The sequence below is a fragment of the Carassius carassius genome, chromosome 1, assembly GCF_963082965.1.
Source record: "Carassius carassius chromosome 1, fCarCar2.1, whole genome shotgun sequence".
Classification (NCBI taxonomy): domain Eukaryota; kingdom Metazoa; phylum Chordata; class Actinopteri; order Cypriniformes; family Cyprinidae; genus Carassius; species Carassius carassius.
In genome coordinates this window covers 11,633,291-12,085,955 of record NC_081755.1, presented here as the reverse complement: position 1 = coordinate 12,085,955, position 452,665 = coordinate 11,633,291, and the positions used below count along the sequence as shown (strand labels likewise).

The 452,665-nt window shown below is 39.0% G+C and overlaps 5 protein-coding genes, 10 long non-coding RNA genes and 1 pseudogene across 19 annotated transcripts; 11 read left to right on the top strand and 5 right to left on the bottom strand.

Annotated features, from left to right (window-relative positions):
- Positions 1 to 24,410: 24,410 nt before the first annotated feature.
- Positions 24,411 to 31,740, bottom strand: LOC132149947 (uncharacterized). Its single transcript, XM_059559251.1, has 10 exons — positions 31,689 to 31,740; positions 29,078 to 29,094; positions 28,658 to 28,726; positions 28,541 to 28,594; positions 27,957 to 28,025; positions 27,800 to 27,853; positions 26,411 to 26,479; positions 25,973 to 26,032; positions 25,613 to 25,881; positions 24,411 to 24,428 (listed from the first exon to the last, which is right to left on the bottom strand). Exons 3-10 carry the CDS (start codon positions 28,713 to 28,715, stop codon positions 24,411 to 24,413), a joined length of 651 nt encoding a protein of 216 aa, XP_059415234.1. The 5' UTR covers positions 28,716 to 28,726; positions 29,078 to 29,094; positions 31,689 to 31,740.
- Positions 31,741 to 34,784: 3,044 nt separating this feature from the next.
- LOC132152718 (uncharacterized) lies at positions 34,785 to 37,485 on the top strand. Of its 2 annotated transcripts, XR_009436575.1 has the most exons (5): positions 34,785 to 35,064; positions 35,342 to 35,466; positions 35,567 to 35,670; positions 35,756 to 35,905; positions 37,418 to 37,485. It is a non-coding gene; the product is annotated as an uncharacterized LOC132152718 (long non-coding RNA). The 2 variants fall into 2 exon arrangements; XR_009436572.1 differs by lacking the exon at positions 35,567 to 35,670 and having other exon boundaries at positions 34,793 to 35,064.
- A 3,370-nt stretch (positions 37,486 to 40,855) lies between these two features.
- LOC132153098 (uncharacterized) lies at positions 40,856 to 41,361 on the top strand. Its single transcript, XR_009436620.1, has 2 exons — positions 40,856 to 40,927; positions 41,071 to 41,361. It is a non-coding gene; the product is annotated as an uncharacterized LOC132153098 (long non-coding RNA).
- Positions 41,362 to 58,390: 17,029 nt separating this feature from the next.
- Positions 58,391 to 64,112, top strand: LOC132149139 (zinc finger protein 501-like). Its single transcript, XM_059558533.1, has 2 exons — positions 58,391 to 58,457; positions 62,485 to 64,112. The coding sequence occupies exons 1-2, from the start codon at positions 58,391 to 58,393 to the stop codon at positions 63,375 to 63,377; spliced, it is 960 nt and encodes a 319-aa protein (XP_059414516.1). The 3' UTR covers positions 63,378 to 64,112.
- A 7,114-nt stretch (positions 64,113 to 71,226) lies between these two features.
- Positions 71,227 to 73,932, bottom strand: LOC132153031 (uncharacterized). Its single transcript, XR_009436614.1, has 3 exons — positions 73,475 to 73,932; positions 73,237 to 73,322; positions 71,227 to 71,367 (listed from the first exon to the last, which is right to left on the bottom strand). It is a non-coding gene; the product is annotated as an uncharacterized LOC132153031 (long non-coding RNA).
- A 1,844-nt stretch (positions 73,933 to 75,776) lies between these two features.
- Positions 75,777 to 87,838, top strand: LOC132148232 (uncharacterized). Its single transcript, XM_059557337.1, has 15 exons — positions 75,777 to 75,849; positions 76,160 to 76,219; positions 79,854 to 80,087; positions 80,210 to 80,300; positions 81,467 to 81,627; positions 81,701 to 81,757; positions 82,108 to 82,182; positions 84,755 to 84,832; positions 84,929 to 84,982; positions 85,184 to 85,228; positions 85,333 to 85,404; positions 87,162 to 87,233; positions 87,330 to 87,383; positions 87,544 to 87,591; positions 87,681 to 87,838. The coding sequence occupies exons 3-15, from the start codon at positions 79,895 to 79,897 to the stop codon at positions 87,836 to 87,838; spliced, it is 1,158 nt and encodes a 385-aa protein (XP_059413320.1). The 5' UTR covers positions 75,777 to 75,849; positions 76,160 to 76,219; positions 79,854 to 79,894.
- Positions 87,839 to 95,505: 7,667 nt separating this feature from the next.
- LOC132152992 (uncharacterized) lies at positions 95,506 to 96,103 on the top strand. Its single transcript, XR_009436611.1, has 3 exons — positions 95,506 to 95,739; positions 95,821 to 95,868; positions 96,009 to 96,103. It is a non-coding gene; the product is annotated as an uncharacterized LOC132152992 (long non-coding RNA).
- A 19,084-nt stretch (positions 96,104 to 115,187) lies between these two features.
- Positions 115,188 to 421,912, top strand: LOC132146673 (zinc finger protein 501-like; annotated as a pseudogene).
- Positions 162,959 to 168,613, top strand: LOC132154708 (uncharacterized). The gene is made up of 3 exons (XR_009437185.1): positions 162,959 to 163,027; positions 167,666 to 167,778; positions 168,125 to 168,613. It is a non-coding gene; the product is annotated as an uncharacterized LOC132154708 (long non-coding RNA).
- On the top strand, positions 185,271 to 189,578 carry LOC132153136 (uncharacterized). The gene is made up of 5 exons (XR_009436621.1): positions 185,271 to 185,376; positions 186,223 to 186,333; positions 188,533 to 188,618; positions 188,741 to 188,914; positions 189,158 to 189,578. It is a non-coding gene; the product is annotated as an uncharacterized LOC132153136 (long non-coding RNA).
- LOC132148387 (zinc finger protein 883-like) lies at positions 218,310 to 421,341 on the top strand. Of its 4 annotated transcripts, none has more exons than XM_059557208.1 (3): positions 218,310 to 218,658; positions 419,502 to 419,970; positions 420,013 to 421,341. In XM_059557208.1, the coding sequence occupies exons 1-3, from the start codon at positions 218,379 to 218,381 to the stop codon at positions 421,157 to 421,159; spliced, it is 1,896 nt and encodes a 631-aa protein (XP_059413191.1). In that variant the 5' UTR covers positions 218,310 to 218,378; the 3' UTR covers positions 421,160 to 421,341. The 4 variants fall into 4 exon arrangements, with proteins under 4 accessions (XP_059413191.1, XP_059413321.1, XP_059413146.1 ...); XM_059557338.1 differs by having other exon boundaries at positions 419,502 to 420,984; positions 421,069 to 421,341; XM_059557163.1 differs by having other exon boundaries at positions 419,502 to 421,341.
- LOC132153426 (uncharacterized) lies at positions 218,363 to 408,299 on the bottom strand. The gene is made up of 3 exons (XR_009436794.1): positions 408,211 to 408,299; positions 303,157 to 303,297; positions 218,363 to 218,479 (listed from the first exon to the last, which is right to left on the bottom strand). It is a non-coding gene; the product is annotated as an uncharacterized LOC132153426 (long non-coding RNA).
- On the top strand, positions 274,904 to 277,188 carry LOC132153319 (uncharacterized). The gene is made up of 4 exons (XR_009436693.1): positions 274,904 to 275,018; positions 275,505 to 275,559; positions 276,866 to 276,951; positions 277,073 to 277,188. It is a non-coding gene; the product is annotated as an uncharacterized LOC132153319 (long non-coding RNA).
- On the bottom strand, positions 275,597 to 277,199 carry LOC132153637 (uncharacterized). Its single transcript, XR_009436996.1, has 3 exons — positions 277,060 to 277,199; positions 276,847 to 276,937; positions 275,597 to 275,643 (listed from the first exon to the last, which is right to left on the bottom strand). It is a non-coding gene; the product is annotated as an uncharacterized LOC132153637 (long non-coding RNA).
- On the bottom strand, positions 277,912 to 289,513 carry LOC132154282 (uncharacterized). The gene is made up of 3 exons (XR_009437150.1): positions 289,068 to 289,513; positions 278,725 to 278,931; positions 277,912 to 278,616 (listed from the first exon to the last, which is right to left on the bottom strand). It is a non-coding gene; the product is annotated as an uncharacterized LOC132154282 (long non-coding RNA).
- LOC132149016 (zinc finger protein 883-like) lies at positions 302,899 to 327,140 on the top strand. Its single transcript, XM_059557940.1, has 2 exons — positions 302,899 to 303,326; positions 325,223 to 327,140. Exons 1-2 carry the CDS (start codon positions 303,107 to 303,109, stop codon positions 326,734 to 326,736), a joined length of 1,734 nt encoding a protein of 577 aa, XP_059413923.1. The 5' UTR covers positions 302,899 to 303,106; the 3' UTR covers positions 326,737 to 327,140.
- Positions 421,913 to 452,665: the final 30,753 nt, after the last annotated feature.

The window sequence follows — 452,665 nt, the reverse complement described above, 5'->3', positions numbered from 1 at the left end:
GAATGTGGAGGGCCATATATCATGCATACTTGCTCGTAGACGCATGAAACTTGGTACACATATAAAACTCATCAATCCAAACAACGTTCGTATTGCATATCATAGGCTCCACCCAACAGGAAGTTGGCTATTTAGGGTTTAGTATTCATATTTTTCGTCAAAGTTTTGGGGGCTTTTGGGGTCCTTAACATGCTCAAAAACTCTTGAAAATTTGCACACACCTTGGAATCTGTGGCCTTTAGGAGGCCGCAGAGGCTGGGACCCGGGCGTGCCACAGGGGCTCTACAGCGCCCCCTGGAACACAGTCAGAAAGGTTGATGTATAGCTCACACATACTTGCACGTATTAATATGAAACTCAGTACACGTATAGATCTCATTGTGCCGAACAACTTTCGTATTGCATGTCATAGGCTCTGCCCAACAGGAAGTCAGCTATTTAGAGTTATGTAAAAAGCATATGCTCTGGAATTTGATATACTTGTCACAGGTTTTTTACTCGATTGCCACCAAACTTGGTCATTTATGACACATGCATTATAATTATAAAAACAGAAATAAATTTAGCCACTAACATAGAAATATCTTAGGCATTATCCTTTTCTGACAGTTTTAGGGATTTTTAAAAATCCTAAAAAACCTTATTTGTGCTTATTTGTAACTAATTTGATACTGACCTATGACATCCTGTGACATGATATTTATTTGAATTTACATAATCTCATGGATGTAACAGTAAATCTGTTCAGCTCACAGATGAAGACTAAGCTGTAATGCAAGCAGAACTTTCACAAATGCTTGTAGGTCAATAAAATCATTACAAAACACTTATAAACACTATAAGGATTTAATACACTGTAAAATAATGTCTAATTTGTTAACATTAGTAAATGCATTGGTAACACTTTAGTAAAATAGTCAGTTTATGCTTTATAAAGCCTTGTCTTAACATTAATAGTCAATACTAAGCAGTTTATAAATAGCTTGTTCTTGGTTTATAAGCACATTTATTACAAAGGAAAGTAAAAGGTCAGTTATCTTCCTAAGAAAAATTTAAATAAACAAACAACAACACAGATTGATACAGAACTCAGAAATATTTATTTCAATATGCAATAAAAGTAAACTGTACACTTGAATTTTATGTATATATATATATATATATATATATACACACACTTGATAAAAAAAATGAAATATAAACGTATGCAATTTTATATATATATAGTAGGAGACAGTTTGGGGATGGTAAAGGTTTTGTCCACTGGGTGGTGCTGTGGATATGTTTAATTAGAGCACCTAAGCAAGAACTGTGTGTGTTGCAGTGTTGGTAACTGGGAAGCACAGTTTTTGAGCGCATGGCAGATTAGCCCGTAAAGTGGATTCTAGTTGTATGCGGTCCATAAGGTATGGCTTTGTGTGTACATGTGAACAAGGAGAGGCCACAAAAAGTTTGAATTAAGGATTCAAAAGAATTAAGAATTAAAGTGAAGAATTAGGAGTGACACTATCAGGGAGCATTTAGTCTACAGTGCCACCATTTTCCAGAACTGCAACTTTCCTGGAGTCTCAGAATTACTATGTGTCAGGTTCTGAGAGACGATAGTACCACCACTCCTTATATGCAGAGTACGCAGTCTTCGTAGGGCACCAACTCCCAGAGGGGGCACCATCCCAGTTGCTCAAAAAAAAAAATAATATGCGCCATTCTCCCATCCGCGCTCGCGACCGCTCGCACCTCATGTTTGCGGCTGAATGTTCGTAATTGATGGATGGACATCTATGCCTGGGTAAAGGACATCAACAATCAGCCACAGAGAAAAGAAAACTAAAGAAAGTAAAAAAAAAACAGGCATAAAGTTGCCTTGACATTCGAGAGTCTCAAATTTATGGACCGTCTCTAAAGTTACATGTGATATTGTAACTTTACAACATGATCTCAAGACATTGCGGATGAAAAACTGCCAGGGGATTTTTGATATCTCGAACGGTTTGCTCGTGGCGAGGTGTTGAAATTATGGCGAGAAATGAGAAACAGGGCGTGTCTAATAGCATCCACATACATTTCCTGATTTTAATCAAACTTCATCAGATTATTCATTTGTATGATGTCGATCGCATATATGTGACTATTAGGAGTCAAAGTTATAGCGCCACCAACTGGCACAGGTTTTGAGTGATTCTTGAAGGACTCGCATCAACTCCTCTTGTACGATGGTTTGAGGAATATATCTTCCAGATAGTACTGCCGCTCCCTATATGCAGAGTACGCAGTCTTCATAGGTCACCAACTCCCAGAGGGGGCACCATCCCAGTTGCTCAAAAAAAAAAAAAATATGCGCCATTCTCCCATCCGCGCTCGCAACCGCTCGCACCTCATGTTTGCGGCTGAATGTTCGTAATTGATGGATGGACATATATGCCTGGGCAAAGGACATCAGCAATCCAGCACAGATAAAAGAAAACTAAAGAAATTAAAAAAAAAAAAAAAACAGGCATAAAGTTGCCTTGACATTCGAGAGTCTCAAATTTATGGACCGTCTCTAAAGTTACATGTGATATTGTTATACACTTTTCTAACGTCAGTAGCATTTGAAGAGAATGACTTACAGTCATACAAACAACTGTAATTGTTCATCTAGGTGACAGCTATAATGCACAATTAATTTGAATGTTTGATATTTATTACAACAAACTGTAAGTCATATGTAAATTATGCTACTTTTTCACATGGGCTCAAACGCAAATTTGCAGCTCAATAGCATTTGAGGAGAAAGACTTGCAGTCACAAAACAATTGTAATGTGTTCATTTAGGTGTCAGCTACAATGCACACCTTATACATTTTTATATATATTAAAATAAAGTGTTAGTAAAGTTATATATATTGTTCTGTGTATGTGATTTCAAAGTCTAGATGGGTCGGATTAACCCTTTAAGTGCCGTATCCCTTAAAACTTGATTGCCAGAGGGTTACTGTAAATGCTTATGCCCGCTGGGCACAGTTTTCCCGATGCCACCGGGGTGGCATTTGCACTGATGGCTTGAGCCCGCCATCGCTGCTTGCAGCTATATTTAGGGCTCAAGCCGGAAGGAGCGAAGAGCTCTATTGTTCCCCTAAGGATTATTCTTATTAGGGCTCAAGCCTGGAGGGCGAGAGCCCTATTGTTTTCCTTAGGATTATTTTTTATTATTATTATTATTATTTTTTTTTTTAACGTTACAGGGGCTTTTGGGGTCCTTTACATGCTCGAAAACTCTTGAAATTTGGCGCACACACCTTGGAACCTGCGGCCATTAGGGCCGGGCAGAGACTGATACACGGGCGTGGCACAGGGGCTCTACAGCGCCCCCTGGAATACTGAGGGCCATATATCATACATACTTGCACGTAGACACATGAAACTCGGTACACATGTAGAGCTCATCAAACCAAACAACTTTCGTACTGCATGTCATAGGCTCCGCCCAACAGGAAGTTGGCTATTTAGGGTTTAGTATTCATATTTTTCATCAAAGTTGTGGGGGCTTTTGGGGTCCTTAACATACTCAAAAACTCTTGAAAATTTGCGCACACTTTGGAATCTGTGGCCTTTAGGAGCCTGCAGAGGCTGGGAACCGGGCATGGCACAGGGGCTCTACGGCGCCCCCTGGATCACAGTCAGAAATGTTGATGTATAGCTCACACATACTTGCACATATTCATATGAAACTCAGTACACATATAGATCTCATCGTGCCGAACAACTTTCGTATTGCATGTCATAGGCTCCGCCCAACAGGAAGTCAGCTATTTAGAGTTATGTAAAAAGCGCATGCTCTGGAATTTGAAATACTTGTCATAGGTTTTTTTGCCGATTGCCACCAAACTCGGTCAACATGATCTCAAGACATTGGGGATGAAAAACTGCCAGGGGATTTTTGATATCTCGAACGGTTTGCTCGTGGCGAGGTGTTGAAATTATGGCGAGAAATGAGAAACAGGGCGTGTCTAATAGCATCCACATACATTTCCTGATTTTAATCAAACTTCATCAGATTATTCATTGTATGATGTCGATTGCATATATGTGACTATTAGGAGTCAAAGTTATAGCGCCACCAACTGGCAGCAGGAAGTGTGTCATTTTCAAAATGCTTTGAATTCAGCATCTTATTTTTACTCGATTTGCTTCAAACTTCATCAGAATAATGTTAAAACACAGCCGATATAAATCTGCTGGGGGGATATTGATATCTAAAAATATTGTTGCCGTGGCAACATGTCAAACTGGAATACTTCTCAGGTGATTTTGAGGCATATAACATGCTTAGAATTTCACGAACCCCGAAACACATATCAGTATTAATGATAACTAGACACTGGCAAAAGTTCATAAGAGGGCGTGGAAGAGGCACTCTATAGCGCCACCTTTTGTCAAAGGTGGGGGGGTTAGTTTTAGCTACAGACACCAAACTCGGTACATAAATTGTTCTTATCAAGAACATTTAGAATGATCACAAAATTGAAGATATAGGGGCAGAAAATTCACATATTTATATAATTTCATATATTAAATCAAAATCACACAAAGAATGCCATCTTTTCCTCCAAAAATCATCATGAATATATACATACATATATATATAACAGTTCAGTAAACAAGTTAATTAAGAGACATGCGTTTTAGACACCATATTGCCTTCTTTAGCTCTATTTCTACAACAGAAAATAATTCCAAACACAGCCACCAAAGCACAGTTTTGCGTCTCTGAGCAACATAACAGTGTTTCGTTCCTGAATGAATCAACCGTTTAAATGATTCGGTTCAATCGCAATGACTCGCTTATTAACAGTGACTTGCTGACACATACTGGCCATTTTAATTTCACATTTAAAGTATCTTTTGATTTTTTTAAATAATTAATTTCTTATCATTTCAAATGAGTATTCAACATTTTATGTCTTGTATATCAAAACATTATTCATGCATTTGTAACTGCAGGTTAAATGCATTCTTGTCCTGCACTAAACAGTGTAATACATCTAAATGCCACTTCCAATGAATCTTCTGCATTTCCTCTGCATTAAAAGATGAGTTTGTTGATACTGATTTGCCTGGTAACAGCCCAAATGTTTTATTATTCTAAATAACTGATTCATTTAATTAAAAACCACTAGTTTGAGATTAATAGACCTATCACAGGGGTGTCAAACTCAGTTCCTGGAGGACCGTAGCCCTGCAGAGTTTAGTTCTAATCCTGCTCCAGCACACATATCATTTAGTTTTCAAATAAACCTAAATGATTAGATTAGCTGGATCAGGTGTGTTTAATTAGGGTTATATCTAAACTGTGCAGGACTGTGGCCCTCCAGGAACTGAGTTTGACACCCTTGGCCTGTCCCATTTTTGACTCCCTCCCACTGTTAAAATGTAACTTTAAAAGTAATTTTTACTCTGAGTAAATTTTAAATGAGCTACTTTTTACTTTTACTTGAGTAGATTTTTAGACTGGTACTTTTACTTGTACTTAAGTAAAATTTCATTAATGTAATGGTACTTTTACTTGAGTAGAATATTTTTGTACTCTTTCCACCTCTGCATATTGTAAGGGAATGTCATTGCAAGTTATTTTGAGTTAAGACAGCTCACACATGCATTTCAGTCTGGGACTAGCCTTAAGCCTGGTCTGTGAAACCGGGTATATAATAGATATTATTTACTTCACTGCAACAGTTAAACCTTCAAATGTCAATGTCAATTTGTCTAGTTCCTCCAGGGTGTGAGAGGAAAGACATCATCCTCGCTGTCCACCACTGGAGCACTTGAACGGTTGTTTGCTGCAAGGGACTGGACCACTGAAGTCAGATGATTGATCTTCATGTCCAGTTCATTAAGTGCCTCCAGAATTGTCCTCTCAACAGCTGCAACACAGTAGGTTTATCTGGGGGAGTATTTTAATTAAACTATAAGAAGTATAATTTTACAAATTTAGCACTTCAATTTAACGTACGTGTACATTGATTAGTGATGCAGCTCCATCGTCTCACACCAGAAGCACCTGCAAGCACATAAAGCTCTTAAATGTGATTAAACTAACACATCATGAGAAAATATGGCTACATGCTTAAAGCCTTAGGCTGATGATACACATACTTTTTGGGCAACGGTGCTGTCAACAGGCAAAAAAAAATTACAAATGACTTACTATTTGTTCTTGGCTGGTGGGTACTTGAGGATCTCTGTTCAGAGATTGTGTTCTCTGATGGATTGTACAGAAAATGTAATGTTAATAAACCTAGTGTTATTAATTTGCAGTGTATGTGTTTACTGCATGTGTTTATGAATGTTCTTTTACCTTGAAAGTTAGATGGGTGTTCACCCCAAGCATCCTCTTGCTCATTTTCATTGGACAAGCTCACTGGAACAGCTGGAGTTAAGAAAGGTGAAGTTGGTAAGTTGTATTTGCTACAATGACAATGCATGACACTGATACAATATGGGCTAGATTTACTATCAGCTTGCACCAGCCAAACCTTCTTTTGGTGTTAAAGTAGTACTGTCAGGATTTACTAAAGAGGCGCAGTAAAGAATTAATGCTGAAAAGATGTGGACAGTTGTTTTTGCATTTAACTTTGAATATGCATTTGTAGTAGTTTTCCTTTGAGACACAACATTTGTGGGAGGTGAGTATTAAGGTGAATCACGCAATGATTTAATAACATTTGTGCTCTTCAAATTATTTGTATTTGCTAAATTTTTAATACCCAAAAAAGGCATGTCTTAAAGCAGGCGGTAATTTGCGCTGCTCTTGGTAGATTGCACTGGTTATTGTGGGAATGATCTGGCTTCGTCTGTTCTTTAAAGTTTGCATTGTCAGTAAATCACACGCATAATTTTCCCTCCCATTGGCACATTTATGGAATTGCGCTCTAATGCTAATTTGTGATTTCTATTGTTCCTTTTCTTCAGTGTGTTATGTAGGTATTTGTACATGTATAAGATCTGCAGAGTTACAAAGCTTAAAGTCTCCCACTAAAGGATTTATTCTAGGCAGATCCAGACCGTGCTAAACGGCTCATTCAAACACGCCCCCACACATCTAAATCAAGATGTGGAAATATTTGCGTAATGCCGCCCAAATGTTCATGCAACGAAAGAAGGTGTGGTTTTCAGTGTTAAAGCAGTCATGTCAGGGAGACGCTTTGTGTTTCTAGGCAAAAGAAAAAGCACTTTATGTGGCCTTCCGAAAGTAGATGCAATGAAGATTCATTGTTAAGATTTATTTACAACAGAACAACCCAGATGTTCAAATTTGTACAACACATTTAATGGATGACAGTTTTGTGAACCTAGGAGAGTACAAGGCTGGCTGTGCACAAAGGCTATTCCAAAAAAAAAAAAAAAAGGTAAATTCCGACTTTGCTATGACGATCTTTGCAACGATTGTAAAATGCGCTACACAAATAAACTTGAATTGAATCAGCTACTTTAAGTATGTTTTCTTAATTCGCTTGTTAAGTCTGACGTCACGTAGCAGCGCTTCCGTGTCCAAACGCTCTATCAGTTACCACAAGAAAACAACAAAAGGTGCTAATATAAACTCACAATGTTATAGAATATTAACTAAAAAGTTTAACTCCATACCGAGGTCCCAGATAGCCAGACAATGAAAATATAAATATAAAAAAAATATATTAAAATTATTTGTGTTCGGGATGCTGTGAGCACGGAGACTGTAGTGTACACCGTAAGTTTGAAAGCGTTTAGCTTAAATGATTAATATGAATAAACAGTGCTCATAAACGGCTGCTGAGGTCATATTCTCAAGTGAAGCGAGTTGAGGCCTGGACCCGGAAGCAGCGCTTCTTACGTCATCACTTAACAACAGAATAGTTTAAGTGTTTGCTATTGACTGTTCAAATGCGCAGTTTTGCGCAGCGTAGAGTAACGTGTTGTGTGATTACGTGTGTGTGTGAGGGTAACATCACAGCAGAGTAAACAGACTGTCAGAAATCATAGCACATAAGCTATCTTAACCGTGGCTTGTGTACTGCATCATCACTGTGTCTGTCACACGACTCTGTTGCCCTTTCAGGCTTGAACTGATGGTAAAACTAATGACATTATTAACAGTCTTGATATTTACTTTGAAAGATGAAGCTCGCGATTATGGAAAGGGGCGTTGCATTTCCGACGAGTGCTTGCGGTGTTAAGCCGATAACAATGCACTGGGTCAGTTGGCCAATCAGAGCAGCCTGTGCTTGTCAGAAGGAGGGACTTTGTTGAAAACGACGTGTTTGAGAGAGGCGGGACATAGAGGAACTACAATAATGTACAGTATTTGAAAAATAATGTTTTTTGAATATTAAAGTGTCTCAACATATTCTGTTACACCAAATATACAAAATAATGGTCTTTAAAATAGCATATGACCCCTTTTAGTGATACCCCAGTAATTGACTGAAATTGACAGTTTTTTTAATTTTTTTTTTTTTTACTTTGCATTCTTCCTTGTTGTGTGGTTGATGGTCTTTGGTCTTGAGAGAGTCTTAAGGCAGAGAATTTGTTCTCTAATTAGAAAAAGTAAAAAAAATTGTATTAGGTTTTGTTAGGCCATGACTCATTTGCAATTGTGTTTTTGATTTCCTCCATATACTAATTAATGTTTTTTACCTTGAGTGATAGATGGGTGTTCTTCCCAAGTTTCCAGTTGGCGGTCTGCATGAGAGAAGCTCTCTGTTAAATGAGCTTAATTGACATTACAGAAGGTACCCATTCTGCTGCTGCTGAATTGTGCTCTCTATTTCTTTGTATTTTAGCTTATTTAGCTTTACATTTTTGCTTTAAACAAGCACATTTTCTATAGTACACCTACATGAAATCCTACAGTACTTACCAAAAGTGAGTCATACAACTTACGCTGTGTTCTTTCTTGCTTGGAACTTGAAGGTCTCAGCAAAGAAAATGCATTCTCTGATGGATTGTACATAACATGCTGAATTACCTTATGTGTGTACAGTAATTGTCCTTTTTGTTTTCTTTTACCAAATACTAATTGTTTTTTTTTACCTTGAATGTCAGGTGAGTGTTCACCCCAAGCATCTTGTGGCTCATCTGCCTGGGAGAAGCTCATGGGAACATCTGGAGCTGAGAATGATGGAACTGGTAAATTTAAATAAATTTTCATTTTAATGGCTGGTTTTTATTCATTAAAGTGTCTTGCAACTTCTGACATCAGGCAGAATAAGCACATGACTAAACATCTACAGTGTGTGCATAACTATTATGCATGTATATATCTGATAAAAAAAAATCCAAGTATTTTGCCAATTACAAACCATAATAACCCATAACCACAAGCTGAAGTGTCATAAACAAATGAAGACTGATTCTCTAAAAAAAAGTTTTATGGATGGGTTTCATGGATAGGATAAAGATAGGTTAAGAGTGACTCTTGAGGTATCACCACTAGTTCAAGTAAGCTTCAATTTTGCAATTGCTATAGTGTTGCATCTTTCTCCTGGGCATTTAAAGGGGTCATATGACATTGCTAAAAAGAACATTGTTGCATAATTGGTGCAATTCAATGTGTTTATGTGGTTTACATTTTTCACATAATGTACATTATTGTTGCTCCTCGCTGCACACATCTGTATTAAATGGGATGAACTACAACTTAACCACTGATTTCTAGTCATGTCCTCTTTTGGAAGGCCAAACAAATTAGTTTTGCTTTCAAAACAAAACACACAGTGACTCCACAACATGGTAGCGACGGCAACAGCGAGTATGAAAATTATGCCTTCTTTATTTGTGTGAACATTTGGGCGGCGTTATGCAAATCTTCCCACATACAGTCGTGGCCAAAAGTTTTGAGAATTACATAAATATTAGTTTTCAAAAAGTTTGCTGCTAAACTGCTTTTAGATCTTTGTTTCAGTTGTTTCTGTGATGTACTGAAATATAATTACAAGCACTTCATACGTTTCAAAGGCTTTTATCGACAATTACATGACATTTATGCCAAGAGTCAGTATTTCAGTGTTGGCCCTTCTTTTTCAGGACCTCTGCAATACGACTGGGCATGCTCTCAATCAACTTCTGGGCCAAATCCTGACTGATAGCAACCCATTCTTTCATAATCACAAATGTGCCGAAGTAAATAATCCACTTTCCCTATTCATATAGACGCGTTCACTTTGATAGCCGTGACCATTCAGTTATAGCGAGCTGATTTGGGCTGATTTGCACTCAAACAGATGGTAATCATGCAGATACATTCACATTCAACATAAAACACACTCTCACATATATAAAAACTGTCAAAAATAAAAAGAAAGACAGGAATTTGCGATCGCTGTAAGTTCCGCCTCCATCAGCTGACAGGTGCGTCAGAGCGCGCGTCACCAGCTCTGAGGAGAGAGCGCCAAATTCAAATAAACTATTTTCCGCCTATTTTTCATTCATTCTTTTTTCCGGTGGATCGCCTCATTCTGTTTGTGACACTGTACGCTGCAAAACCGTGCCGTGTTTTTACTACCAAGACGCAGTTTCCAACCGTGAGTTAATCCATAACGGACGCAAACAATTCAGTCGCTGAAGAAATGAAATGTAAACAAAGGAATTATGATCCATATTACAACGTTATTGCTTCGTTGGACTAAACGTGCTCCATGAGATGTCGTTCAGTGGACCCTTACCTTTCTAACTAAACCGGGATTTACAGCTGTGGATGTGTTTATGACTCCTTATTACGACGGATCTGGTATGTACAGCGTTTTCATTAATTATTTTTTTTTTATGTGTACTGCTTACACAAATGTAGCAAATACAGTCTTTATAAGCTTTCCATTGAAAAACAGCAATCTGTCGTCGATGCTTGAGGCTTAGATCTTTATAATGATACATAGTTTGTCAAGATTAAATTTGTCCTGTTTCATTTAATCTATTCATAATCACTTGCATGTGCGTGTGGGAGAGGCTTTGAGGACGAGGGCGTTCTGGTGCAGGTTAACAGGTTTTAAAGGTCATAATGTTGACAAGATGGCTGGTGTAATTCACAAGCCGTAGCACCACAGTTGCATGTAGAAATAGTCTGTGAAACACTGGAGGTGGAGGGGAACTTAACCAACCTGCTGTTTGTAAGCTGAGTTTTGGAAAATCACATAAAAAAATATAAAAGCACTGTATCAGACATTTAATACACTTCAAAATAAAGTTTGTTGTTTTTCTTGAAACACACCTGCAATCCACTCACAACTGACACACATTCTTCAACGCATCCCACCAGTTAAGAACCACTAATTTCCATTGCTTCAAATTCACTGTCATCTGAACTCTCATAATAAAATTCTTCATAGTCCTCCAGTATCTCTTCAGGCCCATCCTCCAGCAGAGAAGCCGCATTTGGCCCTAAAGCCTGGCTGTAACTTGAGCATATGACTTGAAACTCCTCCTCCACATCTGCAAGCCTTTTCTGAAGAAGACACAGTAGTCCGCGATGACCTTCTTCACTTAAACTACCTAGAAGAAAAATTAAAGCGAGGCATGTCAGTACTTCCATTGAGTTAGTATTGTTGAACTATTCATCAGCTGACTTTACTGAAGAACTACAGACCATTTTAAGATCCAGCCACAAAGAATCCACAGTATAAAAAGTGGATACACAGTGGATCTCAAAGTGAGTGTGGTTTTATTGTCGTATTTACTATTCTCTGATCATTCAGTTGATCCATGACTTTTTAATCACTAAAGGACAAAGGAAAGAAATTTGATAAACTAATAAAAATCCTGAAACTAACATGTGCTTTATAGAGACTTTTGTAGCCCTAATTATAAAAAACAATTCCAAGTCTCTAGGCCCAGCCATTTAGCCCTTTTTTACTTCTTTGGCCATCTTTTTTTCTCTTTTTGTCAAATTCTGACCCAGAAAAATTTAGATAAAAAATACACATTAATCAAATTGTTACGTTCATAAAAAGGATATATAACAGTGGTTGGGTACGAACCCAGTATCCCCAAAAGCTTCACACAGCAAGGAGGTTAATTTCAAAAAGTTAATTTCTTACCACTGTTTCTGCCAGAAGACATTTCTGATGTTCCCAGCCAGCTTTCTGATGTAGGTGCAGTGCTGTCTCATCTCCCTCATCACAATAATTCTTTCCTCTTCAAGCCGCACTTTTGACATGTACGCATCACAAATCTTCTTCTTGGTAAGGATGTTGCTGGATTCTGAAATCACATAAATAAAATCTCTACAATACAAATTTGACCTGTACATTCTAAACAGCAGGCAAAACAGAAGTAGTGTATGTACCTCCCAAAACCTGGTGTCGGGTGCAAAAATTTAAAAAGTTGGCTTATTAAGGTATAAAACGTTATAAAGACACCCACACACTAAAGATTCTCTCCCTTGTTCTTTATTTCAAGAACTCCTACTAGAATACCTCAGCCATCTCACAAGTAATGTAGGCCTGATGAAGACCTCGTGGTCAAAATGACTTGTCCTAATAAAGATTAAGTGAGTAAATCCTTAGTGTAGCAGTCAGCAAGATAAATTGCTAAATTAAAATAGACAATTTATTTTTTTATAATTTGATTATTTGAAAGTGCAGACCCAAACATCAACGGATATGGGACAATAGGAATATTTTCTCTCAAAACGTCGCTGTACAAAAACTGTAGAAAAAAACTGAAAAAATGTATTCCGATAAATTGGGTGACATGTTTACAGTAGCAAATACAGCATATTAGTTTGCTTAATCTTACACACACACAAATAGACAAATGGTTACATACCTCTGCTGTGCACTTCCCATGGCCATATTAGACTGTCTGCCCCCCCCCCCCCCCACAGAGAGTCCGCTGACCACCTTCTCCTCAGCGATGCGCTCCTCATCTTCCCAATGTCCTTCGACGCAAATGTCGAATTTTGTTGCTGTCTTGATTTCTGAAGGTTATGTTGTTCATCACATCTGGTACCTACCGAAATCTTAAAGCAACAATAATACAAGTAAATGATTATGATGTATTTTAGCCTCTACTTTAAAAGAGTTTCAATACCAATTTTAAGATAATTTAGAACTCCATATCAGTGTTTACAGTCTCAGTGGAGTTCACAAGTTTATAGCAAGCAAAACAGGATGACAAGTCCTTACTTAATTCTCATGCATGGCAAAGATTCTCAGTTATACACATGATTACCACACTGCAATAGTAAACTACTTAGATGACGTTCCATAAAATACTGTACCCTCAGTAGCCCACTGTCTGACATCATGTACCCACTGAAGCACAGTGTTCTGAGGACACCCTAGTTCACTTCTCAAATCCTCAAGTCTCTGAGACTCAGCTTCAGCCTTTTTTAAAGTCTGGTGTAAAAAATAAAAGATGAACCAGGTTTTTACTGTAACTTTGCAATCTTAAAAACGGAAAAAATTATGAAAAGCTTTGTATTCGCATCATACCTTGATGTATCTGCTGGATAATGCAAGATGAAGGCCTTCCCGCTTCCGTCGGTTCCACCCCATAGCATGGATCGTTAGCATGTCATTCCTGGCTTTTAACAACAGAATTATGTGATGGAGAGTAGTCCTATTACATGGTATTTCAGTTCATCCACACATTGACCATTGAGTTTTCATTCAAGAGCGATGTAATGCAGTTTTATTAATGTAATCTCCTTAGAGAGAGCCTTGAGTAGTAGTCCGTGTCTGCAGACAACCACCTCAAGACCCTCTTCATCCAGTTTGCTTGCTCTTCTGGCAGTTTCACGTGCAGCAGACCACTGACTGGCTCCACAGATCCCTCTGCCAGCAGTCTGCATGACAAAATAATTCTGGTTAAAATGAAAAGTTGTGATTTATTTCTAACTAGTAAGTTCCTGTATCAGGATTACAGGTTACATCACACAAATTCACACCATCAATGTAATCCTTTGAGACATTGAAGATTTACTTTCAGACTACTAATAAAGGTTTTGTCAGAGCTCAGGGAGCGACAGAAAGTGCCTCCTCCCCTTTCTCTACTCCAGATACACAAGCTATATGAAAGCAGGGTAACAAACTGCATGCACAGTCACTATCTATTACATAGACCTGCTATTATAAAATGAATGACCAAGTTACTAAACTAATGACTTTGGGTGCCACCACATATACCATGTATCTAATTTCAAACCTCAACACAAGATTGGTTGGAAGACCGCAACATATTGCTTGTAATGTCCGTAACAAACTAAGATACTAGTCTGTATTATACAAGCTTACACTAAGTGGTCTTGAGGGATACATTAACTATTTAATAAAGTAACAATCACACTTTTATAAAAATATTTTACTAACACTTTTCATTTTACTCCTGATCTCATTAACAAAATGGTGTACATCAGTGTCCTTGGCAATGAAGGTGCCATCAAAAAATGGTTCTTCTGACCTAAATATAGATTAAGAAAAAGATTATGAGTGGCATATATTTTATTTTTGTGTTAATTTTACAGTTTAAAGTAAAATACAAGTATAAAACAACTAATCCTTTTGACTGACGAAATCGGTATAGTTTTCTGTTGCCATCTGCACAAAGAGCAAGGGTGTTGGGTGAACATGCCGGGCAGGTGAAGTTCTCTACACTCCTCATTTTCTCACACTGGTACTGGCAGAATGTGTATTCCATAAAGCTTTTTTTGGAATACATCTCCATGCATTTTCCCAGCCTGTATGTTTGATTAGTGAAGAAAAAAAATGAAATAGCTACATTAATATTATTCCATCTATACTTAAGGACAACTTTGATCCACACTGATCTTACCCTTCCAAAGTGACAAGTCCTCCTCTCCAACATCTGCAAAAAACCTTGTCTTGATAAACTGGGTGCAATAGTTTTCATTTCTTCAAATGTCCTAAAGACATCCACTGAAAACAGCGTGTCAGCATTCACAGATGCTGGCCAATACCCACTTCTTATTAGGTCTCTCGTGTCAAGTGACCACTGTTCCAGACATACTTTGCACAACAAATTTGGCAAATGCAAATCATACCGGCCTAAAATTAAAATATAGAACAATATTTGGTTATACTTTAACACACAAAAGAACAAGAACTAATTAAAATATACAAACCATAGGTTCTTACCATTTATGCAAACCAAAATGATTGCTCTGCCAGCTGATTCAGTGGTGTTTACAGGGTCACAAGTACATAAATGGACAGGTCTCACTGTAGGCAATAAACGCACTGAAAAGAAAATTAGTGAGAAAGCATAAAAAATGTCCAATTATGATTGTATTTTAAATAAAAGTAAGAAAAAAAAATTCACCACTTCACCAAAAAGGTTCAGAACACTACCTTGATTGACCAGTGTATATTTCCCATCTTTTTTTACACAGCACTCTGTTGGATCAATGGGCTTGTAAATTCCCTCAATGCAGGGCTCCCTGTTATGAAGGGTGAGTTTTTAGTGTATGTGTATGTCACAGTCCATACACACACACTCTTCTGACATGCAGTCTTTGCAGCCAATGATGGCAGGAGATGTTCTGGAGCCAAACTGCAGGACAGCAAGCAGTTAATGTGATGGGACCTTGCTTTCTGCCACTCCTCTTGGGCTACAGATTGGCGCAAGGACCAAGATTTGGATGTTGAAGGATTCTTGTTTGTGCCTTGAACATTTGCTGAGGTCAGAATGTCCTGCAATTGATGCATCTCACTCTCTGTAAAACAGAAACAACAAAAATAATAATTCCTTTCAGGCTTATTGCTAAGTTGCTTAATTAAAGTAAGATGACATCTTACCAAATAAATGTTCAGAGCCGTTTGATTGGGTAACTGTGGGAACCTCCGTAGCTGACTCAAAAGTAGTAGCATCCTCACTGCCAACTACAGATACTACTAAAAATTTAGTTAGAAATTAAAGAGATAACACTTTTTTTGTCTTATTAACATAATACAGCAGGGGATCTCAACTTTGGCTCCAAGTTTAGCTCCAACCTTGATCAAATTCACCTGCATTCACCTCTCTAGTAATCCTGAAAACCTTGTTCATCTTATTCAGGTGTGTTTGATCATGTTTGGAGCTAAAGGACCAGAGATGAGAAACCCAGTCATACAGTGTTTGTATAGTGACTTTAGTCTATACTACACGTGACTATTTAGCATTTATAACAATTTCATAGTTTTTTCCCCCTCATAATCTGCAAAAATCTGGAAATGTTAGCAGCATTTAATTTACTACCACAAAAGTGAGAGAAAATTGACAGTACTGGAATATTCTTACTGCATGTTTAATGGATCAATAAAGTGAAATGGAGGTTATTCTTCAATCCACTTAACAGAAGAACATGAGAACAATGGGGAACAAAATCCTTGCATCAAATTTTGTATGAACATACCCCACATGAAAAAAAAAACTTATTAATTTATAGTAAATACTACTATACTATATTCACTTATAGTAAATAATAATTTTTGAACCACACTAAAGTTTTTTTGAACCATAATATATTATTAAAGTACTTGAATTAATTTGTTGTGGTAATTATATAGTTAATGTGGTAATATAACAACTATAGTAATATAAACAAAATACTGTACTAGGTTTATATTATACTAGAATACACTACAGTTTAATGAATTAAAAACTAAAGTATACTACAGTATTTATTACAGTTTATCAGTTCACTATAGTTAATACTACAGTAAGCTGTAGCAAAAGTGTTGTGAATACTTTAATATATACAGTATAAGTATAATAAACTTTACTATAGTAGTAGTATTTTTTCCATTTGATACCTTTGGATTTGCTAAGCATTACAGTAGTTGTGCTGAAGTTAACATCTCAGGATGCGTTAACAGTCTTAGTTTGATAACAAATACACATTTAAAAATAGATAAAGCCAATAACATAAGTAAAAGATATACCATAGGGTGTTTCTGATGACACAGTTTAACATGTAATATTTAAATGACAAACTTATTAAAAAGAACATCCTTTTGAGTTACAAAGCTTAAATCAATATATAATAGGCGCAGTTACACTCTGTTAAGAAAGATTGGGTGGTGGGCAGAGGTGGAAAGTAACGAATTACATTTACTCGCGTTACTGTAATTGAGTAGCTTTTTTGTGTACTTCTACTTTTTAAAGTATTTTTTTTAATCTGTAATTTTACTTTTACTTAAGTATATTTTGTTTGAAGTATTGTACTTCGCTACATTTTAAAACACATTAATTACTGAGTAAAAAAAAAAAAATCGCTCCCTGGAAGCTATGTCAGTAAATAATGGGCAGGAGGGCAAACTGGCGCTAAAATCACAAGAAAGATGCAGACGGACAAAACAGGCGTTAGTGGTGGTGCAGACACCGCTGAAAACGAAACCCCGTCATATTCTGAAGTTGAACTCAAGGAAATTAAGTGAACCCCTGGCCATATGTATGCTCTATTATGCTGTGCTTGCCTAGGGAGACCAAACTAGCAGTTTATAAAATCTCGACAAGACATCAACCCCACGTAAGCATATAGAGGTGAGCTAAATAATTGCGTCATTGCATTGGTGGTTAAAATGATGCTTTGACATTTTAGCAAGAGGTTTTGCACAAATTAGCCAAAAAGACTGGTGCGGAGTGTGCGATATATATTGTCTGCGATAATATCATAATTGTTGTTTTAATGATGTACGCGCGCATTTAGAGTGTTCTTTCACTGTGTGATTCAGTCTGTTGAAATGCATTTAGAATGAAATCAATCAAAATCATTTAGAATCAAAATCACACAAAGAATGCTGTCTTGTCCTCTAAAAATCATAATCACACACACACACACACACACACATATATATATATATATATATATATATATATATATATATATAGTTAGATCAGTGGGGATTTCTTTAAGACTGTAAGGGAAGCTCAGCTTCCCCTCTATTGTAAAAAAAAAAAACCCAACGGTCAAATATGTACTATTGTGTATTATGTATTGTGTTAATCAGCTACATGTCGGCTGACTCGATTTTCTTCTCATACATTCCCGTAGCGTCACAGTGCATTTCCCTGTTGAAGCCGAGCGTCCATTGACTTCGATGGGGCTGCTTTGAACAGTTTTTTTCAGTGCTCCGAAGCTAGACGGTCATTGGATAAATGCTGCGATTATGTCCCGCCCACGGACGCTCAGCGTCTCTGGAGGTGAATGAAGACTGGGCTTCCGCGTGATGATTGGAGGATCTGTCGATCTCCTTTTGACTGACAGCGGTCTGCACCATAAGAAGTCGGTGAAGCTGTTTCACGCTCAGTCCCATGATCGCGGATTTCTCAAGTGTATTCGAAAGACAAACTGCGGCAATATTTCTTGATATTTGTAAAATGCAGAACCACCACAAAATTAAATTGGTAACTAAGACAGATTGAAAATCTGCGCGCGCACACACACACACACACACACACACACACACACTATAGCCATCTAGTGGTAAAGTGATTTATTACAATTTTTTAACTGAATTTCCCCAAAAATGGGCAAAAATCTTACATTAAACCTTATAAAATTATCCATGGTATCCCCATGTATGAAAGTTAGAAATCTGGGTCTTTTATGAAGTGAATTTTACCTGAAATGCTTTTTTCTTTTTTTGTAAAAAAAAAAAAGCCTATTTAAATAAATATTTATTTATTTATAGAAATGTAAAAGATTTAAATCCTCCAAAAACTGTACAAAGTTTAGTAAAAACATAAATGAACAGAGTAAAATTATATTTGTAAAAAATTTAAATATTTTACTATTACAAAATGAAATGTTATTGTCTGGGGTCAAAAAGACCCCGAGTGTCACTACAAATGAAGACCATCAGAGGGTTATAATGTAGGCCGAAAATGAGCTTCCCCTCTTTGAAAGACCAGCAGCCGCCACTGATATATATATATATATATATATATATATATATATATTTTTTTTTTTACAACAGGACAGTAAACTAAGAGACTTGCGTTTTAGACACCATATTGCCATTGTTTTTGCTCTATTTCTACAACAAAAATTTATTCCAAACACAGCCACCAAAGCAAAATTTTGCATCTCTGAGCAACATGACAGTGTTTCGTTTCTGAATGAATCAACCGTTTAAATGATTTGGTTCAATCGCAATGACTCACTTATTAACAGTGACTTGCTGACACATACTGGCCATTTTAATTTCACATTTAAAGTATCTTTTGATTTTTTTTTTTTTATAATTAAGTTTTTATAATTTCAAATGAGTATTCAACATTTTATGTCTGGCATATCAAAACATTATTCATGCATTTGTAACTGCAGGTTAAATGCATTCTTGTCCTGCACTAAACAGTGTAATACATCTAAATGCCACGTCCGATGAAGCTTTTGCATTTCCTCTGTATTGAAAAGATGAGTTTGTTGATACTGATTTGCCAGATAACAGCCCAAATGTTTTATTATTCTAAATAACTGATTCCTTTAATTAAAAACAACTAGTTTGAGATTAATAGACCTATCCCAGGGGTGTCAAACTCAGTTCCTGGCCATAGCCCTGCAGAGTTTAGTTCTAACCCTGCTCCAGCACACATATCATGTAGTTTTCAAATAAACCTAAATGATTAGATTAGCTGGATCAGGTGTGTTTAATTAGGGTTAAATCTAAACTGTGCAGGACTGTGGCCCTCCAGGAACTGAGTTTGACACCCTTGGTCTGTCCCATTTTTGACTCCCTCCCACTGTTAAAATGTAACTAAGTAATTTTTACTCTGAGTAAATTTTAAATGAGCTACTTTTTACTTTTACTTGAGTGGATTTTTTAGACTGGTACTTTTACTTGTACTTAAGTAAAATTTCATTAATGTAATGGTACTTTTACTTGAGTAGAATATTTTTGTACTCTTTCCACCTCTGGTGGTGGGTAATCCCAAATAATCTCAGAAGACATGGTCCACCTGTAGCTGAAGCTCGTTTTCGTGTCTCTCCACTTTCTCTGAAGGGCGTCCTTCAGCATCTTTCTCCACCCATCGGACATTAAATTTATTACAAGCGGATGTTGCTTTACCCTTGGCTTCCTTTGCCTTGCATGACAGAAAGAGAGCATTGTATGATAACACTGAAATTATGTGCTCTTTTAATAGTACCACCAAAACTGCAAGATCACTGTCTCAATAAATATACTCACCTTTTTTTGAGCAAGAAGCATGTCTGCGAGGAAAATAGCATCCTCTGGTTTCCCTCTGTTTTGCTGAGCAGACATTTCTATATTGCAAAGGAAGATAAAAAAAATGGATAGACAAAAAGGAGGATTGTGGACGAGGTGTAGGGAGGCTATAGGGAAAGTCAGGAAAAACAAAAAGGCAGGCTGAAAGAGAGTAAGGTGAAAGAAAAATAAAGAACCATAGGACAGTGAAGTTTTGAGAGAGAGAGAGAGAGAGAGAGAGGGGTGGGGTGTGTTACAAGTAGTATAGAAGATGCTCTTAAAAGAGCTGTAGGTTTTCTTGCAAATGGATTCACTAGGTGAAGGTAACACAAGGGAAAAGGTGGTTTGTGAGAACAGGAGCTGTAGGACAAAGGAAAACAAAAACAGTTAACTCTCTTGCAGCAAGGCTTCCTGGATTAGTCACATGCAAAACTGCAACAAAATAAAGAATGTAATTGTGATGCTTGTCAGGGTTCTGTCACTCCAGTCTAGTGTTATTCATGGTTTTGTGACCGAGCCCTGATACTCTCCTCATGTCATTGTTTTCATGTGAGTGCGCGGCTTAGTTTTTACTGGCTGCGTGCCGTCTCGTTTGAACACGCGGTTTATGAGCTTGCTCATTAGCTGCGTGTTTGTGTCTATTCAAGCACATGGCTAGTGATTGGTTTGCTGGCCATGTGCTTGTGTTTTTTTGTTTTGTGTGAGCACATGGCTTTTGTCTTAGTTCCTATGTGCCATGTGCTCTCGTCAATTGTCTTGACCCCATCCATCTTGTTACCTGATTATTGATGTAATTTTCCCCACATGTGTTCCCTCGTTATCCTCCTCATTAGCTCCCTATTTATTGTCCTTGTGTTTGCACACTTGTTGCTAGTTCGTCGTCAAACATTTGTCTGTGCACATCGTGTCTTGCCTTGCCTTGCCTTGCCTTGCCAGTCAAGTTTAGTCTGTTTTCCCCTACGGGGTAGTTTTTGTTTGTTTATTTTATTATTACTACTATTAAAGAGCCCTTCTCTCTGCATCGAGTCCTCGCCTCATCCCTCTACCCAAACCCTGACAGTACGAACTAGCCAGTATGAGGACTCAGCGGAAGAAGGGTTTGCACCGTCCACCAGCCTCCACTCTCTCCAGCCCCCACTACCAGCGCATGCTCCAGTTTAAGACCTTGATCTCGCTCCATCAACAAGGGACTGGTGTGAGGGATTTTGCCCTGGAGTTCAGTGGTACTGCAGAGGGATTGGAGTTTAATGATGCGGCCCTCAAGGACCTCTTCAATTACGCCCTTGATGAGCCTCTCAGCTGGTGGGGAATGAGGGGGCTGGACCACCTGTCGTTTGGGGAATTTGTGGAGTTCGTGGCACGTTCCCCAGCTAAGGAGGCTGCAGTGCTGCCTGTGGTGCCCGTCAAAGCTGCAGTTCCCCCATTGGTTGATGAAGGAGCTGCAGTACCCCCAGAGGTGACTTGTGACATTGCAGAACCCCTAGAGGTGGCCGGAGAGACTGCAGCACCTCACTCTCGTAGGCGGAGGAGGGGAAAGAAGAGGAATGGCTCTGCCCCGCCAATGCCAGAGGTGCCGGATGAGGCTGCAGCGCCCCCAGAGGTGCCGGATGAGGCTGCAGCGCCCCCAGAGGTGCCAGATGAGACTGCAGCACCTCACTCTCGTAGGCGGAGGAGGGGAAAGAAGAGGAATGGCTCTGCCCCGCCAATGCCAGAGGTGCCGGATGAGGCTGCAGTGCCCCCAGAGGTGCCGGATGAGGCTGCAGCGCCCCCAGAGGTGCCAGATGAGACTGCAGCACCTCACTCTCGTAGACGGAGGAGGGGAAAGAAGAGGAATGGCTCTGCCCCGCCAATGCCAGATGTGCCTGATGAGGCTGCAGCGCCCCCAGAGGTGCCTGATGAGGCTGCAGCACCCCCAGATGTGCCTGATGAGGCTGCAGCGCCCCCAGAGGTGCCTGATGAGGCTGCAGCACCCCCAGAGGTGCCTGATGAGGCTGCAGCGCCCCCAGTAGTGGCCGACGACATTGCACTGCCCCAGTATCGGAGACGGAGGGGGAGAAAGGCCCTCCATCCTACATCCCACATGGCCCGGAGGCCATTCAGGAGCCCACTGCTGGCCTGGAGGCCATTCCAGTCATGCCCAAGCCCCTTGCCCTGCCGGCGCCGCCCAAGCCCCTTGCCCTGATGCCGGCTCTGTCTAAGCTCCCTGCCCTGATGCCGGCTCTGCCCTTGATGAGTGCCTTGCCGGTTTTGCCCTTCCTATCTGCTGGGGTTCCTGTTAGGCCGGAGTCTCGCTGGTCTGTTCCTCCTGCATCGCCCTGTTGGTCTGTCGGGGTTTCTGTTAAGCCGGAGTCCTCTTGGTCTCTCCCACTGGTTCTGCCCTGCTGGTCTGCCTGGGTTCCTGTTAGGCCAGATCCTCGCTAGCTCGTTCCTCCGGCTCCGCCCTGGTGGTCTGCCTGGGTTCCTGTTAGGCCAGATCCTCGCTGGCTCATCTCTTCGGCTCCACCCTGGCCCACTGCTGGGACTCCTGGACTGCCTGAGCCTCCTTGGCTCAACCCTCCCGCCCCTCCCTGGTCCCTTTTAATAACTGTTTGGGTTTTCCTGCTAGTTGACTGGGCTCCCTTCCCTCCCTCCCCTATTTTGTCTGTTTTTTGATTTCCATGTCTTGTGTTCTGTTTTGTACCGTGCTTGTGTTGCCATGCCTGTGCTGTCATGTTCCTGTTTTGTTTTTGGGTGTTCCCCCTTTTGAGGGGGGCTAGTGTCAGGGTTCTGTCACTCCAGTCTAGTGTTATTCATGGTTTTGTGACAGAGCCCTGATACTCTCCTCATGTCATTGTTTTCATGTGAGTGCGCGGCTTAGTTTTTACTGGCTGCGTGCCGTCTCGTTTGAACACGCGGTTTATGAGCTTGCTCATTAGCTGCGTGTTTGTGTCTATTTAAGCACATGGCTAGTGATTGGTTTGCTGGCCATGTGCTTGTGTTTTTTTTTTTTTTTGTTTTGTGTGAGCACATGGCTTTTGTCTTAGTTCCTATGTGCCATGTGCTCTCGTCAATTGTCTTGACCCCACCCATCTTGTTACCTGATTATTGATGTAAGTTTCCCCACATGTGTTCCCTCGTTATCCTCCTCATTAGCTCCCTATTTATTGTCCTTGTGTTTGCAGTCTGGTTGCTAGTTCGTCGTCAAACATTTGTCTGTGCACATCGTGTCTTGCCTTGCCTTGCCTTGCCAGTCAAGTTTAGTCTGTTTTCTCCTACGGGGTAGTTTTTGTTTGTTTATTTTATTATTACTACTATTAAAGAGCCCTTCTCTCTGCATCATTGAGTCCTCGCCTCATCCCTCTACCCAAACCCTGACAATGCTGTTATTGCACAATGAATATTTAGCATGCAAACTGCATAAATGGAACAGTTGATCAGAATTCATAGAAATTACTGATATATATCGTTTAGCCCATAGAATAATTATTTAATTACTGCAAGCTTATGACACTTATAAATAGGACTGCATACCAGAACAGAAAGTACACTGGACGCAGAGAAAGGATGTAAATTTAATGCAAGTGCGCATAACATATCAAGCAGCAGGGAAAATGTGCTGGGCAAATAAAAAACTGTAATACTATATAGGATTTTGATTACAGGGCAAAAAATAAAATGTAAAAAATAATAAAAATAATAATAAATGAATAAATAAAATGTGATTATTCATTCACTGCCGCGCTTTATGAACATCGCTAAAACCCGGCAGTGCAAAATAGGTTACTATTTTATTTAATCAGAACACCATAATACTAATAATACTATAATTATTGTTTATTTATTTTGTGTTATTATTGCAAAAAGCTTTAACGTTACAGTCCACACAGGCAAATATGACGTTTGCTAGATGCTATTAATTCAAGATTTATTAAATGACCGCACTCTAAGAAAGAAATATATACGTTAATATGACCCAGCCAGGCTGTGACCGGCTGATTCTGAGGTTGCGTCCAGGCACTGACCTGTCTGTAGCCTAATATGGTGATGTTATATTGCCTAACAAGAAAATGTAGTGTATTTTTGTCTGCCATGGATCTGAGGAATCACACACTCTCGGGGTTTTGTTTCCAGAAGATAGACTTTATTTCAGAGAGAAACAAAGCCAAGATGTTCTCTGCAAGAAGATCTCTCGATTGCTAGGTAGCATCTCATTATATACCCTATACAAATAGTCAGACTTTTCCTTATGCTTGCAATTTTGATACCTCCCTAGGGAGAAGGGGCCCCCTACAAGTGCATGAATAATATGTTGTTTATATTTGAGTTTATATGAATGTCTATGAAAGATTGTTACTGTACTGTGATGAAAGAGTATCACAATGCTGAAAAAGCTTTTTGAATTTTTTTTTTTTTTTTTTTTTTTTTACATGATTTTAAATATAAAATAATGAACAAATGTTGTGCTTGTGGACTAAACAGCCGCGGATCAGTAGCGGACTGCAAACGCGTCCTGTGTGAAAGCACAGTGAGTCGGTGCTGCTTCTGCTCCACACACATAACGCACACGGACTGCATACGCACTGCAGATGGAGTATGTGTGAAACAGGCGGAGACAAGTGGAAAAGGGGAGACCAAATCGTATCGCGGCCATGGCCACAGACATACAGCATCAGTTGCAAGAAAGAATAAAAAGCAGAGTTTTTTTAGCAGATTATAAAGCTATATTTTTTCATTTGCACTTTATTTCTATTTTCATTTACAACTTATTTAGTGGGAAAAATATATTTTTGAATTTATTTTAGCAAAACATTTTATTGTTTTTTTTATTTATTTTTATTTATATATATAAAAAAATTGTAAGTAAAATCTGTCAAATCTTACTGATTTTGTGTGTCAGTATGCCTGACTTGAGCCTTTTAATTTTGTTCTTGATAGAGTTTAAAGCAACACCAAATGGATACTTTTATAACATTTTATGATGGTGGCAGGAAAATAAACTTCAGCAATGTCAGACAGGTAACCTTCAAAGACAATTTTCTAGTTTCTTGAGGTTAACATTGTGATAATCTCATTTATAGGACTTCACTTTATTACTTTAGAAATAGTCATTTGTAAAATTAAGCTGAAATAACCCACTAGTGACATTTGTGATATGTAGGTAGAATTTCAAAAAGTTATGCAAAGTGGAAACGCGGCTAGTGTGTGTGAATTTGCATAACTTTTTGAAATTCTACCTACATATCATATAAGCATATTCTAATGATTTTTTTCATGTGACACTGGAGGCTGGATTAATGAGTATATAAAAATATTTAAAAATAACAGCTCATTATTTTTCATTAATAATTTTATAAATTAGCAAGTAAATGCAGTGCGCATTAGAGACTTTCAGCAACATTTCAACTTAATCATTCCATGATTTTGACTGGTAGTGTGTATAAACATGCACACACACATGTTAGCACACAAACAGTTTGTTTACATTTTGTTAGTAGTTGTAGGTTTGACCGTTTCAGTGATCTTACCATTCTCTGCATAAACCCTCTGTCTGCCAGTCTTTGTTCCAGCCTATCTAGGTCTGCAGTAGATGCTAGAGGAAAGACACCACCCTCTTCCTCTTCAGCCATCTGCATTTGGGGTACAATACGCCTGTTCCCCACTAGAGACTGGACCAGTGAAGTCAGATGGTTGATCCTCATGTCCATTTTCTCTAGTGTTTCCAGAATTGCCCTTTCTACAGCTGCAATACAGAAGATAATTAATTTTTTTATGTAGCTTTGATGAATTAAATTATGCATTTTGCAGCTTATTTAAATTAATAAATAACGTACGTGTACATTGATTTGTTACAGTACTCAAGACTGGATTTTCCTGTCTCCCACAAGAAGTACCTGTAAGTATAAATTTACTGTAAGGTTTTAAATGTTAGATGTAGTGCTACATGCATCTGCCTTGCGGTTGTCAAAAGAATGTCACATTATTTAAGGTAAAATGTTTACCATTTAAAAAAAAAAAATTATCCTGACCCTTATATGCATTTCAGTGTTTTCTGGTTTGCTAAAGAGCCTTACTGGAGCTCAAAAGGGGAGTTGGTAAGTAAAAACTTAAAGAAAGCTAATGATGATAGTTTCAACATCAGAAATGTCTCCGGACAGAAAAGGTGTGCTCTATGGATTGAACACAAAATATTATGTTATTCAGTTTTAGATTGTGCCAAGGGCTGTGAATTAGTGTTTTCTCCTCCTTATTTCTATTTAATGTTCTTTTACCTTGTGTGTCAGGTGGATGAGCACTCCAGCCGTCTCCATGATGCTCTGCCTGAGAGACGCCCACTGGAGCTGAGAAAGATGGAGTGGGTAAGATTAGCTTGTTACCAAAACAAATAAATACACCGTAAAATTAAAACCAAATTTCAGAAAAACATAAAACATATTTGCCTCTTATAATAACTGTAATAAGAGTTTGGTTCAATTATTTTTACATTGACATCGACCAAAAATCTATTTTGGTATTCTGTTGACAGCATGAGGACTCTGATGTGAATTTCACAATGGGAATCAGGGCTCACAAAATAAAAAAAATCCCTGGTAGCCCTTCCGACAAGTACTCTTCAGATTTTGGTAGCCCGAGAATTAATTTAACTAGCCTAAATTAAAAAAAAAAGATTTCTTATACCATATAACGTAATTAAATCTCCAATACTCCAATAACTGACAGTTTATCATAGTTTACAATTATTGTCAAAGTTATAAATAGTGCTGGGTATCGAGTTCGATACTTTTTAGGCACCAACCGAATTGCCACGATACCATCGAATATCGATAAAACCTCGTCGTTCGATACCAAACTTCTTTACCTAAAGGCTCAATCTTGTCAACATCAGTGAGCCAATAAACCTGCAGCACTAGGTGTGTTCGACAAGAAGCGACAACGTGCAGATCGATTGGTGTTGACATCTGGGAGAGCAATTCAAAAACCTCCAAAGCAGTCTGCTGTAACTCTCTTGGTCCTGTGCAGAGCTGTGTCGAGTTGAACACACCTACCGGTACTTGTTTACACTCAGACAGATGTGGCTCATTCGTGAGGCTGTGGCGTGAAAGGATCCCAATATAATCTAAAAATTAATTAGAATTTAATACTTTGGGTTTATTAAATTAAACCTACAATATAGTAATGTGCAACTAACTGGACTATATGTTATTTATGGAATTAGCTGAAATGTTTTATCCATTAAATAATTTTGGTTGTAGTTCATTTAAGAGAGACCAAATTTGTTCAGTAAACCACTGTTTACTAAAGAATGCACTTTTGATTTTTTTTTTTTCTCCTGCTTTACTAAAATCATAGCTACCGTGATTTCTAAACTGATGGTATGTACCAAAGAGTTTTTTATTTATTTTTTTTGTTTAACATGATTAAAATGGACAATAATGCTGTCATGTCCTATTATACCCTTAATTTTTATATAACAATAAATCATGATATTTAATATGATTTGAAATTGTGTGCAGTTTGATTTAGTTCAATTCTACAAAAACGTGCAGATTATTGTACTTTCAGAACAAACAACTTCCTGTGAATGTAGCAGTCCATCATGTCTGTATTCCTGGACATTGTTCATGTTATCAGACACTGTGTTTTTCCCCTTCTTAACTTACTCAGTGTTCTTCCTTGGTGGGCCCCTGAGGGTCTCAGGACAGAAAAGGTGTGCTCTATGGATTAAACAGATCATGCATGTTATATTATCTGGTTTTAAATGCTGTGAATGAAGTTTTTCTCATTTTCATCTCCTTATTCTATTTAATGTTCTTTTACCTTGTGTGTCAGGTGGATGAGCACTCCAGCCGTCTCCATGATGGTCTACCTGAGAGACGCCCACTGGAGCTGAGAAAGATGGAGTGGGTGAGATTTGCTTGTTACTCAGACAAGTAAATGCACATTAAAATTCTAGCTAATTGAATTTCAGAAAATGATAAAAACAAAGAAAAATATGTATTAAAATCTATTTTTAAAGTAAAATCATGGCATCAATGCCATCCAGAAGAAAATAAGTCAGTAAATGGTAACGTACACAATCAGTCAAAGCTTTTTGATCTGTAAGATTTTTAATGTTTTAAAGAATTCTCTTGTGTTCACCAAGCTTGCATTTATTTAAGCCAAAATACAGTAAAAGCACTAATATTGTGAAATATGATCTGTCATGCCACGTTAATGCCACAAAATACACATTTACATTTACTTTTGTGGAAAACTCTTGTGTCTGCAGTATGTATATAGAGTGCCCAAAATGGTAAAAAATAATAATAATGAGCCACTCCTTTTCTTTTAAATAATAGAAGGATCTGTGAAAGGTGTCAAATTAAAAAAATTACTTCAGTGGATTTGTGTAATGAACTTACTCTGGCCTCTTCCTTGGTGGTCCCCTGAGGGTCTCAGGACAGCAAACGTGTGCTCTATGGATTGAACACAATGTGAAATGTGTTTCAGATTTCCTTTATCCCTGATTATGCTTTTACCTTGTGTGTTAGGGTGAGCAACACACCAGCCGTCTCTGTGATAGTCTGGCTGAGACATACGCAGTGGAGCTGAGAAACGTGGAGTAGGTAAATTGAATCAAGCAGTTTAAGTGGAGTAATGACGGTTCATAATCTTAAAGGGACAGTTGCATACATATAAAAAAAAAAATTGTTAATTGTATAAAGCGATTATGAATCTTCAGAAGAGTGGAATTTAGCCACTCATATTGTATCCGTTACTTCTACAATCTCTGTATGGACTATGGAAATGTGGGAACAGAAATCACTGAGTTCATTGAATATTTTAAAAAGTTTTTGGGTTTAGAATGACATGATCTATGATTTAACTTTCCAGTTAATTGCATCAAATGTTGATCTTCATTTATCTTTCCAGCTAGCCAAATACAACTAATTATGTACCTTGGAAGCTGGGGAGACTCTCACACCAGGGGCCTCATGTAAAAGACTTGCGTTGAATTCATACTAAAACATTGCTTACGGTCAAAGCTGTAAATGTGCGTACGCACAAAAAAAATCAGATGTATTAATCTCTGCGTACGCAGCATTCCACATACATTTTCTTTGTACATCCCAATTAACGCGAAATTGAGCGCACATGCACGAGCACAACCCCACACCCTGTCTCCTCCCTCAATTAAATTAATTTAAATATGGTAATTAGTCTAATTTGGCAAAAGAAACCTGCTAGAACATGGCTAAAGCAAGCAAGAAACGAAATTTCACTGAAAATTAATTAGAGGTCCTACTAACAGAGGTAGAAACAAGAAAAAATATTTTATTTGGAACTTTGTCCTCTGGAATTAATAATAAAAGAAAGAAAAAAGAGTGGGAGAGTTTGTCTGATGCCGTCAACGTGGTGGGATCTGAGAGTCGCACCGTAAATGAACTGAAGAAGAAATGGTCTGACATAAAGGTGGAAGTTAAGCGGAGAACTGCTGCGCACCGACAAAGTGTGGGCAGAACAGGCGGTGGTACAGGGGCAGATGAACTCGCACCCTTTGATCAGAGAGTTGCGTCTATTGTAGGAGACACGTTAATCTCTGGAATCATATCCGGTGATGTGGGAGACTCGGATATACTACAGGACTGCCAGCAAGGTGACTAATTTAAAATTTATTTCCTTAACTTTGATACATAGCCTACCAGCCACCATTTAATTTTAAAATGCAATGTAGTAATGTACCCATTAATAAGGAACAGACTCAAATACAGTTAACATGTGCCTGTGTTTATTTGGACTTAGGAACCACAGGAACAACAGCAGAAACGTCCACTGGCACGCACTCAGAGTCCGCACCACCCGAGCAGCCAGAGCCCATTCAGTCCAGCGTCTCCGGTGTCTCTAATGCTCCCCCCAGTGCTGAACCCCGTCCATCTGGTCGCGTCTTGACTCATGCTGTTCTGGAGTCACAGCAACAAATTGTTAGGGCCATTGAAGAAATGAACAGTCACTTAAAAAATTTCACTGACGCACTTACAGAAATAAGCCATTCATTAAAAGAATTGGTCAAAAAATAAACTTTTTGTCTGAGTACCATTTATATTGTCGCAATTACACGTTGACGGGCCTGAATGGCTTGTTGATTGTGCTGCACATATACTGGTCCTGGGTCAGGGTCATCTAGCGGTGCCCGCACCTCACCAAGGTGTATGCCATGCCTGTGCGCAACATTGTGCAGCACTCCACAGGCCAGTATGATGCAGCAAACCTTGTCAGGGCGGTATAACAGCATCCCCCCGGTCCTGTCAAGGCAGCGCCACCGACTTTTCAGCTGCCCAATCGCCCGCTCCACAACTGACCGAGTGCGAGAATGGGCATCATTGTATCTGCGCTCTCGGTCAGTTAGTGGGTTGGTGAGGGGGGTTAACAGCCACGTCTTTAGTGGATAACCACTGTCTCCTGATGGGCAGTTGAATAATTACACACACAAACATTAAACTTTTAGATAGAACCATACATTTAAATGCATAACTTACCAAGTAGCCACCCATCGCGCACCCTGCCAGCTTGGAGTCTCATCCCAACCATGCTGTTTGTGAGGATAAATGAATCATGGGTTGACCCAGGCCACCTTGCCACAATATTTGTTAGGCGCATTTGTGCATCACATATAATCTGCACATTTATTGAATGAAAATGTTTCCGATTCACATATGCAAATTCTTCAGATGGCGCCTTTATAGCAATATGTGTGAAGTCGATCGCTCCGATTACATTATGAAAACCGGCTATCGCTGCAAATTGCGCTTTAATGTTTGGCTGGTCACCTGCATCGTATGGGAACGTTATTTACCAGGTAGACAAGCGGATGATCCCGTCCCATACAGCTGGCATTGCACGGCTCAAACACGACTGGCTTATACCTGAGCGGTCTGCTAGTTCTCTTTGGAAAGAACCAGTTGCCAGGAATCCAAGTGTAGTAAGCACCTGTAAAGGAACGGGTAATGCGTGGCTCCTCACTGTCTCTCTTTCCAAATTCGGACCCAACTCAGCGCAGAGCTCCAAGAGTATAGCCCTTGGAAATCTGAAACGGCTGATAAGCCAGTCATCATCGTGGGCCAGAAAATCATTGTGGTCCCTAAAAACTCGTTCTCTCCGGATTCGTCCATTGAAAATGTCCTCTAATAAAGCCAACACTGCCATTGCTAGACGGGTTGTAGGCTATCAATTTGCACATGCTTTATATATGTTACTTAATTGCATAATTAATAGAATATTTTAATAAGACTCGTGTGACAATAATATGTCAAATAATTTATCAATTACAAATTATAAGCAATCTGACAGCTGGTGGTGCGATAGAACAATTCGTAGTGTAATGTTTGCCACTTCACTTTATTGCCTCTATGAGTCGCCAACGGACAAAAATCTCGACAAATGTACGTACGCCAGGCATGAAGTTTACGTGGAGGAACGCACATTCTTACGTTAATTTCACTGTTAGTACATCTGACCGTGAACGTGAAAGCTGGCGTACGCCGTGTTTTTGTGCGTACGCAGTGTTGATACATGAGGCCCCAGGTCTGTTGTTGGTCTTCCGTGTCCCTTTGTTGTTGATTGACACATGCTGTTGACAATTGATCATTAGTAGGCATTCCAAATGCTAAAATTAAAAACCACCTTTAAAAATGGGTACACTGATAATTCTTAGAATTTATAACCCCCCCCCCCCCCCTACTCTTTTATTTATAGCATTCATTTTTTTTTATTACTATTGTTTTTTATTATTATTATCATTTATTATTTTCTATTTACCTTTTTTGTTAAGTTTTGTAATGGCTGGAGGTTTTAGTGCAGGTGGAACACTTGCTTTGTTTGCAGCTTTTCTTTTTTTAATGGGTGCTTGTTCTGCTGCCTCGTCGTCTGACGAGTATATATGATCTGTACTTGTTTTCTTTCTAGGAAAACAAAGATAAAAAGAACAACTGCACACATTCATTGCCTCTTTGTGTGATGTAGCAAATACTCATAGAAATGTGCTCAATAACTTTTCTGCTGTATTTCTCCTTAAAGGGTTAGTTCAGCCAAAAAATTGAATTATGTCTTTAATTACTCACCCTCATGTTGTTCCAAACCTTTGTTCATCTTCAGAACACAAGTTAAGATATTTTTGATGAAATCCGAGAGCACTCAGATCCTGCATAGACAGCTTTGCAACTACTACCTCAAGGCCCAGAAAAAAATAAGGACTATAGTGGTTCAACCTTAATTATGAAGTGAGGATAATACTTTTTCAACAGTTTTTTTTTTTCTGTGTCAGTCTCTGACATGCATTCATGAGAGGTGCTGATGCAGGAGCCGACATTTTGGCAAAAAAAAAAAAAAGCACTGTTTTAACAATGACTTTAATACCTTCCTGAGATGGTAGTGGCATTGATGTCTATGGGGTATTTTATCAATAATATCTTAATTTTTGTTCCAAAGATGAACGCAGGTCTTGTTGGTTTGGAATGACATGAGGGTGAGACATTTTTGGGTGAATGCTCCCTTTAACGAACGTAGTTCCAGGCAGCTCTCTTGACCACATTACTGTTCCACATCACTTTGCATAGTAAACTGTAATAACAAATTACAGGACTAACAAAAACCAATCAGCCAATCAGATTCAAGCATTCAATGGCCTCGTAGTATTAAACAGATGGAACTTGAAGGCAAATGATGCCATTTTCATTTGTTAAATCATTTCTTTTGTCTTTCTGCGAGGACCTACTTGGGAATCCTTTTTCCAGCAATTTCAGGTTCTGAGTTTATGTCAGAAGTATAGCTGGCCTTCTTCCAATTGTAGGCTACATTCTGAAAAGATGCTGAAAACAAGAAATGCAGGTACGGCTTCATTTTTTAAGCTATGAGATCATGTTTTACAGTGTAAATAAATGATGTGCAAAGATTCTGAAAAATGAAATACAGGGCCCGGTTCCCCAAAACGTTCTTATCGCTAAGTATATCTTCTGTAAGTCACACTTTCATAAGGTTGGTCTGGACCATTCGTAGCTCTCTCTTAGCGTTATTTGAGCTCATGACGCTACTGTACAGCAGTATTTAGAAACCAGCGCAGCGAAGTACAAGTAAAACTATGGTATGTTGACAATTTTGTGGCTCAACAATGATTTTCTGTTATTTTTTAAGACTCATAATAAATTATGTTCGCAATGGATACAGGCCTATTTATGAAGTTGACTTTATGTGGTTACAGAACTAATAAGGTGGTAATTAGCCTAGGCTTTTTCGTAATGTAATTAAAGCGAATTGGCAATAAATTTTTTGATAATTAAAATCTGGCAAACAATTTGGCTCTAAATGGCTAAGATCTTTAAATGGGTAAGCATGGTGGTGTCCAGTAAGCGACCGACTATGGCAGCGATCCAACATGTCCTTGTATTGAATCAACGACGGAGCCGGACACGGAGCCGTTTAGTCCATGTCAGTTTTTTTATTCGGCAAAACTTAAGCCCTTTTGACATTTTGCTTGACGTGGCTGTATTAAAAAAAATCCCCTCCCAAGACAACTCACCTGAGAAGAGATGATGCTGACCCTCAGAGGACCCCAGATGATGCTAACCCAGAGACAACATACAGAACTACCACATTTTGCTATAAGTTTGATTGCATAATTGCTGTTAATATTGTTAATTGTCTGTTTGTTTATGTCTTCTATTGATTTTTCCGATTTTTCTACCGTATGCATAAAGCTACTACTAAATATTTTAGAAACTTAATTTTCTGTAAAGTTGCTTTGCAATGATTTGAATCGTAAAAAGCACTATACAAATAAACTTGAATTGGATTGTGCTCTGGTGCTCTCATTTCTCAGTGCCATCAAAATAAAAGTCCCGCCTCGAACGCATCAGCCAAGCAGAATAGCTGATGCTGATATTTGAAAAATTGGCCTTGGTGATATATTGGTTGACCACTACAGGTAATCTGGGGAAAATCATTGTTTAATTTACAGCATCATTTACTCTTACCAGACTCGTGTAGGATTCTTGCTCTATGTCTGGTCCACCCTTTTTCTGGCTGTGGTGCCTCCATTGTCCTAACACTCTTCAGCAACCTGTCAAGATCTTTATATGGTGGCCACCAGGAGTAGCCATCTGCATACCAGGACAAACTCCAACTCCCTCAAACTCCACGATTAGGTACTTTTTTTTTTTTTTTTTTTGCAAGCCTGAAACCCGTATTTTTTATTAACTCTTAAATGAAACTTAATTTTGAACAATGCATTTGAAATGCATGAACTATGAAGCAAAAAGTGCTGATAAAGAATTACTTCGTATGTAAAAGAGGAATTGAAACGAATTGATTGTGATAGGGGACAAGAAAGATTTTGCTCTCTATTTCCTCAAACTTGCAGAAATCAACTGTTGTTGAGAGGTCATCCACTAAATGAACGCCAAGTGTAGAGGATGGCAGTGGATAGTCAAAAAAGGATTCCTGGTGGTTGAAGGTATTGTAAGCAACATAAATTTCATCCCTTAATGAAATTATGTTTTGCAGCTTAGCAACTTTGCCGCCAATGCAAACGTGACTGTTTGCCTTATCCAATTTCAGAGTGTGTGGGCTTGTTCTCAACTCTTTATATTGTGGAAGGATACAGGAAGAGGACCAGTCGCATGTGGTTTTTTGAGCAGATGTGGCCTGGTTTTGTGAGGTTTTTTGCAGCATCTTTGCATTTCTGAGAGTCTTTTTATCATTTGACTGAGTGGGCATGTTGGTTTCCTCAGAAGTCTTTTGAGTTTGTTTAGGTGATTCTCATACTTGAAAGCACTGAAGTTGTCAAGGACACCATGCTTTTTCCCATCATCTGCAAGATGTACAAGGCAGAGTGCATTGTAGGACAAGAATTGTGGACCATACAGTTGACCAAAGTGAGAGACAAAGAGCACCAGTAAGTCATTGGCATAATCACAGTATTCTTCAATCAAACTGTTGTTGCACACGATGAAGATTCCCACAAAAAGTAGCAAGAAAGTTTTGTACACCTCTGTGTTAAGGAGATCTTTCATCATGACCGGTCCGGTATACAGTAAAAACTGCCTAAACTCGGTTGCCTTCCACCTATCAAATTCTCTCAGTGCCCTTGGTTTCCTTGCAAACTCCATGGGCACACTTCTCCGAGCATTTAACAGTCTTTCTGACAATGTGTTTATTTGAAATCCTGACAGCCTACAAGTCAGAGGACCCATCTTAAGCCACAAGAGAAGAAGCCGTCTCATGATTCCGAGGCACACAAGGTGCATGTAGTCGAGGGGGAAACCAGAGACCATGTTTAGGGATGTTTCTTCAAGAGGTGATGGACCGTGATGATGATCAGCATCTGACTTATTTCTGAAGCTCTCATTAGTTCTTAAAGGCATGTCAGTTCTTGGAAATGGCATTCTGTTTTCTAGGTACAAACCATCCTGTGTGCATTTTTCACATCCGTGATAGCCTGTGTGACCTTTAACATTTTTCAGGAATGCACGGGCAGGTGCATCACAGACCATCGAAGAGAGTATTAAATTGAACATCACTCCATCGAATTCAAATCCACAAAATAACCCTATTGTCACTGGTTCCTCTTGTTTGATGTTTAGCAGTGTCCCTAGGATGGGCCAGAACTGTGTTGCTGAGCTCTTATAGAGAGGCAAACCATCAATGCTGACCTGAAGCTCCAGCATGTGAATGTTGCGCAGAATGTCAACATTCAGATGTAGCACCTCTGCAATTGAATTCAGCACTCCGAAATGGTAATACTGACCACCAGCCTTGTCTTGTATTTCAGGGTTCAAACGCACAGTTCCTAGCAATGTCCTCGAGTCTTTTGGTAGATTTAAACTGTGTAGCCGTAGAATGTTGAGCAATGAATACAATGCCACATGTGTAATTTGGTGTTCAGTAGCCCAGGATGCCAAATCATCATCTAATGAATTTGGATCTGATTCTGATTCTGTATCTGATTCACTGTCATCAGGAACACTTCTGACATCTTCAGTCTCATCAACATGAGAGAGACAGTCCATGAATGTATCGTCATCATCATTTTGACCTTGAACGGTTTTACTGTGCATCCAATCCAATTCTTTCCCCCAAGTTGTTGCCTGTATTGTCTGCAGTTGCTGATCCACCTTGTCCTTTGCTTTTCGTCTCAGTGTCCAATAGGATGGTTCATTTGAAGCCATAGTATTAAGACCTTAATACAAACAAACCCATTTTTGTTGTTGGTTTACTGGCCTACCAAGTCTAATGCATTAACATAATGTGCATACCTTTAGTTGGTTGATGGATGGTAATGGATAACTTTCTGTAGTCAAATTAAACAAAGGACATAGTTAAATGCTGAAATTTAAAATAACTACATAAAAAATAAACAATTACATATCTAAATTTTCAATTGAACTGATGCTTTTTATGGTTATATAAATACTTTACAGTACAATATAGTATATCTGATTTAAATCAGAGATTGACAGTCTTCTGTAATTGAGGTTTAAACATAGATGTAATTCTCTTTTCATCACATTGTGTTCTTTTAAAACACCAGTTGCACCTAAGAGATCTGTTCACATAAAATTATACATTTACACAGACAAAAGTTCGCAACTGGTTAGATGTTCATGTGTTTGAAAGAAATGGTATTAATTAAAGACTGTTTATTTTATGAAAGTAAATTTTCACTGTACATATATTCAATGTAAGTCTTTTCACAATTGTGTGCATCAAATCAGCGTATTAAAATGATTTCCAAAGAATCATGTGATCACAGAAGAATTCTGTTCTGCTCTAAGGTTGTATTTATTTGATCCAAAATACAGAAAAAGGGTAATATTGTGAAATATTATTGGAAATTAAAAATATGGGTGTCTTATTTTAATATACTTTGATATATATATTATTATTATTATTATTTTTTTTTTTTTTTTTCTGTGATGCAAAGCTGGTTTTTCAGCATCATTACTTCAGTATTCAGTGTCACATAATCCTTCAGAAATCCTTCTAATATGATGATTTATTATCAGTGTTGAAAACAGTTGTGCAGCTTAGTATATGTATTTTATGTATTTATTTATTTTCTTTGGAAACCATTTATAATTTTTCAGGATTCTTTGATAAAAAGTTAAAAACAACAGCACTTATTTAAAATAGAAATCATATGCAACAATAACAATAATGGCATGCTTGGTGTCAATCTAATCTTCAGGTGAGAGTTGAATGGCGCTTAGTGTCTCGCGAGATTTTAATTGGGTTTCCTCTGTTTCAAGGCATTCGATTGGCTGGTAGGTGCTGATGTCGCGCTGCAAGAACAACATGGCACGGGTTCAAAGCTTTACTGTCTATGGTTTAAAGCCTTATTCAACTGAAAAATTGATCAGCGTCATGATACAAGCGAAGTCTGAATGGTTTAGTAAGGTAATCTTGAAACGAAATCCCGCAACCGTGAGATTGTTAAACTGTTGTCACTGAACAGGATTTTTGTGATTTCGCGTATGTTTACCTGTTAACTGGCCATCATATATGTTTAGTGCTTGTGTAACTTGATCCGGGCCGCTGTTATTTATATTACGTTAGCTCGGATCCTCTGTTCATGGTTGACTTGCCTTACATTTCTCAGAGCTGGTGGGTCTAAACCAATCCGAGATAGCCCCTTACGACGTCCAATACTACAGCTAACTTGTAGGAATGAATGAAAACCAGTGAGCAATTTCCAAAAGCCGCTGAGTGTAAATCTTACTTGTTATTGCGGTGTAAAATATGAGTGCACTTGATTGCGTCCACTTAGTTTTTGGACCATCACAAATGGGTGTCCCTTGAAAAGTATACTATTTGAGGGTACAGAGTGATGGATTTTAGATTCAGCGCAAGTGCTATGTATAGCAACATTTTAAATTTCTACGTTATATTCCTCAGTACCGATAGGCCTTAGCCAATCAGTATTGAGCAGAGCAGCGCTTCAGATTTGGATTCGCTCAGAATGGCGTTGAAGTGAATTTGATGACGTACATCAGCTGTTTTCGCGAGGGGAAAAAGCGCCCTTAACATTTCTGTATTTAGTTTTAGTTAGTTTGTTTGTATTTAAGTGTATGTGTTTACATGTATAATGATTCTTATCTCGAATATAATTAAACGTAAAGATATCAAAAGGCTGATTAATCCATATAAATGTTACTTACCAACCACTTGATGAACTGACGACAAACTACAAACAAACTTAAAGACGACTAATTAACTTTTAAAACAACAGTAGTAGAAAGACATGGAATGAATGAACAGGAACTTAATATATACAACTGGTTCTATTCACAGGTTATTAATGTGAGGCAAATGATCAAAAAATGTTGAGGGTACAGTAGGCTGAGGAAATCACAACGGTCATCGCATATATGTAGCCTACGGTCACGTGACATTCATTCATATATTTTTTAAATTATTTTATTTTTCCTGAGCTTAATACAGGAAACACAATGTGTTCATGTTTAGAGTTGTTATAAATATTGCTACAGTTTAATATTGCTTAGATCAGGTTTTTTTTTTTTTTTTAGGGTGAGTTAGGGTTACCTCAAGGACATAATGTCAAAGGTTACTTGTTTGCTACCTCTGTTTATTTGTAAATGTAATGGGTGTTTTTTTTTCACCATACGTTGAAGATATTTTAAAATATATTGTTTATTTTATTAGTTATTATATTTATTAGGCATTTTAAATTTAATTTGACAATCAATACTAAAAGAGTATGAAAATATTGAAATGTGTACATTTATCGTTTTCTCTCTGTGTATCACATTACACTTTCCCTGAATATTTCGGTGCCACACAATTTGCCACAGTGGCAACGGTAATTGTTATTAATTTTTTTTTCTCTACATGAAAATGGATATTTGGCAGTAAAGCGCTCAAGTTAAGTTGGGATGCGAATATAAATTTGTTTAAACAACATCTGTGTTAAGTGTAAAAAAAAAAAAATTATATGAAAATATTTAGTATACTGTACACAGTAAGAAAAACAACTTTTCTGGTATTCATATAAGTCTGGTATTCATGAAAAACAGTAACCTGAACACATTTAGTATGGAGATAAATGCAAAAATGACCATAGCTTCATAACAAACAATTGTTATTATATTCTATTATTTCTGTAACAGTTAATACAGGCTTGAGTCCTGTCTTACTGTGGATGTCTGATGGCAAGTTGGATGGAGTAATTTTTACAATGGCAACTCACAGACTCAATGTGGACACCTTGTTGTAAAACACTTTTATTATTATTATTATTAACTGTGTATTATATTTATTCCTTTTGATATATATTTTCTTGTTCTCTAGTTTCCTTGTTTCTGCTGCCTTGGCTGCACAGCTGTGGAAACCTGACCTGGTGAGGACCCTCTCCTCCATCCTCAACTATTGAACCTCTTATATCACTCGGATGAGGTAATAAATTAAAGATTGTGTTGTTGGTCAGTGAATAGTTTGTTTTAAGCTGCAAATAATTGTAATTTTTCTGATCAATTTGATAACCGCTATATATAACCGCTATATTCAGGGTGTCTGCAGGTCCTCAAAAAGTCTTAAAATGTCTTAAATAGTGTTTTCCTAATATAAGGCCTTAAAAAGTCTTTAAATGTCTTAAATTCAGATTAGATAGGTCTTAAATAGATTTGGTCACTTCAGTCTTACGGACCTAATGACTGTTTATAATCATTGGACAGACCGAAGATTTTTTTCTTCCCCTGCGTCATATGGAGAATTGAAGAATACAAGTCTGCGCTGAGGCTCACTCTTTGTGAGAGACTTCAGAACAAATAAAATGGCACACATAAACATGATATAGTAAAGTAATACCTTGACAAGTGAGCTATTTTGAACAATATTCTAACAACAGCATTGAAAACGACTACAGAGTGCATGCATTACGTGTCTGCAGTTAGAATGTGCTCTTTCACTGCATGATTCAGTCTATTAAAATACATTCAGAATGATCACAAATTAAGAGACATGGGGCAGAACATGTGTATATTAATACCACTTAAATATAGTTAATCAATTTTGGTAAATTTCACATGGCAGAGTTCCCTTTTTTTTCCTCAAAAAAATACCATATAAAAATGTAATAGTTTTGTTTTTTTTAACAACAGTTTCATAAACTATACGTTCTATTAAGAGACTTACGTTTTTGCACTATTTCGCCAAAAAAAATAATTCCAAACAAAGCCACAGTGTTGTTTTGCGTCTCTAAGCAACATGACGGCTTTTTGTTCCTGAATGAATCAACTGTTTTAATTACTCACTTATTAACATTTACCTGCTGTCACCTACTGGTGGTTTTTAATGTCACATTTAAAGTATCTTTTTAATTCAATTCAATTCAAGTTTATTTGTATAGCGCTTTTTACGATACAAATCATTACAAAGCAACTTTACAGAAAATTAAGTTTCTACAATATTTAGCAGTAGCTTATCAGTGTTGACTGTCAGTTTATGTGCATATGACAGGATTTTTCAGAAAAATAAAAATCAAAGACGTAGTCAGCCAGACGATGAACATTATTAACTGCAATTATTATACGATGCAGTCACACATGTAGCAATATTTGTAAGTTCTGTATGTTGTCTCTGGGTCAGGATCATCTGGGGTCCTCTGAGGGTCAGCATCATCTCTTCTCATGTGTTCTGGATCCAGACTGGAGCTTGTGTTAATCCTACAGTAGTTACCACGGGATGAAGATCCCAGCAGAAACAGAGAAACAAATAGAGACATCATTAGCATAGCTGCTGATGTTCCAACAAAGTAAAATTAATTAGTTTAACCCAAGCTAAAGAATAAACATGTGTTTTATGTGATGTGATGCTCTTTTTGTGAACATTGTTACATAAAATGCTCTTACTCTGTTTTTTGTCTTCACCCAATAGCTTAGGACAGACCAGCCTGTGATCTCCTAAGACACCCAGATTCAGCCCTGGTCACGATCTGTCCCACACCTGTGTCTCATCACAGTCCATCACCAGTGTCTGCACCCTGCCTACTGCCAATATTAAGGATTTCTGTTCTGGAGAGAGATGCCATTCACAACATAATCTCTACACAATATCAAACTCAAATAATTTAATCTTGCCTAACAGTTTCCCTGATTTGTTACAGTTCACAATGTAGCATGGTCTTGCCTACCTTTGTCCATTCAGTTGTTAAAATGTTTTTAATATTTGAATTGAATAGATCTCAAGTTTATTATTTAAAAGCAACTTCACTTCATCTTTCCCTAGAAGAGATAATAGGTGTGTTAGACTTGAAGCAGTGCTGTGCAGACCGATGGAAGTATGACATCACGGTACCATGAGAGCAATAAGACAGCTTCATATACTTTTGAATCGCTCTCACGCTACTTTGTCATACTTTAAGCGCTGCTGCGCAGACCAATTGAAGTTGAACATATCTGAAGTGTAAACTCTCACGGTCAGTTCTGGGTCTTGTGCAGTTATATGATGAGCAGGTGTTTAGTGTCATCTACTTACATTATTGAAATGCTATATTGACCTGGATTCAGGTTTAAAACTGGGAAAGAAGAAATGAAGTGTCATTAATGTTGTGAAGCTGCATAACATCTGTTCAGATGAACATTTGTGTAGTCCGTTACCTCCTGAGGTTTCTACCTTGTAGAGTTAAATATCTAAAAATGAGTGGCTTTGTAACCATTCTCAATAGATACTGAAAACAAGATACTTAATGGTGCTTTTAAATAAAATATGAAATGTAATATGTGAGGTAAGCCATGGCTGGGTGTACACTCCACATTTTTAATATATGCTGTGGAGGTAAAGAACTACATGAACTGAAGCCATGAATCACCCCTTAATTATAATAATCGGGGTGATCAATTCTGTCAAATTCAACACTGATCCAACAGCCCTGTCTGTAGTTAACCACAAATAGCAGGTTCAGCAGTGTTTGAGAAGGCTTGAAGCTGAACTTTCCAGGAAGTTATATAGTTATGTTGACAGGTAAGTGTTGGTGTGACTAATTATTGAGTAGTCTATTGCTCATAATTAACTTATGGGCAGGATGTACAGTAATTGCATTAAATACTGTATAGACTATTGAACATTTGTCTAAAACAATAGTGAATTTAACAAACATCTCAAGTTTAACATTTACGAGCGTGTAAATAGTACAGTAATGTTATTACATTTGAAGTACAAAATAATCATACTGTAGTTCCTTTATTTGAAGTAACTTGCTCAACATCATATATATATATATATATATATATATATATATTTACATTTAATCGTTAAGTACAATCACTAATCTTGTAATGTTGAACACTTAAAACCTACAAGTAGTCAATGATCTTACACGCGTTTATCTCCATTAACAGAGATAGTTGGACAAACCGATTTAAAAGTGCATGATGGATTATGTGGTTAAAACCCTTTTTTGTGCTTTTGTTCTCGTTTGTTTCCAGTAAAGTATGTCACCCTTTGTCTGATCATTTAGAGCAATATTAATGTTAACGTAAAGCGCACAGTGTCATTCTGTGCACATAAGTAAAGAAAAAGTGTTTGCGTCTCCTTGAAAACATCAATGGAATATAATACATTTAATAATTAAATGCATGTCTACAAAATAATGTGATGTTTGCTTTTAAACATGCTATATACGTTCTTGTAAAAAGAACAAATCACAGAATATGGATTTTAAATAATCGTTATTTCTTCAAGTATTTCCCTTTAAATTAATCAAGTATAGCAGCTTCCCGTTCTCGACGGACATGCCGGCATATTTCGGGTGATAAAGATACCTCGTATAGATGTCATTTAGAGGTAGGGAAGACGTTTCATTTAATAGCTCAAACAGACGATCTACAGACGATCAAAATACGACAAAAAAAAAGGAATCCGATGTTTATCAGATGATGCGCTCTTCAGCAGACGTCTCCGCGACGTACGTGTGCTATCCGGGGTTAAAAATAAATAAATAAAATAGAAATAAGTGTATTTCTGTGTGATTAATTTCCTGATAAATTAAATCATGATCAATGTATCACTTATTCTTAACATCGATGCTTTTGAGTTTGAATATTTAACAAACATGCAAACAAACAGCCGCTTTTATCATGTGCGTGTGTGATTGCACATGTTCCAGTGATTTATTTCTTATTAGTTTTCTGATAACTTCTCTTTGTTGGTGAAATGATGAGGTTGCATGACGTTGTTCATGAGAACATAAAGTGCGTGTTTTAGTGACGTGCAGCAGAGCTTCTGGCCCTGACTGTGGAAACCCAGCGCAATTCTGGCCTCGGTGCTACTGGCCCGAGGAGCCTCGCCCGGCTTTAAAACCTGGCTTGCACTGGCCCGACAGTGGAAATGCGGCTACTGCCTTAGGCAGTGTGACAGTGGTTGGTGGGTGCCACCTCTGGGGACCACTGCAGCTCCGAGATCCCCTGTCGATTAGCCTGGGGCTGTGATATCCCCAGTTACCATGTGCAGCCGCGAGGAGGCCCGACAGGAGTCTTAGTGATGGAGACGCTGTGCACTGGGTTTTCTGGTCTTTAAATAGTCTTAATTCATCCTTGCACAATTTTAAGCCTTAAAAGTCTTACATTTATCAAGGAAACAAATGTACATGCACTGCCAAAAAGTGATGTCTTTGTCCCAAAACAAATATTGAATATAAATATTAAATCAAGATTTATTTGAGAAGCAAAATGAATAAATTGTCTTGTTTATACTTAACAAGAACAATATCTGTCACTGGGGTATGAAAATTATTTTTCTATTGGTATGAAGATTTTCCGAGCCCACAGGCAGATATATGTTCTTGTTTTAATAATAAAAATAATTTTGTTCAATTTCATAGAATCCAAGACTTCTTATATCATAATTTTATATATATATTTGAAAATGTATGTCTGCTCCCTATAAATTTACATTTGGAGGACAAACTGATGAGTTGTGTCCCCTTCAGATCATTTAAAAATAAAATAAATTTACCTTCATAAAACCTGCAGAAACCCTGAAAAACTGCTGCCAGTGGCAGTGAGCAGTAACTATGCACCTCCACTCTCTCTAGATACTGCTACTGCACTTTTTTCGCATCACAACACCCATCCACACACACATAACTATTTACATACTAACCAGCTAACAAGCTTAAACAATGGGAATCTGAGAACATGAACTGATTTGCAGAGTCTTAACCTGTTAAACGCTCTCACAGGTAATCATGCTCATGAAGAGCAGGTGCACAGTTGTATGGTGTGACACAGCTGCAGCCAGATTGTCCCGCACATCCTCTCCTGTGCTGGCTTCTGTGTTATGGGGTTTGGCAGGATCCTCCACAACCTCTGGATCAACAATGCACAGCACGCAACAACATCTGGCACAAAGGAAGGACTCACTTCTAGGGCCTTGAAGAAGATGGAGCGCCAGCGTGTCTACAGCATCCCAAAGGCTCTCTCCACAATGTTACGTGCACGAGCATGCTTGGAGTTGAAGCGAGCCTGTACAGGATTCTGTACTCAAACAGGGATAACCACCATCTCCAAGGATGCATTTTTCCGTTTCGGTACAGGGCTTTCGGTACGGTGCACGTGTGTACCGAATGCAATATTTTGTATGCGGAACGTAAGTACATTTTTGTGTTTCCAAACAAACATATTAAGTGGCGGAAGTCTCCGCGTTCAGCGCAAATCCTGCCCTGCAGCTGATTCTAAGGCCGGTGACACACTGGCAGCGTGGCGTTTCTGCTGCGTGTCAGTTGCGTGACGGCTGCTTCGCGTTTTCTGTGTCTTTACCCCTCTTTCACACCGCAAGCGTGAGCGGCGCGCGAGCAGCGCGTATTTTTTTCGGCGTCCATGTTAATCAATGAGTGCATTCACACCGGGACCAGGAGCAGTGCGTGAGCATCAAGCAGTAGCGTCGTGTGAACAGCAGTGCAGCGGGGGTTTCGGAGTCCGGTCTATTATTGCTGTGCTGCTCACGCTCAATTAAAGTGAAAGCACACTTTTGATGGACAATAAATGTGATTTAACACAAAACGTGCTCAAAATGCACAGAATAAGCATGTCAAGAGTTTTAACAACAATGCCAATGTCTAGTGTTTTCACAATTATGCCAGAAAAAAAATTTAAGTATAACAAATATGTATTTACCCATTTAAACGTTTTACTTAATCGTTTTGGGTGAGAGTATGGTGTATTGTTATAAAAACAAATGTTGAAAGAATTATACCCATTGTTTGAAATGGTTAAACTGAGCCGGTCTAAAAACTGAAACTGTTCATGCTGCACTTTACACTTTGGAAAAGTTATATATATATTTTTAAATCTGAGCAGGTCTACAAGCTGGGATTGGTAATGCTGCACTGTAATCATAGTTATTTATTTATATTTTTCATTATATTTTATTATATGATATTGGTTTGAGACTGAGAGTATTTTATTTAGTGGAGAACTTTGCAGCAGTGTTTTATTTCTTATTCTTTTTATATTTTATATATATTTTATTAAAAAGTAAACAAATTGTTAAAAAAGTTTGTAGTAATAAACAACCTGCAGTTTAATGTTTGCATTTCTTTCCCTTACTGTGCCGAAAATGAACCGAACCGTGACTTTAAAACCGAGGTACATACCGAACTGTGATTTTTGCGTACCGTTACACCCCTAATAAATATATATGTATGCATTAATTCAGGTTTATTTATTTTTTTCTTGTGTCTTGTTTGTCCTGTGTATTTTTAATTATTCATAACAATAAACTACTTAATTTCGTTGATCTAAATCAACCTCTGTCACGGTGTTCATAGACATCTCTTCTTATTCTGAGATAAAATTTGCAAGCTAAATAGGTGATTATACTTACGTTATTTGATAAACATTGTATAAGCTGTCGACGAAAGTGTGATCTACGAGCAGCTGACCTATTCCTCCTCTTGAGCTGTTTATCTTATCAACGTTAAAACGCAGATGAAAGCGGTAACAACTAACGTTACAATAAACATTGCTGATGTTCCCGCAGTCGAGTGGGCTCTTTACATTTTCGTGCTGTTGTGAAGACGCACGTCACGTGACGACACCAACATGGCGGATGTAGTACGTCCGAGTTTCATTCATACTACCCACATTCATACTATATAGAACGTACTGATCTAAATTAAAATGTAGTACGCAGTATGCGATTTCGGACGCACCCATACTGTTTTTCCTTAAGGCATATTAGAACGCAAATTAAGTATATGTACGTCCGAATCTCGCGAGAATTAATGTAATTTTTCGCCTACTCTTTTATGAATACTGATCATTCGAACAAACTCAAATGTAGTACCCAGCAGGTCTTTCTTCCTCTCGTCGTTTCGATCCAGTCCAGCGGGAGGCGCTAAAGACACACGTTTGTTTGACAAACACAATTACGTTAAACCTCAGAGAAAGAAGTGTTTCACCGCGCTCTCTGTTGTTGTTATGTCGGTGTGCTGCCTTAATACAAAAAAGAGAAAAAAATACAGTTTTTGAATCAGTTCAGTAAATACCTGTAATATTATCGTCCTCACAGTCGTGACTCAGTCTTGAAGCGAGCAGGAATATCTGGAGGAATTTATCATCTGAACTGAGATCTGCTGCTGTGAAGATGGAGTTTGTGAAAGAAGAGAGAGAAGAGAACACGAGTGAACCAGAAACCTTCACAATAAAACAAGAGGAACCAGAAATAAAACACGAGGAACCAGAAACTTTGAGAATAAAACAAGAGGAACCAGAAACCAGCACAATAAAACACGAGGAACCAGAAATAAAACACGAGGAACCAGAAACTTTGAGAATAAAACAAGAGGAACCAGAAATAAAACACGAGGGACAAGGAGGTTGGTGTTTTTTTTTTCATTCATCTTTAATGAATGTTTGTGGTACATTAGGCTTACAAAGCTTTTTTTCTGGAGAATTTCTGTGTAGACGTGTGTGTGTGTATAAGCATATTAATAACTTGTGATAACACTGTAATCGGCACAATCTGTGCAACAATAATATGCTGTGCTGCATGGATGTAGCCTACATGTTTGTGTTTTTGAAAAAGCAACATTTATTTAAGGTTAGTGAAAAATGTATTTTTTTAAGTCACTAAAATAAGGCCATGATACACATACAGAACATTTGTTCACAAAACATAATAATATCCTGATCTCATGATAAATGTTATTTTGAATAATGTGTATTACCAGACAGTTGAACAGTATTTTTTCTACTATCAAATGTGCACCAGCTACTGTTTGGTTACCCACATTCTTCAAAATATCTTTTTTCTTTTGTGTTCACCGCAAGAAAGATATTAAAGGGTTAGTTCACCCAAAAATGAAAATTAGGCCATGTTTTACTCACTCTCAAGAACTCTTTAGGTGTATATGACTGATTTATTTCAGATTAATTCAATCTGATTTATATAAATAATTATCCTGGCTCTTCCAAGCGTTAGAATTGGAGTAAGAGGGTGTTTTTGTTCAATAGTCCAAAAATAAAGCATGTGCATCTGTAATAAAAAGTGCCATTCAGTGAATTGATTTGTTTTTGTAAGAAAAGCATCCATATTTTAAATGTTATAAACACTTTTTTTCCTCACTTCTGCTGACTGTCATATATTCAAGCCGTTCTGGGCAGATGACGTAGGACACACATGCACTTGTGATTAGTGACGAACATGGAAGCGTGGATGAGAGACACCAAAACAAATCGCTGGTCACTAACTAGAAGCATCAGCCTAATTAGGAGGATTTCAATCTAAGCCAAGAAGAGACTGGTTTTCCTTTGCTAAAGTAAGGAAACTTTGTTCCTGTAAACAATATTTGTGAGACTCTCATATTTCAGAGGCATGTGCTCGATGCCTACGTCTTAAGTTAACCTCCAGAACAGTTTGCACATATGACAGTAGAGCCGCGTATCCATCGCAGGAACTTTACCCAGGAACTAGGGACTTTGGGCTGTACTTGTACTCGCTGTGTTTCCACCGCAGGAACCAGGAACTAAATAAAGTTCTGGTAAAAAAAACAATTTCCCTCAGAAAGTCTGTGCTGGCGCAGGTAGTACTTTTTCAAAGTTCAGGAACTTTTGGGGGTGGGATTTGAGTGCTAAACATCCTGATTGGTTGAGTTCAGCCACCATTTATGCAGATCATTTTCAAAATATTACTGTTATTGTGTAATGAAATTTATTTTTAAAAGTATTTGAGATGAGAATGTATTTTTTAAAAACTCAAATCTGTGGTTTATTTATAAATGTGTTTCGGAGACAGTCAGCATTTGCTGCTGGCTCTGATGTCTCTTTTGTGGTTAAACATAAAATAAAATTTGTTTTGGGTAAATCTTACAGATAATCTTTGGTCTGTATTCAATGTACCCTATTTTCCGGACTATAAGTCACACTTTTTTTTATAGTTTGACTGGTCCTGCGACTTATAGTCAGGTGCAACTTATCAAAATTAATTTGACATGAACCAAGAGAAATGAAACGATAAAATATTACCGTCTACAGCCGCCAGAGGGCGCTCTATTCTGATCAGTGCTCCTGTATCCTACCAAAGAAAACATAGAGCGCTCTCTCGCGGCTGTAGACGGTCATGTTTTCTCTTGGTTCTTGGTTCTAAATAAATGCAACTTATAGTCATTGCGACTTATATATGTTTTTTTCCTTGTCATGATGTTTTTTTGGACTGGTGCGACTTATACCCAGGTGCGACTTATAGTCCGAAAAATACGGTATCTATATATTAAAATTAAAAGAAAAAGAAGCAATTGATATATTTCGTTTTATTGTAATGGCTGTATACAAGCATACATTTCCCTGAACTTAGTACATTTCTGCTGCCATTATTCTGTTCAAATGAAAACGAAAGGACAGTGGTATTTGATATCCTTTTTCATTGTACTGTTTTTATTGTACAGGTGCTGGTCAAATAATTAGAATATAGTCAAAAAGTTGATTTATTTCACTAATTTCATTCAAAAAGTGAAACTTTTATACTTATTCATTACACACAGACTGATATATTTCAAATGTTTACTTCTTTTAATTTTGATGTTTATAACTGACAACTAAGGAAAATCCCAAATTCAGTATCTCTGAAAATTTGACTCTAGCCACACTCTAGTCAAGTCAAGTCACCTTTATTTATATAGCGCTTTAAACAAAATACATTGCGTCAAAGCAACTGAACAACATTCATTAGGAAAACAGTGTGTCAATAATGCAAAATGATAGTTAAAGGCAGTTCATCATTGAATTCAGTGATGTAATCTCTGTTCAGTTAAATAGTAGGGGATGCACCAAATATTCGGCCACCGAAAATTTTTGGCCGAAAATGGCCCAAAAGTGCATTTTCGGTTTTCGGCCGATAGACTTTTATCACCGAAACAACACGGCCGAAATGTTGTGATGACGCAAACAGAAACCGCGACCTGCACATGCACCTGCATAGCAAAGACCACGAGCTCCCCGCGACATTCACTTCACACCAGTGAGAACATTCTCTCTTTTCTATTTCCTTTATTCGCAGCACTAAAGCGTCTCCTAACAAAGAGATTAAGACGGACCACGAAGTGAAAACAAAGAAAAGTACAGTCTGTTAGCACATGTCTCACTGAGATCTTTTCGGATCCTCTGCACTTCATTGCGAATGTGCTTGATCCGTGTTATAAAGACCATTACTTGGATGCGGAAATAAGGCAGCGCGCACGAGAAATGATCCAGGCCGTGCTGGATGCGGAGAACCCGCGTGGAGACGGAGAAGCGCCAAGCGCAGGAGACCGATCAGAGCGCAGAAAATAAGACTCGTCTCTGCACCAGATGAGGGGCATGCACCCTCGTTGTCTGATGTGTTCAGTGGAATTCTGCAAGAATTTATCTTTTTCTAAGAACGTTTGTTCTGAAAAGAAAAGTTGAGATGTTTTTAACTCGATGCTGTTCGGACGCGCCTGGAAATAACGGGACCGCGTCGCACCGCGTGAGCATCGCAACCGCGTCGCTTCCATTATGGGCGCGCATACCGCGCGCCTACATTGGAAATAACGAACTTGAGCATGCAAAAGACGCGATTATGTGAACGCCCCCCTAAGAGCTGCGGCCTTCTACAGTACTTCAAATATGCCGTGGAGGATCACAGAAAGTGATCCAAGAACATTGTTGCAGCATCTCTCAAGCAACGAATAAACACCGCTAACTTGGAGAAGGCAGTGAAAACTCTTCTCGCGTCTGCCCTAGACCCTCGGCACAAACCTCTCAGGTTTCTCGATGAAAACATGAGAGAAGTAAGAAAAAAAAAACTTTTTTGAACATTATTGGATCATTTCCCTTAATTGCTGCAGGTTGCTTTACGTTTTTTCTTTGTTCACTTTTTTTTTTTTTTTTTTTGCTTTTAATCTGTACTTTTGTTTGTTTGCACGCATTGTTAAAGGTTTTCAGCTACAAAACACAATGTGTAATGTTCAAGCTTATTGTGTGTAAGCTTGTTCAAAATGACGAAAACAAATGTTGCTGAAAAATAACGTCTGACTCATTAAACTTAATTTAAATAAACGAATATTCGAATATTCGTTTTTTGTGAGCTCAAATATTCGAATGTGATATTTGTGGAAAATGCCCATCCCTAATATATATGTGTGTATATATATATGTATATGTATATATATGTATATGTGTATATATATATGTATATGTATATATATGTATATGTATATTTATATGTATATATATGTATATGTATATATATGTATATGTATATGTATATGTGTATATATATGTATTAGGGCTGCAACTAACGACTATTTTAATAGTCGACTAGTCACCGACTATTGAAACGATTAGTCGACTAATCGAATAATTATAATTTTTTTCTAAAATTTAGCATGAGATTGCTTTAATTCTGTGGAAAATGATAGTAAACACAAGAAAGAAGGGGGTACTTCAATGAAAAATGCATATTTTATTGAACTTTGCTGCTGATAGGCCGATTCATACTAAAAGTAAATAAAAATTCCCTGTCTAAAACCAATTAGGCACAGCGCTCGGTCAGTATAGACATAAATGCATAAATAAAGAAACTCTATCATTTTTATAAAGGACAGGCACATTTGTTTTATAAGAAAAAATAAATTAAAATCAAGTAAACATTTTCTTCCTGTAAACCAGGGGCAGGCACATTAGCAGCAATAAAACAGTAAACAAAAATATTAAGTGCATACATTCAGTGGTCAATCTGTTGCAAAAGAACTTTACAACTCGTCTCAACATTATGAAATCTAACGGTTTTAAAATAAGCTTTCAAAGTCGTCTGAATTTAAGTTGTAAACATGGAATGTATGTATATGTATATGTATATATATGTATATGTATATGTGTATGTATATGTATATATGTATATGTATGTATATATATATGTATATATACTATGGCTGCACGATATTGGGAAAAAATGACATTGCGATATTTTATTTTTCTGCGATATATATTGCGATATTTTTTCTTACAAACACAAATGGGGTGAGCACACTTACATTCTCATTTTAAATGATTTAAACATCGACACCATCATGTCAATTGATTAATATGCGCAAGGGAGAGACAGCAAGACAGCGCTCGTGTTGTTTGAAAACGGCTCGCTCTCGCTCAGTCTCTCTCTCTCTCTCTCTCTCTCTCTCTCTCTCTCTCTCTCTCTCTCTCTCTCTCAATTCAATTCATATTGCTTTATTGGCATGACATACAAAGGTACATATTGCCAAAGCATTGTACATAGCAGAATAGAAACAAACAAAACAAAAATACATATATATTCATAAGAAAAAAAAGATTACATGCAAAATAAATCCATATACATTTCTATAAAACATTGATGGTACTTCTAATGTACTCTCTGTCTGTCTCTCTCGCGCACGCTCTCTCTCTCTGTCTCTCTCGCGCGCGCGCGCGCTCTCTCTCTATCTCCGTTTCTCTCGCGCACGCTCTCTCTCCCTGTCTCTCTCGCGCGCGCTCTCTCTCTCTCTCTGTCTCTCTGTCTCTCTCTCTCTCTCTCTCTGTCTCTCTCGCGCGCGCGCTCTCTCTGTCTCTCGCGCGCACGCTCTCTCTCTCTGTCTCTCTCGCGCGCGCGCTCTCTCTCTATCTCCGTTTCTCTCGCGCACGCTCTCTCTCCCTGTCTCTCTCGCGCGCGCTCTCTCTCTCTGTCTCTCTGTCAATTTTTCAATTCAATAAAGCTTTATTGGCATGACAAAAATACATTCGTATTGCCAAAGCATGAAAACAACATATAAAATGATTTTGAACATTTAGTACAGAAAATAATAATAATAATTCAATTAATTAAAAAAAAAAAAAAAAAAAAAATTAATAATAATAATAAATAAAAATAGTCAAACAGTTTATGAACATTTCAAAATTCTGTGAACAACTTAGAATTTAGTGTGTAAGTGTTTGTGTGTTTGTTTTGTGTACGAGCGTGTGAGTGTGTGTGAGTGTGTGTGTGTGTGTGAGCGCATCACTGATTGGTCGTCAACTCTCTCTTTTTGTGACAGGCATCGATGTATCTTGCCGCTAGTGTCATACATTCTCTTTTTTCACCTAATAGGTGTTGGAATTGTGTTTTGTGGTTCAATTTTAGAAAGTTAGGGCAAAGTTTTTCAAATTGTATGTAGAAAGTCCCTCTAATGTCCTCATAGTTGGGACAGCTGGTGAGGAAGTGTTGCTCTGTCTCCACCTCCCCCTGGGCACAGTGCGGGCAGAGGCGTCTCTCTCGGGGCAGCCAGCTCTGCCGGTATCTGCCCGTCTCCACAGTCAGGCTGTGGTTGCTCAGTCTGTACCTCGTCATTCTTCTTCTGAGTGTGCAGTCCTTCACTGCACTCAGGTATTCTGCAGTTGTGTAGTCTCTGTTTAGGGCCAAATAGCATTCTAGTTTACTCTGTTTTTGTGTTGTTTGAGTCCAATAGGTCAGGTAATGCTCTCGTTGAGCTTTTATGATGTGGTTGGGCCGGATTGTGTGGATGAGGGTGTCAGTGTCCTGAGGCTGGTTAGTGTTAGTGGTGTTCATCTGTGTGTGGAGCCTCAGGACCAGCTGAATGAGTGGGCTCTTCTCAGGGCTCATCTCATGGTTCTGAAGGGCTTTATAATGATAAGAGTTGGGGTCACTCATTTTTAGATGTTTCCAGAATTTGATGGCTCGTTTCTCCACATGTATCAGGAGAGGGTATTGGCCTAATTCTGCCCTGCATGCGTTGTTCGCCGTGTTCCTCTGTACTCTCAGGATACTCTTACAGAACTCGGCATGCAGGGTTTCTATCGGATTTTTGTCCCATTTGTCGAATTGGTGATTTAGGAGAGGACCCCAAACTTCACTGCCATATAGTGCAATTGGTTCTATGACTGATTGGAATATTTTGAGCCAGATTCTGATTGGTATTTCAATTTGGATAGATTTTTTGATGGCATAGAAGGCCCTTCTTGCTTTCTCTTTCAGTTCATTCACGGCCAAATTTAGGTTTCCGTTTGCACTTATCTTCAGCCCGAGGTATGTGTAGCTTGAGACATGATCAAGTTTGGTCCTACCAAGGGTGAAGTTTTGTCCCTTTCCCTGACATCTGGGTCTTTTCTGAAATGTTATTATTTTAGTTTTGGTTGGGTTGACGGTCAGGGCCCAGGTCTGACAGAACTGATGCAGGATGTCCAGGTTCTGCTGTAGACCCTCTTCTGTTGGAGACAGCAGGACCAGATCATCCGCATACAGCAGGAGCTTTATAGAGGAGTCGTGAAGTGTGAGGCCAGGAGCTGCCGATTCTTCCAGGAGTTTCGCCAATTCATTAATGTAGATGTTGAAGAGGGTCGGTGATATTGGGCAGCCCTGTCTCACACCCCGCCCTTGAGTGAAGAACTCGGTTCGTTTATGGCCAATTTTAATTGCACATTGATTGTTTGAGTACATCGTTTTTATAATGCTATATGTTTTGCCCCCAATACCTGATTCTAGAAGTTTAGAAAGAAGGCCTTCATGCCAAATCGAATCAAAGGCCTTCTGGAAGTCTACAAAGCAAGCGAAAATTTTGGTTTTGTTTTGGTTGATGTATTTATCGATCAGGGTATGCAGGGTGAATATATGGTCTGATGTTCTAAAATTTGGTAGGAATCCAATCTGGCTTTTGCTCAGGACACTGTGCTCTGAGAGGAAGTGGACGAGTCTCGTGTTGATGATGCTGCAGAACATCTTCCCCAGATTGCTGCTCACACAGATGCCTCTGTAATTGTTGGGGTCTGATGTGTCTCCACTCTTGAATATGGGCGTTATGAGTCCTCTATTCCAGGTGTCAGGGAAATGGCCAACACTCAGAACCAAGTTGAACAGTTTCATGATGGCCAATTTGAATTTGGGGCTTATATTTTTCAGCATCTCGTTAAGGATGCCGTCTGGTCCTCTTGCCTTTTTTGTTGGCAGAGCCTGTATTTTATCCATCAGCTCTTCTTCTGTGATTGGGTAGTCTAGTGGATTTTGGTGTTTGCCAATAATGTTTTCTATATGGTTTAATTTTTCATATATTTGTGTTTGTTTTATATTCATGTCTAATTTGCTATAGAGTTGCTCAAAGTGATTTTTCCAGGTGTCTCCGTCTTGTATTGTAATTTGTTCATGTTTCTTATTGTTTAGGTGATTCCAGTTGTCCCAGAAACTGTTTGATTGGACAGAATCTTCAATAGTTTTGAGCTGATTTTGGATGTACTGTTCTTTCTTCTTTCTGAGTGTATTTTTATATGTTTTAAGCTCCTCACAATAATGAAGACGTAAATCTGAATCGTCTGGTTGTCTGTGTTTTTGGTTTGCAAGCTGTCTTAAATTTTTCTTTATTCTTTTACAATCCGAATCAAACCATTTTTCATTCTTTTGTTTTTGCTTATGGTTTTTCTTAGTGGTTTTAAGGTTAGATATTGTTGCCAGATAATCAAATATGTAATTTATGTTTTCTACAGCCAGATTTACGCCGTCTTCATTATGAGGATAATCGTAATCTGTGAAGTTATCCATGAGTAAGCACACTTGGGGGTGGTCGAGTGCGGTCAGGTATTGTTCAGTGCTGTTTTGAACCCATCTGTAGATGTTTTGGATGTTGTACAGCTTACTGGGTTGTGGGAATATGTTAGTATTTTCTTCCCTTTTTAGATACAGAGTAATTTGGCTGTGATCCGATAGGGGTGTTAGTGGTTTGACCGTGAATGCTCTGAAAGAGAATATATCTAAGTCTGTGATCATGTAGTCAACTGTTGAGCAACCATGAGATGAGCTGTAGGTGTATCTCCCCAGAGAGTCCCCTCTCACCCTGCCGTTGACGAGGTACAGACCGAGGCTTCGACAGAGCTCAAGTAGAAGCCTGCCGGATTTATTCACATGAGCATCCGAGTTAGTCCTTGAAAAGTTAACTATGTTTTGTTGAAAGCTCTGTCCAAATATATAATTATTCCCGTTGTCTGTGGTGTAGTCGGGTAGGGCTCCTGTTCTGGCGTTGAGATCCCCACACATCAGCACACTTCCCTGGGCCTGGAAGTGGTTGATTTGGCTGTGGAGGGTCTCAAAGATGTTCTCGTCATAGTAAGGAGATGCAGAGGGAGGAATATAAAGAGCACATAAGAATATGTCTCGTGTAGTTTGACTGAGCTGTTTATTAATTTTGAGCCAGATATGAGATTCTTCTTTTTTGATTAGTTGGATGTATTTATTAATTTCAAGTTTGTGCCAGATTATGATGCCCCCTGAATCTCTCCCGCGTGTGACTTTTTTGTGTTTTTGGGATGATATGATTATTTCCCGATATCCTGGGGGACAGAGAGTGACCTCATCAGTTCTGCGCCATGTTTCCTGTAAGATTATTATGTCCATATCTAAAACACTTTTCCTAAAATCTAAGGTTTTGATTTTACATCCAAAACTTGATGAGTTAATGCCTTGGATGTTCCAAACTGTGATTGTCAGTGGTTTCATGCGGTCAATAAACAATTTTTACATTCCTCTAGAATAGAACCAACTCAACTTGGACCCGTTTAAAATGTAAACATACATACATTACATATTTGTATTGTTATTGGTAGTGTTTTTTTTTTTTTTTTTTTTTTTTTTTTTTTAATATATGTATACATGTGTATATATACATATACACATGCATATATATATATATATATATATATATATATATATTAATCGGCGCACCTGTTGAATTTGGTGTCTTTTACTCACGCCTAGTCCATCAGCCGTGTGCAGATGAGGTTGAGCATGTCCTTGATCTCCCTCAGGCTGGTGCTGTGTGTGTCGTTCGGGCCTCTCAGGGCTGCGGCGTAGCTCAGCGGCTCCTGCTCGGGTCTGTGGAAGTCTGGCTGTGGGGCTGATGACCTCTGCGCTGTCGAGGTGTTGTTATCCAGCGCCGGGGCTTCTCTGGGTCCTGGCTGTTTCCTCCGCTGGTATGGTGGCCTCGGGTCTTGGCGTTGCTGATGCTGACGGTGGTGTTCGTGTATGGGATGTGGAGGTCGGAAGCGTGGGCGCTGGGGTTCAGGCTGTGGGTACAGCGGGCCGGGGCGATGGAGTCTCCTGGGCTCGGGTGGATGTGGCGGGAAGACGCTGTGTGTTGAGGCTGGGATGAAGCATCTCGTTGGTCGAGGGTTGTTGGATTCTCTCTGACTCTTTGAGGGACTGCCAGGGGTTCGGCCGAGGGCAACATCTTTAAGATTTTTAGCGAACACATTCACACTGTCTCTACGCAGGTGGACGTGGTCATGGAGATGGTGAATGTCCAGTGTAGGGTGATGTGCCAGATGAACATTTGGCAGTCCAGCACATCCGCGTGAGATGTCTGTGTTGACTCTCTGTATAGTGCGGGGGTGGAAATCGGTTCTGGGAAGGATGGTGGAGATGATTATTTTCGATGTTGGGAAATTCTGTGTTGCTTTAATTGCCACCTGTGTAACAGACTGTGCCACTCGCTCCTGTTGTGTTCTCAGGTCGTTTGTTCCCACATGTATGATGATGTGACTGGGGTCACCAAGTGTTTCTTTGTTGAGTTGTTGGAGGGCACTCTCTGTGTTTGGGCACCAAAGTTTTGAGGATTTGTGGTTGGGAAAGAGCTGTTTTTGATTGATAAACCTGCCATTAGAGTCCATTAAGATGACTATTTCTGCATGGATGTGACTAGGTGTGCTTTCTGGATCTTGTGTGTGGGCATCCATCCGTGTTGCTGGCGTGTGGATCTCAGGAGGCGTCAGGACTGGCTGTGCTGTCTGGGTGGCATTCGATTCAGGCTGTATGACGGTTTCTCTCTGCTCTCTCAGACTTTGCATTTCTCTTTCTCTGAAGATCAGCTCCTCTCTGACACTTTTCAGCTCTCTGTTTAGGGTATCTCTGTCCTGCTGCAGATCTTTTATTTCTCCTCTCAGCTCCTCAACATTAGTTTTAAATTCTCTTGTGAGCTGATGGAGTTTGTTTTCTAGGTGTTGTATGCGCTCGCTGGATGTTGTCTGCGAGAGCACCAGTTCTCTGAGCTCCACCAGTTCGACCTCCTGTAGGGACAGGCTGCTCCGTATCTGAGTGACAGACTCCTCCAGCTGTGTGTCACAGTCCAGGGTGGGCTCCTCCTCCTCCTCTAGCTCCGCCCCTGATCTCTGGGGCTCAACATGGCCGCCTGCACTCTCTGTCTGCTTCTCACTCTCTGCCAGTGCTTTGAGGCTGGGAAAGTTGGCCTGGACAGAGCTGAGACATGCTTCATTCCCTTGAAACATTATGGTTCCATTGTGGTATATATTTACAGTCAGAAATGCTTTGCTAGTGTCTCCTCCTTCTTCATGGATTTGAATTTGTCTCCCATTACAGATCCCAAGTTTTTTAAAGTTCTTGTAGTATTTGCAGATGCCTGTGTGCCAAGCACTGCAGTTTTCTGTGTGGAGCAGTAGATTGGTGATAGTGGACTTGTCTCCTTTTAGAAGATAGTCAGCCATTAAAGTCTCTGGGTTTTTCTTTAGTAGATTGTGTTTATATGTTTTCTTGTCTTTAGCTGTCTTTATCTTCTGTGGGTAAGTGATGGTTCGGGGGAGGGGTGTGGCTGTTCCCTCCATTCTCAACTGCCACTGCTGTCACTCACTCACTGCTCTGGTGCTAACTTAGCCTCTAGTCAACAAGTTATTCCTCTCTTTCTTATCTTATTATTTTCTAGAGTTGAAAATAATGTAGTTGAAGGTGTCTTGCCTGTTTCTTGGTTGATGTTGTTGGATGATTTCTGCTCTGTGGTTCTGCTGTCTTCTTTGGTGCTCAGTGTTGCAGCTCAGAGTGCTGCAGATGTTCAAGATGTGTAGAAAATTTGTTGAAATATAAATAAATAACTGATTCACAGTTATCCTGTGATTCCCCCTGTTTTTATCTTCAGTTTGATGTCATTTTTGTCGAGTTTTGTCGAGTTTGGTTCTTTCTAGAGGTGAAAAAATTGTTGAATTTTAAGAGCTAATGTGAAGCATGACCTCTCTGTCTCTCTCTCTCTCTCTCTCTCTGTCTCTCTCGCGCGCGCGCTCTCTCTGTCTCTCTCGCGCGCGCGCTCTCTCTGTCTCTCTCGCGCGCGCTCTCTCTGTCTCTCTCGCGCGCGCTCTCTCTGTCTCTCTCGCGCGCGCTCTCTCTGTCTCTCTCGCGCGCTCTCTCTGTCTCTCTCGCGCGCTCTCTCTCTGTCTCTCCCGCACTCCCTCTCTCTCTGCCCTGTTAAACTTGCATATGGTTTTCAGTCCTGTCAATTATAAACTTTCACTCTATGACGGTTAAGCTGTGCAATTAATCCACGAATCACATTCGTCAAGGGCCGGGCAGCAGCTGGCCTGTACAGTTAATGAATAACGGATCAAGTCGACAGCCTACATCGCACATCCTGCGATGTGACTATCGTGGATTCGTACATCGCGATATCGATGCTTAAACGACACATCGTGCAGCCCTAATATATATACACACACACACACACATATACATACATAATATCAGATTGTAGCCATATTTCTGCTAGATTTTCTGCTAGATTTCTGCTTTAATTTGATAAAAATGTTTATTTATGCCCTGGCCCTATTTAAATACACTCTCTCAAATATTTCTCAAATGTCCGGCAGATGACAAGCTCAACTGCTCAACAGCTAGATGGTTATCTGTCTGAAGTCCCCATCACAAGAAGTGATAACAGTCTTGCCTACTGGAGAAGTAATGCACTTTCTAGTCCTACAGAGAAAAATTTCAAATGCACTTCACCTAAATGCACTTTGTTTTTATGAGAGAACAGTTTATTTAATATACACATGAGTGGGATAAATTTTTAGTTTGATTTTATTTTATACTGTGCATTGTTGCAATGTAATTATTATTTTTATGTTTTATTTTTATAATTTATTTAATTGTAATTATCTTTGAAACTTTAATATTAATTTATGCAATTGCAATGTCTTAATTTTAGTAAAGTTAGTACACGGTCATAGCAATAAATGCAATGGTACTAATAATTGGCATAATTTTTTTCGGTGTTTCGGTTTCGGTTTTCTGCCTTGGTTTTCTCTTTTTCGGTATCGGCCAAGAATTTTCATTTCGGTGCATCCCTATTAAATAGTGTCTGTGCATTTATTTGCAATCAAGTCAACGATATCGCTGTAGATAAAGTGTCCCCAACTAAGCAAGCCAGAGGCAACAGCGGCAAGGAACTGAAACTCCATCTGTGACAGAATGGAGAAAAAAACCTTGGGAGAAACCAGGCTCAGTTGAGGGGCCAGTTCTCCTCTGACCAGATGAAACCAGTAGTTCAATTCCAGGCTGCAGCAAAGTCAGATTGTGCAGAAGAATCATCTGTTTCCTGTGGTCTTGTCCTGGTGGTCCTCTAAGACAAGGTCTTTACAGGGGATCTGTATCTGGGGCTCTAGTTGTCCTGGTCTCCGCTGTCTTTCAGGGATGTAGAGGTCCTTTCTAGGTGCTGATCCACCATCTGGTCTGGATACGTACTGGATCCGGGTGACTGCAGTGACCCTCTGATCTGGATACAGACTGGATCTGGTGGCTACGGTGACCTCGGAACAAGAGAGAAACAGACTAATATTAGCGTAGTTGCCATTCTTCTAATGATGTAGCAAGTACATAGGGTGTTATGGGAAGTGTTTCCGGTTCCGGTTGATCTAATTAATGCAGCCTAAAAATCCTTTAACATAATTGGATATTAAAAGCATATTAGTATGTTATGTGTAAGCCAGGTTAAAGAGATGGGTCTTTAATCTAGATTTAAACTGCAAGAGTGTGTCTGCCTCCCGAACAATGTTAGGTAGGTTATTCCAGAGTTTAGGTGCCAAATAGGAAAAGGATCTGCCGCCCGCAGTTGATTTTGATATTCTAGTTATTATCAAATTGCCTGAGTTTTGAGAACGTAGCGGACGTTGAAGATTATAATGTAAAAGGAGCTAATTCAAATACTGAGGTGCAAAACCATTCAGGGCTTTATAAGTAATAAGCAATATTTTAAAATCTATACGATGTTTGATAGGGAGCCAGTGCAGTGTTGACAGGACCGGGCTAATATGGTCATACTTCCTGGTTCTAGTAAGAACTCTTGCTGCTGCATTTTGGACTAGCTGTAGTTTGTTTACTAAGCGTGCAGAACAACCACCCAATAAACATTACAATAATCTAACCTTGAGGTCATAAATGCATGGATAAACATTTCTGCATTTGACATTGAGAGCATAGGCCGTAATTTAGATATATTTTTGAGATGGAAAAATGCAGTTTTACAAATGCTAGAAACGTGGCTTTCTAAGGAAAGATTGCAATCAAATAGCACACCTAGGTTCCTAACTGATGACAAAGAATTGACAGAGCAACCATCATCATCATTTTTCAGAATTTAGCAGTAAGAAATTACTCGTCATCCAGTTTTTTATATCGACTATACATTCCATTAGTTTTTAAAATTGGTGTGTTTCACCGGGCCACGAAGAAATATAGAGCTGAGTATCATCACTATAACAGTGAAAGCTAACACCATGTTTCCTGATGATATCTCCCAAGGGTAACATATAAAGCGTGAAGAGTAGCGGCACTAGTACTGAGCCTTGAGGTACTCCATACTGCACTTGTGATCGATATGATACATCTTCATTCACTGCTACGAACTGATGGCGGTTATATAAGTACGATTTAAACCATGCTAATGCACTTCCATTAATGCCAACAAAGTGTTCAAGTCTATGCAAAAGAATGTTGTGGTCAATTGTGTCAAACGCAGCACTAAGATCCAATAAAACTAATAGAGAGATACATCCACGATCAGATGATAAGAGCAGATCATTTGTAACTCTAAGGAGAGCAGTCTCAGTACTATTATACGATCTAAATCCTGACTGGAAATCCTCAGATATACCATTTTTCTCTAAGAAGGAATATAAATGTAAGGATACCACCTTTTCTAGTATCTTGGACAGAAAGGGGAGATTCGAGATAATTATAATTAACTAGTTCTTTGGGGTCTGATGAGAGGCTTAATAACAGCCAGTTTGAAGGTTTTGGGGACATATCCTAATGACAATGAGGAATTAATAATAGCCAGAAGAGGATCTATGACTTCTGGAAACACCTCTTTTAGGAGCTTAGATGGTATAGGGTCTAACATACATGTTGTTGGTTTAGATGATTTAACAAGTTTATACAATTCTTCCTCTCCTATAGTAGAGAATGAGTGAAACTGTTCCTCAGGGGGTCTATAGTGCACTGTCTGATGCGATACTCTAGCTGACGGCTGAATGGTTGCAATTTTATCTCTAATAGTATCGATTTTAGAAGTAAAGTAGTTCATAAAGTCATTACTGCTGTGGTGTTGGGAAATGTCAACACTTGTTGAGGCTTTGTTTTTCTTTAATTTAGCCACTGTATTGAATAAATACCTGGGGTTATGTTTGTTTTCTTCTAAAAGAGAAGAAAAGTAATCAGATCTAGCAGTTTTTAATGCTTTTCTGTAGGATAGGTTACTTTCCCACCAAGCAATATGAAATACCTCTAGTTTTGTTTTCCTCCAGCTTCGCTCCATTTTTCGGGCTGCTCTCTTTAGGGTGCGAGTATGCTCATTATACCATGGTGTCAAACTGGTTTCCTTAACCTTCCTTAAGCGTAAAGGAGCAACTGTATTTAAAGTGCTAGAAAAGAGAGAGTTGTTACCACTTTACCACCATCACAGCCCTAGACAAGACCGTAAATCTAAAGCAAGAAAAGTAAATTGTGTATTTGCAGATGTTCTCTCAGCTTTTAACAATATACCAAAAATAAACAATTTTTACTTTTTTTATTTTAGAGTTCATTGAAGAAAAAGAGGAAAATGAAGAATCAAGTGGTGGAAAGAGTTTCACATGTAAATCAAATCTTAAGCATCACATGAGAATTCATACTGGAGAGAAACCATTCACTTGCGATCAGTGCGGGAAGATTTTCACACAATCATCAAACCTTAAGGATCACATGAACATCCACACTGGAGAGAAACCTTACAAGTGTTCACACTGTGACAAGAGATTCATTGTGTCATCAAATCTGAAAACACATGAGAGGATTCACACTGGAGAGAAACCTTATAAGTGTTCACACTGTGACAAGAGATTCAGTCAGTCAGTAGGTCTGAAAAATCATGAGAGGATCCACACTAGAGAGAAACCTTATACGTGTTCACACTGTGACATGAGATTCGGTGTGTCATCCAATCTGAAAACACATGAGAGGATCCACACTGGAGAGAAACCTTATAAGTGTTCACGCTGTGACAAGAGATTCAGTCAGTCAGTATGTCTGAAAAATCATGAGAGGATCCACACTGGAGAGAAACCTTACAAGTGTTCACACTGTGACAAGAGATTCAGTGTTTCATCAAGTCTGAAAACACATGAGAGGATTCACACTGGAGAGAAACCGTATAAGTGTTCACACTGTGAAAAGAGATTCAATAATTTATTAAGTCTGAAAAGACATGAGAGGAGTCACACTGGAGAGAAACCTTACAAGTGTTTAATCTGTGACAGGAAATTCAGGGATTCATCAAATCTGAAAAGACATGAGAGGATTCACACTGGAGAGAAAGCACATCACCGCCATGTACGTGGGAAGCGTACCATTAAGTCATCTGTTATACACAGTCAAACAAAAACCAACCACAGTAAGGCCCTGTGCACGCGGAGACGCATTTATCTGTTTATATAAATATGTTGTATGGTATATGCGTTTCATCTAGACGGATCCGACATTCGGGGAGTGAAAACCCTATTTTTTTTTTTAAACCAGGTCCCAGAGTGGATAAATCTGAAAATGACACCTTTGTGTTTTTGTGTACTGCCAATCCATATGTTTTGTAAAACAATGATGTCATCACCCCAAGTCTCGACCATAGTCAGACACCGCTACGTCATTTAACACCAACAGCAATGGAGGACTACATGTTTGTGCTCATGCTGCAGAAGCTACTGAGCCTGTAAGCTTGACTAAACTTACTAGTAGAGCAGCACGATATTGGAAAACAACTCACATTGCGATAATTTTTCTGATTATTAGGAACACCATACTAATACTGTGTTTGACCCCCTTTCGCCTTCAGAACTGCCTTAATTCTACGTGGCATTGATTCAACAAGGTGCTGAAAGCATTCTTTATAAATGTTGGCCCATATTGATAGGATAGTTGATGAAGATTTGTGGGATGCACATTCAGGACACGAAGCTCCCATTCCACCACATCCCAAAGATGCTCTGTTGGGATGAGATCTGGTGACTGTGGGGGCCATTTTAGGACAGTGAACTCATTTTCAAGTTCAAGAAACCAATTTGAAATGATTTGAGCTTTGTGACATGGTGCATTATCCTGCTGGAAGTAGCCATCAGAGGATGGGTACATGGTGGTCATAAAGGGATGGACATGGTCAGAAACAATGCTCAGGTAGGCCGTGGCATTTAAACGATGCCCAACTGGCACTAAGGGGCCTAAAGTGTGCCAAGAAAACATCCCCCACACCATTACACCACCACCAGCCTGCACAGTGGTAACAAGGCATGATGGATCCATGTTCTCATTCTGTTTACGCCAAATTCTGACTCTACCATCTGAATTCTCAACAGAAATCGAGACTCTTCAGACCAGGCAACATTTTTCCAGTTTTCAACTGTCCAATTTTGATGAACTTGTGCAAATTGTAACACAAATGCTTTGCTGCATACCTCGTTTGTAACGAGTGGTTATTTCAGTCAAAGTTGCTCTTCTATCAGCTTCAATCAGTCGGCCCATTCTCTTCTGACCTCTAGCATCAACAAGTCATTTTCGCCCACAGGACTGCCGCATACTGGATGTTTTTCCCTTTTCACACCATTCTTTGTAAACCCTAGAAATGGTTGTGCATGAAAATTACAGTAACTGAGCAGATTGTGAAATACTCAGACTGGCCCGTCTGGCACCAACAACCATGCCACACTCAAAATTGCTTAAATCACCTTTCTTTCCCATTCTGACATTCAGTTTGGAGTTCAGGAGATTCTCTTGACCAGGACCACACCCCTAAATGCATTGAAGCAACTGCCATATGATTGTGGATTAAAGACTTGCTCCCACTAGACCCGATGCAACAGAGAGCGGCGCTGGACAAGTCTTCTGTGTGTGTGTGTGTTAGGGCTGTCAACGAATATTCTAAATTCGAATATGTATTCGAATAGTTTAAAAAAAACGAATTTCGAAGGTGAAAAATAATATTCGAATTAAAAAAAAAAATGTGGAAAAAAAAGCCCGCGGTAGTAGAGGCGTGTAGAGGTAGTAGAGGTAGTTGTCTGCCTTGCGAGTGGGCGCGCTAGCGCGCCTGAGGGTTCAGGGACAGGTCACAGCCTCACAGGAGTCGCACTGTCTGGCACAGCATCACTGCTGAAAGTTGACGCGTCTTCATGGAAGATGGCAGCAAGTGCAGAGCCCAACTCGACCGCAGCAGAGAAAATGAGGTAAAATTGTTGACCCGCGAGATTAACGTTACTTTGCATCGTACGCCGCAAGCACTTTGTCTGCAACATGACGAGCTCATAACGGATAAAATAATTTCGTTCATTTGTAAGGACATGAGACCGATCCGTATCGCGGATGGGGCACGCTTCGGGGAGTTCTGTCAAGCAATAGATCCGAGGTTTGATTATTTATCGTTTCATGTCAAAGTTCCATGTTTACCACAGCACAGCTCGCTCGGAGCATTCAATGTCAGTTCTATATATGCTGTAAAACTCCAATTAATATTAATATTTGTTTCAATCACTGAATGAAGCCTGCTTTATTTGGGACAACAGTCGCGACCTTAAATTGCTTGCACAAAAATGTGTTTGTTCATTTAAACCATTATGCGCAGAGAATGTGAGGGTGAGAGAGCGTGAGGTCTGCAGTCTTGGCCATTAGTTCCTTGTTTTTGTGTAGGTAATACGTTGTCATATATGTTTATACTTAAATAGACTATCTATACAAGTAGTTATGTCTCTTTGTATTATTTTTGCCTGTTATTGACGTAATGCGTGTCATTGACAACATGCGCAACCAGATGTTCGAATAGTTCGAATATTTGTGTATTTTTTAGAGGGAATATTCGAACGTCAATTTTGAGCAATTTTGACAGCCCTAGTGTGTGTGCAGGATGCAGGAAAATAAAATGATTCATGGGACTCCGCAAAGTAGAAATATCTAACAAAATATCTAAAACAAATAAATTGTTATTCATCTGTTGATCAAAAGCAAAATGAACTCATAAAATATACATGATAAACAGGTGTAAGAGCTTCTATTTAGGCTATAACAGGGATTGATGCCAGATACTGATCCAAAAGCACACCTTTTGTTAAAAAAATGTTTAATTTCTTCCTTTTAATATTCCTTTAATAAAGCGAGTTTGTCGTTATTGTTGCTGTTTTCATTTCAAATAAATAAAGCATTGAACCACAAACTAAGAATTTGTTTTAAAAGAGGGAAAATACCTTATTTATTTTGGTTACAATATCAATTTTATTCATTTTTGTCAAGAAAAGTAAAAAGCCTTTAAATGCCAATAAGAATTTGTACCATTGTACTATTTTATTGCTTATGTGTTTTAATTAATGGGCTAACAATGAACTACAAACTACTATAGTTTTAAAGAAAGGGGAAATCCAAAGTCTTTTAAAAAACATTTTTGTGTTACAATGCGGATAAAACATTTTCCTTATTCATTTTGTTAATAAAAGTTCAAAGTGTAATATAAGAGAATTTGTCATCCCACTGTTTTAGCCTGTTTCTATTAATAATAAAAGGCTAATAATGAGCCACAAACTAAGCATTTGTTTGAAGTAAGGGGAAAATGTAGATTCATTATGCATTTTTTATTGTTGTATTAACAGATTTGTGATATTCGCATGAACTGAGATGTATTTTAGAGATTACAAATGTAGTGCTCTGCTGGCATTCCACCAAACCATATAAACCATGCACACAGCAGCCGCTTGCTTTAGTTAAGAATAACTGTTCTGTGAATGTTGATGCTGTAATAAAAAAAATTTATTAGGAGCATGTGCTGGAATTTCATAAATTTAATGGAGAAAAAAGTAATGTACCGTAGGTAGACAACCAAAATGGGTCATCATTCGTGAAACTACTGCCAGACCTGGAATAGTCTTAGGCTACAGTCTACAGTGTGTGTGTGTGTGTGTGTGTGTGTGTGTGTGTGTGAGTGTGTATATATATATATATATATATATATACATAGTGTTGTCACGGTACCAAAATTTCAGTATTCGGTACCGATACCAGTGAAAATCCATGGTTCTCGGTACCAATTTCGGTACCAAAGCAAAACACAAAAATATGCTAATTAAAAAAAAAATAACTTTTTATCACTAAAAATAAAACCAATGCCATTCTTTATACTTATTTACAATTGTGTTTAAAGTTCCTCTACAAATAATATCATTATGAAAAACAGTAAACAAGTTTCACCCAAATTTGATTTGTCTTTCAATTTATGAAATTTAAACACATTTTATTTTTTGGTAAATAAAGGGGATTTGCTATTAAAATTAAAACATGGAAGAATTATTTTGTGATTAATTTTTAATTAACAGTAGTAGCAGTATCACATACATTTTACAAAATAATAGTAATATTTCTAGCACAATGCCTTTATGTAAAAATGAATTTGTAATGAATGCATATTTGTCATTTATCTGAACTTAAGACTGGTGGTGATGCTTAAGACATTTTTGTTCATTGAGGGTTTCTGTAAAAAAAAAAAAAAAGTAATAGATCATATTATTATTAAAAGATAACAATACTACTAATTCTACTACTAATTCTACTACCATACGAACAATATACAATGCACTATGGATTGATGAGCTGCTGGGTTCATGAATATTAATCACGTTGTCTGCGTTCGGTCGAACTGATTTGCTGAAATCAAAACAGGGATGGTAAAAGATGAGCGCCAGCCAATGAAATTGCCATTTGCGCATTAGCTCCGCCCACTACCGGAGAAACTGGCACATCTTCTGCTTGTTCGAAAATATGAATAATTCTAAATGAACTACATTATTTTGACAGGAGAAGACAACAAAGAATATAGTTTACATGTAGCATGTCGATTCAGCGTGGTAAGACTCTCGCTCTCTCTCTTTGCATGTGTGAGAAACAGAGCTATCAGCAAAGCGACGGCGAGTCGTGCTCCTTCACAGTGGCGGTCTTAACATAGAGGCATAGGTAGGCGGCTGCTTGGGGCCCCCTACCAGCGGTCGTAGAAGGGGGGCCCCCAACAAACCTCAAAAAAAAAAAAAGAAAAGGCCCCTTTTCATCATGAATGCTTCAAAAGCAAGGTACACTTTATTAATATTCTTAAGAAATACGTTGAAACGTTGAAGTAGTGGTTAAAATGTCCAGTTCATGGTTATCTGTCCCTACACATACACCCCCTGTTTTCACAATGAAATGGACTAGTCCATAACGCTGCGCGGCGCGAAAGATAAACACACAGTCAGTGACAGGAGGACTGAGAAATACACAGAGACGACGCAAGGCAAATCAAAACGGGAAAATGAAAAGAAGTTACGAAAGCGGGTCAATTAAAAGAAAAAAGCGAAAAGACGCCAATAAATATTTGGCAACGCTGCCAAAGTTGACACACTTTTTTACGGCTGCTAATACAGACTGGAACAACAACATCCAAAGCGCTAACATTACAGCAGCAGCAGCAGCAGCTAACGTTAGCTGTGAAGTGGCGCTAGGTGAGGAGGAGGATAACGCTGACCAAGACAATGAGGACATCACGTTGTTGCTGCCCGCCGTCACCGACAGAGTTATCGAGGTTGACACAGATGAGGTGGAAGAGTTGTCCAGTGATGGCCATTTTGACACCGATGACGGGGATTTGGTGAGTCAACCGCCTAGCCTAGTTCTACTGTTAGTGTAAAAACGGTGAAATTTACGGTAAAAAAAAAAAAAACGGCAGATGTGGCTGATGTATTTTACACAGACACTCACTCAGAAACTCACAGACACTCACTCACTCACTCAGACACTCACTCAGACACTCACAGACACTCACTCACTCAGACACTCACTCACTCAGACACTCACAGACACTCACTCACTCAGACACTCACAGACACTCACTCACTCAGACACTCACTCAGAAACTCACAGACACTCACTCACTCAGACACTCACAGACACTCACTCACTCACTCACAGACACTCACTCACAGACACTCACAGACACTCACTCACAGACACTCACAGACACTCACTCAGACACTCACAGACACTCACTCAGAAACTCACAGACACTCACTCACTCAGACACTCACACTCACTCACAGACACTCACTCACTCAGACACTCACACTCACTCACAGACACTCACTCACAGACACTCACTCACTCAGACACTCACAGACACTCACTCAGACACTCACACTCACTCACAGACACTCACTCACTCAGACACTCACACTCACTCACAGACACTCACTCACTCAGACACTCACACTCACTCACAGACACTCACTCACTCACTCACTCAGACACTCACACTCACTCACAGACACTCACTCACTCACTCAGACAATGACACACACACACACACACACTTTCTGTCATACCCTGTATCCTGTACATGGGTCTGCTTATGCAATGGCAATTGCAACTTCAGCCCTCTCTCTCTCACACACACACACACACTATCATGTACATAGGTTTGTTTGTAGAATGTTTGAAATGTTCAATCTCAAATGTAATGTCAATTCACTTACAATATCCTGTATCTTGTACATGGGTTTGTTTGTAGAATGCAATATTTGCTAAGTATATGGCTGTTTGTGGGGGTTTACCCTTACTACTTGTCTTGCTGGTTATGTTAATTTGCTCTTATAAAAATAATAAACAGTGCTGGTTTTCCTGGCATTTTGGCAAATTTTGTTATCTGTTATCTGTTGGGTTCAATCGTGACTATTAGTTTGTGTAGTGCTACACTTTGTGTGGTCTCTGCTTTCCATCTTCATTTTGGAGTAAAGAAGTGTATGCAGGGTTCAAAGGGGAAGTTTTTTTTTTCTCCTCTTCAAACTTCACTTCCCCGTAGATTAGCTTTACCTGCCTATCCACAATTCAGTCTTTTTTTTTTTTTCGCTCTTTTTTAAAAATCGGATGGGGGGGCCCCATACATACCTTCGCCTTGGGCCCCCAATTTGCTAAATCCGCCACTGCTCCTTCACACAGAGTTTACAGTTTCGGCAAATACCATAGACAGTAAAAGAGGCAAATACAGGTGTACTGTGCGTCCATTGAGATGAATTGAAAAGTACAGATGGCTTGATGGAGAGAGAACTCTGAACCCAGATAGCACAGGTACGTCGCGGAGACGTCTTTGAAAGATCGTAGCATCTGGTGAACATCGCATTCGATCGAATGTTTTTAGCTGTTAATGAGCCGTCTTCTTTACGTCTATACGATGAATCTTCTACATTTGAAATTACGTGCTGCCACGCAGCGCCGATCGGAGCAAGCAGATAAATGAGGAAAACTAGAGTTTTTGAAGCACTACCATGTCACACAGACGCGACCGTTGTTGCAAAGAGCTATGCCAGAAATATAACGAGGAATCATTTTCCTGACGGGGATTTGTCAATTCGCCCGCTTGTGTGTAGGCGATATCAGTGATTATCTTATTTCGTTGCATCGCGCCTCTCGCGTCCAACTAGACACATGTATTTATAATCAAATACAAATACAACCATAACTATAAACACACGAACTATCTTTTGCAACCCATCATGCACAACCTTTGTTTGCTTGATCCCTCCGTAGACAAAAATACATGCAAAAAATGTCAGCCCAGTTTCTTATTTAAAGTGACTCGTTTCAAGCTAACTGTAATTTTACTTGCGATATCATTGGTTAATATTACTTATCTGTCATCTTGTAGAAAGCACAAATTAAACCTTGTAGCCTACCACACTTGACTGCTGTTTAGAATTTCTAGACAGCAGTCAAGTGTATTTTTAACATTACAAGCTTGATAATTTGAGTAACACTTTAATTTATACCATGTCTGTATGAAGGTCAAAGGTTTGTGTGGTTCTTTGATTCCATGCAATACATTGAAATCCAAAGCCATTTTCATATTCTTATTTTCTTCCAAATAATGATGCTCACAATTTCCAATGAGAAAGTTAAAGGTGACAAAGGCAAAGAAAACCCTTGATGTTTAACTGAATGAGGAAGCCTTCGGATGAAAACCCTATACAAATGTTAATTTGATTCATATTGCCTCAGAATTAATGATACTGACAAAAGTCTCATACTTGATTATGACAGGTAATACAACACTTTATTTTCTAGTGAAAAAAAAAAACTGAGCCTGTAATAAACTTTAAAACAATCTTTAAATAATAAAACATTAAGGACACACTTTAATGTATTAACTGCTGAAAGCATCGGGGGGGGGGGGGGGGGGGGGTTGACTTTATTCACAACATAGAGTACATAATAACAGTCTCAAAAAAATAATAGAAAGATTAGAATAATCCATAACATTTGCAATGGACAAGGTGTAGACCGTGAACTGGTTATGGACTGCACTTAATGAAACTGTTGCAAGATGGATGTGGGAATGATGGAGGGCTATAGGTAGATCTGTGCTAAGGATGTTGTCCTAGGGTGTCTGGTGGAGAAAAGAAGAGGAAAAAAAATGTTAAAGCATTTTATAAGGAAATAATGTTACTGAAAACTTTGTAAACAATAATACAATACTGGGCAGTGAACATCATGTACAATGCGCACAATACTGTCAACAACCTCTGTACTAGATACTACACAGCTGTGCCACTGAAATCAGACTCATGAACATGATTGCCACAATATTTATTTGAATAATGTTTTTGGGTGAACCATCCCTTTAAGGTCCATGTTTGATAGAGATAATTGCTCATTTAGCAGTATTGCTGTGAAAGCTGACAGTAATGAATAAAACTGAACAAAGTTCTGACTACCATACATTAAATAGCAAAGAGCAACAAACCCAAAGCTGAACTGAATATGTGTGCCCAAACTGTGGGCCCCTACATCCTTTCCGATTTTGTCCTCCAAACAATGTGAAAACTGAAGTCAAAGAAAACAAATATAATGAATGTATTTATGTAAGTTGTGCTACACATTAGCCAAAAAAAATGGTTAAAATACAAACATGACATTGTAAAACAAAAAACTCTTTGCTTGCCATTTTAAAACATAAAACATATTAAAAATCCTAAAAACATAACACCCATTAAATGTTCACTGTTATGGGGAACATCTATTCACGTTAATATACACGTATATTCTGAATATAGTAAATTAACATAGCAATTGTTTTGCGAGTAGTAACTGTAGTAATTACATGTATACCCCATTTAATGCTCTCATAAATATAACATAGAATATTAAACCTACATTTAAAATAAATATTTTAGTACAATGTAAATTTTAGTCAGAATCATTGCACTCCTATTCTCTTCAATTATTTCCAAAATGAGACAAGGACTCTACCATCAAATGTAAGTTGTGCTCTGGAGAAACATGACTCAGGTCCACTCACATCTGTCAAAGCATCTGTCAGAGCAAACTGCAAACAATATTTCTTTACTGAAGCATTTTCTTATCAACTGTGATAAGACTTTTAGTTGTATGGATGTCGCCATCTTTGATAATACTTTACTATACTACTTTGCTTTAATTAGAGCAGCGGTTCTCAATTACAGTCCTCGTGCCCAGCTCCACATATTTTTGTAAGTCTCTCTTTTTGATTCAGATAATCAGCTTGTTAGAAGAGAGCTCCGTGCATAACCTGTGTTTCCCATTGACATGGTCCCTACAAAGTGTTCATTGCTCCCTACACCCTGAGCAGGGGATATCTGTTGAAGTTTACCTCACTTCAGAACATTCATTCATGGATTTGCGCTGCACAACATCTTCACAAACACTTCATATACCTCTGTAAATAAATACAATTTAAATACTGCTTGACTTTAGTTACTTGTTCACACAGACAGCAATCGAAACACTATTGTAAGCAGTTGTGTGTAGAGAACATTGAGACTCACATCTGTAAGTAGATGCGGTTGTTACTCCCAAACAGTGAAGGTGTGAACATAGCCTACCTATGAGTAGTAAAAGTTTGTCCTTTTGTTTTCTTTACTTTTTAAAAAAAAAAAAATTAATTAGGTTAAACTGGCTTCTGCTTTTCAACTCCGGACAAACTTTATTTTATAATTTATGTTTTATTTTTTTTCATGGTCTATCACATATCCTACATTCCAAACATATTTGTTCTTCAATTTGCATTCTCTGAAGACTGGAAATGTTGTGGAATAACTTGCCTTTTTAATATATAAAGAAAAAAAAATGTGACATTTTATCAAATTAATCTAAAACATTATTTGATTAAGATAATTGGTTGCAGCCTAAAAATTAACCATTCAAATATAGACAACAGTGTACTAAACAACTGTTTACATATAGGTTTGGTGGTGAACAGTGGGAGAAAGATCCTCACCCAAAGTTTGGCCTGTAATATCCACAGCTGGTGCACCCTGAGGTTCTGGTGAGCTGGCGGCAGAATGAAGGAGATCCGCTCAAAATCTGCTTTACAACATTAAATCTTGGTTATATGAGGTAATTCTTCTTGAGTGGTCTAATGGTACTCAATGGAAGTTTGTCGACACCCCCTAGTTGTTTTGGTATACAAAAATACAGTCAACATTGTTGAAACAACAACAACAAAAAATATATACCTGAAATAGGAGTTTGTGGGAGAAGAGACAACTAGATCTGTATAGATTAGATCATGGTGGTCTCCATAAATAGACCGGTTGCAGAAGAGTGGATGATGGAAGGACTACAGCCAAACATCAGGACAGAAGTCTGCATGAGTCGGGTAAGCAGAATAGATTGCACTGTAAATAAACATCATTAAAACAAATGGTAAAGTCACTAAATTAAATCCCTATAAATCAAAGCAATTTTTAACTAACTATATGACATTATCACACACACAGGTTTTTTAAAGAGCTATATCTTGAGTCTTTTTGTTTATATTTATGCGTGTTATGATGAATCTGGCAATCAAAGATGCAGGATGCTAGTTTTTATTTTTAAATTACAATGTCTTCATTAAGAAATGTTCAAGAAAATGTCCCTTTCATAGCAAAAGGCAATAAATATCATTATTATTATGATTATTCTCTATATTGCACAAGGCTGAGCGAAAAACTTTCTGCATAATGTGCACATGCATGTCTTTAGGTCACAAGGGTTTGGAATTTTATGGATTTATAGTATTGCATACATTTACATTTCTAACAATTATAGAGCATAAAATAATATTTGATTTTTTAAATTTTGCTATGCGTTTAACGTGACGTGTATCGGAGTTGATTTGGGATCAAATGTTATGTTTGTTGCTAACTGAACGTGCACCGCGGTTGGTTGCAAAATGCGTTGCTTCAACATATGATCGGGTAAAACTGTTTAAAATTAGTAAACTATTAAAAATCTTTCAACAATCCCACCAATGGCAAACATACTATCATAAAACTATACATTTCCACCTTTCGTACTTTACCTCTCAACCATCACTCCACCACAACTTGCCCTGACGACTTCTTCATCTCTTGGCTCATTGGCGACTCGCGCGCGTACATCGCCACCTATGGGTTTGCCCAATTATATTTAACAAAGAGGAACTCTCAGACTGGGAGGAAAAGAAAGAATTAAAACAAAACAAAAAATTATATGTCTTATATTTTTGGTAACACCATTGCTTTGAATATAATAGGAAAACACTATTATCATTATTATTATTTTTAATGCAAAGTTAACGCAGTGTGTCATTATATCATTGTACATAAAAAAAAAAAAAAAAAAATATATATATATATATATATATATTTTTTTTTTTTTTTTTTTTTCTTAAAACTTAAATTCTTACTCGCGTGCCAAGCCCGCGAAACCGGGCAGCGGGCTTATATAAGCCGGGGTCTGTGCCCACCGCGCGCACAGCCTGACTCCACTTTGAGTGACATCCCCAGCGGTGCGTTTTCCTGAGGTAAATTACTTTTTACTTAACCTATTTAGTTAAATGACTTTTTAAAAGTATGGACCGACAACAAAAGTAAAGGACATTTAAAACTATGAAGAAAGAAAGTAATACATTTTAATTATAATAACAATCTGTCTGAGGGAACAGTTCGTTTTTCTGAGGGTTATACTACTAAAATAAATAGCAGGGGTTTTCACTCATGAAACCAGTTAAATTGTAATAAAAATATGGACTTAATAGAAATTTTTCTTTTCCGTTAAATGTATCACATTTCACAAAGACGATTTTCCGTCGTTTAATATATCGTTACAGTCCGCTCATCAGCGCCGTTAAACACCGAAATGCCGTTACATCCGTGTGACGTCATTGCTGATAGAGCCAATCCGCTCCGTTTGAGAGACGCTCTTTCATTTTAGAGTTATGTCATGTTAATGTTACTTTAAGAGACCAATCATACAATTATTCTTAATAATATCTTCATTATTCACAATTGTATGGAAAGTAGTGCGTTGTCAGGTTTAACTGCGAGCGCGTAAACCCTCTCTCTAACACGCTGGCGCGTGCACTTAGAGCGAGGGCGAAAGCGAGAGAGAGAAAGAGAGAGAACTCATAAGCCTTGACACCTTTATAGAAATCGGTGATTCTCAAGAATGAAAATGCATTTTTACCGTGGCTTATTTGTTAGTGGGCTGTAAGGTCTCATCAGAAACATCGCTCTGCATTCTTCTTCTTATCATGCTTTATCAAATAATATTATACATATCCATCAGAGACTTTATAAACTTTGGGATTTAATAGAGTAACCTCCAGTGATATTATCTTCTCTCTCTTTTTCAGTGTCGATTGCCGTCTTATTGTTGTAAGTGGAGTCAATGTCATTTCTTATTTGCCAGATTTATCACAACATGTTTAATCAATAATCACTGATGAAAGTGAAAACATTTTAATGTGTACAGACATATCTCACTCGTATGTGTTCTTTTTCTCTCTTTTTTTGTTTGTCTACAGCAGCTACATACACCACAACGGCTCATTTAAGAGCCACATCTTGAGAACGTCTTTGACTTTGTAAGTTAATATTTTAAATGACCACCCATTATTTGGGTTTAGATCAATTACAACAACATCATGCAGCATGTTAGTAATGTCTTAATGAAGACATTAAAGGAATACATAAATAAAGGAATAAAAAATATATATATTAAATGCATGTGTGAATGAAATGGAAACAAAACTATCATCCTGCATCTGATTTGCCAGATTCATCATAACATCCTAATTAATCAATAATCACTGATGAAAGTGAAAACATTTTAATGTGTACAGACATCTCATTTAAACGCATTCTTCATTTTCTCTTTTTTTTGTTTGTCTACAGCAGCTACATACACCACAACGGCTCTTTTAAGAGCCACATCTTGAGAACGTCTTTGACTTTGTAAGTATATATTTTAAATGACCACCCAGTATTTGGGTTTAGATCAATTACAACAACATCATGCAGCAAGTTAGTAAAGAGATTCTTACATACATAAATACTAGCATCCTGCATCTCTGATTTGCCAGTTTCATCATAACAATTGATTTTTGATATCAGGAATTCACATTTTTAAAGGGATAGTTCACCCAAAAATTTTAAATCTGTCATTAATTACTCACCCTCCACGTCATTTCTATTTTCGAAACACATTTAATATTTTTCGATGAAATCTGACAGCTCTTTGACCCTCCCGTAGACAACAACTCAACTGTAATGCAGGTCCAGAAACGCAGTAAAGACATGGGTAAAACAGTCCATGTGGCATCAGTGGCTCAACTTCAGTTTTGCAAAGAAAACAAAAATAACAATGTATTCAACAATTCTTACATACGCACGCTGACACGAATGCTAATTATGCATGTTCATGTGCTGATTACATCGATTACGCTCTTGGGTACTCTCCAAAATGGCAAAAGATGTAACTCGGGAAGAATAGCAGTTGAAATAAATTGTTATTTTTGTTATCTAAGTACACTATAAGTACGTGTTAGTACACGTACTGTAAAAAAAGTGCAACCGTAATACCTATTGGTCTTTATAGTTCTTTTGCACTTTAATCTGTGTAAAACCTTACCTTTATATAGTTTTCTGTATTGCTTTATTGTATTTTTATTTAAATATTCAGTTTTTCTTTTTACGAAAAAAAGTTTTTAAACCTGTTATACTGCATTATAAGAATTTTTTAATACTAAATTTCAATATTGTGATAATACCGTATACCGTGATAAAGCATTAGTAATTAATCGCAACATGAAAATCTGATACCGGTATATCCCTACTCATGTCATTAAATTTTGGGCAGATCAAATTTATATTTTTACTTTCAATATTGACATTTTAGCCATTCTTATGAGTTTAGTTCCAACCCTCATCCAACAATTATCATCTGGTTGGAATTAGAGAAAAATTTTCAACTAGTTGAATTAAATGGATAAACTATCTAAAATAAGTGACCACACATATTTATTAAGCTTTTGCATGCTATTTCTAGGCAAACATTTAGATCCAATACTTTAAACACAACGACAAAACTGACATTACCTGTTATATTGCTTCCCCAATCACAGAAAGTTCTCTACAGTCAACCACACTCACTCAACGATATCCACAGTTCACACTTGATCAAAACCAAGGTATGTGTATTTATTGTGACAGAATTATTAGACATTACGCATTGTCACGCATATTAAACATTGGTTCTGAATTCCAATCTTGGGGACCTATAACACGACACATTCTGGATGTCCGTCTCATCTAGCATGCTCTGTTGGGTTAAGGGGATTCTATTATATGATGAGTTAAACCACATGTAAAAGACATCCAAAATGTGCAATGCAAGGGTCTTCCAAAACTTGAGTTGAGAACCACTGCATTTGGCTTATCAGGTCAGTGCACTGCATTTTCTGTGTGTGTTAATATCACAGTACCATGGATTGCAAAAAACCATCTTACTGGACATTGCGAAGAAAAGCCAAGGCTAAGGTGGGCAAACAACTCCAGTCAATGGAAGCATCACTACCATCATCATGGAACATGGAACAGTATGGTGGCATGAACAGTGACAAAAGCAGCATCGCTGATGACAACAATGACTTTATGGACGGTTTGTCCCATATTGATGAGCCTGAATGTGTCACCATGGCAAGTGCTTCACATAGCAGTGAATCTGACACAGACTCAGACACAGATTCTGAACTGCATCCAAATTCCCTTAATGATGACTTGGCAACCTGGGCAACAGAACATCAAATAACACATGTGGCACTAAATTCATTACTTAATATCCTCCGCAAGCATGATCTGAATCTGCCAAAAGATGCCAGGACACTATTAGGAACAGTGCGTTCAAATAGAACTGAAGTCCAAAACAAGGTGGTGGCCGGTACTATCATTTTGGTCTACTGGAATCCATTTCGGGTGTACTTTACAACAATGTGGACATTTTGCGGAATGTGAGCAATTTGAGGCTCCAGGTGAGCATCGATGGTCTGCCTCTCTACAAGAGTTCAGCAACTCAATTCTGGCCCATTCTTGTAACTGTGCAACATTTGGTGCAGGAGGAACCTGTGACAATAGGTTTATTTTGTGGTGATAGTAAACCAAGCTCACTGGATGAGTATCTTGAGGACTTCATCTGTGAAATAAAAGACTTAAGTCATGGTTTTGAATTTGAAGGACTCAAGTTAACTTTACAGCTTACCTCAATGATTTGCGACGCACCTGCACGTGCATTTCTGAAAAAAGTGAAGGGCCATGCAGGCTACCATGGATGCGAAAAGTGCATTCAGGATGGTGTGCACCTGGAGAACAGGATGACATTCCCTAGAAATGACATGCCTCTTAGAAATAATGACAACTTCAGAAATAAGACTGATCCAGATCACCACCATGGCATCTCACCACTAGAAGAAACATCCTTGGATATGGTCTCTGGATTCCCCCTTGATTACATGCACCTTGTGTGCCTTGGTGTCATGAGGCGGCTTCTCCACTTCTGGCTTCGACTGGGTCCTCTAACTTGCAGGCTGTCAGGATTTCAAGCCACTGTGCTGACAGAAAGGTTGGTTGGTGCCAAAAAAAATGTGCCTATGGAATTTGCGCGCAAACCAAGGGCAGTGAGGGAAATAGATCGATGGAAGGCGACCGAGTTTAGACAGTTTTTATTGTACACAGGCCCTGTTATGCTGAAAGACCTACTCAGCACGGAGGTGTACAAAAACTTCCTGCTGTTTTTTGTGGGAATCTTCATCTTGTGCAATAACAGCCTAATTGGTGATCACATCGACTATGCCAATGATATTCTGTGACTTTTTGTCACACACTTTGGACAGCTATACGGCCCCAAATTCCTGTCCTACAACATCCACTGTCTTGTACATTTTGCAGAAGATGCAAAACACCATGGTGTCCTCGACAACTTCAGTGCTTTCCAGTATGAGGATCACCTTAACAAGCTGAAGAGACTCCTGTGGAAACCTACATGTCCACTGAGTCAAATTGTGAGAAGGTTCTCAGAAATGCAAAGCTGCAGCAAAAAAAAGGAGAAAAACAACCCACCACTGCTCAGAAAACAACACATGGCTGGCCCTCTACCTGAATGTTTTCATGGATCTTCACAGTACAAAGAAATAAAAACCTGCTCTTACACTCTTAAACTGGACCAGGCCAACAGTTTTGTTTACATTGATGGGAAAGTTGCAAAGCTGCAAAATATAATTTCAGCGAGGGATGACATTTACGTGGCCTACACTACCTTCAACAATCATGAACCTTTTTTTGATTATCCCATTCCATCCTCAGAACTTGGTATTCATCTAGTTGATGGCATCTCAGGACCAACACATTTCTGCAAGTTTGAGAACATTGAGGCGAAAGCTTTCTTAGTTCCTTATGACAGTAATTTTGTTTCAGTCCCTCTTTTACACACACACACTAATTTTTTTTGGACTTGCTACTTTTATTTTGGGTAACTGAATCATGCATATGAACAACTGAAATGTAATAAGAATCGTTACACTTTATGGGGCTTTAGGTTGTTCCAGCTAAAATAAACAAAACAACAACAAAAAGAACATGTACCTGATAGTGGAGTTCATCGGAGAAGGGAGTACCGGTCCTGTAGCAAAGTCCTGGTACTCAGATGGCCACTCATGGTGGCCTCCATACAAAGACTTGGACCGGTTACTAAAGAGCGTCAGGTTGATGGAGGCACCACAGCCAGATAAGGGTTGGACCAAGCATCAGGCCAGAATTCTACATGAGTCGGGTAAGCAAGTTAGAATACACTTTAAATAAACATTATTAAAACAGATGACAAAATCACTAATACATGGCATTCCACAGCTTGATGTTTTCATGAATTACGTTCACATACTTTGATAATTTCAGCATCATTTGACAACATTTCCAGAAAATGGAAAAGGGCATGCTACACTTCTGACATCTCAGAATCTGAAAATTCTATAAAAAGAATTCACAAGTAAGTTGTAAAAATACATATTTCACTTTAAAAAGATACTTTGAAAAGTAATTTTAACAAACAGTAATATTCAGTCTTCTGAAACTATACAAAGTTTATGTGAGTAACATAGATAAATTTAAGTTATTTACTTATAATCTTGAATTCAGCCCTACCTTTTCACGTCATTAACAATTAGAAACCAGCTATGTTCAGTTTCTAATGCAGGGCTCGACATTAACGCTTTTCAGCTTGTCCAGGACAAGTGGATTTTGTGAAGGGGCAAGTGAAAGAATTGTACTTGACCGACAGGACAATTAACCTCATTAAAATTTTAATAAACAATAACTAGGGCAGCACGGAAACTTTGGCGAGAATGACTCTGATTAAGGTCACGTCAGTTGAGGCTCGTACAGCCTGTCTGACTCGTGGATCAAATCAAAACTATAAGCGCAACAGCACACACAAAGAAACCAATGTTAACAAACATACTTCGGTAGAAAAAAAGATAAATATTCTAATTCCATCAGGTGCGTGATTTCACACAGAGCAGCTGTTTTTACACAGAGCCGTTGATCACAGAATCCTAGCATATAATGAGCGTGGATTTGTGCAGCTTCTCAGTTAACAACGGCTCTCTGTAGTAACAGCTGCTCTATGTGAAATCACGCACCTGATGGAATTAACCGCTGATTAGAGAACCGGCTTTACTGAAGAGATGTGCATTAATCATCGGCCGATATATATCGTGCATCCCTATTTAACAAAGTCTATACAAAAATTATTTTAGTCCACCAACGTTAAACATTTTTCTCCGGTCTGGTTTAATTGTCGGACTAAAATCACAGATTTTGCGTTATGATTGGTCAGCCTGCCTGTCAATCAAACTTCCTGCAAAGGGTCAATTTTGCCAATTTTTTTTGCCACATTCAAATAAGAAGAGCTTCTTTTTTTTATATTTTGGCCTTTTCCTAACCAACCTGGGTTATTGTACGGTGTCAGAAAACCTGTATATAGAACACAGAAAGTAGTATGCACCCTTTTTGCAAGTTTGAATTGGAAAAGGATATGACACTGTATTTATTGCTTTTTTTGTTTTTGATTTTTTTAAATTGACAAACATGCTAGTTTATTACCTATATAATCCATTTTTGTAAAATAATCTAATTCCCTGATTTTGCTCTTAGAAAGAAAACATTCTCATCAGATGATGAGCTTCATGAAACCCCCAACAAAAAAATAAAAATTAATAGAGACAAAAATCCACCTACACCAAAAATCCAGCCCGCACCAAAAGCCCCGCCTGCACCAAAACCTCCAGCACCTCTAAAATACATCAAGACAAAAGGTAAAAATACAATAAAACAGTTAAATGACTAAGACATAATAGTGTGTGACTGCTGAGTGCTATTTTTTTTCAGGTCCTGTTGTACGACCTCTGCTTACAACAAGCAAAGCAGTGAACTCTTTCAGCAATTGTGAGTTTTAAATTTAGATAACTGATATTTGTGGATGTTTTGTTCCATACTCAAGAATGTTCCTTAGCCATGGTAAGATCAATGTATAGCACAGGCTCTCGTGACTTGTTGGTTTACATCACTTTTCTTTTTCAGCCTTACCCAATTCTGTTGCTATTTTAACAGTTTGGACAGAACTACTATCATTACATTCATAACTTGAGGATTTACATACTAAGGATGATTTAATAATAAACAATTGGTTGCCAATTAGAAGCGATAGCAATTTCAAGTTTTAGTAAGGCTTTGTGTAGTACAAAATCTTGTTTTGTGAGGCAGACATAACATCTACATATCAATTCTTTCAACAGCACTTGTTAATCACCACCAAAGGGCCATGGAGAAGCCACAGCAGGCCCGTTTTGAGACTTTCCCCAGCTGTCAAGGTAACAGGCTCTACATGAGTACTGTAGACACAATGTAAAAGCTGTAAATTCACAGCATTTATGACAACTCAAAAGTCTGACTCCATAACAGGGTGGGTCTTTTACAGGTAAAATTGGCCAAAAAAGAGATTTAACTCACAAGTTTACAATTATTAAAGGGGTCATATGATACGATTTCATTTTTTCCTCTCTCTTTGGAGCGTTACAAGCTCTTGGTGCATAAAGAAGATCTGTAAAGTTGCAAAGTTTCAAATCCAAAGAAAAAGTAAACCACACCCTCCTAAAATGTTCTAACATGCCCCCACGTCTATGTCAGTACAGTCGTGGCCAAAAATTTTGAGAATTACATAAATATTGGAAATTGGAAAAGTTGCTGCTTAAGTTTTTATAATAGCAATTTGCATATACTCCAGAATGTTATGAAGAGTGATCAGATGAATTGCATAGTCCTTTTTTCATGAAAATTAACTTAATCCCAAAAAAACCTTTCCACTGCATTTCATTGCTGTCATTAAAGGACCTGCTGAGATCATTTCAGTAATCGTCTTGTTAATTCAGGTGAGAATGTTGACGAGCACAAGGCTGGAGATCATTATGTCAGGCTGATTGGGTTAGAATGGCAGACTTGACATGTTAAAAGGAGGGTGATGCTTGAAATCATTGTTCTTCCATTGTTAACCATGGTGACCTGCAAAGAAACGCGTGCAGCCATCATTGCGTTGCATAAAAATGGCTTCACAGGCAAGGATATTGTGGCTACTAAGATTGCACCTAAATCAACAATTTATAGAATCATCAAGAACTTCAAGGAAAGAGGTTCAATTCTTGTAAAGAAGGCTTCAGGGCGTCCAAGAAAGTCCAGCAAGCGCCAGGATCGTCTCCTAAAGACGATTCAGATGCGGGATCGGAGTGCCACCAGTGCAGAGCTTGCTCAGGAATGGCAGCAGGCAGGTGTGAGGGCATCTGCACGCACAGTGAGGCGAAGACTTTTGGAAGATGGCCTGGTGTCAAGAAGGGCAGCAAAGAAGCCACTTCTCTCCAAAAAAACTTCAGGGACAGATTGATCTTCTGCAGAAAGTATAGTGAATGGACTGCTGAGGACAGGGGCAAAGTCATATTCTCCGATGAAGCCCCTTTCCGATTGTTTGGGGCATCTGGAAAAAGGCTTGTCCGGAGAAGAAAAGGTGAGCGCTACCATCAGTCCTGTGTCATGCCAACAGTAAAGCATCCTGACAACATTCATGTGTGGGGTTGCTTCTCATCCAAGGGAGTGGGCTCACTCACAATTCTGCCCAAAAACACAGCCATGAATAAAGAATGGTACCAAAACACCCTCCAACAGCAACTTCTTCCAACAATCCAACAACAGTTTGGTGAAGAACAATGCATTATCCAGCACGATGGAGCACCGTGCCATAAGGCAAAAGTGATAACTAAGTGGCTCGGGGACCAGAATGTTGAAATTTTGGGTCCATGGCCTGGAAACTCCCCAGATCTTAATCCCATTGAGAACTTGTGGTCAATCCTCAAGAGGCGGGTGGACAAACAAAAACCCACTAATTCTGACAAACTCCAAGAAGTGATTATGAAAGAATGGGTTGCTATCAGTCAGGATTTGGCCCAGAAGTTGATTGAGAGCATGCCCAGAATTGCAGAGGTCCTGAAAAAGAAGGGCCAACACTGCAAATACTGACTCTTTGCATAAATGTCATGTAATTGTCGATAAAAGCCTTTGAAACGTATGAAGTGCTTGTAATTATATTTCAGTACATCACAGAAACAACTGAAACAAAGATCTAAAAGCAGTTTAGCAGCAAACTTTTTGAAAACTAATATTTATGTAATTCTCAAAACTTTTGGCCACGACTGTATGTGGGAAGATTTGCATAACGCCGCCCAAATGTTCACACAAATAAAGAAGGCATAATTTTCATACTCGCTGTTGCCGTCGCTACCATGTTGTGGAGTCACTGTGTGTTTTGTTTTGAAAGCAAAACTAATTTGTTTGGCCTTCCAAAAGAGGACATGACTAGAAATCAGTGGTTAAGTTGTAGTTCATCCCAAATATACAGATGTGTGCAGCGAGGAGCAACAATAATGTACATTATGTGAAAAATGTAAACCACATAAACACATTGAATTGCACCAATTATGCAACAATGTTCTTTTTAGCAATGTCATATGACCCCTTTAAATGCCCAGGAGAAAGATGCAACACTATAGCAATTGCAAAATTGAAGCTTACTTGAACTAGTGGTGATAACTCAAGAGTCACTCTTAACCTATCTTTATCCTATCCATGAAACCCATCCATAAAACTTTTTTTCTTTTAAATCAGTCTTCATTTATGACACTTCAGCTTGTGGTTATGGGTTATTATGGTTTGTAATTGGCAAAATACTTGGATTTTTTTTTATCAGATATATACATGCATAATAGTTATGCACACACTGTAGATGTTTAGTCATGTGCTTATTCTGCCTGATGTCAGAAGTTGCAAGACACTTTAATGAATAAAAACCAGCCATTAAAATGAAAATTTATTTAAATTTACCAGTTCCATCATTCTCAGCTCCAGATGTTCCCATGAGCTTCTCCCAGGCAGATGAGCCACAAGATGCTTGGGGTGAACACTCACCTGACATTCAAGGTAAAAAAAAACAATTAGTATTTGGTAAAAGAAAACAAAAAGGACAATTACTGTACACACATAAGGTAATTCAGCATGTTATGTACAATCCATCAGAGAATGCATTTTCTTTGCTGAGACCTTCAAGTTCCAAGCAAGAAAGAACACAGCGTAAGTTGTATGACTCACTTTTGGTAAGTACTGTAGGATTTCATGTAGGTGTACTATAGAAAATGTGCTTGTTTAAAGCAAAGATGTAAAGCTAAATAAGCTAAAATACAAAGAAATAGAGAGCACAATTCAGCAGCAGCAGAATGGGTACCTTCTGTAATGTCAATTAAGCTCATTTAACAGAGAGCTTCTCTCATGCAGACCGCCAACTGGAAACTTGGGAAGAACACCCATCTATCACTCAAGGTAAAAAACATTAATTAGTATATGGAGGAAATCAAAAACACAATTGCAAATGAGTCATGGCCTAACAAAACCTAATAAAATTGTTTTTTACTTTTTCTAATTAGAGAACAAATTCTCTGCCTTAAGACTCTCTCAAGACCAAAGACCATCAACCACACAACAAGGAAGAATGCAAAGTAAAAATAAATAAATAAATAAAAATTTCAATTTCAGTCATTACTAGGGTATCACTAAAAGGGGTCATATGCTATTTTAAAGACCATTATTTTGTATATTTGGTGTAACAGAATATGTTGAGATGCTTTAATATTCAAAAAACGTTATTTTTCAAATACTGTACATTATTGTAGTTCCTCTATGTCCCGCCTCTCTCAAAAACGTCATTTTCAACAAAGTCCCTCCTTCTGACAAGCACAGGCTGCTCTGATTGGCCAACTTACCCAATACATTGTTATCGGCCGAACACCGCAAGCACTCGTCGGAAATGCAACGCCCCTTTCCATAATCGCGAGCTTCATCTTTTAAAGTAAATATCAAGACTGTTAATAATGTCATTAGTTTTACCATCAGTTCAAGCCCGAAAGGGCAACAGAGTCGTGTGACAGACACAGTGATGATGCAGTACACAAGCCACGGTTAAGACAGCTTATGTGCTATGATTTCTGACAGTCTGTTTACTCTGCTGTGAAGTGACCCTCACACACACACACGTAATCACACAACACGTTACTCTACGCTGCGCAAAACTGCGCATTTGAACAGTCAATAGCAAACACTTAAACTATTAAGAAAACATACTTAAAAGTAGCGATTCAGAATAAGCACCAGATTCAATTCAAGTTTATTTGTGTAGCGCATTTTACAATACAATCGTTGCAAAGATTGTCATAGCAAAGTCGGAATTTACCTTTTTTTTTTTTTTTTTTTTGGAATAGCCTTTGTGCACAGCCAGCCTTGTACTCTCCTAGGTTCACAAAACTGTCATCCATTAAATGTGTTGTACAAATTTGAACATTTGGGTTGTTCTGTTGTAAATAAATCTTAACAATGAATCTTCATTGCATCTACTTTCGGAAGGCCACATAAAGTGCTTTTGCTTTTGCCTAGAAACACAAAGCGTCTCCCTGACATGACTGCTTTAACACTAACTGCAGTTCCTGAAACCACACCTTTTTTTTGAGTGAACACATCTTGACGTAAATGTGTGGGGGCGTGTTGGAATGAGCCGTTTAGCATGGTATGGATCAGCCTTATCTTTTAGATAGAATAAATCCTTTAGTGGGAGACTTTTAAGCTTTGTAACTCTTTAGATCTTATACATGTACAAATACCTACATAACACACTGAAGAAAAGGAAAAATAGAAATCACATTATATGACCCCTTTAGGAGCCCTTGAGCCAGATTTACTAAACAGACCAAATTAGCATTAGAGCGCAATTCCATAAATGTGCCAATGGGAGGGAAAATTATGCGTGTGATTTACTGACAATGCAAACTTTAAAGAACAGACGAAGCCAGATCATTCCCACAATAACCAGTGCAATCTACCAAGAGCAGCGCAAATTACCGCCTGCTTTAAGACATGCCTTTTTTGGGTATTAAAAATTTATCAAATACAAATAATTTGAAGAGCACAAATGTTATTAAATCAATGCGTGATTCATCTTAATACTCACCTCCCACAAATGTTGTGTCTCAAAGGAAAACTACTACAAATGCATATTCAAAGTTAAATGCAAAAACAACTGTCCACATCTTAATTCAGTAATTCTTTACTGCGCCTCTTTAGTAAATCCTGACAGTACTATTTTAACACCAAAAGAAGGTTTGGCTGGTGCAAGCTGATAGTAAATCTAGCCCATATTGTATCAGTGTCATGCATTGTCATTGTAGCAAATACAACTTACCAACTTCACCTTTCTTAACTCCAGCTGTTCCAGTGAGCTTGTCCAATGAAAATGAGCAAGAGGATGCTTGGGGTGAACACCCATCTAACTTTCAAGGTAAAAGAACATTCATAAACACATGCAGTAAACACATACACTGCAAATTAATAACACTAGGTTTATTAACATTACATTTTCTGTACAATCCATCAGAGAACACAATCTCTGAACAGAGATCCTCAAGTACCCACCAGCCAAGAACAAATAGTAAGTCATTTGTAATTTTTTTTGCCTGTTGACAGCACCGTTGCCCAAAAAGTATGTGTATCATCAGCCTAAGGCTTTAAGCATGTAGCCATATCTTCAGAAAATCAATTTTTCATGATGTGTTAGTTTAATCACATTTAAGAGCTTTATGTGCTTGCAGGTGCTTCTGGTGTGAGACGATGGAGCTGCATCACTAATCAATGTACACGTACGTTAAATTGAAGTGTTAAATTTGTAAAATTATACATCTTATAGTTTAATTAAAATACTCTCCCAGATAAACCTACTGTGTTGCAGCTGTTGAGAGGACAATTCTGAAAGCACTTAATGAACTGGACATGAAGATCAATCATCTGACTTCAGTGGTCCAGTCCCTTGCAGCAAACAACCGTTCCAGTGCTCCAGTGGTGGACAGCGAGGATGATGTCTTTCCTCTCACACCCTGGAGGAACTAGACAAACTGGAAAGACAATTATCAGAAAAAGCAATGATGCAAAATATGGTAAAAATCATTGGCATTTGAAGGTTTAACAGTTGCAGTGAAGTAAATAATATCTATTATATACCCGGTTTCACAGACCAGGCTTAAGGCTAGTCCCAGACTGAAATGCATGTGTGAGCTGTCTTAACTCAAAATAACTTGCAATGACATTCCTTACAATATGTCAGTGCCATTGTTTCATCTCAAGATGCACACATGCACCATTTTTATAAAAGCAAAACTAGGACCTATAGTCCTGATTTAAACTAATCCCTGTTCTGTGCTCAGTAGTAATAGATCACATGTAATCTGGATTACGTAAACAGATTCTAGTAAATAAATAACTTGTATTTATATTAAATTACATTATATAAAACTCATAATCAGACTACAGTTACTTTTTATGGATTACATGATTAAATATTATTTACAATATAGCAATAGATTATTCTGAATTTAATATTTACTTAAAAGTACTCATGAGATTTTAAAATATAGGTTTTTTAATAATTAAGTGTCACATTTCTATGTTCATTGGTTCTGCGACACTGGTTATGGTCACATGACATGCAGGTAAACAAATTAAACGTTTTAATTTTTTTTTTTTTTTTTTAAATGCTTTATTTTAATTTAAAATCTTTTTGTGATTTAAATAATTATTAGCTTTTCATTAATTAAACTCACAAGCCTCCTACAGTTCATTCACAAACACCAGTTTGAGAAAACTTGACATAATATATTATTTAATGCACTTCATGCTTTAAATAACAACAATTAAAATATATTTACTTACTCTTTGTATTTTTATGTCATATGGTACTTTGATTATCCTATTTAAATTTGATAGACTACTTTTAGATTACTTTTGACCAAACTCATCTGATTACATTATTTAAAATGTGTAATGTAATGAATTCATTGCTAACTACAATTGTCTCATGTAATTTGGAATCAGTAACAGATTACAATTTGTGAGTAACTACTCAGCTCTGTCTGTGAAACAGGACCATAATGTTTGGGCATTGTCTATAATGTTTTGAAATGTGTTTTTATTTTTAAGGTGAACAGGTTATCCATCAGTGGAGGACACACACTAAAGAAAACAATATGGAGAATATGCTCCAAGGTGTTTGGTCCTGTAGCCAAACAGCTGAACTGGTGTGGTAGGGGAGAAAAGCGAGGGATCAGGAAAACAAACATAGGAGCACTCCTAATAGGTAAGTTACGTCCAAAATGTTTTCCAATGTACAGTGTACGGGGAACACTTTAAATTAAGGTTCATTAGTTAACATTAGTTGCATGCATCAATGCATTTTTAAAATCATACGTTGTTCGTTAAAGCACGATTACCCCTCGTGAGCTTTTCATACAGATTATTAGGCCTACATAACATAATAAATCAGCTGTTACCGCCACTTGACTAAACCACAGAAACAACTATTCGTCAATATTAAGCTAATACTTATCCGTTTAATTTACTTTATATAAAATCAAACATACACCACACATATTAATGACAATGAATCAAGCTACGTACCTCAGTTTTCCCGCGGCGATCACTTCCACGTGCGCATCGATGTGATGATTTGTAAGCACATGCGCAGTACTGATGAGGAGTCGACTCTAAAAGAGTCGATTCCTTGAATCTGACCAGCCCAGTTTTCGAACTAGACTTAATGTAAAATTATTAATATTCAACTCAGGCTGTGTCTCCACTAATCTGGGAGTCACTCTAAAAGAACCTGAAACCGATAGCAGTTTAAAGTTTTTATGACTGAAGCAGAATTTCAGCACCACTGGAAATGAACAGTGACCAATCAAATAGAAAGCACAGACATGAAACTTCCTACTTCCTACTATGTTATATTACATCACGCTGAGTGACATTAAAAACAGTATACAAGCAATAACTGCACATCAATTATCTATATTAATTAGATTTTATTAAGGCAGGCTAATCATTCTCAGCTAGTAACTCGACTCGGGATCATATGAACAATTAAACAGACATTATTTTGCGCAGTTAATGCATAATTCTTAAATGGATTTGTTTGGATCGGCATGCATTTATCTTACATGACTAATTGAATAATGAATAATTTAACTGATACTGATACAGACATTATAGCTTTAGGGAAGGACGGATGTTGCAATCATTTTTTATACTTTGCTTATCATTGTCTAAATTCATAAGAGCCCAGTTAAAAAAAAAACATATTTTGAGGATTTAATTAAACAATAAGTGAAAAAAGTTTTATTTGTTAAACTTATTTAAGTTTTGCCTTTTAACATGCAGGAGCAGCTATGAAGAATCCCGTGCTTCCGTCGTCAACTGAAGCAGAGGCTGAAAAACACATTAAGGATTATCTCCGCTTGGCCCCAGGGAGAATGCCTTGTTAGTCAACTTGCTTTTTTGTTGTTTGTTTGTTTGGTTCAGGATTAAAATAATAATAATAATAACATCAACGACTGCTTATTTTCATTCACCGTTAATAAAAGGATACAAATCATTCAACAGCATGTTGAGTTCTTTCATTCTGAGTGGAAAATACTTGGGTTTATTTATCATACTTTTCACATATGTGAAGACGCATGCATAATCAGTGTAACTAAAGCTGTGATCAAGAACAGTAAATATGAAGGAACGTATAAAATCGTACAATTAAGAACGACGTCTATGCTATGTAAATCAGATGTCTAATAGACGTAACATTCAAATATTAAACGTCTGTAATACGTCTATCGGAGGTCGCTGGAACGTCGGAAAAGGACGTCTATGCGACGTCTTCCAGATGAGCAAACGCCCTCAAAACGACGTCTCCCAGATGCAAATGCATACATCGCACAGACGTCCCCGCGACGTACCTGTGCTATCTGCTATCTTTATGTAAAAATGAATTTGTAATGAATGCATATTTGTCATTTATCTGAACTTAAGACTGGTGGTGATGCTTAAGACATTTTTGTTCATTGAGGGTTTCTGTAAAAAAAAAAAAAAGTAATAGATCATATTAATTATTATTAAAAGATAACAATACTACTAATTCTACTACTAATTCTACTACCATACTAACAATATACAATGCACTATGGATTGATGAGCTGCTGGGTTCATGAATATTAATCACGTTGTCTGCGTTCGGTCGAACTGATTTGCTGAAATCAAAACAGGGATGGTAAAAGATGAGCGCCAGCCAATGAAATTGCCATTTGCGCATTAGCTCCGCCCACTACCGGAGAAACTGGCACATCTTCTGCTTGTTCGAAAATATGAATAATTCTAAATGAACTACATTATTTTGACAGGAGAAGACAACAAAGAATATAGTTTACATGTAGCATGTCGATTCAGCGTGGTAAGACTCTCGCTCGCTCTCTCTCTTTGCATGTGTGAGAAACAGAGCTATCAGCAACGCGACGGCGAGTCGTGCGCCTTCACACAGAGTTTACAGTTTCGGCAAATACCATAGACAGTAAAAGAGGCAAATACAGGTGTACTGTGCGTCCATTGAGATGAATTGAAAAGTACAGATGGCTTGATGGAGAGAGAACTCTGAAGCGCTCAGAGCTCAGCGAGTGAAAATATATCTGCGCCAATCTTATAATAGCCTCGAACACACACACACTGGCGAGTAAAATCTAAGAATTTATTAGCCAATGGCTAACAATAGACATAATTTACTCATCCTTAGTAAAATGTATTCACATATGCGAGTGATTTACTCGCAATGTAGAGGCTGTTTTGACGGTTTTCCGTGAATAGTTTTACACAAATGGTATAAACTGGTTTTACACAAATGAAACGGTAAAATGCTTGTGAAGTGACTCCGAACTGTTCTGGTGATGTTGTATGTCCTCATTATTGCAAGCGTTATGCGCTTCAGTCTATGTAGTAAACAAACCATTCATTCATTCACACAGAGACGCGCAAAACATGCAGGATGCAGATTTCAACCAACTTTTGCGGCTTAACATTTACAGATACTGGTCCATATGGAGATTTGATTTGATTCATTTATGCTAACCTTGAAAAATTCCGTGACTGTCCATATTAAAATGTAAGTTTCATTTTCATGACTGGATTTTGAGATTCCGTCCGCGTTTTCTGCTTCGCGGAAATCCTAGCGATGTATGCATCCAGAACCGGGTTTGTACGGGACCTCGGTACTACCGGTACTTAAAGAAACCTGGTACCGTGACATTTTAATTTTTTTTGTACCGACTTGGTACCGAAGTAGCCTACCGGGTCTTTTGACAACACTATATATACATATACAAGGATTAAAAGCTAAATGTTTTCATGTTGGTTCATTCTTGGTTTAAAAAAATAATTTAAAAATCTTTAGGTTCCATATGCAGAGCGAAATCAGAACGGTCCAGCATTTAGAAATAATTCGTATTAACTCGGTTATTATTCTTGATTTTTCAAACTGATAACACTTTGCATTTTTTAATTATGTCTTGTGTGACCAAAAATGTAGTAGTTCAGCTGTTTCATCGCGCTAACCTCTTAAGCTTTTGGTTTTATTTTATTATTATTTTAGTTCTCATCAAACACAAAACAAATTGAATCAAATTATAGTTGCAGGAAATGTTCTTTAGATTGTGTTTATATCCATTTAGTTGCATTAAACACCAAGCTGATAGAAGGAAAGTAATTTAAAATAAGCCACAATTAAACAAGAAGTAAATTTTAAGTATATATATATATATATATATATATATAATATTTTTTCATTCATTTAGCAACGGATATAGTGCTGGATGCTGCTCGGATGCGCAGACTACCCTACACCCTTCAGATAACTCACTTAAAGGGCCCTTTGAAGGGAGTAGGGCATAGGGATACTTCCGTTTGGTATTCACCCCAAATGACGTCCTCGCTGCAGCCTGTAGCACGCTGACGTAGCTGGATCAGATCCAACACGTACTGGACGTTGTTACGCGCTTGCGCGGTGGTGTGTTTTGGTGATGTCATAAACGCATGCGCAGTAGAGAGTTGGTAAACGATCGCATGTGCTTTGGTCTTCCGAGAAGAGTCTACAGAAAAACGGTGGATGGTGGAACAGTGATTGTACATCTGTAGGTAATTAATGTTTGTAATCTTTATTTAATCTTTTGTTGTTTCAACATGTATAGTCTTGTATAGTGTTGTGTATCCGAAGCGTTGTAAACGTGTTTAGCTGACATGACTTGTATAATGCTCACAGCGATTCTCATTTTAATCTTATACTTCGATAGACTGCAGTGCTAATGTAAAACTACCCTGATTTTGCTCGGCCAGTGAATACTTATTTGTTATTGCATTGTTCTAGATTAATGTCTTTAAAAAGGGCAATTGTCCAGTAATTTCAAGGTGCTGTAACCAATACCACTGGCCTTTTTGTGAGACGTACAAAACCACATCAAAACTATCCATTGATAACCATGTAGAGAATCATCTAAAACTGGCAGTACATCATGATGGTAAGTATAATTACACCTCTACTAATTTTATTTTGCTTTATAATATTTGATCAGAGTAATGCATGTCATATGTGGGGAACCCGGGGAACCCCCCCCCCCCCCCCCCCCCAGATTTTGTGATTTGTTAATAGTGATGTCCGATTCATGAACGAATCGTTCAATTTAACCGGCTCTTCTTAGTGAACCGGTTGAACTAGTTCACCAAATCGAACTGAATCGTTTGAAACGGTTCACGTCTCCAATAAGCATTAATCCACAAATTACTTAAGATGTTAACTTTTTTAACGTGACTGACACTCCCTCTGAGTCAGAATAAACCAATATCCCGGAGTAATTAATTTACTCAAACAGTACACTGACTGAACTGCTGTGTAGACCGAACTGAAGATGAACGCCGAGCCAGATGACGAACGAACACGCCCTCTGCTGGAGCAGTTCTCGTTCTCGAGTCAAGAGCCGGTTGCATCGGTTTTCGGATCACCAGTACACTGAACTGAGAATCGTTTCTGTCGGATGCGTCCAATTTGAGAACCGATGAGCTGATTCTCGTTCTCGAGTCAAGAACTGGTTGCATCGGTTTTCGGATCACCAGTACACTGAACTGAGAATCGTTTCTGTCGGACGCGGCCGATTTGAGAACCGATGAGCTGATTCTCGTTCTCGAGTCAAGAACTGGTTGCATCGGTTTTCGGATCACCAGTACACTGAACCGAAAACCGTTTCTTTCGGACGCGTCCGATTTGAGAACCGATGAACTGATGCTACTGCGCGTAAAGTATTTCGGAATGTGTGATAAAAGATCTATATACATTTTTATTATTATTATTATTTTTTTTAAGATGAATGTTTCTAATCTGTATATTGTAGATTATGTATAGGCCAGAGGGGGTTTCAGGGAAGTTGGACAATAATTAAGAACTCTAAAGACTCTATGTTTAATAGGAATAAGGGATGATTTATGAAATATGTGTACTGTATTTATAGTTAATAATGACACATTCACAAATTGAGTTTGTAGTAAACAGAACATGAACACGAGTAGAGCCACTGATTATACTGAACTGCAGCACGTGCCGGTTAAAGTGATTCTCGTTCTCGAATCAAGAACCGGTTGCATCGGTTTTCGGATCATCAGTACACTGAACCAAAACCGTTTCTTTCGGTCGTGTCCGTTTTGAGAACAGAGGAGCTGATGATACTGCGCATGCGTGATTCAGCGTGAAGCCGACTGACTCACAGCGTGTCTGAACTGAACTGATTCTTTTGGTATTTGATTCTGAACTGATTCTGTGCTAATGTTATTAACGCGGGTAAACCGAGGGATTGAATGAAGGGGCATTCTGGCGAAACGTAAGTTCATTTACTAACAAATACATCGCAATGGTTTATGTATAGTGGTTTCTGCGCTGATGACACCTAATTTATTTACTTTATAGTAAATATAGTATAATATACTTCAAGATTTAAATCCTCATATGCACACACAACCGTCCGAAAGAACCGGTTCGCGGAAAAGAGTCGAACTTCCCATCACTAATTGTTAAGTGCAATTCACACTGTAGAGAAAATACACATTCCTGCATAGCCCAGCATCCACTTCTCCACTTTCTACTATTTCTTGGGCAAGTCCCTTATGTCAACCTTTGCAACCTGTGACAACGTGCCCTCTTTCTGCATCCACCCAAGTACTTCCATGTCCGACTATTTCCTCTGTCCTTGTATTTCCTGAACATGTTCACGGCATAAGGACACACATTTTTGATGCGCAACATTATTCACCATTATAACATGGCACAGAATAAGAACATGGAGGACAGCCTAAGAAAAGTTGTATCACCAATTGATCAGTTAACCTTCAATGCTTATGGTCAGATAGTACTTGGTAACTTTTTATTTTTTACTTACAGTGACCATTCATTTTTTCATGTATTGTAAAAAAAAATCTCTTTGTCTTGTACTTTATGTGAAGGTACACCTCCACAGTCCCTAAATGATAAAGACACAACTGTGATATTACACAAATAGACCAAGTATACTGTAAGTAATGTCATTATAAACACCACACTTGCAAAATCTGACTTCACTTGATAAATACAGTTGGATCGTAATATTTTGTCTCTTTTCAGACCCCAGCCAGTGGTTGACATGGCAGCCCTACGAAATGTGCAGCCAAACAGGGCATGCTGGATGCATCCACAAAGCAGTGACCAAATGAAGATGGTATGTTGAATTGTTTTGCATTTTTATGCAAAGTGTATAATCACACTTACACTTGTTTTCGTTTTTCTAGATAAAAATGCTTTAAATGAAAAGGAATCACGACAACAATTTTTGGCTCAAGTGGGAGCAACAATTCTGAACAGATCAGATTTTATTACCTTGGGACATCCAAATGATGTTGAAGGCACTGTGAGTATAATCACATGCAATATCATGCTTTTGTTTTGTGGTAAGTGAATATTAAATTTGGTTTCTCTCAAATTATTACAGATTTTGAATGCCTGCCTTTCAATGGTCAGAGATATTGCTGATTTAAATGTAATATTTTATATATATCTTTTCTGTAGAACTGTTTTTTTTTTTGAGTGAGAAAGTGTGCACAAGTGATCCTTTATTAACTGTGTATTTGATATATTAATTGTGTTTATATATATATAATTTTAAACGGTATCTAACAGAACATAAAGGTCCATTGTTTAAGGTCATATGTGACAGTGACATGGTTGCCACTATTGTGTGCAGACCCTTCGGCTAACTTACCTGTAAGTATGACTGACATTTTTAATAGAATAGTTAACTAGGTTCATTTTAAGTGGCATTTAAAAATGTTTCTGTTGTCTGTATAATGACCATAAAGCAGAATGTGACTTCATCTTACTGCCTTCCTGGACATCAAACCATTGGATGATATGTGTAGGGTTGTAACGGTATGAGATTTTCATGGTATAATAATCGTCTCCGAAAATACCACGGTTATACGGTTTCACGGTATACGATATTAAAAAAATCAAAATGGGGTTTGAACAAATGTTTGAAAGTAAGGATGCAAAATATCGATTAATTCCTCAATCGATTGTGGTTTAATCAATTTATCTATTATTCGTTAACCATAATGCTGCAAAATGGATCTATTGCAGGCAGCAGTCACTGGCATGACAGGATGGGCAAAAGCCACACACACACACAAAACGCTTTCTCACTTGAATTAAAGGGGGTTTTAGTCTGAATAAAATGCTAGTGGAAGGATTATAAAATGAATAGATGTGATTAGGATTATTTTATCAAATGAAGAGAGAGCGCCATACATTTGAGATCAATTTACTTTGTTGACTTTCCTATCCCGCACGGAGACCGCTTAACGAGCCTCTTTAAATGGTTTTGTGGTGCTCGTTGTTGTATTTTAAAACACAATTGCAATGTTTTCAACTGACATTATGGCATTTAAAATAAAATGATCCCAAATGTAACTGTGGCGCGCGCGTGTGACTGCGCTATGCATTAAGTGAAGCGCATCCATCGGCACTGCTGCAGCAAAACACACTGTTGCTCACATTAATTTGATCCTGCTGGATTCTGTTCTAGAAAATGTCAGATTTAGAATTTTTGCATTCCGGTAGGCCTAGCCTATTTGTTTTTAAAAATCCAGCATACGCATTAGGTCATGACAGCGCCTGCGTGCGTGCAGACAAGGACGAGCGAGCGCGGCTTTGACTAGATTTATTTGGATTTATTTTATTTATTTATAGATTTATTTAATTCTGCTCATGTCTCATTCGGCACAAATCCAAATGTTTCCATATTCGCAATGTATCTGAATGTTAAACTATTAATTATAATGTAAACTACTTAACACATTTGCACATACACAGAAAAGATGATCCTCTTCATATGAGCAAAAACATCCTTGGAACAGCAGAGAGGAACGGTATACGGTCTATTTAAACTGACCAGTGTAACCTTTTAAATGTTCAGTTGACTGTATTTTATTTTGATAATGAACAGACTGCGATGTAAGTTTGAATTGAGCCTTCCAGGCGAAAACCCACGTAAAACCCATCGTAAACCGGCCTTAATATGTAGCGGAAAAAACACCCAATCTGGCAACGCTTGTTCAAACTCGTTCATCAAAATGAACAAATCTTTTTTCGAGTCATTTCGTTCATTTAAGGGGCTTTAAATGTTACTATTAACTGGCAAATTCCCCGAACACATCAACCTACGCAATCTTGATCATATTCTGAATTAAGAAATCATTATAATGCAGTCAAAAGTCCGTTTTTGCAGTCCGTTTACAGGGAACATAAATAATTACTTCACCTCCAGTCTTTCGTTTATTTGTCTAGTGACAGACGCAATAGCAGCATACAATAGCCGCATTAGCAGTTAGATGCTGTTTGTTACACACAGTAGAGCAATAAAAACACAGTCTTACCGTTTCAATTGCAGGCAATTTTGTTGGAATGGCGCTTTTCCCGAGCTTCGATGCCAACTTCGCCTGATATTGCCCCAAATTTGTGAAGGATTTCGGCGTACAATGTTTAGCACAAACACGTAACGATAATCCAGTGGAAGGGTTGAAGGAACCACGTCATTAAAAATGAATTTAATCCACTGGTCTCTGATAGCTAGGTCCGTTCTTTGTAGAGAAAACACATTTACATGTTGATTCTGGCAGTCAACCACAGAGCAACTCTTTCTCGACTGAATATGAGGGGGAGAGGGGATGGGGCGAGCTTCCTGCTGCGGTGTCCATATATGGTATATCCTGCCCCGTCTTGACGTCAAAACGGGGAAGAAATCAAAATCTCGTATTTGAGTGCGCGTGCACGTGGGCTATTTTACAAACCCTGAGGTAAACAAACGCTTCACTTTTAAATATCGGCTTCCCGGCCAGTGTATAATCGTTAGGCAATCATAACATACATTGATTCTCGTGGAAAAGTGAAAATTGTGGGTCATGACTCCTTTAACGTTAGTTACTACATTTCTATTGCTTTTCATGTTGAAGGACTTTTGTGTTGTTTCTGTTTTAATGTACTTTTAAAGTTTAAATCACATTAAAAGCTTAATTAGTACACTGTGAATGAATGATGATACGGTCAACGTAACTCACAGCCGCTCGCACGTGTTCTGCGCATGAGCCGCACGCAACCCAACATTACATCAGTTAACCTTTATCAGCCTTAATCGATCAATCTCTTATCGACAATTATTTGAATGCATGTTTTTATTCAAATTTCATTAATCAAAAACAAGAAAATTTTACCATTGATTATTTATTAGTTTAATAACTTCTATTTATCATTAATAATTAAATAAAATAATAATTAGCTGGCTACTGTGTCAATTCATTGTCATGACTGGATTCTGTGCTTCACTCCGCATCACAGAAATCATAATGCATTAAACTTAAATTATAAATGGAACATAGCTGTATCTGCACGGGATGATGATGTTCTGAATGGGTATGGGTAAATGATGCGTTTCCTCATTTTGCAGCCGCTTTCCGACCACAGTTTTTGCAAACTGTGTCTACAAATAAGCATTCCTCTTTTCTATACAAAAAGTATTCCCATAGGCCTACTAGTGCCAATTTTAACTCATATTTTGACGTGGGATCGAGATTAGAGATAAAGGCCTCTGTCTCTGATGTTGTCTTCGCTGTATGTGTGGGTGGAGCAAGAGAACAGTTAGTGGCCGTTCACATATCGCGTCCTTTGCGCGCTCAAGTTCGTTATTTCAAATGTAGCAAACCGCTCCTTTTTTCCAGGCACCTCTGCACTGCATCGAGTTAAAAACATCTCAACTTTTCATAATGCCGCAAGTGCACCGCAGGTCATGTAGCTTCCTTACCTTTCCCGTAACAACGTTGAAAGCTCAGCCAAGATGAAGGAACAGCTGATCATAGCTGCATATGGATTGCCATTTTTAAATAATTCAAGTAGCAGAGCTACTGCAAGCAATTTTTAGTGCTGCAAATTAATTTATCCATTGCTGAAATTTACGCGTCTTCATGGAGAGAGCGGGTTATTGTTGCTTAGCAACGGCAGAGCCCCAGGAGCCAAGTGCCCAAAGGCTTTGGGAAAAAAAATCAGAAAGCAGCTCGTCTAATGTTCTCCACGTGTTTTAGGCGCGATATGTGATCGGCCCCTTAGGTGGAACGTTGTTGCCTAGGTGCAGGTGAGATTCTGTGTTTGTTATTTTCTCTCAATATCGTAGATAAGCAAATGTACACGGTAATCGTACATATTTATATCGCGGTATATCGTCATACCGGTATATCGTTACAACCCTAGATATGTGTAAGTCTATTGTGTTTAAATGATCAGTACTCCTTAATGCTAGTAACACTGAGATATTTTGACATAACTTACAGTTGTATCTTCTAAGAATCATTTAATAGAACCAATTTTACAGATCATGAAACCAAAAAGCAGAGAGATGTATTTTCTTGATTCACTGCGCGGCACTGACTTCAGCGATTGTCGTTACATTGATCCCTACAGGTTTTTTCAGAAAAAATATTAAGAGTTCAAAAGAAGTTCAGGATTATGGTAGTTCTGTTTTGTGCCATACATCCTTTTGCATGCATTTTGTTTTTTGGCTCATTTTTCATTGATGCTTAAACTATTTATATCTACTTTATCGCTGGAATTATATTTTATAGTTCAAAGAAAAAATTCTTTAAACAATGATAAATGAGCCAATAATTTGTTTGGGGTTGTTCCAGCCCGGTCTGTTTATTAGTATTTCATTATTATTTTTATTCCATTTTTGTTTTAATTGTTGTTGTTTAAATGCTTTGTAGAGCACTGCACAGAAACTACATCCTGGGCCGTGGAAAGAGTATGGACGTGATGATCTCAACGTAAGTAGTTTTCTTGTTCCCATCACTAAATTCCATTTTAGATATTCAACCACATTGTTTGTTTTTAAATATTTATAACATGTTTATTTCAACAGGGTGCTCCAAGGCAGAATTGGTCAAATAACTGTGGAGTGTTTGTGTTGATGGTAGGAAGAATTGTTTAACAATAAGTAATGTTTATTTTCCTTGATAGCTTTGTCAGATTGCTGTCTTTCATTGTTCATTTATTTTTTAGTTTATGAGCAAAATCAATATCCAACAAACTTAAAGGTGCATTGCGCAACTTTTCATGTTAAAAATACCCGTTTTCTAACCCATACATGCTTAAACAATTGCCTGATGGGCTGAATGAGCCCTTCTCTGATCACTGCGATTGCCTCTATAATCCTGTACAGTAAAATAAATAAGAGGGGTTCGGGTCGGAATCTGAGACTGGGCGTGACGTCATGCGCGTTCACGGCACGCTCATATGTCTGGCAGGTTTGTGTATATGCCGACGCCGCCATTCTCCGTCGAAAATGGATTCTAAGAGACCGGCTAGTAGTTCATTTCAAACACCAACGCAAACTCCACGTAAGATAAAAAAAAGAAAACTTTTGTCTAGTGCAACCAAAAGGTCCAAATTGGAGTCAGACAGGCGTCGGGCTAAGACGAGAGTAACTATGGGATACAGCATTTCTACTGCGTACCAGCTGTAAGGGAGTTTTGGACAGAGAAGAGGGGTGCCATTATCAACCGATTACAGACTAAAGACAGTTTGGTTGCCCTTGGTAAGTAATAAATTGGTTGTACCATATTTGCAAATTCTCAAATAGCTAACATGCATCTGTATTTGTATTTAGCTGACGGACGAATGGACTCCCCAGGTATACATATGTTTGTTATTTTTCTATAAGGACACTCAGCCATGTGTTGCACATACACTACAATGGAGCTGGAGACCCGAGACATCATAAACGTTGTCACTGTTGATAAAAGACATGTTGGTAGGAAGAGCACGTCTATGGAGAAGGATGCCTTCATCAAAACATTTGATGTCCTTTTGAGGGAGTTGAACATCAAAGAAATAGTGACTGACGCACATGTGCAGATTGCTGCCCTCATGCGTAAGAATATTTTTTGGTATTTGAGAAGGTGATGGTGGCTTTTTTTATATAATGTTTGTGTTTCATAACAGATCCAGAAAAGGGGAGATACAAGGAGAAGGGAGTTTTACATTCCCTTGATGTCTGGCATGCTGCAAAGAATCTCACTAAGAGACTTCATGTTGTAAGTGACATGATTTTCATGCTGAGAGTGGCATGCAGTAATGAAACTTGATTTTGAAATTTGAATTCTTTCAACAGGCTGGGATGATGTCGGGTCAAAAACCAATACTTGGATGGATAAAAGATACTGTAAACCACTTTTGCACGTTTGCTTGTCAACATGCAAGTAACAGAGAGGAGTTTATGGTGAGTATGATCATTCAAAGTGTATGAAATAGTATTGTAAAGTACTGTAGTAATAGATGTCAATTTTGCTTATACTATTACATTATAGAGGTTCTTGGGTGTTTCTGTAAAATACATTTGTGTATTTTAGGGTGTGTGGCGAGGTGTACTCCACCATGTCAGTGGAGTACATGAATGGGCCCTTGGCAGATGCCTCCATGGGCCTTTGGGTGATGAAAGAGAGGTCATACCCCCTGGATCTACAGCACATGTGGCTCTGTCACAAATTGTGCTCAACCGCAGATGGCTGAAGGATATTGAGAAGTTTCTCACCTTCCGGTAAGATTGTTTATTTTGTAGGTATGGGCATCAGAATAATTGAATAAAAATTATGTTACTATAAACTGTAATAACAACATTTTTTGGTTGTTCAATATGAATATTCATATCCAGTGCATGTCAACAACAAAGGCCAAGTGTCGTAAGTGATTGCTTTATGACTTTTCAATATAATGCATGTTTAGAGAACTAATGTCATATAATTTGTTCTGCAGGCAAAAACGACTGTGCAGCAAGAAGTCACAGCGCTATCGGGTACAAACCATGAAAGAGGCAAAGGACTATAGTTACATCCCGGACCTGCAGATCAAAATTCTAGGATTACGACTTCAGTCTGCAAGAGGACTCCCAAGAAAGCGAAGCTACAGACCAGATGACCCTCGGTTTCTGGGACCCCTGTCTGGCATTGTGCCCCCTCTTATAGCAGATCTGGTGCAGTCACAAGTCCACAGAGGGCAGGTATGTTGTGTTAAATGTACATTGTAGAACATTGAAAATAGTTTTTTTCTTTTATATACACAAGATATCTATTTTCATTGATTCCTTTAGCCACATTGCTTCAGTGTCAATTTTCTTTTCCATAGTAAACTGTTCTAACAGTTCTAATACCACTTCATGATTTATTTTTCTAGGAGATGCCATCAGCTCCCTGAACAGACTCAAAGTCAAACATAGGCACTGCATATGTCTTTATTTTTGCAAACATGAAGAAAAAAATATTTACAATAAAGCCTTTTCTTCTCTAATTTGTTGCCATATTTTCTGATGTGCTCATTACTTGTTTATTGCCTGAATGGTGCTTCTTTATAACCAACATAATTCCCAAAAGGGTCAGGATATTTTTCTCGGATTCTCGACACACAGCAGGATGGAATGACAACCCGATTTCCTGAGCCGAGCCGGCCATGTTGCCAGATTGTGAATTGCCGGTAGGCCGAGTATCGATACATGCGATTGTCCGCTCCAGGGTCTTGTCTGTCATCCAGCGCAAGGATGTCGTTCCAGGTCTGCCGAGCCAGCCGCAGGATGCCCTCATCCAAAATGTAAAGTTCCATATGTGCACTTCTGCTGACACAGCCAGCTGGATCCTGTCTACAACATCTGCGATTCTAGTGTCCTGGCTGCAGACAGCTGAGCCACACGTTGTCTGTCCTCTTCACTGATCAATCTAGATCTTGATTGTCCTCTGCCCCTTCCCCGGCCTCCTCCCCTGCCCCTGCCACTGCCACTAGCACTAGTAGTTCTGCCTGTCCCCCTTGGTCTCCCTCGTGCTCTGCCCCTTTCACTGCTGTCACTGCTATCCTCAGTGCTTCTCTCCACAGGAACATCAAATTGGTCAGAGCTCGTATTCTAAATGAAAACATAAACCATTTTGATATTGTGATAAAAGAAATGCTTTATTCTGAACATTGCAGGAAGGGAAATACAATGGTAAAGGGGTATTTACTTTACTTTCCTTATACTGTACAGCAGGGTTACTATTTACTGAATCAAATAACTGTATATTCATCTTCATCACAATCAAATTTAATTTATTTTAACTGCATAACTTCTGACTCATGCACTATTTTGCATGGACCATTGAGCTATTTCCCTGTAAATGTCACCTTGCAGTGTGTGAACTAATTACATGTTGTGTATAGTTACCCTTTTTTGTCTTCTAAATGTATGAACTACTGTGACCTTGCCAAATGCCCAGGGACAGCAGTTGAAAAGTATTGACACATTTCACATAAATGTTCATCAGTGTGTATTGTCCCTGGCAAAAATCTACTAAATAAATCAGCACTACATGCACTTTAATGATTTGCTATTCGAGTAAAACAGTTCAAGTATCTTGAGTGTGATATAAAATGCTGATATATAAGTTAGATACTTAGACGCACATTTTTAGCAAATTACTGCTTAATTAGGATGTATTGCTATTGGAATATGCTTAGCTGATCAATAAAACAGGCTAAACCCCCGCGAATCTTCGGCGGATTAGCCTGTTTGGCTTTTATGGTAACGTCATAGTGCCATTTGATTGTTTATTACCTTGAGACATTTGGGTGTACTTTGTTGATCGACTGTGTATGGTATCATGATTACTATTTTGAGCTTTTACAAAGTAATAACTTATATTGTTCATGAACGTGTTTCCATAATAATACAGTCATAAGTGGATACAGTAAACACATAACACAGTTCAACATGGAGATAGATGGAAATAAAAAACGAAGTTTTCTACTACCCCCATTTTGTCCCTCACACATAAGTGTGTAATTTACTCAATTGCCTTTACTTTCACATATTTAAAATGACTTTCAGATTTAAAACTTTATTACCTCTGAAGACATTATGATTGTAAACAAAAGATTTGTGTGGCTGATAGTCCTTGGGTTATGACCAGCTCGTGCTCGTGCAAGCGTGTGTGTGCGTGTGGTCCGTGAGCGTGCACACCTCTGGTTGCAGTTTCGCTTGCCGCCAGAGGGGGCGTAGTTCTGCGAAAACTCAGATTCTTGCGCTATGCACCTTTAAGATATTGATACAGTCAAACCACACCATTTAATTAAAGTTCATTACTATTGTTTATGTATGTTACCATGTAGCTTACTGTTAATGTTACAGTACACACACTTTGGGAAAAAAGTTTATTCTCAAAGGGTGATTGTGATTTACATGAGAATATTTTCCAGTCTGACATGGCTGCAGAAAGGAGATGGTGGTGCTTGCTCCTGCTAACAAATTATCCTGTGAAGTAAGCCTATTTCCAAGTTCTTCCAATAAATAAAACATATTTTTTGTTGTAGTGGGTGATAGAGGAGTAAAAGTAGCAGTTGTTTTATCCTCTCTTTAATAATGTTAATTTGCACAGTATTTGGTTATTATGATTTTTTTTTATCCTGTGTGGAGTAAATACTTTTTTGTTTTTTATTTTTTGTCATATATTTTTTTTTAATGTAATTTAAGATCAGATGCTGAAAGAAAGCTACTCAGAAAAAGACGCAAAGAAATGAAAACAGGTATAACTTTAACTAAAATAGGTTTGTAACAACTAATCTGAGGACTGAAGATAAAATGTTCAAGTTCATTTTTCCATAAATGATATATTGGTGTGAACTCTCTCTTTCTTTCTTTCTTTCTTTCTTTCTTTCTTTAGGAGAATTGGAAAAGGAAGCTGAAGCTGAAGCTGATTACATAAGTAAGGTGGGAGTTTTCCCTATTCCAAATGTTATTTTTAACATTTTAAATGTATGCTGTTATTTGAATAGTATTTTATATTGAATAATATTAACCCATTTTTTTTTCAGCAGATGCCACCTGAGATCCTGAAACATATCCTCATGAATGTGGTCAAAGAAGCTGGAGATGTGGCCTTCTTCAGACTGTCTCTGACGTGCTGGCTTTTCCATGAAGTTGTTTGTGATGCATCATTCAGAAAAGACGCTAATTTTGCCTGGCTTGACAGTAAGTTTTTATTTTATTTTTTTATATTTATACCAGTAGATAGTTCTACATATAAAGTTTAAGCTGCAAATGTATTTAAAACTTTGCTCAGACATTTTTTTTTATTGCTTCAAATCTCTTTCTTACCATAGGTGTTGTCCAGTAACTCCAGTGACTACAAGGAGATGTACCGAGTGCCATATAAAGGGACCAGTTGCCTTTGTTGTGGGGTCTTATTTAAAGACAACCCAGCAGGCTATATTGGAGATGGAAGGAAAGGAAGTTTACTCGACCAAAGTGTTTGAAGGTTACTGCTCCGCAGACTGCTTCATCTGTGATGGCAATCACTATAGCCCTAAGGACAACAATTTATAAAGTTAAATATAAAGTGACAACTGCTTGATCTGACTGCTGTGTTTTTATATTGAACTTAAATTCAGGGTTTGTTTTCTTTTATTAATATTTTTTTTTAATAATAATAATACTATATAACATCAAAATTAAGTTATCAAGCCAATTGCATTGGGTTGCTACAACATAAATATTGGTTTAAACTACTCAACACATATATTTAATGTTTAAATTACATACATTATTAAGTTGATGTAATTATCAACATTATTCTGTCATGACAACTCATTAACCCTTTCATGCATGAATTATGATAGCCTCAGTCAGGATTTTTTTCCTGTGTTTTTATTGCTCTTAGGGCATGAAAAACAAGAGTTGATTTTTATTTTATTTTTTTTTACAAATTTTTCAAAGAGATCTTCAGATGTCCACTTGAGTGGACAGCATGCGGTTGGTTTAAACTGAAGCTATACTGTATTAAATATAAGACAATAATCAAACAGATAAAGTATGTGAATTTAACAAACTAATCAATGCAATTATATCAAATAATGTGAAAATATAAAATATATGCAAAAAATATAAATGCAAAATATTGCAATGGCTTCATACAACTTCATACAAGTTGCACTTCGCGTATCTATGATATCAGAACATGAGGACGTGATTCCATCAGAATTTTCTACAGCCTGTCAAGGTACAACTGTGAAAACTACTCAGATGCTCCCTCCAGTGCACCAGAGTATGGAGATTTACCCTTATTAGCTGATAATTATGATTATGTTCAAGATGGACATGCACATTTCTATCATAGCCCTCCTCTGAGAAAACCTACCGATACGTTTTTTCAATCTCATCTGAAATGATCAGTGTTGGGGGTAACGCATTACAAGTAACATGCATAACCCATTCAGATTACTTTTTTGATGTTACAAGTAATGTGTTACAAGTAACATGCATTACCTAATCAGATTACTTTTTGATCTAACAAGTAATTAACTACAAGTAATGTGCATTACCTAATCAGATTACTTTTTGATGTAACGAGTAAAGAAACGCATTACGTAATCAGATTACTTTTTGAGTTATGAGTAAAAAAACGCATTACAATAACGCACATTACATAATCAGATTACTTTTTGATGTTATGAGAAAGGAAACGCATTACAAGTAACATGCATTATGTAATCAGATTACTTTTTGATGTTATGAGTAAAGAAACGCATTAAAAGTAACATGCATTACATAATCAGATTACTTTTTGATGTTATTAGTAAAAAAACGCATTACAATAACATGCATTATAAAATCAGATTACTTTTTGATCTAACAAGTAAAGTAATGCATTACAAGTGTCATACATTATGTAATCACATGACTTTTTTCGATGTCAATGAAAATTACATTCTAATAATACAAATACATTTATTTACAGTAGAAAAAGTCAATGCATATTAGGTTTTTAAGTATTAAATTAAAAAAAAAATATTCACATTATAATCATGAATTGTAGCTGAAATATAGCCATTGCATGCATGACGTCCACTACAGTGGACATGTGATTAATCAGAGTTTTCTCTCAATCTAAAATCAAAACTTGGAACATTTTACTGTGATATGACTCATTAGATATTGCTTTATGCTGCAATATTTTTTTTACCTACAAGAGTCTCCTAGGATAGAAGGAATGGGTGGATATTCTGGAGCAACTTGGCATGTCTGACTGACCCTTGGCCATCTTGGTTTGGAGGGGGAAAAAATCGAAACACAAAGGCTTGCCACTTGGTTGCAATTTATAGGATGATGCACCAGGGTCCAATGAAGAGATTGATGTGCAACTTTGCCATAAAAACCCGTGCAAATTCAAGAAAATGCTTTTTTAATAGCTGTCCACTGTAGTGACCACTATGCGTGAAAGGGTTAAAATAATGCTGGTAACTTAAAAGGTTTAATCAAATTAACAATTTAGAATTTTTAATTTACAACAATGTATTAAATTATGTAGTGGTAACTGATCCCTTGAATTATTTTTTAGAGTGTACAGCGTGATCTGTCAAAAACAGGTAGAGTGTTACTTTCTAAGGCAGATGGGTTATCTCGGGTTATCTATCCTGCAATGGTACTGGATGTTTCTGTGGAAATCTGTAGAATGCTGGACAAAATTATAGTCGACTTTGTTTGGAATTTTAAAACTCACTTAATTAAAAAAAGTGTTATGTTAGCTGATCGGGCTATTGGGGGGTTTGAGTTAGTGGATTTTTCTACTCTTAATAATTCATTTAAAGTTAAGTGGATAAAAACATTTTTAAACAACCCCCACATCCTGTTGGAATTTTATTCCAAATCATATATTTAATTCTGCTGGAGGTTTACATTTTCTATTGCGCTGCAACTTTGACATCTCTAAAATACCTTTATCTTTATCTTGTTTTCATAAACAGGCTTTAATAAGTTGGTAACTTATATATAATTATAATTTTTCTCCACATAGCTACTTTATTTGGAATAATACAAATATTAGATATAAAAATAAATCTCTTTTTTTTCCACAATTGGTATGATAAAAATATACTTTTAGTCAGCCAACTTTTAGATGATCGTGGTGTTCTTTTTGCTTATGAACATTTATGCAAGAATTCTCTTTTCCAGTCGCCCTAAGAGAATATGCCATTGTGTTTGGTGCAATTCCTGACTGTATTATACCTTTAATAAAATCTGGCCCTAAAGGCTCATTAGACTCCTCTTTTTGACAACACTAACTTATTTGTCGACCAAAGTCTTTTCAATACCATGTCAAACAAAGACATTCATTCAATTATTAATAGATCTCAGATTTCTTTACCTGCTTGTGTGAGTTTTTGGAATAATATATTTAGTGACAGAAAATGGGAAGAATTTTGGCTTCTTCGACAAAAATTCCTCTTACCTAATAAAGTTGTTGGAGTCTCTATTAAAATGATCCATAATTGTTATCCAATAAATTATAAACTTGCTAAATTTAACAATAGTATTTCACCCAATTGCTCCTTTTGTCTTCAGTATGAAGAAACGGTCAACCATTTGTTTTGGAACTGTACTTCCTGTAAAGTCTTCTGGATTGATTTTACCAATTTTGTTAAAAATATTTATATTCAAACTTTTGTTTAACCCCTAAAATTGTGTTTTTTGGTTATTCTTTGAATTTAGACCCTTCTCATTGTAAATTTATTATTAATTTATTTCTTTATCTTGCTAAATTTTACATTCATAAGTGTAAATTTTCAAAGAAAAATCCCTACTTTTTTATTTTCAGGAAAGATTTTGATCTGTATGTAAACTCTTTAAGAAACTCGAATAATTCTATTGCATGTAAGACTCTTTCATGGTGTAAGTTTTATAAGCTAAAATAGCTTGCTTTTGGGATATTGTTTGTAACCCTCATTGTCTTTTGTTCTTACTTTATCTTTGTAATTGTATTTGTTGTTGTTGTTTTTTCTATTGCATAATAAAAAAACAACAACTTGGCAACGTTCTGGTCTTCCTCTCGTCGCTCCAGTCCAGCAGGAGGCGCTAAACACACACGTTTGTTTGACAAACACAATTAAAAGGTTTTTTTTTTTTTTTTTTTTTTTTTTTTAACAAAAAACAACAACATACAAAACTCTCATAGGGGAAAAGAATACACATTCATATATACAAATGTTGTCAATATACAAAAGGTACTAACCAAGCAGAAAAAAAAAAAACTAAACAAAACAACAAGGGGGAGCTACTTTGAAATACACAAGTCACAGGAAAAAAAATCCCATTTGGAGCTGCACACACACACACAAGGGGAGATTAATCACAACAGTAGTTTCGTAGATATATCACTACACATTTTCCTTGCGATTTTAGTAGATTTGACCTTTTTCAGTGAGGTAAAAAACAATTTAAAATCATTTATAAACCAAACAAAGGAAGGCTTAGAGCATCTCCACTTACTGCAATGAATGTGATATTTACCCATAAGAATAATCATATTGACTAAATCTGATACTGATGAATCTACATTATCCATATAAAAGAGGATGTGTGGCAAGGTGAGATTAGGGATATTATCAATCTTAAGTGACAGCCAATTATGTAATTCGGACCAAAAACTATTGGCCACGGGGCAAAAGAAGAACATGTGTTCCAGAGTCTCATCAGCCATCTCACAAAATACACAAGGGTCTACATCAAATTTGAATCTTTTTCTAAGAAAATCAGCAACCGGATATATCTTATAAATTATTTTAAAGTGAGTCTCTTTAACTTTTGGGGAAATAGGCCATTTGATGAATTTAAAATGTGTTTTTTCTATGGACAATGCAACCATATTCGGAACCTGTACACACAATCCTCTGTTATAATCAAAAAACAATTTAGATTTCAAAACATCATTAATATAGGCCTATTTATTATTACATTTAAAGTCAACTAAACTACAATCATTAATGACTAAATTTGGTAAAGTTGGTAAGGGTCTTACTATTGTATATAACAATGTGTTTTGTATTAACTGTAATAATGGTACTGGTATTGCTTTACAGATCTTGCTGTATTCTCTATTAGTACAGTTTAAATTATATTTGTCTAAGAAAGCTTTATATTCATAGAAGTTACCATTATCATCTATAATATCATTCACAAACACAACGCCATTTTCATACCAGTCATACCTGAACAATGATTTCCTATTGATTAGAATGACCCTATTGTTCCATAAGGTGGATCCATGTAGAGAAAAGTTATGGGTGAATATCATTTTCCAATATTGGAGAATTTGTTTGTGGAAGTTTGATAATTTAACTGGAATTTTGGTCACCTCAAAATCACATTGCAGAAGAAAATCAAGCCCTCCTAATTTTTTAAATAGATGTCTAGGAATGTGAAACCACATTGAATCTGGTTGTGATAGATATGTTTTCAACCACTTAATCTTAAAGGTCCCAAACATTGATTCAAAGTCCAAGGCTTTGATACCACCCATATCATACTCTTTAACAAGCTGAGATTTCCTTATATAATGGGTTTTATTTTTCCACAGGAATTGGAAAATAATTGAGTTGACTTTCTTAATATTACTGGAAGAAACATACAGGGAGTGACATGGATAAATTACTTTGGAAATACCTTCTGCTTTAGATAGAGTAACTCTACCAAAGGTAGTGAGGTCTCTGGTAAGCCATCGACTCAAAGATTTCTTCATATCTATTAATCGTTTAGAAAAATTAACATCTTCCCTTCTGATAGCATTTTTAGATAAGACTATTCCTAAATATTTAACTTCAGATTTAACCTCGATTGAAGAGATGACGGAATCCATTGACGAGTGAATGAGAAGTAGCTCACATTTTTTAACATTGAGGGTTAATCCTGAGGCTTTGGAGAAAATTGATACTGAATCAAGAGCAACGTCAACCATGAATTTATTCCTTAAAAGGATTACTGTGTCATCTGCAAATTGACTAATTTTAAATTCCTTGTCAAATATTGAGATCCCATGCAAATCGGGGTTGTGATTAATGAGCATGATAAGTGATTGGGTGGCTAGAATAAACAGTTTGGGAGAAATCAGGCACCCTTGTCTAATACCGCGGAGCACCTCAAACCTAGGAGTCATACCAGGATTCAGGGACACAGAACTATATATGTCAGTATAAAACATCTTAATTATTTTACAAAAATTGTTCCCAAAACCTAAAAAATCTAGGACTTCAAATAAAAAGGCATGTTCAACAGTGTCAAATGCCTTGTAAAAATCGAGAAATAAAATAAAGGCATCAGTATCAATGAGATCTCGATAATCAAGCATGTCTAGAAGCAATCTGGTATGATTATGTATATTTCTACCCCTCATGAAAGCTGATTGACACTCATCAATAATATGTGATAATCCCTCATTCAGACGATTAGCATAGACAAGTGCCAATAATTTATAATCATTACATAACAAGGTAATTGGTCTCCAATTATCCAATAACAGATTATCTTTGTTAGGTTTGGGAATTAGAGTGATGAGACCATGTTTCATAGTGGGAGAAAGATGACCTTTTGAGATACAATCTAAATAGGCATTATAGAGCATTTCTCTGATATCACTCCAAAAGAAAAAGAAAAACTCCACGGTTATCCCATCTATTCCAGGTGACTTCCCCTTAGACATCTGTCGAACTGCTAAGTCTAACTCCTCAATTCTTAGTTCATCTTCCATAGATTGTTTAAATTTATCATCAAATGTCTTTTTAAACCCCTGAATCCTATTTAGGAAAAAGCAGCAATCTTCTTTAGAAAAAAGGGATTTATACAAATTACTATAGAAAGCTTTGATTATTTTCATTTACTTGTTCTTGATTTTCAATAATAACATCATTAATATTTAACTTCCGAATTTTTTTCTTCGTCTGTCTTTGTTTTTCCAGACTAAAAAAATAGGAAGAGTTTTTTTTCCCCCTCTTCGATCCAACGAGCCCTTGAACGAATAAATGCTCCCTTGGCCTTTTCCAAATATATATTATCAAGATGGGACTGTAAATTGTTTAAGTCAGTCTGCTCTTCCAGTGTTAAATCATCTTTACAGCACAACGTATTAATGCGACTAATGATGTCCCTTTGTCTTATCTTTTTACGTGTTGATAATTGCTTACTTTTCTTAATAGCTATCTGTTTAACTTTGAATTTGAACCATTCCCATTTACTCAGAAAACACATTTCCAATTCACCTACTTCTTTAACTAGTTGTTTAACTGCATTACAAAACTCAGTATCTTCCAAGAGGGTATTATTAAATTTCCATATGGGGTTTGAGTTATTCTCTCTTCCACCCGGAGAAAGTGTCAAAAATATTACACAATGATCAGTTAGGGGTGATGCTGAAATTTCACATCTATTTACCTCATTAATTAGATTGTCTGAGATTAGCCAATAATCCAATCTTGAGCATTGGCCATTATTAGATGAGTTAAACCAGGTAAATTGTTTTCTGGTTGGGTTTTTCATTCTCCAATAATCTATTAGATTGGCCTTTGTGATTAATTCAACTATTGTTTCATCAAATGAGTGGCAGTGTCTTTTTGATGGTAGGCGGTCTAACCAAAGATCAGGGGCCAGGTTAAAATCTCCCCCAATTATTACTCTATCCGTTAAAAAAAGCAATTTCCATTCTTCTAAGTACTTAATTAAGGATGAGAAGAGAGTTTTGTTCTGTGCTCTTTTGTTATAACCATACACACATAATAAAATGTAGTTTATACCATTAATTTCAGTTGCAACCATTATCCAATAGCCGGTAGGGTCACTTTTATGGTCAATAATTTTCCCAGGAAATCTATTTAACAAAATCATAACTCCTGCTGAGCGTGACGTTCCATGACTGAAAAAGATAGAGTCTCCCCATTGCGATTTCCAAAAAAATTTGTCAGCCTCAACTGAGTGGGTTTCTTGCAAAAAAACACAATTAGCCCTTTGCTCCTTACAGAAAAGAAAAATAGCCTTACGTTTAACATTATCTTTCAACCCCCTAGTATTTAAAGAAATAAAGGAAAACATTTAGGTGATAAGTAGATTACCTATAAACGGTGCACAAAAGAGTGTTAATGATGCGCAGGAATGAGTCATTAGTCCTAAATCTACATGTTTACTGTAACTAATCCTCTATACACTATAGAGGAAGTAAAGGAAAACTACAAACCGAACAGCTATTTTAACAACGGTCTATTTAAATATGGAATCAACTTCGTCTACTTTGTGTTTTTCTTAATTTTGACAGCCATAAAGCTATTGTTAGTAGACTACCATAGCAACAAAAAACAAACAAATTATGACCAACTTTAAAAAAACATTTAACAGGTAACCAAAGTAAACAATCAGTATCTGCCATATGCTGGCGTGCAAAAAAAAAAGTTTTGTAGTCCTCAACGTATTGACCATGCTCCGATCATAACATCGGCTTATTTAACCCCGAATGCTCAGTGATGCATTAACAAACAAAGTGCGGGTATTGTTGATACTTACATATCGGAACGTTTATGTCAATCAACAATAAAAAATAAATTTCTCAGTCAACCGTGAGTGCAGGCTGAATTTCTACCAGCCATTCAAATGATAGCAAAAACAAGTGATCAATTGGGGTCCACTCTCCGGTTGTCGTTCAGAGCGTATCCTTCCTTTAAGAATGCCCTTTTACCTGTCTTTCTGGCTTCTTGGACCAGTGGCCACAGCTTTGCACGCGCCTCCCGGTCTTCTTTCGAGAAGTCTTCCTTGAAACGTATGTGCATGTCTCTACACACTCTCGCATCCTTCGACTTTTTCCAAACATCATCCCGCACCGTTCTCATCCCGAACTGAATGATGATCGCTCTCGGTGTGTTATTCGAGGTAGCGGCGTCGCCTTTCCTTCCCAGCCGGTGAACGGTGTCTACGGTGTCTCGCAGCCGATCAACAGACATTGGAACAACTCTTGTCAGTATCCCGATGACAACTTCTCTCGTGTCCTCTCCATCCTTTTCAGGGAGACCAATCATTCTCAGATTCCACCTTCTTTTATATCGGGTTTGCTCTGCACATGCTTCTTTTAACAAGCTGTTTTCTCTCTGAAGGCCTCCTATTTTTTTTGAAGCGCGCAAATTTCTTGTCTGTTTTCTTTAGTTGCGGTTGTGTTAGCTTCGATACGTCTGTCGAGAATTTTCAAAAGTTCCGTCTGCTCGTCCATTTTTCTGGTCAGAGCTTGTACTGCATGAAGAATTGCAGCACCAGTATTCACGTCCTCAATTTCACTTTGGTGTCTCTGTTTCTTTGGATTTGGCTGTTTAATCGGCGTATGTTCTTTGTTAATTTTGTCTTCTTTGGATGAATGTTGCTCTGCTTCCATTTCTCCCTCAATGTCAAAATCATCGCATGCCTCGTGGAGAGCAGACAAATCGTACTTGTGGTCGGACATGATTCCAAAAAACTTAAGAAAATGCTGACACTACGTTACATATCTATTTCACAGAGGGGATGTTACACTAGTTTATCACATTACAAGGACTAAAAATAAACTTTTTACCGGAGCCTGCAAAAGTGCTACCACTCACTTCGCCATCTTGAAACCCCCCTCTCAGAGGAAGAAGTATTTCACCACGCTCTCTGTTGTTGTTTTTATGTAGGTGTGCTGCCTTAATACAAATGGTTAGACATGTTTCTAAAAACAAAATACAGTTTTTGAATCAGTTCAGTAAATACCTGTAATATTCTCGTCCTCACAGCCGTGACTGAGTCTTGAAGCGAGCAGGAATATCTGGAGGAGTGTATCATCTGAACTGAGATCTGCTGCTGTGAAGATGGAGTTTGTGAAAGAGGAGAGAGAAGAGAACACGAGTGAACCAGAAACCAGCACAATAAAACAAGAGGAACCAGAAACCTTTATTCTCCAGGTTTCTGGTTCCTCGTGTTTTATGTCTGAACCAGAAACTTTGAGAATAAAACACGAGGAACCAGAAATAAAACACGAGGAACCAGAAACCTGGAGAATAAAACACGAGGAACCAGAAACCTGCACAATAAAACACGAGGAACCAGAAAGTTTGAGAATAAAACAAGATGAACCAGAAACTTTGAGAATAAAAGACGAGGAACCAGAAACCTGCACAATAAAAGACGAGGAACCAGAAACTTTAAGAATAAAACAAGAGGAACCAGAAACTTTGAGAATAAAACAAGAGGAACCAGAAACTTTAAGAATAAAACAAGAGGAACCAGAAACTTTGAGAATAAAACAAGAGGAACCAGAAACGTTGAAAATAAAACACGAGGAACCAGAAATAAAACACGAGGAACCAGAAATAAAACATGATGAACAAGGAGGTTGGTGTTTATTCTTCATTCACCTTTAATGACTGTTTGTGGTACATTAGGCTTAAAAAAGCTTCTTTTTTTGAGCCCTGGAGAATTTCTTTGTGTGTTTAATAACTTAAGTGTAACACTGTAATCGGCACAATTTGTGCAACAATAATATGCTGTGCTGCATGGATGTAGCCTACATGTTTGTATTTTTGAAAAAAACGTTTATTTATGGTTAGTGAAAAAAAAATTTTTTTTAAGTCACTGAAATAAGGCCACAATACACATACAGAACATTTGTTCACAAAACAACAATATTCTGATGTCATGATGAATGTTATTTTGAATAATGTGTATTACCAGACAGTTGAACAGTATTTTTTCTACTATCAAATGTGCACCAGCTACTGTTTGGTTACCCACATTCTTCAAAATATCTTTTTTCTTTTGTGTTCACAGCAAGATATTAAAGGGTTAGTTCACCCAAAAAATGAAAATGAGGCCATGTTTTACTCACTCTCAAGAACCCTTTAGGTGTATGACTGATTTATTTCAGATTAATCGAATTTATTGCTATGACCGTGTACTAACTTTACTAAAATTAAGACATTGCAATTGCATAAATTAATATTAAAGTTTCAAAGATAATTACAATTACATGAATTATAAAAAAACATAAAAATACATAATTACAAATTATGCAAATATTTATTAAGTGCATTGCAACAATGCACAGTTTAAAATAAGATTCAAACTAAACATGTATCCCACTCATGTAAATATTAAATAATAATGTACAGGCCTACTGGCCTACAGAAAGGTTTTAAAATGAACTGTTTGTTCTCTCAGAAAAACAAAGTGCATTTAGGTGAAGTGCATTTGAAATTTTTCTCTGTAGGACTAGAAAGTGCATTACTTCTCCAGTATTGAGAATGAGTTGTCGTCATAGCACAAAGCCCCTCCCTCGATATCACAGTCTCCGCCATGTTGGCAGGACACCGGCGGCGAAACATGACTGTTTACATGTGTTGTTAACTCGGTAGTAGAGGAGGTTCTCGCAATTCTGCACTGTTTTACCATGACTGGAAGTTACTGCTGCGTTAAAAACTGCTCCAGTACCTCTCACGATACATATGGAAAACGTAGGAACAATGGAATACAGTTTTTTTTAGGTTACACCAAGCGCAAAACAGCGGTATTTGGAGAAGCTCTCAAGCATCCAAAATATCGACCCATACGAGCTCCCTGCAGCGGCACAGAAACCTGGACCATTTACCTCCGTGCACATATATGGACATTGTGAATTATCTTGTTTTTGGTGTAAGTTACTACACAATGCAGGAGCTTAAAAGCCACAAGTCTTTGGAAAGTTACGAGGCTTTCTGCTGTGGCTGGGTCCATCTACAGCAGGTGATGAAAACAGTGTTGTACTGGCCAAAGTAAGTTTGTTCACATGTGTTTTGGTGTATTGTAATTACATTGCATTAAGAAGACACTTCTTGACCAAAATGACAAAATAATTAACTGCGACTGTTTCGTAAACATTAGATTGTAACGAGATGGTCAATGTACACAAACATTTCCAACATGTTTTGATGTAGGCTAAAGCGGTGTATGTTTAGTTATAATTAGATTTTAGCCCAATGACCCATATTGTACCAGGTTTTTGTGTTGGGGGCTGCAAAATGGACAAACCAGCTCTGGGTTGGCTAGGGTAGTTAAATGTGTGATTGCAAGATGTAAGTGTCCTGGTTAGATTAAAGCCATTAACAACGTGAATGCAAGGTGACTTACATCGTAAACATGATCATTCACAATGTCCATATGTGTGCACGGAGATATTTTGGATGCCCTTGAGCTTCTCCAAACACCGCTGTTTTGCGCTTGGTGTGAGCTTGTTCCTGTAAGGTCCCCTTTCTTTCGCCTTATGTTTTTGCATTGCTTTACTTTCTTCCTTTTCTTTCTCGTATTCGTAGATCCGTCTCGATCTGTTCCACCGGCAAAATAAATGCGCAAAAATTAAAGATCTCTGAAATGTTTGTCGCGCCTCTGTGAAGTTCTGAAAGCGTTGCCCCTGGCAACCGATAGCGTGTCCTACCATCATGGCCGACCGGCTCAGACCCTTCCCAAATCAACACGAATGCCACGTGACTCCTCACTCTCAATAGGCAAGAGAGTTATCACTTCTGGGGACTTCAGTCAGATAACCATCTAGCTGTTGAGCAGTTAAGCTTGTCATCTGCCTGACATTTGAGAAATATTTGAGAGAGTGTATTTAAATAAGGCCAGGGCATAAATAAACATTTTTATCACTAGGGCTGTCACTTTTGTGAAAAAATCATTTTTGATTTTTAAGACACAAGTGTTCATTGAATCGATTGTAAAATCGATTTTCCATGTCTAAAAAAAAAAAAAAAGACGTTTCCTTTTCCTTTTTCAACGTCAAATAACGGACGAACGTAAAGAGAGTGCTGGAAACGCACAAGTCAGCAATATTTCTATTTTATTGGCATGAAGTTTTGTGAAGAATAACAAACAGCAACAGGAGTGCAACATTCTCAAAAAAATGTATATGCAGAGGGGACGGCTGCCATAACAAAAGAAAAACATCACTGCAGGCTTCTACCCAGCTGCATTTATGATTTAGGCAATTAAAAAATCTCCAAGATTATTTTAAATAATGATTCAATCCATTTCAAACAACTGTTCAAAAAATTTAACTTTAAATGGACTTGAGAACAGGCCATGTGTGTTTTTTTATTATTATTTTTTTTTATTGAAAGTAACCGACACTTAGGCTAGGCTTGCACTAGGCAGCTATTACAAATTTATTGGACAGGAGAACAGGTTGATCAACATTTTCGGGGTCCAGAGCAGAGCGTTTTTTATTCCCTATATGTCCAGCTGTTGAGAAGATGCGTTCCGACCGCACTGATGTCCCAGGGACACTCAGGTACAGCTGCGCAAGGTGGGGGTATTGCTGCCAATTTTCCATCACAAAAGCCGGTCACTGTCAGCTTGCAATGGTCCTTTTCATAACTCAGAATCTCCTGTAACTAGATGCGTGAATGAGGTGAATTCACGTCTACCGCGCCGCGAGACCTCCAGACGCGCGTAAATGCGTCTTTACATTGACTTAACATTGAAATTATTTGCGGCAGACGCTCTATTCACATTTGGTGTGAACGCAGCATAAGAGGTCACTTTCGACGTCACTGGGTCTTATAGGCGCGTAAAATAGCTGGTATTTTCTGTCTAGCTTTCGCAACGCATACTGCACTTTCGTAATTTTTTTATTTTCTTTTTTCTGCTTGTTTGTGAATTTTGTTACATCTATGTTTTTTAAATGTTTAATTATTTTAAAATTAATAGTGTACATATTTGGTTAAAATCGATTCCCTATTTTCATTTTCGAAACTTTTTTTGTGCAATCGATTTTCGAACTTAAAGTGACATCCCTAGTATGGGGTAGTATGGGGTAACTAATTGTTCCTGGTACATGGTTCCTCTTTAGAAGTTGTTTTTCAACCTAAAGCATTTACGTGCACAGGTTATACAAAGAACCCCGTGTCCCTATGGACTATATATACTACCTAAATGAGATTAATGCAATCAATGCCAAATTAACAAAACAAAAAAATTCCATAGCAAAAGACAAAGCCTTTCAAGGCATCAAAAAGTCATTTTTTTGTAAATATTTAGGTCAAATAGAGTGAAGAAAAAATATTTGTTTTTTAAGAACAAAGATAAAGAATGACAAAGATACACATTACAACTACACACAATATACAAAGAGTAGTGAGTTTTTTTTTTAAATATACAAATAAAACAAACAGTGCTTTATTTTCTGGTACAATAGGTGTATTTAGCAGGAGGATTCAAGAAATTGAATGAACAAATATAAAAATAAAAAACTATATGAACTGATTCCTAAAGCAACTTTATTAAATTTCCTCAGTCAAGAGCAGTGAATGATTTTTCTCTTTGTGTTTTGTTATTTTATCAACTTTAAACTTAAGTGGTTTTAAACCTGAATGAGTTTCTTCTTCTGAACATAAATGCTATTTTGTGGAATGTAGAAAACCAAACAGTTGCTGGTCCAGAATGACTTCCATAGTTTTTTTGCTACTATCAAATTCAGTGTGGACCAGCAACTGGTCACCCACATTCTTCAAAACATCTTTTTTTTGTGTTCAGCCAAGAAATAAATTAATGATCAATGAAAATTGTGGGGTGATCTGTCCCTTTAATGACAGTCGCATGTTTAATAGGCCTACTGTCCCTTTAAGACCTGCAACCATCTAATATACAGGCACGTATTTTCTCTAAACTGTTTATTTTCATTTTAGACATGACCAACTGAGTCTACATGTAAACCTTGTGGGTTTTCACAGTATTAGCGCAAAAGATAACTTGGTTCAATAATCAGGCGCTGTTTGACAGGCTTTAGTGCACACGCTTCGGGTGTATGTGGCGCTCAGAAAAAGCACAGGTCAGACCAGCATGCGAATGAAACATTTAAAAGCACACGCAGATAACGAGAGAGTAACACTAGCACTCTCGAGTTAACACTGCTGTGAATGCTTGTGGCGTTGTACAGGATATGATGGAGGGACCAGAACTGCAGCTGATAGAATGTGGGCTTTAGCACCATACTATATTTCTTCAAAAGCAGATCGTGGAGACATTTTTATCGTCCATGATCAAAAATCGTCATATCGCACACCCCTAACGCCAGTGTGCATTTTCAGTACGCATTCAGTGCTGTTCGCGAGAGTCACGACAGCAAACTACTGACTTGTCTATGGTAACATAGAGCGATAAACTCAAGCTGCAATGTAGTTTGTTAGTTGTAGTAATAGCGAAAAAAATTGTTGATTGAACAGCAGAAAAAAAGTGTAAAAGTATGTAAAAAAAAAAAAAAAGGGGAAAGAACTGAAACTGTTGTTTGTGCCAAGAACCAGTATGAAACATTTCGCTGGTTATTTTAGCTTTTTCTGCGCAGCTTTCAGCGGCTGAGACTGTTAGTATTAATAAAGGCATGTGATTGAATGAGACAAGAGCGGGACATGCTTGATATTAAAAAGACAGAATTAATTAAATTCAAAGCCGCGAAACAGAACTCAATAGGGCTGTGCAAAAAATTTAAAGCGATTTTCATGCGCATCTCGTCAGTAAAGGGGCTCCTATTATATATCCAGCATGTGCGTTCAGATCAGGATTGCCAGGTTTTCAAAACCAAACCTGCTCAATTGCTTCTCAAAACTAGCCCAATCACATTAGTTCAGGGCAACACATTTTTTGGTGGGGTTGCCTTGGTAAAATTCGAGTTTTAGGGGCTTAACATCACATTATTGGGATTGGGGTTGCTTCGACCCGCCGGCATGACAAACCACCGCAGACTTGGCAACACTGGTTGGCCTTTACTACACAGTCGTAGTTCATTGACAATCAAAATAGCAGGCGATTCATTGCTGATTTTGAAAGCGATTTTGTGTAGATTGTCAGTGAACTACGGCTCTGTGTAGTAAATGCCGCTCCACTGGAACCAGTGTTGCCAAGTCTGCTGTTGTTTTTCATGTCTGCTGGTTGAAGCGTCCCAAATCCCAATAACGTGCAATTTATCCCCTAAAAGCCTAATTTTACCAAGGCAACCCTGCCAAAAAACATGCATTTTAACCTTGTGACGCAAACAACCTGGAAATGCGATTGGACTAGTTTTGAGAAGCAACTGGGCAGGCTTTGTTGTGAAAACCTGGCAACCCTGATCTGAACACGCGTGCTGGAGATATACTACTAATTACAGGAGGGCCTTTACTGATGAGATGCCCATGAAAATCGCATTCGATTTTTTGCACAGCCCTAGAACTCAATCTGCTTCTAACTGGATAATGTCTGCACGCGAGGTCCGAGTGGAACACTTAGACCCAATCCCAATTCTATTTTATACCCCTTCCCCTAAAAAAATATTCCCCTAAGGATTGGGACACCACTACTATGCCGTCACATGTCATCATTCGTCGTCTAGCTCTTACAGTACACGCATATACTGGTGTGCTGGTGTGAATTAGAGCCTTTAATTATCGTTCTCTATTAATGAACTGCTTACTGACACACACACATATCTACATAGACTTGTAAGGCTGGTTTTAGCATTTTTTTTCTGCAGGATAGAACAATCGTTGTTAATAATCGTGATTATAATTTTAATCAAAATAATCATGATTATGAGTTTAACTATTATTGTGCAGCTCTTTTTTTTTCTTCTTTTTAAATTTTTTTTTTAAGTATTAACCAAAAAAAAATGTGGCTCTTTGGTCAAAAAAGGTTCATGACCCCTGCCAGTCTTATTTTCCCCTTCACCCCAAAACAGCTTATATACTACTGTTTCAGCTATTAAAATAGTTCCATTTTGTATTTTGTTTATTAAGAATTTAGAATTTAGAAAAATGTTTGAAGCATTTTTGTTTGTTTAATATAAGTTTTAGATTTTGTTTTAAAGTAACGACCAAGCGGCCAGCACCATACAGTGAGCTGATCAAAGCCTATATTTGATCAATTTGGCCTTCTCAGATCATTACAACTAGCCTAAAAGAAAATCTATAGATATAAAACAGTTCAAGCATATAACAATGTTTAAACGTTAAACCCATAGACTGTAAAAAAATATGGACAAAGCGTCTGTGACGTCACCCATTGACTTTCTGAAGAATGGTTTTGAAGCCGTTTATGGGGGGTATGGGCGGCGCCATCTTTGAAAATCTTGCTAAATCCTAACCCCGCCCACCTTCTGGAGGGCAGGCTTTGTGTGAGACTGAGCCGGCCGGTGGACCCGCCTCTTCAGCCAAGCAGCCTCCGCTACCTGTAACCGTTACAAGATCGACTACATTCACTGCAAAGCTGCTGAAGAAGACTCTACAACCCTTTTTTACAGTCTGGTACAACAACCCATCTGAATTTGCTGGTAAGTTGTAATGTGAAGTTCATTTATGTCTCTTAAAGGCATGTTCAGACACCTTATAGTTATGTATCCTGCAAGGTATTATCCGGGTAACGTTAAACTCATGTGAACAGTTAACAAGTTAGTTGAATATGCGGCGGCTATTTCATTGTTAACACTAATTACGTTAACATCAACTAGCTCTCGTTATTCCGTCAACGTTTTGCTAAATCTTAGTATTGTATTAGGTGAACATCATTTATTTATTTTATTTTTACCATAATATAACATCTATATTGCGCTAGAGTGGTCAGCGGCTGTAGCGTCTATGGGCTGTAGCAGCTATCAGCATGACATTGAAAATTGCAGCCATTTTACGATCCGACATGAATGTTAGTTAAAGCCAGTTGAACAGTCCGATGTTTGTATACTTTGTCACTAAAGACCCATTTCAAATAGCACTGACGCTATTTTGCTCGAGTGGTCAGTGGCAGTTTAACTTTAATTAAGAGCTGGCAGTATCTTGATATACTTGGTCACCATTTCCAATTGTTTAATGTTAATATTCATTTTGTTTTTCTGCAGTTGTCGTTATGGATGCCAGTAACGTAAGAGGTACGTATATATAAGGGATGTTTTGTTATGGATTATGTAATGAGTAAAACCTACAATGTAATGCAATACAACACAATAGTGCCAACTAACAACACTTGTAATCACCAGTAGTCGCGATTGTGATTTTAACAGTAAAAATACACATTGTGCAAACCATTACTCTAAAATAATAACATATTAGAGTAATGGTTATGACTGTACACAGTTATGACTGTAATGAAATGTTTACCTTTCTATTTTGGCAGTTCCCACTGTGTGGATCATGGGGCACAGCTATGTTCACCGTGGAGAGGAGGCGGCAAGGAGGTCCCTGGGCTCTAACCTGGGGCTAGATGCCCAGGTGAAGTGGTTTGGCTGGGGTGGACTGAAGGGGCGTGGCGTCCTCCCCTTTTTTGCCCAGTCCCTGCGAGGAAGAACAGTCCCGGAGGTCCTGCTCATCCACTGCGGCGGGAATGATCTGGGGAAGATGAAGAGCGTGGATCTCGCCACAGAGATGAAGCAGGACCTGTGTGATCTCCATCGACGGCACCCACAGATGACCATCATCATATCTGCAATCACCCAGCGTCGTCGATGGGGATCCACAGACCCAAAGAAGATCGACCGGTCCTGGGTATGGGTGAACAGTGTGATGGCCAGCTTTGTGTTGGGTCTCAAGGGGGGGATAGTACGCCATCCACACATAGTGTTTGACAACCCTGTGTTGTTTCTTAGAGACCAGGTTCATCTGTCTACTAAGGGTAATGCATATTTTATTAAATGGCATCGCTGAATGTCTGAAAGACTTAATCCAGTAGGGGTGGTTCTGGATTAATCTTTTAGACATGCCTTTTACAGCTGAAATGGCCAGGCTTTTGAATACTATATGTGGTGTGGTGTACCTTTTATCTAGTTTAAATTCATTTAGCATCGCTGGCCATAACACTGTTCAACATAATTACTGTTCTTCCTCTACCTTTTTTGTTTGCCTCATTCCCTATTTTAAAACAAAAACAAAAAAAACCTCATTCACCAATTCAATTTGTTTTTTTTGCCCACCACTCCCCGTTCCACAAGAAAAGCCCCTCATCCACCCTGGCCATTCCATCTCAGGGGCCTCCTCTCCATTCCACAGCGAATGTAGCTGCCCCCCACCTTCCTACCTTTTTATTAATTTATTTATTTTATCTCCCCAGAACAACTCGGGGTTAAATTCTTTGCTCAAGAGCTACCACGAATTAACTAAACGGTCTCCTCAAACCCCTGGAACGTTATTGCAATACTGCAGGGTATGTCATACATGTTGTCCATTATATATGATGGCATCGAGTGGTCTACTCACACCACTTTCTGTTAAAGACCCTGGGCTAAGCCTCTATCAGAAAGACTCGTGCCGCCAGCACCCCATCCACACAGTGCCTGACAACCCTGCGTTGTTTCTGAGAGACCCGGTTCAAACTTTATTTGAGTTTATCCAGTTCCACTATGTACTGCCATTTTCTTTGCCCACCTGTTGTCTGTCTACTATCATCTGTCTACTGGGGTAATTAATATATTTTTTTAAATAACATTGCTTAGTGTCTGAATGGCACTTGCACTTAAATGTTTATGCAACCTTTCTGTGAACTGTAAATAACAAATGATGATGATATGGAGCCCAGTGACACTGTACATGTCACTTTTTTTGTCTGTAATTGACGGACTGTTTCACTTATGTCAAACCAATGTCTGTTCTTTAAGGATCAGAAACAAACCTGCATTTGATGGCATTGAACTTGCACTTTAAAATGTTTATGGAACTTTTCTAACAAATGATGATAATATTAAACCCATTGGCACTGTACATGTCACTTTTTTGTATAGGACTGATGGACTGTTACACCCTTCCCTTTACTTATGCCAAACCAATGTCTGTTCATTTACAAACTTACTGTTGATGGCACTGAACTTGAAAATAAAAACACTTACAAATGTTTATGAAACTTTTTGATCAACTGTGACTTACATTTAACTCATTAAAACTTGTATCAAACCAGTTTTGTCTGCTGTCAAACCTTTAGAATTTAATTGCAGTAGGAGAAAAAACAATCAATAGGTTGAATAGAAGACCTAGATGCGGAAGTAAATTTGCATTTTTATTTATACATCTTGAGCATTACAGGTAAATAACACAAAATGTTGTAAGCTAGTAAATAGTCAGTATTGCAGAATGGCACTGATCTTTATTAGTTAGTTATTTTTTAAATAACATTGCTGAGTGTCTGAATGGCACTGATCTGAAGAAAAATCAGAAGTTGCCACTGGTCAACATGGCTTTTGCTCCACCTGTTAGGATTTCAAACTGTTCTGCACCTTCGGCTGATCTGAAAACAGAAATACTGGTAAATACAGTACAATGCAAATGTTATGGCCTAGCTTAGTAGAAAGCCCACTCACCACGTCAAGGTGTAGACCAAGAGTGAGAACACTGGACAAGACTTACTTAACAAACCAAGACGCAGACAACATGAAAATAACATTTATATTACAGTTAGAATATACACACATTTATATTACATACACGCATAAAACGGCCACATATTAAAGAACCACTATAAACCAATATAAACGTTTTACTATTAACTTGCAAACAGGATTAAATTAAATGAACAACAACTGTTTTTGGGTATTTTTTGTTTTCATGTCATGTTACATTTTTGAACTTATGGCTTATACAAAGTGAACAAGTGCAAGCCAAGAGTGAGTATTGGTACACTGGACAAAACGTACTTAACAAACCAAGACGCAGACAACATGAAATGACATTTATATCACAATAAGAATATATACACACATAAAATGGCCACATATTAAAGAATTGATACATCATATTTTTTTTAACAACACACTCACAGACCACCTAACTGAATGGGGACACGACAGAACAGGCGTATTCAGCTACAGCTCACAGTTAGTAAATGTTTTACAAACACACAAACACACACACACATAAATATCTACACAAGAACATTAACTACATGAAAATATTCAAAAACACAAATATATACACTTATGTACACACACACACATATGTACATATATACACAAACACATACTAACCATATTTACAACAGCTAGTTTAATCTCCACAGAAATGGATTAATTTTGTGAGCTTTCTGCGAACTACCTTGCCTTTTTTTATTTTTTCTGTCTCCCGCCTCACGATATGGTTTAATCTAACTTTACAATACCATGAAGAAGCCATCTTCACTAGAACATGTACATGGTTGGCTTCAACAGACATGTCAAACATGTGGCTGTGTAGCTGTGGGAAAAGATTTTTTCTGGAACAAGCAGACAGAACCTGGGTGACTATGGTTGCCGTTGTCCCTTTTCCCCGTGGAGGCTTTCCTTCATTGGCATTGAGAAGCTGCTGGAAGCGTGTTTCTGTCGCTTGACAAATTGCAATAATGCCTGGTGATGGTTTCTGTAGGCCACCTCTGTTCTTTAGAGTGATGAATCCATGTACCACGCCATCTGTGTTTAATGCTTGTGAGCATGGCATGCAAGTAACCTTCTGCTTCATCTTCTTCACAATGAAGCCTGCAATGTATGCAATTGCAGCTTCCTTGTACTCAGACAGACTGTCAACATCAGGAAGGTGAGAGAGAGTGTCATCCTCTGGCACAAGAACTTCTACAGGCTCCACATCCACTCTGCGTGCGATATTCATGGCTGCAGGTGTTGAGTCAAGGATGGTGGTGTTGTCACGGAGGAGACAGTTGCCTGTGCCCTTCTTCACCTGATGCCTGACAAGGAGTCGCTTGTATGCTCCATGAAACTGTCTTACATTGGGGTTGTTGTTGTGACCACCACGCGATCTGATCGCTGAGAAGAACAGCTCCAAGTGGTCCTGACTGAGTTTGTATGTCAGGAGGTATCTGCATGGGGCAGCTGGCTGCTCAACCAGGTCTTCATATACACCCATCACACTTCTACAACAAGCAATGAAACCATAGACTGGTGTTTTTTTCTGTGTACGATGTAAATGTACAAGGGTTCCTTTTTGTTGCACTTGAAGCCCACGGAGAAGTGATTCTGCTTCTAACATAACCTTGGCTCGATCTTTTGTTGCAGGCTTAATTGGTGCTTTGAATCCTTTGCCGAGTGGATTGCGGCTGTTTAGGACATCAAAGGCTGCATCAACTGTGCGCAGGAAGTGAACCGTGGCTGCACAGCCGATGAACTGGGGATACTTCAGTTCCTGCTCACAATACTCAAGGGCATCAGCCACACTGCTGCTGAAGAGCTGGGCTGCAAGATTGACCTTCATCTTCTGATTCCGCCACTCAGTATGCGCCATTCTGAGCTTGTTCCCAAGACGCAAGCCCTCCTTCTCTTGGAGCTTGTGAAGCTCCTCAATGTACTGCCATTTGATCTGCTGACCATCTTCTCTTACTAGTACCTCTGCTGTGGAGTAGACATTCCGAAGAAGCTTGAGCATGTGACATGGATCCAAGAGCACATGGATTTTTTGTGTGCTATCCTCGGGATGGAAAAAGTAGGGTCTCATGTCCATGATGTCAAGACTGGCACCAAGCTCCTTAATCATCGCAGAGTTTTGAGAGGGTCCATTGCTGGTCAATGAAACCACCCTAACTCCGATCGCATGAAGTCTAATGAGACTCTCTCGGATGATGTTTGCTCTCTCTGCACCGGTCATGCTGTTGATGAGAAAGTAAGCAACAGGGATCTTCCAAGATTCGTTGATAGCAACTACCATGAGGACCAATAGTTGTGTTGCCACAACATTCTCCATCTCCCCAGCTCCGATGTCAACATAGCCGTGCACTTGGTCACCCCCAAACTCAGTTTGCTTATGAATGTACATTTCATCCATCATCAACGCATAAACTGTGTCTTTCCCTGCTTTCTTCTGCTCAACAACATGGCTTCTTAGAGCTGTGAATGAAGCAACAGTGAATCCGGGATCTGCAGAGATGCTACTGTACCAGTTCCTGATAATTTGAGGATGCGGCAAAGCTAAGTGCAACTTCTCCCTGACGTAATCATAAGCCTTGGCAGAGTAAAAGTGCAGTGTTGTGGCAAATTGCTTCATGCTTTCAGAAAACACTGACTTTTTCTTCATCTGTAATCTTCCAAAGATCTCTCTAGGAACATCTTCAAGACTGCCAAGGAGGGAGGCACAGTCTGTTGAAATAAGACGTTTCTTCTGAAGCACAGTTAGTGTGCTCTTCAAAGAAGAAACTCTTGCCTTCAGTCTCCTTGTCTGCTGGGCTTTCAACCTCAGTTTCTTACGAGCTGCACCTAGGTGTTGTTGTGCAGCAGAGGCCTTTCTTTTTAGCGTTCTCGGAGACATGTACTGGTGATCACCGAGAGAGGAGTAAGAGTGGTCTATTGCCTGCCTGTCACTGCCACACACATTTGCTGTCAGAGCAATGACATCCTGAACAACACCATGAACAGCAAAATCCTGTTCAGATGTATCTTCCATCATGACATTGCTCTGATTGGCAGCAAAACAACTGTCTACCTCTTCATCGCTACTTACAACTTCCACTATGCCACTGCTATTTTCAACACAAGCAAGACTTACCTCCTCGTAAGCACTTACCCAGTCTCCTTCTGGCTGTTCTTCTGCGGAGAACGAGAAAATGGTAGGCACAGCAGTGTCCTTCAGACAGGTCCTTCCCTGATAGAAATAACAATAAAAATAAATAAAAACATGGCATTATTGCAGAGTAAATGACTGTGATTTAGCAGTGTATATATCAGTGTACTTAAAGTTCTGTAGAAAAAAACATTTCTTGTATTTTTGTGTTTTCAATGAAATAATGACCGCTCATAACAATCCACACCCTATTGAGGTAGCTATTATACAACAGTTAGGACAATGTCTAGTCAAACAATAGTAACTGACTCCATATTGTTTAATTATGCAATATGTATCCAACCAAAAACATAATCCAACTACTTTACAGGCAAAATTACTTTAAAGGTATAATCCAACTACTTTACACGTGTGACATATTAAATGATTAAATGATGCAGATAAAAAAATAATTACTGGACAGCTCACAATAAAAGGGCACTCCGAAATTTCTGAAATGTACAATTTTGTCACACAACACAATGTTACACATGTCTGTGCACAAAAGAAAAAGGCAAAAAATGTCAAAGTACCTTGGAATCAGTGCTGAAGTGATGCCTCGCAAAATGCCTACTACACAGACGAGAATTGTTGTTAGGAATCCAGTTCCCTCTCCTCATGTTCAGCATCCATTGCCTCATCCTGTCTGGATCACCTACAGGGAAACTTGACACAGGCAAGAAAAGTGTTAATGCTCAAAATGGTATATTAAAAATGCTCATAATACCATATAGTTTATGTATAATACTATAATAATAGCAATAGAATATGAAATATCAATTACAGAATATAGACAATAAAAAATAATAAGTTAAATAATTAGGCTGAATAGTACAATAATTTAACAGCGTAACTATAATAGATTGACAATCGCAAGTGGTATATTATTATAATAACAATAATAAATAATGTAAATTTATATATTTTAAAATATTCTTACAGAGGCTATATAAAATAAAATTACGCAACCCTGTCTCTTTTTTGTTAAATTTCAGTTTTTAAAAGGTATAAGAAGCTATACAAGTCAAGAAATAAAGTAAACGATTCAGTCAAACATACAGCAGGCTACAACGTTAACGTTAAATAGCCTAAATATAAAGTTATGAAACTTCACTTTTGCGTCAGCAGCACTAGCCGAGGAAAGGCTGTTCTCGGCGGGATACATGAATGCTGAGCGCCCGGTGATCGCTGGATCTCATAACTCCGAAACCGTCAGATAACATTTTTAAATAGACGCTATCTTTATAAATAAACCACAGATTTGAGCTTTAAATAACTACATTGTCGACTGAAAAACTCTTAAAACTACATTTTGTGACACAATAACAGTAGTATTTTTAAATGCAATACAACCAGAAACAAATTTTCAGGTTTGCTTTTGAAAGGTAATTCCCTGAGACCGATACAGCGATTACTGTATGTTAGTGGTAGGTAAAGTATAACGTTACCTCGGACGCTAACTTATCTGAGGCGATTTAATGCCACTGCCCACAAACATTGATGCTAACTCATAGTGTGCTAACTACGTGAATGTCACTTACCGGAAAAAATGGAGCGAAGTCTTCCTACAGTGTCGGTTAGTGCAGTTTATAGCAGAGCAACCCATTTTATGTACGATATTTCAATACAAATGTTCAGAAAGGATACGGAGGTGGTGTGTTGTGTCTTGTGTCAGATCATGGCCGAGACGTCAAATTTCAGGAATTCCACTCGGCGCAGCCTATGCCCGTTATCAGCTGTCAATCAAGCTGTCAATCAAAGTTAACCACGCCCTTATTTGTCATACATTTTATATCTAAGTACGATCTAAACTAACGAGTTATAAAAGAATTCACAGCCCTCATGGTTGTCAGGCACTCGGAACCTATCTAAGAATACAATAAAAGTCCATGGGACCAACCTGTAAAAACATGAATTTATGCTGTGAAAACGGACATTTTAACATGGGGGCTATGGACATTTGCTCCCTTTTGGGACCTTCCCCTGGCGGATTTTCGATGTATTGCAGTTTTTCGCACTTCCGGGTAGGCTTCATTTTTCAGATCAGAATGTTGCCGCTTGGTTAAACCCAAATAAATGAGCGCTATATCCAATAGTTTGTGCAGGGATGCTTTGCTGGATATGGAGCCATCACAATCCCTTGCATTTTATTTCAGTGTATACGCCATAATTTTTTCTCATAGAAGTAAGAGTAATCTTTCAAACCTGCACAGAGTCTACTTTTATTGTGTGCACTAACAATATCAACAAAACGTTGTGCTTTTATAAAGAAAATAGGGCTGTCACAGTTAAGAAATTTCCCCTGCGGTTATTATGGGTGGCTCAATAGCGCGATATTACCGCCGTTTTTTTGTTTTTTACATACCTAATTTATCCTGATTTTGCTGCATACAAAGCTCTATCGTTGAGTTATGTAGCATATATTGTTGCTTTTTTAACTGACGGAGAGACACGTTTTAAAACATTTTTGTTTATTGTTAAATGCCAAACAGCAACAAGAACATGCGTTTTCCAATATGTTTTTTTTAAGAAATCAAAGAGTTCTAACATGTATTACACATATTTGCGCGCGACTTTGGACAGCAGCGTAAATCTAGACTGATTATCGCACCACCACTGACCCACCAGGACAGAGGATTCACGTTGGAGTTGATGCACTCCTTATGCAGATAGCGTGTGAGCTCGTTATCTGCTCATGCTCTCTTGGGTATGGGCACTGGCGTGGAGGTTGTCCGTGACTTCAGCAGGTATGACTGTTACTTTCACGGCTGTATTTTACAGATTTCGCAAAGGCTTCAGCTACTCCTAACTGTCGGCCGCTACCGGTCTCAGCTGTTCTCTTTGATGTTGCTCCGTGACCTGATGCTTGAGGGGGCAGCTGCGCTGGACGCTTACCGTGAAAAACGCTCAACACGGCTTAATGTACTAAGACAGTGATATTAACAGACCAAACTCACTAAAAATCATACTAATAAAGTATACTATCTTTAAAAAGAATCAGATGAGCCCTGAATATGAATGCAACAATAACATGTTTAGCCTTTTCCTCCCATAGAAAACCGTTATAAGCAAACGCTTAATGTGGCTTAATGTACTAAAACAGTGATTTTTAACTCACTAAACATCATACTAATAAAGTATACGATGTACAAAAAAAAAAGAAAAAAAAAAGGCAAGTCGTTTAATAACAGGTTAAGCCTTATGATGGTTTCCTATGGGAGGAAAAGGCTTAACGTGTTATTAAACGCGTTGAATTCATATTCAGGGATCATCTGATTTTTTAGTAGATAGTATACTTTATTAATATGATGTTTAGTGAGTTTGGTCTGTTAATATCACTGTATTGGTACATTAAACCACGTAAAACGTTTTTCATGTTAAGTGTTTTAGAATGTCACGATGACCTCAAATTAGATGTATTGCTGTGTCACAGGAACCTTTTCGCAGCAAATTTTGCATATCTACTCATCTATATTCGCTGGCTCACCCTTTTCATTGGGTTGAAAGCCAATTAGTGAACAAACTCCATCGCACACCTGTAAGTAATAGGTGCGTAGGAAAACCTAATGTCACGTCGCCAGTTTGGGAACATTTTGGCTTTCAATCCAACATGGGAACAAAGGAACTCCCGCACACTATCTTAACTTGCAAAATAAATGTTTAATAGCACAACGTTTCGGTCACACGACCTTCATCAGGAGTATACAAATGTTCAAATTCATCTCTTTTAAGATAAACACATGACCAATTAACAGAGCTCCATCTGCAAATAATTAAGTTCATTAGGAATACATAATTAGCACCACATCATAAACAGTCACAAATTATTCTAGTTACAACAATCAAGATCCCCCTATAGGTTAACAAAATCATCCAAAAAACACATAATCAACACCTGATTCATCTCATTATGCTGATCAGAACCAATATCTTACATTAAGACTCCGCCCATTACAGTAGTGGCCATTTTGAAAAGTACAGTATGCAGTTTTTTCGCTACTCCTCCTTCAAAATTTGTCTAATTTTGTCCAAACATGTGCTCAAATGATCTTCGGACTGAGCCGCATAAAAGTACTGTCCCCGATTTTTTTGCTATACAGGAAAAAAAAAAAGTTATGATGTCGCAAACTTAAAGAGGTCGACCCAAAATTGGTTTAGAAGCTATAGCTCGGCCAAACTTTGATCAATCAAAACGAAAATTGGTACACTTCATCGGAAGCATGATCTGAGGTTCCATGCCAAATTTGGGAATAGCGCCACCTATGGGTGTTGAGATACCAAAAACTCACTTTTTAGCTTATAACTTCCGAACAATTCATCCGAAAATTATGATCTTTGTGTCTATGGATTATTTGGGTCTTTCCGAATCTTTGGATGTCAATTTTGTCAAGACCACCTGGACCACCCGTCCGCCATTTAGAATTTTGTCATAAATTGCTATATCTTTTGATCTACTGGACAAATCTTCACAAAAATCAGTAGGCATCATCAACACCATGCCCCGGAGGTACCCCGGAAGTTTGAAGACAGCGCCACCTAGTGTTCAAGAGATATAACGATTCTTGCAAAACCTTATAACTACTGTAAATATTGATAATTGTTTGTTATTTTTGTCATTTAAATCCGTGGGTTATGCCGAATCGTATGATGTTTCATTTTTTATTTTCCAACATGGCGTCTGTCCGCCATATTGAATTGAATGAAAAACTGTTTTTTCACTACTCCTCCCTGAAATTTTGTTCAATTTTGTTCAAAATTTTATCACATGAACTTCAGACCAGGCCTGACAGAAATGACTGAACAGATTTTTGATATTCACTCCCGTTCGTGACATGTACAGCTCCGAAGTTGACCGTGCCTGTGCTAGTTGATTTGTGTTAGTTTGCTTAGCATGCTAATTAGCTAAAATGCTAACATGTTTCTATTCACTCTAATGGGTCTCTTGACCTGTCTGGTTAAGTTTGAGCAACGTTAGCATTTTTAGCGTAGCATGCTAATCTGGTTAACTTGCTTCTTTGTGCTCATACTTACACTGAAGCTCTCCTCTGCAGTTTGTGATCGTATGTCCTCTGAGTGGCGCAATCGGCAAAACCATGTATCTAGAATCCCGAACCATTCTGGTCGTGGGTTCGCGTCCCATGTGGGAAGACTTTAAAGTTGTGTATAAAGTTGTCATTTAAATTCCCTCTGGCTCTGCACTGCTGTTGGTGCTTAAATGATCACTGTGCTGCTGTGCTTGATGTACATTTACATGTATATTCAATTTCTGCTCTTTTTGTTCTTCTGGCTCTGCACTGCTGTTGGTGCTTAAATGCTGTAATTGATGTGCTTACAGAACCTGCTGTGCCTGATGTACATTACATTTCTGATGTTTTGCTCTTCTGGCGCCGCATTGCGCTACAGCGGCTTTTGCTTGCTCTGCCTTGCAGGGCTTGGCCCCGTATTGCTGCTTGCAGCTATATTTATTATTATTATTATTATTATTATACTTCTTCCCGGTGGAAGTCTATGGCAGCCCTATGAACTGTACATAGGAAAATGATGAAATTTGGCACACTTGTAGTAAATTTCCATGAATAGTAAATGTAGCAATTTTTGAGTCTCTAGGACCAACTCTATAGCGCCACCAGCAGTTCAAAAATTCAACATTGAAATTGTTATAACTTTTGAACCCTTTGATCTAGAAAAATGAAACTTAGTACACCTGATTCATCTCATCATGCTGATCAGAACCAATATCTTACATTAAGACTCCGCTCACTACAGTAGTGGCCATTTTGAAAAGTACAGTATGCAGTTTTTTCGCTACTCCTTCTTCAAAATTGGTCTAATTTTGTCCAAACATGTGCTCAAATGATCTTCGGACTGAGCCGCATAAAAGTACTGTCCCCGATTTTTTTGCTATACTGGAAAAAAAAAGTTATGATGTCGCAAACTTAACGAGATCGACCCAAAATTGGTTTAGAAGCTATAGCTCGGCCAAACTTTGATCAATCGAAACGAAAATTGGTACACTTTATCGGAAGAATGATTTGAGGTTCCATGCCAAAGTTGGGAACAGCGCCACCTACGGGTCATGAGATATGGAAAATGCATATTTTGGCCAATAACTTGTGAACGGTTTGTCCGAAAATTATAAACTTGGTGTCTATCGATTCCTTGGGTCATGAGGAATCTGTGGATATCGATTTTGCCATGATGGGATGTACCACGTGTCCGCCATTTTGAATTTTGTCATAATTTGCAATATCTTTTAAACTATTTGAAATTTCTTTACCAAATTTGGTATGGATCGTCATTAGCATGGCCCGAAGGTACCTGAGAAATTTGATCACAGCGCCACCTAGTGTTCCAGAGATGTCATTGTTTTATGAAAAAACGCTTATTACTTTTGCTAACATTGCTTGAAATTTGATTTCTTTATGTCAATAAATTCCTTGGCTTATGCCATTTCAACGATATCGCATATGTTATTTTTCAACAATGTGGCTGGCCGCCATATTGGAGCGAATGTAAAACAGTTTTTTCGCTACTCCTCCTTCAGAATTGGTCTAATTTTGTCCAAACATGTACTCAAATGATCTTCGGACTGAGCCGCATAAAAGTACTGTCCCCGATTTTTTGCTATACTGGAAAAAAAAAGTTATGATGTCGCAAACTTAATGAGGTTGACCCATAATTGGTTCAGAGGCTGTAACATGTGAACAGTTTGTCACAAAATCATTGGTGTCTATCGATTCCTTGTGTCATGTCGAATCCGAGGATATCTTTTTTGCCAGGATTAGATGTACCACGTCATAAGCTACATTAGCATTAAGCTATCTTAGCATGCTAATCTGGTTAACTTGCTTTTGTGTGCTCATTCTTACATGAAACCTCTCCTCTGCAGCTTTGTAAAACGTGTCCTCTGGGTGGTGCAATCTGTTCAACCATGCATCATGAATCCCGAACCATTCTGGTCGTGGGTTCGAGACCAGTGTGGGGCAACTTTGAAATTGTGTATAATTTGTCATTTGAGCTCCTTTATTATCTGGGTAAGAGCTGTACTAATGTTTCTTACACTGGGATTAGATTAGATCAAATTTAACAAGGTTGACCCAAAATTGGTTCAGAGGCTGTAACTTGTGAACAGTTTGTCACAAAATCATAAAATTGATGTCTATCGATTCCTTGCGTCATGTCGAATCCGAGGATATCTCTTTTGCCAGGATTGGATATACCACATCATAAGCTACATTAGCATTAAGCTATCTTAGCATGCTAATCTGGTTAACTTGCTTTTTTGTGCTCATACTTACACTGAAGCTCTCCTCTGCAGATTGTGATTGTACGTCCTCTTGAGTGGCGCAATCTGCAAAACCATGTATCTAGAATCCCGAACCATTCTGGTCGTGGGTTCGAGTCCCATGTGGGAAGACTATAAAGTTGTCATTTAAATTCCCTCCGGCTCTGCACTGCTGTTGGTGCTTAAATGCTCGCTGTGCTTCATTGACATTTATATTTAATTTCTGCTGTTTTTGTTCTTGCGGCTCTGCACTGCTGTTGGTGCTTAAATGATTGCTGTGCTTGATGTACATTTACATGTATATTCAATTTCTGCTCTTTTTGTTCTTCTGGCTCCGCACTGCTGTTGGTGCTTAAATGCTGTAATTGATGTGCTTACAGAACCTGCTGTGCCTGATGTACATTACATTTCTGATGTTTTGCTCTTCTGGCTCTGCATTGCGCTACAGCGGGTTTTGCTTGCTCTGCATTGCAGGGCTTGGCCCCGTATTGCTGCTTGCAGCTATGTTTTTGTAATTATGTTCGTAACAATACAATAATGCGTAAAAAAAAAAAAAAAAATACAGCACTTTAAAATTTTAAATGGCTGATGCCTAAAATGGTTGACATGGGAAAATTGGATATCGTTCGACTCGACATGACGCACTGAATCTAAAGAGACCAGTTTTGTGATTATTTGCCAAACCATTCAGAAGTTAAATGCAAAGATATGCATTTTTAATATTTCCGGACCACTAGGTAGCGCTGCGTCGAAACACTAAAGGTAGTCTCAGGTTGTTCTAACACAAATCAAGTTTGGTATCAATACGCCAAACCGTTGTCGAGATATAGCCTCACATGCATTTTTGTGTGCTTTTCATCAAATTTGTTCATGTGTCATTTGAGAACGGTTGGATGAACCAACTTGAATTCCATAACTTTTTGCCAGAATGATCTGAAGATGATCTGAGACAATTTTCATGAAAATCAACTTACCGTCTAGGACGTGTTTGAAAAAGTATGTTTTTCGTACAATTGAAAATAGTAAAAAATTAAACCTTGCCATTATATCATTTAACTTGGCATGGGCCAAGGATTCAGAGGAAAAAATAATTTCCATTTTCTGGCTTACGGTTCAAAAGTTATTAGCATAAACATTAATGCAACTTTGGACAAGTGGTGGCGCTAGTGAGTTTGAGTTAGAGACTTCAAATTTGCTATGGTTAATGTTGAAAGTGTCCTCTATCAGTGTGGCAAGTTTTATAACTTTCCCCCAATCGGTTCTATGGGCTGCCATAAACTTGCGGCAGAAGAAGAAGAATAACGCCAACGATTACAATAGGTGTCTATGCACCTTCGGTGCTTGGCCCCTAATAATAAGAACGGAAACGAAAACAATAGGTGCCTCGTACCTTCGGTGCTTGGCCCTAATAATAATAATAAGAACGGGAACTAAAAAAATAGGTGCCTCGCACCTTCGATGCTTGGCCCCTAATTAAGCAAGGATTTGATCGTCTTGTAAGTGTAACAACAGCAATTACCATTTTAATTCCTGAAAACTAGAATATTCATTCAAATGTGTTGTTGGTGGTGGTGAAATTATTACCAACATTAAAACACATTAAATATCATCAACAATCAAAATATTTTCACAGGATTTTGAACTTAGCTGAAAGTGATGCACGTGCTTCATCATGGGCTTTTTTATTTTTATTTTCTCTGCGCGGGACTGCGCTGATGTATTTGGCCAGATATAGCCTAGTTGTATTTTATGTTGACAATTTGTATTCAGGCGCAAACTGGAGGTGAGATCGAGAGTGGGTGCGTGCGCAGATGCGGAAATGGCGTGTCAAGTTGTGCTTACTGCAATCTGCGGCTGTGATGATGGTAAAGTGGTAAAAATCTGCCACCATCACAGCCCTAGTAAAATTTATATATTTCTTGTTTTATACAGTTTAAAGACCCTGGGGTCAAACTGACCGAAAAGAAAAATTATGCTTTAAAAATGTTCACCGGGTCTCCCTATTAAATTAGTAAAACACATTACAGTAACATTACAGTAGACAAGACAGTAAATCTAAAGCAAGAAAAGTAAATTGTGTATTTGCAGATGTTCTCTCAGCTTTTAACAATATACCAAAAATAAATAATTTTTACTTTTATTTCAGAATTCATTGAAGAAAAAGAGGAAAATGAAGAATCAAGTGAAGCTGAGGAGAAAAATCATGTCAAAACTAGCGGAAAACCTTGCGATCAGTGCGGGAAGAGTTTCACACAATCATCAAACCTTGAGGATCACATGAAAATCCACACTGGAGAGAAGCAGCACGCATGTGATCAATGCGGTAAAATGTTTTTATTGGCTTCACTTCTGAAGAAACACTTGAAAGTTCATGCAAAGAATAAACCACATTCATGTCATTTGTGTGGTAAGAGTTTTTTGCATCTACAAAGTTTGAAAGTACATCAGAAAATACATACTGGTGTGAGAGAGTACATGTGCGTTGAGTGTGAAAAGACTTTTAGTTCAGCAAGCAGATTAAAACTGCATGAGAGGATTCACACTGGAGAGAAACCTTACAAGTGTTCACACTGTGACTGGAGATTCAGTCACTCATCAAGTCTGAAAACACATGAGAGGATTCACACTGGAGAGAAACCTTACAAGTGTTCACATTGTGACAAGAGATTCAGTCAAAGAGGAGATCTGAAAACACATGAGAGGATTCACACTGGAGAGAAACCTTACAAGTGTTCACACTGTGACAAGAGATTCAATAATTTATCACATCTGAAAACACATGATAGGATTCACACTGGAGAGAAACCTTACAAGTGTTCACACTGTGACAAGAGATTCAGTGATTTATCAAGTCTGAAAACACATGAGAGGATTCACACTGGAGAGAAACCTTACAAGTGTTCACACTGTGACAAGAGATTCAGTGATTTATCAAGTCTGAAAACACATGAGAGGATCCACACTGGAGAGAAACCTTACAAGTGTTCACACTGGGACAAGAGATTCAGTCAGACAATAAGTTTGAAAACACATGAGAGGATCCACACTGGAGAGAATCCTTACAAATGTTCACACTGTGACAAGAGATTCAGTAAGACAATAAGTTTGAAAACACATGAGAGTTCACACTGGAGAGAAACCTTACAAGTGTTCACACTGTGACAAGAGATTCAATAATCTATCACATCTGAAAAGACATGAGAGGATTCACACTGGAGAGAAAGTACATCACCACAATGTACCTGGGAAGCGTTTCATTAAGTCTTCTGTTATACACAAAAACCAACCACAGTAAGGCCCTGTACACACGGTGACGCATTTAGCTGTACACTAAGTAGACATCCAAAAGGCCCTTTTTACCGCCACACGTACCGCCGCGGCGGCGGTATAAGTGCATTTGCACCCTTTGACCGCTGAGTGGCGCTTTAACCACAAGTTATCAAACAAGCGCATCAAAGCACATTATCGCTAATAGACGTCAGTTTTGCCTCACTGATGTGTTAGATTTGATGGCTTCAGTCAGGGAAAATTAAAGAAAAACACTGTAGTTAAAATATTTAATATCCACAGACGAAAGTTTGGTACTTATGAAGTTATGTGCATTTCTTAGAACGAATTCAAGCAGGATGTCAAGCCTGTGCTTGAACCTGTGATTACATTTTCTCTAATCTACATGGTATTAAACCATATTTTAGATTTGACACATTTAAAAGGTGTGCAGTATTATTTATATTATATTATGCGTTATATTATTCAAAAGAAATTTTGGTTTACTTTGCATTGGAGCATTAAAAGTGGTAGCCTATTTTAAGGGGGTTGGCTACATGGATTAATATGCAAAATGTCAATATAAGGATTACTTTATCACAGAATATCTGTTTTCGGCGGCACTTGTTTAGTTTAAAAGTAGACATGTCAAGCTTTCTATAGATATCTCTCTCATGTCTCTTCGTTGAGTATTCACGGAGTTGCAGTTCATTTTAATGACGTGTTTGTAAAAGAAGATCAGCGCAGACAAAGGCTGCAGACAGCACACCTTGTTTGTTATCTTTAGTTTATAAGTGCACAAAGTTTTGTTGTTATTATGTCTGTATCCAAAAAAAAGTAGACCCTTTACATATTCGATTGATGTATTGCTCTTATCTGTACGATTAAAACTGAAAGTGTAATTTAAGTTCTTTTCGGGGGTTATCAGGAGAAAATGACTCCTAACGCGTATCCGCGTTAATCGACTCCAGAGGGTTAATAAAACAACATGCATTTTTGTTATTCGTTACCTGTCCTTTAACTTATTGGGAAAAAGACATTTGTCCGTAAACTGATTAAGAAATTGTTGCATGTCTAAATGTGAAGCACTGTATAATTTCGTTCCCATTATTTAGGCCTAATTTGCCTAAAACAAGAAACAAATAAAATTAAACCGGCACGATTAAATCTTTGAAACTCTAAAGAATTAATAAAACGTCCTCACAATTAAACTCAAGTTCTCTCATTATAATCAACAACATTCACACGATGTAAAAAAAAGCTTTAGTAATTGACAACTAAAGTAATTTTAAAGGGAACCTTCTTTACTTGTTTTTAAAGTAGGGTAATATCATATGGCCTAAAAAAATACCTGTTTTTTTTATTTTAGAAAAAAAAATCTGATTTATGATTTAAACCGATTTTTAAATCAATATTCAAATGACGAAGAAATTTTACAAAACAAGTTTTAATATAGTTCTTTATCATTCATTTAGCAGTCAAATTTATAACTGCAACAAGATGATAAAAAAACAGTACTGTTATTACCTTAATGCTGGAAAGATGCTATTTTTTTTAATACTAGCCCATCATGCATCTAACCACTTAGCTTTAAGAGCTGTTCAGATTAAAACTGCAGCTCCGCAGTGAGTCAGTGTCATGGACGGAGGACCTGTTAATATTTTTTCTAGTTTATATTTCCATCTCGTTATGCCACTGGTTTAGATTTTTTTTTTTCTTTTAGAACTTATTTGTAAATAGAGCAGTCACTGTCTGTGTCTACACCGGACGCGAGAGTTGTCATCTGTGCCCCACAGTGAAAAGTGTGTCTAAACTTTACGACATCACACTATAGTGTCAAATCATCTGAAAGCAGTGTCAGAACATTTCATCATAAACAGAAAGAGCATCAGTTCACTGATGGGGATCGAGTCCAGTGTATCCATCACTGTGTTCTGTTGTCTTTTGTTGGATCGTTCCACTTGTGTCCAGTGTAGACCTGGCATGCGTTTTTTTATTGTTTTATTTTACAGCCCTGCTTGTCTTAATGTTTTTATTAAATATCTGTATTGACTGCATGGTCATATTATCGAATTATTTACTGCCATGATGCTACCTACAAAAGTAAAGCTTGGCGAGTCGATGAACGAGCATTGCTGCAGGTTGATTTTCGGCAGATGTGCTGTGCTTATGTTGCTGCGGTCGTCTTCATTTCGTCGGGTGAAACGTCTCTCTCACTCGCAGCAGAGTCTGTGAGAAGCAAAAACTTCCCCTCCGCGCGCTCTGATACCAGAAACATAACATAGCATATAAAATAATAATAATAAAAAAATAACAGGAGAGTTTCAAAGTGGCTTAAGCTATTTTGTGTAAACGTTTTTCCCTATATCACATGCCAAACTAATAACATTGTAAGCATTACATCTTTAATTGCTGCTTTCTGCTGTGAAAATTTTGTTTGTGATGAAAATAACAGTACATTTTTGTCAGTTATTTTATCTAAACAGATCGATTAACTTCAAGATTTCAAAATCAGATAGCATGCTGATAATGTAGCACTGTAAGATTACATTTGTTTGAACGCATTATTGCGAAAGCGATTGAGTGTGAATCTGTTTAAATCATGCTTTAACCCGAAAATATTCAGTAAAAGAAACAGACAAACTCTTAACATCCCGCTGTGGGTGATTCTCTGAATTGGGTGCCCTTCAAGTCCCCCAAACTTACTTCAAAGATTTTCAATGGAAGGAAATCACGAAATGCATTTTAACGCTGTCAATTAATAGAACCAGGTGCCTTTGCATTATAATGCAACACAATTGCTTTTTTAAAATTTTAATTTAAAGATAATGGGTTGCCTAAGTAGTAGACAACAAGCATGTTTGCATGTCCTCACTAACCATCATTACATTTTCATTGAATATCAAACAAATAAAAAATGCAATTAACACAAAAATTTTTCTGCTAATATGATCATATGTTGGTCTACTTTAACTAAAATATATATATATATATATATATATATATATATATATATATATATATATATATATATATATATATATAAATGCATTAATTATATATGAAATTGCAATATTTATACATGTCCTCCAGTTTGTTTTCAACCCCGTCACGCCATACAATTTACCCCCCTATAAAAAGAATGGATCAATCCCTGTGGCATCACTTCCAGGAAGTGACATCACACAAGTCTCTTGAAGAACATGCTGCAAAGAAAGGCAAGTGTCAGTATCTTTTCTTACCTATATTTCATGTTTTTCACTGTCAGATTAAGATTGTCAGGCTCAACATTTCAACTCTGTTGTTTAGCTAAATGATAGTAAACAAAGGTTTAAGAAGAATTAAATAATAGTTTTGCAAAACATTATAATTTTATGATGTACTAAATGCCATGTGGTGCTATTGGCTTAGCTAAGTATGGAGTTAGAGCTACTGTTAGCCAAAAACTTCAACCCCGTCACATTTTTTATTATAACAGGGTTGAATCGTTGTGACAGGGTTGAATGTTTGACACTTCTTAGTATATTACTCAATTGTAGACTTGTTGTATTGTGATATGAACTGTCAGAAATAATCGATTTCTACGATTTTTTTCCATAAAGTATTTTATGTTCAATATTTTCAGACATCCCCATGGCAAAAACAGCAGCAGAGAGGCAAAGACAGTACAGAGCAAGAAGGGATGCAGACCCAGAGAGAAGGGAAAATTATCTCAGGAGTGAGCGTGAAAGGTGGAAAAGGGACACAGAGGCAGGGAAAAAGAAAAAAATAAGCAATCTGGGTGACAGAGCTAAACGACATAAGAGAAAGATTTGGAGGGATGCTAAAAAAAGACAGAAGAACAGGGAAGCTTTGAGGAATGGCGACACCCCTCCACAAAGTCCTGATAATCAAAATGCAGAGCAACCTAGATCTGGGTCCTCGAGGTCAGTTGTAAGGAGTTAATTTAGATGAAGTTGAGTGTAAGTTAGTGTGTGTTAGAGAGAGTAAGTGTATACTGTATCTGTAAGTGTATAGGGGTTTGTCCATGTGAGATTTTAAATGTTGGCTGCAGTTTTGGTAATTATTTATTTTAATAATTTAATTTAATAAAAATAATTATTTATTTATTTTTAATAAATTATTTAAAAAAATTGTTTCAGGCAACATTTAAAGGGAAAGAAACAATCCCGAAGAGCAAGATACAAACTGCACAAAGAGATAGCACAACTCCAACATGCACTCACAAAGGAGAGGAAACTTAAAGAAAAGTCCAAAAAGAGGCTCCAGCGATCAGCAAAACAAAATGAATCTCCAAGATCCAAAGTCCGTGAACTGGTGAAGAACTGTCCTGTGAACAGCAGAATCAGAAAAACATTACTACTTCATGAAGCACTCATTTCGGACATCAAGAGAAAATACCAGAATGCCAGAAATGAAAGAGATAAGCAAATCTTAGCCAAGGTTACTGTGGGAAAGATTGTCAAAAAGTATAGGCTGCAGAGATGGTCAGAACAGGCGTTGGGGTTTTCAAAGAAACGCAGAAAACTTTTGAAGAGCAAAAGCCTGACCAGTTTTACCAGAAAGACTGTCAACAGGTTTGCAGATACATCTATTCAGAAGAACATAAAGAGCTTCTTTAACCGAGATGATGTCAGCAGGATAACTACAGGAAGAAAACAAACCATCACTAGAAACAAAGTAAAGATGCAAAAAAGGTTTCTTGTAGACACAATGAGAAACCTCCACAGAAAATTTCTACCAGAGAATAATGTGAGGATCTCATACTCTTCATTTTGCCGCCTACGTCCCTTTTGGGTTGTGCACCCCTCTTTGTCTGATCGTGAGACATGCCAGTGCAAACTGCATGAAAACTTAAGCTTTCTAGCAGAAAAGCTTAATCAGCTGAAGTTGATCGAGACCTCAGATCTTGAGAAACTTACTAAAACTGTGTCCTGTGATACCACTCGCAAGGATTGTATGTATGGGGAGTGTGAGAACTGTAAAGATAAAACCGTTCCCCTGTCCAGTATGTACGACAGTGTAAAAAAAGTGTCCTATACTCAGTGGGGGACAGAAGAGAAGGCTAAAATGGATGATCAGGAGGGGCCAAAAGTAAAGATAGCAGTTAAACAAATTGTTGAGGGAACCCAGGAGCAACTTGCTGAGCAGTTCCACACACACCTGAGCAAGTTCAAGAAGCATTCATTCAATATTAGGCAACAGTATGCCTACTACCGTGAGCTGAGAAAGAGCATGGCCACTGATGAATGTCTAATTCACATAGATTTTTCGGAGAACTTCACCTGCAAATACAGCTCTGAAATCCAAGCAGTGCACTTTGGATCATCTCATCAACAGGCGACACTACATACAGGGATTCTTTGTTTAGGTGGTAGCCAAGAACCGACCTGCTTCAGCACAATATCTCCATCAAAGCACAAAAGCCCAGCAGCTATTTGGGAGGCAACACACCCAGAGGTTTCTGTGATACACTTTTTTAGTGATGGGCCTTGTACCCAGTACAAGCAGAAGGGCAATTTTTTTCCTTTTTAGCACTGAGCTGGAGAAATGAGGCATTAAGGCAGGGACATGGAATTTTTTTGAGGCCAGCCATGGAAAAGGAGCACCAGATGGTGTTGGAGCAGCCTTGAAGAGGACTGCTGACATGCTAATAAGCCATGGCCGGGACATTCAAGATGCACATGAGCTCTTTGAGGCCCTTTTGGAGACCAACACATCGATCAAGTTGTTCTTTGTAAATGGCGATACTGTTGAGTAGGCACTTGAGAGGATGCCATCAAATTTACCAGCAGTCCCAGCAACCATGCGGATACATCAGGTGGTAACTCTTGCTCCAGGAGAGATACTGTCTCGTGATGTCAGCTGTTTGTGCTCGACCCAGAAGCAGTTACAATGCGAGTGTTGGAACACAAATCATTTCAGCTTTTTTAAGAAGATGCCAGATGCTGTGTCACAGAGGCAGACACAAATCCATTGGGAAGACCCAGAGGTGCTAGGCCAGTGGTGTGTGCTCACATATGATAAAGATTTGTTTCCAGGAATAATACTTGCGATGGATGAAACGCATGTGCAAGTAAAATGCATGCACCGTGTCGGGCCAAACAGGTTCTTTTGGCCTGCTCGTGAGGATGTGCTTTGGTATGTTTTTGATGATGTGCTTGAGCTCATTCCACCTCCTAAGCCAGTGACAACACGGCACATGGGAATTCAAAAAGATGTTTGGGCCAGGCTTTCTGGATAAAGAATGAATTAATGGACATGTTACAGTCCTGTTTTCAAAGTTCAATGTTAAGCACTAAAAACAAGATTTAATCAAAATGAGATCCCAGCAAGGTAGTTTTCCATAGTCTGTTGTTTTTGGACCAAATTGAAAGATCGATTGATGTTTGTGATTAATTAATGTTTAATGCTTTTGATTTAATGTTAAATACTTACTAAAATGTTTGTTTGTTTTTGCCAACTTTAATAAAATAAAATGTTATTGAATGTGATATCATTAATTTTACAGGTAAGAAAACCATACTATATTGAAATAATGATCATCACTTCAACCCTGTTATCATTTTCAACCCTGTTATGCTGAGTTCAACCCTGTTATTTGATAGTTTTTATTAATATTTTCGTGATAAGAAGACAAATTAGGTCAATGTTTGTTTTACTGTGTGCAGAACTTACAAGACAGTCTGAAAAAATATGAAAGCCTGATTAAATCCTAATGTTAATGCATATTTTGTGATAAGATATGAAGACCAATGTTAGATACAGTTTTCATTGTATTGATTTGGTATTCAAATGGTGAGTATTTAAAATAAAATTCTACATTCAATAAATGATATCAAACAAGGGACATCTCATTGAAAAGCTTCTACAAGAATTTACTTGAAAATCTTTTTAAATCATATTTAAACAAGGGTCCAAGTGGTCTGTGACGGGGTTGAACTCCAAAACAACTTTCTGTAAGAAAAAACACTCAATATCGATTAGAATTTCATGCCTGAGGTGGGAAAATTTATTTTCTTAAAGGTTTGACTAATCCACTATCACATGAAATTATCAGAAATATAACTATTAAGGGAAGTCGTGGCCTAATGGTTAGAGAGTCGGACTCCCAATCGAAAGGTTGTGAGTTCGAGTCCCGGGCCGACAGGAATTGTGGGTGGGGGGAGTGCATGTACAGTTCTCTCTCCACCTTCAATACCACGACTTAGGTGCCCTTGAGCAAGGCATCGAACCCCCAACTGCTCCCCGGGCGCCGCAGCATAAATGGCTGCCCACTGCTCCGGGTGTGTGCTCACAGTCAGGGCCGGATTAACCATACGGGCAACTGGGCAATTGCCCAGGGGCCCAAGACCTCTAAAGGGCCCAGGGCAGCAAGGGCACGGGCAAAATACTGTATCTGGTAATCTCCCGCTTTACATTAAACAAACTGTCAACACGGGCTTTTGCGCTGCACAGAGAGACGCTGCGCTGTCTATGACTTTGAACGTGAGTTGAGAGCGGTTGAGAGTCAGTCTCACGCGGAATGACCAATGAAGAGAGGGCCTCAAGTTAAGACCCTCTCCTCATTGGTCAGTCCGCATGAGGTTGGTCAAATGTTACGCCGAGCGGGTTACGGATAGCGTGAAGCGGAAATTAAAAAAGGAAAAGGACATCAGAAACGCAGAACATTTAAAGTATATACCTAAAATAGGTAATTTCTTCACTCCTGTTAATGTTGCCGACAGTTCTGTTAAGTCAGCTTCCGTCAACGACAAGGACAACTCAGCTAGCCAGGACTTTTCTACAAGATGCCAAATGAAAGCAAACATGCACTTCCTCATTATTTAGGATTAAAATTGTGTGTTTTGCCAGGTTTTGTAATATTTATTTTTATCTTGTCTTCTAGAGAGAAATTGTGTCACAGACATGGCTCTGCACTTTCTATTTTAGCTATTGGACATGAACTTGTTAGTGGCCTTGATTTGGAAGATGTTATACACCAGTTTGCACAGTCAAACTCCAGAAAAAAGCCATTGTAAGATGTGTTTGCCAAATTAAGGCATTTCAAATTCAAACATGCACTTCCTCATTATTTAGGACTAAAATTGTGTGTTTTGCCAGATTATGTAGCATTTATTTCTGTCTTGTCTTCTTCAGAGAAATTGACAGATTTCTAAATGTTTATGTAGCACTAAAATGTTTAACTGGTTAATTGTGCTGTGATATGTTGTTGTTCTATTTTAAAACAAGTTAAAATGAGCTTAGGATAAAAATGTTTATGAGCAGATAATAGTGATACTGCATTTTATTTATTTATTTTTTCCTTGAGGTGCCAGCTTAAAATGCTGTATATTGTTGTGGAAGGATAACTGGCAGATTTCAAATTGTTTGTGTTGGACTAATAACTTGATTGCCTTGTTGAATTCTGAGGAGACAGGGTCACCCTGTCAGGGTGATTTCTGCTTAAAATGAGCTGAGGACCAAAATGTTTCTTGATGTGTTGTCTGTGGTCTTCTGTTATAGCTATATCAATTCAATAGATTTCTATTGGGAATAAATGTTGTTAAATAAACAATGGTTTGAAAGTGGTTGCTTATTTATTCATTTTTGTGAAAATGGAGGATATTTCCCTCCCTCTCAATGTAGTGGGTCAATTTTACCAGATTATACAGATGCTGATGTGTTTTGTTTTCATAGCATTATATGTGAGTGAATGTCTTTGATAGGGGACATAGTAGTGCATTTGTAGTTCTATGAGCATTTAAATATTTGTAAATCAAAATACACCTGATGACAGTTAGAATTTGAAGTATTCAGTATATTTACTGTATATTACAGTAATATATTCTGTATATGACCATATTATGGTGATCCTGGGGTCGTGATGATGGGGCCCTTGAATATTGTTGCCCAGGGTACAACAAAGTGTTAATCTGGCCCTGCTCACAGTGTGTGTGTGTGTTCACTGCTCTGTGTGTGTGCATTTCGGATGGGTTAAATGCAGAGCACAAATTCTGAGTATGGGTCACCATACTTGGCTGAATGTCACTTCACTTCACTTCACTTCACTTCACTTCACTATTTAAAGTATATATAGAAAAAAAGGTATGACCCAAAAGGCACCCATCTCAGAGAATCACTCCTGTACACTTGCAGTCAACCTTCTGATCAAGCTAAACATGTTGGCTGTTGGCATGAATTTTACTCGTGATAAGAAGCTCAAATTCAAGTGTTTGTGCAAAAATTATTAATGTGCATTAATGACAGGGAGGCGCCGTCTCATCACTTTAATTGTTCATGATAATGAATGTATAATTTTTTAATTAACATAATATCATTGTGTCTCACATAGGTACATTAAAAATATATCTACAGAAAGCTTGAAATGTTTTTAGACGAAAAGGAATAGTGTAATGTGTGAATGTTGCATTTCTCTCGTCGGAGAGAGCCTGCACTGTGAATATAGCCAAAACAACAGTCGTATATAAACCGGTTCAGCAAGTGAAAGCCTCTGTCCATATGAAAGAGCAATTCACACTTTTATCGCGACCCCCACAACCATGAATAACTACCCAAAACCCAACCCCCTCCAGCTGAACAGAATTCGGTCTGTGTTTTGGCTCTGAGGAACGGTGTGTTACTGGGCTGAAACATGCTTTCACTCAGATTTACTCAGATTTCACTCAGAGTAGAAGTACTCTTTGTATTCATAATTTTCTCGCAGCCCATATTATTATTTTCCCAAGACCATAATGATAATAACAAATCATCAATTAATAATTAATCATTATTTTACGAAAATGATTGTTATTTGTGATCGTGGACGTTTGCGGGAGGCTTTAAGACCAAGCGGAATCCTCTGTTCCCGCCTCACAGCGCACGGGTCTCGAGGCTTCACTGTCTGCGGTTTGACTTTACTGAATCAGATTGAGGCCAATACAGCCTATTGATCATGAGCCCAGGGTCAGCGCAAGCTCAAATGCCGCTCTAGGCAGAGCACGATCGTGCCGCCCCCCTCACATTCACAATTAGGGATCCTTAAGATGTATGTAAACAATTTTTTTTAATCTATGAAATTACACTAAAATAAAAACGTCAGAGTTTTTAATTTTTTCATTCTGCAAAAAGGTGAAAAGGGTAGCCGACACAATGCAACAGCTAAGTATAAATTCTGTTTTATAGGCTAATAGATAGTGTACAGAATAAAACTAAACATGTGCACTCAACTTTTTAGCTCACAAAACTGGAGTTTTCGATTGTTTCCTTGACTGATACACACATTCACACACCTACATTTCAGAAGCGTGCGCGTCGGGCTTTCACAGCGGCAAACGCTTTCCCAGCTAACAATTTTTGGTTCCCAGAACGTTCTCAGAACGTTAGTTTTTGGTTCCCAGAACGTTATTTTTTATGGTTTGTTTTTGGTTAACCAGGAAAGTTTTCTTAATGTTCTCAGAACGTTAGTTCTTGGTTCCCAGAACGTTCTCAGAATGTTAGTTTTTGGTTCCCAGAATGTTTTCTGAATGTTAGTGTTTGGTTCCTAGAACGTTCTCAGAACGTTAGTTTTTTGTTCCCAGAACGTTCTCAGAACGTTAGTTTTTTTTGGTTCCCAGAACGTTTTCTGAATGTTAGTGTTTGGTTCCCAGAACGTTCTCAGAACGTTAGTTTTTGGTTCCCAGAACGTTAGTTTTTATGGTTTGTTTTTGGTTTGCCAGGAAAGTTTTCTTAACGTTCCCAGAACGTTAGTTTCCGTTTATTAATAAAACTCAGAGGACTTAATCAGCCGGAGCACGAGACAGTCAGCACTCTGCAAGAAAGGCCAGCTTGGTGATTCCTACGGCGACAGCCGCACAGCAGCGGGGAACAGGTGGCGGATCAGCGCTGGAAAGCGAGAGGCACGGCAGGGAACAAAAAACAAAACAAAAAAAAGCAGGAACAGCAGATCGACTAGACAGAGGGAAAAATACAAAAACGGAGTCAACACACTATGGCTAGCAACGAGAAAGCTTACTTTAACAACGCTTACGGACTGACACAAGACAGCAAACACAAGGGCATGATAAAGGGAAGATAATCAGCGCAAGACAGGATGCAGGTGAGGGACAAAACGTTAAGGGATAACAAGAGGGGCGGAGAAAACATAGCTGGAATAGTGAAACACCTGGCGAGCCAGCAAAACCTTAACCATGTGCTCCAGGACAGAAAAAGCCTCAAACCCCACTGAGATCATGACAAGAACGTTTTTTTCTAACGTTCAACTAACAATTTAATTTACTTTAATAACATACAACTGTAAATCTATGTAAAAAATCAGCCTACAGTCCATGTTTTTGTCATTTTTTAATTGTTGATTAAAAAATAATAATAAAAACACAATCATGGGGTTGTAGACTGTGCATCACATTCAAAACATGGCAGAAAGCGAAACAAAATCAAACTAACTACTTCAAACAATTTATTATTAGTGTAATTGTAGATCCAGCATTCTTCCATCTTCACCACAGTCATCTGTAAATATAACAAAGAAGAATAGTAATATTATAACAAATAAAAGTGATATTCTTGTTTCAATCAGTCATTGCCATTGCCTAGTACCTCAATTATAACGTAATAACAGTTTACCGCTAGATGTCACTGTTGAAGAGGGTATTCAAAGGGGCGTTTGTTGTAAAATATAGACGTCAGCGAGCAGCGAGATAAAAATTAGCGATAGATGCCATTTACACAAAGTAGGCTATGTCAGATAGATATGGTTTACATTAACTGCAAATAGCAATTGATTATTTACGCTAAAAGGGACAACAACAACAAAAAACCTTCCATTTTATTGGAACTTCTGTTCTGGGAAACAGACCGTAATATCAAAATCAATCGTACCGTTTTTATGCACTCTTACGATGCTTTTGTGAAACGCTGCATGTAGCCTTCGCTATATGTGTTAGTCACAGTAGTATCACTGACATAGTTAATAGCAATTTCAAGATGCATTTAAATACTGTCAGGGTTGTGTCACAGGGTTGGGTCTAGTTTATTTCTGGGTTTTGTGACGGACTGTAATGTCTGGTGTTTGTGTGAGCGGACAGTCTCTTGGCTGCATGTCTTGTTTCATGTTGGGTGTTTTATCTTTAATCAACAAATGCAGTGTGTTTACCATTTTAAATTCCTATGTGGAGCGAATTTCAGAGCCTGTGAGATAATATCTTCCACTTCTGTTGACTTTATTGATTTGAAGTTCCTCTGTGTTGCTCCTAAAAATTAGATGAAATAATCTGATCAAACAACTTCAACAAAGTACTACAAACTACTTTAATTGACAATAATTTTTTTAAGGATTATGGAATTAAAACTTTCCTATGATAAGAGAGCAAATCCTAAGCTCCTGGAATGCCATTTTTGTTTTCTTTCCTCTCATGCTGTAGGCACCCAGGACTTCATTGGTGGCCACTTTACGTAGCATTTTACGCACAGCCACCCCTGGATTGATACCCCCGATGGAGCGTAGGTAGTTAGTCTAAAACAAACAAAAAAAAAACATCACCGTTATGTACCATAAAAACATAAAAATTAACCTAAAGGGATATTTACCCCACAAATGAGCATTGGTGTTATTTACACACCCTCACGTTTCTTTAAACCTGCATGAAGTGTTTTTTTTTTTTTTAACATGAAGGAAGATATTTTAAAGAGTGGTGGTAGCCGAACAGTTTATTTTCCCCATTGACTTCCATTTTCTACACTGTGGAAGTTAACGGGGAACAGCAACTGTTTGATTACCAGCACTCTTTAAAATGTTTTCATGTAAAAAAAAAAACTTCATGCAGGTTTAAAGAAACATCTGTGTGAGTAAGTAACAGTTCACCCACAAATGAACAATCCTTTTAAGTAAAATCATTGTAACAGCTGAAAATTATGTAATGTGTGAGCATTTTATTGTCAATGAACATTGACAGTTTATGTAAATTGCTGTATTTATTACCATCTTTTTCCTAGTCTCTTTATTTTCTAATGAGGTGTCAAACTCTTTAAGCTCCTCTACAGTTTGACAGGGCCCATTTTCTAGAGTTTCCTCCTCTGTCTCTACCACTGGCACAGTCGCAGCTAACAGTCTTCTCTGCAGTGTGAGGATGTCTTGCTGGTTCTCGCAGAGCTCTTGTAACTTCTGCAAGACTTTTGTGCGGTAGTCTAAAAAAACAAACAAACAAACAAAAAAAAAAACATTATGGAATCCGTTCCTGAAATGTGCATGGATTTTTGTGACCGAGCTTACTCTTTGTTGCTTCTTCTGACGAGGTCTGTGGTTCTCCTAAGAGGAGGTCAGACATCTGATCTAATGTGGCATAAAAAATACCTATGCTTCAAAATTGACATGATACACATTCATGAATTTCAGTGAATTTGTTACATAACTTGTTTGGGTGGTGACAAAGTTTGCAGTGAGCATGGCAATGATGCCTCTGCTGTAAATAAATACAATTTTAATGTACAATATATAGTATAAATGTACAATAGGTATACATTGTTTATTAACATACAAAACTTCTTACAGAATAAGTTGGGAGATCTTGGCTTTTCCTGATTGCCTGTGGAGAAGAGAGAGAAACATATTACTTTAAGTCCGTTGTGGATTAAATCTTGAAACACATTTTTTATATTTATATATAAAACATATAGATTTCATTCTACTTACCTTTGTCTTGAGGATATGTTTTGGGCAGTTGCTGATCTGAAAATACAACAAAAATATAAAAATACGTCTAGGTTGCTTTGAATTGTGCAAATAAAATGTAATATTACTATCTGTGTAAATTATGTAAAAACTTACATTTAGGTGCAACAGGTTTCGACACCTTTTTCTTCTTTGTAATGCAATCATCTGAAGTTAATGAATTTTTGTATGTTTAAATAAAAGGCAAAGTTAAAAAATGTCTTTAACTCCATAGTTCAATCATAAAAGATAAAATATAGTTGTGAACACCTACCATCTGAAGAAATTTCTGTTTCAGATTGAAATCTCTTTGGCATTTTATGTGGCCTCTTTTTACTTGTTGTGTCCTCTGTTTCAATATGTGACGTTTCGGCAACAAGCTGGCATTTCTGGGAGGCTTTGTCATAAGAGTCTGTAAAATATATGTCAAATAATATTATAGCCCAGCCAACATGTATATGTGGGCCCCACATGGTTTATGCTTGGGCTACGTGGTTAGGTCCCAAATATATGGTCCCAAACTGGTCATTTAATCTGGGGCCCAGTTGGATCAGCTAAGTAGGTCCCACATTGGCAAAAACAGGTGGGTTCCCAACATGTGGGTCCTAGTTGGGTCACTAATGGGAAATAAGTGCATGCACACAAAATGGGCAACACAAATGGGGCCCATTTGGGTTTATCAAATGGGTTAGACATGGGCAAACACAATAAATCCCATGGGCCCATTTTTTTTTTTTTTACATAATCTGTATGTTGAATCAATGTCATGTCTTCAAGAAATACATAATCTTTGAATTATTATTATTTCTAATTATTATTTTGTTATTATTGTAGTATTGTATAATACTTTGATCAAAACACCACTTCAAAAATCTAAATATATGTGTAATGAATTAAACCTTGCTAATCATCGGGAAGAAGGAGGCGGGAACCGGCGGACAATCAAACAACATTTTAATAAAGCAAAATAAACACAAAACAGCGCACCAACCCCTCACGGACGACTGGTGCGCGCAAATAAAAACTAAAACACAACTAAAAGCCCAGGCCTGGTCCTCTGTCGTCCTTCACTGTCGTCGCTCCAGTTTTATATCCTTCCATCTCCTCCATGGGCCTCGAGACCGGCGGGTCGAACAGGTGTAGCTCATCTCCAATCACTCCACCGGCCTCGCTCCCATGTCCCTCGGCCCCGCCCCACTCGTCACAATATGTTAAAATATAATCATATTATTAACAATAATAATAATAATGGGTATAATTTCAATCTCACGAGAGAAGAGCAGCAGAAACTTTTTTTGCTTTTTGTGATTTTGTTTGGACTTACAATTTTTTTTATGTGCCTAAAGCTAACCATTCAGGATTGCATTTTTATTCACATTGTCATCAAAACACTATTTGACCAACTAATCAAATGATATAGCCAGTCTACAAATAAAACTAAACACACATTTCTTTAAAAAAAGAAAGAAAGAAAAGAAGAAAAGTCATATTTTCCATTATCACACTGAAACAATTGCTATTGGTTGTTTCACCTTTGATCATGATTAATATGACTGTCATCTACGTAACTGGCCAATGACAAATGTGTGCGCCTTACTGCTAATGTTAAAAAATACATCAATGAACGACATCTATGTGCTACTGCTCGGTAATATTACTCGGTCTTTCCTTATGCCTGATAAATGTATAGTTGCTTCTTCTTCTAACTATCCCCAATTTATTTCCTGTTCAAAGCTTTCAGTAAAGACTGGGTCAAATACAGGTTAAAAGTATGTATTTTAACAATTAGGTATATAACTAAAAAAATTATGAAACCTAAATGAGTAAGTTTCTGGGGCCAACATGGAACTCAACCCACAAACCCACTGACAGCTTGTAAGGACAAACCCACTTACAGCTTGTATTTCAGCCTATGTAGTAACCTTGAAGTACCTACAAAAAAAAAAAACTAAAGCTGGGACCCAGATGGGTCCAGTTGGGGCCCAACTGTTTATAAGCACCATCCTATATGATCCATTATGGAACCTGTGGACAATCCATTCAGCCCATTTTAAAACCCACATGGGCCCCACATACAAATGTTGGCTGGAAAATGGCATTTAGAAATTTTGGCAGTAATCAGAAAAGGTTTTAACATCACCTTCATGAGTCAGGCAGCAAACTTAAATCTTGAAATTTTGAAATAGTATCACTATACCTGTTCTTAACCAAATTTTTTTCAGCAAGTACCGCCTCCATTTTTGCTTGTCAGGAATCACATTTTTTTTTACCAACTGGCTTGAGTTTGTGTAGGTCCAGAAACAGTATATTCCCTACTTAAAATGAATGAAAAGAATAAAATAAATTAATAAATAAATGAGTGTAAGTGTAATGTTATTTTAAAGTTTAGTGAATAAAAGCATACTTTGATCGTTTCCTCCAACCAAGTTGTTGGGATAATTTCTACAGAATTATCATCTGCAAACTCTACCACTGCAAAAGTCACCATCTGTTGAGAGATAAAAACAATGCTTTTATATTACAAATGCACAACCTATCAATATGCACAGCACAATCTCTGGTCCTGAATAAACACTGCTCGTATATGAGTTCACTCTACACAGCAAGGGTCTTTAATCACAAATGATTTTTGCTATAACTTGGGTAAAAAAAAAGTTTTATATATTTAAATATTCACCCTGAAATGAAAGCAAGACCATCCTCAGCCCATGGAAGAATGGCCCATACGGTGAACAGTTCAAAAGCAGACCCTCATTTTCCTGCTCTCCCAGCCCAGTGTCTGGACAAAACTGAAACGTAGTCCGTTGGTTGTGAGGTAGGTGGAGATGGGGTGAGGTGGGGTGGGATGGGGAAGAGAGTTAAAGTGTATGCAGTATGGCCAAAAAAAATATTTCCTGGTTTTCTTCAATCATTATGGCAGTTTTTGATAGCTGCTGTTCTGGGATTAGTGTCATTTTGGATTGTCTTGACTGCACTTTGAAACAACCAATCATCCGTGAGTCACATGGGTCTTTGAAAAGTGGTTGAGATTTCTCAAAAACCTTGCACAATAACATCCGGCAGCCTGAATCATCCATCTCTTCCCTTTCTTCAATGGCCACGCAACATTTACTCTCCTCGAGAATGAAAGCATTGTTTGGTCTTGTAATTTTGAGCTTTGTGGTGACCACTGATTGAGTCTGTGGAAAATTTGACCTCTCCATTAGACGTTTGGCCACTTGAACAAGCGGCTTCTTTCCTGAGCTTACAAGTCGTTTAAGCTTTCCCAGAAAGTTTTCGAATGGGAAAGCGCTGCAAGCATCAAGACAACCAAAATTCATGGCCTCTGCTGATAGATGTATCATGGAATGTATGTTGTATACCATGAAATGATCACCATACAGTTCTTTAGTTTTTTCTACAAAGTATTTCATCAGCTGACTGCTGTAGCAGTTGTGGGCCACTGCAGAGTTTGGAGAAAGAAGAAGACCCAAGGCAACACTGAATGTCATAAAATGATCGTAAAGCTGGTCGGCCAGAATTCCTTTCAGTACAATCTTGCCAGTGTAAACAGCAAACTGCCGCAGTTCTGTTGCCTTCCACCTATCTATGTCGTCCAGACCTCTTGGTTTTCTAGCAAAACAGCTTGGAATGTCTTTTCTGAGTGCCAGTAGCCGTTGAGTCACTTCATTGATTTGTCCAGCTGACATTCGCACATTCCGGTTTCCTCTCATCCACTCTGTGATCAATTTTTTTGTGACCCCCAGGCAGGCTTGGTGCATATAGTCTATTGGAAATTGGTTAATCATGTCCAAAGGGAGCCTCAAAAATGGGGACACTGAAATGGCATCATCTTTCTGCCGTTTTGCCATTTCAGCACGGTATGTCTCATCTGTGCGTAGTGTGAGGTTGTCTGCCTTTGGATATGTTACTCTCCCAGTAACCCACATGCCCTTCTGAGTGCATTTATCACACCCGTAATATCCTGAGTACTGTTTTATCTTTTTGACCATTGCTCTTGCAGGTGCGTCACACACAACACTTCTAATCTGAATTTGTATTCCTTCGAAACCATTGTCCAGGAGATCCTGAATGTCTTTAATGGCTTCCTCAACAAAATCCAAATCTTTTGGTTTGGAAGGGCCAAGTGTCAGGGTCACCGGAAAGACTCTGATAGGTGTCAGGTGAATGGCACAGAGGATGGGCCATAGATTTGCTTTGTTGCTTTTGAAAATGGGCAGTCCATCTATATTGAATGATAACTCCAGTGTTGTTATTCCGTCAGTTACATCCCTTGGGTAGTGCTGCAACTGCTCGCTAAGACTCTTTCTCAGGTTGAAATGAACACACTCCATTCCTGACTTCGTCACTGTTTTAATATGTCTCGGAGTTTGCAGCAAGGTTCTTGCTGTTAAAGGCAGCTCTGGATGACCATTTTGTCTAAGTCCCTTCAGAAGGTCATCAATGGCAATGTGTTTAATAAGGTGTTTTGTAGCCCAACCCTGCAAAAATGTTGTAAGCGAGGCTGGAGACATTTGATTCACATCCTCAGGCTCTGAAGTGCAGTTGTCCTCACTGAAGAAATGATCCTCATTCTCATGTTCTGAACTGCCGATTTCTTCACTGACCCCATTATCCACACTCTCTTGTCCTAAACGGCAGTTTTCTTCACTGACTCCTGTCTCTGCACATTTAAAAGCACCCCAGATGTCCATGTCATTTCTTTCATCCACATTGACCTGATATTGACCATGTTGAGATGTTACTGGAAGGCATTTTGATTGTTCTCCAATAATCCTTTCAGTTAGTGACTTCCGGGCACATTTCCATTGCCTTGTGTACCTTTGCCTTTTGGATTTTGAGTTCATTTCTAAATTCAGAATATTTGCTTTCAAAAAATATTCTGCAATAGTAAGTACAAGAAGAATACATTAAAGTATTGAAAAGGGGGGTTTGTTTTGTGTAATTTCTGAAATAAGTTATGCAAATAAAATTGTAACAGAGCAAGTATTTATTAGTGTTTTTTTTTTTTTTTTTTTTTAGTATTTGCACAGTGTGGGCCACACTGTCCACATACAGTCTAGGAAGGACTGCGCAGTTCGGTGCTCAACTGAATAGTTGCTAAATTATTAGCTTAGATTAACATCACAATTTGACGACCGAGGCAGAGCAGAAACCAAAATTCATGCTTGCTGCGGTTATTTGACCTCGTTAATATTTTGAAGTGCCAGGGTTGATACAGGTAGCAATTTTACTATGTTCTTATCTTCTGAGAATGTTGTACTGTTTTGTAGTGATCTGATTTATCAGCAGTGTGTGAATTCAGTTACTCAACACACAGAAACAGTGCAGTCTTCGGAATTTGGGAGAAATGTTTTCAGTAGCTTAGAATAAAATAAAAATATAAATTTTAATCAAACTCATACCTATAAATAGTAAAATGGATAACTTTGCTGTGTTCTCTTAATTTTTTCCAGTGCTGAATCTGCATGAATAGCTTATTTGTCCCATCACAAAAAAATGACCAAATATAAATATCCGATGTAAGTTTAAAAATAAAATATACAACATGACAACACATTTAGGAGAAGCTAAGTAATATTACTTACCTTGAAATTAAAATGGAGGAAGACAGAGGAAGATGATCCAAAATCTTATAAAATAAAGAAATGAAAACAATATATTAATCAAACCTTAAGTTTCATGTTGCAGGTATGCTGCATTATGCCAATAAATACTGAAAACTTGTTTGATAGTTAGTCAAAACATGTACTTACAAAACCAAAAAAACTGACTGTGTCTTAGCTCTTAAAAGAACTTTTGGGGTGTAAAGAAATCAGGCTGCTGTGGACACACATGCAAAAAGAAAAGAAAAAGAGAAAAACAATAAGCAAGGCTGAATATGAGTGTGTGGGCCTTTATAGGAGTTAAAATGTTTAATTAATGGTTACAGAATAGTCAGAATGTAATAAACATGGCTAAAAGACTTTTGTTATAAGAACGTTCTCCAAATATTCAGTGTTGGTTCTGGGAGCGTGAAAATTTTTCCAGTTTTCTTGATGTTAGAGGAACGTGTTTTAAAAGGTAGGCCTATAATATTCCACAAACCTTAATTTCAACTTAATTTTGATTTAAAATGCAACATTATAGGAACAAAGTTACTTAGATAGATAGATAGATAGATAGATAGATAGATAGATAGATAGATAGATAGATAGATAGATTGATACTAACGAAACCTCTTTTTTTTATGATGAGAGAACGAGTGTTGCGTAACCCTGCCGTGCTTTGTGCTACGTTCTGATTTCGCTTCTGTATGAAAAACCAAAGAACATCCTATCGGGACTGGGTTTATATAGACATAAGCCACGCCCATTCTTGTGCGACGTGACGTTTGAGGGCGCCCATGCCCTCATTGGTGCTTACGTCATGAGCAGCCTCTCGATAGGTTGCAGCAGTTGCCACAGAGCGACCAATAGGTTTCCTCTTTCATCCTCGAAGGGACTGGATTTCATCTGATTGCGGTAAGTTTTCTTTAAGTTTTATGAATGAAAATAGGCTATAAATTGCACAAATGATGATAAAATATAGTATTATGTTAAAATATATATTCCTGGTGACTATAATTTTCTATTTAGAGATTATCCACGTAACAGCTAGCAAATTGCTACTTAAAGTTATTGCTACCCAGACTAGATTGAGGAAACATGCTTGAATAAGAAAAGAAGGACAAGGACGTGCATGGTGTTTAAAAGGTGTAAAAAACTTTAAGCTCAGTAAGTCGTGAATAAATACTAAAATGCGGTGCTTGCGCTGATTGAGAGTAAGGAAGCTGCTTCTCTCGGACAGAATCTGAGTGCGAATTCAGCTATCTTTCGTGGGGTATTGCGATTTAATAGTGAAATACACATACAATCATGTCAATAGCAAAAAAAAAAAAAAAAAAAGTATTTAAGTAAACACAGTCGGGAATGTCAAGGTATAGTGGAGGATTTTCTTTTTCCGGTTGGATCATCAAGACTATTCACTATTGGTCCTCCTAATTGTCAGTCATTGTGGTGATATGTTTACGTAAGGCCGTCGTACATGCTCGTCCCTAGGTAGTTTTCGGTTTCTGCGCATGCGCACTTTCAGGTGTATATGTGTGGTAAGCTGTTTTTATACAGTCTATGGTAGGGGTGTAACGATTCATTCATTTTCTCGATGCATCGATTACAAATCCTGCCGATGCATATGCATCGATCTTGAAACATGGATTTTTGAATCGTGAATCGTTTGTTTTGGTCAATAATCGAATTTATATTAAAAAAAAATCGAATGAATCGCTATTTTATAATGAATATACGATGGATAATTTAAAATAAATAAATATAAATCTTAAATTAGTTGCGTCTGCGACGTAAAGTGCGCCCTCACTGCAGTGTCGCAGTGGTTTACGTCACTAATCTTCAATTCGCGCCTGTTTGTTGTCATTCGAATAAACGCAGCAGTGCACAATGGAGGGAGGGCAACGAAGAAGGAGAAATTTGCAACCTATTTGGTTAACTTCAGACTCTTCCCGAAAACACCCATCGTGCTAAAGCAATAACTGCATCTATTGCAAGATTTATTTGCAAGGATATGCGCCCCTATAGCGTGGTGGAAAACACTGGTTTCCGAGAAATGATAAACGCTTTAGAACCAAGATACAAAATACCCAGCCGTCAGTTTTTACACACTTTGCTGTATTTACACACTTTCCTTGCTGTATTTACACACTTTGCTGTATTTCCTAAATGTTCAGGAAATGTGTGCAATGTTTACAATAAAAGCACTCATGGTGCATTGAATATGTAGAATTAGTTTTATTTTTCTTGGTTTACTTGCCTTAATGTATTTTTGAGTCCTAAGAAGTTAAGCTATTGAAATGAAGTTCTGAATCAAGTTATTAAATCTATTAAATGGTCATTAATTTCCCAAAAAAACATTTTATTTGCTCAGATACAGATGTATACTAAAATCTACAGAATAGAATCGTTAATAATCGAATCGAATCAAATTTCATTGTTAATCGAATCGAATTGAATCGTTCTGATTTGCAAAAATCGTTTTTGAATCGAATCAAAAACCTCTGAATCATAAAACGAATCGATTCGCTGTCTACCCAAAGATTCACAGCCCTAGTCTATGGTGGTAAGCTACGGTTTCAGCCATTCATTGAAGCTCGCCGTTCTCATCGGGGTTTTTTTTTTTTTCAAAATGTCTGAGGGTTGCAAGAGGAGTAGGGGGAGAGGGCGGTTCATTTTCTAAAATTCGGGAAAATCCTCCACAATACATAACCAATTTGGTGAAACCTAGATGTTGTAGTATTAGATCCATGAGCTCTTAAAGTGACCGCAGTCCGTTCAATTTAATTTCATGTTTATTTGTCACTTATACAAATTTCAGTTACAATTTGTTTATGCTTAGGTTGATGCTCAGGCATTCTACAGTAGTGCAATATAATTAAATACAATACAATTTAGAGAAAAAAAAATATATATAGGCCTATATGTGCAAAACGAATGTGTTATGTTAAAAATATGTATGTGAGCTTTGAATATATTAAATAATAGAATGGGTAGAATGTGTGCAGTATGTTTTAAAGTGAATAGGATAAAAATATTGTGTATCCTTAAACAAATATTTGGCTAAATCCTTAATGTTAATCAATTTAAAAGACAAACAAAAGACAAAATCGCTCACTGCTCTTATAATAACTTTTGTATCTTTATATCTGTAATATTTAATTAATACAGTGAAAAGTACGCATTGATTATTTTTCACATTTGATTATTCAATTTCTCTATTTTACTACATGTTAAATTAACCTACTGTAACAGATTTTTTTGTTGTCTTGTTTAATAAAATCATTGTATCTTTGTTCTGTTGTATTTGTCCTTTTTAGACTAAAGAACATCAGCACAGTGACAAGATCCTTGAATGTGCTAAAACGGGTGCCTTTATTTTTCAAAAGATCAGGTGGGTTGAACTGAATTTACTTGTGTCGGTCTACACTTGTTTTTCGGGTTCTCTTCTGAGTATTACAGGATCTCACAAACTAAGCACCTTTTTCTCTTAGTTAGATGAATACACATATAGTTGTACAGAGCAAGTGGTGGATTATGGAGATGAGATGGAGATCCTCATAGATCAACTTGATCATCAAGTAATTATTTTGCATGTGATCTTATCTCTGGTTAAAGGCTGAATGGTGCCATTTCTTTTTCAAGGTAATTCCCATGCTTCTCTTTGTATATAACTTGTTCCATATTTGTTTTTCTGTCTTTCAGAAATTCCAATGTGCTTCCTTAAAGAAAGTCTACAACTCTTAAAGGTCTGCCTTTGTTTATGAAACAAATTTTATTATTGAAACATCCTGAAGACTTACCTGGTAAGAAGATCATCAGCATATACACTCACACCTGATATATTTCACCTATTTACCAGATGCTGTTAAGAGATAGGTTTTGTCATTCAGATATTCACTCTGATATCTAACCTTTTAAAACAATCATAAGGTTAAACAGTAATGAAGCAATGGCAATGACAAGTGATTTAAACCAATCTTCACTGAAGCATAATGACCAGTTTTGGGTGATGAACAGAATGTGTGCCTTAATACATGTACGATTTTGGGTGACCTAAAATAAAAAGCATTAAATCAGAATGGCCGTGGATTCTGCTGTGGACGAGTGCCACAGGCAATCACATCAATGCTGATATGGCATTGTTTGGAGTTGGGAAATCTTTTCCGTTTATCAGTTTTAGCTCTATGGCTGAATTTGAACATGCTTAAAAACATGACCACCTTTACTTTTCAAGTGAAGTTACATTAGCAGACCTTTAGGAACACTCTGTGGTCTAACATAATTCAATACAATAAAAAAATGATCCTAATTTTATGCTGATTTATTTTCTACTGCAGGACACAGAGCCAGAAGACATTCACAAGGGGAGAAGATAATGATGTTGCCACTATCCACCCAAACTTAAATATAAGGTGCCTCTCTTTAGTAGAGCAGATTGGGCCAGGTAATGTGCAATAGAGGGTGACACAGGAGTGGATCTGTCCCGTCCAACTCCCGCAAAAAAAATCCTGTCACGTCCCAATCCCACGAAAAAACTGGGGGGTGAAATCCCGTCCCTTTCACTCCCGCAAGAATGAATCCCGTTCCTGCCCACTCCCGGGTTGTATATTTTTTGGCTGGAATCTCAGTTACAGTACAAAAAGAAAAAAAAAAAAAAGAAAAAAAATACAGTAGGCTACAGATCACAGCATGCCAGCTTTAGTAAAATAACATTTTTAAATGTGTGTGTGTGTATATATATATATATATATATATATATATATATATATATATATATATAATTTTTTATTTTTTATTAGCTGAAAGCCATCTTAAACGATCATTAAATTTCATGTAAATCATCCATGCGTCACGCTCAAGTTCACATGACCCAGACGGCAGAAACTGCATCTTGTTTGCTTTTATTATTTTACAGAAGCACTGCGTTTCGTTGTTATTCGGAGTGCACACAAATAAACGTATATGGATTCGAAAGATTGATTACTTTTATCTGTATGACAACAAATGACGGAGTATTTTAACAACAAATTCCCTCAGCTCTGAGCATTTAATAATCACTCCGCTCCGCGCGCACTACCAGATACACCGCTCCGCCTTCACTGCGTGGATAAAGTATTTCAGTGTATTTCAATATTATGTTCATAAATTAGCCTATATTAAAATAAAATAACAGGAGAGTTTTAAAGTGGTTTAGGCTATTGTGTGCAAACTTTTTTTCCTACCACACGCCAAACTAATAACATTGTCAGCATTAAAATGTATAATTGCTGCTTTCTGCTGTGCAAATTTTGTTTGTCATGAAAATAACAGTACACTTTCGTCAGTTATTTTATCTACAGATCGATAAATTTCTTACAGATTTCTGCTCATTCAAAATCAGATACAGATGAAGTAGCACTGTAAGATTACTTTTTTTAAACGCATTACTGGGAAAGCGACTGCGTATGAATGTGCTGAATATTTTTAAATTATGCTTTAACCCGAAAGTATTTAGTAAAAGGAACAGACAAACTCCTTGAGAACTAGCCTGTATATAAACCGGTTATTGCCGTCATTATAACCTTCTGATCGGAGAGAATTGTACTCGTGATGGATCTTCATATCGCACACCCAGTTTATAGTTTATTTATATAAAAGGTAGGCTATATTTGTGTATAAAGTTGGGGATCCAAGTGTCTCCCGTGATCCCGTGATTATAGTGATTTTTGTTCCCAATCACGTGGGATTCCCGTGACCTGCGGAAATCCCGAAAAAATGTCAGCCTCTAATATGCAAGACCTTTGCCACAGTTTTTACTCTCCTCTTTGGCTTGATTAATGCCCCCAATGTGAATTCTAAGGTTGAGCTTTTATTTATTCCAGTTTGTACTTTTACAGTCATTTATTTTTTTACGTACATTTTTTTTTAATAAATCATGAAGAGTGGAATAGAACTTCGTCACCTTATATGTGTGTCTAATGCAAACAGAAAATGTGCTGTTTTGCAGTATATTTGTTAATAAAGTCAGTCTGGTTAGTAATAAGTGAAGCTGGTGATGCTGTTTGTGGAGTTGTTTAATCAGATCTTGAGAGATTTAATGTCTTTTATCTTCAGTTTATCTAAGGCTGTGTCTGAATAAAGTTGTAATTTGTGTTCTTATTACTCTTTAGAAAGATGATTGAAAGAATGTTTCAGGAACACTAACCTTTAAATAACATTCTTGTAACATTAAAGAAACTGGATATTTTTATGTTTTTGGAATTTTACAAATAAACGTCCTAAAATGTTGAATTTTAAATAAAAATTAAGTTGAAAGAATGTTTGAGAAACATTATACCTTTTTAAAACACATTCCTACCGTCAAGAAAAGTGGACATTTTTCACGTTCCCAGAACCAACACTGAATATTTGGAGAACGTTCTTATAACAAAAGTCTGTTAGCTGGGGCAAAGCTGAGATGTAGGATGACTTACAACAAGCGAATCGAAGTACTTCTGTCAAGTAATCGAAGAATCTGAAAAAGAGAGAAGAGAATAATTATTTTGTAAATCATAAAAAGGTTCAAATGTATAAATTGTATGATAACATCTGAAAATAAGAAAAAATAAGCTATATGAGTTCACAGAAGAATGAATGAAATAAACCTTTTATTCTCATTATTATGAATAGTATTAATAATACTAATAACTTTTATTTGTATTTTTTTCATTATTATTATTTGAGTTTATTTTTTATTAATAGTAGAAGTAGTAGTAGTACTAATATTATTATTATTAACACTGTTACCAATAATGATTGCAATAAAAATAATAATAATTATTGATGTCAAGAAAACAATAGTTATATTATTACATATTTAAATGTTATTAAATGTAGTGGTATTAATAATATGACTGACGGATGGCCGATTTCATTATAAATCTGATCTCATCTTTACAAGACACGTCTCGCTCTCTTTAGGTGCACAGCCAGCACTCACGCGCTCACGCACTCGCAGCCAAGCCTACATGAGACAACGCGCTTTACAAAGTAACGTAACGATATAATTATTATTATTAAAAATTATATAATATATTTATTTTAAAGTAATGATATAACATCACAGATATGACTGAAATAAACGTTAACATAATAGACATGACTGATGAAACAAAAAAAAGTTTCTTTCAATCTGAGGGGATTTTCTCCCAAATGACGTCACACAGATTTAACGACATTTAACGGTATTTAATTGTGACAGTAGACTGTGTGGAAAAAACCCGGAAAACCATTGTTTATGTGAAAAGTAGTGGTACATTTCCTGGAAAAGACAGTTAATCAGTTTTATGACAATTTAAAAGGTTTATATGTTCATTAGGTGAAGGCGGCAGTTATTTATTTGGCTAATGTTAACGTTACCCTGAGTAACGTTAGGCCTAAATTACCAATAATATAGTAATTATTATGAATAGATTTTATTATTTACTTTCTTCAAAGTTTCAAGTATCATTTACCTTTGTAGTGGGCTCGTATGTTTTAAAAGTAATGTAGCCTACCTAAATCGGTTAAGTAAAAAGTACTTTACCTCAGAATAGCTGGTAATGAAAATGTCCAATGTCTGTTGATGTCCACTATGAGAACCGGGTTGTGCGCGCGGTGGTCACCCCTGGTTACGCTGGCAGGTTTCGCGGGCATGGCACGCGGAGAATATAAATTGTGACAGAAGATTATATATATATATATATATATATATATATATATGATACCTTGCGTTACCTTGTCAAAAAGTGATAAAAGAACAAGTCAAAATAAATAATAAAATAAAGAGATCTAAGTAATATATTTTCACTTTAGAAAATAAAAATATTTACTAAATTGGCTATATTAACGAAATTGATTAACAATTAAAATTAAATTTTAATTATTAATTAATTAAAATTAATCAGTTGTGCAGTCAGTGTTAGGTACCTGGAAGGGATGGGAAAATATACATAACATTATATAATATTCAACAACCTATAGGTGGCGATATATGCGAGTCGCCAATAAGACAACGCTGAAAGAGAAGAAACCGCTACACGCGAGTCTGTGTTTTTGATGTGCAAATGTTTGAGAGGTAAGTAGTATGTAATATATAATAATGTGTGCAAATGGTTTTATGATAGTGTGATAATTTGTGGGATTGTGAGCGCTTTCTCCAGAGCTGTTTAACGCGTTTTGCACGCGGCCCTGTTGAGGTTAAGGCCGGTATACATTATATATAATGTTGAAAATCTGTGAAAGTAAGTCAAACATGTAAGAGAAGTGCAAGGTGCATCCATATGTAATTAGGTGTGAATGAAACCGTTTTCCTTACAAAAATAACGTACAGGAAACCTGCAGGGTTTTTATATATTTACTTATTTTATATACTTATTTATTTTTTGTAGGATATTTGCAGGTACATACATTAAGTCAGGATAGGAGCAGGCTTCACTCAATGCATGCTTATAAACTTATAAAAGAGTGCTGGCCTGGATAATTAGAATACGTAAAGTAGGAGAGAGGCCGCACTATGCATATATACTTTTATGTGCAAATACTCTCTCCTACTCAAGGTATATACATTTACAATAAGAATACATTGAAATTTCTACAGGTTTTAGAATGATCCCTTCGGTACAACAGAAAACATGCAGGGACATCCAGCACATGTGCACTGCACAAGTGGAAATATCCTGCAGGATTTTTATTTTTTTAAATAAGAAATCCATGACATTAAATTTTAAAGGCTAAATATTTAAGAAGTAATCAAACATTTTTTTTGTACTATTTTCATCTGAGATTAAGCAAAATTACAGGGGTAAAAATGACTTCAGTGAAAGTGAAGGCCAAGTACTCGGAAATTGTTCTTCAACCCATCCGAGTACACACATTAGCAGTAGTGAACACACAGCACACAGTGGACACAAACACCCGGAGCAATGGGCAGCGCCCGGGGACAGATTTGGGGGAAAGGGCAAGGGCATCCCAGTTGTACTCACCTATACTGTTTAATTCTAAGAAGGAATTGTTACATTTTAATTAATGGTCTGAAAAATACACATCATATGCTAAATTGAGTTTTTTCATTACACTCATGCAGGTTTGGTGCATGTAGTCAATCGAAAAAAATTGCTCTACCATGTCCAGTCGGAGGCTCAAGAATGGAGACATTGGAATGTCCTCATTCTCCTGACATCTGGTCACTTCAGCATGGTATGTGTCATTGGTGCGTAGAGTGAGGTTGTCCGTCTCTGGGTATGTTACTCGCCCAGAAACCCATGTGCCCTTCTGTGTGCATTTGTATTGATGTACTCTAACATTTAAGCCATGATCAGCAATGCAGCAATCAGCAATGCTTGTTTTCTTGCCCCTGAGCAAGTTTGTGTTGCTGACTTTAAAGAACCTAACAATCCTGAATCATCTCAAACCATCAACAGTAACCAGTAATTAAATCCTAATTTAATCCACGAATAAAGAACAGGCCCCCTTTTTTTTTTTACCTGTAGATGATATTAATTTATTCATTGTATTCTTTTAATCTCCTGTCATTATTTTACAGGTGTTCTTCTGTTTAAAGATTTCCTCATTTGTCTGGTTTTAAAGGACCAAGTGTCAGCATTACAGAAAAGGCACGGATGGGTGAAAGCTGGTGAATGACACAAGAGTTTTTCCTCTATATGCATTCAGCAGTGGCATCGTTGAATGGGGCATATACATACTCAGTCCAACACACACGCAAGTGTGTGCACAACAAACAGGATATTTGACAAAAAAGAGCAGAAGGGGTTTTACATAACACTTTCCTTACCAGAGGCAAAAGAAATACAACACAAGTACCAGAGTTTAGTTAAACATTAACTGAGTTTCTGAGTGTCCATGGAAAAGTGCAAAACCAAACTAACTGGCTACTAGTTAATCCTGTTTGACTATGTAGGTCTATGTCTACATGCTGAACAAATTCTTGGTAAAACTGCAAATAATAAACCCATATAAAATTTACTCTTTTATTACAAGTGACAAAAAAGTTATAATAGTAAAGGAAAAATATAAAAAGGAATAGTGCAACCATTTACTTTCCTTAATGTCACTCCAAACATGTTAACTCTGTTTCATGGAAAACTACACCTAAAACTATTTGCCCAGTTATTTCTTTTTTTAATGCTGCAACAAAACTTTCTGTTGTGCCATTTGTTCCTGGTTTAATAAAACTTGAAAAGCCTGTTTTTTAATTGTATTGTCATTTTGTTTAGTCTTTTCCAAAAGACTATCCCCCCAAAAATGTGTTTGTATGGTAAAAATCATGAAAAATCTTTAATATTTAAATAGTGTCCTACCTGACTGCCTATCATTCCCCCCACAGTGAGCGGAGTACAGAAGTGTTTTTGCCACCTACTCATGTTTTGCAGCCGTTTCAACACACAACATATTGTACCATGTTTTCATATGTCTTGTCTTGTACCATATTATGCAGTTTTCGGTTTGCTTTTGAGAAACCTTTCAAAGAGATTGCCTTTTAGACACAGTGTGTGGTACTACAATCTTGCAACCAATTACTCTCATGTTACAATTAGCAGATGACGGAAAAGAGAATTGTAAAGGATTGGTTAAATACTAACTAATCACAACATGATTCTGCACATGTGGATAGTAAATCTTGATAGGTGATATTGATAATGTGCTTGTAATTGTTTCCAACGCTATTCCCCAATCTAACTGGATTCAATTTGTCAATTGTCTAGTAATTTGCTTCAAGAATCGAGACCTGAATGCAGCATTCCCGGAAAATGCTTACAACTACACACTAAAAACATTGTGCATTAGCGCCCTCTGCGGCCTGATAATGGTTATGTAGCCTAATCTTTTCTCTGGCTTGTGGAACTAACTGATCACACTTGGGAGACTATTTTTAATACTATAAATCTTTAAATTGTTCAAACACTTGATTTCTCTGCAGGACTGTAGAAGTTTGTGCACCTCAAATTTGGTTTGTTTTCAGCTGCTATGAAAGGTTAAATTTTTAGCGTGTTTTATCAGTTTATTGTAATCTCAAATCACTTACATTGTATGCCTTATGAATTTCTGCATCAACTCCGTTAACCAAAAATAACCTTCAGGGAACGTTCTAGGAACGTTCTCTTAAACGTTCTGGGAACGTTCTCTTTAGGTTATAAAGAATGTCAATAAATAACCTGCAGGGAACGTTCTGAGAACGTTCTCTTTAGGTTATAAAAAAATTGCCAATAAATAACCTGCAGGGAACGTTCTCTTTAGGTTATAAAAAAATGCCAATAAATAACCTGAAGGGAACGTTCCCAGAACGTTCTCTTTAGGTTACTAAAAACAACCAATAGAGAACGTTCCCAGAACGTTCTTATTTGGTTCCCCCAAAAAATAACCAAACGGGAACGTTAGGGGAACGTTCTGTGTTAACTGGGTTGATTGCGTCCTCGAGTTTAACTTGTAGCTACTTCAGAGATCATTTTTTCAGAACATTTGGAAAATTGTTTTCCATCCCTTTTTCACAGATGAATTTAAGCGCATCCAGTGGTTTAGATCCAGCAACCAGGCGTCATTCTATAATGGTCAAAATTACTCAGGCCAATGGTATTTTTTTAATGACATTTTATTATTATTATTATTATTATTATTATTTGAATAATTGCAGCTTACATAAATAGGTAAAGCAAAACAATTATTCGGATTGTCCCTTATTTTTTCCCTTGTTTTCCTAAAGAAAAAACACATATTTTTTACAAGAACAAACATGATAACATATTATTAATTAATAAAAATAATTTAAGCAATTAAAACCTTTTTTTAAAACTTGAATTTAAATACTATTAAACTAACTTTAAATTCTCAAGGAGTTTATATGTAAAAAAAAAAAAGTTCTAAATGAACTTGTGTTAACAATATAATTAGAACTAACAATATAATTAGATTTTTTTAAATGAACAATTCCTGTATAAAATGGGACAGCAACCTTTATATCAGTGGTTCTCAACCTTTTTTTCCAGCGGGCCGCACTATGGTCTAAGTGCAAGTCTACGCATATCATTTACATATTACGTCAGCAATACAAGCCAACCTGATTTATAATATTATAGCCTAACTATTATGATATATAATCTATCACATTCATTGAAATAAACAATTCTACTCCCCATAAATAAAACACCTGATGCTGTCGGGAGCTGACCAATTTTGTGAGATTCAGCTTGAAAGGAATAACACAAAGAAGTTGCGATTGTAACTCCTGTGTTATACTTTCCGCATGAGCAATCCGGATGCAGACACGGCAAGCCCGGACGCAGACTTCTTCATTCTTCATTTCAATTTATACTTCTGAATGCGCAGGCTGATGGTCCGCTCTGCAATTGCCCAGAATTATTGCACATCTGACTGTCTTTATATTCTTTTACTGACGGATTGCACAGGTTCGAGTAGCAATGAGTTTCTTCACACTGCCTGCACATGTGCAATTTTGCTTTTGAAGCCTACTGACCTCGCGCACCTGTCCGCGCGGTCATCTGCTCAGAGCCTCGGCACACACTCTCCAATGACGATAAGGATTGTTACATAGTGTATGGTGTTTCCATTTATCTGAACTTCTTCAAGTGAGTTGCGGAGCAAAAAACAAACAAACGAAAATCCAGCACTTCTCCTTCAATACTGATACTGCGACTATGCACAGTTTGTACATGTTCATTCACTGGCATTTTTTGAATTTCTTTTTTTTCTCCCTTAAAAAACAAATGTGTCCATTCTGATGCGCAATTTTACCTTAAAGGCAATTTACCTAATGGCTGTTGATGACTATTTGAATTTAATTCTGCCAAAGTGCGCGCTTGTATGTATTAATTATAATTACTGTTAACCAAGAGTAACACATTTTTAACACATTTTAACGGATTAATCGCCTATTTTCATTTGCTGAATGTTTTCTTTATTTTTTAAACAAGCTAAGATAATTATAATTACTGTTAACCAAGAGTAACACATTTTTAACACATTTTAACGGATTAATCGCCTATTTTCATTTGCTGAATGTTTTCTTTATTTTTTAAACAAGCTAAAAATTAAATAAAGTTTGTCAGAGGAAAAAAAATATGAGTGGTGTACAGGTTTCATTTTAACGGATCAATCACCTATTTTCGTTTGCTGCATGTTTTTTTAAACACGCTAAAAAATAAATCGGAGTTTGTGAGAGGAAAACAATAGGCTATAAGAAAATATTTTACAACAAATCCTTTAAATTTAACAAATTTATCAGAACAAAACAATAATTAAAAATATATAATTCTAATGGATAAATATAAGTGCAGTATATAATAATATAGGCTTAGTAATAAAAAAAAATAATAATAATAATTTAAAGCTAAGCATAAGGTAAGGTTTGGCTTTCTCAATCGGGAGAAATCAAACGTTTCCATATTTGTGATGTTGCCCATTTGAAGCTTAACTATTATTCATGAGGTAAATAGGCTGTGTGCGTTTCAGTTGCGAGCAAAAAAAAAAAATCATAATTAACAATGTCAAAGTGCTCGCGCCGAATGTCTGGTGAACGACTGCTGTTTCCAGTGAATATGTGCGCGAGGCACCAGCACGCTCAAACAGCTGAAACAAGTAATACTTAATTTTTGGTCACACATAAGGCATAATTAAAAAATGCTGGTAGTTTGAAAAATCAAGAATAATAACCGAGTTAATACTAATTATTGCTAAATGCTGGACCGTTCCCATTTCGCTCTGCATATGGAACCTGAAGATTTTTTTAAACCAAGAATGAACCGAAATGAAAATGAAATTAAAACATTTAGCTTATATATATATATATATATATATATATATATATATATATATATATATATATATATATATGTATATATATATATATATATATATATATATAAAATTTATATAGGCCTTATATTTATTTACTGTTTAATAAAAATAGCATGCATATGATCCTTTGTGTTAAGGTCTTCTTTTAATTTTGTTTAGTAGACTGTAGCCTAAGACTATCCTACATTTTAAAAATTAACAAATTGTAAAAAAAATTTTTTTTTTTTTAAATGTTACAATGTTATATCATAATGTTATTGTTGTTTTACTTCCTTCTTTTATCTCATTTTACAGTTACATTCATTTCGCAATCCGTCCCTTTGCGCCACCTGGCGGTAGTTTCGCGAATGATTTTAACACGCGACTGAATTACAGTTACCACCGCCCCAGATAGGATGGCCACCTACTGTATATGTAGCTAAATATTTTGTATGGTATATGCGTTTTGTCCAGACGGATCCGGCATTCGGGGCAGTGAAAAGGCAATTTCTTTTTAAACAGGTCCCAGAGTGGATAAATATGACACCTTTGGGGTTTTGTGTTCTGCCAATCCATATATTTTGTAAAACAATGATGTCATCACCCCACGTCTCTACTATAGTCAGACACCGCTACATCATTTAACACCAACAACAATGGAGGACTACATGTTTGTGTTCATGCTGCAGAAGCTACTGAGCCTATTAGCTTGACTAAACTTACTAGTAGAGCTGAACGATATTGGGAAAAAAAATCACATCGTGATAATGCATCGGCGATGTATATTGCCATATGGAAAAATAAAATCACCATATGACTTGAACAGCTCTATTTGGGGAAAAAAAATGATTGGGGTGATTTTGTAGGTGAATAAATCATAGATAACATAGATATTTATAATAGATAAATGATACAAATGAAATAAAAAGTGCTTTATATTCTTCAGGTAAGTCGAACTGTTACGGTCTGTTACAGTTAAGTCTAATACATTACTGCTGCGTTACATTGCTGACAGAATGCAGTGTTTATAATCTAGAGATTGTAAAGAGGATGTAGCACACGCACTGTCAAGTCAAGTGCCAGTGGACTACAGACTTGCTCCCGCGAGACCCAACGCAACAGAGAGCGACATGGTGGGACAAATGTGTGTACAGGACATCTATTGCACAAAATAAAAATGAACTCATATATAAACAATTATATAATATAAACGATTAACATGTGCAAGTGTAGGCAGAGCTTCTATTTAGGCTATACACAAATCCGGGGAAACACAGAAGTAAAGCAGCGCTGCCATTACTGCGTGCCTTGCTGCTAAGGAAGTAGCAGAAGTAGCGTGTCCCGTAGGCGGCTGTAGCCTGCTCTGTCTAGTCTGTCAGTCTCCCTGTCCTCGATTTTTCTGTGCATGAGAATGGATGTGTGGCGTGAGAGCGTGTGAAAAGCGTCAATTGCGTGTGTCTCACATTTTATTGCATTTGTATTAGTTGTTTGAAGAGTAAAAAAAAAAAGGCAAGATGGCAGGCAAGATGGCAGGCAAGATGGCGGCGCCCATAGTGTTCGCAGCGGATTTGTGTATAACAGGGATTGATGCGAGATACTGATCCAAAAGCACACCTTTTGTTAATTTCTTGTTTAATTTCTTCCTTTCATATAGGCTAAGCAATTTGTCATTGTTGCTGTTTTCATTTGAAATAAATAAAACGTTGAACCACAAATCAAGCATTTGTTTTAAAAGGGAGAAAATACTTCATTTATTTTGGTTACAATATCCATCTTATTCGTTATTGTTAATAAAAGTAATATCTTTAAATGCCTATGGGAATTTGTATCATTGTACTATTTTATTGCTAATGTCAGCTTTTAAGTCAAGTCACCTTTATTTATATAGCGCTTTAAACAAAATACATTGCTTCAAAGCAACTGAACAACATTCATTAGGAAAACAGTGCGTCAATAATGTAAAATGACAGTTTAAGGCAGTTCATCATTGAATTCAGTGATGTCATCTCTGTTCAGTTTAAATAGTGTCTGTGCATTTATTTGCAATCAAGTCAACGATATCACTGTAGATGAAGTGACCCCAACTAAGCAAGCCAGAGGCGACAGCGGCAAGGAACCAAAACTCGTGGTCGTCTGAGACAAGGTCTTTACAGGGGATCTGTATCTGGGGCTCTAGTTGTCCTGGTCTCCGCTGTCTTTCAGGGCAGTAGAGGTCATTTCTAGGTGCTGATCCACCATCTGGTCTGGATAGTACTGGATCCGGGTGACTGCAGTGACCCTCTGATCTGGACACAGACTGGATCTGGTGGCTACGGTGACCTCGGAATAAGAGAGAAACACACAAATATTAGCATAGATGCCATTCTTCTAATGATGTAGCAAGTACATCGGGTGTTATGGGAAGTGTTCCCGGTTCCCGTTTACCTAATTAATGCAGCCTAAAAATCCTTTAACGGATTTGGATATTAAAAGCATATTAGTATGTTATGTGTAAGCCAGGTTAAAGAGATGGGTCTTTAATCTAGATTTAAACTGCAAGAGTGTGTCTGCCACCCGAACAATGTTAGGTAGATTATTCCAGAGTTTAGTCGCCAAATAGAAAAAGGATCTGCCGCCCGCAGTTGATTTTGATATTCTGGGTATTATCAAATTGCCTGAGTTTTGAGAACACAGTGGACTTAGAGGATTATAATGTAACAGGAGCTCATTCAAATACTCAGGGTTTCCGCGGGGCCATAAAAAGTCATAAATTTAACAATAAGAATTTAAGGCCATAAAAAGTCATAAAAACATCCGGATTTTCCATACAAGGTCATAAAAGACATTTGGCCACGTCTTAAATTGATATGCTAGTCCATTAATTTGTTCTTCCATCAAAATGCGCTCGCATCGGCAATGGCATTCATTTGTTTTGCCTGTTGTAGTTCTGTATGCGGAATCTAGGTGGTATCACACTGGTATCACAGCATTCCAGAACTATAAGGTCCATGCGGCAGCATACAGACTTGTCAGAAGGACTTTCACAGAAACCCATGCGAACTCCGAACATACTGTATCATACTGAGTCACTGCTTAGATTAATTAAAATCATCCTGGCTATCACAATGGGAAAATGTACCTTTAACGATCTATGGCTCGAAGACGGTGCGTTTAGTAGCTGGCTCAAGCCCGTCGCTAACAATCGGTATCAAGCATCCAAACACAGTTATGACATTATCCAGACGAATTTGTTCTGATAAGAGTTTAACTCTAAATTCTCGTCATATTTTATAACCATTTTAGAAGCAATAGCAAATAAACTGTAATAATGTGAGAAATGTTGAAGGTGTCTGAATAAAATTTGGTTTGATTGTATATTTAATTTTTACATTGAAGACCATCCAGTGCTATTTTACATTTAATTATTCAGTTTCTGTACCTTGACACCTACAAACTAAAAAAAACTTAAACATTGTGTAAATAGCAAAAATAAAAAAATGAACGAACATACAAATTAAACAATTTCAAACAGGGCCCACTGTACCACCTTCAGCGGGGCCCCGCAAACCCCAGCTACGGCCCTGCCTGTGGGTGTTGAATACTGTGACCAAACAGAAAGTAATGCCAGAAAATAATTGTTAATTTACAATGTTACTTTACAATGTTACAATTGTTAAGTGTTTCTGTGTTCTTGATACTCAAGAAAAGAAGGTGAAGGCTTCAGTTTCTTAATCTTAATACATGCAGAGTTTTTAGGTCCTATAATTAACACCAGTTTTTTTTCAGAATTTAACATTAAGAAATTATTCGTCATCCAGTTTTTTATATCGACTATGAATTCCATTAGTTTTTCAAATTGGTGTGTTTCACCGAGCCGCGAAGAAATATAGAGCTGAGTATCATCAGCATAACAGTGAAAGCTAACACCATGTTTCCTGATGATATCTCCCAAGGGTAACATATAAAGCGTGAAGAGTAGCGGCCCTAGTACTGAGCCTTGAGGTACTCCATACTGCACTTGTGATCGAATTATGTTTTAATTAATAGTCTAATAATGAACCACAAATTACTATAGTTTTAAAGAAAGGGGAAATCCAAAGTCTTTTAAATTTTTGTGTTACAATGCAGATAAAACCTTTTCCTTATTCATACTGTTAATAAAAGTTCAAAGTTTAATATAAGAGAATATGTCATCCCACTGTATTAGCCTGTTTCGTTATTAATAATAATAGGCTAATAATGAGCCACAAACTAAGCATTAGTTTGAAGTAAGGGGAAAATGTAGATTCATTCCGCATATTTTTATTGTGTGATAACTGATATATGAGAGATTGCGATGAACTGAGATGTCTTTTAGAGATTATGAATGCAGCGCTCTTTGCTGTGATTTCATCAATTTCATGGAGAAAAAAGTTAAGTAGGTAGACAAGCAAAATGGTTAATACCGCCACAAGTTCCGCCGCCACAGGGTCGCGGCGTTAACTGCAAGTCAGTCGCATTAAAATCATTAGCAAAACTACCGCCAGGTGGCGCAAAAAGGAACGCATTGGGAACAGAATGTAATTTTAAAATGTTGGTTTGTAAATGGAGATGAAATGATGAAGTGAAACAACAATAACATTATAATTTAACATTGTAACATGCTGAAACCAAATTTTTCCCCCTTTTTTTTTTACAGCGAGTTAATTTCAAAACAATTTTTTTTTAGCAAGGTGCCACTGTCAGGGGAGTCAAAAGATAATAACATCATCATTAGAGTTGCCAATTAACATCAGAAATGGAAAATAATGGCTAATTGAGATTCTTTCTCTTATTCTCTATGTTTATTATTCTAGAAAATAAGTGTTTATTCTTTAACCACTTGAGCTGTTATTTTGATTTTTTGAGAATTAGGCATATGCAATATTGGACCCACCGGTGGGTCCCCAGAGTTGATGTGGTTAAGAAGGTACAGAATAAGGAACGATCCAAATATTTGTTATGATAATATATTTTGAATAATATAGGCCTATATCTGCCTGCCAACTCTCTATTTAACAGAATTAACTTACAATGAAATACTCTTTCTTCAGGCAGACTGAATGTTTTCCTGCCTTGCTAAATGTTGGGTCAGTTAGCACGAGTCGCTGTGAAGCGGGAGCAGCTGATGAAGGATTCCGCTTGGTCTTAAAGCCTTCCACAAACACCTATATTATTTGATAATTTATTAATATTTTGGTCTAGTGATAATAATTATATGGGCTGCGAGTAATAATGAGTAAAAAGAGAACGGCTGCTGTAAGTGCAGGTATGTCTTAACCCAGTAACAAACACACCGTTCCTCACAGCCAAAAAAACAGTCCGAATTCAGTTCAGCTGGAGGGGGCTGGGGCTTTTGGGGAAGTTCTGTGCCTTGCTAAATGTTGGATTAGCACGAGTCGCTGTGAAGCGGGAGCAGCTGACGAAGGATTCCGCTTGGTCTTAAAGCCTTCCACAAACACCTATATTATTTGATAATTTATTAATATTTTGGTCTAGTGATAATAATTATATGGGCTGCGAGTAATGATGAGTAAAAAGAGAACGGCTGCTGTGAGTGCAGGCATGTCTTAACCCAGTAACAAACACACCGTTCCTCACAGCCAAAAAACAGTCCGAGTTCAGTTCAGCTGGAGGGGGCTGGGGCTTTTGGGGTAGTTCTGTGTACCTTGTGGGGCTTGATATAAAGGTGTGAATTTCTTGCTCTTTCATATGGACAGTGTCTTATAAAGGGTTTCAAACTTGCAAAGCAGGTTTAGCCAAAGTAGAACAATTGCCTCGTCATAATGTTGAAGAAAGGTGTTGATCCACTTCAAATGTTGACTACTGTATAGCGCAATATAGTTTATTAACTTAATTTCAGAGGAAGTTGCCTTATAAAAAAGCAAACTGTTGCATTAATTTTCTTTTGTTTCATCTAAACATTATTTTTTAGAGTTTGAAATATAGCCTATATCTTCATATTTTTCTAAATCCCAAACAGAGTCCAGACATCAGTAAAGTATCCGTCTATGAACATGTTTTATAGGCTTTTTTAGATTTAGGAAATACACATGCATTGCAGATGTGACAAAAAAACTTCTGGTTTGTGCATTGTAAATACAAATAATAATAATAATAATATTATTATTATATAATAATAATAATAATGAGTTTTTGGAGACATTATTATTATTATATAATAATATTATTATTATTATTATTATTATTGTTTGTATTTACAATGCACAAACCAGAAGCAATAATATCTGCAGAGAAGGGTTGGCCATTCTCAAAAGATAAAATATAAATTTTTGTGTTTCAGAGGAAAAATCAGTGTTAAGGTATCTCTCCGTTCCAGACCATTCTGAAAGAAGAATTTATGCAAACGCGTATAAAATGATTTAGAATCTTGAACAGAGATCTCGAGGGTATTTAATAGGTCAGGCCCCACAAAAGATTTTTCTAGTTACTAGTTGTTCATTTGTCATTATTGAACTAATCGCAGATTTATTTTAAATTTACATCTACAATCCATAATGATTCTTAATATATTCAGCGCTCAAGCACATGCATTAAGTTTGTCACAAAGCACAGGCAGAAGTAGCTTAATAATTGTGAAAAAGGAGACATTTTAATTATTTATTAATAAACAAATGTTTTCTTGTCGGCTGCAAGATGAAGTTCCCAGTGCTGACTCTCTCCACAGAGAGAAATGCAACCTTCACAGATTACATAATGCTTTAGTTTTGAATTGATTCGTTTGAAAGACATTTCAAGCTTTCTGTAGATAATTTTTTTATGTATGTGAGACACCCCAATTTTTATTTATTTAATTATCAGGAAAAAAATTCAAGTAATTGAGAGGGTTCCTCCCTGTCATGCATGTGCATTAATAATTTTAATATATTTTTTTACTTAAATTATATGAAAGCAAGTAAAGAAAGCTCCCTTTAAAATCACTGAAGTTGTCAATTATTGAAGCTCTTTTTTAAATTGTGTGCATTTTGCTGATTATAATAAGAGAACTTGAGAAATTTTTATTAATCAGTCCATTCTTTAGAGTTTCAAGGATTTAGCTAAATCATGCAGGTTTAATTTATTCATTTCTGGTTTTAGGCTAATTAGGCCTAAATATTGGGAACAGTGTGTAGGGTCCCCTTTACATCGAACGGACGTTCGCGAAGACGTCCTCCGGACATTCATGGAGACATTTAGGGGACTTTCACTTTACATCCTCTGAATGTCATTTTATTTTACTTTTAGGCTAATCAAAGACAACAGACACGTTGTATGAGCAAAATATGTATATTTTAACTGAACAATCGTAAAGTTGCAGTGTTCTTTTTGTGTGTGTGTGTGTGTGTGTGTGTTGGTGGATGGTGTATACGCGTGTCTCTGGTTGTCAGCTGTGATTAGTCCGGTGGCAATTCTTCCCATTGTCTTCTAACCTAAAACAACATTCCTGAATGTCTGTAGGTTACATTATGTGCAAGCTTTTGTGCTCTTTCCACCGGCAGCGCAGGGGGGGTCTCGACCCTGCCAACCCCCCCCCCCCCCAACTCTCTTCCTGATTAAAAAAATATATATATCCGGGATAAATATTAAAAAATTTTGCTCTTCAAACAAAACTGTCCGAAAGAACCGTTCGCGGAAAAGAACCGAGCTTCCCATCACTACTGGTGATCAGAAAACCAGTGCAACCGGTTCATGACTCGAGAACGAGTCAATGTTTTGTTCGTTATCTGGCTCGGCTCGATGTTCACCTTCAGTTCTCTCTTCACAGCAGTTCAGTCGGTGTACTGTTTGAGTAAATGAGTAAATTGCTTCAAATTATTTGTATTTGCTAAATTTTTAATACCCAAAAAAGGCATGTCTTAAAGCAGGCGGTAATTTGCGCTGCTCTTGGTAGATTGCACTGGTTATTGTGGGAATGATCTGGCTTCGTCTGTTCTTTTAAAGTTTGTATTGTCAGTAAATCACACGCATAATTTTCCCTCCCATCGGCACATTTATGGAATTGCGCTCTAATGCTAATTTGGTCTGTTTAGTAAATCTGGCTCAAGGGCTCCTAAAGGGGTCATATGATGTGATTTCTAATGTTCCTTTTCTTCAGTGTGTTATGTAGGTATTTGTACATGTATAAGATCTGCAGAGTTACAAAGCTTAAAGTCTCCCACTAAAGGATTTATTCTAGGAAGATCCAGACCGTGCTAAACGGCTCATTCAAACACGCCCCCACACATCTAAGTCAAGATGTGGAAATATTTGCGTAATGCCGCCCAAATGTTCACGCAACGAAAGAAGGTGTGGTTTCAGGAAGTGTTGAAGCAGCCATGTCAGGGAGACGCTTTGTGTTTCTAGGACTTTATGTGGCCTTCCGAAAGTAGATGCAATCATTGTTAAGATTTATTTACAAAAGAACAGTACAACCCAGATGTTCAAATCTATACAACACATTTAATTGATAACAGTTTGTGAACCTAGGAGAGTAGCCTAAGGCTGGCTGTGCACAAAGGCTATTTCTAAAAAAAAAAAAAAAAAAAAGATAAATTCTGACTTTGCTATGACAATCTTTGCAACAATTGTATTGTAAAATGCGTTACACAAATTGAATCTGGGGCCTATTCTGAATCAGCTACTGTAAGTGTTTTCTTAATAGTTTAAGTGTTTGCTATTGACTGTTTAAATGCAGAGTTTTGTGCAGCGTAGAGTAACGCGTTGTGTGATTACGTGTGTGAGGGTCACTTCACAGCAGAGTAAACAGACTGTCAGAAATCATAGCACATAAGCTTTCTTAACCGTAGCTTGTGTACTGCATCATCACTGTGTCTGTCACGCGACTCTGTTCCCCTTTCGAACTTGAACTGATGGTAAAACGAAGGACATTATTAACAGTCTTGATATTTACTTTAAAAGATGAAGCTCGCGATTATGGAAAGGGGCGTTGAATTTCCGACGAGTGCTTGCGGGTCTTCAGCCAATAACAATGCACTGGGTCAGTTGGCCAATCAGAGCAGCCTGTGCTTGTCAGAAGGAGGGACTTTGTTGAAAACGACGTGTTTGAGAGAGGCGGGACATAGAGGAACTACAATAATGTACAGTATTTGAAAAATAATGTTTTTTGAATATTAAAGCATGTCAACATATTCTGTTACATCAAATGCACAAAATAATGGTCTTTAAAATAGCATCATATGACCTCTTTTAGTGATACCCCAGTAATTGACTGAAATTGACCATTTTTTATTTTTTTTACTTTGCATTCTTCCTTGTTGTGTGGTTGATGGTCTTTGGTCTTGAGAGAGTCTTAAGGCTGAGAATTTGTTCTCTAATTAGAAAAAGTAAAAAAAAAAAAAAATTAGGTTGTGTTAGGACATCCCAGTCGGCATTTCAACGTTGAAGTACCTTTCGATTTTGCAAATTTGCAAACGTTGAAATCCCGATGTTGATTCACTGTTGAAATTGCCAAGTGGATTCACCGTTGAAATCGTGACACTGGTTCACCGTCTTACCTTCATCACAGGTGAATTACGGTCGTTCTGGAGACCTTGGATTAACGTTGAAAGAGGTGTTGATTTTAAAAAGTGTATCGGCGTTCATAACACGACGTTGTTTCACCGTCGTACCGTGCTCCATGTATAAATACACAGTTGTATGTACCATTAGATCGTAGTTTGCATTTAGATCAACACTGTACAGGATAAAGGCTAAAAATCTAATGACGGGTAGCAATGGCTTTACAATCAACTTCAATAAACTACCACATGCTCAAAATTGTCTTTTTAAACCGTGTGGGATGCAGAATGTGATTTCTACGGAAGGGGACTCTAAAATGTTAGACCCAACAGCCTCGTTCATATAGTGTGGTTGTGCTTCGGTTGATCCTTGAAAGAGTCCCAGGTCCTTTCTGACGCCGTCAAGTCACCTTTATTTATATAGCGCTTTAAACAAAATACATTGCGTCAAAGCAACTGAACAACATTCATTAGGAAAACAGTGTCAATAATGCAAAATGATAGTTAAAGGCAGTTCATCATTGAATTCAGTGATGTCATCTCTGTTCAGTTTAAATAGTGTCTGTGCATTTATTTGCAATCAAGTCAACGATATCGCTGTAGATGAAGTGTCCCCAACTAAGCAAGCCAGAGGCGACACCGGCAAGGAACCAAAACTCCATCGGTGACAGAATGGAGAAAAAAACCTTGGGAGAAACCAGGCTCAGTTGGGGGGCCAGTTCTCCTCTGACCAGACGAAACCAGTAGTTCAATTCTAGGCTGCAATAAAGTCAGATTGTGCAGAAGAATCATCTGTTTCCTGTGGTCTTGTCCTGGTGATCATCTCAGATAAGGACTCGCCGTCCCTCGTCTCTCCCACTTGTGCGCTTTCTGAAACAAAACAGCAAAAATAAATCCTTATAAAATATCAACTTTGATATAGTAAAATACATTTAACTGAAAACTGAATACAAAATAAATCACACAATATTTTCACTATTCAGTTCAATAACAGTGGTTGGAAACAAAGTGCACAACACTGTTCATTAAACACTTATTTAATGAATTCAGATGAAAGTTTACAATATTAACAAATTATTCACAAGCAGTGTTTTCAGAGCCCCCAGTTACACTGTTTTAATCAGAACACTAGCAATACAGTGTAGTAAAATAAGTCAAATCAAATTATGTAAATTTTTATTAAACTAAGTACAATCAAAACCTATCACAAAAGGTCAATGTATCTCTAGCAGAAGTGACTTGATTTCTTACCAATGGAGGATTCTTGATGACTCTACAAGGTGAAAGAAGAAATGGTTTACTGAAAAGTTCTTAAAAAGCAGGATTTCATTTATAGCATTTCTTTAAACCAGTGGTTCTCAAACTTTTTATACAAACCACTTCAGAAAATATTTGTCTCTCTAAGTGCCACCATCATGACCAACATTACATTTCAGCATTGAAGTAGGCCTAACTATTCAGCTAACTTACAGCTGTACAGTTAAAAAATGAGGCAGTTTTATTCCTAATAAGAATATTTATTGTTGTCAGCCACTTTAACATTGTTAATACACAGTTTGAACATTAACACTGCACTGTGCTTACATACAGGTAACGTACATGAAAGACTTAGTTTAAATTAAAATGTGTTATAACAAAAGTAACATAACTGTACTGTACTTAATGTAAAAAAAAAAAAAAAAACTCACTCAAAGATGAAATTAAAATGTATTAACATTAATATTTAATTGAGTGATTCCCCTGTGTAACCACTAGAGGTGGCCTGACACTGAGAACCACTGCTTTAAACAATCCTAATTTATTTTTAAATTAATTCATTTAAATTGTACCGAAATTTGAAATTATATTGTTCAGAAAACACTTTGATACTATTATAAGAATAAAAACACATATATATAACACACCTAATGCATGGGATTCATATCAGGAAAATGTGGAAAAATCTCTAAAAGACAGACATTAACACAATTTACCAGCAACACAACAACAGATGAGCATCTGACTTGATTATCTGTGATAAAGCAATGCAAAAATACACACACAGGTATTTATCTTCTGCAGGTTACAGGTCCTTTAAGCTACCCATTTGTAAACTCTGGTAACGTTATACTTTACTATTTTCAAAAGATAATAAAGATAGCGATTTTCTTACCTCATTTTGCCAGTAGGTTTGCAGGACCTCGCAGAACACATCTGACCCTTCTTGTGTTCACATTACAGTTTTTGTTCTCCATTGACATGTCACGACTCAAATTCGCTCAAAAAATAAATATAAATAAATAAATAACAGGCAAATATAAAATAATTCCTGAACGACCGAACAGTTACAACAAGCAGAAGCTCACAGTCAGCCGCCTCAGCCTCACTCACAGAAAGACGATAATCACGGTCATATTTTTAAATGTAGAAAGGCGCGAAACGATTCATTGTCCAGTTTCCTGAATGACAGCCAGATTAACCAATCATGATCAAAGTAATAAAACAAAACTACCAATAGAAATTGTTTCAGCGTGATAAAGCAGCGAAATGTATTTAGTTTTTGCTAATGATGATAACATATACCTTTAGATTTTAGGATAGGTATCATGATTAAAATATTGTAAAATGCTATTAAAATAATAATAATAATCTTAAATCATTTAATATAAATAATTAAAAAGTTTATTAACCTTTTCAACCATTTAGCATTAAACATTTTCAATGTTGTTTGAAAGTTACAACAGGTGAACTTATTGCAATGTTGAAGGTTGGTCATGTGCCGGAAGTTTTTCAACGTTCAGCTTTAAACGTTAAATCAACGTTGTTTTAATGTTGAATCAATGTTGTTTCAATGTTGAAACAACAACCATCATTATTTCAACCATATTTCAACGTTGAAGGTAGGTCATGTACCGTAAGTTTTTCAACCATTCAGCTTTAAACGTTGTTTCAACGTTGAAACCACAACTGACCTTATTTCAACCATATTTCAATGTTAAAGGTCGGTCATGTGCCGGCTGGGATGACTCATTTGCAATTGTGTTTTTGATTTCCTGCATATAGTATTTAATGCTTTTTACTTTGAGTGATGAGTGGGTGTTCTTCCCAAGTTTCCAGTTGGCGGTCTGCATGAGAGAAGCTCTCTCTTAAATGAGCTTAATTGACATTACAGAAGGTACCCATTCTGCTGCTGCAACTGAATTGTGCTCTCTATTTCTTTGTATTTTAGCTTATTTAGCTTTACATTTTTGCTTTAACGTCATACAACTTACGCTGTGTTCTTTCTTGCTTGGAACTTGAAGGTCTCAGCACAGAAAATGCATTCTCTGATGGATTGTACAGAAAATGCTGAATTACCTTATGTGAGGTCTTGTGTGTGTTTTCTTTTACCAAATACTAATTAATGTTTTTTTTTTACCTTGAATGTCAGGTGAGTGTTCACCCCAAGCATCTTGTGGCTCATCTGCCTGGGAGAAGCTCATGGGAACATCTGGAGCTGAGAATGATGGAACTGGTAAATTTAAATAAATTTTCATTTTAATGGCTGGTTTTTATTCATTAAAGTGTCTTGCAACTTCTGACATCAGGCAGAATAAGCATATGACTAAACGTCTACAGTGTGTGCATAATTATTATGCATGTATATATCTGATAAAAAAAAAAAATCCAAGTATTTTGCCAATTACAAACCATAATAACCCATAACCACAAGCTGAAGTGTCATAAACAAATGAAGACTGATTCTCTAAAAAAAAGTTTTATGGATGGGTTTCATGGATAAGATAAAGATAGGTTAAGAGTGACTCTTGAGGTACCAGCACCAGTTCAAGTCAGATGACAGCAACGGTGACGAGGGAGTCGTGGTGTGAGCCGCTACTAACAATGAGTAAAGAGTTTACTATCTCTTTAGATTGGAAACTTTGCAACTTTACAGATCTTCTTTATGCACCAAGAGCTTGTAACGCTCCAATGAGAGAGGAAAAAATGAAAACGCATCATAGGACCCCTTTAATCATTTTAAACTTTAAATTGTGAGTTAAATCTCTTTTTTGGCCAATTTTACCTGTAAAAGAAAAAATTCTTATTTATACAAAACATATTTTCCTTCCTGCACTCTTAACAATTATAGAACGCTTATAAATTATTAGTATTTATTGAGATTGATGTGATTTGGAATTGGTAAAAATAAATGTAATAATAATAACGTAAAAATAAAAATATGATCAGAAAATCAACTTGAATAATAAGTTCACAAACTGCATGTCATTTATTTATTCAGCAATCAGAAACTTGACCCACACTGTTATGGAGTCAGGCTTTTGAGTTGTCATAAATGCTGTGAATTTATTTGTGTTTACAGTACTCATGTAGAGCCTGTTACCTTGACAGCTGGGGAAAGTCTCAAAACAGGCCTGCTGTGGCTTCTCCATGGCCCTTTGGTGGTGATTAACAAGTGCTGTTGAAAGAATTGGTATGTAGATGTTATGTCTGCCTCACAAAACAAGATTTTGTACTACACAAAGCCTTACTAAATCTTGAAATTGCTATCGCTTCTAATTGGCAACCAATTGTTTATTATTAAATCATCCTTAGTATGTAAATCCTCAAGTTATGAATGTTATGATAGTAGTTCTGTCCAAACTGTTAAAATAGCAACAGAATTGGGTGAAGCTGAAAAAGAAAAGTGATGTAAACCAACAAGTCACGAGAGCCTGTGCTATACATTGAACTTACCATGGCTAAGGAACATTCTTGAGAATGGAACAAAACATCCACAAATATCATTTTTCTAAATTTAAAACTCACAATTGCTGAAAGAATTCACTGCTTTGCTTGTTGTAAGCAGAGGTCGTATAACAGGACCTGAAAAAAAAATAGCACTCAGCAGTCACACACTATTATGTCTTAGTCATTTAACGTTTTGTTGTATTTTTACCTTTTGTCTTGATGTATTTTAGAGGTGTCGGAGCTTTTGGTGCAGGCAGGACTTTTGGTGTAGATGGATTTTTCTCTCTATTAAGGGAAAGTCTATACTGGGAAGTCGTGGCCTAATGGTTAGAGAGTCGGACTCCCAATCGAAAGGTTGTGAGTTCGAGTCCTGGGCTGGCAGGAATTCTGGGTGGGGGGAGTGCATGTACAGTTCTCTCTCCACCTTCAATACCACAACTTAGGTGCCCTTGAGCAAGGCATCGAACCCCCAACTGCCCCCCGGGCGCCGCAGCATAAATGGCTGCCCACTGCTCCGGGTGTGTGCTCACAGTGTGTGTGTGTGCATTTCGGATGGGTTAAATGCAGAGCACAAATTCTGAGTATGGGTCACCATACTTGGCTGAATGTCACTTCACTTTCACTTAATTTTTATTTTTTTGTTGGGGGTTTCATGACGCTCATCATCTGATGAGAATGTTTTCTTTCTAAGAGCAAAATCAGGGAATTAGATTATTTTACAAAAATGGATTATGTAGATAATAAACTAGCATGTTTGTCAATTAAAAAAATCAAAAACAAAAAAAAGCAATAAATACAGTGTCATTTCCTTTTCCAATTCAAACTCCAAAAAGGGTGCATACTACTTTCTGTGGTCTATATACAGGTTTTCTGACACCGTACATTAACCCAGGAAGGTTAGGAAAAGGCCAAAATATAATAAAAAAAAGAAAAGAAGCTGCTCTTATTTGAATGTGGCAAAAAAATTGGCAAAATTTACCCTTTGCAGGAAGTTTGATTGACAGGCAGGCTGACCAATCATAACGCAAAATCTGTGATTTTAGTCCGACAATTAAACCAGACCGGAGAGAAATGACCGGATTAACTTTGGTGGACTAAAATAATTTTTGTATAGACTTTGTGTTAAATAGGGGTGCACGATATATATCGGCCGATCGTAATGCGCATCTCGTCAGTAAAGCCGGTTCTCTAATCAGCGGTAAATTCCATCAGGTGCGTGATTTCACATAGAGCAGCTGTTACTACAGAGAGCCGTGGTTCACAGACAAGCTGCGCAAATCCACGTTCATTTTAAGCTAGGATTTGCGCAGCCTGTCTGTGATCAACGACTCTGTGTAGTTACAGCTGCTCTATGTGAAATCACGCACCTGATTAGAATATTTATCTTTTTTTCTACCGCAGTATGTTTGTTCACATTTGTTTCTTTGTGTGTGCTGTTGCGCTTATAGTTTTGATTTCTCCACGAGTCAGACAGGCTGTACGAGCCTCAACTGACGTGACCTTGATGCGTTCAAAACATTATACATTATTAGTCACCGTTTACACTGAAAGTACAATCAGAATCATTCTTGTCAAAGTTTCAGTGCTGTCCTAGTTATTGTTTATTTAAATTTTAATGAGGTTAATTGTCCTGTAGTTCAAGTACAATTCTCTTTCACTTGCCCCTTCACAAAATCCACTTGTCCTGGACAAGCTGAAAACCGTTAATGTCGAGCCCTGCATTAGAAACTGAACATAGCTGGTTTCTAATTGTTAATGACGTGAAAAGGTAGGGCTGAATTCAAGATTATAAGTAAATAACTTAAATTTATCTATGTTACTCACATAAACTTTGTATAGTTTCAGAAGACTGAATATTACTGTTTGTTATATTTACTTTTCAATGTATCTTTTGAAAGTGAAATATGTATTTTTACAACTTACTAGTGAATTCTTTTTATAGAATTTTCAGATTCTGAGATGTCAGAAGTGTAGCATGCCCTTTTCCATTTTTTGGAAATGTTGTCAAATGATGCTGAAATTATCAAAGTATGTGAACTTAATTCATGAAAACATCAAGCTGTGGAATGCCATGTATTAGTGATTTTGTCATATGTTTTAATAATGATTTATTTAAAGTGTATTCTAACTTGCTTACCCGACTCATGTAGAATTCTGGCCTGATGCTTGGTCCAACCCTTATCTGGCTGTGGTGCCTCCATCAACCTGACGCTCTTTAGTAACCGGTCCAAGTCTTTGTATGGAGGCCACCATGAGTGGCCATCTGAGTACCAGGACTTTGCTACAGGACCGGTACTCCCTTCTCCGATGAACTCCACTATCAGGTACATGTCCTTTTTTATTGTTGTTTTGTTTATTTTAGCTGGAACAACCTAAAGCCCCATAAAGTGTAACAATTCTTATTACATTTCAGTTGTTCATATGCATGATTCAGTTACCCAAAATAAAAGTAGCAAGTCCAAAAAAATATATATATATATTTGTGTGTGTGTAAAAGAGGGACTGAAACAAAATTACTGTCATAAGGAACTAAGAAAGCTTTCGCCTCAATGTTCTCAAACCTGCAGAAATGTGTTGGTCCTGAGATGCCATCAACTAGATGAATACCAAGTTCTGAGGATGGAATGGGATAATCAAAAAAAGGTTCATGATTGTTGAAGGTAGTGTAGGCCACGTAAATGTCATCCCTCGCTGAAATTATATTTTGCAGCTTTGCAACTTTCCCATCAATGTAAACAAAACTGTTGGCCTGGTCCAGTTTAAGAGTGTAAGAGCAGGTTTTTATTTCTTTGTACTGTGAAGATCCATGAAAACATTCAGGTAGACTGCCAGCCGTGTGTGGTTTTCTGAGCAGTGGTGGGTTGTTTTTCTCCTTTTTTTTTGCTGCAGCTTTGCATTTCTGAGAACCTTCTCACAATTTGACTCAGTGGACATGTAGGTTTCCGCAGGAGTCTCTTCAGCTTGTTAAGGTGATCCTCGTACTGGAAAGCACTGAAGTTGTCGAGGACACCATGGTGTTTTCATACCTGCAAACTCAGAAGGACTGAAAAGGGTGAAAGATTTTTTCATGTGCCTCTTTCGGGCCACACTTTCTTCCTCCACCACTTCTGCCCTATTTACAGCAGCACTAGTGGATGGCTGGCAGCCAAACTCCACACTCCTTTCGCTGACTTTCAGCTGCTTTTGCTGCCGCTGGGCTTTGTCCCTGGTTCCAGCCGTAATGATGTTCCCACACAGCCTTCTATCTACTGGCTCAAATTTTGAATCATCTCAGCTGAACATATCCACAGCACTCAGCTTTCTGATCTGTAGAGTATATTTGACAGTCTGGATAGTGCCGAATGTGGTGATGTTAAAGCTTGTACTTTTCTTGTCAATAATGTTGCCCATTATATTAAAAGAAGATTCAAATAATGGGCCATGGAATATTGACATTGCAGCTTTCACTGCTTGACACAGGCCTGGATATTTTCCAGTATCGTCGACACAGGCCCACCACCTCACAACATCATCTCCATCTTGGAAGCTGGGCAGGGACTGATCTACGTTGTACTGGAGAATTTCCTGGTGTGTGTCAACATCAGGCAGCAGGTGATCCATCATTGCAGTGAGTTTCCTCAGTTCAGACCCAGTTTGAGAGTGCCCTCTCAGTATTGGGTCCATGGCCGACAAACACTGGAGGGTCTTGCTCTGCAGTGGCAGCTTTTGTTGCAAGTATCTGGCACACGTGATGTATGCCTGTGAGACTTCTTCCAGGAATGGGTTCAGCAGCTGAAACAGATCAGCAACACTTACTATACTTTTATCATACAAACTCTGCAGAGGCTCCTAATCAAGCATTAATCATTCTAATTGCAGTACACAATTTAAATTACTAACAGGGTGTTGTGGATGTGCCACTCTGAATTGATTAGCCTTCTACCCCACATACATCTCCCTCACAGGCAGCAGTTTGTTGTCCAATTCCATAGTAGCCAGAGTTTTGGACATCAGGTTCAGGTGCTCAGATTTGACAAAGCAGGCAAGGAAGTTGGTAAAGACTTGAAGCTGTTTTTCATGCAGTTTATGAATGTAGCAAACGTTCGTTGGATGTAAGGAAGAGGACAAAGGGGTCGGCTGGACTGCTGACAGTTTTATTATAAACAAAAAGAACTCAAAAGTTATAAACACCCAAACGGTGACTCTTATTCTGACAACGCTAGTTTCGTTTCGGTCTTTCCGGTTTCCGTTTCCATTTCCGGCTGGGGTCTCTCTCTCGCTTGCTTCCGACTCTCCTGGCATTTTAAACTCTCTCCACGCCAATTACTAGATCAAGAAACAGGTGATGATAATTTCTGCCCAAACCACTCACTTACCGCTCGTCTCCTGATTCTCTCTCCTGCTGCAGACTTCGCTAAACCACGCCCCCCCTGCCACATACCCCCATCCGGCCTGCAGCCCCCCCCCCCCCATTTCTGGAAAGTAAGTCAGCCACCGCCATCTGAACACCCGGCCTGTGGATCACCTTGAACTTAAAAGGCTGAAGAGCTAGATACCAACGAGTGATCCGCGCGTTGGTATCCTTCATGCGGTGGAGCCACTGCAGCGGAGCGTGGTCCGAACAGAGGATGAACTCCCGTCCCAGGAGATAATAGCTGAAGGTGAGGACGGCCCATTTGATGGCCAGGCACTCTTTCTCGATGGTGCTGTACTTAGCCTCTCTCTTCGAGAGCTTCCGGCTAATGTACAGCACCAGCCGTTCCTCCCCCTCTATCTCCTGCAACAGAAAAGGGAGAGAAAAATCAGGAGAGTGTAACAACGGCCCGCCACACAGGGCAGCCTTGACCTGAGTAAAGGCCTGCTGGCACGGCTCCGTCCACTGGACCGTATCTGGCACCTCCTTTTTAGTAAGGTCAGTCAAAGGGCTGGTGAGGTCCGAATAATTAGGAATAAACCGTCTATAATATCCCGCCAGCCCCAAGAACTGCCTTACCTCCTTTTTGGTCTTGGGACGTGGGCAGGTCGCAATAGCAGCTGTCTTATCAATTTGGGGACGCACCTGCCCATGCCCCAAGTGGAAGCCCAGATACCTTACTTCCACCCGCCCACACTTCTTTGGGTTGGCCGTGAGCCCTGCTCCCCTCAGCGACCTCAGGACAGCCCTCAGATGCTGCATATGCCGCTGCCAATCATTACTATATATAATGATATCATCGAGGTAGGCAGCTGCATACGCAGCATGGGGCGACAGAATCCTGTCCATGAGGCGCTGAAAGGTAGCTGGGTCCCCGAACAAGCCAAACGGAAGGGTAACAAATTGGTGTAATCCAAACGGCATTGTGAAAGCTGTCTTTTCTCTGTACAATGGAGACAAGGGGATCTGCCAATAGCCCTTTGTTAAGTCCAATGTCGAATAAAAGCGAGCCGCGCCTAGCCGATCAAGCAACTCGTCAACCCGCGGCATTGGATACGCGTCGAATTTCGACACAGCATTCACCTTGCAGTAATCTACACAGAAACGGACTGAGCCGTCCATTTTCGGAACTAAAACTATCGGGCTCGCCCAGTTACTATTACATTCTTCTATTACCCCCATGTCAAGCATAGCGCCTAATTCAGCCTGAACTACTTTTTTCTTGTGCTCAGGTAAACGATACGGCCGGCTGCAAACTACCACGCCCGGCTCAGGCTCGATATGGTGCTGAATCAGGTTAGTAGGTGCTGAATTTCGTTTTTGCCCTGAGATGGTCCCTCCCTCCTCCCCCTCCCTCTCCACGCCAATTACTACAACAAGAAACAGGTGATGATAATTTCTGCCCAAACCACTCACTTACTGCTCGTCTCCTGATTCTCTCTCCCGCTGCAGACTTCGCTAAACCACGCCCCCCCTGCCACAATGAACAAGTGTCTGACTGCCCTATAAAGAAAATAACATTAACATACATTGAACATGTGTGTGTTTTGCATGTGCATATTAATTTTAACTCAGGACTCCCGAAAGATAAATACAAGAATTCCCTCAGATAACCTCACTATGAAAAAGCATTATACCCTGTGGTCAAATAAAATGTTGTCAGAAATTATTAGACATGGGATCACTATAATTTATTTTCTAGACCCAGGCACCACAGAATCCTGTAACATTTTTATAATCAATCTAATTCTCATAATTTGTGATATTTTTTCTTATTTTGAAAAACCTGATGAGAAATGTAGCATTCACCTGAATAGAAATGGGAGCCATAAGCAGAGGACTCAATGTTCAGCTCACCTGGAACACCATGACATATTCTTTTAGGATCGGTAGCACTCCTGTATAAACACTGAGGTGCAGCTCAGTTATGGTTGTTTCATGCCACCCCCTTCTAACCACCCTCTTCTTCCGGCCTTTTCCCAGCTGTGTCATTCCTGGAAAAATCAAAGGCTCTATAACAAAGCTCTGTACAAAAGCTAACATTCCTTTGGTTACCATAGTGCAGGTAGGCAATCACAGATCCAAGGATAAATAACTGTGATGAGTTACCTTTTTTGCTGAGGTCCTCATGAAAGGATTGAATCTGTCTCTGTGCCTTTTTGCTCACTTTGTAATTGGCAAAAAGCTGCCTCAAGGGGTCCTTGTAGAGGGCCTTGTCTTCCCTGTCCATAAAGCCATAGTAAAGAACCTTGTAGACAGGAAGCAGCCTCTGGGTGCTAATGGCAACATCATAAGCCGATAGCCAGCGATGCTGAATGAACCTTTTGGGAGCGAAACCAGGAAGGCCCATGAACTCGCATATCTCTCTGAAGTAGAGAGATACATCAAATCAGTTTTTTTCCTCAAAGAGCTCAGGTAGCCTAAATTTGTCAGTTAAGGATAATTTTTTTTTTTAGAATCTAAATTACATCTAGAAAATACAGTCAATACAGTCCCAACAAGTATAGCAGCAGGTAAGTATATTGTAACGATAAAAGGTTTAGTGTTTAGTGTTGCAGTCAGTAGCTTGAAGTCAGTAGCATGAATCATTCTGAACTAAAAAATATTTCTATAATGGAAATTGAATATTATTAACCAACCTGGCCTGTAGCCCATTGATGATCTACATGTAGGTCACCAAACAGCCGTTCAAGATAATTGCTGAAAGGAGCTGCAAAAACCTTTGCAGCATTGTGGATATGGTGGCAACCATCAACATCAAGTAGGTTTGGGCAGTGGTTCTGGTGCACTCTCGTTTCCAACCCCATTTTACTTCCTCGCATAACACCGCAGGAGTCCATCAGCATGCTTACAAGGTTGAACCATGGGATGTTGTTATCCTTAAAGAACTTAACTATCAACTTTTCTAGCTTGAGAGCGCTAACCTTCAAAACCTCTAAAGAGCCTAGGTGTTCCACATCAACCGTCTTCTTGTCTGGGTTGATTTCTGAGTCGCTGACCAGGATGAACCTCTCGTCGAGGTTGATGGAAAATGGATACTTCCGTGTATTGCTGAAGATCCTCTCCGAAAATGTAAATCCCAATCCATGCATCATTTTGTATGCTGCTGCGCGTGACATCTTCAACCCACTCAGAGCTACTTTATCTGTAGCCAGCGTTTGGGCCAGCTTCACCATCACTGGTACAAATGTAAAAGGAAGTGTATGTTCCACAAGAGTAGCGAGAACCATCGCCTAGACAAAGAAAACATTATTCGATTTTCATAAGCAAAACTTTTGCAAAAAGCCTGCCTTTTATTATCTAGTCTAGTTCAACTCTAGTACAATTGAATAAACACACCATATACACTACATACAAATTGTCCTGGTAATGTAGCCTACTTTTATGTAGCCTGACAATAGCTTACTGGCAAATGTCAAGTAACCGGTCAACAGTGAAATAGTAGTTATTAAATTATTTAGTGACACGGAAAACTACAAGCCTATTTAATTTATAAAACACACCTCTGCATTAGCAGCCCGCTGACATGTAGGTACAGGCACCTTTCCAACCAGATGATAATTGTTGGATGAGGGTTGGAACTAAACTCATTAGAATGGCTAAAATGTCAATATTGAATGTAAAAATATAATTTTGATCTGCCCAAAATTTAATGACATGAGTAGGGATATCCGCTGTTAGTGTCAACAACTCAATGTGGCCGGAGTGGGTGTGTGAAACGCGCACACTTGGCTTAGTAATAATTCAAATACAGTAAACAACATTTAACATGTTCTCCTGGAGTCAGACTCTGAGTATTAAAACAATACGGTCAGAATCAGATGACTCGTTGGCTGACATCCCCCCCAAGCCTGAATGATATCGCTGCAGATCAGACGCAAGCTAATGAAGTAATGCAGTAGCTCTTTCAGGTAAGGTGACCAGACGTCCCGAAAAATTCGGGACAGTCCCGAAATCTAAACTGTTGTCCCGAATCCCAGCCCTAATTGTCCGAAAAATTATACTAAAGCAAAATCCTGAGTAGTTATTGTCTGATGAACATTAAAAACTGTCTGCGGAGGTTGAGTCGTCCTGCAACTAGCCCCCGCCGGCTGCTCATTGGCTGCAGCATCTTTTTTCTAAGTTCTAAAAAAAATACCGTAGGCGGCTAGGCACGAATTTAGATATTCATTTATCTAATTAATCTATATGCACAAAGACAATACGACCTTTTTGTCCCCTTTTTGTTTTAAAGCTTGATGAAGAGAGCGCAAGTTGCTGCAGATGCGAGGAGGACAGTGATGCACGCGTACAGGAGTGATTGACAGTTCGCGGCACCGTGTACAAAAAATATGTTTAAGCTCATTAGCGTTAGCGGTACAGAAAGGTCTGATTTACGCACTGTTACAACAGTCATTGTTTTTTTTTTTTCTTTTTACAATAACATTTGAGTTCATGATTTTAATGTTGTTGTTTCTTGTGGCAGACTAAAGAGTAATGACAGACGGTTGATCTTTGAATAAAAATGTGTTTAGTTAAGGTTTGAAATTCATTATCTTTTATTATAGGCTACAAAGTCTAATATCATAAGCCCCCCATCCCGTCACCCAAGACCGCAGACACCCCCCTTAAACCGCCCCACCCCCCACCCCCCGTCCTGAATTTAAGCCAATCTCATTTGGTCACCCTATTCTAAGGGTATTTTTTATTTTTTCAAAATCCTTTTGCACATTTTATTTATGTTCAGTTGCTCTTTCTAGCTCAAGCAAATCCACAAACTAATAAAATGATTGATTATTTTTTTATAAGGTCGTCTGTTCACTGCTCTATATAAAACCCCTTCAATATAGTTGTTGTTACCTCAGGGGATGAGGGGAGTCATCAAAAAAAAAAAAAAACATATATATATAGGCTATAATAGAGTACCGGCACCTCTTTTGGGCCACTTAAAGCACTGGGGGTATACATGTAATTACTACAGTTACTACACATAAAACAATTGCTATGTTAATTTACTATATTCAGAATATATGTGTATATTTACGTGAATACATGTTCCCCATAACAGTTAACATTTAATGGGTGTTATGTTTTTAGGATTTTTAATATGTTTTATGTTTTAAAACGGCAAGCAAAGAGTATTTTGTTTTACAATGTCATGTTTGTATTTTAACCATTTTTAATTTTTTTTTGCTAATGTGTAGCACAACCTACATAAATACATTCACTATATTTGTTTTCTTTGACTTCAAGTAAAATTACTGTTAGCTTGAAACGAGTCACTTTAAATAAGAAATTGGGCTGACATTTTTTGCATGTATTTTTGTCTACGGAGGGATCAAGCAAACAAAGGTTGTGCATGATGGGTTCCAAAGAGAGTTTGTGTGTGTGTGTGTGTGTGTGTGTGTGTGTTTATAGTTATGGTTGTATTTGTATTTTTATTATAAATGCATGTGTCTAGTTGGACGCGAGCGGCGCAAATAGGATAATCACTGATATCACCTACACTGGAAGCGGGGCGACTTGACAAATCCCCGTCAGTAAAATGATTCCTCGTTCTATTTCTGGCATAGCTCTTTGCAACAATGGTTGCGTCTGTGTGATATGCCCCAACAAATGTGAGACGTCTATACGACGTGCAAATCAAGTCTAAATTGCATCGGTCGGTCTGGACCATATCTGGGTGTCTACTCGACGTGAAAATCCGGTTCATATCTGGACGTCGAACTACGACGTCCCTTGGACATCGATATGAGGTTCAAAATTTGACCGTTGGGCTAAGGATTTTCTTGGACGTCTGTAGAACGTGCAGCACAGGTTCAGGAAATCGACATGTTTTTTTTTATATACATACAGTACAGACCATAAGTTTGGACACACCTTCTCATTAAAAGAGTTTTCTTTATTTTCATGACTATGAAAATTGTAGAGTCACACTGAAGGCATCAAGGGCTATTTGACCAAGAAGGAGAGTGATGGGGTGCTGCGCCAGATGACCTGGCCTCCACAGTCACCGGACCTGAACCCAATCGAGATGGTTTAGGGGTGAGCTGGACCGCAGACAGAAGGCTAAAGGGCCAACAAGTGCTAAGCATCTCTCGGGGAACTCCTTCAAGACTGTTGGAAGACCATTTCAGGTGACTACCTCTTGAAGCTCATCAAGAGAATGCCAAGAGTGAGCAAAGCAGTAATCAAAGCAAAAGGTGGCTACTTTGAAGAACCTAGAATATGACATTTTCAGTTGTTTCACACTTTTTTGTTATGTATATAATTCCACATGTGTTAATTCATAGTTGTGATGCCTTCAGTGTGAATCTACAATTTTCATAGTCATGAAAATATAGAAAACTCTTTGAATGAGAAGGTGTGTCCAAACTTTTGGTCTGTACTGTATAAACACAAAGCAATCCTTTGATTTCTGATTTAAATATCACATGTAGCCTATACTCTTCTGAAACATTTAGGTGATAAATTAATGTAATCTATAAATGTTTAAAAACATAGGCCTAATTAAAGTACTATAATGTGACCATATAAAAACTTACATGGATTTATTTATTTGTTTGAGTGGTATTTTTCACTGGAGCATTGACAGAATGGGACAGAGCTAATTAACGTTAATGTTACTTGGAAATTCAAACAGTAACGGTCATCTGACTACTGGTGTTGAGCCAAAGTTAAGCATAAATGTGCTTTTATTCATCGTTTTATCAATCTGTTTAATTTCACTTCAGATTAATATTTCAAATTATTTATTTGGATTAGAAAGATAATATATTTTCAAATTCCTCTTTTTGTAATTGTACATATCCCTGTTGGTTTATTTTAGGTGGTTCAATTTACAGTCTGAGGTAAAATTATGATGATCCTTTTTAACTTAGTTATTAAAATTGGTCACTAAAACAGGTAACCATAATTTTTCTTGATCAAATAAAAGTAACGGTTTTGTTATTTTGTATATATTTTTCTACTTTTCGGCAACAAAAAAAGTTTAACTTCTGATTCATAATCTACACACTCTACTGGTAACGTTAAGACTACTGACACCTAGTGGTAAGTTTTAGTAACGTTACTGGCAAATACAAATACATTCTGTCACTACATCAACAATAATGTAAGATTTTCAAAACTTTATCTTGTGTGAAGTCACGTTTTGAAATCACGTTTTGAAATGATTCACTAAAGACAAAAAATCAGTCTGGCAGAATTTTCTGATCATATCTTCACCACAAAGGTAAAAATGAGCATTGTGAAGCTATATTTATATTTATGATAATCATTTATATTTAATTTGTGTTTCAAGGCAGTTGGTGAAGACAGAGAGATGTTGTGACGACAGGACAGATCCTCCTTCCACACCAGTCTCTGCTGTATATGGATGCCTGTCCACTAGCACAGGTCATTTACAACATTTTGGTGCCAGGGACCCCTAGCCATTGTTTGGAATAACGGCATTTAAAAGAATGGCTTTAGATAACGACGTTATTTTTTCAGTAACGTGGTAATCTAATCAACTGACTTGTGAAAACTGCTTAAAAAAAAAAAAAAATCTTTGACATATAGCAACTTTTTTTTTTTTTTTTTTTTTTTTTTTTTTTTTACAGTAACGCAAATAGTTACTTTCCCTGGTAACGAGTTACTTTTATTATAGAGTAATTCAGTTACTAACTCAGTTACTTTTTGGAACAAGTCGTGAGTAACTATAACTAATTACTTTTTTAAAGTAACGTTCCCAACAGTGCCCCTAGCAGAGAAGATTTTTCAAGGACACCCTCAGAATTACAAGATTTTAAGGTTTAAAATTATTGTGGGTTGGAGTATAATGAACATAATATGATTGTTTTGTTTATTCATTTAGTTTTTTTAAATGATCCCAATTTTTTTAATAATACATTTGTTTAATACAGCACAATATAGGACTAAGTTGCACCAGGTCAGGAAAAACACATAAGTTGCATCGGTGTATAAGAAACATTTTACTATTAATTTCAGAAATAATTTAAATACTGATAAATAAAACAAATGTAAAGAAACTTAAAAACTATAAACACTGTAAATATTTTATTTTCCCTCACTTTCAAATCATCTATTCAAAACAGAACAAAAATAAAATATTTAGGCCTATGTATAAAATAAACTAATTCTAGTGCCATTAGTTACAAGCTTACAAAAGTTATCTTTTGTTAAATAAAGAAACCAAAAAAAAAATACACTTGCCATCTCAGTTTCTGTGAACCTCATCCTGAAATGTAGAAAACACAGAGGTACAGACAATGCTACTGTGTACAGACAGACTTGAGAGAGTGAGAACTATATTTATAGAAACTTTTAAGTGCCCTCTTTTATGTTTACATTGTGCTTAGGCTTTTTGACATTACATGCATTATATATGTTACTTTGAAATAATTCAGCACATCTCAGAAGATTCAAAAATATGACTTGTAGTCTGAAAAATATGGTATAAATTATTTTATGGACCTATTTGCTTTGGTCCTGAACCCCAGATCGAAAACCCTTGCATTGTAGTATATTGTGTTTTTTATTATTATTATTATTATTATTATTATTGTGCATGCAGATAATATTTAGGCACACAAACACTTGACTATTGCATGAATAAAGAATACCATATTTAAGAATTTTATGCTAATTGCAGTTGAAATAAAAATGAAAAAGCTTAAAAAGTGAAGCTCCAACAGGTGAACATAATGTGTGGACCCAACTAAACTAAATTGTTTGTTGTTAATTGTTATCCACTGTATAATAAGTGAAATTTATTTAATTTTTATGTTTTTTGTGTGAACACACTGTTTCTTTAAGTTTATTTACAAGTACAAAAATATCTTGCATGGAAATAAACATGAGATTTAATTGAATGCAGCCTGAGAGTGTTTATTTTGTCCAGAAACAGTATAAATGAGACCTTACAAGACGTTGAAAATACGTCCAGAAATATCCACATCTGAACTCAATTTTAACCTCCTAGAGACGTCCTGTGGACGTCCAAAAGACGTCGAAAAAAGATGTTATAAAAACTTTCATTCTGGCTCTTCAGGGAACGTCATTTCAACGTCCGACAAAGACGTCGTTTCGACGTACTTTTGCTCAGTGGGGGTAGTGCTTTAAAAACTCTAGTTTTCCTCATTTAACTGCTTGCTCCGATCGGTGCTGCGTGGCAGCACGTAATTTCAAATGTTGAAGATTCATCGTATAGATGTCGTATAGAGGTAAAGAAGACGGCTCATTAACCGCTAAAAACATTCGATCGAATGCGATGTTCACCAGATGCTACGATCTTTCACAGACGTCTCCGTCTGTGCTATCTGGGATGAACACGAGTAGACCCAGCCAACATTTCATTGTGGGTATTTGGTGGGCTGTCAGTTGGGCCCTGCATGGGCAACCCAAATGGGACCCATATATTTTTGTCCATCGGCTCCACTTGGGCCCCGTGTGTGTTAACCCATAGGGGCCCATGATGGGTCCATAGTGGGCTCCAAGTGGGGCCTATGTGGGTGTTCATTAGAGGGGCCCACATGGGTCCCAAATAACTGGGGCCAAGGTGGGCCACATACAAAACCCTTATGGGGCCCAGATGGGTGATTACACTAGACCCACAAATGGCCCTTAAATGGGGTTTTAGTGGGACCACAGTGGGTCAGAACTGGGCCCCATTTATATTTCTTTATTAATTCCTCTGGATAAAGTTAATGTGCTAATATGCAATAAAACTCGAAATTAAAATGTTTTATTTACCTAAAAAATTGGTGCTTAATAAATTTCAAATTACATGTTAAAATATTTCAAATCTGAAGAAAGTGACTTCAACTCAGAATCTCTAAATCACATTTTTTATTGGGTAAAACAAAATAAAACAAAACTGCATAAAAATACGGTAACACTTTCTATGAAGCCCATATTTATAATACATTAAGGCATTATAATGAATGCATAATGTATTATAAAAAACTTATAATACAGTAGGTATATCAACTAAGGTATAATCATAACAATTATAATACATTATAATACGTAATATAATTCATCATGGTTATAAGTTTAAGAGTATGATTATTTATAACACAATGAACACCATATTGAATCTACTTAATTTTCAGTATAACGGGCTGTGTATCATATCTTAACATTAAGATCTGCACATTATCTTATTACAGCTTGTGAGTGGTTAGATGTTGAGTGTTACTTTAGTGTTTCCTTTGGAGCTAATGGTTAATTGATGTGAGCTTAATACTCTTAACTGAAAAAATATTCAATCTTTTATATGGTTACATTTTATTTTGATGGTCCCCTTAATCAATCGATTATAGGCAACTTTGCCACTACGTCAACTAACTCTTATAAGAGTATTAGTAAGCTCAAGAATGGTAGAATCTAGTATGGTAGAATAAGTTGACGTACTTGCAAAGACACCTATGTCAGTTTATCTGTTGGTTGACCATCAAAATAAAGTGTTAGCATATATTTACAGTAGCAGACATGGTAATACTCCAAAGACAGCTAGTTGATATAGTTGCAGAGTTACCCAACAGCTGTCTAAGGGGTACCATCAAAATAATCAAACTGATATTACAATAAAAATAGTTCAAAGCAAATGTGTCATATTACAAATTCATCTGATCTGATATCTAATCTTATGGCTGTTTGAGAGAAAACCTTTTTTTATTATTATTACTACTGCTACTACTATTTATAAGTGGGCTTTTTACCGCTTTAAGTAAAGTAGCATCAGAAAAATGGCAAGTTATGAGACTTATAATACATTCTAACTATGAGAAATATAATCAATTTATAAAAGTGGATGCAACGTGTTGTGTTATAAATAATCATACTCTTAAAAGCTATAACCACAAATAAGTAAAACCTGTTCTAATGAATATTCATGAGATGATCCAACATATAAGTTGTATTGTAATGCATTCCTTGTAATGCTTTAAGAATACCCTTATAATGTATAATATGGGCTTCATAGAAAGTGTTAATACAAAAATACTTGAACAGAACAGGATGAAATGGTATTATTCCTGGGCCTGTGCAGACTTCTCAGCTTCATACCTAAAAAACAGTAAGAAAGAAAAACAGAAAAGTAAATTATATTAAAATACTACTAAAACATTTACAAAAGCATATGTGGTTATAATTAAGTTGTGCCAGTACTTCATATTTTTGCCCAAGTGACAAAAATGTCACTTAAAGGAATAGTTATACTACTTAAGGTAATATGAACAAGTTAAAAGTGACACTTTTCAGTTTAGAAATGTAATTTTAAAAGTACTATTATTTTATTATTTTGTTATATATTCAGTAACACAAGTTATTGCATCACACCAACAGCTTTATTCATGATCTTTTATTTTTCAGAGCTGAACTTTAACAGAACAGAACAGAATTACCAGAATATTAACCATAATTCATCAATGAACATACATATAGCCTAAAAGTAAAATCATAGATAACACATTTTGCCAGTGGAAAATAAATGGTGTAAATATAAAAATAAAAGTTTGAAGAGTTCATGTACTTAATTAGTAAGATTATACAACAATATTCAGAGAACAAATATCATCTCAAAACATATAAAATGGTCTTCTTTATGGAGACGACTCTTCCCGTCTGCCTCACGATGGTCAGTCAGCACCTGCGGGAGGGAAATGATAGTTAGTGTAGGAGCCATTTATGTTTGCATAATATTTATTTTGTTTAGATATGTTTATAGCAGTATTTTGGACACTGGGTGACAGTGATTAGATGCACATGGTTGTATATAAGGGTGCATAGGTGACAGGAAGTGGTAGCCACAGGTAGGGGGAGCACAAACAGTTCTCACCAGACCACAGACAACAGAGCCAGAGACAAAGCTACAGAGCACGGATTACAGATCAAACAGCATAGACCTACACGTAAACAACTGAAAACAAGATAAGAAATCAAAAGGTATGTTCATCTGTTTGTACAATTTATTACAATAAACCACAAACCTCAACTGCAATAATCTCTGGAAAATCTTTGTGTGTCTGCGTATAAAACTTCACCCCCTACCTGTGTGCATGATGGCAAAGTTATAGTAAAACAGGATAAGGATTGCCAAAACATAAGTGAGAACTGTGTTCTATGAGTGAAAATTGAGCCTGTAAAAATATTGGAACTGGATAAAGATTGTTTTCAGCAGAACGGATTGTTTTCTTTCAATCAACTGGACGCCGTCATTCCCAATTAACCGAACATTGACGCCACCTGTGCGAAGCTGATTGACGGAGATTGGAAACTCCGATTGACAACGTGCAGGCAGAGGGGTATGTGAAACATTAAGCTTTATTGGATAAGCCAGAAACAGCTACATTAATGGACTTCGTTGACTGAAGCACATACTGTCCTCACAATATCAGCTGTCTACCCTATACCATCAAAGCTCCTAATAGAGGTGCTTCCAGAAGTCATAGATCCTCTTCTGACTATTATTAATTCCTCATTGTCATTAGGATATGTCCCCAAAACCTTCAAACTGGCTGTTATTAAGCCTCTCATCAAAAAACCACAGCTTGACCCCAAAGAACTAGTTAATTATAGACCAATCTCGAATCTCCCTTTTCTGTGCAAGATACTAGAAAAGGTGGTATCCTCACAATTATATTCCTTCTTAGAGAAAAATGGTATATGTGAGGATTTCCAATCAGGATTTAGACCGTATCATAGTACTGAGACTGCTCTCCTTAGAGTTACAAATGATCTGCACTTATCATCTGATCGTGGGTGTATCTCTCTATTAGTTTTATTGGATCTTAGTGCTGCGTTTCACACAATTGACCACAAAATTCTTTTGCATAGACTTGAACACTTTGTTGGCATCAGTGGAAGTGCATTAGCATGGTTTAAATCGTACTTATATGACCGCCATCAGTTCGTAGCAGTGAATGAAGATGTATCCTATCGATCACAAGTGCAGTATGGAGTACCTCAAGGCTCAGTACTAGGGCCACTACTCTTCACGCTCTATATGTTACCCTTGGGAGATATCATCAGGAAACATGGTGTTAGCTTTCACTGTTATGCTGATGATACTCAACTCTATATTTCTTCGCAGCCCGGTGAAACACACCAATTTGAAAAACTAATGGATTGCTTAGTCGATATAAAAAACTGGATGACAAGTAATTTCTTACTGCTAAATTCTGAAAAAACAGAGGTGTTAATTATAGGACCTAAAAACTCCGCTTGTAATAACCTAGAACACTGTCTAAGACTTGATGGTTGCTCTGTCAATTCTTCGTCATCAGTTAGGAACCTAGGTGTGCTATTTGATCGCAATCTTTCCTTAGAAAGCCACATTTCTAGCATTTGTAAAACTGCATTTTTCCATCTCAAAAATATATCTAAATTACGGCCTATGCTCTCAATGTCAAATGCAGAAATGTTAATCCATGCTTTTATGACCTCAAGGTTAGATTATTGTAATGCTTTATTGGGTGGTTGTTCTGCACGCTTAGTAAACAAACTACAGCTAGTCCAAAATGCAGCAGCAAGAGTTCTTACTAGAACCAGGAAGTATGACCATATTAGGTCCTGTCAACACTGCACTGGCTCCAAGTCAAGCATCGTATAGATTTTAAAATATTGCTTATTACCTATAAAGCCCTGAATGGTTTAGCACCTCAGTATTTGAATGAGCTCCTTTTACATTATAATCCTCTACGTCCGCTACGTTCTCAAAACTCAGGCAATTTGATAATACCTAGGATATCAAAATCAACTGCGGGTGGCAGATCCTTTTCCTATTTGGCGCCTAAACTCTGGAATAACCTACCTAACATTGTTCGGGAGGCAGACACACTCTTGCAGTTTAAATCTAGACTAAAGACCCATCTCTTTAACCTGGCATACACATAACATACTAATATGCTTTTATTATCCAAATCCGTTAAAGGATTTTTAGGCTGCATTAATTAGGTAAACCGGAACCGGAAACACTTCCCATAACACTCTATGTACTTGCTACATCATTAGAAGAATGGCATCTACGCTAATATTTGTCTGTTTCTCTTTAGTTCCGAGGTCACCGTGGCCACCAGATCCAGTCTGTGTCCAGATCAGAGGGTCATTGCAGTCACCCGGATCCAGTATGTATCCAGACCAGATGCTGGATCAGCACCTAGAAAGGACCTCTACATCCCTGAAAGACAGCAGAGACCAGGACAACTAGAGCCCCAGATACAGATCCCCTGTAAAGACCTTGTCTCAAAGGAGCACCAGGACAAGACCACAGGAAAGTTGGGGACACTTCATCTACAGCGATATCGTTGACTTGATTGCAAATAAATGCACAGACACTATTTAATTGAACAGAGATGACATAACTGAATTCAATAATGAACTGCCTTTAACTATAATTTTTTCATTATTGACACTGTTTTCCTAATGAATGTTGTTCAGTTGCTTTGACGCAATGTATTTTGTTTAAAACGCTATATAAATAAAGGTGACTTTGACTTTGACTTTGTCTGAAACATTCTGTAATTCCCGTGTGGTTCACTGGATCACGCTAAAGGTGAAACAAATATGTCCATTGTCAAGTCTGACGTTCGGTCACAAGATGGCGATGTTGCACTGGATTCTGAAAAAGAAAAAAGGGTTATTAAACATACTGCTAAAGGTTTGGAAATGTTCATTGAAAACTGTCAGAAAACAAGAAACTTGAAATTTAAACAAGCTAGGAAGTTAATGGAATTGCTGAAAGAGCTCATGAAATCAAAGGAGAATGCAAATGAAGTGCAATCTAACTTGGTTAAATTAATCGACATCTGTGATGAAGCCAAAAGAAACCATGAGTCATTGGTGAAGTTACCACTGCCTGAAAATGAACTTGAAAAGCAAAATCACTGGTTTCAACAAAAAAAGGAAACTTTTGATGGTTTTATACAAGATGTAAATGTGTGGTTTTCAGAGGTTGGGTGGCATAAAAAACACACCATTGCTGAAAGTGTAAACACAGATGACATTGGACCAGATGACAGTGTTTCTAATGTGTCAAAACCTAAATCAAACCACAAATCAAGTTCTTCAACACGTGCATCTTCGACATCCTCTGCTTGCATTAAAGCTCAGGCAGAAAAGGCTGCTCTCATGGAACGGGTTGCTGCTCTGCAGAAAAGGCATGACCTTGAGGCACAGGAAGAACAACTGAAAAGGAAGAAAGAACAACTGGAATTAGAGACTGAACTGGCAGCAACCAATGCAAAAATTAATGTACTTGAATCAATGGAATCAAGAAACAGCTCAAGAGTATCTGATGGGATGGACTCGTATTTGAGAAAAGGAACTGCTCAAAAGAAAACGTCAGTCGAATTAAATCCACATGCAAAGACCTATTTACCTAATCAAGTGCAACAAAGACAGAATGTGCGGATGGGAACTGAATCTTCTTCCCAGCAACCGGTTGTTCGACCAAAGGAAAGAGCTGATGGACCATCTGCTAGAGCTCAAGATATGACTCATCTAACACAACAACCTGTATATAATGATGATAATGAAGGTGATATATATCACATAATTCAAAGGCAAAGTGACATCACAGCTCTTCTCACTCAACAAAATCTCTCTTCTACTTTACCACCAAGAGACATTCCTGTTTATGATGGTGATCCATTGCAATATGGAGTTTTCATGAGGGCATTTGAGAGAGGAGTGGAAAGAAAGACCGATGACTACAGTGACTGTCTGCATTTCCTAGAGCAATACACTAGAGGGCATCCAAAAGATTTAGTCCACAGCTGTCAACATTTGCCTTCAGCTGAGGGCTATAAAAGAGCAAAAGGTCTGCTAAAAGAACATTTTGGTAATGAACATAAGATTGCTACAGCATACATGGACAAAGCATTTGCCTGGCCAGCGATCAAGCCAGAGGATGTGAAAGCATTGCAAGCGTTTTCATTATTCATGAGAGGTTGTTGCAATGCAATGGAACAGCTCACCTATATGGAGGAGTTGAATGTTGCTTCCAGTATGAAGACCATTCTTCTGAAACTGCCTTACAAGCTCAGAGACAAGTGGAGGAATAGGGCATGTCAGGTCCAAGAACAACATGGACGCCGAGCTAGTTTCTCTGACTTGGTAGACTTCATGGAGAGACAAGTGAAGATATTGTCAGATCCACTTTTTGGAAATATCCAGGATGCTAAGACAATTACATCTGTCAAAAGCTTCACTTTTGTCAAAGCAAGAGAAAATCCGAGACCAAGAGGAAGCAGTTTTGCAACTACTGTAACACCTGTAGAAACTGTGTGACTTGTGGTCACACATTGGTGCGGTGTCCACAAATCAGGAAAAAGATGCACAGGGAAAAAATAGACTTCTTAAAGAAAAGAGGAGTCTGTTTTGGATGTTTGAAGGTAGGACACATGAGCAAAGACTGCAATAGTCGTTTGACTTGTGACTTGTGCAATAAAAATCATCCTGAAATACTTCACATTGAACAAAAGGACATTGGGAAGAATACAGAACTGAATGAGAAATCAATTGGGAGCAATGCCGTTCTCTCAGCTCATACATGTGGGCATATTGGGGCCGGTGAAGAGGCCTGTCTCTTCTCAATCGTTCCAGTACAAGTAAAGACTCCCAAGGGAGACACAGTGTTGCAAACTTATGCATTTTTGGATCATGGAAGCTCATCTACCTTCTGCACAGAAAACTTGATGAGAAGACTGAATGTTAGAGGACAAAAGGCTAGTATTCTTCTGCGTACCATGAACCAAGAGAAACCTGTGACCAGCCATCATATCTCAGCTTTAGAGGTATCAAGTCTGGACAAAAATGATTTCATACAACTGTCCAATGTATTTACACATAAGACCATGCCTGTTTCCAAGCTCAACATTCCAAGAAAAGAAGACCTGACTCAATGGCCTTACTTGAAGGATGTCAAGATGCATGAAATAAATGCCGGTATTGACCTGCTCATTGGCACAAATGCTTCTAAGGTATTGGAACCTTGGGAGGTGGTCAATAGCCAAGGGGAAGGACCATACGCTGTGAGGACCCTACTGGGGTGGGTCATCTATGGTCCCTTGAGAGGAGACAACGACATCAGGGATGAGAATGGCTGCCCTGTTGCTGCTGTCAATCGAATGTCTATTGTGAATCTAGAGGAGTTACTGGTTAAACAATACAATCATGATTTCAATGAAGTAACCAGCAAGGAAACAGAGGAAATGTCCAGAGAAGAGATAAAATTCTTGGATATTGTGAATCACTCAATAAAAATGACAGATGGTCACTACTGCCTAGACTTACCTTTCAAGCCAAAAAATCCCAGCATGCCAAATAACCGTTGCATAGCAGAGCAGCGCATCCAAAGCCTGAAACGCAAGTTTGGTAAAAATGAGATGTTTCACAATGAATATACAACTTTTCTCAAAGATATGCTTGACAACGGCTATGCTGAAATGATACCAGTAGATCAACTGAATCGTAATGATGGGGAACTCTGGTATATCCCACATCACGGGGTGTATCACTCAAGGAAAGGAACCTTAAGGGTGGTCTTCGACTGCGGTGCTGGCTTTAAGGGAACATCGCTCAATGAACAATTGCTACAGGGTCCAGATCTTACCAACTCACTCATCGGAGTACTCATCAGATTCAGACAGGAAACCGGTTGCCCTGATGGCTGATATCAAAGCAATGTTTCACCAGGTCAAAGTGTCAGAAAAACATATTGACTATCTGCGATTCCTATGGTGGCCTGAAGGTGATGTGCAGCAGGAACTCGTCGAATACCGGATGAAAGTACACCTCTTTGGAGCAGTGTCATCACCGAGTTGTGCAAACTTTGCACTAAGAAAGACCGCTGAAGATAACAAAGCTTACTTTCCAGCAGAGGTTACAGACAACGTAAAGAACAACTTTTACGTAGATGATTGCTTGAAATCCATGTCAACGGAACAGGATACTGTTCTTATGGTAAGAGACCTGACTGCTCTCTGCCAAAAGGGAGGTTTCGTATTGTCAAAGTGGATCAGCAACAGCCGTAAAGTATTGGCATCCATTCCACAAGAAAACAGAACCAAAGAGACAAAAGAGTTGGACTTGGACAGGGACAACCTGCCGATGGAAAGAGCACTAGGATTGCACTGGTGCGTTGAAACGGATGTGTTCATGTTCAGAATAACTGCACAGCCACGAGCATATACCAGACGTGGCATCTTGTCCGTGGTTGGCTCTGTATATGACCCTTTAGGATTCCTAGCACCATTCTATTCTGCCAGCCAAACTGATTATGCAGGAACTCTGTAAAAAAAACCTTGGATGGGATGAAAACATACCCCAAACTGTTTCTCAGCAGTGGACAGGATGGTTGGCAGATCTGAACAAGATGACAGAATTTAGAGTGGACCGTTGCATGAAGCCCTCAAGCTTTGGTCAAATTAGAAATGCACAGTTGCACCACTTTTCAGATGCAAGCGAGAGTGGATACGGTACGGTTTCATATCTTAGACTGGAAAACAATGATGAGGAGGTGCATGTTGCTTTCATGATAGGGAAAGCAAGAGTATCACCATTAAAGCAAGTAACGATTCCCAGATTGGAGCTCACAGCTGCAGTTCTAGCTGTCAAGGTTGACCGAATGCTTCGGAAGGAATTACAGCTTCAGCTGAACAAATCCATCTTCTGGACTGATAGCACAACAGTGCTGAAATATATCAACAATGAAACCAAACGCTTCCGAACATTTGTAGCAAATAGAATCTCCTTTGTAAGGGATATTACTGATGTGTCACAATGGAGATATATTAGCACCAAGGAAAATCCGGCAGATGAAGCCTCTAGGGGGCTAACAGCAAACCGCTTCTTAAGCTGCAAAAGATGGATCAAGGGACCAGAGTTTCTCTGTCAACCAGACAGAGAATGGCAGAAACCTCATTTGGAAACTGCAATATCTGCCAATGATCCGGAAGTCAAGCAAGACATCACAAGTAACCTCATTGTTAAAAGTCCATTGAACCCCACCAGCTCTCTGATAAGTTATTTCTCTTCATGGAGAAGTCTGATGACAGCTGTAGCTTGGCTACTTAAAGTAAAAACAACTATCTTACTGCTGACAAGAAAAAGAAAGGAGATTCAGACTGCTGTGAGTAACTTTAAAGATGAGTCCAGCCAATTAAAGGAGATGCAAGCTTTTAAAGCAACACTCCAAAGACAGTGTTTAAAGCCAGAGGATCTGATGCAAGCAGAACGTGCAGTTATTTCTTTCAGCCAAAGACAGAGATTTGAAGAAGAACTATCTATGCTAGAGGCCGGTAAAAATGGTGTTAAAAGAAACAGTCATCTGTACAAACTGGACCCGGTGTTGGATGATGGACTTCTGAGAGTAGGTGGTCGTCTGAGTAGACTAGCGATGCCTGAAGAGGCAAAGCATCCAGTTATTCTCTCGAAAGACCTGCACATATTCACACTATTGCTACGACATATCCATGAACAACTTCGCCACGGTGGAAGAAATCATATGCTATCTCGACTCCATAAAAAATACTGGATTATCAAAGCTAACTCGGCAGCAAGAAGGATCATAACAGATTGTGTTGTGTGCAAACGACAGCGGGGAAGAGTTGGAGAACAGAAAATGGCAGACTTGCCCCTGGAAAGGATTCTACCAGACAAGCCTCCATTTACAAATGTTGGAGTAGACTACTTCGGTCCTATAGAGATCAAAAGAGGACGAAGTCTTGTTAAAAGATATGGCGTAATCTTCACCTGCATGGCAAGCAGGGCAGTACATCTTGAAATCGCATATAGTCTTGACACAGATTCCTGCATCCATGCATTACGAAGATTCATTTGTCGACGAGGTCAAGTGCTGTCTTTAAGATCAGACAATGGAACAAACTTTATTGGAGCTGAAAGAGAACTGAAAGAAGCACTCAATGCCTTGAATCAGGACAAAATCCAGACAGAAGGGAATAAAATGGTACTTTAACCCCCCAGCAGGATCGCATCACGGTGGTGTATTGGAGCGTTTGATCCGCATGGTTCGGAATGTACTGCACTCTGTCCTTAGCCAACAGGTTCTGGATGATGAAGGATTGCAAACTTTAATTTGTGAAGTTGAAGCAATTTTAAATGATCAACCCATTACAAAGCTTTCTGAGGACCCAATGGACCTGGAAGCACTCACCCAAAACCACCTTCTTCTGTTGAAAACCAAGCCAATACTACCGCCTGGACTCTTCGTAAAAGAGGACTTATACCTAAGGCGCAGATGGAGACAAGTGCAATACATGGCAGATCTCTTCTGGAAAAGGTGGACACAGGAGTACTTACCTTTAATCCAAGAATGTCAGCGGTGGTCAAAGGTAAAAAGGAACTTTGCTCCGGGTGACATAGTCGTGGTGGTTGACTCCACTGCACCACGAGGCTCCTGGTTATTGGGCAGAATACTGGAGACGAAAGCAGATGCACAAGGGCTTGTGCGTACCGTTCGGCTTCAGACAAAAAACAATATATTGGAAAGACCAATAACAAAGATATGTCTGATTAAAGAGACTGAGATAGAGAAGGACTGATGGTAAAGATCAGATCCCACCATGTGCCGTGTTCTGGACACCTCTGGCCCAAACAAAAAAAAGTGTGTGTAATGTATATGGCTCCTTTCATTATTTTTTAGTAATTGTTATTTGTTATATAAGACAATTAGGGGCCGGTGTGTAGGAGCCATTTATGTTTGCATAATATTTTATTTTGTTTAGATATGTTTATAGCATTATTTTGGACACTGGGTGACAGTGATTAGATGCACATGGTTGTATATAAGGGTGCATAGGTGACAGGAAGTGGTAGCCACAGGTAGGGGGAGCACAAACAGTTCTCACCAGACCACAGACAACAGACAACAGAGCCACAGACAAAGCTACAGAGCACGGATTACAGATCAAACAGCATAGACCTACACGTAAACAATTGAAAACAAGATAAGAAATCAAAAGGTATGTTCATCTGTTTGTACAATTTATTACAATAAACCACAAACCTCAACTGCAATAATCTCTGGAAAATCTTTGTGTGTCTGCGTATAAAACTTCACCCCTACCTGTGTGCATGATGGCAAAGTTATAGTAAAACAGGATAAGGATTGCCAAAACACTTAATGGCCTTAATTGATAAAACAAACGAGACGACTTCAAGTGTTTTAAATTTGACCTACCTGTACCTATTTAACGTACTCGTACGACTTTTAGGTCTTCACGAGTCTCCCTATTGGTCTGCTAGTGCCACTGTGGGAGGAAAATACTAGTTTACTGGGAAAGTGAGCAAGTAAAAGGACTATACGACGAGTCTCCCCTCTGGTCTGACAGCCACGCTGAGGGAGGAAAAGGCTAGTTAGCACAACTTGACAGAGTTTGCTCACACTATATGTTTATAAAAATAACGTAGCTTTATATCTAATAAACATCATCAGAATAAAAGGTATAACGTTAAAGTTAACTTACCACACTCTTGTGGGCTTCACAATAAATCTGTCATGGTGCCATGCCATCGCACGGGGAGATGTTTGTTAACATCTAAAAATTACCTAAAATGCAACTCATTACACTCTCTGTGCTGTCTGATTTGGGGGGATGGACATTGATAAATCAGACATTATTTTAGTTTATCCCAATTTGTTGATACTATACTAATGTAGACTAACCATGTTCCGTACACTTTTCGCCCTTTGCCGCACGCCAGCGCCCACTCCTCCGCTGTTGAAAGACAGACAAGCATGCTTGTGTGCTCATTCTCCGGAGGAATTCCTATTGCACAGTCCACACTTTGATTGATGTCTTTTGGACCAATAGTTTTTGAGAAAAGTGGGGAAAGTATCTCCACCGCACGTGTACGGAAGATGATATGTGTTAACGGTGTTCCGTACAGGCTTTAATGATGTTCCGTACAGCGCACATACTTTGATTTTATGACGAAAATGGACATCTACCGGATCAACTTTGAGCTATTTATTTATTTTTAACTACAGGGACAACACAATTTCAATGAATAAGAAAGGTGAGTACTTTTTTATTTGTTTAAAATTTAAGTTTATTGCTGCTTTAATAAGCTAGAGGACCATGCGAGCTAGGCCTAATTGTGTCGTGATATTGATTATGGCATGTGGGTTAAGCATGAACCCTGTGAAACGTTGGTGAATAACGTAACCATATATTTCTGAAGAGAAAGAAGGGTAAACAATTTGAACTGATTCAAAATATTTAATAATTAACAAATGTGAAAAGTTCAAAACATGTAAATGATCAGGATGCAGGGGTGTGTGTGTGTGTGTGTGTTGTTACATTTAATTCTAAACTGATTTAAAAAAAATACCTTAACTGGAAATTAACATGTTCATTTTATGCGCACTATTTACATTGTGTGTGTGTGTGTGTGTGTGACTTGTGTTTTTATGTGGACAGACAACATTTATGGCAAAGCCAGTCAGTGTCTGGCGCTTCCTCCACTTCAGCGCACTCCAGGTGGAACCACAAATGGCACAGAGCACACTGGACCCATTCATCAATTGCCTCATCTCCTGAGCCAGGTGGGACCACTCTACGGCAGAGAGCGCAGTGTTCTCCATTTTCAGTAGGAGGAGGTGCCTGGTTCTTTTGCTTTCTGGCCTCCTGGGCTTGCCTTTTTTCCTGCATCTTTTTTGCCATTTCTTCCCTGCGCTTTCTCTTCTTTACTTCCTTCTCTTCCTCCTCAGTTTCTTTTTCTACCAGCAGGTTGAAATACACATTGCTGGTGATGACACGGGCTGGCAGCGGAATGCGACACCTCACCTTCTCCTTCCTCTCCAGAGCTGGACTCATGAGGACGTTAGCCAGACTCTCTGGAATTACACCTGTTGCCACTAGGTAATTTTTGGGAGCCACTTTATTAATTTTACAAGTGGGGCAAGGTGTTTGAGTGATATCTGTGTCAGTAGGTGATGCGATGGATGGTGTGGTGGGAGCGATGGATGGTGTGGCTGATGAAGAGGCTGCAGGGCTTTATGGTGTGGCATCACTTCCATCTACAGATGGGAGCACTCTCACCACCTAAGAAAATAAAACGTATGTAAAACTTATTAAAACACTTGAAAAGAAATGGAAGTAGTTTAGAGGATGAATTACCATTGTATTAATGTCGAAATTACTTGGGTTGTGTCCACAGCATCCCTGGACAGAGGAAAAATTCTGGCTTTGCGAAACCCAGCCTGGATGTTTTGGGCTGTGACAGCAGTGGGGTAGACATGTTTGAGGAGAGATGAAATCTGTCTCTTCCCCACAACAATGTCCCCTCGCACCAGACCCATCCTGGAAGCCATGGTGGAGAAAGCGGTCTTCAGTGGGTTGGAGACTGCAATATCTAGGGGCTGTAGTATGTGTGTGGTGTGGGCAGGTAGGCAGAGAATTTCAAACTGGTTTTCCCTGCAGGACATGATCACATCTTTTGAGATATGTGTCTCGTGTTGGTCCATGATTAAAATGAGTGGTCTCTCCTCAGGAGCATATCCAATGAAATGGTGGAGCCATTTCAAGAAGTGCTCGGAGTCCATGTAACCCTTCTCCTGGATGCCATAGAGGGCGTTGGGGGGCCCATCCAGCCTATAGGCATTACTTGGGAGGCAGTGGACCATGATGTGCTCCCTGGTTGTCTGCTGCTGTTGGTACATGTGTTTTCTCCTAGTCTGGCGCAGGACCTTCTCCCTGGACTGAGGCTTGTCTCCAAATCCAATTTCATCACAATTATAGATCAGATGTGGCTTGTTCTCCAAATTGTGCTTCACATGAAGGGCCTCATACAATTGAAAAAAAAAATGCCTCAATGGCCTCCGGTGTAGCACCATGGACTCTGGCTCTGTCCAGGGAATGTGCCATCCTGGAGGCCAATTCTAGATGGCGGGCCTTACACCTGGACCACCACACATCACTTGGCCCCTTCTCCAGGTTTACGGTGGTGGTCTCACTTCTGCCACTCTCCTTAATGATCCCAACAGCCAAAACTTTGATAAGGGATCTGGTCACAGGGAAACCATGGTCTGCCATCCAGAATGTAAGGGACAGGAGAGCCTCTTCCTCTCCAGGTGTCAGGGCCAAATTAGGATGAGGGTTGTGCACATATTTTTTTTTTATAGTCCTGTAGGGTGGTGTGGGGAATGCCAAAAAGAAGAAGAAACGCGTTAGCAGCACTGATCTATATATGACTGGATCGCTCATCGCGTTCTAAACTGCCAACAGACAGTGAAGCCGCTTCTATATTATAGCTCAGTGGTTAGCAGTATGTCCACTGTTTAGCAGTATTTCAGACTGGACCAACCAGACAGTAAAACGGCGACTAGGGATGCCACAAGTACTGCCACTTCACTACCAAGTCGGAGCTAAAAATTTTAAAATGTGATGATACCAGCGTCTCTGTAGTACCGGTAGTAAGTTCGAGTATATTCGTTACCCGCAGCTGCGTTCAGTCGCTTCCGTATTAGTCGAAGCGCAGGGCTCCAGACTGTAGCCGAATATATACTAGTGTCTGTGAATATTAAACTGCAAAATACTATTTAAATATTACTCCTGCAAATTCTACATCTGTGTGGGTGACGGGCGCAGATGCACGGGAGCTTGCTGTTTTGTAGTCTCTGCCGTGTGTCACTATATGAGGACACAAACGCATAAACCATCATTTCATGAGAATTTACCGTTTCATTTGAGAAAACTGTTCGTTTTAACGTGAGTAAATTGACAATATATTAAGCTACTGTTGTAGACTACAGTAGATTTAGCTATGTCCATGTAGTAAAAATAATTTGTCTCTATTAATAATAATAATTATGCCTCGACGGTTCCTTGTTTTTTACTTGTTTTGTTGTAAAGAGATTATCTGATTAATATATCATTTTTTATATTCCTAGACTTATTTGTTGCAGTTTTTTATACAGTTATATTGTAAAACTAAAATAACTTTTTTAGTTTGAGGTGTTAGATTTTTGGCTGCATTTGAAGTTCATTTTGCTTAAGAAAATAAATAATATTACTGTAAAATTCATGTCAGATAATAAAAATACTGTAATAAATACAGTAGTTCACCATGTATTTGGTGGTCATAGTGGCCAAGTGGTCATAGCCCACAACTGATGTTTAAATATTCCCATTTCAGAGCATTTATTCAACAAAAGGTAATTTATTTATCAATTTTGTAATAACATAATATTCATTTCATTAAGACTGTAATACTGTGAGAAGCATAAATTAAATAGAAATGTACATTTTCGCAGCTCTTGTCCTCTCCCCACCAAAGAAACAATTTCACGTTTAGCTTGCCCACCGTCCATTTTCAATCGTAGCGGACGCACCTAGCAAACCAACTGAAATCTCACTGAAACAAATGGTGTGAGAGTCTCTGTCGTGATCGAGGGTCAAAGAGGGGGAAATGAAGATGACACAGATATATATTTGATGTTTGACAGGGAAGTATTTATTCAGCTATTGGCGGTAAAAGGCCCGTTCGGTGAACAAATAAAGTAACTGTCGTTAAAACACCTGGAGTCGTCTCGTTTGTTTTATCAATTAAGCCGTGCTAACCAGCAGATCCCTCCCGCAGTGGAGCTGACTGACCGGCTGACCATCGTGAGGCAGACGGGAAAAGTCCTCGCCATAAAGAAGAACTTCAAACTTTTATATTTACACCATTTATTATCCACTGGCAAATCCGACACGTTTGCCCACAAAGATAGCATTTTTAATCTATTATGAAGCAGACGTGCCTGTATGCGCTCACAAAAGCGTTTTTATTGAAGTGAAAATGTTATATGGGTGTTTGAGTTACACGCAGAAACATTCAAAAGCATTGAAACTTGTTTTAAGCCTCTGCCCCATGAATGTATAAATAAAACATCCTACATTTGCTAAGTAAACTGCCAACATTTAAATTTTTTCTACAACGTTAATGTTAACCCTTCAGCTACGACAGTTCAATCCCGACTGGCTTCGTCAAGTTTCATTAGTGACTCTGCCATAACTGTATTTTCAAATATTAAAAAAAAAAATATGTACATCCAATTATATATAAGCAGCTAATATAAAGTGAAATATAATTATCTTACCTTGATAGTTTAAAAAAGTTTATCCATTGACACGCAGGCGCAGACCGTGTTGAAGTGGAGAATAGCAACCGTTTTTTTTTTTTTTTTGAATGAGAAGGGGCGGGAAGACACGCACGTCAATCATCGCATGACCCAATGACCGCATAACACAAGTGCTTAGATTATAAGAAGAAAAAACCCTTTGAGATACTTATAAATAAAATAAAATAGGATTATTCATAAAATAAATAATCTTGTATTGTTACATTATTATATAACCCTAAATTATATAAAACATGAAATACATACAATTAAATAAATGTAATTGTTATGGTTATGTAGCTACCGATAATTATATAACTATAAATATATCCTAACATAGCCCAAATGTGGCCCATCTGGGACCCACAAATAAACAATAATGGGCAGCCTAACTGGGGCCCATAACTGTATCCAAGCTGGGGCCCACATTCAGCCCATCAAAGTGCCCACTCTGAGCCCATGCCCAGTTGACACCCACATAGCCCAGATAAATCCAATGTGGGGCTCACATGGACATGTTGGCTGGGTTGCTGTCAAAATACTCTGTCATTTTTGGTCATACAGATAAAAGTAATCAATCTTTTGACGTTTATTTGTGTGCAGTCCGAATAACAATGAAACGCAGTGCTTCTGTAAAATAATTAGGCTAAAGCAAACAAGATGCAGTTTCTGCTGTCTGGGTCATATGAACTTGAGCGTGACCCAGGTTGATTTACATGAAATTTAATGTGTGTGCAATATATATATATATATATATATATATATATATATATACATATATATATATATATATATATACACATTTAAAAAATATATATTTTACTAAAGTTGGCATGCTGTGATCTGTAGCCTACTGTATTTTCTTTTACTGTAACTGACAGATTCCAGACAAAAAATATACAGTCCGGGAGTGGGCGGGAACGGGATGGGATTTTTTTTTGCGGGAGTGGGACGTGGAAATCCACTCCCGTGTCACCCTCTGGTCTGCAGATTTACACTCCAGTCCAGCGGGAGGCGCTAAACACATACTTTTGTTTGACAAACACCATTAAACCTCAGAGGAAGAAGTGTTTCACCACGCTCTCTGTTGTTGTTATGTCGGTATGCTGCCTTAATGCAAACGGTTAGATATGTTTCTATGTATATAGATATATATATAAAAAATGTTATCAGTTCAGTAAATACCTGTAATATTCTCGTCTTCACATCGTGACTAAGTTCTGAAGCGAGCAGGAATATCTGGAGGAGTTTATCATCTGAACTGAGATCTGCTGCTGTGAAGATGGAGTTTGTGAAAGAGGAGAGAGAAGAGAACACGAGTGAACCAGAAACCTTCACAATAAAACACGAGGAACCAGAAATAAAACACGAGGAACCAGAAACCTGCACAATAAAACAAGAGGAAACAGAAACCTGGAGAATAAAAGATGAGGAACCAGAAACTTTGAGAATAAAACACGAGGAACCAGAAACCTGCACAATAAAACAAGAGGAAACAGAAACCTGGAGAATAAAAGATGAGGAACCAGAAACTATGAGAATAAAACACGAGGAACAAGGAGGTTGGTGTTTATTCTTCATTCATCTTAAATGACTATTTGTGGTACATTAGGCTTACAAAGCTTTTTTTTCTGGGTATTTTTGAGGCCTGGAGAATTTTAATGTGTGTATGTGTGTGTGTGTGTGTGTATAAGCATATTAATAACTTGTGATAACACTGTAATCGGCACAATCTGTGCAACAATAATATGCTGTGCTGCATGGACGTAGCCTACATGTTTGTGTTTTTGAAAAAACAACGTTTATTTATGGTTAGTGAAATTCTTTTTTTTTAAGTCACTAAAATAAGGCAACGATACACATACAGAACATGTGTTCACAAAACATAAATGATAAATGTTGGAGTAGGAGGGTGTTTTTAGTCCAAAAGTAGTCAAATAAAGCATGCGCATCTGTAATAAAAAGTGCCTCACATGGCTCCGAGGGATGAATAAAGGCCTAATGTAGTAGGGTTGTGACGATAGTATCGTGTATCGATGATAGTCAGAGATATCCACATAAGCAGATTTCTCTGTCGATAGTGAAGATGATATTAGGCTAATTTTCCTATTGATGTATTAGATCATAATAATAACTATTATTTTTTTATTAGGTGGCTTATAATTCGGCTATCAAACTGCCCAGCTATTTCACTTCAGCACCGCATTTCACACACACACCGCACGCAGGAGGATTATAGTAGTTGTTTTAGTTGCTGAAGTTGTCCGCTTTGACTCAGATAACTCGTTAAATCCATGAAATGAAAGAGACCGAGAATGAGGAGTTGGTGTCCAACACATTTAATGGCTGCTACACGACAACGTGCTATTCTCATTCGTGAAAGATTAACTCTTTCTCGTGTTACAAATAAAGTAAAGACAAAATAATAACAAGGCGGCAGAGTGAACTTATCATCCATAATAGTTCTCACATAGTCCTTCTCTTAAAGACTGTTCACTTATAACACTCACTATGTGGTGATGACGTAGAAGGACTACGTGAGAATCACCATGGATAAATTCAGTCTGCCGCCTTGTTATTATTTTTATGCACTTCGCACTATAATGTGAAGCACGCAAAATACATAGTTTTGGCCGCTATGAAGTCTCCATCCACAAACGGACATAGATCGTCTGCAGATATAAGGTATTTCTTTAACTACACTAGGTTTCTAAAATAATATCCTACAACAACAATTTTTTAATACATTTAAAAAATGTTTTTAATATTTTTATTTTTGTTTTTATGTTTGAGCTTATATATCTAGTTAGGGCTGCACGATATTGGAAAAAAATGACATTGCGATATTTTATTTTTCTGTTATATATATATATTTCAATATGAAATCTAATCAAATTTTTTTCTTACAAACAAAAATGGGGTGAGCACACTTACATTATCATTTTAAATGATTTAAACCGACACCATAGTGTCAATTGATTAATATGCGCGAGGGAGAGACAGCAAAGCCAACGCTTGTGTTGTTTGAAGACGGTCTCGCGCGGTCTCTCTCTCGCGCTCTCTCTCTCTCGCGCAGCGCTCTTTCTCGCGCTCTCTCTCTTTCTCGCGCGCGCGCTCTCTCTCACTCTCATGCTGTCTTTCTCTCGCGCGCGCACGCTCTCTCTCACTCTGCCCTGTCAAACTGACAGGACTTAAAAACACATGCTAATGATTAGGGATGCACCAATACCACTTTTTTGGAGTACGAGTACTTGCATTTCAGTACTCGCCGATACCGAGTACTTAATAAAAAAACATGATTTCAATTTACAGGTAACAGCTTTAGTCATATAAATTTAACAAAAAAACAAGGGACTAGTTTGGAATTAAGAACATTTATTTAAAATGAAAAGCATGTTGTATGCAAAATATTACAGAATAAATGATTATAAAAAAAAAATTAAACAGTGACAGTGTAACTCAAGTATTTTTTTCAGTTTGTTGTAAACTCTGCCGCTTTGGACAACACAAGGGGCATTAATAAACATCTTTGCTATTTAGTGCACAATATTTGAATAAACTAACAACATCCACCAACATAGAACTGCGGCAGATAGTGCAACTGAGGTAGATATTAACATCAAGTCTAAGACGACTCACTTAATGGAGCCTATTTAGAAAAAGTGAATGGCAGGTTTTTTTTTAAGAAAAGTAGCTTTTCTGCATTATCAACAGTCAGCCTGATTCTGTTTTCATCTATAATGTGTGACACTGAGCTAAAAAGCCTTTCACTTTCCACACTGCTACATGGGGCTGAGAGGTATTTCTGGGCCATTTTAGCCAAAGTGGGGTACCTAATTTTGTTGACACCCCAGTACTTCAGAGGACTGTCTTCACGAGGGCTTGGGGCCTCTCCGAGGTATGTGTCGAGCTCAATGGCAGCACCTGCTGCCAGCAGCTGTGCTGCCTGGGGCTGCTCCTTAGCGATTTCTTCAAATACAGTGTCCAGACTAATGCTAGTGCTGGCTAGGGCTGTCAACGAATATTCTAAATTCGAATATGTATTCGAATAGTTTTAAAAAAACGAATTTCGAAGGTGAAAATGAATATTCGAATAAAAAAAAAATGTGGAAAAAAAGGCCTGCTGTGCGAGTGGGCGCGCTAGTGCGCCTGAGGGTTCAGGGACAGGTCACAGGAGTTGCACTGTCTGGCACAGCATCACTGCTGAAAGTTGACGCGTCTTCATGGAAGATGGCAGCAAGTGCAGAGCCCAACTCGACCGCAGCAGAGAAAATGAGGTAAAATTGTTGACCCGCGAGATTGTTGTATGCAAGCTATTTAAGATACAGTTAGCATACCATTCGACAACTAGCAACATGAGGTCACATCTCAAAAATGTGCACCCAAATGAGCATGGCATAATGTGTGGAACTCCAGCTAAACAGTCACGTCTTTACACTTAACGTTACTTTGCATCGCCCGCCGCAAGCACTTTGCAACATGACAAGAGGCCATAACGGATAAAATAATTTCGTTCATTTTTAAGGACATGAGACCGATCAGTATCGCGGATGGGGCACGCTTCGGGGAGTTCTGTCAAGCAATGGATCCGAGGTTTGATTATTTATCGTTTCATGTCAAGGAAAAGTTCCATGTTTACCACAGCACAGCTCGCTCTGAGCATTCAATGTCAGTTCTATATGCTGTAAAACTTCAATTAATATTAATAATATTTGTTTCAATCACTAAATGAAGCCTGCTGTATTTGGGACAACAGTCGCGACTTTAAATTGCTTGCACAAAAATTTGTTTGTTCATTTAAACCATTATGCGCAGAGAACGTGAGGGTGAGAGAGCGTGAGGTCTGCAGTCTTGGCCATTAGTTGATTTCCTTGTTTTTGTGTAGGTAATACGTTGTCATATATGTTTAAAATTAAATAGACTATCTATACAAGTAGTTATGTCTCTTTGTATTATTTTGTCCTATTATTGACGTAATGCGCGTCATTGACAACATGCGCTACCAGATGTTCGAATAGTTCGAATATTCATTTATTTTTAGAGGGAATATTCTAGGGCTGCAACTAACGATTATTTTGATAATCGATTAATCTGTCGATTATTTTTACGATTAATCGATTAATCGGTTTATGTACTTATATTTTATTTTTTTCCCATTTTTTCCCCAAGTAAATTATTAATAAATGGTCTTTATCATTCAGCATAGATTTAAGAGATTTTAACCATTTTGCACTGTCATATCCTCGTCAAAAATATACCTGGAGTTGTTTTATTGTGTTAGTAATCCTTTGTCGAACTCTTCTGCAATCAGAACACTGACCCATACTCTAGCAAATTTCACAAGGAGATTTCAAATAATGTTTTCACCATGGCAGTCCTTAGAGCTCCTAAAGTAGTTTAACATCCTGAACAAAGCTTATTAAGGAATCTTTCAGAACATATTTTCACGAAGAATAAGGATAAAACAGAATAAAATTGCAGTGCATTGTATTTTATTATTTACTGGGAAACAGCTTTATAGCTTTTGCTGTGAAATTGTAAACAATCCTTCAAAAAAAGTGCCAATGGCATGAAACCTGAATGGAACTCACAATTTAAAGTAAAATCCATCAGAAGGTTGTCCAGAAAAAGAAAATAGGACACACACAAAAAACCTGCTGTGTGAAAAAGAGCAGTGAATACTTAGAAAAAAAAGTGCATTTCAAATATCTACATTTACCTCTCTCATTCAGTCATAATTAGGCTGCACGACTGAATTTTGAACTGGTAAACGACAAACTGATCCCAGAACATGTTTGTAAAGCTTTAAATGTTAACTGTTAAAAAGCAATGTTATCAGCTTTTACGACTAAACATTTGCAAACAACATTGTACTGGAGAATCTGCACAAATTAAAGTCTTAGGGGCCTTTCACAAATCGCGCCTAAAAACGCGTGGAAAACGCTAGGCGCACCGCTTTCTCCTTCTTTCCAAAGCGCTCGCGCAGAAGCGCCCCTGAGGCGTCTGCCTTTGCTAAGTAACCATGACGTGCTCTCTCCTTGAAGACGCAGAAATTTCAGCAAAGGATAAATGGATTTGCAGCTCAAATAAATCGCTTGCAGTAGCTCTGCTACTAAGTTTATTTCAAAATGGAAATCCATATACAACTATGATCAGCTGTTCCTTTCATCTTGACTGAGCTTTTAACGTTGTTACGGGAAAGGATGAAGCTGATTGGTTAGTTCTTGTGACATGACCCGCGGTGCGGTTGCGGCATTCTGAAAAGTTTAAATGTTTTTAACTCGATGCGGTGTTGGAAATAACGAACTTGAGCGCGCAAAAGACGCGATATGTGAACGTCCCCTTAAACAGTGCAGTAGTGCAGAGTTTACAGGTTACTCTTCTTTTTTAAAGGTTCAATGTAAAGTACTTCCACATCACGCTGAATGCTGCAGACATAGACATCATATGATGTCTATGGCTGCAGAGACGCTGCTCGGGAAGCACGTGACATAAAACAAGGCCAGCTATTGGCTATTCGCTACTTCTCCTGTTGTACTGGCTGAGTAAAACCTCCGGTGGCTCATTACTGCCACACTTTGGTCACCGCAGATTTGAAATATGCACGAAATGAGCCGCTTACGGCAAATAAAAGTTATTTAGAAACGAATCGATGACTAAATTAGTTGACAACTATTTTAATAATCGATTTTAATCGTTTAAATCGATTCGTTGTTCCAGCTCTAGAATATTCGAACGTCAATTTTGAGCAATTTTGACAGCCCTAGTGCTGGCCTGGGCCTTGAGGAACAGTTTAGCAGGAGGTTCTGCAGCTTCTGCCCGACTCTCCTCTGCCTCAGCTCTGGACATCATCTGCAGCTCCTGCTTCAGGTGCAGCTTGGCCTCCGGAGCAGTGTTGTTGGAGAAGAAGCGATCTTTATACCTGAACAAAATTCATGAATGTATTAATATGTGGAAAAATAGGACAGATTTTAGTTTCCCCTAAACCACTGTCATAAATGCCAGCCATTTGGCTTTCTGGTAGTAATAAGGGAAATATATTTCATATTATATACATTGCATACATTTGTATTTGTGTATTTTAGTTGTATTTGTTTTTGTGTATTTAGTACAAAAATATAATATAATATTTCAGACGGAAATGAATCTTACATTTAGTACTGTAGTACTAAAGTCATAATAGCACACAGACTTTACCTTGGGTCAAGTATGGTGGAGATTAAGTACAGTGGATTGGTCTCGACGTCACTGAAGCGCTTCTTGACAGCTTCCAGTAAGGTTGCTTTCATTGTCTTGATGCCGTGGTCCTCGTCTGTTTCTCTGTTTAGAAGTCTCACTAGCACAGTCACAGCTGGGATGACATCAGAGGCTAGTGCGTCGTAGCTGCTCACTTTTTTAGTTAGTTCCTCAAAGGGGGCGAGGATGGCAACAGTCTTCTCCATAAGAGCCCATTGGTGAGCGGTGAGATAGACAGGGAGTTCATGCTCGGACACATACACCCCCAGCACTTGCTTTTGCTCAGTGAGGGACTGGAGCATGTAATACGTGCTGTTCCAGCGTGTCTGTACGTCCTGTTGCAGTCTCTTTATTGGCTGGTTGAGCTGTCCCTGAATGTCCTCGAGGCAGGAGTAGGCTAAGGCGGAATGTTTAAAATGCCCAACTATTTTCCGCCCCACTGCTATAGCATCAGCTATGCTCCTCTGTGCTAATAAGCCCTCGTGAACAGCCAGTTGGAGCATGTGCGCGACACACGGCAGACTTGGGAGCCCTGCGTCATCCATGGCTTTAATCATGTTTTTGGCATTGTCACGAAGCACAACATGTACTGATGTTTTAGGTATACCCCATGTCTGGAGCATTTCCTCAAACACATGCGCTATAGCCTGGCTGGTGTGCGAGCCGCAGAATTGTTTCGCATGTAATATGGCTCGTTGCGGCGTGAAACTCTCGTCTATCCACTGGGAGGTTAGGCTAATTAGTGACAAGGGGCTAACACTGCTTGTCCAAATATCGGTGGTGAAACTAAACGCAGAGGAGACTTGCAGTAGGCTGTGGATATGTTTTTTCACGGAGTCGTGTAGTTTAGGCAGCTCTGTGTCAGTCATGTAGCGGCGGCTTGGGACATCATATCTGGGCTCCAAAACATAGAGGAGATGCAGTAAACCCACATTTTCTACCTCCGAGAGTGGCTGGTCACTCAATGCAATGTACTCGATAATTGCCTGTGTTATTTTCACAGCACGTGGATTGTCTCTGGACATTTTCTCTCGTCTTGCAAGAGTTTGCTGCAGCGTGGGTTGTGTTGGTTTAGAAGCGTGGGTAAACTCTTTGTACTCATTGTCATGTTGGGATTTTAGGTGCTTGATTAAATTACTTGTGTTCAATGCGCTACATTTTGAGCCTCCTCTGGACAATTTCGCTGAGCACAATTTGCAGTCCGACTTTTTGTCGTCTTCATTCACTTTGAAATAGTTCCACACGGCTGACATGTTGTCTCGCCTAGCCTTCTCCCCGCTCTGAGCTGCAGCCAGGGTTAGCCTGAGCTGCAATGCCACAGTTAGGCCATCCTTAAAAATATTCTTGTTTGCCGTAACCCGACCGACCCTGTCAATTTAGCACCGACTCAATTTTTTATTTTATTTTTTGCTTTTAGTCCGACCGACTTGCCGATTGTAAATTTGCGTTAAGACCAACCAATTATTTTTTTACTCTTGTAAAATTCTACAGTGAGGAAAATTGCAGTATCCAAGGCGAACTGACTGATGTTATCAAGTACTCTGCTGTTTGCTGAATTACCGGATTTGCGTCGTTGCGGACATCACACTCCCGAGTCAAATGCGCAAAGTCTGAACTACCGAGGATGCACGTCCAAAATCAGCGTATTTTGTATTGAGAAAAGCGTTCAGACCTACGTCACCAGTCAATTTGCCTAATCTTCCCGGTACTTTAGACAGTGGTGGCAACAGGTCTGGGGGGGAAAAAGTTCCTGGTACAAATGTTCCAGGTGATTTCGGTGGAAACTGGTGTTGTCAAAAGACCCGGTACTTTAGTACCATGTCGGTACTAAAATTTTTTAAATGTGACGGTACCAGGTTTCTTTAAGTACCGGTAGTACAGAGGTCCCGTTCAAACCCGGTTCATCGCTATGATTTCCGCGAAGCAGAAAACGAGGACGTAATCTCAAAATCCAGTCATGAAAATGAAACTTACATTTTAATATGGACAGTCATGGAATTTGTTAAAGTAAGCATAAATTAATCAAATCAAATCTCCATATGGACCAGTATCTGTTACTGTTAAGCCGCAAAAGTTGTTTGAAATATGAATCCATGTTCTGCGCGTCTCTGTGTGAATTAATGAATGGCAGAGACGTGCGGGTTTGTTTACTATAGACTGAAGCGCATGACGCTTGCATTAATTTCAGCATCTGAGCTTCAGAGTTCTCTCTCCATCAAGCGATCTGAACTTTTCAGTTCATCTCAATGGACGCACAGCGCAGATGCTCTGTAAACTCTTTGTGAAGGCGCAAGACTCACCGTCGCTTTACTGATAGCGCTGTTTCTCAAACATGCAAAGAGAGAGAGAGCGAGAATCTTACCACGCTGAATCGACATGCTATATGTAAACTATTCTTTGTTGTCTTCTCCTGTCAAAATAATGGAGTTCATTTAGAATTATTCATATTCATTTTCAAACAAGCAGAAGACATACCGGTTCTCCGGTAGTGGGCGGAGCTAATGGCAAATGGCAATTTCATTGGCTGGTGCTGATCTGGTACTGTCCCTGTTTTGATTTCAGCAAATCACTTTGACCGGACACAGACAACGTGATTAATATTCATGAACCCAGCAGCTCATCAATTCATAGTGCATTGTATATACATTAATATGATAGTAGAATTAGTAGTAGTATTATCTTTTAAAAATAATTAATATGATCTATTACTATTTTTTCACAGAAACCCTCAATGACCAAAAATATCTTAAGCATCACCACCAGTCTTAAGTTCAGTTAAAATGACAAATATGCATTCATTAGGCCTAAAAGTTAATTTTTACATGAAGGCATTGTGCTAGAAATATTACTATTATTTAGTAAAATGTATGTGATACTGCTACTACTGTTGAAAAAATGTATGAATCTATACTTTTTATAAGAAATAAATCACCATATTTCTTCCATGTTTTAATTTTAATAGTAAATCCCCTTTATTTACCAAAAATAACATGTTTAAATTTCATAAATGAAAAGACAAATTAAATTTGGGTGAAACTTGTTTACTGTTTTTCATAATTATATAACTTGTAGAAAAACTTTAAACACAATTGTAAATAAGTATAAAGAATGGCATTGGTTTTATTTTTTTAGTGCTAAAAAGTAACTTTTTTTTTATTAGCATATTTTTCTGTTTTGGTTTGGTACCGAAATTGGTACAGAGAACCGTGGATTTTCGCTGGTATCGGTACCGAATACTGAAATTTTGGTACCGTGACAACACTAGTGGAAACGCGGCATAAATAAAGTTCTGGTAAAAAAATGCCCCTCAGAAAGTCTCTGCTGGCAAGGTAGTACTTTTTCAAAGTTCTGGAACTTTTGGGGACGGGACTTGAGCGCTAAACATTGGTTGAGTTCACACAGCATTGTGATTTCAACCACCATTTATTCGGATCATTTTTAAAATAGTTGTATAAAACTCAAATCTGTGGTTTATTTATAAAGACAGCACTAGTGTTGTCACGGTACCAAAATTGCAGTATTCGGTACCGATACCAGTGAAAATCTATGGTTCTTGGTACCAATTTCGGTAACAAAGCAAAACACTAAAAAAAAAAATTAAAATGAAAAAACTTACGATCGTTCCTCAATGAATAAGCTGCTACTAATTTGCAATACAACTATGGAGTTCTTACCTGTGTGTTATGACGTTTCTTAGTTGAAGCAACAATCCGAAAACGGAAAAAGAGTAAAACCGATGTACGATTAATAAAATAGCTGCTAGAAAAGGCAAAATACATGCGTTGTTTGCGGAAAACTGAAGTCTGAAGTTAAAAAGTTTTTCTTAAATGTCCGTGGCGTCCTCAAAAGGCGAGCTTCGTGATTGCATCATTAGAAATTGATGAGTCCAAAAGATGGAATACATTTTTCCCCAAGAGATCCACCGGAATAGCCTCCGAACACGAACAGGGCTTCTTTTAACTTCTAAAAAAAAAAAAAACTAAAACATTTTTATTAATATGGTGAACTGCCCATAATACCTCAGTGCCCCTCACGTCTTACATCATTACATCATTACAGTGTGCCGTGAGTATGTTACTCATCAATCACTTGTTAGGGGCCGTTCACATATCGCGTCTTTTGCGCGCTCAAGTTCATTATTTCCACTCACAGTCTTCAAACAACACTAGCGCTTCTTGCTCTCTCTCTCCCTCTTTCTCTCGCTCCATCGTGCATAATAACCAAAATCATTAAACACGATAGAAAAAGGGCGAAACACCCAAGTTTCACGCGCGCTCGCGCACTCACAGTCTTCAAACTACACGAGCGCTTCTTGCTCTCTCCCTCCCTTGTGCATATTAACCAAAGTCATTAGACACGATAGAAAAAGGGCGGAACGCCAAAGTTTCACGTGGAGCATTCGGAGATTTTTTTTTCTACATGACGGGCTGCTGGCTCCCACTGTTAATTTTTTTTTTTTTTTTTTTGGAAAAGCACTCTCTGTATTAGCTTAAAGCCCTAAAGTTTACATTGGTTACTGTATTCTTTCAATTGCTCTAAACAAGTATTTTGGGTGAACTTTTTTATTGAATGCTAGACATCAAGTTGTTGTTATTTTCATCTGAAAGAAGAACTTTTTTTCAGTAAGCTAGACCCTATGTGTTCAGTAAGCTTGTTTCAGTAAGCTATGTGTTTTCAAGGCTTCAAGGTTTTATTGAATGCTATCTCTATACAAGTGCAAAGTAATGCATTCTTAGTCAGTCTTTTATTTTGTAATTTTAAGAGAGATAAACATACATTGCAATGTTAAGGAATTCATGTTTTTTTCATTCAGATATGTAAATCAACATGTATAAATCGTTAGTAGTCAATTAATGGGGAGATAAGCGAAATCGAATCGGTCAGGAAAAATTAATCGTTAGATTAATCGATGCATCGAAAAAATAATCGCTAGATTAATCGTTTAAAAAATAATCGTTTATCCCAGCCCTAATATATATTAGGAATGGGCGATATGGCCTAAAATCCATATTGCGATATACATTGCAGCCTCTTGCGATAACGATATATATTGCGATATATAAATTATAATAGAACCATTTCAGAACAGGTTACATAGACTCTTAGGAAAGCCAAACTGCTAATTTTTTTTTTTTTTTAAGAAATAAAGAAACGTATGTCGTTTTGAGAACATTTATTGTGCAAAAGCAAAACTGTAATTAAACACAATATTGCAGATAAATAAACTAAATGTAGTGCCTTTTAGAAAGAAAGACTTTTCTTTTAAGTCCTTGGTTCTTAAATGCCAAGTTGCAGAGAACAAAAAAACTGGTGTCTTACACTGTACTGAAAATACTTCCAGTATTAATTAGTCAAATAAAATTGTGTAATGCACAGATACTTTAAATAAAAACATATTTCAAACCTGCAGCCTAAGGTAACGCATTTGGTTTTAAACATTTTGTTCTCCTAATGAAATTAAAACTGGTGTCTTGTTAATAAAGGAACGGACACTGTGAATTAGGGATATACTTCCAGTATTAGGCATGGCTATTTTAAATAAAGAAAATTCTTCCAAGTGTAGTGCACAGATACTTCAAATGAAAACATTATAAAGTGCTAAATGAAAGCACAAAATAAATAAAATGCTTCCAGTATAAGGGACATATAGTTCAACTAAAGAAAAATTTTAAAGTATAAAAGTTTCTTTACAGTAGTGCCATGCCATACATACTGTAAAAAGTGCAAATGTAGTTTTACCTATTTTCTTAAAGGACACAAAATATGCAAAGAACAGAAAACCTGTCTGGTGTGTTCTCAGTTAAAAAGCAACACAACAACGAATCCTAAAATCAGGCACTCACTGAGATTTTGTTAATACACACCATTTGTCATTTGTTAGGCCCTAAAGATTATTAGCCAGGAACACAAGCTTGTCCACAGTCTCTGGCTTCAACAGAGACCTGTGGCATGTAACAATGTTGCCACCAAAGCTAAATGCCCTTTCCGAAGGAGCACTTGTGGCCGGGATACAGAGATATTTCTGGGCCAGTCTAGCCACCCTTGGAAAATTAGCTTGGTGCAGCCGCCACCAGTCCAGTGGGTCAGTCTCTCCATCAACCTGCATTGTCTGCAGGTAACTTTTTAGCTCCACTTCGATGGCCTCTCTGTCAGCGAGAGCAGCTGTGCCATCGGAGGCCTTTTTGAAAAAGCTTCCCAGGCTCCGTTTTACCTTCTTCGATTGCCTCTCAACAGCTGCTTCAGCACCATCAGCACCAACAGCTGCAGCTTGTGTGCTTGTGTGTGGCAGTGGCTCTCTGACCGTAGCAGCTTGCACCTCCAACAGTGACAGAATTTCTGCTACCGCTCTGGTCTTGATGAACTCCTGGTGGTCATCAGCTATATATGCATCTTTAAACCGTGGGTCGATCAAGGAGGCCATATCCAGCAGGTCAACCGTTTTTGGGTCTGAGTACTTCTCGTTTAAGTACTCTAGGATGACTCTTTTCATGTCCTTGGTCAGCTCTGTGTCATCATCAGCTGCAGCAAGAACAGTGTTGTTGAAAAGATGGAGAACGGGTTTGATGTATGACACACTGACATAATCTTCTCCAGACAGCGCGTCTGTGAATTCCAGCAGTGGGCCGAGGGTCCTGCTTATAGATTCCAAGACATCTGTATCTTGCCAAGTGGGTACCAGGTGTTTGGTTTTCCTGTCTGCTTTCAGTACCTGTGATAGGGCCTTCTCTTGTTCAAGCACCCTCTGGATCATCATCTGGCGTGACCCCCACCTTGTTGGCGTTTCTGTGATGAGCCGATGAAAGGGAAGATCCAAGAGTATGAAAAGACACTCACAATTTTCTTGCATACGCCAACAGCACGGTCAATTCGGGGGTCTTTAACACTTTTATCTGTTGACAAATTTGTAAGATATTATTAGTTAATTTCATCTATAATCTCTCTCTCTCCCCACACACACTGAAAAACTATCATTACAACTACTGAAATGCTTGATTAAGATTGAATGAACATTACTTAACACAAATGCAACATTAAAATAGCATTGGGTACACAACTGATCAGAGGCAAATTCTACATCTCTAAACGCAAATGCAACATTACTGTGCAGTAATATAGGCAAATATTACAGTATAATGTTAAAATATTATAATTATGCACTATTATATGAATATTATATGAATTATTTTTGTTATATATATATATATATATATATATATATATATATATATATATATATATATATATATATATATATAACAAAAATAATTCATATAATATTCATAATACCAAGTGGGTTTATATATATAAATATTATTAAAATACTAATATTATGCATATGCACAAAATGTTTTAACCTACCGATGGCGAGGTGCAGCCTGTGTCCAAAACATTGCAGCCTGGTCCAATCATTCAGAGACGCTGCCTTGACCACGTTCGTTCCGTTATCAGTAGTAATGCAAACTTGGCGTTCTTCTTTTAAACCCCATGACTCGAGCGTTTCCTTGAGTGCTTGTGCGATCTCCTCGGCCGTATGTTCAGCGGGGAAGTACGACGTCTGCAAACACCGGCTGCCAAGATTCCAATCATCCGTTATATAGTGAATGGTCAGACTGAGGAAAGGCTCCATGGTACGGCTCGACCACAGGTCCGTTGTAGTAGCAAAGTATTTCAAGTCGCACAGCTCTTTTTCAACATTTTCGCCGACCTCGGCATACAATTTTGACATCTCGGTTTCTGTGAAGTATTTGCGGCTTGGCACCTCATATCGTGGATCAATAGCTCTGATCATGGCTTTAAAGCCGCGTCTCTCTACCGTTTGAAAAGGGACCATGTCCTTACACAAGTAAACAGTTGTGGCCCTAGTAATTTCAATCCATCGTGGGCTCTTCCTAATATAAGGAGTACCTTTTGAAAATGACTGTTGGATTGAGGTTTGGATCAGATCCTGTTTTTTCTGTCCTGCGTTCTTCGTACTGGATTTTGCGGTTGGCTGCATTGCCTGGCAATGCTGGTATTCGACGACATGTTTAGTTTTGAGGTGGTAGAACAGATTAGTCGTGTTACCTCTCTTAGCTGGAACTTTTGCCCCACACACTCTACAGAGTATATTTTGCTGCTGCTCGTCGGACGGCTTAAAACCAAACCACGTCCAAATAATAGATGTTGCACCAGTCTTTTTCACAAGCTCCTCTGTTTCGCTGACGCTTTCAGCCATGTTTATTCAAGATGATGCGTTGCAGCCGGCTGCAGCTCGTTGCTCTAAATTTCGCGGGTAGATTGCGTCATCAAACATGCATTATCGCGATAGTGCAATAGAATTAGAATCTCTATCGTAGGCCAATTTTGTATCGTTTATATCGCATATCGTTTATATCGCCCATTACTAATATATATATATATATATATATATATATATATATATATATATATATATATATATATATATATATATACACACAGTCAGGTCCATAAATATTGGGACATGGACACAATTCTAATCTTTTTGGCTCTATACACCACCACAATGGATTTGAAATTAAACGAACAAGATGTGCTTTAACTGCAGACTTGCAGCTTTAATTTGAGGGTATTTACATCCAAATCAGGTGAATGGTGTAGGAATTACAACAGTTTGTATGTGTCTCCCACTTTTTAAGGGACCAAAAGCAATGGGACAATTGGCTGCTCAGCTGTTCCTTGGCCAGGTGTGTGCTATTCCCTCATTATCCCATTTACAAGGAGCAGATAAAAGGTCCAGAGTTCATTTCAAATGTGATCATTTGCATTTGGAATCTGTTGATGTCAACTCTCAATATGAGATCCAAAGAGCTGTCACTATCAGTGAAGCAAGCCATCATTTGGCTGAAGAAACAAAACAAACCCATCAGAGAAATAGCAAAAACATTAGGTGTGGCCAAATCAACCGTTTGGAACATTCTTTAAAAAAAAAAAACGCATCGGTGAGCTCAGCAACACCAAAAGACCCGGAAGACCACAGAAAACAACTGCGGTGGATGACCGAAGAATTATTTCCCTGGTAAAGAAAACATATTCGGTTACTAATGTAACCTCGGTTCTCTCTAGAAGAGGGAACGAGTACTGCGTCTTAGCTAAGACGCTACAGGAAAAGTCTCTTTTCAAGAAACACTGAAGCAAAAAATTATCCTTAATTTTGAATTATTGTAAAGCGCATTTGCAGCAGCACACAGCCATAGGCGAGACGGCTCACTCGCTCATTGGCTGCTCTGCGGCAACTGCACAAGCCTATCGAGCGCAGGCTGATGTAACATCAGACCAATGAGCTCGCGCCCTCCATGCCACTTCCCGCCGAAATGGGTGTGGCCTAGCCCTATAAAGGGAGCTCGAAAAGGCTGACTCACCTGATTTATTTCATTGCCGAAGCGAACCAGAGTGAATCGTACGCACGGCAGAGAACACAGTACTTGTTCCATCTTCTAGAGAGAACCGAGGGTACATTAGTAACTGAGTACGTTCTCTTACGAGAGTTCTCTCGTACTGCGTCTTAGCTAAGACGCTACGGGAACCCAATGTAAAGCGCCGTGCGCACAGGGATCACACACCAATAAACCTGGAAGCGACGCCCAGAATTTACAGTGCACAATCACCAGAGGGACTCAGAGAGAGTCCTAGAACAGGAGGGGGATCTCAGAGTTCCAATCAGGACCCTGATTCAACTATACCGACAGCAGCTTTGCTTGCAGGGCGGGAACCTCCAGGTTATAGAACCTGATAAATGTAGACGGCGAGGCCCATCCTGCCGCCATACATATATCCTATAAGGAGATCCCACTAGACCACGCCCACGACGAGGCGACGCCTCTTGTGGAGTGTGCTCTGACTCCCAGTGGGCACTGAAGGCCCCTGGAAGCGTAAGCTAACGCTATTGCGTCAACTATCTATCTGGATAAGCTCTGTCTCGAAACAGCCATTCCCTTGGAACGTCCACTGAACGAGACAAACAGCTGCTCAGTCTGTCTGAAGACAGCGGAGCGAGACACATAAGCTCTTAAAGCCCTAACGGGGCAAAGAAGACTCGGGTCTCCATCCTCTCCTGACACCGACAGGGCAGACAGGGAAATAACCTGAGCCCGAAACGGCGTGTTGAGGGATTTCAGCACATAACCGTGCCTAGGTTTGAGTATGACCCTTGAGTCATTAGGCCCAAACTCCAAGCACCTCGGGCTCACCGAGAGCGCGTGCAGGTCACCCACACGCTTCACTGAAGCGAGAGCCAACAAGAACACTGTTTTGAATGACAGATGTTTGAGGCTAATCGTTCGGATAGGCTCGAAAGGGGAACCTTTCATGGCCTCCAAAACCGTCGAGAGGTCCCATACAGGGACTGACGGAGGTCAGCCTCCTAGCTCCTCCTAAAGAAGCGGATGACCAAATCGTTTCTTCCTATTGACTGACCGAGTGTTGTCTCAGAAAACGCTGCTATAGCCGCCATATAAACTTTGAGCGTGGAGGGGGCTCTGCCCTTATCCAACAGCTCCTGTAGGAAGGAGAGAACCTCCGTCACCTCACCACTAAGGGGTGAACGTCCCCGAGCTGTGCACCAGCTGGAGAATACTGACCACTTTGAGGCATACAGCCGTCGAGTCGACGGAGCTCTAGCCTGAGTGATGGTATTTAGCACTCCCACTGAGAGATCAGCGGGTAACTGTTGAGCGCCCACACATGGAGGGACCACAACTCCGGTTGAGGGTGCCAAATCGAGCCCCTGGCCTGCGAGAGCAGGTCCCTCCTCAACGGCACTGGCCACGGGGCAGTGTCTGCTAACTACATCAAATCTGGAAACCATGGTTGGTTCTTCCAAAGTGGTGCTACAAGCAGTACTGAGCATCTCGTTTCCCTCACCCGTTTTATCACCTGCGGAAGGAGGGAGACGGGGGGGAAAGCATAGAGCGGGCAGCACGGCCACCTCTGTGACAGCGCGCTTCCGTTCTTGGAAAAGAACGCGGGGCAGTGAGCGTTTTCATGGGACGCGAAGAGGTCCACTTCCGCCCTGCCAAATCTCTCCCACAACAGCTGGACTGTCTGTGGGTGTAGAGACCATTCGCCCGTGGGAATGTTGTTTCTGGACAGTCTGTCTGGACCCAGATTCTGTAGCCCAGGCACATAAACTGCTCTCAGCAAACACAAGTTGCGCTGAGCCCAAACCAGGAGGCGTTCTGCCAACCTGTACAGGTTTCGGGACCTGAGACCGCCCTGGCGATTTATGTAGGACACCACAGACATGTTGTCCGAACGGACTAAGACGTGGTGGCCCTTGCTTCGGGGACAAAAGCGCGTCAGCCCGTTCTCTACTGCCAGCATTTCCGGACAGTTGATATGTTGGAGCTTTTCCGTTCTGACCACAGGCCAAAGAACGGTCTGCCCTCGAGCAGCGCTCCCCATCCCAAAGTGGAGGCGTCCGTCGACACCATTTTCACTTTCAAGGAAGTCCCCAGGCTTACACCTGATTGGTACCAGTCGTTCGCTGTCCAGGGTTGTCCTTGAGACTAGAGCTGAAACAACTAATTGATTTAATCGATTAAAATTGATTATTAAAATAGTTGTCAACGAATTTAGTCATCGATTAGTTGCTAAATAACTTTTATTTGCCATAAGCGGCTCATTTCGTGCATATTTCAAATCTGCGGTGACCAAAGTGTGGCAGTAATGAGCCACCGGAGGTTTTACTCAGCCAGTACAGCAGGAGAAGTAGCGAATAGCCAATAGCTGGCCTCGTTTTATGTCACGTGCTTCCCGAACAGCGTCTCTGCAGCATTCAGCCGCATGTGGGAGTACTTTACTTTGAGCCTTCAAAAAAGAAGAGTAACCTGTAAACTTTGCACTACTGAACTGTTTAAGGGGTCGTTCACATATCGCGCCTTTTTTGCGCGCTCAAGTTCGTTATTTCCAATGTAGGCACGCGGTATGCGCGCTCATAATGGAAGCGACGTGGATGCGAGCCGCCCGTTTTTCCAGGCGCGTCTACAACGCATAGAGATAAAAACATCTCAACTTTTCAGAGAGCCGCAAGCGCACCGCGGGTCATGTGACAAGAACTAACCAATCAGCTTCATCCTTTCCCGTAACAACGCTGAAAGCTCAGCAAAGATGAAAGAACAGCTGATCATAGTTGTATATGGATTGCCATTTTGAAATAAATTTAGTAGCAGAGCTACTAAAAGCGATTTTTAGAGCTGCAAATCCATTTATCCTTTGCTGAAATTTCCGCGTCTTCATGGAAAGAGCAGGTCATGGTTGCTTAGCAAAGGCAGACGCCTCGGGTGCAACTGCCCGAGCGCTTTGGAAAGAAAGAGAAAGCAGTGCGCCTAGCGTTTTCCACGCGTTTTTAGGCGCGATATGTGAACGGCCCCTAAGACTTTTATTTGTGCAGATTCTCCAGTACAATGTTGTTTGCAAATATTTATTCGTAAAAGCTGATAACATTGCTTTTTAACAGTTAACATTTAAAGTTTTACAAACATGTTCTGTGATCAGTTTGTCGTTTACCAGTTCATAATTCAGTCGTGCAGCTTAATTATGACTGAATGAGAGTGGTAAATGTTTAAATATATTTAATATAAATATATAAGTATTCACTGCTCTTTTTCACACAGCAGGTTTTTTGTGTGTGTTCAATTTTTTTTTTCTGGACAACCTTCTGATGGATTTTACTTTAAAATGAGAGTTCCATTCAGGTTTCATGCCATTGGCACTTTATTCGAAAGGATTGTTTACAATTTCACAGCATAAGCTATAAAGCTGTTGCCCAGTAAATTATAAAATGCAATGTACTGCAATTTTATTCTGTTTTATCCTTATTCTTCGTGAAAATATGTTCTTAAAGATTCCTTAATAAGCTTTGTTTAGGATGTTAAACTACTTTAGGAGCTCCAAGGACTGCCATGGTGAAAACATTATTTGAAATCTCCTTGTGAAATTTGCTAGAGTATGGGTCAGTGTTTTGATTGCAGAAGAGTTCGACAAAGGATTACTAACACATAATAAAACAACTCCAGGTAAATTTTTGATGAGGATATGACAATGCAAAATGGTTAAAACCTCTTAAAAATCTATGCTGAATGATAAATACCCTTTATTTATAATTTACTTGGGGAAAAATGGGCAAAACTAAAATATAAGTACATAAAACGATTAATCGTAAAAATAATCGACAGATTAATCGATTATCAAAATAATCGTTAGTTGCAGCCCTACTTGAGACGCAACTGACCGGATATCCACGCTCCGCGCGGTACTCGCGCTTTCAGCCAGAACTGCAAGGGGCGCATGCGGAGCAGGCCCAACGGAAGAACTGGAGATGCTGAGGCCATGAGACCTAGCATCTTCTGAAAATCTCTGAGCGAGAAGGTCGCGCTGCAGCGGAGAAAGCTTGCTGCGCGCTGAATGCCCAATGCGCGCTGTGGCGACAGCCGCGCCGTCATGGAGCGTGAGTCCAGAGCTATACCCAAAAACAGTATCGTCTGACTGGGGTTCAGCGAACTCTTCTTCCAGTTGACACTGAAACCGAGTGTCTCGAGGTGATCGAGTAAAATGGCCCCGTGTTCCACGAGCTCTGATCGTGATTTGATCGTGATCTGATCGTGATTGAGCCAGAATTAGCCAGTCGTCCAAATAGTTCAGCACTCGCATGCCTCGGAGTCTGAGAGGAGCGAGCACTGCGTCCATGCACCCCGTAAACGTACGAGGAGCCATGGACAAGCCAAACGGCAGGACTGTATACTGGTATGTCTGACCCTCGAAGGCGAATCTCAAGTATCGCCTGTGACGTGACGCTATCTGTATTTGAAAATGCGCGTCCTTCAGACATGACTTTCCATCGACATGAACCAGTCTCCTCTGCGAATATGCGCGAGGAGTTTCCTGGTCGTAAGCATTTTGAAACTGTGTTTCACCAATGCCTTGTTCAGCTGTCTTAGATCCAGTATGGGCCTGAGACCCCCGTCTTTCTTGGGCACTAGAAAGTATCTGCTGTACAGCCCCCCTTTGCTCTGAGCTTGAGATACAGGCTCCACAGCCCCTTTTCTCAACAGTTTTGATATCTTGGCCCGAAGTAGGTGTGCTACTTCTGTTTTGACCGTAGTTTCGACGCACGCTAAAAAGCGCGGAGGGCGTCGGAAAAACTGTAGCGAGTAGCCTCTCTATATAATGTCTAGCACCCAATCCAAAACCCCTGGAAGCGCTGACCATGCATTTGCATGAATGGCTAAGGGTTGGATGCGAAGCGCGCTCTGTTGGCTGGGCAACGGCGGCGCTTCGATGTGCTGTAACATGGGCATTATGCCTGTGACGTTTGAGGCGGGGAGCACGCTGAACACAGCGGGCAGATCGCTCTTCCTCGACCCCGCCACGGTGCTTAACCGAGTGAGGGAGGGCTGAGCGGGTCCTGTGGGACTCGTGCTGTCTGTGAGTAACTGTGGGCTGTAAGCGTGCACATTTACTGCTTTCGACTCGCTGTCTGCCTGGGCAGAGCGCACGTGCACGGGTTTCGTTTTTACAGAAACCACACGCCGTGTGTGACCTAGTGTTTGTGGGCACTGAGGAGTGAGCACGTTTACGATGTAGTGCGCGCGATCGATCTGAGTCTATCTTATGGGCGTGAGCCCTGTGTGAAGGGCTGTGCTTATATGTGGAGATGGGCACTGAGGAGTGGGCATCGTCACTACATTTATAGCACCATCGGCCGTGGCCGGGACACCAGAAATTACACTCTTTTCGGGAAATATCTGGGTAGCCGTGATAACGGTTCTTGTGTGCAGGCAAGCGGGCAACTGTACAGGCTTGCGCGTTGCAGAAAACGCTGAGACAGTCACAATTCCTGGAACTGAAACAGCGACGCGATTGGATGAGAGCTCGGCCACAGCGGAACTCGTACACCGGCGCTTTCCTAGAAGTGCTAGGATGACTTCGGGGCTTCCGGCCTCACCGTAATCCTCTGCCGTGGTTCCCGCGGTGCGGGGCGACGGCTAGTAGAACGAGAACCGGGTCTTGAGCTGCGTTGCTGACGCTGTTGCGATGAAGCAGCAAGAGGCAGGGGCGTGGCTGAGAGCTTTGCGGGGCCGGTCTAGCACGACTCGCTGGGAGTCAGCGGGGCGTCGAGGAACGCAGCGCGCTCAGACTCTGCCATGTCTGATAGCGTCAGCCATAGATGTCTCTCAGCCACAGTAGCGGAAGCCATAACTTGTCCCATGGCCTGTGCAGCGGACTTAGTAGCGCTGAGAGAGAGATCCGAAGCACTCCTCAAATCCGCGAGACAGATAGCTTCAGGTCCCATCTCATCCAGCTTACGGAGGAGATCACCCTGGAAAATCTGCAGCGTGGCCATGGTGTGTAACGCAGACGCAGCCTGCCCAGCAGCAGAAAAGATCCGCGCGAGCAGAGATGACGTCATGCGGCAGGCTTTCGATGGCAACACCGCTTTCGTCCGCCGTCCAGCAGCGGGCTGGCAAAGGTGCGTCGCTATAGCCTGTTCCACCGGCGGAAGTGACTGGAAGCCTCTGTTTTTAGCATCATCCAGTGCGGAGAATGCTGGCGAAACAGACGAACGAGTTCGCGCTGAGTATGGAGCGTTCCAAGCTTTCGCTACCTCTTCATGAAGCTCAGGAAGAAACTGGGCGGGCTTTGAGCTAGGAGAAGTATGCTCATCCGAAAGAAAGCTACCATCCAGCCGGGAACGAGAGGGGGGCGCTGGTGCAGACCACTCGAGGCCGAGGCTCGTCGCGGCCAGCGTGAGCACTCACATCAGCTCCTTCTCGATATCAGCCTGTCTGCTGGGCTTCTGAGCAGAAGGCGCGAGATCCCCGGAGCTCGCCCAACCCTCACTGTTCGAAGCTAGCAGAGAGCACGTGTCCTCTTCCCCCGACGCGGCCCTGAGATCCACTTCCTCGGAAGACGCGGCAGCAGACAGCTGGCGCTGACCATCGGGAAGCGATGCAGGGGAGGCCGGTGAAGCAGGGAGAACCGGCGAGCTCGGTTGAGCTGGAGACGGTTCTGGAATTCGCTGGGAGCGGCGTTTTTTGCGGCGCAGCGGGGAATGCAGGCTCGGAGAAGAATGCCAGGCGAGTCCTCAGAGTCACCATCGGCAGTAGCTCGCAGTGAGGGCAGCCGCTGTCAGCGAGCGCGTGCGCTGCATGATCCTCACCCAGGCAGGAGACACAGATGACGTGACGGTCTCCTTCGCTGAGCGGGGCTCTGCACGAGCCGCACGAGGGCATCTTTAAAAAGACGCAGCTCTTTTATGAGTGTGTCGCAGGGCGAACACACACGAGGATACAAAAAGGATATAGGCGCCGGAACGCGCAGCAGGAACGGCAGTGGAAGGAGGCGTAGGCCAGCGGCTTCAGGAATGGCTCGTCCCGCTGAGATGCTATCGACGGCGCTTGCTTCCTCTCGTGATCCAACGATGCGTGAGCTTCGCTGAAGAGATGAAAAATCCGGTGAGTCATCCTTTTCGAGCTCCCTTTATAGGGCTAGGCCACACCCGTTTCGGCGGGAAGTGGCATGGAGGGCGCGAAGCTCGATAGGCTTGTGCAGTTGCCGCAGAGCAGCCAATGAGCGAGAGAGCCGTCTCGCCTATGGCTGTGTGCTGCTGCAAATGCGCTTTACAATAATTTAAAATTAAGGATAATTTTTTGCTATAGTGTTTCGTGAAAAGAGACTTTTTCCGGAGCGTCTTAGCTAAGATGCGGTACGAGACAACTCTCGTAAGAGAACCCCCTTTCACAACAGTTGGCCAGATCAAGAACACTCTCCAGGAGGTAGGTGTATGTGTGTCAAAGTCAACAGTCAACAGAAGACTTAATCAGAGTGAATACAGAGGGTTCACCACAAGATGTAAACCATTGGTGAGCCTTAAAACAGGAAGGCCAGATTAGAGTTTGCCAAACAACATCTAAAAAAGCCTTCACAGTTCTGGAACAACATCCTATGGACAGATGAGACCAAGATCAACTTGTAACAGAGTGATGGGAAGAGAAGAGTATGGTGTAGGAAAGGAACTGCTCATGATCCAAAGCATACCACCTCATCAGTGAAGCATGGGGGTGGTAGTGTCATGGCGTGGGAATGTATGGGTGCCAATGGAACTGGTTCTCTTGTATTTGTTGATGATGTGTCTGCTGACAAAAGCAGCAGGATGAATTCTGAAGTGTTTCGGACAATATTATCTGCTCATATTCAGCCAAATGCTTCAGATCTCATTGGACGGCGCATCACAGTCCAGATGGACAATGACCTGAAGCATACTGCAAAAGCAACTAAAGAGTTATTTAAGGGAAAGAAGTGGAATGTTATGCAATGACCAAGTCAATCACCTGACCCGAATCCGATTGAGCATGCATTTCACTTGCTGAAGACAAAACTGAAGGGAAAATGCCCCAAGAACAAGCAGGAACTGAAGACTGTTGCAGTAGAGGCCTGGCAGAGCATCACCAGGGATGAAACCCAGCGTCTGGTGATGTCTATGCATTCCAGACTTCAGGCTGTAATTGACTGCAAAGGATTTGCAACCAAGTATTAAAAAGTATAGATTAAGTTAAAGATTTATGATTGTTAATCTGCCCCATTACTTTTGGTCCCTTAAAAGTGGGAGGCACATATACAGACTGTTGTAATTCCTACACCATTCACCTGATTACCCTCAAATTAAAGCTGAAAGTCTGCAGTTCAAGCAAATCTTGTTTGTATAATTTCAAGTCCATTGTGGTGGTGTATCGAGCCAAAAAGATTAGAATTGTGTCTGTCCCAATATTTATGGACCTGACTGTATATATGCCTTCAGATTAAGACAATGTTTAAGAGAAATAGGCCTTTTGTGTACACAGGAAAAGTGTTGTGTTTATAATTTTGTTCTATATATCATATATATATATATAAATGTTTGTATATAAAATATATGAATATATACATTTTACTAGGTCTAAGATGGTGGTAAAGTGGTAAAAATCTGCCACCATCACAGCCCTATTAAAATTTATATATTTCTTGCTTCATACAACTTAAAGACCCTGGGGTCAAACTGACCAAAAAGAACAATGATGCTTAAAAATGTTAACCAGGTCTCTATTAAATTAGTAAAACACATTACAGTAACATTACTCTAGACAAGACAGTAAAGCTAAAGCAAGAAAAGTAAATTGTGTAATTTCCAGATGTTCTCTCAACTTTTAACAGTATACCAAAAATAAATAATTTTTACTGTTTTATTTCAGAGTTCATTGAAGAAAAAGAGGAAAATGAAGAATCGAGTGAAGTTGAGGAGAAAAATCATGTCACAACTGGTGGAAAACCTTTGATTTGCTCTCAAACCAAACAGAAAGATTTACAGAAAAAAAGAGTTAAGAAATCTTTAACCTGCACTCAGTGTGGAAAGAGTTTCACATGTAAATCAAATCTTAATCGTCACATGACAGTTCATACTGGAGAGAAACCATTCACTTGCGATCAGTGCGGGAAGAGTTTCACACATAAACTAAGTCTTAAGTGTCACATGAAAGTTCATACTGGAGAGAAACCATTCACTTGCGATCAGTGCGGGAAGAGTTTCACACATAAACCAAATCTTAAGTGTCACATGAGAGTTCATACTGGAGAGAAACCATTCACTTGCGATCAGTGCGGGAAGAGTTTCACACAATCATCAAACTTTAAGGATCACATGAACATCCACACTAGAGAGAAGCAGCACGCATGTGATCAATGCAGTAAAATGTTTTTATGGGCTTCACTTCTGAAGAAACATTTGAAAGCTCATGCAAAGAAGCAGCCACATTCATGTCATTTGTGTGGTAAGAGTTTTTTGCTTCTACAAAGTTTAAAAGAACATCAGAAAATACATACTGGTGTGAGAGAGTACATGTGCATTGAGTGTGAAAAGACTTTTAGTTCAGAGAGCATTTTAAAACTGCATGAGAGGATCCACACTGGAGAGAAACCTTACAAGTGTTCACACTGTGACAAGAGATTCAGTGTGTCATCGACTCTGAAAACACATGAGAGGATTCACACTGGAGAGAAACCTTACAAGTGTTCACACTGTGACAAGAGATTCAGTGTGTCATCGACTCTGAAAATACATGAGAGGATCCACACTGGAGAGAAACCTTACAAGTGTTCACACTGTGACGAGAAATTCAGTCATCCATCACATCTGAAAACACATGAGAGGAATCACACTACAGAGAAACCTTACAAGTGTTCACACTGTGACGAGAAATTCAGTCATCCATCACATCTGAAAACACATGAGAGGATTCACACTGGAGAGAAACCTTACAAGTGTTCACACTGTGACGAGAAATTCAGTCAGTCATCAAATCTGAAAACACATGAGAGGATTCACACTGGAGAGAAACCTTACAAGTGTTCACACTGTGACGAGAAATTCCGTCATTCATCACATCTGAAAAGACATGAGAGGATTCACACTGGAGAGAAACCTTACAAGTGTTCACACTGTGACAAGAGATTCAATAATTTATTAAGTCTGAAAAGACATGAGAGGATTCACACTGGAGAGAAACCTTACAAGTGTTCACACTGTGACAAGAGATTCAGTCAGTCATCAAGTCTGAAAAAACATGAGAGGATTCACACTGGAAAGAAACCTTACAAGTGTTCACACTGTGACAAGAGATTCAGTCAGTCATCAAATCTGAAAACACATGAGAGGATTCACACTGGAGAGAAACCTTACAAGTGTTCACACTGTGACGAGAGATTCAGTCGTTCATCAAATCTGAAAACCCATGAGAGGATTCACACTGGAGAGAGCACTTCACTGCAGTGCACATGGGAAGCGTTCCATTAAGTCATCTGTTATACACAGTCAAACAAAAACCAATCACAGTAAGGCCCTGTACACACAGAGACGCATTTAGCTGTATATGTAAATATTTTGTAAGGTATATGTGTTTCGTCCAGACGGATCCAGCAGCCGGGGAGTGAAAACCCTATTTTCTTTAAAACAGGTGGATAGATCTGAAAATGACACCTTTGCGATTTTGTGTACTGCCAATCCATAATGTTTTGTAAAACAATGATGTCATCACCCCAAGTCTCGACCATAGTCAGACACCGCTACGTCATTTAACACCAACAACAATGGAGGACTATATGTTTGTGTTCATGCTGCAGAAGCTACTGAGTCTGTAAGCTTGACTAAACTTACTAGTAGAGCTGCAGATATTGGGGAAAAAAACTCACATCACGATAATTTTTCTCAGTGATGTATATTGCGATATGAAAACAAAAAAAATCACCAGATGACTTGAACAGCTCTATTTGGATTAAAAAAAAAAAGTAGATTTTGTAGGTGAATAAATCAGCTAAGAAAATAAGCAAATCACAAACAGATGAATATAATAGAAAAATGATACAAATGAAATAAAAAAAGTGCTTTATATTCTTCAGGTAAGTCCAACTAATACGCTACTGCTGCGTTACATTGCTGACAGAATGCAGTGTTTATAATCTAGAGATTGTAAAGAGGATGTAGCACATGCACTGTCAAATCAAGTGCCAGTGGATTACAGACTTGCTCCCGCGAGACCCGATGCAACAGAGCGCCGTGGGACATGACTTGTGTGTGTGTGTGTGCAGGACAGTGGAAAATAAAATTATATATGGGACTCCCAAAAAGTAGAAATATCTAAACATAAAATATCTAAAACAAATAAATTATTCATCTATTGCTCAAAAGCAAAATGAACTCAGATAAAATATACATGATAAACAGGTGCAAGCGAATGCAAAGCTTCTATTTAGGCTATAACAGGGATTGATGGGAGATACTGATCCAAAAGCACACCTTTTGTTAAAATAAGTTTAATTTCTTCCTTTAATATTGCTTTAATAAAGCGAGTTTGTCGTTATTGTTGCTGTTTTCATTTAAAATAAATAAAACATTGAACTACAAACTAAGCATTTTTTTTTTTAAAGAGGGAAGATACCTTATTTATTTTGGTTACAATATAAATTTTATTCGTTTTTGTTAAAAGTAAAATGCCTTTAAATCCCAATGGGAATTTGTACCATTGTACTATTTTATTGCTTATGTGTTTTAATTAATGGGCTAACAATGAACAACAAACTACTATAATTTTGTTAATAAAAGTTCAAAGTGTAATATAAGAGAATTTGTCATCCCACTGTTTTAGCCTGTTTCGTTATTAATAATAATAGGCTAATAATGAGCCACAAACTACACTGAAAAAAACAATTCGTTGTCTGAACAACCATTACTTATAAAAGTAAATATATTAATCACAAAAAACTTAGTATTTATAACTTTTCAATGTCTACTTAACATATATAGTTCATGTAACGCAAAAATATAAGTTACAAAGTGAACTTAAGTGTATGCATAAATAAAATGAAAGAAAATAAGTAATGACAACTACTTGTACAATTATATTAAAATTAAGTAAATCTAGCATAACATTTTAAGTATTTGACTGTGTTTCCTGCCAAGGAGCCATTTTGTGAAGACAGCGAGAAGGGGTAAGCTAACTTTTTTTGAAAACTAAGTATGATATTAGATTTTGGCGATTTACCATCAATGAGCCCCTGTTTTGTATGTGTGTTAATGGGTGAAGAAACGCATTCTGAAACACAACGTGATGTAGATGCTGAAAAGAGGTAGGCGTATAACATTACTCATTTATTGTGTTTGTGATCTAAAAAGGAACTTTTAAACTGAATTTCTGAATTGCTTACAATAATGCTTCAGTAATTAGAAACGTGTTATGAATACTTATGAAAACATCGAGTTTGTACGTTTAATCCCATTCCAGGATAATAATAAAAGTTCGGTCACAATGTTCTCTATAAGTGGCAGTCCGGGCCTGGGCGCAGGTTAATTTTGAGGTTTGGTTTATATTACATTCTAAAATATATGCTACATGTCAATATGTATGCATGATAATTAAGTAATGGTGATCTCTATTCAGACACACACAAACTTATTTCTAAATGAGAATGATTCCTCTGTCCAGTAAACCTTCGAAATTATGATCACAACTGTAAATTTAAACCTGCGTTCCCTCTGCCGCTGATCCGAAGAGAGCACTGTTAACGGATAAGGTTGATACTAAATGTGCATAGCTGTGGCTCTTCAGGACCAGGATTGAAAATAACTTTGTTAAAAAAAAAACTTGTCACTGTAGAAATTTCAGATCATTGTTGTGGTGTATAGATTTTTATTTTCTCTTTCAAAATTCATTTTTCTTTCAACTTCATTTTCCATCAGCAGTTTCACCGTCATTAGAGATTTGGTCAAATAATGCCTTCATTCACAAACTCTATGGAGTCACTTTATAGTTGTGATTTTGTGTGTATGCACCATAACAAGCTGCATTTGTTTTACTTTTCAGACCAGCCCTGTGGAACAACATAGAGAAGTTGTAATTATATGCTTAATTGTCTGCCTCTCTGAGAATCCTGAGAATCTCATCAAGCACCATCAGGTGAGCATCTGAAATCGATCAACAAGCAAGTTACTTTCCAAACCTAAAAAAACAACTTATATAAAGGCAGTTAATAAAATTCAAACAACATAGGCATAAAATGAATGGCTGTAAGTCACTTTTTTAAAATATAAATGTCTATTTCAAAATCTTATTTTTGTGTTATTTCATTGCAATGTACTTTTTGCGCTGAGATACAATCAGAAAAAATGTCAAGTGGTGATGTAAGTAAATAAAGCTTTGTTTTGTTTTTTTAAAGATACTCATGGAAATTAAGAGGAACTGGAACTGCTCACACTTAAAATCATCATGAAAGGTGGCTCAACAGATGATCTATTACAGACTGGGATAGTGCTGGAAAGCATAGAGGTGATGACGGGATTGGCAGATGTTGCAAAGGCTTGTGTTTTTCTGCTTGGCCTAATTTATGCAATTAATCTGAGTTACCCCAAAGAGCTCAATGTACAATGTTTGTCTGCAATTGTTTGATTAAATTATTGTTTTATTCTTAGGATGTTTGTCGCATGTTCCATGAGTAAATTTAGAAAATTTGTTGCAAAGGGTGAAAAAAAGTGATCTATTGGGAAGATTGCAATCTCTGTGTTACAAACTAAACAAAAAGAAAGAAAGAATTTTTTTTTGTAGTTTTATTAGGATTTCTGTACAAAAGTAAATGTTGGAAAATTTTAAATCCCTTTAAGTGTTGCAAAGGGTGAAAAATCGAGGAAATAACACTGACAAATAACATTTGGAAGTGAACTTGCTTTTGTATATGTCACATTTTGTTGTACATTCATGATGTGTGGTTTTAGGCTTCACCGTTGCTTTGCAGTCTGTCAAAAAAATAAACTGAAATGCTTTATTTTGTGTAATTTGCTTATTTAAGATATTAAATGTACTAAGCAGACCAATAGCTGAAGATCTAAAATCAGTTAAAATGTTAAGTTAACACAACTTGAAATTACTTGGTAGATTATATAATGTTGAATATTTTAAGTAAAGAATGTTAAGTGAACTGAAATATTGAAATTCATATAACAAAGATTATCTTAAGTAAAATTGTTCCAAGTTGGGTTTACTTAAAAAGTGTGTTGCAAAAATTGTGCATATATATATATATTAAGTAAATCCTACACTTGTCTCCAATGTCTCCAATAGACTGCCAATTTGTGGAAAACTAGTACCAAGCTACAATATCCAAGACCAACAGCAGGGGTCGTCACACCCCTCCCCATAAGACAGGGACTTCCACAAAGTTCCCTGTAACAAAATATCAAAACACAAAACAGTCAAACAATAAGCGATACCTGATTCAGGACCAAAAGACAGCTCCTACAAATTTCCACAAGAACCACAAGTTAAATCCAAAAAAATTATACAGGATCCAGAACACGTGACAGCACATCAGCTACCACGTTTTCGGAACCCTGGACATACAGAATATCCAGGCAGAAGGACTACAAAAACAGACCACCGGACCAATTTCTGAGTCGGACACTGCAAAGAATTGAAAAAAGGTTAATGGATTATAATCCGTATATATAACAGGTGCACTTGAATTTAAATGCCTGGAAAAATGCTGCAAGGCACAAATAAGGCTAAGTTCACCATAAGCTGCACATCAGACAAACGTTTCAACACTAAACAAAGGCGTTTTAAGAGAGTCTCCCAACTGTCACTAAAAACAACAATAATAATAGTCTAAATAGACGGCAAACCAATCCAAACTAACTAACCTTAAATCAACCAACCTTTCCAACCATCTAACCTTATTCAACCAACCAACCAACCATCAAACCAAATTTCTGTGCAGAACTCTTAGACTTTTTTTTGAGGACAGAACAATCTGCTTTCTGATGTCCTCTCATGACAATAATTGCAAGTCTTACTCGGGTCAAATTGTTTTCGTGAAAACACGGTTAAAGGTTAGGCGAAGGCTTGGACAAAGACATAGACTGAACGTCACGAGCATCCCAATCAACAAATGCAGTTTTATGTGTCAGTACAAAATCATCGGCCAACACAGCTGCTTCTTCTGGTGTTTTAACATCATGCTCACTGATATACGTAGCTATACGACGTGGGACTGAATTTCTAAATTGTTCCAACACTATCAATTGAATCAAATCCTCTAATGTGTTAATGTCTACTGCTGTACACCAACGATTAAAGTGCTTTCTCAAATCACGCACAAATTCTAAGTGCGTTTGCAGCTCTTCTTTTTCCTGCATTCGGCACCGCTGTCTTCGGGTACACACTCATAGGTTTTTAAAACTGTGGATTTAACTTTTTGATAAACTTTACAAGCATCGATTGACAATGAACAAAAAGCTACTTGTGCTTTTCCCGTTAACACACACTGTAACAGTGCAATACGATTATCATCTGACCAGTCCCTTAATTCTGCCATACGTTCAAATAGGTTAAAGAAAGTGTCAGGATCATCTTCATTAAGTTTCGGAACAAGTTTTAGATTTGACACGAGTGAAAAAAACATACTTTGCTCCTGACCAGGACCAGATAGCTTACCTTCTTTCATAAGGTTAAGCTTGTGGAACTCTAAATCCAGTTTTGCCTTTTCCAAGTCCATCTTACCTTGTTCAGCACACTGTTTTAATTTTTCATGCTCCAGATTTTTCCATCTTGGCTTCTAACAAGCCTTTTTCAATCAACCACAGTTTTCAAAGTTACCTTAACATTTTCTTTGAGCCTTTTATCTTTAACCTCAATTTTGTAATGTTCAGCGATGCTTAGTAATTGCTCTTTAGTACACCCATCCAAAAATTCATGAGAAGGTGAACTAAAAAAAACATCAATTTCAGCCATGAGAAAGATCACCAGAAAACAATTCAGTCCACACAGTGCAATCAAATAACGAGAGTTTTCCCCTCTACCTACCCATCCAATATTCTACCTAAATCAACCCTAGTCTTCATGCGCTTACCGGTGGGGGGTACTTATGCACTGTAGCCCGCTGGGTGAAAAACGCAACTGGTCAGACCAGCGACGCTTTCAACACCACGGATGTGCTCCCGAGATAATGACTACTACCCACTTTCAGTGCATCACTACACAAAAATAACAAACCCAACATATCTCAAAAGAAACATGCCGCTTTGCCTATCGGAGAAAACTCATGTTCAAAAAACAATATTGCACGAGTGTACTTACCAACTGGTGAGTTCACATGGTTAACAAATTGACTTCGTTACAAATTTTCGTGTGTCCAAAATATATAGTTATCAAACTCAAAGCGCTCCAAAATATTTTTTAACTCATTAAGGTAACAAATCAAGGACAAGCCCCAAACTTGATAAGCCAAGTAATCATGCTACTAGAAGTTGTTGTAGCAGAAATGACTCGAACCAGACAAATTAAAGAGTCGATCAGGGCTGTGTTTGAAACACGAGCCGAATTCTTCAGGAAGTCATAAAACATTCTGTGCCACAAGTCCCAAGCAAGATGAGCAACCAACTTGTTCACACAACAGCTTTCAACATTAACACCACTAGAACGTACTCGGTTACTAACGTAACCTCGGTTCTCTCTAGAAGAGGGAACGAGTACTGCGTCTTAGCTAAGACGCTACGGGAAAAGTCTCTTTTCACGAAATACTGAAGCAAAATATTATCCTTAATTTTGAATTTTTGTAAAGCGCATTTGCAGCAGTACACAGCCATAGGCGAGACGGCTCGCTCGCTCATTGGCTTGCTCTGCGGCAAGTGCACAGCCTATCGAGTGCAGGCTGATGCAATATCAGACCAATAAGGGCACTTCGCGCCCTTCATGCCACTTCCCGCCACTCCCCGCAGAAACGGGTGTGGCCCAACCCTATAAAAGGAGCTCGAAAAGGCTGACTCACCTGATTTATTTCATCGCCGAAGCGAACCAGAGTGAATCGTACGCACGGCAGAGAACGCAGTACTCGTTCCCTCTTCTAGAGAGAACTGAGGTTACGTTAGTAACCGAGTACGTTCTCTTATGAGAGTTCTCTCATACTGCGTCTTAGCTAAGACGCTACGGGAACCCCATGTAAAACGCTGTGCGCGCAGGGATCACACACCAATAAACCTGAAGCAACGCCCAGGATTTACAGTGCACAGTCACCCGAAGGACTCACAGAGAGTCCAGGACAGGAGAGGGGGGGAGCCCTCCGTCCCATATCTAGCAGCACCCGTAGATGCAGCAATATAACATCACACGGTCGAGGCAAGGCCTGACCAATGTGGCAATGTGGGTCTTACGCAATACTGCCCATATAACAGTCGGCAGCGCATAATGCTCACGAACTCAGAACTCCCATCAGGGCCCTGATTCGGCTATAACGACAGCAGCCTTGCGTGCAAGGCGGGAACCTCCAGGTTATAGAACCTAACAAATGTAGACGGCGAGGCCCAACCTGCCGCCATACATATATCCTGCAAGGAGATCCCAGTAGACCACGCCCACGACGCCCCTTGTGGAGTGTGCTCTGACGCCCAGTGGGCACTGAAGGCCCCTGGAATCGTAAGCTAACGCTATGGCGTCAACTATCCATCTGGATAGGCTCTGTCTCGAAACAGCCATTCCCTTGGAACGTCCACTGAACGAGACAAACAGCTGCTCAGTCTGTCGAAAGACAGCGAAGCGAGACACATAAGCTCTTAAAACCCTAAAAGGGCAAAGAAGACTGGAGTCTCCATCCTCTCCTGACACCGACAGGGCAGACAGGGCAATAACCTGAGCCCGAATCTGCGTGTTGAGGGACTTCGGCACATAACCGTGCCTAGGTTTGAGTATGACACTTGAGTCATTAGGCCCAAACTCCAAGCACGACTGGCTCACCGAGAGCGCGTGCAGGTCACCCACACGCTTCACTGAAGCGAGAGCCAACAAGAATACTGTCTTGAACAACAGATGCTGGAGGCTAATCGGTTGGATAGGCTCAAAAGGGGGACCCTTCATGGCCTCCAAAACCGCCGCGAGGTCCCATATAGGGACTGACGGAGGTCTGGGAGGATTCAGCCTCCTAGCTCCTTTAAGGAAGCAGATGACCAAATCGTTTCTTCCTATCGACTGACCGAGCGCTGTTTCAGAAAACGCTGCGATGGCCGCCACATAAACTTTGAGCGTGGATGGGGCTCTGCCCCTATTCAACAGCTCCTGTAAGAAGGAGAGAACCTCCGTCACCTCACAACTAAGGGGTGAACATCCCCGAGCTGTGCACCAGCTGGAGAACACCGACCACTTCGAGGCATACAGCCGTCGTGTCGACGGAGCTCTAGCCTGAGTGATGGTATTTAGCACTCCCACTGAGAGATCAGCGGGTAACCGTTGAGCGCCCACACATGAAGGGACCACAACTCCGGTTGAGGGTGCCAAATCGAGCCCCTGGCCTGCGAGAGGAGGTCCCTCCTCAACGGCACTGGCCACGGGCGATGTCTGCTAACCGCATCAAATCTGGGAACCATGGTTGGTTCTTCCAAAAAGGTGCTACCAGCAGTATTGAACATCTCGTTTCTCTCACCCGTTCTATCACATGCGGAAGGAGGGAGACAGGAGGGAAAGCATAAAGCGGGCAGCAGGGCCATCTCCGTGACAGCGCGCTTCCGTTCTTGGAAAAGAACGCGGGGCAGTTAGCGTTTTCGTGGGACGCAAAGAGGTCCACCTCCGCCCTCACTATTTGCCCGTGGGAATGTTGTTTCTGGACAGCCTGTCTGGACCCAGATTCTGTAGCCCAGGCACATGAACTGCCCTCAGCGAGCGCAAGTTGCGCTGAGCCCAAACCAGGAGGCGTTCCGTCAGCCTGTACAGGTTTTGGGACCCGAGACCGCCCTGGCGATTTATGTAGGACACCACAGACATGTTGTCCAAACCGACTAAGACGTGGCGGCCCTTGATTCGGGGACAAAAGCGCGTTCTCCACTGCCAGCATTTCCAAACAGTTGATATGTTGGAGCTTTTCCCGTTCTGACCACAGGCCAAAGGACGGTCTGCCCTCGAGCAGCGCTCCCCATCCCGAAGTGGAGGCGTCCGTCGACACCATCTTCACTTTCGAGGAAGTCCCCAGGTTTACACCTGATTGGTACCAGTCGTTTGCTGTGAAGCTCAGGAAGAAACGGGGCGTGCTTCGAGCTGGGAGAAAGACGCTCATCTGGGAGAAGGCTACCATCCAGCCGGGAACGAGAAGGGGGCGCTGGTGCAGACCACTCGAGGCCGAGGCTCGCCGCGGCCAGCGTGAGCACTCGCATCAGCTCCTTGTCGATATCAGCTCGTCTGCTGGGCCTCTGAGCCGAAGGCGCGAGATCCGCGGAGCTCGCCCAACCCTCACTGCCTGGAGCTAGCAGAGAGCACGTGTCCTCTTCCTCCGACGCGGCCCTGAGATCCACTTCCTCGGAGGACGCGGCAGCAGACAGCGGGGGAGGCCGGTGAAGCGGTGGGAACCGGCGAGCTCGGTAGAGCTGGAGGCGGTTCCGGTAAGCGCTGAGAGCGGCGCTTTTTACGACGCAGCGGCGCAGCAGAGAATGCAGGCTTGGAGAAGAATGCCAGGCGAGTCCTCAGAGTCACTATCGGCATTAGCTCGCATTGAGGGCAGCCGCCGTCAGAGAGCGCGAGCGCTGCATGGTCCTCACCCAGGCAGGAGACACAGATGACGTGACGGTCCCCTTCGCTGAGCGGGGCTCTGCACGAGCCGCACGAGGGCATCTTTAAAAAGACGCAGGGTGAACACACACAAGGATATAAAAAGGATATAGGCGTGTACTGCTGCAAATGCGCTTTACAAAAATTCAAAATTAAGGATAATTTTTTTGCTTCAGTATTTCGTGAAAAGAGACTTTTCCCATAGCGTCTTAGCTAAGACGCAGTACGAGAGAACTCTCGAACTCTAATTTGAATGGGAGTGTTTTAAAAGCTTGATCAAGTAAGTTTTAACTGTGTACCAACAGCGAAGGAAACCTTTTGTGTTTGTGCCCAGAAACACTGGCACGGAGATTCAGATCGCCATCACTGTGTTCCCTTAACTACAGCAGGAAGCTGCTATTTGAAATAAGATAAATTTAACTCTATACGAACTGAGAGTTTAAGTGCCACATCGCAAAACCAACTAAAAGCGGTGTTGTTATGTGTACATTGTTGAAATGAGCCGACATTTCTTGTTACATGTTTAACTGTACGTCCAATGCAACGATTCATGTGCTAACGTTAATTCACTCGAGTGTGTTTTGGTTGCCACAGTGACGACCGTGACACGGAAGCCTTAACATACTTCCGGAGCAACTTTGCACTGCGAACGCGCAGTGCATCGACACTAGTGTAAGTAAACAAACTCCACGGTGTTGCTAAACTAACGAAACCGTTGTATTTACATTGAAGTCTATTCTAAAGCCACTAGCCTCAAAGGTTAGCAGTTAGCATTACCATCCAGTGGATGAATAGTGTGTGTTTGGGCAACGCTGACGTGATTTAACCCTTCAAACATCTTAACTAACATTTGTTAATAAGTCTCTTTCTCTTTTATTGCTCTTTTCTCACTATACCACTTATTTTCATTTTACTAGAAAGGGAAATACTGACTCACAATTATTAATTGTCAAATTGAAATTTAATTAAAACATTAAATTTATTTTGAATAATTAAAATTTCCCTCTCAGATCATTTCATATGATATTTACTTCTAGTATTCTCTTTTGGGCCTAATTATTTTAGGAATGAATAAGCCTTGAACTTGAAAGTTTAAGTAAACTTATTCTACCTAATTTATTTATTACCCATCTGAATATATGCTATTCAGACCTTTACTTATTTGATTGCGTTTTACCCCTCTTCCTGTTTTGGTTATACACTTAACCACTATTGTTTTACTTATTGATTTCCTCTATTTAATTTCATTTTTGCATATTTTGCCCATTTATTTTATTTTTTTTAACTTTACTTTTTCTTACCATTTCTTTACTTAGTGTATCCTAGCTTGGGAACGACACGCCTGAGCCCTAAAAGGAGACATTGTTATCCCTCACTACAAGTTCAAATAAAAGACAACTCTCTTTCACTTAAAGTTTATTTTGTTTGATTAGTTGTGCAGCAACTAAAACAACGCTCTCCTTGTAGTTGAGATAACTGCTACTGAGACTTACCATCTCCGTCCTCTCTCTCCTTTCCTTTCCTCTTCACTTTTTACATTTGTAGGACATGTAAGAACCATCAATCAATTCTAAGTGAATTAAATACACAATCGTGTGTCAAAGACGACGAATCATCCTCATGAATTTGATTGTAATCATCCTCTCCCTTGTTCTTCCTAACCTCCCTACATTTGGGAACGCAATCCAAGTTTTAGCATCTCATCCAACGTTGCGATAAATTTAATAGAGATATGTGTTGAACAACTGTCGCCTTTGCAGCCTCCCTGGTGAGCGGTCCAACTGTAAGGTGTATGGTGTCAATCCTGTCAGACTAAGGAAAGAGATATCAGCATTATTATTGTATTCTTTTGTCCAAAAGAAATATAATAATATTGTTTACCTTTTTGATAACATTTAATTGGAAAAAAATAATTTTCCTAATTTGAAAAACATAAATTTTTGCTTGTCATTGAATTTGTTTTTCACCTCTTTCTCTCTTTTCCTCTTCCTGATTAGAGTGACAAAGTCTTCGCATCTCTAGTCTACTTAGACACCCTGAGACCAACACAGTCATCACCACACTTCACTAGTGGTTCACAAACACTGATACAACACTTAGTTGTCCCGCAACACATAGGCTTTTACTCCACACAGATCTGTGTCAGTCTCTCTTCTCTCTAGCGTGCCAACATGCCGCAGACTGCAGACTCCATTGCCCATGGGGAAGATGTGAACACTTGGCTGAGAGGCATGACAGACAGCCTCACTCCAAAGACATTTGAACTGTTATTATTTTTAATAATAATCCTAATCCTGAGAAGATTCCTGACACAAGATTCAAGCCAGAACAACAACCACGAGGAGCTAGTCAAGATTACCAGCTCACTAAGCTATGCCTTCACAACTCAGCTGAAACTGAGCGACAAGCACATCACCCACCTTCAAGAGGAGCTGACACGTGCTCAACGTCGCATAGACAAGCTGGAAGTGAAAGTTCAAGATCAACTCAAAGCACCCAGCGAGAGGGAGCAGGAAACAATCGAACATGTTAAGCTCCAAGCAGCCCTGGCAGCAGCTCAGCTCGACCAGCAACATGCAACGGCTGCTCAGAAAGACCTGGTAAACAGGCTCCAGTATGCCGAACAGCTACTAGAGAAAGCCAAGATAGACATCAGCAACAAGAATTCTGAAATTAGTGCTTTGGAAGAACACCTTGAAAGGTACAAAACTGAAATGGACAATCTGACCCAACAACTAGACGATACAAACGATTGAGCTCTACATGGTCAGAAAAGAACTCCAAAATGCCTACAAGCAGAAACAAGAGCCAAGAAAAGAGAAACATCTCCTAGCCTCATCACTGCTGAGCAGAGCAGAGTCCCACATCCAAGAACTGGCATATGACGAAAGGAGCGAAGGGCCACAACCCAAAACCTCACCTGCCTTCGCCACACAACCCTTTCCTGCCAACGAAAGAAAACCTCCCGTCCAAGACCTTGGAGCTGCACACGGGATGACCATCAAAGACCTCAACAAGCTGTCTGAAAACATCAGCAGGTTCAACCCGGACTCCACAGAGAGCCCCGACATCCAGGCTTACCTGCGAGATATCGAATTTCATCTGGAAATGAGCCCTCATGTGACTGACAGAGAATGGTTATACCTCCTTAGAGCCACATCCAGTCCCGAGGTATGAAACTTTCTAGATCGACAGCCCAGTCAAACCAAGTCAAACTACCAGCGACTTCGTGAGGTCCTGATTAAAGAGTTTACAGACCCAGAGTCTGAACATGGACTGTTAACTGCCTTGGAAACCAAACAAGGTCGACAAGAGGCTCCACAAGCTAACTACAACCGACTCCGACAAGCCTACTTTGGTGCACACAACAACCCTGACCTTGAAGAGGATGTGAACTTCAAAACCCTCTTCCTAAAGAATCTGCACCCTGGAGTCAGTCACCATCTAGGTGTCATGGCCTGTCCGAACTCCATGACCATCCAACAGTTGCGTGACCTAACACAGAAGGCCTATAACAAGCAGAAGATGGCCTCAAAGAAAGTTAACCAGATATCCAAAGGTAATCACCTGACTCATCCAAGAGCAACACGGGTGGGTAAGCGACAACAAAACCCACCTCAGCACCACTCAGACATGCACAGTGCTGAGTATGCACAAGAACATGACAGCTTACCATCAGAAGACATGGAACAAGTCATGAAACACCTGAGAGAGTTCCTTCAAGACAATTTACATGCATATGACCACGAAGTTGAGTCATGCTCGCTGTGACCAGCGACAGAACGGAAGGCCGGTGATCACCTGGTGCACCACATCAGAGATGACAAGCACCTGTTCAACAACGACCCAGAATGAGCAAGTCTTTCATGGCCAACCGTTGATGAAAAATCTGAGGTACCAAATGACATCACCTCAGTCACCTAACACAGTCACTAACAAACTGTGAAATGAACTCAAAGTCCAAGAACCACATTCCCTGTCTGTGCAACAGCAACCACCAGAGCACAGAAGGTCAGAAAGTCTGCTGCACCACAAGAAGAATGCAACATAGGAGACAAAGTTTTGCAACCCAGCTTCACCCAGCCATGCCAAACTGCCTCCGACTGTCTGCTAAAGAACTTCCTGCCTTGCTGGACTGACCCTCATTAGACCATGGACACGCCCTCATCCAAGCCAAGGATGCAGAGAGCCAGTCTTCAGTGACACACTAGAAAAAGGGGGAGACAACACAGACTTGAACAGATCTGACCACACATGCACTACACCATTAACACACAAAACATTACCTACACCCAGAGGTAACCACATCTACTGATAACACATTCAACAAACGTATTCTTCCCACAGGTAGAATATCCAACTTTTATTTTATTTTTTTTATATATTTTATTTACATTTTCAGATTAAACAGACAAACAAACAAACAAACAGGGCTCAGATACAGCTATTGCCAGTTGTTTACATTCTTAATTAGTACAGCAGTAGGAGGAAAGGTTGTTAATTTAGGAACACAGTTAGTTTACTGTATTTTAGCTTTTTCAAAATGAGTTAAGAAAGGGGTCCAAGAACGGAAAAATGTGTCCATTTGAGTGGTGCGGAGTTTCTCCATTTGTATTATGGATAGCATGTCAGTGATCCATACCTGAAAGGAAGGAGGAGTGGAAGACTTCCATTCCTTCAATATCAGTCTCTTGGCAACTATCAATCCCAGTTCCAATGGTTGCCGCATTATAGTTGGAATTGTCCTTGTTATTTGTGAGCAGCCAAAAATAGCAAGTCCAGGCTCGGGCTGAAGGGGTCTCTGATATGCTTTGGAGTACCAGTCAAATATTTTAGACCAAAAATTTACCAACGAAGAGCAGGCCCAAAAAGCATGGGACAGTGTACCCTCTGACATATTACATCTGTCACACACTGGGGAGACTGATGGATATATTCTATGTAATCTGACTTTGGAATAATGTAAGTGATGGACAATCTTAAATTGAATTAACTGGTGTCTGCTGTTTATAGAGCAGGAATGAATATTAGACAAACAAGTATTCCACATGGATTCAGATAGTTCCACACCTAACTCTTCTTTCCAAATATCCCTAGTTTTCACAGTGTGCGCAGCAATACAGTCATCAAATAGACGTACAATTCTCGAAATAAGACGCTTGGAGAAAGGAGGGCTCTTACAAATATCGTAAATTTCATGCTCCAGGGGTAGATTTTGAAAATCTTCAATTTTTGATTGAGTGTAATGCCTAACCTACAAATACCGAAACAAATGGGAATTAGAGAGATTATATTTTCCTTTCAGTTGGTTGAATGATGCAAATTTACCGTCAATGTACAGATTGTTAACTGAAACCAAGCCCTTCTTTCTCCAGTCATGGTATGATATGTCATGCCAGGGAGGCAGAAAACAATGGTTAAAGCATATAGGTGTTTGTACTGATGTATTTGGTAGTTTTAGAAAGCACCTAACCTGGTTTAAAATTCTTACTGACTGTTTTACCACAAAGCATAAATTCTTATAGGACTCTGCCTTTTCGAACTTGGAAAATAACATAGCTGGCAATGAAGAATTATTCACAGAGTTGGCCTCCATCTTAAGCCACAAAGGGGTTGTAAGCGTCTGATTATCTAGGGATCCCTGCTGCCAGAACACTAATGCCCTAACATTGGCAGCCCAGTAATAGTGTTTGAATACCGGCAAGTCCAACCCTCCCACTAACCTAGACTTCTGCAAGTGTGCCTTCGAAATTCTGGCATTTTTGCCATTCCAAATGTAGGACAAAATAATGGAGTCCAAGTCTTTAAAGAAGGCTGCAGTGAAATAAATGGGGAGATTTTGACATAAGTATAAAAATTTGGGAAGGGAGATCATTTTAATTGAGTTTATGCGTCCAATCATTGATAAGGGAAGAATTTTCCAACATTCAATATTTTGTTGTAATTTTGAAATAAATTCTGCGAAATTTAATTTAAATATTAGTTTTGGATCCTTAGGTATAGTCAAACCAAGGTAGGTGAAATGATCATTAACTATTTTGAATGGAATACTTTGTAAAAAACCTGGTGAATAAGTATTAGAAAGAGGCACAAACTCACTCTTTGACCAGTTAATCGTGTACCCCGATATTCTACCAAAAGACTCTATCAACTCAAGAAGAGGGGGAACTGATTTTTCAGCATTGTATAAATACAATATTATGTCATCAGCATATAAACTGATAAGCGTTTCCACTCCTCCAACCTGAAGCCCCTTCACCTGTGGGTGCTCTCTTATTGTTACCGTAAGCGGCTCCAGTGCAATAGCAAAGAGCGCTGGAGACAATGGACAGCCTTGCTGAACCGAGCGTTGCAAAATAAAAGGGGCTGACCGATCACCATTCGTCAAAACAGAACAGCACGGTTCTACATATATCAGTTTCACCCAGGAGATAAAAGTTTCCCCGAATCCAAACCTGCGCAGTGACTCAAACATATAAGGCCACTCGACCTGATCAAAAGCTTTATGTGCATCAAGGGACAAAATAGAAGCTCCTTTAATATCACTAAAATCAGAGTAAATAGTATTGAGTAGCCGCCTGACATTAGAAAAAGAGAGTCTACCAGGAATAAACCCTGTCTGGTCAAGATGGATGATAGAAGCCAAATATTTGTTCAATCTAGTAGCCAGGATTTTAGTTATTACTTTGCGATCAAAATTTTGAAGTGCAATTGGCCTAAAATTTGCAGGGTCAGTATCGTCCCTGCCCTTTTTTAAAATTAAAGAAATGTTTGCTTCATAAAGGGTTTTTGGCAGTTTTCCATTACTTTTAGAATTATGCATCATCCTGAGCATAAGTGGTGCAAGAATATCACAAAATCTCTTATAGAATTCTGCGCAGTAACCATCGGGCCCAGCAGCCTTGCCTGATGGAAATGACTTTATGGCATTGATGACTTCCTGCAGCGTAAAGTCTGAATCAAGACATTTCGTCGCAGCGTCACTCAATTTGGGCAATGATATGGAGTCAAAGAAATCATTCAGATTAGATTGCGAAACATTGTGTTTGGAAGAGTAAAGCTCAGAATAGAATTCCCTGAAACAATGGTTTATGTCAGCAGGATTGGTTAGAAGAATGCCTGTTTTAGACTTAATACCACGAATTGCTCTTGAAGCCTGGGAACCTTTAAGCTGTTGTGATAATAGTTTACCGGGTTTATCCCCAAGCTCAAAGTGTTTCTGCCTTAATTTCAAAAGTAAGTTCTTAACTTGGCCACTCATAATATCATTGTATTCATATTTAAGCTTCAATATCTCTTTGTAGTGCTCCGGTGATATAGAATTTTGGTAAATTCTTTCCAAACTAGGAAGAGTGTTGCTAATTTCAAGCAGTCTCCTCTCTCTCTTCTTTTTAATGGCTGAGGTGTAGGAGATTATATCACCACGCAAAACGACTTTTAATGTTTCCCATAGGGTCAAGTCAGACACTTCACCATTATCATTTAATTCTATAAAGTCATTCAATTTAGAGGTTATATTCTTAACAAAGTTGTCATCGCTTAGAAGGTTTGGGTTGAAACGCCAAGAATAAACCTGTTTTGGGAGGGAAATATTTAATGATATTGCTAAGGGGCTGTGGTCAGAGATCAAAATATTATGATATTTGGAATTGGTGATTTGTGAGATAAGGTTAGAGCTAGTAAAAAAATAATCAATCCTACTGTAGGATTTGTGAACATTTGAGTAGAATGAATACTCTTTGCTTGTAGGATGCTGAATCCTCCAAATATCTACTAGACTCCTAGTTTTCAAAAGATTGTTTAGGAGCTTTACAGATGCAATTTCAGGTGCTGGTCGTGTAGATAATCTATCTAAGAAAGGATCTAGATAGCAATTAAAATCTCCGGCTATTATTATGCCTGAGTCACTGTCGTCTGGAAGCAGATCAAAAACCTTTCTGAAAAAATTGGGCTCGTCCGTGTTCGGACCATATATATTAAGCAGGGTTAATGAGAACGAGTTTATAGTGCCAGAGACCAGTAAATATCTACCAAGAGGGTCGTTGTTAACAGAAGTTACTTGATATGGGATATTTTTTCGAAACAATATTGCCACACCACGGGCATGCGAGGTAAATGGTGATTGATATATCTGAGACACCCAATTACATTTCAACCTATGTTGCATATCTGCTTTGATGTGGGTCTCTTGTAAAAAAATTATATCCGCAGAAAGAGATTTCAGGTGTTTAAAAACTTTCCCCCTTTTGACTGCACTACCAAGCCCTTTTACGTTCCATGAAATCAGTTGTAAATCTCTGCCTCCTACATGCATTTTACCTTGTACTTGAGTCATTTTGATAAAAAACAAAAAAATGCAATTGCTGTTGCAATACCGAATACAAGTGAGTAAAACATGTGCATCTGAGCCGAACAAGAACAACAACACAGTACCATAACCACCCCCCCTCCCTTACTTCCGCGTCCCCCGAACTTGACGCGTATCTTCCCCTCTTGGCCAAAACAGGAGCTGCTGGACAAATAGTAGGCCGACCCAAGTAGCGCCCTCCACCACAACGTAAATATAGTTTTGAAAAAATTGAAAGTTAGTACCACATTTGAAAAATAAAGTAAAATACACCTTCAAAAGAAATTGTCCTGCGCCCTGGTGTATCAATAATTGTCATGGTTCTGGACAGTCACTTATCGACACGTAGTTCGAAAAATGGTCAGCAGTTTGTGGCGCATTTAGCACAGAAGAACGAACACGCTCACCTTAAATAGAAAGTAAAAATGTTCATCACGTTCTCTAACCATCTGCCGAAGCACTACGTTCCTTCAATGAACGAGCCGCTTCAGCTGCCGCTGGATCATTGAAAACCTCGGGAATATTCTCCTCCTCATCCCAGTACACATGAAGCCTGGCCGGGTAGCGCAGGTGATGTTTAACTCCTCCGTCTCTCAGAGCTTTCATCACATCTCGGAAGGCACGGCGCTGGCTCATCACTTCGTTGGTATAATCAGGGAAAATTAAAACTTTGTTCCCCTTGTACTCCATTGATTGCGTCCTGCTGAGGCGTAGAATCTGTTCCTTCACCTGAAAATGATGAATGCGAGCCATGTTGGTGCGCGGTTTGCCACCCGCCGCTGATTTGGGTTGCAGAGAACGATGCGCACGATCAACTTTCACTGGATGTGGAAAGTGCTGTTTACCCAGCAGTTCAGGAATAAGTTTGGAAACAAAATCAGTTGGTTTTCCTTCTTCTGAATCCTCTTTTATACCAACAATCTTGATGTTGTGTCTGCGGGACCGTGCTTCTAAATCCAGTAGTTTGGTTTGAAGCTGGCTGGCGTACTTTGTTAAATCTTCACACTTGGCTTCAAGCACTTCCACGCGTTCTTCAAGTGCACCGGTCGTTTGCTCTTGACTGACCATGCGGTTTTGCAGGTCAGTTTGCACGGAGAGTACAGACTGAAACTTAGTGTCAAAGGCATCAAAGCGTTCATCGAGTCTCCCCAGAATCGTCTCTGACATTTCCTTACACATTTCTTTGCATATCTCGTACATGTGAGTTTTGTCTATGGACGTGATATCTGAAGTGGTAGCCGGAGGTTTAGCAGAGGGCTCGCTGGAACGGCTATCGCTGGCACTGACGTTAGCCCCGCTAGCATTAGCACTGCTGATGTATCCATCGATGGTCTTGGACTTCCCAGGAGGGTTTCTTTGTCGCGACATTTTCAAATTAGCGAGGTTCAACGGATGGGATAGGCAAGCGAGCAAAAAATATCAACTTTTAGACAGTTTTATCGTGGTGTTCGGTAATTTTGCATAAGTTGCGGTGGAGAGCACAAGCTATGCACGTCTACATCCTACGCGTGCGCACTAGCGCCCCTAGAATATCCAACTTTTAGCGTAAAGTTACACATACCCACCATGAAGAAACGTGCAGCCATCCTCACAATAGGTAGAACACCTGACACTAAGTTAAGGTTCATGACACGCTAGCTGCACCTGAGATCCTAGCTCAATAGTAGTTGTAACCCATGCTAGGAAAACCCACAGCAGCTTTGTTTTGTTTTGTTCTTCTTTTACCTATCCTTCTCCTTCCCCTCTTTCCTGAGTAGGTGAAACACCTAGACACCCTGCAAGGGTCAAGGTCTGATATTAGGATTGACTCTGAACACCTAATATCCACCAGCCACTCTAAACTGTATGGAAGCCAGAGAGCTTCATGCATGATAGGTAAATTCATTTAATTGAAAATGAGATTACTAGAAAACTAACGGTAAACGTGTAAAGTAAGACAACCTAGAAGAACCAAACAAAGTTAACCACAAATTTGATTGATGAATCAAAATAAAACAACGATTTCCAAAACGATCTAAACTATCCTCAATGTGCTAAACTACATTGCCTAATTGAACTTAACCACGTGTACCTAAATAACCTGATGCCTGCACCAGTACAGTAACTGTCATGGAGGTGTTGTCTTGTTGTTTGCTGTGTATGTCTGCTTCTTCTGCCTTGGTTTCTCCAGCGATCGACGATGTCTTCAGCTAAACACCTCGCCGATCGAAAGGGGGATATGTAGCAGAAATGACTCGAACCAGACAAATTAAAGAGTCGATCAGGGCTGTGTTTGAAACACGAGCCGAATTCCTCAGGAAGTCATAAAACATTCTGTGCCACAAGTCCCAAGCAAGATGAGCAACCAACTTGTTCACACAACAGCTTTCAACATTAACACCACTAGAACAATTATTTACAATTTCAATTCGAAGGAGAGAAATTTGGTGTCAAATTTGTTTTTCGTAATGGAAATGCAACGCTGGACATCACATGTAAACCCATGAGAGTTAAACACTTCCATTGACTTCCCCCCACTTAGCAGAACCAGACTGAAATTCCTAAGGGGAAAGGGGCTTTGAACCTCTGGTCTCCACAGACGTCTTTGCCAAGAGAATGGCAATTTGAATCAGTCCATTGCTTCACTCCATATCCATTTATATGTAACCCACACATTTGACTATCATGTTATAATCACTTATTGTGTATGTCTTTTAATAACTATGGGATAACTTAAGGATTCATAATCATGTTTGTGATGGAAACTGCTTGCTTGAAATAGGCCTGACAATCAAATATTTGTCAAATGTATCATATTCGTGTTATAGGAATCATGTCCAAAATTATATCCCTTACATTGTTTTTAAGATTTTTGTAGCCATTTCAATTACAATAATCCTAAAATTGCTGTTTTTGCTTATTAATGCATTTGGTGTGATGCTCCATGCCATGCTTAGCTCCTCAATTAGCAGGTGGAGTGCTTGGCCCTGTAATTGCTGCTTGCAGCTATATTATTATTATTTGTACTTACAATGCACAAACTAGGAGCAATAATATCTGCAGAGAGGGGTTGGCCATTCTCAAAACATAAAATATCAATTTTATTTCAGTTTTTGTTTTTGTTTTTTAGAGGAGAAATCACTGTTAAGACATTTCTCCGTTCCAGATCATTCTGAAAGAAGAATTTATTAACGCGTATGAGGGTATTTAATAGTCTGCCCCCACAAAAGATTTTTCTAGTTACTAGTTGATCATTTGTCATTCAACTATTCGTTGGTTTATATTAAATTTACATCTACAATCCATAATGAGTCTCAATATATTCTGCGCTCAAGCACATGCACGAAAAACTGAAAACGAAAGACTCAAGATGATTCAAGTGAGAAAACATGAATTAATTAACGAGAAATGGAAAAATGACTCGTTTATTCGTTATTCCATTCAGTTTAACAAATGGAAAATGAATCTTAGGCTCGATTTCTCATTTTGTCGTTTGGAGATTAAAAATCGGTTTATGACTTCAATATTTCATTCGCACACGGAGCTGAAACGCTGCTTTCATCTAATTGGTCGAATCGCTCCACCTTCAGCTCGGTCTTTTCATTCTTTCAGGCAGAATAAGAGTCTTATAGGAGTAATGTCTGATACCACCGCTCACTGTTAATTAGCATACCATTTGAATCAGGTGTAGCTGGGCACATAATTCGTGCTGCTGTGACTTGCAAGTCACCCCTTTAAATTATTTCTAGGTTATAGTATTGTATGAATATTGTCCCATTGATAAATACAGTGCAAATAGTTCTGTCTCCTTGGATAAAAGTGAAGTGGAAATAAAAATCAACAATAGACTGAAAAGTTCCATGATAATATGTCTGTAACATTTATTTCTTCAGAACACAAGTTAATATTTTTATGATGAAATCTGAGAGCTGGCTCATTCTTCCAGAGGTTATTGGTAAAATTAACCAACTAAAGGAAGCTGCTGAGAGCCTCCAAGACATCACTACAACCATAAACCAGCTGTCTGAGCTTGCAAAGTCCAAAACCACAACAGCAATGCCAGATGCTTATCTGCACACTTTAAAGGACACCTTCACCTGTCTAATTTGTAAATGTATGTGTAAGTTATTTAACAGTAGGTACATATACAGTATATGTTAATTTCCTTTTTATATTAAAATAAACTATTAAATGTCATTATGAATACTTTTCTTTGATTACAACCTTGCAGCACTAATTGAAGAGCCATTAGTTGGATGCCAAACATGTGTGGAGCAGTGGCTGTTAACCGCAGATCACTCTCTGAAATGCAGAGCTCAAGAGTTTGCCTCCAAGGTGCACCAAGTTAAGGGTCTTTCTGCTTTCCTGTCTTCTTTCAAGGAGATAGAAACAGAGTAACTCGTGTTGTTTCAGCAAGGATGGCATCCATGTTACTGGAAACTTACAGAGGCTGCACATTTTTTTATTTTAGCAAACACCACAGCTGTTGATTTTATTAATCTGTTTTCACAGAGGAAGATATACTTGTTAATAAAATCATCTGTTGTTAGAGTTATGTTTGAATAGCAACCTGCAGCTTTCCAGGAACATGTCTAACCATCTTCACTTTGCATTTTTCATTATCACGTCTGTTTGTTTGAAACGTGGTTATAATGTTTAATCCTGTTTGATGTTTTATAAAACATTTTGGAATGGAGCAGTTGTTCCTCAACAGCAACTGACCTCTTAAAAGAACAGTTTAAAAAGGAAGTAGTTAAAACAGAGTAACTGATGTTATGTCCTTTATTGTGATCTGATGAGCTAGATTTTTATTCAAAAGCTCAACTTGCTGAAACCATCGATAGCCATTACATGGGTCACACCAAACATAACAAGCTTTTCTTTTTAATTTACATGTAGCTTGTGCCCCATGTATTCTGCATTGTAGGGTATGGGGTTCAGATTTCGAGTGGGGATGAAAAACCTATCATCAATGTAGCTCTGATACTACGATTTGCCATTGCAATGGGTGAATAAAGAGCAGAGCCTCCAATCTAATCCAGTGGCACTAGAAAAATAAATGTCTGCCAATGCGGACCATGACATTTTATCTTAAAAAACAGGAGTGGAGGAAGGATCAATAAGTTAAAAATATACAATTATATTCAGTGTATTCTACTTGTGGAAATGTGACTTCCATCAGGTTCAACATATTGAACTAATTCTATCAGCTGTCCTAAAACTGTTTCATCTCTCAGGCTCAGTCAACTCAGAGCTTGTCAAGCCTGCTTCCTGAAACAGGGCCCTGATGTGTTCTATTGAAACGCAGAAAAAAAGAAATGTTATGACCTTACCTGCTGTCTTGCAATGTGGTAGGGTTGATGAACACGTCTCAACACTTTGCCCACTCTGCCCTCAGAAGCTTTAACCCCTTTAGCAGATAGATAGCCTGTCTAAGGGGCATAACATTTCCATCATGCACTTGAGGTATTCGACCAATCATAACACACTGGATAGCTGGCCAATTAGGGCACACCTCGCTTTTCAGAACAATGAGCTTTGTAAAAAATCTACTCGTTTCAGAAATGCAGGGCATAAAAACAATAATGTACTGTATGTGTCATGTGTCTGGGTGTGCCACATTTATTGTCAGATTACTATTTTTGTCGCACTGCTTTCGTCCAACCATACTCCTAGTGGTAATTTGCAGGTCATGTCAAAATGTAGTTAATTGTTAAATGCAATAATTTTCTTCCAAATACGATAATTTTGAACTTCTGGTACGATACTTGGACATTTCCAATCTGGCAACACTGTCTGTTGATGTTGGGCCCAGGGAGGGAGAAACATCCTCATCAGGTGTAACGTTAGGCCTTGTGTCCGGCTGTCCATCAAGCCGAGGTTTTTTGCTAAAAAAAAATAAGAAAGGAGCTCTGGGACATATTGCTAGCTAGCAATGTGCAATCAAAAATGATCTGTTCATCAAAGACTGCTGGGGTCACAGTCAGCTGCTGTTTGCTGATTGGTTGGCAGTCCAAATGTCGACAGATATATTTTAACAAAAATAATTTAAAATGTAAATTACATTTTAACATTTTTAGCATTATTGCACCATATATTGGATTCTTATTTCTGTGCCCCTGAGAGTATGATTTAGAATGTTCAGTGGCATCACAGAACTGCCAGATTCAAACAGCTTTCGTGCGTTGGCTGGTGCTGAGCCAGAGACGGACGCGCTCAGCGCTTGTCATATATCACAATTAATATGCAGTGTTTTCAACCACATAATGTTTATTTTAATGTTTCATACATTTAAATATACATAATCACTAGTAAAACAATACATTGGTAGTTTGTAAAATACACACTGATGTCTATGGAAGCAGCAAAAACTAATCAAATGTAATTTGCTGACGTGTTTTATTCATATATCAGACTCACATAGCAGAACAATGAAGTTTACTCTATTCTTCGTCCAGTTCAACAGCAACTTACTTTCATGTTTTTCGGGAGAAACTGGGGAATTCAAGTGCTGTACGTTAAATCCGGCTGACAGGATCTGTACTGCAGCGCTCATCTCGTTATAGATCAAGATAATTTATAAAGGTTTTTAAACGAAGAATCGGAATATCAGATAGTTGACATGGTAAGCAAGTTTTTGTATATATTTTAATAAAATACATCTGTTAGTGGCTGCGGTGTAACGTGACAATCAAGACGCGTCGCCATAGAAACAAGGGGTCAGTTAAAATATTTGTAATTTACGCGTGAAAGGGTTGATTTAAAAATATATATATATTCTAAGTAAACAACAATAGCCCAAGTTTAGTAAACATTTTTTATTGAGACTATAAAAAATAATTCTGCATCTATTTTTAGGTGTGCCAGCTGCCACTGTGGGTGGCACAGGCACACCCGTGGCTACACCACTGCTCTATGGCATGGTGTTGCCCTCAGGCAACAAACTACCTTTTTGGACCTCACACTGCCCCTTTAATTTTTTTAATTAAAACAAAATGTATAATATCACCTGACATGTCTGTCCAATCAAATGAGGGACTAAAGTGGTTGTAGCCTTTTGTTTGGGGGTGGGGCAGTCCTTTCCGGAAGCAAAGTCGCATGGGACACAGTGCCACCAATTGGTAAGTTCAATTTCACTTTTTAACATGTTTAAAATTAAATAACTTTATATAAAAAAAAAATATATGTATGTGCATCAGTATGTAAAGAAGTATGTTTGATTGTTTAAAGACACATTTTGATTTTATTTATATACTAAAACTGTGTTTTTTTGTTTGTTGCCTCAGGGCAACACTGTGCAGTTAGACCACTTTTTTTTCAGGCAATATGCTAAATTGGGGAGATGTGATCGGATGCAAAATTAGGACCACATGGTGCATTCAATTCCTCCTGGGAAGCTCTGTGAATGCATCATATATGTGCAATTTATGTTATTGTTATTATTATTATTATTATTATTATTATTATTATTATGTTGCCACAGAGATGATGGTGCCTATCATCTCATAATCTGGCTAAATGAGTAGTGTTTTCTGGCAAACTTTATCTCTCTTCTTTATTAACAGTACACATAATGTGTACAAATTACATTGAACAGTCAGCATTAAGATATGCATTTTTCATGATCAATGTTTTTACTATCTACTGATACTTACAAAAAATGGACACAAGACAATTGATGTGCGATGCTGAGCTGAAAAGAGCGGGACGTGGATCTTTTGAACAGAAGATGGCCATGGTGAGAGAAACCACCTTGTATGCTGTAAAGTGGTACGATAATCGCTCAGTGACCCTTCTCAGTGATTACACTGGAGCCCACCCAGTCACCGAGGTTGACAGGTGGGATCGCAAGCAAAAGATCATCACCAAAGTCCCCTGCCCTGCTGTGGTGAAAGAATACAACAAGAATATGGGTGGGGTGGATCTTCTTGACTCACTGCTTGCACTGTATCGGATCAAAATCAGATCAAAGAAGTGGTACCACCGGCTGGTGTTCCACCTTCTGGATATGATCATCATGACCAGGGGTGCTGCACAAGATCCCGGGCCCTATGCATAGGCAGTCCTAATGCCCCCCCTGAAAATATATATTCCAGACTTTTCAAGGGCCCTCTCTTTCTTTGGAGCCCTGGTAATCAGTACTGGTTTTACCCCGAGTCCGACGCCCCTGATCGTGACCACATGGCTGCTCTACCGAAGAGATTGTGAAGGTACTGGCATGAGAAAGAATGAACATATGAAGCTGTATACCTTCAAATCCTACATTGCTGAAGCCCTATGCAAAAGTGGAAAGAGCCTGTAGCGCAAGAAAGGTCGCCCCTGTTCCACAATTGCTGGTGAGTATGAGGAAAAGAGGAGAAAAGGACCCACTGCTCCAATTCCAGTCCCCATGATGTGCACCTGGATGCCACAGCCCACTGGATGATTATGGCTGAAAAGAAGGGGAGAAGCAAGGTACCAGGGTGCACAGGTACACCAAAAGCCAAGTGCCGGAAATGTGATGTTCACCTCTGTTTTACATCCACCAGCTACTGCTTTCTGAGGTTTCACACAGAATAGGAAATCAGAGTATGCTTTGTCAAAAAGAGAAGCTCTGATTCAAACAATATCCAAAAAACCACACATTCACACACACATACACACATAGTCATTTGGATGTTGGTTAATATATAAGTGTTACAATATGTTTATATGAAATGTCAGAAACATTTGGTGTTGTAATTAGTAGTAGTTTGTTTATTTGATTGTTCATTGTTTTTTTATTGGTTGGAACCATTTGTTATTGATGTTTGTCAAAATAAAACATGTTCTAATGAATATATTACATGTTCTCCTTATTCCACTTATATAGAAAACCTTGCTGTTTTAGTACCCTCGTAGCACATTGTTGCCCTTAGGCAACGAACCAATATTTTGTTCAGGGGTGGGGGGGGTGCACATTTTATATTATCAGGGACCCCCAAGCTCCCAAAAAATGGGGACCCCCCCCCCCGCCAAAAAAAAGTAATGCCATAGAGGGTTAAAAGTACTTGAGTATCAAGAGTACATTTTCTAAATATTGCATTACTACTGCCACAGTGCTTACATTTATGTACAGAAATGTCCTACATGGAGTTATGAAAAATGTTAATACCTTGGAGAATGTAAAAGGAATTGAAAGTAAAATCAAGTCATTTTCATCTTTTTACTATGTTTCTTTAACATTTCTCACTTCCACACAAGGCAATAGCACAATGGCAACGCTCTGACAAACCTCTGTTAGAGTTTTGTTACGATCTCCCCTGTCTAGGGTAGAGGAGAAGGAACAGATGAAAAGAAAAAAAAGATTTCCATATAAATTAAACGTCTTCAGAGCCCCTGTCTTCTGTCCCAGCACTGATTCAACACCCAGACCATAAGTTAAAGGAACTTGCCAATAGCCTTTCAAAAGATCAAGCTTGGTAACATACTTAGCCGATCCAACTCGGTCTACACAGTCTTCTAAATGGGGCAAGGGAAAAGAATCTGGCTTAGTGATACTATTCACCTTCCGGTAATCCGTACAAAAGCGACCAGTCGAATCTGGTTTTGGGACTAATAAGCAAGGTGAACTCCAGGGACTTTCACTAGGCTTTGCAAGACCATTCTGGAGCAAATACTGGACTTCAGCCCTCATAATCTCACGCTTGGCAGGATTAACTCTATACGGGAACTGCTTTATTGGCAGATTCTCACCAACATCAATGTCATGAACAAGTACATTCGTTTGACTTGGAACTACGATCAGGGGTGCAAATTACATGGTCAGTATCACTCAAGTTTTTTGTCAACTGTGTAAAGACAAGAGAATTTAGCTTGTAAAGCTGACCCCGGCACAGGTAACAAGACCAGAAACTTAGCACCAATTTCAAAGTGGCGTGCAACACTCTTTTTATCAAAATGTGCCTTCATTTTGGACTGCACCGAAGATAGATGAGTTTTTGCAGTTTCACAAGCTTTATGAAGTCTCTCTCGAAATGAACTCTCATACTCCAGAACCGATGTGGGTGAGGATAGTGTAGACAGTAAATGCTCTTTAAGCAATTTTAGTGGACCTCGAACAGGATGACCAAATACTAATTCCGCAGGACTTAACCCGGTTTACTCTTGTACGGTCTCTCTTACTGCAAACATTAAGAGAGGCAGACCTTCCACCCAGTCTTTCTCAGTTTCCACACAATAAGTTCGAAGCATTGTTTTTAGGGTTTGATGAAAGCACTCCTTGAGACTCAGGATGATATGCAGACGATAAACGATGACAAACACCCAACACTTTCTACCTGCTGGAACACTCTGGAAGTAACATTAGTTCCTCGGTCGGTCTGAATAAGTCTAGGTAGGCCAAAAACGGAACAAAACTTCACTAGCTCCTTCACTATAACATTTGCTTTTAGTGAGCGCAAGGGAATCGCGTCAACATATCGAGTGGCTGCACACATAATTGTTAGAACATACTGATGTCCTGATTTAGACCTAGGCAATGGCCCAATACAGTCAATTATCAGACGCTCGAACGGTTCACTTATAACCGGAATAGGTTGCAAAGGCGCCACGGGAACTACCTGGTTGGGTTTCCCAGCTACTTGACAAGAGTGACATGAGCGGCAAAACTGAGATGCACTAGATTTCAAACCTGCCCAAAAAAAGTGCTTGCCAATTCTTTTGTATGTCTTGGTTATGCCAAGATGTCCAGAAAGGAATACTCATGAGCAAGTCTTAAAACTTGAGACCGATAACTTGAAGGTAGAACAATTTGATACATAGAATTCCAGTCAGCCTCACCTACCAATGAAGGTGTCCATCTACGCATCAATACATTACCATCCCAAAAATAAGACACACCAATTTTTGGAATTGTACTCAAATCCACAGCAAGTTCTCTGCAGATACTTAGAGAGGGGTCAGATCTCGGAGCAGCAGCTAACTGTTGTTTTCCTATACAAAGAGAAAGATTGGTTGAATTAGAAAAATCATTGGACTCCCTCCGGCCTTCAGGTTCAACTGGTAGTTCACATTGTATCAAGTCAGAGGAGTCTTGAAACAAACTAGATAAATCCACCACATCCTCATATTTTCTTGCCTGTGCCCGTGTCACTACACATGCTGGAAAAACAGATGGAAACTTAAATGCTAAACCAAACTGATCCAGCTCAGGGTTAGTAGAAACGACTGGGAAAGGGAAGACTCTTCCACCTGCCAGATCATTACCGATGAGAAGGCTTACACCCTCTACTGGTAACCGTTCACGAACACCAAGTTTAACCAGCCCTGAAACTAAATCGGAGACAAGGTAAACATTATGTAGTGGCGCCTCAACACAGCCTAGCTCCATTCCACGAATCAATACATCAGTACCAGAGTAGGTCTGCTCAGAAAACGGCAACACATTCTCTAAAATAAACGATTGGGCTGAACCGGTGTCACGGAGCATGAGAACAGGTTTTTTCTCTCCACTGCCCAGAAGAGAAACAAAAACATTTATAAGAAAAGGTTTGTATGCGTCGATCTCTGAACACGAACCAGCTCGTTCTGATAAGGCCACTGAATGAGCAAATGCCACATTTTTAGGTTTCGTCCCAGCTGATTTTAGCTTCCATGCCTTGCATTCTGAAATGAGATGGTTTGGATCCAAACAGTAAAAACAAACTCTCCGTTCTTCAGACCCTTTTGGCTTATGAGAGAAGTCTGACTTCGAACAGAACACTCGTTCACTACCAACGGCACAATTTTGGACTGACGCACAGAGGGAAATACCGTTCGGTGCATAAGAACAAACTCATCAGCAATCACTGCAGCATCTGCGAGCATTGTTACCTTCTGCTCATTTATATGCATTACCCGTGTTGGGAAGGTTACTTTGGAAATGTAATAGGTTACAGATTACAAGTTACCCTATTTAAAATGTAATAGTAGTGTAACTTTTTTAATTACTTTAATAAAGTAATGTAACTAATTACTTTTGAGTACATTTTGATTACTTTTATTAATTTCTAATGAATGTTAATTTGCAACTGTTAATCATCTTCAACCATTTTACACCATGCAGGTTTAACCTTAAAGTAGTGCTCAATACTGTCAGACTTTCACCATCCTTCATCACCTGAATTAAGATGGTCAAATTTGAACACATACACCACACAATCAGACTTTAGTACTGCCTTTTACTTAGAGATTGATCTGAAGTTCAAAGCAGATTTAAAATCAAAAGAAATAGTTTATAGATACTGTTTTTGAAACCAAATCTTTGCATAACTACAGGCATCTAACTGCATCCAACAATGGTTTGGGGAAAAATAGTTAATAAAAAAATTAAAGCATATACATCAACTCAAATACGGTTATCTAATAAGCATGTGTCCTATTTTGTGTACTCCTGAAACATTGGTGTCTTTTTGAAACACTGCTGTCTCTTTGTATATGATATGATGATACTTTCTCAAAATAAGTAAAAAATGCTCATGAAGTGACTGTTCTAGAGATTAATTTCTGGACTGGGAAAAAAAATAGGCTGGGAAATCTCACACTCATACACCCACAACCCATTCTGAAACATGGACAACCCTATTTTTTTTTTTGGACCTGACATGAAAAAGATTTTAATCCTTAGGTTGGGGGACTTGCAACGTAATTAAGAGTTCTATACTGAACTGCACCTTCACTTCCATTATCAACCCATCTCTCTCATGACTTTAATACTGAAGATTTTTATTTGACTTTTACCATGTTTTGTAAGTGCAATTATGTTTTTTTTGGCAAATGAATTACCACTTGTATTTATTTTTAAAGTTAAATCTCTTTTTTGGCCAATTTTACCTGTAAAAGAAAAAATTCTTATTTATACAAAACATATTTTCCTTCCTGTGCTCTTAACAATTATAGAACGCTTATAAATTATTAGTATTTATTGAGATTGATGTGATTTGGAATTGGTAAAATTTGGTAAAAACTTGGAATAAAAATATAATCAGAAAATCAACTTGAATAATAAGTTCACAAACTGCATGTCATTTATTTATTCAGCAATCAGAAACTTGACCCAACCTGTTATGGAGACAGGCTTTTGAGTTGTCATAAATGCTGTGAATTTACAGCTTTTACATTGTGTTTACAGTACTCATGTAGAGCCTGTTACCTTGACAGCTGGGGAAAGTCTCAAAATGGGCCTGCTGTGGCTTCTCCATGGCCCTTTGGTGGTGATTAACAAGTGCTGTTGAAAGAATTGGTATGTAGATGTTATGTCTGCCTCACAAAACAAGATTTTGTACTACACAAAGCCTTACTAAATCTTGAAATTGCTATCGCTTCTAATTGGCAACCAATTGTTTATTATTAAATCATCCTTAGTATATAAATCTTCAAGTTATGAATGTAATGATAGTAGTTCTGTCCAAACTGTTAAAATAGCAACAGAATTGGGTGAAGCTGAAAAAGAAAAGTGATGTAAACCAACAAGTCACGAGAGCCTGTGCTATACATTGATCTTACCATGGCTAAGGAACATTCTTGAGTATGGAACAAAACATCCACAAATATCAGTTTTCTAAATTTAAAACTCACAATTGCTGAAAGAGTTCACTGCTTTGCTTGTTGTAAGCAGAGGTCGTATAACAGGACCTGAAAAAAAATAGCACTCAGCAGTCACACACTATTATGTCTTAGTCATTTAACGTTTTGTTGTATTTTTACCTTTTGTCTTGATGTATTTTAGAGGTGTCGGAGCTTTTGGTGCAGGCGGGGCTTTTGGTGCGGGCTGGATTTTTGGTGTAGATGGATTTTTCTCTCTATTAATTTTTATTTTTTTGTTGGGGGTTTCATGAAGCTCATCATCTGATGAGAATGTTTTCTTTCTAAGAGCAAAATCAGGGAATTAGATTATTTTACAAAAATGGATTATGTAGATAATAAACTAGCATGTTTGTCAATTAAAAAAATCAAAAACAAAAAAAGCAATAAATACAGTGTAATTTCCTTTTCCAATTCAAACTCCAAAAAGGGTGCATACTACTTTCTGTGGTCTATATACAGGTTTTCTGACACCGTACATTAACCCAGGAAGGTTAGGAAAAGGCCAAAATATAATAAAAAAAAGAAAAGAAGCTGCTCTTATTTGAATGTGGCAAAAAAATTGGCAAAATTGACCCTTTGCAGGAAGTTTGATTGACAGGCAGGCTGACCAATCATAACGCAAAATTTGTTGTGATTTTAGTCCGACAATTAAACCAGACCATAGAGAAATGACCAGATTAACTTTGGTGGACTAAAATAATTTTTGTATAGACTTTGTGTTAAATAGGGGTGCACGATATATATCGGACGATCGTAATGCACATCTCGTCAGTAAAGCCGGTTCTCTAATCAGCGGTAAATTCCATCAGGTGCGTGATTTTACATAGAGCAGCTGTTACTACACAGAGCCGTGGTTCACAGACAAGCTGCGCAAATCCACGTTCATTTTAAGCTAGGATTTGCGCAGCTTGTCTGTGATCAACGGCTCTGTGTAGTAACAGCTGCTCTTTTTTCTACTGCTGTATGTTTGTTCACGTTTGTTTCTTTGTGTGTGCTGTTGCGCTTATAGTTTTGATTTCTCCACGAGTCAGACAGGCTGTACGAGCCTCAACTGACGTGACCTTGATGCGTTCAAAACATTATACATTATTAGTCACCGTTTACACTGAAAGTACAATCAGAATCATTCTTGCCAAAGTTTCAGTGCTGTCCTAGTTATTGTTTATTTAAATTTTAATGAGGTTAATTGTCCTGTCGTTCAAGTACAATTCTCTTTCACTTGCCCCTACACAAAATCCACTTGTCCTGGACAAGCTGAAAAGCGTTAATGTCGAGCCCTTTATTAGAAACTGAACATAGCTGGTTTCTAATTGTTAATGACGTGAAAAGGTAGGGCTGAATTCAAGATTATAAGTAAATAACTTAAATTTATCTATGTTACTCACATACACTTTGTATAGTTTCAGAAGACTGAATATTACTGTTTGTTATATTTACTTTTCAATGTATCTTTTGAAAGTGAAATATGTATTTTTACAACTTACTAGTGAATTCTTTTTATAGAATTTTCAGATTCTGAGATGTCAGAAGTGTAGCATGCCCTTTTCCATTTTTTGGAAATGTTGTCAAATGATGCTGGAATTATCAAAGTATGTGAACTTAATTCATGAAAACATTAAGCTGTGGAATGCCATGTATTAGTGATTTTGTCATCTGTTTTAATAATGTTTATTTAAAGTGTATTCTAACTTGCTTACCCGACTCATGTAGAATTCTGGCCTGATGCTTGGTCCAACCCTTATCTGGCTGTGGTGCCTCCATCAACCTGACGCTCTTTAGTAACCGGTCCAAGTCTTTGTATGGAGGCCACCATGAGTGGCCATCTGAGTACCAGGACTTTGCTACAGGACCGGTACTCCCTTCTCCGATGAACTCCACTATCAGGTACATGTCCTTTTTTTGATGATGATTCAGTTACCCAAAATAAAAGTAGCAAGTCCAAAAAAAAATAAAACAAATTTGTGTGTGTGTAAAAGAGGGACTGAAACAAAATTACTGTCATAAGGAACTAAGAAAGCTTTCGCCTCAATGTTCTCAAACTTGCAGAAATGTGTTGGTCCTGAGATGCCATCAACTAGATGAATACGAAGTTCTGAGGATGGAATGGGATAATCAAAAAAAGGTTCATGATTGTTGAAGGTAGTGTAGGCCACATAAATGTCATCCCTCGCTGAAATTATATTTTGCAGCTTTGCAACTTTCCCATCAATGTAAACAAAACTGTTGGCCTGGTCCAGTTTAAGAGTGTAAGAGCAGGTTTTTATTTCTTTGTACTGTGAAGATCCATGAAAACATTCAGGTAGAGGGCCAGCCGTGTGTTGTTTTCTGAGCAGTGGTGGGTTGTTTTTCTCCTTTTTTTGCAGCAGCAGCAGCTTTGCATTTCTGAGAACCTTCTCACAATTTGACTCAGTGGACATGTAGGTTTCCGCAGGAGTCTCTTCAGCTTGTTAAGGTGATCCTCGTACTGGAAAGCACTGAAGTTGTCGAGGACACCATGGTGTTTTCATACCTGCAAACTCAGAAGGACTGAAAAGGGTGAAAGATTTTTTCATGTGCCTCTTTCGGGCCACACTTTCTTCCTCCACCACTTCTGCCCTATTTACAGCAGCACTAGTGGATGGCTGGCAGCCAAACTCCACACTCCTTTCGCTGACTTTCAGCTGCTTTTGCTGCCGCTGGGCTTTGTCCCTGGTTCCAGCCGTAATGATGTTCCCACACAGCCTTCTATCTACTGGCTCAAATTTTGAATCATCTCAGCTGAACATATCCACAGCACTCAGCTTTCTGCTCTGTAGAGTATATTTGACAGTCTGGATAGTGCCGAATGTGGTGATGTTAAAGCTTGTACTTTTCTTGTCAATAATGTTGCCCATTAAATTAAAAGAAGATTCAAATAATGGGCCATGGAATATTGACATTGCAGCTTTCACTGCTTGACACAGGCCTGGATATTTTCCAGTATCGTCGACACAGGCCCACCACCTCACAACATCATCTCCATCTTGGAAGCTGGGCAGGGACTGATCTACGTTGTACTGGATAATTTCCTGGTGTGTGTCAACATCAGGCAGCAGGTGATCCATCATTGCAGTGAGTTTCCTCAGTTCAGACCCAGTTTGAGAGTGCCCTCTCAGTATTGGGTCCATGGCCGACAAACACTGGAGGGTCTTGCTCTGCAGTGGCAGCTTTTTTTGTAAGTATCTGGCACACGTGATGTATGCCTGGGAGACTTCTTCCAGGAATGGCTTCAGCAGCTGAAACAGATCAGCAACACTTACTATACTTTTATCATACAAACTCTGCAGAGGCTCCTAATCAAGCATTAATCATTCTAATTGCAGTACACAATTTAAATTACTCACAGGGTGTTGTGGATGTGCCACTCTGAATTGATTAGCCTTCTACCCCACATACATCTCCCTCACAGGCAGCAGTTTGTTGTCCAATTCCATAGTAGCCAGAGTTTTGGACATCAGGTTCAGGTGCTCAGATTTGACAAAGCAGGCAAGGAAGTTGGTAAAGACTTGAAGCTGTTTTTCATGCAGTTTATGAACAAGTGTCTGACTGCCCTATAAAGAAAATAACATTAACATACATTGACCATGTGTGTGTTTGGCATGTTGTCGTAGATTTTTCTTAAATCTAACTAAGTCCTATCTCATCTGACCTAAATCTACCGGGGCCGTCTCCAATCGACGATCTCCCTGGGCCGTCTCCAATCGACGATCCCTAACGTCTCCAGTCGACGCTTAATAAACACCTGGGCCGTCTCCAATCGACGATCCCTAACGTCTCCAGTCGACGCTTCATAAACACCTGGGCCGTCTCCAATCGACGATCCCTAACGTCTCCAGTCGACGCTTAATAAACACCTGGGCCGTCTCCAATCGACGATCCCTAACGTCTCCAGTCGATGCTTAATAAACACCTGGGCCGTCTCCAATCGACGATGTCTCCAGTCGACGCTTAATAAATACCTATTTATCTAAACTATCTCACCTGCTGCGCAGCAGAAAATGACAGACTACAGCAAAATACATCAAAATAAACTCAGCATGACTAAAATTACTAACATAACGTCACCTTTTATCAATATGATTGGTTCAATTTATAAAGCAAGCCCCTCCCTTCTTTACCCTCTGAGACATGACATAATGCAGGCTAAAAACGAAAGGTTAGTAAGAAAAGACGAAGTAGAATTTAGTTTGTTATTTTTGTTAGACCAAGAGGAGGAAGTTAGGTGAGTGTTTGTCATAATGTTAGACTCAAAAGAGAAGTCAGGTTAAAAGTTTAACAAGTTGAATTAAGGTTAGAAGTTTAACACAGGTTAGATTCAGAAAAAATAGTTTACTATCTTATTTATTAAAAATCCACCACAGATTCCCCTCTCTGGTCGTAATTTCCACAACGACCAATATCTGGATTGTTTAATGAAAAAGAACATTATGGTATTGGTTCTCTGATTGGCCCCTCGGCTACAGCTGCATTTGGCTGATCAGGTGCAACAAGAATATTACGGTACTGACTCTCTGGTCGCTTGATTGGACGCAGCCTGTAGGCCACAGGCAACCGCAATCTGATTGGGTGCAACTGCTCATAGTGGGATTCTTCTTCTTCTTCCTCATTATTTTCTCTCCCAATGCCTCCCCAGACAATGCTCCTGATAAATTTCCTCAGACAAGCTCGGATACATTTGATCAAACATCCACTCATAATCATTGCAATAAACAAGGTAGCAATTACTGGTAACAAAAGCTTAAGTATGGGTCCGAAGATATTACCAAAAGCATTGCGGAAGGCATCAGCCACCCAATCTAATCCCCATTCCATTGCTTTATTCTTTGCCTGTTCATCCTGCCACAAATCATTCCGCACCTTTGTCATAACGTCTAGCACCTTTGAGATGGTACCCCCATCTGCATCATAAGCTGGAATGAAAGTACAACATTCTTTTCCAATTTTAACACAGACACCTCCCTCGTCCGCAAGAATTGTATCCAATACCATTCTGTTTTCCAGAGTCATTGTCTGAGGGCCCCAACTTCATTTTTCAATAATTCTAAAGCCAATTGGGTGTCATTTGCAAATCGATATAATTCATAATGGATTCTATTAATCCAATTCATTGAGTCAGTTACAGCATTATGGATCAGGAAAGCTTTCCAGAACTGAGATGTTCTGGCAATTACACGGCTTTCTTCAGGGATGTCAGAAATGTCATGTCTCCACCAAGTGTCATCATCTTTTTTCTTCAAAGCCCTTGTTCCTCTTTTTTTCGTTCCCACATAGCCAACTCTAATTCTCGCTCTGAGCCGAACTAAAGCACAGAGACCATGCCATGAAACAGGCAGACTGGGATATGCTTTATGACCGCACAACCAGTAGTAGTCCAATAGGACGTAAGTCCCCCCTGCAAGGTGGTCACTCTTACCTGTGGGATCATAACAGCTAACATTGTGGATTGTTTCACATCCCTCAAGCATCCCCATAAATTTATTTCCCTTTCGTGACCTGTAACACTCTTTAAATTTCTGCTCTGGCAAAGGCCAGACCTTCTTTTTCCCCTCGGTAGAGAGAGAAAGAATCGATGCCGGGATAGTTACATTATCACACTCAGGGGGAAATCTTTTACGGAAAATTTTCCGGGAACATTCTGACCCCGGCCCAGCAACGTGAGACAGAATACACTTCAGTTGGTGACCCTCTACTGGCTCTGGCAACAGAGGATACGGATACGCGGCAGAAAAGGAAGCATGAGCACAAACATAACAATCTTTGTTAGGTGCAAGTTTTTTAGCTGTGTAATTAGCATACTTCCAAAACAAATTTAACCCATAGTGATTTCTGTCGGTGTCAGATTAGCAGTCATGATGAACAGGCACTTCTCTTTCCTTTCTATCCTGAACACTTCCTGGAGGAAATTCAAACAGAAACATCAATATGATCAAAATCAACACACTTATGAATACACCAACACATATTCTATACTTAAACATTCTGTCAGACCACATTCGCTCCCAGGTGCGCTGGTTGTCCCGTTGGCCCCACAGATGTCTGAATCGTTCCATTTTCACCTCGATGACTCTTTGCGAGCCGTAGCAAGGTCTTCCCTCGTCGGTAGAGGAGGTACGTCACCAGTACGCCCTGTTTTCCCCTACTTTCCACTAGATGGGGGTTGGTTGGTGGGGCTTACAATGTGACACTTGAACCCAGGTGTCATGCTCGGCAACCTTGATTGCTGTATTCGTTGTTAGAATGATTTCATACGGACCCAGCCACCTTGGGTTGTTCCACGCTTTACGTCTGTGGTCCTTGATCCAGACCCACTGTCCTGGCTCGTAAGAGTGCTGCGGCTCTGTACCTGGAACCGGTAAGGCAGCTTTGACCTGTGAATGAATTGTTTTAATGGTTCTTGTTAGGGACAATATATACTTTCTCATTTGCTCATCCACCCCCGCCAAACCCTCCTGGGGAGGAAGTTCAATTCCTACCCTTATGGGCCGACCTGTAAGAATTTCATGTGGGCTGAGGGTTGTTCTTGCCCCTTTTCGGGCTCTCATGGCCATTATAACTATGGGCAGGGCTTGAACCCACGTCATTCCAGTTTCGGCCATTACTTTACACAATTTGTTTTTTATCGTTTGATTAGCTTTCTCTACAGTTCCAGCACTTTGTGGTCTATAGGAGCAATGTCGTCTCAAATTTATTCATAGTCCCCTTGCCAATTCAGTTATTACTTTATTTACAAAATGAATTCCATTGTCACTAGACAATTTCTCAGGTACTCCCCATCTGGGAATTACTTCTCTTACTAGAGCTTTTGCTACAGCCGCAGCAATAGCTTTTCTACTAGGGAAACACTCAACCCACTTTGAAAACATATCAACAATCACAAGACAATATTTAAACCCTTGACATGGTGTCAACTCGATGAAATCCATTTGTAGATGCTGGAAAGGAAGATAGGGATGGGATAGGCAGAGTAAATCGCTTTTTTACTCTGTCTTCCCACATTATTCGCAGCGCAGATATGGCAATTTCGGCAGAATCTTTCTGCCACTGATGTAAATCCTGGAGCCACCCAGGATGTACTTATCAGATCCTTCATAGCCAATTTTGAGGCATGGTCTAACCCATGAGCCTGGTTTGTTTGTTCTGGTATCTTTCCAGACACCTTCGTCGTCTTTTATACCCCTCTCTGACCAGGTTTTTAATTCCCGGTTAGTACCCAATCTCTGAATTTCATTTAATGTCGGTGGTAATTGTGTGCTATCGGTAGAAAGGAATGCAAAACCTATAAAGTCAGTCAGTCTACATCCAGTCAGCGCTGTGTTTTTTGCTACCGAGTCAGCAAAATTATTTCCTTTTGATACTTCATCACCGGTTCTCATATGTGCTGCACATTTGCAAATAGCAATTTCTTTTGGCATTAACAAATTCTCGAGCAACTTATCAATCAATTTTGAATGTGCCACCGGTTTCCCGTTCGCAGTGAGAAAACCTTGATTTTTCCAAACGGCCCCATGGTCATGACATACACCAAATGCATAACGTGAGTCTGTATATATATTGACTGAGTGACCCCTGGCCAATTCACATGCGCGTGCGAGTGCTGCAAGTTCTGCTGCCTGAGCCGAATGATTCTGAGGCAAGCATTCAGTCTCAACTATCTCAAATTTTGTGCAAATAGCATATGCAGTTGAAAGCAATCCTGTATGTGGATTTCGGAGACACGATCCGTCCACATAATAAACCAATTCAGGATTTGATAATGGTGTATCTAATAAATCAAGCCGCGGTTTAGTCATTATTTCTACTACCTGCGTGCAATCATGGGGTTCCCCATCTTCTTCAGTCGGCAGCAGCGTAGATGGATTCAATACAGTGCATCTTTTCAATGTAACATTTGACATTGTGAGCAGGACATTTTGCCAATGCAGTGAACGTGCAGCAGTGAGATGAGCTGTCCTTGACTGCATTAACAAAGCATGTAGCAAATGGGGAACATACACTGTTAATTGATGGAAAGCCACCAAATCTGAACATGCCAACACTGCTTCGACTGCAGAGGCTACGGACTGTAGGCACTGTGGCATTCCCTGTGCGACAGTGTCTAATCTTTTCCAATAGTATGCAATTGGACGTCGACAGTCACCGTGAGGTTGTGTTAGGATGGCGGACATGAACCCCTTTTTTTCAGATACAAATAATTCAAACACTTTTGTATAATCAGCCAACCCTATGCTAGGCGCGGTGGTAAGTGATAACTTTAGTCTCTCAAATGCAATTTGACGTTCATCTGTCCAGGTAACTGGATCAGTCATTTTTTGAACCTCATGTGCTGCCATGAGGAGAGGGTTCGAGATCTCAGCATAATCTTGGATCCATGGCCTACAGTATCCCGTTACCCCTAAGAATGACATCATTTGTGATTTTGTAATTGGTTTCGGGAATTTTCCTTATCACCTCAATTCGATCTAGGCCTAAAGCTCGGCCATTTGCTGAGATAAGGTGGCCAAGATATCTCACTTCCTCTTTTACTAATTGCAACTTATTTTTAGACACTTTATGTCCATTTTGTGACAAGAAATTCAACAATTCATATGTGTCACATTCACAGGAGGCTTTGTCTGGAGAACAGATCAAGAGATCATCAACATACTGAATGAATGTACTCCCCTTTGGTGGGACGAAACTTTCCAAATTTCTAGAAAGTTCTTCTGTAAAAACGGTCGGAGATTCTGTGTAACCCTGCGGCATGACAGTCCAGGTCCAGCATTTATTTTTGAAACGCCAGCCAATATTGACTATCTGGATGTACTGGGATTGAAAAGAATGCGTTTGCCAAATCGATCACAGTAAAATGGGTAGCATTGTTTGGTATTTCAGATAAAATTGTCGATGGATTAGGTACTATTGGTGAACGCAGTTGAATAGCCGCATTCACCAATCGCAAATCCTGAACAAAGCGCCATTCACCCGATGCCTTCCTTACAGGAAGTATGGGTGAATTTATTGGTGAATTTTGACAAGGCACAATAGCACCTTTTTCAACAAGCGCAGCGTGTACTTTTGAAATTCCCTCTACAGCTTCTTTGCTGAGAGGATATTGAGGCCTAAATAGCCTATGTTGAGTCATTGGTGTGATAACGAGAGGCATTGCATCCTTTATCCGACCAATATAAAATTTATCTTTAGCCCAAAGGGTTTCTGGAATTCCTGATAATACATCAAAATTGTTATCAATTGTATCAGGAATAAATTTTCTCTCCTCACTGCACAATCTGTGAACTGTCACTGTCTGCATTTTTGGATACGCTCTTACCCCGGCAGTATTTTGATAATACCCATCATCTTGCCAAGTCCAGCCCCCTTTCTCCACTTGCTCTGTGAGCCACACTCCTACTTCCGCCCAAGAACTTTTTCCCTTCTTCCCCACTGAGACATGAGGCTGGACTTGCAACTGTTGGAATAAAGCAGATTGAGAGTGCGTGAGCTTTACAATAAATGCAGAGAAATGCTGTGATATTAGCAGGTATTCAAGAGTTAATTTCTCACCCAGCTGCTCATTAAACCATTTCTCCTCATACTCACTATTTCTCTCGGGGCCAACAAACCACGAGGTACAGTGGAAATGAGATGGCTTTTCATGGTCTGCTGGTAAAAACTCATACTCTGAATATGGGTCAAATGCAGGAGTTATAGCCCAGTTATAATACCAATTTTGTGACAATTGAGCAAAAATTCCATTCTTTGGTGTCACCGTTATCCCTTCCAATGAAATATCAATTGTCATTTCTAATTTAGACATTAAATCTCTACCTAATAAATTTAAAGGGCATGTTTCAGAAATCAAAAATTGCTGTGTACATGTTTTATTCCCATCTACCACTGTTAATGGCATTGACAATTTATCAATTTGTGCTAAACCTGATATACCATACGTTGTACGAGTCTGATCAGAAAGTGGCAATTTGTCAAACCTGGATGCGGTCTTTGTCGTGAGAGTTGAAAAAATGGTTCCGGTATCAATTAAAAATGAAACTGAAAGTCCTTGTACAGATATTGTCATCATTGGGTTCGAATTTGGGTCTTTAGTCAGTTGTATCAGTTGATATGCTGTTTGAGTGTCTCCCTCCTTATCCCATGCAGTCCTGTACAGCGCAGGTGGGGGCGGGTGAAATGAGGAAGCACTCTGCTCTCTGTAGTTCTGCTTTCTTGGCGGATAGCTCTTCTGTTGCTGTGGGTAGTAACTTGAGTACTGCTGTTGTGGGTGATGTTGTTGTGGAAAGTTGTTTGGACATTCTTTAGCCCAGTGTCCTCTTAGGCCACAGTTTCTGCACATGTCCGTAGACTTAGCTCGGCCACGCCCTCTCTCTTGCCATTGATTCCACCTTCCATTTCCTGGCAGTTGATTGTTGTTTCTTGGCCTTTGGTTGTTGGACTGAGTTTGGTAAAACTTATACTGGGCAGTCTGCAATTTATTCTCCTTTTCTGTGTTCTTCTTTTCATCATTCTGTTCAGCATGCTTCGCATGTTGCATCACCACTTCTAAATCCTGCGCTTCCCACGCAATGCAGGTCAGTCGCACAGCTCCCTGAATGTTTGGAAGGAGGCCGTTGACAAAGTGATGTTTCAGAACTCCAGTGTTGTCAGTTCCTTCTGTAAGACCTGCACATTCATCAACAACAGTCTTTAGTCTGGCAAGATAAGCAGTGACAGTCTCACCTTTCACTTGTTTTGTGTTAGTGATGACCGCCCAGTCAGGTTTCATGGGGAAAGCAAGTTTCAGTCTTTCAGTCATCGCTGTCCACTGAGCCCTCCACTCTTGAGTTTCAGTTCCTCCTTCATCCAGGCGCTGCAGGGCGGGGTTGAACACAATCTAACAGTTGAACTTCATCTAACAGTTGTCTAACCTCTCTGTAGATGCCACATTCACCCTCGTCCGAACTCTCACACTCGGTTTCCACCTCCTCTTTTTCTTGGAGCAGGTCTGCAGAGCCTCCAGCTCTTGGCACCTGGTCAATTTCCCCTTCTTCAGCTTTAGCAGCATCCGCTGTGTAAGGAGGAGGCTTTTTGATGGGCGGCTGCTGCATGTAGTCCAATTCCTGCTTTCTCTTTTTTGTCTGCAAAGCAATCAAAGAATCTGCAGCTTTCACGCCTTCTTTTTGGCTTTCGTAACGTCTCTCTGCCTCCCGTTCCCATCTTCGGAAAAGTGTCCAGTCAATCCTCTTTCGTTTCTTTGGGGGCAAATTTTCAAGGAGACGCCGCGTCTCTCCTAAAATTGACACACTCAGAGTTCCACAATCAGCAAACTGTCCCTTTGTGAATTTAGACCACAGTTTAATTTGAGCAATTTGCTCCTCTCCCAAATTCCACTTCCTGATCAACTCTTTAAACGGACCCTGAATTTCAGTTTTATCTGTTTTTTCTTTACCACAGCAGTTCCCCATTTTTTTTAGTCAAAAGCAGTTCTTCAATTGCAGAAAAATTGGCAGAAGAAATTTAATAGAAAACAGCAATATACAAACAAGGAAAAAGCAAGTTCTTCGTTGCGTACAAGAGAACAATCTTATAATTTCAGTTCGCTGGGTATATATCAGATGTATATCTCCAAGCCCAAATCTGTGGATATCCTGGTGAAATGGTAGCAATAGGAATTAATCCCAATTCCCCTTTGGCCCTATCTAAATAAGGTCTAAAGTTTGGTTTGGTAATCAAATATAGAGATGTTTGCCCTACTGTTAACTCTGGTTATGGGTGAGATTGATGCCACGCCCTAGTGCACCCAATTGCTAACACTGCAGAATCTTCTTCAATTATTTGTTCTATCTGGCCACTTAATCCCAATCCTATACGTCGCCGTACATACGTATATCTTGTTAAATAGAAATTATCGTTGTGGTGAATTTAGTCGACTTTCGTCTTCTCCATAGGATAATGGGAAACACCTTTTAAATCTTGCCCCTGCCAGTGTTTGATTTTACTTTTTTCCTCTTTTTCTCTTTGTATTTACATACTAAAATTTCACTTTTAAAATCCTTCTTATAGATTTTCACAGATATGAAGAATTTAAATTTTAACTATTTAAACAAGAAACACATTTTAAAATCCCTCTTATAGATTTCAGATAAAAACAGAAAATTCAATATTTCAATTTCATACATCAAAAGGAGAAAAACTGAAGTCTGTGGTTCCTTACCTCAACCTAAGTTCTTTTTTTCCTGCCCGTCCGGGATGGTCCCTCTGTCGGTGTAGGATCTGCTGCAAGTTGGCAGAACGAATTCAAATGATATGAAAAATAAAAGTTCCTCTATTATCAGAACAAAGAAAGTCCCTCGCCGAGGGAGGGAGGTCCTTGGACTCCTGGCTGGCTCGCCAAAATTGTCGTAGATTTTTCTTAAATCTAACTAAGTCCTATCTCATCTGACCTAAATCTACCGGGGCCGTCTCCAATCGACGATCTCCCTGGGCCGTCTCCAATCGACGATCCCTAACGTCTCCAGTCGACGCTTAATAAACACCTGGGCCGTCTCCAATCGACGATCCCTAACGTCTCCAGTCGACGCTTAATAAACACCTGGGCCATCTCCAATCGACGTTCCCTAACGTCTCCAGTCGACGCTTAATAAATACCTATTTATCTAAACTATCTCACCTGCTGCGCAGCAGAAAATGGCAGACAAACTTCAGCAAATGTCCTTTGAGCTCTTTATTTACGGCTGGGAGAGTACTCGAGCAACTCTCAGAGAATCTCTCTCCAGAAAAAGAATACATCAGGTTTTATAGGACACAGACACATCAAAATAAACTCAGCATGACTAAAATCACTAACATAACGTCACCTTTTATCAATATGATTGGTTCAATTTATAAAGCAAGCCCCTCCCTTCTTTACCCTCTGCGACATGACATAATGCAGGCTAAAAACGAAAGGTTAGTAAGACCTGTTCCGAAAAGAAGTAGAATTTAGTTTGTTATTTTTGTTAGACCTAGACGAGGAAGTTAGGTGAGTGTTTGTCATAATGTTAGACTCAAAAGAGAAGTCAGGTTAAAAGTTTAACAAGTTGAATTAAGGTTAGAAGTTTAACACAGGTTAGATTCAGAAAAAATAGTTTACTATCTTATTTATTAATAATCCACCACAATGTGCATATTAATTTTAACTCAGGACTCCCAAAAGATAAATACAAGAATTCCATTAGATCACCTCACTATGGAAAAGCATTATACCCTGTGGTCAAATAAAATGTTGTCAGAAATTATTAGACATGGGATCACTATAATTTATTTTCTAGACCCAGGCACCACAGATTCCTGTAACATTTTTATAATCAATCTAATTCTCATAATTTGTGATATTTTTTCTTATTTTGAAAAACCTGATGAAAAATGTAGCATTCACCTGAGTAGAAATGGGAGCCATAAGCAGAGGACTCAATGTTCAGCTCACCTGGAACACCATGACATATTCTTTTAGGATCGGTAGCACTCCTGTATAAACACTGAGGTGCAGCTCAGTTATGGTGGCTTCATGCCACACCTTCCTAACCACCCTCTTCTTCCGGTCTTTTCCCAGCTGTGTCATTCCTGGAAAAGTCAAAGGCTCTATAACAAAGCTCTGTACAAAAGCTAACATTCCTTTGGTTTCCATAGTGCAGGTAGGCAATCACAGATCCAAGGATAAATAACTGTGATGAGTTACCTTTTTTGCTGAGGTCCTCATGAAAGGATTGAATCTGTCTCTGTGCCTTTTCGCTCACTTTGTAATTGGCAAAAAGCTGCCTCAAGGGGTCCTTGTAGAGGGCCTTGGGTTCCCTGTCCATAAAGCCATAGTAAAGAACCTTGTAGACAGGAAGCAGCCTCTGGGTGCTAATGGCAACATCATAAGCCGATAGCCAGCGATGCTGAATGAACCTTTTGGGAGCGAAACCAGGCAGGCCCATGAACTCGCATATCTCTCTGAAGTATGCCAACTGAGAAAGAGAGATACATCAAATCAGTTTTTTCCTCAAAGAGCTCAGGTAGCCTAAATTTGTCAGTTAAGGATAATTATTTTTTTAGAATCTAAATTACATCTAGAAAATACAGTCTCCCAACAAGTATAGCAGCAGGTAAGTATATTGTAAAGATAAAAGGTTTAGTGTTTAGTGTTGCAGTCAGTAGCTTGAAGTCAGTAGCATGAATCATTCTGAACTAAAAAATATTTCTATAATGGAAATTGAATATTATTAACCAACCTGGTCTGTAGCCCATTGATGATCTACATGTAGGTCACCAAACAGCCGTTCAAGATAATTGCTGAAAGGAGCTGCAAAAACCTTTGCAGCATTGTGGATATGGTGGCAACTATCACCGTCAACATCAAGTAGGTTTGGGCAGTGGTTCTGGTGCACTCTCGTTTCCAACCACATTTTACTTCCTCGCATAACACCGCAGGAGTCCATCAGCATGCTTACAAGGTTGAACCATGGGATGTTGTTATCCTTAAAGAACTTAACTATCAACTTTTCTACCTTGAGAGCGCTAACCTTCAAAACCTCTAAAGAGCCTAGGTGTTCCACATCAACCGTCTTCTTGTCTGGGTTGATTTCTGAGTCGCTGACCAGGATGGAAAGCACTTTTTTACCACCATTGTTAGTACTCTCGTCGAGGCTGATGGAAAATGGATACTTCCGTGTATTGCTGAAGATCCTCTCCGAAAATGTAAATCCCAATCCATGCATCATTTTGTATGCTGCTGCTGTGCGTGACAGCTTCAACCCACTCAGAGCTACTTTATCTGTAGCCAGCGTTTGGGCCAGCTTCACCATCACTGGTGCAAATGTAAAAGGAAGTGTATGTTCCACAAGAGTAGCGAGAACCATCGCCTAGACAAAGAAAACATTATTCGATTTTCATAAGCAAAACTTTTGCAAAAAGCCTGCCTTTTATTATAACCCTGAGAATCCTATTGAGTCTAGTTCAACTCTAGTACAATTGAATAAACACACCATATACACTACATACAAATTGTCCTGGTAATGTAGCCTACTTTTATGTAGCCTCACAATAGCTTACTGGCAAATGTCAAGTAACCGGTCAACAGTGAAATAGTAGTTATTAAATTATTTAGTGACACGGAAAACTACAAGCCTATTTCATTTATAAAACACACCTCTGCATTAGCAACCCGCTGACATGTAGGTACAGGCACCTTTCCAACCAGATGATAATTGTTGGATGAGGGTTGGAACTAAACTCATAAGAATGGCTAAAATGTCAATATTGAATGTAAAAATATAATTTTGATCTGCCCAAAATTTAATGACATGAGTAGGGATATGCCGGTATCAGATTTTCTTGAATATTTCTTAATGAAGACATTTAAAGGGGTAATTTAAAAATAAAAACTAGCATCCTGCATCTCTGATTGCCAGATTCACCATATCACGCATAAATATAAACAAAAAGACTCAAGATATAGCTCTTAAAACAACCTTTGTGTGTGATAATGTCATATAGTTAGACATTGCTTTGATTTATAGGGATTTAACTAATAAAATACTTTAGTGACTTTACCATTTGTTTTAATGATGTTTATTTACAGTGCAATTTATACTGCTTACCTGACTCATGCAGACTTCTGTCCTGATGATTGGCGGTAGTCCCTCCATCATCCACTCTTCTGCAACTGGTTTATTTATGGAGACCACCATGATCTAATCGATACAGATCTAGTCGTCTCTTCTCCCACAAACTCCTCTTTCAGGTATGTTTGTTCTTTGTTGTTGTTTGTTGTTGTTGTTTCAAAACAGGGGAAGTCGTGGCCTAATGGTTAGAGAGTCGGACTCCCAATCGAAAGGTTGTGAGTTCGAGTCCCGGGCCGGCAGGAATTGTGGGTGGGGGGAATGCTTGTACAGTTCTCTCTCCACCTTCAATACCACGACTTAGGTGCCCTTGAGCAAGGCATTGAACCCCCAACTGCTCCCTGGGCGCCGCAGCATAAATGGCTGCCCACTGCTCCGGGTGTGTGCTCACAGTGTGTGTGTGTTCACTGCTCTGTGCATTTCGGATGGGTTAAATGCAGAGCACAAATTCTGAGTATGGGTCACCATACTTGGCTGAATGTCACTTCACTTTTTTAAAACATTGACTGTATTCTTGTATACCAAAACAACTAGGGGGTGTTGACAAACTTCCATTGAGGATTGTTTTAATAGAGGTTTTAGTCTTTTGCCTGCGCTGCCGCTTTTCAGAGCGCCCTTCACAATGTAAGCTTCCTAATTCGTCTGACCGAGAGCTGAGACTTCATTACCCATACACCCTTGAGTTTTACAAGTTGAAAGCGCATGCGTCGCTATTTGCGCTGTTAGTGTCAACAACTCAATGTGGCCGGAGTGGGCGTGTGAAACGCGCACACTTGGTTCGGTAATAATTCAAATACAGTGAACAACATTTAACATGTTCTCCTGGCGTCAGACTCTGAGTATTAAAACAATACAGTCAGAATCAGATGACTCGTTGGCTGACACCCCCCCAAGCCTGAATGATATCGCTGCAGATCAGACGCAAGCTAATGAAGTAATTCAGTAGCTCTTTCAGGTAGGGTGACCAGACGTCCCGAAAAATTCGGGACAGTCCCGAAATCTAAACTGTTGTCCCGAATCCCGGCCCTAATTGTCCCAAAAATTATACTAAAGCAAAATCCTGAGTAGTTATTGTCTGATGAACATTAAAAACTGTCTGCGGAGGTTGAGTCGTCCTGCAACTAGCCCCCGCCGGCTGCTCATTGGCTGCAGCATCTTTTTTCTAAGTTCTAAAAAAATACAGTAGGCGGCTAGGCACGAATTTAGATATTCATTTATCTAATTAATCTATATGCACAAACACAATACAACCTTTTTGTCCCCTTTTTGTTTTAAAGCTTGATGAAGAGCGCGCAAGTTGCTGCAGCTGCGAGGAGGACAGTGATGCACGCGTACAGGAGTGATTGAAAGTTCGTGGCACTGTGTACAAAAAATACGTTTAAGCTCATTAGCGTTAGCGGTACAGAAAGGTCTGATTTACGCACTGTTATAACAGTCGTTGTTTTTTTTTTCTTTTTACAATAACATTTGAGTTCATGATTTTAATGTTGTTGTTTCTTGTGGCAGACTAAAGAGTAATGACAGACGGTTGATCTTTGAATAAAAATGTGTTTAGTTAAGGTTTGAAATTCATTATCTTTTATTATAGGCTACAAAGTCTAATATCATAAGCCCCCCATCCCGTCACCCAAGACCGCAGACACCCCCCTTAAACCATACACATAAAACAATTGCTATGTTAATTTACTATATTCAGAATATACGTGTATATTTACGTGAATACATGTTCCCCATAACAATTAACAGCAAAGTGAAATTGTTTTATTTGTCAACACCCACAATAGACATCATATTGTGTGTATTTGATTGCTTAAGCTCAACAAACTACGAAAAATAACTCATATAATAGGCTACTCGCGAGGCGGCTTTATACGCTTGAACTTTGGATGTGACTGTGAGGGCACATAATACAGCCTTCGGAGCGCGCGAGTACCATGTGGCTTAAAATACTGAAAAATGTGTGCAAATTACACATTTTTGTGACAATGACCCGATTAGTCAAGTGACTGTTCTGTCAGCTGTCCCGAGATGCGAGTGAAGTCTTGTGTCGGCGCGTGCTGCAGGTCACTGTGCAGACGAGATGCGCTGATGAGAAGCGCGCGAGAGAGTTCATGGATTCGAAGACTGGTTTTGAATGAATTATTTAATCTTACATTTTGCGTGGATTAATTTTATTATTCAAACCTACAAGCTATGTTGAATAAATGCAGGAATTTTCCTCATTATAAACTTGAAAGCTGCGAGAATTATTAAAGCCATGCGGCATAGCTACACAGTCCCCCACCGAAATTTAGGTCTCTATTATACAGAGAGTTGTAAAATAAAATTCCACAACTTTTTCAAAACTTTCTTAGGCCTGGAAATTGTTGTTTTAAAATTGCATGGCATTTCCATGTTATTCATGAACATGCAGGCCTGAAAAGCAACTGATGCATGCAGTCAATCACTTAAACTGCTGACCAATGTGATTGCGCGAGTGCTCCGTCACCTCTCCCTCCTGTAATCACATGCATCCAGCATCCGTTACCCCGCTTTGTTCCGGGAACTTGCAATTTACAAATTAAGCACTGCAGAGTCCCCGTTTCATGTTTGTTAGCCCAGGACATTTTACAAATCCAGACCAAACGATGTTCTACGGCCATGTCCGGAATAAAGTGTAGCCTATCCATGTCACACAGTAAGATTTAGGATTTTGACCATATACCTTGCAGTCACAGACCGTATCAACGTCAGTGAGCTATACTAATTGTATTTCACCACACAATAGGCGTCACTGTGGCCTCAACCCTTCGCTTACTCTGTGTTCGATTGCTATGTCTGAGGTAAACCACGCCCTCCTCATTACCCTACGCAGGAAGAAATGTAGGAAGAAATAAATGAAGAAATAAATAAATGTATAAATAAATAAATGTCTAAATAAATAAATGTATAAATAAATAAATGTAGAAATGAATAAATGTATAAATAAATAAAATAATAAATAAATAAATATGGAAAAAAATTAATATATACATAAATATGGAAATAAATGTATAAATAATTATTTATTTTCATTTTTTTGCTTTTCTATGTATATTTATTTATATATTTATGTATTTATTTATTCTTATTTACATTTATTTGTATATTTATTTATGTATTTATTTATTTTTAAAATTGGCAGCTCTGGCATTCCATACATTTCAACGTCCGACAAAGACGTCGTTTCGACGTACTTTTGCTCAGTGGGGGTAGTGCTTTAAAAACTCTAGTTTTCCTCATTTATCTGCTTGCTCCGATCGGCGCTGCGTGGCAGCACGTAATTTCAAATGTTGAAGATTCATCGTATAGATGTCGTATAGAGGTAAAGAAGACGGCTCATTAACAGCTAAAAACATTCGATTGAATGCGATGTTCACCAGATGCTACGATCTTTCACAGATGTCTCCGCGACGTACCTGTGCTATCTGGGATGAACACGAGTAGACCCAGCCACCATTTCCATGTGGGTAATTGGTGGACTGTCAGTTGGGCCCTGAATGGGCAACCCAAATGGGACCCATACCTTTTTGTCCATCGGCTCCACTTGGGCCCCGTGTGTGTTAACCCATAGGGGCCCATGATGGGTCCATAGTGGGCTCCAAGTGGAGTCCATGTGGGTGTTCATTAGAGGGGCCCACATGGGTCCCAAATAACTGGGGCCAAGGTGGGCCACATACAAAACCCTTATGGGGCCCAGATGGGTGATTACACTGGACCCACAAATGGCCCTTAAATGGGGTTTTAGTGGGACCACAGTGGGTCAGAACAGGGCCCCATTTATATTTCTTTATTAATTCCTCTGGATAAAGTTAATGTGCTAATATGCAATAAAACTCTAAATTAAAATGTTATATTTACCTAAAAAATTGGTGCTTAATACATTTCAAATTACATGTTAAAATATTTCAAATCTGAAGAAAGTGACTTCAACTCAGAATCTCTAAATCACATTTTTTATTGGGTAAAACAAAATAAAACAAAACTGGATAAAAATACGGTAACACTTTCTATGAAGCCCAAATTTATAATACATTAAGGCATTATAATGAATGCATAATGTATTATAAAAAAACGTATAATACGGTAGGTATATCAACTAAGGAATAATCATAACAATTATAATACATTATAATACGTAATATAATTCATGGTTATAAGTTTAAGAGTATGATTATTTATAACACAATGAACACCATATTAAATCTACTTAATTTACAGTATAATGGACTGTGTATCATAACTTGACATTGTTTATTTAAGATCTGCACAGTATCTTACTACAGCTTGTGAGTGGTTAGATGTTGAGTGTTACCTGAGTGTTTCCTTTGGAGCTAATGTTAATTGATGTGAGCTTAATACTCTTAACTGAAAAAAATGCAATCTTTTATATGGTTACATTTTATTTTGATGGTCCCCTTAATCAATCGATTATAGGCAACTTTGCCACTACGTCAACTAACTCTTATAAGAGTATTAGTAAGCTCAAGAATGGTAGAATCTAGTATGGTAGAATAAGTTGACGTACTTGCAAAGACACCTATGTCAGTTTATCTGTTGGTTGACCATCAAAATAAAGTGTTAGCATATATTTACAGTAGCAGACATGGTAATACTCCAATGACAGCTAGTTGATATAGTTGCAGAGTTACCCAACAGCTGTCTAAGGGGTACCATCAAAATAATCAAACTGATAGTACAATAAAAATAGTTCAAAGCAAATGTGTCATATTACAAATTCATCTGATCTGAAATCTAATCTTATGGCTGTTCGAGAGAAAACCTTTTTTTATTATTATTATTACTACTACTACTTATAAGTGGTCTTTGACCGCTTTAAGTAAAGTAGCATCAGAAAAATGGCAAGATATGAGACTTATAATACAATATAACTATGAGAAATATAATCCATTGTAAAAGTGAATGCAACGTGTTCATTTTGTTATAAATAATCATACTCTTAAAAGCTAAAGCCACAAATAAGTAAATATATTAAACCTGTTCTTATGAATATTCATGAGATGATCCAACATATTATAAGTTGTTTTATAATGCATTCCTTATAATGCTTTAAGAATACCCTTATAATGTACAATATGGGCTTCATAGAAAGTGTTAATACAAAAATACTTGAACAGAACAGGATGAAATGGTATTATTCCTGGGTCTGTGCAGACTTCTCAGCTTCATACCTAAAAAAACAGTAAGAAAGATAAACAGAAAAGCCAATTATATTAAAATACTACTAAAACATTTACAAAAGCATATGTGGTTATAATTAAGTTGTGCCAGTACTTCATATTTTTGACTAAGTTATACTACTAAAGGTAATATGAACAAGTTAAAAGTGACACTATTCAGTTTAGAAATGTAATTCTAAAAGTACTATTATTTTATTATTTTGTTATATATTCAGTAACACAAGTTATTGCATCACACCAACAGCTTTATTCATGATCTTTTATTTTTCAGAGCTGAACTTTAACAGAACAGAACAGAATTACCAGAATATTAACCATATTTCATCAATTAACATACATTTACAGTAGCCTACAAGTAAAATCATAGATAACACATTTTGCCAGTGGAAAATAAATGGTGTAAATATAAAAATAAAAGTTTGTTTGTAATTAAGTGAGTTCATGTACTTAATTAGTAAGATTATACAACAATATTCAGAGAACAAATATCATCTCAAAACATATAAAATGGTCTTCTTTATGGAGACGACTCTTCCCGTCTGCCTCACGATGGTCAGTCAGCACCACTGCGGGAGGGAAATGCTAGTTAGTATGACTTAATTGATAAAACAAACGAAACGACTTCAAGTGTTTTAAAATTGACCTACCTATTTAACGTACTCGTACGACTTTTAGGTCTTCACGGGTCTCTCTATTGGTCTGCTGGTGCCACTGTGGGAGGAAAATACTAGTTTACTGGGAAAGTGAGCAAGTATAAGGACTATACGACGAGTCTCCCCTCTGGTCTGACAGCCGCGCTGAGGGAGGAAAAGGCCAGTTAGCACAACTTGACAGAGTTTGCTCACACTATATGTTTATGAAAATAATGTAGCTTTATATCTAACAAACATCATCAGAATAAAAGGTATAAAGTTAAAGTTAACTTACCACACTCTTGTGGGCTTTCATCTTCACAATAAATCTGTCATGGTGTCATGCCATCGCACGGGGAGATGTTTGTTAACATCTAAAAATTACCTAAAATGCCACTCATTACACTCTCTGTGCTGTCTGATTTGGGGGGATGGACATTAATAAATCAGACATTATTTTAGTTTATCCCAATTTGTTGATACTATACTAATGTAGACTAACCATGTTCCGTACACTTTTCGCCCTTTGCCGCACGCCAGCGCCCACTCCTCCGCTGTTGAAAGACAGACAAGCATGCTTGTGTGCTCATTCTCCGGGGGAATTCCTATTGCACAGTCCACACTTTGATTGATGTCTTTTGGACCAATAGTTTTTGAGAAAAGTGGGGAAAGTATCTCCACCGCAAGTGTACGGAAGATGATATGCGTTAACGGTGTTCCGTACAGGCTTTAATGATGTTCCGTACAGCGCGCATACTTTGATTTTATGACGAAAATGGACATCTACCGAATCAACTTTGAGCTATTTATTTATTTTTAACTACAGGGACAACACAATTTCAATGAATAAGAAAGGTGAGTACTTTTTTCATTTGTTTAAAATTTAAGTTTATTGCTACTTTAATAAGCTAGAGGACCATGCGAGCTAGGCCTAATTGTGTCGTGATATTGATTATGGCATGTGGGTTAAGCATGAACCCTGTGAAACGTTAGTGAATAACGTAACCATATATTTCTGAAGAGAAAGAAGGGTAAACAATTTGAACTGATTCAAAATATTTAATAATTAACAAATGTGAAAAGTTCAAAACATGTAAATGATCAGAATGCAGGGGTGGGTAGGTGTGTGTGTGTTGTTACATTTAATACTAAATTGATTTAAAAAAAAAATACCTTAACTGGAAATTAACATGTTCATTTTATGTGCACTATTTACATTGTGTGTGTGTGTTTACAACTATTTACATTTAATACTAAACTGATTTAAAAAAAAAAAAACCTTAACTGGAAATTAATGTAAATTTTCTATGTACACTATTTACATTGTGTGTGTGTGTGTGTGTGTGTGTGTGTGTGTGTGTGTGTGTGTGTGTGTGTGACTTGTGTTTTTATGTGGACAGACAACATTTATGGCAAAGCCATTCAGTGTCTGGCACTTCCTCCACTTCAGCGCACTCCAGGTGGAACCACAAATGGCACAGGGCACACATTCATCAATTGCCTCATCTCCTGAGCCAGGTGGGGCCACTCTACGGCAGAGAGCGCAGTGTTCTCCATTTTCAGTAGGAGGAGGTGCCTGGTTCTTTTGTTTTCTGGCCTCCTGGGCTTGCCTTTTTCCCTCCTTCTTTTTTGCCATTTCTTCTCTGCGCTTTCTCTTCTTTACTTCCTTCTCTTTCTCCTCAGTTTCTTTTTCTACCAGCAGGTTGAAATACTCATCGCTGGTGATGACTCGGGCTGGCAGTGGAATGCGATGCCTCACCTTCTCCTTCCTCTTCCAGGGCTGGACTCATGAGGACGTTAGCCAGACTCTCTGGAATTACACCTGCTGCCACCAGGTAATTTTTGGGAGCCACATTATTAATTTTACAAGTGGGGCAAGGTGTTTCAGTGATATCCGTGTCAGTAGGTGATGGGATGGATGGTGTGGTGGGAGCGATGGATGGTGTGGCTGACGAAGAGGCTGCAGGGCTGGATGGTGTGGCATCACTTCCATCTACAGATGGGAGCACTCTCACCACCTAAGAAAATAAAACTTATGTAAAACTTATTAAAACACTTGAAAAGAAATGGAAGTAGTTTAGAGGATGAATTACCATTGTATTAATGTCGAAATTACTTGGATTGTGTCCACAGCATCCCTGGACAGAGGAAAAATTCTGGCTTTGCGAAACCTAGCCTGGATGTTTTGGGTTGTGACAGCAATGGGGTAGACATGTTTGAGGAGAGATGAAATCTGTCTCTTCCCCACAACAATGTCCCCTCGCACCAGACCCATCCTGGAAGCCATGGTGGAGAAAGCGGTCTTCAGTGGGTTGGAGACTGCAATATCTAGGGGCTGTAGTATGTGTGTGGTGTGGGCAGGTAGGCAGAGAATTTCAATCTGGTTTTCTCTGCAGGACATGATCACATCTTTTGAGATATGTGTCTCGTGTTGGTCCATGATTAAAATGAGTGGTCTCTCCTCAGGAGCATATCCAATGAAATGGGGGAGCCATTTCAGGAAGTACTCGGAGTCCATGTAACCCTTCTCCTGGATGCCATAGAGGCCGTTGGGTTGCCCATCCAGCCTATAGGCGTTACTTGGAGGCAGTGGACCATGATGTGCTCCCTGGTTGTCTGCTGCTGTTGGTACATGTGTTTTCTCCTAGTCTGGCGCAGGACCTTCTCCCTGGACTGAGGCTTGTCTCCAAATCCAATATCATCACAATTATAGATGAGATGTGGCTTGTTCTCCAAATTGTGCTTCACATGAAGGGTCTCATACAATTGAAAAAAAAAATGCCTCAATGGCCTCCGGTGTAGCACCATGGACTCTGGCTCTCTCCAGGGAATGTGCCATCCTGGAGGCCAATTCTAGATGGCGGGCCTTACACCTGGACCACCACACATCACTTGGCCCCTTCTCCAGGTTTACGGTGGTGGTCTCACTTCTGCCACTCTCCTTAATGATCCCAACAACCAAAACTTTGATAAGGGATCTGGTCACAGGGTCATGGTCTGCCATCCAGAATGTAAAGGACAGGAGAGCCTCTTCCTCTCCAGGTGTCAGGGCCGAATTAGGATGAGGGTTGTGCACATATTTATTTTTTTTATAGTCCTGTAGGGTGGTGTGGGGAATGCCAAAAAGAAGAAGAAACGCGTTAGCAGCACTGATCTATATATAACTGGATCGCTCAACGCGTTATAAACTGCCAACAGACAGTGAAGCCGCTTCTATATTATAGCTCAGTGGTTAGCAGTATGTCCACTGTTTAGCAGTATTTCAGACTGGACCAACCAGACAGTAAAACGGCGACTAGGGATGCCACAAGTACTGCCACTTCACTACCAAGTCGGAGCTAAAAATTTTAAAATGTGATGATACCAGCGTCTCTGTAGTACCGGTAGTAAGTTCGAGTATATTCGTTACCCGCAGCTGCGTTCAGTCGCTTCCGTATTAGTCGAAGCGCAGGGCTCCAGACTGTAGCCGAATATATATACTAGTGTCTGTGAATATTAAACTGCAAAATACTATTTAAATATTACTCCTGCAAATTCTACATCTCTGTGGGTGACGGGCACAGATGCGCGGGAGCTCGCTGTTTTGTAGTCTCTGCCGTGTGTCACTATATGAGGACACGAACGCATAAACCATCACTTCATTAGAATTTGCAGTTTCATTTGAGAAAACTGTTCGTTTTAACGTGAGTAAATTGACAATATATTAAGCTACTGTTGTAGACTACAGTAGATTTAGCTATGTCCATGTAGTAATAATAATTCGTCTCTATTAATAATAATAATTATGCCTCGACAGTTCCTTGTTTTTTACTTGTTTTGTTGTAAAGAGATTATCTGATTAATATATCATATTTTATATTCCTAGACTTATTTGTTGTAGTTTTTTATACATTTATATTGTAAAACTAAAATAACTTTTTTAGTTTGAGGTGTTAGATTTTTGGCTGCATTTGAAGTTCATTTTGCTTAAGAAAATAAATAATATTACTGTTCAACAAAAGGTAATTTATTTATCAATTTTGTAATAACATAATATTCATTTCATTAAGACTGTAATACTGTGAGAAGCATAAATTAAATAGAAATGTACATTTTCGCAGCTCTTGTCCTCTCCCCACCAAAGAAACAATTTCACGTTTAGCTTGCCCACCATCCATTTTCAATCGTAGCTGACGCACCTAGCAAACCAACTGAAATCTCACTGAAACAAATGGTGTGAGAGTCTCTGTCGTGATCGAGGGTCAAAGAGGGGGAAATGAAGATGACACAGATATATATTTGATGTTTGACAGGGAAGTATTTATTCAGCTATTGGCGGTAAAAGGCCCGTTCGGTGAACAAATAAAGTAACTGTCGTTAAAACACCTGGAGTCGTCTCGTTTGTTTTATCAATTAAGCCGTGCTAACCAGCATTTCCCTCCCACAGTGGAGCTGACTGACCGGCTGACCATCGTGAGGCAGACGGGAAAAGTCCTCGCCATAAAGAAGAACTTCAAACTTTTATATTTACACCATTTATTATCCACTGGCAAATCCGACACGTTTGCCCACAAAGATAGCATTTTTAATCTATTATGAAGCAGACGTGCCTGTATGCGCTCACAAAAGCGTTTTTATTGAAGTGAAAATGTTATATGGGTGTTTGAGTTACACGCAGAAACATTCAAAAGCATTGAAACTTGTTTTAAGCCTCTGCCCCGTGAATGTATAAATAAAACATCCTACATTTGCTAAGTAAACTGCCAACATTTAAATTTTTTATACAACGTTAACGTTAACCCTTCAGCTACGACAGTTCAATCCCGACTGGCTTCGTCAAGTTTCATTAGTGACTCTGCCATTACTGTATTTTCAAATATTAAAAAAAAATATGTACATCCAATTATATAACAGCAGCAGTAATTCGGCTATTCGGCTAATTTAAAGTGAAATATAATTATCTTACCTTGATAGTTTAAAAAAGTTTATCAATTGACACGCAGGCGCAGGCCGTGTTGAATTGGAGAGCAGCAACCGGTTTTTTTTTTTTTGAATGAGAAGGGGCGGGAAGACACGCACGTCAATCATCGCATGACTCAATGACCGCATAACACAAGTGCTTAGATTATAAGAAAAAACCCTTTGAGATACTTATAAATAAAATAAAATAGGATTATTCATAAAATAAATAATCTTGTATTGTTACATTATTATATAACCCTAAATTATATAAAACATGAAATACATACAATTAAATAAATTTAATTGTTATGGTTATGCAGCTACCGATAATTATATAACTATAAATATATCCTAACATAGCCCAAATGTGGCCCATCTGGGACCCACAAATAAACAATAATGGGCAGCCTAACTGGGGCCCATAACTGTATCCAAGCTGGGGCCCACATTCAGCCCATCAAAGTGCCCACTCTGAGCCCATGCCCAGTTGACACCCACATAGCCCAGATAGATCCAATGTGGGGCTCACATGGACATGTTGGCTGGGTTGCTGTCAAAATACTCTGTCATTTTTGGTCATACAGATAAAAGTAATCAATCTTTTGACGTTTATTTGTGTGCAGTCCGAATAACAATGAAACGCAGTGCTTCTGTAAAATAATTAGGCTAAAGCAAACAAGATGCAGTTTCTGCTGTCTGGGTCATATGAACTTGAGCGTGACCCAGGTTGATTTACATGAAATTTAATGTGTGTGCAATATATATATATATATATATATATATATATATATATATATATATATATATATATACATATATATATATATATATATATACACATTTAAAAAATATATATTTTACTAAAGTTGGCATGCTGTGATCTGTAGCCTACTGTATTTTCTTTTACTGTAACTGACAGATTCCAATTCCAGACAAAAAATATACAGTCCGGGAGTGGGCGGGAACGGGATGGGATTTTTTTTTGCGGGAGTGGGACGTGGAAATCCACTCCCGTGTCACCCTCTGGTCTGCAGATTTACACTCCAGTCCAGCGGGAGGCGCTAAACACATACTTTTGTTTGACAAACACCATTAAACCTCAGAGGAAGAAGTGTTTCACCACGCTCTCTGTTGTTGTTATGTCGGTATGCTGCCTTAATGCAAACGGTTAGATATGTTCCTATACATATATATATATATAAAATTTTATCAGTTCAGTAAATACCTGCAATATTCTCTTCCTCACAGCCGTGGCTAAATTTTGAAGCGAGCAAGAATATCTGGAGGAGTTTATCATCTTGACTGAGATCTGTTGCTGTGAAGATGGAGTTTGTGAAAGAAGAGAGAGAAGAGAACACGAGTGAACCAGAAACCTGCAGAATAAAACACGAGGAACCAGAAATAAAACACGAGGAACCAGAAACCTTCACAATAAAACAAGAGGAAACAGAAACCTGGAGAATAAAAGATGAGGAACCAGAAACTTTGAGAATAAAACACGAGGAACCAGAAACCTGCACAATAAAACACGAGGAACAAGGAGGTTGGTGTTTATTCTTCATTCATCTTAAATGACTATTTGTGGTACATTAGGCTTACAAAGCTTTTTTTTCTGGGTATTTTTGAGCCCTGGAGAATTTCAATGTGTGTGTTTGTGTGTGTGTTTGTGTGTGTGTGTGTGTGTGTGTGTGTATGTGTATAAGCATATTAATAACTTGTGATAACACTGTAATCGGCACAATCTGTGCAACAATAATATGCTGTGCTGCATGGACGTAGCCTACATGTTTGTGTTTTTGAAAAAAAGTTTATTTATGGTTAGTGAATTTTTTTTTTAAGTCACTAAAATAAGGCCACGATACACATACAGAACATTTGTTCACAAAACATAACAATATTCTGATCTCATGATAAATGTTGGAGTAGGAGGGTGTTTTTAGTCCAAAAGTAGTCAAATAAAGCTCTGGCTCTCTCTCGCGCTCTCTCTCTCTCGTGGTCTCTTTCTCGCGCGCGCGCTCTCTCTCACTCTCATGCTGTCTTTCTCTCGCGCGCGCACGCTCTCTCTCACTCTGCCCTGTCAAACTGACAGGACTTAAAAACACATGCTAATGATAAGGGATGCACCGATACCACTTTTTTGGAGTACGAGTACTTGCATTTCAGTACTCGCCGATACCGAGTACTTAATAAAAAAAACATGATTTCAATTTACAGGTAACAGCTTTAGTCATATAAATTTAACAAAATAACAAGGGACTAGTTTGGAATTAAGAACATTTATTTAAAATGAAAAGCATGTTGTATGCAAAATATTACAGAATAAATAATTATAAAAAAAAATTCAACAGTGACAGTGCAACTCAAGTATTTGTTTCGGTTTGTTATAAACTCTGCCGCTTTGGACAACACAAGGGGCATTAATAAACATCTTTTCTATTTAGTGCACAATATTTGAATAAACTAACAACATCCACCAACATAGAACTGCGGCAGATAGTGCAACTGAGGTAGATATTAACATCAAGTCTAAGACGACTCACTTAATGGAGCCTATTTAGAAAAAGTGAGTGGCAGGTTTTTTTTTAAGAAAAGTAGCTTTTCTGCATTATCAGCAGTCAGCCTGTTTCTGTTTTCATCTATAATGTGTGACACTGAGCTAAAAAGCCTTTCACTTTCCACACTGCTACATGGGGCTGAGAGGTATTTCTGGGCCATTTTAGCCAAAGTGGGGTACCTAATTTTGTTGACACCCCAGTACTTCAGAGGACTGTCTTCACGAGGGCTTGGGGCCTCTCCGAGGTATGTGTCGAGCTCAATGCTGCCAGCGGCTGTGCTGCCTGGGGCTGCTCCTTAGCGATTTCTTCAAATACAGTGTCCAGACTAATGCTAGTGCTGGCCTGGGCCTTGAGGAACAGTTTAGCAGGAGGTTCTGCAGCTTCTGCCCGACTCTCCTCTGCCTCAGCTCTGGACATCATCTGCAGCTCCTGCTTCAGGTGCAGCTTGGCCTCCGGAGCAGTGTTGTTGGAGAAGAAGCGATCTTTATACCTGAACAAAATTCATGAATGTATTAATATGTGGAAAAATAGGACAGATTTTAGTTTCCCCTAAACCACTGTCATAAATGCCAGCCATTTGGCTTTCTGGTAGTAATAAGGGAAATATATTTCATATTATATATATTGCATACATTTGTATTTGTGTATTTTAGTTGTATTTGTTTTTATTGTGTATTTAGTACAAAAATGTAATATAATATTTCAGACGGAAATGAATCTTACATTTAGTACTGTAGTACTAAAGTCATAATAGCACACAGACTTTACCTTGGGTCAAGTATGGTGGAGATTAAGTACAGTGGATTGGTCTCGACGTCACTGAAGCGCTTCTTGACAGCTTCCAGTAAGGTTGCTTTCATTGTCTTGATGCCGTGGTCCTCGTCTGTTTCTCTGTTTAGAAGTCTCACTAGCACAGTCACAGCTGGGATGACATCAGAGGCTAGTGCGTCGTAGCTGCTCACTTTTTTAGTTAGTTCCTCGAAGGGGGCGAGGATGGCAACAGTCTTCTCCATAAGAGCCCATTGGTGAGCGGTGAGATAGCCATGGAGTTCATGCACACCCCCAGCACTCGCTTTTGCTCAATGAGGGACTGGAGCATGTAATACGTGCTGTTCCAGCGTGTCTGTACGTCCTGTTGCAGTCTCTTTATTGGCTGGTTGAGCTGTCCCTGAATGTCCTCGAGGCAGGAGTAGGCTAAGGCGGAATGTTTAAAATGCCCAACTATTTTCCGCCCCACTGCTATAGCATCAGCTATGCTACTCTGTGCTAATAAGCCCTCGTGAACAGCCAGTTGGAGCGTGTGTGCGACACACGGCAGACTTGGGAGCCCTGCGTCATCCATGGCTTTAATCATGTTTTTGGCATTGTCACGAAGCACAACATGTACTGATGTTTTAGGTATACCCCATGTCTGGAGCATTTCCTCAAACACATGCGCTATAGCCTGGCTGGTGTGCGAGCCGCGGAATTGTTTCGCATGTAATATGGCTCGTTGCGGCGTGAAACTCTCGTCTATCCACTGGGAGGTTAGGCTAATTAGTGACACGGGGCTAACACTGCTTGTCCAAATATCCGTGGTGAAACTAAACGCAGAGGAGGCTTGCAGTAGGCTGTGGATATGTTTTTTCACGGAGTCGTGTAGTTTAGGCAGCTCTGTGTCAGTCATGTAGCGGCGGCTTGGGACATCATATCTGGGCTCCAAAACATGGAGGAGACGCAGGAAACCCACATTTTCTACCTCCGAGAGTGGCTGGTCACTCAATGCAATGTACTCAATAATTGCCTGTTATTTTCACAGCACGTGGATTGTCTCTGGACATTTTCTCTCGTCTTGCAAGAGTTTGCTGCAGCATGGGTTGTGTTGGTTTAGAAGCGTGGGTAAACTCTTTGTACTCATTGTCATGTTGGGATTTTAGGTGCTTGATTAAATTACTTGTGTTAAATGCGCTACCTTTTGAGCCTCCTCTGGACAATTTTGCTGAGCACAATTTGCAGTCTGACTTTTTGTCGTCTTCATTCACTTTGAAATAGTTCCACACGGCTGACATGTTGTCTCGCCTCGCCTTCTCCCCGCTCTGAGCTGCAGCCAGGGCGGGGCCTGGGAGCGGGCACTCGGCGCCTTTGATTAACCCCTTACACGCCGCTCAAACATAGACATTTCTCAGACCGTGGTATCGGTCCCCGGTATCGGGGGACTTTTAACGAGTACTTTAGAAAATGTGGTATCGAGGCCGATACCAGACACCGGTATCGGTATCGGTGCATCCCTACTAATGATAAACTTTCACTCTATGATGGTTAAGCTGTGCAATTAATCCGCGAATCACATTCGTCAAGGGCCGGGGAGCAGCTGGCCCGTACAGTTAATGAATAATGGATCAACTACGACAGCCTACATTGCACATCCTGCGATGTGACTATCGTGGATTCGTACATCGCGATATCGATGCTTAAATGACACATCGTGCAGCCCTAGTTGAGTAATTCTCATTGTTGAACAGTAAACTTTGAAGTGTCAGCTTTGTGAACATATGTTGATTATGTATCTAGTCAGAAAGAATCATGAGCAGAAACCTTTTTATTTTGTGTATGTCATTTCTGTCTCCATGCCGAAAAATGGGGGGTGACTTGTAAAGGATTAACAAGTAATCTGAACGGCCTATATATGTGCAGTATTTTAATCGAGCCCTCATTAGCTGAGTTTAATGCCACAGTTAGGACATCATTAAAAATATTCTTGTTTGCCGTAAACCGACCGACCCTGTCAATTTAGCACCGACTCATTTTTTTTTTTTTTTTGCTTTTAGTCCGACCGACTTGCCGATTGTAAATTTGCGTTAAGACCGACCAATTATTTTTTTACTCTTGTAAAATTCTACAGTGAGGAAAATTGCAGTATCCAAGGCGAACTGACTGATGTTATCAAGTACTCTGCTGTTTGCTGAATTACCGGATTTGCATCGTTGCGGACATCACACTCCCGAGTCAAATGCGCAAAGTCTGAACTACCGAGGATGCACGTCCAAAATCAGCGTATTTTGTATTGAGAAAAGTGCTCAGACCTACGTCACCAGTCAATTTGCCTAATCTTCCCGGTACTTTAGACAGCGGTGGCAACAGGTCTGGGGGGGGGGGGAAGTTCCTGGTACAAATGTTCCAGGTGATTTCGGTGGAAACTGGTGTTGTCAAAAGACCCGGTACTTTAGTACCATGTCGGTACTAAAATTTTTTAAATGTGACGGTACCAGGTTTCTTTAAGTACCGGTAGTACAGAGGTCCCGTTCAAACCCGGTTCACCGCTATGATTTCTGCGAAGCAGAAAACGAGGACATAATCTCAAAATCCAGTCATGAAAATGAAACTTACATTTTAATATGGACAGTCATGGAATTTGTTAAAGTAAGCATAAATGAATCAAATCAAATCTCCATATGGACCAGTATCTGTTACTGTCAAGCCGCAAAAGTTGTTTGAAATATGAATCCATGTTCTGCGCGTCTCTGTGAGAAATTAATGAATGGCAGAGACGTGCAGGTTTGTTTACTACAGACTGAAGCGCATGACGCTTGCATTAATTTCAGCATCTGAGCTTTCAGAGTTCTCTCTCCATCAAGCGATCTGAACTTTTCAGTTCATCTCAATGGACGCACAGTGCAGATGCTCTGTAAACTCTTTGTGAAGGCGCACGACTCACCGTCGCTTTACTGATAGCGCTGTTTCTCACACATGCAAAGAGAGAGAGAGCGAGAATCTTACCACGCTGAATCTAGCATGACTAGCATGCGAATAGCATGTTGTTAGCTTGACTAGCATGTCGCTACCATGTTTCTAGCATGTTTATAACATGATTAACATGCTACTAGCATGTTGCTAGCATGTTTCTAACATGATTAGCAAGTTACTAGCATGTTGTTAGCATGATTATCATGTTGCTAGCATGTATCTAGCATGAGTAGCATGCGACTAGCATGTTGTTAGCATGTTTCTAGCATGATTAGCATGTCGCTAGCATGTCTCTAGCATGATTAGCATGTTGCTAGCATGTTTCTAGCATGATTAGCATTCGACTAGCATGATTAGCATGTTGTTATCATGTTTCTAGCATGAATAGCATGCGACTAGCATGTTGCTAACATGATTTTAGCATGATTAGCATGTTGCTAGCATGTTTATAGCATGTGACTAGCATGTTCCTAGCATGATTTTAGCATGATGCTAGCATGCTAGCATGATTAGCATTCAACTAGCATGTTGCTAACATGTCGCTAGCATGTTTCTAGTATGATTAACATATTGCTAGCATGTTAACATGTTTCTAGCATGATTAGCATGTTGCTAGCATGACTAGCATGCGACTAGCATGTTGTAAGCATGATTAACATGCGACTAGCATGTTGCTAGCATGATTAGCATGTTGCTAGCATGATTAGCATGTTTGCTAACATGTTTCTAGCATGATTAACATGTTGCTAACATGTTTCTAGCATGAGACTAGCATGTTGCTAGCATGATTAGCATGTTGTTATCATGTTTCTACCATGACTAGCATGCGACAAGCATGTTGCTAGTACAATTTTAGCATGATTAGCATGTTGTTAGCATGTTTCTAGAATGTGACTAGCATTTTGCTAGCATGATTAGCATAATGCTAGCATGTTTCTAGCATGATTAGCATGTTGCTAACATGTTTCTAGCATGACTAGCATGTTGTTAACATGATTAGCATGTTTTCATGTTTCTACCATGACTAGCATGCGACTAGCATGTTGCTAGTATAATTTTAGCATGATTAGCATGTTGTTATCATGTTTCTACCATGACTAGCATGCGAATAGCATTTTGCTAGCATTATTTTAGCATGATTATCATAATGCTAGCATGTTGCTAGCATGATAAGCATGCGACTAGCATGTTGATAGCATGTTTCTAGCATGATTAGCATGCGACTACCATGTTGTTAGCATGATTAACATGCGACTAGCATGTTGCTAGCCTGTCGCTAGCATGTTTCTAACATTATTAGCATGCAACTAGCATGTTGCTAGCATGATTTTACCATGATTAGCATGTTTCTAGCATGACTAGCATGCGACTAGCATGTTGCTAACATGATTAGCATGTTGCCAGGATGTTTCTAATATGCGAATAGCATATTGCTAGCATGATTTTAACATGATTAGCATGATGCTAGCATGTTTCTAGCATGATTAGCATTTTGCTAGCATGACTAGCATGCGACTAACATGTTTCTAGCATGATTAGCATGTTGCTAGCATGATTTTAGCATTATTAACATGTTGCTAGCATGATAAGCATGCATCTAGCATGTTTTTAGCATGTTGCTAGCATGATTTTAGTATGATTAGCATGTTGCTAGCATGTCCCTAGCATGATTAGCATGTTGCTAACATGTTACTAGCATGATTTTAGCATGATTAGCATGTTGCTAGCATGTCCCTAGCATGATTAGCATGTTGCTAGCATGATTAGCATGCGACTAGCATGTTGCTAGCATGATTTTAGTATGATTAGCATGTTATTAGCATGTCGCTAGCATGATTTTAGCATGATTTGCATGTTGCTAGCATGTTTCTAGCATGATTAGCATGCGACTAACATGTTGTTTGCATGTTGCTAGCATGATTTTAGTATGATTAGCATGTTGCTAGCATGTTTCTAGCAAAATTAGCATTTTGTTAGCATTTTCTAGCATTACTAGCATGTTGCTAGCATGTTTCTAGCATGATTAGCATGTTGCTAGCATGTTTCTAGCATGACTAGCATGCGACTAGCATTTTGCTAGCTTGATTTTAGCATGATTAGCATATTATTAGGATAGACAGATAGATAGATAGATAGATAGATAGATAGAAATAGTCAGATTGATAGATTGATAGATAGATAGATAGATAGATTAGATGAGTTTAAATTGAGTAGCATCAAAGCTTGATTGAGTCTAATGGGATTTGGAGCTTGGGTCATCTGAACATCCTTTCAATAAAGGTCTATGGGCACTTTTATGATATTTAATATTAATTTTTAAGAAAACCGTAACTCAAACCAGTCTGAAAAGATATAGCACACCGAGTCAGAACAGTATGAAGGTCTGACCCGAGTTTGGAGTTTGTAGCTTGAACGGTCTTGGAGGAGTTAGTGTCCAAAATTTTTGCGGCCAGAAAAATAAGAAGAACTAGAAAAAAAAAGTTTGTTGAGACAAACTTTAAGTTGGCTTGAGAAAGCCTGACCAGAAAGTTTGAAGAAGTTTAAAGAAGTTAGAAGTTTATAGTTTAAAGTTAGATTGATAGATTAGTTGAAAGAAAGAAAGATATATTAGTTAGAAAGAATGACAGATAGATTAGTTAGAAAGAATTATATAGATTAGTTCAAAAGAAAGAATGATAGACTGATTAGTTTGACAGAAAGAATGCATGCGACTAACATGTTTCTAGCATGATTAACAAGTTACTAGCATGTTGTTAGCATGACTAGCATGTCGCTACCATGTTTCTAGCATTACTAGCATTTTGTAAGCATGTTTCTAGCATGATTAGCATTTGACTAGCACGTTGTTAACATGTTTCTAGCATGATTAGCATGTTTTTAGCATGTTTCTAGCATGATTAACATGCGACTAGCATGTCTCTAGCATGATTAGAATGTTGCTAGTGTGTTTCTAGCATGATTAGCATTCGACTAGCATGATTAGCATGTTGCTAGAATCTTTGTAGCATGATTAACATGCAGCTAGCATGTTGCTAGCATGATTTTAGCATGATTAGCATGTTGCTATCATGTTTCTAGCATGATTACCATTCGACTAGCATGATTAGCATGTTGCTAGAATGTTTAAATCATGATTAGCATGTGACTAGCATGTTGTTAGCATTATTTTAGCATGATTAGCATGTTGTTAACATGTTTCTAACATGACTAGCATGATTAGCATGTTGCTAGCATGTTGCTAGCATGTTTCTAGAATGATTAGAATGTTTGCTAGCATGTCGCTACCATGTATCTAACATGATTAGCATGTTGCTAGCATGTTTTTAGCATGACTAGCATGCGACTAGCATGTTGATAGCATTATTAGCATGTTGTTGTCATGTTTCTAGCATGACTAGCATGCGACTAGCATGTTGTTATCATGATTTTAGCATGATTAACATGTTGCTAACATGTGACTAGCATGTTGCTAGCATGATTTTAGCAAGATTAGCATGATGCTAACATGTTTCTTGCATGATTAACATGCGACTAACATGCTAGTCGCAGTTTGCACCAGACACCGGTATCGGTATCGGTGCATCCCTACTAATGATAAACTTTCACTCTATGATGGTTAAGCTGTGCAATTAATCCGCGAATCACATTCGTCAAGGGCCGGGGAGCAGCTGGCCCGTACAGTTAATGAATAATGGATCAACTACGACAGCCTACATTGCACATCCTGCGATGTGACTATCGTGGATTCGTACAACGCGATATCGATGCTTAAATGACACATCGTGCAGCCCTAGTTGAGTAATTCTCATTGTTGAACAGTAAACTTTGAAGTGTCAGCTTTGTGAACATATGTTGATTATGTATCTAGTCAGAAAGAATCATGAGCAGAAACCTTTTTATTTTGTGTATGTCATTTCTGTCTCCATGCCGAAAAATGGGGGGTGACTTGTAAAGGATTAACAAGTAATCTGAACGGCCTATATATGTGCAGTATTTTAATCGAGCCCTCATTAGCTGAGTTTAATGCCACAGTTAGGCCATCCTTAAAAATATTCTTGTTTGCCGTAACCCGACCGACCCTGTCAATTTAGCACCGACTCAAATTTTTTTTTTTTTGCTTTTAGTCCGACCGACTTGCCGATTGTAAATTTGCGTTAAGACCGACCAATTATTTTTTTACTCTTGTAAAATTCTACAGTGAGGAAAATTGCAGTATCCAAGGCGAACTGACTGATGTTATCAAGTACTCTGCTGTTTGCTGAATTACCGGATTTGCATCGTTGCGGACATCACACTCCCGAGTCAAATGCGCAAAGTCTGAACTACCGAGGATGCACGTCCAAAATCAGCGTATTTTGTATTGAGAAAAGTGCTCAGACCTACGTCACCAGTCAATTTGCCTAATCTTCCCGGTACTTTAGACAGCGGTGGCAACAGGTCTGGGGGGAAAAAAGTTCCTGGTACAAATGTTCCAGGTGATTTCGGTGGAAACTGGTGTTGTCAAAAGACCCGGTACTTTAGTACCATGTCGGTACTAAAATTTTTTAAATCTGACGGTACCAGGTTTCTTTAAGTACCGGTAGTACAGAGGTCCCGTTCAAACCCGGTTCATTGCTATGATTTCTGCGAAGCAGAAAACGAGGACGTAATCTCAAAATCCAGTCATGAAAATGAAACTTACATTTTAATATGGACAGTCATGGAATTTGTTAAAGTAAGCATAAATTAATCAAATCAAATCTCCATATGGACCAGTATCTTTTACTGTTAAGCCGCAAAAGTTGTTTGAAATATGAATCCATGTTCTGCGCGTCTCTGTGTGAATTAATGAATGGCAGAGACGTGCAGGTTTGTTTACTACAGACTGAAGCGCATGACACTTGCATTAATTTCAGCATCTGAGCTTCAGAGTTCTCTCTCCATCAAGCGATCTGAACTTTTCAGTTCATCTCAATGGACGCACAGTGCAGATGCTCTGTAAACTCTTTGTGAAGGCGCACGACTCACCGTCGCTTTACTGATAGCGCTGTTTCTCACACATGCAAAGAGAGAGAGAGCGAGAATCTTACCACGCTGAATCGACACGCTATATGTAAACTATTCTTTGTTGTCTTCTCCTGTCAAAATAATGGAGTTCATTTAGAATTATTCATATTCATTTTCAAACAAGCAGAAGACATACCGGTTCTCCGGTAGTGGGCGGAGCTAATGGCAAATGGCAATTTCATTGGCTGGTGCTGATCTGGTACCGTCCCTGTTTTGATTTCAGCAAATCACTTTGACCGAACACAGACAACGTGATTAATATTCATGAACCCAGCAGCTCATCAATTCATAGTGCATTGTATATACATTAGTATGATAGTAGAATTAGTAGTAGTATTATCTTTTAACTAGAAAAAAAAGTTTGTCGAGACAAACTTTAAGTTGGCTTGAGAAAGCCTGACCAGAAAGTTTGAATAAGTTTAAAGAAGTTAGAAGTTTATAGTTTAAAGTTAGATTGATAGATTAGTTGAAAGAAAGAAAGATATATTAGTTAGAATGACAGATAGATTAGTTAGAATGATATAGATTAGTTCAAAAGAAAGAATGATAGATAGATTAGTTTGACAGAAAGAATGATAGATAGATTAGTTTGACAGAAAGAATGCATGCGACTAACATTTTTCTACCATGATTAGCAAGTTAATAGCATGTCATTATCATGTTTCTAGCATGACTAACATGTTGCTAGCATGTTTCTAGCATGATTAGCATGCGAATAGCATGTTGTTAGCATGACTAGCATGTCGCTACCATGTTTCTAGCATGTTTATAGCATGATTAACATGCTACTAGCATGTTGTTAGCATGATTATCAAGTTACTAGCATGTTGTTAGCATGATTATCATGTTGCTAGCATGTATCTAGCATGACTAGCATGCAAATAGCATGTTGTTAGCTTGACTAGCATGTCGCTATCATGTTTCTAGCATGTTTATAACATGATTAACATGCTACTAGCATGTTGTTAGCATGATTAGCAAGTTACTAGCATGTTGTTAGCATGATTATCATGTTGCTAGCATGTATCTAGCATGAGTAGCATGCGACTAGCATGTTAGCATGTTTCTAGCATGATTAGCATGTCTCTAGCATGTCTCTAGCATGATTAGCATGTTGCTAGCATGTTTCTAGCATGATTAGCATTCGACTAGCATGATTAGCATGTTGCTAGAATGTTTATAGCATGATTAGCATGTTGCTAGCATGTCTCTAGCATAATTAGCATGGTGCTAGCATGTTTCTAGCATGATTAGCATGCGACTAGCATGTTGCTAGCATGATTTTAGAATGATTAGCATGTTGTTAACATGTTTCTAACATGACTAGCATGCAACTAACATGATTAGCATGTTGCTAGCATGTCGCTAGCATGACTAGCATGCGACTAGCATGTTGCTAGCATTATTTTACCATGATAAGCATGTAGCTAGCATTTTTCTAGCATAATTAGAATGTTTGTTAGCATGTCGATAGCATGTATCTAACATGATTAACATGTTGCTAGCATTTTTCTAGCATGACTAGCATGCGACTAGCATGTTGTAAGCATGATTAGCATGTTGTTATCATGTTTCTAACATGATTAGCATGCGACTAGCATGTTGCTAACATGATTTTAGCATGATTAGCATGTTGCTAGCATGTGACTAGCATGTTCCTAGCATGTTCCTAGCATGATTTTAGCATGATGCTAGCATGTTTCTAGCATGATTAGCATTCGACTAGCATGTTGCTAACATGTCGCTAGCATGTTTCTAGTATGATTAACATATTGCTAGCATGTTGTTAACATGTTTCTAGCATGATTAGCATGTGACTAGCATGTTGCTAGCATGTTTTTAGCATGACTAGCATGCGACTAGCATGTTGTAAGCATGATTAGCATGCGGCTAGCATGTTGCTACCATGATTAGCATGTTGCTAGCATGTTTCTAGCATGATTAGCATATTGCTAGCATGTTTCTAGCATGACTAGCATGTTGCTAACATGTTTCTAGCATGATTAGCATGTTGCTAACATGTTTCTAGCATGACTAGCATGCGACTAGCATGTTGCTAGTATATTTTTAGCTTGATTAGCATGTTGTTAGCATTGTTCTAGAATGTGACTAGCATTTTGCTAGCATGATTAGCATAATGCTAACATGTTTCTAGCATGTTGCTAACATGTTTCTAGCATGACTAGCATGCAACTAGCATTTTGCTAACATGATTAGCATGTTATCATGTTTCTACCATGACTAGCATGCGACTAGCATGTTGCTAGTATAATTTTAGCATGATTAGCATGTTGTTATCATGTTTCTACCATGACTAGCATGCGACTAGCATTTTGCTAGCATTATTTTAGCATGATTAGCATAATGCTAGCATGTTGCTAGCATGATAAGCATGCGACTAGCATGTTGATAGCATGTTTCTAGCATGATTAGCATGCGACTAGCATGTTGTTAGCATGTTGTTAGCATGCGACTAGCATGTTGCTAGCCTGTCGCTAGCATGTTTCTAACATTATTAGCATGCAACTAGCATGTTGCTAGCATGATTTTACCATGATTAGCATGTTTCTAGCATGACTAGCATGCGACTAGCATGTTGCTAACATGATTAGCATGTTGCCAGGATGTTTCTAACATGCGAATAGCATATTGCTAGCATGATTTTAGCATGATTAGCATGATGCTAGCATGTTTCTAGCATGATTAGCATGTTGCTAGCATGACTAGCATGCGACTAGCATGTTTTTAGCATGATTAGCATGTTGCTAGCATGATTTTAGCATGATTAATATGTTGCTAGCATGATAAGCAAGCGACTAGCATGTTTCTAGCATGTTGCTAGCATGATTTTAGTATGATTAGCATGTTGCTAGCATGTCCCTAGCATGATTAGCATGTTGCTAACATGTTGCTAGCATGATTTTAACATGATTAGCATGTTGTTAGCATGATTTTAGCATGATTAGCATGTTGCTAGCATGTCCCTAGCATGATTAGCATGTTGCTAGCATGATTACCATGCGACTAGCATGTTTCTAGCATGTTGCTAGCATGATTTTAGTATGATTAGCATGTTGCTAGCATGATTTTAGCATGATTTGAATGTTGCTAGCATGTTTCTAGCATGATTAGCATGCGGCTAGCATGTTGTTTGCATGTTGCTAGCATGATTTTAGTATGATTAGAATGTTGCTAGCATGTTTCTAGCATGATTAGCATGCGGCTAGCATGTTGTTTGCATGTTGCTAGCATGATTTTAGTATGATTAGCATTTTGTTAGCATGTTTCTAGCATGCAACTAGCATGTTGCTAGCATGTTTCTAGCATGATTAGCATGTTGCTAGAATGTTTCTAGCATGACTAGCATGCGACTAGCATGTTGCTAGCTTGATTTTAGCATGATTAGCATATTATTAGGATAGATAGATAGATAGATAGATAGAAATTGATAGACAGATAGATAGAAATAGTCAGATTGATAGATAGATAGATAGATAGATTAGATGAGTTTAAATTGACTAGCATCAAAGCTTGATTGAGTCTAATGGGATTTGGAGCTTGGGTCATCTGAACATCCTTTCAATAAAGGTCTATGGGCATTTTTATGATTTTTAATATTAATTTTTAAGAAAACCGTAACTCAAACCAGTCTGAAAAGATATAGCACACCGAGTCAGAACAGTACGAAGGTCTGACCCGAGTTTGGAGTATGTAGCTTGAACGGTCTAGGAGGAGTTAGTGTCCAAAATTTTGACACTAAAAAAAACGGACAGGGCTTCTTTTAACTTCTAAAAAAAAAACTAAAACATTTTTATTAATATGGTGAACTGCCCATAATACCTCAGTGCTCCTCCCGTCTTACATCATTACAGTGTGCCGTGAGCATGTTACTCATCAATCACTTGTTAGGGGCCATTCACATATCGCGTCTTTTGCGCGCTCAAGTTCATTATTTCCAATGTAGGCGCGCGGTATGCACGTTCATAACAGTAACTTGGTTCATGTTCGTGTATATGTGTATATATATATATATATATATATATATATATATATATATATATATATATATATATACACACAGTCAGGTCCATAAAAATTGGGACATGGACACAATTCTAATCTTTTTGGCTCTATACACCACCACAATGGATTTGAAATTAAACGAACAAGATGTGCTTTAACTGCAGACTTGCAGCTTTAATTTGAGGGTATTTACATCCAAATCAGGTGAATGGTGTAGGAATTACAACAGTTTGTATATGTGTCTCCCACTTTTTAAGGGACCAAAAGCAAAGGGACAATTGACTGCTCAGCCGTTCCTTGGCCAGGTGTGTGCTATTCCCTCATTATCCCATTTACAAGGAGCAGGTAAAGGTCCAGAGTTCATTTCAAATGTGATTATTTGCATTTGGAATCTGTTGATGTCAACTCTCAATATGAGATCCAAAGAGCTGTCACTATCAGTGAAGCAAGCCATCATTTGGCTGAAGAAACAAAACAAACCCATCAGAGAGATAGCAAAAACATTAGGTGTGGCCAAATCAACCGTTTGGAACATTCTTAAAAAAAAAAAACGCACCGGTGAGCTCAGCAACACCAAAAGACCCGGAAGACCACGGAAAACAACTGTGGTGGATGACCGAAGAATTATTTCCCTGGTAAAGAAAACATATTCGGTTACTAATGTAACCTCGGTTCTCTCTAGAAGAGGGAACGAGTACTGCGTCTTAGCTAAGACGCTACAGGAAAAGTCTCTTTTCACGAAACACTGAAGCAAAAAATTATCCTTAATTTTGAATTATTGTAAAGCGCGTTTGCAGCAGCACACAGCCATAGGCGAGACGGCTCGCTCGCTCATTGGCTGCTCTGCGGCAACTGCACAAGCCTATCGAGCGCAGGCTGATGTAACATCAGACCAATGAGCTCCCGCGCTCCATGCCACTTCCCGCCGAAACGGGTGTGGCCTTGCCCTATAAAGGGAGCTCGAAAAGGCTGACTCACCTGATTTATTTCATCGCCGAAGCGAACCAGAGTGAATCGTACGCACGGCAGAGAACGCAGTACTCGTTCCCTCTTCTAGAGAGAACCGAGGTTACATTAGTAACTGAGTACGTTCTCTTACGAGAGTTCTCTCGTACTGCGTCTTAGCTAATACGCTACGGGAACCCAATGTAAAGCGCCGTGCGCACAGGGATCACACACCAATAAACCTGGAAGCGACGCCCAGAATTTACAGTGCACAATCACCAGAGGGACTCAGAGAGAGTCCTAGAACAGGAGGGATCTTAGAGTTCCAATCAGGACCCTGATTCAACTATACCGACAGCAGCTTTGCTTGCAGGGCGGGAACCTCCAGGTTATAGAACCTGATAAACGTAGACAGCGAGGCCCATCCTGCCGCCATACATATATCCTGTAAGGAGATCCCACTAGACCACGCCCACGACGAGGCGACGCCTCTTGTGGAGTGTGCTCTGACGCCCAGTGGGCACTGAAGGCCCCTGGAAGCGTAAGCTAACGCTATAGCGTCAACTATCCATCTGGATAAGCTTTGTCTCGAAACAGCCATTCCCTTGGAACGTCCACTGAACGAGACACAGTCGCTCAGTCTGTCTGAAGACAGCGGAGTGAGACACATAAGCTCTTAAAGCCCTAACGGGGCAAAGAAGACTCGGGTCTCCATCCTCTCCTGACACCGACAGGGCAGACAGGGAAATAACCTGAGCCCGAAACGGCGTGTTGAGGGATTTCGGCACATAACCGTGCCTAGGTTTGAGTATGACCCTTGAGTCATTAGGCCCAAACTCCAAGCACGTCGGGCTCACCGAGAGCGAGTGCAGGTAACCCACACGCTTCACTGAAGTGAGAGCCAACAAGAACATTGTCTTGAATGACAGATGTTTGAGGCTAATCGTTCGGATAGGCTCGAAAGGGGAACCTTTCATGGCCTCCAAAACCGTCGAGAGACGGTGGTCTGGGAGGATTCAGCCTCCTAGCTCCTCTAAGGAAGCGGATGACCAAATCCTTTCTTCCTATTGACTGACCGAGCGTTGTCTCAGAAAACGTTGCGATAGCCGCCACATAAACTTTGAGCATGGAGGGGGCTCTGCCCTTATCCAACAGCTCCGGTAGGAAGGAGAGAACCTCTGTCACCTCACAACTAAGGGGTGAACGTCCCCAAGCTGTGCACCAGCTGGACAATACTGACCACTTTGAGGCATACAGCCGTCGAGTCGACGGAGCTCTAGCCTGAGTGATGGTATTTAGCACTCCCACAGAGAGATCAGCGTGTAACCGTTGAGCGCCCCCACATGGAGGGACCACAACTCCGGTTGAGGGTGCCAAATCGAGCCCCTGGCCTGCGAGAGCAGGTCCCTCCTCAACGGCACTGGCCACGGGGCAGTTTCTGCTAACTGCATCAAATCTGGAAACCATGGTTGGTTCTTCCAAAGTGGTGCTACAAGCAGTACTGAGCATCTCGTTTCCCTCACCCGTTTTATCACCTGCGGAAGGAGGGAGACGGGGGGGAAAGTGAGCGTTTTCATGGGACGCGAAGAGGTCCACTTCCGCCCTGCCAAATCTCTCCCCCAACAGCTGGACTGTCTGTGGGTGTAGAGACCATTCGCCCGTGGGAATGTTGTTTCTGGACAGTCTGTCTGGACCCAGATTCTGTAGCCCAGGCACATGAACTGCTCTCAGCGAACGCAAGTTGCGCTGAGCCCAAACCAGGAGGCGTTCTGCCAACCTGTACAGGTTTCGGGACCTGAGACTGCCCTGGCGATTTATGTAGGACACCACAGACATATTGTCCGAATGGACTAAGACGTGGTGGCCCTTGCTTCGGGGACAAAAGCGCGTCAGCGCGTTCTCTACTGCCAGCATTTCCAGACAGTTGATATGTTGGAGCTTTTCCCGTTCTGACCACAGGCCAAAGAACGGTCTGCCCTCGAGCAGCGCTCCCCACCAAAGTGGAGGCGTCCGTCGACACCATTTTCACTTTCAAGGAAGTCCCCAGGCTTACACCTGATTGGTACCAGTCGTTCGCTGTCCAGGGTTTCAGGGCTGTAACACAGCTCTGATTGACCTTGAGACTAGAGCTGAAACAACTAATCTATTTAATAGATTAAAATTGATTATTAAAATAGTTGTCAACGAATTTAGTCATCGATTAGTTGCTAAATAACTTTTATTTGCCATAAGCGGCTCATTTCGTGCATATTTCAAATCTGCGGTGACCAAAGTGTGGCAGTAATAAGCCACCAAAGGTTTTACTCAGCCAGTACAGCAGGAGAAGTAGCGAATAGCCAATAGCTGGCCTCGTTTTATGTCACGTGCTTCCCGAACAGCGTCTCTGCAGCATTCAGGCGCATGTGGGAGTACTTTACTTTGAGCCTTCAAAAAAGAAGATTAACCTGTAAACTTTGCACTACTGAACTGTTTGAGGGGCCGTTCACATATCGCGACTTTTGTGCGCTCAAGTTCGTTATTTCCAATGTAGGCACGCGGTATGCGCGCTCATAATGGAAGCGACGCAGATGCGAGCCGCCCGTTTTCCAGGCGCGTCAGCACCGCATAGTTAAAAACATCTCAACTTTTCAGAGAGCCGCAAGCGCACCGTGGGTCATGTGACAAGAACTAACCAATTAGCTTCATCCTTTCCCGTAACAACGCTGAAAGCTCAGCCAAGACGAAGGAACAGCTGATCATAGTTGTATATGGATTGCCATTTTGAAATAAATTTAGTAGCAGAGCTACTGAAAGCGATTTTTAGAGCTGCAAATCCATTTATCCTTTGCTGAAATTTCCGCGTCTTCATGGAGAGAGCAGGTCATGGTTGCTTAGCAAAGGCAGACGCCTCAGGGGTGCAACTGCCTGAGCGCTTTGGAAAGAAAGAGAAAGCGGTGCGCCTAGCGTTTTCCACGCGTTTTTAGGCGCGATATGTGAACGGCCCCTAAGACTTTTATTTGTGCAGATTCTCCAGTACAATGTTGTTTGCAAATATTTATTCGTAAAAGCTGATAACATTGCTTTTTAACAGTTAACATTTAAAGTTTTACAAACATGTTCTGTGATCAGTTTGTCGTTTACCAGTTCATAATTCAGTCGTGCAGCTCAATTATGACTGAATGAGAGAGGTAAATGTTTAAATATATTTAATATAAATATATAAATATATAAGTATCCACTGCTCTTTTTCACACAGCAGGTTTTTTGTGTGTGTTCAATTTTTTTTTCTGGACAACCTTCTGATGGATTTTACTTTAAAATGTGAGTTCCATTCAGGTTTCATGCCATTGGCACTTTATTCGAAAGGATTGTTTAAAATTTCACAGCATAAGCTATAAAGCTGTTTCCCAGTAAATTATAAAATGCAATGTACTGCAATTTTATTCTGTTTTATCCTTATTCTTCGTGAAAATATGTTCTTAAAGATTCCTTAATAAGCTTTGTTCAGGATGTTAAACTACTTTAGGAGCTCTAAGGACTGCCATGGTGAAAATATTATTTGAAATCTCCTTGTGAGAGTATGGGTCAGTGTTTTGATTGCAGAAGAGTTCGACAAAGGATTACTAACACATAATAAAACAACTCCAGGTAAATTTTTGATGAGGATATGACAATGCAAAATGGTTAAAATCTCTTAAAAATTTATGCTGAATGATAAATACCCTTTATTTATAATTTACTTGGGGAAAATGGGCAAAACTGAAATATAAGTACATAAACCGATTAATCGATTAAACGTAAAAATAATCAACAGATTAATCGATTATCAAAATAATCGTTAGTTGCAGCCCTACTTGAGACGCAACTGACCGGATATCCATGCTCCGCGCGGTACTCGCGCTTTCAGCCAGAACTGCAAGGGGCGCATGCGGAGCAGGCCCAACTTAAGAACTGGAGATGCTGAGGCCATGAGACCTAGCATCTTCTGAAATTCTCTGAGCGAGAAGGTCGCGCCGCAGTGGAGAAAGCTCGCTGCGCGCTGAATGGAGAGTGAGTCCAGAGCTATACCCAAAAACAGTATCGTCTGACTGGGGTTCAGCGAACTCTTCTTCCAGTTGACACTGAAACCGAGTTTCTCGAGGTGATCGAGTAAAATGGCACCGTGTTCCACGAGCTCTGATCGTGATTGAGCCAGAATCAGCCAGTCGTCCAAATAGTTCAGCACTCGCATGCCTCTGAGTCTGAGAGGAGAGAGCACTGCGTCCATGCACCTCGTAAAACGTATGAGGAGCCGTGGACAAGCCAAACGGCAGGACTGTATACTGGTATGTCTGGCCCTCGAAGGCGAATCTCAAGTATCGCCTGTGACGTGACGCTATCTGTATTTGAAAATACGGGTCCTTCAGATCCATCGACATGAACCAGTCTCCTCTGCGAATATGCGCGAGGAGTTTCCTGGTCGTAAGCATTTTGAAACTGTGTTTCACCAATGCCTTGTTCAGCTGTCTTAGATCCAGTATGGGCCTGAGACCCCCGTCTTTCTTGGGCACTAGAAAGTATCTGCTGTACAGCCCCCCTTCGCTTTGAGCTTGAGATACAGGCTCCACAGCCCCTTTGCTCAACAGTTTTGATATCTTGGCCCGAAGTAGGTGTGCTACTTCTGTTTTGACCGTAGTTTCGACGCACGCTAAAAAGCGCGGAGGGCGTCGGAAAAACTGTAGCGCATAGCCTCTCTATATAATGTCTAGCACCCAATCCAAAACACCTGGAAGCGATGACCATGCATTTGCATGAATGGCTAAGGGTTGGATGCGAAGCGCGCTCTGTTGGCTGGGCAACGGCGGCGCTTCGATGTGCTGTAACATGGGCATTATGCCTGTGACGTTTGAGGCGGGGAGCGCGCTGATCACAGCGGGCAGATCGCTCTTCCTCGACCCCGCCACGGTGCTTAACCGAGTGAGGGATGGCTGAGCGGGTCCTGTGGGACTCGTGCTGTCTGTGAGTAACTGTGGGCTGTAAGCGTGCACCTTTACTGCTTTCGACTCGCTGTCTGCCTGGGCAGAGCGCACGTGCACAGGTTTCGTTTTTACAGAAACCACACGCCGTGTGTGACAGTGTTTGTGGGCACTGAGTAGTGGGCACGTTTACGATGTAGTGCGCGCGATTGATCTGAGTAGATCTTATGGGCGCGAGCCCTGTGTAAAGGGCTGTGCTTATATGTGGAGATGGGCACTGAGGAGTGGGCATCGTCACTACATTTATAGCACCATCGGCCGTGGCCGGGACACCAGAAATTACACTCTTTTCGGGAAATATCTGGGTAGCCGTGATAACGTTTTTTGTGTGCAGGCAAGCGGGCAACTGTACAGGCTTGCGCGTTGCAGAAAACTCTGAGACAGTCACAATTCCTGGAACTGAAACAGCGGCGCGCTTGGATGAGAGCTTGCTTCCTTTCGTGATCCAACGATGCTTGAGCTTCGTTGAAGAGATGAAAAATCAGGTGAGTCAGCCTTTTCGAGCTCCCTTTATAGGGCTAGGCCACACCCGTTTCGGCGGGAAGTGGCATGGGGGGCGCGAAGGTCTGATGCATGGTCTGATGTTGCATCAGCCTGCGCTCGATAGGCTTGTGCAGTTGCCGCAGAGCAGCCACTGAGCAAGAGAGCCGTCTCGCCTATGGCTGTGTGCTGCTGCAAATGCGCTTTACAATAATTCAAAATTAAGGATAATTTTTTGCTATAGTTTTTCGTGAAAAGAGACTTTTCCCGGAGCGTCTTAGCTAAGATGCAGTACGAGAGAAGTCTCGTAAGAGAACCCCTTTTTACAACAGTTGTAGGAAAGGAACTGCTCATGATCCAAAGCATACCTCCTCATCAGTGAAGCATGGTGGTGGTAGTGTCATGGGCGTGGGAATGTATGGGTGCCAATGGAACTGGTTCTCTTGTATTTATTGATGATGTGTCTGCTGACAAAAGCAGCAGGATGAATTCTGAAGTGTTTCGGACAATATTATCTGCTCATATTCAGCCAAATGCTTCAGATCTCATTGGACGGCGCGTCACAGTCCAGATGGACAATGACTTGAAGCATACTGCAAAAGCAACCAAAGAGTTATTTAAGGGAAAGAAGTGGAATGTTATGCAATGACCAAGTAAATCACCTTACCTGAATCCGATTGAGCATGCATTTCACTTGCTGAAGACAAAACTGAAGTGAAAATGCCCCAAGAACAAGCAGGAACTGAAGACTGTTGCAGTAGAGGCCTGGCAGAGCATCACCAGGGATGAAACCCAGCGTCTGGTGATGTCTATGCATTCCAGACTTCAGGCTGTAATTGACTGCAAAGGATTTGCAACCAAGTATTAAAAAGTTTAGATTAAGTTAAAGATTTATGATTGTTAATCTGTCCCATTACTTTTGGTCCCTTAAAAGTGGGAGACACATACAAACTGTTGTAATTCCTACACCATTCACCTGATTTGGATGTAAATACCCTCATATTAAAGCTGAAAGTCTGCAGTTCAAGCAAATCTTGTTTTTATAATTTCAAGTCCATTGTGGTGGTGTATCGAGCCAAAAAGATTAGAATTGTGTCTATGTCCCAATATTTATGGACCTGACTGTATATATGCCTTCAGATTAAGACAATGTTTAAGAGAAATAGGCCTTTTGTTTACACAGGAAAAGTCTTAATCGTTAAGTTCAGCTCATGAAAAATGGGGGCAAAAACTAAAGTGTTGTGTTTATAATTTTGTTCTATATATATATATATATATATATATATATGTATATATTTATGTATATGTGTGTATATATATATATATATATGTATATAAATGTTTGTATATAAAATATATGAATATATACATTTTACTAGGTCTATGATGGTGGTAAAGTGGTAAAAATCTGCCACCATCACAGCCCTATTAAAATTTATATATTTCTTGCTTCATACAACTTAAAGACCCTGGGGTCAAACTGACCGAAAAGAACAATGATGCTTAAAAATGTTAACCAGGTCTCTATTAAATTAGTAAAACACATTACAGTAACATTACAGTAGACAAGACAGTAAAGCTAAAGCAAGAAAAGTAAATTGTGTAATTTCCAGATGTTCTCTCAGCTTTTAACAGTATACCTAAAATAAATAACTTTTACTGTTTTATTTCAGAGTTCATTGAAGAAAAAGAGGAAAATGAAGAATCGAGTGAAGTTGAGGAGAAAAATCATGTCAAAACTGGTGGAAAACCTTTGATTTGCTCTCAAACCAAACAGAAAGATTTAAAGAAAAAAAGAGTTAAGAAATCTTTCACCTGCACTCAGTGTGGAAAGAGTTTCACATGTAAATCAAATCTTAATCGTCACATGACAGTTCATACTGGAGAGAAACCATTCACTTGCGATCAGTGCGGGAAGAGTTTCACACAATCATCAAACTTTAAGGATCACATGAACATCCACACTAGAGAGCAGCAGCACGCATGTGATCAATGCAGTAAAATGTTTTTATGGGCTTCACTTCTGAAGAAACACTTGAAAGCTCATGCAAAGAAGCAGCCACATTCATGTAATTTGTGTGGTAAGAGTTTTTTGCTTCTACAAAGTTTAAAAGAACATCAGAAAATACATACTGGTGTGAGAGAGTACATGTGCATTGAGTGTGAAAAGACTTTTAGTTCAGAGAGCATTTTAAAACTGCATGAGAGGATCCACACTGGAGAGAAACCTTACAAGTGTTCACACTGTGACGAGAAATTCAGTCATCCATCACATCTGAAAACACATGAGAGGAATCACACTGGAGATAAACCTTACAAGTGTTCACACTGTGACGAGAAATTCAGTCATCCATCACATCTGAAAACACATGAGAGGATTCACACTGGAGAGAAACCTTACAAGTGTTCACACTGTGATGAGAAATTCAGTCAGTCATCAAATCTGAAAACACATGAGAGGATTCACACTGGAGAGAAACCGTACAAGTGTTCACACTGTGACGAGAAATTCCGTCATTCATCACATCTGAAAAGACATGAGAGGATTCACACTGGAGAGAAACCTTACAAGTGTTCACACTGTGACAAGAGATTCAATAATTTATTAAGTCTGAAAAGACATGAGAGGATTCACACTGGAGAGAAACCTTACAAGTGTACACAATGTGACAAGAGATTCAGTCAGTCATCAAGTCTGAAAAAACATGAGAGGATTCACACTGGCGAGAAACCTTACAAGTGTTCACACTGTGACGAGAAATTCCGTCATTCATCACATCTGAAAAGACATGAGAGGATTCACACTGGAGAGAAACCTTACAAGTGTTCACACTGTGACAAGAGATTCAAAAATTTATTAAGTCTGAAAAGACATGAGAGGATTCACACTGGAGAGAAACCTTACAAGTGTTCACAATGTGACAAGAGATTCAGTCAGTCATCAAGTCTGAAAAAACATGAGAGGATTCACACTGGAAAGAAACCTTACAAGTGTTCACACTGTGACAAGAGATTCAGTCAGTCATCAAATCTGAAAACACATGAGAGGATTCACACTGGAGAGAAACCTTACAAGTGTTCACACTGTGACAAGAGATTCAGTCGTTCATCAAATCTGAAAACCCATGAGAGGATTCACACTGGAGAGAGCACTTCACTGCAGTGCACATGGGAAGCGTTCCATTGAGTCATCTGTTATACACAGTCAAACAAAAACCAATCACAGTAAGGCCCTGTACACACAGAGACGCATTTAGCTGTATATGTAAATATTTTGTATGGTATATGTGTTTCGTCCAGACGGATCCAGCAGCCGGGGAGTGAAAACCCTATTTTCTTTAAAACAGGTCCCAAAGTGGATAAATCTGAAAATGACACCTTTGCGATTTTGTGTACTGCCAACCCATAATGTTTTGTAAAACAATGATGTCATCACCCCAAGTCTTGACCGTAGTCAGACACCGCTACGTCATTTAACACCAATAACAATGGAGGACTACATGTTTGTGTTCATGCTGCAGAAGCTACTGAGTCTGTAAGCTTGACTAAACTTACTAGTAGAGCTGAACGATATTGGGAAAAAACTCACATCACAATTTTTCTCAGTGATGTATATTGCCATATAAAAAAAAATCACCAGATGACTTGAAAAGCTCTATTTGGATTTTAAAAAAAATGTAGATTTTGTAGGTGAATAAATCAGCTAAGAAAATAAGCAAAGCACAAACAGATGAATATAATAGAAAAATGATACAAATGAAATAAAAAAAGTGCTTTATATTCTTCAGGTAAGTCCAACTAATACGCTACTGCTGCGTTACATTGCTGACAGAATGCAGTGTTTATAATCTAGAGATTGTAAAGAGGATGTAGCACATGCACTGTCAAATCAAGTGCCAGTGGATTACAGACTTGCTCCCGCGAGACCCGATGCAACAGAGCGGTGTGGGACATGACTTGTGTGTGTGTGTGTGCAGGACAGTGGAAAATAAAATTATATATGGGACTCCCAAAAAGTAGAAATATCTAAACATAAAATATCTAAAACAAATAAATTATTCATCTATTGCTCAAAAGCAAAATGAACTCAGATAAAATATACATGATAAACAGGTGCAAGCGAATGCAAAGCTTCTATTTAGGCTATAACAGGGATTGATGGGAGATACTGATCCAAAAGCACACCTTTTGTTAAAATAAGTTTAATTTCTTACTTTAATATTCCTTTAATAAAGCGAGTTTGTCGTTATTGTTGCTGTTTTCATTTAAAATAAATAAAACATTGAACTACAAACTAAGCATTTTTTTTAAAGAGGGAAGATACCTTACTTATTTTGGTTACAATATAAATTGTAAACGTAAAATGCCTTTAAATCCCAATGGGAATTTGTACCATTGTACTATTTTATTGCTTATGTGTTTTAATTAATGGGCTAACAATGAACAACAAACTACTATAGTTTTAAAGAAAGGGGAAATCCAAAGTCTTTTAAAAAACATTTTTGTGCTACAATGCGGATAAAACATATTTTCCTTTATTAATTTTGTTAATAAAAGTTCAGTGTAATATAAGAGAATTTGTCATCCCACTGTTTTAGCCTGTTTCGTTATTAATAATAATAGGCTAATAATGAGCCACAAACTACACTGAAAAAAACAATTCGTTGTCTGAACAACCATTACTTATAAAAGTAAATATATTAATCACAAAAAACTTAGTATTTACAACTTTTCAATGTCTACTTAACATATATAGTTCATGTAACGCAAAAATATAAGTTACAAAGTGAACTTAAGTGTATGCATAAATAAAATGAAAGAAAATAAGTAATGACAACTACTTGTACAATTATATTAAAATTAAGTAAATCTAGCATAACATTTTAAGTATTTGACTGTGTTTCCTGCCATGGAGCCATTTTGTGAAATACACGTGAAGACAGCGAGAAGGGGTAAGCTAACTTTTTTTGAAAACTAAGTATGATATTAGATTTTGGCGATTTACCATCAATGAGCCCCTGTTTTGTATGTGTGTTAATGGGTGAAGAAACGCATTCTGAAACACAACGTGATGTAGATGCTGAAAAGAGGTAGGCGTATAACATTACTCGTTTATTGTGTTTGTGATCTAAAAAGGAACTTTTAAACTGAATTTCTGAATTGCTTACAATAATGCTTCAGTAATTAGAAACGTGTTATGAATACTTAAGAAAACATCGAGTTTGTACGTTTAATCCTATTCCAGGATAATAATAAAAGTTCGGTCACAATGTTCTCTATAAGTGGCAGTCACTGTATAGTTGTGATTTTGTGTGTATGCACCATAACAAGCTGCATTTGTTTTACTTTTCAGACCAGCCCTGTGGAACAACATAGAGTAAATGTACTAAGCAGACTAATAGCTGAAGATCTAAAATCAGTTAAAATGTTAAGTTGGTTCAACTCAATTTTTAAATATAAATGAGCTTAAATGTTGTTAACACAACTTGAAATTACTTGGTAGATTATATAATGTTGAATATTTTAAGTAGAGAATGTTAAGTGAACTGAAATATTTAAGTTCATATAACAAAGATTATCTTGTTTAAGTAAAATTGTTCCAAGTTGGGTTTACTTAAAAGGTGTGTTGCAAAAATTGTGCATATATATTTTAAGTAAATCCAACACATCATTTTTACCAGTGTAAGCATTCGTTTGAAGTAAGAGGAAAATGTAAATTCATTATGCATATTTTTATTGTGTGTTAATAGATTTGTGAGATTCGGATGAACCGAGATGTATTTTTATGTCTTTTAGAGATTATAAATGCAGTGCTCTTTGTTGGCATTCCACCAAACCATATAAACCACACACACAGCAGCCGCTTGCGTTATTTAAGAATAACTGTTCTGTGAATGTTGATGCTGTAATAACAAACATTTATTTTCATAAATTTCATGGAGAAAAAAGTAATGTACTGTTAAAATCATTCGTGAAACTACCGCCAGGTGGCGCAAAAAGGGACGAATTGGGAACGGAATATTTTTACAGTGTTAATTTCAAAACATGGAATAGTCTTAGGCTACAATCTACAGTGTGTGTATATATATATATATATATATATATATATATATATATATATATATATATATATATATACACACCAATTTTGTTACGATCCCTGGCTCAAGGGAAGCAACAAAAGACAAGGGACACACGCAAACCAAATATTTAACTCAAAAATTTTTTTATTTCCCACTAAATCAAAGTAATATTAAATAATAAAGTGAAAACAATTAAAGGAAATCACAATGTATCTGTATTCATCAGTAATGTCAGTGTGTAAAGCAGAATGCATGGTTGGAAGTGTAATACAATGTTGAGGTATAAAATGCAACCGAACAAATCAAAGTTCCGATATCCCCAAAGTTCCTCCTTTGCTCAAATGGAGATCTCGTTTTTAGAGGAGCGTCTGAGCCTCTGGTCACAGGTGTCTCCAATAGACTGCCAATTTGTGGAAACTAGTACCAAGCTACAATATCCAAGACCAACACTAGGGGTCGTCACACCCCTCCCCATAAGACAGGGACTTCCACAAAGTTCCCCGTAAAAAAATATCAAAACGAAAAAGTCAAACAATAAGCGATACCTGATTCAGGACCAAAAGACAGCTCCTACAAATTTCCACAAGAACCACAAGTTAAATCCAAAAAAGTTATACAGGATCCAGAACACGTGACAGCACATCAGCTACCACGTTTTCGGAACCCTGGACATACATAATATCCAGGCAGAAGGACTACAAAAACAGACCACCGGACCAATTTCTGAGTCGGACACTGCAAAGAATTGAAAAAAGGTTAATGGATTATAATCCGTATATATAACAGGTGCACTTGAATTTAAATGCATGGAAAAATGCTGCAAGGCACAAATAAGGCTAAATTCACCATAAGCTGCACATCAGACAAACGTTTCAACACTAAACAAAGGCGTTTTAAGAGAGTCTCCCAACTGTCACTAAAAACAACAATAATAATAGTCTAAATAGACGGCAAACCAATCCAAACTAACCAACCTTAAATCAACCAACCTTTCCAACCATCTAACCTTATTCAACCAACCAACCATCAAACCAAATTTATGTGCAGAACTCTTAGACTTATTTTTTGAGGACAGAACAATCTGCTTTCTGATGTCCTCTCATGACAATAATTGCAAGTCTTACTCGGGTCAAATTGTTTTCGTGAAAACACGGTTAAAGGTTAGGCGAAGGCTTGGACAAAGACATAGGCTGAACGTCACGAGCATCCCAATCAACAATTGCAGTTTTATGTGTCAGTACAAAATCATCGGCCAACACAGCTGCTTCTTCTGGTGTTTTAACATCATGCTCACTGATAAACGTAGCTATACGACGTGGGACTGAATTTCTAAATTGTTCCAACACTATCAATTGAATCAAACCCTCTAATGTGTTAATGTCTACTGCTGTACACCGATTAAAGTGCTTTCTCAAATCGCGCACAAATTCTAAGTGCGTTTGCAGCTCTTCTTTTTCCTGCATTCGGCACCGCTGTCTGTATGCTTTGGGTACACACTCATAGGTTTTTAAAACTGCGGATTTAACTTTTTGATAAACTTTGCAAGCATCGATTGACAATGAACAAAAAGCTACTTGTGCTTTTCCCGTTAACACACACTGTAACAGTGCAATACGATTATCATCTGACCAGTCCCTTAATTCTGCCATACGTTCAAATAGGTTAAAGAAAGTGTCAGTATCATCTTCATTGAATTTCGGAACAAGTTTTAGATTTGACACGAGTGAAAAAAACATACTTTGCTCCTGACCAGGACCAGATAGCTTACCTTCTTTCATAAGGTTAAGCTTGTGGAACTCTAAATCCAGTTTTGCCTTTTCCAAGTCCATCTTACCTTGTTCAGCACACTGTTTTAATTTTTCATGCTCCATCTGCAAAAGCAGCAGCTATTTTTGCTGTTCAAAATACAGAGATTGCAAGTTAGATGCACCTGGTACAGATTTTTCAATCTTGGCTTCTAACAAGCCTTTTTCAATCAACCCGGTCTTCAAAGTTACCTTAACATTTTCTTTGAGCCTTTTATCTTTAACCTCAATTTTGTAATGTTCAGTGATGCTTAGTAATTGCTCTTTAGTACACCCATCCAAAAATTCATGAGAAGGTGAACAAAAAAAAACATCAACTGGGCGCAGTCTAAGCACATACACGCTTACTTTAAGCGAAGAGGAGAGATTCGCGATTGCACTGAACACGTTTTAAGTGCAGGCATACTCTCTGAGTGAGCCCAGAGAAAATTCTTACAAGAGCAAGGTGTATCTGAGAGCGCGCGAGCAGAGAGATTCACGCTCCACATTATATTAATGTACATTCGCGCTACAATTATGCGCTCTCAACATTTGACAGGGAAATAACGCCATATAAATGTTCTTTCTAAATTTTCTGAACTCTACAGCACAGTAAGAGCAAACGTCACATGAACAACATTTCTCCGAACTACACTACCCATTATGCATTTCACTTGGACTACAACAGCCTTAGTAATCTCTCTCCCACAACACTGTCATTGATTAAACCGTGATAAGCTCATGCTTCTGATGCTGCGTGCAGCTGAAATCAACCAAACACTAATCACAATGAAACATCAACTTTTGAAATTAGGAATGTGAACATTGAGATAACTCCAATGTATATGGTGAACCCCTTCTAAAATGCATACATAAGAATGCTTATTTCATTTAACCTGTTTCATGTCCTTTACAATTATGGTTGGGTATTGTTTGAATTTTATCGATTCCGATTCTGCTCATCGATACCGATTCTTATTAGATTTTAGATTAGATTAGATTCAACTTTATTGTCATTGCACATGTGGGCACAAGGCAACGAAATACAGTAGACAGGCGAAGAGATAACACCAAAACATTAGGAAAGAGAGGAGAAAAAAACAACACCCAGACTGTGGGAGAACCGGAAAAACACCTCAGCACAAAAGCACATAATCAATACACCATAAACACACGACTTTGCAACTGGGGATCGAGGTGATCCAGACCAGGCAATCAGCATCCGGTATAACAGCCATTACAGCACTGGTCACAGGCCTGCTTGCCAGATTGGCGGAACAAACCGGCGAATCCGAGGGATGGGGGTGGGGGGGGGGTGAATGCATATCTGTATATGTGTAAGAGTTCGTGTATTAGTAGGCCTGGAGAGTTGCGATTCTCTCTAGATGCCTCAGCCCGCAGATTATACAGCGTCAAAGCAAGTTGCCATGGAGACAGCCTTGACAGAGTCAAAAATCAGCAGGTGTCTGTGGTAGGGCGGAGGAACGCGAGAAAAGTCTGGCTGCACTGCTCGCCCGGGAGAAAATTTGTTATCCAGCCCAAGGCCGATGCTGGTAGAGAAGCCGAAAGAAGATAAGATACCAGTTGTTTGGTTTAGTAGCCGCATTCCATTTGGCGGTCACTATGATTGGAGAATTTGGAGACCAAAAATGGAGAAATGAACAATTACCTTTCCAAAGCCGTGAGCTTCTCCATAATGTTATCCATATTGCGGTTAATAGTCCCAGTCTCAATGCTGACCGCTCTATCCACTGCTTCAATCATGACGGGCAGCCTTGTGAGGCTTTGGACAGCTGTTCCCGTCTTCTGAATTTTTCGATAAGCCAGGGCAAAGCCTAATCCAATCAGCAGAATACCTGTTATCATGGTTCCGAATAGCTAGATATCTTCAATGTCCTCCACGGAAAGAGAATCGCCAGACACACGACCCGCCAATTCGCCCACGCGTCCATCGTGTAGCCAGCTGCGAACCCAACCATAGTTACAATCGGCGTGTCCTTGAGCGATTACATTTGCTCTAAACTGCATTTCGCTCTAGCTGTATAAGCACATGCATTAAGGATTTAGCTGCTAATTGCATTTAGATGCAGCTAATATGCTTAATATTTTGTTCCTGCATGCAATGCAAACTGCTAGCATGACACTTTGTTTTTACTTGACTATAGTTGCTTATTTTGGATGTAATTAGAAACCATGCAATACACTCAGCGATATGGATTAGAAGAGCATTTACTTATCTTAGACATTGATTCCACTTTCCTGAAGCATGCTGCGAAACTGTTACAACAAGCACTAGTCATATGTTTGAATGTTGAGCAGAGAGCTTAATGGCTACCCATACAGGATAGAACCAATCAGCTATGCCATGAGATGATGTCATTAGGTCAGATTCAGTTAGACCTTTCAGACTGCATCAAAAAAAGTATTTAATATAAATAAATAAATACATGCATACATAAATGGAGTTAATTGGTATTAACAAAGGTTCGGGAGCAGAGGCACGCCCCAGACAATCAACTGATTTCTAAAAACCTCCACATATACTGGGCCACATCATACTGCGCGGCTAGTCTCGTTCTCTCGAAGGACAGATGGCTCTCTATTCGATTCAGTATCACTGGCGACACTTGAGGATCACCTCTCATCCTTCCGATCACAGTCTCTTTCAGAGCGGTCGCATTCGGTCTACTCCCAGGCTCATCATGCATGTCTTTCAGAATCTTTTCAGGCAAGACGTAATTCCACCTGCATTCGTTCAATCCGATCTCTCTTCTCTTTTCTATGCTCACATTTTGCTTATAAAACTCCACTTACAAACATCCTTTCATCACATCATCCATCCCTATACCCTTCCCTTCAGCTGATTACAGCATTATGGCTCACAGCCCAAAGACACGCAGGCTGGTTAAATTGAATATTCTAAATTGTTCCCCCTTGACTTGTATGTATTTCATACTTGTGTACGAGTCGATTTATGCATTAACCGATTTTCGCCACGAAATATAGCCACATATGCTGGTATGGCTTAAGAAGTATATAAACAAATAATCAGCAAAACGGCTCCATGTTTTCTATTAATTATCTATAGCTACTATTAAATTCCAGATGCCCATTAACTGTCCCTCACACCATTCAAAACAAAGGAGTCACACGTCTTGGTTATTCTCTAGTCTTTGCTCACGCAGACCAGTCGGTCTCCTTCAACCTCCAATTCTATTTCCAAATCTTCTATTCATTCTCTCCCTTCTGCCCTCCCTCCCTCCCTCCCTCTCTCCCTGCAACTTGCAACACACCCCGCTCACAAACATCTCTCAACATTCTTTTTTTTCATCCTGACTTCAGCTGTTTACAGGAATAAGGCACTGTGTCGCTAATAATCTCGAACAAATCTGACATCAACTGTGTCATAATGTTGTTACTTCTACTCAAATAGCGTTATTAAAACCGCAGCTAACACCACCACCACGGCGGCACCTCAGGTGGACGATCCCGCAGCTAACAGCACCACAAGGGCAGTGCCTCAGGTGGATGAGCTCACAGCTTACAACAGCACCTTCAAGGAAGGCTCCTCAGGTGGACGATCATACAGCTAACAACAGCACCACCACTGCAGCACTTCAGGTGGACGATCCCACAGCTAACAACAGCACCTCCAAGGCGGCACCTCAGGTGGACGATCCCACAGCTAACAACAGCACCACCACAGCAGCACCTCAGGTGGACGATCATAAAGCTAACAACAGCACTACCACAGCAGCGCCTCAGGTGGACGATCATACAGCTTACAACAGCACCACAACGGCATCGGACGAGCCTACAGTTAACCCCACCTACACGGCAGCACCTCAGCTGATGAGCCTGTAGCTAACCACACCACCACGGCAGCTCCTCAGCGGACGAGCCTGTAGCTAACAGCACCACCATGGCAGCGCAGTCCTAAGCGCATGTCAAAGACCACTGACTGTTTCTATAGCAACTGGGACGCTTCTAATGGCAGCTGCAGTTATGCACTGACTTACTGTTTGGCTCTTTCATTTGGAAGGCAAGGCTTCCTGTGATTGAGCGACCTATTGAGCATTGCGTGTTCTATCATGTTTGCTTACAGAGACCAGTCTCCTTCAACCTCCAATTCTATTTCCAAAACCTTTTTCCATTCTCCCCCTCCCTCCCTCCCTTCCTGCATCTTGCAACACACCCCACTCACAAACATCCTTTCATCCCAACATCCCTTCTTCCACCCTTCCTTCAGCCTATTCTACCCTCTCTTAACCTCTCTATTGCACTCTCTCCCTACCTTCCCCTACCTCCTTCCCCCTCCTATATCCTCTCATCCTTGACCCCACTCCCCCATTTAAAGACATCCTTTCATCCCAACATATTTTCTTCCATCCTTCTTTCAGCCATTGTCAGGGCTGCCTCTCACCTAACTGCAGACGCCTTCACTCCAGAGCGTTCTGTGATGGAGTCATGTGAGAAACTCCTGGTCTCATAACCCTACGACACCAGCAGACTGACTTGCAAAGCACCTCCGCACTCCTATCATGAACCCGACATAGTCGACAGACCACTAGCAGAAGAGGCTGAATTAAATCAACTTATCTTCTATCTATGACACTCTCATTCCAACCATTAACCATATCATCACAACCACAGAATACTCATTTACTTAGCAAGCCATGGAGCTTGGCCGGCCAAAGCCGATACCACTAAGTCCCAAGTCTTGCCTTTCCATCAACAATCCAGTGATGCTTCTGGGAAGGTGCCTTTAATTCATTGTGAGCCTCATTAGTTTTTCAGAAGCAGCCCTAGGATGTTGGTATCTCTTTCCGAAGCTAAAAAGGATTCCTACTAACAACCACAGTCTCCTTACGTTCTTCACCTCCTCGAAGACTTCATATAGTTGCACCTTCATCTGCACCACCATAATGAGGATATCCACACCAATCTACGTTTCATTGAGCTCTGCCTTCCATTATCAGAGTAGAAACCTCTAAGCCTCACACTTCCTCTGAGTTAGACAGATGTACTTAGCGTCAGCTACCAGGACTTCTAGGCCACCTTTACAATGCCATCAGGATAATACCTCAAGGGAAATCCTTCGCGTCAGACATTCTGTCAAAAGCAGAAACCATTCCTTCCCCTACGACAGAGTAACATTAGATAAACACGCAATGGAATCATGACTCCGGCAACAAATGGAACAACGTTTCATTAAATAATATGTACATCTCTCATCCTGGCTGCATCCAACTGTATACTGATGCAAAACCCTAAATATACTTCAACAGTTAATATGGTGACTGCTGGGTTGATTCTGAACAGCCTCTGGAATTCAGTTCCTACAATCCACAGTCAAGAGCAATCTCCACTGCATAATTAAACATATCCCTTAGTCATAACAGCCATCCTTGGGGGTTTGAATAACCCGAATCTTCTCATCCACTCAGACTATGCAGTAGAAGTTGAAACCATAAACAAGGGATTATGTTTGGCAGTTATGCAACTCATGCATAGTCCCACTTAATCTACTCAACAACAATTCTTCCTCCGAGCAATTCCTATACCAAGACTCCTAAATCTCGTAACTGACTCTTCGTCTCATTTCCCATTTCAGAAGTTAGACTTGGCTCCAGAATAAACATGCATCCCTCACCGGTCATACAACAGACCAAACATCAAACATGCTTCCCAAGAAGTCATTCTTAATGCCTTGCTCCAAGCATGATCTCCAGGATACCTCTCCGGCTAGAACTGTCTCAAAGCTTCCTTTCCCATCAACCGACCTGCCGTCCATCTACAACTTAATATCTTATGCTCATTCCTTCCTCAGATCCCCACTTGATTTTTTTGCAAGGGATCAACTATTTTTATGTATCACTACTGGCTACGATTGCCCAGCTTCTCTCATTCTCACACATTCATACATCTAAAGGCTTACGAAAACAAGAACCTGCGTTAACCATCTAACGCCTGAACTAATCAGCCTCTGCATCCTCTCCGTATGATCAGGCATTCTGAGCTCACACTTAACTCAGCTCTTCCCAACCTTGGGGGTCCTCATTGCCTGGCCTAAATATGCTACCCCCACGCTGAGTCTCTCTGAGCCATCAATTCAAGATGCCCTGATCAACCTGACCATCATCCCATTCCCTCGACCCCTTCATCCTCTTTCTACTCTTCCCCAGTTTCATAGCTTGTTTGTGGCGTGGTCCTAGCTAGTGAAATACATAAATTAATCACGGAGGGGGCTGACTGCAGTCCCAGACTTGTGCGTCTTTCTTCCAAGATCCGCCAATACACACTAGATGCGGGAATGCTCAAAATAAAACATGTATTTTTAGAGGACAGGAAATCGCTCTTTCCCATTTTTTTTCAGTGACAAACAAATGAGAATTGTTTCCAGATGTCTGACTTTCCTTGCTTTGCTTTTGTCAAGTAAACACATAGCTTTAATTTTCTTCTCAACTTCTTGTGTTGACTCCATTTCTACTACACAACACAGTTCCCCGTGGGTCTTCCGAAAAATGTTCTGACCGCCCACTCCCGCCCGCAGCAAAGGTCAAACCGCCTGTTTCCATGAGATTTGCGTTGGGTCCCGCGGGAGCCCATATTTAATTCAGCCCTCTACTCCAGGTTCACAAATAAGCATATGTGATGTATTCTCAGGGTGGTGCTAGGTGCTACTGCCCATTAAAATGGCATGATGGTATAATCAGCATTGGAGAGCAGCCATATCACCCTGCAGCCCAAGACTGGTTGCCCACTGACGCTAAGCAAAGTTGAACCTGGTCTGTACCTGGATGAGACACATCCTGGTAAAACTAGGTTGCTACTGGAAGAGGTGTTGGAGACCAGCAGGGAGTGCATCAATGAGCTGGTGTGTCATGGGCGTTCTGGTGCACTATGGCTGCTGTTGATCATCCAGGTGGATGCTGCTCACTGGTGGTAGATGAGGAGATTCCCCCCTTATATTTAAAGCACTTTGTTTAAAGTGACATTGTTCTATGGGGAGGTAGATAATGTTAACTTGATATTATAACTTTAGATAATGTTTTTTTGTCATGTCAGTTGTAACGGATGATTAGGACAGATATATCCATATTATATTTTACTGCTTGATGCATTATTGCAGCATCAGACCTGAATGAGCTGGATCTGAAGATCTACTGACTGTGATTGTTTTTTGTATGACTCTGTAGAAAGATGATTTATTGTAAAAGTTTTTTCACATTTTAAGCACACATACCATTATGTATTTTATGATGTACTTTAAAATTTTGTAGAAATGAAAAACACTTTCCACACAAATGGCATGAATGTGGCTTCTCATTTGTATGAACTCTCAGGTGATTCTTCATGTCTGAAGCCCTCCAAAACGTTTTGCTGCATTGATCACATGAGTACAGTTTCTCTCCAGTGTAGATGTTCATGTGTTCTTTAAGGATTGATAATTGTGTGGAACTCTTTCCACATTGATCACATATGAATGGTTTCTCTCCATTATGAACTCTCATATGCCCTGTAAGGTTTCCTTTTCGTGTGAAACTCTTCCGGCACTGATCACGTGTGCAGTTTCTCTCCATTGTGGACTCTCTCGTGTCTTTTCAGGTGATCTGACAGACTGAATCTCTTGTTACAGTGAACTCTCAGAAAAGAGATATGTAATATTTGGTCATTTTGGTTAATTTATAAAAATGATCAATCTCTGAAATTGTTCCATAAATGTGGTACACTTTGGTACACTGATCTTCAAATTATTATTTTTAAAACATTGGCAAAAATCCATGTTTCTAAAGAAAGAAACTATAGGAAGGAACATAAATATAATCAGCAAAATGACTGCCTTGAAATGAAATATTAGAGCTTTCGGACACAGCATATGTGACTTTTGAGTGTTACATTTTCTTATTAAATAAAGCTGATGATAGTGAAACGTTAACACTTACAATAAAGTATGATTTGTTAACAGTGAATGATAAACTAATCTGAACTAACAATGTACAATTCAATTCAAGTTTATTTGTATAGTGCTTTTTACGATACAATCATTGCAAAGTAATTTACAGACAATTTTGTTTCTACAATATTTAGTAGTAGCTTCTAAGTGGTGATTGTCTGTTTATGTGCATATGACAGGAATTTTCAGAAAAATTAATAAAAGACATAGTCAACCAGATGATGAACATTATTTACAGCAATTACTATATGATGCAATCACACTTGTAGCAATATTTGTTAGTTTTGTTTGTTGTTTCAGGATTAGTTTGGGAGCCAAATGCGAAAAAGCTCTAACTCCTTTAGTGGACTTTGCTATCCTAGGAACTACCAAAAGTCCAGCGTTTTGTGACTTTTTATGTAAACTTAGGGAGCGTGATGGTTTGTAGCGTGGTATAAGGCTAGATAAGTATGCAGAAGCTAAGCCATTTAGGGCCTTATAGGTAAGTAATAATAATTTGTAACTGATACAGAACTTAATAGGTAGCCAGTGCAGAGACTGTAAAATTGGGGTAATATGATCATATTTTCTTGACCTGGTAAGGACTCTAGCTGCTGCATTTCAGACTACTTGTAGCTTGTTTATTGAAGATGCAGGACAACCACCTAGAAGTGCATTACAAAAGTCCAATCTAGAGGTCATGAATACATGAACTAGCTTTTCTGCATCAGAAACAGGTAGCATATTTCGTAGCTTGGCAATGTTTCTAAGATGGAAAAATGCTGTTTTTGTAACATTGGAAATATGGTTTTCAAAAGTCAAGTTGCTGTCTAATATAACACCCAGATTTTTGACTATAGAGAAAAGTAAAAGTACATCAGTCCAGTTGCAAACTAGTCTACTAGATTCCATGTACTGTTTTTTGGTCCAATAAGTAAGATCTCTGTCTTATCTGAATTTAATAGGAGAAAATTATTGGTCATCCAATCTTTTACATTTTTAACGCACTCTGTTAGCTTAGATAATTTAGAAGTTTCATCTGGTCTCGTTGAGATATATAGTTGAGTATCATCAGCATAACAGTGGAAACTAATCCCGTATTTTCAAACAATATTACAAAGGGGCAACATATATATTGAAAATAGAAGAGGACCTAGGACAGATTCTTGTTGCACTCCCTATTGTACTGGTGATAAATGAGATTACTCCACATTTAAATAAACAAAATGGTAGCGATCGTACAGGTAGGATCTAAACCATCTTAGAGCCTGGCCTTGAATACCTGTATAGTTTTGTCAAACGCAGCACTAAGATCAAGTAAAACTAGTGTTATGGAAATTTTTAGTTTGATTAATTTGGCATTGATTGCATTAATCTCATTTAAGTATCTTTTTTAACATACAATGAATAAGGTAGTATAGTCCATAGGGACATTGAGTTATTTTATGTAACTTGTGCACGTAACCGCTTTAGGTTGAATAACAACATTTGAGGGGAAACTGTGTAGCAGAGAGGGACAGTTTTTGAGAGTAACCAGGCATCTACGATGATATGTGCATGTGTTATGGGGTGATGTGCACTGAGCAACATGATTGGCTCAAAGGTCCTAGTCTGCCCTTCAATGTATCTTTTTACATTCTATAAAAAGTGGGCTGGAAGTATGTGTTATCTCTTTGCACACAGACTCAGAAGCTGTGTGTAAACCAGATCATTCTCTGCCGAGAATTAAAGCAATACAAAGACAAAACTCTGTTTGGTTTTTCATTCTCAGTCTCTACAAATTGTTATTGAATTAGAATTTCCACGACAAACTTGGCGACGAGTGACGGGATTCCACAGCTGATCGCCCAGGACCTGAGGACGTTAGTTGGCTGATCACCATAAACCCACAAAGGGTTTAGCCCTAAACCCCAAAAAGGTTTCAGGGAAGGGGGGACTGACGTCTGAAGGCTTGTGGACCTTCACTGCTGGTTTCTCAACGGATCAGAAAACATGTGCTACAAACGGTGAGACTGATTTTGAAATTCCAATAACCTTAAAATGTACAAATTGGTATTTTAAATTGCCAAATTAAGATCTGGTATTCCCAGACTTTACTCGCCTAAAACCTCCATTAATACAAAAGTCCAAGCCACCCCATTTCATGAGTAAGTGAAACCAGGTTTCGCAGGTAAGTGAAAATAGATCTGCGAGTAAGCAGGACCATCTTGCAAGGAAGCAAGACAGGGGGTGACAAGGCAAGACTTCGGCAAGTAGGCGCGAAGCCACACTGTAGTGACGACTAAGTGTGAGGAAAAGTGGACGTGTTCCAGAAAGTCTTGGATTGTGAATATGGGGTCTGGGAATGTCACATCTAAGATCGATCTTGATGATTTGGACAGTTCAATTTACAATGACATGAAATAGAAATATGGGAAATAAAAATGGTTTAAGTCATAACCTGGGTTGAGAATTATGGTTTTCCAACAAAGAAAAGGTACCTTTAGCATAACAGCCCTTAAGAAAATAAAAGAGAGCTTGGAAAAATGTGAAAAATTAAGAGAATATAAAAAGCGAAAAACAAGCAAAAAGACAAGTTTCATAAACATAGGAATTTTTATTTTACTTTTTAAAGCACAGGCGTGAAGCAGCAGAACACTGAGAAATAAATATCAATGCTATTTAGGAAAGAACTGAAAAATGATAGTTCCGTAGAAAATGCTGACAAAAGAACAGATCATACTGTTCAGAATTCTTCTCTTTATCACCTTAGAGAACTGCAGTGTGCCAAAGTGGACTTTGATCTGGACTCCTGGCTTCACCCCTATCGAAAAATGCCACAGCAGCACCAGATTCAACCACCACAGCTGCCTCCATCCTACAGAGCAACTGCATCTGCACCGCAGTCCTTACCGCCCGAAGAAAGACCAGCACAACTTCGACAGCATCAGTATGATCCAAACCGTCTGCTCTGCCACCAGTAACATCACCGTAATGATGAAATACTCCATGGCCGGAGTCAGCACCAGATCTAAAGCTCTTGAGAGAGTGACACTGCAGCCGGACAGCCTGAACAAGAAGAAACTGGAGGAAAAAGGAGAGCACGTCAGAGCTTTCCCAATGATTCAAGTGGCTGGGCTGAATAGAACTGTGATGGTCTCTCAAACACGGAACGAGAAAGACTTGAAAGAGGCAAAACAAAGCAAGCAGTGGAAACACTGTGTCAATGGACCAAGACTGACTTTCCAGTCAGAGTGAACACTACCAAAATCACGCAGAAGAGCAGAGGACAAAGAATGTCTCAGGCTGATCCAGATATTTTGCTTTTACTGGTGGAGAGGGGACATTGAAAAATTTCACTGTGCACATTTGATCAACCAAACGGCAGCTGGACCAGAGAAAGCTGAGGCAGACTGACAACAGAGACTTTCACAGCAGAAGCTGGAGAAGAAGGGGGGAGTCAGGAGCAAAGTCCACCAAGGCCACGCAGACAAACAGATAAGTCTGAAAAAACACACACATTTTCTCTAAAGCTCACTGCAGTGAAGAAAGTATGCTTGCTCATGTTTCTGCTCACTGCAATGAAGAAAATATAATTGCTCATATTTCCGCTCTTAGCAATGAAGAAAAATGCTTGCTTTAATACATGATCACATTGGAAGATTAGAAAATGATAAATCTTCTCTCAACAAGAACATAGGCACATAAATTAGCTTATAAACAAATGCCACAGATTAGATTATAGGTTAATGGAGTTGAAAGGGCTGGCAACTCAGTAATTAGAAAGGATGAAATAGATCCAATTCCAAAATTAAGTTGAAATTTAGTTAGGTCTACTACTGCATCTGGTTATACGGTCAGAGAAAATTTCACTGTACCATTGAGATGTGAGGATATGAATGGCATGAACTTTAAGCATGGTTTACTACTGTCAGAAAACTGCCTTCAAAATTAGTAATAAAGAGATATATGGTAATGTGAAACTGGGAAGTGGCCCAGTGCCAAATTCAAACTTTAGCCACAATCCAACAATCGCAGTTGTGTATTTACCAGTGTAAACGGAAAGATGATGAATTATGTGAAAAGCTTGTCAAGGCTGCAAAAGACAGTTTCACCTAATTCTGAATTATGCCATTCTCGGATTTACATTGCTCAGCACATACAATAAGTAGACATTCAAAAGGCCCTTTTTACCACCGCATGTACCGACGTGGCAGCGGTATAAAGTGCATTTGCAGCCTTTGACCGCTGAGTGGCGCTTTAACCACAAGTTATCAAACAAGCGCATCAAAGCACATTTTTGCTAATAGACGTCAGTTTTGCCTCACTGATGTGTTACATTTGATGGCTTCAGTCAGGGAAAATGAAAGAAAAACACTAGTTAAAATATTTAATATTTAATATCCACAGACGAAAGTTTGGTACTTATGAAGTTATTTGCATTTCTTAGAATGAATTCAAGCAGGATAAATGTCAAGCCTGTGCTTATATTTTCTCTAAGCTACATGGTATTAAACCATATTTTAGATTTGAAAAGGTGTGCAGTATTATTTATATTATATTAATTATGCGTTATATTATTCAAAAGAAATTGTGGTTTACTTTGCATCGGAGCATTAAAAGTGGTAGCCTATTTTAGGGGGTAGGCTACATGGATTAATATTCAAAATGTCAATATTTTAATATATTATGCCTATATTTTAATTTATATTTTCAATAGAAATATATTTTTTCCTTTAATAAAACAACATGCATTTTTGTTATTCGTTACCTGTCCTTTAACTTATTGGGGAAAAAACGTTTGTCTGTAAACTGATTAAGAAATTGTTGCATGTTTAAACATGAAGCACTGTATAATATCGTTCCCATTATGTATGCCTAATTAGCCTAAAACAATAAACGTATAAAATGAAACCTGCACGATTAAATCTTTGAAACTCTAATAAATGGATGGATTAATAAACTGTCCTAACGATTAAACTCAAGTTCTCTCATTATAATCAACAAAATACACAAGATGTAAAAAATAGCTTTAGTAATTGACAACTTAAGTGATTTTAAAGGGAGCCTTCTTTACTTGCTTTTAAAGTTGGGCAATAGCATGTGGCCTAAAAAAAAAAAAATCCCAGATTTTATTTTTTTATTTTAGAAAAAAAAAATCTGATTTATGATTTAAACCGATTTTTAAATCAATATTCAAATGACGAGGAAATTTTACAAAACAAGTTTTAACATAGTTCTTTATCATTCATTTAGCAGTCAAATTTATAACTGCAACAAGATGATTTAAAAAAAACAGTAATGTTATTACCTTAATGCTGGAAAGACCTTTATTTTTATTTATTTATTTAATACTAGCCCATCATGCATCTAACCATCCACTCGGCTAAGAGCTGTTAAGATTAAAACTGCCAGCTCCGCAGTGAGTCAGTATCATGGATGGAGGACCTGTTAAATAATATATTTTCTAGTCTATATTTCCATCTCGTTATGCCGCTGGTTTAGTTTTTTTTTTCTTTTTTCTTATAGAACTTAATTGTAAATTGCAGACACTTTCTGTCTACACCAGACACGGGAGTTGTCATCCGTTGTCGCGCGCCCCACAACGAAAAGTGTGTCTAAACTTGATGACATCACACTATAGTGTCAAATCATCTGAACACAGTGTCAGAACATTTCATCATAAACAGAACGAGCATCAGTTCACTGATGGGGATCGAGTCCAGTGTATCCATCACTGGGTTCTGTTGTCTTTTGTTGGATCGTTCCACTTGTGTCCGGTGTAGACCTGGAGTGCATTTTTTATTGTTTTATTTTACAGCCCTGCTTGTTTTAATGTTTTTATTAAATATCTGTATTGACTGCATGGTCATATTATCAAATTATTTACTGCTATGCGACCTACAAAAGTAAAGCTTGGCGTGTCGAGCAACGAGCATTGCTGCAGGTTGATTTTTGGCGGATTTGCTGTGCTTGTGTTCGCGCGGTCGTCTTCATTTCGTCGGGTGAAACATCTCTCTCACTCGCAGCAGAGTCTATGAGCAGCAACAACTTCCCCTCCGCGCGCTCTGATACCAGAAACATAACATAGCATATAAAATAATAATAATAAAAAAATAACTGGAGAGTTTCAAAGTGGCTTAAGCTATTTTGTGTAAACTTTATTTCCCTATATCACATGCCAAACTAATAACGTTGTAAGCATTAAATCTTTAATTGCTGCTTTCTGCTGTGAACATTTTGTTTGTGATGAAAATAACAGTACATTTTTGTCAGTTATTTTATCTAAACAGATCCATTAACTTCTTCAAGATTTCAAAATCAGATAGCATGCTGATAATGTAGCACTGTAAGATTACATTTGTTTGAACGCATTATTGCAAAAGCGATTGAGTGTGAATCTGTTTAAATCATGCTTTAACCCAAAAATAATCAGTAAAAGAAACAGACAAACTCTTAACATCCCGCTCGACTCTTGCAGTCATTGTAACCTTCTGATCAAGGTAAATATGTTTAACATGAATTCTTGCTGAATATTCAGTTATATGGCTGTTGGCATGAATTGTACTCGTGATGGAGCGCTCTTTGAGCGAGTGAAAACTACGAAGCTCATATTCAAGTGTTTGTGCAAAAATTATTAATGTGCATTAATGACAGGGAGGTGCAGTCTCATCACTTTAATTTTTTTCTAATAATTAATTTATAATTTTTTAAATTAACATAATATCGTGGTGTATCACATACAAATTAAAACATCTACAGAAAGCTTGAAATGTTTTTTAAACGAAAACGAATTGTGTAATCTGTGAATGTTGCATTTCTCTCGTCGGAGAGAGCCAGCACTGTGAATTTCATCTTGCAGCAGACAAGAAAACATTTGTTTATTAATAAATAATTAAAATGTCCAATTTATCACAATTATTAGGCTACTTCTGCATTTGCTTTGTTGCAAACTTAATGCATGTGCTTGAGGGCGGAATATATTAAGATTTGATTATGTAAATTTAATATAAACCTCTGATTAGTTGAATATAACAAACGAACGACTAGAACTAGAAAAATCTTACGTGGGGGCAGACCATTTTTTAGTCTATAACCAAAACAACAGTCCTATATAAAACAGTTCAGCAAGTGAAAGCCTCATAAAACACTGTCCATATGAATGAGCAAGAGATTCACACCTTTATCTCGACCCCCACAAGCCATACATAACTACCCCCAAAAAACCCAACCCCCTCCAGCTGAACTGAACTCAGTCTGTTTGTTGGCTGTGAGGAAAGATGTGTGTTCATGTTACTGAGTTGAAACTTGCCTGCACTCAGTAGCACTACTCTTTGCATTCATTATTTTCTCGCAGCCCATATTATTATTTTCACAAGACCATAATGATAATAACAAATCATCAATTAATAATTAATCATTATTTTAAAAAAAATCATTGTTATTTGTGAACATAGCGTTTGCGGAAGGCTTTAAGACCAAACGGAGTCCTCTGTTCCCGTCTCACAGCACGCGAAACTCTGCTCACTGACGCAGCTTCACTGTCTGTGGTTTGACTTTACTGAATCAGATTGAGGCAAATACAACTTATTGATCACGAGCCCAACATTTAGCAAGGCTGGAAAACATTCATTCTAACAGAAGGAAGACGTATTTCATTGAGCTAATGCTGTTAGAGAGAGAGAGAGAGAGAGAGACTAATCTAGGGCTATTAAACTTAGAGCTCATCATATTGAAGTACAAATCCAAACACCAGAAACGTTATGCATTTTATTAATAATCAAATGAAAAGTATGCATTTTATTTATTCACATGCTGTATGGTTGAAATAATATTTAGTTCACAACTTTAAGTTCCGTTGTTTAAAAAAATGCTTTATTGGCTAATGTTTCATAAACCTTCAGTTGTTATGCTCTAAAATCCATGCCATTATTAATTTCACAGTATTTTTACCACCTTAATCACTAACCTTTAAAGTCACAATTCTATAATGGTCAAAATTACTCAGGCCAATGGTATTCTTTAATGACATTATTTTATTATTATTATTATTATTATTTTAATAATTGCAGCCTACATAAATAGGTGAAGCAAAACAAATATTCGGATCGTCCCTTATTTTCTTAAAGAATAAACACATATTTTCTACAAGAATAAACACGATAACATATTATTAATTAATAAAAATAATTTAAGCAATTAAAACCTTTTTTTAAACTTGAATTTAAATACTATTAAACTAACTTTAAATTCTCAAGGAGTTTATAAGTAAAAAAGGATAAAATGTCACAGGGCATGTTAAATAGTCTAAATGAACTTGTGTTAATAATATAATTAGAACTAACAATATAATTAAATTTTTTTAAATGAACAATTCCTGTTTAAAATGGGACAGCAACCTTTATATCAAACATTTTTAAATCGTCCACAGCTGAACATCACGGGAGGCTGATCTGCGCCAGAGCGCGTGAAGTGAATGTGATGAACAAAGTCATTTTCAGATTGCAATGAAAAAAAAAAAAAAACCTGGATAGCCTATATTAGGCCCAGGCTCTGCTCTGAAGTATAAAATTTTAACAGATTAATCGCCTATTTTCATTTGCTGCATGTCTTTTTTATTTTTTAAACACGCTAAAAAATAAATCAGAGTTTGTGAGAGGAAAAAATATAAGTCAGGTATAAGTAGGGATGTGTACCAAAACCCGGTATTCTGCTTCTATTTTAGCCAATTTATTTTCAATAAACTAAAACAAAAATAATAAAAAAAAAAAAAAAAAAAGGAAAACGAATACAGATCGTTATCAGACTGTAAAAAAAATATGATGAAAAAGTCATGACAACACATTTTTAAGGTTGGGTACTTTAACTTATAGAAATAATTTAAGCAATTTAATGCGTTTTTATACTAGTTTAAATCTGAATTTTTAATCCTATTAAACTGTTTCTAAAATCTCATGGAATTTAAAGTTTAAACGGGTGAAAATGCTACAGTGAATGTTAAATATAGCCTAAATAACAGAAGATCTTGATTGCATGTTACCATGAAACTAACAAAATAATTCAATTTTTTTTTATTAACAATTCATGTATAAAATGGGACAGCAACCTTTATATCAAACACTTTTACGTCGTCCACAATTGAGCAACGCGAGAGGAAGGTATTGCGCAAGAGCGCACAAGTGAATGTGAAGAGAATTTTTAGGGGGTAGGAGGATTTTTTTATTCTTAAATTTTCATTTGCAATGAAAAAAATGGGATAAACACGAAATAAATAAGTAAATACAATAAATTGATATACATTATATCCACTTAGCTTACCTGTTGGGTTTACCTGTCACGCTGTCTGGTCTCTGTTTCCCTGAGTCTCCACTAGTGGTCTCACTTCCCCATAGGCACCTCACCGTAGGCACTACAATTCCCACAAAGCCTTGTCCCTTCATCACAGTAATTGCACTCCTTTTAATTGCACTCAGGTGTCTTCACTTGTTAGTCATTATCCTCCCTATATTAACCAGTCTTTTCCTGTTTTTCTTCATGGAGTCCTTTCCTTCCGTTATCCAGTTTCCTTGTCTTCCGAGTTCCTGTTCCCATTCCTGTTGCTTTCCTCTTGGTTTCTTTGTCGGATGGATTTATGGTTTGACCCCTGCTTGTTTAATTTCTCTTTGGATTAACCAAATAAACCCATACTGCGATTGGATCTCTCGTCTCCTGCGTTTCACTGGGTCCCCGATCGTCACAGAAGGACTCCATCATGTCGAGATCCAGTGGTGTGGGACTTCATACCCATTCCCCAGCCAGTATGATGGAACGAAGGGCAAGATATGTCAAATTGACCACTCTCCGCCAAAAGGGTATCGGGGTGGGTGCTATAGCACAAATGTTCTGGACCCTAGCGGATGGTTTGGGATATAATGATGCGGCCCTAAAGGATATGTTCAACACCGGGCTGGATGACCCGGTTCCTAGACTTGAAATGGAGCAGTTGGACGCCTATAATTTCTTGTAGTTTGTTTTTTATTTACAACATCGGTCTCCGTGGAATATCCCAGCCACACCTGTCTCTCCCGGTGGGATGGCCGATTCTAGATACTAGAGCCTCTCCTCGTCTCGGCTGAACTACCAGAGTCTCTCCTCGCCTATGCGGAACTTCCAGAGCCTCGTCACGTCTCAGCCGAACTCTCTGAGTGCTCGACTGATTCTGTCGTGGCCACGGAGGCCACCCTTAACTTGTTCATGTTCTCTGTTTCAGACTTGCCTAACCAGACTTGCTCTCCTGTGTCATCGATCCCACTGTGGTGGTCTTCTGCGCCGCCCTGGTGGGCTTCTGTCTCGACCGCACGGATGTGGTGGTCTTCTGCCTTGACTGCATGGATGTGGTGGTCTTCTGCGCTGCCCGGGTGGGCTTCTGTCTCGACCGCACGGATGTGGTGGTCTTCTGTGCCGCCCTGGAGGGCTTCTGTCTCGACCGCACGGATGCGGTGGTCTTCTGCGCCTCCCTGGTGGGCTTCTGTCTCGACCGCACGGATGTGGTGGTCTTCTGCGCCGCCCTGGTGGGCTTCTGTCTCGACCTCAGGGCTCCAATTTCACCTTGCTCTTCTCTGGATTCCTGCCCTGTCGGTTCGGCCCTGGGGACTGAACGTTATGTCCTTCCTGCACTTGTGTTTTGTTGTTGTTTTGTTTTTGTTTTGGCTCCTCTTCTCTCTGTTTCCATCTATGGACCTGGCCCTCCGTCCCTCCCCCTGATCCTCCGCCGGTCCACCTCCCTCCTGGGTTCCTCGTCTTTGTCTTGGTCTCTGTTTCCCCATTTTACCTGGCCCTCCGTCCCTCCCCCTGGTCCTCCGCCACTCCACCTCCCTCCTGGTCTCTGTGTTCCTTGGTCTCTTCTTGGGTTCGGGTGGAGCATCTAGTAGCTGCTCCGTGGAGGAGGGGGTAATGTCACGCTATCTGGTCTCTGTTTCCCTGAGTCTCCACTAGTGGTCTCACTTCCCCATAGGCACCTAACCGTAGGCACTACAATTCCCACAAAGCCTTGTCCTTTCATCACAGTAATTGCACTCCTGTTAATTGCACTCAGGTGTCTTCACTTGTTAGTCATTATCCTTCCTATATTAACCAGTCTTTTCCTGTTTGTCTTCATGGAGTCCTTTCTTTCTGTTACACAGTTTCCTCGTCTTCCGAGTTCCTGTTCCTGTTCCTTTCCTGTTGGTTTCTTTGTTGGATGGATTTATGGTTTGACCCCTGCCTGTTTGATTTCTCTTTGGATTACCCAAATAAACCCATACTGCGATTGGATCTCTCGTCTCCTGCTTTTCACTGGGTCCCAGATCGTCACATTACCCCTCTCATTCTGGACACATCCAAATGTTTCCATATTAGTGATGTTGCGTATTTGCAGCTAAACTATTATTTATTAGGTAAAATAGGCTTTGTGGTTCACGTGTGTTTCAGTATCATTTCATTCCTCATATGGAACTTGAAGGATTTTATTTATTTATTCTTGCTAAGAGCAAACCATATATATATATATAAACCATATATATATATACCCATTAATGACTGTTTAATGAAAATAGCATGCAGTAAGACTTTGTGTAAAGGTCTTTCTTTTACATTTTTACTGTAGCCTAAGACTATCCCATGTTTTTAAATTAACTCTTACTTTAAATTTTATAATGGTTTTTAAGGATGTTACAATGTTATAATATAATGCTATTGATGTTTTACTTGTCCTTTCATCTTAGTTTACAAACCGTAATTTTATTATTGCAGTTAGTTCAAAATTCGTCCCTTTGCACCACCTGGCGGTAGTTAAGCGTATTATTTTAACACGCGACTGAATTCAGTTAATGCCGCGGCACTGCTGCGGTGGTATGCGCGGCGGTAAAGCCCATTTAGCTTGTCCTCCTACTGTATATCATTGGGAAAAGATAAAATTTTAGAACAAAAATGGTTTCATGTATAGAAACAACAGACCTGAAATGGTTAATCGAGACATAAAATAGATGCACTGTTTCTGTTGATTTGAGAAATGTTTTTTGATTCTCTTCCACATGTTTCATTGTCCAAAAAGAACAATGACCATAGGGAAGACATTGTTTTATTTGTAAAAATATGTATTTTTTATGTGAATTGGGTGGAGACAGCAGAGGAAAATGTTTAAAACAATCCAACACTGTCTGCATACCGAATGTGTTTGCACGGGCCTGCTGTTAAAGCTGTACGTACAGTCTGTGTGATTGATGACACAATGACAACCTTTCTCTCAGGAGAGGAAGTAGAGACTCATCCAGTGCTCAAAGAATTCCCTAAAACACTTTGGGCTTTATCTAAATTTGACTTGGGACTGGTTAAAAATTGCGAACCAGTTCAAGTCATCACTAAAAATGGCAAATCTTAATCTGAGAAACTAAAAGAGACAATTCAAAAGATTCTAAAGCTTATCATGAAAAAGCAACTAATGTCATTTTTGAGCATGTGTTCGTATTGTCGAACATTCATTCCAAATTATATTATCAAAGAATCGCCCCTGAGCGCTTTGGCTCATGGGAAGGGCTTGCAACCCCATGACAAACTGACCTGGATTCCAGAAGCAAAGAAAGCATTTAAGAATATATTATTGTTACAAACATCACCAACACTGGGACTCCCAGACCCAGAGAGAAATTTTGTACAAACTGTTGATGAGAGAATGGGTATTCTTCTGTTACAGGATCATGCGGGAGACCTGTGGCCTATTTTTCGAGTAAGCTCGATCCGGTAGCGGCAGGCATGCCAAAATTACCTGAGAGCTGTTGCATATGCAGAAAAAGCTATTTTAACTTCAAGGGAAATTGTGGGGTACTCTGATGTGACTTTGCTCATGCCACACATGGTCTCTGTGATCCTGTTGGAACAGAAAACATCCCATTTGTCATCGGCCAGGTGGCTCAGGTACAATGCAATTCTTTTAGAAATGCCAAACATCACAATTAAAAGATGCACAGTGTTAAATCCAGCTATACTGCTCCCTACGAAGCAGGATGGGGAAGAACATGATTGTGTTGCCACACTTGAACAGGTCTGTACACCAAGACCAGATTTAAAAGAAACCCCCTTAGAAATTGTTGACTTAATTCTATTCATTGATGGTTCAGCATCTAGAGACCCAAATAATTGGCAAAAACAGAGCAAGTTAAGCTGCAACCAGTGCATATGCAACAATAAGATCTGGAGCGCTCCACGCGCATTGCTCTGCGCAAGCGACTTAGAATTAGTAGCATTGACGGAGGCTTGCAAAATTTCTGATGGACAAACAGTTACCATTTCTACAAATTCTTGTTATTATTTTGGGGTTTATCATGATTTTGGGGCATTGTGGAAGCACAGGAAATGTATAAAGTCTGATGGTAAGCCTGATTTTAACCATGATAAAATGGCAGCATTGTTAGAAGCAATTTTGCTACCAAAGTTAGTTGCTATCTGCAAATGCGTCACACATTCCAAAAGCTATGATTTTGTGATTTTAGGTAACAAGTAAGCTGATACCACGGCGAAGGACACAGCTATGAGAACAGAACCTTCTTTTACCTGTGTAACATTTAACAATGATCAATTCACACTCCCTTCTGATTATCTTACAGCTATGCAAGCTTTTGCCACAGCAGAGGACAAGAAACAATGAGTGAAGACAGAGTGCAAACTATATTTGGCCGAGTACTGAAGACAGACCATGTCTGCCAAAACACTTTTTCCCACACTATGCAAAATTTGTACATGCCTAGATCACATGAGTAGAGGGGGAATGTTTGATTTGCTAAATCAAAATTGGTTAACAAAGGGATTCACTTCCTATGCGGACAGGTATTGTCAATCATGTATGATCTGTGCCACAAGCAAAGTGGACAGAGGGCAAATGATGCCTCAAGTGGCACACCCACTTTCAAATCAGCGAATTGATAATATAATGTACAATTGAAAGCATAATTGATAATGCAAATAAAACTATCAGTCAGGTGTGACATTAAAGAACTGATTAATGAAGTGTTGTGAGCAAACAGGACTGTCTTGGGTAAAAGCACTCCCCATTGTGTTAATGTATATGAGAATGAGAAAAAGAACAAAATCTAACTTGAGTCCATTTGAAATTTAGTTTGACAGGCCAACTTCCAATGGAGTTGGACCAGAACCACAACCACTGTCCTCTACAGCCTTGTGTGAAGATGACATGCTTAAATGTAGTAGAAAGTTGTCTCTTGTTCTCTGTCAGATATCTTAGCAGGTCAAGGATGCTCTGCCCAAGCAGCGGAAGGAGTCGTGCATGATATCAGGTCTTGCTGATAACACACATGACTGAGGAGAAAGTGGTAGAGAGAGCTACGTGGGTAAATGCAAGTCACTGCAGGAAGGTTTGAGCGCCACCAGAGGGCTACAGCTTAGTAAAGTGATTGACCAGCTGCCCCGTGCCAAGGGGGACGTCTGGCTGACTTAGGTGAAAAAACATACAGTGGTGTATGGGAGCTGAACATGCAGCAACATCACTGTGTGGGAGTGATCTGAGGTCAGTTCAGGCCAACGGATGACAGCGAAGGAGTTGAGCTGTTAGGAAACATACCATCCAACCACTGCAGCGAAACTACATGACCAACTCGACAAGAGGGAACACAGGCTGTGGAATGGAGCTGAGAAGTTCTTCCATGCTGTAATTCCTTCACTTGGGGCAGCCTTCTTCAAATTAATGTTGAAATCGCAAGGTATAAACTGATGAGTTTCATGAAAACTACTAAGGTGATGATGGAAGGCATCAAAAAGAAACTACGAGGACTGAGGCCGACTGCACTGCAAGATTTGTCCTGGACCAGCTCTCCGCATCTCCTGGCGGGGATGTGTTTGTACTTGTGGGAAATGTATTCAAAACATGACTTATTCAATTCACAGGTTAACAGCTAGAGAAGTAAATGCCAGTGATGATTGGTAATGGAACTGGTTTAAGGGTTTACGGCGGAAAGAAGAATACATTGGGTTAATTGCCATCTCAGCACTGGCCATGAATTTATTTTTGCTGTGTATGTGGCCTTGTGTTGTGGGAATGATTGGAAGAGCTGTAAATTCAATTATGAACCCATCTTTAGTAGTTCATCAGATGTTAATGTACAATGTCTTGTGTGAAACTAAGAATAATGTGAGTGCTTCTGATGGAAATGATGAAGACAATGAGACGCTAAAATCTGACACCTGCAGCAGCTCTACAGAAGAAGAGTAGTAAGTAAGCATTACATGCTGTAGAATAAAGAGGGTCTAAAGCAGGTCATTGTCAGAGTTACGAAATGATGCAACTGGAAGGAAAGTTAAGAAAGTTTTTTCTGTTTGAATATCACACTAAGATTTTTACATATAATCAAATATAAGAGTTAATGTTTTCTTTATAGCTTGCTTATATGTTAGGAATGACTATGTTCCATAAAAAAACAATGCAATGCTTTTTTCACCCTTATGGGAGTAAAGGTGTTTTAAATCTAGAATTTACATGATTGATGTAAAGTATAAGGGTAGTGTGTTCACAAATTTATCTACATTTAATCAATATAATGATTGGACAACTCTTCAGTTGCTCCACTGCACACCTCAGACCACTTCCTCATTACTGCTAACCTAGCACTTACTCCTGAAGCGGCTCACACTCCAACGCAGGTCACCTTTCGACGGAACCTACGCTCACTCTCTCCATCTCGCCTATCTTCTGTGATTTCATCCTAGCTTCCTGCACACTCTCAGTTTTCAGCTCTGGACACGAACAGCGCTACGGACACTCTTTCCTCCACTTTAACATCTTGCTTGGACAACTTTTGCCCACTGTTGTCTAAACCAGTACGCACCGCCCCATCTGCCTCCTGGCTGTCCGAGGTTCTCTGTGAACATCGCTCTAAACTCAGGGCTGCTGAGAGGAAATGGCATAAATCAAGAAACTCTACCAACCTCAGTGTGTATCAGTCTCTCCTCTCTTCCTTCTCTGCAAATGTCTTCACGGCTAAAACATCCTACTACCACAACAAAATTAACAGCTGTTGTGATGCTCAGACACTTTTCAAGACTTTCTTTTCTCTTCTTAATCTGCTGCCACCACCTCCTCCATCGACTCTTACAGCGGACGACTTTGCAGTTTTCTTCACAAATAAGACAAGAACCATCAGTGACCAATTCTCCACACCGCAGACCGAGGACAACTTCACAATGACCGACGCACACTCTTTCTCCTCCTTCTCCCCACTATCAGAGATGGACGTTTCCAAACTTCTCCTGTCCAATCATCCTACTACTTGTCCAATTGATCCGATCCCCACTCACCTCCTTCAAGCGATCTCTTCTTCAGTCATACCTTCGCTTACTCACATTATCAACTCCTCTCTTCACTCTGGAACATTTCCCTCAGCATTCAAGCAGGCTCGGGTAAGCCCACGGCTCAAGAAACCATCTCTAAATCCAGCGCTTCTTGAAAACTACAGACCAGTATCCCTACTTCCATTAATTGCAAAGACACTTGAGCGAGCTGTGTTCAACCAGCTTTCTATGTTCCTTGTACAGAACAACCTCCTGGACAGCAACCAATCTGGCTTCAAAAGTGGCCACTCAACTGAGACTGCTCTGCTCTCGGTTACTGAAGCCCTGCGACTAGCAAGAGCAGCTTCAAAATCCTCAGTACTCATCTTACTGGACCTGTCTGCTGCTTTTGACACCGTTAATCACCAGATTCTCCTGTCCACCCTCAGAAAGATGGGCATCTCCAGAACCGCACTCCTGTGGATTAAGTCCTACCTCTCTGACAGATCCTTCAGTGTGTCTTGGAGGGGTGATGTTTCTAAGTCACAACACCTTGCTACTGGGGTTCCTCAAGGCTCAGTACTTGGACCACTTCTCTTCTCCATCTACATGACGTCATTAGGATCTGTCATTCAGAAGCATGGCTTTTCTTACCACTGCTACGCTGATAACACCCAACTCTACTTCTCATTCCAACCAGATGACCCGGCGGTAACTGCTCACAGTTCAGCCTTTCTGAGTGACATTTCTAGCTGGATGAATGACCATCACCTTCAGCTTAACCTTACGAAGACAGAACTCCTGGTGATTTCAGCTAACCCATTGCTTCATCACAACTTCTCAACCATTACTCCCTCGAGGACAGCCAGAAACCTAGGAGTTGTGATGGATCATCAGTTAAGCTTCACAGACCACATTGCTACAACGACCCGGTCCTGCAGGTTTGCTTTATACAACATTAGGAAGATTAGACCCTTCCTGTCAGAGCAAGCAAACCAACTTCTTGTCCAAGCTCTTGTTCTCTCCAGACTGGACTATTGTAATGCTCTCCTGGCGGTCCTTCCTGCATGTACTGTCAAGCCTCTGCAATTGATCCAGAATGCAGCAGCAAGGGTTGTCTTCAATGAGCCAAAAAAAGCTCACGTTACTCCTCTCCTCATCAGGTTTCACTGGCTACCAGTAGCCGCTCGCATCAAATTCAAGGTACTGATGCTAGCCTACAAGACGACCACTTGCACGGCACCAACATACCTAAACTCACTGGTTAAATCTTATGTGCCCTCCAGAAGTTTGCGCTCTGCAAGTGAACGACGCCTTGTGGTGCCATCGCAAAGAAGTTCAAAATCACTCTCACGGACCTTTTCCTGGACTGTGCCCAGCTGGTGGAATGACCTCCCAATCTCAATTCATACAGCTGAATCTTTACCCATTTTCAAGAAACATCTAAAGACTCATCTTTTTCGACAGCACTTAACCAACTAATACTAGCACTTTTCCTTTTCTTGTCTTTTCATTTAAAAAAAAAAAAAAAAAACCTGTTTGAGATGTGCATGATTTTTCACTAAATTGGATCTTCGTAATGCGTATCATCTCATTGTATTAGGGAGGGGGATGAATGGAAGACTGCGTTTAATACGCCGTTAGGGCACTTCGAATATCGGGTGCTTCCGTTCGGACTCGTGAACGCCCCAGCTGTGTTCCAGACGTTAATCAATGACGTCCTAAGAGACATGCTTAATATCTTTGTTTTCGTGTATCTTGACGATATATTGATTTTCTCTCCATCTCTCGGGGTACACATACAGCATGTGTGTCGAGTCCTTCAACGCCTCCTTGAGAATCGCCTGTTTGTAAAGGCTGAGAAATGCACTTTTCACGCGCCCACGTCACCTTCCTCGGTTCCGTGATCTCCGTTGATGGCATTAGTATGGACCCTGCGAAGGTTCGGGCGGTTTCCGATTGGCCTATCCCTGACTCTCGTGTCGCGCTCCAGCGGTTTTTGGGTTTTTCGAATTTTTATTGACGTTTTATACGTAACTTCAGTCAAGTAGCGGCTCCCCTTACAGCTTTAACATCTGTCAAGTCATGTTTTAAGTGGTCAGAAGTCCGCTCAGAAGGCATTTGATCACTTAAAATCTCTTTTTACCTCAGCTCCTATTCTCGTGACCCCTGATAGCTCTAAACAATTCACAGTTGAAGTCGACGCGTCAGAGGTGGGAGTGGGGGCCATCCTCTCCCAATGCTCATCCGACAATAAATTGCACCCCTGTGCTTTTGGCTTTTGAGCTGCTGGCCATACGTTTGGCCTTGGGAGAGTGGCGTCAGTGGTTAGAGGGTGCTACCTTACCGTTTATTGTGTGGACGGATCACCGTAACCTAGAGTACATTCGCTCGGCTAAGCGGCTCAACGCTCGTCAGGCTCGCTGGGCTCTATTTTTCGCCCATTTCGATTTCTCGATCTCTTATCGCCTTGGGTCTAAAAACGTGAAGGCCGATGCCCTCTCCCGCCTCTTTGATTCCTCAGACTCACCCTCCACCTCCAAAAATAATCCCTCCCTCTCGAGTTGTCGGTGCGCTTGTCTGGGGAATAGAGAGGGTGGTCAAACGCGCCCTGTCTCGCACTGTCGCTCCGCGCAACGTACCCAGGAACCTCCTTTTCGTTCCCGTTACGTCAAGCTTAGCTGTTCTTCAGTGGGCTCATTCCTCCAAATTGACCGCCCATCCCGGCGTTCGGGGCACGCTCTCCACTATTCGCCAGCGCTTCTGGAGGCCCACTCTTGACCGCGACTCGTGACGTTTCATTGCTTCATGTACGGTCTGCGCGCAGACTAAATCTAGCAATTCTCCGCCGGCGGGTCTCTTAAGACCACTACCCACTCCGTCTCGTCCTTGGTCTCATATAGCCCTTGATTTTATTACTGGCTTACCCCCGTCAGCAGGTAATACTGTCATTCTGACAGTGGATAAATTTTCAAAGGCCGCGCACTTTATCCCTCTTCCTAAACTTCCTTCGGCCAAGGAGATGGCTCAGGTTTTGGTCAATCACGTCTTTAAGATACACGGTCTACCCACTGACGTCCTTTCAGACAGGGGCCCTCAATTCACGTCCCAATTCTGGAAAGAATTTTGTCGCATCATTGGCACGTCTGTCAGCCTCTCCTCTGGATTTCATCCCCAGACTAACGGCCAGGCTGAACGCACCAATCAGATCGTTGGCCGCCTTCTGCGCAGCTTAGCCTTTCGTAGCCCTTCGTCTTGGTCAGAGCAATTACCATGGGCAGAATATGCCCATAATTCTTTACCTACGTCCGCAACCGGTTTATCCCCATTTAACTCCTGCCTTGGTTATCAGCCGCCTTTGTTCTCCTCACAGAATGCTGATTCAGATGTCCCTTCAGTGACTGCGTTCATCAATCGCTGTAAGCGCACCTGGAGAAGAGTTCGATCCGCGCTTTGTCGCACTAAGACCCGTACTCGAAAGTACGCCAATAAGCGTCGTATCAGAGGGCCAAAGTATCGTTGTTGTCAGAGAGTGTGGCTATCCACCCAAAATTTACCTCTCCTGACTCCTTCCCGCAAACTGGCCCCCCGCTTTATCGGGCCTTATCAAATTTCTAAGATCATTAGTCCTGTCGCGATCAAATTGAAACTCCCTCCCAATCTTCGTCGCATCCATCCTATTTTTCATATTTCCTGCATTAAACCGTTTGTATGCGCGCCTTCTCCTACTCCTCCGTCTGTCCCTGTTCATGTCGAGGATGTCCCTGTTTACACAGTGCGTTAACTCCTAGATATGCGTCGTCGTGGTCGGGGCCACCAGTTTCTCGTTGACTGGGAGGGTTACGGTCCTGAGGAGAGAAGTTGGATCCCCTCCCGGGACGTTCTGGACCGCTCTCTCATCGATGAATTCCTCCGCACTCGCCAGGTTCCTCCCTTGGGAGCGCCAGGGGGCGCTCCTTAGGGGAGGGGCACTGTCATGGTTTCGGTTTTCCTTCTCTTCCTCCCCCTCCTCTGCTGGTTATTTTGCCACACTCACACACCTCTTCAGCTGTTTCTCATTATCTCTCCTCTGTCTCGCTAATAGATTCACACCTGTTCTCTCTTTTCCTTAATCATCCTGGCTATTTCTTGTTCCCCGTGTTTGTGCTCTCTGCTTGATTATTTCGTTTGCTGTACATGCAGAAGCTTCACAACCATCTCATACCTGTCCTGTCCTGTCGTGTCGGATCCTAACCTGCCTCTCGTGCTCCAGTCTCAGGTCAGATCTAACGGTGCCTTGAGTTAACCTGTTGCTCTGCTCTCTGTCCAGCCCTGCTGGTGCTGACGAGTACTCTGGACAGTGACCATACCCGCCACCTGAGATTATCCTGAAAGCGGAAAGGAGGTCCGCTAGACGCCAATCTCCGCACACAGCCCGAGCGCCGGCCCGACCCCTCTGTTTGCTGATTCATGTAAAGACTTTGTGTTTACCTCTTGGGTACCGGTTCATCGGCTGCTTTAGTTGGTTTTACCGAAGGCTGGTTATTTTGATACGCTACTCAATTAAAGAAGTTTTCTTTTGCATAATCGCTCTTGGGTCCTCATTTTTCCACACCACAGATGTGCACTGAGCAACATGATTGGCTCAAAGGTCTTAGTCTGTCCTTCAATGTATCTTCTTACATTCTATAAAAAGTGGGCTGTAAGTCTGTGTGTTATCTCTTTGCACACAGACTCAGAAGCTGTGTGTAAACCAGATCATTCTCTGCAGAGAATTAAAGCAATACAAAGACAAAACTCTGTTTGGTTTTTTCATTCTCAGTCTCTACAAATGGTTATTGAATTAGAATTTCCACAACACTAGCAAAGAGATGCAGCCTTGATCTGACGCAAGAAGCAAGTAATTTGTAATTTTAACAAGTTGAGATTCTGTGCTATGGTGGGGCCTGAAACCTGACTGAAATTCTTCATACAGATCATTTTTTTGCAGGAAGGAGCTCAACTGAACAGACACAACTTTTTCTAAGATTTTAGACATAAATGGGAGATTTGAAAAGGGCCTATAATTTGCCAGTTCATTAGGATCTAGTTGTGGTTTCTTAATAAGAGCCTTAATAACCGCCAGCTTGAATGGTTTTGGGACATGACCTAAAGATAACGAGTTAATAATATTGAGAAGCGGTTCTTCTGCTACAGGTAACAACTCTATCAGTAATTTAGTAGGTACAGGATCTAATAAACATGTTGTTGGTTTAGATACAGTGATAAGTTTATTTAGCTCTTTCTACCCTATAGTTGTAAAGCACTGCAGTTTATCTTATGGTGCGATGGATGAAACTGAAGTATTAGACACTGTAGAATCTACATTTGTTATTGTATTTCTGATGTTATCTATTTTATCAGTGAAGAAATTCATAAAGTCATTACTAATAAACATTGATGGAATATTTGAACCAGGTGGCATCTGGTTATTTGTTAATCTAGCCACTATGCTAAATAAAAACCTTGTATTGTTTTGATTATTTTTAATGAGTTTGTAGATAGAGTTTGTGGTTTTCCACACAATTGTAAAAAATTTCCACGTTTTTCTCCATTTGCGCTCAAGACTACGAGTTTCTTTCTTGAGAGAGTGAGTATTACTGTTATACCATGGCACAGTACATTTTTCTCTAAACCTTTTTCAATTTGATTTGGGCAACAGCTTCTAATGTATTAGAGAAAATAGTGGCCATGTTGCCAGTCATTTCATCTAGTTCGTGTATTTATGGGTACACATAGCAGTTGACCTAAATCAGGCAGGTTATTTGCTAATCTGTCTTTGGTGGCTGGAACAATAGTTCTAACCAGACCCCACATAGCAAATGACTTCTGGCCCAGATCCGGGCCACACAATGACTTTTCCCTCGGCCCAAGTATCCCAAAGAATGGCAGTCCTGAAGTGGCCCAGAACTGGATTAAAGACTCGGCCACACATGGGCCATAACCAGCCCGAATCTCAGCTAGTTAATCAGCCTTAGCTGGCCTTGAACTGGGCCAAAACAGGTTTGATTATTGGTGCCAATTCTCAGCCTTACGTAAACCAGAATCGCCAAATCTGAGCCACACCTGAGCCTTATATAGCCCAGACCCAATTTTAAAATTTCATATTATTACCTTGTATATTACTATGATCGCAATTATTCATTTTGTGACATGCTTTAATGTAGACACAAACTATGCCAATAAAGTACATTAAACTGAATAGAAAATCAGATTAAAACCCACTCATCATGTAACTGTGCAATAAAATATTTCTATAAAAAGGTTTTTCTATTTAATTTTTTAAAGAACAAATCAACCAATAAAGAGTGAGTGTATAAATTATACAGTCTATAAGAGAAATGCAACAGATAGACACATGTAACTTAATCATAAGAATTTATTACAGATGTGTCAAAGAGTAGTACCACAGTAGTCCAAATGACGATCCATTGAAGTTGCAGTCCACTCTGGCAGAGTATAAAAGTAGTGTGAGGAGCAGGGCATAATTTAAGTTGTTAAACGCTGAAAAATACTATGCCGATCCACTCCCTCAAGGCGCGTGTTTCTTATTCAAAACACGCATTCGCGGAAACACGGCATGTCGCAATCTCTGATGAAACCGGAGAGAGACAATGAGCGTTTGATATCGCTGCCATAAAACCTATTGTAAAACTTCTTAAAGGCACATTTTTAAATAGTTACTACAGCTACAGAGGAAGGAGATACATATCGCCGATGAATGTGGTTTGAATTTGGATCTTTTCCTCATACCAAGCATCACATGGATACAGATGATTTAAATAAAAATAAAATACTTTCATTATCATTTTTTTATGCTTGACAGCATACTAATAAAAATGATGTGCCCCCACTCTCTATTATAGATCAGTGTGTGTCCCATAGTAAACCAAATAAATTACATGATAGCGCTTAAATACTCTCTCTTTCTCTTTCGTTTCATGTAAGGATTCTAAGATTATTTGTACCAAGAATAATAATATAAAATTTTATAAAATTATAGTTAAGTGCAGTTTAATGCACTTCACTGATTTGCTTAATGTTTAAATGATGCGTTTCATTCTGTTTTGACTTGCCATTACAAAGACTACATTTTAACAATACCACACTTCCATTAAAATGTATGTAATCGTTTAACCATTATCATGCAATTTTGTTTTATCTCGTTTATCATGGGTCACATAATATGCTGCCAGATCTTAGCCTGATTTGGGCCACATATCACTGGACTGATCTGGGCCACACTCCTCCCATCAACTATCGGCCCTCATGTTGTTTGCCGGATCCCTTCTGTGCCGTCATTGCCACACATGGACCAGCTCTGGCTGAAAGAGTACATGCCATTGCCGACAGGAGGCCAGCAGTGCCACTTTGAAGCCACATTTGGGCCAAGTCCGCTTGCTATGTGGGACGGTAACACTGAGCCATATAGTTAATATCAGTGATATGCAGCATGTATGATACAAGGAAATGCTCAGTAACATCATCACTTTGAGGTATGATATCTATATCAGTAAGATCGATTCCATGCGATATAATTAAATCTAGTGTACGATTGAAATGATGAGTGGGCCCGGTGACATTTTGGTTGACACCAAAAGAGTTTATTAGGTCAGTAAATCCAAGTCCTAATGCATCATTTGTATTATCAACGTGAATATTAAAATCTCCAACGATTAGCGCTTTATCAACTGTAACCAAAAGGTCTGAGAGGAAATCTGCAAATTCTTTTAGGAATTCTGTATACGGCCCTGGTGGTCTATACACAGTAGCCAGAGCAAGAGATACAATAGATTTCTTTTGCATTTCTGACAGTTACATTAAGCAGATAACTATTTTCATTACCATATTTTTCGGACTGTAAGTCGCACCTAAGTATGAGCCGCATCAGTCCAAAACTACGTCATGACGAGGAAAAACATATAAGTCGCACTGGACTATAAGTAGCATTTATTTAGAACCAAGAGAAAACATTACGTCTACAGCCGAGAGAGGGCGCTCTATGCTGCTCAAAACTTTTGGCCACGACTGTAGACTACAGGATCACTGAGCAGCATAGAGCGCCCTCTCGCAGCTGTAGACGGTAATGTTTTCTCTTGGTTCATTTCTCTCGGTTCATGTCAAATTAAATTTGATAAATAAGTCGCACCTGACTATAAGTCGCAGGACCAGCCAAACTATGAAAAAAAGTGTGACTTATAGTCCGGAATATACAGAACATACTATACATTAAAGAAGAGTGTTGTATATGTACTGTACTCTATATATTTATAACTTATTCTGTTGTTACTAAATTGGTCATTGTTTCTATTTGATTCCCAAGATAATATGCATAATGAGCCTCAACATCCTAATCTCATATGTGCTACAAATGTATTAATACTGTATATAGTATTATTTCATATTACCATGTATTTGCATGTTTGTTTTTGGTAGATATTTTTTATTTGAAAAGGTGTGTTGTTAAAATTTTATTGCATTTAACATTACCTGTGGATACCTACCTTTATGCTAATTTAATATTTATGTTTTACGTTTGTTGATTTTGCTGGGTTATTTTGTTGAATTTGTTTGGTCATTAACATGGATCCAGCCATATACAAACAAATATTAAATTATTAAAGACGCAATATGTAATTTTTCTGCTTTAAAAATAGCAGAAATCACTATATCTATGTTATATATATTTTTTAGTTGTGTACTTACATTATTTCGAAAGTTTCCACAAACTTTCAAATCCGGAGAAAATTATAGTTTAATTAGAAGACACGGCACGTTTCTTTATTTCCGTTTTGTTGCCCGTCTATGGCTTCATATAAACTTTGACCCCTCTAGTTTATCTAACTTCCTGCGGAACCCGGCGGAGCCGCCAAATAAAAAGGTGAACAGAAGCAAAGACGAGACGAAGAAGAAAATGTAGTAGCTAGCCTTGATCGAGACTATTATATTTTATATTTATAATGTTTATATTCGTATTTATACCTCAATCAATAACTTAGTTATGGATCATGATTATGCTTTGCCTGCACGTTCTGTGAAGCGCAAACGTACGGGTGAAATAAATGACCTGAGAAGGTTTTGGGACAAGAGAAGAAACCAGACACGGGTAAATATTGGAGTTGTATTTCCAAGATAGAGAGAGCTTCGTGACAAGCTGAAACTACAGAGAGATGCCGAACTCACTTGCATTCTAATAAACAGGTATGCATCCATTCAGCTAACTATATCTATCCATATATTTTGTGAAACGATGATGTCTTGTGTAAAACGCAGACGGACTAGCTCTCATGTACAGTATAATGTAAATCTACATGTGTTTTATAAAGTAGCTTCAAATGCAGTTCACTATCTTCTTCGATATCATAGTATAAACGTAATTATAATTATTAACGAAAGGCAACCGTGTTTTTTTTAACATATATTACTACTAGTTAGATGGAATATTGATTTGATAGGGGTCTGATAATTCATATATCTCTCCGTTCGAAAAGACGTGATTGTCAAAATACTAGGCTGCTGCTGTAAGTGAAGGGAGACCGCTGACGGACCAGGCTCTTGTCTTCATGACAACAATATCTATACTTCATGTTGAACATAAATATAAAGCCTACTGATAAAGGACACCATCAACAGTATTGACGGCAAAATAGACTATGTTTGACAGGTGCAATATTTGAAAATCGATATTTATTTATTTATTTATTTTTTAAATTACATTTATATCTGAATTTATGTCAACCTATAGACTTTCAAACATCACAATGTCATGAATTAATATGTATTTGTGTACAAAATTACATATAAACATATTTTCCTATTATATTTTGCCTGGAAACGCTTCCAACACGCGCGCGTGTCGCGTGAAAAATAGGCATCGGTTCTATTTCTAGCAAAGCACGCGTTTTCCGCGCGGCTCACACAGGCAGTCTGCAAGCTCTAACCTATTAACATGGGAGCCAAATTAAAAACTGACACGCCACGCAGCTGAGACGCTTGCGCCACGCATCCAGTGTGTCGCCGGCCTCGGTTTAAATGAGTGAGGAATGTGGGGGGCGACGCGTGTTCCAATGAACAACAACTCCCATGAGCCTACGCTCTTTCCCGACGTCATCAAAGTACGTCTTATGTTATTATTTTGATTGAGTGACCCCTGGTGGCCAAAAACTCCATACTGTGCGTTTAAAAAAATGGTATGCTCCCTTCAGGCCTCCAGATGGCATGTTTACCCCAAGCCCAGTGCTCTCCACCCCTGCAGAGGGCAATATCGTACATTTCCCTTGTGTCTATTTAAAATGACCCTTGTGTCTATTTTCATTTAATTTCTCATCTTGCTTAGTACTCTCCTCGTTAGTCCTGATTCCTTTCACCTGTGTTTTATCCTTTATAAGTGTGCTCGTTCTCTGCTATTGTGTTCAGTCTTGAGCCTACGTACTCCAGTTACCAGCTCTCGGTTAAGTCTGTACCTTATTGTACCTTTTTGACCCTTGTGTCTATTTTCATTTCTCTGTTTTATGAAAGCTCGGCTATCCTAGTTTCTTTGTACTTTGTAACCTTGGTTTCTCAAGTAAAGAGTTTTTGTTTGGAAGGCTCAAGTCTCCTGACTCAAGACTCTTCTGCTCTTGGGTTACCTGGAAGTTATCTCAGTAGGAAATACATCACACCTTCTACACCAGAGACCTGTGTTCTAGTACTGCTTAAGGTAACCTCCTAACATTATTGGCCCTGCTTTTTGTGTTTGTACTTTTCTGTTCAATAAAGTACAGAATATACTAGTTTATAGTTGCCTGCAACGTATGCTATCCAATGTGAGGACATGCATGATTAAACATTGCACACAAAAAATTATGGCGTACAAAAATTACAAATAAGTAGTTATTAAGATTGATGTGGTTTGGAATTGGTAAAGATTTGCATGGGAAAAATATCAACGTGCCTATATTATAATAATTATGCAAACACAAATGTGTGTGTGTGTGTGTGTGTATATATATATATATATATATATATATATATATATATATATATATATATATATATATAAAACACACTTTGTCTATTTTTATTGTACTTGACACTAATTTTTTTCTTTTACTAAATATTGTCTGTTTTTTTTTCTTTTCATAGATGGTGAATTGTATTAGCTTTGCCACAAAGGCACAAAACAACAAATTAAAGTAAAAGTTGTGTGTGGGGCAGAACAGGCAAACACACACTGGACAAAAAACAAACAAACACACAAAACATGGTATCTGTAAGATTTTACTGGCCTGGCATGGCAAAAGACATTGATACCTGGGTAATAACATGTACAGAATTACTACTTTGCCAATATAATAAAATGGCAATCATTTCCAACATAATGCTGTTCTGAACACAGGTGGCACAGTGTGGACCATGTCAGGCAAGCAGATCATCAGTGAAGGAACAAAATGAATACACTCCGATTGTGGTATGCCTTTCCATCACACATTTATTTATTCTTATTTTTTAAATTTAATTAGAAATAACAATTAAGTTATATAATTAAGAACAGTTTGATAATTCCCAAAAAGTCTTAATACATACTTCTTAAAATTGCAGTACATTATTTTGTTTCTATTTGATTAACTCTGTGCCAAAGCTGCCTCCAACCTGCTCCTCACCATCATCTCCACCACCAGTGACATCGCTATCTTCAACACCACCAGTGCCATTGCCATCATCTTGTGTCTTGAGGTTTAGTGATAGTTTTATTTAGCCAATATAATAATGTTTGTAAAACGTTGTGTTGGCAAAAGAAGCATATTATTTTAATAAATTGAAAATTATTATAATTATTATTTAAATAATATTAATATTATATGACATCTGGGTCTCATAAATTGGCTTAGTTAGCTGATTGTGTTTTCCACATTTGTTTTTTATTTACTTTATTATAATCTATAGGCTCATAAGTGATGACAAACAAAAATGATTCAGTTTATGCAGCAGTGCATGCTGGCATGACATTTTCATGCTGTACCCAGCATATATGCTTTCATAAGTCATAACTTCATAATAGAAATATTTAATGATTTTAAAACTTTAATGGTTTAAGATCATGACTTGTCTGAAATGGTTTGAGTAGAGGCAGTGGTTAAATTGGCTTTTGTAGGGAGGGGGAGCCCTTATTTACGGTGGTCATCATTAAAAATCGCGCCATAAAATGAATTAATGTGTTTTACACCAAAGGGGCTATTTTTCCAGTATTAATGTGTAAGGTAAGGTTGAGTAAGTTATTCAAACAAAGATAAATACTTTACAATTTTTTTTTATTTTTTATTTTTTTACCTTTAATGTTAACAAGCAGGCAATGGATTTTACCCTCGGAAAAAGTTTGAAAATATTGGTTGGCAAATATGTAAACATCTTTTTAAACAAGAAAATTATGTTGATTTAAGAAAATCAGGGCCAATTTCTTTGGCAGTTTATGTGATATTTGACTTAATCCCACCGACATGGGAGGTAATTACTCAACTCAATGCACTATGAAACAACCCACTACTGATGCAGCCTCATCCAGTTCCCTCAAATTCTTTGGAGACTGACTATAAAGACTGTACAGCTTGTCCAGGAAACTGGTAAACATTTACATTTACATTTAATCATTTAGCAGACGCTTTTATCCAAAGCGACTTACAAATGAGAACAATAGAAGCAGTCAGGTCAACAAGAGAACAACAACAGTATACAAGTGCCATGACAAGTCTCAGTTAGTCTAGAACGCAAAGGTAAGTTTTTTTTTTTTTTTTTAATTAAAATTAAAAGACAAGAAAAGGAAAAGTGCTAGTGTTAGTTGGTTAAGTGCAGGCGAAAAAGATGAGTCTTTAGCTGTTTCTTGAAAATGAGTAAAGACTCAGCTGTACGAATTGAGATTGGGAGGTCATTCCACCAGCTGGGCACAGTCCAGGAAAAGGTCCGTGAGAGTGATATTGAACTTCTTTGGGATGGTACCACAAGGCGTCGATCACTTGCAGAGCGCAAACTTCTGGAGGGCAAATAAGATTTAACTAATGAGTTTAGGTAAGTTGGTGCCGTGCCAGTGGTCATCTTGTAGGCTAGCATCAGTACCTTGAATTTGATGCGAGCAGCTACTGGTAGCCAGTGTAACCTGATGAGGAGAGGAGTAACGTGAGCTATTTTTGGCTCATTGAAGACAACCCTCGCTGCTGCATTCTGGATCAATTGCAGAGGCTTGACAGTACATGCAGGAAGGCCCGCCAGGAGAGCATTACAATAGTCCAGTCTGGAGAGAACAAGAGCTTGGACAAGAAGTTGGTTTGCTTGCTCTGACAGGAAGGGTCTAATCTTCCTAATGTTGTATAAGGCAAACCTGCAGGACCGGGTAGTTGTAGCAATGTGGTCGGTGAAGCTTAACTGATGATCCATCACAACTCCTAGGTTTCTAGCTGTCCTCGAAGGAGTAATGGTTGATGAGCCCAGCTGTATAGAGAAGTTGTGAGGAAGCAATGGGTTAGCTGGAATCACCAGGAGTTCTGTCTTCGTAAGGTTAAGCTGAAGGTGATGGTCATTCATCCAGCTAGAGATGTCACTCAGACAGGCTGAAATGCGAGCAGCTACCGTCGGGTCATCTGGTTGGAATGAGAGGTAGAGTTGGGTGTCATCAGCGTAGCAGTGATAAGAAAAGCCATGCTTCTGAATGACAGATCCTAATGATGTCATGTAGATGGAGAAGAGAAGTGGTCCAAGTACTGAGCCTTGAGGAACCCCAGTAGCAATGTGGTGTGACTTTGAAACATCACCCCTCCAAGACACACTGAAGGATCGGTCAGAGAGGTAGGACTTAACCCACAGGAGTGCGGTTCTGGAGATGCCCATCTTTCTGAGGGTGGACAGGAGAATCTGGTGATTAACGGTGTCAAAAGCAGCAGACAGGTCCAGTAAGATGAGTACTGAGGATTTTGAAGCTGCTCTTGCTAGTCGCAGGGCTTCAGTAACCGAGAGCAGAGCAGTCTCAGTTGAGTGGCCACTTTTGAAGCCAGATTGGTTGCTGTCCAGGAGGTTGTTCTGTACAAGGAACATAGAAAACTGGTTGAACACAGCTCGCTCAAGTGTCTTTGCAATGAATGGAAGAAGGGATACCGGTCTGTAGTTTTCAAGAAGCGCTGGATTTAGAGATGGTTTCTTGAGCCGTGGGCTTACCCGAGCCTGCTTGAATCCTGAGGGAAATGTTCCAGACTGAAGAGAGGAGTTGATAACGTGAGTAAGCGAAGGTATGACTGAAGAAGAGATCGCTTGAAGGAGGTGAGTGGGGATCGGATCAAGTGGACAAGTAGTAGGATGATTGGACAGGAGAAGTTTGGAAACGTCCATCTCTGATAGTGGGGAGAAGGAGGAGAAAGAGTGTGCGTCTGTCATTGTGAAGTTGTCCTCAGTCTGCGGTGTGGAGAATTGGTCACTGATAGATCTTGTCTTATTTGTGAAGAAAACTGCAAAGTCGTCCGCTGTAAGAGTCGATGGAGGAGGTGGTGGCGGCGGATTAAGAAGAGAAAGTCTTGAAGAGTGTCCGAGCATCACAACAGCTGTTACTTTTGTTGTGGTAGTAGGATGTTTTAGCCGTGAAGACATTTGCAGAGAAGGAAGAGAGGAGAGACTGATACACACTGAGGTCTGTAGAGTTTCTTGATTTCTGCCATTTCCTCTCTGCAGCCCTGAGTTTAGAGCGATGTTCACGGAGAACCTCAGACAGCCAGGGGGCAGATGGGGCGGTGCGTGCTGGTCTAGACAACAGTGGGCAAAAGTTGTCCAAGCAAGATGTCAAAGTGGAGCAAAGAGTGTCCTTAGCGCTGTTCGTGTCCAGAGCAGAGAACTGAGAGAGTGCAGGAAGCGAGGATGAAACCACAGAAGATAGGCGAGATGGAGAGAGTGAGCGTAGGTTCCGTCGAAAGGTGACCTTCGTTGGAGTGTGAGGCACTTCAGGAGTAAGTGCTAGGTTAGCAGTAATGAGGAAGTGGTCTGAGGTGTGCAGTGGAGCAACTAAAGAGTTGTCCACAGAGCAACAGCGCGTGTAGATGAGGTCCAGTTGGTTGCCTGATTTGTGAGTCGCTGTAGTAGACACTAGCTTGAGATCAAATGAGGTGAGCAGAGTTTTGAAGTCAGCAGCCTGGGGTTTATCTAGGTGGATGTTGAAGTCACCAAGCAGTACCAGAGGAGTGCCATCTTCAGGAAAGTTTGATAGCAGCACATCCAACTCCTCCAAGAAGTTTCCCAATTGACCTGGGGGACGATTAATGACCACAAAGTGGATTTTAACAGGGTGGGTTACAGTAATGGCATGTGATTCAAATGAACCAGTACCTGTAGGTGATGGCAGAAGATCAAATTTCCATTCTTTTGATATAAGGAGACCTGTCCCTCCACCCCTCCCAGTGGTACGAGGAGTGTGGGAACAAGTGAAATTAGTGGAGAGGGCTGCAGGGGTGGCAGTATCTTCAGGTTTGATCCAAGTCTCTGTCAGTGCCATGAGGTTGAGACCGGAATGAGTAGCAAGAGAAGAAATAAAGTCTGCTTTGTTAACTGCAGACTGGCAGTTCCAGAGACCAACTGGAATAGGGAGCGTAGTAGTAGAGGTCAGAGGGACAGGCCGTAGGTTTGTCAGACAGGCCTTCCTGCGACGTACATAGCGTGCTCTCCGAGTGTTAGTAGTGATAGTAGAGATCTGAAAGCACATAGTGACTACAAGTGTAAGAGATATGTGAGAACAAGGTATACAAAAAGTAAAGAAAGAGGGGAAAAAAGCAATACTCAAGTGCCCTGTCGGTGTCCTTGCTCGTTGGAGTCGCGCAGGTAGAGTCGGTTGTCTTTACACTCGTCCGTCTTCACACGAGGAGGGCTCACACGAGGGCTGCCGCGACCGCTGCCGCGGTGAAACTTAGCGCTTTTGTATTAGCCTGATTATCTGTGATTGAAGTCAGCTGGCCACGCCTCACTATTTAGCAGATCGAAACCAGGCAGTCCCGCGATAGGCAAACGCAAAACCAATCGCCACTTTCAGCACGTATTAACCAGGGTAAGACACACACACAATTTAAACCAAAACTTTTCTAGCAATGACGATCACACACACTAGTCTGATGAGAAAACAAGGCAAAACACTCACAAGCTGCTGTCCTTCTCTGTAGCTCGACTGTTTCATGGTAAAGTGGTTAGTTTCTACACAGTTCCTTACGGCATCCCCAACTGACAGCTCTAGCCTGTGATTAAGTCAGTGCCAGCCAACCACTGCTGGATATCTGGCCTTTAGCTTTGCATACACCCCTGCTTTTCTACCCAGCACCACCGATGCCCCATCTGAGCAGAAGCCAAGAAAGCACTGCTTCAGAAACTCATCATCTAACCCATTGTCCATGAGACACTTGAGCAATGCATCAGTGATGCCATCTGCAGTAGTCTGTTCTTGCTCAGTAACCTCTAAGAAAAAAGTGAGTGGGTCTGAATTTTGAATCGATGCGCGAATGTATAAAACTAAACAAGATTTTTTGCTTAGTGTGGTGCTCTCATATATCAGGATGGACACTTTGGGCCTTGTATTCCTGATGCTGGTCTTCAGGGCATGTTTAATTTCTATTGAGATTAAATGAACAATCTCTGTGCATGTGACATAAGTGTGCAAAACTCTCCCCATATTAAGACCATTCATGCGCTGAAGCTCGATGAGCGAAGGGTGATCTGTGTATGGGTGATTTCTTTTGGCAATGTGATATGCCGTCCTAAACACATTCTCAGTGGTGCACATCTGTTATTGTTGTGTTTTTAGGAAGCTGGCATCTAATGTATTTTCTTTTTTTTTTTTCACTGATTGACTCTGCTGCTGCCACTGCTCAGGGCTGATGCTGGGCTGCTGCTACTAACACTGCCATTGCTGAGATCTGGTTTGCTGGTTGTGCTTTTCTTTAGGGCTTTTCTACTAAATGCATAGTTCCAAACTTCAAAATTACTGACACTGCACAGGCTTACATCTTCAATCTCTATCATTCTTTTGATATGACAAACAATTGCAGCATTAACTTACCCCCCAAAAGAATCTTCCAGGGTCCGCTTCATGTTATAGATCAATGTTCATTCAGCATCTGAATGAACTCAATCAGATTTTGTTTAATCTTTTTTTTTAAAGTGGGACATTCTAAAACGCATAATGTGAAAAAGCTTAGCGTGGTTTAATGTACCTAAACAATGATCAATAATCACCAAGAAATTTGGTGATCACTGATCGTTGTTTAGGTACATTAAAGGTGCTCTAAGTGATGCCGGGAGTTGTAACTTCTTGTTGACGTTCGAATTGTTGTCAAACAAAACGGAGGCTAGCTAGACCCTCCCTCCTCCTCATCTGTGCACTAACCCCCCAAACCCCACCCCCCAATCTTTCTTGTCAGTTATTGGCTGGAACAGTTTGTTATGTTTCATGGTGCGGGTGAACCCAGTTTGTTTTTCTTGTTGTTTGTGGAGCCTGTGGTGTCTAGAGAGACCCCGTTTTTTTTTTACAGTGTGTTCAGGGGACAAGCAGCTAGCGGATAGTGAGGAGATGTTTGCTGGATGTCACAAAAAATGTTTTGGCCTAAAAAATGTGACATCACTTAGAGCAACTTTAAACCCAGTTAAGCTTTTTCCTCACAATAGGCTCTAATGAAGCAGACACGCATAATGTCAGATAACATTGTAAAACGTAGAATTGTAAGATGCGTCAGGCTGTTCAGTCACTCCGAGACGACCTTCTGACAATTTTTTTTAAATGCTAGATAGGCCTATATATAACCACCATTTAGCATTTAATGTTTTGAGGTAAATTTTTAATTAGTCAGATGTTAGATAATTATATACTTTTTATATATTTTATTTTTAAATATCAAATTGATGTAAAAAAAGTGAACATTTTAGTAACTAAGCAGAATTGTATTAGGTTAAGTAACAATTTATATTGTTTACATGGTACAATTTCTGATAAGGTACTTTTTTATTGCTTGACACATTTTATGATTTCAATTCAGTTCAATATTGACTCATTCGGATAAATATTAGGTAGGCAACACAAAACAGGCATTCATTTTTCTCAAGACAAAAAGATTAAAAATCAAAAAATAAACTCACCTAACCAGCCCAGACATATAATGCGGTTTTTTATTTATTATAACAACAACTTTCTCAAGACAAAAAGATTAAAAATCAAAAAATAAACTCACCTAACCAGCCCAGACATATAATGCGTTTTTTTATTTATTATAACAACAACTGCATTTAACATTGTTCATTAGCTAGAGATCATCCATTCACGTGATGATATAGGGATCTGTCACGTCACATTTACAAGCGCCAAAACGGTATTTATTGCTTGAATTTCATAATAAAATTTACAGAATCTGAGAGATGAGATTATATTTTATAACATAGTTGACAGCTATGGCATTAGCAGACAAATCAAATGAAAAACTAAACAGTGCAATCCAGGCTACATTAGAAAATGAAGATGTAGGTTGTGTTTGAATAATTACGTATCTTATTTATCTGAGATAAATTAAACCAAATACTCACGTATGCTCGATAAAGAATAAGACCGCACAATGAGCCCATCGGCCGGTTGAATTAAAAATTCTGATTTTGCTAGCCGTTCGTGGGTTTCCATGGTAACGTCGATGGTGGGCGGGATGCTGAAACAGAGAACACAGGGATTAATGCATTATGACGTCTGATAATTCCATGTAGCTTGGGTGTCTCTGTGTAGTCTTGCTAATTATTCAGTCTCATATGCCATGTATTTACAAGGAGATGAAAAATAATTCAAGTGGAATAACAATATTTAGTGCTGAATGAGACGGAGCTGAGCTCCGGCATGGTGTGTTATGGACCCGTGGAGGCGGAGCTGCGCTCTGGTGCGCCCTGGCCCAATTTAACCTATGAGTGGAGGTGTAACGATTCACTCGTTTTCTCGATGCATCAATTACAAATCCTGACGATTCATATGCTGTGAACTTGAAACATGATTTTTGAATCGCGAATCACCAATGTCAGACAGTAATCGATTTAAGACGCTAAGAATCGAATGAATCGCGTTTTCTATAGCGATTCAATGCTTTAAAAATATATACACATTAAATTACTACAAGCACGAATTAATGGAGACCTTGAAGAGTGTTCATGAATTGTGCCTCTTATCTCTCCTTCACCTGCTCCACCATTACCGCCCTGAGACTGCCATAGTATTACCATCGTGCTCCGTTTGTCTCTGACGCAGCTGATTTGTGATCTTTCCTCAGGACTCGTGGCCAGTAGTACTAAAGTGAAAGTACTAAAGTACTTTTCTGTAGTTTGTCAATAGCTCTCTGCATTTTGTCATGCAAGTGTCTAAATCATATGCACAGTTCCATTGAATGATAAATGCTTATGAACCGAATGTACGAAGGAAACTGTTAAAATAACTTAACAGGCATTAACAACAACCTTGAAATAAGAGTGCAAGGTTTATCTGATAATCAGATGCAAGAAATTAGCATTTGTTACTTTAGCAAACAGACATCAGATTTGTTTTCTTTCAGGATCATCATTTGCTGATTGAGAGGAAAAGTTAAATAGCTACTATAGCATTTTATTCGAAGTTGTTGCCTAGTGGTTAGAGAGTTTGACTCACACACACACACACACACACACACACACACATTTTAACAATTTATTTAAGTCCACTTAAAAGAACTACACACGAGGACAAAAATATTATAGATGCAGTTAAATAACAGCGTCTCCTCCATATATGACGGCTGCCTATAATAGCAGACAGTGCACAGTACTTTGCCAAGCGTTTGGCCCTCGGTTTGGGCATCCCAAGCTGTTGAAGCCCTCTTACAACCAACCTGTGTGTGTGTCCTAAACTACCAAATATAAAAACAAGTAATTGGCCTCGATAACCTATTTCTAAAATGGTATTTAGGAGTGATTGATATTTAATGATTTTAGTAATGAAAGCTTCCTCCATACTAGAGTCAAAGGTGCACGCAACCTCCAAAACAAACACCTCTCTACACTCCTCATTAATCACAAGAACATCTGGTGTGTTAGCAGACAGATGAGAGAAGATTTCAGAGTCACTGTTCAGATACTGAAACATGGATGAGTTTACACAAGAGTGTGTGAATATTTTTACTAAAGATGGTAAATAGTTTGCTATGTCTTTCACTATCAAGTCCACTATTCTGTCGTGACGTGCTGTGTACATTCCTCTGTAAGCATGACAGCCGTTCAGGATGTGTGGCAGTGTTTCTGTGATCTGTTCTGGAGTGTGATGCAGACAGTGAGGAACCTGAGCTGTAGGAAACCAGATAGAAAGGTTAAGTCTAGTTGGAAGAACTTGTAATCTGGCTTTTACTGTGAAAGTAACAATGTCCTCGCTGAGTGCAGTATTCTTGAGAAATGAGTGAGAAACAGAGTGATCAGCCGAGGGAAGACAAGCAAGTTTTCCCTGAAGGTTCAGCCCAGTCCAGTGTTGTTTTTGGTGATACTGATGTAAATCCATGAGAGTTCGCCGGGCACCTGTAGATGTTAGCAGGGGGCTAGATCCACCGAACGCAGCTGTTGCTCTGACATAGATCAGGGGGTCAGTGATGATATCCTCCGAGACCCTCACCGTCCCAGAGTCAGACCGAGCCCACTCCAGTGATACTCCAGTTCTTACACAGAGGTCATTCAGGTCCGGCCAATCTGACCAGACACCAAAACCAGCCGAGTGAGTGTCCAATTTCCCGCTGGGTTTTCTTCTAAAGCCAAGGAAGTGGGACTCTGAGTCCGTGGCTAACGGCACCCTGCGTCTCCTGAGATCCAGGAACAGGGAGGATCGAGCCAACTCCCTGACGTCTCTGTCATCATTGTTCAGCATGTTCAGAAGATGGGAAATCCGCATGCTGCTATAAACCCATATCATGTTCGGCACCCCCAACCCTCCTTCCCATTGGGGATGAAAAATAATGTCACAAGTGCTGTGTGTATTCAATCCAAACCACTTTCGCACTAAGCTCACTGTTTTGTTATTCATTTGGCTCAGCACTTTCAGCTGGATATGAACGTTGGAGAACAGATGTTGTACTTTAGACAGTGCCACTTGTCTAACAGCCTCCAGCTTCATGATCAGTGGCAGTGGACATTTATCAATCAGGTCCAGCCTGCATGTGAACTCTGACAAGATGATGTTTACTTGCTCTTTCCATTCTCCTGCAATATTAATTTTATGTCCAAGGTAAGTGTATGTTTCATGGAGAGAATATACACGAATAGGTTTTGTTGCTACTGTAAACACTGGACTTCTATCAGATTTAGAGCGGTACCACCTGTTCACTCCGCTCCTCCTCTCATACAGAACAGCACATTTTGAGTCCTTAATCTCCAGACCTGACCATTTCAGATAATAATCTGTTCTAGCTAGCATGTTTTTAATTACGCTCTCATCTCTGGAGGCAATCTGGACATCGTCTGCATAGCCCTGTACTGGGATCGGTGACATCACACCAGGGGGGGCACACTGACACATCCACTTTAACCATTGGTTGATGGCAATTATAAAATTAACTGCACTCCAAGGGCATCCAGTTTTAATGCCTATCTGAAGTGATGTTGGGCGAGTGAGCTGTTCTCCACAGATTACTCTGATAAAGGAGCCTCTATATACATCTCTCACTATGTCAATGAACAGCTGAGGCAGCTGTATTTCCTCCAGTGATCTGATCATTACATTATGAGATAAAGTTCCAAATGCATCTCTAAAGTCTAGGAAGACTGAATACAGTCTGCAGGACTTGTGCTTAAAGTCATCTATCCCTGTTTTAAGGCAAAATACATGTTCATTCATACCTTGTCTATTGATGTATGCCTTCTGCTTGCTGAATAGGATATCAGCCTCCGTCAGCCAAGGAAGAACTCTGGCAAGTATGCATTTCATGAACACCTTATAGATGGTAGGAAGGAGGGAAATGTCCCTCCATGTCGATGGATCATCAGGGATATTGTCTTTTTTTGGAATACGATGAATTATTGCTCCTTTCCATGAATCTGGTACTCTCTTATTTTCCAAACAGACATTAAAAACGGTTGTTAAAATCTGACATGATTGCATGGTTTTAAATGACTCATATGCCCCTTGCTTTGTTATCTGGAAGGTTATTCAACACACTTTCTACCTCTTTAAATGTAAAATGCGTTGTTTCAGGTAAAATAGTTGGCTTCAGTGGCGGCACGTTCAAATACCAGGGTGGGAGAGGAAGACTCTTGTTACGCCCCTGATTTAAGCATTTATCATCATAATATGTTTGAATAACTGTAATGTCACTAGGACATGGAGGAGGGTCAGGGTATTCACTGTTGTTTAAGATGATTTGTATCGCTTTAGATCTTTTATGCTGCCACAAATATGCAAGTTTGTTCCTGCTCACCTTTCTGTCACGCTGGCCGTAAGTCGCTCGTGTCTGCAGAGACGGAAGGACGGTGTCCCGCAGGTAGCGCAGCTGTTCGCGGATCCAGTCAGCTATTAAAGCCGATGTCACATCTTCAGGATAGGGTTGTATCACCGGGAACTTCTTCAGAACTCTCGCCACATATTTCAGGAGTTGTAATCCAAACGGCTTACCGTTGTGGCTTTCGGCTATGAAAACTCTGTTTCTGAAGAATATCCCGTTTAACAGTGCAGCTAGCGTTATCCACTTTCCTGGATCACCAGAGGAATCAAAGTTTTTCTCACGCTGGCGTTTGACGTTCAGGCCATCTCTATAGATTTTTTCATGAGACTGAAAAGCCATCCACTGATGCTCAGACAGCGGACAAACATACTGCTGGAAAACCGTAAGCTCTTCTCCCGGTAGATGGGATTCATGGGAGGAAACAGGTGTTATCAGCGGCTGTTTGTAAATTCTCCCGGTGAGTACTGCTTGTTTGTATGCAAGCTTGATCGTTGCAGTTAAGCACATAGTCCATAACAATTGCCATAGCATCTTATCTGCACATATTGCATTAACGATGGCAATTACAACACACACACACACACACAGACACACACAAAACAGGATTAGAGCCTGTAATCGGTGTAGAAGTTATAACGCTTTGACTTGAATAACTCGTTAAATGCATGAAATGAAAGAGATAGAAAACAAAGAGTTGGTGTCCCACACATTTAATGGCTGGTAAACGGCAACGCGCTCTTCTCATACATGAGAGATTAACTCTTTCTTGGTGTTACAAATAATATAATCTCTGCGGTCATCTGGGAGATTGAGTAGTAGGTCCGTAGTGCCTTACAAGGGGTAAGGACTTCGTCCGGTTGTCCACCGAGCCATTTATTTGTGCCTGAGAACTTGCGGTCCGATGTTTTCCATTGGGGTCATTGTTCCAGGATTGCTTGTCATCCAGGGGTCAATCGTACCAGTTATTTTGGCCTTCTATGGCTTGAGACATTTGTGGTTTTGTTTTGGCCTGCTCGGTTTGCGCGGTTGGTAAGACTTCCAATCGAAACCCGAGGGGTTCCTGCTGCCGTTGTCAGTTCCTTCGAGACCCTGGTCCCATATTGCGCTAGATTTCCAACCAAGATTTGGAACGAGTGTTGCGATGTTTGGTTTCTCAGAATCCTTCCTCCTGGAGCCAACAGCTCTCTTGGGTTGAGTACACACATAACTCATTACTAGTATTGTCCCAGGTCCAGGCCGATCGCCACCGGTCAAAGCCTCCCAAATACGTTTTTGGTCAAAAAGTGTGCCTTTCCACCCGGAACTTTCCTCTCCACGCCATTTTTAATAAGTTTGCTCCTAAACTCATTGGCCTGTGTACTGTCACTAAGATCTTTAGTCCAGTGGCAGTTTGCCTCAAACGTCCTCCAGCATACAGGATAATTCATCCTGTATTTCATGTATCCAAAATTAAAACTGTTTTTCGTTCAACCATTAACCCTGCCTATTTCGTATTGGAGTTCCTGCCTCTGTTTGGAGTGGATGTTTATCTGCCATTGTGTTCCTTGTTGGATTGCGTTCGGAGATCTGCCCATTGTAGTCCCTGTACTGCCAAGGACCAGCTGCACCAAGACTTTCCTGAACAAAAATGTTGTACATTCACTTTGAGAGTTTTGTCCTAATTAAAGGAATTATTCACTTGCAATTGAATCTCGAGTTATCTGTCCTGACATGATGTAGCTTCACTGCAATAGATTCCAATTGCAAATGCCACACTTCGAATCAACTCCATACCTTTTACCTGCTTAAATGATGATGAAAGAACAAAGGAATAGCCCACGCCTGTCCATGAAAGCTTTTGATTCGATTGTCCAATTACTTTTGGTTCCTTTGAAAAAGGTGGGGTGAGTACTCTCAAGAACTGTAATTCATAAACCTTCCTCCAATATGGATGTAAATACCCTAACATTAAACCTGAGAGTGTGCACTTTCAGCCCATATCAATTCTATAATTATAGCATGAATATATTTTAGTAAATACCTGAAAAATTCTAAAATTGTGCGTGTGTCCAAATATATATGGACCTTACTGTATATCTGGCACTTCGGGTATACTGAAGTGGCTTTAGAGGTACGAGTTTACATCCACCACTAGTTCATGAGAGTGAGACGAAGAGATGAATCCTTGGCAATCTGCTCATCAAGAGCCCACAGAATGGGATTGATTATGATGGCTGGAGGGAGAATTGGTTCAGGTTCGGTGGAGACTGGTTCTGGTGAGTGGTCACAACAGTGCATCAACCTTCTCATTGTTATTTTCAGGTTGGTATGTGACTGTAAATTCTAACCGGTTGAAGAATAAGGTTTCTGTGGTTGGTAATGACCTCAAAGCAGTGTTTAGTTCCCTCATGTGTCCGAATGAGGTTGTAGGCAGTCTGCAGGTCTAGCTTGGTAAACATACGAGGTCCACGCAGTTGTTCCAGAGCGGCCAGGACCAGAGGAAGAGGATATTGAATTTGACATTCTGGGAACTCTGAGGGTACGGTAATTGATACAGGGACTCAAGTCTCCATCCTTCTTACTGACGAAAAAGAAACGTAAAAAGAAAGTGGTAGGTGAAGTGGATGGTTGAATGGACTTCTGCTTGAGAGCTTCCTCAATATACACCTCCATTGCCTTCTGTTTCGGGGTGACCAGTAAGTTAATTACGCTTCCACTTGCACTTGCGTGCACTGCATGCAAACAGATCGCACGAGCAGCGAATATTTTTTTTGGCGTCCATGTTAATCAATGAGTGCATTCACACCGGGACCAGGAGCAGTGCGTGAGCATCAAGCAGTAGCGTCGTGTGAACAGCAGTGCAGCGGGGGTTTCGGAGTCCGGTCTATTATTGCTGTGCTGCTCACGCTCAATTAAAGTGAAAGCACACTTTTGATGGACAATAAATGTGATTTAACACAAAACGTGCTCAAAATGCACAGAATAAGCATGTCAAGAGTTTTAACAACAATGCCAATGTCTAGTGTTTTCACAATTATGCCAGAAAAGAAAATTAAGTATAACAAATATGTATTTACCCATTTAAACGTTTTACTTAATCGTTTTGGGTGAAAGTATGGTGTATTGTTATAAAAACAAATGTTGAAAGAATTATACCCATTGTTTGAAATGGTTAAACTGTCTGCCGAACACACTTTGCAGCCGCTGCTGTGATGCTGTACTTATATGCTTCCAGTGTCGCGAGAGTCTGCTGCTGTAGGTGACATAGACGGAGGCCGCCGACAGACCAGGATCTTGTCTTCACGACAACAATATCTATACTTCATGTTGAGCATAAATATAAAGCCTATTGATAAAGGACACGGTCAACAGTATTGACGGCAAAATAGACTGTTTGACAGGTGCAATATGCCAGTGTGTCACCGGCCTAAGGTTTTCAAAAGGCATCACGCGAGTGTGAACATCACTACAACTAGGAAAAAAATGATTGTAATTCAAACGCAGCTCCCGTCGGCATTTAAACAGACCTTTGCTCTTTATTCCTATCGGTCCAATGCAATAACTAAATCTGAGCAGGTCTACAAGCTGGGATTGGTAGTGCTTCACTGTAATCATAGTTATTTATTTATATTTTTCATTATATTTTATTATGATATTGGTTTGAGACTGAGAGTATTTTATTTAGTGGAGAACTTGGCAGCAGTATTTTATTTCTTATTCTTTTTTTTATTTTATATATATTTTATTAAAAAGTATTTAAAAAAAAAAAAGTGTAAACAAATTGTTAAAAAATGTTTATAGTAATAAACAACCTGCAGTTTAATGTTTGCATTTCTTTCCCTTACTGTACCGAAAATGAACCGAACCGCGACCTTAAAACCGAGGTACGTACCGAACCGTGATTTTTGCGTACCGTTACACCCCTAATATATATATATTTGTGATACAAATGTAAATGATGGTAAATTAACTCTTTGAGCATGTAATGGAAAAGATTATATTTTGTTTAGTTTTTTTATAAAGTTATTTTAGAAAAAAGTTTGGAGCCTTTTAGTTTGTTAAAAGTAAGGGATTTTGTCCTATAACTTTGTCCTATAAATGTACAGCTGCTTAGATTTTTATGTTGCTCTGTTCTGAATACCTTAAAATTTATTTAAGGAGGATTTGCTGAAATGCAATTTTGTTTTATATGGGAATAATTTACCTTTTTTTAATCTATGAAGCAAATGCTTTACAAACAGCTTTAAAATTACTTTATTGCATTCCAAATGCTTTTAAAATACTTTTCAATGTTATGGGTAGCTTGAATGTAAAACATTGTCATGAATTCATTGTATTACCATTTGTAAAGTAGCCAACAAATTAATAGAAGGCTAACCTGATCTCTGATCTGACTATACTCTGGAAAATCAATGGGGACCTGAACAACGGGGATCAGACTGGACTATGGAAAGTCAACTGGGACCAGACTGGACTATGGAAAGTCAACTGGGACCTGACTGGACTCTGGAGCATCCACGGGGACCTGACTCGACTCTGGAGCGTCCACGGGGACCTGACTCGACTCTGGATGGTCCACGGGGACCTGACTCGACTCTGGATGGTCCACAGGGACCTGACTTGACTCTGGAAAGTCAGTGGGGGCTGCTATCTTGTGCAGTGGCGTGGGGCTGGTGGCCATCTTGTGCAGTGGCGCGGGGCTGGCAGCCGTCTTGTGCAGTGGCGCTGGGCTGGCGGTCATCTTGTGCTGTGGCGTTGGGCTGGCGGTCATCTTGTGCAGTGGCGTTGGGCTTGCTGCCATCTTGTGCAGTGGCTCTGGGTTGGTGGCCATCTTGTGCAGTGGCACTGAGCCGGCGGCCATCTAGTACAATGGAGCTGGGCTGGCCATCTTATGCAGTGGCTCTGGGCTTGCAGCCATCTTGGGTAGTGACTCTGGGCTGGCGGCCATCTTGTGCAGTGGCTCTGGGCTGGCGGCCATCTTGTGCAGTAGCTCTGGGCTGGAGGCCATCTTGTGCAGTGGCTCTGGGCTTGAGGCCATATTGGGCAGTGACTGGGCTGGCGGCCATCTTGTGCAGTGGCTCTGGGCTGGCGGCCATCTTGTGCAGTGGCGCTGGGCTGGCAGTCATCTTGTGCAGTGGCGTTGGGCTGGCGGTCATCTTGTGCAGTGGCTCTGGGTTGGTGGTCATCTTGTGCAGTGGCACTGAGCTGGCGGCCATCTAGTACAATGGAGCTGGGCTGGTGGCTCTGGGCTTGCGGCCATCTTGGGCAGTGACTCTGGGCTGGCGGCCATCTTGTGCAGTGGCTCTGGGCTGGAGGCCATCTTGGGCAGTGACTCTGGGCTGGAGGCCATCTTGTGCAGTGGCTCTGGGCTGGCGGCCATCTTGTGCAGTGGCTCTGGGCTGGAGGCCATCTTGTGCAGTGGCTCTGGACTGGAGGCCATCTTGTGCAGTGGCTCTGGGCTGGCGGCCATCTTGTGCAGTGGCTCTGGCCTGGCGGCCATCTTGTCTGGAGACACAAGCATAGAGTCGGCCATCGTGTCTGGAGAGACGGGTGTGGCTGGTGTATCCCATTGACTACGATGGTGTAGGTAATTGGTGAAGCCCCAAAAGTCCAGGATTTCCAGCCCCTTCATCTCCCACCGAGGCAAAGGTTCATCCAGATGCTTTTAAAATACTTTTCAATTTAAATTTTATGGGTAGCTTGAATGTAAAACATTGTCATGAATTCATTGTATTACCATTTGTAAAATAGCCAACAAATTAATAGAAGGCTAACCTGATCTCTGATCTGACCTGATCTGACTAGACTCTGGAAAATCAATGGGGACCTGAACAACGGGGATCTGACTGGACTCTGGAAAGTCAACTGGGACCTGACTGGACTCTGGAGCGCCCATGGGGACCTGACTGGACTCTGGAGCGTCCACGGGGACCTGACTCGACTCTGGAGCTACCACAGGGACCTCACTCGACTCTGGAAAGTCAGTGGGGGCTGCTATCTTGTGCAGTGGCGCGGGGCTGGTGGCCATCTTGTGCAGTGGCGCTGGGCTGGTAGCCGTCTTGTGCAGTGGCGCGGGGCTGGCGGTCATCTTGTGCAGTGGCGTTGGGCTTGCTGCCATCTAGTACAATGGAGCTGGGCTGGCCATCTTATGCAGTGGCTCTGGGCTTGCGGCCATCTTGGGTAGTGACTCTGGGCTGGCGGCCATCTTGTGCAGTGGCTCTGGGCTGGCGGCCATCTTGTGCAGTGGCTCTGGGCTGGAGGCCATCTTGTGCAGTGGCTCTGGGCTTGCGGCCATCTTGGGCAGTGACTCTGGGCTGGCGGCCATCTTGTGCAGTGGCTCTGGGCTGGCGGCCATCTTGTGCAGTGGCGCTGGGCTGGCGGTCATCTTGTGCAGTGGCGTTGGACTGGCGGTCATCTTGTGCAGTGGCTCTGGGTTGGTGGCCATCTTGTGCAGTGGCTCTGGGCTGGCGGCCATCTTGTGCAGTGGCTCTGGGCTGGAGGCCATCTTGTGCAGTTGCTCTGGGCTGGAGGCCATCTTGGGCAGTGGCTCTGGGCTGGCGGCCATCTTGTGCAGTGGCTCTGGGCTGGAGGCCATCTTGTGCAGTGGCTCTGGGCTGGCGGCCATCTTGTGCAGTGGCTCTGGGCTGGAGGCCATCTTGTGCAGTGGCTCTGGGCTGGCGGCGATCTTGTGCAGTGGCTCTGGCCTGGCGGCCATCTTGTCTGGAGACACAAGCATAGAGTCGGCCATCGTGTCTGGAGAGACGGGTGTGGCTGGTGTATCCCATTGACTACGATGGTGTAGGTAATTGGTAAAGCCCCAAAAGTCCAGGATTTCCAGCCCCTTCATCTCCCACCGAGGCAAAGGTTCATCCAGGCAGTGATTAAACAAGTCATTCAGTGCCTCATCGTTATACCCCAGCCCTAATGCCATGATCCAAAACACTTGAGCCAGACCACCCACCTCACTCCCCCTTTGACAAAGGGTGGTTAAATTTAAGAGTCTCCCCCTCCGCTCCTCCATGGTGGCTGGGGAACGGATTCGAAATCCCACACTGCTGGATCTGGGCATGATAGAGTCCTTCTGTCACGATACTCACACACAAACAGGTGATCCAAAAGCAGTGTTTATTTGGGTAAATCCAGAATCATAAATCCAGTCAGGCAAAGGTCAAAATCCTGTGACAGATATCTGTGGCTGATTGCTGAATGTGAATCACCTGCCTCCAGTATTTAAACTCTGGGTCTTCAGACATTTTCTGCCAGATCGTTCAGTCTGCTTATGTGGTATTGAGCTAAAGCCTCCCCGTGTCTTTGGACCAGTCCAGTGTTTAGATCATGTGTTTTTTATGGAGTTCTAATTCTGTTTTTTGTGTGTGTGTGTGCTTTAGACCTCACTCCACCTGCATTCATCCTGCTACGCCCTTTCAACAAACTAATCTCTCTGCTCTACCAACATATGTCTGGCCTGTTTGGTTTCCAGCCCATATCTTCTAACAATCTTCAACCACAAAGTAGAGCTGGATTGTGTTGCTTGACTTTTGGTAATTAATTTTATTTGCATCATTTTTAGTCTGTGTTCTGGGTCCAAAACTGGGTTTGGTTACAACAGATGTTCACAGATGTGATGATGGCTGATTTTAGTAAAAGGATTAAGATCTTTGTGAAGACCCTGGTGAACTGCTTGTACAAGGACCTCCATGTATAAAAGAAAGACCTGTCATTCAGCCAGATATTTGGAAGAGTGAATAGTGTACACACACTGAAAACATTCATTTGATTTACTGTCATTTATAAATTATAGTGAGATGTTTTTAATACATAATTTTTCCTTTGTACAGAACTTTACACAGTGCATTTATATTAAAATGAAATAATCAACATAATAATGCAGCAGAAATAATTTTTATACATATATATTTTTCTAGTGAATCCCAACGATCTTTACTGAAATCTGCCCAAATAAACAGTAGGTATTCCACAATTAATATAAATACAATTAAATACAAATAAATACAATTAAATTATTTCATATTAATAATATTGTTATTAATTATATAAAAATAACTATGTATTAAATATAATGTATGGTTTATTATTAATAATACTACTACCGTATATTCCACACTATAAGGCGCACCGGATTATAAGGCACAACTTCAATGAATGGCCTATTTTAGAACTGTTTTCATATATAGGGCGCACCGGATTATAAGGCGCATAGAATAAAAGATACTGCAGTCAAACGTTTGACTGGGTTTGTGTTATGCATCCACTAGATGGAGCTGTGCTAAAGGGAATGTCAACAAAACAGTCAGATAAAGTCAAACTTTATTAAGCGTTCTGACAACTCCGTTCACTGAGTTGTTCAAATGTTGATGTGCATATTACGATATCTCCCAGCCTTGCTCACTCTTCTCCCAAACGTGGAGGGGAACTTTACCCTAATTTAGTCTTAAACACGTACTAAAAAACAGTCTGATACCACTAAATCAAACGTCCCAGCTAACAGGGAACGTTCCCAGAACGTTCACTAACGTTCTTTAAAGGTTGTGTAAATGTTAGTACAAAACGTTATTAAAATAATGTTTTTGTAACGTTCTTATAACGTTATTAATGTTCTTGTAATGTTGAGAGAAAACGTTCTTAGAACAACATTCTTGGAATGTCTTTTTGACGTTATTTGTGGTCGATGAACGTTCTCATAACGTAAATAGAAAACGTTTTTAGAACAACGTTCTTGGAACGTCTTTATGACGTTATTTGTGCTTTATGAACGTTCTCATAATGTCGATAGAAAACGTTCTTAGAACAACGTTCTTGGAACGTCTTTATGACGTTATTTGTGCTTGATGAACGTTCTCATAATGTTAATAGAAAACATTCCTAGAACAACGTTCTTGAAACGTCTTTATGATGTTATTTGTGCTTGATGAACGTTCTCATGATGTTAATAGAAAACGTTCTTAGAACAACATTCTTGGAACGTCTTTATGACGTTGATGAACGTTCTCATAATGTTAATAGAAAACGTTCTCTTTATGACGTTATTTGTGCTTGATGAACATTCTCATAATGTTAATAGAAAACGTTCCTAGAACAACGTTCTTGGAACGTCTTTATGACCTTATTTGTGCTTGATGAACATTCTCATAATGTTAATAGAAAACGTTCTTACAACAACGTTCTTGGAACGTCTTTATGACGTTATTTGTGCTTGATGAACATTCTCATAATGTTAATAGAAAACGTTCTTAGAACAACGTTCTTGGAACATCTTTTTGACCTTATTTGTGCTTGATGAACGTTCTCATAATGTTAATAGAAAACGTTCTTACAATAACGTTCTTGGAACGTCTTTATGACGTTATTTGTGCTTGATGAACGTTCTCATAATGTTAATAGAAAACGTTCTTACAACAACGTATTAGTATTTTCTACATGTTATAGGTAGGCTATTTATCATAAAACGTTCTGGGAATATGTTACTTGCTGATTCTCATAATGTTTAGAGAAAACATTCTTATAACATTCTCAGAATGTCCTGATGTTATTTGTTAAGTTATCCATTAACATAATTTAATAAAAATCTTGCTTGGAACGTGAAAGGATATGATTAAAAATATAATTTAAAGGGTACCTGAGAAAATATTGGTTTGCATAAGAAACTGACTTTACCCTCAATGTTTAATGTACAGGCAAATGTTCTTTTATGCATCAGGGATTGTTAAAAAAGACCAGAGTGGTTGTCCCTTACAATCAGAATTCTTTTTTCCTTTTGATAGGAAAATTGGACTTACATCGAGACCTGACTATAGCTATAGAAACACAGAAAGGGTGGGAAAAGTTGACGAGGAATAAGTAAAAAGAAAATTCATGTGCTGCTACTCGGTTTTTGTCTTAATTTAAAAGGATCCTAATTTTGAAATTACTCATTAAAATATAAAAAAATTGTACAACAACAATAATAATGATTAAAAAAATGTGTATTTAAAATTGTGTCATTTGATCACCATTAGCAAACGCTCAAGAGCACACAAAATCAACCAACCATGGTACCTCGACCAGACAGCACATCACAAGAAATGGTAAGAGTGTGAGGTTTGTTTTCTTACATGAAATGTTAGCTTTATTTATTTATTTATTTATTTATTACCATGGTTTACAATGTTTATATTTTGTCAGCTAAATGTAGCCTATATTGATTATTTTAGCTAGAGGATTTCATTGCAGTAAAATAGGTAAATCTGGGCAAACCACAGCTGTACAGTTAAAATTTTAATTATGTCTTGGTTTTCCACAAGGAGAAATTGCTTGATGCAACCAAAAAATAAAAAAAATGTAAACAATTGTTGTAACCTACTGGTTATGGATAAACAAGCCAATGTTTTATTTCTATTGTTGAAATATAAAAAAAAATAGCTTAGTACACAGTGAAACCAAAAATCCCATAACACCTGAATGATTACAGCTAGGCCTACACTTATTTCCAATAGCAGAGTCGATATAGAATATTATTAACAACATGAACAAGTACCATTTCATTTTATTTGCTATATGCCAGCCTAAGGTTCAAACTGAGCATCTTTCTGGCATTGACATAAAAAAATAAAACACATAATTATGAATAAAACAGTATAGGCATTAAGCTCAAGAACACTTCTCAATCAAAAAGTTAAAAGTTTTAATCTAAAATTTAATGCATTAGATTTTTTTTGCTGTATAGGCTAAATCAAATTATTTTATGAACATAAAATTGGTTTCTTCTTTATATTTTGCTTATATTTACAAAATGAACAAGAATTTAAGAACAGACCATTAGTCCAAAGACACATTTATACATGTTTATTTCTGCATTTAACACATGATAACAATTAAGAAAATAACTGAAATTAAGTTGAGCTTGCTATTTATTCTATTACACGAGAATGCCTGCAGGGGAACGGCAAAAACGAATAAAACAAAACTGTTACAAAACAGGCATAAAATTGCGCCACACCGAAATTATATAGGCCCACGCCTACCCTATATATTTATATTTTTAAATAATCCACAGCTGAGAATTGTATTAACTAAAAATCTGATCACGCGCTGTCTGGGAAAAGCTCCGCCCACTGAAAACTAACTAAGATCACCCAGATCACCTCTCGTAACAGACGCCATTTTGTGAGGGTTTGCGGTGTTTCGATCAATTAATGGTAGGTCCAGTTGATTTTGGAAATATCTTTGAATACTACGATGCTATTTGTCTCTGGATACCAATAGCATATTGTAGATGAAAATAATCTACAATATACATTTGAATTGGTACCCTAAGTTTTCTTACGCTTATCCAACGCGTTTGGCACCATTTCATGAGGCGTTAGAGAACAACCTTGTAAAGTTAGCTATTTTTTTATGATGTGAATTATATTAATAAGAATTTGGCTAGGTGGTATATGATATCATGGCAACGATAACTTTGTCGTTGTTAGAGATTTTTCTGTTTCTATCGTATATCGGTACACTTTAGAATAATTCCACACTTTAGATTCATAAACATGCATGATTGAGAAAATTAATAAAAGGGATCGTGTTACCAAGAATTATTAAGCGCACATAAGCTGTTAATAACGATCTCATGCGTTCTTGACAAATGGGAAATCCAGGCCGCGGCTCAAAGCTGGAGCCGGGCCTTCATCGTGTGATCCCGAATTCAAATCTCGTTTGCAGCTTCCACATAAATACAGTGTCAATGACCATCGTGTAGGTTTTCACTTAAACACAGTTGGATGAAAACAAAATGTGTGTTATCTGTGCATGGTCTTAAATTCACTGCAGTCAAATAATACACCTGCTGCTGTGGTGTCTGTCTTTAATGTTAATCAAACAACTAGAGACAAATAGACATTATTATTATAACTTTTAAATCTTTAATAAGAACCAGTTTATATTAAATTCGTACAGTGGAGACTATATTGTATTATTTTTACATTGTTCCATATCAGCATGTTTGCAAGGTTAAATAAATCTATTGTACTTTGAGGAACCTAGATATTTAATATAATTGTTAAAGGGACTTTTTTTTTTTTTTTTTACAAAATTAAGATTTTTATATACCATTTAGAAAATTATGTTGTATATATATATTATATATTATATATATAAGATTATTTTAATATTAAGGGCAATGGCATAGATACTAGGGACGTCAATTTACACAAATTCCCATGATCGATCGCTTAAATTAACGATCAGTTAATCGATTAATCGTTAGCCTTAATACTGCAATATGCGTAAACAGCAGTGGTGTCAAAAGCAAAGGGCAACTAAACCCAATGAATTCACAACGATTTATTAAAATATTGTTCTCATGAATGCTATGTAATATAACAGTTCCAATCATAGTTATTATTAATAGTGCATTCAGAGCCGATCCTATACTTTTGGGGGCCCTACGCTAAATTTTAAACACAATATTACAAATTACATTTGCACAAAACTAAAGGCTTTTAGCTTTTAACACACAAACTTAGCTTTTAACACACAAACTTAGTTATGATGAAGGTGTAACTCTAGCTGTAAAATGGTCCCAAACATAACTGCGACTCGCTCACAGAAATTTTCATCATGTCTGCTTTAAATGTTTTGCAGTTGAGCATGATCGATAAGTTTTAACGATTAAATGTATTGTCAACAATTAATTGATCATCAAATAATTGTTAGCATCACTCTTTGATACACAGCATTCAAAGGTGCACAGTACTTAAGTTTACAATTTCTCTTTTTTCTCATCCACAGAGAGACCGGTGTCCAGATGGAATCTGACTTGGTATGTTCATGACTTTTTTGTTACTTTTTGTGAATGAAATGATTAACAATGTCTTCAAAACAAAAATACAACACACTCTGGAAAAGAGTGAAAAGAGATCAGCAGAAATCTGATTTCTCTCATGTAGACCACACCAGCTCTACTAGTCTGGAGAGCTTTAGTGAGCCCCTTCAGCAAGCACAGCCCATTGAGGGAAGACAGAGTGAATTTGAGTGTGATGTTGAAATGCAGGGGGCTCATGCAAATTCAGATTCAAATTCTGATTCAAATTCTGATGATGCAGACTTAGATGACATGCCTTCTTTAGGAGTTAGACTTGCACAGTGGGCCAGTGAATTTCAGGTAAAACACAATGCAGTGGATGGTCTTCTTAAAATTCTCGGTGAACATCACCCAGAGCTCCCAAGAACTGCAAGAACTTTACTTGGAACGTGTGAAAATGTGAACTTAGACATGAAATCTGGGATGCAATACTTCTACTTTGGATGCAAAGAACAGCTCTGTAGGCATTTAAATATGTACCCCAGTGATGATGTTTCCCAGTTAGATTGTCTAGACATTTCGTTGAACATCGATGGCTTACCACTTTTCAAAAGTAGCAGTCAATCACTGTGGCCAGTTTTGTGCAAAATCAATTTGGCTCCTTCCATAGTTTTTCCTCTTGCTCTCTGTTTTAGTGTGTCAAAGCCTAAAAACCTTGATTTTTTGACAGATGTAGTGCATGACCTTAGAGACATTTTACAAAATGGATTGGAGACTGACTGGGGTCATTTAAGAGTTCGTCTGCGCTGTATCAGTTGTGATGCACCTGCGAAAGCATTTGTCAGATGCACAAAGCAATACTCAGGTTATTTTGGTTGTGATAAGTGCACACAGAAAGGCTTCTGGGATGGCAGCCGGGTTATATACCCAGAGACGACTAATGTAGCTCTGAGAACCGACGCGTCTTTCCGTGAGCAGCTTCAGGAAGAGCACCACCTATCATCTGGGGTGTCTCCTTTTTGCATGCTCCAAATAGACATGATTCAGCAATTTCCTGCCGATTACATGCATCAGTGCTGTCTTGGAGTGATGCGAAAACTGATTGTTTTGTGGTTGTGTGGGAAGCTTAGAACCAGATTATCTTCTGGCCAAGTAAGGGAGATCAGTTTCAGGGTTCTTGGTTTGAGACCATTCATTCCAGACCTTTTTGCAAGGAAGCCACGAGGCCTAGAAGACATTGATCGGTGGAAAGCTACTGAACTGCGACAGTTTGCCCTTTACACAGGCAAAATTGTGATGAAAGGTGTTCTCTGATGAACTTTACAGACATTTTATGCTGTTCAGTGTGGCATTGGCCATCCTAGTGTGCCCACAACTAGTGAAACAGTACACCTCTTTTGCAACAGATCTGTTGGTTCTCTTTGTAGAGAAAGGCCAAAAGTTGTATGGGGATGAGTTCCTTGTGTACAATGTGCACTCTATGGTTCACATTGCTTCTGATTCACATGTGTACGGTGGGCTAGATGAGTGTAGTGCTTTTCCCTTTGAAAATTACCTGCACCAGCTGAAGAGGTTGGTACGCTCAGGTAGAAACCCTCTGTCACAAATTATAAAACGTCTTGGTGAAATTGACCAGCACAGAGAGGAACTGAGTAACAAGCCTGCAGCTGTGGTGAAAACACAAAAACCCAACAATGTTTTTGTTCTCAGTGACTTAGTGTTGTGAGGTAATTTCTCTGGTGGATGCTACAGAGGAAGTGGATAGAATGGTGGTTTGTCGTGTCTATGACAGTCTTGAGCCGCTTTTCATGCAGCCATGTGACTCCAGGTTAATTGGTGTTTACAAGGCCCAAGTGAGGCACAGCAGAATGAAAAAATTGTCTCAAAGGCTGTTGGTCAGAAAGGCATTTTTAATTGATGCAGAAGATGATGTCCAGATTGTCCTTACAGTGCTCCATTCATTTTGAGCAATTATCTAAAATCGTTTTCACCTTTTACACATTTGACTGTTACACCTGAATGCTGATTTTTACATTTAGTATCAGCAAATAACTATGCTGTTCACAAAATTGTTCAGGGAATCATTTGCCTGAAAATTAAAAATCTTATCATTTACTCACCCCTTATGATGCTCCAAACCTCCAAAATTTTTTCTTCTGTAGACCACAAAAGGAAAAATTTTGAAGAACAGGAAAAAGGAAGTACTCCATATTTGTACATTATTTTCTAAATGTTCTAAAGCTTTACTGTAGCTTTATGAAGAGCAACAAATCACTGTTTCTGAAGCCTCTCTCCTGTATAATTCCTAAAAGTCATTAGGCTAATCAATACTTTTTTGCAGTTGTCACAGTTGTCATCGTATTAGTGGATGAGAGATTTAAGAGCAATAGCAAGGTTGGTATTTTTAGCTAATAATAACCAAACCAAGATTTGGTTTAGGTTCATAGAGGCAAAGAACCACCCTACTCAAAGTGGAGACTGGTTGCTTTGTGTTATGGGAATCTTTCCCTGTATATTGTGTGTCAAAATCACTGAATAAACATCTTGGTTTTGGTTGGACTTGGTTTGCGCCTTACTGGCTTTGGTCTGTTGCTCAAGCAAAACTGTCATATGGCTTCAGAAGATTTGGTATAGTGTACACTTTAAAGGGATAGTTCACCCAAACATGAAAATGATTCCATGATTTACTCACCCTGAAGCCATCCTAGGTGTATATGACTTTCTTCTTTCAGACGAATACAATCTGAGTTATATAAAAAAATGTCCTGGCTCTTGCAAGCTTTATAATGGGAGTGAATGGGCACCAAGTCCATACAGGTGCATCATATCCATCATGAAAGTGTCCCAAACAGCTCCAAGGGGTTAATAAAGGTCTACTCAAGCTAAGCGATGCGTTGGTGTAAGAAAAATATACATATTTAAACTTTATCGACTAAAATAACTAGCTTCCGGCAGACGGCCGTACTCATCGATTTACAATGGATATGATGCACTTGAATGGACTTCAAAAAAAATGGTGCCCATTCACTGCCATTATAAAGCTTGGAAGAGACAGGACATTTGTTAATATAACTCAGAATTCAACTCTATTCAACTGAATGAAGAAAGTCATATACACCTAGGATGGCTTCAGGGTCATTTTTGGGTGAACTATCCCTTTAATGGAGTATTTTTATGGTTCTTTTTTCTCTTTATGGAGCTTCTCCCTGCTGTCATTTTGTATTCTTAAAATTATCTATTTATTTATGACATAGAAGAAGGTCATGACGCATGAGGGTTCTTAAATGATGAACATTTTAATTTGTTTTGTAATTAGTTAATTGGTAAATGGTGAATTGTAGAAAAGTTAGAGCGGAGTAGAGGCAGTATGCTATAAGGAACTGGCGACACTGAGCTAAAAACTTGTTTATACTTGTGTATAGTCTTAATGTGCAGTATCTCACTTATCAAGGGTTTGGAGCCAAAGGGGTTCTGAGTGCAGATGACTTCAATTGCACTTATGCCCCTTTGGCTCCAAACCCTCAGTATGGTTTCTCTTTCAGAAATATGCTGTGATTAAGTTCCCTCAAGACAACACAGTTGATGTTGTGGCTTCCAACTGGCTTGAAGTAACAAAAGAGGTATTTATAATTGGTAGTATATCTGAATACTGTAAAGGAATAGTTCACCTAAATGAAAATTCTGTAATTTACTCCAAACCTACATAAATGTCCTTGGTCTGCTGAACACAAAAGAAGATATTTAAAAAAAATGTTTGTAACCAAACAGTTGTTTGGCACTATTGACTAACATAGTGGGGCAATAGTACCCCATAAGTTTGTATGAACAACCTTTACTAAATCCAGCTTTTTTGAAGGGTTAACATGAAGATCTGCTCTCAACAGGGTATATTTTGCTACTGGCCAAGAAAATTTTTACTGCCAAAGCAAAAAGAAGAGACACTCCAGATACTACCTTCTGGTCTAAACATGTTGCAGTGGTTCTGGTGTATGCAGGTATTTAGGATGTATTTCAAGTTTTCTAATATATGTGACATACATGGTTTATGTAAGGTCTCTTACTGGTCAAACCAAGCTACCATGTTCCTTCCAGATAGCTATGAGGAAGCCAGACTGAAAGCCAACCAGGCCACAGTGACGTCAAACCTAGAGAGCGATGAGGAACCTCCACGGAGACCAGTACGACCTCCAGCTAGATATATGAGACAGCTGGATAGTGGTAAATACTTTTCTGAAAATTTGACAGATGAGAATTTAAATAGTTTTTCTATGGTTGCTTTTAGGTCTCGACCGGTGTGGGTTTTTCTCTGGCTGATGCTGATGCCAATATTTAGAAATCAGGGTGGCCGATATGTTTGGCCGATTCCCCCCCAACCCCCCTCCCCTTAATCTCATCAAATCTAATAGTTAAGTAATAAGAAATGATACAGAAAATAGCTTAAATTAAACATTTATTGAACAACACAAGCCTCTCCAATCAGTGCACTTATATAATTTAAATAAAAAAATAATCTATACGTTAGATATTAAATACACAAAACAGGTAATCAATATAAACATTTGGATTTATCAAATAAACATTTGGATGAAAGTTTTAGTGCACAAAAACTTACATAAATAAAATAAACAAGAGTAGTGTTACACACAGTAGCACCATGCAGCATTTCTTACTTTTTGGTCTGAAGTGAACAAAAATATACAATAACATATAAACTTCACTTGCACACTTGTTTTGAGTTATTGCAGGCTACAAGATAGTAATAGGCAATTCTAGTGTTATGGACATGACATTTGCAGTCAAAAACTAAAATATAAATTCTTAGAGAATGCATTTAATACCAATATATTGAACCGTCTGTTTATAAATTCATAGTGCAGACGTTAAAAATATCAGTCTATACACGCGTTTTAGATGGCAACATATTTTTTTAGGAATTCTGTGAATTACATTGCGCACACCAAAAAGTAATACTACCCACTGAATGAAGAAGGGTTGAATCTCCACAAAACATAAAATATTCATTTTATTTTTCATGTTCGCATTTATGATGAAAAAACAATGTTATGGGCGTGACAGATCTTCGTTATGGACGTGACCGCTTTGAAAGCGGCCCTAAAAGACGCATTAAAAGTTTTCGGTTTACTCTGTAGCCCCTTTCCGGTATGAGATGTTGTAACAATACCATTATATACTGTTAACTAGGTGATGACGAAGACCCACCACTACCAAAGATGCCACGCATTGTAAGCACACCTAAATGTGAGTTAATTGTTTGAAACATTTTCGTTATCCCATTACATAGCTGCTTTCATTGTTCAATTAAATATTTATTTAAAGGTTTTACATTTTTTTTTAGTCACCCCAAGACCAGAATATTTTGGAGAAAGAAGAATGACAAAGTGTGAGTTTTTTGTTCTTTCCTGTCAGCAAACACATTCAGAGAAGACAGAGAATCCTTTGATAATACAGCATTGTGTTCTGTTACTTAATTGGCTTGTCAGTAAATACATACATATATTTCAAGCTGTGGCACCACTCAACAAAATGAGTGCTACTATTACACCACCATTTATTTTTAAATAACAAAAAAGCATCCCTGAATAATTTCCAGGAAACGTATTTTTGTATTCTTGTATTTCAGGTCTTCAAAGTGCCCAAGATCCAGAAACCCCCACGTCGGACAGGGAAACTCAACATGAAGGTGGAATAAGACATTTAAATGATTATACTATTTTCACGTGTAGTAATGCAACACTGTTTGTTACTATTTGATGAACATTTTTATTAATTATCTGAAAATAGTTGGTTTATTCTTTTTAATAATAATGACTCTGAACTATTAAAGGTTTAAGAAACCCCCTTTTTCTAAAATTTTTGAATTAGTTTTCAATAAAAGACACCTTTGAAATGTCAACACACTTTTATTATGTGAGGATGTTTAGCTTAATATCTCACAAGTTAGTAAAAATGCAATGGTGTGTTCATGTATATTTTTGATGTTGAGTACAAATGCAAACATATGACTTATTTGTGCATTAAAATAAACAGATATTATCTGTGTGTGCTGTGTGATGTATTATGATCTTGTAAATGTATAATATATTCATGAACTTGTTATTGTATTTCTCACTTTCAGCTGATGTGGCCGCAGTTCCTGCATCAGTCGGGGAAACCAATTTGTGTGAGTACAAGTTCCTTATTTTTTCTTTCATTCAAAAGTTTGGTGCCAGTAAGATTTTTTTTCATGTTTTTTTAAAGAAGTCTCTTCTGCTCACAAAGGTTGCATTTATTTGATAAAAATACAATGATATTGTGAAATAATATTTCAACTTAAAAATTAAAAACTTAAAAACTCTTTTCGATATTAATATATTTCAAATTTAATTTATTCCTGTGATCAAAGCTGAATTTTCAGCATCATTACTCCAGACTTCATCCTTCAGAAATCATTCTAATATTATAATAATATAATAATGTACTGTTATATGTTATATATTAAGTCATATCATATTTTACAATGTACAAAATAACTGTCATGCTGTACAGTTTTATACAAAGTATAACAAAGGTCCCGCTGTTGTTTATCGCATTCTGTACCTGTGTGGTATATAAAAGGAACTCTATTTAAAGCTGCAGTCTGTAACCTTTTTGTGTTCAAAATTTACAAAATTTATATAATGAGCGAGTACAGCATGAATGCATTTTCCAAACTGTGTTTTTGTCTTATCATGAATCACTACGGTACACCTGTAATAAGTGTTTATATTCAGACTGGTCGGGTCGGACAGCTGTGGAGTAGCACAGTACCTGCGTGACTCGCAATAGACATAAACACAGACAAGGAGCTCCGTCTACAATGTTCTTTTGCAAGACACATTATTCTGTTAATAAATGCATGTTTATTAACCACTAAAGCACCAAAAGTTATGCACTGCAGCTTTAAAAATTGAAATTATTTTACATAAATTAAATGTAGATACAGTTCTTTCACCCTGTTTTCATTTTGCATGATAACATGTGAACTGCACATTTCAGACAACACAGAGTTGAAGAAACTTGAACGAGCCATGTTTATTCGACTCGACAAAATGGACCAAGAGCTGTCAGCCATTGAAACTCTTTTAAGAAGTGTTGGCCAGCCAATCGACATTTCTGAGTTCCTACTTAATCCTTGCCGTAGCACACAGGAACTGGATGATTTGTGCATGAAGAGGAAGGACAGTGAATACAGGAAAAAAACTGTAAGTGCATTTAACAGCAGATTATAGTTGTGTGGTTTTTATCACCTGAAATGTGCTTTGACATATATAATGTAATTTAATTCGAAAGCATGCAAAACTTTTGCAAAGTGCACATAAATATGCACACGAACACAACATATCAGTTTGCATTGCAAAGTTGACAGCCTATTCATCATTAATCTAAAGTCAACCAAACAAAAAAAGAAGCATTGCTCAATTTAAGCTGTTGTACAACATATTTTTGCGCATATGGAGGACTCCGTTTTGCATGGATGTTGGGGCACGAGTTAAGTTGAAGCCCCATTTACATAAATAATAGTTTAGAAACTAAATGTTGCAGCACAAAGTTAAAAACAATTGGATTCATGCTGAGGGAGAGAGGTTTCCGGTTTCAGTTTTGCTTCAAATAAATATATTTACATTTGCCTTTTATAATAAATGTTGTTTATAAAAGAATGCCGCTATTTGCTTATTTTGTCTAGTTCTGTTCTGAATACCATTAAATAAGAGGAATTAAAATACACATTTACAAACATTTATTTTTATGTTCTGGTATTTTGCATTATTTCTGACTATTATATATTTTAAATAATACAAATATGATATAATTAAATTATACAATATTATATAATTTAATAATAAAAGGCAACTTCTACACCATGGTGACTTGTGATAGATTGTCTATTTTCAGTCATCTTTAGTCAGATGCATTCACATTGTGACTGTGCCTCAGATGCAATCAACTCTATCTGTGTCTGTAAAAGTGTGAACCAAATGGCCCATACAGACGTATGTCCCATAGGAACTGATTGGTGTGAAAGTCAAAGAAACAGCATTGCTCAGAGTGTAGATCGATCTCCTGTGGGAAGTCCTAACAGTTTTCTATTGTTTGTAGCCCATTTGTCTTCATGTATAAAGTCCTGTCTCACAGACAGAAATTTGGGTTAAAATTGTTGAAGGGCGACATGCTAACATCGCTGCTGCCACGCATGTGTCTCTCCTCATGCACTACATATCCCATAATGCACCTCCCTGTACTAATTGCACACACACCAGCACCTACTGATCACACACACACTCCTGTCCCTCGTCAACCACTTGTCACCCTGTCTATTTTATCCTCTGTGTTCAGTTGTTTGATGTCGATCGTTGTTGTTGTATGCACAGTGTTTCCTGCTTTATGTTCCTTTGTCTGCCCCGGATCCTGTTTGTTGCAATAAAGTGCATGCACGTGGATTCACTCTCTCTGCTGCATTCCTGCCTCAACGTTACAGCTGCTGAAGGACTGCTACACTACAAACCTTCCATAAATTCTTCTCCCCATAAGAACTCTGGTCAAGCTTACTTATTTTATGTATTGGAGAAATCTAATACATTGGCGAGCCACTCAAACCACTGCTCGGCCAAATACAGCAAAATCTAACAGTTCTCTGTTGTTTTCTCTTCACCATGCAATTTTCACCTGGTGCATCTTGTTTTCCAGGAAAATATGGTAGCTTTTTTAGTAGTCACAGGCTTAATTTTCAGCAATTTAAATGCAAGTGTCCACAGTTATACATGGATTAAGAATGGAAGTATATATCTGTCCCAAAGTAATAATTGCTTTTTTTCTTACAGGTCCATCACCTAAGCCTTCTTGGAGGCAAAACACCTGGAGACGCCATCCGGAGGGTAGTCCGAGCAATTGGACTCAACTGTGTTTGGCGTCAATACAGCATGAAGGGACGGAAGGGAAAACAAAATTTTCAGGACCTTAGTATTTGCAGTGTGATCATCCGTAAGTATTACATTTTGTAAGACTCACTGCATTTACACCTGGTATTAATATGAGTTTTCAGTGATCAGATCGGCCAAGACACAATACCATTTACACTTCGTATTAACATGAATGTCACGCAACGTATGAGTGAGTTAGGAAGCAAACGAAAAGGATACGTTGGGCAGCTACAATTTTCACTTTAATCCGTGTGTTTCGGTACAACGCAAAACCGTTTAATGCACAGGTAGTTCCAAGTTTTATATTAATGTGCTCTTTTAATTTAAAGGGTGCTAGTGGTGTAACAATATATTGTGTCGCATCAAGATGGACATGTTGACATAATTTTTGTTTGAATTTATCTCTGTGTCTGATTAAAAGTGGACAGAACATGCTAAACGAGCCATAACTTGACAAAAATAACCATCATTTTTAGTCTCCCGGTCAAATAGTGTGCTGCAAACTTTAATAACAGCTTTAAATGGTCAGTGCTGGCAAATGACCCTGGTAAATGTGGGATAATTCACAGCTAGCTGTTCATTACACAATTTTAATGCATGATGCAAAGAGCCAAGAACCGCCCGATACAAATCAGAGTTATTCATCAGTAGCAATATTCATATCAGCAAGGATTATGTGATGATGCAGCTTCATATTAATATTTTGAACACCCCTACAATGCAATGTGGTCACATGCATTTCTGACTTCCTTCATATGGTTTCAGTGATCTGATCGCAAAAATGGGACTAATGTTCGTTAAAGATGTCATGACATGAATATTTTTTTTTCTTTGAGGTCCATGTTTTCCCAACATTTTTACTGAAATTCCACTAAGCCATGATGTAAACTTCTTTTTAGAGGCTTGCCAAAAGATGCACCCCAAGGTGCCAGTCAAGGTGTTAGAAGAGTGCATTTCTGACACCTTGAAATACGCTCCTCATCGGGATTCAAGGGTCAGTAACATTCCTGCATGTTTTTTTTTTAATTTTCAGGTGTAATCCTTTACAAGGTGTTATTGAACCTTTCCATTGTATAACATTTGTTAGCTACATTTGAATCTTTAGTGATTTAATATTTATAGTACACAAAGCACAGCCTAAAAAACTTAAAGGTTAACATTTATGGAGTAGCCACAGTGTTATTATTATTAAATGTTTATGAAATAATAAATCACCATTAGTAACATCAGTCAATCTGTTCACTTTACAGACGGAGGGAGCATGAAGAGACTGGACCACAGACTGGACCACAGTGCTAGTTTGGCACCAAAACAATATTTACAATACTTGTTCATACCTGTTCATTAAAATGTTGATTTGAAAATATTTGTTGTTTTTTTAAGCTCAAATTTACGATAATCATATGAAATGTTCAACTTTTTGATGTGCTGTAAAAGTGTGCAGTTAAATAATTATAAGTGTGCACTTATAATTTACATGGTTGTGTAAAAAAATTAAAGTTGAAAGTTGGGTGCAGAAACATTATTCTAACCTTAAAATAACATTATAACATTAAAGAAAGTGGACATTTTAATGTTCTTGGAATGTTCCAAATAAACGTTCTTTGAATGTTGTATAAAATTTTAGGGGAAATAACGTTCAAGCAACGTTATGCTAACCTTAAGATAATGTTCCAGCAACGTTATGCAAACCTCAAGATAACGTTCCAGCAATGTTATGCTAACCTTAAGATAACGTTCCAGCAACGTTACGCTAACCTTAAGATAACGTTTCAGCAACGTTATGCTAACCATAAGATAACGTTCCGGCAACGTTATGATAACCTTAAGATAACGTTATGATAACCTTAAGATAACGTTCCAGCAACGTTATGCTAACCTTAAGATAACGTTCCAGCAAAGTTAAGCAAACTGGACATTTTCACGTTTTTAGAACATTTCAAATCAACGTTACCACAACCAAAATGGAACGTTTGGAAAACGTTCTCAGAACATAACTTTGTTAGCTGGAGTTAGTGCATAACTCAACATTGTTCAGTTACGTATAACACGTAAAGCTCACTTTTTCAGTTAATTCCCCGTCCACAAATCCCTCGAATTCTTCACAGTACAGCACAGTACCGGTCCTTACTGACTACGTAATGCTGCAAGCGGTGCGGCTTTGTAGTTTACCAGTCATACTGAAACATTTTATTATTATTAAATAGTTTTTATTGGTTTTTCATACTGAAAAATTTTGACAGAGCGCCGTGATCCATATATAAGGCGCTGCGGATTATAAGGCGCTCTGTCGTTTTTTGAGAAAATTGAAGGCTTTTAAGTGCGCCTTATAATGCGCAAAATATGTTATTCTTGCTATATTAATAAAAACAACTGAATTATTCAATAATTTAATTCAGTCACTAAAATAGATCTTAAATTAAATTATAAACATAAGATGAAAATCTAAAAGATTAAATTAAAGTTTTAAAAGTTGTTTTGGTAAATACCCAAAATAAAATACATTTATTTTTTCAGTTTAAGTCGTTATAATTCATCAGATTATTTATAATTATACATATTAAAACTGATGCTAAATATATATTTGTACATTAAAAAAATGAAGAAATTTAAAATGTAAGTCTGATCAAATAAGTATAGTCTTCAAGGGGTTGTAAAAAAGGATATGGATTTCTATTTTTCTAACCTCACTCTTAAATATGCTACAGAGTGGTGCTACACAAGCTGCACGGCTCTAATAAGTTGTCAAGTTACAGGTGTATAAGATAAGAATTGCAGCCTGCCTTGTATTGCTACCTATTTTTTGGCTAATGATTTTTAATCATTAAGCTTAATCCATTGTGCTGTTATTGCCAATTTATTTTTGCTATTATCACATATATTGTGACGGGGTGAAGAAGTACACGACACAAGGATCAAGGTGAGTTCCCCGAAGGGTGGACTTTTATTGATAACCATGAAGGGGAAATAGCCAACGTGAGGGGTTTCCGGTGCTCAGTGCTCGGCCTTCTTCTCTCCTTCTCTCTCTCTCGGTGCGCAGTGCTGTGTGGGTCCGTGAAGTCCGTGTCATGTGAGGGCTGGCGGTCACACGCTGCTGTCTGGAGGGAAACACAGAGAAATATTAGCCGAGTCTTTTGGAGACATCTCTCACCTCGGTGTTCGTCGGCGCAGCTTATAAAGCCCGTCCTTGACGGGCTGCAGATGTGACCACTCAGCCCGTAATGAGCAGGTGCAGATTTGTCTTTCTACAAAATAAAACATGAATGTACATAATATTGTGACACGTGTCCCGAGCTCTCATCAGAGTTGCCCTGAAAACGGAGCAGATACACTAGCAGGTGCAGGAGAGTCCTGGAGCGCGAAGAACCACCGAGTCACCCTAGTGTTGGTGTCCTTCGCCCGGGCCATCCACTGCAGAGGGGCGTGGTCTGTAATCAAGGTGAACTGATGGCCGAGGAGGTAATAGCGGAGCTCCAGGAGTGCCCACTTGACGGACGGTCCGGGTTCCACAGATTTGTTTAGGCAGCGGAAGTCATTGCAAAAGCGGAAGGTGCCGTCGGACCAGGGGCTGCGTGATGATTCGATGGTCCCTAACCTCAACATCTCCTGTACCTCCTCCTCGATGGCGTGTCGCCGAGCCTCCAGAACACGATAGGGCCACTGCCGGACGATCCGGGTGCTGTGCGGATATCGTGCTTGAGTACGTGGGTCCACCCTGGCTGGGAAGAGATCACATCGGTGAACTGACTGACCAGGTGTTGCAGCTCCGACTTTTGGGCGGCCGAGAGGTGGGGGTCCATGTCAACAGCCATGGGAGGAAGATGAGCGAGGTCTGCAAGCTGGGTCCCGGTCCCGACCCAGCACTTCAGAGGATTCATATTGCACAGTTGGTCCTCTCTGTGTCTTATGGGCTGCTGGACTCGGTAGGTGACAGGGCCGATCCTTTCTGTGACGGTGTACGGACCTTGCCAGCTGGCCAAAAATTTACAGGCGGCGGACTTCGGCAGTGGCCCCACTAGGTCCATTCCGATCTGCTTGAAGGGCACCTCAATGATGGGCAACTGAATCAGCGGGCTGGGGGGAGGGGTGCGTGGAGACGTCTGTTGACAGGTGGGACAGGCCTGACAGAAGCGTTTGACTTCGGCCTCCAGGCTTGGCCAGTGGAAAAGGTCGCGTATACGGTGGATGGTGTTCTGGGCCCCCAGGTGGCCGGCCATGGGATGGGCATGCGCCAGCTCCATCACCGGTTGGAGGTCCTTCCCATCGGCGACCCTCACATGGGCCCAGCAGTGTTTGAGGCGGTCATCCTCATGCTGCTACTGGGTGAAGGCCCCAGCCCCAGTCACCTGCTGGAAGAGGTCATAGCAGAGGTTAGGGTTATGATAGGAAGACTAACCCTCTCCGGGGCAGTCCGAGGCCAGTAGCACGGGGCGCCGTCTGGGCTTCGTGGTCATCTGACGCTGGGGGTGGTTCCTGGCGGGGCTGACAGGCTGGCTAGTGGAGGCGAACAGGCGGTCGAACCCTGGCCAATACCTGCCGAGGAGGACCGGAACTGGCAGGTCCTTGATGATCCCAACTTCCACCGGCCAGGGGCCAGGTGGCGCCATGATAGTGACGTGCCGCGCCGGTACTTCCCTGGTATCACCATGGACGCAGGTGATGGGCAGTCTGGCTTTGGGTTCAGGCCGTGGAGGAAGGACAGTCGGCCGGACAAGGGTGACCGCGATGCCAGAATCGAAGAGGGCAAGGACCGTTTATTTGCACTTCCATCCGGGGGGCCTGCTTTGGAGTTTCCGCATGTAAGGCACAACCTGCCAGCCAAGCGCATCCAGGGGAGTGGGGAGCTTCCCGTTGTGCTTCTCCCGTCAGCAATAGTGCCACGATCCGCGCCCACACATCCCTGGACCACGCCTCCCGGGCGGCGATCGCTTCGAACATCTGAAGGAATGTCTCGATGTCATCATGCGCCGTCATTTTGGGGATGAGGTGGGTAGCCTGGGCTCGGTGGTCAGGTAGCAGAGTTCGCAGGGCGGCGGCCATGCGGAGGGCAGTGAGCTCTCGTTCAGTTTCACCTTGTCGGGAAGCCATGTGCTCCATGATCTGTTGCTGGCGGATGCTCACCTCGGTGAGGTGCTTCAGCAGATCTTCCATCGTTGGGGGAGGAGCACCACCTGGGGAAACAGGAAGGGGAGGTGAGCAAAATAACCTGGAAAAAAAACATCCGTCAACAAGCCAAGTGAGGTGCCAATGGATGTAATGGGATCCTGGTCGGAAACTTCTTCACTGTAATGCCCGCATTCTCCACCAGTGTGCAGGGTGAAGAAGTACACAACACGAGGATCAAGGTGAGTTCCCCGAAAGGTGGATTTTTATTGATAACTGTGAAGGGGAAATAGACAACGTGAGGGGTTTCCGGTGCTCAGTGCTCGGCCTTCTTCTCTCCTTTTCTTTCTCCCTCGGTGCGCAGTGCTGTGTGGGTCCGTGAAGTCTGTGTCTGGTGAGGGCTGGCGGTCACACGCTGCTGTCTGGAGGGAAACACAGAGAAATATTAGCCAAGTCTTTTGGAGACATCTCTCACCTCGGTGTTCGTCGGCGCAGCTTATAAAGCCTGTCCTTGACGGGCTGCAGGTGTGACCGCTCAGCCCGTAACGAGCAGGTGCAAGTGTGTCTGCTCCGTTTCCAGGGCGACGCTGATGAGAGCTCGGGACACGTGTCACAATATTATGTACATTCATGTTTATGTCACTGTTTTATTTTGTAGAAAACCCACAGCCATGACTCACAGTCTGTTGAGTGGTGACAATAAATGGTTTGTTCTCATAAAACAAGTGCGTGTTTGTTTCGTCTCTATTTGTCTTTGGTGAGTCAGTACCCTGAGCTGGTAAATAGTTATATATAGTGGAGAGCTACTAAAGCCAACCATTTTTTTAAGGGTCCTATTATGACTTTCACTTTTTCAGCTTTAGTCAGTCTGTAATGTTGCTGTTTGAGCATAAAAAATATCTGCAGAGTTACAATGCTCAGTCCACTTCAAAAGTAGATATTTTATTTAACGTTAAATTACTATTCAGAAACTACAACAAATTACTTGTTTAGACTAAAACACATATTTTCTGGGATTTGTGATATCACAAATATCGATGAGTGGGACGAGACCTTGTTCAGCTGCATTAGAGAAGGTAATGATTGTTATATCCCTATCCCAAACACTTGCTAGCTTTCCCAAGGCAGATGAACTTAGAGTGGTTACAATCATCTGGGTTTATATAATGCTAAAATTGATTTAATTTTGATGCAGTACTTACACTTAAGCTCTCAGGCAGCTATGGTGTGGGCATGAAATTTCCCGACCAGGCACAGAGTGCTGCCTATCACAACACACACTGGCCCAGATAACCCATCACAACACACACCGGCTGAGATAACCAATCACAACACACACTGGCCAAGATAACCAATCACAACACACACTGGCCAAGATAATCAATCACAACACACACCGGCTGAGATAACCAATCACAACACACACCGGCTGAGATAACCAATCACAACACACACTGGCCAAGCTTACCAATCACAACACACACTGGCCCAGCTTACCAATCACAACACACACTGGCCAAGATAACCAATCACAAAACACTGGACAAGATAACCAATCACAACACACACCGGCTGAGATAACCAATCACAACACACACCGGCTGAGATAACCAATCACAACACACACTGGCCAAACTTACCAATCACAACACACACTGGCCCTGATAACCAATCACAACACACACTGGCCGAGATAACCAATCACAACACACACTGGCCCAGCTAACCAATCACAACACACACTGGCCCAGCTAACCAATCACAACACACACTGGCCCAGCTAACCAATCACAACACACACTGGCCCAGCTAACCAATCACAGCACATACCGGCCAGCTAACCAATCACAGCACATACTAGCATAGATAACCAATCCAACACACTCTGGCCCAGCTAACCAATCACAGCACATTTCATATTTCAGAAGGTGGGCCTTCATTTGATAGAGGAACTATCCGAGCTGTTCATGCCTGACTAAGGAGAGAGGTTTGGTAATAATGTAAAATATGTGAAAAATAATGTTTTTCGAACATCCTAGTATGAGAGCCTTTTCTAGTAAACCCCCAAAACAAAATCAAGACTTTGTAAAATAGCATAATAGGACCCCTTTAAAAGCACTGAATTCACTTCTGTGTCTTTCTAAAAGCAGGGCTGGATTTACCTCTTATCATGACATACATGCAAAACTCATTTTTGTTCATGGAAGGCTCAGTTTGTAAAAATAAGGTATTCATTTAAAATATAGACAAGTGCAATCTCTTCTTAATGCAAATGTAATTAGCTTCATTTACAAAATTAGGTGATTATGTTCGCCTGTCAATGCAAATGTCTATTGAATGAGGTTAATCACTGTCTGTCACATAAGTTTATAGTGATACATATTAGCAAAGACACTGATAAAACACCTAAGCTTCATCTTCAGAAAACCTCTTCAGCTTTTGGTTTTATTTCTCATCAAACACAAAACAAATTAAATCAAATGATAGTGGCAGGAAATGTTCTTTAGATTGTGTTTATTTATATCCATTTATTTGTATTAAACACCAAGCTGACGGAAGGAAAGTAATTTAAAATAAGACACAACTAGACAAAAATACATTTTAAGTAAATACTTATTTATTTATCTATCCATTTAGCAACGGATGTAGTGCTGGATTCTGCTCGGACGCGCAGACAGTAATGCCCTACACCCTTCAAATAACTCACTTAAAGGGCCCTTCGAAGGGAGTAGGGCATAGGGATGCTCACTTCCGTTCGGTATTCGCCCCAAATGATGACGAACTGGCGACGTCCTCACAACGTTCTGGGTTTTCTTCCTCTCGTAGCTTCGCTCCAGTCCAGCGGGAGGCGCTAATCACATACGTTTGTTTGACAAACATCATTAAACCTCAGAAGAAGAAGTATTTCACCACGCTCTCTGTTGTTGTTATGTAGGTATGCTGCCTTAATACAAACGGTTAGACATGTTTCTAAAAATATATATATACAGTTTTTGAATCAGTTCAGTAAATACCTGTAATATTCTCTTCCTCACAGCCGTGACTGAGTTTTGAAGCGAGCAGGAATATCTGGAAGAGTTTATCATCTGAACTGAGATCTGCTGCTGTGAAGATGGAGTTTGTGAAAGAGGAGAGAGAAGAGAACACGAGTGAACCAGACACCAGCACAATAAAACACGAGGAACCAGAAACCTTTATTCTCCAGGTTTCTGGTTCCTCGTGTTTTATGTCTGAACCAGAAACTTTGAGAATAAAACAAGAGGAACCAGAAACCAGCACAATACAAGACGAGGAACCAGAAATGTTGAGAATAAAACACGAGGAACCAGAAACTTTGAGAATAAAACAAGAGGAACCAGAAATAAAACACGAAGAACAAGGAGGTTGGTGTTTATTCTTCATTCATCTTTAATGACTGTTTGTGGTACATTAGGCTTAAAAAAGATTTTTTTTCTGGGTGTTTTTGAGCCCTGGAGAACTTGTGTGTGTGTATTATATATATCCACACACGCATATTAATAACTTAAGTGTAACACTGTAATCGGCACAATCTGTGCAACAATAATATGCTGTGCAGCATGGATGTTGCCTACATGTTTGTGTTTTTGAAAAAAACTAAGTTTATTTATGGTTAGTAAAAAATTTATTTTAAGTCACTGAAATAAGGCCACGATACACATAAAGAACATTTGTTCAAAAAACATAACAATATCCTGATCTCATGATAAATGTTATTTTGAATAATGTGTATTACCAGACAGTTGAACAGTATTTTTTCTACTATCAAATGTGCACCAGCTACTGTTTGGTTACCCACATTCTTCAAAATATCTTTTTTCTTTTGTGTTCACCGCAAGAAAGATATTAAAGGGTTAGTTCACCCAAAAATGAAAATTAGGCCATGTTTTACTCACTCTCAAGAATCCTTTAGGTGTATATGACTGTTTTCTTTCAGATTAATCCAATCTGACTTATATAAATAATTATCCTGGCTCTTCCAAGTGTTATAATTGGAGTAGGAGGGTGTTTTTGTTCAATAGTCTATAAGTAGTCAAATAAAGCATGCGCATCTGTAATAAAAAGTGCCTCACATGGCTCCGAGGGATGAATAAAGGCTTCCTGTAGGGAATCGGTGTGTTGTAAGAAAAGCATCCATATTTTAAATGTTATAAACACTTTTTCCTCACTTCTGCTGACTGTCATATATTCAAGCCGTTCTGGGCAGATGATGTAGGACACACATGCACTTGTGATTAGTGACGAACATGGAAGCGTGGATGAGAGACACCAAAACAAATCGCTGGTCACTAACTAGAAGCATTAGCCTAATTAGGAGGATTTCAATCTATGCCAAGAAGAGACTGGTTTTCCTTTGCTAAAGTAAGGAAACTTTGCTCCTGTAAACAGTATTTGTGAGACTCTCATATCTCAGAGGCATGTGCTCGATGCCTACGTCTTAGGTCCACATCCAGAACAGCTTGCACATATTACATGGGGCTGTGCAAAAAATCGAAGGCGATTTACATGCGCATCTACAAAGTAAAGGCGCTCCTGTGATTAGTAGTATATCTCCAGCACGTGCATTCAGACCAGGGTTGGCAGGTTTTCGAAACAAAACCTGCCCAGTTGCTTCTCAAAACTAGTCCAGTCGCGTTTCTGGGCGATAAATACACATTTTTGGCGGGGTTCCCTTGGTAATATGCACATTTTAGGGGCTGAACATCATGTTATTGGTACTGGGGTCACTTTGAATTGCGGACATGAAAAACAACCGCAGACTTGGCAACACTGGTTGGCATTTACTACACAAAGCCGTAGTTCACTGAAAATCTACACAAAATCAATTTCAAAATCGCAGGTGAATCTTTGTCGATCTTGAAAGCGATTTTGTTGTAGCTTGTCGGTGGACTACGGCTCTGTGTAGTAAAAGGGTAGTCTTGGCCTAATGGTTAGAGAGTTGGACTGGCAATCGAAAGGTTGTGAGTTCGAGTCTTGGGCTGGCAGGAATTGTGGGTGGGGGAAGTGCATGTACAGTGCTCTATCCACCCTCAATACCACGACTTAGGTGCCCTTGAGCAAGGCACCGAACCCCCAACTGCTCCCCGGGCACCGCGGCATAAATGGCTGCCCACTGCTCCGGGTGTGCTCATAGTGTGTGTGTGTGTGTTCACCGCTCTGTGTGTGTGCACTTCGTATGTGTTAAATGCAGAGCACAAATTCTGAGTATGGGTCACCATACTTGGCTGAATGTCATGTCACTTTCACTTTTTCACTTTCAAAAGCCGCTCCACCTGAACCAGTGTTGCCAAGTCCGCGGTTGTTTTTCCATGTCCGCAGGTTGAAGCGACCCCCCAATAACGTGATATTTAACCCTTGAAATGCTGATTTTACCAAGGCAACCCTGCCAAAACACGTATATTTTAACCCCGGGACGCAATTTTTATCGGGGAACCTCCATGAAACGGGATTGGGCTAGTTTTGGACTAGTTTTTAGAAGCAACTGGGCAGGATTTGTTTTGAAAATCTGGCAACCCTGATCTGAACGCACATGCTGGAGATATACTACTAATTACAGGTGCGCCTTTACTGATGAGATGCACATGAAAATCGAATCGATTTGTTTGCACAGCCCTAATATTACAATAAATCTGCGTTTTTGCACAGGAACTTTACCCAAGAACTAGGGACTTTGGGCTGTACTCTGTAGGGCTGTAAAAAAAATAATTAGAATCTTGAATATTCATCGAATTTAAAATAAAAATCCGCATTCAAATGCAAAAACATTGCATTCGAATTTTAGGTGTGCGTTAAGGAGGCTGCTTTAAGGCCAGGCCCGTGTATAAAATTAAAAATATATATACACTAGGGTTGTGCGTTATGGACAAAAAAAACCTATCACGATTTTTTGATCAATTTTGCGATTTCGATTTTAATCAAGATTTTGACACACACAGGCATGCTTTACAGTCATAAATGCATTCAGTATTAATTTGAAACATATTTCCGAAAGAAAACCAATGAGAGCTTTATCAAAAAAGTTGTAACGTCTCTAGAACAGACTTAAGTCAAAATAATCACTAAGATGTCAAACTAAATCTAGACATATGGCAAAAAATTATAATAAAAAAATAAAATAAAACCTGTGTTCAGGGATGTTTTTTTTTTGCCATGCATTGGTAATAAAGCTCATTGTAGTGGTGCCTCAGGTGTTATATGTTTTGCCCAATATATTTATTGCCCAAGGTTCACACGTACTCCGTCTGCAGGGCGTATACAGTAAGTTATGTGTACGCAGTTCAGAAGCAGCAATGAGAGCACATTATTGTAACGCGAAAGCACATTAAAATAATGCATGAGCGCAAATCTACGCATATTTCCTTTGCTCTGTTAACAAAACCAGATGCGCATGCTCAGATCATCAGACTGTATAAGGCTCAGATACACGCTGCCTTACAACATGTCTCCTTTCACTCAACCTGTGTCCTGTGCACTCACAACTATCTCTTTGCTCACGCGCGAGATATTAAATCTTTTCGCACCTTTTTATTTATAACCTTTTCTGTTTTCATCTTTTACCACGTGCAGTGTGAACGTTCTGATCAGTTAACATGGTCTTGGAAAAAAAAGGCTACGCATCACAGATAGTGTGTGAACCTGGATTTAGGCATATGCCCAGTCTACTCTGTTCTCGCGCTCCACTTAGGTGTGCTGCATTCTGATTGGGTCAGATAACATACTGCGGGAGGTTGGGGCTGCGGAAAATCGTGATATAAAGAGATTTAGAAATTGCGATTTAATTTCGATTTCAATTAATCGCACAGCCTTAACACACACACACACACACACACACACACATATATATATATATATATATATATATATATATATATATATATATATATATATATATATATATTACTGTTGTTACGGTACCAACATTTCAGTATTCGGTACCGATACCAGTGAAAATCCACGGTTCTCGGTACCAATTTCGGTACCAAAGCAAAACACAAAAATATGCTAATTAAAAAAAAATAACTTTTTAGCACTAAAAATAAAACCAATGCCATTCTTTATACTTATTTACAATTGTGTTTAAAGTTTTTCTATAAGTAATATAATTATAAAAACAGTAAACAAGTTTCACCCAAATTTAATTTGTCTTTTAATTTATGAAATTTAAACACATTTTATTTTTGGTAAATAAAGGGGATTTACTATCAAAATTAAAACATGGAAGAAATATTGTGTGGTTTATTTCTTTAAAAAAATATGTTTTATTAATTTTTTCAACAGTAGTAGCAGTATCACATACATTTTACTAAATAATCGTAATATTTCTAGCACAATGCCTTTATGTAAAAGTTAACTTTTAGGCCTAATGAATGCATATTTGTCATTCTAACTGAACTTAAGACTGGTAGTGATGCTTAAGATATTTTTGGTCATTGAGGGTGTCTGTAAAAAAAAATAGTGATAAATCATATTAATTATTATTAAAAGATAATACTACTATTAATTCTACCACCATACTAACAATATATAATGCAGGGACTGAATGAAATGGCCATTTGCGCATTAGCTCCGCCCACTACAGGAGAAACCTGCATATCTTCTGCTTGTTCGAAAAATATGAATAATTCTAAATGAACTCCATTATTTTGACAGGAGAAGACAACAAAGAATATAGTTTACATGTAGCGTGTCGATTCAGCGTGGTAAGACTCTCGCTCTCTCTCTCTTTGCATGTGTAAGAAAGCGATGGTGAGTTGTGCGCCTTCACACAGAGTTTACAGAGCGTCAGATACAGGTGCGCTGTGCATACATTGACATGAATCGAAAAGGACAGATCGCTTCATAGAGAGAGAACCCTGAAGCTTAGATGCTGAAATTAATATGTCACGCGCTTTAGTCTATGTAGTAAACAAACCCGCACGTCTCTGCCATTCAATCATTCACACAGAGACACACAGAACATGCAGGATCATGTTGTTAGCATGTTTCTAGCATGACTAGCATGCGACTAGCATGCGACTAGCATGTTGCTAGCATGATTTTAGTATGATTATCATGTTGCTAGCAAGTTTCTAGCATGACTAGCATGCGACTAGCATGTTGCTAGCATGATTTTAGCATGATTAGCATATTATTAGGATAGACATAGATAGATAGATAGATAGATAGATAGAAATAGTCAGATAGATAGATAGATTAGATGAGTTTGAATGAGTTTAAATTGATTAGCATCAAAGCTTGATTGAGTCTAATGGGATTTGGAGCTTGGGTCATCTGAACATCCTGTCAATGAAAGTCTATGGACATTTTTATGATTTTTAATATAAATTTTTAAGAAAACCGTAACTCAAACCAGTCTGAAAAGATATAGCACACCAAGTCAGAACACTATGAAGGAGTTTGGAGTATGTAGCTTGAACGGTCTAGGAGGAGTTAGTGTCCAAAAATTTTGCGGTCAGAAAAATAATAATAATAATAAGTTTAAATAGGATTTCAGTAAGTTGGCTTTCTCAAGCCAACTTAATAATTAAAGCTGCAAGCAGCAATGAACGGGCCCTCGCACCCGGGCTCACCGCAAGCGAGTGGCTTTAGTAGAAAAGGGAACAGCGAGAAATATGCATTTGAAGTTGTAAATATAAGTGAAATATGTCAAAGTGATTTATAGTAGGCATATTAGAACGCAAATTAAGTATACGTACAACTGAATCTTGCGAGAGTTATTGCAATTCTCGCCTACTCTTTTATGAACGCAAAAGATTCAAACATACTAATTTGTCGCATACTGCTTTTTCCATACTATATAGTAGAGAAGCATGTGATTTCGGACGCAGTAGTCTGTCGCAGCGTTTGGGGCAGATTGGACATTGTATGTCCGAGTTATAGCAACTTCATTTTTCATGGCGAATCATCAAAATTCCTGCCTTTAGATTAGGCATACCAAATTTGTTGTTGATCTGAATAAATCTCTAGGAGGAGTTCGTTAAAATACAACGCATGGCAATTACCAAAATTACACAAAATTTGCTCATAATATTAAAAATAACCGACTTCCTGTTGGGTTTAGAATTTTGCTCCAAGAATCTTTTTTGTAGCTATTGGTGTGTTACATGTGTGTGTGCACACGTGCATGTACGTGAAACACAGCTGGAAGGCTGTTGATTTTCTTATTATAGGTGGCGCTGTCGAGCCATTTCGCCACACCCTCTTCTGAATCCTATATCAGACGTAAATTTTCACCAGGTTTGACGCGTGTGCAATGTTTCATGACTTTTTGAGCATGTTTAAGCCCTCAAAAATGTGATTCATTTTGGAGAAGAAGAAGCAGCGGAATAATAATAATAAACGGAGCAGATACAATAGTATCCTCACACCATCGGTGCTCGGGCCCTAATAAGAATAATCCTTAGAAAATCAATAGGGCTCTGCGCCCCTTCAGGCTTGAGCCCTAATTAAAGCTGCAAGCAGCAATGAAAGGGCATTCGCACCAGTGCTCACCACAACCCGGTGCCCATAGGAGGGACAGTGAACGTTGGGCCATTATGCTTATAAAATAGTAAATATTTGGCCACATTTCCTGCTGCCAACAGGTGGTGCTATGGTTATAACTGAATATCGGCATATAAATGTCTTCAGGCCAGTACTCTTACCAAACATGAAAAGTTTCAGGCAGATCAGACATTTCATGTTTAAGTTTGTATAAAATATAGGGCTGGATATTGTTCAAAATCTTTCGATCCGGTGCCAATTTCAAAACCTCAGTTTCGATACCGGTTCCTAACGATACTTTTTTCGATACCATATGTTTAAAAATCCATTTCAACATCAACACAAATACATTAAACACAAAACTTTTATTTTTCACCTTAATTAAAAAAAATTCTGGTAACACTTCACACTCGGGATAACATTATTAATACAACTGGTTGTGCTCTTTGGATAGGGGTAGTGTTGTCACGGTACCAAAATTTCAGTATTCGGTACCGATACCAGTGAAAATCCACGGTTCTCGGTACCAATTTCGGTACCAAAGCAAAACACAAAAATATGCTAATTTAAAAAAAAAAACTTTTTAGCACTAAAAATAAAACCAATGCCATTCTTTATACTTATTTACAAATGTGTTTAAAGTTTTTCTACAAGTTATATAATTATGAAAAACAGTAAACAAGTTTCACCCAAATTTAATTTGTCTTTTAATTTATGAAATTTAAACACATTTTATTTTTGGTAAATAAAGGGGATTTACTATCAAAATTAAAACATGGAAGAAATATTGTGTGATTTATTTCTTTAAAAAATGATGTTTTATTAATTTTTTCAACAGTAGTAGCAGTATCACATACATTTTACTAAATAATAGTAATATTTCTAGCACAATGCCTTTATGTAAAAGTTAACTTTTAGGCCTAATGAATGCATATTTGTCATTCTAACTGAACTTAAGACTGGTAGTGATGCTTAAGATATTTTTGGTCATTGAGGGTTTCTGTAAAAAAAAATAGTGATAGATCATATTAATTATTATTAAAAGATAATACTACTATTAATTCTACCACCATACTAACAATATATAATGCAGGGACGGTACTAGATCAGCACCAGCCAATGAAATTGCCATTTGCGCATTAGCTCAGCCCACTACAGGAGAAACCTGCATATCTTCTGCTTGTTCGAAAAATATGAATAATTCTAAATGAACTCCATTATTTTGACAGGAGAAGACAACAAAGAATATAGTTTACATGTAGCGTGTCGATTCAGCGTGGTAAGACTCTCGCTCTCTCTCTCTTTGCATGTGTAAGAAAGCGACGGTGAGTTGTGCGCCTTCACACAGAGTTTATAGAGCGTCAGATACAGGTGCGCTGTGCATTCATTGACATGAATCGAAAAGTACAGATTGCTTCATGGAGAGAGAACCCTGAAGCTCAGATGCTGAAATTAATGTGTCACGCGCTTTAGTCTATGTAGTAAACAAACCCGCATGTCTCTGCTATTCGATCATTCACACAGAGACGCACAGAACATGCAGGATTCATATTTCAAACAACTTTTGCAGTTTAACTTTTACAGATAGTGGTCCATATGGAGATTTGATTTGATTAATTTATGCTAACTTTGACAAATTACGTGAATGTCCATATTAAAAATTTAAGTTTCATTTTCATGACTGGATTTTGAGATTCCGTCCTCGTTTTTTGCTTTGCGGAAATCATAATGCTGTATGTGTCAAGAACCGGGTTTGTACGGGACCTCGGTACTACCGGTACTTAAAGAAACCTGGTACCGTCACATTTAAATTTTTTTAGTACCGACTTGGTACCGAAGTACCGGGTCTTTTGACAACACTAGATAGGGGTGCGCCATTCAGGGGCAGACTGGGACCAAAGAGTTGCCCTGGACTTTCTTGCCCACAGCAGCCCACCACATCATAACGCAAACGCCCCTGTTTTGATGTCATTTATTAATTTAATATTTAAGTAAACAATTTGGGGATTTTAACCAATAGGGCAACTGATCCTCCATTGAAAAAAAAAAAAAAAAGAACAGCAGCTGACAGCTGTTCATTTAGCGACTCCTAGTGAGCGATACATGCTCATCAAGACACAGACATTATTCTAGAACTCACACTTTGCGAATCATGCATGAAATAGAAGTTTATAAACTCAAACGATAGCTTTATGTGCCTTACAGATGAACTTGAAGTATTTATTCATTCGAGATGTTCAATAATAGATAATCTTTGGCTCGGTAATACAAGTTCATGATCCAATTAGTGAACCAATGATTCTTTTGAGTCAATCTTTTAAAATAATCATTTTGTTTAACGAAACCAGTGTGAAAACCAGTGTTTCACAAACTGGATAGATCTGAGGTGCAGGGCTCGCAAAATCGTTAGCCCCACGTCCCGGGGCTTTGTGTTTGCCAGTCCGATGGGCTATCGTGAAAAGTGATGTAAAATTCCTAACTTGATTCGTGTTGTTCACTCGCTTGAAGAGGTGAAACGGATCGTAGCTGATCGTTTGCACTTGTTTCTAAATATTGCTGATTCAAGCGTTTTAAACAATTTGCGCGCGTTCAGAGCTTCAGCTCACACATTCTCTCTCTCGGTTTTTTAGACGACGTGAAAGGGGGTGTGTTTCAAGATATGCAATGGAGTAGACGAAACTAAACAGGGAGGGAGGTCAAAACACTCATCCAAACAAATGCATCATTAAATTGGTGGTATTGCCGGGTTTGGTTGCAATACTCATGTTGCACTTTGCTGACTCAGCATCCACTTTTATAAAGTGTTGCCACACTTTAGACCTCTTTGGCATTGTAAAACGGAAACGTTTTGAGAAAAAACAACTACACTTGTGTGACTGCGAGTATCTTCAGAAATCCTCCCAGTCACGTCACGTGGTGGTGGACAGCAAATCACGGCGAATTTAGGTCCTTACATGCACGTATGCTACAAGCTCACACAGACACAGCCGCTTGGCAAAAAAAAAAAAAAAAAACGGCCGCTTGGCTTTTGGAACCGAAATTTGGAACCAAAAGATAACAAATTTTTCGATACTCATAGTATCGAAGTATTTCGTTCGATACCATAAAGGCATCGAAGTTCGGTACCCAGCCCTAATAAAATAAGTCATTTCCTGTTGCCAGCAGGCGGAGCTATACTTATAATTGAATATTGATCTTTAATTGTGTTCAGGCCAGGACTCTTATAAAACATGTGAGGTTTGGGTCAGATTGGGAATTGTATGCATGAGTTAAAACAACTTCCATTTTCATAGTATTAATAGCATCCTTTAGCACATAGTAAGTGTTGCTAGCATTTTTGAGAATATTTCTAGCATGATTAGCACACAATGGCCTATTTTACTGTGTTGCAAATAGTGCATAAAAGTGTTTAACATGACACTTTCTGTTGTCATAAGGTGGCGCTATGACTATAATCGAATACGGGCATGTTGATGTGTTCAGGACAGGACTCTTATCAAACTTGTTCAATTTGGGGCAGATTGGACACTGTATGCCTGAATTACAGTAACTTGTTACCAGCAGGTGGCGCTATGACTATTACTGAATTTGGTCATGGGTGTTTGTTCAGGACAGAACACCCATCACACGTGTGAAGTTTGGGGACAGATTGGACATTGCTTGCCTGATTTACAGCAACTTCCTGTTTCACTGCAGTAATATGATGCTTTAGCATTTAGCTAATTGTTGCTAACATGTTTTAGTATTTTTCTAGCATTATGCCAGTGTATTTATCACTTGCTGGCACTTTTTAATATGTTGCAAGGAGTCCATAACAGTGCTACACATGACATGACTTCGTTTTACCAACAGGTGGAACTATGACTATAACCAAATACGGGCATGTTGATGTGTTCAGTACAGGACTCTTGTCAATTGTGTGAAGTTTGGGGCAGATCGGACATTGCTTACCTGAGTTACAGCAACTTCCTTATTCAATGCAATAGTTGCATGCTTTAGATCTTAGCTAAGTGTTGCTAGCATGTATTATGTTTCTATCATGTTGCCAGCCTATTTAACACTTTTTGACACTTTTTAATTTGTTCCTAGGAGTCCATAACAGTGTTAACCTTGTCTCCTCCTGTTACCTGCAGGTTGTGCTATGACTATATCTCATGCTTCTTGTTCTTTCCCGAAACTCCAGAGATATTGGGAAGATATTTTCTCTTGGTATTCAATGTCATATAATCATACTCTTCCTCCTGAAATGGAATTGGCCATTTTTGGCTACTCTGACACAGCTTCCTCTTTGCCTTATCGTTTGCAGTAGGCATTAATGTTGGGCATGGTTGTAGGCAAGAGAATCATATTGAAGGATTGGAAAGCCACTGCTCTCCCATGTTTTCAGAAATGGCTTGCGGAGATGGTCTCTGTTTTTTAACCTTGAAAAAATTTGGCTGAACGAGTCAAAGTCTCTTATTTTTTCCAAGATCTGGGGTCCCTTCCTTCAACATTTACATAAAAGTAGAATTAAAGATTATTATATTATTTATAGTAATTATCTGTTGTGGTTATGATAATCATGCTGTCTAATCAGCATCTTGATATTCCACACCTGTGAGGTGGATAGATTATCTCGGCAAAGGAGAAGTGCTCACTAACACAGATTTAGACAATGTTTAAGAGAAATAGGCCTTTTTTTGTACACAGGAAAAGTCTTAGATCGTTGAATTCAGCTCATGAAAAATGGGGGCAAAAACTAAAGTGTTGCGTTAATAATTTTGTTCTATGTATATATATGGTGGTAAAGTGGTAAAAATCTGCCACCATCACAGCCCTAGTAAAATTTATATATTTATTGTTTTATACAGCTTAAAGACCCTGAGGTCAAACTGACCGAAAAGAACAATGATGCTTAAAAATGTTCACCGGGTCTCCCTATTAAATGAGTAAAATACATTACAGTAACATTACAGTAGACAAGACAGTAAATCTAAAGCAAGAAAAGTAAATTGTGTATTTACAGATGTTCTCTCAGCTTTTAACAATATACCAAAAATAAATAATTTTTACTTTTATTTCAGAATTCATTGAAGAAAAAGAGGAAAATGAAGAATCAAGTGAAGTTGAGGAGAAAAATCATGTCAAAACTGGCGGAAAACCTTTGATTTGCTCTCAAACCAAACAGAAAGCTTTAAAGAAAAAAATTAAGAAATCTTTCACCTGTACTCAGTGTGGAAAGAGTTTCACATGTAAATCAAGTCTTAATGGTCACATGAGAGTTCATACTGGAGAGAAACCATTCACTTGCGATCAGTGCGGGAAGAGTTTCACACATAAATCAAATCTTAAGGATCACATGAACATCCACACTAGAGAGCAGCAGCACACATGTGATCAATGTGGTAAAATGTTTTTATGGGCTTCACTTCTGAAGAAACACTTGAAAGTTCATGCAAAGGAGAAACCACATCCATGTAATTTGTGTGGTAAGAGTTTTTTGCATCTACAAAGTTTGAAAGTACATCAGAAAATACATACTGGTGTGAGAGAGTACGTGTGCTTTGGGTGTGAAAAGACTTTTAGTTCAGCGAGCAGTTTAAAAGTGCATGAGAAGATCCACACTGGAGAGAAACCTTACAAGTGTTCACACTGTGACAAGAGATTCAGTCAGTCATCAAATCTGAAAACACATGAGAGGATCCACACTGGAGAGAAACCTTACAAGTGTTCACACTGTGACAAGAGATTAAATAATTTATCAAGTCTGAAAACACACGAGAAGATTCACACTGGAGAGAAACCTTATAAGTGTTTAATCTGTGACAAGAGATTCAGTCACACAAGAGATCTGAAAACACATGAGAGGATCCACACTGGAGAGAAACCTTACAAGTGTTCACACTGTGACAAGAGATTCAATAATTTATCAAGTCTGAAAACACATGAGAGGGTTCACACTGGAGAAAAACCTTACAAGTGTTCACACTGTGACAAAAGATTCAGTCAGACAGTAAATCTGAAAACACATGAGAGGATCCACACTGGAGAGAAACCTTATAAGTGTTCACACTGTGACAAGAGATTTAGTGTGTCATCAAGTCTGAAAACACATGAGATGATCCACACTGGAGAGAAACCTTACAAGTGTTCACACTGTGACAGGAAATTCAGTCGTTCAGTAACTCTGAAAAAACATGATAGGATCCACACTGGAGATAAACCTTATAAGTGTTCACACTGTGACAAGAGATTCAGTGTGTCATCAAGTCTGAAAACACATGAGATGATCCACACTGGAGAGAAACCTTATAAGTGTTCACACTGTGACAGGAAATTCAGTCGTTCAGTAAGTCTGAAAAAACATGAGAGGATCCACACTGGTGAGAAACCTTATAAGTGTTCACACTGTGACAAGAGATTCAGTGTGTCATCAAGTCTGAAAAGACATGAGAGGATTCACAATGGAGAGAAACCTAATAGGTGTTCACACTGTGACAAGAGATTCAGTCGTTCAATAAGTCTGAAAAAACATGAGAGGATTCACACTGGAGAGAAACATTATAAGTGTTCACACTGTGACAAGAGATTCAGTGTGTCATCAAGTCTGAAAAGACATGAGAGGATTCACAATGGAGAGAAACCTAATAGGTGTTCACACTGTGACAGGAAATTCAGTCGTTCAATAAGTCTGAAAAAACATGAGAGGATCCACACTAGGGCTGCACGATGTGTCGTTTAAGCATCGATATCGCGATGTACGAATCCACGATAGTCACATCGCAGGGTGTGCAATGTAGGCTGTCATAGTTGATCCGTTATTCATTAACTGTATGGGCGAGCTGCTCCCCGGCCCTTGACGAATGTGATTCGTGGAGAGCGTGAGAGAGAGAGCGCGAGAGAGAGAGAGAGCGACAGAGGGAGAGAGAGTCTCTCTCCCTTGCGCATATTAATCAATTGACACGGTGGTGTCGATATTTAAATCATTTAAAATGAGAATGTAAGTGTGGTCACCCTATTTTTGTTTGTAAGAAAAAATTAGATTAGATTTCATATCGCAATATATATCGCAGAAAATTTAAATATCGCAATGTCATTTTTTCCCAATATCGCGCAGCCCTAATCCACACTGGAGAGAAACATTATAAGTGTTCACACTGTGACAAGATATTCAATAATTTATCAAGTCTGAAAACCCATGAGAGGATTCACACTGGAGAGAAACCTTATAAGTGTTCACACTGTGACAAGAGATTCAGTGATTCATCAAGTCTGAAAAGACATGAGAGGATTCACACTGGAGGGAAAGCACATCACCGCAATGTACGTGGGAAGCGTTCCATTGAGTCATCTTTTATACACAGTCATACAAAATCCAACCACAGTAAGGCCCCGTACACGCGGAGACACATTTAGCTGTATATGTAAATATTTTGTATGGTATATGCGTTTCGTCCAGACTGATCAAGCATTCGGGGGAGTGAAAACCCTATTTTTTTTTTTTTTTTAAACCAGGTCCCAGAGTGGATAAATCTGAAAATGACACCTTTGGGTTTTTTGTGTACTGCCAATCCATATATTTTGTGAAACAATGATGTCATCACCCCAAGTCTCGACCATAGTCAGACACCGCTACGTCATGTTACACCAACAACAATGGAGAACTACATGTTTGTGCTCATGCTGCAGAAGCTACTGAGCCTATTAGCTTGACTAAACTTAATAGTCGAGCAGAACGATATTTGAAAAAAACTCAAATCGCGATAATTTTTCTCTGCGATGTATATTGCGATATGGAAAGTGTTAGTTAAGTCTAATAAGTTACTGCTGCGTTACATTGCTGACAGAATGCAGTTTTATTTTCTAGAGATTGTAAAGAGGATGTAGCACACGCACTGTCAAGTCAAGTGGCAGTGGATTACAGACGTGTGTGTGAAGTGAAGTGAAGTGAAGTGACATTCAGCCAAGTATGGTGACCCATACTCAGAATTTGTGCTCTGCATTTAACCCATCCGAAATGCACACACACAGAGCAGTGAACACACACACACACACACTGTGAGCACACACCCGGAGCAGTGGGCAGCCATTTATGCTGTGGCGCCCGGGGAGCAGTTGGGGGTTCAATGCCTTGCTCAAGGGCACCTAAGTCGTGGTATTGAAGGTGTGTGTGTGTGTGTGTGTGTGTGCAGGATGCAGGAAAATAAAATGATACATGGGACTCCCACAAAGTAGAAATATCTAAACATAAAATGTGTAAAACAAATAAATTGTTATTCATCTATTGCACAAAAGCAAAATGAACTCAAATAAAATATAAACGATTTACAGGTGCAAGTGTATGCAGAGCTTCTATTTAGGCTATACACAAATCCGGCGAAACACGGAAGTAAAGCAGCGCTGCCATTACTGCGTGCCTTGCTGCTAAGGAAGTAGCAGAAGTAGCATGTTGGTCCCGTAGTCGGCTATAGCAGATGTTAGCTGTACGAAAGGTTATTTTTATATAGTTTTTTTTAGTACGTATGCGGTCCAGTGATGCTGGGAAGAGCATGTTGTGTGGTTGGCTGTTTTAATAACAGCACAAAACTACAGGCCTGGAATAAAACCGTTTGTGAAATTCACGAACCTTTGTTGCACATTGACTGCACATGTTCACGGCCATACGGATTACACAGAGTTCCTAGTCGAGCGGAGGAGTATTTATTGTTTGAATTTCATAATAAAATTGACAGAATCTGAGAGCTGAGATTTTTTTCTGTCATAAGTAACCTGCTCTGTCTAGTCTGTCGGTCTCCCTGTCCTCTTTGCTTCGCGATTTTTCTGTCCGTGAGAAAATGGATGTGTGGCGTGAGAGCGTGTGAAAAGAGTCAATTGCGTGTGTCTCACATTTTATTGCATTTGTATTAGTTGTTTGAAGAGTAAAAAAAATCCGTGGGTCTTAACGCAATTACAATCGGCAAGTCGGTCGGACTAAAAGGGGAAAAAAATTATTAATTGGGTCAGTCCTAAATTGACAGGGTCGGTCGGGTTATGGCAAACAAGAATATTTTTAAGGATGGCCTAATAGTTTTTTGAAACTTGTGAAGCTTGTGAACATATTAGCAACACAGCTAGTAACGACAGCGTTCGGATTTATTGTCGTCATCAATTAATACACTTCTTAATTACATTACATATTTTTACATTATTACATTATGTTGTCAATAAATTACCTTTATCAGTAAGTTTTGGCCACTGCCTTTCATCATCTACCCAATGTTCGCTTTCACTAGACATTTTCTTTACTGAGCAGGATTCTCTTTCATTGAATTGTTATTAGAGGGCCCCGGCAAGTGTCACACCGTCAAACTTCGCAGGTACGCAGTAATGGCGGCAGGCAAGATGGCGGCGCCCACAGAGTTCCCGCCGGATTTGTTTATAACAGGGATTGATGCGAGATACTGATCCAAAAGCACACCTTTTGTTAATGAAAGTTTAATTTCTTTCTTTAATGTACGCTAAGCAAGTTTGTCATTGTTGCTGTTTTCATTTAAAATAAATAAAACATTGAACCACAAATTAAGCATTTGTTTTAAAAGGGGGAAAATACCATATTTATTTTGGTTACAATATCCATCTTATTCGTTATTGTTAATAAAGGTAAGATCTTTAAATGCCTATGGGAATTTGTACCATTGTACTATTTTATTGCTATTGTCACCTTTTCAAGTCACCTTTTCAAGTCACCTTTATTTATATAGCGCTTTAAACAAAATACATTGCGTCAAAGCAACTGAACAACATTCATTAGGAAAACAGTGTGTCAATAATGCAAAATGACAGTTAAAGGCAGTTCATCATTGAATTCAGTGATGTCATCTCTGTTCAGTTTAAATTGTGTCTGTGCATTTATTTGCAATCAAGGGAAGGGAAGGTTACTTTGGAAATGTAATAGGTTACAGATTACAAGTTACCCTATTTAAATTGTAATAGTTGTGTAACTTTTTCAATTACTTTATTAATGTAACTGATTACTTTTGATTACTTTTTGATTACTTTTCAAAATCTCTAATAAATGTTTATTTGCAACTGTTAATCATTTTCAAACATTTACACCATGCAGGGTTAACCTTACAGTAGTGCTCAATACTGTCAGACTTTCACAAACCTTCGTCACTTGCATTAAGATGATCAAATTTGAACATATCCACCACAAAATCAGACTTTAGTTCTGCCTTTTACTTTGAGAATGATCTGATGTTTAATGCAGATTTAAAATCATAAGAAATTGTTTAGTGAAACTGTTTTTGAAACCAAATCTTTGCATAATTACAGGAAACACTGCTTCTAACAATGTTTTGGAAAAAAAAGTAAAAAAAATAATAAATAAAAGCATATACATCAACTAAAATATGGTTATCTAATAAGCATACGTCCTATTCTGTGTACTAAACTCCTTGAAACACTGCTGTCTTTTTATATATGATGATAGTTTTCTCAAAACAAGTTAAATGCTCATGAAGTGATTCAGAGCAGTTCTAGAGATTATGTTTAATCTGTGTACTCTTGTACTCGTATATCGAGGCAGCAGAGGTGGAAAACACTGCAAGCTTCAGTAGGCCTATGTGTAGTTCAGACCGGGAAAATGTCAAACTCGTTCAAAAAAATTAATGGACAAAACTATTTTGTGTATGGACCTGACATAAAAAAGGTTTAAATCTTTAGCTTGTGGACATGCAAAATAATTAAAAGTTCTCTCCTGACCTGCATCTTCACTTCCATTTTTCTTTTCAGTCTCTTTATTTTGCAGTTATCCATCTCTCTCATGAATTTAATACTCAAGATTTAACAAAACTATACTTTATAAATTGCCTACATGTCAAAATGAGTGCATCACTACAATATATTTATAGAAAAATCCTAATACTGAACATGAGTCATGTTTTTCCCTTACAAAAATGTTTTTATTATATAAAAGTACAGTAACCATTGTTTATTTATTTATTTTTTGAAAATGGATTACCATTTTTCTTTATTTTTAAATAAATGTGTAAATGTTTAATTTGTGGCATGGCTTAAAAATAGTAACCTTTGTCTCTGGCTTTGTAGCAAAATATTAAAACATTTATTTTCGTAAGGGTTGTATAGTTGTCTGTAGTAGCTCCCCATCCGGTGTTATGGGAAGTGTTCCCGGTTCCGGTTTACCTAATTAATGCAGCCTAAAAATCCTTTACCGGATTTGGATATTAAAAGCATATTAGTATGTTATGTGTAAGCCAGGTTAAAGAGATGGGTCTTTAATCTAGATTTAAACTGCAAGAGTGTGTCTGCCTCCCGAACAATGTTAGGTAGGTTATTCCAGAGTTTAGGCGCCAAATAGGAAAAGGATCTGCCGCCCACAGTTGATTTTAATATTCTAGGTATTATCAAATTGCCTGAGTTTTGAGAATGCAGCGGACAAATGGAGGATTATAATGTAACAGGAGCTCATTAAAATACTGAGGTGCTAAACCATTTAGGGCTTTATCAGTAATAAGCAATATTTTAAAATCTATACGATGTTTGATAGGGAGCCAGTGCAGTGTTGACAGGACCGGGCTAATATGGTCATACTTCCTGGGTCTAGTAAGAACTCTTGCTGCTGCATTTTGGACTAGCTGTAATTTGTTTACTAAGTGTGCAGAACAACCATCCAATAAAGCTTTACAATAATCTAACCTTGAGGTCATAAATGCATGGATTAACTTTCTGCATTTGACATTGAGAGTGTAGGCCGTAATTTAGATATATTTTTGAGATGGAAAAATGCAGTTTTACAAATGCTAGAAACGTGGCTTTCTAAGGAAAGATTGCTATCAAATAGCACACCTAGATTCCTAACTGATGATGAAGAATTGACAGAGCATCCATCAAGTCTTAGACAGTGTTCTAGCTTATTACATGCAGAGTTTTTAGGCCCTATAATTAACACCTGTTTTTTCAGAATTTAGCAGTAAGAAATTACTCGTCATCCAGTTTTTTATATCGACTATGCATTCCATTAGTTTTTCAAATTGGTGTAATTCACCGGACCGCGAAGAAATATAGAGCTGAGTATCATCAGCATAACAGTGAAAGCTAACACTGTTTCCTGATGATATCTCCAAAGGGTAACATATAAAGCCTGAAGAGTAAAGGCCCTAGTACTGAGCCTTGAGGTACTCCATACTGCACTTGTGATTGAATTATGTTTTAATTAACAGTCTAATAATGAACCACAAATTACTGTAGTTTTAAAGAAAGGGGAAATCCAAAGTCTTTTAAATTTTGTGTGTTACAATGCAATACAATTTTGTTACAATAAACTATTTTCCTTATTCATATTGTTAATGAAAGTTCAAAGTTTAATATAAGAGAATTTGTCATCCCACTGTTTTAGACGGTTTCATTATTAATAATAATAGGCTAATAATGAGCCACAAACTAAGCATTCGTTTGAAGTAAGGGGAAAATGTAGATTCATTATGCATATTTTTATTGTGCGATAACTGATATTTGAAAGATTGCGATGAACTGATGTCTTTTAGAGATTATGAATGCAGCGGTCTTTGCTGGCTTTCCACCAAACCGTATAAACCATGCACACAGCAGCCGCTTGCTTTAGTTAAGAATAACCGTTTTGTGAATGTTGATGCTGTAGTAACAAACATTTATTAGGAGCGTGTATGCTGGGATTTCATCAATTTCATGGAGAAAAAGGTAGTTGGTAGACTACCAAAATGCTTAATACCGCCACGCGTTCCACCGCCACAGGGCCGCGGCGTTAACTGCAAGTCAGTCGCATGTTAAAATCATTAGCGAAACTACAACCAGGTGGCACAAAGAGGGATGCAAAACATTTTTTTTTTTTGAGCAAGGTGCCACTGTCGGGAGTCAAAAGATAATAACATCATAATTGGAGTTGCCAATTAACTTCAGATATAGAGAATAAAAGAAAGAATCTCAATTAGCCATTATTTTCCATTTATAATGTTTATTATTGTAGAAAATAAGTGTTTATTCTTTAAGAAGGTACAGAATAAGGAATGATCCAAATATTTGTAATGATAATACATTTTGAATAATATAGGCCTATATCTGCCTGTCAATTCTCTATTTAACAGCATTAACTTAAAATGAAATACTCTTTCTTCAGGCAGACTGAATGTTTTCCTACCTTGCTAAATGTTGGGTCAGTTAGCACGAGTCGCTGTGAAGCAGGAGCAGCTGCGGAGGATTCCGCTTGGTCTTAAAACCTTCCACAGCATACGTTCACAAATTGCAATGATTTTCGTAAAAATAATGATTAATTCTCAATTGATCATTTATATGTGCTGCGAGTAATAATGAATAAAAAGAGTACGGCTGCTGTGAGTGCAGGCATGTCTTAACCCAGTAACATGTAAACACACCGTTCCTCACGGCCAAAAAACAGTCCGAGTTCAGTTAAGCTGGAGGGAGCTGGGGTTTTTGGGGTAGTTCTGTGTAGCTTGTGGGGCTTGATATAAAAGGTGTGAATTTCTTGCTCTTTCATATGGACAGTGTCTTATGAGGGTTTCAAACTTGCAGAGCAGGTTTAGCCAAAGTAGAACAATTGCCTCATAACGTTGAAGAAAGGTTTTGATCCACTTCAAATGTTGACTACTGTATAGCGCAATATAGTTTATTAACTTAATTTCAGAGGAAGTTGCCTTAAAAGAAAGCAAACTGTTGCATTAATTTTCTTTTGTTTAATCTAAACAGTATTTTTTAGAGTGTGAAATATAGCCTATATCTTCATATTTTTCTAAATCCCAAACAGAGTCCAGACATCAGTACAGTATCCGTCTATAAACATGTTTTATAGGCTTTTTTAGATTTAGGAAATACACATGCATTGCAGATGTGACAAAAAAACTCCAGAGTTTTTGGAGACATTATTACAACCCGAATTCCGGAAAAGTTGGGACGTTTTTTAAATTTTAATAAAATGAAAACTAAAAGACTTTCAAATCACATGAGCCAATATTTTATTCACAATAGAACATAGATAACATAGCAAATGTTTAAACTGAGAAAGTTTACAATTTTATGCACAAAATGAGCTCATTTCAATTTTGATTTCTGCTACAGGTCTCAAAATAGTTGGGACGGGGCATGTTTACCATGGTGAAGCATCTCCTTTTCTTTTCAAAACAGTTTGAAGACGTCTGGGCATTGAGGCTATGAGTTGCTGGAGTTTTGCTGTTGGAATTTGGTCCCATTCTTGCCTTATATAGATTTCCAGCTGCTGAAGAGTTCGTGGTCGTCTTTGACGTATTTTTCGTTTAATGATGCGCCAAATGTTCTCTATAGGTGAAAGATCTGGACTGCAGGCAGGCCAGGTTAGCACCCGGACTCTTCTACGACGAAGCCATGCTGTTGTTATAGCTGCAGTATGTGGTTTTGCATTGTCCTGCTGAAATAAACAAGACCTTCCCTGAAATAGACGTTGTTTGGAGGGAAGCATATGTTGCTCTAAAACCTTTATATACCTTTCAGCATTCACAGCGCCTTCCAAAACATGCAAGCTGCCCATACCGTATGCACTTATGCACCCCCATACCATCAGAGATGCTGGCTTTTGAACTGAACGCTGATAACATGCTGGAAGGTCTCCCTCCTCTTTAGCCCGGAGGACACGGCGTCCGTGATTTCCAACAAGAATGTCAAATTTGGACTCGTCTGACCATGAAACACTATTCCACTTTGAAATAGTCCATTTTAAATGAGCCTTGGCCCACAGGACACGACGGCGCTTCTGGACCATGTTCACATGGCTTCCTTTTTGCATGATAGAGCTTTAGTTGGCATCTGCTGATGGCACGGCGGATTGTGTTTACCGACAGTGGTTTCTGAAAGTATTTTCCTGGGCCCATTTAGTAATGTCATTGACACAATCATGCCGATGAGTGATGCAGTGTCGTCTGAGAGCCCGAAGACCACGGGCATCCAATAAAGGTCTCCGGCCTTGTCCCTTACGCACAGAGATTTCTCCAGTTTCTCTGAATCTTTTGATGATGTTATGCACTGTAGATGATGAGATTTGCAAAGCCTTTGCAATTTGACGTTGAGGAACATTGTTTTTAAAGTTTTCCACAATTTTTTTACGCAGTCTTTCACAGATTGGAGAGCCTCTGCCCATCTTTACTTCTGAGAGACTCTGCTTCTCTAAGACAAAGCTTTTATAGCTAATCATGTTACAGACCTGATATCAATTAACTTAATTAATCACTAGATGTTCTCCCAGCTGAATCTTTTCAAAACTGCTTGCTTTTTTAGCCATTTGTTGCCCCCGTGCCAACTTTTTTGAGACCTGTAGCAGGCATTAAATTTTAAATGAGCTAATTAAGTGGATAAAAGTGTAAAATTTCTCAGTTTAAACATTTGCTACGTTATCTATGTTCTATTGTGAATAAAATATTGGCTCATGTGATTTGAAATTCCTTTAGTTTTCATTTTATTAAAATTTAAAAAACGTCCCAACTTTTCCGGAATTCGGGTTGTATTATATAATAATAATAATATTAGTATTATTATTGTTTGTATTTACAATGCACAAACCAGAAGGAATAATATCTGCAGAGAAGGGTTGGCCGTTCTCAAAAGATAAAATATAAATTATAGTAAACAGTATTTTTTAGATTGTGAAATATAAATTCTCACAGAATGTAGCTTTTCTCTTTATATTTTTCTAAATCCCAAACAAAGTCCAGACATCAGTAAAGTGAATAAATATACCGCCGAGGTGTCTACTTATCAAAAATTAAAAGACCTTTACACAAAGGATCATATGCATGCTATTGTTATTAAACAGTACATAAATATAAGGCATATATATATATATATATATACATATATAGATAAAAATTGAGTATTTTCTGTTTCAGCTATTTGATCGCGCTGGTGCCTCGCGCACATATTCATCTAGCAGCCATTCACCGTTCAACACGTGGCAGATCTGCCTCGGGTTGCTCAGCTGCGGACGATTTAAAAATGTTTGATATAAAGGTTGTTGTCCCATTTTATACAGGAATTGTTCATTAAAAAAATCGAATTATATTGTTAGTACTAATTATATTGTTAAAACAAGTTCATTTAGGCTATTTAACATGCACTGTGACATTTTACCCTTTTTAACTTATTCTCATAGAAATTAAGTGTTTATTCTTTAAGAAAATAAGGGAAAAAATAAGGGATGATCCAAGTATTTGTTTTGGTTCACCTATTTATGTAGGCTACAATTATTAAATAAATAAATAAAGTCATTAAAAATGCCATCAGCCTGAGTAAATTTGACCATTATAGAATTGTGACTTTAAAGGTTAGTGATTTAGGAGGTGAAAATTCTGTGAAATTACAAATGGCAATGGATTTTAGAGCATAACAACTGAAGGTTTATGAAATGTTAGCCAATTAAGCATTTTTTTAAACAATGGAACTTAAAGTTGTAAACTAAAATATTATTTCAACCATATAGCCTGTGAATAAATAATAAAATGCATACTTTTCATAATATTTCATTATTCATAAAATGCATAAAGTTTCTGGTGTTTGGATTTGTACTTCAATATAATGAGCTCCAAGTTTAAGAAAGCCCTAGACTAGGTTTTCTCTCTCTCTCTTTCTCTCTCTCTCTCTCTCTCTCTCTCTCTCTAACAGCATTAGCTCAATGAAATACATCTTCCTTCAGTTAGAATTAATGTTTTCCTGCCTTGCTAAATGTTGGGCTCTTGATCAATAAGTTGTAGTCACCTCAATCTGATTTAGTAAAGTCAAACCGCAGACGCTGAAGCTGCGTCAGTTAGCGGAGTCCTGGGCGCTGTAAGGCGGGAGCAGCTGCAGAGGATTTTGCTTGGTCTTAAAGCCTTCCGCAAACTCCCACAATCACAAATAACAATGATTTTCGTAAAATAATGAATAATTATCAATTGATAATTTGTTATTACCATTATGTTCTTGTGAAAATAATAATATGGGCTGTGAGAAAATAATGAATAAAAAGAGAACGGCTGCTGTAAGTGCAGGCATGTTTCAGCCCAGTAACATGAAAACACACTGTTCCTCACAGCCGACAAACAGACTGAGTTCAGTTCAGCTGGAGAGGGTTGGGTTTTTGGGGGTGGTTATGTATGGCTTGTGGGGGTCGAGATAAAGGTGTGAATCTCTTGCTCTTTCATATGCACAGTGTCTTATGAAGGGTTTCAAACTTGCTGAGTGGGTTTGGTTATACACTAAAAAATGGTCTGCCCCCACTTAAGATTTTTCCAGTTCTAGTCGTTCATTTGTTATATTCAACTAATCAGAGGTTTATATTACATTTATATAATCAAGTCTTAATATATTCTGCGCTCAAGCACATGCATTAAGTGTGAAAAATGAGACAATTTATTTATTAATAAACAAATGTTTTGTTGTCTGCTGCAAGATGAAATTCACAGTGCTGGCTCTCTCCGACGAGAGAAATTCAACATTCACAGACTACACAATGTTTTCATTTAAAAGACATTTCAAGCTTTCTGTAGATATATTTTTAATGTATGTGAGACACCGTAATTTTAAGGAAATTCATTATCAGGGAAAAATTTAAGTGATGGCCTCCCTGTCGGATTAATATTTTTTTATATTTTTATATTTATATACACTTATATAAATATATTAATATTTATTCACATTTTGCATATGCATTACAACGTAAATAATTTTTTACATGCAATTATCCAAAATAAAACCAAACAAGATTTGTAATGAATATAAAACAAATAAGAATAAATGCTGCACATCCAGCATCACACACGCAGTGCAAATCCTGCACATATTTTACACACCTGCATTTAAATGCAGCTGCAATTTTTTTTATGTGTAATTCACATTGGTTTGCAGTTTTAATCTGAACAGCTCTTAACACCAAGTGGATGGTTAGATGCACGATGGGCTAGTATTAGGGCTGCACGATGTGTCGTTTAAGCATCGATATCGCGATGTACGAATCCACGATTTATGTGTTGAAGATAGTGGCCAAAAGACGAGTAGACTACAGAATAATTAAAACAAGGATAAAATGACCTGCTTAAATGTTGAGTAAGGCAGCAAGTTTAAAAATGAATAACGAAGGAGAAAAAAATGCTCCCGAGTGGAGGAAAGAAAAACATGGAGCAGACACAAAAAATGCTTCCTGAAATACATCAGATCGAAAGTCGTGCCGAGTGACACAAAAAAAAGGGAAATACTGTGTTCACAGTCACAAAATTTGATCTATTGATTCGTGTTCATGTCACGAACTGCCGTGAACAACGTATTTATGCATTTTCAAGCAAGCTTTCGTGTTTATGTGTTGAAAGAAAATTAGGATATCATTAAAAGAGAATCGCTGCGGGTCCTTAGGCAGTTTTAGCTGAAGTCTTCAATATAGATAAATGTAAGGCTCATGGCTACTGTAGTCTACTGTTAGATTTGACACACCAAATAGATGGAAAAACTGCATTTCTCAGAAAAGAAATAGCAACATTTAAGGGTTGGCCGTAGCACAATGGTTAGCAGCATACAGAATATAAAGCAATAAAACAAGGATAAAATCTCCTGGTTAAATGTTGAGTAATATAGTGTTTAAAGTTTCAAAATAAATAACAAATAAGAAAAAAACAATGCTCCCACGGCAGAAAGAAAAATGTGAAGATGACACGAAAAATGCTTCCTATTGAAATACATTAGATCGAAAGTTGTGCTTAGTGACACGGAAAAAAAAGGGAATTTCGTGTTCACAAACACGAATCAATAGATTACATTTCATGACTTTGTCACGAACTGCCGTGAGATGCTTCAGCGTGTAGGGTCCCCTTTACGTCGAGCGGACGTTCGCGAAGACGTCCTCCGGACATTCATGGGGACGTTTAGGGGACTTTCACTTTACATCCTCTGAATGTCATTTTATTTTACTTTTAGGCTAATCAAAGACAACAGACACGTTGTATAAGCAAAATATGTATATTTTAACTGAACAATCGTAAAGTTGGAGTGCACTTTTCGTGTGTGTGTGTGTGTGTGTGTGTGTGTGTGTGTGTGTTGGTGTCCGCGTGTCTCTGGTTGTCAGCTGTGATTAGTCCGGTAGCAATTCTTCCCTTTGTCTTCTAACCTAAAACAACAATATGAACACATTCAGTAGTGTTATGATTTTATGTGTCTAGGACTATCGTTAATCCATTGACAAAAGATTTACATTTACATTTAATCATTTAGCAGACGCTTTTATCCAAAGCGACAGTCAGATGAACAAGAGAACAACAACAGTATACAAGTGTCATGACAAATCTCAGTCTAGTATAGAACACCTTTTTTTTTCTTTTTTTTTTTATAAATGAAAAGACAAGAAAAGGAAAAAGTGCTTGTGTTAGTTGGTTAAAGGCAGGGTAGGTAATACATGCATAAACAACTTTCTTCCAAATTTGTTTAAACTGCGAGCTCAGTTCAGCAAGGAATCCGCAGGATTAATAAGCTCTGCTGTCTGCCGCTTCTCTCCTGTTGAAGATGAACTGAGCTCGCGGTTGCCGCTTGTGCAGTACAAAATTTAGCTGGATTTTTTGTTTTCTGTTTCTTAAACAAAACGAAAAAAAAAAACGAAAATCAAACCGTTTCTCATTTATCTTTATTTATTTTTAAATAGAAAATCAAATGACCAAAATATACACGGACCATTTGGAAAACAAAATACAGCCATTTCTGCTTTTTTTCTTTTAAACAAAAAACCAAGCTGCACTCTTTTTTAAATTTCATCTTTCATTCCGGAATAGAATAATGAATAATGAAAAAGTATACGGACCCACAAACCTTTATATTAAACTCTTTTATTTTAGGTACACTTGGGTACATTAAAACAGAACCCATCTCTAATTTTCAAATGCATACAATTGTTAAATAAATATAATACAGATTTTAATGCAAGATAAAAAAAATGTATGCTGAAAAAAGTCAGAACAGTCGCATTCCTAGAACAAACAGGATCGAGATATTTCATTTTTAAGACAAAATAATCATAAAATTTTACAAAATTTGCGGTAACATTGAGGCTACAAGCCTATGAACAATGAAGGACAACTAATACTGGCTTATTGGTGATAGTTCGCGCAAAAAAAAAAAAAATCATGTCACCATTTATGTAGGCTATTATTAATCATGTATAATATTTTTTCTTCTGCTGAACAAAAAAAAGTGAAGATTAAAAAAAGTCATTTTTCTTTCTTTTTTTATTATGGAAGTAAACTTTTGTGTTCAAAATAAAGGAAATTCAAACATGAATACATTCATTAATTATAATTTTTACAACTAACACGTTGTGTGTTACGACTAACATTTTAACACTAGTACTAACAGTAGGCTCAAAGTACAGAAACATTGCCTCATTGGAAACTAATTTTTTTGCAAGAAAAGGAGTTGGTCAACGTGCTCTGGCAGAAGGCAACTTCTTTGAGCTGTAATAATATCTCCAGCTGTGGAGAAAATTCTTTCAGCTGGGACACTGGTCCCTGGAACACAAAGGTAGCGCTTTGCCTGGAGGGACAAAAGTGGGTACACTCCTTCATGCTTACACCACCACTTAAGTGGATCATCTGAGAGAGGTATAGGTGTAACTTCTCTGTATTTGCCAACTTCTTCTCTTGCCCTGTCAGCAGCAGTAGCACAGACTACTGTAGCCACTGGTGCATAGGCTGCCCCAAGCAGATCCAACAGCGCACAGGATTCTTTTGACCTCTTTGGTGGGGCTGGGCAGCGGTCAGCTTCACCAAGGGATTTTTGCTCCTGTACAGGTGCACTGCCTCCATTACCAGCACTAGATCCTTGCTGCTGATGGTTAGAAACAAGAAAATTTTTAATTAAATTATATTTGAATTTAATGTTGCCCATTTTATTATTTTACTTTAATTCATTATATTTATATGCAGTTGAAAAATATTTTTGTTTACTTTTTCAGTTTTAAAACTTTATAAAACTTGTAGCCTACCTTAGCTTGCTCAAGAGTGACAATCTCACTGATCAATGTTGTGAATGTGTCCTCGCGTTCCCCTTCAGAGATGAAAGGAAGAGTCTTGAAACGAGGGTCCAGGGCAGATGCAACATACAGCTTCTCTTTTAGATTTGCATACCTTTAAAGATCAGACAATTACATTAAAATTACATTATTGCATCAACATAATGTAATCTGTTACATTCACAGCACACAAATGTTTAAATTTTATTTATAGTACTAGCTGTTTTTTTTAACATACCTAAACCTCAAGTTGTCATGCACTGCAGATTTGAGTTCCTTAATGACAGTCGAATCACTCGCAGTCGAGCGCATCTCATCAAGGAGTTGTGCGTGCAATGGTGCAATAATAGAGAGAGTAGCGGAGTTCTCCCCAGACATCACCAGAGTTGCACTCTTCATCGGCCGAAGAGCTTTCACGATGTCCTCGGCCACCGTTATATCAGCCTCTGTCAGAGTGCAAAGGTCCTTTTCGCTCCGACGGACTTCAGGAGAAAGAAGTGCGGCTGCGATTGCCGGTTGCTGCTTCAAAAATCTGTCGAGCATGTCCAGCGCGCTGTTCCACCTGGTCACCACGTCAATTTTAAGTTTGCGACAGGGCAAGTTCAGTAGCGTCTGTTTTTCTTTAAAAACTTTGTTAGCGTTAGCTCTCCTGTGGAAGAATGTAACTATGCGCCTAACTCGACCTAGCAACCGAGAGATGGCCGGAAGTTTCAGCGCAGCTTGCGATGCTAGATTTATTGTGTGAGCAAAGCAGCCGACATGGAGCAGCTCCATCATTTCCACAGCACGTATCATATTGGTTGCGTTGTCGGTCACAGTGATCGGGTCTTTCTCAGTAAGCCCCCACTCTTCCAACGCATCTGAAAGCAATGCACATATATTTGCCCCTGTGTGTCTATCCTGCATAGCTCTGGTCTGCAACACATTTGAAATGAGAACCCAGTCATCTAAATAGTGGCAGGTAATTGTGACATAGGTGTCTTAATGTCTTGATGTCCAACCGTCACATGTGAGGGCCACTCTGTCCGCTGACTGTAGGGACTTTTTTTTGCTTCACTTCATTGTACAGTCTTGGGATAATCTCTTTGCTCATCCGTTTGCGACTAGGAATACAATAACGAGGCTCCAGCACATTCAACATGTAACGGAATCCGTCGTTTTCGACCACGCTGTATGGCCCTATGTCTTTGCAAATAAAAAATGCAATCGATTCAGTGATCTTTTGTGCACGAGGTGAATTTTGAGGAATTTTGCTTGTGAATGCATCTGAAATCTTCGGTTGTGTGCTCGGCTGTGGGGGTGTTGTAACGTCTGGGTGATGTCTCATCAAATTGTTCCACAGATTTGTAGTATTACTACAGCATTTCACCTCTGCATTACAAATCACACAAACAGCTTTGTTCTTGTCTATCACACTATCGTTGTCGTCTTGCTTGCAAAATCTAAAATGCTACCTGTGACTTTTTATTTGAAGGTGGCATAAATGTCGACAAAGCACCTGAAACTGCCATTTTAAGCACTGAATGAATAGTAGACCGTAAAAGAAAGTAATGAATGAAAGGTTTGCATCTTGCTGCTTTGGTAACATCGCGCAAGGCAAATAAGAGGGTGACATCTAGTGGAGAAGACTAGTAATTAGATTAAAGTTAATCTTACGTTCAATGTTCGCAGTGTTGGGAAGGTTACTTTGGAAATGTAATAGGTTACAGATTACAAGTTACCCTATTTAAAATGTAATAGTAGTGTAACTTTTTTAATTACTTTAATAAAGTAATGTAACTAATTACTTTTGAGTACATTTTGATTACTTTTATAAATTTCTAATGAATGTTAATTTGCAACTGTTAAACATCTTCAACCATTTTACACCATGCAGGTTTAACCTTAAAGTAGTTCTCAATACTGTCAGACTTTCACCATCCTTCATCACCTGAATTAAGATGATCACATTTGAACACATCCACCACACAATCAGACTTTAGTACTGCCTTTTACTTAGAGATTGATCTGAAGTTCAAAGCAGATTTAAAATCAAAAGAAATAGTTTATAGATACTGTTTTTGAAACCAAATCTTTGCATAACTACAGGCATCTAACTGCATCTAACAATGGTTTGGGGAAAAATAGTTAATAAAAAAATAAAAGCATATACATCAACTCAAATACGGTTATCTAATAAGCATGTGTCCTATTTTGTGTACTCCTGAAACATTGGTGTCTTTTTGAAACACTGCTGTCTCTTTGTATATGATATGATGATAGTTTCTCAAAATAAGTAAAAAATGCTCATGAAGTGACTATTCTAGAGATTAATTTCCATGAGGGGCGGACTGGGAAAAAAATAGGCTGGGAAATCTCACACTCATACACCCACAACCCATTCTGAAACATGGACAACCCAATTTTTTTTTTGGACCTGACATCAAAAAGATTTGAATCCTTAGGTTGGGGGACTTGCAACGTAATCAAGAGTTCTCTCCTAAACTGCACATTCACTTCCATTATCCATCCATCTCTCTCATGACTTTAATACTGAAGATTTTTATTTGACTTTTATCATGTTTTGTAAGTGCAATTTTGTTTATTTGGCAAATGAATTACCACTTGTATTTATTTTTACTACAAATTCCATAGTTAAACCACGGTTAGTGCCATACCATAGGCTACATTAATTTTCCTAAGGGTTGTGTTCTTGTATCCACTAGCTCCCCCTAAACCTATGATAAAATATGATGATTTGTCTGCTAACTTACTACTGTAACATTACAATAGATAATAATTACGTCGTTTATACAGTATTTTGAGTGATTGCGAGCAATGTGCTGCTGCTGCTTGACTAAGTAAACAAAGACAAAACTACATTAGCATCTTTACAGATGAAACTGACCTGCACCTGAAACCCTGAACAGAAGTGTCGCTTCTCTGCTCCAGCTGTGCGCTTACACAGTTCACTCCGGTCTCTATCTCTCGCATTGATTACTCTGAGTCTGATCCGAACCGTTCGGCGGAGGCGCAGAGAGCGCGCGAGCCCAACCATTGCCAGTCACGACTAACCGATTCATGATTTATTAGAGATTTAATTATCGAATCGCGGATTCGGAAATAATCGCTTTAGTATATTCGGCTTGCAATTATACAATAACAATATTAAAGTAGAAGGCCCAATCGTCTGCCAGGCCACCGGGAATAGTCCCGGTTCTCCCGATGTCCAGTCAGCGCCTGATTTCCACAGACAGGCAGAACGTGCAGGATTCATATTCAGTCTTTTTGCGGCTTAATATTCACAGACATCATTCCATATCGGGTTTTGATTCAAGTGTACTGACCTACTTTTGATTTATTCGTCCAAAATGTGGCATATTCCGTCCGCGTTTGGCTGAATTCCATTTTTATGACTGGATTCTATGAATGTGTTTTCCGCGTCTCGGAGATTATGGGCCATATGTCTTAGTGCAATTTGGGAAAGAAATAAGCTGTATGTGGATGTGTGTAAATATTCAAATGTAATCCTCTTTGTAATCGTTACAATTTTCATAAGTAACTGTAATTTAATTACTCATTTTTTCTTAGTAACTGTAACTGATTACTGTTACATTTATTTTGTAATTAAATTACGTAACGCCGTTACATGTAACTAATTACTCCCCAACACTGAATGTTCGTGAATAAATATGAAAAAAAAAAAATCGATTCGTGGACTTTGAGAATCGATTTTGAATCGACCACATTTAAAAAAAAAAAACGATTAATCGAAAAATCGATTTTTTTACCCAGCCCTAGTAAAGACTGTTGACAGCTTGGATTTAGACCAAGCGGTCCAAAATTTAGCAACATATGCCTTTTTGCAGCATATAGGCATCTCGGTGTGTATTTTTACCATATGGAAATGAAATATTTAAGTTTAATATCTGCCAGTATTATATACGTTTTATCATTTCAGCTTTACAAGCTAATGTTAGCTTAGAAAGTGTTCACATAGCCTAACCTCAGCAGCCGCGCAGGACAACTTCAGCAAAGGTTTAAAAAGGTAAACTTCATCAAATGTAAGCATTAGGAGATAAACAGTAGTTACAGTAGCTATAATGTCTAAAAATATAAAAGAATAAATACCTTTTTGACCAAAAAAAAGGGAAAACTCAAGGCAGTGTCTGAGGAAATCATCAGATGACCGTTAACTGTCATTAGCGGCTGAGCGTTGCCATGGATACATGCCGCGTGCCAAGTGATGTCATTCGGTCATGTGCTCATTTGATTGACAGCTGCTTGGATCCTATCTCCAGTGTATATATTACTTATATTACTATTATATATACTATATTACTTTTTTATTAGAGCTCCATGTAGTATAGCAGTCTTAAATGAAATAATAATTTCCTAAATAACTTTTCTTGTCGGCTTACCAACAGTTTATACAAAACAAGTTTATTTATATAGCACAAATAAACAGTTTAATATGTAAATGAAAATAATTACTTTATTTGTCTTACCTGTGTTATTTTCCACTTTATTTTCTTCATGTTTTCCTTGGCTCCATTCACTCTATAACATTCTAGTAGAGCTCCTGGGATGTAAACATATTTTCTTCATTCATGCATAAACCTAATTGTAGCTATGTTTAATTATATTATTGAAAGGCATCATGATTTTGATGTTTAAATGCTGAAAACAGACTCCTGATTTAATGAATTTTTCATTACAGAAGTCACTCCTATTTTCTTTTTCTAGAAATGAAAATTAATTTAACATTAACTTTATTTTACAATGTATTCAAATCTATATTTGTAAAAAATATCAATCTGCAAATCAAAACACCTTTTTTTTTTTACTACTTTTTTTTTGCATTCTGTTATTATAACAGTTTTTTTTAAAGGATTTTGTTTTAGGCAATGATACCCTTTAAAATCCAGTATGATTTTATATTTTTTCAACTCTCTTTGTCTGAGTTGCAAGGTGTCAGATCCAGTGTTGGGAAGGTTACTTTGGAAATGTTATAGGTTACAGATTACAAATTACCTTATTTAAAATGTAATCTGTAGTGTAACTGTGTCAGTGACTTTAAGTAATGTAACTTATTACATTTGATTACTTTTTGATAAGTACAGCCACCTCAAAATAGGACTTTAGCAAATCTTTTTACTTTGCAATCTTTCTGAGGTTAAATACAGATTTAAAATCATAAGATATAGTTTAATATCTATGATACTGTTTTTGAAAACAAATCTTTGCATAGCTATGACAGGAGACACTGGCATCTAACAAAGCCTTGGAAAAAAGGCGGTTAATTTAAAAAAATAAATTTATATAAACCAAAATAGGAAATAAAACGGTTGGAATAAGCATGTGTCATATTCTGTGTCTTGATCTTCTAAAACATTGGTGCCTCATATTTTAAATATGTGAAAATATTCAGGATAAAGGACTGGTGTTGGAGTGGAAATGGCAGATGAGGGACGAAACTGGGAAGTTCACAAACTGGCTCGGACGAATTGTCCTCCGAACGTCAAAAAAGAGGACCAAATACGGACGTCCTCCGAACGTCCGCCAGCGAAGTGGTTTCAAAGTGGTTTATAGGAACAGTAGTTCGCAAACTTTTTTTCAAACACATGACAAGCCAATAACATGGTTGTCAGCATTAAAAGGTATAATTACTGCTAGTTTGAGATGAAAATAACTACGTTTTCATCAGTTATTTCTGCTCATTCAAAATCAGATACAGATGAAGTAGCGCTGTATTACATTTGTTTGAATGCATTATTGAGAGAGTGATTGCATGTGAATAAGTGTTGTAGTACTTGCTTAAAGTACCTCTAAAGCTGCACCTCTAAAGACCCCTCTGTAAAGCTCCTGAAGTTTGCAGACGACACTACAGTCATCGGCCTCACCCAGGACGGTGATGAGTCTGCTTACATACAAGAGGTTGAGCAGCTGGCTGTCTGGTGCAGTCTTAACAACCTGGAGCTGAACACGCTCAAAACAGTGGAGATGATCGTGGACTTTAGGAGAAACCCCCCTGCCCTTTCCCCACTCACCATCATGAACAGCACTGTGGCTGCAGTGGAGTCATTCAGGTTCCTGGGCACCACTATCTCTCAGGACCTGAAGTGGGACAATCACATTGACTCCATTGTGAAAAAGGCCCAGCAGAGGTTGTACTTCCTTCGCCAGCTGAGGAAGTTTAACCTGCCACAGGAGCTGCTGAAACAGTTCTACTCAGCCGTCATTGAGTCTATACTGTGTACTTCAATAACTGTCTGGATTGGTTCAGCAAAAAAATCAGACATCAGAAGACTACAGAGAACTGTTTGGACTGCTGAAAGGATTATTGGTGCTCCTCTGCCCACCCTTCAAGAATTATACATCCAGAGTGAGGAAAAGGGCTCAGAAAATCACTCTGGATCCCTCACATCCAAGTCACCCCATCTTTGAACTTTTGCCATCTGGCCGGCGCCTCAGAGCCGCAAATACCAGAACAGCAAGACACAAGAACAGTTTCTTCCCCCAGGCAATCTACCTCATGAACAGTTAAATGTTCTCCACTTATGCTTATGCAAAAAATGTGCAATATCCTTATATTTATTACCCCTCCATCCTAGTACATCCCAGCATCTTATTCAATCCTATTCCATTATCATTTATAGCACAATTGTTCATACACTTATTTATTTGCCTAATTTTTTTTTTTTTGGTCTGTGTGTTGCTGTCTCTGTGTACTGGAAGCCTATGTCACTAAAACAAATTCCTTTTATGCGCATGCATACTTGGCAATAAAGCTCTTTCTGATTCTGATTAAAGGTGACATAGAATGAAAAACTGTATTTACCTTGGCATAGTTGAATAATAACAGTTCTGTACATGGAAATGACATTACATCGAGACACCATTGTTTTCTCCTTATGTAAATCTTGTGCATGCAAAAGACCACTGAAGAATAGTTGAATCAGAACATAACAGACTGTGATATTACAGTCTGGATCACTAATAGTTACACCCCCAACATTTGCTTATACCCACCCATGTTCAATGCCAGCTGTCAGCTGAATCTGCACAGCCGAATCATCAGAAGTTCTGCAGCTATTCTGAAGAAACCAGCGCAGATTTTTTGAAGTCGGAGTGTTGAGGTTTTACTCGCTCCGAGAACGCTCTGCTACTGGCTCCGTCATGAGCATAAATTAAGCCAACTCCCACATTAAACATAATAAGGGACGAGTGCCTGAGGTTAAAGTGTGTTGTAAGTTGTACAGGTTGTTAATCTCGGCTCGAAACTAATTTGCTGCTACATTGCTGCACATGGACGGAGCCAGTGGCGGCTCCAGACAATTTTGATTGGGGGGGCAATGGGGGGTCCTGGTCATTTCAAGGGGGTCTCATGAAAACCAACAAAAAATACAGTGGACACAGCTAATAACTGCATATTACTGCTACTAAACAACACAAACAACACACCATATCAACGACTTTGTTTTTAATTAAATGCAGTTTCCAAACAATGTGCTCAAACCTTTAAGGGTTAGTTCACCTAAAAATGAAAATTATGTCATTAATAACTCACCCTCATGTCGCTCTTTATTCAGCATTGTCTTCTCTTTCGGATCTGTTGTGAGCTGTTCTTGAAACAGTTCAACAAATCGAACTGAATTGTTTGAAACGGTTCGTGTCTCCAATACGCATTAATCCACAAATGACTTAAGCTGTTAACTTTTTTAACATGGCTGACACTCCCTCTGAGTTAAAATAAAGCAATATCCCTGAGTAATTCATTTACTCAAACAGTAAACACTGACTGAACTGCTGTGAAGAGAGAACTTAAGATGAACACCGAGCCGAGCCAGATAACAAACAATAGACTGACTCGTTCACGAGGTCAAGGACCGGTTGCTTCGGTTTTCAGATCACCAGTAGTTCTTTCGGACAGTTCGATTCAATAAACCAGTTGAAAAATAAAACGGTTCACCGGTTCTTTTGCTTTCGACATAATGTCTTTGGCGATGATTGCCCTTCATTCAAGCCTTCGGTTTACCCGCGCTCATAACTATAGCACAGAATCAGTTCAGAATCAATCACCAAAAGAACCAGTTCGGTTCAGACGCTCTGTGTGTCAGTCATGCTGAATCACACATGCGCAGTATCATCAGCTCCTCTATCCCGGATATATATATTTTTATAATCGGGAAGAGAGTGGGGGGTCAAGGCTGGGTTTTTTTTTTGTTAGGGTCAAAACCCCCCCTGGCACCGCCGGTGGACGAACCACAAAAGCTTGCACATAATGTAACCTAAAGCTCACGCATACATTCAGGAGTGAAGAAAAACTGAAAAGTTACAGCATATTCTCTCTGTTTCTGAAGTGACTTCCCTCAACTTTGCCATGGTAGTGTTGTAGAAAATTTTTTTATTTTACTCTTTCTCATTTACTTTCTTAGACATTTGAGGGTTTTCATATACTTTTATTTTTTCCTTTTGACTTAAAGAGCATATTGCAGGTTAGAAGACCCAACGAGTCAATGTATAGAAAAATAATGTAGGAACTAGATTTTCTTAAAAAAAAAAATTATAAATACGCTACAGTGGCTTCTGGAGTCGTTTTTGTGATAAAATTTTACTTCCGCATCTGAAAATGGGCGTGACGGGCGTGACGTAGCAAGAGGGAGAGTGGTCGATTCAAACAACAGGGGGAAAAATGGACCGCAATGACGTTTCAGACGCTGAGGAAATTGTTCATACTTACTTGTATGACGGACCACAGCCATACAATTATGAACCTGCTAGGCTGCCAAGAGAGCAGGGACAGGCCAGGATTAATGTTAGACAGAACAACGGTCAGAGGAGACAAATTGAGTTGTGGTGTGAGGAGAACCAGTGGAGAACAGGGCAGGTGTCTTGGTGAGAGACCAGTGTTAGCTTATAGATACACGTTCGCTAACGATATAAACTGTGCTCACAATATTGTACAGATTATTACCATCGTATAACAGTTAATAGCAAATATATTATTGGTCATCTGGGCGTATTGGAACTTACAATAACAGAAACTAAGCTTTGATCAGGCGTTTGTCATGCTCATTAATATCCGTCCAGACTTACGTTACGTGATATAACTTAGCAGTTTCTCATCGAGAGACAGAGATATTTTTATTCCTGATACAATTTTTTGTTCCATAGGTGCATGTGTGGGAAATGCGAGGCAATGTTTAAAGCTGAGGAAAGTCAGTGTTGCAGGGAGGTGGATGCATACTGGGCCTTAATGGAAAATGTCACACCCAGACTTGATGTGCAGTGCCTGACTCTGCACCCAGGTTTCGAGGCTTGCTGTTTGAACCCATATGTGCTACAGATAGCCTATATGCACTTCAGACAGGAGCATGGACCTCTCCAGGCCAGCAGACATGAGTATGTTTATGGTAGAGATAATTTATTACTTTTGAGCTAAAAAGACATGTTCTAAGCGATCTCACGCGTTTTTTAGGCCAAAACATTTTTCACATACCGCAAACATCTATATCTCCTCACCATCCGCTAGCTGCCTGTCCCCTGAACACAAACGCAGCTAAAACATATATCACACTATTTGATGCCATTGGTATAAGACTATCAATATTGATATTTCTTCCATGTCTCAAGGCAATACCACTGCACTGCATACCGACAGGTTGTCCGCTGGGCCTATGGCATTCTGGGCAGGCACATCAGGAAGCCCTTACCTGCATGTGTTGTGTCAGCCATTAGAAGACAGTTTCCAGAGGAAGGAGGACTCTATAAAGGTTTTGAATGGCTCAATTTTGTTGACAATCAATAGAAAATAAACAAATCACAAATTGTTGTATAAAACTTTTTATGATCATATATACAATTTAACAATCTTTCGGGTATCACACTAAGATTTCGTTAACTTGTTAAATCGTGAATGCTGTGTTATATACACGCCAACAGCCTCATCCTTGTTGATCCTCTGGAGGGATCTGGAAAGGGGAGCAGGTGTAGTGGAAAACAAAACTGTGCTGCGTTCTCGTAGAGCCTGTGGTGACCTGGAGTATTCCTCTCTCAGAGACTCCATGAGGGCTGATGCATATGCTGGGAGAAGGAAGCAAAAGTGTAGATCACATTCATTGCTAACTCGTGGTCTGACTTGCTTAATATTTAAGAACTGACTGAAACAGGACGGACTACCCAGCCACCTTTGCGGAACCTTGGGTAGCGAACCGCATAACACGCCTCATCATCACTGGTTCCAGCAACTTCTCTGCTGCCATTGTGGTTGAAATGCAGGGCTGCCAAGAGAAGTCTGTAGAAAAAAAAGTCATTTTACCCATTACAAGTTGTGCATATGTAAATAAACCCAGAAGTAAAAAACTGGGGGAAAAAAGCATTGCTTACTGCAAATTTAATGAAATTTGGGCTGCTGTGTTAGACTGCATTAGTTTCAGAAAGTACTCATTCTTTCACATCACACACTTACCTGCTGTACATCCCAAGAAAGGAGAACCCAGTGTGCTTTGGTGCAAAGTGCAGGATAAGGGAGTGAAATGCCTCCAGTGAAAAAGTCTGATGCTGTGGGGACAACTGCCGAACATCCTTTACCAGCGCTGTTCTAGTAGCTACACTCTCCAGTTTAACTGCTACAGTTGATCCTGCATAAACAAACATTTTGTTTTTAAGATGAGTCATGAGTGTATGACCACAATGAGGTGGGATTTTTTACAGACAACTTCATTATAAAGAAAAACAACACATCTAAAAAATAATTTATCATAATCTGTGACAAAAATGCTATTATAAACTACATTAGTGGATAAATCAGCAGTAAAATTTAATCTAGAAAAATCTGAACATTTAGGGAAGAAAAAAAATAATTTAGTGGGAAACAAATAAGAGACAATAAGTTTAACACCTAATCTGGTAAAACTTTACCCATTGCTCTTTGCATTGTTGTAAAATACATTAATAAAAAATTATTTTATAGCCTACTATAAAAAATGTTTATGTATAGCACAGCTGTTTAATGAGTCACTGTATTATGATATGAAAGGCTCCAATACAGTGCGGCACAAAGCGCTTATACGATACCCGATCTGGCAAAAATGGCAGTATCGAATCCGATACTCAGCATAGGCATCGGCTTGGGCATCCCTAATAAACAGTATTTTGTACCTGGTTCCAGCCATTCCTTGTTCCTTGCTTCGCCCTCCAGAGGTGGATGTGCACATCAGGGAAACGTAGGAGTGCCATGTTCGTGGATGTCCTGAACGTGGTTGACCATGCTTTTCCACTTGGCCTCCATCACATCTGCATCTCCATTAGGAGTGGAAGCGGCAGTCCAGTAGAGGTGGTTAATAACAGCTGGCCTACACAGCTTCAGTTCTTCACACTCCCTCTCCTTTGCAGCAGCATCCAATGCTTTCCCTAGACCTGTTTCACAACAGAAACACAAAATGTTAAAAAGGAAAATGTAATTATAGACAATATAAACAAAACTACCTTCATCAAGATACATACTTTTTCCAATATGCCAGATGTCAAAGAAATGGCTTGTTCCTTTGGGACACAACTCCTCCCGCACCCACTTGGCAACCTGAAATGTTTGAAAAAACACATTGATTACAAGAACATTTGATTTTAGCTGTAAATAGAGTCAGGGGCAAGATTCATGTGCGTTTCTTTACCTGCCGATTTCTGTCTGTGATCAGGGCTGACACTTGCATATGTTGCCGAGTCAGAAAACTTATGCTGCGCTTTAGGCCCTCTAACTCACACCAGCTGCTACTTGGGACCTCGGAGCTCTATAAAAAAGATTTTGTCATCTCACTGTGTAACATTAAACAGGTGATATGTGTGTTTGATAATATTAACTTACCTGGACAAGTTGAAGATCTAAAACCTTGTTGATTCTGTCCTCAATCAAAGAGTATGTGCCATATTTTGCACAATGGCCAGGAGAATCTGACCTATGAATGTCAAAAACAGTTTAATTCATATGGTTAAGCACAAAAACTAATACATTAAACTATATTATCCAGTTTAGACTTGTTTTCCATTGTAATGATATAAGCTGAAGTGTGCTACCTGCAGTCACCAGACAGGATCAGTCCACCCCTCATCTCTTTCAGATCTCTGATGATCCCTGCCTGCTCATTCTGCCACGCCTGCACGATGGTTGGAATCGTGTACAAGCGCTGATGGCGAAAGAAGGTGCTGGCACTGATGCTCTGAAGCCCAAACAGCTTCAACATCCTGATGGTCTGGGTAGCCATGCAACCTGAAAAGTGGATGGCCCCACTCAGTAATAGGTTGCAGGCTGGCATATTGCGATGCAGCATTGGCTGGTTCTGCCAAAAACGCTGATACACACATGCTGCACAGACCTAAGAGATGTATGTGAAAGGCAGAAAATGACTATAACATACAAACAACAAAGTATAATGATTAAAACAAACTATACAAGTTATGTTACAACATCATTTTCTACCAGAAAACACAAATAGTTTCTTACTTGCTTTATTTTTACAAAAGTTCCCTCCTGCTTCTCAACATTGCCTTGGGTTTCCCCACAACAGGCTGGGCAAATGGTAAAGAGAGACATCAACTGGCTTTGGCACACAATGAACTTATCAGCAGCACTGAAAAAAAAGAAAAACATTATTTTTGACTTGACACAATTTGATCATATAAAAACTTAAATAAAAGAAAAATAAGTCTTACTTGAGGTCAGGGTGAGATTCCTGCTGTGGTTCCTCATAAGATGAATCACTTGTCATTTCCCCCTCTGGGATCCATGACATATCACCAGGTTTATCCATGAAAACAGAGGATGACTCCTCATCGGTATGCACAGGACTGGGCAGTGGAGTTGACGTTGATTTCTCAAACCTTTCTGTCCGAGTCCCCACACTGACCATCTTGGGCTGTGCCTGGACAGCTAGAATAAAAATAAGTCCAGTTATACAATTGTGTAACAGCATGTATATGATACATCATAAATATATTTTTTTACTTTGAGCAATGATGGAGCTATAACGTAACTTGACTCTTCTTAGAAGCAAATAAAAGAAAACAGCTTCTTGGAAAAAATGAAATTTAATATTGTAACGTTAAGTAGGCTAGTTATTAAAGTTGCTGATCTGTGGACACTGGATAGTTCATTCATTGCACATCATATTTAATGTAAAATGTTAATCCACCTGATGAACGATGTGAAGGTCAGAGGTCACACTGTGAGCCAAAGTGATGCACAGATGATTGAGGGGCCAGTGGAGAGAAAGGCTCTTGCTCTGGGTCAGCAACAAACACTGCAGCACTGGCTGAAGATGTATCTCCCACTTCATTACTTGCAATTTCTGATAAATCCTTATAAACAAACATGACAAATTACGAATTAGCTGTGCTAGCAACTAGCATTAGTTATTATGCCTAACAAGCTAGCTGCGGTACTTTACAACAACTTATACACGCCACGTTGCTTCTCATTATTTAAATCATTATGTTGACTGATTTGTTAGTTAGTAAATGTAAAAAAAAAAAAAAAAAAAAAGACTTACGTTGCACAGTTCACGTTTTCGTCGAGCTGCATCTCTGACGGATCCGTGACCACCGTGTTTCCCGCCGGCGGGAGAACCCGAAGCTACGTGCACTGAAGGAACCGCACCAGCTCTGAGTCTCACTCGGTTCTTACTTCGGTATCCCATGTTGAACTCCATCATATCGCCGGGACGATAATCCTCCGATCTGAAGTGAACGCTACACACGACCGCGTTTTCCGAAGCCGAAGCGGAAGAGAAATCCCGTCTCTTCACCTGCACAAACCGCACCCAGGCACGAAAGATAGCACCGTCCTTTTTCTTGTTAGGAAACCGGTGGACTCGATGTCCTGACAGGCTGGATTTTTTGCAAGCTCCACAAACACAATAATTTACCATGACGATGATAAATTGAAATACAAAACCTACTGAAAACACACTGACTCACGACCGCTCTTACTGAATACCAACCTACTCTGCACTGAGCAGCGGCAGCGCACAGCAGCACACGTCTCCCTCTTGTGACGTAAAATGACGCGATGTTGGAAAAAAAAAGCGTTTTTTACGAGCAGTCAAAGAAACGCTCACTTTATCTACTAAATAGGTGTCCTTATGTCATTTTAAACCATTTTAAATCCTGCATTATCTTTTTATATGGTATTTTCATACACGGTTAAATATTAATTTAGATTTTTTTTTAACCTGCAATATGCTCTTTAACTTGTGTTTTTTCTCTCAGTATGTATGTTTGTCACCTGAAATGCAACGAACAAATCACTAGGGATGGGTAAGTGAAAAATCACTTATTCAGAACCGGTTTTGTTCTTTGAAAAGAACTGGAACCGTGAGCAATTTCTAAGTTTCGGTTCCGAAAACGGTTCTGGTGCAACACGTGACCAAGCGATGTGAGCAGCCTTGCGCCGGTGTTCTTAATATTCAGCGTTTCCCGTAAAGCAGCGGTTCTCAATTGCAGTCCCCGCGCCCCACTGCTCTGCACATTTTGAACGTTTCTCTTAGCGCTTCAGACATTTGTTCTATTCGAACATAAGTGCCCTGCGAAGTGGACCCCACAGGATATTCAGCCATGATTCCAGTTCGAAGCGAACGTAGCTATATGTTCCAATCAAAGTGCATTGAAGTGTGCAAGACGTGAATTTAAATTGTATTAATTTACAGAGGTATATGATGTCACAGTTGTCCATGTTTAAAGACGCTGCACAGCACAAATCAGTGAATGCATGTTTCGATGTGCGGTAAACTTCAACAGATTTCCCCTGCTCAGGGAGTAGGAAGCAATGAACAATTGGAACACAGTTCATGCACGAGTTCATTTCTAACGAGCTGATTATCTGAATCAGGTGTGTTAAGAGAAACGTGCAAAATATACAGAGCAGTGGGGCGCGAGGACTGGAATTGAGAACCGCTGTCGTAAAGGATGTCACGAACCCAATAACAGACACGCCTCCCTGCCTCTTTAATGATTCCAATGACGCGCATCCACAAACTCGTTGCGCTGTCCCGTCTTTAATTGTCGAACACATTGTTTCTCACGACTGTATGTGCACTCGCGCCTTTGATAACTGCACATCGTTTTGTCTGACTGTACTGGCTTCAACTTGGACCACTAAATAAATAGACTGCTATTGTTATGCAAGTATGAGGGTTAGATTATTTAGTGTACAGGTCATTTCAAGAGTGATAAACAAAGTGATAGAAAATATTTATAGTAGACGTCTTACTGTAGACGGTAATGTTTTCTCTTGGTTCATTTCTCTTGGTTCATGTCAAATTAATTTTGATAAATAAGTCGCACCTGACTATAAGTTGCAGGACCAGCCAAACTATGAAATAAAAGTGCGACATATAGTCCGGAAAATACGGTAAATGAAACCAGAAGCTGAACCAGAAAATTTCTAAAAATACCCCACCCTACTTATGAAGATCTGTACACTAATATATGTTGCATTTGGACATTGCCAACCTTTAAATTAAGTTGACAGTAAATAATAAACAGTATTGAGCATTGAGTAGTTGAGTATTGTGCATTTTTCCTTACCACTATTTCTTAATAATTGTTTAATGATTTTAATGGAACCGGAATCAGAACCGAAACTGTTAGGTGGAACCTGAACCAGAATCGGAACCGGAAAATTTCTAACGATTCCCAACCCTAGACATCACACAGTAAAACAAAGAGCCTTTGAAGTCTTTAGTATGGGTAATTTACTCAGGAAAGACAGAGGGGTTAGCCATAAATAAAGACCTTTGACGTCACGGGTGTGAAGATAATAAAAGCCCAGGGGGTTAGAAGGACAATTGTGTTTTTTGAAAACAGCTAGTTTTGGTTTACGGGGGTAAGTGGAAATTTACAGAGAAGAAGCCTTGTAAGAAGTGGGGGTGATAACAGCAATAATAAGGCTGTCTGTTTTCAGTGTGATTCAGGTCTGTGTGAACGCACCTCTTTAAGGAAAATAAACTTCTTTCCTTAAATATAATTTGATTCCTTGTCTCTTACACTGAGATGCTATTTGTTAGTAATTGTTTTTGCCACAACAGTAGAGAGAGACGTTTCTAAGAGCAGTCAGTTAATCATTTAATGTGGACTAATTGTAGTTTTCAAATAATCCATGTATTAACTATTCTTCTAGTATTATGCATGCATTTTTCGCTTAATAGAATTTCTGAACAAAACTGATTTTTCAAGCATAATGAGATAATTTAGCTGCGGAGCGGTGTTTCTGATCGGGGAAATTGCTCACATACTCTTCTGTGAGACGTGAATTTAAATGTCCGTGTGTGAAAACATTGTGCAGCGCAAATCCGTGAATGAATGTTTCGAAGTGAGGTAAACTTCAATAGAGTAGGGAGCAAGGAACACTGTGTAGGGACCATGTCAATGTGAACAGTTCATGCACGGAGCTGATGATCTGAATCAGGTGTGTTAAAGAGAGCCGTGTGAAATCTGCAGAGCTGGGGAGCGCGAGGACTGGGATTGAGAACTGCTGACCTAAAGGAAGTGTTCTATGTTGTTGCGATCACGGAGGTTTATCTAGCAATTATAATTTTGACTTGTATCTTGTCATTATTTAAAGGCTGAAATGTGAGGTTTACCCTTTTCAAAGCTTTATTTGAACATTCCCTAGTGAAAAAAAGCATGCTGAGTATACTTGCAGCCAGACTAATTGTCAGTATACTTCAAGTGTGTTAATTAGTTAACTTGAAGTGTGCTATTTTGGATAATTTGTACTAAGTGTATTTTAGTTATAATTAAATTAAACTAAAGTATAACTTTGTGTATTTAGTGTACTTTTTGATGTTAAATTGAGACAATTTCAAGTATACTTAGTACACTTTAAGTACCTGCATATTTTCATGCTTGATTAGTGATATTAAAGGGTACTTTTTGTATTACAAGTACATTACAAATGAATTAAGAGTGTCTTCCGAACAAATAAGAAATATACCATAAATATATTATTTTTGAGTAAAAATATACTTTCTTTCCCAAAGCTGAATGCACTTGTCAGGGTCATTACAATAAATAACAGGTAACTTCAATACCACACAGATACACATATTGAACTTAAACAGTGTTTATTAAATCCTCACACGGTTATAGCATTGAAAAACAGAACAAAATGCACCATGTTTAAAAAAAAAGAATGCTGAAAGTAAACAAAATTGAAACATTGTGGAACAGCAAGCA

Bases quoted from the DNA above. Each gene is read 5' to 3' on its own strand.
- LOC132149139 (XM_059558533.1), top strand. From the start codon at position 58,391: ATGTTGTTGGATGATTTCTGCTCTGTGGTTCTGCTGTCTTCTTTGGTG. The intron at 58,458-62,484 runs GTGCTGCAGATG...TTATTTTAGAGT, and splicing joins GCTCAGTGTTGCAGCTCAGA to TCATTGAAGAAAAAGAGGAA.
- LOC132149947 (XM_059559251.1), bottom strand. From the start codon at position 28,715: ATGTCTCAGCCAGACTATCACAGAGACGGCTGGTGTGTTGCTCACCCT. The intron at 28,595-28,657 runs GTAAAAGCATAA...TTCAATCCATAG, and splicing joins TGCTCACCCTAACACACAAG to AGCACACGTTTGCTGTCCTG. The intron at 26,480-27,799 runs GTAAGTTAAGAA...CATCTTTCTCAG, and splicing joins CCACCAAGGAAGAACACTGA to CTCCAGTGGGCGTCTCTCAG.
- LOC132148387 (XM_059557163.1), top strand. From the start codon at position 218,379: ATGGAGTTTGTGAAAGAGGAGAGAGAAGAGAACACGAGTGAACCAGAA. The intron at 218,659-419,501 runs GTTGGTGTTTAT...CTTTTATTTCAG, and splicing joins AAAACACGAGGAACAAGGAG to AATTCATTGAAGAAAAAGAG.
- LOC132149016 (XM_059557940.1), top strand. From the start codon at position 303,107: ATGGAGTTTGTGAAAGAAGAGAGAGAAGAGAACACGAGTGAACCAGAA. The intron at 303,327-325,222 runs GTTGGTGTTTAT...GTTTTATTTCAG, and splicing joins AAAACACGAGGAACAAGGAG to AGTTCATTGAAGAAAAAGAG.
- LOC132148232 (XM_059557337.1), top strand. From the start codon at position 79,895: ATGTACCTGATAGTGGAGTTCATCGGAGAAGGGAGTACCGGTCCTGTA. The intron at 80,088-80,209 runs GTAAGCAAGTTA...TGATAATTTCAG, and splicing joins CAGAATTCTACATGAGTCGG to CATCATTTGACAACATTTCC. The intron at 84,983-85,183 runs GTAAGTTGTATG...TCTCTCATGCAG, and splicing joins CAAGCAAGAAAGAACACAGC to ACCGCCAACTGGAAACTTGG.